This window comes from Lissotriton vulgaris, chromosome 5, assembly GCF_964263255.1.
Source record: "Lissotriton vulgaris chromosome 5, aLisVul1.2, whole genome shotgun sequence".
In the NCBI taxonomy this organism is placed as follows: domain Eukaryota; kingdom Metazoa; phylum Chordata; class Amphibia; order Caudata; family Salamandridae; genus Lissotriton; species Lissotriton vulgaris.
The window spans coordinates 656,260,351-656,837,066 of record NC_141693.1 but is presented as its reverse complement, the minus strand read 5'-3'; the positions used below and the strand labels follow the sequence as shown (position 1 = coordinate 656,837,066).

At 45.1% G+C, this 576,716-nt stretch overlaps 2 protein-coding genes across 5 annotated transcripts; one reads left to right on the top strand and one right to left on the bottom strand.

The window, feature by feature from the left end:
* Positions 1-75,916: 75,916 nt before the first annotated feature.
* Positions 75,917-131,381, bottom strand: VDAC2 (voltage dependent anion channel 2). Of its 3 annotated transcripts, none has more exons than XM_086922086.1 (9): positions 131,169-131,381; positions 109,256-109,327; positions 93,503-93,552; positions 92,432-92,584; positions 92,296-92,348; positions 84,907-85,134; positions 83,894-84,044; positions 83,320-83,377; positions 75,917-76,440 (listed from the first exon to the last, which is right to left on the bottom strand). In XM_086922086.1, exons 2-9 carry the CDS (start codon positions 109,320-109,322, stop codon positions 76,349-76,351), a joined length of 852 nt encoding a protein of 283 aa, XP_086778212.1. In that variant the 5' UTR covers positions 109,323-109,327; positions 131,169-131,381; the 3' UTR covers positions 75,917-76,348. The 3 variants fall into 3 exon arrangements, with proteins under 3 accessions (XP_086778212.1, XP_086778211.1, XP_086778210.1); XM_086922085.1 differs by lacking the exon at positions 131,169-131,381 and adding an exon at positions 131,026-131,134; XM_086922084.1 differs by lacking the exon at positions 131,169-131,381 and adding an exon at positions 110,909-110,981.
* Positions 131,382-198,599: 67,218 nt separating this feature from the next.
* LOC147711368 (cysteine-rich motor neuron 1 protein-like) lies at positions 198,600-478,345 on the top strand. Of its 2 annotated transcripts, none has more exons than XM_086922083.1 (5): positions 198,600-198,945; positions 308,173-308,334; positions 342,411-342,554; positions 430,935-431,177; positions 477,815-478,345. In XM_086922083.1, exons 1-5 carry the CDS (start codon positions 198,660-198,662, stop codon positions 477,820-477,822), a joined length of 843 nt encoding a protein of 280 aa, XP_086778209.1. In that variant the 5' UTR covers positions 198,600-198,659; the 3' UTR covers positions 477,823-478,345. The 2 variants fall into 2 exon arrangements, with proteins under 2 accessions (XP_086778209.1, XP_086778208.1); XM_086922082.1 differs by lacking the exon at positions 477,815-478,345 and adding an exon at positions 434,206-434,676.
* The last annotated feature ends 98,371 nt before the right edge of the window (positions 478,346-576,716 follow it).

Sequence of the window (576,716 nt, the reverse complement as noted above, 5' to 3'; positions counted from 1 at the left end):
CGTCATTGAATAATCTTCCACAGACCCTCAATGTAAATGTAAATGTAAATGTAAAGTCCATTTATATCGCGCTAACAATCGCTCCAGGGAGCATCTCGGCGCCAATAAAGGGACAACCAGATGAAAAAGGTTGCCTTACTGCTTAAGGAGACCAAAACCGGAGTCACACCAGTGCTCTGGCCATTGAGTCTGGAAGATTGTAAATCCAGGTTTTCAATTGTTTACGGAAATCAGATTCCTTGTCCAGTGCTCTTAATGGAGGGGGTAGCGCATTCCATGCTTTGGCACCCAATACCGCTAGGGATTTACCCCCGCGGGTTTTGAGTCTGAAACTTGGAATGGTCAAAAAATTGGCATTTGAAGACCGTAGTGCGCGATTTGGACAGTATTTAACAAATTTTTTCCTTAGGTACATGGGGCCTGAATTATGTACAGCGCGAAAGGTGATTGTCAATACTTTGTGGAGGACCCTTTTGGTTATAGGCAGCCAATGTAATACATTGAGGGCTTTGGTTGCTGAGGATTTTCTTGGCCATTTCAGAACCAGCCTTGCCGCCGCATGCTGTACCATCTGGAGTTTATGGGTAACCACCTTATTGGTACCCGCATACAGGCTATTGCAATAGTCGACGCGAGAAGTGACTAATGCAATCGTGACTGTTTTCCTAGCTTCGAGGGGCAGCAAGTCAAAGAACTTTCTGAGCATTTTTATTACCCCGAAGCAGGTGCCTGCCACTTTTGACGCCTGATGTTTAAAAGATAAGTCGGCGTCAAACTGTACCCCAAGGTTACGAGCCGAGGAGGTAGTGTGGGGTGGTATTTCAGCCTTCTCGGGCCACCATAGTCTGGGGATTAAAGCATTATTTGGGCCTATGGGCATGATCTCGGTCTTGCCTGTGTTACATTTTAAGTGGTTTTTCCGCATCCACTCAAAGGTGGCCGTTAAGCAGCACTTACGTTTTTCTTCCCAGACCTGGTTATCTTTGTCCATGACCAGGATCAGTTGAGTATCGTCGGCATATGCTATTACATCTATGCCGTAGGACGATATCAGCTGTATCAGGGGTGCGGTATAGACATTAAACAATGTCGGACTCAGACTAGAACCTTGAGGTACTCCCGTTGACAGTGGCTTCTCACTGGAACGGAATTCCCCCAAGGTCACCACTTGTCGCCTGTCACTAAGAAAGTTTTTTATCCACTCTAAGGCAATACCTTTGATGCCAGATGTTATTAGCCGGTCTATTAAGATAGCATGTGAGACCACGTCGAAGGCCGCCAACAGGTCTAATAGTATCAGGACGGCCTTCTTGCCTTGGTCTAGAGCTGAGCGGATGGTTTCAGTAGTGAACAGGAGAGCCGATTCGGTGGAATGCTGAGTCCTAAAGCCAGCTTGGTTAGGGTGCCATGCCTCATTCTCTTCCAAGAAGCGTGTCAGCTGTTTATTCACTGTGGACTCAGTGATTTTGCACAATGCTGGAAGTAATGAAATCGGACGTAGATTAGAGAGTGTGGTGGGGTCGGGGAGTTTTTTTTTTGTAAGGGTTTTACAGCTGCCAATTTCCACTCAGGGGAGACGTAGGCGGTGGACAGAGAGTTGTTAACGATAGTATTTATGTCCGAGTTAACAATATCAGCAATGAGATGTAGGAGTCCTATAGGACATGGATCGAACGGTGATCCTGACTTGGTTGCCAAGATAGCCCGTTTTGACTCCTCCAGGCTGATTGTACGGAAAGCTGTAAGCTGAGGGACTTCCTGCCTAGTATTTTCGTCCTCATATATTTGATCGAGGGTGGGAGCCTCAAAGTCTTTCGTCAGACCCCTAACCTTTCCCTCAAAGAAGTCTGCGATAGAATCACAAAGCGTTTGTGAGGGAGGGATGTCTTGCATTAGACATTTAGGTTTACTAAAGTCTTTTACGATATTAAAGATCGCCTTCTGTTTACTATTTGCTGTTGCGATGGCTGACGTGTAGTACTTTGTTTTGGTTTGTTTGATTAGTGCGTGGTACGCTTTCTTGGTCTTTTTATATTTACTGCGTTCTGTACTGAGGTAATTTTTCCGCCAGCTACGTTCAGCCCGTCTAAGTTCCCCTTGTTTATTTCTGAGCTCTAGGTCAAACCAAGGGGCGGATCTCTTCTTATTCCCGGGTTTACGCTTGTGTCTTCCCTGTCCGGTCATGCTTTTTAGTTCCGTCATCCATTCCCTAAAGGTGTTTAAATTTGGGGGTCCTGCTGACTTAGGTTTACACTCTCTAGCTATTGGTATTAATTCGGGGTGCTTCATAGTGGCTTTCCAGTCCTCTTGTCTGGCCTGGTTATTTGTGCAGGTATGCTTATTATTAGCGTTGGTTTCTGGTATGATTAAGAAAGGTATCAGTACATGGTCTGTCCATATTTGGGGTTTCAGCTGGTCTATTGTTAAAGTATCTAAGTTGGTAGCAATACAATCGATCGTGTGTCCCGCCTCGTGGGTGGCTGGGGTGTCACATATTTTGAGACCCAGTACTTCCATGGTTTCTCTAAAGGAGGCAGTGGATGCCTCAGTTATAGACTCAAGATGGATGTTCACATCCCCCAACAGGGTAAAGTTTGCGTATCTGAGTATCAATGGGCTTAGCGCTTCTCCCACACTTCCTAAAAAGTCAGTACTAGTGCCGGGAGGGCGATAAATTAAGGCCCCAGAGAAAGAGAAGTTGTTATGGATTTTAAGACTAAAGCCCATCCCTTCCGCATCCTTTATATCATGGAGTTCTGTCATTACACACCCAAAAATATCTCTGTGTATAATGGCCACTCCCCCCCCGTTGCTCATTACCTCTGTCCACCCTCTGGATACTATACCCTAAAGGTAGGGCATGTACCACATCAGGAGTGCACCAGGGTTTGAGCCAAGTCTCTGTAATAAAGAGACAATCCAGGTTGTCATCTATAAGGAGGTCATGTATGTGCTGAGCATGTTTTGGTAGAGATCTAGCGTTAATTAGACCCGCTTTTAAAGTATGGGTGGGGGCGGTAAGTGTTGTAAGGGTGGATACCTGAGACCATGAAAATGCGTTATGGCATTTATGGCAGCTCACCGGACCTGTCCAGTCTGAAGGATTTAAGTTGTGGCGCTCACAATCATGGACTGGTTTTAATGCTAGTAGTTGTTGCCTGCTGTAATTTCTTTTATTGGTCCCAGCAGAGTCCTTAGCCCTGTGCCCGGCCCGTGCGCGGACGGGCGCAGACGGGCAACTGCAGAAGGAAAGGCCACCTGCACCCTGAAACTGATTTGTATTATAGTTTGGAAATGAAAGCAAGCCGCAGAGCTCCCAATGAAAATGCAGACTCAGCCGTTGGTCTGGTGTCAAATCATGTTCCAACAAACCTGAGGACCGGCCTTCTTCCTCTGCAGTGAATGTGCTTTTCATATGTTATTTATATTTAGTCCAAAACTCACAGTTCAATTTGACGTACTATAAATCACAAGAGATTCTACAAGGGAGGTCATGTTTATCAATTTAATTTATTTGAATAGATTACAGTGCCTTATCTCCCTCCCCACCAATGCGATTGATACTTATGGTAATGAGCCGAGACTGATGGGACAGTAATCACTTTACACAGTAATATACATAACCTAATCCGTTGATACATCAATATACATGAGATGCTCTGAGCCCTCAATCTCTGCTGTAGGAACAGTGTTTGCAAAAGGATCGCAATTTAGCCCTCCACATGTAATTAGGGCCTTAGAGTCCTGACTAAACATTTCAAGTTGGAAGATATTCAGCCCTATCATGGATGAAGAGTTTCTTGTCAGATTGATCTCAGATTGTCAATCTGGGCCCATATCGGTCGGCTTCTATGGAACTGACCAAGGGAGTACCTCAGGGCTCATGTTTGAGCCCAACATTATTTAACATCTATATTGCTCCCTTGGCCAATCTCTTGAGGACATATGGGTTCATCCCCATATCATATGCCAACGATACCAAGCTTCTATTCCCATTTAACAAACTTTCATCTATGGTGCAATTGGCCTTCTCTAATGGGATGAGGGCCATATCGCACTGGATGAGGAATAACACCTCCAGTGTAACATAGGAAAGACTGAAATCATGTCCTTCTATGGACTCCAGACTGGTGGCCAACTGACTTGGGCCCCCATCCCTCTCCTAAGCTCACAGTTAAAAATCTGGGTATCCGCTTAGATCATGCCTGAAGGAACAGGTTGCCCAAACAGCTGGCTCCTGCTTTCATGTAATAGGCCTGCTCCGTTGAGTCTTCCCCTTGCTTCCGGATTCTACCGGCAAAACTCCAGTCTAGGCGATGGTATTAGGTCGCCTGGACTACTGCAATGGCCTGCTGATTTTGGCTAATGATGCCTCACTAAGAAGATTGCAGGTGGTGCAGAACACGGTGGCACGGCTGGTCCTTAATGTTCCACCTCGGACCCCCTCCCATCCTCTTCTTGTAAAGCTGCATTGGCTCCCTATTCGTCAGCGGATTAAATTTAAGACATGCTGCATTATCCATAAGGCTCTGGTCAATTTGGGCCCTTCTTACCTTTCAGGGAAATTTCTATCCTATGTACCTCCCAGATCCCTTCGCTCAGGTGCTAAACACCTTTTGATGGTACCTCGAGTGAGAAGGGCCAGATTAGGAGGGAAAGCTCTCTCTTATATCGGTCTCCGCCTCTGGAATGAGCTTCCCCTCCATCTAAGACAGTGTTCCCAACATCTGCTGTTTAGGAAGATGCTTAAGACCTTCCTGTTCTGTCCCTGCTGATCCTGCTGGAATATGTTGCCTCTCCTCACAGTCTGCTCTAAGCGCAGAGATACCCCTTCGGGGGTCGATTCAAGCACTACACAAACTAATAATAATAATAATTGTATAATTATAAAATGTATAATAAAATTAAAATTCTTCCTACATATTTGGCACCCATGAGCCACTAAGCAATTTATATTAACCAATTAGGTGTTTGGAAAGCTATTCTATAAATAGAATAAGCCATATTCTAATAAATGTATGTAAAGTTGCAATTTTCTGTGACATGCTGAAAAAACATTTCACAGTGTTTCATAGGAATTTGTATTTATTGTCATACTTAGGTTTAACTTTGGTGCAAAATCGGTTACTATTGTTAAAAACGTATAAAATTATTAATTCCCATTCTATTTGTATTAACATTATGGTACCTCCTACTTTCAAACTCTATTACGATGCACAATGGGGTTTCCCCCTATCATTCTTAGGTATTTTTGTTGGCTTGGAGAGCCATCTAACATTTTATATTAATTCTTTTAAGGGCATTATTTTTAAATTGTCAGCCTGTGCTGATGATATTTTATTATTTGAAAAAAGAAATAACATTCATTACCGGAGAAAGAGATTTCTAGTTATTGCTGGTGGAGTTACATTTCGTCAGTGGTTCATGAGAGGAATAATCGTCTAGACATCTTTTTATGGAAATTAAATTCATTTATTCACTTACATGATAAATAAATGTAAAACACATAACGCTTTCTCAAACAAATATGTAAGATCAGCAGCTAGTATTGGCCAAAGGGACAATTGTGAACAAGGAGTTCAGGTGGACACTCGATTCAAGGTTAAACAATACATTGACTACAAAACAGCACAATAGTTGAACATATGCAGGTAGCCAACTGTTTTCTGGGTGTATCAATTTAGGACAGATTCACAATAATTTTGTAGAATCATTTCTAGTTTTAATTGCTTCACCTTGAATCACTTCTCCATCCACAGCCTGCTTCCCTTGTTCAAAATTCACCACACTTTCCATCTCATTATTCTTTCATTTTGTTTGTGTTGAACTTCATAAGGTATTACTTATTCTAAAAATGTTTGCATTGTTAATGTACACCTTGTTATATCAAATGTTAATAACATATCTTGAAATTAAGGAGAACCTAAGTGGCACAAAAATCAGGCTGCCCGCCTGATTTACGGACTCCCTAAATTTCACCATGCTACCCCGTTGCTACAATCTTTGCATTGGTTACCGGTGAAGGAGAGGGCTCTCTTCAAGTTGGGCTGCATGACTTATCAGGCTAGGTCAGGAACTGCCCCTGCCTTCCTCTGTGATGTCATATCACCCTACCTTCCGGCCAGAGAGCTCCGCTCATCTCACCAGGCCCTTCTGACAATTCCCCGCTTCAGGAAGAAGAGGTCCGGAGGGACAAGATTTGCGGTCCTAGCTCCATCCTTTTGGAACTCTCTCCCTTCTGCCCTCAGAGCCTCTACCTCCTATGCGGAATTCCGCAAACATCTCAAGACCTTCTTGTTCTCCAGATCCCTTGCAGTCTAGTCTCTGTCTCTGTCCACTGAATCACCGCTACCTAGCGCCATGAAACCGTCTCGGTATAAGCGCGCTCTACAAATATGTTAAAATTCAAATTCAAAATTCAAATTCAAATTCAATTCAAATTCACACATGTAGGAAGTTTTCACTGCCAGACAATCCTCTTTGAACTTAAAGGGCACTGATGGAGAACGTTTAAACTGCTGGAGCTGCTAAGAACTGAAGTGGCAGAGATGTCGGAATTTTAACCTACTACAATCCCCCTTAGAACTCAAGGGAGAATTGAAAGGGAAGGTTTACTTTCTGAGACCCCTGAGAGCTGAATGTGCACCGATGGAGGAAGTTTACGCTGCAGGAGCAACTTAGAACTGATGGAGGAAGATTACACTGCTGGAGCTTAAAAAGATGATGATGCACTGGTGGAGGGAGTTTACACTTCAGGAACATGTTAGAACTGATGGAGTAAGTGTATGCTTGCTGGGACCCCTTAGAACTGAAAAAATAACTGATAGAACAAATGTATTCTGCTAGATCCCCAGAAAACGAAAAGTGCACTGACGCAGGAAGTTTACAGAGAAGGAGCCCATTTGAACTGATGGTGGAAGTTAACTCGGCTGGGGCCCCTTAAAACTGAAGGTGCACTGATGGATCAAGTTTATGCAGCCGGGTTTACCTTAGGACTGAAGGAAGAACTGAGAGAAAAAATGTACTCCACTGAGATCCCTGAGAACTGAGATGGTGGAAGTTTACATTGCGGGAGCCCCTTAGAACGGATATAGCACTGATGTAGATAGTTTAAACTGCTGGAACCCCTAAGAACTGAAGAAGCACTGATGGAGAGTTAACAATTCTGGGCCTCTTAGAAGAGAAAAGACACTAATGAAGGAAGTTTACATGCTGGAACTCCTTAGAACTAAATGGGGCACTTATGGGGGAAGTTTACATTGCTGGAACACTTTAGAAATGAGGAGTCACTGATGCTTGAAAGTTTACACTAAGGAGTCCCTTGGAACTAATGGAGCACTAATGGATGAGGATTCCACTGTCAGAGCCCCTAAGAATGGAAGGGGTACTAATAGACGGAGTTTATGGTGCTTGATCCCTGTAGAATTGAAGGGAGAACTGATGGAGCAAGTTTACTCTGCAGGAAACCCTTTAAACTGTTTTTTGTCGTTATAGGGGGTGACCCTAAGACTTCCTCAGGGCTGGAAGTAATACAAAGTTTGAGGTTGTAATGTCAAATACATGTACATTACAATTATAGCATGAAGCCCAAACAGTAAAAACCCAGTGCAAAGGGCTAGTAAAAACAACATTCGTGAACAACGCAAGTACAAAACATTGCGACATTTGTCATGTTAACAAGCAAATAAAACCAAATTATGATCCCTGGTATAAATATATAAAGCATGATCTGTCTCATGGAATCCATCTTTAAGATTAATTGAATAAACAATCTAAATCATAATCATTATATTCCATTGTTATTACATACTAAATTATCTAAACTCCCATCCAGTTCCCTACATTATGGTGTAGTGAAAAATAATCTAAAACTCTTTCTTGAACCATAGTGTTGATTTATATGTACATAACCCAAGTGAGTTAATGCTGAAGTACATGGATAGATATAAATACTTTATGGCTTCTTTCAGAATGTCATGTGCTTATCTAGGTTCCTGATCGATACTGTGACCTTATGCCCCTATTCGGCTATAAATCCATTTATTCCCTATATTGGCATAACCGTTCAAGTGCGATTTTCTGTAAAGTCATCTCTGGCCTCACACGAGCAGAGCCACAGAGCCACATTCCAGCATGACTCTCTGCTACTTCCTTTGCGACCAATTAGTGCAATGACAGAGCAGCAGTCACTATCTGATATTCCTAGATAACACTCCGAGTTCTTCAACAAGATAAAAACTTAGCAAACCTGGAAATCCCCGCTTGCTATGTTTTGATTAGTAATGGAACTCTAATGAGCAACTGATAACTATCACTTCCTAGTGACATCTTTAATTGACGTCTTATGTCCAGCAAACTTGCGTCAAACCCGGCACCTGTCAGGTATAAATATTACCAACGTTGCCTTAAGCAATGAGCGAACATGTTGCTGATGCCAGCTGCCTGCATGACCCCGTGTTGGTAAAAACTAGCACTCTGTCGCTGCAGCCTGCTATCCTGTGGTGGTGAAGCTACTGATTACCATTATCGCCGCTACAGCGCGAACTATGGTTCAGTACGCTTGAGGAGCCGTGCAGCCGTCCTCTGCGAAGACATCCAGCCCAGCTGCCCGCGGACGCTGTCACCCCTCCTTCCTCGACGCGCTGAGAGAAGCCGCTGCCTTTCTCGTGCAGAGAAATCCAGTCCCGGCGCTTCCAGTTTACCCTCGCAGGTGACTGGGATATCGAGAGAGACCCCTGAAGGAGATACCAATCCTCCATCATTCTATTCAGAGGTATGGTGTTGACTAAACCCTTAGATGAGAATTCTTGAAACAAACCTTGGCAAAACCAACTTAACTTAAGCTACTTACTTACTCCCCCTTCTCACGTGTTAGGCTTAGGTCAGGCACACTGGGGTAGGCTTAGTTAGAAGCACCAGTTGAGTATGTTAGCCTAATGTATATATGACTGTATATATGTTTTATTACTTTTAAACCATTGTATGGCTAAGAAACCATATCAATGCTTTTACAGTTCTATTTCGCTATTCTTATCTTACTGTACGTACTTTTTATAATAACAGTTATTGCAATTGTGGCAATACATTTCTCTTGTATGAGAAGAAAGACTGTTCAATAAATGTTAACCCTTTATTGATAAACGCCCGTCTCTCTATTCTCTACATACTGTGAAAGTAAACTGCACTAGACTGACTGAGTGAAATCTGTGTCTATTGTTTCACACGACCCTAGAGATCGACTCTTGATCTGAGGAGCAAAGTTGTCATGTTGCACGGTTGTTGGAAAGCTGAATCCCTTCTTGTCTGTGCCAAGGAAGCTGATCACTTCCTATGCAGAGAAGAAAGTTTCCAGTGACCTCTGAGCTAGTTGGTAACACAACCCAATTAAGTTTAGCATAGTCAGTGGAGGCCTGGAATATAAGCAGTTCCACGTCGATACTACTGTTTATGTTATTCCAATGCGCAGGGCCTAGTGGGAAACTAGGAACTACACTACATGGCGCCCTAACGTTTGGTAAGGCGATAAACTAACGCAAGACTTGTAGAGTAACTCAGTCGTGCATATTTCACACCCCTTTCTCCCTTAAATACTCCAATAGACGTCTGGAGTGGGTGAAAGGTTAAAATCCGCCCGACCTTAGTAGGAAGAGATTCCTATGTAAAGCTCTGGTTTATTCAACGTTGAAGGATACAGTGTTCCAAAATATTGTGCATCTAATCTTTGTCTCCTTGGAGACCTACTCTGCAAAAAACTGCATTTTTAAAATGTCAGACAATGAAGAAGCAGCTAGGCTGGCTTCCATACTAATAGAGGAGGACTCGAGTCTCCTACAGGCAGACCCGGATGCTATTATCATCCCGGTCCAGTTAAGAAGATCTATAACTTTAAAACTTATAGAAAACGGACTGCCACCTCAAGGTGGTACAGTAATTTTCGTGATAGAGGCTCACGAGTATCGGCAGACAGAGGTATTCTATTCATGGATAAACTTTCCAGCGGTAAACGCTATAACACAAGAGTTTCACTATTACAAAATAGAGGAACCTCCGGGAGAGTACGCTCCTTTTGAGGAGATTGAAATCCCACTTAAGTTTCAAGAGCACCTGCTCTGGTTTAATGGCGCCCTAAAACACAATGATCACATTACCAGGCTCGGTCCACTAGGTAGACCAGGAGCCACGTGGCCGGTTCTAGCCAGCTACACACCACATCCTGACATTACAAGAATGTCTAGAGAAGAGCTGTTAGAACAGCTAAACACATTAATAAAAATACATAGGCAATTAGTCCAATATGTAATACGGACTGCAACAGTCCAGCCAGCTGTTAATACACCACAGCTGACCCCTCATCAGGGGAACACAAATAAAATTACACCACAGAACATACAGTCATGTCTTGGTAAAACACCCGCAAAACGGGAACAAATTCCTTTCTGGTTAGCCCAGAAAATCACTCAAATAGAGGCAGTATTTCCTGATACTACCCCTATTGAGAAACACAGAATCTTGACCATCTGCCTTCCTATGGGAATCGCACCACACATGGAGGACTGTGACACTTGGGGTACAGTCTTTGCTTCCATTTACACAAAAACACACGGTGTTCCGTCTATGGCGGTAATACCAGACGTGCTAAAACAGATTCAAAATGAATTCGGTCCAGAACCAGCTTTAAATCTAGGTATGAAATTACTGAAAGACTTCAAGCAGGTCACGGCTATATTATTAGCCAATGTAAAGGGAGAAGCAGCATCTGTGGCGATTCGCCAGAAGTTGAGGGAAACAGATATAAAAGATCCTGTTGAGCTTGCCAAAATCATAGAAAAATGCTATGAAGAATTAGGTAGAGACAGCTTGGGTGGAAAACCAGTGAAGCCCCAACTGCTCGAAAATCCTGAAAAATTATTTATTAAAAATAATTTAAACACTCCTAAAAAGAGCTGGGATGGAAATAAACAATCCACTCCCAAGGAAAAAGTTTTCCAGTCCAGAGGAAGGTCTCCTCGACGGAGGGAGAGAACTCCGACTCGAGAACGCCAGTCTCCCCAGCGGGAGCCCTCTGAGAAAAGATATAACCTTGGAAATAGGGATAATATAAAAAAACCTGATAGATATCAAAGTATTGATACACGTCCCTCTCGATCTTTTCCACAGAATTCGGAAAGAAGAGGACGGTCAGACCCAGGGGAGCACACCAAGTCCAAAGACAAGGAACCTGCTCAAAATAGGAAATCTCAATTTCAGAAAAAGAAGGTAGCCAGTATTAGAGTAATCAACCATGCCGAGAATACTGAGGACACAGTTGAAAAACGGGGAGTGGGCATTGACAATGTTGGACAGTGCAGCAGAGATCAGTATAGCGCGCAAGATCTTGATGAGTCATCTGGAGACAGTGGACACGAATGAATACATTCAGGTTGAAACTGCCGACGCCAGACTTAGCGAGCCCCATAAAATATACGAAATAACATTGCGTATAGAGGGTGATAAGACTAGGAAAATTAGGGGTCTATTTTGGGATAAGCTCTCAAAAGGCTATGATATTCTGTTAGCTGAAAAAGATTGGCCCCCGGAGTTTGTCAGGGAGTGCCCTCGTGGCGAAGAAGTGATTATGCCTGCCTTCTCGAATCACATACCGATTCACAAAAAATACACATATGCAAGGAAATGGGCTGTAGCCCAGGCACCTGCATTGTATAAAAATCATGTAGGATGGGATGAGGATTCACCTCCTCACAAAATCCAACTAAAAAGTGAACCAACTGCCCAACGGCAGTATCCCATAAAGCAAGAAGCTAAAAAACAGGTCAGGGAGATCTTAGATCAACTTGAGTACCAGGGGGTGATTGAAACATGCACCTCTCAAATGAACAATCCTTTGTTTCCTGTCTCCAAGCCAGACAATTCATATCGTCTAGTGTTGGACTACAGACATCTTAATACATGTTGCAAAACCTTTGCAGTACAAAACTCGCATAGTGCAGCCCTAATGAATAATATAGTTAGGAAAAAATACAAAACGACATTAGACATTTCTAATGGTTTCTTTTGTCAAAACATTGCACCAGAAAGCAGATACTTGACCGCTTTCTCCGCATTTGGGTCACAGAAAAATTCTGTCGACTCCCACAGGGGTTCAAGAACAGCCCAGGACTATTCTCAGCTAGGGTAACAGAGTTACTACAAATCTATGATGATGAGGCATTATCTTACGTAGATGATATTTATCTCACAGACGACGACTTGGATACTCACTTGAAAAGAGTGAACACCATTATACTTGGGTTCGCAGCAGAGGGTTACAAATTCAACTTTAAAAAGTCCCGAATTGCCCATCTGACAGTACTATTTTTAGGGTACGAATTATCAAGTGAAGGGAAAAGCCTAGCGGACAACTTCTTAGAGAAGTGCGCTGTACTCCAAGCTCCAAAAACGCTGAAGAATTTACAATCCATACTAGGTTTTCTGAATTTCGGAAGAACTTACATCCTAAATTACGCAGAGAGGGTTAAACCTCTCTACGAACTAATAAAACCTGATTTAAAACAAATCAATTGGACTCAAAAACACACAGAAATTTTGAGATCACTGCAAACAGACATGTTAGCAAGAACTAAATTAGATACACGTGACAACACGATCGATCTTGTAATCCGAGTCATCCCAGGAAGATGCGGATTCACATACCTAACCTCTAATGAGGGAGAAAAGGTACCAATTTCAATTAAATCTCACTTGTACACACAAGCAGAAAAAACATTCAGTCACACAGAAAGAACTGTGAACGCAGTGCAAATCGCATTAGCAAATGAACGAGAACTAGCACACGGCAAACGGATTAATATCCTTACAGCGGAATCCGCCTTCGAGGCGCTATTCAGCCCAGTAAACCTGCCTACAGTGTCACTGGATCCAAAATGGATACAGTGCATAGATTCTCTAGGAGCGGAAGACGTGAAATACTATTTCGCCCCGCAATACGAAGAACTGAATGATTTAGAATATGAAGAAGAATATCCTCTGCCAATCGAAATCCTGCCTCTCCCACAATACGCATGTATAATCTATACAGATAGCTTTGTACAGCATTTCAACGTAGAGAGAAAATCCTACGATGCAGCATGTGCGATTATTAAAGGTCGTTGGCTGTGCGGTAAATTCAGACCGAAAGTAACAAAAACTGAATCAGTAAAGTACTGTTCGGTTCAAAGAACTGAAATCAGGTCTTTAAAGATGGCGCTCGAAAATGCAGAACGCGAATTCCCCACACTTATCGTGTGCGATTCTCATTTTTGCGTCAATTCTTACAACAACAAACTGCAGAGTTGGATCGAAAACGACTACAAAGATGACACAGGTGCCACAATAAAGCATAAATTGCTCTGGAACGAGGTAGCTCTTTTTAGTAAAGAACTACAAAAGACTCACGTGATTCACGCACAGAGTCTTCAGCGTGATGGCGTTCACGTTGCAGGGAATTCATTGGCTAATACAGCCACCGCGGAAGCAACTAACCCGGCTTCCGTAGCCACAAAAAAGCGTACAGATAAGTACATAGACGGGGAAACCATGCTGGCAGTAAAAACGACCGTAAAAGGCGACTGTGCAGCACTACCTGTAAACTATCCACTCAATTATGCATACATCATCGATGCAAACTCCGTTCCTTTTGCTCGAATCCCTGGAGTGGGGGACAGAGTAATTCCAAACATGAACAGGAGAATATTTTTAATAGCAGACGCACACATGGGTTTGGGTCTACGGCACAGAGAGATCAAGGAATCACTGACTGAATTACAATCAGTATTCTGGTGGCCGGGAATGAGTGTAGAACACCAAATATATGCAAACAACTGTGAAAACTGCAATAGGGATCGCAGTAACGAACCTTGCTACCGGCTACCAGTCAGAAAGAGCGTAACGCTGCCTACACCCCATCCTGCGTCCTATTAATAGTTAAGACGAAATACACTTAAAAAAAATGAGGCCTCCAGCGCTCGGCTGACGCTAGAACGGTTATAAAAGATTTGCGAGTCCATATCGGCACATACGCAATTACCACGTTCCATTCTGACCAGGGTCCTGCTTTCAGCTCTCGAGCCTATAAGGAGGCCATGGCTAGCATGGGAATTGGGTTGTGGTATTCTTGTCCGTCGCACAAGTGTGGTAGAAAGAAAAAACCGGGATATAAAGCAATCTATAACAGCGAAGGTATTAGGTTCAGGCGCTGGGTGGGTCAAACATTTAATAAGTGTCCAGACTAGTCTTAACAACATGCCAAGAAATTCTCTAAAAGGTTTCAGCCCATACGAACTATTGTTCGGAATTAGAATGAACGTTCAGGACCTCGATAGTCAGATGTCAGTGGTACAAGCAGAAACAAAGCAGTTTGAAGTAAAAGACCGTTTGGCTGTTTTACAGGAACTGAATGAAACAAGAAAATCATTAAGCAACATAAAGTTAAAGCAACAGCCAAATACCACTGACGAGGCACCACCCGCAACAGCCCCAGCAAGGCCTGTCTGGATTCCAAAGATTGGGGATCTAGTCAGAGAAAAGATCGCGGTTAAGAAGGAATTTGGGCCTTCTTACAGAAAAGCAGTACCTGTCTTAGCAGTCACCGGAACAAGATCAGTTGTGCTACCGCCCCTTGCTGGTAAAAAGGAGAACAGAGTCGTGTCCATCGACCTGGTAAAACCACAAGCATGTGGCCTATAATCAACAGTAGGCCCAGTGGACTCCCAAGAAACAACAGAATACCCAAACTTGCAACAATCCAAGAGGTTCAAACTGAAAGACTCATCACATTCGATCAGCCTGCAGTGCACAATGAAGGACTATGCAATAATGCCATGGAACTCGTGCCTCTTGAAACACAGATTGAAACAGTTCGTCAAGAAACAACACCAGTCTACACTAATGTGGCATCAGAAAGTGCTACCGAGAGACAGATTGAAAGAACAATCCCATCAATTGACAGAACTGCCTCTGGTTATTTCATCAACTTCGACAACTTCTCTGAAGATTTAAACGACCCCGAAGTGATGCCAGAAACAAAAAAGTCTTTTAAAGAAAAAGCAACGGAACTCTTTCATCAACTGAAGGAAATCTACCTAATTTCCCCTTGGCTAGAGTTCTGGTTCGGTCTAGGTGTATTTTTCCTCCTGCTTTGGCTCATCATGGTACTGTGTTTGGGAAAATTCATTGAAGGAAAATATATTACAATGGACACAGCAAGTCAGAACATCAACCTAGTCCTGAAACCACACAGATCATCCCACGTGAAGAAAAGAGAACTGTCAACAGTAAATGTCACAGCAATTCCAATACCTGGTGGGGTAGTATGGGAGAAAACAGACTATGAGATCTATGGTCCGGTCGAAATCCTGAAGTATCCTCATCAATTAAAGGTTTCCTTAAGTGACTTTGTGACACCAAGTACATTCTCTGATGATTGGGACTTTAACAGTATTAATGACATGATGTCTGATTTAGTAATGTCAGCTAGATTCACAGATCATGATTATTTACAAGGTTCATCTAGTTATGAGCAGTTATTCTGTTACACCCACTATGGGGATCATTACTTGCATAAATCTGCACAGCCTAGAAATGTTTTTATGTATAATCAATGGGAACATTGTTCTACACCACCTAAAAGCAGTTCTAAAGCATTTTTTGAGAAATTCAAATATTTTTCAGGGTTTAACACCAGTGATGCAGAAACGTTTTATTATAAACTGTTAGATAAAACAGGAATGAAAACAATGCTGACAAATTCTAAATTGATATATTCAGAAGCATTTTTATGACAAAATGATGACATTTGGTTTTGATTATTGGAAAAATAATATTGAAACGAAATCAATTTGGGGTACAAAAGATTGGCAGGTGCAAGGCATAGAAGCACTATTTAGAACCTGCATGATACCAGAACAAATGTTATTTCTAAATGACACTGTACACCAAACATCTTGTCTTGGCCTAGCCAAGAACAAAGAAATGAAAACACCGTCTATACCAAAGCCAATAGCTGAGAATACAACTGCAGATAATGAGTTAGACGTGTTACACATTTTACATTTCAACAGAACACATCCTGATTGGAAAAAGTGGTTAATCTGGCCTACAGACACAAATAGCTGTCAAGATAGATTCCTGAATAAAACACAGGGTTTAAAAATGACCAGATTAGACTCAAGATATTCCCAGAGACAACATCCAGGAATTATAACAACATACAGTGTAGGGAAACTCTGCCTAGAATGGCTAACTACATCCACACTAGCTGAAATTAAGCAACACTTGTCTTTATTAAAAGATGGTGCTGATTTGCGCGACTTCATTCTTGGACCACGCAAACAGCGTCAAAAGCGTTTCATAGCGACCAGTATCTATGCTGCTTACAACGAGGCTTGGAAAGTAAAGCAAATCGAAACTGCTGAAAAAATACGAGAAATTGATCGTATTAATTTGGAGAAATCACTTTCTGTGGTAGACAATGGGTTAATGACTCTGTCTTCCAGAATATATTCGTTGGACAATATTGTATCCTCTGCCTTTGATGTGATAGACAGAGATTTGCTAATGTTACAACATGGCCAGTCTCAATTACGCTCTATTATAGAATTAGGCTGGACGCTGCAAAATCTTCGTTCAGGCTATGTGCCTTGGCGTTTAATCAACACAACGTCATTATTTTCCATTTTTAACCTTACTGATAAACAGATCAGTTTGGCACAGAAAGGAGCAGACTATACAATCTTGAGCATCGAGAAACTCGAGAGATTACCATTGACAATGTCAGAGAGCCCTGTCATTGAATGGATAATACACGGAATTATCACAATTCCGATAACAACTTTCCGCTTTAAAAAATGCCTTGAATACATACCTGCTGGCCAGTATGAACAATTGGGTAAGGGATATGTTAAATCCGAATGGAAATTACCATACACTCATTCTTGCTATAGTGACAGCGACAAAAATGTATTTCTTAGTGGTGAAAATTGTAAACACTCACTAAGCGGTATACTTTTGTGTCAGGGTATTAATTTACACGGAGCATGTGATGGCAATTCAAACAACCTTTCATGCCACCAGCTAGTCACACCTGCAACTCAGATAGAGCCCTTCTTTATGCAACTCGCAAACGGGAGTTACATTCTAAGAACGGATCACAGGTGCTGTGGCCTCGCGCCCGGAAAAAGTTATCTAGTACAAGTAACGTCCATGGTCAAATGTTGCATGCAAGCATTGTTCCCGAGCGGGCCTCCAGACTTAGTGACTCCCCTCTGGCCTCGTCTGAATCTCTATTCTATACGAATTGATACATTAAGCAAAATGAAATCTGTGCTTTTACAGACAACAGTGCCTATAACGTCATCTAAAGAGACGTATGATCTTCTAGTCGCAAGGACGGCTACTGAAGTCCATGACCTTTTATCAACAAATTGCCCCGTGCATTTCGTACAAATGCTCGACCAACTCCTTAACATGTCTAGTGCTACAAGCATCCCAGGCATATTTAAGACAGTCTTTACGGGACTGCTAACACCCTTCCAGGCAATTTTGGGAATCTTTCCTAATTTTGTGCACTCCATCTTTGGTGGTATTCCACTATTTTTTGGACTCATCGCAGGGATTCTATTTTTGACCCTTCTGCTACGTTATGGCAAGCCTCGGCTCAGACATAGCTCCCATGGGAATGGAAGAAACAATCCTAGCAATGCGCTACAGGGACAGGATAACTAACGTCCTCGGATTGGCCAGGCTGAGAGATCTAAACATGACCTGGTTCCTTTCATTCAGACCGATATGGCAAAATTGCATTTTACCTGTGCTACGGTGTATGCTTTGTGGCGAGGAATGCGTGTTGGACATCTGTCTTTCACTTCCATCAGCAGTACCAATGGACGTCGATACTTTGCTAAGTCCAATAACGGCTCACGCATTGTGTTGTCCCCAGCGGCTACCAATCCTGATGACGGCATTCGTGGAGACTCCTGTACTACAGCCAAGTGGTAACAGTGGAGCGAGTGACAAAAGCAACATCATCCAGGTACAACGTTCTGTGAGCAGGGCTGGTCCTGTCTTCGATGACAGCAATCATTCTCACACCTGCCAAGTTTCAGCGCTATCTAATTTGGTTAAACTATCACCTGATTTTGTAGACCAATTCTTTGCGAGCCTGTCTGATACGATGTTCTCACCAACAGAGAAACAATAACTTTTAAATAGCTTTCCGACACACGGCGTTCCCATGAACTCTGAATTCGGCCTTCAGTTTTGATCAACATAAAACTGCCAGGAGCTTTGGTAAACTGATTTTTTCTTTGAATTGGACAATTTTTAAAAAAAATATTGACCCTCTCCTTTTGGCACGAACAATTCTTTGCTTAACGTAAAAACTATTCTTAGAGAACAGAAGCTTCACACTTCTATTTCTAAAAACACATCTAGAGACATAACAACATAACACCAGCCTCTAGCACACATATTATTACAATGCATTTTTATGTGATGATTTATCTCGCATTTCTTCTGTCAGAGATACTTCATGTGTAATTCTTTATGCATAATCGTTCGTTGATTTCATATGCAATAATTTTTGAATGATTACTATGCTTTTAAAACTACGTACAGTACCTAAATTCCATGTATTACAAGTACGCCTATTTCGAATGCATTTATGTATTTTGGGGTGGGCTATGTTACACCATGTTACACATGCATCTAATTGCTTAGTTTTAGTAATTTTGATGGACATGAATTCGTGGAGTGGGTGTCATGTGCTTATCTAGGTTCCTGATCGATACTGTGACCTTATGCCCCTATTCGGCTATAAATCCATTTATTCCCTATATTGGCATAACCGTTCAAGTGCGATTTTCTGTAAAGTCATCTCTGGCCTCACACGAGCAGAGCCACAGAGCCACATTCCAGCATGACTCTCTGCTACTTCCTTTGCGACCAATTAGTGCAATGACAGAGCAGCAGTCACTATCTGATATTCCTAGATAACACTCCGAGTTCTTCAACAAGATAAAAACTTAGCAAACCTGGAAATCCCCGCTTGCTATGTTTTGATTAGTAATGGAACTCTAATGAGCAACTGATAACTATCACTTCCTAGTGACATCTTTAATTGACGTCTTATGTCCAGCAAACTTGCGTCAAACCCGGCACCTGTCAGGTATAAATATTACCAACGTTGCCTTAAGCAATGAGCGAACATGTTGCTGATGCCAGCTGCCTGCATGACCCCGTGTTGGTAAAAACTAGCACTCTGTCGCTGCAGCCTGCTATCCTGTGGTGGTGAAGCTACTGATTACCATTATCGCCGCTACAGCGCGAACTATGGTTCAGTACGCTTGAGGAGCCGTGCAGCCGTCCTCTGCGAAGACATCCAGCCCAGCTGCCCGCGGACGCTGTCACCCCTCCTTCCTCGACGCGCTGAGAGAAGCCGCTGCCTTTCTCGTGCAGAGAAATCCAGTCCCGGCGCTTCCAGTTTACCCTCGCAGGTGACTGGGATATCGAGAGAGACCCCTGAAGGAGATACCAATCCTCCATCATTCTATTCAGAGGTATGGTGTTGACTAAACCCTTAGACGAGAATTCTTGAAACAAACCTTGGCAAAACCAACTTAACTTAAGCTACTTACTTACTCCCCCTTCTCACGTGTTAGGCTTAGGTCAGGCACACTGGGGTAGGCTTAGTTAGAAGCACCAGTTGAGTATGTTAGCCTAATGTATATATGACTGTATATATGTTTTATTACTTTTAAACCATTGTATGGCTAAGAAACCATATCAATGCTTTTACAGTTCTATTTCGCTATTCTTATCTTACTGTACGTACTTTTTATAATAACAGTTATTGCAATTGTGGCAATACATTTCTCTTGTATGAGAAGAAAGACTGTTCAATAAATGTTAACCCTTTATTGATAAACGCCCGTCTCTCTATTCTCTACATACTGTGAAAGTAAACTGCACTAGACTGACTGAGTGAAATCTGTGTCTATTGTTTCACACGACCCTAGAGATCGACTCTTGATCTGAGGAGCAAAGTTGTCATGTTGCACGGTTGTTGGAAAGCTGAATCCCTTCTTGTCTGTGCCAAGGAAGCTGATCACTTCCTATGCGGAGAAGAAAGTTTCCAGTGACCTCTGAGCTAGTTGGTAACACAACCCAATTAAGTTTAGCATAGTCAGTGGAGGCCTGGAATATAAGCAGTTCCACGTCGATACTACTGTTTATGTTATTCCAATGCGCAGGGCCTAGTGGGAAACTAGGAACTACACTACAAGAATAATTCTGTAAAGCCAAGAACTTGAATTATTATTTATAGATGCAAGGCAACGGTCTTTCAATGTATTTGTTATAATCATAAATTGCAAAATTTCAGGCCAATTATTCTTACCTCTCTAAAGGTAATCCTCCGAATTTATTGACAAACTCCTCGTAAAACCATAATCACAATTTTAGTGATAGGTGTCCAAATGACCCCTGAAAGGCAACATAACGTAATCCGATCATACCACACCCTTGAAAAATAAATAAGATATCGGCCGTTCTCTAAGCCAATGTGTTTCTACTCACAAAATTTAGACCTTGTGTTCCTTACCTTAAAATAAGGTAATCCTGAAAGATATAATTTAATCCAATGTAAATATTTTGAGTTTTCCATAAAACCAAATAATCCTTATATTTTCAATTCCAATTACCAATATTCTGTGTCCATCCTCCAAAGATTCGTAATATAATTTGTAATACCACAAGCTGACCATTTTAAGGCAAAGTAAGGAGGCAATATTGTGGAGCCATACCGTAGATTTTCTCTGCTGAGATATCAAGAAAAAGACGGAATGCAAATAACTGTCGAAGAGTACTTTTGAATTGTTAGGTCTCTGAAGTACTGGGCACGTAAGACAAAAAAGCATATGAGTACCTATAATTTGGGTGAGGTGCTAGATACCGCATCAGATGATATAAAGTAGGAGGTCATGTCCAAGGTGCAACAAGTTATTTAGATTATTTCACTAACAATGGCGTTGGGAGTCTTCTCATATCCTATATCCTATGAGAATAACAGTATCTCGGTTCGAAATGGTAAATAAAAAGACCGACAAGACAGACTTACTTGAGCTGTAATATGAGTCGGCAGTCCTGGGTCAATCCCGTCGTTGCTTTATTTATTTATTAGCAGCCCGCCCCAGCGTTGCCTGGGGCAGAAAGGGGCTGGGGGCAGCATTGTAAGCCTCTGTGCACCGCCCCCCCCCCTCCCCCACGACATTGCCCAGTCCGCATCCCTCCCGCCCCGACATTGGCTATACCGCCTCCCGCTTTGAGCCCGCCGCCTGCCGCCCCCCGCCCGACCCGACATTGAGCATTTTGCATTGAGCATAGCGCCTCGCGCCTCGAGTCTCCCGCCCGCCTCCTGCCCCGGCTTTGTTAACCCCCCCCCCCCCAGGTCCCGACTTACCTCCCCGCGCTGCCACTGCTCCTCCGCTTCTCACCGCTCCGTATTGCTGTTCACTCCGCTCCTCCCCTCACGCAGACGCTACTCATGTCCTCACTCTTCCTGTTGCTGTGACGCTACTCCCCTCACGCATACGTCGCGGCCGGTGCTACTTGCAAGGGACTACTTTATTTTTATTTGTAAATATTTTAAAGAACGTTTATTTTTTATTTTTATGTAGCCTATGTCCTTCTGCTTGCCCTTAGGTTTTCTAAGATGTCTTGGGTGTTCAGATTGGTGGTGTACTTTTCGAGTTTACCTTACCCAAAGTGAAGTTCTCTCTTTATAATAATAGTATAGATTTATTTAAAAGGTTTTATATAGCGCTGCTGGACCCGAGAGTATCAGAGCGCTTTACATAGTTAAAAGAAGATAACATAGTAGCAGTAACAGGAATATATTAAATACAGACTACAGTTTTTTTGGTTTGCAGGAAAATTAAAAGAAACAATAGAAGAAGAATGAGAGAAAGAAGGAAAGGGGTGCGGAAAGTGAAGAGGTCAAAGGAGGGGAATAGAGGAGGGGTATTGGAAGGTAGAGCATAGTGAAGTAGGGTAAGGGGTATGGTAAGAGCGCTTAGAGATAGAAGGGTACTTAGCAGGATTCATGATAGAACAATTAGGGTCCCCAGTGTTTATTGAGGAGAAGTAATTTGAGTCTCTTTTTGAAGAGAGGGTAGGAGGGGTTGCAGCGAAGGTCTTTGGGAAGAGAGTTCCAGATCGTAGGGGCATTGCCGGAGAATGCACGAGATTGGGTCTTTTTACATTTGAGTTTAGGAGGGATTAGGACAAGGGAGTTAGTACTTTTCAAGGATCTGGTGCAGCCTGCTTTATGTAGTTTACTTGAAAGGTAGAGGGGGGTGTCTTGGTGAAGTGTGTTGTGTGTAATGCAGGCTATCTTGTATGTGGAGCGGTCTTCAATTAGGAGCCAGTTAAGATTTTTGAGGGCGGGAGAGATGTGGTAAAATTTTCTGCAGTCAGCAATCAGTCTAGCTGCTGTGTTGAGAACAGCTTTATTCGGTGCCAGGTGTGCTTTGGGTGTGCCTGCCAGAGTAGCATCACTGTAGTCAATCTTGGATAGGACAAGAGATTTAACAAAGATTTTGAAATCATCGGCAGGAATGAAAGGTTTAATTTTTTTGAGGTGGTGCAGTGTGAAGAGAGCACTTTTAGCTGTATTTTTGATGTGGGGGATGAGGGCAAGGTTCTGATCAATACTGATACCAAGGGATTTGATAGAAGGGAGAGTGAGCAATTAAGGGCATTGATGTCTTTAATCCAGATTTGAATGGGTAGGGGATTTTGTTTAGGGGTGAAGAGAATGATTTCGTTTTTTTGGGGATTCAGTTTAAGATGATTAAGGTGGAACCAGGCTTGGACTTTCAGTAGAGTGTCATTGAGGTGAAGGATGTCATTGTGGGATTTAATCTTGTAGTAAAGTTGTGTGTCGTCGGCATAGAGGTGGTAGCTGATTTTAGCTTGTTTGAGAATGATAGAGAGGGGTTACATGAAGAGGTTGAAAAGGGTTGGAGAGAGGATAGACCCTTGGGGTACCCAGAGAGTGATAGGTTTGGGTTTGGATAGACAATGACTGAGCTTAATTTGTTGTGATCTGTTCTGGAGGAAGGATGTGAACCATTTGAGTACCTTGCCTTCAAAACCAAATCGCTCCTTACGGGTGGTCAGCAAGGTGGGATGATGTACCGTATCAAAGGCGGCCGAGAGATCAAGGAGGATAAGTAATGAGGATTCGCCTCTGTCAAGAGAGCGATGAATGTCATCCGTAATATTGAGCATTGCGGTTTCTGTGCTGCATCCCTTTCTAAATCCAGATTGGTAGATGTCGAGTAGATTGAAAGAGGAGATATGATTATCTAGCTAGGAAAGGACACATTTTTCGAGGGCTTTAGAGAGGAAAGGAAGGTTGGAGATGGGGCGCAGATTGTTCAGATAATTGTGGTCGGCAGTGGGGTTTTTAAGAATGGGGTTATTAGGCCTCGCTGGAGGGAGGCAGGAACGCAACCGGAAGAGAGTGAGGAGTTGATGATATCAGACCAAATAGGAGCAATGATATGCTTGAGCTCCTGAACTAAATGGGCAGGGAGGGGGTCGTTGGAGTGTGAAGACGGTTTAAGTTTGGAGATGATGTTAATGATATTGGTTTCAGAAATTGGTTTAAAAATGCTCCAGGAAGCCTTGTTTTTGGGCAGGGAGTTCGGCGGTGAAGATGCAGGTTGGGTGCTGGTAAGGAGGGGGTATGCAGGGTCGAGGTGTTGGAGTGCGGGGGGAGAAAGAGATCTATCATTACTAGGGAGGGAGAGTAGGATAGGCGGTTGTCGGGAAGGAGGAGGGGGGGCGGAGGAAGATGGTGTGTTAAGAATAGTAGGGATGGTGAAAAGGGTGGAGGGAGGATGAAGAGGGAGAGGAGGGGAAGAGAAGGATAGTTCAATTGTGTTAACTTTATTAGAGAAGAAACTAGCAATTTCTTCGCATCTTTTCAAAGAGGCTGCAAGTTGTGGAGGGCCAGAGGAAGTTTGTTTTTTAACAATGTTAAACAATTCTCTGGGGCGGTTTCTAGCCTGGTCAAGTTGAGACCGGAGAAAGGTGGCTTTCTCATTGAAGATATGCTTTTTGTATTGAGCTCTGTTTGCTCTAAGAAGAGCAAGGTTTTCAGCAGAGGGATGGCTTCTCCAAGTACGTTCAGATTGTCTGAGGGTTCGTCTTTCGATATTGAGGTCGGCATTGAACCAGGATTTGGAGGGGATGATTTTTTTGTTTTTTGAGTTTAATGGGGGCAATAAGGTCGAGGGCCTCAAGAATGGACTTATTGTAATGGTTAGTTAGATCATTGGTGCTAAGAGAAGGGGGGCGGGGGAGTAAGTGAGCTTTAATTGTGGATTTGAGTTCACCAGGTGGGATGAGGTGAAGGTTACGAGTGGATTTAGTGGGAGGAGTATTGATACCGGAGGTAGGTTTAGATGGGCATTTCAAGGTGAAGAGGATGAGGTGGTGATCAGACCAATCTACAGGAAGTATACTAGAGAGAGTGGCCAACTCTTTGTTAGTGAGGATAGCATCAAGGGTGGCGCCTTTCATATGAGTAGGAGCCAGGCAGATTTGTGTCAGGTCAGTGATGTCTAGGGTTTGATTGGAAAGGGTGACCGCAGGATCGTCATTTTTGTTCCAGTGGATGTTGTAGTCACCCAGGAAGAGATTCTCGGAGTGGGAAACCAAAGCTTGCATAATAAGGTCAGTCATCTCTTCGGCGAACTGTAAGCAGTTTCCAAGGGGGTGGTAGATGGTGTGAAGTCGCGTGGAGGGCAAGCCGGGAAAAGAGAGGTCAGCGCAAAGGTATTTAAAGGACGAGGGGTCTTGGAGCAGGACAGGTGATATGTCTAATTTGCTATTGAAGATCAGGGCAAGTCCTCCACCTAATTGTTCTTTTCTATCTTTTCTGATAATAGAGAAGCCTGGAGGGACAAGCAGGTCGAGGATAGGGGTAGAGTGGGCGGTTAGCCAGGTTTCAGTCAGGAATGCGATGTCAATATTTTCACTGAGGATGGTTTCAGCAATCTCAGTGGCGTGGCAGGAGGCAGATCTACAATTTATCAGCATGCATTTGAGGGGAGGGGGGATCATGAGGTGGGGAAGTGGGACCGTGGGGGATAGGTCTAAGAATTTGGGGAGGTCTAGGAGATGAAGGTTGCAGGGGGAGTCTAGTCGAATTTAAGAGAACAGGTATAGTAGAAGGAAGGGGGATAGAAGGCGAGGAAGGAGAGGGGGGCCTGGGGGGGTTATTAGAAGAGTTGGTTCTTGAGATTAAGAAGCTAGTGTCTCGGTGAGATTGGGATGATGAATTAAGCTTGTTAGTTGTGGTGCTAAGAGAGTGGTCATTATGTTTAGCTCGTGTTGTGGGTTTAAAGGGGAGGCGAGGGGTGTCGGTGGAGGAAACTACAGTGGGAGGTCCGTTAGTGTTCGGCTTGTCTTTATTGCCACCTTGTGGGAGAGCAGCGCAGTTCGATGACGTAAAAGTGTGATCTGGATTGGATGGATGGATTTTGAGGAGGAGAGAGAGATATCACTTCTGAGTGAGGAGAGTTGTAATGCAAGTGATGAAAGAAGAAGTTCGACTTTACGGAGTGAATGGGAGGGAATTGAGGTGTAGAGTGTATCAGTTAAATTAAAGGGATTGGAAGGATACGGGTTATCAAGGTGAGGGATAGCATGGGGCGGAAAGGGGGGTAAGCCTGGGGGGGGGTGAAGGGGAAAATTAAAGAGATAGGTAGGGGGTATATTCAGATTAGGAGGATCGATAGATGAATGAGGTGGAAGAGGAGGTTGAGTGGGAGGGGATGTGCGGGGGATATTTGTGCGGTGGGCAAGGTAAAGGGGTTCATCAAGGGATGAGGGAGAGTGTGAGTGAGAGGTAGGTAGGAGGTTAGAGGAGGGAGAGACAATAGCAAAGGGGGATGATAAAGGGAAAGTCAGTGAGTTAGGAGGAGCAGGAGTCGTAGTTGAGGGGTTGTGAGGGGTTGTGTATTTGGGGGGATTGACTAAGAGGTGATCGACAGGCGGCTTGAGAGAGGTTGAGCGAAGGAGATTAGGCGTGAGGGCATGAGTCTCAGTAGGCGTGTGAGAATCAATGGATGTGTGTAAGTTCAAGGAGCCAAGAGGTGTGTTGGAGGGGGGGAAGAGTGTCGGGAGGAGAGCATTATTAGAAAAGGTAGGTGACAGGGGGTCAATATGTGATACTGGAGGAGTGGCTGGGGAGTTGGAAAGGGGGGAGGTTGCGGGAGGGGTAATTAAAGTGTGATTGACAAGAGGTGACTGATTGGTTATGGTTTGGGACTTATTGATAAGTGAGGGGGCCTGATTATGCATGGAGGAATCTGTGGGTAAAGGCGATATTGGGGAAGCAGCAAGGGAGTCGGGTCGGACAGAAGTTGATAGGGGTGAGAGGGGGAAAATACATTGGAGGGCTGAGAGATGTTCGAAGGTGGAGAGAGAGAGAGGGACTGGGCGACATTCAGGGACTGGGAGGGAGTTGGGGGTAGAGGGACCGGGATGTTCGAGCAGGTTGTAATGTTTAGGGAGCTACAAGGAGATTGAGGGTAGTCTGCTAGCTTTGGGGATATGGAGAGGGAGCAGGAGGGATGGGATAAAGGAGGAAGGAGGGAAGGGGGATCATTAAGAGAGCCATTGAGATGGATGGGGGAAGTCATGTGTTGTTGGGAAAGGGAGAGGACATTATGTGTAAGAGAACGGGAGGGCGTATCAAGGATCAGAGAAAGGGGGGTAGAAGGCAAGATGGGAGGGGCGGGAGTTGTAGGTTGAGTGGGGGTCAAGAGCGGGGCCAGGGGGGTCGTGTCGGATTGAGAGAGGGATTGTGATAGAGAGCTGAAGTGGTGTTCAAAGATGAGTAGGTGGTTTTCGGAAGCTTGGATAAGAATGTTACCAGATTTAAATATGGAGATATCGACCTTTCCGGGAAAGGAAGGGGAGGAAGTGGTGGAGAGTTTTAGACCGTATGGGTTATTGCGTGAGTTTGTAATGGGGAGGAGGCGGATAAAGAGGCTTTTCCATTTGAAAGTGCGTTTAGTGTAGAAGATGTAGTTGGTGATGATGGAGGCGTTAAGGGAATTATGGTGGTCCTCAAATAAGGTTTCTGGGTCGAGACAGAGGAGTTTATGTTTGAGGTTTTTTTCCATGTTTAGATAGATGAGAGGGGTAGAGGATAGTCCAGGAATTAGTGCCGGTTTTTGTAATGGGTGAGGCTGAGGTAGCATGGGGAAGCGGGAGAGTAGGCAGGATTAAGCGTAAGGGGAGAGGAGGAAGGAGCAAATAAGTAAGATCAAACAAATAATAAATAGCAGCACAGGATGCTGAAGAGTATGATGAAGCTGAGCAGCATACGAAAAGTGGAGTGAGCACAGAAATTATTAACATAATCATGTAAAATAAACAACAAAGTAGTTTGGCCAGAGTGGGTTGCAATGTTTAGACATGAAGGTGAGCCAAACATCAAATAGGGGGGAGCAAAATGAAACAAAATAAGCAATCAAATACAGGATACATAACGTAAAAGGAGCAAATCACGATGTGCATTAGAAGAGTTACAACTAAAGATGAGAAGGATGTAGAACAAACTAATAGTGAGAAATGTGTGAATCAAAGTAAAAGGAGTAAACGTCGAGGCAATAAGGTGAAAATTGTAAAGATGGTGTGAGCTGTAAAGATGGTGACCTTTAGTATATAAACATAGAAGCAAACAACATGAGGAGAGCGAAAGGGGAACAGGCGATTTAGGCCGCAGAGAAAATCAAATAACAAAGAAGTATATGTTCAGACAGAAAGTACAGCCAAAAATTAACACATCAAAACGGAAATTAAAAAAGTGCACAAAATCAGGTTATACAGTGTAGGTATAGGTCAAATATCGGCCAGGAAGGGGGTAGAGTTAAATGGTAGCATAGAATGAAGGTCAATAGTAAAGAAGCGGGTAGAGTTGAAAGGTGGCATAGAATAGAGCATTCTGAGTGATGGGTAGTATGATCAGGAAGAAGGAAGTCGTAGGATAAAATGGGGTGAACATGGATGAGTGAGATAAGAAAAGAGATATGGGAGGCAGGTAGAGAGAAGAAGGTAGTTAAGTGAGCAAAGGCAGTAGGCTAGAACTCCAGAGGCAAAATGTAGCTGGGGCTCCAATTCAAAGATGGCTGCCAATATTTGAGGAGGAGGAATAAGCACTTTTCCAATGTCTAATTCTCAGCAAGGCAAGGGGGTAATAGCACAAAAATAAAGAAAGGAAGGCAAAATGGAGGCCAATGAAAGAAAAGTAGTTAGTGATTAACGACACATGCAATGGGTACCACAAGTTCAAAATCACGTGTGAATATTCAGCGCAAGGCTGGGCAATTAGCAGGCAGGTTCAGGTCAATTGGCAGGGACAAATCCAATCACCCGATCATCCGCAGGGTCCCGGTTCAAGATCCAAGAGTCGACAGGCTAAAGCAATAAGGCGGTCAAGGCAGTGGTAGGGTCTCTGTAGGTGTATCAGAGTTCCAGAAGGACCAGGTCGGCCAGTAGGAGCCGGTCACAGGCTCAGAGGGGACCCGTGCAGCACCACACGGAGGGGAGCAGCTGGACATGGGCTTAAAAGCGAAGGGATCATCAACGAATGAGCTGAGGAAGCAGGAGACCCAAGCAAGTCATCTGAGAGGGCAGTCATCTTGATGTTCGGGGAATCAAGCAAAATAGGTCAGCCAAAGAAGTAGCTCAGCCTTTCTCGGTTAGTCAGCATGAAGCTAGTGCAAACCGCCGAACACTCTGCTGATACCCCACACTGCAGAGGAGTCAACACGACCCTTGTTTATTGTAATGGTGCAGAGGAGACTACACGACCTGCAGAGGAGTCTACACTTCCCTTGTTTATTGTAATGGTGCGGTCCTCTTTCTGTTGTCATTGCCATATACAGCCTGGCTGGGGTACATCTGTGGACCCTTATTTGTTTTTAATGTTTGGTCCTCTTTCAATAGCCATTACCAGGTGCTGCCATTTAATTGGGTAGATTGTCTGAGGCAGAGCGATGGGCAGTTTGGTGTACAAAATGGAGGGAGTAATAAAGCCGATTTTGCCAGAGACCGGCAGCTGCACGGTGTTGCTAAAATTCCGAGACCAGACGAGGCTTTGTCTTTTGATGTATGCTCATTCCATACCGTCTTACAGCTCCTTGGAGTCCCTGCTGCCCCGAGCGTAGTCCGGCACTGTGGGGCGATCAAGAATGTCTTCAAACCTCGCCATTTTGGAGCCAGGCATTGATCGCAAACGGATCCACAAAGAAGCTGCATGCAGGCCAATCTGAAAAACACACTCTCCAGCGCTGCAGGGCTATTCGTTTTAGGGATGTTTGCATGAACACCTCATACGCGATTAGTTAAAGAGCCAGGGGTAGTGAGAGATGCCCTGTGGTCAGTTTCAAGCGCCGCCATTTTAGTTCCTGGGGAAACATCAGCCAACAAACCTCAAACAGTTAATATAGCCCTGAGGACGATGTAAATACCTGGCGCGAGATTTGAGCTGTGCGTAGGCGGAGGGGCTCCACAGTCAGTGTTTCTGCTGCCTTCTGTGTGCTTAAAGGATCGGCGGCATCGACGTCATAATCCTGGCGCCAGGGGCTGCAAGGCTCGGGTGAACCAGCGCTATGCAACCCGGGCTCAGACCAGGATGAAAGGCGGCCAGACGGGTCCAATTTTGCGGTCAGATTATGGTGTCGGAGCCCTCAGTCGCAGACGCCGGGTGCTTGCTTTGGAATGACCAGCTCCAACAGCGGCGGACTGGGCACGTGGGTGTTTCGACGTTGTGCTCGGGCACCATCTTTAAATAAGCGGGCACCTAGAGTCATACTTTAGGGAGAATCTTTAGGTGATTGGTCGCCATCTTGCAATGTCCAAGATCTAGTATTTATCGTTTGCCATGCTGATAAATTGTGCCATGTTTATTCAGCTTTTGCTTCACCCTATTACATTACGAAGGAGTTTCTGCTAAGAGATTAACTCATAAAAAGGTTTTTTGTCGTTTGACTCCTCTAAGATGAAATCTGGAAGTATGTCAAAGCATTGTAAATTAGCAGTTAGCACGGACGTTGGAGACATAATAAAGAGCACGTCAACTGATATCTGGAGTGGGCATTTTCACAAAGAAATGGAGGACAACAACTCTCATCTGCAAACTTGGTGCGCTTTACTTATGAGTCAGACCAGGTTCTGACTCCTGACTGAAATGTTAACCGAGTATGTGTTGCATCGTTGTGTGGGGGCCATCCTTAAAGTGATTATACAACTTGGGTGACATTCAGGGTAACATTACCACAATAATCCAAAGGTTTTTAGGGGATATGAACCTAACTAGTCGAATGAAGAGATACATAAAACTAATATGATCTATAAGTGACGGAGCCATTTCCCGAGGGGAATTTTTTTTAAAAAAGGAGACAGAATTTAGGATAGAGCTTGTCTAAGGAGAAGGCAGCTTACTGTGAGGATTCATAAAGTCTTGACAAACCAATGTAATTTTTACTGCTAGTGAGACCTCAATTGTATTATATTTACGTTAATCTTGGATTGTGGGATTAAAGACAGAGGGAGTCTTGTGGACCTGGATATCTCACATACATTATCAGGTTTACATGTTCAAGAGTCTTGGACAGTCAAAAGTACTGTAAAAATAGTACATAGGCGAGTAATAGAATCTCATAATGATAGTGTCTCAAAGCCAATGATGCCATTCACTAACTTTGTTCAGTCCTTTGGCTACAGTGTCAAAACTGATGATTAGGGCAGTTTCCTGTTGAAGTAATCTGTGTTCCAGATTACCTCCTTCTGCGTGTTGCTTCAACTTTTGAGGGCACAGAAAGAAAAGGTGTGATGATGTGGATGATTTTTCTCAAAATGTTCCACTAGTGGCTGCCGTTTGTCAATCTTGTGAATGTTCCTGTGGTGCTCTTGGATTCGAACTTTAAGTGGACGTGTTGTACTACCTATGTAATGTTTATCACAAGGGCAAGAGATTAGGTAGATCATATTTGTACTCTCGCAGTTGATAAAGTCTCGGATCTGGAAGGAGGGACCATTGACATTTCCTTCCTTGGTTTTAGTCCTGCCTAGTTTACAAATCGAACAACTCGAGCATGTGTAAAAACCATTTGGTCGATGTAAGAAGGTTGGTGAGTCTTTTTTGTTTTGAAAAAAAGAGGGACAACGGACATCTCTGAGATCCTTACTTTTTGTAAAGCTCAGTTGTGGCAAGTCTGTGAGAGCATCAGATATGGTGGAAATCTTTGTCAAAAGGTTCCAGTGCTTTTTAAGCATCTTACATATATGTTGTAGTCCATTTCTGTATTGTTTAAGGAAACTAATAACTGGTTTGTGGTCTTTATAATGTTTGTTATGTAGAAGGGAAACACGATCTGTTTGTGCAAAGAGCTGACGTGTTTCCTTAAGAAGTCTTTGGTCATATCCTCTTTGGCTCAGTCTTACAGTAACCTCCAGAGATTTTCTTTCACAGTCTGCTTGCGAGCTACAGTTGATAGGTGCTCAATGGAATTCTCCCGATGGAACGTTAGCAATTCTGTGATGGGGATGGCAACTGGATGCATGAAGAATGGAGTTTGCAGTGGTAGTTTTTCTGTGTATTTTGGTATGTAATGTGTTGTTGTCGATATAAATTGTAAGATCCAATAATTCAATTTCTTTTTTGAAGTAGTGTAGGTTATTTCTATGCCCCACTTATTTGGTGTTGGAGTGTGGATAAACTTGTCTAGGTGAGCTTCCGATCCTTGCCATATGAGTAATACATCATCGATGTATCAGCCCCAAAATGTTATTGTTAGAAGTTCTGAAGAAAAACAGGACACAGCTGATAAGAAGAATACTCGTTTAATGACCATCCACTCTCCTCACTATAGAACACACCAACATTCCACAGGGAGCTTCAGGATGGGAGAACCCAACAGGGGTCAGGGAGCAGGGGTGGACGGAATGTACCAACAGGGCTAGTTGTAACACATCTCCCTTCCTTATAATGAGTACCAACAATGCATAAGGACAGATACGGAGTAGCACTGGTAGACTGGACACGCCAGAGAGGGAAACAACAGGCGTACCTAGAAAACAGGTTATGGTTGTCAAAACTCCACCATTGACCATTTTCAAACTGTACTACATTTTTCAACACTTTAACAATCTTGCTGGGAGAGTGAAACTTGCTGACAACAGTTCTCAATTTGATGTTCCTTCTGGCTTGCGCCATGTCCCCCACTTCCCACTTTTGAACCTTAACTCCATGTTTTTGATCATACCACTGTTTGTACTTGGTTTGATGTTGTCTGACTTTCTCTCCTGCCTCCTCCCAATCTACATCCCTGACATCGCCACCATTTAACCAACTACGATTAAACTTGGTACCTGGTTCCCTCCCACGTAAAGACACGAAAGGAGAGACCCCAGTTACTCAATTGGGTGAAGTGTGATAAGCCCACAGACATTCCCTCAAAGAGTTCTCTATGTCTTGTCCATTTATGGTAGCTAGCTGGATATTTTCCTTAATGACCCTGTTTGCTCTCTCCACCAGGCCATTTGCTTTCGGGCAATAGAGGGCTGTGGTATCATGCCTTATGCCTGAAATTTCCAGAAAATCCTGCTGTTCCTCGGAGGTGAATCGTACCCCATTGTCAGTAATTAATGTGGAGGGTATACCTTCTTCACAGAACACTTCTTTGAGAAATTGGATCACTGATTTGGTATTGATGTTGTGCACAAACTTTTGCTTTTTCCAGTGTGAAGTATAATCGATCAGAACCAACATGAATCTTTTCTGTACACCTAGATTCTGCATCGGTCCAATGATGTCCATTGCCAACTTGCTCCATGGCTCGTTCGGGACACTTACTGGAGATAGTGGAGACTTGCGTATCATTTTTGACTTATCACTTTTAGCACATGCCCCACACTCTTTTACAACTTCTTCCGTCATAGCGTCCATTTTGGGGAACCAGAAATTTGTTCTTACTCTCGCCTTGGTGGCACTACGCCCAAGGTGGCCTTCATGCGCCAAGTCAATGACTCTCTTCGTAATTCTCTGGGAGGTATCACTCTGTTATTGCGATACACTTTTCCTTCAATGACACTCAATTCATTTCTGACCTCCCAAAATTCTTCCACTTCCGCTTCAACATCTTTCTTCTTGTTAGGCCATCACTTCTTGACATGCTCTATTAAAACACTAAGCTCTTTGTCTTCCTTCATCCCGTCTTCCCACTCTTTCGCTGTGATGGCAGGAAAATCCATCATCATTATGGGACTGTCCAGAGCTTCCTCAGGTACTTCTTCCTCTGGTAAGGGTGATCTTGAGAGGAAATCTGCAATAGTATTTTCTTTGCCCGGCACATGTTCGATCTTGAAATTGAAATGTTCCAGTCCTAGAATCCATCTGCTGATGCGCGGGGTGCAATTCTCCAGACCTTTCACAGAGAATATAAACGTGAGGGGCTTGTGATCCGTCCGTATTGTGAACGTCAATCCCCATAGAAAAAACTTAAAATGCTTGACCGCCCAAAAACACGCCAAGGCTTCTTGTTTGATTACCGAGTAGTTATTTTCTGGTGGAGAGAGGCTCCTGGACGCGTAGGCAATGATCTTTTCCTCACTACCATTTTTCTGTCTGGACTAGTGTGGCACCCAATCCATAGTTTGAGGCATCAGTTGCAAGAATGGTTTTCTTAGTCGAATCAAACGTACCAAGTGCTGGGGAGTTGATTAGATCCTCCTTTAGGGCATTAGCAACAGCCTCCTGCTCCTCATCCCGCACAAAATCCTTGTTTTTCTTTAACATCTCTCTCATGGGTTCACACTTTGTAGCAAAATTGTCCACATACTTTGACATGAGCCCTAAAAAGGATTTGAGCTCATCCTTGTTACGTGGGTTGGGAGCCTCCTTTACTGCTCGGATCAAACTGCTCTTTGGTCTAAACCCTTCTTCTGAGATCGAATGGCCCAGATATTCAACTTGTTGCACTTTTATTCTGCACTTTTCCTTCTTAACTGTTAGGCCGGCGTCCATGAGTTTTTTAAAGACTTGCCTCAATACACCATCGTGTTCCTCCGAATTTTTTCCATAGATCAAAATATCATCTTGGAAAACACATTGTGCGTTCCACACCTTCCAGGATCTTCTGCATAACTCTTTGGAAAATGGCTGCCGCTGACGCAAGGCCAAACGGCATCCTTTTGAACATAAATGCTCCGAACGGCGTAATGAACGCCGTGAATGGCCTTGAATCTGGATGCAGTTCGATCTGGTGGTACGCCATGGATAGATCTATTACACTGAAATACTTTGCAGGGCCCATGGTGCTTAGCATTTCATTTATTACTGGCAAGGGGTGTCTTTCTACCCAGATACAGTCATTTAGGCTGCGCAAGTCCACACAGAGGCGGATTCCATCACCATTGGATTTGGCTGCGAGAACAATCGGAGTCAACCACTCAGAGCAGTCTATGGGTTGAATAATATCCAAGTCACATAACTTGCGCAGCTCATTTTCTAGAGGCTCTTTCAATTTAAGAGGCACTGTGCGCAGGCTGTGCACCACAGGTTTAGCATTGTGCTTTAATTTAATCCTATGTTGAACATTGTGCAAACATCCTAGTTCCTCTTTGTGAGGAAAATTAAATTTTGGCCATGTTGTGTTCCCTAGCGCGTACCCCACCGACTCCATGTACCAGCTTAAAGTGCATGTAACTTCCCTCCTGTGCCAGCTATGAAGACGCAAATACATTTGCGTCCAACGTTAACTTGTCCTCTTTCAGATCCACCATGAATGGATTATATAGTCCGTTCCTAAGTATGCTATGCCACCGTCTTTTTGTAGTGCACTTTTCGTATTTTTCCTGCTCTAGCAAGAGTAGGCCCTGAATTCCTGCCATCCTGCCATCTGAACCTCTTTTGTGGCTCCTGACTCTGCCCAGGCTACCTCTGTACTCGTGAACTCTGTCCTACTTTCAGCGCGGCCCCTCGCGCTCAGCTCAGCCTGCTTTCTGCCAAGACTGACTATAACCTTCGAGTTATCTGTTCCGCTCCCCGAGAATACATTCCTGCCTACTAGATCCTGTAAACATCCTCTCCAGCTGCAGAGCCAAAGGGCCGACCTGTCTTAATGCAAGTAAATCACAGCCTCTGTTGCCATGCTTCCATGGAAGGCCCCGTGCCCCACGCTTCACATGTAGACACTCAGGCGCTTAAACACGCATCCACAGTCAGCAGAGAATAGCTTCTGCCCTAGAGACCTTTCCGCCCAGATAGTATAGTTCCTAAAACACCAGATATCAGATATGATAGAAGTACAAGTTGATCTGACATGCCAGACTTCTGTCTCTTTCCGTCAGTGTAAATGTCAAGTCCCCTGCACCCCGTCAATCACACGTCATGCAGCTGCGCGCGCATCCAAGCTTCCGATTTCTGCTGACATTGCAACATTCTGTTAGCACCACCCCTTGGTGCCACCCACTTGCGTCACCTATCAGTGACGTTTCTAGCACACACCTCTGGTTCACGCCTAGTTTACGCCTCTTGATGATGTACTAGTACCACGTGTATACTGTTATCTTGTCTTCTCTCAGCTGTTACGCCTCTTACATTGATTCCTATGGTATAAGTCGAGTATATAAGCTATGTATTATCAATAAAATTGAGCGCGCTCATCTATCCCTTCTGACACCCCTGTGGTGGTCAGAACATGATATCCTGATTCCTTTATGAGGAATAAAACCCTTAGAAACTCTAACACCACGGACTCTGTTTTCTTTCATTCCGATTGAGTTATTATTGATTAAGTACTTACCTGCATAGAAATTAAGAGAGTAAATTAATTATTTACGTCATTTTGGCGCCCGAATAGGGACCCCTCCCCCACCTCACGCGCCGGTTGGTGCGTTGCAAACTCTGTCCCCTGCCATCAGTTAGACGGAACACACGTGTACTGGCAGGATTTCCTGCATCTCCCTCTGACCCACGGAGGTGATGAAGACTGCGATCAGTGCCCAGACGAGGCGGTGAGGAGTGCGGAGGATCCCGACCAGAGCCCAGCCGAAAGAAGCAAGGTCCGAGGTGTGAAGAGGCCCACCAGTTTTCCGAAGTTTTCCGAAGTTTTCCGAAGTTTTCCGAAGTTTTCCGAAGTTCCGAGTCGAGTCCAGTCGAGTTTTCCGAGGCCTTCTGTTTCCGTGCTTCCCGGTGAGTACCATTGCTGGGTCGTATCTAGACGGGTTTGGGTACGCAAGTCCGGTCTGCACTGTTTTTAGGCAGTGTATCTGTACTGTTTAGCAGTATATCAAGTATTCCGAATTTTTGCACTGTTACACCGGTGTATCCGTACTGTTGAGCAGTACATACAGTATAGGGGGGTAGTCATCTATGTTTTCAATGTTTTTATGTGATTAATGTTGTGGTATGAATGTGACTGTTTAAAACGTGTATTATTGTGTTTCTCGTATAATCTAGCTGTCAGGAGTATTAAGGAAAAAGATCTAGCGTTCAGTAATAAGTAAACAAGATGCCGTTCTTCAACAAGTTAAAACAGATAGGAACTAGGAAAGGGTTACTGGAGGAAGAAATTCCTATCCCCCCTAGGGACACTCCAGGCAATTTTATGTACCAAAAACACGGCATAGATGCCATATTATACCTAGATTTATGGGCCGATTACACCAAACACCTAGACGAAAGACACAGATGGCCTGTTACCGGAACGTGGGATGCCGAGTGCATCATGAGGGTAGAAGAAGCATTATGGAAAAAGAAAGCTAGACAATCTCAGAAGGACGCCATAGAATTTTGGCGTAAGGAATCACGTAAGCGTGCTGACAAAGCACTCCGTAGAGAGGATAGACTTAAAGAATCAGATAAAGAACAGGAAAACGAATTAGTTACTGAAGGGATCCGAGTAAAAACAGAACAAATAGACCGAGCCCGAAATAATCTTGTAAACGGTATGTATCTTGCAGCAGATGGCACATCTGAAACTGAATCAGAGATACCGAAAAACTTACCGACACCATTAGTTCCAACTAAGGTAATGCATAAAACTACTAAAGACATATTCCTAAATTCATATCTAGAGGATGTAGCACCAGCTTATACCAATCTGCCTGTTCGTGCCCTGCCTACTGACAGGGATGGGGGTGGCACTGCGCCCCCGGATAATGTTCCGCCGGTACCGCGACAGACCTCCTCTGTTCCGACAGCTCCGCCACTTCCCGTACTCAAAACAGACCTACCGAAACCAGTCCTGCCTGATCTTGCTAAACGACAAATTCCAGTTCAGATCCAGACGCCGCGGAGAGATAATGCTCAAGCATCCGCCTCAGGAGGTGCGACAGCGGGTTTACAGACCCCGCCACCGACACACAGATTAAACTTAAGGGACACGCAGAATCCTTTCCAGTCTCCCCACCTATCCCGGCTTGACGCATTTAAAGAGAAGATGTCAGTTTGCAGATATGATCCATTGCCCTCCCTTGGACTCAGGAACACACACAAGCCTTTGAGGAATTAAAGAAAGCTTTATGCCAAGCACCAGTTTTAGCGACACCATGTTACAGCAAACCGTTTACACTTTTTGTTACAGAACGTGATGGTACAGCGTTGTCTGTCCTCACCCAAGATCAAGCAGGTTCACATAAGCCTTGCGCTTATTTTTCAAGTACATTGGATTCAGTAGCACAGGCACTCCCTGCATGTTTAAAGTCAGTAGCAGCAACAGCGTTAGCAATCAGACAGAGCGACTCAATTGTTTTAGGTCATCAGTTAACAGTACAAGTTCCACACTCTGTAGAGGTTCTGTTAAACAGAACCCAGACTCAGCACTTGACTATAGCACGACTGACAGGTTACGAATTGACATTATTCCAGCCACACATAGAAATCAGACGCTGCAGTATCCTGAACCCAGCAACACTGTTACCTACAGTTATGATAGATCCAGCTCCACATGATTGCATAGAGATCATTAATGCAGTAACAAAGCCCAGACGAGATTTAACAGATGTTCCATTGACAAATCCAGACCTGACACTTTATGTGGATGGTTCATGCATGAGAACAAGTACAGGAGAGTTAGTGGCCGCGTATGCCGTGACCACTGAAACTGAAGTTAAAGAAACACACCGTATTGATACATTGTCTGCTCAAGCGGCAGAGCTCATCGCTCTGACCCGAGCCTGTATTCTAGCCAAGAACAGAAATGTCAACATATACACTGATTCCCGTTATGCGTTCGGAGTCGTACACGACTTCGGCATGCTCTGGCAAGAAAGAGGTTTTCTGACCTCTCATGGTACAAAGATACAGCATGGTCCTCTCATTCAAGCACTGTTAGAAGCAATACATCTGCCTTCAGCCATATCAGTCATGAAGTGTAAAGCACACACTAAAGCCACAGATTCTGTTTCCCAGGGTAACGACCTGGCAGATCAGACAGCAAAACATACAGCACTGACTCACACTCAGACAACTGACACAACAAAGACAACAGATCCGACAAACTGTATGACAGTCAGAGATCCCACACTAGATGTTATTGACATTCAGACACATGCCACTCCAGAAGAAATAAAGAAATGGATCGAACTAGGAGGGATCCAGACAGATCAAGGTTGGATGACGAAGGGAAAATCTACATGGTTTCTCCCTGACTCTATGGTTCAAGTCATGATAAATACAGCACATAGTCCTGCACATCTAGGAGAGAAAGCAATGCTAGACAGTTTGCAAAATCTCTGGAACAATAAACACTTACGAGCAGCAGCAAAACAGAAAGTGCGTACTTGCATGATCTGTTGTCAGTTCAATCCAGGTAAAAGCGTCCCTGTAGAGCAAGGTGGATTTCATCCTCCCGATCACCCTTTTGAAGTCCTCCAGATGGATTATATCCAGATGGACCGTTGTCGAGGATTTAAATATGTTCTCGTAGTTGTCTGTGCTCTGTCCCGCTGGACCGAAGCATACCCAGTCCCAGATTACACTGCTCCGACCACTGCCAAACAGTTGGTTCGTGAATTTTTCCCACGATACGGCATGCCTCGTGTCGTGTACTCAGATAATGGTCAGCCATTCTCATCCGAATTAATGAAACAAGTTTCCTTGTTACTGGGATACCAGTGGAAGTTCCATTGTGTCCGACATCCAGAAGCAGCAGGCCTTGTAGAAAGGCATAATCAGACATTAAAGATCCGCCTTGCCAAAATATGTCAGGAAAAAGGAGTCGACTGGATAGTCGCCCTGCCAGTGGCACTATTCTATATGAGAATGGTCGCCCATTCGAGATCAGGGCTATCCCCGTACGAGGTGGTCTTTGGAAGACCACCGAATATGTGGGGGACGCCCATTCCTAAAAAGATTACTGATGTTGATTCTAATATGTTGACAGATTACCTTGCCTCCTTGATGTCTGCACTCCAATCATGTCGTTCACAGGTTGCCGCAGCCTTCCCTGACAACACTGATGTGAAGCCGCATGACGTCCGCCCCGGGGATACTGTCCTCGTCCGCAACTTCGACAGAAAAAGTCCGTTGGAGCCCCGCTGGAAGTCTCCGAAGACCGTTCTTCTTACCACAAGGACCGCAGTCAAATTGGAAGGCAGAAAGGGGTGGGTCCACCTAAGCCATATCAAAACATTCCCAGGACTGAAACCGGAACAAGACACACCCACCCCCACCAAAGACTGTGTTACCAAAGACTTTACCGAATCGCAACGAGAAAAGACAAAGGGGAGATGGTTACTACTGCCCCCTGCGCAGTTCCGTCGCCAGTGTTAGAAGTTCTGAAGAAAAACTGGACACAGCTGATAAGAAGAATACTCGTTTAATGACCATCCACTCTCCTCACTAGAGAACAAACCAACATTCCACAGGGAGCTTCAGGATGGGAGAACCCAACAGGGGTCAGGGAGCAGGGGTGAACGGAATGTACCAACAGGGCTAGTTGTAACAGTTATGTTGTTTGAAAAGTTGTCTGTGTGGTCATTTGATATATATTCACATACTACTTCCCCCATAAGGATGCAGGCCTACGGGGGAGCAAACTTTGTCCCCATCGCTGTCCCCTGGAGTTGTAGATAGTATTGTCCATTGAAGAGGAAATAGTTGTTATATAAGCAGAATATTATCATGTCCAGGATCATTCTGTTTCTTGCTGTATAGTGTACTGATCAGGTTTGAAGACATTTCCTGATTGCCGCTAGTCCATCTGGATCAGGGCCGGTCCTAGGAATTGTGGGGCCCTGGGCGAGATGGAGGATGTGAGGCCCCTCTAATTTGCATGTGACATCACAAGTAGTGACATCATAAAAAACCGACATCCAGTGGCAGGGGAGCGTCGCCCTACTGCTTTTAACCCCTTCGACGCTGATGACGAGCTGGGATCGTCATGGCGTAGCCCGCTCGCACGCTGATGACGAGCCCAGCTCGTCACGTAACATGCGATTTACGAAAAGTCAGCGCAGGAGCGGAATTCCGCTAGCGCGCATGGAGTTAAGCAGTGTCACTTAAGGACAAATAAAATTATAATAGGTAAATTATTATTTAATTTTCTCATTATAGCTGCAGCTTTGCGGGAGGGACAGGCGTGGCTGCTCAGCTGACAAAGCAGGGGACTGGAGGAGTGCTTTGCACTCCCTAACGTGTACATGAACGTTTGGCAGGCTATTGGGGCCGGCCTAACATTAATGCGCACTTTGCAAGTTCTCCTGGCTGCATTACAGCCTGCATGGAGAACATGCCCAGACTCCCATTATCTGTCTGAGCGCCGATCCATGGTGCTCAGACCACTCACAACGCTGCATTGTAGCTTTGGGATTGGCCATCAGGAGACTGGGAGCGGGATGCATCTTGCATCCTGCCCTGGAAGCGGGGAAGTAGACCGAGAGGAGGAGGCGGCGGTGATGGCGAGCGGCAGACAGGTAAGTGTTTTTTTTTTTCATTCCCTCTCCCCCACTCCGTAAAGTGTGTTTGTGCTCTGTACATGCAACAAACAAGGCTAAATAAGTGCAAGGCCAAGATCCTTGTGTGTGGTCGCTAATAATTGAGTAATTGGATTGGATAGTAAATCTGTTGACCAACAAAGCCTGGCGAGGAGGCAAGCAAAGGCCTCTGTTTCTTCACAGATGGTAGCAGAATAGTTGAGTGAGTTGCACCCTGGCTGTATAACTACAGATCAGTAGTTTGAATCTATATGATACACAATCATCCTTCCAGGGTCCATTATCTGAGCGTCATTATATAGTATAATAGCAACTCCTTCGAAAAAGTGGAATGAAACACTTTTATATGGTAGTGGTAATTCAAATGACAGGCAAAGGCTCAGAATAACATCGCCATTAACAAGCACTGGCAAAGCCAATAGGTCTCGCCTATGAGAGCAATTGGCTTTGGCAATGTGTATTTGGCATGTTGTACACTAGCGTGGATGCTGTTCAGCATGGTTAAAAGTTAGTGGCACAGAGTGCCCTTGAGTGGAGTGGTGTGGTGTGAGTAAAGTGTCATAGACTGGATTTGTTGGAGTATAGTGTTGCAGTGTGGAGTAGGGGGGAGTACAGTGTCATACAGTTGAGTGGAGGGGAGTAGAGTTTAGTGGAAGAGTGCAGTGTCGTATAGTGTAGTACGATAGAGTGGAGTGCCGTAGAGTGGAGTGGGCTGGGTTGGAATCGGGTGGAGTTGGGAAGATAGGGGTGGATTGGACTGTAGAGTGAGTTTGATTGAGTGGGGTGAGTTTAATTGAGTGGGGTGAGGTTGATTGAAGTGGATGGACTTGATTGGATTGCAGAGAGGTGGATTGAAATGGGGTGAGTTGGATTGGATTGAGCTGGATTGGATTGAGCTGGATTGGAGTAGGGTGCATTAGATTGGTTTGAGGTAGGGTGGATTGGTTTAGAGTAGGGTGGTTTGGAGTGGGGTGAATTTGAGTGGACTGGAGGGAGTGGATTAGACTGTACGGGAGGAGGTGGATTGGACTAGTGTAGTGGGGTGGATTGGACTGGATTGGGGTGAATTGGAATGTGGTGGGCTGTAGTGATTGGATTTTGTGGGGTGGATTGAACTGGGGTGGGGTCGATTAGATTGGGGTAGAGTGAGGTGGATAGGAGCAGATTGGGGTGGATTGGACTGCAGTGCGGTGGATTGGAGTGGGGTGGATTAAAATGGGGTGGGGTGGAGTGAACAGGAGTTGGATGGGGTGGGGTGGACTGGAGAGGGGTGGATTTAAATGGGGTGGGTGGATTGGAGTGGAGTGTTGTGCACAGGAGTGGGGTGGACTGAACTGGAGTGGGGTGGAATTTAGTGAGGTGGGGCGGATTGGAGTGTGATGAATTGGGGTGTGGCAGATTGGATAGGAGTGGATTGGAGTGGGGCAGATTGTTGTGGATTGGAGTGGGGTAAATTGGAGAGGGTTAGATTGTTGTGGATTGGAGTGGGGTAAATTGGAGAGGGACAGATTGTTGTGGATTGGAGTGGGGTAAATTGGAGTGGGGTAAATTGGAGTGGGGCAAATTGGAGTGGGGCAAATTGGAGTGGGGCAGATTGTTTTGGATTGGAGTCGGGCAGATTGTTGTGAATTGGAGTGGGGCAGATTGTTGTGGATTGGAGTGGGGCAGATTGTTTTGGATTGGAGTGGGGTAAATTGGAGTGGGGCACATTGTTTTGGATTGGAGTGGGGCAGATTGTTTTGGATTGGAGTGGGGTAAATTGGAGTGGGGCAGCTTGTTCTGGATTGAAGTGAGGTAAATTGGAGTGGGCAGATTGGGGTGGGAGGATTTGAATGTGGTGGAGTGGGGTGGATTGGTTTGGTGTGGATTGTATTAAGTGGAGTGGATTGGTGTGGGGTGAGGTGAAGTGGGGTGGGGTGGATTGGAGTGGGGCGGATTGCGGTGTACTGCACAATTACGTGTCAAAGCATAATTTCAGAAAATACACATAAGAAAGAAACAATGTTGTGCTTTGCAATAAAATAATCCTTATATTTTGAGAACAGTTTCCACAAGCAAATACAAAAGAAAGCATGAGTGCAAATTAAGAAAAGAAGACTTGGTAAAATAAAAGAAACTTGACTATAGAAAAAAAATCTTTGCAATTATTTGTCCTGCTGGGCATGTTTATGCCAGTTGCATGCCTTCTACTTGCAGGGCGCTAAAAGTTAAACAGAACAGAACAGTACCTCAATGATGTCCGGAGCAATGGACGGGCACTGATTAAGTTGACTCAATCAGTGCTTGGTCACTCATCATATCAAGGAAGATGCTTGCTATGTCTACATTTGAAAAGGCAGGTAGCGAGGTTTCGTGGCTGCTGTCTGACAGCGTGTCGCACTCTTCCACAACGAGAAACCTTGTCTAGCTACAGCAGATCCTTTCTGTCTACCCCAGCACCGCACCCTCACTGCCCTGTTAAACAAGACTCAGGAGCAGCACTCGGCATGGGCTGTCAAAACTGTATCATGAAATCTCCTGCAATTGATTATATGGACAAGAAATTACTAATTCACAGCCACTGGGACATAAGTGGGCCGGGGAACTCAAAGTGTGTCATGGAGCAGTTAATCTGCTACAATCATGAAAAGAGGGGCCACAGAGCTCCCTGCTGGGGAATTGGGTGGTTATCAGGTTTTTTTGCACTTAACTGCATTACCTCTTTAGCCCTCTAATGTTAGCACTGGTGGCATGCTCTGGGAAGCTAACATACTAGTAGTCCCTCTGTGGAATAAAATGTAGTGATCTCAGAGTATAGCGCTGCGAGGCCAAGGACAGAGGGCCCTCCTGCCCTGGGCCTCCCAGCACTACATAATGGATACAAGGTCCTGCAAATGGGGCCCCACACCAGGACCTTGCAGCCTAATTGAATGCTGTGAGGCCTACCTGCCGTGGGGTTCGCAAGTCCCAGTGAAAGGGGCCCCCACAGATGACCTTGTAGCCTGATCCAGTGCTGAGGCCCATGGGATGGAAAACACCTCCCCTGTGCCTCAAAGCATTAGCAAGACACTTTGCTAAACACTGCCCTCGTGTGCCCTGCCAGTCTGATCTGGATGCCCCTCCTCCCCTCAGCCACGTCTCCTAACTTGCTAATGTCCAGCGATTCCGTGAAACAAAAGAGCCTTCTGTTGCCGGGTAAACGGAATACACAAAGGGCAGACAGGTTTTTAACAGAGGCGCTGCCCCGCCCTTTAGCCTGTGAGGAGGCATAATTGCTGGCCTTGCTTCTGACACCTCCTATACCCAGTCTTTCCCACCCCCCACCACTGCACCTCTATGAATGACCCCACGCTGTGAGCAGGGAAGTCGAAGTCGAGACACCTCACTTGAAAACACATTAGCAGGGTGATTGCTTTGGGAAGGGGGCCCTGAAGGAGCAGGTGGGCCGACTAGGAAAGTGCGACCTTTCACACAGAAAGTGGCCCCCATGTGCCTGAGCTAAGCGCGAGGCCCTGGGCAGCGCGAGGCCCTGGGCAGCTGCCCACACTGCCCATGCCTAGCGCCGGCCCTGATCTGGATGTTTGATGGATGTGTAGAGGCTGACCACGTCTATAGTTGTCAAGAGGAAGTCTGGTTGCCAGGTGATGTTTGCAAGTTTCTGTAAGACATCTTTTGTATCTCTTATGAAGGACGGCAAATCCTTCATAAAGGGCTGTAGTCCCGCATCTATAAAGGATCCTACGTTGGAACAGATGGACTCAATCCCGCAATAGGTCCACCTTTCGTGGGTTTGCCTAGTTTATGCGCTTTTGGTAGCTGGTAGCGGGTAGGGGTAACCGTATTTTCTATGAAGGGTAATTGTTTCTCTTCCAATGTGAGTAGTTCCTTATCCTGCCAGATGTTCAAGAGCTGATGGAGTTTTTCTTGTATCTCCTTATTAGGATTATGTTTTTTTATAGCAGGTTTTGTCCCCTAGATGACAAGTGTTTCTTTTAGATCATCTGCCCCTACACTCTACCTGGTACCAAAAGTGCATAAACCAGGCAGACCCCTGAAAGGTAGACTTGTTGTTGCGAGGATTGATTCCATCTGTTCCTATGTAGGATGTACATGTACCTGTGAAAGCAAACCTAACATAAGTTTTCCTAACCGTTCATGTCTCTGTCCTCATCAGAGTCCTGACTTATCCTGTATACTTGCCAAGTGAACTTATACTAACGCCTTTCATTGCTAGCTACATTAATCTCTAGAAAACATATCGGTCATACTAAGTCCAATTCTTTCAAGACCGTGGATGCTAGGTGGGGGTGTCCAAAAATGCCTGAGGCACCTACATTCCTCGAACTGAGTGAGCATATCTACCTTTGAAACTAAGGCAAGCATGCTGGGGAATACTGCTCAAGGGCCATATGTATCATCTTGCCAATTTGTGATTTCTAAATAGCGATTTTTAAGGAATCGCTATTTAGAAATCACAAAATGGTATGTATGTAGGAAATCGCTTCTTTTTAGCGATTCCTTAACATTCCTAAATTGCGATTAGCAAATTGCTAATCGCAAATTTCCCATTCATTTCTATGGGCCAGGAGGCCCATAGGAATGAAGGGGAAATTTGCGATTAGCAATTTGCTAATCGCAATTTAGGAATATTTTCAAGGGTGCAGGGGTGTCACAAGAACACCCTGCTGCACCCCTGAAAATGACATGTGTGGGCATATGGCGCACATACATGCCCTAAGGGCATGTATGTGTATGAGCGTCATGTGGCACCTTTGGATTTTAAATTAATTGCCTTTTTCAAAGAATTCGCAACTTACCACCAACTAGAAGTTGGTGGTAATTTGTGAATTCTTATGGGCATTTTTGCATTAATTTTCCTTTGATACATTGCATTTAAGGAATCGCACAATTTTCGATTCCTTAAGTGCAATCGCAAAATAAGGAATGGCAAATTTTGCGATTCCTTATTTTGCTGCCAAAATGTTTCATACATTCCATTTAGCTAATTAGTATTCGCAAAGGCCGAAATTCTGCGATTTTCGGCCTTTGCGAATGCTAATTTGCTTGATACATACGGCCCCAAGTTCCCTAAAGTAATACACCTAACGAAGGTCCTGTGGGACTCATTCTCCAAGACTTTGCTTTGAAAGTGTGAAAACTCAATTAATAATTTTTATCATAACCAATGTTATTGAAAAAGTGTACAGAACACAATATCTTGTATGATGGGTGTAGCATGGGCAGACTTAAGAGAAGCGGGGGAAAAAAGGGACATGTCTGAATTCTGGAGAATTTTTAACAGACCAAGTTTCCAGGATGACAATGTCCCCGAAATAGGGACAAACATTCTTCCAGACCTGTGGGTTTCCCATTATAAGGAGTTGTATAACCATGAAGCAGTAACAACTGAAGCACAGGTAGGGAAGGTGTACCGGGGTCAGCCTGTAGTTTTCTCCGTTAAGGAAATTACTGCCAGTATTGAAGGTTTGACGAAAAATAAAGCCCCCGGCCCAGACGGGATCCCGCCTGATTTGTTTCTGAGCTGTGTGGAACTGTGGGCCCCTATAATGACTAGGATTATAAATGCAGCCATCAGCTGTGGTTTGCCGCCCTCATGGTCAATGGCCATAATCGTCCCGATCTTTAAAATGGGCAATAGGGACGATCCCCAGTGCTACCGCCCTATCTCTTTGATTGACGTGTCTGCTAAACTCTTGGGTAGGGGGATCCTTAACCGATTGAGTGGACCGAGGAAAACAACATCATCTCGGACACTCAGTACGGCTTCAGGATGGGGAGGTCCACCAGTGACCAATGTTTGAACCTCTAAATGCTGACTGCCAAATACACTAAGGCCAGCAATGAAGCCATCTATATGGGGTTCATGGATTTGGCAGCTGCTTTTGATCACGTGAACAGGGATAAGCTCTGGGACATGATGACTCTCATGGGGATTGAGGCTGGCCTAATTAACATTATAAGGGAGCTTCACAGTGATACCTCGGCAAAAGTGCGGTACAATACGGAGGGTGGGTTGACTGAATCATTCCCTTGCAGGAGCGGGGTATGTCAAGGCTGCATTCTTGCCCCATTTTTATTTTCACTTTACATAAATAATTTAGAGCAGTTTTTGTTAAATTTAAGGACAGATTGCCCAAGAGTAGGGTCGCGTCATATCCCTGTTTTTACTTTACGCGGATGACGCGGTCCTGCTCGCACGTACGCCAGAGCCTACAGATTTTGATTGACAGTTTTGTCAAATTTATGGGTTCTTTAGAACTGTCCGTTAACCTGGGCAAATCGTATGTGCTGCTGGCAGGCAACAAACCTTGCACCAAATCCACTTATATGATAAAAAGTCATAAAATAGAAAAGGTCAAAAGATTTTCATATTTAGGCTTACTATTCGATGGTCTTTACAATTTAATTCCCTGGTAGTGGAGCGTTGCTGTAAAATGATTGCTACCAATGGCGCAATCGCAAGCTATGGGAGGAGGGTAGGCAGATGGGGTCCCGAACAGGTGATGAACCTTTATGGTTCTATGTGCTACTCCAAAGTCACCTATGGGGCGGAGGTATGGGGCTTTGCTAACATCTCGCAACTTCAACGGGAAGAAAATAAATATTTAAGATCCATCTTGAAAGTTCCACAAAGTACCGCTGGTGTAATAGTCCATACGGAGCTAGGGAGGCCATACCTCGAAGACTTGGTGAAGCTTAGACCCATAGTAGCTTGGTTGAAAATTTGGACTAATCTCTAGGAAGAGAGAACTGTATGAGAATCCCATGGCTCTACTACGTAAAGGCCACCTTAGAAGTCCTGGGCTATAAGAATCTCTTTGTCGATCCAGTACAATTGTACCTCAGCACAAAACTATCGTAAAGAGAGCTTTTTTTAGCCCAGAAAACAACACAGAGAGCCGAGGCTGAAGGGTCCAATAAGACTGTGAGGGCCCCTAGCCTTGTTAAGAGCACTGAGGGAATGGAGCCATACTTATACCTTATGTACAATCCCCAGGATAGGTTTTTAATGTGCTGTTTTAGGCTCAATTTATTACCTTATTTATTAGCGTTACCAGTAGGGATTTTAACTACAATTGAGCAGAAGGGTACCTGCGGTTGCGACAATAGGTCCCTGCAGGATTCCCTTCACATTGTTGTGTCCTTTTTACTCAATGCCTAGGCGTAGATTCTTGGTAAACATTTTAAAACAAGCTCAAATAAAACGTGCTTGAGAGGCCTTAATTTATTTACAACAAGCAACTGATCTGTTGACATTGTGCTGTATTATGAATTTCATTAAAGTGGCAGTCCGACTAAGGGTAACAAGAGGGGGGAATGATTGCGAAGATCTCTATTGTATTCTTTTAGAACTCAGTCTGTCTTTCACCTTTTTTAAAGAATTAGAATGTATAACAAGCAGGATTCTGATAATGATTTAATTGGATTTTAATTAATTGTATATATATGTGCTTTTATGGTGATTTTTAATCATCGAATAAAGAATTCTTGACTTGACTTGTATGATGATTGTTTTCACATTTTTTGTATAAGGACAATACACATTTCATTATGTATCCAAACTAGTGCCGACGACGCAGTGATCAGACAGTGAACAAATATATATACAACAACATAAAACAATAAAGTGAACAGATTCCAAGGTTGCTAATTGAGTTTGCACCATTTCGAAGCAAGTAGAAGTGTCTGTGAATGAGTCCCACAGGACATATGGTTGACTTATTACACTTACTATGGTTCTCGTGGGCAATCAGGGTGGTCTTTGTGTGGTATACATAAGTTCACTAAAAAGCAGGTCAAATGTAGTCACGACTTTCCATTTTTGTCACAGAGGGTATTCCGTGACAACAGGGCTTAAGATCTGGCTACCATTATGTGCAGTGTGGGGACTATAACTCACTTGTCAAACAGCAAACAGAACATCTACCATGTTCTTACAGCAGATAAAGGTCTCAAATAGGCCATAAGCAAGTCCATGATTTCCTCAAGCAGAGGAGCAAAAAGTCTATGGCTGCTTGCCTATTGAAGTATTGGCCTATAGAACGTTGGTATCCATGCACAGCCATTGAAAGGTTTACCTTATGGCAGCTCCACCTCCGTCAATTCCTCAATAGTTAACTTTTGTATGGTACAACATAAAGCAAGTAGGAAAAGACAGAGCTGGCTCAGATGGGCACTGGGACAGTAAACATGGTTCTCCTACCTCTCTCCTTGCTTAGAGCAGACTCTAGAACGATGACATGGTTGAGTCTTTTTAGCTGTTACAGGAACACAATCTGCAAAGTGTCAATCCTGCAGCCTTGTCACGTTTTCCAGAGTATATGAAGTGGTGACTGCTGCTTCTGTAACAGTAAGACTTTCAATGACGGTCAACTGAAAGTTAAGAAAAAAACATGAGTCTTCCAGTAGTGGTAAGACAATAAACAACATACTCAATGTATGTTGCCATCTGGATCAGATGAATAAATAGTTTCTTATAGCAAGTGTGAGTTTTAAGACTCGCATTGCATGGCTGAAGAACTTGGTCATTCTTATGCACTCCACTCATGCACATGTTGTAATCAAGTTTACAGGTGGCCTTGTGAACTTCGTCCACTTGACCCCAAACCGTGATGGGGAAGTGCTCTCATCACGCGTTGTAGTGAGCATGTATACATCATGCCTATCAAGGAGCAGTTCATTGGAACGGATCATGGTGCTCTTAGATTTCTGCAGCTTCTTATAAACAAGCTAATGCAGGAATCTTTGGCGGCAAAAATGAACTGTACAGTATGCCACAGTGCCTGCTTTGTACAGATCACTGAACAGCTCTACTCCCATATAGAAGTGGTCCACATAAAGGTTATAATTTTTGTAAAGGAGTGGCTGGACAAGCTCCGATACAATCTTTCCTGGGTCACCAAGCGTGGGAAGACAACCTACAGGGTTTAGAGTGGAGTGCTTCCCAGTATACAGTACACATAGCCTGTAGAGCTCTCACACAGCATGTACAACTTGAGGCAATAGGAAGCTCTTTTGTTTGCAATGTGCTGCCTGAACAGCAGCTGCCATTTGTACCGGATCAAGGACTGATCGATGTCTACATTCTTTCCAGTAGTATAAATCTCTGAAAACCGGGCAGACAAATGTTTCATAACAGGCTGAATTTTGAACAATCTGTCAAGGTCTGGATGGTCCCGAGGCAATGCAGCAGAATGGTCATTGAATTTCAGCATACCCTGCAATAGCTAAAAAACAATTTGTACTCATGAACGGTGCGTAGATGAGGGTTACCCAAACCGTGCAAGTAGATCAGGAAGACTGCAAGCATGGTTTGTGCACTGAGCCCATTTTGAGCGCAAAGGCCAAAAATATCTTCAACTCCTCAACTGAAGTGGAAGCCTATTGGTGTGCCCTAGAATGAGGCCCTAAAGTGCCTCCATGCTCCCTCAAAAAATTTTCAGAACGAAAATGTGTTTACTGCACAATTTTCTCAAGGAAGTCAACATCCAAAAAGAGGTGGATTTAGTCAATAGGTTAATAATGTGTCATATTGAATTTACATCCAGTGTCGCCTGTAAGAGGCAGAATTTGGGACTGAACAAATTTGGGGGGCTGCCAAGAGAGAACTTAATCTGTACATGCTGCCATACGTGCCTGCTCTCTAGGTTGGTCTAACCAGCTATGGTCGCTTTACTACACAAGACTGTGCTTGCAAAGGGACAGCACGACTACCATCATCATGTCCCTCAGAATTGCTGGAAGATGAGTCGTCGGACAGAACTCTACAGACTGAAAAATCACTTCCACATTCTGCTCCATTTTCCTTTCCATAAGATGCTAACTCTGTACCTGCTGTCTCAGTCTCTGATGCTGCCTTAGAGCTGTCTTCCATAACCTGATTTAGGGTCTGGGCAGCACTCATACAATGAGACACTATCTCTGCTACTGACTTAAACTGTCCTTCTAAACCACTGTGCTATGTAAAGGCAGACAATTTGTTCTAAATAAAGTCAGTGGTGTGTGCATGTACGATTTGTGAAACAGTAAATAAAAACAAAATTACTTATCTGCTTTCCTGAATCTGCAGGTTCTCCAAAGACACTAAACAAAGACAAAAAAGACACAGTGTTACTTCACCTTGCCACATACCCAATACTACTGCATACGTTTGTCATGGATTGAACCACCTTCTGGTGCAGACACCACTCCTGGCCAGCTACACCTGCTAAGCTGGTCTGTAATGAGGAGGGATCTTGCCAGGTAATTAACCTCCAGAGGAATGCATTGAAGTCAGCCACCACCAGTGCCTCCAAAGAGCAGAACCATGCTGCTTGTTGCAGTAGCAACATGGTAGTTGTTTTCAGTCTATAGCTGTACCACCATGTCCCTGATGGAAGGTAGGAAGGCCCTCAGGGCCAAACAAATAGTACCAACAGTAGACCTGGTCCACCAGAAACCAGAGGCCTCTGATCTCTATGTTGTCCTAGTGAACTTCCCTACCTTACGGAGGATCCATCCATCCCTACACGGAGCAGGTGATTTGGTAAAACAGCCTACTGCAAGACAGGTTGACATCCAACATACACCATTGAAGGTTCTGAGCTGCTTCTTCTGAAATAGATGTTTGAAAGGCACCCTAGGTGGGCCCACTGAATGCAAAGGTTCCACTTGCGAACCTACCTATGCCAAAAGGTATGCAGCACTAGCAGGATGCATAAAACCCTACACTCTCAGGACAACAAAGACTTCAAGAGACATGGTTTCCAAAAACATCAGGATCATAGCCTGCATGTCCCTTTTTATAGGAAGACTGGCTTTCAACACCACTGTGGCCAGAACATCCCCAGCAAAGCCAATCCTCTGCACAGGTCAAAGATGGGATTTTGGCTCGTTGACTAAGAATCTCAGGGAGGACAGTGGTGACAGTCATCTGAAAGTTGTCTCAGACTAGCTGACGCAAGCTCCTCATTAGCAACCAGTCATAGAGGTAACCCTTTATGTGAATCCCTGACCTTTGAAGATTGACTGCAACCAATGAAATGACCTTTGTAAACAAGCGAGGGGCGGAAGTAAAGTGAAAGGGCTGGAAAGTGAATTAGTAATCGTACAATCAAACAACAAAGCAAAGGTAATTCCTTGTGCCTGTTTGGCAATCCAACAGGAACTATGCACTCTACAAGTACAAGGTCACCGTACAGTATTGGGAGAAACTCCATATTTCTCTCATCATCTAAGGCACAAGCTCTACTGCGCCCTTGGTTAGCAACATCTGCACTTCTTAGGAGAGAATATTGGTATGGTTCGCCAAAGGTTGGGCCACATCTGGTGGAAGAGCATCCCGAAATGGGGAGTGGATAACCAAACTGAACAATTTGAAGAATCTACTTGTTCTAAGAAATAAAACGCCAGTTAGTAAGGCAAAACGCAATCCTGCCCCTACTTGCCTCAAGGAGTCAACGGAGGGAAAGCTAAGGAGCTTAGGTAGCAGATTTGAAGAGTAAGAAGAGAATTGTTGCATCTGCTAGTGTCCACTTCCTCTAACACTGCCCTGCCTTTGGGGACAGTGATGTAGCTACCTGTTCCAATAGCAGCAGTACATACCAGTTTTCTGAAGCTTTTGCAGATGACTAGGTGACACCATATGGACTCAAGACAATAGTCTCAGTCTGTGTCAAAAATGATACACTTGTCTGAGTTTTTCGCCTCCTATTGAGGAAGGTGAGATATCAGCATTACTGGCTGGTGTTTTTTGGTTGGGGTATTTGTGGATAGTTACTGCCTTGTTGCAGAGCCACTTCTATGTTGAGCACCTGTAGGTTTTGAGTGACCACTACACCAGAAGGATTCAAGAGTGAACTATCCTGGTTTCCGCAGAAAAGGCGTGCTGCGGATTGTAAGCCTGAGTGGACTGGCTGTTGCACCCCTAGGTGAAATTCTCATTTGACCAAGGTGAAAAGTCAATTTCAGCAGCTTGTTTAGGACAGTCAAAGTCTTCACTATTTTTGTGTCGTTTTTTCATCTTCTCTAACATTTCATTAATTTATGGTCCGAAGGTGTTCGGCATCCCTGGGTAGACTATTGAGAGACTTCTGAGTGAAACCCTCTAACACCCTAACCAGCCATAGCAAGTAATAAAACACTGGTATGAAAGGAAGCGTTATCAGCAGCTTTCAACACACAGTTAGTGCTGGAGTTTTTATTGAGTTCCTGGATAATCCCTCAAGTCCTTTTCAGGGGGATATTAAGCTGTAGTTTCAATAGTATCATCTTCTTCCATTGGTGTAAATCTTATCTTGCCAGCTGTCTAAAAAGTTGGCAATATACCACTGCAGTGCAGCACCAACAGCTACTGGTTTGCCTTCTCCATCCAACTTTGTACTTTCTTTATCTTGGAGGGCATTCCACCCAGCCCTGGTTGTAGTGTTTTATGCACCACCAATGTGTCAGTGATATGGTGTCAGATAAAAAGATCAAGTGGACAGACGTGAATTTCCTATTGAGGCTTGGTGTGACCACCAGCATTTTAAAAAGATCTTGAAGGTTCTCGGTATAGCTATTCAACAGAATCTTAAACCTAGGCAAGAACTGGTTAGTGTTTTCAGGTCATGCCCACCAGACAACACAAGCAATCTGGCTGCAGAAGACACATTGTGGGGCTTACAGCCCGACCGTTGCTTAGCACTGGTTTACTCTGCCACTTGTTTGCTTAATGATTTTCGTTCACCCTGCTTGCCCCACCCCTAAAGCACAGCATCTCTAGATTCTCTCCAGTTGGCTGACTGCTACCCTTCCAATGTTGACTTTTAGGAAGTTCTTTTTAAGTTTGATGATTGAATTCTTTTTTCAGCTCTCCTTCCCCTGTATGCCGCCCCAAAACCAATTGCCACCTCCTATCCTGGGTTTCTCTCAACTAATTCTCCCCCACTGCTCTTTCCCTCCTGTGCTTCTCCCCAGGTACCAGTGTTCTTGGCACATTCAGGTGCATCTACCCCTCGTCCTTGGTGGTCTCTCTCCAGCAGTGCTTTGTACATGTGTGCTTCTCTTCCCGGCCCACCGTGTTGCCCTCTTCCTTATGCAAGCCAATTTCACCATCCTCGCCCCTAATGTCTCCCTTATTAGGTCCTCCTTTAAACCGGTGGCCTTTTTACATGTCTTCTCAGGCAGAACATGCACTGTAGCGTGTGAACCATTTTTCTTACTTACAGGGTGCTCAAAGCCTATCATTGGTTGGCTTAATCATCATTCATTTCCTAGCTTCTCCTTAGTCAGCACCTTCACTTCCACTTCATGTTTGTTCCCCCCTTTATCCCCCCCCCCAAGCATGGCTGAAGTACCGTTTACTTGCCCAGGGTGTGTCATTCTACTGATCAAATTTTGAGGTATACCCACCCCGCCTGCGTTGTTGCTTGCCCCTATCCCTCCCGCTTTGTAAAATAAAGGTGACACTGAATGTGTGCGCAGGAAGAAATTAAAGTGCAGAATATGGCAGTCATGCAAGAGAGCACCATTAAAGTAATGGGGTAACCCAAAAAGGTCCAGGACCTGGGTGTAACAAGTTATAGAAATACAATGGTCCAACCTCAATAATTTATATACTGAATCCATCAGTGACTGTTCATTAATTCAACAAATTTGGAGCATATATTTATCAGCTCTATCCATAAATGCAAATGTGTATATAACAATATAGTACTTAAGGCATAAAAAACACAGCAGTGGCAATAACGATCAGTATTTTTTAATTCATTGCTCCTCGGTCAAACAAATTCACAAAACTACCTGATTGCAAAACATTACAATCCATAGTGGTTGCCCCAAAGGAGCGTGCAACATAGCAAAGGAGTGCCAAGAAGTGAGTAGTGTGGAGAAGGAAAATGAAGAATCAAAATAGACAGTGACATAAAAATACTGTAGATAATTTACAAAAGCAGTAACGGATCAAGGCATTGACCCATCCTGTCCAGCCTTGCCTCAAAATACTCAACGAAAAAATACATAGTCTAATACAATGTAGATGAATATATCATACATTTTTGCACATCAATGTAGAGAATCGGACAGGTCCAGGTTATGTGTATACTGCGTCAACGTTTCGACTCGTCTTAGGGCCACAGTCATTTTAAAGCCTGGGCAATGCGAGTCTTCATCAGGACAAATATAGATAGGGCAACCAAGGGAATATAAATGTCCCCAAAGAGGCGTAAAGCGATAAAGATTCCATGTAATATAATGGCTTATTGTCCTTATATTTTACTTGATCAAAAACCGAATTCCAATAGGTAGTGGTCGATGAATAGTGCCCCGCAATTGGGCTTTTAATACTTTGACAATTCTTCTTCAACCACTAATAATTCTATATCCATACTCGCTCCAATTTAAATCGCGTAGTATGCAACTGACTGTAGTTCGTTTCAATGACTCGGTCAAAATGTTCCTCAAATAATGGTTATTCATATGTCCATACTCGCTCCCAGTTCATTGCATAGTGTGCAATTTTTCAAACTTAAATTTTACCCTTAGTTGCCGAGAAGACTTCACGAAAGTGGGAACGAATCTCCAGCCTTCCGAGAATGAAGTGTCATTCGCATTGTTAGATTGTTTTCCCGCAAGAGGGTGAGAATGGAGTAAGTGATTGTAGTAAAGAGATGTCCATGCGTAGATAATGTACATAATGAGACTACAACAACTACAGGTGCCCATCCATGGAGGTGGGAGGGCACGTGTTATCTAAAGCGCTACATGCCAAAAACAGATGCTTACTGGGTAAGTAACAATCCGTTCGAGGCATGTGTGCTGTAGATACACATGCTTTGCAGACTATACAGGAGTATTCTCCCAAAGCAGTGGCTAACCTGTAGATGTTGCAATTGTCTGAAAAAGTGTCTTTAGCACTTCTTGTCCTACATTGGCTTGTTGGCATGCATTTATATCCACACAATAGTGTTTGGTAAATGTGTGTGGTGTAGACCATGTTGCTGCTTTACAAATGACAGCTATAGGAATGTTAGCCAGAAAGGAGATAGATGCCCCCATTTTGCAAGTGAAATGCACTCTAGGGGGCATAGATAGCTATTTTAGCTATTGCATAGCAAGTTTGAATGCACCAAACAATCTTGAAATGGTAGATTTAGAAATAGGATTGCCTTTGCAAGGTGGTACAAATGAAACAAACAGTTGCTTTGTCTTCCAAAAATATTTTGTCCTTTCGATATAATACAATAAAGCTCTTCTGACGTCAAGTGTGTGAAGAGCCCATTCTGCTACTGAATCAGGTTGAGGAAAGAACACAGGTAACTCACCGGATTGGAAGGAATCTGGGATTGGTGCAAACTACCCTATCTTCATATCGTTGAAAAAAGGGTTCTTCTACGGTTAATGCCTGTAGCTCATAAACACTCCTTAATAAAGAAATGGCAATGGGGAAGGCAACCGTCCATGAAAGAAACTGTAAAGGACAATTGTGTAATGGTTCAAAGGGTGGACCCAAAAGTCTTGTAAGTACAACGGTAAGGTTCCATTCTGGTGCCGGAGGGATTCTTGGTGGTATTACTCTTTTTAAACATTCCGTAAAGGCTTTAATGACAGGAACTTTAAATACAAATAAATGCTGTCTCTGCTGCAAATATACAGCTGCAAGGTGCAATCAAAAAGATGTGTAAGCTAACACACATCGCTGTAAGTTGAGAAGGTAACAGATAATGTCCTGAACAGAAGCATCTAGATGAATCATTTTGTTGTGTCAGTAGAAGACAAATATTTTCCACTTTGCTGCATAACAAGCTCTGGATGTAGGTTTTCTTGCTTCTCTCAGAATAGTCCTACAGTCTGGTGTCAAATTTAACTAACCAAACTATGACCTCAGGAGCCAAATCGCTAAGTTGAGCTCCTTGGGATATGGATGATCGATTTCTTCATGGTTCTGAGTGAGAAGATTGGCGGTGAGATGTCGCTTTTTTTTATGGAACTACTGACATTGTGGTGTACCATGGTTGACTGGACCATGTGGGAGCTACCACAATCAGTGTGTGTCGTTTGCCCGAGTTTCCAAACCACAAACGAAAAGAATGGGAGAGGCAGAAAAGTGTAGGCAAATATCCCTGACAAACTCATCCACAGAGCATTGCCTCTGGTGAGAGGGTGTGGGAACATGGAGTCGAAGTTTGGGCATTGTCTACTGTGGCAAACAGATCCATTTGTGAATACCTACGATAGCAGCTGTACCTGGCTGGGTATAGCTGTCCCCCCGGGCACCGATGTGTGCTGAATCAGCTCTCAGTTTATCTTTTGTTCATGCACTGAAACGTTTATAGTTTGTATTTCAAAATAACACCATTATTCCATTATTTCTGCACATTTCATTTATTTCTCATGAAACTGTTTTCATTTTCAAAGCATTATTTCCATTATTTCACGTAATACATCCAATGCATTTCGGCAGTATGATCTGCCTTCATCAGGGAAATAATTGATCTACAAATAAAAAATATACGTATTTTCAATATAACATGCTATAATATATTTTGCATACTGCTACAACTTAACTCTATACGTTTCAATCAAAATGTTATTATAGTTTCACTAACTGGCCTTTGTGAACCTCTGTTCTCAGTTTTATCGAGTGTCTGAAACTGAATGTTCTGTCCTCTTTTTCGGTTTTAACCATGCATTACGCTCATTACCTGCTCTTGGTTAACTGCCTTCTATGTTGCGAGGTTTACCTTTGAGATTATGTGCCTCGCGTTACGCGCTGGTTATATCACATTTCAAAAACGCTAGCGCGTCTATCTTTCGTGTGACACTCGTTTCATGAGAAATAAATGAAATGTGCAGAAATAATGGAATAATGGTGTTATTTTGAAATACAAACTATAAACGTTTCAGTGCATGAACAAAAGATAAACTGAGAGCTGATTCAGCACACATCGGTGCCCGGGGGGACAGCTATACCCAGCCAGGTACAGCTGCTATCGTAGGTTGAAATAATATCTCTCCAGACGGGGAGAGAGCCCCGGAGGCACGTAAACATCGAACAATTTCCAGTAGAAATAGCGGTGCTCCACCCTACACTTTCACCGTTTGTGAATACCCCATTGTTGAAAGTATGGAAGGTGAACTTGGGGATGAAGTTCCTACTCATGTATATGCTGCCTCTGTCTGCAGAGGAGGTTGGCAATTTGATTGTTCACTTCTGGAAGGTGTTCTTCCAGAACATGATTTTTGTGATGATTGCCCATTTCCAAACTGTCTGAGACAGGTGTGACGGTGTGTGTGTGTGTGTGTCCCTCCCAGTTTGTGTACATAGTACATCGCGGTCATGTTGTCTGTGCGGACTAGGACAACTTTGCCTGTGAGATGAGATTGAAAGGTTTTCAGCGCCAGAAATACTGCTAGAAGCTATAGTTGATGTGGAGACGTTTGTGTTTGTCGTCCCTGAGACCCTAAATTGTGTAATGATGGAGATGGGCACGGCAGCCTGTAAGAGATGAGCCTGTTAGCACAATCTGTGGAACAGGGTCAATGAAAGGCCACGCTTTTGATAAATTCTGTGGGTTCCACCACTGCAGAGTGTGTTGGGTGTGGCCGTCTACCAACACTAGATCTGTTAATTTACCCTGTGACCAATTCCACTGATGTGCTAAGCATTCTAGTGGTAGACAAATGTGTAGTCTTGAAAAGAAAAAAAAAATCTTCCCTTACTTCAATTCATAATGGGGTGCTATATTAGTGTGCCTCAGTGTTATGCATGATATGCCAATATTTAATCATGCAGAGAGGAATTTAGAATTTTGATCCTAGGGGTCGACCGTATATCATTAACAAGCAGCACCCCCCTCTTTTACCTCTACTGGAACTTGACAGGGAGGCAATTGTTCTCTAGACATTTCTTCTCCCCTAACCCCCCCCCATCCCCACCCCCCGCTCAACATGAAAAGTTAGCAGTGGGGAAGCCAACACTGGAAAGTAGCAGTCTTGTTTTTCAGAACAGGAGATGCTCAGTCGGGAGAAATACCCTCTTCAAACGAGAGCTTATGCCTTTTCTAATGGTGGGTGAAAGTGTGCGGTTCTTGAGCCACGCAGTGACCAGTTTCCAGATCAATATAAATGGTGTGTTCGTAAGGGCCTGCAGATATTGCATTGATAGATCAAATTCAGGGGGTGTCAAACTAGTAGCTCGATAGCTGCTGGTAACTCCCAAGCACCCTCTAAAGAGCTCTTAGGTGTAGCCAAGCATCTCAGACAGTCTATGCATATTAAAGAAGGCAATTCTGCTAATCTCAAGACAGTTAAAGTGACAGTCAAGCAAATGGAGATGCCTCCTGATAATCAGAACACACTGCCAGCGTATGGGGTCCACAAAATCAACACCAGTCTTCACTCTCAATCTAGCTAAGTACCAAGGAGAGTGGACATGTTGTAGGCCCTGCTCTAAGTCCCATACTGTATGTGAATAACGAGACATGAAAGAAGAGTGACAGGAGTAACCAGTGCTAATCAACAGAAGTGGGTAACAGAAACCAGGGTGGAAAAAAAGTGTTCTATTGGTGCATGATCAGTCAGAGCAGAGAAAAATAGGTTATGGCTACAGAGCTGAGACAATTAACCGGGGGGGGGGGGGGGGGTATGCATGTGTGCACATCCATGTGCCTTTGACATGAATCCCTCCATAATAAACAGTATTGCTCCCTGAAAAGCTTTGCCTGGTGTCAAGGACAACAGAAGTATAAGCAACCCCCCTCCAACAAGTTGATCTCTGGTACAATTGTGTTAATGACTGGCCAACCCAGACAATGGTGGCCGCACCTCACATAAAAGTGGTATGGATAGTTGAAAGATACTTCACGCTTAGTTGGGTTGAACTATTGATGTGGTTTTCCTTTGTGCTGAGGTCATGTGATGCTTTGGCTTTGATTTCATTAATCAGGGAGAGGCATTTAATACCGATTGGGTACAATAGGTATGGGCTCAAATTACAGACCTCCTACCCCCCTCTCCACCCCTCAATGTTGAGTGAGTAAAGTGGGTGTTGTCTTGTCCTGGGTGGTCTTGTGTCCATATCGTTTAAGCTTGATCTCCATAGCAAGAGTCTATCACAGAGATGTAATTGTTATGTTGTCCTTCCGAGTTTCTTGATTGTTCCACATTGTCGACTGTCTATCTCCCTAGTATCTATGGCAACAGCGGCAGACTTCTTAGCGCTGTGATGGCGAAGTACACCACGTTCTTCAGTGCCAAATAGTACTTTATAACATTAAATAGGCTTAAAAGCTGAACGGACACATTCGTCACTGTGCCTCAATAAACCAGTGCAACAGATCCAGCCTGATAAAAGGATTTTGTTGCAATGAAGCCTAAACTAATAGTTTACCTGTCTGTGTAGTTTTGCAGCTTGAAGATGGATTAGTTACTTACCTGTAATCCTAGTTCTCTTCCAGGGGTATCCTCAAAGTCATAAGCATTAGAATATTCCCGCCCATGCGCGGGACCCCGGAAACACTAGATTATATGTGCCCCACATATATATAAATAATATATATATAAAAACATGCAATAGCAGCCAAATAACATCAGAGCTGAAATATGCTGTGAAGAATTTCCACCATACATGAATAATAAGCATTAGAAACATGAGAAACAACACCAACGATTGTTTAGAAACTGTTTTAATGCTCAGAAAGCAGTAGAAATTCTCATAAGTCACTGGAAGCATAGGAAGCTCACAGGCTGCATTGCAAACACAGTCTAAAAAGACTGAAAAGCTAACCTGTAGCTGAATAGCAATAAACTGACACCGTGCCTTTAAGGCACTCATGACCTCCTGTATCCCATCATGCCCCAGGGGTGACAGTTAGGTCAGTTCTTTTCAGAGACTGAAAAACAAACCCAATAACAAATAGGTTAACAATATCTCCTTATTAAAGAGTATCCTTTGCCCGGGGAGGCGGGAGGGTTGCTTATGACTTTGATGAGGATACCCCTGGAAGAGAACTAGGATTACAGGTAAGTAACTAATCCTTCTCTTCCAGGGGATCCTCATCAATAGTCATAAGCATTAGAATAGAATAGCGAGCCTCTCCTCTTCCCTGCGGGCAAAGGAATGATAAGACAGTAATCTCATCAACAAGTCTGAGTAGACTATAAACTACCCAAACAGATTCCTCAAGGAGGCTTGCCCTACTCGAGTATCGGCCCTGGAATCAGATTCGAGGCAGTAAGGCCTCGTAAAGGTATGAACCGATTCCCAGGTTGCAGCCTTGCATATTTCTGACATTGGAATGTCATGCAAGAAAGCTACTGTAGCGGCTTTCCCTCTAGTGGAATGCGCTTTTGGTGACATCAACAAAGGCTTGCCTGCAAGTTGATAGGCCAATTTAATGCAGGAGACAATCCACCTGGAGATGGGCCTCTTGGCCGCTGGAAAACCTGTTCTCATTGAACCATAGTTCACAAACAGCTGGTCCGTTTTCCTAATCCCTTTAGTCTTTTCCAAATAAAACTTTAGCACTCTCTTAAGATCTAAGGAGTGAAGTGCCCGCTCGGCTGGGGTCGTAGGATTTGGAAAAAAGGAAGGGCGGGAAATAGACTGATTTATATGAAAATCAGAGATGACCTTAAGCAAGAAAGATGGAGGAGCCCTTAGGACTACTCTGTTGTGGTGGAAAACAGTATATGGTTCCTTCGCACAGAGCGCTTGTATCTCACTTACTCTGCGTGCAGAGGTAATCGCCACCAAAAAGGCTGCCTTCCGAGAGAGATGTTGCAAGGAGGCCTTGTGGATGGGCTCGAAAGGAGGTGACATTAACCTGGATAGAACTAGGTTTAATTCCCAAGGAGGAGAAGGATTTTGCACAGGGGGATACACTTTCTTCAACCCCTGGAGGAAGTCCTTAACCACTGGAACCTGAAAGAAAGACATCTGATCAGGTGATTTTCTGTATGCTACAATGGCTGACAAATGCACTCTAATAGAAGTGTACTTTAAACCAGCAGTTGCCAGGGAAAGGAGGTATGGTAAGATGACGTCCTCCTGCCCCTTAGTCGGATCCAAGTGATGATCCCTACACCACAAGTAAAACCTTTTCCACTTGACGCTCTCGTGGAAGGTCTCTTTGCCTCCTTTAAAATGTTCATGCATTCGGGAGGCAAGTTCAAATGTCCATATTGCAGGACCTCAGGAGCCATGCTGTTAGTTTCAATGATGGGAGTTTGGGATGCATTATCCTCCCGTTCATCTTGCTCAACAGGTCCAGCCTGCAAGGGAGCCGTTTGTGTGGACACACAGACAGATGTAGAAGGTCCGGGTACCACCACTGCCGAGGCCAATCCGGGGCAATCAGGATCATTTCCATGTTCGACCTGAGGAGCTTGGAAACTACTCTCTGAAGCAGCGCCAGGGGAGGCAATGCATATGCGAACATCCCTGACCAATCCATCAGTAGATAATTCCCCTGGGTTCCTGGCCGGTGGAACCTGGACGCGAAGGCGTGGCATTTGGTGTTTGTCGTCTGCAAACAAGTCTATGGATGGACGACCCCAGCAACGAAAAAGCTATTCTACTTCTTCGTCATTTAGCACCCAGTCTGGCTGATCTTCAAAGTGCCTGCTGAGTGCGTCTGCTTTTACGTTCAACTCGCCCGGAAGGTGCACTGCGACTACTGTGAGCCCTTGAGAGAGAAGCCAATGCCAGATTGTCTGAGTCTCTCGAGAGAGTGGGCGAGATCTTGTGCCTCCTTGTTTGTTCAGATAGAACATGGTGGTCGTATTGTCCGTCTGAACTAGGACTGAGTTGGCTTCGATCGCTGGTAAGAAAGCTTTGAGAGCCAGGAATACCGCTCTGAGTTTCAGCATGTTGATGTGGTATGTCTGCTCCTGCGCAGACCACTGGCCTTGAATTTGAAGCAGACCCATGTGTGCTCCCCAGCCTTGCAGGGAGGCATCCGTCACTATAGACTGGGAAGGAACGGGTTGGTGAAACGGTACCCCCACCAGTACATTCTTTCTCCGAGTCCACCATTTGATGGCATCTTTCGTCGCCTGGGAAAGAGTGATACGATCTTCCCAGCGTCCTGTCGCTTGGTCCCACTGATCCTCCAGAGCCTGTTGTAGAGGACGCATTCTCAGCCTGGCGTTTGGGATGAGAAAAATGCAGGACGCCATGGACCCCAGTAGGGATGCTACTTGTCGGGCTGTTGGAAGCAGAGACTCTAGCAGAATCCCACATTTCTGACTCATGGAAAAAAGTCTCTCCTCCGAAGGAAACGCTTTTCCCAAGCTTGTGTCCAGAACGGAGCCTAGGTAGTGGATGGACTGTGTAGGCCACTGGACTGACTTCTCCAGGTTCACATGGAGGCCGAGCCTGTGTAGCTGGTGCAGGCACAGTTGCAGATCGTGCGTTACTTGTGCCGGAGATGGGCCTTTTAGGAGACAGTCGTCCAGGTATGGGTAAATGAAGAGACCCTTTTTGTGAAGAAAAGCCGCCACCACTGCCATGCATTTGGTGAAGACTCGTGGTGCGGACTGGAGACCGAAGGGTAACACCTTGTAGTGGTAGTGTTTGTTCCCTACGACAAACCTCAGGTACTTGCGATGTTGTTGAGCAATTGGGATGTGAAAGTACGCATCTTGCAGATCCACCGAACACATCCAATCTCCGGCTTGAAGATGTGGACCTATTTGGTGAAGCGCTAACATGCAGAACTTTTCTTTGACGATGACTTTGTTTAATAGTCGTAGGTCGAGTATTGGTCTGAACTTGTCCTCCTGATCTTTTTTGGGGACAAGGAAGTATCTGGAGTAAACTCCCTTTCCTCTTAGAGCAGGAGGAACCTCCTCTATCACTTTTTTGGAGTAGGACTTTCAACCTCTCTTCGGAGCAAGCTTAGCTGGTGAGGGCAAGAGCTCTTTGGAGGATGCTCTTCGGAGGAGCACGGAAACGTATCTTGTATCCATTGCGCAGTATACTCAACACCCACTGATCTTTTGTGATGCTGCCCCACTCTGCCAGGTGTTGTGAAGCACTTCCTCCCACTGGAGTGGGTAACGGCACCAGGGGAAGCCGCTGTTCAGGCCTTTCCTCCTCTTGTGGTGTTGGAGGATTGTTGGAGACCTCCTGTACCTCTGCTGGGCTTGCCTCGAAACTGGGGTTTCCCTCGGGACGACTGAGGGGTTTGAACCCTCTGTTGAGCCCCTCTCCCCCTGTTGGTCTTGAAGCGGCGCTTGAATTCTTTTTTCTTCTCCAAGCCCATCACCTTCACCGTATCCAGTTCCGTCTTCATTCGGGTCATCTCTTCGTCCGCATGCTCCCCAAAGAGAGCAGAACCCGAAAAGGGGAGATTAAGGATGCGATGCTGAGCATCCGGCTTCAGACCTGTGAGGTGCAACCAGGCCGATCTTCTGGCACAAACCCCATGTGAATAGGAATGAGCCGACAGCACTGCACCATCCGCAGCCGTGCTGATCATCTGAATCGCCATCAGACACCCCTCTGTAACAGTCTCTTCAAAGTCCTGCTGGTCTTCTTTTGGCAGTTTGGCTTTGAATCTTTCCATAGAGTCCCATAAGGCTCTGTCATATCGACCCAGAAGCACAGCTGCACTAGCAACCTTAAGAGTGGAAGCAGCTGAGTTGCAAACCTTTCGACCCCAGGAGTCTTGAGCTTTGCTGTCCTTATCTGGTGGGACTGAAGAGGAACCAGCGACAGCATGGGTCTTCCTCGCCGCTGCCACAATTACAGAGTCTGCTGGAGGGTCAGATTTTACAAACACCGGGTCAAAAGATGCCGGTTTGTACTTCTTCTGAATGCGGGCTGTTACCACTCTGATCGTCGCTGGGGTTAGGAAAACCTCTTTGACAGGATCCATAATCCCCGGGACTAAAGGCAGCAGAGGCCGGGAGACGGTTCTCTTGTGTAGTCTCAAAAATGACTGTCGTTGTTACTTGAGGGACAGACATCTCAATGTTCAGTTTCAGTGCTCCTCTTTGCAGTACATCCAGATACGTGCCGATGTCATCCACTGGGGAGGACCTGGACGTAGTACTGTCCGTCAACGTAGGGGAGTAGTACCTCTTGGACGATATGGTAGGCGGAGTAGGTCAACGTCTACGGTGAGCACTGTGCCTCCGCTCGCGCGACCTTTTTTGAACGCTCCTCCCGTCCAGGCGAGTGCGATCCGATCTTCTGATCGGGATCTTCTGGGAGATCTGGCTGGTAGTCTCACAGGTGATTTGCGCCTGGGAGGGCTACGCTTGTCCATCTCCTCCAACAGATCCTGAAGCGGAGACCTGTGTTGTGGGCTGGCATATTCCTGCATACGTCTGGTAGCCCCAGAATCTCACCAATGGTCCAAAGATTTGTACCATCTAGGTGACCGCCTGATTTGCTCGGCCGAAGGATCTGGCCAACGCTCAGGAGATCTGTGCACAGGACTTCTGGACCTTGAAGGTTTAGTTGAGGAGCCAGAGGACCGTGAAGATGAATGGCGGGAAGCAGACTCCGTCACCATGATCGCATCTGAATGCCTCGACGTTGAGCGTTCTTCTCTCGCCGTCGAACACCTTTGAGGAGTCGGCGGGTCAAACAATCTCAACCTCGAATGTCCATGAGAGGGTCTGTAGTCTCTTGACGTCGAGCGGCGATGAGCAGCCATCGACAGAGTCCTCTGCCTCGACGTCGAACGGCGATGACCGGCCGTCGACAGAGCTCTCTGCCTCAACGTCGAACGGCGATACCCAGCCGTCGACGGAGCTCTCTCTCTCGACGTCTAGTGCCTGTGCTACGACGGCGGAGGGGTATTGGGCACCCTCAACGCCGAGCGTCAACGAGGCACTGACGGAGACTGCGTCCTCGACGCCGATCGACGAGCTACTGTCGACGGCGGAGGGGTCTTGGTCCTCGACGCCGAACGTCGGTTTTTGGACGACAGCGAAGGGATCACACTTCGACGCCGGTCGTCACCTGGATGACGACGGCGGAGTAACCTCCCGACGCCGGTCGTCGCCTGGTTGACGACGGCAGAGGGGTTATGGATCTCAACGCCGACCGTCACCCGGTTGACGGCGGCGGAGTCGCCTTCCTCGACACCGATCGTCGCCCGGTTGACACCAGCGGAGGGGATTTGGACGACGGAGCTGGATCTTTTGACGTCGTTGACGTACCTGGTCTGCTCTTCGATGGCGAGCCCGCTGTCGACGGTAGTTTAGAAGAGAAAAACTCCACCGGTGGTTCTTTTCTCAGCGCTGAGCCCGACGCTGAAGTTGAAGGGTATGAAGACTTCTTTTTTGAAGACTTATGAACCTTCTTGGAGCCCTTCTTCACCGGTGATCTTCCTCTTGAAGCCCTGTGAGCCAGGCCATAAATGCTGAGAGTTCTTCCTGACAGATGCTCACAATGAGGACAGGTGCCTGGATCAGGATCTTCAGGCAGACACAGGATGCAGACGTCGTGGTTATCTGATTTTGCCTTCTTGTTGCCACAAGGTTATTTGTCAGAGTGAAGGCATTCTCAAAAGAAAATGTTCACTAAACTGACTGAAAAAAGCAGTATCTTACTTGACTAGATATTAAATGTCAAAGTAAGGGTAAAAATTGTCAAAAGTGAAGTATTTTTCTGTCAAAAACCAGAAAAATAGTGGAGCTGTGTAACCAGGGTCCTTCTCTGAAGGAGCCGGAAAGAACAACTGACCTAACTGTCACCCCTGGGGCATGATGGGATACAGAGGGTCATGAGTGCCTTAAAGGCACGGTGTCAGTTTATTGCTATTCAGCTACAGGTTAGCTTTTCAGTCGTTTTAGACTGTGTTTGCAATGCAGCCTGGGAGCTTCCTAAGCTTCTAGTGACGTATGAGAATTTCTACTGCTTTCTGAGCATTAAAACAGTTTCTAAACAATCTTTGGTGTTGTTTCTCATGTTTCTAATGCTTATTATTCATGTAAGGTGGAAATTCTTCACAGCATATTTCAGCTCTGATGTTATTTGGCTGCTATTGCATGTTTTTATATATATATATATATATATTATTTATATATGTGGGGCACATATAATATAGTGTTTCCGGGGTCCCGCGCTCGGGCGGGAATATTCTAATGCTTATGACTATTGATGAGGATCCCCTGGAAGAGAACTTTCTGGATTCACTACGCTGTGCATTATTCTGCGGTCTTGTGGTTGGGTCCGGAATCGTTGTCTTTTGTGGGGGGGTTTTCGTAGCCCAGGTGGGCGTCGACTTCCCACCTTTTGGTGTATTTCCAGTGACGTCGCCATGCTTCCTGCCGAAACTCCCACTCTTGGGCGCCATCTTCGGATTATTTTTTCTCGTGTTCATTCTGTTACCGAAGTAATGGCAATGTTCAAATAAATTATTCACCGCTTTAACCTCTAAGGTTTGTTTTTCCAAGTATTGTCTTTGTTTAAACCCCCTTTTCTCTCCAGCCTCATCTTTCTGGCGGAGGTGTGTGGGTTCGCTAGTGAATCCAGAAAGATCTTCAAGCTGCAAAACTACACCGACAGGTAAGAAACTATTCGTTTTGCAGCTTGAATCTTTCTGGATTCACTATGCTGTGCATAGACTTTGTAGCGGTTTCTCATGTTTGTGGCGGCGGGGTGAAAGATGAGCGTTGGTTATTGAATATGTGCTGAAGCACCTTTTGTACGACTTGTGCTTCCTTGTTCATCTGTATATCCACACAGTAGTGCTTCGTGAAAGGTACACTGAAGCCCAGGTTGCCGCCAGGCATATGTCCTGAATGGGTGCGTTAGCTAGGAAGGCTATTGTAGCCCCCTTTTTCCTGGTAGAGTGGGCACATGTCCCTCCTTCCAGTTCCTGGCCTGCCTGTGGCAGAACTGTATTGTTTGTGCGATCCATCTCGCAATTGTTCCTTTAGTTACTGGTTTCGCCATGAAACTCTTTGCGAAGGACACAAAGAACTGTTTTGTCTTCCTGTGTTCTCTCAATGTAGTGCATGACCGCCCTTCTGGCGTCTAGGGTGTGCAGAGCTTGTTCAGCTCTTGTGGACAGTTTCTGGAAGAAACTAGGTATTTGTATGGTCTGGTTCATGTGGAACCTTGACACCACCTTTGGCATGAAGTGTGGGTCCGTCCTCATTACCACCCTATCATTGTAGATCTGTATGTAGGGTTCCTGTAGCGTTAGTGCCTGTAGCTCGCTTACTCTGTGCAGTGAGGAGATTGCTACCAGGAAAGCTGTTTTCTTGGTCAGCATCTCTAGGGATGCCCTATGGATTGGCTCGAAGGGGTGTTTCATGAGCTCGGTTAGGACTAGGTTAAGGTTCCATGCAGGCGGCGGCACCCGCTTTGGTGGTGCGATCCTCTTTGCCCCTTACAGGAATCTGTGATGTGAAGAAACTCCTACAAGTTTCTCCTCATTGTGTAAGCGACTATTGCTGCCAAGTGAACTCTCAATGAGGATGAACTTAGGTTCTTGTCGAGCAGGTGTGCGAGGTATCTTAGCACTGTTGAGTCCTTTTGCATTTTGTTGTGAAGTTTTTCTCTCCTGCACCACAATGTAAATCTCTTCCATTTTGATACATAGCACCTTTGTGTGCTGGGCCTTCGTGCCTCCCGAAGTACCCTTAGGGTGCTCTCTGGCAGTTTCAGATGCGCAAACTATGTCCTCAGAAGCCATGCTACTAAGCTCAGGCTCTCTGGCTCTGGGTGCAGCACATCCCCGTTTTGCATGGAGAGTAGGTCTTTCCTTCTCCGGAATCTGTGGGGTGCACTCTAGTGTCATCTCCATGATCTGAGAGTACCCACTGCGGTGCGACCAGTGTCATGTTGCTCTCTCTGCACTTGCTGAGTACTCTGTGCATCAGTGTTATCGGGGGGAAAGCGTAAGCAAATGTCCTCGACCAGTCTATCCATAGGGCATTCCCCAGGGACCCTCCCCTGGCAGCCTGGATGCGAAGTTTTGGCATTTTGCATTCTGGCGTGTTGCAAATAGGTCCACCGACTGTGTTCCCCACCTGCCAAACAGCCTCCTTGTTTCCTGTGCATTGAGCTCCCTGTGCATTAAGCTCCCACTCGTGGGATGCCAATGTCTGTCTGCTGAGCCAATGTGCCTCTACGTTGTCCTACTCTGGTAGATGTTTGGCTAGCAGGTCTATATTGAGAGGGATGGCCCATGCCCATATTTCCTGCGCTAGCTTTGAAAGTGGGGCTGATTGTGTTCCCCCTTGCTTGTTGATGTAGAACATCGCTGTTGAGTTGTCTGTCTGGAACACTCTCTGGTTGTACAGTTTTGTCTGGAAATCCTTTATAGCGAGGAAGATGGTCTTAAACTCCAGGTAATTGATGTGTTTGCCTGTATCCACTGGTGTCCACAGGCCCCTCACTCTGAGTTTCTTCATGTGAGCTCCCCACCCCTTCAGGGATGCATCTGTGGTGATGGTCACTTGGCAGCGTTAAAGGTTTTCCCCTTATGTTCCTCATGTTCCACCATGCCATTTCTTTCTGCACTTTGTACGTTACAACCACTAGATCTTCCCAACGACCTGTAGCTTGTGACCATTGTTCTTCTAGCCATTCCTGTAAGGGTCTCATGTGCAGCCACACATTTGTCACCAGGTGTATCCATGATGCCATCATGCCCATAATTTTGCTCGCTGTTCTCACTGTCCGAGCTTGCCCCTTCTGGTAGAGCTGTGCCTCCTTTACCAGTGCTAGCGATCTCTTGTTGCTCGGGAACACCTTGCTCTGTAAGGAGTCGATCAGTGCTCCCAGGAAGATCTGGCTCCATTGAGGATTTGCCCCAGTGGATGGAGAATCCCAAGTTCATCAGAATGTTTGATACTCTTTGTGTGTGCTCCTTGCACGTCCTGTATGATCTTGCTTTTATTAGCCAGCCATCCAGGTAAGGGTACACGTGTATTCCCTCCCTTCATAGGAGTGCCGCGGCTGTTGCTAGGCACTTTGTGAAGACCCTTGGTGCCGTTTTGAGTCCGAATGCCAGTGTTGTGAACTGGTAGTTGTCTTCTCCTATGGTGAATCTGAGCAGATGCTTGTGAGCCCTGTTCATTGGGATGTACAGGTAGGCATCTTGGAGGTCTATGGTGACCATGAAGTTCCCGCCTTGTAATTGAGGAAGTACTTCTTGTAGGGAGGTCATTTTGAACGTTTGCGTTTTTATGAATTTGTTTAAGAATCTGAGGTCCAGGATGGGTCTCATAGTTTTGTCTACCTTTGGTACCAAGAAGTACGTTGAGTACACGCCCCAGTTCCTTTCTCTGTGAGGCAATGGTTCTATGGCCTGTTTTTGCAGGAGCCTCTTTGCTCTCACTTGCAGCAGCTGCAGCTCAATCTTTGCTAGCTGTCGTCTTCTTGGTTTTCTGGCTGTTGGTTTCCCTTCCAGCTCTATGCAGTACCCGAACTGTATGATGTTGAGAACCCATTTGTCTGAAGGTATTGACTTCCATTCCTGGAGGAAATGCCTTAGTCTTCCTCCCACTGGGCTTACATGTTCTCGGGTGTTCACTTCGTGTGACCCCTGTGTGTTGTTCTTGTGCTTCACACCAGGGGCTCTTGCTTGGGTGAGCACAAGTTTAGGCAAGTCACTTGGAGGGGGGTTGCTGGCCCCCTCTCCTGTTCTGACCACGTTTGTTCCCTTTCCCGCAAAAAGACTGGCCTCTCTGCTGGTACTGCCAGGATTGTTTCTGTTGCCGTTGCTGTGTCTGGTTGTATGCCTGGTGGGCTTGTTGGAACACCTAGTGTGATGTTCCTGGTTGATTTCCACCTCTACCATTAGGTCACCGAGATGGGGTGCCTCTTTTAGTACCTCTGAACTGCAAAGCTCCCTTGGACCTTGCCGTTTTGTTATCCTTTTTAGGTCTCGCCTGTCGATGCGCATGCGCATCGAGTTTGCGAGACTATGGGGGCTTAACCACTCTTTAACTAACTTGCAAGGAATCGTGGCGATTCCTTGCAGTGCCCGTGACTTTTAAGCTCAATGTGCATGCGCATTGAGCTTATAAGCGCGTGCACATCAGTTCCCTCAGCCGCACTCCAGGCCCCTGCTGCTTTCACACCCTCTCCCCGCTCCGCCCCCTCCCCTGCCCGCCGTGTCGCATTTCTCCTCCCCCCTCCCCTTATCTGCCTTCCCTCCGTCTTTTTTTTTTTTTTACCCGCTCCGCCCCATACCCTGCCCGCCGTGTCGCATTTCTTTTCTCCTCTTTGCTCCCCCAGCAGTTCTGTCACCTTTCCTTCTCTCCTCCCTTGTTTTTTTACTTGTTCTGTTGAGGAAGTGAATCCACGTTTGTACAAGGCATTGTTTATCGCTACCTTTCACGCAGTGCTGTATCTACAGCGCGTTTCCCTCAACTGTTCTGTCGGAGTGTTTCGTGAGCGCCCTGGTATTGAATTGCCTCGTCTGCCCAGCGATTACTATTTGTAGCGACGCTCTCACCCTGGAGTTGCGATGTTATCTGAACTCACCTTGCCTAGTGATTCCAATTGAAGCGACATTCTCCCCCTGGAGTTGCGGTGTTATCTGAACTCTCTTGGCCTTGTGCCGCTTCCGTCAGTTGTAGCCAGTGGTTTTGAACAGATAGCTGCCGAATTGCTTTTTGTCTAGTGCTATAATTGGAACTTCCTCAGTTAAGGGGGAAAATCCTCCAGCTCCTTGTTAGGAGTTAATCTAGTGTAGGTACTTTTCCCCCAGTAGCCCTCTGCCTGCTATCCCCGTTTTATGCTCAGCTGTCAGTTTATAGCGTGAATTCCACACAGTGATTACCTCACAGCAGGAACCTAAGTGCCTGAGCTAGGGTGGCCTCCCGACGGCTAGAGCTCAGCTTATTCTCTCAACGAACCTTCGGCAGCTCACATCTCCACACAGTGATTCCTCTCAGCGGGAACTCTCTTGCCAGAGCGTTCGGCAGCCTCCCGCCTAGTGTGCGCTCAGCTGTTGGGCCTCAGCGAACGTTCTACCTGCTGTCTTCCTTCTGGGACTGAGTTTTTACCCGTGCAGAGCGGTGATCTGCACACAGCGGGAGCTCTGTTTTTCAGATTTCTTCAAAGGCAGTCACGAGTTCTTAGGCCACATAATCTTATCTATTTCTCCTCGCAGCTGGAGCATATTTCTTCAAGTGGCAGTCACGAGCTCCTGAGCCACAGAATCATTATCGATTTCTTCGACCTGCAGCACGGTCAAGTTACCTTACTCATGTAATTGCCTGCCAGTTCTACATCGCTGACAGGCACAGCTCATTCTAGAGTGGATAGTTCTTACTTGGCTGGCTATTCTGACACGTGTTTTCATTCTTAGAGGCTCTCTTTAGGTCTCATGACCTATCAATGCGCACCGCTCTTCCGCAGTACTGCAACCTACACCCTCCCTCACCCTCAACCCCTCACTCACCCTCAACCCCTCACCCACCCTCAACCCCTCACTCACCCTCAACCCCTCACTCACCCTCAACCCCTCACTCACCCTCAACCCCTCACTCACCCTCAACCCCTCACTCACCCTCAACCCCTCACTCACCCTCAACCCCACTCACCCTCAACCCCTCACCCTAACTCACCCTCAACCCCTCACCCACCCTCAACCCCTCACCCACTCACTCACCCTCACCAACCCTCAACCCCTGATCCTCACTCACCCTCAACCTCACTCACCCTCAACCCCTCACCCACCCTCAACCCCTCACTCACCCTCAACCCCTCACTCACCCTCAACCCCTCACTCACCCTCAACCCCTCAGCCTCACCCTCACTCAACCTCAACCCCTCACTCAACCTCAACCCCTCACCCTCAACCTCACTCACCCTCAACCCCTCACCCTCAACCCCTCACCCTCAACCCCTCACAACACATTGTGTTACAATAGGTGTCACATTTGCGAAAGATAAAACTATTGGCATTGTAAATAACAAAGCTATTAATTCGCTATTTTCAAAACAAGCACATAAATAAAAAATGTGTCCTTTACAATACCAATAGCTCAAACTTTCTTAATGCGAGACCTATTGCATTGCTGTGCTTCTCTCCCCTGTTGCACTCTCCTGCTCTCTAGAGATGTGGCCTAACGACCAGAGCTGCCATCTAAGTCACGTAAATACAAAACATGTTGCAATCCAAATGCTATAGGTGTCACATTCGCGAAAGTTATAACTATTGGCATTGTAAATGACAAAGCCATCAATTTAGCAATTTTAAAAACCAACAAATAAATAAAATATGTCATTTACAAGACCAATAACTCCAACTTTTCTAATGCGAGACCTATTGCATTTCCAATGCTTCTGAGCTTCTCGTCTACTGGGGCCCCGAACAAAGTTTCTCCGTTTAACTGGGTGTTAAGGATGCTGTGCTGCACTTCTGGCTTGAAGACTGAAATTCTTAGCCAGGCTTGTCTTTGTGATGCCATCATCATGAGCCTGCTGGAGGTGTCAGCCCCAGTCCAGGGCGGTTTTGATGCAAGAATTTGCCACGTTCTTCCCCTCTTCTACCAAGCTTTCAGCTTTCTCCTTGAACTAGAGGCAAGTTTTTTTATTAGCTGGCACAGTTCATCCAGGATCTGGTACTGGTGTCTGTTCAGGAGTGCATTGGAATTTGCCATGCTCCAGTGCATAGCGGCATTCCGTTCAATTCTCCTCCCTACTAAGTCCATCCTCTTGCTTTCTTTGTATAGAGGTGGTCCTGAAGTAGGAGGTACATTGGCCCTTTTTCTTGCTGTGGCTGCGATGGGAGTCTGCAGAGACCGTGCCCTGGATGTAGGGTGGGTCTTTGGAGGAATGTTTATAATTTCTTCTCCATCCTAGGAGTGACGGATTTGCAGGTCGCAAGCTCCTTGAAAGCCTCTTTCCCCTGTGCCATGACACTTTCTAGTATGGGCAGGTACTGGCTCCTGGTCTGTGTGGGGAGCAGTGTCTCTAGAAGGAAGTCTGCCTTCTGCTTCTCTTCGTTGAGTTTCACCCTGAAAACTGCAGCTGCATTCCTGATGGCTGTGTTATAGACCCCAATGTCATCTGGCAGCGAGGGCCTCGAAAGATACGTGTCTATGCTTTGTTCTGGGCTCTCGGCGTCAACGTCCTGCCATTCTATCTCCTGAGTTTCCGAGGATGCCGAACAGCGTCCTGCGGTGGTCGTCCACTTCATAGTAGGAGGCCTCTTCCTCTTCTGGATCGTCGAAAGTTGACGTTCTCCGACTGTTCCTTTACTTCTTCCACCTCTTCCTCCACTATCTCGACCACCTGTGTCTTATGTTTCGATGGGATTATGAAGTCCTTCATCCTGACGTCGAATTCTTTCTTTCGCTGCAGGTTTTCCATCTCGGCCTCGAGGCGTCTTTTTTTTCCATTTCGGCAGCATGTTCTGCGTCTAATGGTTTCAGGGACGTTTTTCGACGACTTTGGCTGTTCTTCAGCTCTCGGCGCCGGGGACTCCTTGTCAGAGGATCTGCTGGGCCTGGGTTTTGCTGCAGACGCCAAGGTTTTCGGTGTCAGCGCTTGAGGCTTTCCCCTCGATCTTTCGAAACTCAGGGTCTCTCGGGCCATAGTCTCCTACCTTTCCAGGAGTCTTCGTAATATTGGTCTCTACGACCGTGTAGCCGTCGTCTTCAGCGGCATTGTGGTCCTCTTCGTCTGATCACCCCAGGTCTCAAAGGGACGGTGGCTGGCCCTTGCCCAGCATGCTGTCGTTGGCTACCCTCGGTCTCGCTCGAACTCGCAGTCTTCGGCGTGAAGGCGGAGCAGGCATTGCAATCCTCGCTCTCGTGGTCGACCGGTAGGCAAAGGTTGCAAACCGGGTGCTGGTCCTTCTGCACGTACTTGTGGTGGCAGTTACGGCAGAATTTGAAGGGAGTGTTACCCATATCCTGTGTTCAGGGAGCACAATGAGCGCGCAATCCCAGATGGACGTCGAAGTTCTTGAAGTTCGTTCCTTGTCTTCGATAGTGTGGTCTCCTCTAGTCTCTCCCAATCTTTTCGTGCAAAAATTTCTTCTTTCTCCATAAATGTCTGGTGCCCTTTCGGGAACGATCCAGACCCAAATGCGGAAAAAAAAAAGTCTGAAGATGGAGCCCAAGAGTGTGAGCTTCCGCAGGAAGCATGCAGTCACCAGAAAAATACACCAAAAGGTGGGACGTAGACGCCCACCCGCGCTACGAAAAAACAAAAAAAAAAACAAAGAAAAGACTACGATTCCGGACCCAACCACAAGACCGCGGAATAATGCACAGCATAGTGAATCCAGATTCACAGTGCAAAATGTGTGATTTCCTTACCCCCGCCCTTCCAAACAAGTCACTCATACAACCTCCTGCTCATTCTAATGCTGTATGATGTGCTCCGTGCTACAGGGGGAGTTTACCGTGTACCCAGTTCTCATGTAGAAAATCACATTCATGTTGGAGGGCACTCAAAAACGTGTCCAAAATGTGGAATAAAACGGTCTGAGGTGCACTTAGCATGGGTTTCAGGGGAAAAATCACGTTGAATCCAAAAGCACTTCTTCGGGAAGGAAAAAAAAATACTTTCAAGGCCAACACTAGATGACAGGCGTGTACATAACTGCCCATTTTACAAATCCAAATTAATCTAAAAGGCATGGGTGCTGTCGCTTCTCTTTCTCCCATTAATTACATTCCTAGGCCCAGCGACAGAGGAATACACTTCTGGTCACACCAAATGCCTCGTGAGAACCTGACATTCAACACTTACATTCAATCATTTGTGACAGTTTAGCAAGCTACCCGTTTACAAATGCGCTTTTATACCTCTTTAAGAGAATTAAGAGCAATCTATTATTTGCCACAGTAGCCATCAGAATTCAGATAGTCTGACATTGAATTATACGGCATAGTTATATATTTAAAACAAAAAGAAAGGACCTGTGTTTCTCTGTTCGGGAACCTTAAATAAAGCAGTCACATAACATGTGTAATTTTTTTATTCCTAGGTGGTACATTTGCAGTCTACCAAAAGTATTTTGGACAAAGGTGACATAACAAAATTAGTGTATTTTTTCCAAAACATCCAATGATCTGGTTTGCATCAATATTGGAGACAATAAAATAATGGTGTACACCGTTCAACATTTCAGAAAAGTCCAATCCATTCCTGCGGGCCGGTGCAGTACGAGACATTTAAATAATGGGGAATGGGCAGCCTTTTCCAGGGTCCGATAAACACCAATTCAACTAGAAACAAGCTAACAGGCCATGGTTTAAATACATAAAAATAGAGCTTGTTCTGGTTCCATCCACAGGAGAGAGGCAAACGCTGCGGTCGTGTTTCAAAAAATGCATCGTTAAGGCCAAATTCATCAATTTGCTTTCCTATATGCTTGCTTTAATGGGGGCCCCTTCAAGCCTCCAAATCCAGGCCCAGCCCGACCTTGTGACCTCCGGCATTGAAGTTCTTTCCGTCTACGAGTGCAGAGAGAGTGAGTTTCACACCTGTAAAGCAAAGAGACATCCATTAGAACATCAATCCAAAACTCCCAATGTAGCTAGCAACACTACGCCAGGACTACAGAATACCGAACACTGGGACACTCTATTCAGGCTTACGGTTGGTTTTCAAGCTGCCAACCTGATGACAGGAAGTCTATTGGCCAGATGGACTCGGACACACAAATACAGCTATGCAAGGGAAGGATGATTGCTTATGTGGACACCAAGAGCAACAACCCTTGCAGTGCAGTTTTCTGAGATTTATTCTAGAGGATAACTGAAGAGAAGGAGGGTCTGCCCTTTCCTGTTCGTCAGGTCAGCTGTGCTTGAAGAGGCTGTGGAAATCCTGTAACAGCAGAACGAATGAATGAATGAATGAATGAATAAAATATTAATAGAGCGCACGATGGCCGAGCGGCTTCCTGGCGCTGGGGACCTGGTCAGAACTCAACAGAGGGGACCCAGGGAGAATTAAGAGGGGAATGCCTGAGAGAAAAGAAAGGTTTTAAGGGCTTTGCGGAAGTGAGTGTAGATGGGAATGGAGCGGATGGAAAGAGGAAGGCTATTCCAGAACTGGGGGGCCAGGACTAACAGGATCAGACCCTAGAGTAATTTCCCATGGCCAGGTGAACTCAATACACCAATTCAGGTGCTTGCAAGAAATTCTTCAGAACCAGCACCACCTTGCTCCATGCAGTTCAGTCACTAAACTCTTCCGTGAGATGCCCTGCAGGGGTAAGGGAACGAAAGGATCTATTCACATAAGCAGTTAAACACGTGCAATTTAGGGGTTTATATATGCACTATCGCAAAAAGGAAAGGGCAGAACCTGAAGTATACAAAATGTCTTGTACTAAAAAGGAAGTTCAGAATTATGAACCGAAATGGATCTGACACTATCCTTGGGCCAGGCATCTCAGCTCTTCCAGGATGGAAAGCAGGAAGACCTAGGGCATATTACATAAATGTGTTTGCAGTTCGTGCATTAGACGGCGGCGATCTATGCACAGATATGAATTCAGCAGCCCACATGCCTCGAACGGAATATGCTACTTACCAGTATGCATCTGTTCTTGGCACGTAGGGCTGCTGACATTCATATCGGTGCATAGATCAGCAGCCCACATGCCTCGAACCCGAGTATTCTGCAGACTGTCAACTCTTTAATGCAGCACTTAATTCAGAGAGGCCCAGCGCCTACTGCTATCGGCGCAACACCAGTGATTGCCAATTAAACAGAACCTTGTAGTCCAAAAAGTTGGTAAGTGCCTGTCCAGAAGGGGCAAGCAATGAGTACTGATTCGAGTGATGTATGCGGTTGGAGGGGTGACATATACCTATGAAATGTTATAGGCATCACTTTAAATGGAAACAGAACGGCTACTGTTCTCCCATTAAATGCATTACCGCATTGCTGAGACGTGCAGATGCTCTACATTCTAAATTATAGTGCAGGTACTCCGTACTGAATATTATCTGCCCAGTTAAAGCAATAGTTTACAGGAAGACGTTTGGATTTAATGATCACTCTGGTAAGGTTTTGTAGCATGGAATTTTCATTTTACACTGCCGAGAAGTGGTGCAAGCAGGTGTAAGGTGAGAGGCGATTATGAAAGTGTGTGAGCTTTTTTGAAGAAGAGTTCGTGTTTTTAAACAGTAGGTGTATGGGAGTTCCGGTACTTTGAAAGCAGTTTTAAGATCTTAAAGTTTCTCATTGCTCACATGGGTGTAATTTCTGATGTATGTGTTTCACTTGTTTACGTTGCTTGATTTTGCTAGTGAGAAAGTGTCACTCAGTCGTTGAACGTCAGTCATAATAACATTGAAATTCTGAAAATGTCACACCTACGTAATCTGAAACCTTGGCAGCCATGAAGTGATACCACCTAATCAATGGACAGTACAAGACCATAAAACAGAAAACAGGGGAGGGTGAGTCGGTGACAAATGTTCAGTTAGTCTCTAGATGAAAAGCTGTTACAGAGCATAGTAACAGACTTCCAACTGCAAATTCCTCACATGTTGAATAGCAACCAAAGCAGTACATCTCCTCTGGTGGTGGGTCTGTTGAACAAAATACCCTTTCTGACTGGCCTGGCAATTTAGCTATTAATCAGTTAATATATAGAGAGACACCCACGTAGCAATGGAAGAGGTTAAAAACTGGCATAATATGCACCACGGCCGCAGTAGCAGCCTTTACCCTGGTAACAAGACACAGACCCCCAGGGGATTGCTTTTTTGCAACCAGCCCTCAGATCTTCCGACTTTTCTCCTTCGCACCAAGTTTACCTTGTTGGCTCCACAGAAACTGACAAAGTGGATTATCCCATCTATCAACGTAGAACATAAGGGCTTGTTTTGGGTCAAGACAGTGGAGCAGTTTTTCCTACCTGGAAGGAAGAGTAAGTGCATTGAAAGCCGGCAAGGTGATTGATTGCCCTTTGTGTAAGAGTGTGGCTACCTTGGGCCTGAATGCTGCTTTTGTCCATAGAACTAGTTTGCCAAGAACAAAGTATACCATAGTACCACAAACAAGGCGAGAAGTTCACCCACTCAGCTGCTGATTTGTCAATGAGGAAGACTGTCTTGATGGTTAAAAGGTGAAGAGATTAACGTTGCATAGGCTCAATAGCAGTGAACGACAGTAATACCAAACTAAGGTCCTACTGTATCATCAGAAATTGTGTTTGCAGGAACGTGTGGGTCAAAAACTTTTTTTTAAAAAGTGCACCATAACAGGTGACTTGAAGAACGAAGGTTGATCCAGTAAACTTAGAACGGCCCGAAAAACACACTGTGGTCAGAGCAAGACCTTGCTGGGACAGTGAAAAACAAAACAGAACGCCATATACACTTGCTTGCAATAGTTGATCATGACAGGAGGAATACCAAGCAACAATCATCTTCCTCGCGCACCATCCTGCATATGCAATTTTGGTAGAGGACACCTGAATAACACCAAGCACTTCAGGAGGAAGATTGAATGCCATTAACTGTTGCTGGTCGGAGATGTAGGTGGTCTAAACTCAGGTGCAGGACCTGACCCTGTAGCTTCACCAGGAAGTTCCCCCGAGGGGGCAGCTGGATCATGGGACAAATCAAAAAGACAAATGCTCATGGCATGAAGATCCGGGTAGCACACTCTCCTGGCCCAGTATGGGTCACAATGATGACTTGGACCTAGACCATCTTTTTCAGGACTCTGGGCAGGAGAGGAAGGGACAGAAAGGTATACACACGTCCAGAGCCCCAGTGTGGGCTAAAGGAGTCCCTTGAGGTGTATGCCCTAGGAACACAAACGTGCAGAAGCTTTGATTTTGCACACGCTCTATGGCGGCAAATAGACTGAGCCAGTGTTCTCCTCATTGATGGAAGACACTGTACCACCTCAGTGGGCAACTGCGATCATGATCTGCAAGTAAACATAGGAGTTGGACTAAATCGGTGTTCAAAGATCCTGCCAGGGATGGTGTGATCAGGGATATGCCCTGAGCATTCAACTACTTCTAGAAACAGAGCATCCTGCCACTAGTCCCACCACCCCCTTGTACCGCATATTCTTATTGTCTGCAAGCATCATCCATTAATCTCTAGCTCGCCAGATGAATACCCAAACCATCATTGATTCATCAGTCACAACAGTTTGTTAAAGGTGGGGTAGGGAGAGGGGTCTGAAGCTGGTTCAAATGCAGTCAGGCAGCCACCACTGCAGGTCTTTCGCAGTCTCCTTTGAAATCTGGTTGAGTCTGAAAATTGCCTTGGTGCTAAGCCCAATGAGACTTCACATCCCACTGCAGAGCCTGCATGTGCCACATGGTGTTGCCCAGAAGTAGTACACAGGAGGTAAAGAAGTCTCAGAGATTATCACACAGACCAAGAATGAAGCCTGAATGTCCTGGACTCGACGCAGAGTAATGGCTCGGAAAAGCACTGTATCCCAGATGGACATGATAAATGGGAGCCGCTGTGAATCAGTCAGGTGTGACTTCAGCATACTGATGGAAAAACTCAATGTCAACAGGTCAGCCGTCGTCCGGAGGTGTTTAACAGACATGAGGAGACGCCCCCTTCATTAACAAGTAGTAAAGGTATTGGAAAAACTGGTATTTGCAACCTTCCTAGATAAGCTGCGACCACCCCCCACCAGAGGTGCAATGGTCTAGCCAAAAGGGAGCATTGAACAATGGAAATGATTGTAACTTACCTGAAACTGACGATCGCATCTGTAGAACTGCCAGATGGGGGATGTAAAAAATAAGCGCCCTGCAAGTCAAGCACCACCATCCTCCTGGATCCAAGGCAGATGAGACTTGGGCCAGGCCTTGCAGTGGAGAAGTTTGAAGAGCTAGGATTGGATGAAGGTCTCAGCCCTTCGGTACCAGAAAATAATAGGAGTACCCTCTCAAATGCTCCCTTTGCCAAGAGCCAGAATTTTTTGGGAGAGGTCTTCCAGGAAGTGTTGCTGGTCAGCTGAAACAGACGTAAGGAGCCAGGAACAGCTAAATTTTATGATCTGGAGCATCCAGCGGTTGGACGTTCTGCTCCGCTAATCGGGGAGGGGAAAGTGACTTGCCTGCCTACTGGGCAATCTGGTGCCACTGAGGGTAACAAGGCAGTTTTGATACAACTTATGTATTTGGGGTGGGTGGTGGTAGGGGGGGGGGGGGGGGGGGGGGAGCGTTCCTCTTCCTCTACCATGAAAGGTTTGGGAAGCTTGTGGAGACCCATATTGGCCCCTCTGCTGGTAGCCCTTTCTACAGTCTCAATAGGCAAGAGTGGTCTGGGGCACCTGGCGTATAGGGAGAGCTGAACAGAATGAGCTGTGGCTTTGCTCTTTTTTAAACTTTCTAAGGCAGAGTCTGCCTTTCTTCAAACATACAAGGCCATTCAAATGGCATGTCCGTTAGAGACTGCTGGACGCCTGAAGAGAAGCCTGTGAAGCTCATCCAGGTGTGGCGCCTTAGTACCACCCTGATGCAGACTAGACGTAGCCAAGACAGTCTGACATATTCAAGCCAGGCCTGATGGCATATTTCGCCCCATCCTGATCCTCCAAGAACAGTTTTTGAAATGCAACTCGATCATCCAAAACAGCTGGCAAAACATCTGCCCCTGTCCCACAGGGTGTGCAATACCTGCCCATGAGGAACGATGTATTCACCGATCTCAGGAAAAGGCTGGAGGAAGAATAACATTTTGTGAACGTTTCCTTTCGCTCAGACTTTCCATCCAGGGTAGTTGATGGGGAGGGCATTTGGGTTTAGTTGGCGGATGCCTGCACCACTAAACTCTGGGTGGGTGTTTAAGTAGAAATTCTGGGTCCCCAGGAGAAGTTTAGGATGTCTTGTTACATGCCTACTAACTGTGTGACTTTGCCCAGGTGCCTACTAGCACACGCGTCAATGCCTCACTGAAGAGCAATAGATGTTCTAGGTTTATTTGTGCAGAATTGAGGACACAGTGATTTTGACCTCTGTAGTTGGCAATATAAGGACTACGAATTAAGTCTCACCTGAACACTGTAGCAAATGTGATGGTGTGCTGCCGACGGTTTAGAAGAGGACTGGCCAATGTCTGGGCAGATTTTTAGACCAATGGTGTCTTATAGGCCTTCGAAATGTCCCTCATCTTGACGAGCTTCACCTTGGTCATTATCAGCATGGTGGTGTATAGTCAGTCCTTAGTGAGCACAATCTCAAGGTGGGTTTATTCAGAGTCTGATAAAACTATCATATCCTTGTCCGGAATAGTTAATGTCAGTTCCCACGTTCGAATTCTGGGCAGTGGCGTCAGCCTAGTTACTGGACTTAGATCCAGTGTAGTATGCGCCTATGGTAGGGTTGGGGGTCAGTCGAGGAGCCGGATCCAAATGAGGTACCAGCTTTGGGTGGAGGTCGAGTGGTCTGCACCAGGTGAAGGATCTGCCGGCAGTAATTCAACTGTCATCCATTTCCCCTCTGTGGCACCCAAAGGGATTAGTGTACGGAACCAAACACATTGGCTGTTGTGGCATAGCTGTCCATTGTAGATTGAAATTAGTGAAGGTGTTGGTTCCAGACAGGGAGAAACACTTTGTGGTCAAGTGGAAAAACTAGAGCATTCCAATGTGGTTGGCGAGTCTTGCCCACGGCCAGAATTTAGGAATTGTGATTATTCTAGAATATAATGTAGCTCAAAATCAAGGTTATGGCTACTCCGTCACTAGTATTCAATAGCTAGCGGATTAAATACAAACACCACTACAAAAGGAGTGATTTATTTTGGCATCCAGGATTCTCCATGAGATTAATGGTCTCTGCCTAAACTGTGAAGAGAACCCCTGTGATGGAACTTGGAGGAGAGACTAGGTTAATAGTTGCGCCCTTCCAGCATGTAAGACTAGGCTAGGAAGACAAAGGTTCTGCATGTGGATGAACGCAGATTAAGCATGGAAGGGGGACATTCGAGGGATGCATGTGCAAGGAATGAGAGTGGGAAGGCAAGGTAGGTTTAAGGTGGAAAATAGCTGACAATAATGTGAAAAAAGGGAGAACTTGGGAGTAGGAACTGGATATTGCTTTTCAAATGTGTATGGGATAAGAATTTGTATTGGGGGAAAGAAGCAAATGTTCAAGATTTTCTTTATATATGCAGTGTGAGGCACAACATTTAGGCTCTTTTGTAACAAACTGCTTATACAATATAACTATAAAAAGGGCAGTGCAGAGTTCACCCACAGGAAGACAGTTTGAGTGTACATTTACTGTACTCTGATGAAATATAAGAAATGGGTCCCTCTGCCAACACGTGGGACAGGTGCATAAACTTATTTGAATGATTATACCCAACACAAACTTCAGATCCATGACGCTGCCTGTGACTCGTGTACAAAACACTTACCTGGCCTCAGGGTCTGTGTGTAACCGACACCGACTAGGCTGGAGTTATTTACTTTCACCTGCATGACCATGGAAAAAGAAGTAGATTAAAGAGCAGTGTACACACGGGGAAAGGGGTGCTTTAAGAGGGTTTAGGGCATGAGGAAATGTACTGGGGGTAGGTCAGGACAAGCATACACTGGAGGATTATAGGAGGGAATAAAGGGGCAGCAAACACATAGCAGAAAGGAATCCTCCTCCGTACTGCACAGGAGGCTTAATGCAGAGAGGAGATACACACAAACAAGTATAAAAAAAAAGGATTGGTCCAATTTAATAATTCAAACGTTCCCAAATAATACATTATGGCACAGGCTGCCTTTATAATTTAATGCAACACAGATTCTCAAGTCATTTATCTGGAGCCAAAGGATCATTCGTGAACATTTTGGAGCCCACACTACAATATTTGAAAACTGAAGGAAATCCCACCCTATGTTTATGCCAAAATACTTGTCTCAATGGTAGAACTGCAGAGGGCTTTTTGTAGTGAAGCTACCTATGTCAGTCCTCCCTATTAAGCACATTAGACTCACAGAGACAGTAGCAGACGGATCCAGCTGGTACTTGGCCGCTACTCCAAAGCGAGTAGTGTTGTTGCCTGCTGTCCAGGCTAGGTTGACGGCAGTGTCCAGATTGTCACTCACTTTCTGGTAAATGGAGCCCCCAAACTCAGACCCGTCATTGCTGTGGAAAAAAAGTTTAAGATTAGCAAATCATTTTGTTAGATAAATGAAGAATTGAATTGCATCTATTCTGATTAGAGGGATACATTTGTAGGTCACTGGAGATTGCTAAGTGAATGAATTCAAAGAATTCTAGTCGTTTCCAATACACTTTACACCTTAACTCAGTTACAATATTGAAGTGGATGCCCTTGTAGAATAGTCAAAAAGAAAAGGTTGTTCAAACACTAGGACTGAAAAGCTCACAATGCACCTACTTTAATATTAAATTGTCAAAAACTCAGGCAAGCCCCCCTACTAGTAACAAGGTGAGGGCAAAGATGGACCAACCAACCAAAAACATAAGGCAGTCCAAACGGGAAGTGTTCATCCTCTAACAGGGAGCACCCATCTTTCAAAACGGAGGCAGTCTAAACAGATTTCTACAACAGAAGGAGACAGTTACCAATAAAGCCCAAAAAATACACAGGTTCATTTAATTTGCCCAAGTATTGGGGAGGGAAATATCTGAGCAAAGAGGTCTGTACAGGTTCAAGCTCACGGACTAACCGCACGATTAGTCTAATGCCTGCTGCGGATTTGCCATTACAGAGCAGGCTTATACCAGTCATGGCAACCTTTGCGGTTCCAGACTTGAATGTTTCATCACTGCACAAAATCTGTACACCGCTCGATCTAATCAAGCTGCAAAGTAAAACCGGTCTCTAAAAAAGGACATTATGGCGATTAATGTTCAGAATTTATGGAGCAAAGTCAGTCCGCTCTGCAGTCTAAGACTGTTTCAAAACTCCGATAATAATAGAAAAGTTTAATTTGCTTTTCCTTAGGGCCATCTTTAGAGGGTAAGTCTCACATGAACTTACACAGTGGTGTGCAGCTGGAAATCACCGGTTTTATATCCAACGGAAAAGTTATTCTTGGATAGCTTCGATTTGGCACTATCAAAAGTCATCTGGTATCCAGCTAACCAGCCTTCATAGCCAAAAACAGCAGAACCATGGATTGCAGGGCCAGCAAAATCGAAGTCCACATCACAGCCAAGGTTCACATACTCGCGCTTATAAGCGGTCTTCACCTTTGCGCTCTTCTTCCTGCAATAATAGACATGCCATGAAATAGTGCCTAAATATTCCACAAAATGGTAAATACAAGAAATTACTCATTATGACTTTTATAACATATTAGCCTCTAAATGCGTGCAGGCAAAAATGTAGGCAAAACTAATGTAACCAGGAAGGTTACCTCTTCCAAATATTTTACAAAATACTTCAAACTGAGGTTTCAGCATTTTCGGTCACTAATCTGAAAAGCATCTTTGGAATCTAGACTGTTGAGTTGCATATCACCCACTCAATGGTGTAAAAGGACAGTTATTCAATTGCCACTGCGGGATCATTCAACTGTAGAAAACTATAAAATCATGCTCTAGCTTGTACATGACAATGTGAGAGGAGACAAGTGTTTCCAACATCAAATTTCAGGATTCAATATGTCACATGGCACTATAATCTAACGGGTTGAATGTGATATGGGGGGAGGAGATGGGGGGGGGGCACAAAGTCTTCTGGAACAATAATGCACTTTTTTGATTAGAGTACTCTAGTGCACTTCAAGAGCGAGGAAAGTGTTGCTACAGGAGAACAGCGATTCTTAAAATAAAATGCCAAGTGAATCTGAATTTCATTAAAGATGGGCTGCAGGTGTGACGCACGTTAAACGAAAATATAAAACACAACGCATATAATGTATTCAGTATGCAGCTTACTTGACATTGCCTTACATTGACTAAGTTGCACTTCATGAATGCAGTTCAGCTTTCAAAAGTGCGGTTAATTTTCTGCTTTCAGGGAGCTAATGAAACAGACGACAGACTGGACACTGCTATACCCTAGCTGATGTGGCAATATTTACTTGAACATGAGCAGACTGATGTTTTGTTTTTCTCGTAGTTTTATATAGCGTGATCTTACCAGAGCAGTTTACACGAGCACCAGTTGCGTTACACAAGGACACATTCAGAGGGGCAGGGAGGGGGGCTCTTTTCTAAACTTAACTAGTTTTCTGTAGTACCAAGAAGTTGCATTTCTCAAGAACTGTAGCTAGTGTATGTCCAGGAAACCAACCTATGGAGATTTGCTTTTTGGTGTGCAGGAGTAAGCTTCCTCACTCCCACCACTTTTTTTCTCAAGGAGTTAACCCTTTTTTGTTAGTGTTCTTAATGTACCGGACAGACTCAATTCCTAGCAGTTCTAAATTCCCCTGTGGTGTTCATGCTGCCAGTTGATCGCTTGTGTTGCATTGTGGGCGATAATGGTAACCCCAGTTTCATTACAAGACTGGAGGCTACCAGTATGCATTATTCCTTTAATGCCGCTCCATGCAGCACTTGAATGATCATTACAGCATAAAACAAAAGCAATCTAGAATATAACATCCACACAGCATGAGGAGGACCTGAACTGAACAATCTTTCTCTTTAAAAGGTTTAACTTGTTCCCTACTTTGTTAAACGAGGATCGACTATACAGCAACAATGTAACATTTTACAACTGGGTAAATCCTACAGGAACTGTGCCACTGAGTATTGTTAATGCCTCAATATAAATAAACTAAGCTTTCAACAAAAACTTTCAAATGCCAAGATGATCACCATTACACGCAAATAAATCATTTTCTAAATATTTTGTTTACCAATTGATGTTTTTTTAATTAAGAAAAAAGATCCCACCAGATTAGGATAGGCGGGTGGGATGTTTGCCTCTTTATCTTTAATGAAATTCATATTCTCTTGTCATTTTATTGGGAGAATCACTTTCATTACAAGACCAGAGGCGATCTGCTAGAAATGGGAGTCTCTAGTTGGCAGAAGTAGGTACCTTTGTCCAAGTAGGGACCCTGCTCTCTCGTCGATTGAGGGATTTACACTACTAAAATAACCCCATCTCACCCCCTTGGTAGCTTGGCACGGGCAAACAGGCTTATCTCAGAGCCAGTGTGCAAAGCATTTGCACATAACCCATAGTAATACAGTGGCAACACTACAAAAGGACATCACACAAGTTTAGAAAAATATCCAATATTTGTATATATCCCAAACAAGACCAAAACTACAAAAATCCAACATACCAACATACAGTACTTAAAAATATGCACTTTGCAATAATAACTTTAAAAATGCAGTTCCGGGGGCGTGGCCAAGATGGCGGAGTGAGTGGTCGCTCTCCTCGCGATCTCCTCCGAGCCCGGGCCCCTAAACGACTTCATTTGCCCTGATCTCCCCCCTCGCCGCTAACTACTGGCGGCGGAAGGGGTAGGGGACCCCGGAGCTTCATCCCGAGGCGCTTGAGGAGCTGGCGTGTTTGGCGAGCCCCGGACACAGGGCTGGCGTGGGCCTGAGCTCCGGCCGGAAGTGGGTCCAAACCGGCGTTGCGGAGCGGATCGAGCTTGGTGGAGGCTGTGGAGGAGGAGACCCGTCTGCACCGGAGTGGGGTCTCGGCCGGACCCAGCTGATGTCTCCGCGGGCTCCGGTTTGCAGACACCAGGATTGAGGGTGATCGGCGCGGGGAGAGAGGCCGGTCCAGGAGACTGTGCGGAGCCAGGTGAGGAGCCGCGAGGAAAGCTCTGAGTGGCGCTGGGCTGCGCCCCCGTCCTGCCTGGCTGGGAGGCTGAATTGGCGGCGGTCCCCCCCCCCTCGGCAGCCCGGCGGAAGACGAGCGCTTGTGCGCAGAGAGTGACCCGACGGGAGCGGGATACGTCCCTACTTGCGGTGGCGCAGTTGGCCTGCGCGAGGCCCCGGCTTCCCCCGCGCTAGGCCTGGTGCGACAAGGCTGGAGCTCCCTAGTGGGCGGGAGGATTGTTGCGGTTGCCGGAGACCGGACCCGGTCGGACGGTCCGGGGGGCGGGGGGGGGGGGACTGGAGCGGAGGCCGCCTTGACCGGAGTGGAGCACTTGGGCAGCTGGCAGAGACGGGTGGCGAGTCGGCCGGCAGCGGTGGTGAGAGGGCCCAGGAAGAGGTCAGGACTCACTCCCCCTGCCCTGATACCCCCGATGGGAGTGTGAAGTGAGCGAGTGGCCCTTCGGCGGGGGAACTGATATGACGACACGGCCGCAACTTGTGAGCCCTATGCCGCTGATAGTGCCGGGCCTAGTGGTGGACGTGAGGCAGATCTACCGGCCATCCCTTGTTATTGACTGAAGGGGGTTGCAGGCCTGTGGGCAGGACCTACTAGGAGGCTGGTCAGGCCGAAGATTGGATCACGACGGGGGGCCCTGGTGAGAAGTGCGTGTGGACCCTGAAACGCGCTGCTCACGAACGGCGAAGCGCTGCTCCTGGCCGCTCTGAGTGGGAGTGGATGGCGTCGGAGTGGTCTTGAGGAGGCAGATGGGGCACGGAGCCGGCTTGGAGTGCCCGGAGGGGTCGCCTTGCTCCAGGTGGACAGCTTTACGCTCGCGGCTTCTAGCTGGAGTGGGTCTAGCTTTCGGGGCGGATCTCCTGGGGAACAATCGGCGCGGGAGTGCCTAATTGGTGAGCATCGGCATACGCAAGTAGGAGGCCCAGGACAGTTGGTTGGGTCGACTGGCCGGCAGCCTGGTGGGGTGGCAGACGTCGACGTCCTTGGTGGAACCTGGAGAGCTCTGTCTGTCGCTCAAGATGGCTGGTAACAAGGGAAACAAGAAAGGGGATCGTACCCTGCCGGATATGCTAAGCAGGGGCGCTGCAAGGCAGGACAGGGGGCAGCACTCCCCGGGACAGTCGAGCAGCTCTCAGGGGGCGAGTGGAGGGGAGCCGCCAGTCACCAGGTCCTTTCTGGAATCGCTCTTCGGCACTCTTCGAGAGGACTTCCAGGCGCTAAAGCAGGAGGTGGCGGGAGAGGTGCGTGAGGTACGGAGGGAGGTTGACGGCCTGGGGGAGCGGGTGGCCTCTGGAGGAGGCAGGACATGCTCAGGCCGAAGAACTCGCACAGCTTCAGCAGGAGGCGATTAGACTTCACGACCAGCAAATCGATCTTCAGTCGCATGTGGAGGACCTTGAGAACCGTTCCCGGAGGAACAACATCCGGGTCCGGAGTGTTCCTCTTGCAGAGGAGGGGGAGAACGCGGCGGACTATCTGCAAGACCTATTTAGATACGTTTTGGAAGAGCCAACCGACTTCCTTATCAGGATTGATCGAGCGCACAGGGTGGGCCCACGACGCAGATCGCCGGCGCCCCCTCCCGACCTCCTAGCCTACCTGCCGGACTACCCCTTAATAGAAAGAATCCTCCGGGTAGCTCGAACCAAACCTTCTTTGGAGTTCAGGGGCCACCGCGTGTCACTCTTCCAGGATCTTTCGATGGTCACTCTACAGGAGCGCAAGTCCTTTAAAATTGCCACTGATTTCTTACGAGAGCATGGTACTCAGTACTCTTGGGGACATCCGTTCCGTCTTATTTTTCGCTGGAATGGCACACTACAACAGCTACGTTCCCTCCAGGACACTTGTGCAGTGTTGGGCATCACGATTCAGAAAGGGGGGTGGTGATGAACAGAGTGTCTGAATTAAGCAGACCACTCTTACCCAGTCCAAAGATCAGGGCTTGATCCATCACCGTTATTTATCTCACTGCACCATCCCAGCTCAGAACCTGGCTATATGCAAATCAGTCTGTCCCTGGCCCAGTGCATCATGGGAACAGGGCAGACTAAACTACCAAGCCAATTATTCACCAGAAAGGAGACAAGCTACCGGGGACCGGTTTCTGGCAATTCAGCCGTCTTTGGCCCGGCTTGCTTGAATCCGGATGGTGCAGTGAGAAAGGGACTTATGTCTGAGTATACCCTGCCACACCTATAGTGGCCAAAAACCGATTCAGAAAGGGGGGTGGTCCCCGGAAGCTTGTTTCCTTCCCAGTGAAAACAGTTATGGGAATGAGGTTGCATTCCTCTACCTGTGCCTTGTTACAAATAACAACCCTACTTAAACTAATCCTCACTAATAGGATTGTAAAAATAGACATCCTTCAGATCCTACTGAACTCATTTTGTCCTCAGCAACATGCCTCTTGAAAATTGGATCCCTGCCGTCGGCCGCTGAACATTCGGAGCACTACCTGGCTCCCGCACTGCGCCGAAATAACGGCCGCAGTAAAAACCACAAAAGGATCCCATAGCATGTTAGAAAAACAGAACTTACATAAATAAGACCAAAACAACCAAAATCCTTTGAGTAGAATTGGAGTGATTTAAGTTTAACGTTTACATTTAGAAATAGTGCCAAGAAACACAAAGCACTATTGGAGATATCTGGGCTCGATGGACCAGGACTAAGTCAAGTTCAAACAGACCATGACAGAGTGTGACCCAGTTACAAGCATCCAGTTAGGCCCACTGAAGAGTACCTTAAATCCTGGTTGTGGAACGTTGTGTGGATCTACGACAAAGATGCATTGCGTTGGTTCCGAGAAGCGCAGGCGCTCCGGTGTGAGGTCCAGTAGCATAGGCTCCAGTGTGAGGTCCTGTAGCATAGACTATCCAGTTGACGGGGCTTACGATTCACAGCGGAGTTGATGTGTCCGTTCTGGTGAGCGATGAAGCTGCGTTGTAGAGTTTTGGCATAATAGTGGAGGCTGCCAGTACCAGAGGTGCGAGAATATGAGCTGGGGAAAGAGTCGTGCAGTGGCGGCTCCGAAGGCAATGAGTCCGTCCCAAGATGTGGGTTGTGGCGGCAATTTGAATCTTTCGCAGCGTGTCCATCCACGCAGCAGCTCAGCCGAGAAGCTGTGTCTATTTCGCTTGCAAGCACCTTCGGCCCACTTCCAAGGGTCTAGGACTGGGGTAGCACCACTTGGCAGGATAGACTCACAGATGGCAGAGTCCAGATGCAGGGGTTGGAAGCCGGTTATGCCCCTGAGGCTTCAGATCAGGTCAGCCAGCTACCCACTGGAGTCACTGGGTTCTGGGTTGAAGAGATGCAGGGCCAGACCGTATCTTCCTGCCCTGGCTCCAGACTCACTACGGGAGGGGGGAATGCAGCCATTTTGTGTAGACACAGTTTATTCAGGTGTAGGTGAGGCTGTGTCCAGTTCAACCAGTACTATCCTCCCAGAGATAGCCCACTGAGACATCTAAGCTCCGACTGTCTGACTGTCAAGGAGGCAATACACATGGCCCAACTATACACAGTCATGTTGTCAGACAGGCTACAGGCACCAAATGGCTAAAGCAAGTTAAGGCCAACTTTCTAAAAGTGGCATTTTCGCAATTTCAATTTAAAATTAGACTTAATCATAACATTAGAATTTCAATTGGGAGTCCAGAGACACCAGACGTGAAGGGTTTGTCGCTTCCCAATAGGAAATTACACTTCCTAAAAGTACATGTCCCGCCTTTTATATACATTGCACCCTGCTCTCTGGTATACCAGGCCCTACCTTAGGGTTGATATATGTATAAAATAGAAAGGTTGGGGGCTGGCAAAAGGCTTATTTTGCCTGGGCGACATGGCAGAGTAAACTGCACACGCAGGCTCCGCTTTGGCAGGCTTGGACATGGTTAAAGGGCTACTTAAGTGGGTGGCACAATCAGTGCTGCAGACCTACTAGCAGCATTTAATTTACAGGCCCTGGGTACACATATTACCAATTTACTAGGGGCTTAAGGAAATTAAATGGCACTTTACTACTGCTAACCAGTGCTTGAGTCCTAATACCAGCACAAAAAAAGTCATAACAGTAGAGGCGGAAAGCAAAAAGTGTGGGGGGGCGGGGGAGAAGAGGCTGTTGGGTCTAACCCCTCCCTATTAAAAAAATTATATTTGCATGGTTCAACGTTAACGTACAAGGCAGATGGACAATTAGTTCACCTGGAGAAGGGGGAAAAACTAGTGAATATCAGTGATGAGAAGGAAAGAAAAAAAAATCACCCTAAAAACAAATGGAAGTTAATCTAATAGACATTATTCATCCACTCTTGCATCTAAAATGTGTGAAGAGGGATAGGCCTGCTACATACAGCAATACATCTATTGAAGAACATAAGAAAAACTAAAAATGAAGGTACCAGCATTCCAGTAGCTTCAAAGGATGATCAAGAGGTTTGGAAATTTAGGACATAACTCAAAACAATTATATTGTGGGTCACACTGATGAACTGCAACCAGGACAGCTCAAATTGTGATCATCATATGTAGGTACGGAAACAATAAGTAGTTGGCAAAGGTGCTGCATCAAAACTTGTGCCAACAGTTAACAAAAAAAACCCCAAACAAACTTACCCAGTATTTGGGGAGAAGGTAGTATCGAACGTGAGCTTCAAACCTTTGGCAATCTGTGAAATGATAGAGGCAGACCTTAGAGAAAAGGTTTCTACTATGCATAGACAAAAGAATGGTTAGAGCAAATATGTGTTACCTGGTCCTCAATTGTGATCTCAGTGCCCAACGTGTTGTCGGTATTCCACTTCTCAGTGAAGGTCAGGCCATACTCCGCCCATTTGTACTTTGTTTCCAAGCTTCCATTAACTTTCCCAGTATCGGTGTTTGAAGAGCCAGATGTTGAAAATTCCTAACAAGAATCAAAAGCATGTTTAATGCACTTCCAATACAGAGAAGCTAGGACAGGAGCTGTACATTGATCACGACAAGTCCTCGACAGCCGCCCCACTAACAACCACCTCTACTCCTTGCAAAGTAAATGCATCCCAGCTACCAAGTCGAACATTTCCACTGCAGTTTATGGCATGTACTTCACGGCCCCCATAAGAACCATATAGCAGGAGTCCCCTACCTTAAATTGCTTGGCCCAAGAACAGCCTCCAATGTCAAGTAGAAGGCAGCCACCTTCTATGCACTAAGTCACAGCAGTCACCACATTATGGCCTTAAGAGCATCGTAGTAAAGTTAATGCAAAAACACAGCAGCTACTTTGCAACACTCTGCTGAGGACTTTGGGAAATGTGAAGGGTGTCCAGCACCCACCAACTATGCTGATTAGGGGGTGTTAAGAGGTGAGAAAAGGGATCAAAGCAGCTCTGAGGACCTAGTCCAGAGTGATGCTGTGTTGACCTAATCCAGAGTGAGATTCTGTGTACAAGTCACTGCCCCAATTCATATCTTTCCGACTAGAATAGCTATTAGATTGCCATCTGTGCCTACTCCTTTTAGTCAAAATGTATAAATTCACCTGACTAATGTTTTGGTACCTACCAGTAAGTTTAGTGTTCGCTCTAGCACCTCTAATGTCTTGGGGCTCAAATACATTGCTGACATGATGTCGTTTTTGCCGTGTCCCAAATTTTATTTCATCATCGTAAGGAAATGACCCCCCCCCCCCCCCCCAACAGCCCAAACCATAATTAGTGCTTTAAATAAAATCCATCAACAGCTAGCTGGAAGAGGCTTGCACGTTTATAATAATTAATTTATTCGTTTATAGAAGCATTATAGTTACACCGCATTGATGAAACACAGAAAAAAAACTCACCACTCCACTCGCAGACTTGGTCTTCACGTCTAACTTCACCAGTCCAAAACCTACAGAACACAGACCAGATTACGGACAATACTTCGGGGAAAGACTGACAACACATGTATCAAGCCAAGTCCAAAGTGCCTTCGAGATACTGACCGACACAGCACAAACGCAAGCACTTTATATGATGTCTTGTCTGCTTCTTAAAAGAATATGGATTGAACTGTCCACTGGACTACTGTTTGTCAGTGAGCTATGTAGCCCTCCTACTGCTTCTCAATACCCCCCATGTGGGATGCAGAGTTGCCACAGACTAGTTTTGAATCACAGGTCTCATTCTAGCAAGGTAAGTATAAATGAGTCCGATTTTGTATATTCAAATGTAATGAGCACCTAACAGAAGATATGCAAGAAACAATCTGTTTGAGACGTATACATTCTGTGAACAAAGCCTGTAAGGATTTGGATCAAAAGTGCATGTGCAAAACAAGCATTTGCAATGCAATAGGTCTCGCATTAGGAAAGTGTGAGCTATTGGCATTGTAAATGACAATTTTTATGTGTTGGCTTTGAAAATATATAAATTAGTAACATGGTTATCCACAAAGCCAATAGCTTACACTTTCCTAATGTGAGTCCTATTGGCTATGGCAATGCTTGTTGGTAGCAAGCAAAGATAGTGATCTGGTGGTGCCCCCGAGTGATGTGGTGGTGTTGACCGGCGTGCAGCAGTGTGCGGCGTGCAGCAGTGCGCGGCGTGGGGGGAAAAAATGCACTTAGAAAGAGTGGGGGGGAACAGGAGCCGACAAAAGAGTGGGGGGAAAAAAGCTCAAGCAGACAAGAGTGGGGGGAAAAAAGCTCAAGCAGACAAGAGTGGGGGGAAAAAAGCTCAAGCAGACAAGAGTGGGGGGAAAAAAGCTCAAGCAGACAAAAGAGTGGGGGGGAAAAAAGCTCAAGCAGACAAAAGAGTGGGGAAAGAAATGCACGATCAGACGAAAAAAGCACGAGTTAGAAGAAAGTAAAATGTGAGCCACAGAAAAGACAGGAAATAAGTAAAGAGCCATGTAGGAAAAAAAAAAGCTCTGCATTTCTGTGGTAGGGGCAGGAGAGTGCATTTCTTTCAAGTCTGATGGGGGGGGGGGGGGGGGGGGGGGGGGGGAGCGGCAGCCTTTGAAGTCTGATGCCAAGGCACAGACAAATCGTGGGGAGTGGTGTGGCTGGTTATGTGCACGCGCATAGCTCACATGAACTGTACGCGACTTGCAGCTAGGTACTTTTCTTTTCAGCTTACTATATTCTATAAAAATCTACTAACATGTTAATGAGTTCAACTTGGTTCCTAGAAATAAAAGTAACTAAAGCAAACTTTTTCTACAAACATTGTCCTGGACTCCGTCAAGGAGTGTGTTCCTGCCTTGTATGAATATGTACACCAAATGCATTCACACTACTCTAATATTTCTAACAGCTCGGCTAATGCTAATCAGAGTAAAGTGTTATCTCCTTTAACCTTTGCCACAGCTTTCGGGGCTCATTGGACTCTGCACACTATACCTGTTTTTGGTATAGAATATACAGAGACAGCTTTCTACACTTTGTAACCACACTGCACCTTTTGCCTGGGATTGGAAATTCGTATTCATTAGAGGGGAAGTTGGTTAACTGCTTATGCAAATGCTCAGATGTCGATCTCCTGATGTTGTACAATGTGTCCAGACGATTCACAATCATACTTTACTGAGTCAAGATATTTGATGAAAAACAAACTGGTAAGTCGTGAGCAAAAACATAAGTAAGTTCAACCACTAGTTTAGTTTGTCTTCACTGTGCAAACTGGGACCATAAATGGCAAATTGGGACCCTATTCCTAAATACTGGAGTGCAAACTACCAAGCCATATCTCTCTGTAGTGAACACAATCAACCAAGCAAGTTTTTGCTTTGCTGGCCCTCACACTAAGTGGAAGGGGTACACATTGATGTGCGTAGTGTTGCTCTCTATAACACAGAACTGACAATGCACCACTACGATGAAGGCTAATGAGGGGACAGTGCATGGAAGTTTGGAAACAAATTACCCTTTAGGGGAAAATCTCAAACGGGTTTGCATTTAGACGGTCAAGATTTACACAACTAAATAAACACTACTACTCCAGAGCATGGCTTACAGAGAAGAGCGCCAGGATAAGCCTGGCAGATGATAGTGGCACTCTACAACTACATAAAATGAGAAATAAAGGAGGCCAAGGATATCACAGTATGACATCCAAAGTTTTTGTTAAAGCCATCACTGGATCGTTTCCAATTGCTTTCCAGTAATCAGTACAGCAAACACCAGAGATTATGTTGTATTGTACGTAAAAGAGGATTCAATATGCACAAGTGATCACATTCTAGCTAATTTCAAGTGTCATACAAGCACCGGTTTAAGCTAGAAGGATTTGCAGTAGCCAACTGAGAATATAACTTCACGTATGTACTTTGGGCCCTGATTTTCCAAGAGTTCACCACAAAAACAAACTTAGATAAGTTGACTTTTTTTTAAAAGATTGGAGATTGTAATGAATTTGCGATCATGGGGATGAAGGAGAGGGATACGAAATAGATTTTATTTTGAAATGTTATCAACATAGGGCTGAATGACAAATACTCAGAATAGGTTTGAAGAGTTATGCACTTGCTACAGAGATATATTTAGGCTGCAAATACCAAAATGGGATTGCAACAGTAAAAACTGCATTCCAACTTCTGTGGGGATAATGCAAATGCTACTTACCAGTATGCATCTGTTCTTGGCATGTAGGGCTGCTGACATTCATATCTGTGCATAGATCGCCGCCTAGTGTTGGGTCCGGATGATTGCACATTGTTGTCCTGGAAGAGTCTTCGAAGTATCACGAGATAGGTGGCTCCTCCCCTGGACTACAGTGCGCATGGGCTCGACTCCATCCCCCAGATTGTTTTTAGCCATTGTGGCCGAGATGGAGTGAACATTGTGAATGATGACCATGCCATGAAATGATATGTAAACACTGCAGCTGCTACAGGCGCCGGGGAGGAGGGCGGGCAATATGAATGTCAGCAGCCCTACATGCCAAGAACAGATGCATACTGGTAAGTAGCATTTGCAGTTCGAGGCATGTGGGCTGCTGAATTCATATCTGTGCATAGAATACATAGCAGTCCCTCCATTAGCGGCGGCCGCCCGTGCCAGCTGCAGCAGTTTGGAAAAGTGTCTTGAGAGCAGCCTGCCCTACAGCTGCCTGCTGTTTACAGTGCACGTCTACACAGTAATGTTTAGTAAAGGTATGTGTGGTAGACCATGTGGCTGCTCTACATATGTCCTCTAAGGGAATGTTTTCAAGGAAGGCCATAGAGGCCCCCAGCTTTCTGGTGGAGTGGGCTCTCGTGGAATTGTAAGAGTGCGTTCAGCCTTTGCATAACAGATCTGAATACATTTCACAATCCAGCTAGCAATACCGGCCTTGGAAATAGCGTTACCTTTGTGGTGTGACGCAAAGGCAACAAAAAGCTGCTTAGTCTTTCTAAAATCCTTGGTCCTATCAATGTAATACATCAGGGCCCTTTTAACGTCAAGGGTGTGGAGCATCCGCTCCGCCAGTGACTCAGGATTTTGAAAAAACACCGGCAACTCAATTGTTTGGTTTATGTGGAACTGAGACACAACCTTGGGTAGAAATTTAGGGTTAGTGCGGAGCACTACCCTGTTAGCATGAACCTGGAAGAAAGGCACTCCGGCCCCAGGTTTCGCAGTGAAAGCCTTTGGCGCAGTCTTCGGCGGCAACGTGAAGAGAATCGGCGTCTGCGCCTTCGCCGGTTTCTGTAGAGGCTTGGGCGGCACAGTGTTTTTTGGCTCGACCGCCTCGGCCCCCTCCCGAATACGCTGAAGGGACTCCGAGACCTTCTTGGTGAACGAGGCGGAGGGGCGGACCGGCTCGAGAGAATCTTCCGACGCCGGGTTCGGGTCGGCAACCAAGGCCGCAGTCTTCGGAGCCGACGCGGCTCCCCCCTTTGCCTTGTCAAGTGGAAGCGGCGCAGCCAGAGACTTGGGGTCGTCCTGCCGTTTCTTTGGGGCCTTCTTATGGTCATCGACCTTCTTGGTGTCGACGCAACTCTTCAGAGCGTCGACCAACTTTGGCGCCGACGCAGCCGCGTCGGGCGTCGTCGCCTTCGACACCGTAGTCTTCGGAGCGGCCATTTTGGCGTGGCTCTTGAGCTAGACGGCCATCTTGGATTTCTTCGGCGCCGAGGCCTCCGAAGTCTTCGACCCGACCAGTGCGACTTGCGCTTTCGATACGGGTGGCGTCGACACCGATGGTTTCACTTTCGGTTTCTGCACCGGGAGTGGTGCCGTACCAATGTCCGTGGCCGGGCCGGAAGGCGGAGCCGTGAGACTGGTATCGAGGTCTTGGGTAAGGCCCGAAGGCGATCCCGCGACCTGGGCCTCATAATGGCGGATGGCCCCGGAGTCAGTCTGAGGAAGCTCCTCCTCCGAGCTATCCTCTACGGTGGCAATGGCCCCGTCGTCATCCCCTACCTCCTCGACGACTTCCTCGAACTCCTCGTCTTCCGCGTCGTAGTTTTCCTCGACCTCCGACGCCGGGTTAGAGTCCGAGACATTCTGGATGGAGTCGTCGTCAACATCCTCCTCGAAGATGTTCGCTGGAGGGGTGCCGAACTCTGGGCCTGCAGTCTTGTGGCCCGGCGTAGCTTGAGAGTCTTTTTCGACCGGAACCTGGAGCAGGCCATACACTTGGCCTCGTCGTGGTCCGGTGACAAGCACTTATTGCACACTGGGTGCACGTCGATGTGTGGGTACTTCGAGGCACACACTGGGCATCTCTTAAATGGACTTCGTTCCATGATGAAGTAGTCTGGAGCGTCGTGTAGGCTGGTCCGCGCCGAAAGCACGCGGAAGGGTAGCAATAGTTCAGAGCCGATGAACAACAAACCCGAACGATAGACAATACCGACGCGAGTCCTAAAGACCTTTTGGTCTCAAGTAAAGAAAGTTACAATTATCGATTCCGACAGAGGGAACCGAAACACATCCGAACCCAATGGCGGAAAAAAACAATCTGGGGGTGGAGTCGATGCCCATGCGCACTGTAGTCCAGGGGAGGAGCCACCTATCTCGTGATACTTCGAAGACTCTTCCAGGACAACAATGTGCAATCATCCGGACCCAACACTAGGCGGCGATCTATGCACAGATATGAATTCAGCAGCCCACATGCCTCGAACCTAGGTATTACCAAGTACAATAACAGTACTTTACAAGCAGACCATCTTCTCTTCAATTGTCAGAATAAAGTGATTGATTATCAAATGGATCATTCTTTGTGTTCCCTGTTGTCAAGCTAGGACTGGTCTATTCAAAGCCATACTTCTCAAAGACAGTTTATTAATGCAACATGCTATTGACATCAATGTGGATTTTGCTAGCCAATACAGACCCTCACTCCAAAAGTGTGCAATTCACTGAACTAGACAGACACCCAACTGCCACCGTTAGACATGGCACACTGGGAAGTTTGCACCACAGCACTAGGACACGGTTTAAACAAGGCTTTAGTTCAGAATCAGCATACTTCGTCAAAGTGGTAAAGTTCTGGGCAGGTTCCACAGAATAGTGTCATTTCTTTGGTGAGAGTAGTCCGTCTTACCATCAGACGGACTTACATCAGAGTTGTGTAATGAGCTAGATGGGAACCACAGAGCTATTAATCCTAGCGACAAATTGTGTGCTCTTGGATAAACAGACTTTTTAACAGAGACAGAAATAACTTAAACACTGGCAGTAAGCAGGCGATAAGAAAACAGGACATTAAACCAACAATCTTTTGAAGGCACCCAAGGGGGAGAGTGCATACAGTCATAATCCACTCCATAAAACAAAAAGTTCTGAATGTAGTTTTGGTACTCCTGCTGCATCAAATTGTTGGAGGACTGTCAAATCATATGCTTCCTATTCCTTTCTACCCATGTCATTATGTGAGAGGTAAGTGAGCCATTGATGACTCAGGCCAAACTCGAGCCAGATGAATGGCTCTGGCTCGGCTCAAAGTTCTTAGTTCCTCGAGCTCAAAACAAACATAGCCTCTATTGGACTTCTGTCTGCCACCCACTCTAACCGCACCAAGAACTAAATACCAAGCATTAAGTATTGATATAAAGCAAGAGAAGGAAGGAAATATCAATGAAGTGGCCAACGTGAAACAAGGAAATGTGGGATCGCCCCCCCCCCCGGCTTCCCCACTGAACCAAATTGTGTGCTCCTAGGCAATTATTTCACTTTGCCTCCTTTTTAGGTTTCGCTTGCACTGTGCTTGTGAAAATTATTTCGCTGAGTAAAGCAGATGCTTTAGCCTTGGAACGTTTGTGGCTTTTTTCCATTCATGCCTCAGTACCTTCCTTTGCACTTTGTAGGAATTATTGGATTGATTTTGTTCAACTTTATCTGCCCAACTTAAACAGGCAGTCACAAGTCTAATCTTTCAGGCACGTGGGTCACTATTTGAATGGTGCAGTAGCACCGGGCCATCAGAACTCCTCTAAACACCAAATATTGCCATATTTTACAACTAAACAGGCAGTCACAAGTGCAGTTATTTAGTTAGTGCTATGGTCATTTCAATAGTGCAGCGGCACTGGAATCAGAAGCTCCAGGCACCCCACTAAACAGATTATTGCCATAATTTACAACTAAACAGGCAGTCACAAGTGGTTCTCTCTCAGGCACTACGGTCATTATTTGAATGGTGCAGGAGGTGCATTGGCACCGGGTCTAAAAGCTCTAGGCACCACACTAAACACCTAATATCGCTATATTTTACTACTATAAAGACAGTTATCTTGCAGTTAAAAGCTGCTGGATCTGAACTGTGCAGGAGGTGCAGTGGCACCGGGGCCAAAAGCTCTAGTGATCCCACTAAACACAGATCAGAAGCGGGTCCCTACTCATCATGCCAACCACTTTGCTATTCACAGTCCTAGCCAGCGTCAGTAAACATTTTTAAAGCACTTTCTGAACAATTTCCACGTATTTTTTTTAACCAAGTTTCACCTGCTTTTAACTAGAGTGCGCAGATATCCTGTTCAGCCCTGTTCCACGCCCATTTCTCTCAGAGCCACTTTCTAGTCCACCGCAGCTGTGTGCGGTTTGTGTGGAGGAGGTATTTGGTTACACTTCTGCTTTGCGCAGGGTCAGTGCGCTAGTTGCGCCTCACTCACAGTCATAAGACCAATGCTACGACGGAAGCCCCTCTGGCACTTCGAAGGCCCGACTGGGAAGAACTTCTAAAACTAAAAAAAAAAACACAAACTCCGGCCTTCCGGACTCACTGGTAGAAAGTCTCTGTCCAAATAAGTTGCTAGTGGACACCGAAGACCCACTGAGGAGTGGTGTGCTGGGCTACAAATATGGGGTTAGAGGTACCCTTTGGACTAAAGACTGCGCTGCTGAACACCAGGTCCCTCCAAAAGCAAAATTTATAGATCTTTACGCTACTCCAGGAAAAGGAGTTAGACCTCCTTGCATTAACTGAGACCTACTTAGAGGAGGCCTCTGGTCCCGATGTAGGGGCCTCCCTCCCCCCAGATTAAGACATCTTAATGTATAACCGGGAGGGGAACAAAAGAGGGGGCGGAGTCACAGTCTGCAGCCGCAGGTCACTTACCACTGAGAAAATAGTTGAGGACAGCCTGGATAGGGCAGAGGTTTTGGGGATTAAGATCGTGCTCAAATCATCCTGCTTGATAGTGGTATATCGCCCACACCCAGCTATATACTGGCAGAAGCCTTTTGCAATTCCTAAATAGCGATTTTTAAGGAATCGCTATTTAGGAATAGCAAAAGCCTATGCATGTAGGAATCGCTATTAAAATAGCAATTCCTAAACATTCCTTAATTGCTACTCGCAATTAAGGAATGCCGTCCCATTCATTCCTATGGGCCTACAGGCCCATAGGAATGAATTGGAGATTGCATGAGCAATTTGCGAGTACCAGTAGGTACTCGCAAATTGCTCATGCAATTTAAAGGGTGTCAAAATGACACCCTTTTGCACCCCTTAAATTGATCTCTGCACATATGTTGCACACACACATGCCCTAAGGGCATGTGTGTGCGCAACATGAAACTTTGAAAAATGCACAAAAGTGCTTTTTTCAAAGTTTTAGCAAATTACCATGAAGTTAAACTTCATGGTAATTTGCTACTCCTATTAGCGAATTCGCTATTTTTTTTACTTTCATGCATTGCATTTAAGGAATCTCAATTTGGGATTCCTTAAATGCAATCGCAATTTAAGAAATTTCAATTTAGAGATTCCTTAAATTGCGATTTCTGCATTTGGGATGATGCATCCCAAATGCAAAAATACCAGGAGCAAAGGGGCAGATTCTGAGAATCTGCCCCTTTGCTCCCGGATTTATTTTGATGCATATGCCTGATAATGATCTGTTCCATGAAGTGATTAGCGATCTGTGCTCAAGATACCAACAGAACCTGGTATTAGGGGATTTTAGCAATCATTGGGATCCAATACCTAGGGTTTGTGTATCTAGTAGGTTCGGAGATGCTATGACTAGGTTTGGGATGCAGCAAATTGTGGAGTTCCCCACTCACGAGAAGGGTCATACTCTAGATCTTACTTTGACCACGTCCTCAGTCAAGCTACATACATATTGTAGACCATGTAGTGGTCAGATCACTATCTGATTAGCCTCCAACTCCCAGTGGGTAGCTGCCCTATACACCTACCCCCAGTCTGGAGGGCAGCACAGAATTATCGCAAGATAGAGGACTCCAAGCTGAGTGAAGCACTAAACAAGACAGTACACGCAAGATCACAGTCCGGGGATCCGGACCTGGTGTACGAAAACCTCAATTCCGGGTTAAGGGCAGCCTTCGATATGGTGGCTCCCACGCAAAGGAAAAGGGTGACAAACAGTATGAAGGGTGCCCCCTGGTACACGCAAGAACTAAGAAAGGCACTGGCCGAAATCATACGACCTTCAAGCCCAGGAGAAGTATAAAGCAACATTAGCTCTCTACAAAAAAAAAACTCCGTCATTAGATCTAAATGTGTGTATTATGAAGGGAGGATTAGGGAGGCTACAAATATTCAGAGAGAGACCCTCAAAGTACTCAAGGAGTTGAGTTGCACGAAAGAACAAAGGACGGTCGCTAACCAAGCGGACTGTGAAAAGGTACAGGATTTCTTTCTAGCCAAGGTTAAAAACATCACTGAAATAGGTAATACTTGTATTACCTAGTGCCCTCCATCAGTGGATACGCAAGAGTTTCTGGGCGCTTCTCTCTCAACCTTCCCGGCACTTGGCTCAAATGGTCTAGCCCACATCGTGGCCAAAGTAAAATTCGGGTCACCAGAAGATCCGACACCCCTTTGGTGTTCAAAAGAGTCAGAAGTGCCGTCCCTACTAAATCTCTCCTTGACTACAGGGAAGGTACCTGACAAATTCAGGGAAGCAATAGTGATCCCAATGCCAAAAAAATCTGGGGCAGACCTTAACTTGAAAAACTTCAGACCAATCTCCCAGCTTCCTTTCCTGGCCAAAGTTCTTGAGCAACATGTGCTCAGAGTCCTCTCGTCCTTCTTGGAAGAGCATCAGCTGTTACACACACAGCAAGCAGGATTCAGGGCCCACAACAGCACTGAGTTGGTAATGCTCTCCGTGCTGGATGAATTGAGCCTAGTAGCGGATAAGAATCCCTTGGCACTGATCTTATTAGATCTCTCAGCCGTGTTTGACACAGTGGACCATGCACAGCTGGTAGTCACCGGGACAGTCCTCCAGTGGATTACCTCCATCATAGAAAAATCGGTCTCAAAAGGTCCAACTAGGAGAATGTAGGTCCAGGCAGGGTGTTTTGTGTTAAGGGGATCCTACAGGGCTCTGCGTTGCCCCCGCTATTTAATATTTACCTCCAGTCGTTAGTAGAAGTGGCAAAACTAGACTGGCAGGTGTTCAACTACACTGATGACACCAAAGTTAATTGTACAAGTTGATAACTGGCCCCAAGCACAGCTTAATGTACAGAATATCCTCCAGCTCACATGAACTGGATGATCTCTAATTCACTGAAGGTAAACCCGGACAGGACAGAGGTGCTGGCCCTCAGTACAAAGGCCTCACCCTGGTCAAAACTCTTCTGGCCCCAAGAGCTTAGCACCACACAGACACCAGTGCCAGGCATCAAACTAGACACCAAACTAACCTTAAACAATCATGTGTCAGCTGTAGTGGGGAGCTGCACAGGGTTGATGCAGCAACTCTGCAAGCTCATGACCCTGTTGGCATTTTCTACTATGTGTACCGCTGTGACGGCCCTGATTCTGTCACAACAGGACTACGGTAAAGCAGTATACACAGGGCTTCCTGACAAACTCCTTGTGAAACTTTGGGTGGTTTTAAATGCTGCGGCAAGGTTGATCTTTAAACTACCAAGAAGAGCACATGCCACCCCCCTCCTCAAACAACTACACTGGCTCCCTATCAAGCAGAGGGTCAGGTTCAAGGGTCTGTGCATTCCACATAAAGCACAGTATGGAGCTGTGCCTAAATATATCAAAGATCGCTTGAAGCCCTATGTGCCTGGACACTACCTCCGGTCATCTGAGGCCAGCCTGCTGGCCTGCCCGCGCTTTAACAGAACTACATTTGTGGTGGGGGGGGGTTGGGGGTGGGGGGGGGTTGGGGGGGGGCTTTCTCAGTTGTGATTCTCCAGATTTGGAACAAGCTCCCGGACAATATGCACAGGGAAACCAAGCTACTTCTGTTTAGGAGGAAACTCAAAACCATCATGTTCACTGAGGCATTTGGATAAATCCACCTACTGTACACAGTATCCTCGGGACTAAGGGATTCCTGGCTCATGGGCTACGCTACAAGCGCCTAGAGATCTTGGATGATTGGCACTCTATAAATAGAATATAACAAGCTACAACTTACAAAAACAAACATTGGCATAGCCAATAAGTCTCGCCTTTGGAACCGTATAAGCCTCATAGCTGCACAGACATGCTATCAAAAATTATATGAGAGGTGAAAGAACTGGATGTCTTCATTCCAATGAGGTCTGGGCAATCAGGGAGAATATGGGCAGTACAATGTGTGAAAAAAAAAAAAAGGATTATAAGTATGTTGATATGGCATTTTGAGTGGAACTAACCCTCCGTGGGTCCGTCTAGAAAATGGTTTTACTTCCACTGAGGGATGTCAAGGTAATAAAAGTGTGACTCAAAGGTCAAAATGCTTCATAGACAGGAAGCCCCTTGAATGTTTAATTTCTTCCTGGATATAAATCTGTAGCACGATCTGGGCTCCGGGGAGGAGGGGCCACAGGTTGGCTTCCGTAATTGGAAGCACAATGTAGGGGGCTTCACCGGCCCTGGCAGGGTGGGTGTTTAGGGTAGAGACCCCAGCTGTGTGAGGGCACAAGTGCTGGTGCGAGCGTGTGTGTGTGTGTGTGTGTGTGTGTGTGAGAGAAAGTGGAGGGAGAGCGGAAGGGTCTGTATGTCAAGGATATTTACTAAGAAAGCAGATTTTAGGAAAGGGGAGATAATGTAGGCGATTTGGGAGGAATTGTGTATGTGTGCACAAGCGTAGGTGTATGCAGGAAGCGCAGAGGGAGTCAAATGATATATAGGAGGGTTGTGGGAAAGACTGGAAGTAGCGTGGCAACTTGCTGGGGTAACGGGCGTTTCATTACTGAAGTTAACAATGAAATAAAGTAGAAAGAAGAATGAAAAGAGGATGGAATAAAAGAAAAAATAATCGGAAGGTAACGAATGAAGAGTTGGTTTGTCCGCATAATGATCACGCCTTGATTCCTAGCAATGCAGGGCTGTGAATGCTAAAACATTAACAGAAACTGCATTTTTCCCCTCCCAACAACCTCCCCGCCGAAGAGGCTGCATCCACAAAAGCGGAAACAAAGTTAAGCTATAAATAGCGGGTGTAGACGGAACGTTGCTTCCTAGAAAACTGCGTTGTCTGCCAGCCTTGACAGGACTCATGTGGGTTTTTAATTCTATTCTACACATTTTTTAGAGCATACAAATAACGCACAAGTTACTACTTGTGTAACGATATATCTGTAAGAGACATTAGTTAGGGATAGATTCCTTACCTTAGAATATCCCCAGGCGTCAGACTGGATCTGGAAATTTTTGCGTAGCACTACCCTTGAGAGTCCAGTCTCCTGGGTCCAGGACAGCTAAGACCTGAGCCAGTGTCAGCATTTTGAACTTTTCCTTCTGGAGGAAGTCGTTGACGTTCTGTAGATCCAAGATAGGGCGTAGGCCCCCTTTGCCCTTCTTGGGTACCAGAAAGTAGTGGGAGTAGCAACCACACCCTACTTCTGGCCCAGGAACGTGCTCGATGGACCCCTTGGCCAATAGGGCCGTAACTTCCTACTGCAGAAGCCGCAAATGATCCCCAGATACGCTGTGGTATTGCGGTGGCATGGCTGGAGGGGTCGTCTCGAAGGGGAGGGAGTAGCCCCTTCGGACGATTTGCAGCACCCACCTGTCCGATGTGACAGTGCGCCAGTGAGTGTGGTGATGGCGAACCCTGCCCCCCACTGGCGTCACATGGGCCCGAAAGCACGGACTAGGAAACTTTGAGGCAGATGCTGCAGGGGAAGGTGTGGACTGGCCTCGCCGTTGACCCAGACTGCCTCCACAGCGGTTTCCACGGCCACCACTGCGTTGGATGTTAGTCTGCGGTGCGTGGCTGGCAGAACGTGTGGGGGCGCCCCTTCCTTGGCCACGAAAGGAGTGAAAGGCACCAGTTTGCTGGTGCGGGCAGGCAAAAGAGGCCCAAGGACTTGGCCGTAGCCCTGGAGTCCTAAAAGCGCTCAAGCGCATGGTCTGCCTTGTCACCAAAGAGGCGACGGCCATCAAACTGCATGTCCATGAGGGTATTCTGGACATCCGCTGAAAAGTTGGCAGACCTCGACCAGGCGTGGCGACGAATAGCCACCGTCATTGCCATCGCTCTGCCCAGTGAGTCTGTGCGATCCAGCCCACACCGGATGGAAAAACGTGCAGCATCTCGACCCTCCGCAAGCCCTTGGGAGAGTTAAGCCTTGACCTCCGCCGAGCATTTCTGGCAGTACGTCCGCGACCGTGTCCCACAGGGAGTGGGTGTAGCCGCCCAAGAGGCATGCGGTGTTGAAGACCGCAGTCCCAAACTAAGGGAGGAGAATATCTTCTTTCCATAATTCTCATACCTCTTGGATTCCCGATCAGGCAGAGCAGACGGGAATGCGGTCTGGGAGTTAAAAGCCTGGATGACCAGGCTCTCGGGGTGGGTGGACAGGAAACAAGGGTCGCCCGGGGCCGGGCGGTGGCGTCTGGCCACGTTCCTATCTACAAGGCTGGCCTGTAGCGAGCCTGGACCAAGTGCCCAAAAGAACGTCAGTCAAGGGCTCATTAAACGGCAGCAGAGGCTCAGCCGAGCTTGACTGTGGTTTAAGGACCTCCGTGAGGAGGTTAGCCCTCACGGCCGCGACGGGGAGCTCAAGGCCCAAGACCGTGGCTGCCGCGTCAACACCACACTGAAGGTTGACCCCTCCTCCGAAGCCACGGTAGGAGGTGAGACAAAACCAGTGTCTGGCGAAGTGTCCAGACCACTGGCACCCCCAAGTCCACCTGTCCAGTCCTCCTGGGACTGAAACTCACGTGTCAGAGGGTCCTCAGATCCCTCCCAATACTCCTTAACACCAGTCTCCTGATAATCAGGGTTTTCAAATGACGGGCCGGTTCATTGAAGTAAAACTCCAAGCGGCGTCAAGAGCGGCGCCGCTCCGACGCCGGAACGAGGGAGGCTTTGGGGACAGCGCCAGAGGGGACACCTGTGGGACCAGCGCTGGTGAGGTAGTCAGGTCGACCTGTGACAATCCGGATCCAGAAGCGGATCCAGTGGGGCCCTGCGGCGCCGGGCCCGATGGCGCCGGCGGCGTCGGGGCCAAAGCACCCGCCGGCGTCTAGCAGAAGCACCCGACCCGCTAAGGCCCCCAGGCGGGTCCGCTGGGCCCGAAGGCGCCGCGGAGCCTGCCGGAGTGAGGGACCTCATGGCCATGAGTAAGCGCTCGAACTCATCCGGCGTAGCTTGCTGCCCAGGGACCGGAGGGTATGGGGCAGGTCGCGACGCCCGCGACTCAGACGGAGCCGCGTGGGCGGTGACACACAAACCCCCGGCCGCATCGCGCGAGGTTAAGGCCCGACAGTAGGAGCAGGTCATGTCGTCATGATAGACGCCGAGACAGTGGAGGCACAGTCGGTGAGGGTCGGTGACCGACATCAGCCGGTCGCAGTACCTCACAAGGTTTAAAACCTGGTGTCCCTACCGGTACCAATCGGAGTCGAAGACTCGAAAAATGATCAAAAAGATCTCAAAAAAGTTTCGTCAAAAAGTGACTACGGTACCACTTTTTCCGGATCTGCGCTGCTGGTGCGGAAAAAAGAAGAACTGACGTCAGCACGCGGAGGCGGCGTCTAAGAACTCAGACGAAGTCATCACGGCGCCCACGACGGACGCGGAGCCGCAGATGACGCCTACCGACGCGCAAGGGTACTGCTACGCAAAAATTTCCGGATACAGTCTGACGCCTGGGGATATTCGAAGGTAAAGAATCTATCACCAACGTGTCTCTTTCGGATACTATTATATATACACCTCAGTTTCACTTTCAAATAAGCACAGCACTCCTATGAGGTTAGTCGGTGTCGAAGGGGAATGCTCCAATCCCTATACTAAAACATTTCCGGATCCTGCCTCTTTCAGTGATCTATTTGGGTGAATGTGTGATTTATAGTACAAGTAACAGAAGAGGCTAGGGAAAAGTCCGTGTGGGGGTGTGTAAGTGGGATTACAGTTGTTTAGGGGGGTACTGACGAAGTAAACGTTCACAATGTATAGAAAATGGACGAGGTTTACCGAGGCTGACAAAGTGCAGGAGTAATGCCCATGCTATGCCCGCTTTAATTATTAATGCACCTACCAAGGATCAGCCGATTGATACTGAACAACCTACGCATGGGACTAAAGGAGCTAGGACATATTAGCGCATAGTTAAATCCTTGCCGGAAGTGAAGAAAGCCAGATGGTCTGCCGCAATTATAAGGGAACTCGAAGTCCTCACTGTAAAATTCAGGACACTGGAAATCCTCAATTTCCTTAGCTCCTTATCAGGTGTGGAGCATACTTTCAAGTTTTAGCACGTATCACCTCATCGAGTTTTAATCTAGTGCCCGGAAAGTAGCTGCTACAATGCCCTAGCCAGTGCCCGAGGCCCTCACTAACCGTGACACCACACACCCATCCTAAAGTTGTAATACACACGACATGCTGAAGACATGCAGCACGCAAAAAACTTGCCAAGTGAGGGACATGGCACAGTGAACCTTACTCTATAAAAAAAATATTGTACACTTATGCAAACTAAAGTTCAAAAGAAAGGCCGTAAGCCTCTCATATATACAATGCAACAGCCCTCGAGTGACAACCTGCCAACATAGATCTCGTCCAAAACCCAGTGAAGCATTGCACATAACTGTTGAACTGCTTCGTTTTGTCATTTCTTCCAAAATGACTATGCTCTTTAATAGGTCACGTTTCCGGAGAGTGTCCTCCGACCTCGCTGCAAGCTGAGATTGTTAAATGGTGTGCTCCACGTTCAAAATCGTGCATTTATTAGAAGATCGAAACTTACCGTATCCCTTGTTGAACGTATCTCTGGCACACTTGCCAAGGTCAGCATAACCTGGTGGAACAGCCATTATATCTGGAACAAACAAGAGAAAGATATTGAAACTCAAAAGAAATTTCACAAGTACCTTGCCAAAAGTAACGAGTAATGTGAGCAGTAGTGACGCGTCTATATCAATCTGATAACTGCCTTGCTACTGTGCTGGTGAAAACACGGAATGCAATAACTTACACTGTAAGACAACAAAAAGCGAAGGGACCACAGACATGTCCCAGGAAAGAGCAAGGGGGTTCCAGGCACAATCTAAAAAGTCTTTTCAGCACAAATCCCTAAGAGTTGCCTTTTGATATTTGTATATCCTATGGTCAACACCAGTCGCCTCGAATATGGCTGATGGCTAATGTGCATTCCATATTATGTGCCCCTGCTTTATGTCGTCCCCCACACCACCACCACCACCCCCCACATCTCAACTTCTGACAGAACTCGTAAATCCAATATACACAATATTGGCCAGCAGTTGACAATCACAGCATCCAATAACACCCACCATCAACAAATCATGTTCATACTTACCCACCGACATAAAATGTATGTTTATTGACCTAATCTATCAATACACGCTTTGGAAAAACGCCCCGATTCACCCCAGACATCAAGATCTCTCTCCAAGTTTTTGAACGTAAAAACGGGCACTTGCTGAGGAAAGGACACACCCATTTTGAGATCAGCACTAATTGAATCTGAATCCAGTCTATGAATGAACCCTTCCTTGTAAGTGCGTGGGGCACTCATACCCAATTAGCACAGTGAGGGCACACCAATGACAATGACCAATATGCACGTATGTTACATTACATAAAGCTCACGTTCACTGGAAATAAAGGGAGCCATAATGCTGTATACCATTTCTTTAGAAATCCTAAATAGCAAACAAATAAATTAAGCAATCCAGGGAGTGTTTTAAAGATTTATTAGTGTATTTTCACCTTCTTAAAAAATACCTCCATGATAAAAGTATTCGGGGCTATATTAATAGTTATGTGGTTTAAGAGGAAAAAGCACGACAATGTACATGCAAAAAAAGAAAATGTACTAAGTTAAATTAAAACGTAATGATTAGCTGATCTAGCGCGTTGGTGCTACAAGGAGACTAAAGGGGGCTGCCCAAGCACTAATAAAAGCGTTCAAATACGGACTCAAGAAGAGATCAACTCCATCATTACGTCCAGCCAAAAACTCCTCATATCCCGCCCTTCTGTTTCGTCCCAGAGGAGCCTAGCCCTCTTTTTACTTACACCACGCTTAGGCTAAGCTATTGAGTGGCCTAATTTTAGCTATCCCGATTCGTCATGAACCTCCGAGGTACACCTCTGCCGAGCACACCCATACGAACTCTTCATAGTCTTCAAACAACCAGAAGAGGCCCACTGTTAGGTATGCAGGGACAAGATACACCAATAAACTGGAAATAAGTACTTTTGTGGAATTTTACTTCGCACTTTTACTACTATGGCCGCTCTCCAACATTCTTTTTCATGCTGGTCAGAAAACTTCATTTTAAGGTTAGCAAAATATACCAAGGGTGCGTAAAGACCACTCCAAAGTTTAAGTTAAAGTCATACAGAGCCCACATCCCCCACGAGTCCACCATACCTGTAACCTTCACCGGACCTGCAATTTTCTCGGGACCTGCCATTTTTTCGGGACCGGGACCTGCCATCTTTTCGGCACCTGCAATTTTCACGGGACCTGCAATTTTCACGGGACCTGTAATCTTTACCGGCCCTGTAACTTCCACCGGACATTCTGGATTAGGAGTTTTAGACATTATATACTCTCCCTAGCACTAAAGTCAAATCAAATAGCTCTTCTTCATCAAATATTTGGTCTTTTCACTGTCATGTGAAAGTAGATGCCTTCGGTCAAACAGCTGACCAAGTAGCCATGGCAGTTGAGAGGACGGAAGTGAATTCTGGCATAGAACACTTGTGCATCACAAAGAACTGGGTAGTCATGGTAACGGGCACCACAAAGGTTCTACAGTGAACTCTGATCCAGAGGTAAACAAATTAAGCTTCAACATCAGGAGGAGAACGTTCATGGTATATGTAAGTAATAGGCCCCCTTGGATGTCAACACCCACCAACAAGGGCAGTCTGTGCTGAACTAAAACTCACGTTCAAGAAGTGCAACTACAGCTTTGAGTAAAACAGTACTAGGACTTTATTAAAAATATGCAAGACGATTATAAACATATTTCTTACTTTAAGCGTGGCCGTAGAGTTTAAAGATTAGAGTGAAATCACTTGTCACCATGAGGAAACAAACAGAGCCACGGCGGGGGGGGGGGGGGGGGGCAGGGGGAACAAACAGAGCCACGGCAGGATCAGTTTTAGTTAAGCGGGGCACACGGCAAGGCTGCCTATTATCACCGGTTCTTTTTGCTTTTTTTTATTGAGCCCTTCGCAGCAGCAGTTCGGAATACTGCTGATAACTCTTCTCCTATTCCATCAATGGCTAACATCAAGCTTTACGCTGATATTATGCTGTTAATCAAACCCAATTTAAATTCACAAACCCGTGTTTTACAGCTCTTTGAGGAATTTGAGGTGGGGGGGGGGGGGGGGGGGGGGGACATAGGATTAATAAAAGGAAAACAGAAATTCTAGTATGTGGAGGCAGGGATCCAGAATTGCACCCTGATATAAGTCGTTGTATTAACAACTAACCAAAAAGATATCTAGGTTTTTTGTTTTTTAGCCCATGTCAAAGATTTGTTTAATCTTAACTTTGATCCCCTTCTTCAAAAAATTTGCATAATGTTTTCTAGGTGGAATACATTGCCATGATCGATCCTTGGCAGAGTCGCTCTGATAAAAATGTCTATCCTCCCTTAATTTAATTTTTTGTTTTCCACTATTACCTGTTTTTTTTTACCAAGTATACTCTTTGCCGAAGTTGAATCCATGTTTTCTAGTTTTATTTGGGCAAAACCACAACGAATCGCAATAAGCACTGTTTCACAAATTGGACCAAGGAGGTCTCTCCTCACCGAATCTTAGGGATTACTAATATGCCTACTTTGCTCAGTATCTGTCAAGATTTAAGAATCAAACCCCAAATCAAAATGTATTTATTAACTACTTTTTTAATTTAATCCGTTATGAAAATCAGATTCCCTCCCCGTTGCAGGTTTTTAAATCTCCAAAAGTTGTCCGCTATAAGATACTTCTATGGTTTAAGAAACGTGCTGCCATGCTTAAGAGTTACTCTCTCCCCCTTTAATCCAACAACTTTGTTGCCTAACTTGGCTTCATGTTTGGGAATTAAGATAGGATCAGAGATGGTTCAGAAGAGGGTTTAATAAAGTGACAGATTTTCTAAAAGATGGAGAGTGGATATCTCCGACAGAAATGGTCCAGTTAGTTCAGGGGAAATTTTTTTATTGGCACGGTCTTACATAATATTATATCAAGCATTTGGACCACACAAAGTTTACATGTCCATCTTCGCTGGTTAACGACCTTTTTGTCAATACGGTGTCAAAGAAACCGGGGGACTGGAAACGTTCCATAGCTCAGAGTAGGGGGGTTGAGCTAGGCCTTAAAGCAGTTAAAAAATGGCGGTAACAAGAAAATCATGGACTCTTAATACTTGGACAATTATTAATAAACTGAATTTTAGCACGTTAAGGGGGGCTAACTGATGAAGAATGTTATTCTTCAGTAAATGGCTTCTGTACCGTACGCCTGCTGCAATTTCCAAAATGTCTATAGTAATCATTTATCGGATTGTTTTAGATGTTTAAATTCTGTCTCCGCCAATTGGTCCCATATAATGGTTCACTGTACAAAGTTTACATCCTTTTGGGATGATATTTTTGCTTTTCTGAGAAGTTATTACCAGTTTGAGATCTTCTTAAATGTAAAATTGATGCTTTACAGTTTAGATCCTGATCTCAGGCTTTTGGTCCCGCAGGTTAAATGTATTTGTATTGCAATGGCAGTTGCTAGATCTGCGACTCCAAAACCCGTGGTCACAACAGATTAAATCAATGCAGAAATCGATACAGAAAATGCGGAGAGTTAGGAAATGAGAGCAAGGGTATGCTTTGAGGGTAGGAAGGGTCAGCAAATATGATTTAATTTGAGGTTCATATTTCAATTCATTTGGATTTGTATATTGTGAATGAAAGCTTGATGTTAATGGATACTGTTTTTTTTTCTTTTTTTCCTCTTATTTTTTATGCCAAATTTGATAGGCCCAAATGTGTTTTCTTTTTATTGTAATGATACTAAAGATCTCCAATAAAAAATTGAAATAAAAAAAAACAGCCACGGCGGGTGGCAGGGGGAACAAACAGAGCCACGGCGGGTGGCAGAGGGAACAAACAGTCACAGCCGGTGGAACAAATAGCCACGGCAGGTGGCAGGGGGGAACAAACAGCCATGGCGGGTGGCAGGGGGGAACAAAAAGCCATGGCAGGGGGAACAAACTGAGCCACGGCGGGTGGCAGAGGGAACAAACATCCACAGCGGGTGGCAGGGTGGGAACAAACAGCCGTGGCAGGGGGAACAAACAGTCACGGCGGGTTGAACCAAGAGCCACGGCGGGTGGCAGGGGGGAACAAAGCCACGGCGGGTGGCAGGGGGGAACAAAGAGCCACGGCGGGTGGCAGGGGGGGGGGGGGACAAAGAGCCAAGGCGGGGGGCAGAGGGGGGACAAAGAGCCAAGGCGGGTGGCAGGGGGGGGGGGGACAAAGTCACGGTGGGTAGCAGGGGGGGGGGACACAGAGCCACGACGGGTGGCATGGGGGAACAAACAGAGCCACGGGGGTGGAAGGGGTGAACAAACAGAGCCACGGTGGATGGCAATAGACAACAGAGCGACGGGGGGTGACAACATAGCAGTATAAAAATGTGTACACACACTTGAAACTAACAATTTGAGGCTACCTATAATGCTCTTAGATTAAATGCAAACATTTACAGAAGCCTGAAAACAAGAATGAGGATTCCTGGTTTTGAAAATAAAATCTACACAAAAATAACTACAAGACAAACTGTTTGCTAAGCTGGGCAATTTTAGGTTCAATTTCCGTGAGGCATCCTTTTATAAAAAGGTCTTTGATTCATACTAGTAATCCACAAAATAACGGAATATTAGTTTAAAAAGAGTTTTAGCAAGATCATGGGAAACCTGAAAATGAACAAGCATTGGCAAATAATCTGTCTGGGTGCGGATGCCAAACTTATGGTTTGTCAATGTGCATTTTGCTTTGCAATAGTCTTTGCAAAATTATTTTTGTTGGAGCGGCCAGGCCTAATTGGGAACAATATAAAATTTGCTAAAAGCAAAAACGTACACATTGCCATAGTTGTCCCTGAAACTGAAGTTACCTACTTTGTGTGCCAATGTGCTCCTTGAGAAAAAATAGTGTGTCACTCAGAGCTGTATAGATAGAAAATCTTTCATAAAAACGAAATACCTTGGCTAACTTAGGGGCCCAATTATTAAAGAAAGTCACAAAGTTCCCACAGTTAAGGGCTCGAAAATTCCACTCGCATAGTCTAGATAAGTTTAACAAGGTCGAGCTGTTTTAAGGTCCTACTCGCCCTTTCTGGCGAGTAGGAAAACAACCCAACTTTTGTCCTCCGTCTGTGAAAACTGAACACATGTGACAAGATAACAACATTTAAAGGCATTTTTATTGCTCACAAAGTTAATGAGCAATAAAGATGCCTTTAAATCTTGTTATCTTGTCACATTTGCTTACTTTCAGAGACGGAGGTAAAGTAGGTTGCAGTTAGGTCGAGGACATTTTTTAAGGTACTAGTCCTGCAGGACTAGTACAATTTTTTGGATTTTTTGAGCCCTGCAGTTTATGTCCTCACATTAGTGAAGATTTACTACTCATGAATTCAAAAATATTGACAGAAGGAGGCCTAGAAACCATACTCCTTTGTGAACTGCGTTTTTGCATGAGTAAATATGCATGTGTAGGTTTGCTGATGCGAGAATCTGCTTAGCATTTGTAAGTTCACTTTCAATACAACCCCTTTATACCACCACCCTGGAAAAAGTGTTCACTTCTGCCCTTGCGTGAAGTAAATTTCCAACATGTCCCAGAGTGCGAAGAGATCAGAGAAGAGTTGGTAAGAACACCAACAAAAAAAAACATTTAAAGTGCACATTTGTAAAATAAATTTTTCAACCCTGGTACTATCACTAATGGATAGTTTCAGCTCCAGTATCAAGACTTGCAGCAAGATTAACAAAGAAAAAAAAATGGGGTATTGTTAGAATACCAACCCAGTGTAATGCGAGCCCCAGCATAGTGATAACGACTATTTCCGGATGTCTGGTTCAATAAATTTTTTTGCCATAATCGGTCACCTTAATGCATTGCACCAAAGGGACAAGTGGATTTTTTTGTTAACCATTACAAGATTTATGAAGCATCCTGTGCCATAGACTGTCAGATATTTTATAAAATCCATACCCCTGGAATATTCTATCTGATAAGTGGCAAAAAACAGGCCAGTTTCAAGTTGGCATCCACGGATGAGGACAATATCTAATTAACTAGGGCGCAATGCTGAGCAATAGGTCGTAAATAAGCATCATGATCATTATCTGTGCACTGGAAACTTGGAACATCCTCTTCAATGAACTTGATAATTGTACAGGGTGTACAGATGTAGTCGTTCTCAGTCTTTTGAACAAAGCAAGAGTACAAACGTAAAGAAACACAACAACACCCTCAAAAGAATGCAAGACCTGGAACCCTGCAGTGAGTAATCAGTGTCCAGTTTTTTTAAACGGGAATCCAAAGGGCCTCATAGGGAGAGTGCTAAAAGAAAGGTGCCTAGAACCAGTAAATGTACAACGAGTCTTGAACCAGGTCAAAAAGGCCCAGAGACTATGTAATCAGTGAAAGCACAGAGTCCAGAACCGAGAAACTACGGGAATTACCAGAACTGGTTTAGAGCACCCATGACATAGTCTAAGGTCCTGCAACTTGAACCTGGTCAGTGAGCTCACAGAACTGTGCCCAGAGAACTGAGAGCTCTTAGAACCCAGAGTCCAGTTTGTGCGTGTAATGGGAGAGGAAGGTGCCATCCTGTGAAGACAGTTCCTGAAGCGACTACACACAATTGTAGTTGATTATCCAGATGGTAGTACAAGACCAACCTGTCCCATAAATTACACCTGGATCTTGCTGGAAACTACCGGAGAATTTTGATGTGTAGTACTAGATGCGAGGACACAGAGGTATTCTGCAGTGCAAATAAAGGAACAGTACAAGCTTTTTCATTGGGCAAGTGCACAGTCGTTGGAAAGGCATTTGCAAATATAGGGAATCCATGGCAGCCTTACTGTTGCGATGGGTACATTTTGCTCAGAGGACACTGCTTTTTAAGCTATGAATAGGAGTTCACCCCACCAAAGTCTCCAGTATTAAAAAAAATGCCTTTGCAATGAGGGCATGTCTGTGAATGATTTGAGTTTAGATATTCAAGTCATCTCTGCAGCACTGAGACAAAGAGCCCGGGATAGAGTGTGAGAGAGAGAGCGTGCGTGTGTGTGACAGATTCCAGAACCAGAGAAAGAGAACCAGAATCTAAAGGAACCAAAAGTAAAACCTCCCAGAAATTTGATAAAGTTGAAGCATGCCTGACCAACAATTATTTCGTGACAGACTTTGTAGTTCAAACTTCAAAATTAAAGCATGGAGGCATCTGTTCAACAACGTATCTACAATTGTCAGCGGAAGGCAGGGGTGGACTAAGTTTGATTGACTGTCTCTTTCCCGTTAAGTCAGTTGAAGGGGAGTAGGTGATGCCGATTGGTCGTTTTGGGTCTTGCTCCTCACTTCACCCTTTACCCCGAAACGCTTCCCTGCCTTCGTGACCTGAAAGTCCAAGAGGTCGCAGACCTCATACATGTAACGATTATAGTTGTGTTTCCCATGTTTTAAACTTTCTTTTGTATTATGTTTCCTTATTTCATTTTCTCTGTAAAGGAGGAAAATGTGTAGTATACTTGTGCTCCTCACAAGATGTCCACCTGTGGTCATTAGACCTTCCTTTGTGTTCCCATCTCCCCAGTCTCCCAGAATACCTGTATGCATTCTACCTTGTACTGTTGGGAGATTCTACTCGTCAGTTGGTCAGGAGCCAGTTTATTCAGGAGAACTGCAGTGAGTGAACCAACGCCTGCGGACCAAACTCCAACTGACTAACAGAACATGGGGTGTAGAGAGAGAGTCATAGGCTTTCTGGAATGTGAACAGTACATAGAGAAACAAGGACCATAGAGAAAAACAAAGGGTGAGATTTACAATACAATGACAGGTTTGAGGTTTCACTAGAAGTGGATGACCATCCAGAAGGTATTGTTAAACGTAAAACAGTCTAGGAGAAGGGGGTCAAGCCTTGGCAGTGTACGCACTACTTAAAAAAAAAAAGTTAACCAATAGTACAACTTTGGCTTCTTGTCTTTTCAAAACCAATACATTCCAGTAGGATTTATTAAGTGTTACGAAGATTATTGGGGTAGCAGCGCAACACTTCCGACACAACAACCATTCATCCTGCCATCCAAAGGCCAGTCTTTTCTGGGGTTTTTTGCAGTCAATGTCCCTCTTGTGACAGTCTAGTGCTGTTTTTTGCGCACTCCATGTGCTGATGACATGAGGGAAACCTCAACAACTTCAGGATATAATGAAACTTAGCCAAGGTGATTGATGCTTTTATATCATGAGTGGGGTCTAGGTTACAGAAAAGTGAGAGGGGACAAACTAAGCAACGTTTCAATAACTTACTGTTCTCCATTTGCAGGTGTGAAAATCTACAATCTTAAATGTTAAAGCTTTCTACTGCCGTCTCCGGTTGAACCACACATTCCTACAGTAAAAAGACCAGTTTACCCTGCTCAGCAGCCTGCAATTGATCAGAAACGTGAGAATGGCCCTCGACAAGGCCAAAGCATTGGTGCTTCACCAGAGCAGCAATCCAAAAGCTACATGTGCCAGATCTGAGTCACCAGGTGGGTAGGCCAGGCCATTCCAGGCTTTGAGACAAGATCAGTCTACGACTGGCTTCTCCAACAAGTAGCTCATGATCTACTGGTAGCTCTTGAAAGCGTTGTAGGTAGCTCTCCTACTAATATAGGAGATTCTCCTTGGTTGAATTCAAATATTTATACTAAATTAAAAAGAGTGTGTTCGACATGAAAGTGTATGCATTTAACTCAAGTATTTTGTTTTGTATCATGTTTTGAGAAAAACGGTTGAAAAAATACTTAAAGCTCATTAGTGTGAATTGCTGCAATAGGTACACTTAGTACTAATTTACCTTGGTGCCTGGGGCTTTGCAGCCACGGTTGTTATGAATAGCTGACGAGTCTGCCTGTTGCACTGAGCAAATCACTGCTGACAATCTTGCATGGGGTGGCCACTATTGTGATCTTGTCCAATGTGGTCACTATTACCAAGCTAATAACATTAGTAACTTGGGATCATTTTCATAGAAAATAAGTAGATCGTATTACAGAAAAGATTGGAAAATCATCAGTTGGTAACCAATCCAAGAACTCTAATACTGCTTTAAATTCACCTTCACTGATATCCGAATATTGCTTTCAATAGTTCTTCCTCCACTTCCCCATAGCAGTATGTTGAAACGGATTGTACACCTCCCGTGTTCAAATGTTACTCCAAATCCCTCCTGTTAACACTCGCCCCAATTTTACTTCAAATACTTCCTTCTCTGCATAGAAATACCCCAATTATTGGATTATGTTCTCCCACAACCCCACTCCACTGTGTGGGCATTCAATGTATTTTGAATTGATAAAAAGAGTGTGGTGTAACAGAACAAAAAGCAAATAAACGTAACCTCGCCTGCTACATTTTTCTGAAAGGCCCATCCAACTTTAGTTTTCCACGTAAGGTTCTCTTTATGCATTATTTAGTTAGAGAAAGCCCAACCTAAGTCTCCAAACGGTAAAAGTGTTGGTTTTAGCCATTTGTTTGGACCGGGACTCTGTGCCAACCCAGGGCAGCCATTCCTTTGTGGGCATTAGAATGGCCCGTAGGCTTTGCGTTGGCAGTTATCGGCTGATCTCCTGAACTCCACTCCGCAGGATCGCAAGAAAGTCAGAGCAGAGCAGCAGCAGACGCCGAGAGCTGCGATTGCTAGCAGCAGCGGTTTCCGTGATCCAAGGACGAAGCTGTGTGGGCCATTGAATTGATCCGGCAGCAAATTTGTGCGGTAAGTCAGGGACGGTGTGTGGGCGCTGCGATTCCTCCATCGGAGCAGAGCAGGTCGACGCGGCTTGCTCCCCAGGAAGCCCATAGCCCCACTATGACCAGGCGCAACCAGCCAAACACCTAGTCCCAGTTTGATGTGCCCCATCGGCCCTGCTGGACCGCCACACTGCTATCCGCTTCACTTCACGCTTCTCCCAGCCTTACTGCACCTCTCTTTCTTTGACGAGATGGGAGGCTGACGGGCTGAGCCTGAGACACGTACTCCACCCAATCCATCTGGAGGGAGAGAGTGAGCACAGCGTCCAGCCGATGCCCTAAACACCTTCCAGCAAGTCAACCAGACCGTAAGGCACTCAGGCAACGCCCGACGCAGCACACTTTTTGGACATCTCACAAAAACTACTGCTACAGCCATTGCAGTTACTGCAAAACGCCTAAGGACTGTGGCTGCTAGGGGAGGCCAGGGGGCAAGAGGAAGTGTGAACTGAGCAAGCGCGGTCGCAGTACTCCGCTGCTGCCAAGAGAGCTCCAGGGAACACACGGAGGTGGCCCGGCTAGCGCCGGGTGCGGCTTGTGAGCTCCTATAATGAACCCTGCTTGATCCTACACTGGGAGCTCCCCAGAGGCACACCCTGCAGATCTATTGTAACTACTGTTCCTCCGTCGAATCAGCAGCATCCCTGAGCAGCCCCTGTAAGGCAGTTTGGTGAGGAGTCCTCATGGAAATAGCGCATCTACGGTGGGGGGGCAGCAACGGTAACAGTGAGTAGGGATCGGGGGAGCGCTAACAACCCTAGTAAATTGAGGTGAACTGGTGAGTTGTGCTCCCTGGGGCTGGAGAAGGACGAAAAGTGATATAGTGAGCAGCTATCACCTACACGACATCAGTACCACCCTCCAGCCTCCTTTTCTCTCACAATCAGCCCCAGCCTTCTCAAGGCACGGTCAGTCACCAAGAGACAAAGCAGTGAGTGCCTTCTAGCCAGTACGCTTGCTGACTGCAGGAGGGATCTCTACTACAAAGAGTGGCTCTATTCACACACTTGCAGCACATCGTGCGTCACACTGCATATTACTAATGATTGCCCGAAGAAGGCAAAAAGGATCCCAGTCACTAGGTCAAGGTCAATTGTTGATGCCAATGGAGTTGTATGCTCAGCAGGGCTACCTACCAACTAACGATTCCAGCACAACAAGCACAAGTGTTCAGGACTCAGACCAGCGCTCAGGATTCCCCAAGACACAGAATAACAACAAAAAAATCACTAACACTGGCCGGATAACTAAATACCTGCTTCCCAAGTCCTTGAATGGAGTCTCAACCAATGGTAGTACAGACCACCCAAGAAACAACTTATGCATCAAGGTAGACCCCCCCCCCCCCCCACCACCACCACCCCTCCTCCTCAACAAGTTCCCAGGGCTTATGGCCTATGGAGACAAAACGCTGCTCTTTCTTGTCCAAACATGGAAGGTGTTAACAATCGCACTCCTTTGCCCTCGGGCCCAGACTTTGTCCCTAATGCAAACACGAGCTTCGCTCCAAAAGCCCTTCGTTCATCTTCCACTGACAGCCCCAAATTAGCCTCATGTGCACCAAGAAGATCTACAATAATTGAGGCACAAATACATCAACCTCTCACCCATCCGACAGCACCCTGTTTTGACCGCTCCAGCAGGCTCCCCCGCGGTCACAAAAATAAACAAGAGTTTGGCAGAACTTATTATTTCTACAGCAGCTTGAAACTAAAATCGAACAAACATTGGAGTCTACTCCACAGCTGTACAGACCTTCTAGTGGAACAAACCATTAGCACTGTTCTTCTTACAACATAGAAAACTCAAGCTTCACGGTCACCTCAGATCCCCCTAAACTAACTAATCCACAATATATAAAGGCCAAAGCCTTACTTTGACAATCCTTCAAGATGGACCTACAAATTAATCACTTGCAGTCAATCGCAATGTCCTTGGCGGACTTAAGAAAAATGGACCATATCACTAACTTGAACCATATTTCACAAAATAATTGCTCATGTTCATGTGTGGCCATCTGGGATCAGTGGACAAACCTTCCTGTGGTCCTGACCACTTTAGCAGATTCAATTTGGGTCACAAAAAATAAAGTATTAAAAATAGAGCAGCGACCCTCCTTGCTAGTACGTATACAACTGAGCAAGACACTGGTCCTGTTAAGCTCTAGCCAATTTTTACAGCTAAACACCAGGAAAGAGGGACAGGGCAAAGACATCAAACTACTACGACTCAGCAAACTAACATCAAGTACGGGTTTAACGGATGATTACGCACGTGGGGCAATCTCCCCCCAATGCCGCCTCCCCCCTTTCTTACCAGTAGAAGGTGGCAGTCCATACAACAACAACTCTGTCTAAGCCCATGGAAGGACCAGATGTGAGGACTAAGCCAGTCTCTAAGCTGACACCACTGTCTAAAACCTAAGGGACGCAGGTGGAGGGTGGCACGCAAGCACTGTATTTAGCATCAATATTCAGCATCAACAGATGCCAAAATCTCCCAGACCAACGGCATACAGCTCCCCCCCCCCAATATATCAATCCTCACTAGTACTTTATCAAGCCATTTAGTGGCTTTCCCTACAGTAAAAAAACCTGGTATATGTCTGTGTCCATGCGATGGGAAATCTAAACAGAGTATCTGCCACTTTTTACTTTTTTGTAATTTTTATACCGGTTTTAGAAAGTTTTATCTGAAGCAATTATTTTTAGAACATAACATGTGCAATACAAGAGCCGCAACTTATATCTTAAAATGTATCTGGCATAGGAAATCAATTATTATATGACTTCTTTTCCCCAGTTTACCCCCTGGCTGTTACATTTCATGTCACGAATGTGTCCTATCCTATCTAATGACTTATTGTTTGAGTTACATTGTTTGCACGTGTATCTATTTATATGCACTTTATACTTTATTCTGCATATTTGCACCTGCCGAAAGTACCTTATGGTAACAACTGTCTTCCGGTTTTTTGGATTTTTGCACTGGCGTTTTGCACAAACCTTTATTATAAACAAATTGCTGCTAAAATGTTTAAAGTGATCAAACGGACGTTGCACTTTATCTTTAATTCTGCATATTTGCACATGTCAATAGCACTTTATGCATATAATAGGTCTTTCCGATTTTTGCACTTTACATTGGCGTCTTTTGCACTAACTTTTTCTATAACAACTGCTGCTAAACGTATATAGTGACCAAATCTAACTTTGTACTCTAATGAGACATACCTTATTGAACTAAAACAAGATCGGCATGGATATTGATGTAATTTTAATTGTTTCATTATTTAACTTACATAAATATGATTTGAAACTGTACTTATGTATGTTGCTACATGGTTGTACCCGTACAAACCGAATAAAGCATTTTGAAACTATTAAGTCAAACCTGGAAATTCAAAGAGCAGGCACTCCTAAGCCCCTCAGAGGCAATACAAACCACATATTGACCAAGCAAAATAATCACCTAATCAGGGCTGGGATCTTCAAGATATTGGCATTGTACTGTTGAAGCGATTCTTGTTTTTATTTTAACTGACATGTTAAAATTCTAAGAAAGCTAATTATAGCAAAAACTTTTTTTTTTTAAAGCAGCAAAACTTTTTTTCATGAACCATAATGCCATCCCGGTTAGATGACATCCCACTGACAGCATGCCCTTTACAAACCGTCTATATTCTTCTATTTACGTGATCAATATTTGGTAAGAATTATTATCAGCAGTTACTTCACCAAATGAACATGTCTTTAGTATTAAACTCACTAAGCCAGTTATAAAATTAGTTCAGATGCTTTTTCTACATGCATAAACACTGAAACAAAGAAAGTATGTTTAGAATGTAATGCGTAGAGAACAAGTTTATAAATATGTAATTTATTCATGCAGCATGTAAACCAAGACTGGTTACTGTTCCACTTCATAAAACCTGGCCAAATGGTATGAGAACATAAATATTACAACTGCAACAACAGTGAAGGTGAGGAGAAACAAGGGATGTGAAACTGTGGCAGACATGCAATAAGTTATCCTGTATATGTATCAGCATTTTTGTGGTATTGTAAATGGTTCTGACAAGAGAAAATAGTGCGAGTCTGTTTCATATTTGTGGTGATGGCTAAAAGTCCCTGGTGCGAAACAGGAAAAGTCTTTATTGCGTTTTAGGAAGCTGCTAAAAACGCTTCTATTTAAGGAGGCATTTGGTACATTTAAATAGTTGCATTGTAGGCCTCTCTTATGCCTCTCTTACGCTTTGAACCATTGTTGTCTGTCATCGGTCTTGAGCGCCTAGAGACCTGTAGGTGATTTGGCGCTATATAAACCGAAGATAACGATAACTTATCTTATGGAACGTGACTGGTCTTCAGAAACGGATCAAGATAGAATATGCCTTAGAGTACCTTCAAAGCAGCGACATAATTTGCCTCCAGGAGACACGGGCAACATCCACTATAACTGTCCGGGTACTTTGAAATCCATGTCCAAGCTTTAAGACGCAATATTTTTGGACAGCCTGTCTACATCAAGCACTCCTGGAGGTAGGAAGTCACTATACTTGCACCCCTCTCACCTGGAATTCAGCATTACTGATCAGTGGAATAAAAAAACATTATAAACCGCTCCAACTGCTATTACTTAACTGCTATATCAATCGAGTTCTGCACCAGAGAAATCAAACACTTGATGACCTGTCAGCCATGATTGGAGATCTTCGCATCAAATACCCTTATCACAATCCACTTATAGTTGGAGATTTCAATAATAGATCGCTTGGTAAGACAAGAAAGGAAACAATTTCAAGAGGTCGCCGTACTGCAAGCCTTATTTGACTCTTGCTCCTGATTATCCAATCACAACCTCAAGAAAGCAAAGGATCAGACATGGGCCTACTCCCAACATATAGGAACATTTCCACGATTTATTCGTCTGCAGTACCCTAGCTTTACATCTGAATGACTTCGATATTGATAACCAAGCAGAGAGCGATCAGACCCCTTTGATCATACTTTAGTCTTTTCACTGCTGAATCCTGCAAGCTTACACCTGTAGGGGAATCCATGGGGGAAGAATACAGTGAAGTCCCCCTCAGGATAAAGTGGACCATTAATCTTGGCACAAAATTGTCCGCATGGACAACTAAAAATTAATTAAAAACCTAATTTGGCCCGCAGGTCCTCCTAGATTCCTGGCCCAACCTCCTCACGGACTCGCATCGGGCGCTGGGCTGAATATCAGATGCTCGTCAAAAGCAGGGGCCAAATCAACCAAACCTACTCCTGAATAAGGAAACGCTGGAAAGTAAATGGAAGCTTCAAAAAGCCCTAAAAGCAAAGAGGGGATTAAGCATTGCAGGGTGCTGCCACTGGATCCCTTTGAGCGGTCTATAAGAAACATGTATGGGAGCAACACACTAAACGAATAGAGATACCTGCCTGAAAATGTTCTCCCTTCAATTCAGCTCCATTCTGGAAACCTCAATCAAGTCAGCAATAGCGGTCAATCTAAGGAGAATGGGGTACCCGAGAATGTCTGGGTGTACCACATCAAACAGCTCTATAGCAGCCGGACAGGGAAGCTGCTACGCCCTCCACTCATCCAAGACACCAAATTTTGAAACACCCAGGGTCCAGATATCGAAGAAGCTGATGTAATTAAAATAATTGGTCTTATGAGGTAAGATAGCTCACCAGGGCCCAATGGAATACCCGCCGCAGCCTTTAAATTGAATCGTTCCTTTCGGTCAGGGCTCCTTCCACGCGCTTTAAAGCATTTCTTACAAACACTATTCCATCTACTTGGCAGGGCTCCATATTACACCCAATTTACAACAAGCATTGGCATAGCCAATAGGTCTCGCCTTTGGGACCTTATAAATGTTTAGCCAGGGTTTCAATTACTTCGAACAAGTAGCAACAGCTTACTTATATGAATGATACAACACACCAAAATGTTTTGAAATAATAAATGTATTAAGAGAAAAACAATAAAGGCTGTCGCAATTGCAATTCGAATTGCAATATGCAGTAGGCGACTGGTGAAAGTGTGACATGTGGTGATTAGAGATAAAGATAGTCCACTATATACAGAAACAAATTGTGATCATAAGCGTTGTGTAGACATATGCAATATGCAGACGTTTCGACCCTGTGTATAGCGCAAATGTGGAAATGCATCCAGGCAAGTCTTCCTCAGGGCAAGAGGGGGCAGCCCAAAAGCAGATTTCAAGGTACCCCTGCAAATGATAAATTCTAGGTCAGGTAAGGAGAGTAAGTCATAAGGATCTCCACCAGCCAGTTTGGAGCCCCAAAGAGATACTCCATTTGACTTCCTCCCATCGTTTGAAGTCATTAGTGCCAGTCCACTGTTTCGTGATCTAGAATTGCAAGCCTCCGTCCGTGATACAGTTCAGAAAAAAAAAAATCATAGCCTAAGGCACCTGAACGGGCACTTGCACAGCCCCACTGCTGAGCCAATCCTAAGGGTCTTCTTACATGTCAAACTGCTCCCAGCACTGTCTTATGGCCACCTAGTGTTTCCAGGTAAAATGGATTAATTCCTCGCATATTATCAAACAATGGCCTATAGGAAAATATGTCCCGCTCCCCAGCATGCAAGGAGGGCCAGGTTGAAGCTCGAGCTGGGACTAGCAATCGCAGGCCAACACTGCTTAGGAAATTTAATGAAAATTTACATCTATACTCTGCGAGCCTAAGCTCAATCCCTGAAAGAACATCTATGTTCACGGACGAACTCTCCACCAGGTACAGACAGCTGCACTTGCCATCTCCACACTGAAGATTGAAACCGCAAACCTGTCTAACCCAACTATTCCTCTGTCAACGTGGAAAAAAACAATAGGAAAGAAAATTACCTTACTGTCGTCATTTGAGAGAGACATTGCTCGGCTTTTTAAAAAAAAACACTTAGTAGCTCTGGAAGCCTCGTATATCAAGGGGAAAACCCAACCATACTTTAATTACTCTCTTCAACCACAGACACGCAACAATATTACTTAAATGAGGTGGTTTGCCCTTCCAATCTATGACTTTAATCCACTTTGGGCTCGGAGGAATGGATAATGTGTAGGCTAATTATCCACACGAGTCCGGGCTAAATCTGCTGTGCTGTTGTCTTTATCTTGCTAATGACCGTCGCCGACTTTTGCTCCCAGTCTATAGTGACAAGTTATTTAGGCACTGCAGGGAAGTAAATGAAGCACACATCAGATGCAATTCCGCTCAAGTTCTAGCTGGAAAGTTTATTAACATCATTTTAATTGCACTGCACACAGCTCAGCACTAAGAAATAGATAAATAACAGGAGACTGGCTTCAGGGGGTCAAATCTGATCTCCTTATAGGGTTTAACACCGCACTTTCGGAGATAGTTCAAGAAGATCTGTTTAAGCAATCTCAAGTTCTTTCCTATATTGCTATTGCACAAATGGACTTTGCTGAAAGCTAGGTACCAACTTCTGCAATAACCCATGGGACATTCGGTTATTGCCTTTTGCACTCCGCACTTTTCTTCTGGCTTTAAACAGCTTATTTTGACATACTTGCCATCAACCAGAAATGCTGCTTTAGAATTGTAACTCATACTGCTTGTTTTTATGTGTTTTCATTTTTTAATCCCCGTTTTAATTAAGTATCAATGCGACATTTGTATGTTATGGTTTTAATTAACTGTATAATAAAGAACAGTTATCTGCTGCAACCTTTTCCGACACCTTTATACTGGAGTTTACAGCAGTACAGCCACTATTCAGCAACCACCCGACATTAAAGCACAAAAGGGAAGACCATTCGGCAATCACCTGACATTAAAGCGCAAAAGGGAAGGAGGCATAATTCCATTCCTGTCTGGGGAAAGCCACTGAATAATTGTGTTGTGCAACATTGTACCCGGAGCTCGAAGAAGACCAGCATTGGCAAAGCCAATATGTGTCGCTTATGAGCAAGCTATTGGCTTTGGCAATCTGGTGGGGGTGGATAACGGGACAGTTATCTTTTTAAAGTGATATGAAGCATTCAGTACTGGTGGCTTCATTAATTTTATTTCACTACAGCCAGTGGGAGGAGAGGCGAAAAATCGGATGGGCAAGGGTGGGCGGTGGAGGGAGAAGAAACCGGGGCAGGTCGAGGTGACGAAACGGGGGCAGGTCGAGGTGACGAAACGGGGTAGGGACAAGGAAAAATATGCAGTGACAGCCAGCGTTAACCAAGTCAGAGGTAAAAAAAAATACAAAAAAACTCAATTTTAGCAGGAGCAGCACATTGCCATCGGAGGGATTTAATCTGTGCATGGTACATGTGCCACTGAAAGAAAATAAGAAAGTACTGACACTTGGCAAGCACTGCCCAATTAAAAAGGTAGCAAATAGGAGTACAACGCTGCAAGCGAATGGTAAGCAATTGGCGGGTTCCAAGCCCTCACAAGCGAGGGTGCATCTTCATCTTGCAAAGCCTTCATAGGCTCTGCACTGGCTGAACTGAACATGCCAACTTTTGGGACTTCTGAAAAAACTTCTTCCACTTACTAGCAGTGATAAACAAGGACTTTCCAATGTCCAAAGCCAAACGAAATAGAAGAGCACATTTCTGCAAATTTATGTTGGTTTAAGCAAAAGGCAATTCCAATAGGAAAAAAATGTTCTACAATAGGTCAAAGAATCGCAAAACAAAAAATACCCAATAACTGATGGACAAAAGGCATTCCGTAGTTGCAAAGAGCTTGAACAACATCAACAGAACTAGCCCTTCCATCTAAAGTTAACAATACGATCCCCATAGCAAAGGAGCTGTACAGGAGCCATCTGAAGGAGTTCTGGCCTCAAGCTGGATAACTTTCTATTCTGTGCAGTCATGCAATTTAAACGCCCATCTTGTCTATTTAAATAAATAAAAAAAGGAAACTATTATGAAATGCTTCATGTTGAGGGGCAGTTAAAAATTAGATTTTTGTGAACAGTTAACTTAAACAGCAATACAGACACTACACAATGTGAAAGTATTTAAGAAAAGACACTCATTCAACAAATGAGCCTTGCATGTCACAGCTACACGGGCTGATGCCATACGCTGTACTGTTAGCACATGACCACTAACAAATAGATATATTAGCAGCTCAAAGGTTATTCAATTTTCAAAAACATCCTAAGGAAAGTGTTAAAGTTGCAAAAAAAAAAAAAAAATGTGATAGGCTTTCAGCATTACTAGAAAGCAAGGGCCATGCCTCTAATCTGTGGCAACTCCGGAAAAGATATGCGTGGAGGGCTCTTATTACATTATGGCAGACCTCGAACGCCATCCCCCGGGGCAAAGCTTTGCAGCTTAAAGTATACAGTGAAGTGATAGGAAAATACAGTGTGGGGCGCTCCCGTCAGTACAAATAAGTCGGCACCTCGAAAAGTGCATCTCAAGTTCAGCATCTCATTCTAATGAGCAGTCCTTGAAATGTAAATATAAAAGTGTAGGGACCAAGCATCCCAGAGTACCCGTCTGTAAATCAGAAGAGCAGGTACTCTAGTTCTAGGTTTTGAAACCCTACTACGAGGTGCAAGTACCCCCCTCCAATTTAAAGAGGTGCATGTATTGAGCACCTGACCATTTAAACCAATGGGCGGGAAAAAATTCCACACTGACGGCACAATACGCGATACCGCTTGTTCAAGAGCCGGATACAAGATGGTAGTGCCAAGAAGTTTATAGACTAATCAAGTTGGCGGACGAAGGTTCAACTTCAAGCTGGACATTGCGTACAGTTTAAGCAGGACAGAACAATCACGGGAATTCACTGCAGATGAAGAGGAGGGCTTTTGAAGACGAGCCAATATAGTAACACGTTGGCGTGCTCAGCAAAAGCCTGAGTCTTTCGCATGCATTTATTTCAGTAAACTGCATGTTTTAAATGTGTAAACCAAAAGTATTGAAAGGCGCCCATGTATACATTATACAAACCCCTTAAATGTACGAGAGTTGCCACTAAATTGTATCCATTAAAGGTAACAAGTGTACGATTATAGCAGCAAATACAAACAAACCTTGTGGGTACAGTATGGGTTGTATGCATGATCTACAGATATAAGCAACCCGAACTGAAAATAGGACAAACAATAGTGGCTTTTGTCAGTCCTGCTAACATTTGATCACTCCAGTATGCGTTAGCTAGAAGACTTTAACTAGAGATTCAAATAGTGGTCTGATAGGTGGAGGGATTACAGCTGACCAGTTACAGATGAACGGGTGACAGCTTCCAGCTAACAAGTCAATGTGCTTGGAATGACTGGTATGTACAAGCTGGACCTTGGGGAGAGGCCTTCTCCGCACTGGTTAACTCCACCCCGTTCGAGAAAGAACAATGAAAAGGAAATCCGAAGATAGCATGCGTACTGTCGAATGTAAAAAGTTTCGTTGCAGTCTCAGTACAATTTACTGCCCCCTACGGTACTTCTAATGTATCAAACGTTTTAGAAAATTCTCTGCATGAGATAACGACATGAAACATTGAATAATGTCGAGAAAGAGCACAATCGATTCGTAAAATTAGAGGAGCAACAGTGATCCATGGGTGATCAAGTTAAGGACCGAAGAAAAACGTGTCGGCACACAAGTGCAATTAAGTATCAAAACGCGTGCTATAAAAGAGGTAAGCCAAAAAGTGTGTCAATAATATTTGAACCGAGAACGGATGAAACAATGCATGAAGTGACAGGCCTCCATTCAAGAGTTAAACCGGTTTTTATTCAATGTACTTTCAAATATTACATTTTTAGTGAGAATTCAAATTTTTTATCACTACAGGTTCCTAATTACTCGATTGTCAGACAATAAACATTTTGTGACTGAAATAAATTAGTTTGTTTTACGGCACTCAAAAACGCATGACGCAAAAGTAAACTATGCAGTAGTCAAAAGAACCACGTAAAACTATTTGAGATTCTAAAACCATTTAGACATCCCGACCTTCGGCGTAAACTAGTTAATACAATTTCCAAAAATCCTTCAATGCATTCCAACGAATACATGCATATAACTGCTTGCATCATGCACATAGATTTTCTTTGTACTAGACTAGACAACCACCGCTGCTTCTATCCTCTTTGCTTTTTCCCTTCCGCACGTGTCGGAGAGGGGGTCCGCTTCCGAATGGGCTCTGCAGCTCTCCCCCTCGGACGACCGGGTGCGGTTTCGGATCCGGCTTTTATTTTTTTTAACCCAAGAACCTGGGGTACGCCCCACCACCACAGTTAACAGACCATAAAGGGTAGACTAGAGTGACCCAGGCCCACAGTGCCTAGCTTTGATTCCCTGACAGTCCACGGGAATTTCCAGTGAAAGCATAACCGCTCTAAACTTATTCTAAATAATAAAGGGTCTTTGCATACGCCCCGGGACCACCCTAATCTTGCTCGTCGGGCGTCGAGTCCCAGATCACCCTCTACTAGCCCAAATTACCAGGTCTCGAGATGAGCTGCGTGCGGGCGACTGGAGGGCGAAGTGAAGGAGAAAGCCCCCGCCCCTTGCGTCACCGTCACTACGCTCAGCAGGACCCCGGCCAAGGCTGTCCTACAACTGCCAGATTCGCGCAATTATATTACCTTTTAAAGAATTAAATTAGCGAAACAGTGACCGAGATCCCTGTTGCTGGGACTCCCCTTCCTAGTTAATCGCCATTTTCCACATATTGTCACTTATCAGGCAGCAACTAAGAAAAAGAAAGGGGTCTTCCGGGTCCCTCACAGTTTGGCGTGCCTTGATACTGACGACATAGGGGTTGGGGGCGTTGACTGACCGTGTAACGCAACGTTGAGAAGAAACGTGTAGGCGGTCATACGACTTGTCGCGCATAGGCTTACTCGTGGCGGCCATGATACGTCGGGAAATTTAATTCTACTGTACATACGTGTTTTGATAACCACCTACTGATCGCGTCGTATGTTAGTCTTTTGGACGGCAAATGCCGCGTAGATCCTTTGTTATGGGCCGTCTATCTTCGTACAGGGAGTTCGAGTTTCTGTGACGTTAAGGTGCACTTGTGCGGTACACGGAGAAAACAGCCTCTTTGAAACATGGAGGCGGCCATAATGGCTTGGGAAAAGTCGTGACCTTGGTAATGATAGCCTGAAGCTAAGTTTCCGTTATCGGGTTTGAGTTCTTCCGTAGTCTTACCTTTTGGCACATTATTTGCACCTAACATTGCTTGATGGGTTTAAGTGAAAAGTGAGATGTTTCCAGCCGCGGCCCGTGGAAGGAGTTACGGTGGGGCAGGATGGCGGGGGAGGGGGGAGGGGGCTAAAAACCGGAATATGGATAATTGGAGGTAAGTAAACAATTTAAGAAATAATATTAATTACATTGTTTACTTACCTCCAATTATCCATATTCCGGTTTTAGCACGCCCCTCCCACGCCCCGCCTTCCTGCCCCACCGTAACTCCCTCCACGGACCGTGGCCGGATGTTTCTGTTGGATCATTACGCTTAAGTTTTAAAACTTTGCAATATAACAAATGAGGAATGAAAAATGTCTTAGATAGCGAGAAGGAAAGTTTCAGTTTTATTAAGGACAAGGAGGCCAGTATTATGTATTTCTTTTGTTCACTCTATTAAGTCTGCAGCCTTTAAATTAAAGAAAAACAACAGCCTTGTAAAGATGGTTATTAATGACAGGCAGCAGGTGTGGTTGATCAAACTTGTATTTATTAATCATACAAGTAATTATTTCCGAGGAGCGCCGGCCGGCGTTCTGCTCCCTGCAGTTCTCAGCGCGCACTGAATGCGCGCGCATCCGGCGCCAAGATGGCCGCCGCACGTCACGTACGTGTGACGTGCGAAGACTAGACCGCTACATATCTCCCCCTTTTCCCAATGTCTTAATTAGTCACTTACTCTTCGTTGTCCAGCTCAAAGTCTCGGAATCTGGAAGGTCTTACCACTTGCCTCCCACTCCTGGTTACCTTACCAGTGTTCTCTTGAGTGCCTTGTAACTGCGTTCCGGTTCCTTCCATGTCTTCACTTACTGCTCCATCACTATTGGTATTTCCTCCCGATTGAACCCTCTCAGCTCCTTGATTCTCCCTCGCTTCTTCACCTTCTCGTGTCTCCACTGCACTTGCTCCATCACGTTGCTCACTTTCCTCTTGCCCGCTTTCCACGTTCAACTCATCCATGTCTTCACTTCCCGTTCCAGTTCGTTCCCACCTCAGTACCTTGTTGCACCGGGCCATGCGGTCCTGTGACCACACATTACCGTCGCTCAGCAGGGCCGCCCGATCATATACTTCTTTGACTTGTAACGGCTTGCTATATTTGCTGTCTCCTTTCTTTTGTAGAGTGGCTAACTTTACTCTCACCCACTCTCCCTTTTCCAGGCCAGTCTCTTTCACATTCCTCCGTTTGTTGTAGTGGTCGGTGTAAATTGTTTGTGCTCTTTCCAGATTTGCCCGTACCACTGCAGGGGACCACTCACTGGTTATCACCTTTTCCTTCCAAACCCTGTTGTCATGCGTGAAGGGTTCACGTCCTCTCAATATTTGAAACGGGCTGTACCCCGTGCCTGTGGGAGTTATTCTGTAGGCCCACACCATGTTCTCTATCGCTTTTTCCCAGTCTTTATTGCTGGATATGGCCACTTGTATGGCTCCCATCACTACCCTGTTAAATCGTTCAACTAGGCCGTTTCCCGCTGGGTGGTAAATTGCCGTGTGTCTGATGTTGATGCCATTTCTCGCCATGAATTGCTTCCATCTGTCTGACGTGAATTGTGGCCCATTATCGCTTAAGATGGACTTGGGGATTCCTTCCCTTGTGAACGTTTCAGACAAAAACTTCAAAATGTTCTCAGTGTCCATGGATTCGCTCACCTTTATCTCTGGCCACTTAGAATAACGATCTATGAGGACACACACATACTTCTGCGTGCCCTGGTCATCAAGCACAGGTCCTAAGATGTCTATGGACAACTCTTCCCACGGGTTGGAGGGAGTATCGAACTTTCCTAGGGCTGGACGTAGTGGTCTCAGTGTTTTGTCAGCTCCCTGACATTGTGGACACTCCCTGACATGCCTCTCTGCTTTTATGTCCATACCTGGCCACCAATAATTTTGTTTTGATCTGGCCTTAAGTTTTCCGATGCCCAAATGGCCTTCATGTAATAAGTCCAACAACTTGTGGATGAGGTTCCTTGGAGGAATCACTTTGTCTCCTCTGTATATGAATATCCCCTTATCTCCTACTGACACTGACAGTTCCTCCTTTACTTCATAATATGGTCTAAGGTTCGTCTTCACATTTCTCTTGTCTGGCCATCCTTGCCTGATATGCGCTCTCACTTCCTTGATATCGGTATCTTCTTCATATGCTTCAGTCCATTGTTGTTGGCTGATTAGCCTCTCTTGGTCTTCTATGAGAGCTACCATCTCTCCTCTGTCTGCCGGGTCTTCCTCTCCAGGCTCCATGGCCGCTGCTCTGCTCAAGTAGTCCGCCACTCGGTTCCTGTTCCCTGGGATGTACTCCACATCGTACCTGAATTCTAGTAACTTTAGGGACATTTTGGATATCCTGGGTGTGGCGCTTGCATGTCCGCACGATGTTAATACCTTCACCAACGGTTTGTGATCTGTCTTGAGCAGGAATCGGGTACCCCACAGGAATTGCCGGAACCTCGTCATGGCCCACACCACCGCTAGCATTTCCTTCTCGATGACGCTGTATTTGCTTTCGGTATCCGTCAATGCCCTGGATGCGAAGCTGATTGTCTCCATGTCCCCTCTTCCTCGGTCTTGCATCAGTACAGCGCCCAGCCCTTTGTCGCTGGCGTCGGTGGTGAGCACTGTGGTGCCCTGTGGGTCATACCCTTTGAGCGGTATGGCTCCTGAGACCTCCTTTTTGATGGTTTCAAACTCTGCTTGGGCTTCCGGTGTCCACTGAAATGCCGTGCTCTCTCTGGTCAGCAACCTCATGTTGTAGGTTTTGGAGGCAAAGTGTACCACAAACTTACTATAGTACTCCGCCATTCCCAAGAACGACCTGACTTCTTCCTTGTTCTTGGGGGGCGGTGCTTCAGCGATGGCCTTTACGTTCTCCGCCTTTGGTGTGACTCCTTGTTGTCCGATTTCATGGCCTAGGTATGTCACCGATTGCAGGCCCAACCGACATTTTGACCATTCTGCCGTAAGGCCCTTGACTTCTAGTGTTTGTAGCACTTTCTCTAGTTTCCGGTCATGATCCATCCTATCACACCCCATCACTAAGATGTCGTCCTGGAAGTACTGGACGCCCTCACAGTCTCTGAATAGTTGGTGCATCATCTTCTGAAAGACTGCAGCCGCCGAGGCCAGTCCGAACGGCATTCGACAGAACCGATAGCACCCAAACGGAGTGATGAATGATGTTAGGCTTTTGCTGTCCGGATGCAGTGCTATTTGGTGGTAGGCCGAGGTCAAGTCAATAGTGGAGTACCACCTTACTCCTCTGGTCTTGGCTAGCATCTCTTCGATTCTGGGAAGGGGGAATCTCTCCACTACGATGTTTTTGTTCAGTTCTCTCAGGTCCACACAGAGTCTGACCTTCCCGTTGGGCTTCATCACGACCACCAGGGGCGCCAGCCATTCCGCGCAGGTGATGGGTTCTATTATGCCCTTCTTCTCCAACTCTTGGAGTTCCGTCTGGACTGCTTCTCTCACTGCTATGGGTACGTTCCTCACCTTGTGTGCAACTGGGGTGGCTCCTTCCTTAAGCACGATCCTGTGTTGGAACTTTTCCATTCTGCCCACCGTGCCTCCGAACACCTTCGGGTAGTTCTTCTTCCATCTGTTCATGTCCGGCCATTCCTCCTGTTCCGTGAGTAGAATTTGTTCCTTCCCTCCGGGGTCTAATTTTATTCCTAGGTCACCCTGATCTAGCCATCCTAGGACAGAGGGTCCTTTTTCTGCGACGTATAGTTTGCACCATGCCGATCGGCCTCTGAACTCAAACAACAGGCGTCGGAATCCCAGCATGGGAATGCGATCACCATTGTAGGTGACCGGTCGAATGTCTAGTTTCTCCAATTCTGGGCCCAGCTGGGGTTGGAACTCTACTTCCCATACTGCCCGTTGAATAATGGTAAATGGAGATCCGGTGTCTGCCACTACTGTGATGGTGATGCCGCCCATGGACATGTCTAGGACAGGTTTGGTCGATCTTTTCCCGTCTACACTTAGTACCTGGTCGTATATGCATAAGACGGTGACCACTTCTTCTTCTGTGACTTCCTCTTGGTCATCTTCTTCTTGGTCGACATATTTCACCATTCCCTTCTGTTGTTTCTTCCGGCACACCTTCTCGTAATGGCCTATGATGCCACAGTGTAGACATTTTGCTCGGAATGCCGGACACCTTCTGTCGTGTGCTTCATGGGACCAGCTTCCGCACCTGTAGCACGTTTTCCTGCTCTCATTGTTCGCCTGCTTCCCTTGCCATCTGTTGGTTCCTTTGGTCCCTGGCATCTTGCTTCTTTGGTCTTTGCGGTGTTCCTCTTCTTGTATTCTGTTTACCAGGGTCGGGGCGGCTGCTTCTTTCTTGGTTGCGTTCGCACACCTCCGTGCGAGTTCCGCCCTCTTCACTATAACCAATACGTCTTTGAGTGTGGTGTCGCCGCTCGCCCACAGCTTGTCTTGTACATTTGCGCTCGTGGTGTGCATGACAATCTGGTCTTTGATGAACTCGTCCTCCCATAGCGCGTATTTGCACGTGGCCGCTAGTTTCCTCAGTGCCGCTACGTATTCTTCGATGGTTTCTCCCGCCTTTTGTTTCCTTTGCTGGAAATTGTATCTGTCCACTTAAACGCAGATGGTGGGACGATATCGTTCATCTAGGTCTTCCACAGCATGTGCGTACACATCGTCGTCGGTGTCTTCTCTCTTTTTCGGTACCAAGCTTTTGTAGATCCTGAGTCCCTCCGGACCCAGATTCAGCAACAGAATACGTTTCTTCCTTTGGGGGGAGAATTTTTCTTCATTTTCATCCTCCAGGACCCCTATGAAATTGTCTATGTATTCTTTCCAGTCTTCCCACTTCATCAGTGGTTCTCCAGGTTTTGGTAGGAATTGTACTGGTGCTATTGCGTACCCCGCCGGTGTGCTCATTTTCACTTCCCTGGTGACTATTGCGTCGGTGCTTTTGCCGGTGGGGCTGCCTGGGGTGTTGTCCTTGAACCCTGTACTTGTATCTTCCTGGGGACTCTTGGTGCTGGTCCCCCCTTGCTCCTCTTTGGTAGCCAGCGCTACACCTCCCTGGCGTCGGTTATCAGGAATGCCACACGTGTGTGCTGTTGCCTTTGGGGTGGTTGCGCTGCTGCTCTGGCCTATTCGCCGCTTCTACGCTTAGCTGTGGCACTGCCACGCTCCTCAGATTCCCCTCGTACCTCTGATGTGTCCTGCTGTGTCTCCTCACTCCGTTTCGTCGGCTGGACGGCGTCAGGTAGTTCTTGCCTGTGTCTGGGTAGGCCAAGAGGCTGTGTCTGGGTCTTTTGTTCCTCGTGGCTGCCACGTGGGGCCGACGATTTTATATATGTCCTTTGTTGACGTCTGGCTGTACCTCCCGACCTCGTCGCCACTGTAAAGATGGTTATTAATGACAGGCAGCAGGTGTGGTTGATCAAACTTGTATTTATTAATCATACAAGTAATTATTTCCGAGGAGCGCCGGCCGGCGCTCTGCTCCCTGCAGTGCTCAGCGCGCACTGAATGCGCGCGCATCCGGCGCCAAGATGGCCGCCGCACGTCACATACGTGTGACGTGCGAAGACTAGACCGCTACAAGCCTGTCTGTCTCCTAGGAGATTATGAACAGGAAAAGCAGCTCCCCCCCACCCCCAGGCCAGCAGACCCAGGACTGGGGATTGGCTATTCAACTACCAGGCAATTCTGAGCTGTCCCCTCACACTAGCCCAGGCCCCTTAAGGCCTTGCTGGGTGCACCCCCAAATTGTATTGTATTGTAATTGCATTTATATAGCGCTTACTACCCCTGACGAGACGTCAAAGCGCTTTTTCGGCGAGTAGCACGCTACCCATAGAGGATTAGTGTTGAATTAGTATAGTGAAACATGCAAGTACATTTTAAGTGGTAAGTCCCTGTTTTCCAGAGCTATGCCAACACCTGTTAGAGAGTGAGTTATCTGACCCCAGGGAGCTCACCTTGGAGGCAAACCTTTTGGTGGATTCCATAGGGTCTGGAGAGGCATTGGGGAGTGACTCTGAGGGGAGTGGCTCAGGTATCTTCCAGCCCAGAGTGGTGGAAGTGGTGCAGAGTAGCCCAGCTAGGTCCTGTTGTAGTGGGAGGGGTGTAGGGGCTCACGCCCTGTCTCAGTGGAGAAGGAGTGAGTGTGGGACTGTGTGTCCCAAGGTGCCCTAAACCCAGTCTCAGAGTCCGGATGGTTCTTTAAGGGAATACCAGGTGGGGAGCCTAGGCTGTCCTGATGGGCGGTCCGTTGAGGGGATCCCCTAGTGTCTGGTGGGCTGGGAGTGTCTGTAATCAGACCTTCATCAGTTCTGGTATCTGGCAGTACCGCTTCAGTTGAGAGGGTACAGAGGCCCAGACTGAGGGGTGAGAGGGGGAAAGAGTCCCCAGTGGAAGAACCAGTGGGTGAGGGGCCAGCCAGAAGGGCTGTTTTCCCAGTGAATGACCATGGTGACACCACTTCTGTCCTGGGGGATCTTCGCGCGCTGTCAGAGGGACAGGGATCGGGAGATCTGTGCCAGGCAGACTATCACACAACACCTGAGTTATGTGTTACCCTCAGGGGGGGGGCATGCGTGCTTCCAAGGAAGTCCTGGTTTGCCTGGCAAGTGTTCAACCGCAGGGTTTGGTCCCTGGGTTGGGAAGCCAGATTCAGGTGTTGTCTGACCTGGAGGACGGGTCAACTGTAATCAGTGCCCTGACCCAGGTAGCTTCTAGGGGTACCACTCCAGGTGGGAGGGTACAGCACTCTGGAAGGGGGTGCAGAGGGAGGGAGTCCTCACCTCTGACCCGGTGCAGCCTGAGGGTTTAGATCCTAGGTTGGAGGGCGAGGTTCAGGGTGTCCCCCCTGACCTGGTAGCCCAGTTGCAGGATAGAACCCCTGAACTGGTGAACGAATTGTGCGTGACACCTGCTACAGGTACCCTGACAATTCTGGAAGGGGGTACCACTCCAAGTGGGAGGGTACAGAGCCCCATGGAGGAGGAGTGGGTGTGGTAGAGGCCACCCCAGTTTCTGGTTCAGCAGCCGGGTACAGGCCTGGGGCTGGTGTGTCAGTGTCAGGATGTCATACCTGACCTGACAGTAGGGAGAGTGGACAAAGGGTGCCAAGCATCTGGGGCTACTGCCCCGTGCTCTCTGACACCACAGAAGTTTGAGAGCCCTGAGAGGCATAAGTCCTGGGTCTCAACCCTGACTACTGTCAGTGGCCACGGTGACGTGCTGTCTGTCTGTTGGGACACACCTGTAAGCAAGTTAAGGTTAGATGCTGCACCGGTGGTATCCACAGGTGAGGAGAAGGGTTCCCCATGGATTAGCTTGGTGGACCCTAAGAGTATGGACAGAGGATTTGAAATGGGTTCAGATTGGTGTAGAACTGGAATATGCCCCTCCTGTTAGGCCAGGTCCAGGTTCTGTCGCTCAAAGCAGGGAAGCCCATCAAGGTAGCGTTTTGGCTGGAAGGGGGTTGAGTTGGACTTGACACTTTTTGCAGGGTCATCCCTGAACGTTTTGCCTTCCTCCTATATTTTTTTCTGACCTGTTGTTGGCTATTTTATGACTCTGAGCACTTTACCACTGCTGATCATTGCAAAAGTGCATATGCTCTCCCTATTGTAAATTGATGTATTAATCAGTGGTTCCATGTTTGGCTATTTGGTTTACTTGTCAGACCCTAGTCTAGTGCACTGAGTGTGCCCAGGGCATGTAAATTCAAATGCTGCTGGTGGGCCTGCAGCACGGGTTGTGCCACCCCCAGAAGCAGCCTTGTAAAATATGTCTAAGGTCTGCCATTGCAGAGCCTGCGTGCAGTCTGGTACTGTCATGCTGACTGGGCAAGTGCACCCACTTGCCAGTCCCTAAACCTTCCCTTTTCTTCATATCAGTCACCCCTATGGTAGGCCCAAGGGCAGGGTGCATTGCAAGTATAAGGTAGGAGAAGCCCTGATGTGTGTGGCATGTCCTAATAGTTAATTACAGCCATTTTCGTTTTTCACTATTGCAAGGCTACCTGTTCTCCATAGGCCAGAATGGGCTGTTAGAGTTATTACATTTTACAATTCTAACTGTCTCAGAGAACATGGTAGAAATTAGAGTTTAGTATGCCTGAACTCAGAATGATAAAATACATCTTTTAGTGAAGTTGGTTTTAATATTCTGTGTTTGCAAATACCACTTTTAGAAAGTAGGTATTTGCTTGTCTAACCATTCAAACCTGCCTCTGCTAGGTTGTGTATTCCTATGTCTGGTTTTGTGAGTGACAGGGCTGGGGAATTCCAGGAGACAGGCTGGGTCACCCAGTGGTGAATAGAGAGATCTGCTGCATCTAGATGGGAGGGAGGAGTTGCACCTGAACCTTGAATAGGGCTGTGCCTGCCTTCCACAATGCTGGCTCCACCCCCTGGGGAGCGGCTGATGTCTTTGCCCTGCACACTGAAAGAAGAGAAGGAGTCCTGTTAACAAAGTACTCCAGGACTGTACTTGCCTTCCACAATGCTGGCTCCACCGCCTGTGGGGCGTCTGATGTGCATGCCCTGCACTGTGAAAGGAAAGGAGAAGTCTGGTAAACAGAGTGCTTCAGAACTGGTTTGGACTGGGCAAAGGCCCCTCTCCCCTCAGAGAACAAAGGCTTTTGGGGTATAAATATTGGGACCCTGATCCCATAAAATTAGATCACTTTGGACTACAAGAAGAAACCTTTACTGAGGAGAGGAACCAGAAGAAACTGAGGAGAGACTATTCCCAAGCTGAGGTGCTGCTTCGGGGATTGGCCTGCAGTGGTTGCCTTACAGCCAAAGGAAGGAGAAAGCAACTTTGTGTACTTTGCTTTCAACTTGTGAAGGATCTCCAAGGGCTTGGAAAAGAGCTTGCCTCCTGCTGAAGTCTCAGGGACAACAGACTTCACCCCCAGATCCCCAGAGTTCTTTGGAAGTGCCTGCCGCTGTTTTGGGCCTTCTGAGGGACTGTGTGTCGCAAGGAGCTGGAAGTGCGACTCAATGAGAAGAAGTGTGTCGCCGTCGCTGTGCCTGCCATCGCAACTCCGAAGGAGGGTGTCGCCGCTGGAACTGTCGCACTGCATCGCATCGGAGAGAAGCGTGCCGCAACGAAGAGGAAGCGTGTCGCCGTCGCTGCTGCTGCCGTCACAACTCCGAAGGAGGGTGTCACCGCTGTAGTTGTTGCACTGCACCGCATCAGGAGAAGAATCTCGCAACGAGGTCGGAGCGTATCACCGTTGCTGTGCCTGCCATTGCAACTCCGTAGGAGGGTGTCGCCACTGGAACTGTCACATTGCACCGTATCGACCAAGAGCACCTTGCATCCCCGAGAATCGTGCCGTCGTCGGAGATGCTGCTGTCGCATCTTGGATGTCGCCGCTGTAGTTGTCACATCGAGCGGAAGCTTCGCGCATCGTGGGAGAAGAGCGTCGCTGCTGGAGCCGCTGTCGTCGCATCGTAAGGGTGTCGCCGCTGCAGTCAACGCATCGAACCGAGAACTTCTCGCATCCCCGAGAAGCGTGCCGCATCTGGAAGATCTTCACGCCGTTATTTCTTTGTATCTGAACTTTGCAGCATTTCCCATCACTGCGACATTGCGTGTCGTGGAAGCGCAACGCAACCTAAGGTACATTGATGCAGAGTGTCGCATCCAAGAACTGAACTGAACTAAGATTAAATCTACCATCCTAAAGTAATCATAGTGTGTATTTTTGTTGTTTATAGTCTTGTGGTAACTCTATATAAAGTCTAGTTATTTTTTATATTAAACCTGTGTGCTGTCCATTTGTAGTGTTGTCACTGGGTCACAATTGCTTAACTTACAACGCCTCTGAGATAAGGTCTTGCTGCTCGTGCCAAGCTACCAAGGGGGTGAGCAGGGGTTATTTTAGGAGTGTAATCCCGATATCTTTACTAGAGGAGCGGGTCCCTCTTTGTCACACGTACCTACCTGTGCCAACTAGGGACCCCCAAATCTAACCGGTATACTTTTTAATTTCACCAGTACTGTTGTCTACTGGTCTGTAGATATTGTTGTGGCTGATCTGTATCTACAAACGGATCCCTGGGTTGGTTCCTGAATCTTGGGTGATAGTTGGCCCTGCGATTCCCTAAATTACAGTTGCTGGGGATAGAACTGTTGATTTGCTCACTTCTGTTGTTGTAGAAATCAAATTGATTCGAGGGACCTTCTCCGTCTGAATCAGTAGTATCTGAAAAAGTTATAATTTTCTTGTTTGTCCACGCCTGTTGGTCGTGTTGAGATGCGCCTTCTTTGGATCCTGAATAGTAGTTTCTACAAGGAATGGGTAAATAGGCTCTTGTGAGAAGAATCTTATGTCTTTTCTTGATTTCTCGGTCTATTCCTTTATAAGATATTCACAAAATGAGTCAAGCTCAATATTCTCTTCTTCGATTTTTTGTCTTTGCTTCATCTAGGGCATTAGGTTTTTAGGTTGAGCCTAGAGCAGCGCATGCGCTTCTTGCTCGACTTTTAGTAAGGGATCTTCAAAGTGCTACCCACAAGCTTTTCCTGGCCTGAAGCTTGCATGCAGGCTCGCGTGCACGCGCACAGCCGCCATCTGCCTTCTGCCTTTCTTATCTCTTTATCTCTTGACATTTGTTCAGGCTCGCAGGACAATGGCAGCAGTGTCCTTGCGCATAAAAGAACTTCATGCAGGCTGCACTGAACAAAGGCAGCACCAGGCTTTCTCCCATCACGTCAGAACCAGCATCCGCCATTGTTTGATTCCGGATAGCTTTGCAGAAGCAAAATACGACTTAAACACAATTAACAAGGCATTCCAGTTCCTTATTAATTAAACACGCAAAATTATCGGGGGATACGGCAAAACAGGCTAACTGAAGTGTGCTTACCAAAACTATCGAAATTGAACCGCGAGCTCTCCGTGCCCGTTTCCTTAGTAACAGCTGCTTCTGTTTCCATTTTTTTCCCCTTGAAGGAGCTTCTTTGTGTGAGAGGAGAAAACACTGTTGATAGGAGTACGAATAAACAGCTATTGGGTCTGGGCAGATACACAGATGTGCAGTGACACCACTTATTTTCTGTTTGTACTTTGCCCAGGAAAAAGCATTGTCAATGCTTGGCCAGTCATGAATTTTGCCACATCCTTTTTACCTGCTGTGTATTTCGGCAGGTTGGAAATGCACAGGGAATAATGATACCCCAGTATAACACGCCGTTTATTTTTGTAGTTTTATATAGTGCGAACTGGGCCCAGTTGCAGTCGAGCGCTTTACATGAAAGCCAGACCTCAGACATTATTTTATTTGTAAAAAAAATTGTCACGGTGCGATTTTATCTTTCCACACTAACACCATGAATTTGAAGTGTGAGGCACAATGGGCCATATGTGTCAACACATTTCCCCATAGACACAGAATGGGCAAAACCCTTTGATACATCTGGCCTAATATCTCTTAACTCGTAGAAACTCCTCTTTTGGAAGCAACACAAGAACAAAGTAGAAGCGCCGCCGCCACTTGCAGCATTTCCAACCACGCCATGGGAGTTATTCCCGTTTGCCACTGTCGCAAGAACAAACAAAAATCAGCAACTGGCATGTACATGGCAAAGAAAGAGAATGGCACAGGATTTGTCAAACATATTGAAATTGATTGCAGCTTCTCTCGCGCTCCAGGGAGGAAGCAGTCCTGCTGCTGGCCTCCTTCGCTTTTTTCTGCCAGAGCCCTTCCTAATATCTTCTTAAAGCTTGAGCAATTTCATCCCTGATTAACAATTTCTGGTTGTCTACTTAGTATCTTTAAAGGAATGAACACTACACGAAGCGCTCTGCGCATTCATTTCTATTCACCATTATAAGAAGTTGTTTACAGCTATAAAATAGAACAAAACACCCCCATCGTACATTATTAATCGGATTCGCGGTTTTAAGGGATTTACTCTTTAAACTTTGCCGTCTGCATTTATCCATATTTATTGTTAAACGTTTTACATGCATTTATCCATAGTTATTTTATGTTTTCTGAAAAAGTGAAGCTGCAGTTAGTATATTTCCACTTCTATTTTACTCACGATGGCTCCTTTGCCCCAGGGTACCCTTTGGGCTTTAGTGTTATAAAAAGCCATACAGCCATTGCAGTGACGACTTACCGCATTGAAAATAACCCAAAAGAAGGCTCATTTTCAATTTCTTTCCACTATTTAAAAATAAATACATACCGAGAAACAGGTGGTGTTCTGACTGTATCTGTAAAAGCAAATCAGCAAAAACAGTAATCGGGTGCAAATAATAATAAGTACTTCCTAAATAACTAAGGAGTTGTATTACCTGGTAGAGGGAGGAAGATTAAGTTCCAGTTTCTAAATTTAATTTGATGTTTTATTTTATTTTGGGATTTTGTAAAGGGCTTTTAATGGCCTCAGATTGTCTAAAGCAAAAACAACAATTGATGGATGGAATGTTGCACAATGGCAAAACATTCACCCCCAGTCACAGATCTGGGTTTAATCCATCGTTATTTTGCTCACCAGACCACCCCAGTTCAGACATGGCCATATGCAAATCAGTCTCGACCCTGTGCCTCATGGGAGTCTCTCTACCCCTCTCTCTCTACCCACCTCCCTACCCACCTCTCTACACACCTCTCTCTACCCACCTCTCTCTACACACCTCTCTCTACACACCTCTCTCTACACACCTCTCTCTATCCACCTCTCTCTATCTCCACACCTCTCTCTCTCTACACACCTCTCTTTCTCCCTCTCTACACACCTCTCTCTATACCTCTCTCTCTCTCTACACACCTCTCTCTCTCTCTCTCTCTCTCTCTCTCTCTCTCTCTACCCACCTCTCTCTCAATACACACTGCGCTCTCTCCCTTTCTATCTCTCTCTACCTCTCTACCTCTCTACACCTCTCTCTCTACACCCCTCTCTCTACCCCTCTCTCTACACCTCTCTCTCTCTACCCCTCTCCATACCACTCTCTCTCTACCCCTCTCTCTCTACCCCTCTCTCTACCCCTCCCTCTCTACCCCTCTCTCTCTACCCCTCCCTCTACCCACCTCTCTCTACCCACCTGTCTCTACCCACCTGTATATACCCACCTCTCTCCACCCATCTCTCTCTACCCACCTCTTTCTCTCTCTCTACACACCCCTTTCTCTCTCTCTACACCTCTCTCAGCCCACCTCTTTCTCTCTCTCTCTACACACCTCTCTCTCTCTACACCTCTCTCTCTCTCTCTCTCTCTCTCTACACACCTCACTCGCTCTCTCTACACACCTCTCTATCTCTACCTCCAAGTGACAGCTGGAGTTTGATAGCACTGCTTGCCCTTTAAAAAAAAAAGCATTGGCATAGCCAATAGGTCTCGCCTTTGGGGCCTTATAAGTGTTTAACCGTGCAATAGATAATGTTGTTGCACCAAGGCTATTGTGCTGCATAACTAAATACTTATAAGGTCCCAAAAGTGAGACCTATTGGCTATGCCAATGCTTGTTTGAGGTTGTCTTCAAGTTCCTGTATTTCCTTGTTGAGTAGAATAACTACCTCTCTATCGGTTTGAATAATCAAGATCATCCAATCGCGGTAACAGCAATTGGAGATCAGGGCCTACTTTTCCAGGAACTTTTTTATTTCAGCAAAAAGGCCCAGGATGTTCCTCACTCTAATGCCAATCGGTATGGTGCCAGCTTTTAGATATTCCAGCATGAAGTTAGCATGCAACTCTGTCCTTTTTGATTTCTTCTTCTAGTTAAGGAGTTTGATCCAATCATTGTTTAAACCCTTCGATAGAGTAAATGGTTTATCTCCTAAGAGATATTTGTCACAGGAGTTTGGCAAAGTCCTCATCACTAAATCCAAATGTCTTAATGCTTTACATCACGGGTACTCATAGTACGGCCCGGCAAGCCTTCCCTGGCGGCCCGCGGACCGTGCAGACATCGTACCCGTGTTTTTTTTTTTTTTAAAGAATCTCAGCAAACACCTCAGCGGCAGCGCAATGCAGAGACTCTCTGTGAGGGCGGGCGATTTCCGTCAGAGTGGGACTGCAGGGGCCTAAGAGGAGCTGAACAAAGCTCATTACCATGCGAATTGTCTCTTAAAGAGGTGTGAAGTGCCTTTACTAGAGGAGCGGGTCCCTCTTTGTCACACGTACCTACCTGTGCCAACTAGGGACCCCCAAATCTAACAGGTATACTTTTTAATTTCACCAGTACTGTTGTCTACTGGTCTGTAGATATTGTTGTGGCTGATCTGTATCTACAAACCGATCCCTGGGTTGGTTCCTGAATCTTGGGTGATAGTTGGCCCTGCGATTCCCTAAATTACAGTTGCTGGGGATAGAACTGTTGATTTGCTCACTTCTGTTGTTGTAGGAATCAAATTGATTCGAGGGACCCTCTCCGTCTCAATCAGTAGTATCTGAAAAAGTTATAATTTTCTTGTTTGTCCATGCCTGTTGGTCGTGTTGAGATGCGCCTTCTTTGGATCCTGAATATTAGTTTCCACAAGGACTGGGTAAATAGGCTCTTGTGAGAAGAATCTTAGCTTTTCTTTATTTCTCGGTCTATTCCTTTATAAGATATTCACTAAATGAGTCAAGCTCAATATTTTCTTCTTCAATTTTTTGTCTTTGCTTCATCTAGGGCATTAGGTTTTTAGGTAGAGCCTAGAGCAGCGCATGCGCTTCTTGCTCGACTTTTAGTAAGGGATCTTCAAAGTGCTACCCACAAGCTTTTCCTGGCCTGAAGCTTGCATGCAGGCTCACGTGCACGCGCACAGCCGCCATCTGCCTTCTGCCTTTCTTATCTCTTTATCTCTTGACATTTGTTCAGGCTCGCAGGACAATGGCAGTAGTGTCCTCGCGCATAAAAGAAATTCATGCAGGCTGCACTGAACAAAGGCAGCACCAGGCTTTCTCCCATCACGTCAGAACCAGCATCCGCCATTGTTTGATTCTGGATAGCTTTGCAGAAGCAAAATACGACTTAAACACAATTAACGAGGCACTTCCAGTTCCTTATTAATTAAACACGCAAAATTATCGGGGGATACGGCAAAACAGGCTAACTGAAGTGTGCTTACCAAAACTATCGAAATTGAACCGCGAGCTCTCCGTGCCCGTTTCCTTAGTAACAGCTGCTTCTGTTTCCATTTTTTTCCCCTTGAAGGAGCTTCTTTGTGTGAGAGGAGAAAATGCTGTTGATAGGAGTATGAACAAACAGCTATTGGGTCTGGGCAGATACACAGATGTGCATTGACACCACTTATTTTCTGTTTGTGCTTTGCCCAGGAATAAGCATTGTCAACGCTTGGCCAGTCATGAATTTTGCCACATCCTTTTTACCTGCTGTGTATTTCGGCAGGTTGGAAATGCACAGGGAATAATGATACCCCAGTATAACACGCCGTTTATTTTTGTAGTTTTATATAGTGCGAACTGGGCCCAGTTGCAGTCGAGCGCTTTACATGAAAGCCAGACCTCAGACATTATTTTATTTGTAAAAAAAATTGTCACAGTGCGATTTTATCTTTCCACACTAACACCATGAATTTGAAGTGTGAGGCACAATGGGCCATATGTGTCAACACATTTCCCCATAGACACAGAATGGGCAAAACCCTTTGATACATCTGGCCTAATATCTCTTAACTCGTAGAAACTCCTCTTTTGGAAGCAACACAAGAACGAAGTAGAAGCGCCGCCGCCACTTGCAGCATTTCCAACCACGCCATGGGAGTTATTCCCGTTTGCCACTGTCGCAAGAACAAACAAAAATCAGCAACTGGCAGGTACATGGCAAAGAAAGAGAATGGCACAGGATTTGTCAAACATATTGAAATTGATTGCAGCTTCTCTCGCGCTCCAGGGAGGAAGCAGTCCTGCTGCTGGCCTCCTTCGCTTTTTTCTGCCAGAGCCCTTCCTAATATCTTCTTAAAGCTTCAGCGATTTCATCCCTGATTAACAATTTCTGGTTGTCTACTGAGTATCTTTAAAGGAATGAACACTACACGAAGCGCTCTGCGCATTCATTTCTATTCACCATTATAAGAAGTTGTTTACAGCTATAAAATAGAACAAAACACCCCCATCGTACATTATTAATCGGATTCACGGTTTTAAGGGATTTACTCTTTAAACTTTGCCGTCTGCATTTATCCATATTTATTGTTAAACGTTTTACATGCATTTATCCATAGTTGTTTTATGTTTTCTGAAAAAGTGAAGCTGCAGTTAGTATATTTCCACTTCTATTTTACTCACGATGGCTCCTTTGCCCCAGGGTACCCTTTGGGCTTTAGTGTTATAAAAAGCCATACAGCCATTGCAGTGACGACTTACCGCATTGAAAATAACCCAAAAGAAGGCTCATTTTCAATTTCTTTCCACTATTTAAAAATAAATACATACCGAGAAACAGGTGGTGTTCTGACTGTATCTGTAAAAACAAATCAGCAAAAACAGTAATCGGGTGCAAATAATAATAAGTACTTCCTAAATAACTAAGGAGTTTCATAACCTGGTAGAGATTGGAAGATTAAGTTCCAGTTTCTAAATTTAATTTAATGTTTTATTTTATTTTGGGATTTTGTAAAGGGCTTTTAATGGCCTCAGATTGTCTAAAGCAAAAACAACAATTGATGGATGGAATGTTGCACAATGGCAAAACATTCACCCCCAGTCACAGATCTGGGTTTAATCCATCGTTATTTTGCTCACCAGACCACCCCAGTTCAGACATGGCCATATGCAAATCAGTCTCGACCCTGTGCCTCATGGGAACAGTCCAGCCCGAACAGATTGTCTAAATCCAGGAAGCTCATAAAGAATTATTCCTTACTACAAGGGTCACATGAACACTCTTCACCCAAAGCCTTGCAAGATCTCTAGCCTTTTGTTTCTCCTGCTGAAATAGGTTCTATATAGAATACATTTCAAACGTTTAGTGTAAAAAGAATCTAAAAAATGTGCATTTTCTTAATTGCTGTAAACAAATTCAAAACATGTTTACGTAAGTCCCTATGGAAACTGACTTTGTGGTTTACTATTGGGGCTCCAGGTTTTATGTTTATGTTTTACCTCTCTCTCTACCTCTCTCTCTACCCCTCTCTCTCTCTACCTCTCTCTCTCTACCTCTCTCTCTCTCTCTACCTCTCTCTCTCTACCCCTCTCTCTCTTCCTCTCTCTCTTCCTCTCTCTTCCTCTCTCTTCCTCTCTACACCTCTCTCTCTACACCGTCTCTCTACCCCTCTCTCTACCCCTCTCTCTCTCTACCTCTCTCTCTCTACCTCTCTCTCATTACCTCTCTACCTCTCTACCTACCTCTCCCTCTCTCTCTACCCCTCTCTCTCTCTACCCACCTCTCTCTACCCACCTCTCTCTACACACCTCTCTCGATCCACCTCTCTCTCTCTACACACCTCTCTCTCTCTACACACCTCTCTCTCTCCCTCTCTACACACCTCTCTCTATACCTCTCTCTCTCTCTACACCTCTCTCTCTCTCTCTACCCACCTCTCTCTCTATACACACTGCACTATCCCCCTTTCTATCTCTCTCTACCTCTCTACACCTCTCTCTCTACACCCCTCTCTCTATCCCTCTCTCTACACCTCTCTCTCTCTACCCCTCTCCCTACCCCTCTCTCTCTACCCCTCTCTCTCTACCCCTCTCTCTCTACCCCTCCCTCTACACACCTCTCTACCCACCTCTCTCTACCCACCTCTCTCTACCCACCTGTATCTACCCACCTCTCTCCACCCATCTCTCTCTACCCACCTCTTTCTCTCTCTCTACACACACCTTTCTCTCTCTCTCTACACCTCTCTCTCTCTCTCTCTCTCTACCCACCTCTCTCAGCCCACCTCTTTCTCTCTCTCTCTACACACCTCTCTCTCTCTCTACATCTCTCTCTCTCTCTCTCTCGCTCTCTCTCTCTCTACACACCTCACTCGCTCTCTCTACACACCTCTCTATCTCTACCTCCAAGTGGCAGCTGGAGTTTGATAGCACTGCTTGTCCTTTCAAAAAAAAAGCACTGGCATAGCCAATAGGTCTCGCCTTTGGGGCCTTATAAGTGTTTAACCGTGCAATAGATAACGTTGTTGCACCAAGGCTATTGTGCTGCATAACTAAATACTTATAAGGTCCCAAAAGCGAGACCTATTGGCTATGCCAATGCTTGTTTGAGGTTGTCTTCAAGTTCCTGTATTTCCTTGTTGAGTAGAATACCTACCTCTCTATCGGTTTGAATAATCAAGATCATCCAATCGCGGGAACAGCAATTGGAGATCAGGGCCTACTTTTCCAGAAACTTTTTTATTTCAGCAAAAAGGCCCAGGATGTTCCTCACTCTAATGCCAATCGGTATGGTGCCAGCTTTTAGATATTCCAGCATGAAGTTAGCATGCAACTCTGTCCTTTTTGATTTCTTCTTCTAGTTAAGGAGTTTGATCCAATCATTGTTTAAACCCTTCGATAGAGTAAATGGCTTATCTCCTAAGAGATATTTGTCACAGGAGTTTGGCAAAGTCCTCATCACTAAATCCAAATTTCTTAATGCTTTACATCACGGGTACTCATAGTACGGCCCGCGGGCCAGGGGCGGCCCGGCAAGCCTTCCCTGGTGGCCCGCAGACCGTGCAGACATCGTACCCGTGTTTTTTTTTCTTTAAAGAATCTCAGCAAACACCCCTGCGGCAGCGCAATGCAGAGACTCTGTGAGGGTGGGCGATTTCCGTCAGAGTGGGGCTGCAGGGGCCTACCATGCGAATTGTCTCTTAAAGAGGTGTGAAGTGCTCGGGTGCGGCTGGCTGGCTGAGTGTGTGTGTGCCCAGAAGCTGTGTCAGCCCGGGCACACACAGACATGGTGAGATGAAGAGGGAGAGGAAGGGAGGAAGGAGACAGAGACAGACAGACAGAGGGAGAGCGAGGGAGGGAGACAGGCAGACAGAAGGGGAGCGAGGAAGGGAGACAGAGGCTGACTGAGGGAGAGCGAGGGAGGCAGCGCAAGGGAGACTGAGGGAGACTGAGGCAGACAGGGAGAGCGAGGGAGAGTGAGGGAGGGAGACATGCAGACAGGGAGAGCGAGGGAAGGAGACAGGTAGACAGGGAGAGCGAGGGAGGCAGAGTGAGGGAGAGCGAGGGAGAGCGAGGGAGGCAGAGTGAGAGAGAGCGAGGGAGACAGAGGGAGAGGGAGACAAGGAGAGCGAGGGAGGCATAGCGAGGGAGACATAGGGAGAGCGAGGGAGACAGAGGGAGAGCGAGGGAGGCATAGCAAGGGAGAGCGAGGGAGACATAGGGAGAGCGAGGGAGACAGAGGCAGACAGAGGGAGAGCAAGGGAGGGAGTCAGGCAGACAGAGGGAGAGCGAGGTAGGGAGACAGGCAGACAGAGAGAGAGCGAGGGAGGGAGACAGAGGCAGACAGGGAGAGCGACGGAGACAGAGTGAGGGAGACATAGGCAGACAGAGGGAGAGCGAGGGAGGGAACCAGGCAGACAGAGGGAGAGCGAGGGAAAGAAAGAGTGAGGGAGGGAGACAGAACGAGTGAGGGAGACCTCAGAGTGAGTGAGGGAGACCTGAGAGTGAGGGAGACCTCAGAGTGAGGGAGACATCAGAGTGATGGAGACATCAGTGTGAGGGAGACCTCGTAGTGAGGGAGGGGGAAGGAGAGAGAGGGAGACAGAGAGGGAAGGAGGGCGAGGGAAAGAGAGGGAAGGAGGAAGAGGGAAGGATAGAGAGGGAGAGAGAAATAGAGGAAGGTAGAGGGAAACAGGGAGAGGGAAACAGAGAGAGAGAGAGACAGAGAGAGAGTAAACAGTCAGAGTGAGACAGAGGGAGAGAGGGAGAGAGGGAGGGAGAGAGAGAGTGAGAGAGAGGGAGGGAGGAGGGAGACAGAGAGAGAGAGAGAGTGACAGAGAAAGAATGAGAGAGTGAGAGAGAAATGTGTGTATGCCGGGTATGGTGGCTCAGTGGACGAAGGCGTCCGCTGCAGGGACCTGTGATCAACCTCATGGTCAGTTTTTTTTCCCTCTAGCCCCGCCCCCTCCCCCACTGACCCCGCCCCCACCAGTGCGGCCCTCAGACACAAACCACACTGTGAATTTGGCCCCCGAGAGAAAGTTTGTGAGTACCCATGCTTTACATATATCGGTCAGAGGTACTCAAGCAAAGAAGAAGGAGCAAGTTTATCTAATCTAAACAGTAAGAGAATTTCCCTTTAAAAAAATTCTAGTGAGTCCTCGGACAAACATAAAGTGAACATAAAAAAAAGAGAATAATAAAGTGTAATAAACGATTAATATCCAACAAAAATACCCTTCAGTAAGTTCTCCACTGAAAAGCATGTAATCCCTCACAGCAAACGTGCTGTAGAACAATCTAGACAAATGCAGAGAGACCCCCCGAAATATAGTACAGGCAGGATACCAGGGGAAAAAAGAACCTACAGAAAGCAAAAAAGTAAAGATCTTGTCTCTGATCACAATAAGCCGAATATCTCACTATAGGTAGTGGACAACTCACCATACAGACCAAGCCTTAGTTTTCAACATATCTTCAATAAAAAACAATGTACTTTATTAAATTTCAAGGATTTTCAATATTTAATACAAAATAAATCATATAGTTATCAACAACTTATGTGTATATATTCTCTGAACTCATAAAACTGCACTCTAATAGATTACAAAGAATATTTTTTTTTATTTTTTTCATCCCCCTACACTCATTTATTCTACTCAGTCTCACCTACAAACATATCACACATACCATATGCAGATAATAAATATAGATTCATCTTTTACCACAAGCAGACAATAAATATAGATTATTCTTTTTAACTGGCACAGGAGTGGACACAATATAACAGGATCAATGTCATAGAACTCTGTTCATTAAGAGACTTTAGGTACAATTGATGCGTTGAGGGACAAGTCCATCACTCTTTTGGTGTAGATCATAAATCTGATCACATAAAAAAACGTTCAGTTTTATATATACATTTTCTTATAAAATGTAAACAGCATCGTCCAATGTCATGTCCTGATACTCCAGTTCGGTCATGAGCCTACATGCATTTCATTGAAGGCCACGGAAGTGGCCACAATTTCCACAGGGCAATCAGGTGTCATATTCCATAACTTAAGGTGGGGTAGAAAAGATGTGGGAGTGAAAAAGAGTTGCAGTTCCCAAAAGGGGACCCTAAGGATACAAAAATATGTATATTGAAATCACATTGATATACATATTGGCTCTGTCTATAAACCATTAACAAAATGTACATGTTTCAAAAGTGGAGGAGCGTACTTATGGGCCCATTACGATGCCGGACAGATAAGGCTTCCATCCACCATTGGTCAAATCATGATGCAATGCACGGAAAATCGTGCCACGGTGGACGGAACTCACAAATGACCGTCTGCCATGCTCGGAAAAGTTGCAAATCCGACCGCAGCGGACGGGTAAAGTAGTTCAAGGGACTAAAAAGGCCGCTCCCGCCGCGGAATGACTGCATGGCCAATATTGATGAAACCGCAGAGCTGGAGGACGGTGCATTGCGTACCGATTCACTGGCTCACGCATAGACCAAATGAGTGGCGGTAGTAACAAACTGAACAGCGGTGCACAAAGTGTGACTGCACTCGACGCTGCCCACAATCACATCACACACACCACACTGATACAGCACAAATGTCTATTGGCAATGTAAGCCATGCCCAGCATGGAGTAAACACCTGGAGGACATCACACATGTGAACAAATCCACATACCACAGCATAAAACCAACCCCTTCCTGGACCAGCATCCTTTGCACACCAGAAGCTGACATAGAGAGACAGGACACCATTTACGTACACAGCAAACCATCACATACATCCATCTCCACACAACACTACTACCCACCCACACTCCTGACACACTTCATATATCTCCACCACCCCCTGCACCTTTCTCACCTTTGCACCATGGCCTAAAGGAAAATGCAAAAATTCACCGACACTGAGTTGAAAGTGACAGTAGACGAGATGATAAGGGTAGAAACACATTTGTATGAAAGCTGGGTCCAACACACCCCACTTTTACGCTAAACCCAGATGTGGACAATGATCTATAACAAAGTCAATGCTATAGGGACCACCCTACGCAAACTGAGTGACATCAAAAGGCGGTGGGTCGACCTCAAGGCCCGCAGGAACCATGAGGCGGCCCATAGAACTGGTGGCGGCCCTCCCATACCACCAGTAACCTTTATTGAATGGGAGGAAAAGGTGCTTACCATACAGCATCCTGAAAGTCTCACAGGAATCGAGGGTGGAGTGGAGGCGGGTAAGTACTAAAAAATGATCACATCCCACTGTAATGTACAGTTGTGTACAACAAGTGAGCCTCAATTGCCAGACAAAATCAAACTCATGTACAATGCACACTGTCAACATGATTGTCTCATAAGGCTAGCATTTCCTTCCTCTGCTACACTTAACAGGTAGGTAGCCATCTTACTCGGGAGGGGGTTGTCTGGACCTGACAGCAAGACTACAACTCCCACAAGGCCCACTGTCTTCCCTCCCAAACAGTAGGGAGCCATCTGACCACCACATCCTGCACCTGTGAGACAAATCTGTCAAGCTGCATAAGTTGCAGCCAGTGCACACTCACAAAATACCATTGAGAGTTCACATGAATCAGTGTCATTGATGAAGTCACATGTAACTGCAAAGCAAAACCTTTGGCCCTTACTGTCGCCACCACCACTACGACTCCCACAACTGCTGCAACAACAACACTGAACCCTGCTGCATGACCTGTGTGCCAGCCACCTCCATCATTACAACCGCTGCCTCCAACACTGTCCCTGTGCTAGTTGCTGTCAACACCACCAGGCAGCCTTGGGATGCTAGGGACAGTGTGCGGCTGCAGAGCCAGGCGCCACCATAGGTCAGTTGGAGCAGGGCCGGTGCCAGGACAACTTGGGGACAGTCACAATGAACCAGAGGCCCCAGCCACTGTGCAAACCGTCCTTGGTGCATACCAGCAGAACCAGGGACGGATAGGCCAGGTCCTTGATGAAGCGCGGGAACTCCGCCGGCTGCAGAGCTCCATGGACACTTGTTTGGGACAATTTTCCAAATACATGGGCCAGCTTGTGGGTGTCCTGAGGGACATGCATGCAGTACAAACAGTTGGCCACCCCCCTGTGCCCAGCCGAATGATAGTCACAACACCTCAGCAGCGGCCACAGGTAGGGATGAGTCACATCACAGCAAATCATAAGACACCTCCGATCATGCAGCAGGTACCCCCAGGCCAAACGGCATAAGTGGTGTCCGAAAAATTCCTAGGGAGGATCACGTGGCAAAGCACCATGCCGTACCAGTTCTCGGAGCCAACATTAATGTCACCAGTGTCACACCGTGCATTGACTTTATTGTAAATCAGATCCCACATTGCCACAAGGATGGGAGTGTACTGTTGGACTGTGGAATACCACCATTGTGTGTTCCACACAAACTATCCATGTACCATCACTTTCAACTTCAACCCTCACCTGTCACTCATTGACAAATAAACACAAATCACACCCGTATGCTCTTGTGTCAAGATGATTTATTTTATCATAGTAAGTAGCATGTTAACTCACATTGCAATGTATCATGAGATGTGAATGCGACAATCCATTGACAGAGTTGAGGAACCTGGAACGACACAAGCAAACGACAGTGATTTGACATATGATGACAGTACAGGAAAAGCACTGCCCTAGGCAGAACTATACAAGATGCCACCCAGATGAACACAGGACACCACCATCAACATGGACAGAAGGGGGATGGGAGCACACAACTTCACCTCCCAGCACAGTTTACCCCTCAGCATCCTGATAAAAGCACTGCAGTGGAAATGCCTACTTGTCTTTCCGTGGAGGTGAGTCAACACGGCTGGATGGAGGTCAGTGCTGTCAATCCCTAGACACGTGTGTCGCGTTATCATCCTACATCAGTAGGGTTCGATACATTGTGATCGGTGTCTGCTGAGGGAGTGGCCACAATACACTCGGGTCTCTGTACCACTCCCTGCCCAACTCAGGTGAAACACTTCAATCCCATGACAAGTAAGCATGACTGAACTGCATTTACCCGAATGCTAAGGGATGAACTGTGCTGGGAGTTGAAGCAGTGTGCTCCCATCCCCCGAACAACATCAACATGGACATGACGGGAGTTGTTACAGATTACGTAGCGCAGACCAATGAAATCCTTTGTGGTGTGCCCACAAGAGCCAGCATCACAACACATCCTGTCATGTGGACGATGGTGACATTGTCGCATTCACACACTCAAGTACTGTTGCGCAGGGCTTTTCATGTGACATGTGTGATTCATGCATGTTTAACCACATGAACACCAGTCCCTGACAACATATCCATGCTAAATCTATGTACCAGACAAAGTTATCTTCTCCTGAATGAGCACAACTGCTGCAGTCACAGGGTGGGCATCAGGTATGTAGGAACTGTTGCACAACATGTTCCTTGCTGTAGCAATGTTCTCCTCACTCCCCCATATGTGATTGTGGATATTCATTTGTGGCCTTACATTCCCGCAGCAAAAGCATACTTCAATCAGTGTGCAGGCACAATGGACTTCTGTTTGGACAAGGAGTCGCTCCCACATCAGCCCGGAGACCTTCAAATTCCAGGTGTGTTGACCATCCAGTACGATTCAGTCGCTGCTTAACACGGCACTCCCACTTTTGTCTTGGGGAACTGACACACAAATTATTGATAGCGTCTGACACTGAAGGCCGTTGCACACTTTTTTGAACTTATGAGCTCTGGCCTTGTCCCTTTGTTTCATGCTATTTCTGGAGTCCTATCGGGTGTCATTCCTTCAATTTACAAACTGCATGTAGCATCATTACTTTGGCTGTTTAGCTGAGGACTGGTTCTGAGATTTCTCTCACACCATGTCTGACCATCCAGATGTCCAGGGTAGGGGTGCGCGGAATTTGCGCAGTCGCGCTATGCAAAGCTCCACGATATGGTAGAAAATCTCTGCGAGCATGCAAAAGTTCTGCGAACACGCAGAATTGCTGGTTCCGCCCGTTTGCGATGCTATTTTCCTATTCGCGAACGCTGTTTGCATGCTCGAGAAGAAATATCTTGCAAACACGCATTTTGAAAGCGCGAACAAGCAAAAAATTCCGCGAAGCTGCAGATCGCGAAATTTTTGGCAATTCTGCGTTCTCCACTGTGGGTCAGTCAAGAAACAGATACTAAAGGATAAATGCTCCAGAGGTAATTTATTTTGGATAACGGCAAATGTCAGAAGGATCAGTCAAAACAAAATGAGAGAGCTGCCACTTCCGTCAGTGGGTCGTCGAGGAGAGGTATTCTGGCTGTGAGTCTTCACACCACTCGAGTTTGTCGTGGAGGGGATGGGCTAGGAGATGCAACAAAGGACAAAGAAAAAAATAAACTGCAGTCAGTTTCTTAATAATCAAAATGGAAGGAGAAATGGGAAGGGAGGTGAGGGGGAAAAAGAGAGCACACCACCGTCCATCTCCAGTGTTTTATAGCGCAGCGAGGCACAACAGCATGAACAGTGTCTAGGCGCTAGCCGGGCGTGTGCGCCCCTCCCTCCACCCTTCTAGATGGCTTCCCGCCCTGGGGTTCCTTGGAGTACACTGCCCTGATATGAGCATGCACCTGTTGTAGCCACGTTCCTCCGGGAACGTGGCTGGTTACTTCGCTATGCTGAATCGGGTCCGGCGCCCTCTTGACCAGAGAGAGATCCGCCTCTCTTTCGGTATTCTCATCTGGTCCTCTCGGCTGGAATCCAGTATCCAGTGTACGGCAGGGAAGTCCGCTCAGCCTCACATTTGGGTCTTCGCTTCTTCAGTCGACTTGTGCGCTGAGTTCCTCCCCTGACCTCGTTATGACCCCGTAGGTGGGTCCATCCTCTCCAATGGACTCCGGAGTTCCGGGTTGTTGAGCGGGGCTCGAGTCCCGAATGTTCCGGTCCTTAAAGGCCCACAGTACTTTTGAAGATGATGAGGACAGAAAAGAAAGGAGGGGCGAGAGGTAACGTGGGAACACGTCAGAGTCATCCTCCCCCGGCAAATCAACAACTGGGACATCGTGACACATTCCCACCCCCGAATGTTCCCATTTGGGGAACAGAGGAACCTGAGAGAGAAAGTCAGCGTTACCATTATCCAGCCCCCTCCGGTGGCGAACCTCAAACGAAAAGGGCTGTAAGGAGAGAAACCATTGGAGGATCAGAGAGTTCTTTCCCTTATTATGGCTCAACCAGAGCAAGGGGGCATGGTCCGTGAACAGGATGAAATGGGAGCCCTCCAGGTAATACCTAAGCTTGTCCTTGGCCCACTTGAAAGCCAAACACTCCTTCTCTATGATGGAATACCTCTGTTTGTGGGCAAAAAGCTTATGACTGATAAACAGCATTGGGTGGTCCATGCCTTCTGGAGAGGTTTGGGAGAGGACAGCCCCAATCCCCTGATTAGAGGCGTTGATTTGTAGGAGAAAGGGCTTCGTGAAGGCAGGTGACCTGAGTATGGTGGCTGTGGTGATGGCTTCTTTAAGTTCCTGGAAAGTGTGCAGGGCTTAGAGCGGGAGGGTGTGTAAGGTCTTTGGTCTTCACATGTTGTTTGAGAAGGTAAGTTTGGAGGCTGGCTATCTCTGAAAAGCGAGGAATGAATCTTTTGTAGTAGCCTAGAAGTCCAAGAATGGCCCAGACTTTTTTTTTGTAGAAGGAAAAAGGATGTTGCCTGTTGCCCTGATCTTTTCTGTCGGTGGCTCAATTACCCCATTTCCCAGGAGATACCCCCAAATACTTGACCCTCTGATAACCGACATGGGATTTTTTGGCGTTCATATGTAAACCCGTCTGCTGAAGGGCCTGTAAGACCGCCTGACAGTGCTGTAAATGTTCTTCCCAGCTAGGACTATATATGACAATATTCTCAAGATATGCAGCTGAATATTCCTGATGTCTTGAGAAGACTTTATTAATGAGCCATTGGAAGGTGGCAGGTGCCCCATGCAGACTGAAGGGAAGTACTGTAAACTCAAAGTGACCCATAGGGTTTGAAAATGCAGTTTTCTCCCAGTTTCCTGGGTTGAGGGGCACCTGCCAGTACCTCTTTGTGAGGTCCAAAGTAGTTATGTATTCTGCATCCCCGAGCGTCCACCCTTGGTAATGGATGTGCGTCGAATTTAGATATGGCATTGACGGCTTTAAAATTAATGCAAAAACACATAGACCCACCACGTTTTGGCACAAGGACTATGGGGAATGACCATCCGCATTGGGAGGGTTGTATCACCCCCATTTCTACCATGTATGTTACCTCGTTATTGATGGCCTCCCGTCTGGCAGCAGGTATGTGATACGGCCTTTGTGTGATGGATTTACCCGGTAGGGAGCTTATGGAATGTTTTATCAGGTTTGTTTTTCCGGGATAGTCTGAAAAAAGAGAAGAGTACGACAGAAGGGCATCATGTAGGGCTTTTTTGTGGGGGTCTGACAAGGACTCATTTATATCCATTCCATAGCGCTTTCTCGCTCCTTCGGAGAGTGTGCTATGTTTTTGGGTACTGGGCCAAGCCACTTTTTAAGAAGATTTATATGGTACATTTGGGATTGTTTTGGTGATAACTGTGCTAGATGGGTGGTGAGTCCTATTTTCTTAATGATACAAAAGGGTCATTTCCACTCTGAACAGACCTTTGATAGGCTAGAGGGCAGGAGCACCAAAACCCAATCGACTGTTTTCAAATGTCTCAACCTCTTCCCCTTATCCTAAAAGAGTTGTTGTTTTGTTTGGGCTTCTTCAAGGTTGGCGTCCACGAAATCGCGTAGCTTATGTATGCGGGTGCTTAATGCCGAAGTATAATCAAGGAAAGAACAAGTTTCTTCTTGTTTTTCTTGTTCCCAAGCTTCCTTTGTGATCCCCAACAGATCACGTGGACGCCTCCCAAAAAGAAGCTCAAAGGGTGAACAACCCAAACTGCTCTGTGGTTGACTACGAATTACAAAGAGCGCTAGAGGGAGGAGCATGTCCCACTCTCTACCCTCCGAGGCTAGCATTTTTTTAGAGAAAGCTTTAAGGTGGCATTATATCTCTCGCAAAGACCATCAGTTTGTGGGTGATTCACCGAGGTCTTTATGTGTGAAATATCTAGAGATTTGCAAACTTGGGACATCAAACTTGAGACAAAGGGGGTCCCCTGGTCGGTAAGTATTTCCTTAGCGAATCCGACACGTGAGAACAATTCAACAAGGCGATCACTAATGTTGGTGGTTGTTGGTGTTCTCAGGGGAAAGGCTTCAGGGTAGCGGGTGGCATAGTCTACAATGACTAATGCCTACAGCTTGCCTTTTTTTGCACAGGGGAGGGGGCCTATCCGGTCCATTCCGACGCACTCGAAGGGATTCCCTATGATAGGGCGGGGTTGTAGTGGAACAGCCGGAGGTCGGTAGGGGTTTTTGCGTTGACAAACCTCACATTGTTGACAATATTTGGAGATTTGGAAGTATACCCCTGGCCAATAAAAGTTCTGTAAGATCATTTGTGTCATTTTTTGTGTTCCTCGGTGTCCGGCGAGTAGGTGTGTATGCGCAAAAAATAACAACTGGTCTCGAAAGGCCTGTGGAACTAGCAATTGGGGGGATGCCTTATCATTTTCTGTTCTATGGAGAAGAGCATTTGTGATGTAGAATAGGGGATAGACCGGGTTTTGCGTTGTAGGAGTTTTTTTGGCTTGTGACCAGGTGTGTTGTAGGGTGGGGTCGTGTTCCTGACAATGCCGGAAACTCCTGTCAGAGAGCCAAGGAGCTTGGGTGAGGAGGGTGACGTGTTCTGAGGAGGATGGGTCAGGGACCAGTAGATTTTTTTTAAGCAGTTGTACAAAAATTGGATTATCTATCCCTAATTTTAAGTCCTCTGGGAGATATGGTAACACCCCGAGTCTAGCCTGTAGTGTTTTACCACCGGAAATGAGGATAGAGAGGTGTATGACTGGGTAGGCATGAACATCTCCATGGACACACCTTATGGGTACCTATTCGGTGGTACTAAGAACAGAAGAGGACATTAGGGATGCTCTGACAACTGACTGATGGCACCCCGAGTCAAGTAGAGCTTTTACAGTGATGCCGTTCACTTGTACACTCACATAAAAACCTGGTCCCATTTCCTCTGTATATAGGACTGTGTGAGGGATACAGCTAACATCCATGGGTTCCTCTGTCTGTTTTTTTAGAGGGCAGAACCTGGCAATATGGCCCCACTTTCCGCAATCAAAACACTGCGGTCCCTTAGATGTTGGGGTCTCAGGATGGAAGCGAGAGCAAGGTGGTTCAGGTATAGGTGTTGGGGTCTTTTTGTCGATTTTTTGCAAAGGCGCGGCCAGACGTTATTTGTTTGTGTCCTTGGGTAGTGAGCAGGACTCGGCCCGGGACCGGGCGAAGGTGGTGGCCATATCCTCAGCATGTGTGGCTGTTAAGTTTGAATGCTGTTTTAGCCAGCATTGTGTAGGGTATGAGAGGGACTCCAACAACTGCTCCAGGTAGATCATTTCCATGATCTCCTCCTTGGACCGTTCCTGGGTTTTAAACCGTTTATCGGCTATGGCTTTGTGCTTGAAGAACAGGGTCTTAGGGTTGTCTCTGGGCATTCCCCTCCCGGAAGCATACCCAATACGCTTGGGGATCCACACCTAGGTGATCCAGAATAATGTCTTTCACTTCAGCGTATGAAGTGTTCCCCGTGGGATTGGCCACTTGGTAGGCGGCCTGTGCCTCTCAGCTCAGTAAAGGGCTAAGAAAAAGGGCCACTTGGCAACAGGCCATTTACAGGCATGTGCAGCCCGCTCAAAGTTAGTCAAGAACACATCAGGGTCCTCTCCGGGGATGTACTTTTGTAAGGCAATTTGGGGGTTGGTTGGTTGTCCCCCGGTGCGGTTTTGTAATTGGGTAGTCAGCTGGAGCTGATCGACGGCAACTTTCTGGATACATTCTACTAGTTGATTCATAGAATTTTTAAACAGTTCGTGGTCGGCCTGGGCTGACGTCATCTTCTTCTCGAAGGCCCATTCTAGCTTCTGCTGTCCAGTAATTATCTGTTGTAGCAGGTTTTCCATACTGTCTATGGAGTTAGGCTGCCCGCATTCTCCACCATATGTGGGTCCTCAAGAAACAGATACGAAAGGATAAATGTTCTAGAGGTAATTTATTTTGGATAACAGCAAATGTCAGAAGGAACAGTCAAAACCAAATGAGGGAGTTGCCACTTCTGTCAGTGGGTCTTCGAGGAGAGGTATTCTGCCTGTGGATCTTCACACCGCTCAAGATCGTTGTGGAGGAGAAGGGGTAAGAGATGCAACAAAGGACAAAGAAAAAAAGTAAACTGCCGTCAGTTTCTTAATAAGTCCAAATGGAAGGAAAATGGGAAGGGGGGGTGAGGGGGAAAAAGAGAGCACTCCACCGTCCGTCACCAGTGATTTATTGCGCAGCGAGGCGCAACAGCAGGAACAGGGACTAGGCGCTAGCCCTGCTTGTGCTTGCCTCCCTCCACCCTTCTAGATGGCTTCATGCCCTGGGGTTCCTTGGAGTACACTGCCCAGATACGAGCATGTACCTGTTGTAGCCACGTTCCTCCGGGAACGTGGCTGGTTACTTCGCTATGCCGAATCGGGTCCAGCACCCTCTTGACCAGAGACAGATCCACCTCTCTCTCTGTATTTTCGTCTGGTCCTCTCAGCTGGACTCCAGCGTGCAGTGTCGGGCAGGGAAGTCCGCTCAGCTGCTGCGGGTCTTCTCTTCTCAAGTCGGTTGCACGCTGAGTTCCTCCCCTGGCCTCTTTATGACCGCGTAGGTGGGTCCGTCCTCTCCAATGGGATCCGGAGATCCGGGTTGGTGGGCGGGGCTTGAGTCCTAAACTTTACGGTCCTTAAAGGCCCGCAGTACTTTTGAAGCTGATGAGAACTAAAAAGAAAGGAGGGACGAGAGGTAAGGTGGGAACACGTCAGAGTCGTCCTTCCCTGGCAAATCAACAGCTCAGATGACAAAGAATCAGGCGGATGTAAAAGGTTATACAGCTGAGCAAGCCGAGAACATTTACACCCTCATTAAAGAAACCAGAGATCTAAAATCTAAGCCATGCACTACAGCACAATTAATTAAACAATTGCAATACACGTTACGTAAAGAAATTAATCAGAGGCTTCATGCCACAACTCTTATACAATATCATAGGGTTAAACGCATCCCTAGGGGACTGCGCATTTCATTGAGACCAATGCTGTTTAAATTTAATAAACCGTTTCTAGCAAGGTGGTTTGCGATATTGAACAAATGTTCACTTGATTTAGTACTTCTTATAGTTGAAGAGCTGTCCAATGTTTTGAAGGAGCTAGAAGTAGAGATCAATGATATGAAAACAGAATTGTCTACACGCATGTCCGCTGAGGATATGGATAAGACTTTGAAAGAAATTAATGATAAACTAGATGAACACACAAAAGAGGTCCATGAAAGAAAATTGCGGAAATTTAAGCGAGACACATTAGATTATAAGTTGGATGAGGTATATAGCTGGGCCGATAATTACGCGCAAAGAAGAGCATTTAGAAAACCAACTGAAAATACTTCAGAAGAGAGTTTGGCCACAGATCAAGACACTCTACCCACACGTCCCCCAGTAGAGACAGCAGCGGCTGGTGCATGTGCAGAAAGCACGTCAAGCAATCAGAGTAGGCAGCCTTTTTTAGAAGGGGCCACAGTTCCAACCATCCACCGGACGAACAAGCTCAACACACACAAAGCAAAACAAACGAACAAGGAGGGGACAAGGCAAAAAAACAAGACGCAGTAAGACGCAACCCGAAGAGGAATTGATCATGAACATCTCAGACACTGTACTAACTCCCACACAAATAGCAGTACTTAATAAGGGCATGTCTTTTGTGCCGACTTATCAAAGCAATGATCTTGAGACTGAAGTCTCTTTCTTTAAATTTATGAGGAAATTGAGACTAAGGTGGTTCTTTCATCAAATAGCTACAGAAAACCCTGAACCTAGGGCAGACACTTCAGGAACTAGAACATTCAAACCAAAAAGCACATTTATGTCACCTATGACTCATAAAGCTCTAGATCTTTTTGAAACTTTGGTAAAAAAAGATTTTGCTGAAATAAATCATCATCGAAAAACAAAAAGAAATTTAACCAGACAGGAAACCATGGCATTGAACGAATTGGCCTTGAATGAGACACTTACTTTAGTATCTGCAGATAAAGGCGGAGCACTAGTGGTGCTCAATTCTGCCTATTACCATCAGAAGGTAGATCAGCAAGTGAAAGACACCAACACCTATATACAGCTAGAGACAGACCCCACAATGGAGTTCCCGAGGATTTTATCCGAAATTCTAAAAAAAGCCATTGAGTTGGGTAGGATTGATGAACAAACAAGAAGGTACCTGATCACAGAACATCCCAACAGGCCACATATATATATATGTTGCCTGAGATGCACAAAGACCCGGTAGACCCACCATTCCGACCAATTGTGGCGGGATGTGGGTCATTGCATGAACCACTAGGGAGATATTTAGACCATTTTATGCAACCTTTGGTGCAGCAATGGTCAACTTTTGTGCAAGATACAACAGTTTGTTTGCGAAAACTACAGAGTGTGCCTATATGTGATAATGAGGAATTATGGTTGTGCACAGTTGATGTTTCAGCCCTGTACACCTCGATCCCACACATGGAAGGGCTTGAGGCAGCAGAGTGGATGCTTTTAAAACATGATTATGAGGAGAGTCACAACATTTTTCTCCTTGAATTATTGCAATTCTGTTTATATCATGGATACTTCCAGTGGCAGGACTGTTTTTTCTTACAAAAGACGGGTACCTCTATGGGGTTTACCGGGGCACCCACATACGCTAACATGTTCATGTCCAAGTTTGAAGATCACCACATACTAAAGAAAGAAAAATGGCAAAAACATCTAGCACTATACCTAAGGTATATCGATGATATACTGATAGTGTGGAAAGGTTCAGAAGAGAATTTACAAGCACAACTCCAAGAGTTAAACAATTGTCATGCCTTTATCAAATTTACATACACCATCAGTTCAGAACAGCTAAACTATTTGGATATCATGATCACAAGAAAAGGGAACACACTCACAACAAGTGTATTCAAGAAAGCAACAGATAGAAACAATGCTTTACACTTTGATAGTTTCCATTCCGAATCTTTAAAAAGACACTTACCATTGTCTCAATTCATCAGGGCAAGAAGAATTTGTTCAGATGAGAATCAAGGTTTTGAAACCATCATGAGAATGCGCACAGAATATACAGAAAGGGGGTATCCGAACACAGTTCTTGACCAAGCTGAAAACAGAGTGAGAACCATGCCAAGATCCAGAATGTTAGAAAAAAGTGAAAGAGGAAAAAACAAGAGGGAAGTCTATGTACTAAAATTCTCTACAGCCGCAGCGGCTATAAAAAAATGTATCAGAAAAAGATGGGAAATAATTGAACAAGAACCAGATTTTAGACAGGTATTTCTAGATAAACCTCTATTTGCACACTCCAGGTCGAGGAACATAAAGGAAATCTTGAAAGGTGGCAGACGGGAAAAGGTAGATTTGGGTCAGAAAGGTATGATGAAGTGCCAAAACTGTGGCCATTGTGGCAACGTATTGGTAGGTAATACATTTGAGCACCCCCAAACAGGCAAAAAGATTACTTTGAGACATACATCAGACTGTAATTCGAGTGTTGTAATATATGCAATAAAATGTCCATGTGGACTTGTTTATGTTGGACGTACCACAAGGAAGGTGAAGGTTTGGATGACCGAACATAAGAGCATGTTACGAACAAAAAACATGAAATCCTGTTTGGCTGTACATTGGTATGAGAAGGGTCACACTATACCTCAATTAAAATTTACTGTGCTAGAGAGATTGGTGGAACAACCACATGTTGACACTATTAAATTGTTGGCGGAAAGAGAAACATACTGGATAAAGTCCCTTAGGACGTTGACTCCCTATGGACTCAACGATAAGATTGAAATGATTTGTTTTTTATAAAATTGGACTGTAATATTTGTTTACATACATGTGTTATTTAAATTTATGCTAAAAAAATCTCACATATTACATAGACATTTGTTAAATATGAGTGTAGTTCATTTTATTTTTTATTTTTTATTTTTTACATGTTAGAAAGGGAATTAAGGAATTTTTTGCTTGCACTTTATCGAGTAAGACATAAACAAGCGCCATTTTGGAACAGGACGAGTGAGCTGGTAGTCCGTTTTCTATGTTTTGAGCATCCTGACGTCAGACGCCATATATTTGCGTCTTGAGTACGGTTCGATCTAGCGGTAAGAGCCATAGAACGAGAGAACCCGAGAGTTACGTAGTGCACCGATTAAAAAATTAGAGGTGAGGCGAAACCCACTTATATTGAGAAGAACGTTATATTTAAGTATTACTTAAATACTAAGGAGTTCTCCTTTTAATGTGTTACAGAGTAAGGACATGTTTAAATTCGAGCAGCGCTACAAGGATTTAGCGTGGGTCTAGAAGACCGAGTAAGTACTGGTTTTGCCTGTAATATATAATGAATAAATTAGTCGTGAGTTAATGGAGTCAGTACATTAAGATTCTCGTCATTGTTTTTTAGAAAAGGGTAGCACAGACTTTTACTTCTGCTGGCTCTATTGTTAAGAGTGAAGGTAAGAGTGTATAATAATGGAAACTTTTGTATTCCAGAGTATTTGGCACGGTTATACACGTTGCGAATAGTTTTATTTTGCATTTAATTTGCATGTAGTGAGTAAGAGGTGGCGTTTGAACTGAGTTGTTCACCAGGTTTTCGGTTTGGTTTGTCAGGTGGCAGGTGAACTTTTTTGAGCATGACTTTTATCACACATGAGATATATTTAACACCTTTATGAGATCCTCTGGTTTCTGTTAAAGTCAACTTACTAAAGAATGTATTGTATGTAATTGTAAATAGCATATTCCTTTTGATACACATGTGATAGAGTTTTTATGTTATTTGTAGAGCATTCCCCTGATGAAGGTGCATACCGAAATGCATTGGGATATGTCTTCATATGATGAATAATGGAGCGATGTTTGAAGAGTTCAAACCATCACATTTACTGAAAAAAGAAGAATAAAATTACTTTGAAGAAAGGAAATACAAAGGATTGCTTGATGAGAATTGATTTGTCGTGTTTATGTTTACAGTCGTGAACACTTCAGTTGAACTTTGGATGAACTTTAAAGTTGATAAATCTATTATGTTTTAGTAGGATTGAAAATATGGTTACAAAATAAGAAAGAACAAATCACGTAATTGTGAATGAGTGGATAGTGCTCCCCATAACACAGGTTTCTGTGATTTTTTCAAATCAACAGCTGGGACATCGTGACATCCACGGAACGCAAAATTACCCAAATTCTGCAAATTCTGCTAGCGGAACGGAATTTACCTCCCAGGCCTAGTCCAGGGCAACCCTGGTCAGTTGCAACTGTACCGTGACCGCATGCAGCTTCTCGTCGGATGTGTCCCATTAGCTGTGCTATGCACCAGTTATAGGCTAACCTTCCACTATGCCTATTTCATCTGCATGCAACCTGTGTTCTTATGTCGCAGATACATCTTTCACTGGTCCTTGGATGTCTGCCTTTCCAACACATCCCTTGCTGCCCTAGACCATGAGCTGTGGGAGAGTCCTTAGTTGGACCACGACCTGGACTGCTTCAGGTATACACGTTTATGGGATGACTTTCCATGTGTCAGACAGGCTGACGTCTGTGCCTGTGCGTTTGCGCAATGGCTCCTGTGCCATGCCTACATCAAACCTCTCCCAGGTTGCCATGAGATGCTCCTTTCAACCTTGTGGTGCGAGGAGCACATCTGTTCCTTCATACTGCTGGATTGGATGGGTGTTCTTTTTGCTGAAGATCATTTGGATCGTCTTTTAGAACTGATTGACTTTGAAGCTGTCTGTGCCGTCTTTGATTCATAACTACTTAACAGCAACAGGAAGTGTTGGTGACTAATGCAATATTCTTTTGCCTTTTTCACGCCTACTGATAGGAATTGTCATCCAGCTCTCTGACTTTTGCCCTGTCTGTATTAGCTTTGAGTCTGCTGACCTCGGGTTTTGGTTCTTTAAAGGCTGCTGATTTACTAAAGTAAAGAAAGAAATACAGAATCCTCGCCTCCGGTCCTGACATTAAATCTAGTATTATCAGAGAATAGTGTGCCACAGAGTTTAGAAAAAAAAAACAGTATACAGTGTTTACAATTTGCTATTCTGGAAGCACCATGGGATGGACGGTGAAAATTATTATTTGTAAAATGTTCAATCTTCTTTTGTAACATGGCACTCATCCTGTGTTTACTTGTAAAGAAAAGCTTGCCTTCTGATACTCCTCGACCTGTCTGTAGCTTTTGATACTGTCAATCATTCAGCATTGATCCACATCCTGAAAACTTACCTGGGCTTCACTGGTAGAATTCCACAGTGGTTGATATCCCACCCTATCTGCTGAAAGGAACTTGTTAAGATAGAATCTACATTTAATTGGAGTCTTCCTGTCACCTACGAAGGCCCCCATGGCTCCATCTTGCAACCCATAATTTTCAATTTTTATACAGACCCTTTCTGGAGCCATCCTTGCAGATAGCAACATAAGGATCCATCGGATTGCACATGATACCAATTCTATTACAAAATCTCAACTGACTACACAGACTCAAAGCTTCTTTGAACTAATCAAAACTTGGATGACAGCAAACTACTTGCTGCTAAGCACAACAACGTTGAAATTCCTCCTGTCTGTCAAAATCACTATTAGTAATAGGGGTCTCTGGTGGGTAGGTTTGTACCCTGTCCAAGTAGGAACCATACATTCTAGTCAGGGTAAGGGGGATTACACGCAAATAACACCTGCTCACCCACATGGTAGCTTGCCACAAGCAGTCAGGCTTATCTTAGAGGCAATATGTAATGTATTTGCACATAACACACAGCAATACAGTGAAACACACACTACAAAAGGACACAGCACCAGTTGTAAAACAAGACCACAACAATACAAATCCAACATAGTTATAAAGATAAGAATTTTGCATGAATAAATGTAAAAGATAGTTCCTTCAAGTCGATAGCTCCGTGCTGAGCTATCATGGTGTCATGAACAAACAAATCAAACAGTTCCGGCCGACCCCGAGGTCGTGGGCCAGCTACGGTGTTGGGAAGACCAGTAAACAGTACCTTGGAAATGCGGGGCATTGTGTACCTTGTGATGAGCTCCGAAGATGCGGCATTGTCGGCACGTTTTGGTTCCAGATGTCGATGCAGGAGTCATCGGACCCTTGAAGTCACGCGTGTTGCAGATGGAACTCTGTGAGGTTGAAGTCAGAGGCACTGGCCTCTGCAGGCATCAGGGCTGCGGTGCGAAGTGGAGCAGTGTGGCGTGTGGTGCCCTCAGATTGCGGTGCAGGCAGAAGCTCAGAGACAGCATCCAGCGGTATCAGTGAGACCAGGGCTGCTGTGCGAAGTGGGGTGGTGCTCATTGCGGTGCTGACAGGTTACGTGCAAGCAGCATCATCATCATTGGTGAAGAGCTGTTGTTGGTAGATGATCTGGAGTCAATGGCGCTTGCGTTGGTGGACCAAGGCTCTGGTGTGGGATGGAGCGGTGCATCGTATAGCTTACAAGCGGTGCCCCAGGTCACGGTGCAGGCATCAAGGTCAGGTCGAGGTCAGCTTGAAGTAGTGTCACTGATTAGACCAGGGTGGTGGTGCAAGCAGCAGCTCGGTGAAGGCAGTGAGACCAGGGATGCGGTGTGAAGTGGGGTGGTGCTCATTGTGGTGCCTTCAGTTCACAGAGCCGGCAGCTGCATCATTGATGGTGTCAGGTTGCTTTTTCTTCTGTTGCTTCACAAAACACACTTTTCCCAGTGTTGTTGGCAGATGAAGATGAAGTCTTTGATGTTCCTGCGGCTTCTAACAGGAGGCAAGCTCTACTTCAAGGCCTTGGAGATACTAAAAAAATAAGCTGCAGAAAGTTCAGTCCAGTCCTTTCACTACCCAAGACAGAAACAGCAACTGCTGGCCTACCCAACAAAGCAGCACACAGCAAAGAAGCAGTACTCCTCCTGCGGCTCTTCTAGCTCTTCCTCTTGCCAGGTACCTTAGTCCAAAAGAGTTCTAAAGTTCTGGGGTCAGGGCCCCAATATTTATACTGCTTTTCTCTTTGAAGTCTTAGGCAGAAAGTCCCCCTTGCTTAGTAAAAACAGTTTTGTCCTCCCTGGTCCAGCTTCACTACAGGAGGTGGAGACAGCATTGTGCAGAGCAGTCACAGCCTTTTCAGGTTTCAGTGACAACTCCTCCCACCACTCTATCCTAGGGTGGCCCATCAGCATATGCAGGGCACACCTCGACTCCCTTTGTTTGAGTGTCTGGAGTGAATACACAAACAGCCCCTGTCAGTTTAACCCAGATAGGGAATCCACATGCAGGCAGAGACACACAGGATGGTTAAGCAACAAACAAATGCCCACTTTCTAAATGTGATACCAAAAGGGATGATGGATGGAGCTTTTGGGCAAATCAAACACTCACCCCCAGTGAACTGATCTGGGTTTAATCCATCCTCATTTTTTAGCTCACTCCACCACCCCAGTTCAGAAATGGCCATATGCAAATCAGTCTGACCCTGTGCCTCATGGGAACAGTCCAGCCCGAACTGCCAAGCCATGTCTTCCCTGGAACGGAAACAAGCATCCTGGGACTAGTTTCTGGCTAATCAGTGATCATCAGCCAGGCTAGCTTGAATCCAGTGGCAAAGTGAGCAAGGGACCCACGTCTGGACATACCCTGCCAACTTAGGGTACTCAAAGTGATACCAAAAGGGATGATCAATCAATCAAAACATGTATAAAGTGTACTACATACCCGTGAGGGTCTCAAGGCCCTGGGGGGTGGGATGGTGGGGGGGCTAGGGGGGGCAGGTGGGGGGGGGTGCAGCTACTGATCGAAGAACCAGGTCTTGAGGAGTCTTCTGAAGGCCAGTAGGTCTTGGGTTTGCCGTAGTTTAGTGGGAAGGGTGTTCCAGGTCTTGGCGGTGAGGTGGAGAAGGATCGGCCGCTGGCTGTCGTTCTTCGGATGCGAGACACTGTGGAGAGGGTGAGACCTGCGGAGCCGAGCTGGCGGGTGGGGGTGTAGAAGCTGAGTCGTCTGTTGAGGTATGCTGGGCCGGTGTTGTGGAGAGCTTTGTGTGCGTGGAGGAGGAGCTTGAAGGTGACCCTCTTGCTGACGGGGAGCCAGTGCAGGTCTCTCAGGTGGGGGGTGATGTGGCTGCAGCGGGGGATGTCGAGGATCAGGCGTGCCGAGGCGTTCTGGATGCGGTGCAGCCGCCTCAGGAGCTTGACCGACGTTCCTACATAGAGGGCGTTTCCGTAGTCCAGCCTGCTGGTGATGAGGGCCTGGGTGACTGTTTTTCTTGTTTCGGTGGGGATCCACTTGAAGATCCTGCAAAGCATTCGGAGGGTGTTGAAGCAAGATGAGGAGACAGCGTTGACCTGCTTAGTCATGGAGAGGGTGGCGTTGAGGATGACTCTTAGGTGCGTGCGTGGTCGGTGGTTGTTGGTGCTGTTCCTAGTGATGTCGGCTACCAGGAGTCTTCCCAGGCTGAGGGGGTAGGGCCAAGGATGAGAACTTCTGATTCGTCTGAGTTCAGCTTCAGTCGGCTGTTCTTCACTCATTCAGCGACGTCCTTCATCCCTTTGTGGAGGTTGATTCTGGCGGTCTGGGGGTCTTTGGTGATGGAGATGACCAGCTGGGTGTCGTTGGCGTAGGAGATGATGTTGAGGTCGTGCTGTCGGGCGATGTGGGCGAGGGGTGCCATGTAGAAGTTGAACAGCATCGGGCTGAGGGAAGACCCCTAGGGTACACCGCAGATGATCTCAGTGGCTTTGGAGCAGAAGGGGGGGAGCCAGACGCTCTGGGTTCTGCTGGAGAGTAACGATGCGGTCTTGTCCAGGGTCTTCCCTTGGATTCTGGCATCGTGTAAGTGTGTTCATAGTGTGCTGTGGCAGACCGTGTCGAAGCCGGCTGACAGGTCCAGGAGGATGAGGGCCTCTGTTTCTCAGTTGTCAAGCATGCTCCTGATGTCATTGGTGGCGGCAATGAGGGCGGTCTCGGTGCTGTGGTTGCTGCGGAAACTGGACTGAGATGGGTCCAAGATGTTGTTCTCTTTGAGGTAGTGGGTCAGTTGTTTGTTCACGATTTTTTCGGTGACCTTTGCTGGAAACGGAAGCAGGGAGATGGGTCAGAAGTTCTTGAGGTCTTTGGGGTCCGCCTTGGGTTTCTTGAGTAGGGCGTTGATCTCGGAGTGCTTCCAGCTCTCAGGGAAGGTTGCTGTCTCAAAGGAGATGTTGATTACTCACTGGAGATGGGGTGCGATGGCTGTGCTGGCTTTGTTGAAGATGTTGTGTGGGCATGGGTCTAATCATGATCCGGAGTGAATGGTGTTCATGATCTTGGTAGTGTCCTTGTCATTGACGCTGATCCAGGATAGCAGGCGGTTGGTGCTACTGGTGGTCGTGGGGGTGGTGGTTGTCGGGGCGGTAGTGGCGCTGAAGCTGTTGTAGATTTTGGCGATCTTGCGGTGGAAGAAGGTGGCCAGTGAGTCGCAGAGGTCTTGTGAAGGCGGGATGTCGTTGGTGTTAGAGATGTGGTTGGAGAGTTCCTTCACGATGTTGAATAGCTCTTTGCTGTTGTGTGCATTGTTATCTAGGTGATCCTTAAAGGAGGCCCTCTGGGTGGCTATGATGAGTAGTTGATGGCGTCTGTGGGTGGCGTTCTTGTGGGCTGTGTAGCTGTCCGGTGATCATTTGCGGAGCCAATTCTTTTCCAATTTTCGGCATGTTTGTTTGGAGGCCTGGAGGTCCTCGGTGAACCAGGTAGCTTTCTTGCTGGTGCGGCTGTTGGAGGGTGTCTTGAGTGGGGAGAGGGTGTTGGTGCAGTCGTCAATCCATTGTCTGAGGTTGTGGGCGGTGGTGTCGGGATCGGTGGAGTCAGAGGGCTTGTTCTGGGTGAGGGTGGTGGTTAGCTGGTCTTCTGTGACTTTGCTCCAGCAGCGTTGAGGCCTCTGTTGAGTGCGGTGGTGCGTGGTGGGCTTCCTTAAGGTGAAGTAGATGCAGTGGTGGTCTGTCCAGTGGGGTTCGGTGGTGTGGTTGAAGGAGACGTGGGGGCTTGCGGTGAAGATGGGGTCGAGTGTGTGGCCGGTGGCGTGGGTGGGTGTTGTCACAAGCTGTCTGAGTCCGAGATTGGTAAGGTTGTCGATCAGGGAGGTGGAGTCGGCGTTGTTGTTGTTCTCGAGGTGAAAGTTCAGGTCTTGTGGGAGGATGTAGTCTGTAGAGGTGAGGGCATGCGTGCTGATGAAGTTGGCGATGGAGGCGCTGAACTGCGGTCGGGGTCCTGGGGCTCTGTAGATGAGGGTTCCTCTCAGTGTGGTGTTCGGATCGGTGTGGATCTGGATGTGCATGTGTTCAACGGTGCTGAGTGTGTCGTCGGTGTTGGTCGAGACTCTAAGAGTGTTCCTGTGGACGATGGCGATTCCTCCTCCTAACCCGTTGGTACGGTCCTTGCGGGTGATCTTGTAGCCTTCTGAGATGGTTATGGCGATGTCATGTGCTGAGGCGGGGTTCAACCAGGAAGGCGACGTCCGGGGTGGTGGAGTCGAGAAGGTCTCATAGTTCGATGGCGTGTTTGTGGGCGGAGCGGGTGTTGAGGAGGATGCAGTTGAGGTAGTTGGGTTCCTTGGATGGTGGTTTGGCTGGCCGGATGCTGGTGAAGCTGAAGCTCCGGCAGGTAAAGGGTCCTTGGGTGCGCTTCGGGGTGGCCCAGTAGCAGTCCTGTTCTCGGCCGGTGTTGAGTGCGCGGAGTGTGCTGTTGTCGCACTTGCACTTTCTAAAAGTGGCATTTTCAAACACACAATTTAAAAAGCACCCTTACTAAAAGATGTTTTATTAAATTATTCTGAGCTCAGGGAGCCTAAACTCCATTTCTCTATCTTTTTCCAGTTAGACAATACACTTGTGAAATGTTACAAGGCAGCTCAAATAATCACCTATGGGAAAGACAGAATTTCAATAGTGAAAAACGAAATGCACAGTACTTCATTAGCAGGACATGTTAAACATAGTAAGACATGTTAAACACACCAGCACATGTCCTGCCTTTCACAAACACTGCACCCTGCCCATGGGCTACCTGGGGCCTACCTTAGGGGTTACTTATATGTAATAAAAGGAAAGGTTAGGGCCTGGCAAGTGGGTGCACTTGCCAGGTCAGCATGGCAGTTAAAACTGCGCGCAGACTCTAAGTGTCAGGTCTGAAATAACTTTGTAAGGCTACTTGTGTGGGTGCCACAACCAGTGCTGCAGCCCCACTGGTAACATTTGATTTACAAGCCATGGGCACACACAGTCCACTGAACTAGGGCAGCACTCTGGTAAATGTAAATGTAAATGTATTTGAGCTTATATAGCGCACAGCTACCCACAAAGGGTTTCCCGGCGCTTGCTTAGGGAACCCGTCCTGGTATTCCCCTGTGAGATAACCCCGGCAGGGTATCCACAAGGTGAAAGCCAGGCATCCCGCCGCGAGGGGCCGTTGTGGAGATTAAGCAAGCTATTGCCCAGAGTCGCAGAGTGTGGACCCGTGAGTCGAGAAGGCACCGGAGTGAGAATTATCGAGTCCGTGGAATTTTTTAGCCCAAGACCCACCGAGGTGGGGAATTGAACCCTGGTCCAGGGCCGATCTCAGCTTCCGGGTCTGCCGCCTCTAACCCCTGAGCCACACTTCTCCACAGGTAGGCAGCATACCATCAAAAACAGGAGGTCAGAAAGCAAAGACAGGGTAAACATATCAAAAGATGCCAGGCCTAACAAACACCAGACAGTATCTTATTCAGTCCTGGCTATCAAGCTTAAGCTTAGCAGGCTTCTTACTCCAACAAAGAAAACAGGTAAAATCTCTTGGGTTAACCCTCAATGCGATCCTGTCAATAATAGAACACATTTCCAAGAAGATCAAAACAGTCTGATTCCAACTCTCTCCTGAAAATCAGTGACATCCTACCTACCTGGGAAACACTTTAGACCAACAGTTCATTATTTAGTCCTCTTCCACTTGAAAGGAGAAAACACCCTGCTCAATGGCACAATTGCATTCCAGAGACCCCACTGCCCACCTTCAGCACCCTGGAAGTTGCCCTTCCACAAAGTAGCATGGCATATCAATGGGCTCGAAGAAATCTAATCACATCACCTTTGTGCTAAATGATAAGCACTGTTCCCCCTTGAAGCCCAGATCATCTTCAAAATACGCGGCATCATTTACAAGGCCCTCTACACCAATGCTCCTGTCTACCTAGCAATTATTATAACAATATCTGAAGCTGAAAGTCAGATGAGGAGCTCCAATATCACCAGATCATAGTTTAAGCTCTGGAGAAAGGAGTAAACCAAAAAAGCAGGGCTTCTCACCTATGATTCCAGGATCTTGGACAATATCCCAACTGACATAAGAAGAGCACCAAACCTGTTACTGTTTGGGAAGAAACTGAAAATGTACATCTTAGAAGAAGAGCACCACATTTAGGCGGACTTCTCAACATTTTCACTAGTGCTACCCCCTCGATGTAGCACTCTATGGCTTGAAAGATACGTTCGCATGCTAGCAATACGAAAACGTACAAAACATTAATAATCATTTAGAAGTAATTTAGAAAGCTCTCAAATACCTTTGTTAATATTTTTCTTCATGTGTTTATTGTTTTAGGTTTGTATTTCAAAGGGAAAAATACCAGTTTTACTGATTTTGACATAACAATACAGGCAGTGCTGATAGAATACCAACTAGGTGGCCAACATACCGAGGGACCTATTGGCAAAGGACACCAAGTGTCTTCCCCCTGGACTTTCCAGGGTCCCCATCATTCACTGGGAAAAAATAGGTGTTAAACAAGCATTGACAAAGTCAATAGGTTCACCCTACGAGAACTGTTGGCTTTGGCAATATTTTGTAGTCATGTTGTATAGTAGTGCGGCTGCTGTGCTGTATGGCTAAAAACAGAAGGCACTATGACGTGACCTGCGTAATGCATTTGTTGTTTTTTAAAACAGCACTTTTAAAGAAAACATTTATAGTCCTGTGGCTTCCTGGGGCAACATGGAGGGTGGTAGAGAAAAACTCAGGTGGGGGAGAAGGCCAGCAAGAGAGGTTGGCGGAGCTCACGGACAAAAGAGGGTGGGTAAGAATTGGGGGCAAGCATTTGGAAAATAGAGGGTGGGTGGGAGGTGCTGGGACAAGCACCCGGACAGTGTAGAGTGGATGGAAGGGGCAGGGAGCAAGCAAGCAAATGGACATGGGAGAGTGTGCAGAAGGTGGTGGGGTAACCACATGGACAACGGAGGATGGGCAAGAAGTGCTGGGGGCAAGCAGACAGACATTAAAGGTTGGGTGGGAGGGGTTGAGGACAACCACATGGACAATGGAGGGCTAAGGCCAGCAAACTGATAACAGAGGGAAGGTGGGTGGCGGAGGAGCACACAGGGGGAGAAATACATGATGGACACAACTGAAAAATACACTGTCATAGAGTGCTTAAACAAAAAGAAAACAATAGCCCATCAAAAATGAGCAGTGGTATGACCCAAGTAATGCTCCCATGCTCCAGGGGAGGGACAAACACATGAAGAGGAAGAAAGCATACTGAAGCTAACTAATAAGAAGGAAGCAAATGAGAGTGACAGTGAAGCCAACCAATGGTAAGCAATGGGCTGCCTCTTAACCCCCTGTAAGGTTACATAATATCTTGCAAGAAACAGGGCATGTGCTTTAGTAGACGATACTTAAAACAAAAATAAAGACTGACTGGAGAAACTGGCAGTACACAGTTCTCAGCCTCGATGACAAGTAGCTGGAGCACCTTGTGTACCAATAGCTCCGGACTGTATACATTTGGAAGCTGCAGAAATATGTCATATTTATTCACCTGAACAGTAGGATCATAATCAAACCACATGATTCCTAAGCCACAGCTGTACAGGCAATAGTCCTCACCCTACAGGTGGCTCAGTGACGCCTCCTCCGTTATGGCTTAGGAATGTCTCTGCACTGCTCTCGAAGCAGTAGTTAAAAGAAAACTAAAATGATAATAACCATCGCTATTATCATTTTAATTTTGCGTTTATTGGTGTGGCAGAACAGAGGCCAAGAGTAGGAGTGGTGCTCCACTCTAAAGTGCATATAACTGTTTGGCAGGCCCTCTCGGCCCGGCCATAAGAGTCATGCGCACTTTGCATGTGCTGCACCCAGGCTCCATTACAGTCTGGGTACATAACATGTCCAGGCCCCCATTCCCTGTCTAAGCGTCGATCCACAGCGCTCAGGCCAATCACAACGCTGCACTGCAGCGTTATGTTTGGCTAGGGGAGTCAGGGGCCTGGGTGCTTCCTGCTTCAGAGGAGCAAGAGGAGGCGGGAGCAGACCGAGAGGCAGCGGCTAGCCTGGTGGCCGCACTGAAGGTAAGTGTTTTTTAATTTATTTACAACCCCCTACCTTCCCCCCGCCCTGCCACCTCCAGTAAACTCCTTGATTTAAACTATTTAAATCTTACCTCAAACATTGAGGAGAATTTTAAGCTTTTCACGGGTTTAGTTCTTGGTATTATATAATTGAATTATTTTAACACAGATCACTATATAATACCAAGAACTAAACCCGTGAAAAGCTTAAAATTCTCCTCAAAGTTTGAGGTAAGATTTAAATAGTTTAAATCAAGGAGTTTTGCGAAACAGAAGTAGCAACTGTTAACCTGATAAGCATTAAAAGTAATACGTTTTTCTTTTTTTCCCCCCTGACAGACCCCCGACGAAGGGGCTTTTCATCCCCGAAATGCATTGGGTTTATTTATTGAATTTGATTTGATTATGTTATTATTTTGCCAATAATGATTTCATTGTAATCATGTTATGAAAACCATGACAAATAAGCGAAGACAAATGTTGATTGTGAAATGAATTGTTTATCAATGGTTGAAATATAACTGAAATGACAAAAAAGGAGTAATTGTTTATTACAAGTAGTGCGCTTTTGAGTTCTGGCAGCCATCAGGGGCCAGGCCCTATACATTCATTCAAAGGTGTGCGCAGGCACCAATCAAAGGCAGCACACAAATCGCATAAACAAATGAATTTTGATAAATGTGTGCAGCACCCACATACATTCATTGATTTTCACACATGTACCAAGGGCATTGGTACCCTAGAGGCCTCCCATGGGCTGAAGCATGTATTATGCCACCCTTGAGAGGCCATGCAAAATGGAACTACAGGCTTGCCATTGCAGCATGTGTAAACTAGTGCTTGAACCACATACTTTAGATGTACGTTTACTATATCTATAGGTCACTACGCTTAAAACCTGTAAGTAACCCCTATAGCAGGCCTTGACAATCCTGAAGGCATGGTGCTGGGTTTTCCAAGAGAGGGTGCCCCTGCATGAGCAGAGCCCCTCTGCAGCCTTCGGAGACCATTCTCCCGGGTTGTCGGTGATGCAGCCAGACATATAGGTAGAGGTGCATTATATGCTCACGTAAAATGCTATCTCGAAAACGGCTGCAACAAAACATGTTGTGTTTGGTATCAAACACCTTGGAATCATACCTCCACACAGGTAGCCAGTGTGGGAGGTATGATTACAAACTTCTGAAGCAAGCTTGGTGGGGTCACTGGTCTTCCCGGTACCAGCCTTCTCGACCCGGGCAGAACAAAATGGTTGCTACCGGCCAGAGACACATTTCTGCCCTCCTGCTGCTGAGCCAAGCTTGAGCACGGGAAGGAAGGAGAATAGGCATCCTGTCACAGGGAGGTGTGACCACTTTATAGACAGTATTTAGTGTATTGGGACTGGGTGGGTACACTTCCAAAGTGCCTTAAAGTCTGCAGCTGAGGTACACTTGGTGTCCCTGTGCATAGTCCAGTTCAAACCAGTCCTGGGAGCCGTTGGCTCCTGCTCTGGTGCAAAACTGGACAACGAACATGGGAGTATCCTCCTCTCTGTATTGACCCTCCCCTGGTAGGGTCCCTGAATTTGTCCAACTCTCTCCCGTGGGTACAAAAGGGCTTAACTGGCTGTAGGACCCTAGATTTGACATGGACAAGATTCTGATCAAGAAACCACTGAACTTCGACCTCCTGGACACTCTGGACTTCGCTGGAATTCAACTGGGCCCAACTTCGTCTCCCTCTCCGTCCAAAGCATTGTCTGTGCCCGTACACCATACAGGCTACATGCAGGACCTGTGGAGCATCACAGACATCTGAAGTATCTCCTCAATGTCTTCTGGTCCCCATGGCTGCAGAATCAAGGTCTCCATCTTCACACCTCAAGCACTCAACATCAGTAGGCATTTATCTACCGAGCCCCTGGTCACTCCTGAGTGATCCAGGCTCTGTCCCCTCTGCTTTCAGTTTCCTTCCATCAAGAATACACCTGTGGGTTCACCCAGACACTTTTCTTCTTTCCAGCAGTGGCATTTCTCTGAAGACTCCCATTGAGAACGACAGCGATTTCCAATGCCAATTCGACCCTTTGCGCCCGGCTTCCCTGGGATAGGTAACTCTGTTACTTCGGTATCCACGGGTGGGGTGGCTGTCCAACCTTCTATGTTCTAAAGGGTTTCTTCGTAATCCACTAGGAAGGGTCCTTAAACACTAAAACTGCAACTGCGACTCTCCCATTGAATTGTACGTAGCACGCGGTCGTGTTCTCACATGCACCTATCCTCCTTGGGGTTCCTATTTGCTCACCTTGGGTGCTTCCTTGGGGTCCCAGCAATTCTACAACCTGTAGACACTGTCTTGACTCGAGTCATGATTCTTTTACCACTATTTTAGTATATGGTTTAGTCTCCCCCTGGAGCCCACTGTGTATTAGTGCTACTTACATTTGTTTCTGTGCTACAGTGTTGTGTGCTTTGTGTTTATCTGCGTGTAGCAGATACTGTGAGATAATTAAGGTGTGTTATAACAATAAATGCATATTTTTATAACTACTGTGTGGTTCTCCTTTCAATTAACCAATACATTATGGTTGCATTCTGGTAAAACAAGCTGCTCAACATTCCTTCAAGACTAAGCCTGAAGGCTGCTCTCCACAGCTACCACATGGATAGCTTTCTAAGGTTAACTTTGACCGCTTAAATCATCATAAGGGTTGTTTGGACTGCTGCAAGGTGCCCACTTTAAATAGTGGACATCATATACCAGGCCAACTTCTCAAATTGGTGTGCAGCGGTTGGGATTCAAGCCTGCATTGTTTTACCAGATACATCTTTGTATTGATTAACTGAAAACCACTAAGTACTAGGTACATATAATACTAGCTTGGCTAAGTAAGTTCTACTTGGGATTGGGTAAGTTAAGGGTTTAGCACACCCTTTCTCCAACCTAGGAGAGTTTAGTTTCCCACTAGGTTTAGGTAGGTGAACACAACACACTTAGTATGTCTACTAAAGGACAAGCCAGTGGCTCTCTACCTTCTAGATACAGAGAGGTTTCATTCAAAGAATTGAAAGCCCTGTGTGCCTCTAGAAAGCTGAAGACAGGGAGAAGTGCCAACACTCAACGTCTCATTGAAGGGTTACTGTTAGATGACTTCAGGAAGACCCCTGGGTCATATGAACAGGACAGAGTGGGTGAGACAGGGAATGAAGACAGGTCAGGAGGTGACACTTTTTATGACCTACACACAAACCCTGGCCAGGAGGAACAAGATGGTTCCCACCTGGATACCTCAGATCTTCAGGGAGATGCGGAAGAAGGTCAAGATGGCCCCTCTCTTCACCCTCATGGAAAAGTGCAGAGTTTACCAAGGAGACCTCGATCTCCCTCTGCAGAATCACATCACTCAAGACAGTCTGTAGGGACCTCTGTATCTAGCAAGAGGGACCACTCTTATGTTAGCGAGTACCAATTTCTGTAACTTGAGAAAGCTAAGCTTAGGCTCAGGCAGCAGCAATTTGCCCTGGACAAAGAGTCCCTAGAAGTCCAGAGAGCTAGAAAAAAGTTGGGACTAGAGTCCCATGGTAGCAGCAACAGTGTCCCTAGATTTAAGGAACATTCCTTTGATAATAGGAACCTAAGCAAGAGTGTACATCCTGACAATGTTGTGGATGACATCCATAAGTGGATAATTGCTTTAGAGAGAGCCTGTAAGTAAAAAGGGTCCCTCAAGAGCAGTGGGTAGCTATCTTGTGGCTCTCCTTTGCTGGCAAAGGTAGAGATACGCTCATCACTGTTAGATAAGAGGATGCTGACAATTATTCAGTCCTGAAGAGTGCTCTCATTAATGGGTTTGGCTTAACCACTGAAAAGTACAGGATTAAGTTCAGAGACACCCAGAAGACCCAGAAACAGGATTGGGTAGACTTTGTTGATAGTGCGATTAAGGCTCTGGAAGGCTGGTTGCTTGGCAGCAAAGTGAATGATTTTACAGGCCATGCAAAATGGAACTACAGGCCTGCCATTTCAGCCTGTGTAAGCTGGTGCTTGCACCACTTACTTTAGATATAGGCTTACTATATCTATAGGTCACTACACTTAAAACCTATTAGTCACCCCTATAGCAGGCCTTCACAATCCTGAAGGCAGGGTGCTGGTTTTTATGTGAGAGGGTGCTTCTGCATGAGCAGAGCCTCTCTGCAGCCTTCGGAGACCATTTTCCCTGGTTGTCGGTGACGCAGCCAGCCATATAGCTAGAGGTGCATTATATGCTTGTGTAAAATGCTATCACGAAAACGGCTGCAACAAAATATGTCGTGTTTGGTATCAAACACCTTGGAATCATGCCTCCTTCCCGTAACCGGTGTGGAAGGTATGATTGAAACTTTCTGAAGCAAGCTTTGCAGGGTCACTGGTCTTCCTGGTACCAGCCTTCTCGACCCGGGCAGCACAAAATGTTTGCTGCAGACCAGAGACACATTTCCGCCCTCCTGCTGCTGAGCCAAGCTCGAGCAGGGGAATGCAGGACAATAGGCATCCTGTCACAGGGAGGTGTGACCACCACTCAGACAGGATTTAGTGTTTTAGGGCTGGTTGGGTGCACTTCCAAAGTGCCTGAAATTCTGCATCTGGGGCTCACTTGGTGTTCCTGTGCATAGTCCAGTTCAAACCAGTGCTGGGATCCATTGGCTCCTGCACTGGCCCTAAACTGGACAAAGGACATGGAAGTATTCTCCCCTCTGGCTTGACCCTCCCCTGGGAGGGTCCCCTGAATCTGTCCAACCCTCTCCCATGGGTACAAAAGGGCTTACCTGGCTGTAGGACCCTAGATTCGACATGGACAAGATTCTGATCAAGGAACCACTGAACTTCGACCGTCTGGACACTCTGGACCGACTTAATCTCCCTCTCCGTCCAAAGCATCATCTGTGCCCGTACACAATACAGGCTCCATACAGGACCTGTGGAACATCAAAGCCATCTGAAGTATCTCCCTTGGGGTTAATGAGTCACTCCCCTGCATTCGCAGGCACCGTAATGCAACTGACTGGTCTGCTGATCAAGAGCTCCTGAAGACTCCGAAGACTCCAGCAACTCAGGAGATGGGTTCCTATGTTCTTTGAGGTCGAACTACCCCTTTATCGAGTTTGAGGGCAGAATCCCTCGTGGGGACCACATAACCCGAACCCCTGTGCACAGCATACATTTGCATGTGCATATGCTTGTTAGCATCCCCTAACTAAGTGAATTAGGCTATGGATAGCCCCAACTTCTGCGCACATTTCATGCAAAGGACTTAGGCCTCCTTGCACTTTTTGCCCTGCAAGCTGTTGTTTTGTGAAAATGCTAGAGGTCCTCATGCGACTCCTGTGCCTTTGGCCTGCGGGTCCACTTGAGGGCCAATTTTTATTTCCTTGGGCTCTCCTAGATCTCCAAGATCTTATAAAACAATTAAAAAATGGGTGTGAGTTAACCCACATATACAAACAGAAGAGACACACACACAATTTCAACAAAGTCCACCTTACCTGTAGACATTACCTCACCAAGAATCCTGGGGCCTTATCTTGAGTAATCATAAATATAATCTGTACATACGTGTCCTCTATCCCTTACGTATCCAGCACCCCGCCCCCTCTTTATCTTTTGTACTTTGTGATTCCATGCCTGCTGTACACTTCTATGATCCCTGTAAAGCGCTCTGATACCCTAACGGGTCAAGTTCGCGCTCCATAAAACACAAAAATAAATAAATAAATAAGACATTAGCCAGCAAGTACTAATTCCTTGTAGACGGCTTAAAGCTGTATGAGGGAGGACTGAACAGGGAAGCAGATGCTTATCTATTCATTATCTGAATAAGACAATCAGTCACATAGGCGAGACCTAATAAAGTGAGAAAGAATGACTTGGTGTAGGCGGGACAGTGATGGCATCTACCAGTGCGACCTGCACTGACTGGAGCAGCACTTATTGAGTTGCAAACTGGGTTCAGAAGGGGCGCAGTCTCACAGTGTCTCCATGCGTGAGGAGGGTCACTCAGGTCACCCTGCTGAGACTTTCTTTAGTGTCCACCAAAATTTGACATAAGTGGACGAGTGTGTGTCTGCGCAGTGAGTCCAAAAAGCGCGCATAGAGGCTAGAGCCAATTACTTGTAATTGTTTGCTTTCTACACTTTCGGCAAAGCTGGGGAATGCCTCTGGAAAGGAGGCAGAGAGGAGCTGCAAAACAGCATGAAGAGGAGAGATAGAAGCAAGGGCGGCGTAGAAAAGTTTATTTATTTTTTAAAGAGTTTTCTAGAGCGCTTTACATTGTTAAGGCATTGTCACATCTTTTGACACCCACAAACACATCATAGGATTGCCCCCTATTTTCCAACCTCAGACCCTCAGTTTACTTGCAGCCGAGGGACTAGCTAGCGGGCAGGCAACGAGTACTTTCAGCCCACTCCACTAGCACTTAAGCCAGAGTTCTTCAAACTGTGGGGCGCGCCCCCCTAGGGGGGCACGACACCATCCTTGGGGGGGGGGCGCGAACTCCTCTCTAATTTCACAACTACTCTCTAATTTCACCTTTGTTCTCTGTGGCAAGTCGAGGGAGGAGGGAGGGGAAATCGACGAGGCACGAAGTGCCCATTCTTTTATTATGTTTACCCTCCCAGGAGGGGGTTAATTCATTCAGCTTCAGCAAGGAGGCAGGAAGTCTCCTCTACTAAATCGAAAACTGCCTTTCGAGGACATTTAATTCAGTAAAAGAGGTCTGTGATGGTTTCTGATGATATTCACAGAAGCCATGGTGACGTGCAGCAATGGCTCGTGGAGGGAGTTACGGTGGGGCAGGAGGGCGGGAGGGGGAGGGGCAGGGCGGAGGTTGCTAAAAACCGGCATATGGATAATTGCAGGTAAGTAAACAATTCAATTAATAAAACGAATTTCGTAGCTCGCACTGCATTGCATTTTGCGATGCAAGGCGCACTACGAAATTCGTTTTATTAATTAAATTGTTTACTTACCTGCAATTATCCATATGCCGGTTTTTAGCAACCTCCACCATGCCCCTCCCCCTCCCCACCCTCCTGCCCCACCGTAACTCTCTCCACGAGCCGTCGCTGGTGACGTGGGAGGCGCTGCTTTAGGTGACTGAGCCCAAATGCAAATTATGGTTCGTGAAAAAATGGGAACGGCGCTAATTGCAAACAGGAAGCATTTAAAGTTGACACGGAGCCCGGCCCCCCTTTGAAATGAAGTGAATCCATACCAAGAGCACAAAATCGTAAAGAACAAAATCATCCAGAAATTGGGCAAAGTCACAACATTCAGACCATGAAACAGGACATATTGTTGCAGCCTCATTTTGACACATTTATAGCAATTGATTTGTGGCGCTTGCCAATGGTCCCTTATCCCACATTCCTGATTGTCTGTCCCCAGAGGTGAAATACAGAAGCCTCATTAACATACAAATGGTCTTTTAAAGACCTGTGAAGTGCTTGGGTGCGGGGGTATGTGTGTGTGTGTGCCCTGAAGCTGTATCAGCCCGGGCACAGACAGGCAGGATGAGATGAAGAGGGTGATAGAGGGAGGTAGAGGGAGGGAGACAGAGGGAAGAAGGAACAAGCATTTGCAATGCAATAGGTCTCGCATTAGCAAAGTTTGAAGATGTTGGTATTTTAAATGGCATTGTTTTGTATCTATTTGTTTTTAAAAGCGTCCGTGGTGCATTATTTATTATAGTTTTATGTAGCACTATGTTCTAACGTTGCATTAGGGGCGAATTAACACATTCCGTGCTGCTTGACTCCCTCACAATAGGAGCATCAGCTGAGAGGCCACTATTTGAATGGGCACAATAACAAAGCTGTATTTAACTGCCTTGAGGACACCTCTATTTGGAGGGTTGCAGCTAAGTACTGTAACAATTCCCGCATCTCCATGATAGTCATTTTCCTGACAGTGGGAGGACGGTGCGCAGCCGGCCCTGCTAGGGTTCAAACTCACACTCTGCAGCCTGCGAGGACGTTTCTCCAGCAGATGTGTGGACCCGCTCAGTTACCTCCTACCACCATCATGCACTCTGGCAGAAGTTATGAGGGGTCAGCTGGGCTATAGCGCACACGAATCATGATGACCTTGAGGCGCTTTCAGGCAAAGTCCCATCTTAAAAGAGTGAGAAATGCTAAAGCAAGTCAAGGGTCCATGATAGTGCTACAAGGTGTGCACCTGACTGTTGAGGCAAGCTAGTTCAGATGCATTAGGGGCGAATTTACACATTCCGTGCTGCTTGACTCCCACAGAATAGAGGCCACCATTTGAATGGGCACAATAACAAAGCTGTATTTAACTGCCTTGAGGACACCTCTATTTGGAGGGTTGCAGCGAAGTACTGTAACAATTCCCACATCTCAATGATAGATGTACTCTTTAGTGTACTTTTGATAAATATACAAATATATTTTTAAGAACGTTAAGGAAGCTAACAAGAATGCGTTCTTAAATTATAATATTAAAAGTACCTTACCTTATATTTACGTACTAAATATAGCAAGGCTTTCAGCTTTCCAATTCACCGAAGTGTCTCCGTTGGAACAAATGTTTGCAAATGCTTGCTTGTGTGTGCCTAAGTAGAGGAGCGGGAAAGGGAGGCAGACAGAGGGAGAGCGAGGGAGGGAGGGAAAGGGAGGGAGAGGGATGGAAGGAAATGGAGGCAACAGAGGGAGAGCGAGGGAGGGAGGGAAAGGGAGGGAGAGGGAGGGAGAGAAAGGGAAGCAGACAGAGGGAGAGCAAGGGAGGGAGGGAAAGGAAGGAGGGAAAGGAAGGCAGACAGAGGGAGAGCGAGGGAGGGAAGGAAAGGAGGGAGGGAATGGGAGGCAGACAGAGTGAGAGCGAGGGGGGTGGGAAAGGGGGGAGGGAGAGGGAGGCAGACAGAGGGAGAGCGGGGGAGGGAAGGAAAGGGAGACAGAGAGAGGGAGACAGAGAAAGGGAGACAGAAAGAAGGAGACAAAGAGAGGAAGAGGGAGGGAGACAGAGGGAGACAAAGAGAGGGAGAGGGAGGGAAACAGAGGGAGAGGGAGGGAAACAGGGAAACAGACAGCGGGAGACAAAGAGAGGGAGAGGGAGGGAGACAGAGAAAGGGAGACAGACAGAGGGAGACAAGGAGAGGGAGGGAGACAGAGAAAGGGAGAGGGAGACAGAGAAAGGGAGAGGGAGACAGAGAAAGGGAGAGAGAGGGAGACAGAGGGTGACAGAGGGAGGGAGGGGGAGGGCGACAGAGTGAGGAGGGTGACAGAGTGAGGAGGGTAGGAGAGAGAGGGAAACAGAGAGAGAGGGAGACAGAGAGAGAGAGAGGGAGACAGAGACAGAGAGAGACAGTATGAGTGAGACAGAGGGAGAGAGGAAGAGAGAGTGAGAGAGAGATGTGTGTATGCCTGGTCTGGTGGCTCAGTGGACGAAGGCGTCTGCTGCAGGGACCTCTGTTCAACCTCAGTTTTTTTTGTTTTCTCTAGCCCCGCCCCCGCCCCCTCCCCCACTTACCCTGCCCCCACCGTTGCGGCCCTCGGACACAAACCACACTGTAAATTTGGCCCCCAAGAGAAAGTTTGTGACTGCCCATGGTTTAACACGTTTGAAACCCTACTCTGCCCTCAATAACATTCTGAGTTACTTCAAGTGTCTTGGAATGCACCTTGCATTCAGACAACTCGCTTCTCATTCTCAAAAATCCATCCACAGATTGAGCGTCTGTGACGAAAAACGGGCACACCCGTAACATTTATGTTGGTGGTGTTATCAATCAATGTCATGTGTAAAACAAAGCATCCTAGTAAAAACAATTTGCGCACGTTTTATCTAGGAAAATGGTGGTTTGAGCTATGTAATAAACTGTCATTTCAGCACCCCCACTCACAAACCTGCACTTAACTAAACACTCTTATTATGTTGGACATTATATGCTGGATATGGCCCCGGGTTTGGCGCGGCGGTAAATTATGTAGTGTACCAGATTCCCGAAATTTCTGTCAGGTTTTGGGGGGGGGCGGGGGGCCCAACAGCTGAAAAAAGTGAGCTGGGGGGGCTCAACCTACAAAAGTTTGAAGACCTCTGACTTAAGCTCTCTGAAACAGGCACAGCTACCAGCGGGTTCAGCACTATTTAAAACAAAAATTACTATTGAAGTGTGGAACCATGTTGTTAGCAGTGATACTTAAAAAATATTAAGCAAGTGTCGTGTTTAAAAATGGGAACAGCTATATCCAAAAGGTAGATCAGCTGGGTTGAAACATCGCTACCTATTTCTGCTTAGAAGTAGTAATGGCTAAATTGTTTTCTGGACACTAGGTGTCGCCCTTACCGCATTTATACAACGCTGTAGACCTACTTTATTGCCTCTATCTTGCGAAACACTGTTTACCAAAGAAGAGACGGTATAAAACATGCAGCCGGCATTGTAGTAGCCAAAATCACAAGCTTTCCTATAACATGGACTAACAAGCATTGGCATAGCCAATAGGTCTCGCCTTTGGGACCTTATAAGTATTTAGTTATGCAGCATAATATCCTTGGTACAACAACATCAACTGTTGCATGGCTAAACACTTATACGGTCCCGAAGGCGAGACCTATTGGCTATGCCAATGTTTGTTATATGTGATATGGTTGTATAACAATATTTTAAAAATTGTTGAAACTGTAATATGACATAATATTAACAAATTAATTAAGTGTATGTTAAAAAAGCTACATTTTAATTTGAGAATCTTAAAGTGTTTTGTACATTTAAAGTAATTTGAAATTGGAGGCTAAAAATTAAGGGCCCGATGTAGGTAGGTAATAGGAAAATACCGAATTCTAAATACCAAATTTTACAGATTCAGTATTTTGAAATCGGTATTTCAGATGTAGGTAAGAATTCGGTAAAAAATACAGAATTCTTAATATTCGTTATTACTGTAATAACGAATACCTTCCCATTCATTCCTATGGCTTGGAGGCCCATAGGAATGAATATGAAGACATTCGGTATTACCGATTCGGTAATTCCGAATAGGTAAAACCGGAAGGTATTTCAAGGGTGCCAGGGTGTCCAAAGGACACCCTGTTGCACCCCTGAAATGTGCATGTGTGCACATGTGGCGCAAATACATGCCCTAAGGGCATGGATGTCGGCCACATGGCATATTTCAAAAGGCAAAAAAAGTGCTTTTTGAAAGGAAATCGCTACTTACCACCAACTTGAAGTTGGTGGTAAATAGCGATTCCTTAAGGCTGAGGTGCACTGTTTTAAGTGCTATCTACATTGCATTTAAGGAATTGGTATTACAGCTGTAACTTAAATGCAAGGCCAATAAGGAATCGGTATTAAGGAATCAGTGTTTACTGATTTCGTATTATCCGATTCCTTCCCTACATCCCACATGGCTAAATACCGGTCGGTAACGGTGAAATTTACCGAATTTCACTGTTACCGACCGGTATTTGCTCACCTACATCTGGCCCTAAGTTAGCATCTTCACGTTGATTCATGGAAGCAGTGCAAGTGCCTCAAACATAATATAGTATGGATGATGAGTGGCCTAAGCTAAATTTAGAAATCTCCTCTAACCTTCCCATTAAAATTCAAATGTAGACTTTAAAAATATATATATTTATACTTCATTTGTGTATTTGTTTGATGGATGTTTGTCTCTATATTTTTTTCTGTATTGTTTTGCAGTTCAAACCATTAAAAAATCCCTAGGCTGGGGTCCCCAGCTTTCACTATTGACTGCCTGGAGGTTTCCAGATTCCAATAATGATTCAGAGGGGGTCCCCAGGTTCGAGCAATAGTTAAGTGGGGTTCCACAGAATTCACAAGGTTTACAATCACTGCCCTGGAAAACGGTGCAGGAGGTCCTATGTTTCTCAGGCCTAGTTCTGAGAACACACCAATACGGTCACAGGAAAGGCACGGAGACAGTGCATGCATGACACACATCCTCAGAGGAGTAGAAACAGAAACGGCAGTGTAGTCGAAAGATAAAACCATCTGATAACAAGCACATGCCTTTAATTGCAATTTTTCTCTAGGTATGTGATCGCCATGTTTAGGCAGCAGCGCTGTTTAAATATTAACTTCTTTTTTTTATTTGTGGCACATGTTGATAATTAAAAAAAAGTTCATGCTTGCCTAGGCCAGATCTAGTGTCCTTGCCAATGCTTGTTCTTTAGTGTGGGTGCACTCAATGAGAACAGACAACGTGCCTTCGCTTTTAGAGCATACGATTGCTTCGTAGGTTCAAACAGTTTCATAAAATGTGGCAGGCCTGTGAAACTGAAATCGCAGTCTTAGCTACATGTACTTTATATGCAAAACAGCAGCTTAGTTCTGAAGGCTGGGCAAGCGACCTATCAAAGCTGCAGCGGGTAAAGAAAAAAAAAAGCCATAAATCTTCCTCAGACTTCTCCGGATCACCGGCAAAGGTTGTGTTATTTCTTTATTCGCACAACCTTGCAAATGCAGATATATGCCGGTGAACTTTGCAAGAAGCAATGCGGATATTTTAAAGCACACGTCACATGCGTGCTTGTCACAGTAAAAGAAAAACACACTGCTGGCACTGCAATCATGTGTTTCCTTACCCAAGAGTGGTGCGTGTGTGTATGTGTGCGTGCGCGGTGAGCTCTTTTTCGAAGCACATACTCATACTTGTGGCGCACTCCCACAAGGTGTATGCCACCACAAGCACGAGTATGTGCTTCGAAAAAGAGCTGAATGACGGCTAAATGTCTCCTATGTAGTGCATGCGCGCTGCGTAGGCAAGACCTAAAAATGCCCCTTAAAAGCAGCTGTACACAGTATGTCTGTGTATAAACAGTTTCACAAATCAAACAGTACAGCTCAGGCCAGGGCCTCTGTGTTTGAAACATAATTTGGAAGACAACAGTTTTATATACATTGTAAGGGCTGTCAGATATGATCACGAAAAAGGAGAGAGGCGATAAAGAGAAAAACACAAGCAGAAGAGGAGGGCTGAGAGAATGGCAGAGATGGCTGGGAGGGGGTGTGAAACCAACCCTGAGGAAGCAAAAATGGCAACAGAATGACAAAAAAAAATTAAAACATGCAACCTTAACAAAGCAGCAGTAGGAGCGAGTGTGAGATAGCAGTGCGAGGCGCTGACAGTGGCAGTGGGTGCGCAAGGACAGCAAGGTTGCAGAGGCACAGAGAGGCTGTAGCGGGTTCCTCAGGCTGCGATCTCCGGCTGTTCTCCAAGCTATCCCTGAAGGGCGGGCGCTGCTCCCGGGAAGCTTCAGGCTGCTCACACGGTGAGTGCCGCTCACACTGCCGCCACTGGGAACTGCAGCACTCCAAATGCATCAATTCAATCATGCATCCGACTGCAAGTACAAAACTATAAACGCTTTTTTAAATGGCTCACATTGGGTGAACGCGCTTTGTACCGAAAGTGTGTTCACGCGAAAACAACAAGATAAAGGTAGCAAGCAGTGCATGCGTCGCTGCTCGTTCCCACAGCAATACTCCATGGGAGTGAACTTATGAGAAAAGGTGGGACATGCACCCACCATTAGCCATTTGCAGGCTACAATTTTTAAATGACACACACAAAAGCCAATCAAAGAGTGGGAGGAGTCAGCCCCCACAAATTACCTACAACAGATCACCTGACAGCGCAGGTGCTGTCTAGGCTCGACCTAATGAATCTCTTTTTTCCATGAACAGATCATAGCAGCTCAACTGTAAAATGATTAAATCGAATATCACCGATCAAACTATCCACTCAGTCAACTGCTGTTGCATATTTTAATAGAACAAAAACCATGTTTAAATCATTCTAAAGTGTAACAGTTGAGGTAAACTGTATTTGGAAATGTAACAGGAGACATGTTCAAAGTGTTTATCATTCAATGTACTACCATTATAACAGGCAAGAAAGCAACACTGGGACGAGGAGTGGAGAAGCACATGCCTGCGAGAGGAACAGCGAGCATGGCGAAGGAAGGTTAGAGAAGTACACAAGGGAGACAACTGAAAAACTCACACACACATTTTTTTTATTACATTTTTATTATATGCACAAAAAAAGCATGCAAACAACAGAACAGCACATGTACAGTTAAAGTAGACATAGTAGTACAATCAAGTAGGGTAGCTATTTGACACAAATGATAAACCATGTCCTCCCCATCTATATATAGTTATACATACATTATTACACAATATTAGATGATAGCATTTCTGGATGAAATCTCAAATATTCTATTAACATTGACCAATAGTCTTTTGCTGTCGAGGTTGTTGGTAGTTCCACCGCATATGTTTTTAATGAGTCTCTACAGTACAACAAATCTATCAACCATTGTTTCCTATTCGGAAAACTTTTACTGTCCCAATATATAGAAATTTGCCTTTTAGCCATTAACGCCATAACACACAGTTTACGTTTTACTGGCCTCAGATTCACAACCAGACCCAATAGGCAAACTTCTACTGCACAGTCAACTTTAATTTAAAAGATGTGATTTAACGTGCCTATCACGTCCACCCAGTGTGGTATGTTTGATGTAGATATTTATAGTGAATTATATGTAAATTGCTATTTGGGGTGAGCATTGCCGTCAGAGCACATCATGTTTTCCAGTCTTCCTTGCCTAGGGGTGTTTCCAGTTGGGCATTCCAGCGTGCACATGCCTTGTTGGTGTTGCCTGCTATATCCTCCTGCAGGAGTCTATAGAGTTTTGAAACCATATGTGTGTTGTTCGGGGTCGTGAGAATCATTTGTGGTGCTGCCAGGGTTGGCGGTTCATTAGGAAATGTAGGCTATAGATCTTCAATCGCCCCCTTAAGTCTGTGGTATGTGAATTTAAACCACAATGTTTGGTTTCGGATAAATGCAAGGTCTACCTCCACTACGAATCTGCCGTCAATGTATAGATGCCCCATGGTGGTGATTCCCACTTGTTGCAGCAGTGACATACCATTGCCTGTGTGTCACCGATATTGCCGGGTGATGTTGCAACGGTAGTGCAGGTGCGTATAATGGTAGTTTTCCTGTTAATTTTCCCAAGCTAGGTTTGTAGTTTTAATCGTGTTTATTTCGTCTTTGGCTATATGGGGGCATTGGTGTGGTAATATACATCCCTATGGTATTGGATGGGCGTCGCCATCTTCTACCGCTGTATGTGGCAGATAACACACTGGTAAAAACCAATAAGGCGCATATTTCACTTGGGCACATGAGTAATATAATAAGAAGTTGAGCACTTGATAACCTCCCTTGTCATATGGCAGTGTCAGTGTGCGCAATTCAATACGGGCTAGTTTACCAGCCCATATTAACCTGGTGATACACGAGGTGATTCTGTTGAATACAGCGGTGGGTGGTGGTATAGGGATATTATTGAATAGGTAGAGTATTTTGGGAAGTATAATCATTTTTATGACGGACATTCTATCTGCCAATGACAATGGGAGATGAATCCAGTGTTCTATTTTTTCTTCGATTTTAGTACTGACAGTTCCATAATTTTCTCGGATGACCACTTCTGGGTCCCTGTGGTACCAGATGCCCAGGTATTTAACAGGGTCCGTTTGCCATTCCAACGGGAACTCCACCTGTCCTGGTTTTGTGATGACTGTGAGTGGGATTATTGTGGATGTATTCCAATTTATTTGGAGGCCAGAGTGTCTGCCAAATTTTTTGTATATTCTCGCAATAGCGATGATAAGTGAACATGAGGCTCTCTACAGACAGTACCATGTCATCTGCATACATTGACAGGGGAGGATTGGCAAGGCGGGCATTCGGGCATGGGCCGAAGGGCCGGTGCCTCAGTGCCCTCTGTGGGCCGTTTTTTTTCTCCCCTGTCCCAGTCCACAGAGAGTGGACTTGAAAAGGGGAGAAAAAAAAACGGCCCACAGAATGCACGGAGACAGAGACTGAGAAAATGAAAGCAGCCTCGCTGTGCGGCCGGACAGCTATTGTCAGCTGTGGCCGCTCCTTCACCCCTGCCCTGCCAAGCAATCAAGCTGAGGCTGGGCTGGGGTGATTGTTTGCAAGAATCGGCCTCCCTGGGGGCCAGGTGTTTCTCAGGCCTTTGAGCCATTTTCACCTCGGCCCCCCTGGGGCCCATGCAGCCCAGAAACGGTGTTAGTCTTAACACCTCGCCCACAGCCCTTCACGTTCAGGGCATAGTGGGCGAGGAAGAATGGGTCTTGCTGTGGGGGCCAGGTGATTTTTGGAATTTTTTTATTTTATTTATTTATTTATTTATTTATGCGATTTTATATAGCGCAGACTTTACCTGAAGGTGTCAGAGCGCTTCACACTACGAACAGCAATAATACATGAGGAGAAAAATTTACAAGTGGACAAATTACAAAAGCAAACGTTAAGTTACATGAATCAAAAGTGACAATAGTGAGCAACCAAAATACATGAGGTAGCAATCGGTACATTACAGGAGGAAAAAGTGATATGTGTGCAGGTTACAAAAGCGTACAAAGTACAAGTAGAGGTATAATACTGCAATAAATGGCAGACACTCCAGCACAAGAACAAACGTTACGTAGGCAGTGGTGGCACTTTTGCAAGTATGTATCTAAAGCAAACAAAAGTGAGAGGTAGCATACAGTGTGATACCAGAGAAAAGTGACGTGTGCAAGTTACAAAAGGGTACCAAGGGTACTACAGTAAATGGTAAACACTCAAACTGCCAGAACACACTGGGAAGGCACTTCCCATGCACCAGCTTCACCTCAGAGCTCCCCCCCTGGCTACCTTGGATGACCCAGAAAGCTGTGTTTTGTGCTCCCCTGCCAGGACATTTTCCCGAGGCCTGGAGGGCTGATTAATTTACTAATTGCAGGGGCCCTACCTCTGTTTATGTGCTCCTGAGCTGAAGGTCTGGGGAGGGCTAAGTAGGTTAGTAATAGCAGGGGCTTTGCTGCTTTTCAGGTGCTCCTGTGCTGGAGGGCTGGAATAATTTTGTGACAAAAAGGGGCCTTGCTATTTTTTTTAGTTGCTCAGCATGTAGGCCATTGTCACCTTGGCCCTGTGTCCTGTGCAAGAACAGTATCCTCCCACTTTCATTCCTTGTCTGTGCAAATGGTGTTTCATGAAAGGGCACGCCCCTTGAATGTGGGCCACGCCCCTCAAATATGGGCCACGCCTCTTGAATGTGGGCCACTTTTTCCGTCAGTGCCCAGGCCGAATTGTGATCTAGGGTGACCAACCGTCCGTAAATTTCACGGACAGTCCGTAATTTTGGCTGTCTGTCCGTTGTCCGTGAAGGATTCTTTAACGGACGCCATTTGTCCGTAATTTTAACCGGGCACAGCTTGCCCCCACCTCCCTTCTTGACTCCGATGCTGTATGAAAGCTCAGACCCCCGGCAGCACTGTAGAGGCACAGCGGGATGGCAACCCTCACACCTCCAGCCCTTGATGAGCTGTTAAGAGATGCTTGGAGTGACAGAGAAGGGGCTGCAGGTTCAGGAGCAGGGGGCATCCATTCACATGCAAACAGCCCTGAATGCGTCTTGTATCTGCTATTTAGAGGGGGGCTCACACATTCCATTTCTACCCAGGGCCCCAAACATCCTAGACTCGGCCAGATTACACCCCTGATTACACCGAGGCAGCACCTGCTTCTCTTCACCGAGCTTAATTACTGTCACTAATTTGTAAGCAAACCTCAGTTCTTCAAACATGCATAATGTAATACAATAAAGAAATGGCACAATCGCACCCACACTGATTAACAAAGTATGGAGGACAATCAGTTCAATCAGTTCTTTTAGAGTATCTCCTGTAAGTACTGTATATCACAGTGGGGGATGGCATTTTGGACAGAGAGCCTGTCTTCTCGTTGTCTTGTGCAGGAGGGGGCGAGAAGCCCAAGATGATACTAGAATACTGCATGCCTACCCCTGTGCCCACCCTGGTGGATTACGTTCCCTCTCCTGTGATGACTCCTGCTCCTGTCCCCCCATTTTGTGGCTCCAGTCCACCCCCGCCTGTGATGGCTCTTGTCCCCCCATGTGGTGGCTCCTGCCCCCCCCCCCCCCGCCTGTGGTGGCTCCTGTCCCCTCCTGTAGTGGATCCTGTCTCGGCCCTGGGTGGCTTCTGTCCCAGTCCTGGAACGGCCCCTGCAGCACGGGTGAAGTTCTTGATGGGCCTCTTCTCAAAAGGGCTCAGCTCAAAATTAATATGGAAAGGTGGACGAGTAAGTAAGTGAAGGGATGTGTGACTGGCTGGATGAATTAGTGAAAGGGTGAATGGATGAATGAAATATTGAATACATGGATAATGAGAGAGGATAGATGGATTGATGAGTGAGGGGAAGGATGGAGAGAAAATGTAAATAGCTGGATGTATGGGTGGAAGGGTAGCTGGATGATTGATGAGGGGAAAGATGGATGAGGGGAAGGATGATGGATGGAGGGGAAGGATGGATGGTTGAGGGGCAGGATAAATGGATGAGGGGAAGGATGGATGGATGGATGGAGGGGAAGGATGGATGGATGAGGAGAAGGATGGATGGATGGATGGAGGGGAAGGATGGATGGATGAGGGGCAGGATAAATGGATGGGATGGATCGATGGGTGAGGAGAAGGATGGATGAAAGGAAGGATGGATGAGGGAAAGGATGGATGGATGACGGGAAAGGATGGATGATGAGGGGAAGGATGGATGGATGGATGGATGGATGGATGGATGGATAACATAACATAACATAACATAACATGATTATTTGTAAAGCGCACGTTCACCACTACGGGCATCTTGGCGCTGAAATAACAGATGTTTGTTGTTACCCAACTCAATGGTACTCATTTTATCGACCCCAAATGGATGAAAGGCTGAGTGGACCCGCCGGGATTTGAACCTGTGACCATGAGGTCGAACACAGGCCCCTGCAGTAGACGCATTAGTCCACTGAGCCACCAGACCCGGCTTTGATGATGAGGGGGTGGTTGAAAGGATGGATGATGAGGGGAAGGGTGAATGGATGGATGATGAGGGGGTGGGTGAAAGGATGGATGGATGGATGATGAGGGAATGGATGGATGATGAGGGGGTGGGTGAAAGGATGGATGGATGATGAGGGGAAGGATGGATGGATGGATGATGAGGGAAAAGGATGGATGGATGGATGATGAGGGAAAAGGATGGATGGATGATGAGGGGAAGGATGGATGGGTGATGAGGGAAAGGATGGATGGATGATGAGGAGAAGGACAGATGGATGGATGGATGGATGATGAGGGAAAAGAATGGATGGATGATGAGGTGGAAGGATGGATGGATGATGAGGGAAAAGGATGGATGGATGATGAGGGGAAGGATGGATGGATGGATGGATGGATGGATGGATGGATGGATGGATGGATGATGAGGGGAAGGACAGATTGATGGATGGATGGATGGATGATGGGTGGGTGAAAGGATGGATGGATGGAGAGTGGGTGAAAGGATGGATGGATGGATAAGTGGGTGGGTGAAAGGATGGATGGATGGATGATGAGTGGGTGGGTGAAAGGATAGATAGATGGATGATGAGTGGGTGGCTGAAAGGATGGATGGATGGATGAGTGGGTGGGTGAATGGTGGGTGGGTGAAAGGATGGATCAGTGGGTTGGATGGTGGGTGGGTAAAAGGATGGATGAGTGGGTGGGTGGATGGTGGGTGGGTGGATGATGGGGAATAGGTGGATGAGTGAAATGATGGATGGATTGATGGATTGATAAGTGCAAGGGTGAATGAATGGACATATGAGTGAAATGGTGCGTGTAAGGATGGATGAGTGAGTGAAAGGGAGGGTAGATGGACAAAAGGATGAATAGATGTGTGAAGGAGTGAAATGATAGATGGATGAGTGATAGGGGCAATGGATGGATTCATGAGTGGATGAGTAGATGGATGGATGGGTGGGTGGATGGATGGATGGAAGGAAGGATAAGTGAAAGGGTCGATGGAGAGAGAAAGGGAGGATGGATGGATGACTAAAAGAGTGGATGGGTGGAAGGATTAGTAAGTGAAGGATTAGTAAGTGAAAGGATGGCTGGATTGGTGAAAGGGTAAATGGCTGAATGGAAGAGTGAATGGATGGATGGGATGAAGAGTGGATGGATAAGTGTACAGATGGATAGGGTGAAAGGGTGGATGGATGGATGGATAATGGAGGATGAGTGAAAGGATGGATGAGGGGATGGATGAAGGGATGGATGAGTGAAATGATAGATGGAAGGATGCATGATGGATAGGTTTGCAAATGGTTGAATATGTTTGGAAATGGCTGGGCTTACTTATATACTATTGCGCGACCTCTGATGTGTCTGTAAAACGTACCTATTGTCCTGAAGTTTTGTCCTGAATTTTGACCTCCTGTCCTGAATTTGTGTCCTGAATTTGGACCCTTTGTCCTAAATTTTTACACTCACCGTCCTGAATTTGCACCAATGCCAGTTGGTCACCCTATTGTGATCCCAATCCGACCCTGTACATTGATATGCCAATTGGGAGCTGAAGAAGTTGTAGAGCAGTGGCTGCATGTTTTTGGCGGAGTTTGCATGCTAAGGGTTCTAGCACTATAGGGAATAGTAAGGGCGATAGTGGGCATCCTTGCATTTACACATTGTTAAAAGGCATTTTGTTGCAAATCGTTTTGCGACCCCAAAAGACCTCTGAACATCCAGCCCTGCGTAAACTGCCTCATACTTCATTTTCTTTAACATTCAGATGAACATTTCCTCAGTTACCTTTCTTTACGGGACTTATAGTTGTGTGAGCAAAGTGTTGGGGAAAATGGCTGAAATGTTACAGCATCTTGACATTGTACTCAATTTCTCTGTAGTTCAAGATGGCATTGTCGGGTGGTGCTTACATTAACACTGGGAAAGCGAATAACGGGGATTGAAGTTGCATACATTTTTAATCTACCTCATAAGCAATTTTTAAGCAAACCTTCGGGCTGAGGGGTGTGCAGAAACAGGCCACGTGTGCACGCGCTGAAAAATAGTGACCGGATGATATTCCTGTGAAGTCAACGCTCTGTCGAACTAGTGAGTCCGTGTAAATATGTACATTACCTTCCGTCGGGAACAGAAATGACCTCGTGAGTAAACAAATTTAGCTGAGTCTGGCTCAAAAAAAATATTACACAATCTCAGTTGAGAAAATATAAAACATCAACGTGGGCTCATTTTGGTTCAGACTCTACTTGTGCGCAGAACATGGGTTCCAGGATACTATTTGCGTTTGTGTGCTTTGTTGTGCTTGGAGATGTGAAGGCCTACAACTGTACCGAGTGCGACAAAAGCAAATGTCTTCCAGAGTCAACTCCTTGCCCGGGCAATTGGGCGGTAGATCCCTGCGGTTGCTGCAGACACTGTGCCAGGCAGGAATGGGAGGTTTGTGGCGGCAAGAACTGGGAGCTCGGCTACTGTGACCACCGGACGAGATGCGCGGCAGTGATTGGAACGGACCTTGCGCACATACCCGACGTTGGAGTCTGCAAATGTAAGTACTCAAGATTTCATTTCACGGCCCTGATTAGGAGGTGGGAAATGCAGGGAGCCCCAGAATAAACAAGACTGGAATGACTTTTTCTGACTGGTAATAATGACCTCGCACCCTCCAATTGCAACTTAAAACAGCCGGTCGATATACAGACATGACTTTTTCCTGGTTTACCTACATATAGGCCCTCCAGTTCTGCATTTAGTGCTCTCATCAGGGGCACAAAGGAGGCCTCCAGGGCCAACATCACCTTTCATGTGCACAGCTCCTGCTGGCATGCAATAAAGGAATTAAATCAAGCAGCAATAAAATGCATGGCTAGAGTAGACAGGCCAGCTAAAGCCTATATGCTCTAGATTGTGTAAAAAAAGAAACAGCAGCAAATGTGCAGTTAATTCTGCTACAGCTGTGCCCTTATACGTGCAGGTCTGCCCCCGCTTTGCAATGTGCCAAGATGCAGCTATGCTCACCCCGCTTTTACGCTGAGTGGTTGCTAACAATGGACAGGTGATGCACGCAGGCCGAGCACCCCCAATCACAGAGACAGCGTGAATACATTCTGCCCACCCCGGAAGTCAGAGGTGCTTTGAAGGAATGGAGCAATATGGGTCACAACAAGCTATGTGTTGCAGGATTGAAGAGGCAAGTTAAAAAACAACTAGAATGCAGCACGCATACAAAGAGGACAGAACGAGGAGAAATACAAGTATTTCTCCTTGTTGCGCAACACCCATGGATTCTGACACATTGCCAGCATTACGAAATGTGGTAAATCTGGGAATGCGGCAGAATCCATGGGTGTTGCGTGGGAGCACCAACAGCAACACTCATGTCACTCCCCTTTCACGCAAAATGATGCGTGAAAAGGGATTGTATTTACATGGCCAGAAAAAGCCATGCAGGGGGGCTTTGCCTGGCCTTGTAAATATGGGCCAGCAGTTCCAGCCCACTGCGCCGCTGGTGTGTCAAAAAAGTGACTAACTGGTGCTGCAAGTGAATTGTAAATAGTCTCCTTAGTATAAAGCATTTAACAGCACCAAACAACAGAATAGGACAATCACCTACCAATAAAAAGACTCAACAACAATTTATAAAATTAGAGCATATTTTCATGAATTTTCAGAGACCTTGATAAAAAAAATCACCCAGAGGTTTCTGGAGATACAGATTTTAAAAACTTTTATCACTTTAAAATGCACCCGTAAGCAAACATTGGTCAACAAAAATTTTCCAAACTTTCCAAAAGTTTGAAAGAGTTTATGCAAGTACTCCAGCCCAGGTTGAGTGACCAAATCGGGCAGGGAAAAGGTCTAGGTGGCCAGAAAGGATACTTTGGATCGCTACCTGACCAGCAAACCATTTTTGAAGCATGTTCCAAACTTTAGAGGATGACCGCCATAGATTTCAATCGAATGGTCCTAATGCTGAGGTAAGCAGGCAAAGATTCTCAAAGGGATGCTCCGGTTGTGATGCAGTCAATGGGGGTGTCTCTGTGGTTGGTACTTGGACCACAAGTGATGTGTCGGGACTTTGTCCACGGAGTTCAGTGTCCCTCGATGTCCTCTATGTTGTAGTAGTTTAACAGCTGGTGCTGCACTATTGGTTTTGCTGCACAACGGTTAGAGTTAAAACCTTTGGTGGGACTGGTGTCTCTTAGATCTGACAAATCTCAGATTGTCTCTTGTCATGCCCAGTAGTTGCAAAATTTCTCTGGTGGCTAACAGCTTGTCCATTTGATTTCTCTTCCTTGGCTCTTTCTCCTAATTGGCTGCAGGAACAAACAGCATCCTACTCATGGGTGTTGTCACAAGCAGCCATTCCATGGCGGCTTCCTCTTTGAAGCTCGCCTTTGGGCTAACACCCTGAGTGGCCATCCCGGGAGAGGAGGTAACACCACGCTCTGTGGCAACTGGCTTTGTTTATTGGTCTGGGAGTCATTCACATATCTCCTCAGGCAATCAGAAATCCATATATATATCAGTGCCTTTGTGAGGCCAGTGGACTAAGTGGAGTGCAGAGTGGCAACTTTTTAGAAGTTGCCTAACTTTAATAGTGAATTAAAATCTGGCCTGGGCATCAGGTTATATTTAATGCCATAATTAATTTTATAACTTACTTTACTAAGTTATGTAGTCCTATTCAGAAGTTAGCCAGGCTGGCATGTCAGCCGGTAATCCTGTGTTAGCCAATAGGGCCACTAACCTTTCAACAGCAAAACGACAATTTGTAAGTGATGCTGCTAAGACATATTGAAAATTATATGCCTTACTTAATACTATATAGCTCCGGGAATGTGGGACCCATAGGCCTTCCTTAGGGAAGACTTAACATATATTCTTAAAGGAAGGGGTGGCTTTGACATTTGGTGTAATGGGAAAGTCAAACTAGCAGTGTGACACACTGCCCTGTCAGTCTGCAGTGGCAGGCTGTCCATTATATCTCTGTCACATGCGGGGTGGCAAGTGCTGCAGTCCAGGGTGAACACTCTGCCATACATGCACTGGGTAGCTGGGGTACCATAGACTATGGACTTACAAGGAAGTCAGGTACTTACTAATTGGGTGTATTCACTTTAACACAATTTTTATAGGGTTAGAACACTGGCACTGAGGTCTAAATAGCAGGCCTCAATGCACTCACAGAGTCAAAAAAACAGCAGCATCAGTCCAAAAATGTGGGGCTGGACATGGAAAACAAGGCCTTTCCTAACAGACCTTTTTCAGGGTGCCGAAACAAAGGTTCAAATGGACTGAAGATCACTCCTGTTTGTGGTACCTCCCTGTTGACAAATAGCAGGCGTTTTAGTAGGAAATTCCACCTTCTTTTGAGTTTGTCAGCAAATCGATAGTCATGTCACTTTACCCATATTGTTGCACAGCGAACGGAGGAACGCATTGTCAGCGTGTCATAGCGGCTCACCCGTCTTCAACCAGGCGCACCTTCACCTCTCGGCGCACCCGCTTTGCGGGTGCCTCATCGCCTGCATCGAGGAGGGAAACACACCTGCCGTTGTGAGGAGCACTGAAGCGGTAAGGAGGAAGCGGAACCGGGCGTGTGGCTGCAGCGGGGCTGCGAGCGTGCGGGGACTTCAATTCCCAGAAGTCCCTGCTAGACCGACGGAGAGCTTCCGGTCCGCTCTCCCTGCTGGCCCGCCCCCCGCCCTCCTGAGGCTTCAAAACAACAGTTGCAGCCCAAAACGAGTGGGACACTTTACCCATATTGTTGCACAGCGAACGGAGGAACGCATTGTCAGCGTGTCATAGCGGCTCACCTGTCTTCAACCAGGCGCACCTTCACCTCTCGGCGCACCCGCTTCGCGGGTGCCCCATCGCCTGCATCGAGGAGGGAAACACACCTGCCGTTGTGAGGAGCACTGAAGCGGTAAGGAGGAAGCGGAACCGGGCGTGTGGCTGCAGCGGGGCTGCGAGCGTGCGGGGACTTCAATTCCCAGAAGTCCCTGCTAGACCGACGGAGAGCTTCAGGTCCGCTCTCCCTGCTGGCCCGCCCCCCGCCCTCCTGAGGCTTCAAAACAACAGTTGCATCCCAAAACGAGTGGGACACTTTACCCATATTGTTGCACAGCGAACGGAGGAACGCATTGTCAGCGTGTCATAGCGGCTCACCCGTCTTCAACCAGGCGCACCTTCACCTCTCGGCGCACCCGCTTCGCGGGTGCCCCATCGCCTGCATCGAGGAGGGAAACACACCTGCCGTTGTGAGGAGCACTGAAGCGGTAAGGAGGAAGCGGAACCGGGCGTGTGGCTGCAGCGGGGCTGCGAGCGTGCGGGGACTTCAATTCCCAGAAGTCCCTGCTAGACCGACGGAGAGCTTCCGGTCCGCTCTCCCTGCTGGCCTGCCCCCCGCCCTCCTGAGGCTTCAAAACAACAGTTGCAGCCCAAAACGAGTGGGACACTTTACCCATATTGTTGCACAGCGAACGGAGGAACGCATTGTCAGCGTGTCATAGCGGCTCACCCGTCTTCAACCAGGCACACCTTCACCTCTCGGCGCACCCGCTTCGCGGGTGCCCCATCGCCTGCATCGAGGAGGGAAACACACCTGCCGTTGTGAGGAGCACTGAAGCGGTAAGGAGGAAGCGGAACCGGGCGTGTGGCTGCAGCGGGGCTGCGAGCGTGCGGGGACTTCAATTCCCAGAAGTCCCTGCTAGACCGACGGAGAGCTTCCGGTCCGCTCTCCCTGCTGGCCCGCCCCCCGCCCTCCTGAGGCTTCAAAACAACATCTCACTCCCGCAGCGCGGGACGCAGCCCGGGCTAAGACTGGGCAAAGACAGTTCCGTTTTAGGCCGTTAGAGACCGTTTTAAGACCGGACCGGGCCATTTCTCTTGGTTTTATTTTTTCGAGTCTCTGCAGCTAGCATTCTTGCATTTGTTATGTATCTATTGTAATATCCTTTCCCACAATGTCCTCACGCGAAACCAGGAGCAAGGCAACCAAGACCTCCAAAAAAGCTACAGGCACCCTAGACGATTTTATCACCAGGACCAGCCTCTCTATTGATAATGAAATAACTAAGCTTCAGCACAAAGTATCAATTGAACTTGAATGTGCTAGGAGGCTTTCAACTGAACTTGCACTTAGGAAAAAATCCTCTCTAGGCAGCATTGCTACCTCCAAAACCCCTGAACGCATTTCTGGCCCAAAACCAATTATAGCCCTGGCCGAGGTGCATTCGATAGTAGAGGAGACAATTCCTCCAATCAATCATGAACCCCCTGGGCCTTCAGCTAGGGCCGAGTCAGAAAGTCCATCACAGTTGACTCTTTCAAAGGAGAGTGTAGAGGACTTTCCAAATGGGGCGCCCTGTAAGTCACCAGTAGAGATTGTACCTATTATAAGCCCATCATCTACCGGTCGGCTACCAGTTGAGACAGAGTCTATCAAAAATAAGTCACCCGCCAAGGTACCATCAAAGCACAAAAGAAAGCGCAAACATCTAACCGCTTTCGCCAGGAAAAAAGCAAAAGTAGCACTTAGCCATAACATCAAGGGGGGAACACCAAATATGCCTACTGTAACATCTGAGAACTCTGTACACGATGTAGCGCCAGTAACTGCAGAAAATACTAATAACAGCATAGATGAACAAATCTCTATTGATATGTCTGATCATTTAGTTAGTGGGGAGCAAAGAGTCTCTTGTGATATGGCAGATCAAGATGGTGGAAGGGAAGAATTTTTAAAATTAGTGTGGGAGACGCTTAAGAAACTACTTAAACCACTAGAAGTTAGGCTAACTGGTATTGAGAACCAGCTTCTCGAAGTTGAGAAAAGTGTCATCACCCTCTCAAGCTTAAGCCTCAACGGTACTGAAGTGCCTAGAGTCACCCAGCAAGCTCCAGTCCCCGTCCCGGTCACAACAACAAATTCACATACTAATCTATTGGATGTGCAGCAAAAAAAGGTGGGGATAGCAAGTAATACAAATGCTAACAAATCAACTAGCACTAAAAACAAATCGAATCCAACCCCCTCAACTTCCACAGCTGTAAATACTACTAGTAAATCCTTGCAGAAAAACCAGGTTCACAGTAACACTTCCCAACTGCCAATTCCTTCCTCTTCCCACTCTTCTAATCAGAGTGCATTAGCCTCAAACAAACCTCAATCCAATCCCCCTGTTTACCCTTACACTACTTCTGCATGCATCCAATCCTTGCCTGACAAATCCTTTTCAAATACCACCTATAAGTCGAACCATCAGTTTAGCCACACGTACAATAATTTTAGAGGAGGGTACATAGATCTGCCACCAGACGCTAGTCCATTTGTAGCTGTTCTCACAGGGGTGCCAGAATTGGATAGTCAATATGAAGAAAATTTTCAATCGCTAAAAAATAAAGTGATTTTTTGGCTAAATAAATATAAACCCATTCCTAACCAGACGAAAAGTAAGATCCTTATGGTTAGGAGGGTACCATGGGTAGGGCCAACGGCCAAAACAATCACGGGTGACTGCATTGTCATATCCTTTGAAGAACCCCAGAGTGCTGAACAAATCTGCAATTGGAAATCGTACGGTGCGAATCCCCCTATCGAAGCCAGACCCCTTTCATTTTTCTACCCTCCACCTAGACCTATTCATCATGGCCCCAAGTGGAACCCTGTCAACCAGTACTATGGCAGTGCTCCAAACTTGGCTAGACATGGTGATTATAATATGTGGTCTGGCATTCCCACCTTCAATAGATTTAGTTGCCTAGATGCTGTGGATTGACTTGGCACTATGCCTGACTGTATCTATGAATTATATGACACCTTCTGTAGAATGGGCAAAGGCAATTCCAAACCTAAAAATGTCGTACAATTGCACGATGATGACAAGACTAATAAGGATATGTTGCATAGGACCATCTCAGATCCCCAGAAAATAGAATTACCTTATAAAGATGGAAATGTACGCTATAGTACAGCTGAGGGTGGTCGGGATGGGAGATCAATTACTGCAGTTAGAGAAAAAGCCAGGGTTGCAGAGAAAGATATATCAAATCTGCAGGTAGGCAGCCTACCTAAACAGTGTGTAGCCAATCCTTCCCCTGACACTCAGAGCGTTGCTCCTTGCTTACTCATTCTATCATGGAACATCGCAGGTGTCTGCAAGAACCTAAAAGATCCTGAGTGGGCAAACTATATTGACACCTGTGACATTTGTCTACTACAAGAAACTTGGGCTATAGAAGTTCCTCACCGGGTAGGATATAAAACTTATGGTATCAAGGCAGTCCAGTCTGATAGAGGAAGACCATCAGGGGGCCTACTAATTTGGCTAAAAATCACCCTGGTCATGCAGGTTGAATTTGTTGATACAGGCTCTCCGGATATTTTGGCCCTAAGGGTCACTCCTCCCTGTGGAAACGAATGTTACATCGTTAATGTTTATAACAGACCGATCAGTCACTCCAAGGTGTCACCAACACTTGAAGCCCTGGATCTCCTATTGAAAAATGTAGTTGGAGATACCCCGGTCATCTTGGGAGGAGACTTAAATTGTAACTTCGAACCTGTCCTGGGCATCTCTGATGTGTTTGAAGATGAGGACAAAGCGTACAATATCCCCCAGCTTGAAACCACCAAATCTGTTAAATATTCTACATTGGCCAGCCAACTATTAAGACTTACCGCAGACTACGGCCTTAGAGCAGGCAATGGCCGTCTCCCATTGGACCTGCAAAAACAACCAACCTTCTCTAAAGCTAAAAGCAATTTAGACTTTGTACTTGTTTCTCTCAGCATCTGGCACTTTTTGATTGATTTGAAAGTAGTAAGCAGGGGGGAAAGTGATCACTATCCTTTGGAACTTTACATCAACAAGAACATGGTTAGTGACACCATCTTAACAACAACTGAATCCACCCATGTCAGCATATGTGAGGACGTCCACATAAACAACAACAGACGTGCTGTAAGATGGCCACGTGTTTTGGCGGATGGTAATGCCTTAGCGCTGGTGTATTCTCTTTTTGACCAAACGTTTGCAAATACAGCTGACTACGCCTTCTTACCTGAACACTTTGAACATTTTGTCGATCTACACAAAGTCTTCTTCTCCGAACTAAAAACGTATCTATCAAAAATGCCGAGAAAGAAGCAGCAAAACTCAAGAGTGGCCAACCACGGGAAGTTATGGTACGACCACTCGTGTAGAATTGCTAAAACAAACTTATTGCTTGCCATTAAAAATAAGACAAAAGAAGAAGTAAAACTTGCAAGGGTGGAATACAAACGTACATTAAAAACATCCAAAAAACTTTGGGAGGAATCAATCTGGGCTGAAATGCTAGCCGCTGCAAAAATCAATGATAATGTTGGCTTCTGGAGGCTAGTGGCTAATGGGGGGCATGCTGGGAGAGCTGTGAAAGATGTATTCCTGGATGAGATGACCTGGGTAACTCACTTTACAAACCTCTACAAACAATACGATAGTGACAGCCAATGGAGCTTAAGGTCCCCCCCCCCTATTGAACCCCTCAACTTCACATTGGAAGAGACAGTAAGGGCAATCAACGAACTTAAAAACTCTAAAGCCCCTGGTCCGGATAAAATACCGGGGGATCTCTACAAACACGAAGTTGACGTCTGGGCCCCCTACGTGAACCGTCTGTTCAATGTCTTATCCTTAAATTGCAATTTTCCAGACAGTTGGCGGGCAGCGGAGGTTGTGCTAATATTTAAAAAGGGGGATAGACTGATACACTCTAATTACAGACCAATTAGTCTGATGGACACGCTCCAAAAATTATATGCTAAACACCTGCTATTCAGGATCAACGACTGGCTTGAAGTCTCGAATATAATTTCCAAATTCCAAGCTGGTTTCAGGAGTAAGACCAGCACAACAGACCAAATTTTTCGATTTTGTTGTTTGATTTGGAAATATGTGCAGCTGAAAAAAGGTCACCTGTATGTAGCCTTCGTTGACCTGAGGGCTGCATTCGATTTAGTCCCACGCAGTCTTCTTTGGAAAACGTTACAAGAAATAGGTTTACCGGGATGCCTCCTAGCCCAAATAGTTGAGCTGCATGCTGATAACTTCGCAAACATCAGGTAGGGCCCAAATGGCGAGTTGACACGTAACATTCCCATTGAACGTGGGGTTCGCCAGGGATGTGTCCTGGCCCCTACCCTGTTCTCTCTGTTTATTAATGATGTCCCTGATTATTTAAATGCTTGTGTTAATGATTCACCGCAGCTCAATGGTGTAAGGGTGCCTGCGCTGCTCTTTGCAGACGATACTATACTTATATCCCAAACAAAAAAGGGCCTCCAGGCACTCCTTAATTCCTTCAGCTGCTACTGCCAGACAAAGGGCTTGGAAATTAATGCTAATAAAACAAAATGCATGTCGTTAAATCCCAGTATGCCAGACAGAGGGCTTCTGACCTTGAACAGCCAAAAACTAGATACTGTGGATAACTTTTCCTATTAGGGTGTTGTACTCGATTCCAAGCAAAGCTGGAAACCCCAAATCGAGAAAAGTAAGATAACATATGCCCAAAATGTCAAACCAATTTTATGTAAAATGAATTCTAGCACAAGCAAAAGTGTAACCCCGGTTTTAGAACTTTTTAAATTCAAAATACAATCTGCTGTGCTATATGGAGCAGAGATATGGGGCCCGTGGGCAAAGAATAGCTTTCAAATTTTGGACAATAAATTCATGCGGGCTTCTGTAAGGGTTCCTAATAGTACACCTCTTTTACCTCTCCAACTTGACCTAAACTTTAGGAGAACAGACCATCTAGCTATCTTAAGGCCATTACTATTCTGGGTTAGGCTTTGGACTACTCCTGAGTTGATAGATTATAGAAATGGCCTGCAAGAATTGATGACTCTTGATTCTTTTAACTCCATCTATTGGCTAGTGCATATTAAAAAATGGCTTACACTCTTGGGACTATATTCAATGTGGGAGACTCCAGACAAAATGCCTACCTTTTCCAAACTAGTAGTTAAAAGAGCATTCTGGACCCACATGAGTGGAACATTAGTGGATGGAATTAGTGTTGGTTCCGCAGTCCAGGCTTTCTTATCATTTAAGGATGAGTTCCGTTTTGAATCATTCCTGGACGAGATTGAGCCACCCATTGCAAAAACCCTTTACCTAAAGTTCAGATATGGGATACTTATGCTGAATTACAATACCGAAAGATGGGCACAAAAAAGACTGGGAGCTTTGAATGTTAAAACTGGGTGTTGCCCTATGTGCTCCAATGACTGTTCTGAGAATGAGGTTCACATGTTTTTTGTTTGTAGCGCATATATGAATCCTAGAAAGAAATGGCTGAAACCAATGTGTAACCTTCTGGGAACTAGGTCCTGCTCAATAGCCTTTAGGATCATGAAAAGTAATTCAACCCAGTATATTGTATTTAGTATAAGTAAATTTCTATATTCTGCTTACATAATCCGTAAAAAACAAGGACATTGTCTCTGAGTTGGAAAAGTGTATATGTTTACATAACCCTTACATTTTTAATATTTTTTTACATAATATTTAAAAAAGAGATTTTGAAATGAAATATATTGCGTGATTGTTTCTAAAAAATGAATTGTAAAAGCTATTCTCTCTCCGTGCACCACTTTCTTAAATATTTTTATGTCTAATGCTTGATTTTTTATGTATGTATGTGACTTTTATGGCCAAATTGGCCGAAATAAAGTATAAAATAAATAAAGATAGTCATGTCTCTCACAGTTTTGTTGAATTTTAAAAAGAAACCATTTCAGGGGGATAAGGGGTGGTAAACGTATAAGTTACCCCACACTCAACCAACATTGCCTTCAAGTAAGCAGGCATGACATTTGTGTCCTTGTGAGATACCACCTCCTTATGAAACTCCACTCTGGTGAAGATACCAAACAAGGCTCTGGCCACTGTGGGGGCAATCATTGTCCTCAGGGGTATTACCCCTGGGTATCTTGTGACATGGTCTACCACCACTTGGATGCACCTATTGCAAGAAGCATTTGGAGGGTTCAAGGGACCCACAGTATTAATCCTGACCTTCCCAAAGGGCGTCCCAACCACAGGTAGTGGATCCTCTGGTTTTCTGCTTGTCTTGCCACTGGCTTGACAGGTGGGGCAGGAGCGACAGAACTCCTTTATTTCTTCTGATATCTGGGCCCAGTAAAATTGCCTGACCAACATGTCCCAGGTCTTGATCTCCCCCAGATGCCCGGTCAAGGAGATAAAAATGGGCCAGATTTAGGAGGAATGCCCTGTAGTAGTGGGGGCCAACAAGCTCCTAGTTGTCTCAGGTTTGGGCTCCCTTGCCTCACTGTATAGGACCATTAAAGATAATGCAGTGACCCTGTGTTTTTATGATGATTTCTTTTGTATATGGATGTAATATGTGCAAAAAACATAAAAACGTGACTTAGTGAAGCAAGTGACATACGGTGCAACAGTGTATTGGTATTGACCTACATTTATTGTTGAAAAGGAGTGCATTGCCCCAGTAGAACTTGTGGGTATGACTGATATTCTCCTTTTCCTGTACTTCAGCCTGCTTGCTACTAAAGGCTCTCGGAGTAGGACAAGTCCTCTGTGCATGGCAAAACTCTTCCCTGGATTGTCCTCCTGCCCACAGGAACTCTGCAAGCTCTGGCAAATCTTCTCAGGAGGGGGGGCCTTTAGGTCCTAATGGTCATTCTCCTTCTGGGACCTGGGAACTTGAGAATCTGGTTTCCCAGACTTCTTGTCCTTCTTATTGTTTGTAGGGGCCTGGACCATTATTCTATGGCCCAGCCTCCTTTGAATCCCCCAATGTGATGTTTGGGCACGAGTGGCTACACACATCCACCCAGGGAGACCCAATGTCTCTGCATGAGTCTTCATCTCCACATCTGACCAAGCAGAGGTTTCATGATCGTTCCATCAGACACTCTACTGGGATGGCAGGGGGCATATCTACCTTCTTCAGGCAGGTAAATCCCTCCCCACTCAAAGGTCACCACTGTCATGCAGTGAACTTTTACTTCATTGTCCAGGGAAGACATGGCTTGGCAGTTCGGGCTGGACTGTTCCCATGAGGCACAGGGTCAGACTGATTTGCATATAGCCATGTCGGAACTGGGGTGTGAGGAACTGGGTTTTTCGGAACCGATACTATTACAATAACCCAGCGGTGTCAGGGCAACACCCAAAGACCCAGGATTCCCCTGTCTTGGCAAACAGAGACACGGGATACTTCTCGATGACGTCAAAGACCAAAGTTTATTGGCTGCAACCAGGGACAGAGGTCTACGAAGTACACACGGGTAGTTCGACAGAGACTGCACCACATCAATGAACAAAACTCGGTCTTTTATGCTGAAAATTACGCCTCTGGCAACATCACAATTTACATTTGGTGCATACAAACTGACCAATGAACAAGTAGCATTTCAAAAAGTAACGAATGACGATAGTCAAGGTTAATCCCACTTTCCGTTGTCCAGCCCACAAAAACGATCGCACACATCCTTGGTTTCCTGTTCGATCAGGCCGGACAAACCCATCATAAAACCTTCAACCCAGATCGATGAACATGCCGTAAAGGTAAGGCAGAAACAGATGGAAAGGAGATAGAGGAGTGGGAACGGTGTGCCATAAACACGTGCACGTCCTGCTCTTTGATCTTTATCAGGCCAGCTGCTGAACAAGGAACTGGCTCAGCGGGATTCGCCCCAAGCGAGGAGTCAGTTCGGCCAGGTCAACCAGAAGTCAACTAAGGCGTACGTGTCAAGGACTCATTCGGCCACAATCATCGGGCCTATGTTAAGGCAACCACACAAGATGGCTGCCACATACAAAATGGAACCCAAGGGTTCAAACTAAATCCTCAAATGCAGGGTGTTCCCATATATCGATTCATACGAAAAACACTCAGACACGTTACACTCGCCATTTGCGGTCTGTAGAGACCAAAATCGTCCATTTCCGACGATCTTTATAAATCGGGTTTCGAGACTATCGAACCCAATTCGGGACCACGGAACCACAGACCCTCCTTTTGCCCTATCATAGGCAATAAACCCAGACCCATTTTAATCTGAATCCGGATCTATATTCATCAGGTCACTGATATGCTGCTGTAGCATCATCTTATTACTATGCATTTCTCTCCGGACAGGTTTTCGTACACACAAAGTAGCACACAGGCCACAGATAGCCGGAGCACACTGTACCCAGAGACAAAACATAAACAGAATCGCTAAGACCATCCCAATGACCATCAAAATCTTCCAACCCCAAGTGGATATCAATCCCCATAACCATCCCATCAAAGACCAATCCCCTTTGTCCAGATGGACAGAATCGGAGATTTTGTGCAATTTGGAAATGGCCTGGAGGACTGACGGAGAATTGTCGGGAATAAAAACGCAGCAGCTCGATTGAATCAATCTACATACTCCACCTCGATCTGCCAAGATAACATCTAGGGCATCTCTATTCTGAAGTGTCATAAGTCTATCTGACTGGAGCTCAGCAGTTAGGTTACCAAGGGCACCGGCGGTCTCAACTATGGTGGACTCAACCACTCTCGTAAGCTGACGAATGTTCCTACTGTTAGCCATAGGTCCCCAGAACGGCAGAAAACCCTTGAAGAAATCACCCAATGCTTGTCCTGCAGTGTCTTCTTGGTTAAAGACACCTCTAGCAATTCTCGTCTTGTGGTAATCTGCCGCAGCTGTAAAAGTGGGGGGTAACAGAAAGGAAACAAAACATGTGCCCGAGAAGTCAGAGGGCAACCATGTATACGCTTTGTCATAGCAAACAAAGTAGGTACCCTTAGCAGCTAAGAACGCTGGAGAGGACTGAGACGGAAACACATAAGTCTCAGCGCAAACGCTCTTCCCTAACTGAGCCTTCGGATTCTTACCGTTGCCCTGCAGACAATAGTAGCCCTTATGGGGCACTATCCAGATCGGTAGAGGACTTTTCGCTCGCTGGTTAATACTCAGACTAACTCCATATCCAGTCACGTTCCAACCACTATATGGTTGCCTCTCATCTTTCGGAATAGTCTCTACTGCATTAGTCCCTTTAATCATGTCGACTATGCCTCTAGCTATAGGACTATTCTTCGGATTATCTCTCGGTGAACGTAAGGGGTCGACACTGTGGGCATATATGAACATGGTTCTATAAGCTCGAATCGAACCATTCAAACTAAAGGGCAAAACCAAATAAGAAATACCTTTATCGGTTGTATGAGGCATCAAACCACAAATCCAGCAGTTCGTTGTATTAATCACTAACTGATGCTGGTGCAAAAGCTGTATGAAGGAATTATTAGAGAATTCCTTACGTCTGACTACCTCATATTCAGGTAAAGGGTGGAAAGAATGAGAGGAAACAGTAGGTGAAGGTGTAGGTTGCACAGTGGAATTAGACGTTATTTTAAAAACAAATGCTACATAACCAACTATGAAAATTACGAAACTTAATAGCAAAAGTATGCAAGGTATCAAAAACATTTCTTCGACATTATTTTGCATATACGTTTTCTAAAAGTCAGTGTCTGCACAGGTCTCTCCAACTCAAAGAAATCCATCCTAAACGAAAGTTGCTGCCCGCGGTGGTTGGTTGATTCTGCTTGAGAGTGCCTCTGCTGCACCCAGGAAAGCTGCCTCGGACCAACAGAACCCAAGACCTAGTGTCTCAGGCTTACACTCCCAAGACTGGTAGCAGCCGCGACCCTAGCAGCAAGAACCGGATGGCAGTTCAGAAAAACAAAAATGAGTAGATCCTTGGTGGAGAGTTTAACCTGCAAACAGTAAAAAATCAACTTTATTAATTTTTATTTGTCCTTAATTCTCGATCTCAAATTGTATCTGTTTCTTCCAGGTAACTCTTGATCGGCAAACAAAAGATGAGGCTCGGTAGTGTCCAATCGGTCTGCAGAAGGTACTGATGCTTGCAAGAGTCGATCACTCTCCTGTTCTGAGTTAGTCCCAATCAAACGAGCATCTCTGAACGTTACAAACTTCGGGATTGTCTCGGTCTCAGAATCTGCGAGACCATCCTGAACCCACTTATCATACGGCAAAGGTAAGGGTGCTTTCTTCGTGTGGGAGCCGTGTATCCAGTGGCGCTTCCCACGTACTCGCACCGCAGATCTTGTCGACAGAAGGACCTGGAAGGGTCCAGTCCAGCGGGGCTGATTGTTCTTCGTACGCTGGAAATTTCTAATAAAGACCCAGTTGCCAGGTTCGATCGCGTGGCCTGGATCTTCCGTAGCTTGTGGAAGAGTATCATGTACCTGTTGGCGTAAAACACTCATTTTAGTTGTTAATTCACTCAAGTAATCAAGCAAAACAGGGTATTCGAGGTCACTAAACCTCGTCGGTCTTGGTACGCCCCAAATATTCGCGGGCGACCAAAAACGACCTCATACGGACTCAAACCCATTCGTGAGTGCACAGTCATTCGGGTGGACAAAAGTGCTAATGGCAAAGCATCTGGACATTGTAAACCAGTGCTCTCTTGAATTTTGGCCAACTTAAGCTTAAGAGTGCCATTATAGCACTCAACTAAACCAGCTGATTGGGGATGATTTGCAGCGTGGAATTTCTGCTTAATTCCGAGACCATCACACACTCTCTTCATCACCTGACCCACAAACTCACTTCCGTTATTACTCCAAATGATTCTCGGCAAACCAAATCTCGGAAAAAACTCTTTTATCAAAGCTTTCGCAGTGGACAAAGCAGTGTTGTCCTTAAGGGGGTAAGCTTCTACCCATCTAGAAAAAGAGCAAACAACCACTAACACATACTTCAAGTTGTTGCATCTTTCCATATGGATAAAATCTAGCTGCAAAGCCTCGAACGGATATGTAGGAGGAGCAAAATGACCAGCTGGTGTTGGAGTTACCTTGCCAGGATTATGCATCAAACACACCATACAATTCTTGACCAAATTCTCTGCACATCTGGGTATTCCCACATTCTGCCAATTCGGAGCCAACAACTTGCAAATCCCTTTCACACTAATGTGTGCCAATCCATGCGCCATTGTAACAACTGGCAGCACATACGCGTTTGGCAGCAACCATCTTTGATGTTCAGACAAATCAGTCCAACAACCATTCGAATCCAACCTACCCTTACTCTCTCGCCATTCATCCAACTCTTTCTCTGTGGCCTCACTCTGAATAACTTTCACGCTCTCAATAGTGTCTTCGCACATGCTCTTCTCTGGAACCCATCTCGCTGGACCCACAACATACATTCGACTCGTCACATTCCTAGCCGTTTCATTCGCAACTTCATCTGCAAATGCATTCCCACGACCAACATCATCCGTAATCTTTTTATGGGCACTGCATTTCACGATCGCTATTTGCAAAGGTAACGTAAGAGATTCAAGAAGTTCATTCACCAGCTGCCCATGCTGGATCTTCGTCCCATGCGATGTCAAAAATTCACGTTCACGCCACAATCGTCCAAAGCTATGAGCCACTCCAAAAGCAGACCCCCCAGGATATAGCGGCATGGATTAGCAAATTTAGCGGCAGGAATATGGAAATTTAGCGGCACAAATATGGAAATTTAGCGGCAATTTAGCGGCACTTTATGTTACTCTTAATCATTAATTTTCACCCTGAAATCAATGGAAACTGTCTTAGCAGAGTATTCTACTTTGAATTAGGCATGTTTAAAGTGTCTGTAGCACTATAGAAGCGCAGCTCCAGTCCTAACCTCGTAGTAGAGAGCTCCCTGGGATGTTCTAGCGACAATGTATGCACCCCTGCTGGGGCACCGCTGTTCCTAGATCCGTGAGGATGGACACCTCTTCCTCAGGCTCCCAAGGGCGCAGGATCGTAGTGACTGTTCCAAATAAGTGAGACAGACTGCATAGGGAGGTCACCTCCCGCTTACCTGGTCCAGTCCTCGTAGGTCAACTTGTGCAAACATAGCCTGGCCTCAGAGGGGACTCTTGTCCTGAAGATTTTGGAAAGGACGCTTGAACATAAAGGATTACTTTATAGACCCCAGCAAAATGCATACACTGCGCACACAACTGTTGCAAAACATCTGTTGAGTGCTCACTTCGCATGCAGTTCACCAATCGTATTACACACAGGAAGTTAAAGCACAATCACGCTGGCCGCAATACATTTGATGTATGATTTCTACACGCTGTGGGCTGAAAGCTATTCAACAGCTATATCACAATGTGAGCTAGGAACAGTTTAGGAAAGTGCAGCCACTACCATCGCTGCATGCAAAGGACACTCTAAGAACATGAAGAACATGCTCCTCTCACTGTAGCCCTTGCACATTTCACTATTGCAAAATGGAATTTCACCTGCAGGTCCATACATCTTTACGATCTGGTGATTAAGCAAAAATTCATCTGATCCACGCTTTAACAGGGCAAGGGCTGAGTTTCAAACAGCTGCACAGATATCCAGTTTTTTTGTGCTTCACCATGAGTTTAGTCCTCTCAGGTTCACGGGTAACATCTCTCCTGTCTCTTTTGTTACCCATGTACTGTTTTCACATTGTATTGTACGGAAGCAAACACGTCATCATGGAATAAAAAATAAAATGGTTATTGTTGACACTAAACTGCATCAGCAAAAAGGCAGCATGACAATGTATACACAGGCATACATCATCAGACCATCTCACATCTTAAATGACATTGGAATATTTGCACTTATACGTTATGCCGGTACTGTGGCTTTTAAAGAAATTGCTGTCAAGACGGTGGAACCACAACCAAACACCGGCTAAACTGTTAGGATGGTGCGGGTTCTTTCTTTGAGGCAAATATAATTAACGGTGATTATTTTGAATACCTTTAAGATTTGTTTTTCGTTGCCACTGTTGTTAAACCTAACTTTCTTTTTGTCAGCCAAACCAAAATTCATTGCCATGGGGAATTCATATCCGTATTCAGCAGCTGTGTTTTGCAAAGTGAGCGTCATTGTAAATGAACATCCGGGCAGCGTTATGCCTTTTAATCTCCAGAGACAAATGCTCCAGGAGTGGATGTCAGGTCTGGAGATTATCTTCCTATCATCCTGTCATAGTTTGGCACTAGATCTCAGATTAAACTGGCACACCTCTTTGTCATATTTGGGCTTGAATACACAAAGCTAATTGACAAACAAAGTCAGCGCGTCAACAAGATGGCCACAAGAGGTCCTCGTTTCCCAAAAGTTGGGAATTGGGAGGAATTTCGCGGGCAGTTTTGTAAAAATCGCGGCATTTTTACAAAACTGCCGATTTCGCGATTTTTTTGCAAATCGCGAAATCGCGAAATCCTGGAGGGTCTGAAAAGCATACTGACTATCAGTATACCAATTCACTCGTTTCCCTTACGCCAACACACATGCAATAAGTGCAATTAATTCAGCCGCTTGCGCGGAATTGTGTGGGATACGTGCAGCTTCGACAACTGTATGTAAAGTCGTCACAGCATATGCTGCAGTGGTATCACCATTTGGTAATTTAAAACACGAACCGTCAACCCACAAAGCATCATTACAATCAGGAAGAGGAGTATCTCTTAAATCTATTCTCCCTTTGGTCTCTTCTTCTGTTCTCAAGAAACAATCGTGTTGGTCTTCGCTATCATCGTTTGTCTCAAGCCAAATCAGCAACAACGTAGCCGGATTTAGGGTATTGCACCTCTTGATGTGCACATGGCTTGCTAACAATGTAAGCTCATACCCTGACAGCCGAGAACTAGTCAAGTGCCGTGTCTTCGTCCGATTCAACAAGGTATCCACTGCATGTGGAACCATAACCACTAGCATATTGTCCATAACTAAACCAGCAGACTGTCGAATCGAGACAGCCTCTGCTGCAGTTGCTCTCAAGCAACTCGGCAACGCTCTAGCTACAGGATCTAATGTTGACGAAAAGTACGCACATGGGCGTTGCTTCCCGCCAAATTGTTGAGTCAGAACCGATAATGCACATCCCTCTCTCTCATGGAGATACAATGTGAAAGGCTTGCTGTAGTCGGGAGTACCCAACACAGGAGCCGAACACAACGCATTGCGTAACTCAGAAAAACTCTTTTGGCATTCCTCAGTCCAAGGAATCGGATTTGGAGTATCCTTAACCGTAAGAGCTATCAAAGGTTTCGCTAGAAGGGAAAAATTTGGGATCCACTGTCTGCAGTACGACGTAATACCCAAAAACGCACGTATTTCTCTTTGTGTCGTAGGGACACCCATTCTCGCAATAGTCTGGATTCATTCTGGGGTCAGTTTCTCCTTCCCTCCTTCAAAAGGAGGTGACCTAGATAGGTAACTTCTTGGCGACAGAATTGCAATTTCAAGAGAGAAACTTTGTGATGGCATTCAGACAAATGAAACAACAAGGACACAGTGGCATCCTTACATATATCTTCAGTATCAGCAGCGACCAACAAATCGTCGACATACTGGATAAGGGCTGCATCTTCAGGTAAAGTTAACAAGTCAAGTTGCGTCTTCAGAGCTTGACTATAAATTGATGGACTCTCACAATAACCTTGAGGAGCGCGCTTAAAGCGGAAACTTCGTTCTCCTAAAGAGAATCCAAAGATATCTCTACTCTCTATGGAAATCGGGATGCTGAAGAAAGCATTCTTCAAATCAATCACCGAAAACCAAGTGGCAGAAGCTGGAATCAATGTCAGTAATGCAGTAATGTCGGGTACAACAGGGAATTGCGGAACAACAATTTTGTTCAATTCACAAAGGTCGATAACAAACCTATATACAGGATGTTGTGAAGAATCAGTTCTCTTCAAGACAGGCAAAACCGGACTATTACACACATTACCTCGAGTCTCTTCGATAACGCCCTTGTCAATCAGATCATAAATGATCGCCAAAAGCGCTCGTTCACCATCATTTGAAATGCGATATTGTGGAATGCGTGGTAACTGAGCATTCGCTTTCAACGTCACGACATATGGGGGAATGTCTAACAGGCCCACATCATTTGGACCCGTAGCCCATAACGAATCTGGTAACGAAGACAATTCATGTGGGAGACAATCTTTCGAAACATATATCGGAGAGATCACATTCTCACCCAAAGTAAGAAGTACTCCTGACGGAGAACAGTACAAAGTCGCATACAATCTCTTCAACAAGTCAAGGCCTAGCAAGTTCTCATTACAACCTGTAGTCAAAAGAAGGGGTGCTTCTAACCTACGGGAACCAACAGAAAGAGGCAATGGAACGGAAATCAGATTTGTAACGGGGGCGCCAGAAAAACCTATAGAAACATTATTAAAGCCAGACAAAGGTGCGCCAGGGAGTTTAGAATGCATAATAGAACTCTTCGTAGCACCAGTGTCTAGCAGAAAAGGCTCTGACACACCTGATGCAATCACTTCCACGTAAGGTCCACTCTGATCTACCGGAACTGAAACAACTCCCTCTCTTTGTCCATGGCTGTCCTAACAATCATTACCTTGCTCTCCATCGCCTTCAGCATAGTAATCATCTACATAGTACTGTGTAGACCTACCAGACAAATTCTGCATTTGATCGAAACTGTTCATTGAAGTCTACGGAGGCAAAGGGCGCACGTTCTGTCCGCGACCTCTACCTCTAGGCGCTTGTTGAGCACCTCTACCTCTAACACCAGGAGCACTATTTGCACGTTGCAACAGAACCGGACAACTGTTCTTATAATGGCCCTCTTCTCTACAATATGCACACTGATTAGGCCCATACTGAATACGCTGTTGTTGAGGAGTCTCGTCTCTTTGCGAGTTCCTCGAATACTGTTGAGGTTGCTCATAATCACGCTGATTATTAACACGGGGTGGATAAGCTTGTTGTAGAAGAACTTTAGTCTTCAATTCCTTAGTCTTCTTATCCGCTTTCTCTAACTCATCTTTACGCCTATTTTCGTAGTACTGAGCCGTAGCAAGAATCTGCGCCGAAGTAGAAGTGGCCCAAGCACTCTCAGAATCCTTCAACTTAGTACACAACTCAGGAAGAAGATTGTGCACGAATTTATCAACGAATAATCTCTGGCCACCCTCTGTAGCCATATCCTTATATATTGATCCAACGCCTACAGGAGGTGGGAGTGACAGACGTCGCTCTCCAGTGGTTTCGGTCCTTTCTGGCAGACCGTTCCTTTAAAGTGGCTATACCACCTGGCCAATCTGCCACCTATCCCCTGGAGCTGGGGGTACCACAGGGATCTTCGTTGAGCCCTACAATGTTCAACCTCTATGTGAAACCGTTGGCTGGTGTCGTCAAACAGTGGGGTCTTACGATGGCCTCATACGCGGACGACACACAGCTAGCGGTGACACTTAGTGGAGACCCTGAGGTGCAGGCCCCCAGATTCCGTGCGGGTCTCTTGGCAGTAGCAAGCTGGCTTCGCACCAACTGCCTTCAGTTGAATGCCACCAAAACGGAGGTGTTGGTGCTAGGGAAGCACGCTGAGCTATGGGGTAACCAGTGGTGGCCTTCTGAGCTTGGTGTCACTCCTATTCCAGCTGCTGGAGTGCGAAATCTAGGAATCTGGGTGGACTCTGCGCTCACCTTCAGGGACCACACCAAGAAGGTGGCTGCCACGTGCTATGGAATCTTGAGGGGTACTAGGCCGGTCTTAAAGTACTTTGATCCCCCTACCAGACAGCTTGTGGTCCAGGCCTCAATACTATCTCGGTTGGACTACGGCAGCTCATTGCTGTTAGGGGTGAATCAAGCGGAGGCCTCTAGGCTCCAAAGAGTACAAAATGCCGCGGCACGAGCCATTGTGGGCCTCCCCAGACATTGTTCAGTGTCTGGTACCATCACGGCCTTGCATTGGCTCCCGGTCAGACAGCGAATTAAGTTCAAGGCGCTGTGTCTGGCCTTTAAAATCTTGAAATCTTCTTCGCCGCCGGCTCTTGCTAATCTACTTACGCCCTACATGCCTTCGAGATCCTTGAGATCGGAGGGGCTTCATCTGGCTGTCTGTCCACGCTTTAAGCTAAGCAGAATGGGTGGCCGCTCCTTTAGGGTGCTAGCGGCAGGTCTATGGAATTCGCTCCCGGTACACATCCGAGCTCTTGAAGATTTGCTCGCCTTCAGGCAGGCGATTAAAACTTTCCTGTTTCCAGTTTCTAGTTAATTCCTTTTCTTTTTTGTGTGTTATGTTATAGCGTCTGTCAAAGCGCCAGGACGCCCCTTTGCTGGGGCAGCTGCGCGCTATAAAATACAAATAACATAACATAACATAACATAACATCCTGACCACTATGATCAACAAAAGTTTCCTCGAAACGCGAGAAAAAGTCTGAAACAGACTCGTCTTTCTTCTGCTTACAAGCTGACAATTTGTCCCAATTAACACGGACCTCAGGCATTAAAGTCTTCATGAAAGTGATAATTCTACCAGGAAGTTCAGAAATAACATCTTCAGGCTTAGCACCTCCAACTTGTCTGTCGTTTGCTGCAACAAGATTCACCCACGAATCGCCCAATTCATTATCATGATCTGTATGTCGAATGACATTCCAGATGGACTGTGGGACAACATTCCCAAACAACATATCTATATCTGCCAAATTCATAACGCACAAACTCACAGTTTGCGTAAGTTCTTTATAATATCCTGCTGGATTCTTCCGCGGATCTGGTAGAGTCTGTTTAAGCGCTAAAACTTCTGCACGCTTCCATGGAACATGAACCCACACTCGCTGAAAGTGCGCTACAACAGGCGGATGAGCAGCAGCATCAGCAGGTCTCCATACTGGAGGAACCTCTCGCATCAGATACTGACGTGCATGTCTCCTAACTGATGAATCTGGCTCAAACAGCCGTTCAGTAGGGACATCGCTACGAAGTGACAATAACGTCGATACCGCTTTCTAGACATCGAGCAGACTCACAATCGTTCCTTTAGCAAACTCTGAACGTAATCAGGACAATTCTACAGGAACTCTACCGAATTCGTCCATCCATTGTTCATGGAGGAACGCACACATAAGCTCGAAAACGTCACGCTGCTTTGGTGCTTCCCATTGTCGGAAAATATCCATAATACCTTCGAGATCGTACTGGGACTTATACGTCCCCCATCTACGCGCCATATGATCCAAAACCACTCTCTCATCTGTATCAGGCAATTGGCTACGCGACTGTCTACGCTCACTCACAGGAGACATACCCATCTGTCCCAACAGAGGAGTTAGAAAGTTAGGAAAGGCAGCGGTCATCCGCTGTCTAGGAGAAGGAGCAGTCGGAAGGACAAGAAGAGACGAAGCAGTAGTAGTAGGATCCGTAGTCGGAACAGGCATAGAGGCAGTAGTAGCAGGAAGAGGCAAAGTTGGCAACCCTTGAGAAGGCTGCGCATAAGGAACAACAGCCAGCGAAGAAGCTGGCTGCGGAGGAATAACAGGAGGCAAAGCAATAGGTGCTTGCGCTGCCACAACCGGTGGTGGTTGTGGTGCTGTAGCATTCTGCACATAAGGTGGTGGTGAATTTAGCAAATGCGACATCAAAGGGTCTTTCACAAGATCCTTCTCGTCTTTCTGCTCTTTAGCCGGCAGGACTGGGTAGCATCTGTCTACCGCTAACTTCCTCACTCTAAGCATCTGCTCACTGTCTTTCTCTTCTTCATTATCTCTGTATGCAACGGCAGCTTGCACCATTGACATACCCTTTCTATTCTTCTTTGCTAACTTAATTTCTTTCTGTTTGGCTTCTTTGCGCCATATGCGGAAAGAGTCAAACATTGCCGGCCGGGCTTTCTTCTTGAACAACCTCACTTCAAGGTTATCTAAGACTTCTGTCTCAAAACTACCATAACGGGGCCACTGTAGGACACCGTCATTCTTCATGTATTTTACCCAAATCTCATTGTAGCTAATAGGACCTACACCATGTTTCACATATAACTCGTATTTAGGAGTTCCGATCGGAGGAACCGGACACGAATCCTCTAACTGGGAATCCCTCAAAGTACCACAACTAAACAACTTCCTAAGACTGCTAAAACCAGGCATCTTGCTCACTAGTCTAGCTTCAAACAACAAGGGCAATCTAAAATTGATAAGCTCGTGAATACACGAATCCCTTGGCTTTGGGGCCTGCAGGTACCAAATCAAAGCTATCCACTAAAGGATACAAAACAAACTAAGAACTAGGAGACGCTCCTTTTATACTTAACTGAAATGTCGATGGCGTCACCAGAAGACCCGTCAATCGTCTCGCTCTACAATCGTCTAAGGCTCCAAAACAGGGCGACAGTCAGGGCAGCAGTCCTTCGTAGCCGTCGGGACGCTGGATACCTCGCAGCAAAGACCTTCGGAACTACATCGACATACAGGGGTCGCTGAAGTGGCTGGCCGTCCTTTTTCACACGCAGCTCCTCACGAACCTCTGGCTACGACCGGTACCGCTGAAGTCGCCCCACGTTGGGCGCCAATTGAGGTACAGGGTTTTTCGGAACCAATACTATTACAATAACCCAGCGGTGTCAGGGCAACACCCAAAGACCCCGGATTCCCCTGTCTTGGCAAACAGAGACACAGGATACTTCTCGATGACGTCAAAGACCAAAGTTTATTGGTTGCAACCAGGGACAGAGGTCTACGAAGTACACACGGGTAGTTCGACAGAGACTGCACCACATCAATGAACAAAACTCGGTCTTTTATGCCAAAAATTACGCCTCTGGCAACATCACAATTTACATTTGGTGCATACAAACTGACCAATGAACAAGTAGCATTTCAAAAAGTAACGAATGACGATAGTCAAAGTTAATCCCACTTTCCGTTGTCCAGCCCACAAAAACGATCGCACACATGCTTGGTTTCCTGTTCGATCAGCCCGGACAAACCCATCATAAAACCTTCAACCCAGATCGATGAACATGTCGTAAAGGAAAGGCAGAAACAGATGGAAAGGAGATAGAGGAGTGGGAACGGTGTGCCATAAACACAGGCACGTCCTGCTCTTTGATCTTTATCAGGCCAGCTGCTGAACAAGGAACTGGCTCAGCGGGATTCGCCCCAAGCGAGGAGTCAGTTCGGTCAGGTCAACCAGAAGTCAACTAAGGCGTACGTGTCAAGGACTCATTCGGCCACAATCATCGGGCCTATGTTAGGGCAACCACACAAGATGGCTGCCACATACAAAATGGAACCCAAGGGTTCAAACTAAATCCTCAAATGCAGGGTGTTCCCATATATCGATTCATACGAAAAACACTCAGACACGTTACACTCGCCATTTGCGGTCTGTAGAGACCAAAATCGCCCATTTCCGACAATCTTTATAAATCGGGTTTCGAGACTATCGAACCCGATTCGGGACCACGGAACCACAGGTGGCAGAGTGGGCTAAAGAACTGTGATGGATTAAACCCAGATCTTTTGACTGGGTGTGAGTGTTTGATTGATTCGGATGCTCCGTCCATCACCACCCCCTTTTGTACCGTTTACTTCATTGTCAGCACTAACTACTCTGTGTAGAAGATCTGTGATTATCTCCTCTGGGGAAATCAAACTGTCCTGCAGTGGTCATGCTGACTTCTGTATCCCCCTTCTTTAGTACCATTGATACTTGGCCATAATGCAAGGTAAGGTAGCCAGGGTGTCAACGTCCACCCTACCCACGGATACTAAGGAGACTTCACTATACCTGCTGGTTTCCACAGGCAAATTCCCATCCCAGTCCTTACACTAGCAATCCATGAGGACTGCCCACCTGTGGGGTTTTTTGGGGAACAAGCACAGTCTCCTATTTTATGCCCAGACTGATGACAGTCAAAGCAAATGCCAGTCTTTGAAGGTCATAAGTCACAGGACTCCCCATCTTGAGCAGACATTTGAGGCTCTTTAGAGAACTTCTTCCTTTTGTCCTTATGCTCCCCTCTTTCACCTGTTGAGGGGCCTGATCCCCTTTCTTAGGATCACCCCCAGAACTTCTTGGACACTCTAGTGTGTAGTCATTCATTAGCTATCTTACCCAGCTCTCTGAGGCTGGACGGCTTAGAATCTACCAGATGATAGCGTAGCTTCTCTGCAAAACTATTGGTTGTACAGCCCATCATGTTTCTTACTTCATTTCCCTTCAACCAACCTTCTAGTGCCTTTACTTATATATATCTACCCAGTCTGCCCAAACTGCTGTGAATCCTTGTGGCTGCCCAACATTTTCTTTTGCTAGTCTCGTTGGATTAGACCAAATTATTCTACTTGGGGATCCTTCATGTGGGGTAGACTCTGCTACTTCATCTTGTAGAGTTAGAAGCTTATTATTAGATCTGACATCGTTGGTCCTTGGTCTCCCCCAAACTTTTTGCCTTCACTCTTCCTGTTTTCTAAATTAGTTTTTGTTGGTATTAGGAATCTGTCCACTTTACATCTCATAATGAGTTCTAAAGTGCTTCTGCTGTCTCCTTTAAATAGTTACATTTACCTACACCTGATTGGTACATTTAATGAATTTATAAGTCCGTAGTATATGGTACTACCTGTACCCAGAGTCAGAAATGAAATGCTACTAATGGACCTGCTTCACACATTTTCCCACCTTCTAAAGTAGGCTTTAACCACATGCGTGCGAGCGGAATTCCGCTCGCACGCTCAGATTTTCTAAATCCCATTATTCATGACGAGCTGGGCTCGTCATCAGCGTGCGAGGAGGCTACGCCATGACGAGCCCAGCTCGTCATCAGCCCCGAAGGGGTTAAAGCATGTCTCAGGCCTGACATTGCAGCCTGTAGTCCAGTTTTAAGCTGCTATTTCGACGTGGCAATACAAACCTTCTGCCAGTCCTAAATCTTCTTTTGTAATACATTTGAGTCACCCCTTATGTAGACCTTAAAATCCCATGGGACATGGTGTATTGTATTGCACAAGTGGAACATGTGGTTTTAAGTTCTAATGTCTTGGTAGTGAAAAACTCCTCAATTCGTTTTTCACTACTGTAAAGCCTATCTCTCCCATTTGATAACATTGAGTTACCTTATTACATTTACTAAGCACTAACCTTTGAGTAGGAAAAGAAAGGGATATCATGTTTAGACTCAAATAATAAATTGTAATTAAGGCTCCCTGCACACCTGGAAACGTCTCTTCAACATAGGTGGGATGCAGACCTGTCTCACCCGTGCACAGACCGCAAATGGGTGAATATACTTGAGGGACCAACCCATCTCATTCAGTACTAAGTATTGCACAGAGCTTATTTGACCCCAGCTAAGATCAACAGGTACTTCTGGCGTACGGATGTGTGTCCATGATGTAAGCTGATTGACGCGGATCCTATTCATATGCTCTGGGGCTGCACCGTGCCCGATGAGTACAGGCGTAGCATCACAGCAAACTTAGCTGGCTGCACTGGGCAGATGGTGTCATGTATGTGGGATGTATGTCTCATGGGGCTCTTCCGTAGATTGGCTATGCATAGGGTGGAGTCCAGGTTTATAGATCTGTGAATACTTGCAGCAAAGTGCTTAATCACCAAGAGATGGAAACATTCAGAGCCTCACCTTGCGCTGGCATGTTCCAGTTCACTATCTATCTAGGTGCAAGCTGAAATTGTCGCACTGTGCAGACACATTTGGGATGCATATAGTTTAGATGAAGCCAACTGGGATGTTATATTGTAGGTGATTCAATGCAGCTGGCATTCAGAGGGAGAGCTCCAGGCTCCAGTAACAAGCACGGATGTAGTGGCGGTAGCAGCGACAAAGTAGCAAGTAAGGCAGGGATGCTTCGTTGACCGACAGTCGCCCTGTCTTCCCCCCTTCCTCCATCCGCATCATACATTTTCCACTTTCCTCATCATCTTCCAGGGATGCATATAGATGTGTACACATTGATCCTACAGTTGTGTGGGTCGAGCAGGCGGTGTGGGAGAGAAGAGTAGTAGCGGAGACCTGAGTTGGGCATCAGTTAATACTGTTATTCCCTAAACCCTGGTTCATCTCCCTCCCGTCAAAGTGGCACACTAATCAGCTCCTATTTGTGGCATAAGATGCAGCGTACAATCCCCGTATGTCCTGTAAAGCATATTGGCGAGTGGCACAGTGTTAGTAGCAGCGCCTACGCTCCCGGCCATGCACTGAACTATTGACTGCATTATTATTACCTTTTATGTATGCTCCTCCGCGCCTGAGCTGAAATGATGCGTGTAACTGTACAGCAATTATGTTTTGCAAAAAATACCAATAAAGAATTTTAAACAAAAAAAATGTGTGTAGCGTGCTGCAGAACACATGGATTAGGCAATTCCTCTTTCTCGATTACTTTTTACTGGAAGGTTGCCCTTCCTGCACAAATTCAGTCAGCCCTGCAACAGGGTGCAAGGGTGCCTGCATTGGCGCATGGCAGCCATTGTGCACCAACGTTGGGGAAAAAGGAGGAATGCGCCCTTTCTTACTGATAGGGTGCATTACTGCCCTTTTGTTTTGTCGTAGGACAGCACAGCAAGATTCCTTGCGGCGATGTCCTGCACCAAAACCTCTTAAATGAGGCCCCAAGTGTATTTGCACCATTTTTAAGACCAGGTAATTTCTGATGTTAAAAAACTGCTGCTGATGGGACTTAGAGGCAATTTTTATTTTTTAGCGACGTACAAGGGCAACCTTGCAAATATCACGTTCTGTGTTTTGTGGTTGTTTTTACGCCGGAACGCCTACCTTGCATCTCATTTTCGGTAAATCACGCTAATAGAAGTGGTACTGTGAAAAATTCATGTTAACGCTGGAAAAATGCTGCCAACTGGACTTTGTGGCAACTTGTAAATATTGCAGTTAAAAAAGCCGCCGTGAGATCAACAAATTGACGCTACGATGGTGTTAAATCCTTGTAAATATGGCCACCAGTGATATATGCCAACCTCCCTCACCCTCAAAGCTCTTTCAAAGGAGGCAAACCATTTATCTATGTCATTCCCAACCACAAAACTAAGCCCAATCCCTTTGGGAAGTCATAGGTCATGTGACCCCTGTGGATACCTCTTGTTCACTGCCACTATCTCTCTGGAACTTCAGGCCAAACTTGCCCCTCCTTCTTCTTGGGCCAGCATCTTTTCTTTCAATCTCTTTTCCGCCAAAGCCCGTATTGCCATTTGCTCTTCTAGCTCATGCGAGCCTAGTCAGAATGACTGGTACTGGTTGAGCTTCCTTCACTGCCAGAGTAAGAGCATTGTCTTGAAGTATTGCACTGGGGTAAATTGTCCTCATTGTCCACTTCCTCCAATAGAGGGATATGGTCTTCTTTCCTCTCTGTGGCTTCTTCTGTTTCAGAGGTAGCCTTGGCTAACTGGATTGCATCCCTGGCCCTAAGAGCCTTCAGAAAGTTGGCTTTGATGTCTCTGTTGCCTATCTTGGGATTCATTTTCTTACACAGAGCTTTCATCTCCCAGTGGGACAGATTGTGTAGGTGAGCCAGGTCTAGCTTCTGTGGTACTGCTAAACCCAAGTTCTAGATTTAACAACTGAAAAACCAGTGTGAGAAACTGGGTTATTAGTTGGAGTTGTTGTGAGATCTCCACATCTAATAATGTCACAAATCTGGATCAGGCTCAGTTAGGTTACTTTAATTTAAAATATCGATCAGTCTTGGGTTGCTGTGACACAAAGTCGAAGGAAAAAAGTGCATTGTATTTATCAATGCCAAAACAGTTAATAAGTAAGAAATACAACACAATAACATTTATAAAAATCGCATATATTTCTATCATAGTCACCAAAATAACAAATATCCGAGGAATAGAACCAGAGGTATATGATTTTTAAAGGTTTTGATATATCACTGCAATTCACTAAAAAAGTTTCATAAATTGCTTCTTTTCACTTGTAGCAAAAAGTTTAGAAAAGTTTCTCAGCACTAAAGTAAAAGTATGAACAGGACTAGCATGGCCCGGCATCTTACCAGTGCTTTATCGCGGTTGGCTTGAAACTTTGCCTTTGGCACAGACCCTCACGTGTTTGAGACTCATAGACTTTCTAAAGTCACCTTTATATTAAAAGTGACTTTAAATCTGACATTAGCATTATGTCAAGTTTAATGTAACAATTATTTTGAAACCTTGAAGTACCATATTTTGTGTTCTCAAATGTAAGGTAGTACTTAAGAGTTGAGCTGGTGTAACTGCATGTTAGTTAATTTGACTATCAGCCTTGCTAGAGTGAAAAAGAAAACTGTGAGTTTTCACAATCTGGACATGTAAAACATAAACAACATATGTCAGTCTTTTTAATTGTTTGCACACTGCTATTTAGGTTTCTAAGGTCTGCCTAAGAGTGACTTATAAGTATTAAAAAGGAAGGTTTAGACTCGGCAAAATGATTATTTTGCCATGTCGTGTTGGCAGTTTTAAAACTGCCTGACTAGGCGGCAGTGGCAGACTTTGAGGCTGGTTTTCACTTTGTCACTGCAGCGGTGGCACAATTCGTGCTGCAATCCACTAGTGACAATCAACTTATAGGACCTGGGGACAGTGAGTACTATTTACTAGAAACCTATAGGTAAGTTAAATATGCCAATCAGGTTAGCCAATTTCAGATATAATTTGAGGGGTCAGAACATTTGCTCTGGGGACTGGTCTGCCCGGCCCGTGCACTTCAGAGTTGAACAACAAGTAGAATCATTTACATTTGAGGGGTGATCGATCATACAAAAAGAGGCTTTTCCTTACATAATGGTAATAAGTGATGTAGAAGGCAAAGTTTCCTTTGATACCCTAAATATCCTTGAGTCTTTTACATCACTCTGCACATAATTGTACTCTACAAACGAATCAGTGGTTATAGAATTGATATTTCAGGTCTGAACTTTGATATTTAACTGATGCAACTAACGCATAGATAGATGACAATTGCAGGCAAGTGTTTCTAGAGTCCTCAACATCAAAATAAATCTTGAGAGCTATTGGAAGCATCTGTAGCAGGAAAGCTCCTGGATCAGATGGCCTTACCGCTGAATTATTTTCAGCAATACTGACTCTCTATTTAAAGACCTTGTTTTAGGAGGCCAGTAATGATGGAATTCACCATCCCACTACAAGGGAGGGGGTACACATATTGATACTAAAATCTAGTAAATACAGCAACCAATGTATCCTACAGTTTGTTCTCTTTTAAAACAGACAGAAAGGGTTTTGCTGGAATAATTGCCAGTCTTTTGGCCGCCTTAGATCCAGCAATGATCCTGCTGGACCAAGCTAGTATTGTGCTGGGAGAAGCCACATTAAACCATATGCATACTCTTTGCTCTCCTGCATCAGGTGGACCCACAACTTCAAGCTAGTCCTATATTTTTTGTGGCTGTGAAACAGTTTAATTCCATTGAATGGAACTTAATGATGGAGGTGTTGCAACACATTGTTGTGGATGTATAGCTGATTAAATTAATCTCGCATCTCTGTACCTGTCCAGAGGCAAAGGCTGAGACTTAGGGCCAGATGTGCGACCATTGGCAATTGCAACTTGCAAAGTGCGCCAAATTGCGAGTCGCAATTTTCAATGTACAACGGTGTCTGAGACACTGTTTGCGATTCCCAATGAGGTCGCAAATTGCATGCCTCATGCATGTTAATGAAGCTGTCGCAATTTGTGACCCCATTGGGAATGGCTAGCGCTCCCAGGGATGGTTGCTTGCTGGGGTCAACAGACCTCCATGTCTGGCACTGCTTTTAAATAAAACCTTAAAGGAAAATGGGATGCATTTTTTTTTAAAAAAAGAAACGTTTTTGTTTAATTTTTTAATGGCAGGTAGTGGTCTTTGGGACCACTGCCTGCTCTGAAAAAATGTTTGCACACCCATTCACAAAGGGGAAGGAGTCCCTTGTGGACCCCTTCCCGTTTGGTAAACTGCAAGTGTTTTGCGACTGCAATTGCGGTCGTAAATAATTCTTACATAGGTGTTGGACTCGCTATTAGGAAGGGACACCTTTGGAATGCCCCTTCCTAATAGCGAGTAGCTAACCCTATTTTGCGAGTCACAATTTTATTAGTGACTTGCAAAATAGGGTTAGTACATGGGCCACAGGTTTTTTGCGTGCACAAACAGGTCTAAAAACCATTTGCGCATGTAAAAAAACATCGTACATCTGGCCCTAAAAGTGTAATTTATGTGTTCTTAATAGTGATGGAGCCCCATACTCGCCATCTGCTTGAGTTTTATTGACCTAAAGTACTGACTGTTCATGAGCTACATTTAGCAATGCTGCTTTATGCTGATGACATATATGTCAAAAATCTATTTTTAAATATATCATCTATAATCTGAGATAAATAGAGTGTCTATATTTGAGATCAGCACCTGAGTCTATGGATCATCTGTGGTAGGTTAGAGGTGTTTCCACTTAAAGACGCTACTTAGTGGTTTGAGCTAGAATTTCCACTCCATTTGAAGATAGGATTGATCAAAAATCAGATGTCAGTTTATAGAGATAATGCTGTGATGGCCAGGAAAAACTATTGAATATCAGTGGGGAATCTTGAGGCTGATGAAAAGTGGATAACGCTACTCTTTCATTAATCTTTCCCAAAATCATGAATAATGTTGTGGTTTTACCTGAATTATTGGACCAATTTTCCATTTAAACAATACTCCTAACTAACGTTAACTTTGATCGTTCCTGATTCAACAAGTAGGGGCTGGCAGACAAATTAGTTTAAGTCCTGAATTTATAACAAGCCAATGGTGAACAGGGGGCTGCGGTCCTTGAGCTGTAGTATCAAGCCTGCAGAGGTTTAATTAAACCTTATGGGGGGTCCCCTGCAAGGTACTGTGAGGGGGCCGCCACACAAAATCATGCCACTGCCTACCGTTGTCAAGCACCTCACCCTTGCACATTGCCCACAATATATCAGCGGGATCATCAGTGACACAATTGGCTTTCAATAAGATCCACATCTTCTGCAGTCAGGGAGACATCTGGGCTTATCCAAACTGTGCTTGGTGTCATTGATTCACAAAATGTGGGTACGGGTGCTTCACATGTATACATTCATGGTGATATGTATGGAATTTAGGGCATAGACATAGAATAGACATAAGAATATGATCATATCAGAGGTGATGGTGCTGCCTTAGGTCTCCTGAAAGGTCAGTTTGAATTGCATCAATGAATCGTGTTGCTTGCCTTTTACATCTCTCACATTTATCAATTCTAAGGTTGCCTCTCTATTTTTTTCACCACCTTTCCTACTTTAAAATTATCACCCAACCTCTCATTCATCTACCATTTTAACTCCTTGCCATCACATTAAGCTTTTCTCCCTCTTGCACTCCTGTAGTCTCAGTGCTTAATTTGTAAAAGAATAACTGCTAAGACCCAAGGTTTTGCCCAGGAGCAGCAGCTGGTGCTATGGAATGTTGGGGTGCAGAATACCAAGATTACGTTGTTTTGTTTCCAATTTGTGATTCTTTAATCCAGCACCAGGCACTCCCTGCTTCTTTATCTCACATTTGCACACTTCGTTTTGTCTCCCTCTGTCACTGTTTTTCTTTCTTTCTTTTCCTCCTTCTTTCCCCCTTTTGTGTTTTTCTCCCTCTTGCTTTGCATCAAAGTCTGCTCAGGGAAATAAGGTGCCAGTCCCTAAAAGCGGGTGTTGGTGATCCTCGCATGCAACCACTAGCTCAAATTAAGTACTACCTCTACTACAATAATTCTCATTTCTGTCTTTTCCACTTTTCTCCCTCCCCTATCCTGTCCTTCTCCCAGTCTCCCTTTTGACTCCACCTCTGTCCTCCTATTCCACCTGTTTCTTTCACTTTCTAGATCCCCTTCAAATGTGAACGTTTTATTCTTATGACTTTACCATATTCAGTTACACACCCACTTCTTGTTCTCACATCTGTGAAAGACAGTTTTATACTCTTCTCCAGTCCTTCTGTGTTCCTCCATCTCTCATTGAATATGCAATGTTACAACGCATGCCATACATCGCATGCCATTACAACGCAGCCGTTACAACAAACGTGTTGTTACATCCCATACCATTACAACGCAAGTGGTTACAACGACTTGCTGTAAGGGGCGCTGGATGTTGGAATAGTAGAATTTACTATTCCAACTCCAGTCTGTGCAACAATAGGGAAGGTGTTGGATTTAAAATCTAACACCTTCTGGCCCCTACAGCAAGTCGTCGTAACGGCTTGCGTTGTAATGGTTTGCGATGTAACAACGCCGACGTTGTAACAACGGCGGTGTAAGGGAATGCGTTGTAGCGCATTCGTTTTAAACAATGTCTCCCTCTCTCATTTGTTCACTCCAGCTCTTCAAATGATGAGCCTGCCTCCAACTATATAACTCTCATTCTGTAAACCATATCTCTACCTATACCATAGTCATTTCTAACCCTTCCTGTTTCTCTTTCAACCGCCTCTCATTCTCCACCTCCATCCTCCCATTTGCCTTTAACCTGCACACATCCTATTCTCTAATACCCATAACATCCAGTCTCCCTTTCACATTCAACCCTATCTTTGAACACTAAATATTTGTATTCAGATTATCACTTACGTCTAGCCTTATTCCTCTCATTCTCTTGCTAACATCACTCAATGCTACTTTCACAAACCTTTCTACCTCTGTAATCTTCTCGTTTCTGCAAACCAACTTTTCCAACTAGCTCCACCTATACTCCTCCTTCTCATTTTCATACTCTTATCACATTGCTTTCCTTTAATTCTACCTCTCTTATCCCTCACAGGAATCTTCTAACTTCTCGATTTCCTCTTAGTTTTATCATTTCCAATTTACTTTTCATCTCACTCCACCTTCTGCTTCCTCCCTCACTCCCCTCCGTTTAAAAGTCCACATATGGAACACCAGTGTCCTCTCTTTCCCCTTCTATCACACCACACATCGGGTTACGTCTTTGACATTCCATCTGAGCTATTTATCCACTTTGCAAGAGATATCTCTCTCTACCTTTATTTTGTTCCCCGCTTTTGAACAGTCTTTCACTCCTAGCTCTCACCAATTAAAAACATGCATTGGCTAAAAGCTAGCATACTTTTTGGTCTCAAAAACCACATTGACATAGTAGTCATTAGCAATGAAGGGAACAACTTCCCTTCAGCAATATATCTCTCCTGCCCCTGCTATGTTCTCCAGGTGAAAAAGGAAGATGCAGTCACTCAGTAAATTTAGACTATGGTGAAGTGGGATTGCCCAATATCCTGTGCTCTTTGGGGCACATGCATCAAGGTATTTTGCGATTGTAACAGAGCGATTCGCAAAAATCAGCCATTTGCAATTGCAAAATTGCCTTTTGCAATGCATGAAAGTTATCGGGATTCGCAATCTAGGTAATCGCAATTTCTTGCGATTACCTAAATTGCGAATGCAAATAGGGAATCGTAATTTACGATTCCCGAATGCATATGCAGGAAGCCGTTCCTAAATGTGACCTGTGCATTTAGGAAAGGCCAATTAGCATCACCTTCAAGTTGATGCTAATATGTGCATACTTTGAAAAATGCACAAAACTGAATTTTTTAAGGTGCCATGTGGTGCACACATGGCCCTAGGGCATGTGTGTGCCTTACATGTGCAGCTTTTTCTGATAGGCGCACCTTAGGGGGGCCTTAGGCCCCCGGGCACCCTTGCATTACCTAATTTGCGATCAATTAGGAAATCGGAATTTAGGCAATGCAAGACCATTACCACCTATGGTGAGAGGCCCATGGGAAAGAAAGGAGTCTCAATAGCAAAAAGTGATTCCTCAATTGCGGTTGCGATTCTTAAGGAATCGCAATTAGAGAATCGCTATTTTCTGTTTCATATGGTGCTTTGGATTTTGCCATTACCAAATAGCAATTTCTTAAAAATCGCAATTTGGTAATCGCAAAAAGGAAGTCTGCTGCAATATGCACCTTAGTCACTGAGAGTTGAGAAACTGTGAATGACAGAACAATGGATGAAGAGGGATAGCAGAAATTCCCTTTTGGTAAGTATTCTATTCATATATAATTAATGTAAAATAAATAGGTATTGCATTATACCAGACGTAACAATGTATGCAGTGTCACAAGGGAAAAGAAGATGCAAGTTGCTGCAGCGACGTGGAGACATGCAACATTGAACAGACGGAATCCTTTTCGTGGTTGTTTTCTCTGCCTTTTTCATTTGAAATATTGTTGTAAATAAACTGAAGATGACATGCACTTTTTTGTAAAAGGGTAATAGTTACAAACTTTCATTGATCTTGAACAATCAGTGCAGATGGAAAGCAGGGAGCTAGAGAGGGGTCTGCTCCCTAACAGGACACAGTAACTCTGAGAAGTCAGATGCTTAATGGGGCTGAGGAACTATGTGGTTCACTTTGAAGGCATGCTAGAGGTGCTGTGGAATTGCTGCTTTTGTAGAGTACATAAGGTGTTTATGAAATCACCTTTCTAAATGAATAAAGGGTCTGTGTCAGGACCAGCTCCCTGAGAGATCAAAGTATGTGAAGTTCTAGCTCCGGAGAAGTACAGCATCTGGGAGAGGCCAGCTCCCTGATAGAAAACAGGATTTCTTCTGAATGGTGTTCCTCAAAAGTGACACAAGCTCTGTGAGGGCCCCACTCTGGGGCAATGAATGGGATCGTTCCCTGAGAGGATGCCATATTTGTCAACGTGCCAACCCTAAATTTGCAAGCGATGTTGTATATGCTGATTGACTCAGCATATGCCCTAAAGTTAATCCCAGCCCACCCCTCCTTGGGGCTGAGACAGGTATGGTACATATATATATACACACACTCAAAGATACCCGTTTCCAGATGCCTCATTCAGCCCTCTAACACTTAACAATATATCTATCTTACATTAATATTTGGGCTTCATCTGCCCTACCCTTTTATAGCACCAGAGAGGTCTTTTGAACATTTCTCCACTTTACTGGAAAGTGAAAAAAACAGTCTTTCAATGTAGAATTTAGATACACATATGCAGTGAACATAACTTTCAAATCACCTCATCCCTCTAGCGTCCATACATGATCCCTGACACAATGCCACATTCTTGTACACACATGGCGCTCATAAACTCCTCACACAATTGAAGAATTGAACACGTATCCAACGAACCTAAATTTATTACCTTTTAATCAATCTGTCTCCAGATCAGGATGTTCAACAGTAGATAACATCATTGCTCTTAACTTATTAATAAATAACGCTTGAAGGAAGAATCTTTGCTTGTACCTTTCTTATGCAGTTTACTCTTCTGCATTTGATAAAGTTAATTGGAGCAAACTATGGGAGAAGTTAAAAAAGTAGGGAATTAACTGGACTTTACAACACTTTTTAATAACATTTCATGATAGCAAAAGGCTACGGGTCAAGTTAACAAACAGATCTCTTACAGCTAAAATTCCTACTGCTAATGGACTTAAACAGGTTTGCACACTAGCTACACTGCTTTTTTCATTACAGATAGCTGATCTGTCTTCATACTTAAACCATATTGAGTTTCAAAGGCACCTGTTCCTTGGAAGAAAAGTTCCAGAAGCAAAAAGTTGTATTCTACAAAATCTGAGGTCACTGTGAACATTTCCCCCAGGAAATACTGCCTCTAAGGAGGCTACTGAGAAAGCCATCAAAGCTTGGGGGGGAATCACGGATGGCCTAGCGCCAGCTGGAAGAGGAGATCCCCCACACTGGGAATGGAGAAAAAGGGGATGAGGGAGAATTGGATGACCTGGAAGGGTGTGACAATGAGAGTGGAGTCCCCACAATTCAATCAAGAGCCAACTCCCTGTCTGGGAGTGAAAGAAGTTCCTCATCAGTGAGAACGCCATGGTACTTGTCAGCCCGTTCATCCTTTTGGAGATCCAGGAGAGGAAGCTGGCCTTGGATGAGAGGAAACTGACCCTAGAAGAGAGAAGGGTCAAGCTGGGGAAGAAACCCCAAGAGAATGGTGGCAGCAAATAAGCAGAGGTAATCATAGGTGGTGCCTATGGTCTCAGGTTGGCCAAGGATATTGTTCCTAAATACGCTGATGGGGATGACACTGACAAGTGGCAAGCATTCTATGAGAGAGCTCTTAGGATGAGGAAGGTGAGTGTACAACATTGGGGGTCCTTACGATGGTAACTCATACCTGCAGTAGGGAGAGATAGACGGCTTACAATTGAGGATAAGGTGGCAGAATCTTACACCCACACAAGGGAGGCACTCCATAAGCTATTTAGTCTTACCCCTGAGGCATATAGACAAATGTTTAGGAGCATGCATAAGGGAGCAACACAGGCATGGGTGAACTTTGTGGATGCCTCTCTGAAGTCATTGGAGGGCTGCATTAAAGGTAACTAGGTAGATAACTATGAGGGCCTATACCAATGAGTGGCAAAAGAATACATACTTACTAACTGTACCTTAGAGAAGTTACACCAGCATCTGGTAGACCTTAAGCTTTCTAACTCTAGAGATCTGGGGAAGATAGCTGATGAGTGGGTACACACTATGGTGTCCAAGAAATCCCAAGATGGGGAACACAAAATGACAGGACATGCCCCCTTCATGGGAAAGATGGGGCACGTTTAAAAAGACTGCGAAACCTAAAGAGACCCCAAAAGATGCCCAAGGTCGGGAGCCCAGAGCCACATCCCAATTCTAGAAGGGGAGGGGTCATGAAGGAAAGAATATTGGGACATATTACCAAGCAATAGCGATAATTATCGCTATTGCTTGGTTAGAGACAAAAATTTACCGCTGAGCTGAGGCGATTTTTATTGCAGATAAACCTTGGTATTACCAAGGTTTATCGCAAATGCGATAAAAATTGTCCGCAATGCATGAATATCGCTGAAAAGTCAGCGATATTCATGCATTACAGAGCTAACGCTCTTAGCCATGTTATCCACCTCCCATTGGATAACATGGCTAAGAACTGCTCAGGGCAGGTGTTAGCTTTTGGAGATTCGCGCTTAGCGCGAATATCTCCAAAAGTTGGTAATAGGAGATAGCGATGTTAGCGACTGTTTCCAGTCGATAACATCTTGGCACGCCCACTTTGCATGTCATTAGTGATAAATATCACTGCCATGCAAAGTGGGGCCCAAGATGGTCGCTATCTCCTAATAGCTGTTGCTAACTGGTGTTAGCAACAGCTAGGTAATAGGGAGATAATTTTATCTCCGCTTTCTTGGATTTTAAAGCCAAAAAAGCGGAGATAAACCCCCTTGATAATATGCCCCATTGACCCATGGGATGTGCTGTGACTGTAGACAGCAGTGCACAAGAAAGGAGATACTGCATGCGCAAACGAATTGCCCACTGGTAATAATTCCAAGGGAATTGCCAGTGTAGGAATTGAGAGGGGGAGTATTGTCCCTGGGGATTGCAGGGGTTACTCTGAAACCTCATTAGTTTCCATAGGTGGTGTGGAAATTGAACCCTTGGCCCACTGGCCAATCAGTATGGTAAAGTACAGACAGTGGCCAAGAATCAATGGGGTTGAATTTCAGGCCTCGAGGGATACAGGTATCAGCATAACCATGGTTAGGGCCAATCTGGTATTGCCAAGCCAGAATTTTCCACATGATATGAATGAGATTGTAAGTTCTGAAAATGTAACAAAGTCACATCCCGTAGCTGTGGTAGACTTTGAGTGGCAAGGAGTTACTGACCCTAAGAAGGTAGATTTTTTTTCTTCAGAGTTTTATATAGCACAACTAGACCCAAACTGAACTGGGTATCAGAGTGCTTTACATAGCACCAGTTACGTTACACAAGGACACACATTCACTTTGTTAGGCACGGGGAGATTAAGTGATTTGCCCAGTATCACAGGAGGTTTAGAGACATTACCGAGACTCGAACTGGGTTCCCCAGACCTTGAAACCTCAGCTTGGGGAGAGGTGGAGAGAAGGACTCATACAGCCATGCTGGATCTCCCTGAATGTAAATGTAAATGTACCAGCATTTATAGAGCGCACAGCTACTTCCCTGAGGTAGTGTCCCGGCGCTGTACGTATACTGCTTAGGAACCCTTCCTGGTTTTCCCTGTGAGTGTCCACTCCTGGGCACCCCCAGGGTGAAACCAGGTATCCCAGCCTTTTGGGGCCGTTGTGTTGTGTTGAATGGGCTTGTGTCTTGAAGGACTGGGTTCTTTTGGACCCAGCGGTGCCAGGGCACAACACCTGAAACCTTCGTGGGTAACCTGCTCCGGCGTACAAGTCACAGAGACACGGGACACTTCCTTCGGCGTCAAAAGAGTCAAGGTTTATTTACTGCAGGGAACACAGAAGTCACAGGAAGTACATCGAGTGTAGTTCAGGGAGACTGCTTCAAATTGTATTTGTGGATCGCTCCTTTTATACAGTTTTTACCCATAGGATAACATGATACACAATAGTTTACAACCTGGTTCCCACAAGTCGCTCTCAGAGGGGTCGCTTTGGTCACTTTGAAACACACAAGGTCCGGAACATAAGTGCGGAAACATTTGGCGGTTCCCAACTGTAAAAACCCATCTTCCCACCATTAGCAAATTCCAATCAGCAGTAAAGTAGATCGAAATAGGAACGAAGACAGGTGCAGAGGAAGACGGAGACAGTAGGGAGATCGGAAAGGGTGTAAAAAGGGGAGGTATCGAGAAGCACGAGATACAGGCATCAAAGGGACGTGCCTAATGAGATGCACGGCTGAGACAATAAGTCCGTGCGGCAAGATGAGCCTCGAGCGGCGTCATCTGCCTTACAGCAGCAACCCCCTCGTCATAAAGACACTTTCAAAGAACATGTGTCTTCCGCAAATATCTTGGGAGTCCCAGGGTCGCGAAGCGGACAGCGTCCGTTCGCTGGCTACTTGAGGGCAAGAGACAAAATGGATGCCGTATCTAAGATGGAACCCGTGGGTACAGATGAAAAACCCACATAGCAAACGAACGGTTTAAGTTAGCACAGCGAAACTGCGCACACTTACTAAACTCGTCATTTGCGGTTCATAGATACCAGACTCGCCCATATTCGTGCGAGTCGAAAACACCACTTACAATTGTCACGGAACCTCAGACGCTCCTTTTGCCCTCATGTAGGCAAGCACTAGTCGGAATCATATTCGATATTCATCAGACCATCAAGATGTCGTTGTAGCATAGCTCTGTCCGATCGAGTCCCCTTGGTAACAGATGGTTGTCTCATACACGTTGTAGCACAGAGGCCACATAAGGCAGGACCACACTGCACGCAAAGGCAACACGTGAACAGGAACACTACCACAACCCCGATGATCATCAGAATCTTCCAACCCCAAGTCGACACCAGGCCCCAAAACCAACCAAGTAGCGTCCAATCCCCTACATCCACGTGCATGGATTCGGAGATCTTATGCAACTTCGAGATGGCTTGATAGACAGTAGGAGCATTATCTGGAATGAAAATGCAACAGCTCGAATGGATCACTTTACATACCCCACCGCGATCTGCTAAGACAACATCTAAAACCATACGGTTTTGTAATGTCATAAGTCTCTCCGCCTGAAGTTCTGTGGTGATATTACCAAGGGCACTGGCAGTAATATTAGCTGTCGATTCTACCACTCGAGTCAAATGTCTCAGGTTCCTACTATTAACCATAGGTCCCCAAAACGGGAGGAAACCCTTGAAAAAGTCTCCTGCCTCTTGACCGGCAGTATCCTCTTCGCTAATTACGCCTCGTACAACTCTAGTCTTATGATAATCGGCATCTACAGTAAACGTCGGAGGCAACAGATTTGCCACGAAACATGATCCCATGAAGTCTGCGGGCAACCATGTGTATGCACGATCATGACAGATAAAGTAGGTACCCTTGGCAGCCAGAAACACAGGGGACGGGGACATTGGCAGAACGTAACTTTCAGTGCAAGCACTTACTCCAAGTGAGGCTTGCGAGCCACGACCCACAAGACAAAGATTACCAGTGTGGGGTACGACCCATATTGGAGACGAGTTTTTAAGCTGCTTTTCATTAGTGAACATACTATATTCCCCTCTACTTAGGACCCTATAGGCTTGTACTTCTTCTTTAGGGATAAGAAAAGGATCATGGATCTCATCTTCCATATCCTCTATAGCCATCGATAGCAGCCTCTGATACGAGGTAGGACCAAAGTTGGGGGAACGTTGTTCTTGCGTGGGGTGGGAACCCAGTGCGCTTCGAAACATTGTTTGGAATGCTCGAGCTGACCCTTGGGAACTATACGGTAACACCAGATATGGAATTCCCTTACCCGTAGTATGTGGCATCAACCCACACACCCAACAATTAGTAGTGTTAACCACTAACTGATGCTGATGGAGGAGCTGGATAAAGGAATTATTGCGGAATTCTACACGTCTAGCCTGCTCGTGTTCTGGTAACATATGAAAGGAATGAGGAGAAGCAGTAGAAGTAAGGTTAGGGTAAGGAGTAGGAGTAGGAGTAGCAAGGAAAAAGTAAGACATAGTGTAATACACCCCACCCGCCAAAAATGCAGAAGCGGTCAAAAACAAAACAAACAATTGGGATACAAAACATTTCGTACGACTAAGTTTCTGCAACTTGACTCTATACGCCTGAGCTCCTTCCAAATCATTTAGCTTCGAAAATGCCATTTCCCTACGACCGTCCGCAACGTTTCTTGACGCACTTCGTTCTGTGCAGCAATAGTCAATCCCCAGGAGTTCCTAGGAACCGACGGTCTTTAACCTAGCGTCAAGACCTACTGTCCAGAAGGAAGTACGCGCGCGGCCCTACGGCCCTCAATACACAATATATATTTATTTAGCACAATATTTCTCAGCTGTGGAAGGAAAAAGATACAAGGAAGAAGCTTGATATATATATATATACAAAACAATTTTCAATGATACGAATGTTCAAAATTTGATCATGGGAAACGAGGATATTGCAGTTATCAATCTCAGCAAAGCAAGCAGATTTTATTTGTCCTTAGTGTGAGATCGCAAAGAATATCGATGTTTCCCTGGACGTGTCTGCTCGTCGAACAAAGGATCTGTTGAAGAGACAGCGTCCTGCTGATCAGTTCGTTGATCTGGTCTTGAGTCTTTTGCTGACAAATGTTCAACAGTGGCTTTCTGCTGCGCTGAGGGTTCTCCAACAAGCTGTGCGTCGCTAAAAGGTACAAACGCCGGCAATGTTTCTGTTTCTGTTGACGCGATGCCTTTCCTTATCCACGGGTCTGCCGGCAAAGGAATAGGGACTCGCTTACAATGGGTAGCATGTACCCAATTTTTCCGCCCCTCAAGACGAACGGCAGTCCTCGTGGCCAGGAGCACCTGGTAAGGTCCGGTGAATCGGGGGTCCAGATTGTTTTTTCGTGAGAAGTTACGAGTAACCACCCAGTTCCCGGGCTGGAGCTGGTGGCCTGGACCCTCCGTCTGCGTCGGCAAGGCGTCGTAAACCTGTTGATGAATTAACCTCAGTTTAGCAGTCAAGTCATGTAAGTAATCAATCAACATCGGAAACTCAAGATCAGAGAATATTCCTGGCCTAGGAACCCCCCACACATTCGCAGGACGGCCGAACACTATTTCATAGGGACTAAGCCCTATTCGGGAGTGTACAGTCGCCCTAGTTGACAGTAATGCTAGAGGCAAAGCATCAGGCCACGAAAGTCCAGTCGTAGCTTGAATCTTCGCTAATTTTAGTTTAAGGGTGCCATTGTACCCTTCAACCAATCCAGCTGACTGGGGATGATTGGCGCTATGGAATTTCTGATTAATTCCAAGGCCCTTACACACACTCTTCATCACACTTCCAACAAACTCACTTCCGTTATCTGACCACACGACTCTAGGCATTCCATACCGAGGAAAGTATTCCTTCAGTAGGATTTTCGCAGTAGACAAAGCAGTATTGTCTTTGAGGGGATAGGCCTCAATCCATCGGGAGAATGCGCAAACCACAACCAAAACGTATTTCAGGTTATTGCATCGCTCCATATGGACGAAGTCCAATTGGATCACCTCAAAGGGATACGAAGGAGGAGCAAAACTGCCAGGAGGAGTTGGGGTTCCTTTGCCAGGATTGTACATTATACACACCATACAATTCTTCACCAAACGTTCAGCACACTTAGTAATTCCATCATTCTTCCACACATCAGCCAGCAACTTGCAAATACCTTTCGCGCTAATATGTGCTAACCCATGTGCCATTTGCACAACGGCCAGTACATACGCATCAGGCAACATCCATCTTTTCTGATCCGACAAATCAATCCAGCAACCATTCACATCCAACCTTCCCGTACTTTCTTTCCACTTCATCTTTTCAGTGTCGGTGGCCTCATTCTGAATTGCTTTCACACTCTCTATGGTATTTTCACACATACTTGATTCTGTAGGCCACCTAACCGAACTTGTCACATACATTCGAGTGCTAAGGTTCCGAGCAGTCTCCTTAGCAATCTCATCTGCAAACGCATTACCACGACCAACATCATCCGTCACTTTACGATGCGCACTACACTTAACAATTGCAACTTGAGCAGGCAAAGTCAATGCATCCAAAAGATCGTTCACAAGCTGGCCATGCTGTATTTTCGTGCCATGCGACGTCAAGAAACCACGCTCTCGCCACAACCGTCCAAAACTATGCGCTACACCGAAAGCATACTGACTATCGGTGTACACATTCACACGTTTACCTTTTGCTAATACACATGCTCTAGTGAGAGCAATCAGCTCTGCAGCTTGGGCAGAATTCTGATTCAATCTCGCAGTCTCAACAACAGTATTCAATGTCACCACAGCATAAGCAGTAGTCACATCACCATTCGGCAACTTAAAACATGACCCATCCACATACAGGGTGCCATCCGGGTCTTCCAATGGGGTGTTTTTAAGGTCCACACGACCTTTTGTTTCCTCTTCTGTCCGCAAGTAACAGTCATGTTCTGCTACTTCATCTGACTCTGCACTAACTGGTAACAAAGTTGCCGGATTTAGGACATTACAACGTTTTATCTGAATGTGGCTTGCCAAAAGCGTCAATTCGTACCCAGACAACCTCGCACTCGTCAAGTGCTGAGTTTTTGTGCGATTCAAAAGAGTATCGACTGCGTGCGGAACCATCACCGTAAGCATATTATCCATGACCAATCCTGCTGATTGTCGGATGGAGACCGCAGCTGCCGCAGTTGCTCTCAAACAACTCGGCAATGCTCTAGCTACTGGGTCTAAGGTCGAGGAAAAATATGCGCATGGACGTTGCTTACCACCAAAAGGTTGCGTTAAGACGCTTAAAGCACAACCTTCCCTCTCGTGAACATATAACGTGAACGGTTTACTGTAATCAGGGGTACCTAACACAGGAGCCGAACACAATGAATCACGTAATTCAGAAAAACTTTTCTGACATTCTTCCGTCCATGGTAAAGGAGTCGAAACATCCTTGCACGTAAGAGCCACCAATGGTTTCGCTAGCAATGAAAAATTAGGAATCCACTGCCTGCAGTACGACGTGATACCTAAAAAGGCACGCACATCTCTTTGGGTTTGTGGCACAGCCATGCGTGCAATCGCTGCAATTCTCTCTGGGGTCAATCTCCTTCCCTCCTTTGACAATAAGTGACCTAGGTAGGTTACTTCTTGACAACAATATTGGAGTTTAGAAGGTGACACCTTGTGATTTAACTCACAGAGATGCTGCAGCAACGACACTGTAGCAATTTTGCAAATATCCTGAGTATCAGCAGCCACCAGTAAGTCGTCGACGTATTGGATTAAAGCCGCACCAACCGGCAACCTAAACGCATCTAGTTGACCCTTCAAAGCTTGACTGTAAATCGATGGACTTTCACAGTAGCCCTGAGGAGCGCGTTTGAACCGGAAGCTACGTCCACCAAGAGAGAAACCGAAAAGGTCCCTACTCTCTTCGGCAATCGGGATGCTGAAAAATGCATTTTTCAAATCAATCACCGAAAACCATGAAGCAGTAGCTGGAATCAGAGTCAGCAGCGCCGTGATGTCAGGCACAACAGGGAATTGAGGAACCACAATTTTATTTACCTCCCGTAAATCGATAACAAAACGATAAACAGGCGGTTTGGTAGGATCAGTACGTTTAAGAATGGGCAGTACAGGACTATTGCACACGTTTCCCCGAGTTTCTTCAATGACATCTTTCTCGATCAAATCATAGATGATCGCTAACAAAGCTCGTTCACCATCAAGGGAGATACGGTATTGGGGAATACGTGGCAATCGCACATTAGATTTCAACTGAACAACATAAGGGGAGATATCAAGTAGGCCCACATCATTTGGACCCGTCGCCCACAAAGACGCAGGAAGAGAATCCAATTCCGGTGGAAGCTTATCGAGAGACAAGTACATGGGAGAGACTACTCTCTCTCCTAACGTAAGCTTTACACCCGCAGGAGAACAATACAAAGTTGCATACAAGCGCTTAAGCAAATCCAGACCCAAAAGATTTTCGCCACAACCAGTAGACAAAATCAATGGAGCTTCGAGCTCACGAGGCCCAATTTTAAGGGGCAAAGGGCGCGAAACTGGATTGCTAACGGGGGCGCCAGAGAATCCAACGGAAACATTTGTTAAGCCAGACAAAGGTGCGCCAGGGAGTTTCGAATGCATGATAGAACTTTTCGCTGCACCAGTGTCCAACAGAAAAGGCTCAACGACGCCCGATGTAGCAACTGCGACGTAAGGCCCCCTCTGATCAACCGGAACTGATACCACTCCCTCTCCTTGTCTTTGGCTGTCCTAGTAATTACTATCGTCAGTTCCCTGATCGACGTAATAATCGTCTACATTGTACTGCGCAGATCGTCCTTGCGATGATCCACGTTGATCGAAACAGTTATTAGAATTTGATGAATGGTCAGAGCGATCATTCTGAGCACCACGACCTCTACCACGTGATGCGTGCTGTGCACCACCACGGCCTCCTCTAGACGAATTACCACCACTACGGTCATTTAAAGCAGGACAATTGAATTTAATGTGTCCCTCCTGTCTACAATAAGCACATTGATTGTACCCTAACGAAGATCTTTGGAAAGAGGAATCATTACGCGGCTGCGATCTATTCGATTGTGACTGCGATCTATTCTGCTGAGGCGCATTCTGATTAGAACGCGGCGGATATGCTTGTTGTAACAACACTTTAGTTTTTAGCTCTTTCGTTTTTTTATCGGCACGGTCATTTTCCTCTTTTTCTCTATTTTCGTAATATTGTGCCGTAGCCAATATCTGAGCTGAGGTAGAAACGGCCCACGCACTTTCTGAATTCCTTAATTTATTGCTCAAGTCGGGCAATAAGTTTGACACAAACTTATCCACAAACAACCTCTGTCCACCCTCAGTACCCATATCCTGTCCACTATGATCAACGAATGCTTCCTCGAACCTCGTAAAGAAGTCCGAGACACTCTCATCTTTCTTTTGCTTACAGGCTGACAACTTATCCCAATTTACCTTCATAGCTGGCATAAGCGTTTTCATTAATGTAATGATTCGCTGAGGAAGTTCAGCAATCAACTGATCGGGTTTAGTAGCAGCCACTTGTCCAGCGTCTGCCGCTGTAATGGCATTCCAATCACCACCTAATTCATTTGCGTGATCTTGGTGACGAATCTTCGCCCATACCGGTTGTGGTACGATATTACCGAACAACATGTCGATATCGGCAAGATTCATTATCGTAGCGTCTACGAGCTGCGATAATTCCTTGTAATACCCAGCAGGATTTTTGCGAGGATCGGGCAAAGTTTGTTTCACCTGAAGCACTTCCGATCGTTTCCATGGGAGGTGTATCCACACTCTCTGGAAATGTGCCGGAACTGGCTGGGCACCAGTATTATCAAGTGGTATCCAAACTGGCGGAACTTCACGCATAGGATATTGGCCAGACTCGGTTTGTTTTTCAATGTCCTCAACGAACAATGCATGAGGAATAGGAGCGGGACGAAGAGATAGTAAGTGCTCAACAGCACGTCGAACATTAGTGTCGACTATCAGTCCAGTCGCGAACTGAAGCCGAAGTTCAGACAGGGCGGACAGCACCTCGTCAGGCGCATTAACCACTATCTGATCATGTAAGAACTTGCACATTTCATCAAACACATATCTCTGAGTTGGTATGTTGAATTGATCAAACGTTTCGAGGACAACACGAGGTGGATTTCTAACAGGGTTTATCATCCAACCCATCGCCATATTGTATAGCGCAACACGTTCTCTATTACCAGGAAGCTGGCTACGTCTCTGAGGACCATCAGAACCAGCAGACCCAAAAACAGGCCCGAGCGACTGGAAGAAGTTTGTCGCAATGGGAGAATTACGATTACGAGTAGAGGGAGAAGAATAAGACACAGGACTAACAAGAGAAGGAGTAGAGACATTAGCAGCAACAGGGGTTAACAACACAGGAGCAGTAGCGGGAACAGGAGTATGTGGAAGCGGAGGAGCAGTAGGAATAGAAATAGGCAAAAGAGCAGGAACAGGCGGAAGAGCGGGTGCAGGTTGAGGAACTGGTGGAGGAATAACAGGTGGAAGAACAGGTATGGCAGGGACCACAGGAGCTGCGGTACCCTGTACGTACGGAGGTGGCGACTTCATAAGATAGGACATTAAAGAATCCTCAACTGCCTCTTCCTTCTTATCCGACTCCGTAGGCAAAGCAGGATAGCATTTGTCTATGGACATACGCTGTAATCTCTCAAACACTTCCTTATCCTTATCCTCCTTATCACGCTGAAACTGCTCAGCTTTCTTCACTATAGTAGCAACAGTATCTCGCTGACTACGTTTATTTTGTCTGATCTCTTTCTGTCGGGCTTCTTTGCGCCACAACCGAAAGGCATCAAACATGGCCGGCCTTGATTTTCGTTCGAACAACTTTATTTCCAAATTATCTAAGATCGACGCTTCGAAGCTACCGTGAGGTGGCCAACGAAGATCGCCGTCTTCCTTTGTATATTTTATCCAATAATCGTTAAAAGCAATTGGGCCTAGCCCATGTTTGCTATATAAATCATAAGTAGGAGTTCCAACCGGAGGTATCGGACACGAGTCCTCCAGCAGGGAATCCGCACCACAAGGTCTAAAGCAACTGAACAAAGTACTACGACCAGGCATCTTGCACACTAGCCGAGTTTCACAAACTTCAAGGGTTACGGGATTTCGGGATTTACCAAGTCCCAGCAAAGAACTAAACCCTCGGTCTTTGGCGGCTGCAGTCGTCAAACAAATACAACAACAACAAAGTACGCTAGCAAAGTGTCACCAACAAAAAACACTCACACAGCGTGTACAACAAAGACACCCGCTAAAGTGTCTACAACAAAAACACTCGCTAAAGTGTTTACAACCAAGAACTCTGGGAGCGACCCACAAATACTTAACTCAAAGATCAATGGCGTCCTCAGGAAGGCCCGTCAATCGTCTCGCTATACCAAGGTCTACGCCAGGCGCCAAAACAGGTCTACAGTCAGGGCAGCAGTCCGTCGCAGCCGTTAGGAGGCGGGAATCTTCGCGGGAAAAGTCTTCGGGCCACTTATTTCGACAACAGGATCGATGAAGCGGGGTGCACCTTCCCTCGGAGATTTCACACGAAGTTCCTCACGATCGTCGGGCTTGGACCGGTACCACTGATGCAGCCCCACGTTGGGCGCCAACTGAAGGACTGGGTTCTTTTGGACCCAGCGGTGCCAGGGCACAACACCTGAAACCTTCGTGGGTAACCTGCTCCGGCGTACAAGTCACAGAGACACGGGACACTTCCTTCGGCGTCAAAAGAGTCAAGGTTTATTTACTGCAGGGAACACAGAAGTCACAGGAAGTACATCGAGTGTAGTTCAGGGAGACTGCTTCAAATTGTATTTGTGGATCGCTCCTTTTATACAGTTTTTACCCATAGGATAACATGATACACAATAGTTTACAACCTGGTTCCCACAAGTCGCTCTCAGAGGGGTCGCTTTGGTCACTTTGAAACACACAAGGTCCGGAACATAAGTGCGGAAACATTTGGCGGTTCCCAACTGTAAAAACCCATCTTCCCACCATTAGCAAATTCCAATCAGCAGTAAAGTAGATCGAAATAGGAACGAAGACAGGTGCAGAGGAAGACGGAGACAGTAGGGAGATCGGAAAGGGTGTAAAAAGGGGAGGTATCGAGAAGCACGAGATACAGGCATCAAAGGGACGTGCCTAATGAGATGCACGGCTGAGACAATAAGTCCGTGCGGCAAGATGAGCCTCGAGCGGCGTCATCTGCCTTACAGCAGCAACCCCCTCGTCATAAAGACACTTTCAAAGAACATGTGTCTTCCGCAAATATCTTGGGAGTCCCAGGGTCGCGAAGCGGACAGCGTCCGTTCGCTGGCTACTTGAGGGCAAGAGACAAAATGGATGCCGTATCTAAGATGGAACCCGTGGGTACAGATGAAAAACCCACATAGCAAACGAACGGTTTAAGTTAGCACAGCGAAACTGCGCACACTTACTAAACTCGTCATTTGCGGTTCATAGATACCAGACTCGCCCATATTCGTGCGAGTCGAAAACACCACTTACAATTGTCACGGAACCTCAGTCTCTGTCAGAGCACAGAAGACCTTAAGGGAAAGGCAAGGGACCATGGAACCTGAAAGAGTGGACCAAGTCAGTAGCACCAAGAGAGGAGAGAGGAATTCTGGGAAGGCCTCCTCCAAAAGCCTGAGGGTTGGGCTCCAGAAAGAGCCCAACCCTCAGGGGGAAGGTCTGGCCTCTGAAGTCAAGAGAACAGCCCTGAAGGACTTGCTTGACATGGTAGAACTTCAAGGTGCAGGGGTCTCTCCAGAAGGACTTGAGTAAAGGACAGCTGGCCTGCCCTACTCTTGATGGTCTGAGACAGGTGGCTGTCAGGAAGATGGAAGGAGCTGTGAGTGGTACCTATAAGATATACTGGGAGTAAGGGCTCATGTACAGTGAGGCGAGGGACCCAAACCAGGGGGCAACCAGGAGGGCGGTAGTCCCCCAGTGGTACAAAGAGCTAAGTTAGCTGGACATCTAGGGCAGGCTAAAACCTGGGACATGTTGGTCAACCACTTTTATTGGCTCCAGGTGTCAGAAAAGGTGAAGGAGCACTCTCGCTCCTGTGTTACCTGTCAGGCCAGTGGCAAGACAGGTACCAAGTCAAAGGCTCCCCTCATACCACTTCTAGTGGTGGGGATTCCCTTTGAGGGTGGAGATTAATATAGTTGACCCCTAGACCCACCTATTGCCTCTGGGTATAGGTTTATCCTGGTGGTAGTGGACCATGCCACTATATATCTAGAAGCCCTTCCCCGTAGGCCAGTCACTGCTCCTGCAGTAGCTAGAGCCCTACTTGTTATTTGTTTTTACCAGAGTGGGTTTTCCGAAGGAAGTTATTATCAGATAGAGGCACAATCTTCATGTCTACATATCTGAAAGCAGTGTGGGATGAGTGTGGGGTGACTTATAAGTACACCACACTATACTATCCACAAGGTATAGGCCGTTTTGAAAGAACTAATAAGACCATGAATGGCGCGATTATGGGTTTACCTGATAAACTCAGGAGGAGGTGGGATATTCTTCTTTGATGCTTGTTGCTTGCCTGCAGGGAGGCTCCCCCAGAAAGGAGTAGGGTTCCATGATTTTTAACTGCTCTTTGAACACCCTGTCTGGGGCCCTTATGTTTGGTCAGAGAAGGGTGAGTGAGACCTCTCAATGAGCTCAAACAGGACTTCCTAGATTATGTACTAGACCTTTGCTCAAGGATGGCTGACTACATGAAAAGGGCAAACATAAACTTGGAGGCCAGCCAGGACCGAGTGAGGCACTAGTATGACCAAAAAGCTTTCCTGGTAGAATACCAGGCTGGGCAGTTGGTTTGGCAGTTGGAGTCTGTAGCGCTCAGATCACTCCGAAACAAATGGACGGGGCCTTACCCTATCTCGGAAAAGAAGGGAGAAGTCACATACTTGGTTGACCTATTCTTCAAGGCACCCTCAAAGGGTGATTCATATGAATAGGTTCAAATTACATCATGACAGAACTGACATTACAATGCTCATAGTGACAGATGGTGCAGAAGAGGAAGAAAGTGAACCTCTTCTATAGCTGATGTCAACTAATGATGAAGATGGTTCAGTGAAGGGAGTAGTTCTCTCTGTCACTGGGAGTAGTCAGAATCAGAAAGACTGTTATTACTTGCTTGTCCAGTTTGTCGCCTTGTTTTCCTTGACCCCAGGTTTGACAACAGGGTGCAATCATGATGTGGACACAGGTGACAGTTTATCTGTCAAAAAAAGAATGTGAAGATTGTCAAACAACGTCAAGGCTAGCATTAGAGCATAAGTTGTAACGAAGATAAAGTTGGGGTGATTGAGTGCTCTTACAGTCCTTGGGCCAGCCCAGTGGTTCTGGTGTCCAAACCCAATCCAAAAGAAAGGAAACCTGAGTTAAGATTCTGTGTGGACTACAGAGGCCTAAGTGCAGTCACCAAGACTGATGCTGACTCCATACCCAGAGCGGATCAGCTTATTGATAGGTTGGGGGCTACAAAATATCTGAGCACCTTTGACCTGACTTCAGGTGATTGGCAAATAGCCTTCACACCTGTTGCAAAGGAAAGGACTGCATTTTTAACCCCAGAAGGCCACTTCCATTTGAAAGTGATGCAATTTGGTTTGAAAAATTCACCTTCCACCTTCCAGAGGTTGGTTAATAAAGTACTTTAAGCCCTGGGAAAAATTAGTGCAGTATATCTGGATGGTATAACTGTTTTTAGTTGCACCAGGGAGGGTTACCTGGTCCATCTCAAGGACATACTCCAAGCCCTTCGAAGGGCTAACTATCAAGGCAAGTAAGCGCCAAATAGGGCAATGGTCTGTAGTGTTCTTGGGCCACCAAGTAGGTGGAGGCCATGTACAACCTCTACATTCCAAAATCCAGACAATTCTGGTTTGGGAAGTTCCAAAGACTCAGACCCAAGTAAAAGCCTTTTTAGGCCTGATTAGATACTTTAGCAGATTTGTAAAAGGGTTTGGCCCATAGTGACACCTCCAAGAAACGGCCATGGAAAGTCATCTGGACTGATTTATGTCAAAAGTCCTAGGACCCCTTAAGGATGCTGTGTGATCAGCACCTGTCCTTAAAGCACCTGACTTTAGTAAAGAGTTTGTTGTCCATACGAATGCTTCAGAACATTCATTTGGGGCAGTACTGTCGCGGCTGAATGACCAGGGTCAAGATCAACCAGTTGTCTTTATAAGCAGGCAACTCCTCTCCAAAGAGCAGTGTTGGAGTGTCATTAAGGGGGAAGCCTTTACTGTGGTTTGGACCCTGAGGAAGCTTAGACCCTGGTTGTTTGGGACTCAGTTCACAGTTCAAACTGACAACAGGACTCAGATGGTTGATGTACATGAAAGGAGAGACCTTCAAACTGTTCAGGTGGTCGATTTCTTGGACTTTACAGTGGAACATGGACCTGGGACTGACAGTGCCGATGGCTTTTCCAGGATTTTCCATTTAAGTGATGAGAATCAACAGGATAAATGTTAGGTTGCTCATCACCTTTTGTCTGAAGGGGGGGCCCATGTAAGTAAATGCTTGTTTTTGCATGTTCACCCCCACATTTCTGGACTGATGCTGCTTATGTTTTGACTCTGAGAGTGCAATGAGGCCTGCTATCCAGACCTCAGTGTTCTAACCCTATACAAAAGTATATTAATTGGACACTCCCAACTTGCAAGTACTGACTTACTAATGAGTCCCTGGAATATGGTACCCCAGGTCTGCAGGGCATGTAAGGCAGAGTGGTTATCCAGGGCTGCAACACTGTTTATAAAAGGGACCCCAGCATGCCTCTGAGCGCAATGACTGTCTAAACGTGCCTCACCCACTTGTGGTTGGCACTTATCACCTGTGTCTTGGCACACTCTGCCACACTATTGACCATGACCTCATTCCCTTCCATTGGTAGTAACTGAACAGCGCTGTTTCCGTCCCCTGTTTCGATTCATCACGAATATTGACCTGGCAAATACCTCTCCTCATTTACTCCACCAGGAGTCAGAACATTAGCTGCCTTCTAATTATCGTTATCTTACCCAGTTTCCAGAATCTTACCTACGGTGGATCTGTGGTGGAAGATCTCCTTCGGTATCTATTACCACCACTCCGGTAAGTAGCAATGAAAAAGCTTGTTTCTCAATAATTGCAACACACCCACAAAATATCCCCTTTTTTCAATTGCGCGGGCTGTCCTTGTTTCCTTTGTCTCAAATTATGTATCTTTTTTTTTCGGTTCCCATGTTCAAAGGTTATATTAAAGGTATCTGTATTGCTAAGGAGGAGGGTTACAGAATGACTTGAAGTGTCAGCGCTAAGGGCTTTAGGCTAAAGTGAAAGCATTCGAGGAGTAGATTGAGATATCTCACTGTGGTTAATGCTCTTGTCAAAATCAAATTGATGCTACAGGCATTTCAGGGACTGGCTTGTAGAAAGTCAGCCCAATTTACTACCGATGCCCAGGCTGCTGGCGCAAGACGCCTCTTAGTTCCCATTCTGAATAGTTACCAAATAAAGAGACGGGCGCTGGGAGCAGCAACACAAGAACAGAGTTTTATTACTCATGAGGAGAGCCTGTCATTTCGGACACGAAACACAGTGTCTTTCGGGAGGTGCTCTAACAAGTTCTCTGAGACATCGCCTTTTATACATTACAAACATTCCTTATTACAATAACGACATTGTGAAACAAGGAAAAGACATCCCCGACCCCTCCCCGTTCTAGTGCAATCCAACACGTGGCTACAGTACAGGTCCTCACACCATACAATGGGAGGGGGCCATTGCTCAGCTGAGTGTTCCGCTGATTTCTTTGGAATGTGTGCGCCTGATCGATTCTCAGAGGGGTGGGGAGGTCATGAGCTCTTTTGAAGAGGGACGAGTGCATACAGTGGTGGGCAATGAACTGTATCCTCAGGCGAAAGAAATGACCAGTGGTCCGTGCGGACAATCGGGCTCAGTGGAGGGATCATCAAGGGAGGGGTATTCATAGGAAGAAGGGAGATGATGGTCAGGCACGAGGTGTAATGCCCAGGGACAGAGTCACACAGAGAGAGAGGTCTTATGACCCGTACATGAGAGAACGGGGGCAGTCAGGTACAGCTGGGGGGGGTTATGTCAGCTGAGGCGAAGGATGCTTCTTCGAGAGGAAATGGGGGGTTTGCGTGGATCAAGCAGGAGGGTTGCTTTTCAGAGCAGGGTCGCGCAGAGGGAGAGGGTTGTATGGTCTATGCATGCGAGAGGGGGGGGTGTTCAAATACGCGCAGGAGGGAAGCCGGGGATTCCAATGAGCGGGCAAAAAGGCCATGGTGCCTAAAATGGCTGTCATGTACATAGGGGCACGGGCTTTTACTGGCGGAATGATGCGGTAAATATTTCACGGTATTCATGGTGCTTACAGGGAGGGGAATGGGAAAAGGCAAATGAACGCCGCTTAGGTACATTAATTTTGCTAATTTCCACAGGCTGAGAATGAAGTAACGTTTTTGAGATTGTTTGCACTAGAGTGATATTCCTAGTAAAATGTTGGCTTGGCTGCTAAGTAGCTCAAAAGAGGCCCCATATAAAATGTGTGAGAAAGTGAATGATTAGTTGGGGTGGTTGTGAGACCTCAGCAGCTAATAATGTAACTATGCTACATCAGGTCCAGGTAGGATACTGTAATTTAAACCTTAGCGCAGCCCTGTGTAGGTGTGACACAGAGCAGTAAGGCTTAACTCATAGGAAAACAACTGTAGAGCATTTATCAGTACCAAAAAAGTGAATAAGTAAGAAGCTAGGATCTAGTATTGGGCTTGGCATCATCGGACAGGCGCAGTCCAGTGGGCTTTTATGAGCCTTGGTTCTCAACAGGACCAGAAAACTTTTCAATGGGGGCAAACTGAAGTCAGAGGTTCAGGTAGGCTTCAACAACAATAGGGAACTGAGTAGAAGCAGTATGGCTGCCTCTGGTACTTTTTCAGAAAATGTTATCTTTGATCTCTAAGCTCACAAGTTGCATTTCTTTTGAGAAGAAAGGAGTACACCCTATCACCAAACAGGGGCTCAGGACCTGTGGGGCACCTCCAGGGCTTAGGACTTGATCTCCGGGGCTACCAGTTGCATCCAGGGCAAGTCCAGGTGGAACTGGTCAGCTGAGCACTTTGCCGTTGCAGGACCTATTTGACTTTTGCATTCCTGGAGCTTAACAGATGGCCTTGCCACCTAGCCTTTGGAGTCCATTCATTTGTCCTTGGCACAAGTGGGAGCAGGCCTTGTGTTTGGGGTCCATCTCCACGAATTTAACAGCAGGAGCAGTCTTCTCTTTCTGAAGTTCTGTCATGGTTCAGCAGGTACAGTCTTATTTGGTGCAGCCTTTATTGCTGAGGAGCACAGGTTCAGCCATTCTTCTGTTCTTTCAGAATCCAGCAGTGTACTAAAGCTGATACTCAGGGGTGCCACTTTTATGCCAATTTCAAGTTTGTGGGTGGGGAGGACTCCCTAACCAATGAGGATACAATTCATACCAGTTACCCTACCTGCTCTACATCACTTCCTGGCAGATTGACACTAAACAATTTCACAGTGCACTCAGCCCGCTTCCAAGATATCAGAACCTTTCTTCCCTTAGTCAGAGCTATGGGCCTACCCCTGAGATGTGTCTAGTATAACCAGCAACTCCACCTGGAAAACCGGTTCTGCAACCGGTTCTGCAACAGGTTTCCCCTCTCTGGAAAATATGCCAGACTATCTACCTAACAAAAAGAGTGCCAGGTTACAGTGTGACCCTCATCTTCCTATGATAGGCCACTTTGCTTTTGAAGCTGGGCCATCTCTAGCCACAGTCCTTTTGCCATCCTGTCAGGAGAAGATCATACCTCCTACCAGCAGCAGACCTTTTGTTCTCCTTGCCCGGGAGCCATTCACATCTCCTGGTGGGAGTTCATCAGGCTGTCTGAGGTGATGCAGTTAATCAGAAATGGCTACTAGAATTTTGGGGCAAGAAAGTTGTGACTTTCTAAAGTCACCTTAATATTAAAAGTTAGTTTAAATCATCCAGATTTAGTACTAGGTGGTGTTTAATGTAACAATTAAATTCATACTTTCACGTGCCATATTTGGTGGTCCCAAATGGAAGTCAGAAATTAGCAGTTGTACAAGTGTAACCCCATGGTAGCCAATAAGACTACCAGCCTTGTTACAGTGAAAGCAACAATGGTGTTTTTTCATTGTAAGGACATAAAAGAAATATATCCTTCTTCTTAACCTTTACGCCCTGCCTTATGAGCTTCTAAGTAGGGACGGGCGACAAAGATCCGCTTTGCCAGCCGAATACGCAGAATGTGCCCACTCCGTGTTCTTTTTGGAGGGAGGAGTTTGGCAAAATGTTTGCCAACTGCCGTATGGTGGAGTTTACTGGCACCCACCCTTAATATTTTGGCTAGTGTGCTGTGCTCCAAAGCGTATAATGACTTACTTATTAAGAAGTGCAATGCGGTCAAAAATAAACAAAATATTGCTTGCGTCATGCTATATGAACATGCGGTAACGCATGTGTAAGCAGATGTCATCACATTAGGCAGTCTTAGCATCATTATGCATATTTGTACATGTGCAAACGCCATTGCAATGTGGGTTTTGGGACACAGAGCCAGCTTAGCTGAATCAGAACTCTTAAGAGAAGCTACTGAGGCGCACCCTGCCTCAGAACATTGCTATGCGTCTTCCACCACTGACCGCACCTCTACATAGGACTATGAGTTGTGTGGTCTGTTAGTATTTACCAACCTCAACCAAGTATCAGAGCGCCAAGCACCACAGCACCTACCACCTCAGTGTCCACCACCATAGGACCGACCACCACGGCTCATACTTTGACAAAGGTTTGGAGACCAGTGACACAGGAATCCCAAACTACAAGGAAGTGGTGAGACAGAACTAGAGCTTCTTTCATGCACCTGCATAGCCCTTCTGTGAACATGGCTGACAGCAGCTTTTCTAAGGCCGGGCACCTGGGCCGGAGCCCCTGGGGGAACCCGGCCTCCAGACTGCTCAGTATTGAGGCCATCCTGGTGGTCAACAAGGGTGGCCTCTGCAAGCTGAGGGGGAGCAGCAAGGCCCCAGGGAGGGTGAGAAGGGCAGCCTCAGGCATTGCTTGCACAAAATGTCTGTCAAGGAGCAGGAGCAGGCCCAACCACTGGGAGTTGCCTCAATGAAGTGCTTCAAGAGTTAGTGTCCTGCTGCCACCATGGTTAATTAGAGGGCCATCAGGCCATTTTAGGTAGTGTTTATTATTGATCTATATGTCAAATATTCTGATTTGATTTGTATAACTGATAAGTATTGTAAAATGAAGAGTATAATAAAATACCAAAATTAAGACTAACAACAATAAGGATAACCTACTTTACATAGCTCTTCCGTCTTTTGGCTGTTCGAGCACTTCCCTCGGTGGAGCGAGGAGGAGAACACGCCGTGGGAGCACTTACCACCCACTGACCCGCTGACCTGCTGCCTGTCCCCCGTCGCCGGAGCCCAACTCGTGGCCGCTGTGTGGGGTTAGGTGCTGGTGGGACTTCATTTCCCAGCACCCCGAGCGCTAGGGGCGACGCCGGCCAGGAACCACTTCCTGCCTCACAGGGCCAAAGAGGTGCACTTCCCTCGGTGGAGCGGGGAGGAGAACACGTTGTGGAAGCACTTGCCGACGACCGACCCGCTAACCTGATGCCTGTCCCTGCGCTGCTAACCCCCGCCGCCGCAGCCCAACTCGCGGCCGCTGTGTGGGGTTAGGTGCTGGTGGGACTTCATTTCCCAGCACCCCGAGCGCTAGGGCGATGCCGGCCAGGAACCACTTCCTGCCTCACGGGGCCAAAGAGGAGCACTTCCCTCGGTGGAGCGAGGAGGAGAACACGCCGTGGGAGCACTTACCACCCACTGACCCGCTGCCTGTCCCTGCGCTGCTAACCCCCGCCGCCGCAGTCCAACTCGCGGCCGTTGTGTGGGGTTAGGTGCTGGTGGGACTTCATTTCCCAGCACCCCGAGCGCTAGGGGCGACGACGGCCAGGAACCACTTCCTGCCTCACGGGGCCAAAGAGGAGCACTTCCCTCCGCGTCGCGGGACGCGCGCGGGCGTAGCCGGGCTGAGCCTGGGCAGAGGGCGGGCCGTCTGTGGCCGACTGTGGACGGGACGGGCCACCCCCCTTGTCTCCAAGACATTTTGTCCGAGAAGATTTTGACATCCATCCATAAGGTACTGTCATCAGCCCTCCCCCCCCCCATTTGTACCTCTAGTAGATAGTTGTTAAGTAGGGTGACTTTTTCTACTGTGGGAGCTATATTCTACCTTTAGCTGGCCTAATCGCTTCCCTGGCATTTCCCTCCATATTATCCATTTACACCAACGAGGCTATTTACGTTAATTATGAGCATCCAGGGTAAGAAAGCTAAATAAACCACCTCACGCCCCAACACAAGACTTCAAGCCACAATGCCGCAGCCTCTTCCAACACTGACGGCAATAGACAAAATGTTGAAGCAGACTATAGGGGTGGTCGCCAATGTAATTGAAGACACCGAAAGAAGACTATCCCTCCCGCCCACAATGGGTCCTACAGACCTAGGCTTAGATTGCTCAGTCATTGCTATGGACCCTACGATCCTTGACTCCTACTTAACTTCTACTTTTGCTGAGCTCCCCTGTGCACAGGTTCTGATTGAACCTCCAATAGTGGATGGCTCATCTCTAGCTCTAGTGGAGTCTCTTACCAACAAAGTTGATCAATCCGGTATCCTGCCCTCTTTCCCTTCTGTGGCTAAACCAAAAACTGGCAGAGTGGCTTCTAAGACAAAAAAGGATAACCCCACTAAGACTGCAACCACGAAGATACAGTCCAACCATAATTTGGTAACCCCATTTGACCATCCCCGGCATCCACCTACAGGGATACCTTGCTGGGTTACCAATATGGTGACGGATCTTCAGAATAGTTTGGAACAAATAATAGCATCCCATATTAAACCCTTGGTCTCCAAACTAGATAGGATAGCATCAATGTTAAACAACAAGTCTATGGGAACAACTAAACCACATATCCCCAAAGCCAACCCGCTACCCACTGCTCCAGATAGTGTGTCTGTAAAGGTACCCTGCCCAGACATAGCTAAACCTACTACCCCGGCAGTCTTAAATAGAAAACCAGGTTCGGCAACTACTGCTGTTAAAAAGACAAATCCTGTACCCACACCGGTGGCCAAGTCATCAGAACCTAAAACTTCTTCCGCCGTGTGACAGTCTGCTAGACCCAGTCAACATCCCAAGGAGGGTAAAATCACAGCACAAACAAAAGTAACACCAAGACCTCTCCCATCCAAAGTAACATCCAAACCTCTGCCAGCAATAGATTTGCCTCCAGAAGCCCAACCATTTGTAGTGGCCCTAGTGGGAGTTCCTCCCCTTAGTAAGGGGAAGAGAGAGCAAGAGGTCGAGCTACACAATAAGTGCATACAGTTGTTAAGCTTGAATAGACTCCTACCCCCTAATATGTCAGGTCACATATTGGCAGTGAGAAGAGTAGGATGGATTGGGAGGGGCCCCAAAACAGTGGCAGGGGATGTTATAACAATCAATTTTGGGGACCCTTCTGCTGTCGACCACATTTGCAGAACCCCTTCCAACAGAGAGTCGCAGATATTTCCCATGCATTTGTCATATTTTTACCCCACCCCGAGCTACAAACCGCCCCAAAATAGGAGACCACAGAACTTTAGGAATCCTGTCTTCCATCTAAACGGGATTCATCCCTGGCAGCCTTTTGGGGAGGGTTTTCCACCACAAGCCCCGCTCTTTCCAATACAACCCCATTGGAATAGGTTTAGCGTCCTCGAGGAGGTGGATTGACTCACACGGCTTTGTTCACCCCCAAGAGAACACAAAGAAGGCAGCCCAGTAGTAGGTGTTGTAACTCAAGAAAAACCACTATCCTCTTATGGCTCAGGGACTCTCCCCCCTCAATCTTTAACGAGGGAGGAGACAAAGACTGAACAGAGACATAACCAGGTACCACCAAATGAACGAGGGGGAGTAAAGGATAAAGTAAAGGACGGGCAGTGTAGTATAAAAATACTCCCGTGGAATGTCGCAGGCCTAAAAAGCAAGCTATCTATACCTGATTGGACCTCCTTCATGTCCACTTTTGACATTTGCCTAATGCAAGAAACCTGGTCCCTTGAGAAGATTGATAACCCTGGTTTTGCAACATATGCCATCCCTGCAGTCACACGCGGGAAAGGCCGCCCTTCGGGAGGCCTTGCTATATGGGTAGGCTTGCATATAGGTATGCAGGGCGCACAGGTGGCCACAAACTCACCTGATATTTTATGTGTTTTGCTAACATCTGTTAGCGGATCCACACTAGCTATTATTAACATTTATTCTAGGCCCATAATCAATGGAAAAGAATCGAGCACTATTCAAGCGCTCGACCACTTCCTTCAATCACTTGACCCTGCAACCTCGATCATCCTAGGTGGTGATTTGAACTGCCAGTACGAGCCACTGAGTGGCTCTGAGTCGTGTGAGGAGGATGAGGTGGACTTGCTTTGGCAAATTCCAGCCTCAAAAATAACCCCAGTAAAGGCCTGGACCCCGCTAGTTTTACAAATTAACGCCTTGAACCTTGCAATGTCTCTGCGGGCATGCAATGGAAAAATACTGCCCTGCCCACATATAACTGGATTAATCCAACTTCCAATATCGATTATCTTATGATGGAGGCTAAAGATTGGGGCAAGTTTGAAGATTTTGAAGTTGTCCCAAGGCATGATAGCGACCACAATGCCCTGGTATTATCGCTTAAACCCGGTGCATTTGGGTTGACTAATCCTGCCTCCAACTCCACCCTGGCACCCCACCTTATATTTTATCTAATAATAGGAGAAGAGTAAAATGGCCTTCGTGCCTAGACTCTCCTACCCGACTTGCACAAATTTATCAGCTAGCTGTCCCATTAATAAGCGATATGGGAAATTCCACCTCCCATGGGCAGACTATAGAAATCCATAGTAAGCTAGTTGAGAGTCTAGGGGCGGTATTTTATCCGGTTTGCTGGTCCAAGCCGCACCGGAATAGAACACATCCCTGGCACACAACCACACATGCAAAAATCTTAAGAAAGACCTTCTTATGGCTATTAAATCCAAGGAGGTCCCTAAAATTAGAACAACTAGACTGCTGTATAAGAAGGCACTTACTAGAGCTAAGAGCGAGTGGGAGGAATCTAGGTGGGAGGAGCTGAGACAGGCACTACTTTTAAAAGATTCCAAGACCTTTTGGCTAATCGTCACCTCTTCAGCAATAGGTGAGAGAGACACTTGGGTCTCGAATATTGCCCCTATAGTGTGGGAGGCTCACTTTAAGTCACTTTACACAAGCCCTGAGATGGAGGAGAGTGGGAGGCTGCCCGAGGGAGAGATTTCAGAATTGGCTTTGGCTACACGGGATGTTGTGCCGCGGGACCCCGGGCATGAGAGTCGATTGCCGGGGGCCCCGGGGACCGAGAGTTTGGTCCTTTGCACCCGCTTGACTCGGGACCCCTTGCATGAGTGTGGATTTCTGGGGGCCCCGGTTACTGGGCCTCGCCCTTGCCAGAACCCTAGCTCTGATCGGGCCTCCGAGACCTCGGTCGCCCCAGACCCCCCGCACTAGAGCCGACTGCCGGGGGCCTTGGGACCTGGGACCTCAAATACCCGCATCAGCATACCACGAGACCCCCTGCAAGAGTGTCGACTGCGGGGGGCCCCGGGCACAGGGTCTTCCCCTCATAGAACCCATGGCTCTATTCGAGCTCCCGAGCTCCCAATGGCCCCAGACCCCCCACATGAGTGTAGACTGCCGGGGGCCTTGGGCCCTGGACCAGGACTTTGCCCAGCAACTGTAAAAATAGGTGCCCTTACTGGAGCCCCCGCTTACTGTCCAATTAACATCACACTCAGGGAAGTCGAACTGGCAATTGAGAAATTGCTCCCGAATAAGGCTCCGGGCTTGGATAAGCTCCCTGGAGATCTTTTTAGATCCCAGCCAAAGATCTGGGCTCCATATTTACTGGTTCTGTTTAATGCTGTTATACGGGGATCCCCAGTCCCTGAAACCTGGCTGGGGGCAGAGATTGTTCCGATTTTTAAAAAGGGCTGTCCACTAGCTCCATCAAACTATAGACCAATTAGTCTACTCGATACCACACAGAAGTTGATGGGCCGAATTCTGCTGGAGAGGCTATTGGGCTGGATGGAGGAAAACAAAATCCTGACCACCCTCCAAGCCGGTTTTAGATCAGGGGTCTCGACCCTGGACCAGATCTTTCGACTCCAGGCCCTATACTGGAAAACTGCAAGAGTAGAGGGAGCCTCTACCTTGTCTTTGTGGACCTGCGGGCCGCATTCGATCTGGTCCCGAGGGAGAGGCTCTGGACGGTCCTGGAGGATCTTGGTCTCCCTCCCTACTTACTGCACTCCATAATCCGGCTCCACACTGGGAATTATGCCCAGGTGAGGTGTGGGAAGAACGGGGAATTATCTGATTGTTTCCCTGTCACACGAGGAGTACGTCAGGGCTGCGTACTAGCCCCTACCCTCTTCAGCTTATATGTTAACGGCCTGATAGACAGACTTAATTGTGTCAAGGACAATGATGCACCACGCCTGGCCACTGGTAGGGTGCCCGCTCTGATGTTCGCGGACGACACCTTGTTGCTGTCACGGACATCATCGGGCATCCAGGGGGTTTTGGATGGGTTTGTATCTTTTTGCGCCATGCGAGGCTTGGAGATCAACTTGGAGAAAACCAAGTTTATGATCTTCAACCCCCGAGGCACACCCGCCCCAACCCCACACTAAACGGAACCCCCCTTGAGAGAGTTAAGACCTTCATACACCTGGGAGTGACTCTGACAGAACAATTCATTTGGTTCCAGCAAGTCTCTAAATCCTCCCTGAGATTAGCACAGATAGTGGGTGGCATAGGCAGATTTTGCAGTGCCTCATCCTTTAAACCGGTTACCCCTGTCCTAGAGATATATAAAATACAGGTCAGGTCTGCAGCCTTATATGCAGCCGAGCTCTGGGGACATACTAACACGTGTAACCTGATGAGAGCAGAACATTCTTTCATGCGGCATTTGTTTGATCTCCTGCAAAGCACACCTTTGCTCCCACTACGTTTGGATTTGGGTCTGGAACCTATTACTGAGCTGGCGGCAGCCCGACCTTTACTCTTTTGGAGAAGGTTCTGGTCTGTCCCGGAGCTGGAACCGTTTAGAACAGAATTTAAAAACATTTGGGGGCAGTTAAAGACCAAGAACATACCATGGCTAACACATGTTAAGTCCCTTCTCTACCAAATCGGCTTCCCCAACTTTGGGACACACCGGAGGAGAGCTGTTTGAGGACCCAAAGGTCTGTCCTGGTGGCAGCCGTTAAAGCGTATAACCTCAAAAAGCTACATTCCTCTAAATCCCTGGGCAGATTATCCAATGAGTTTTTTACAATCAAAGATGAATTCAGGATGGAGGCGTTTTTGGACTTGGTGCAACCTCCACTGGCAAGAAAGCTCTACATTCAACTGAGACATGGCTCCCTACCAGTCGGAGAATTTACCTCAAGATGGGCCAAAGCGACAAAACCTAACTGCCCTGCCTGCAATCATGATAGGGAAGACATTATACACATCCTCTTTTTCTGCCCAGCATATAGCGAAATTAGGAAGTGTTGGATCATTCCAATGTGCAATAATTTGGGCTTTAGGCACTGTGCTCTCGCCCGTAGAGTCTTAACTTATGATACTACCCCCCCCCCCCCCATTGTCTTCGCTGTTTCCAGGTTTCTTCTCGGTATGTGGAGGAGAAGATCTGTAATAATCCACAAGGACTAAGGGATGACCGCTTTCATTTATAACTATTACTTTGATATCTACTGTTTAATAATTTTTTAACTTGATGTATTTATATTTTAACACTGTGCTTGTACATATTTTATTGCACTTTTATGGTCTAAGACCGAAATAAAGTTATCAAAGAAAGACATAGCTCTTCATTCTGCACTTTGGTCTGCTGTATCCAAGCGCTTTAAGTATAGGACATACTGGTGAGTATTGCAAACGCACCTGCCTGTTGACACAGTGTTAATGAAATCTGAGATAAACAATGATGTTCCTATTCATTACTGCAATTGGGTTATTAAAACTAGAGAGGAACATAGACAAACCTTATCCTGCACCAAAAACACTCCAGAGTAACACCACACAATATCACGCTATTTCATACCACTGCACAGCGAGAGCTCAGGTTTAGATAGGGTCACTGACAATCGTTAGGTTATTCACTCACTAGTGCTACTCGTGACTGTGTTAATACTAGTGTGACCGACACTGTGTAGGTTGTTTTACTATGTATTTGACAATTACTAGGGACTATAGAAAATCAATACAATGCACACCATGCTCTACAGAGACTAGAGATTTATTTACACTTTATGTAAGGGTGAGTACTGAATAGGTTATAAATACAAATTGCTATACCTATTGAAGAGGAACAACAACATGCCAATATCTATTCCTTTAATTTTAGAGAAAAAATAACAACGAAAGGTAATTACAGTTCCCCTGAAGTAAAGATAAGGGTATTTGGAGGAGTACATAAAGGTATGCAAAGAAAATGATGATTGTAGAAAGTAGAGGTAGAATAAAGGATGAATGTTTTGAGCCTTATAGGTTTATGGAAGAAAAGAGGTCCACCTTTGTAATATAGATAAAGTAATGAGTTGTGGTTTTTGGTTAAAAATCATAAGTGGGACCCACAAACAGCATAGGACTAGATTTGAATTTTGTCACTTTTAGAGAAGCAATTTTGTAACATGAACAGTAATATACATCCATACAATAACTGATAATTTGTGCTATGTAACCGTGTGCCAAGGTTTACCAGTGACTTTGTTTTTAAAACAAATTCTTTTTACAGATTATTGTGTTTTTAATTGTCCTGAGGAAGGTGGTGCGAAAGCAGGATCCACCAAAACGCATCGACAAAAACAAACCTCTGTGGTTTTAATAAAATCATTTATGTATCTGTTTTTTTATGAAATTTTGATGTTTTTATTTTGAACTGTATAACTAAATAGGATTTTACACCACTATAAGCAGTATATGTACATTTGATTGGTACAATAGAGGTGTTTTTCACATGTTCTAAACATTTTATTTTTTTATTAAAACGAAGTGTGATACATACCTTGGCAATGTTATGTTGAATTATTCTTAGATTGTTAAGTGCCTTTGTGGTTCTACTTATGCAAGGGGGCTCTGAGAAAAAATGCAGTATGATTGATGGTAGTTTTGATTACGAGCTATAAGAGTGTAAGCGGCACTAGAGTTGAGTAAACAGTGGATGGAAAGAGTTTGATTTGAACCAAGGGAACTTTTCTTGTTTTAGTACTGTAACTTACCCAGTTCCCTTGTGATCTAAGGGTTGCTCTCTATTTTTGAGTACCATCTGTCAAAACCAAAACCTCATCCTGATTCTTTGCACATCCTAACCTAACCTATTTCTTCTTTTTTGAGTTCTGAGGCTTCCTCCTGAACAGTTGTCAACTCTTCCCAAGTGTCAGTAATATTTACCAACTCATTAGAAATAGCATAATTTTTATATTCACAAGAGTACTCTCTATTGAAAGTGTAGGACTCAAGAGCGCAGTACCTTGCCATCTCATCCGCATAGCGGTTTCAGGCAGTCACAAAATTCCATTCATTCTTGTGTGCTACAGATTTCATAACAGCTACTTTTCTAGGCAATGGCAATCAATCAATCAATCAATCAATCAATCAGAACATTTGTAAAGCTCGCTACTTACCCGTGAGGGTCTCAAGGCGCTGGCGGTAGGAGGTGCCGCTACTGCTTGAATAGCCAGGTCTTGAGGAGTCTTTTGAAGGTTAGCAGGTCCTGGGTCTGCTGTAGGAGGATGGGGAGGGTGTTCCAGGTCTTGGCGGCGAGGTGGGAGAACCATCTGCCACCGGAGGTCGCTCTTTGGATGCGGGGGACTGTGGTGAGGGCGAGGTCGGCAGGGCAGAGCTGGCGGTTGGGGGTGTAGAAGCTGAGTCGTTTGTTGAGGTATGCTGGTCTGGTGTTGTGGAGTGCCTTGTGTGCGTGGGTGAGGAGCTTGAAGGTGATCCTCTTGTTGACGGTGAGCCAGTGCAGGTCTCTCAGGTGGGCTGTGATGTGGCTGCGGCGAGGGATGTCGAGGATCAGGTGTGCAGAGGTGTTCTGTATGCTTTGCAGTTGTTTCAAGAGTTTGGCGAGGCTCCTGCGTAGACGGCGCTTCCGTAGTCCAGCCTGCTGCTGACGAGGGCCTGGGTGACCGTTCTTTTTTTTCGGTGCGGATCCACATGTGGATCTCGCGGAGGGTGTTGAAGCAGGAGGATGAGACGGCATTGACCTGCTTTGTCATGGAGAGAGTAGAGTTGAGGATGAACCCCAAGTTGTGTGCGTGGTCGGTGGGTGTTGGTGCTGTTCCTAGTGCAGTCGGCCACCAGGAGTCGTCCCAGGCCGAGGGCGTGTACCTGAGAATGAGGACTTCCATCTTGTCCGAGTTTAGCTTCAGTCGGCTGTTCTTCATCCACTTGGCGACGTCTTTCATTCCTTCGTGGAGGTTGGTTCTGGCGGTGAGGGGGTCCTTGGTGAGGGAGAGGATCAGCTGGGTGTCGTCGGAGTATGAGATGATGTTGAGGTCATGCATTCGGACGACGTGGGCGAGCAGTGCCATGTAGATGTTGAACAACGTCGGGCTGAGCCCTGGGGTACGCCGCAGATGATCTTGGTGGCTTCAGAGTGGAAAGGGGGAGGCGGACGCTCTGGGTTCTGCAGGAGAGGAAGGAGGTGGTCCAGTCCAGAGCCTTGTCTCGGATCCCAGCATTGTGGAGGCGTGTGCATAGGGTGCGGTGGCAGATGGTGTCGAAGGTGGCTGACAGGTCCAGGAGGAGGAGGGCTGTGGTTTCTCCGTTGTCCCACAGGGTCCTGATGTCATTGCTGGCGGCGATGAGGGCAGTTTTGGTGCTGTGGTTGCTACGGAACCCGGACTGGGAAGGGTCCAGGATGCTGTTCCCCTCGAGGTAGCGGAGGCAATGAATCCAATAAATCCATTGCATAATTTCTGTTTCTTGTAGGGAACCAGAGGAAGTAATGAAACACCTCTGGGACCACAAGTGTCTGAAATCGTGGACCACACCAAACCTGTGTGAAGAGGAGGGGGTGTGTGAAGAGGAGGAGGCGCAAGACGTGGACTCTAATACATCAGAAACAAGAATAGAGCACTTTCCTACTCACCTCACTCCGTGTCCCCTTCGATATTCTCAGACGGTTCCAGCAGAGGGACGCTGTTTCTTTAATCCCGTCTCTGACCTACGGCATGTGACCAAGTCAGCTGATTACGTCGGGCTGAAAAAGGAAGACGCAGAGGAAAGGGTGTTCTCACCAGGAGCCCAAGCGTCTGTGTCCTGGAGGACCCCTGAGCCGCAGTGGAGGATACAGACATTCTGCATAAGCCCCCAGCTTCGAGAGCGGAGGGCCGTCTATGAAGACGAGGAGCCCCTGGAAGCGGAAGAGTCCAGCGCAGAGGAAGCGGCAGGAGAACACCGAAACGGGATACCGGACCCAATCCGACAACACGAGTACACCAGCCACGGCCCAGGAGGGTCGTGGCTTGACAAGGTACGGGACACCTTGGGACGGTCTGGGGTTGCAGGCTTTCTAAAGGAGGGAGACCCGAGGGGCGGACGGTTAACCAGCTCTGAATACCGGGCATACCCTGTGGAAACCAAACCCCCCCTTTTTTCTCCTTCCTCCTACGTAGGAGAGTCTGCTTCACTGGTGACGGAACGGGTGTCTTTTCCTGACACTTCCCCACCCCCCCCTTTTCTCCCTGCCTATATTTTGAGAATTTGTCCATCACCCTTACCGGGTGTTTGTTTTTTCTTCTTTTCTTACATGCTCCGATGACTCTTGAGCACCTGACATCATAAAGAAAACCCAAAGAAAAAGAAGCTAACGGTCCGGTCTTCCTGGGAAGTAGGAAGAAATACTCTTGAACTACAACTCCCATATACCCCTGTTTTCACCTAAAACTTGTGTGTAAAATGAAAGTCCGTTTACAGAACAGAGCTCTTGGGTCCGCCTCTGCTTCTCCACCACGCCACACTTTTATTTACTATTAGTATAGGTGGTAACTCTCAGACTGCTAGAGGCACAGCATGTTCTAGTAAGAACATCCAGGCCAGTCACCTTTGTGGATGTTGCAGTCCACAAATAGGAGGCTTCCACAACACTTTCCAAGGAGCACACAGCATATGCTGCTTTCAGAATTCCACATCCCTCTCTCAAGTAATTGCAGTCAACAAACAATGTAAAATCAGGGTCCTGCAATGGGACATCTCCAAAGTCAGGTCTTGGCTTGCTACAGAATTCCGTAACATCTACAGAGTCATGATCAACACTGGCATCATCTTCAATGGAAGTGGTAAAAGTGTAGCAGGATTCAATGGGTTGCAATGCTTCATGGTAACTTTATCGGTACAAAAGGGGGTGGTGATGGAAGGGGCATCTGAACCAATCAAACCCTCACACCCAGTCAACAGATCTGGGTTTAATAAATCACCGTTCTTTAGCCCACTCTGCCACCCCAGTTCAGACATGGCCATATGCAAATCAGTCTGGCCCTGTGCCTCATGCGAAGTCCAGCCCGAACTGCCAAGCCATGCCTTCCCTGGACTGGAAACAAGATTCCTAGGACCGGTTTCTGGCATTCCAGCCGTCTTCAGCCAGGCTTGCTTGAATCCAGTGGCAAAGTGAGTAAGGGACTCACGTCTGAGCATACCCTGCTAACTTATGGCGAACAAAGCGGTACAAAAGGGGGTGGTGATGGACGGGGCATCTGAACCAATCAAACCCTCACACCCAGTCAACAGATCTGGGTTTAATCCATCACCGTTCTTTAGCCCACTCTGCCACCCCAGTTCACCCCCAGTGGCTTGTGTCTCCAGGAATACGGTTATTGTCCTTACTACATCAGGACCCGTAGTTTAAACCATCTACTTGGACTAACACCCCGATCCATACAACACATTAACCATCTATGTGTTGTACTCGCCAGGATTAAAAGAACGAATGGTAGAATGAATGGTGAATGATACTAAATGAGAGAATGGGAAGAGATTGAAGTGAATGAGACAGTGTGCGTGAAGTGTGGCCGGTACTGGGTAGGACAATCTCCCCTGCTGTTGTTGTCCCCATATCTATGTTTGTCGTATTTATGATACAAATGAACTTGTGATACAGAAATTTCATTTAATATTTATATCCTTGTTATCTTTAAGAAAAATAAAAAAATATGTATTTCTAACATGAACTCTACAGTCTACTTGATTTGACCATGTGATCGTTATGTTTAGTGTCAACCCTTAGGTTAATCACCCCTTTACATATATCTGTTGGACCCTTTAGCTGGGGCCTTTATATCCTGAGGCAGGGTGTTCTTTCTTTCTATTTAACCTGTGCCTCATGGGAACAGTCCAGCCCAAACGGCAAAGCCATGCCTTCCCTGGGCCGGAAACAAGCTTCCTAGGACCGGTTTCTGGCATTCCAGCCATCTTCATCCAGGCTTGCTTGAATCCAGTGGCAAAGTGAGTAAGGGACTCATGTCTGAGCATACCCTGCCAACTTATGGCGAACAAAGCGGTACAAAAGGGGGTGGTGATGGACGGAGCATCTGAACCAATTAAACCCTCACACCCAGTCAACATATCTGGGTTTAATCCATCACCGTTCTTTATCCCACTCTGCCACCCCAGTTCAGACATGGCCATATGCAAACCATTCTGACCCTGTGCCTCATGGGAACAGTCCAGCCCGAACTGCCAAGCCATGCCTTCCCTGGACCGGAAACAAGCTTCCTAGTACCGGTTTCTGGCATTCCAGCCGTCTTAAGCCAGGCTTGCTTGAATCCAGTGGCAAAGTGAGCAAGGGACTCACGTCTGAGCATACCCTGCCAACTTATGGCAAACAAAGCGGTACAAAAGTCGGTGGTGATGGACGGAGCAGCAGAAACAATTAAACCCTCACACCCAGTCAACATATCTGGGTTTAATCCATCACCGTTCTTTATCCCACTCTGCCACCCCAGTTCAGACATGGCCATATGCAAACCATTCTGACCCTGTGCCTCATGGGAACAGTCCAGCCGGAACTGCCAAGCCATGCCTTCCCTGGACCGGAAACAAGCTTCCTAGTACCGGTTTCTGGCATTCCAGCCGTCTTAAGCCAGGCTTGCTTGAATCCAGTGGCAAAGTGAGCAAGGGACTCACGTCTGAGCATACCCTGCCAACTTATGGCAAACAAAGCGGTACAAAAGTCGGTGGTGATGGACGGAGCAGCAGAAACAATCAAACCCTCACACCCAGTCAACAGATCTGGGTTTAATCCATCACCGTTCTTTAGCCCACTCTGCCACCCCAGTTCAGACATGGCCATATGCAAATCATTCAGAACCTGTGCCTCATGGGAACAGTCCAGCCCGAACTGCCAAGCCATGCCTTCCCTGGACCGGAAACAAGCTACCTAGGACCGGTTTCTGGCATTCCAGCCGTCTTCAGCCAGGCTTGCTTGAATCCAGTGGCAAAGTGAGCAAGGGACTCACGTCAGAGCATACCCTGCCAACTTATGGCGAACAAAGTGGTACAAAAGGGGGTGGTGATGGACGGAGCATATGAACCAATCAAACCCTCACACCCAGTCAACAGATCTGGGTTTAATCCATCACCGTTCTTTAGCCCACTCTGCGACCCCAGTTCAGACATGGCCATATGCAAATCATTCTGACCCTGTGCCTCATGGGAACAGTCCAGCCCGAACTGCCAAGCCATGCCTTCCCTGGACCGGAAACAAGCTTCCTAGGACCGGTTTCTGGCATTCCAGCAGTATTCAGCCAGGCTTGCTTGAATCCAGTGGCAAAGTGAGCAAGGGACTCACGTCTGAGCATACCCTGCCAACTTATGGCGAACAAAGCGGTACAAAAGGGGGTGGTGATGGACAGAGCATCTGAACCAATTAAACCCTCATACCCAGTCAACAGATTTGGGTTTAATCCATCACCGTTCTTTAGCCCACTCTGCTTGCGGTTCGGGCTGGACTGTTCCCATGAGGCACAGGGTCAGACTGATTTGCATATGGCCATGTCTGAACTGGGGTGGCAGAGTGGGCTAAAGAACGGTGATGGATTAAACCTAGATCTGTTGACTGGGTGTGAGTGTTTGATTGGTTCAGATGCTTCGTCCATCACCACCCCCTTTTGTACAGCTTTATGGTAACTTTATCAGTAGCTAAAATCACTCAATCATATCTCGTAAGTCTGGTGTTTGTCATTTGTTGTATTCAAATGCGGGTCTACCAGATGTCAACTTTGTGTGGAACCATTACAATAAGAGAGTAGCCCATAACATTGCCCTCAAACTACTGAATGCAGACACAAACTGCAGCCACCTCCTTTAGGTACTTAGGCAACGCTGTGGCTACCACATCAAGTGCAGGGCAGGGTATGCCCAGACATGGGTCCCTTGCTCACTGTGCCACTGGATTCAAGTTAGCCTGGCCGATGGCGGCCGATTAGCCTGAAACCGGTCCCAGGATGCTTGTTTCTGGTCTAGGGAAGACATGGCTTGGCAGTTCAGGCTGGACTGTTCCCATGAGGCACAGGGTCAGACTGATTTGCATATGGCCATGTCTGAACTGGGGTGGCGGAGTGAGCTAAATAATGATGATGGATTAAATCCAGATCAGTTGACTGGGGTTGAGTGCTTGCAATGTTCAACACTCCATCCATCATCCCCTTTGGTGTTGCTTTGTTCGCCTTAAGTTGGCAAGGTATGCCCAGACGTGGGTCCCTTGCTCACTTTGCCACTGGATTCAAGCTAGCCTGGCTGATGACGGCTGATTAGCCAGAAACCGGTCCCAGGATGCTTGTTTCTGGTCCAGGGAAGACATGGATTGGCAGTTCGGGCTGGACTGTTCCCATGAGGCACAGGGTCAGACTGATTTGCATATGGCCATGTCCGAACTGGGGTGGTGGAGTGAGCTAAAGAATGATGATGAATTAAACCCAGATCAGTTGACTGGGTTTGAGTGCTTGCAATGTTCAACACTTCGTCCATCATCCCCTTTGGTTTTGCTTTGTTCGCCCTAAGTTGGCAAGGTAGGCCCAGACGTGGGTCCCTTGCTCACTTTGCCACTGGATTCAAGCTATCCTGGCTGATGACGGCTGATTAGCCAGAAACCGGTCCCAAGATGCTTGTTTCCGGTCCAGGGAAGACATGGATTGGCAGTTCGGGCTGGACTGTTCCCATGAGGCACAGGGTCAGACTGATTTGCATATGGCCATTTCTGAACTGGGGTGGCGGAGTGACCTAAAGAAAGATGAAGGATTAAACCCAGATCAGTTGACTGGGGGTGAGTGTTTGCAATGTTCACCACTCCGTCCATCATCCCCTTTGGTTTTGCTTTACCAGATCAAGTGCGACAGAAAAATAAACACCGGTCATTTGGCCTCATCATGGGTCTGTTTCAATGCAGACAAAGAGTAACCTTCACATTCATAGCAGTATAGAATTGTATTTTGTTGTAACCAGGTATTCCTAGAGCCGGGACACAGCAGAGATTCTCTTGCAGCTCTAGAAAGGCACTTTTGCATTTGTTGTCCCAAGTTAGTGGATCATACACATTCTTCCGGGTAAGTCTCTGTAGAGGTTTTGCCACTGGGAAAAAGTTGGGAATCTACTGATGACAGGAGCCCACCATCAGCAGAAACATCCTGAATCCTCTTTGTGTCACAGTCTCATAGAGGGGTTCATTTCAGGATTTTAGAGATTCTCTCTTGGGACATTTTCCTAGCTCCTTTCTCATTGTAGGGGACACCTTGTAACTCTTCTCTGCAAAGTGGTTCAATATGGCAATTGTGTTTTGTTTGCATACATCTAGTGTCGTCAATGGCACAAGTAGGTCGTCAATGTACTGGGCTAGAACTGACTTACACTGAAACTGCAAGGCATCCAGACTTTTCTTCAGTATCTGATTAACAAATCATGGGCTCTCTGTATACCCCTGTGGGAGTTGGCGCCATGCCAGAATGTTTAGTAAAAATCAGAATTCAAAAAGGAACTGACTATCCTTATGAAGAGGAATTTAGAAAAACACTTTACACAGATCAATGACAGAGAACCACTCAGCTTACAGGAAATCTGAAAGAGTATCACAACAGGTCTCGGTACCAAGGGTCAATATGGAACAACAGTTTGGTCCACTTGTCTTAAATCTTGAATAATTCTCCACTTTTTATTTTCTTTCTGCAAACCCATCACTGATAAACTGCAGGTCTCCCTAAAAATATTTCCTTTGGGGTGTGTTTCTCTAGCATGAATTCAATTACGTCTATAATTACAGCCACTGTCACAGGTGAGAGGTTGGTTTAGGGCATCCAGGGATGCTCAGTATCAGGATTTATAGTGGTTTTCACAGGTTCTTCATCTTTGATCAGATCAATATCCATGCCTGTAAATCCCAGACTTCATTCTTCACTGAATCTCACTCATTGGGAGGCAATTATTCTCTGTTGATGAAGGAGAATAACCTAATAGTTGTCACTTGGGCTTTCAATTTTAAGTCTACATCTTCATCGTGTTTCTGAACCTTAACACTATCTGATGTGCAATATATCACACAGTTCATTTTGTAGAACAAATCTGTGTCCATTAGATTGACTGGACGCAATTCACAATTAAGTTTCTATTTGTTATGGAACTCCAACGGAGGTCCACAAAAATAATACAATAAAAAAATATATATATTTTAAATACAATACAATTTTTTTCTTTTTTTAAAGGAAAAATATACCAGTAGATTAAAAAGAGGAAAGAAGGAGAGACATACTTTGATGTGCAATATATCACACAGTTCATTTTGTAGAACAAATCTGTGTCCATTAGATTGACTGGACGCAATTCACAATTAAGTTTTTATTTGTTATGGAACTCCAACGGAGGTCCACAAAAATAATACAATAAAAAAAATATATATTTTAAATACAATACATTTTTTTTCTTTTTTTAAAGGAAAAATATACCAGTAGACTAAAAAGAGGAAAGAAGGAGAGACATACTTTGTATACAGTGCAAAAATTATTCAATTTCCAACCATCAGATGTTACAACATACAAACTAAACTTTAAAAATGTCCTAATAAATAGCCAGAATTGTTTTAAAGAATTGAAATATCCTATGGCAAACCATTTCATTTGGTGGGGACAGGACAAATGTTTATTTGTTATGGAACTCCAACTGAGGTCCACAAAAATAATACAATAAAAAAAATACATATTTTAAATACAATACAATTTCTTTTCTTTTTTTCAAGGAAAAATATACCAGTAGATTAAAAAGAGGAAAGAAGGAGAGACATACTTTGTATACAGTGCAAACAAAAATTCTTCAATTTCCAACCATGAGATGTTACAACATACAAACTAAACTTAAAAAATGTCCTAATAAATAGCCAGAATTGGTTTAAATAATTGAAATATCCTATGGCAAACCATTTCATTTGGTGGGGACAGGACAAATGTTCAGGCCTCCTGAGCAGAGTGAATATTTATTTATGTATTTGTTTATTTATTGTTCAGTTAGTTAAAACCATAACAATATACCAAATTCTAATTTTAAAAGTCTATGTCACATAAAAATTACATCTCTATAAAAACATAAAATCCTAGAAAGTTATCTAAAAATGCTTTCGTATTATTACTGTGATTTAACATTTAGTTCGTGCTTGTGGATTCGTAAAAATGTATTCAATTTGCAGTTCATTTGGGGACATTAGAGTCTAATCCACATATGATAGCTGACCTGCACGATCCTATGCCTCTGTCCTGAAATGCTCTCCACAATATTCTGGTTCGAGCTGGTTGCAATGTCTTACCGTGACATACAAGATGAATCAAATCTTCTTTTTTATAACCACAATGCCGACAATGTTTAGTTTCCAGTGCGGCGCTTCCGCAAGAGTAGGGAACTGTCTGAACCTTAGCATTTTTAATTTCCTCTTTACGAAGATGGAATAAGTAGAGTCCAAATAGGCTGCTTGCTTCAAAGTTTTGTAGGTGTTGATCAGTGTCCAAGAGTGACTTCTTGTGCGAAAACGATCTTTATCGATCAGTAATGAATGGAACCTTGCAGCTTTGTTTATTATTAATTTGAATGCTTGTTAAGGCATTTGTTTACTCCACAACTCCCTTGTGCAGGTGATCTTGAAGGAGTGTTCAAGAAATTTGTGTGCTGGCGAATATTTATCTTGATCCATTTCCTGCCATAGGGATTCATTAAGGTCGTTTTTTTCAACATTTTGTTTTATTTGATACCATACTTTAATGTATGAGTAGAGCCTACCCAATGTTTCATTCATTAGCCCAAACTCCAAGCGCATCTGAGCTGACGAGGCAGTCTTTGGAAGTAGAAGAACCTTTTTATGAACGCGTGTTATTAGACTGTTTAGGATTTCTGCGTTGTGTCCATGCATTGCAGCACTGGCGTATGCTAATGTTGGCAGAGCTTTGGCTGACATTATTGTTAGTAATGGTTTCAGAGACGGACCCTCCAACTTCTTTGCTAGGGTTTTGAGGGCGAATGTTAGGGCCCCTTGAAGTTGTTTTGTGTACTTTTGGTGATCACGAAACAAAAGTTTATTGTCAATGAAAAATCCCAAATATTTATAGCATGATACTTTCTCCAACAGATTTCCCTCTAGTCTAATGCGTTGAGTCGAAGCTGTCCGATTAGTAATAAGCATCGTTTTGGTTATTGAGAGAGTTAATTCCAGGTTGTTTGCCAACAGAAATTCAGAGAGTTTATTTAATAGTCTTATCAGACCTACCATAGTCAGACTTATGAGATCAATATAATCTGCATAAGCCAGGTGTGATAATAGAAGTATTCCTAATTTAGGTGGGTGTGACTTAATTCCATCTAGTTTTCTTGAAAGGTCTGAAATGAATAAGTTAAAAAGGCATGGAGCTAGTAGGCACCCCTGCTTTAAACTCGTGTGGGTGTACACTTTCCTTGATAGCCTGGCTCCATTTCCAAGTTTCATACGTACCCAGGTATCTGTATTAAAAAGTAGTAGACCTTTCAATATACTGTCAGGTATACCCCAGGATTTTAATTTGGACCACATAAGTTTCCGATCGACACTGTCGAAGGCAACTTTTAGAACGATGTAACACAGGTGGAGATCTTGTTTCCTGTTTTTACACCTTTCTGTGATCAATGACAGCGACAATATATTTGCAGTGGTTCCAATACCCTTCCTAAATCCTGTTTGATTGATTGGTATTAGGTTACAATCACTAGACCATTCAGATAGATCTTTAAGGATTAATGAGGCAAAATATTTGGCTTCAACATCCTGTAAGGCGATTAGCCTATAATTCTGTGGACTCGATCTGTCCCCTCCTTCGTAGATGGGAGTAATGATTGATCTTTGCCAGCTTTCTGGGAATTGATTCATTAATTCTACATCAGTGTATAGTTTCCCTAGTATTGGGCTCCAGTACTCCGAGTCATATTTAAAAGTAGCCTGGGGAATGCCGTTTGGACCGGGTGCACCATCACTTTTGCCTTTCTTTATTATGTTTGTTATTTCTTCTGTTGAGTAATTTGCTCCAGTGATCTGCGATTTTCTTCCCTTTTCACTAATGTACTTCACAGTTGGTGAATGGAAGTTGTCCAGATCATATGGTTGTTCTTCTTTAAATTTCTCCCTGAGGAAATTAACCCACTCCTGCTCCTGTACATGCGATGTTGTGATATTTTGAGGTCTCCACAGGTTGTTTATTGACTGCCAGAATTTATTTAAGTTTGAATGTCTTAAATCATGACCTAATTTGGACCAGAAGCTCTCAGCCTTCTCTTCTGAATTGTTTTCTCATTTGTTGAAATGCTTTCCAGCATATACCGTTAGATGTTTCCTGCCTCAATTTCCTTTGAGCTTTTCTTAGTTCTTTCTTTAACACTTGCAGATCTTTTGGTAGATTTCTTGTCCGATCGTTACTTTGGACCCCTGTTTCTACCACTTTCATTGTTTTCTCTAGTTTATCTAGAAATAGCGACCAGGCTTGTTAATGGGTTCTAAGGTTAACTCGGCCAAGATACTCTTTATTGTTAGAAACAAATTAGTTTTTTTTCATGTTTGTCCATGTTAGGTGTCTTAGATTAACAGTGGTGAGTTCGCCCTCGGGCAAATTGGTAGGTTGGTGTCTTGGTGTATCTAGATTTAAGTTGACATGCTGGACGGAGTGTTCACTCAGTGGGGTAAATTCTATGTAGAAACGATCTAATATCGGTATTAAGGGGATAGTTACAAGTGTGAAGTCTAGCGTTGAATGCGCCCTTGGACCCCATATGTTTTTTCTGGGGGGCAATCTTCATCGTTTCTTCCGTTAACGACCAGCATACCTTGAAATTTGATACCTGTATCTAGTTGTTGACCAATGCAGTCCGTATGGTTGATCCCTGTACTATCTTGCTGTGGTACTTCCCAAAATGAGTTCTCTGCAATTAGAATATCATCATCATCTGAGCAGCGGTAATTTTTGATTGGAGGTAGCAGTGACAACACTTCCTAGTGAGTGATTCCTGATGCACTGCTCACCTCGTAGCTCGCCTCTTCGCCTCCGCCCCACCCTTGATAGAACAAAACAGGGCAAAGCGGTGCAAGCGGGGTTAGGCAGACTGGGCAAGCCGACAGGCAGGCGGGCATGCAGCACAGCGGCCAACCCGTATCGCTAAAAGTGAGCAGCAATGAGGGTGGGGGTTGTTACAGCGCTGCAAGCTGACTGTCAGAGCCACAGGTAGAACAACAGGGATACCGCAAGGGGCTACGGGCATCAGGCAAGCCACAAACCGCCAACTGCCGCACCGCACTGCTGATGGTGTCAATAGCAGTAAGCAGTAGCAGGCAGTGCAGTGGGGGCGAGGGCTTGACGAGGGCTTGGCTTGGCACCCGTTAGTGCAGTAGCAGTAGCAGGCAGTGCAGTGAACAGTAAGGGCTAAGCTTGGCTCCCTTTAGAGCCCCCCCGTGCTCACCTCTCTGTCGCCGTCCGTCCCACCTCCTTGGTGCCACTTCCTCCTCTCAGCGGCCGCACAGGGCTGGCAGCCGCGGTAGGGAAAAACCACAGCAGAATCACAAGCCGTTTTTCGCTCCCTCCATCTGTTCGTCTCCGCAGAGTGAATATTAAATATGATAAATGATGATCTTAAAAACATACGCCTGGCCATTTGTGGTTCCGGGCACACAAATAGCACATGATTGAGATCCTAAATTTGTAAATAATACAAATCACAAATTCTCTCCTCTCTTGGACTTTTATCCCATATACCAGTAACTACTCTTAAAGGCAACAGGTTAGTTCTCAAAAGAGGTATCAGCCTTCTAAACCCATGTGGAAGTTTCCATGTTAAATAAGGCTGTGGTCTATTCCCCACAGCACTCCCACAGGCTACCTCATTGCGGGATTTAGATTGACATAAAACATGTATCTCTTGCAATGCTAATCGAGCTTGCGGACTTCTTTAAAAATAACTTCAGTACAGGCTTTGGCATAGGTGAATCACTATTTAAACTGAGCCCAAATGAATAATTTGCGTAAGCAAATGATCTAAAGAATGTTGATTGATCCTTTAATTTGTCAAAAATGTCCATTCTCAAGGTGGCCCTAAAGTGCCCTCATCCCCCCAAAAGAGGGAATTCCCCCACCTCAAGACTGCTGACAAAGATTAAATATATGAAGAGACTAGACAGAATTCCAAGCGTAGAACGTGTGGGGCAGCCAGAGAGTTTAAATTGCAAATTTGGCGGAAGAACCAGCCTTCAGCCTTATCAAAAGTGAGCCAATAGTTCATATCCAATACTTCTGCACCATATGTTAATGAAGGAGGAATTTTAACCTTAAATACTGACAGAACATGACTAAAATGGCATCTCCCACAGGTTTTATAAAATCTGTTTAAAGCTCCAGCCTGGGAGGCTTCCTTACCAATACACAGTTTAATATGCTCTGAATCGCGCCCATTTTTGAAAAAACCTTCTCCAGATACAAATACGTGTCAACCAATTCTAGTTCTTCTTGCCCCAACAACCACTTATATCCTTTCTTTATTCTAAGACCTTTCTTGTGGAAGACTAACATTTTTCTTTTAGAAATATTGATTTTCAAAAAATGGTCCTCCGCAAAATTAGTTAAAGCATCCAGACGACGTTGCAAGCCAATAGGAGTTAAATCGAAAAATGAAACATCATCTGCATATAATAAGGAACCAATGGACATTGTACCGATTCTAGGGGCATCCCTCCTCACTGTTTAACGTGCCCGGGAGATCATATATGTAACAAAAAAAAAAAAGAGGGGCCAACAGGCAACCCTGCTTGAGCCCATTATCAGTCTTAATCCTACAAGATAAACCCTGCAAGCCTTCCATCATCACTTGGCACCAGGTGTCTGTATGTAATTCTATTAGGAGGCCCAAGAGATGGAGTGGCATACCGAGATGGTAGAGCTTTTTCCACAGCATTTGACGATCCACTTCATCAAACGCCGTGGAGAAGTCAATGAATGCCGTATGGACTGGCATGCTTCGTGAGAAAGTATATTTCTTTACGATGGTCTGGACAGCCGCAATATTGTCCAGGGTTCCATGATTCTTTCAAAAGCCAGCCTGTTTTCGTTGTAGGTGCAAATCACATATTACAAACTCATGGTCTTCCTTTGGAATCCTAATGTTCACAGAGACTTTAGCAGAAAGTGGGTTTGTGCTATTTGTTAGCAATGCCTACAACTTGAACTTGTTTTCCTGAGAGGAGTAGGTTAGGTATCTCTATAATTCTAACAGTAGAGTGGGTAGCTCTAGTGTCAATCAAAAATAAAATGGGGAGCTTATTCACCTCTCCATCTACATAAGGCCCACTCTGGTCTACTTTGACAACGGCACCAAGCAAATAATCCATCTCCTCTCTCTGTCACCATTATTGTGATTGACTGGAATCCAGTCCATTGGGACTGTCAAAAAACAGAAGCTTTGACACTCATAAAATGGTCCTGGCATTTCATGGGTTTGGATTCGATGTATACCTTGGGTTCGCCATGTACTATTGCATCATTGGAGCTTGGGACATATTAGCATTACACAGTCTTTGAATTATCATTTTCTGCATTGGCATCGCATTCATGTTTGGCATTTGAACATCATTTTGCTTTCAACTTGGATTCTGTGTACATTCACGTTTCCAATGGGCCACACTGTTACACATATAGCTAGGAGTAGTCTTTTTGAAAATGTTTATGTCCATTTGTGAATTCCGAGCAACAGCCATTCCTCAGCCTCTGCCTTGCGGAACAGAATTTCCCATCTACATCATCTGACAGCACCTTTATAGTCAACTTCCAGAATTCCTACGCCAGTACCTGAACTATATCCTAAGTTTACCACATAAGGACCCTTTTGACTTTCTTTCTGCACCAATTTAATGTTTGCCAACATGCTTTTCTCCTTAATCTATTTCTACGTTGCCTCCATATTATCACTGCAATACTTCACATATTTTAAAATGTCATCAAGAGACTTCGATTACCAACAAATCATGTACTGCTGTATATGGGCACTAATTTCTGGGTATAAACAAAGAAAAAACTGTGATAAAAACCACTAAGATTTTCCCTTTCTGGATTTTTGGACACTGCTATGCTGCCGGGAAACTTGCATGAGCCTTTCATAATAGGCATGTACAGACTCTTTAGACTCTTGAGTAATTTTGGCTATCTTAAGCCAATCATCTTCCTTCGGAACCTTCCTTTTCAAAAATGTAATTGTCTGATTATACTTGTCCATGACAACAAGCGAAGGTGCATGAATTTGAGCGTCTCTCGGTGGTTCAGCAGCTGGCAAAGCTACAGTCACCTTGGATTTTGCCCAAAAATCATTAGGGACCACTATGTCAAAAAAGTATTTAAGCCTTCCCAAAGCACCTTTGAAATTTTCACAGTCCTCTCCACTTAAACGTACCACAGATCACAATTCTCTTGCAATATTAGGAACTGATTTGTAAATGTGGAAAGATCTCTACAGCTCCATTGCACGCGCATATATACACCTCCATGCACCTCTCTCGATGGGTATGCTTTAACCTCTGGATCACTCAGGCTTCTCTCCATCTCTTGCCCATCTGTATAATTTTTTTTTCTGTCGCTTCTCCTATATGGTCCAATGTTCCTTGTGTTTTGGAATGTTACTCCATTTACACCCTACTAACTCACTAACATGCATTTTCAGACCCAATGTATTGATACTCTTTACAGTGTTCTCATTCATGAACATTCAGAATTTCATTAATTCCTGACTTTCATTCAAGATCCACCCCATAACCTGTAGCTAACTCTTTATTGAATTTCCCGAGCACACCCTGTAGCTTCCTTACTTTAAAATGGAAGCTCATCTTCTTTTTACCTATCTATGAACTCTAAATCATGGCTTCCCTTCATAAGCTCCTCAGATTCTGCCCTTAAACTTAAAACATCCAATTCTCTAAGAGCTGCATCCATTTCTTGAATTTGCGACTCTTGATCCGCCTCAGCACCAATGACAGGCACATTTATGAGGGAGCTCCTCCTGTACAAGTTTGTGCTCGTGGATCTAGGAAAGTACCAGCACCAGGTGTACAGGTGTCAAGCCTCCCACTTGGGGCCCTGAACAACAGGTGCTCTCTCACTTTTATCTCTAATTATTACTCCTCCCACAGCTCATATTGTGGCTTGCTATCGGGCCTGTTGGTTTCATGCAATCTGATTAACAACATTGTACGGAGTAAGCCGGGAAGTAAGCAAATCATGCAAAGAGCCATGATATGGCTATGTTGCTTTTCTGTCTTTCCTTCTCTTACTTCTTCCTTTTCTTTCTATAACTATTTTCTAGAGTTTATTAAGATCTGTCATATTTTGCCCATCATCTTGTATTTGCTTGTACTTAATGCTCATTGTATTACTGCAATTGCCAAATAAACTTTATATTTTAAACTGAAAAATACAAGATTTAACAATTGTCACAGTGGAATCAATTTTAATACCCAGATTTTTCACACATTAAACAAGGATGAGTTGGGTCACAAAGAAGGAGGCCAGTAGGGAAGGTGTCAGAGAGGGGAGAGAAGAGGCAATTAATTATCATATGCCCTGCTAAATTTTAGATAAGATGAGTTAAAGCTCATCCAACTCTCCATTTGGACAATCAAAAAATTGAAGTGCAAAAACATTCACACTACCAGCAATTTCTTTTTTACATTTTATTTTTCAGAACCAGATAAAACAGGTACATACAAAAGAAAAAGTATTCAAAATACAATAATATTATACAATAAACAATGACTTTCATGTTTGATTTGTTTTCATTCTCATATTGAGAGAGAAAGTGAAATAAAAATGAAGAAAACAATAACAAAATTTAAAAAAGGCATATAAAACAAGATATTAGGGTAAGTCATTATCATACAATCATACTGTGCTAAGCCTCCTTTTCCAAATAGTGATGGGTTGCCAGATCGCCATACCACGCATAGCGGATCTTGGCCCTCTAGTGGCATAGATAGCACTTTCCTGATTGAAGACCCCGAGAAGGCGTGCTAACCACATTTGAAAACTCGGTGGATCTGAGTCTTTCCACCGTGCTGCTAGTATTACCCTGAGGACTGCCGAGCTTATAAAAAGCATGTCCTCTTCTTCCCTGCTCAGGTTTAGTGTATTATCAGTACCTAGCAGATATAGAGTAGGGGAGTCGAGTATTTTATGGCCAAACACTTCCTCCAAGAATTCACAGATCATTTTTTAAATAAGTGTTAGTTGGTCGCATTCGCAGAACATGTGAATAAGCGTTGCAGGGCCTTTAAAACATCTGGGGCAGTGATCGTTCTCTCTTTTACCCCAGGCATATAATTTGTCCGGAGTATAGTATAGATTATAGATAGTCTTATAGGTCTGGGCTATTAAACTGGCTGTATACAGATCAACAAGAGAGAGAGGACTAGATAAGCTAGCCTGTATCCCCAGTTTATATATATCAATCAATAAAGGCTAGCTAGTTTAAGGGAAATGGTTTAGAGACTCAGGTACGTCAGCAGTGGAAAAAACACTGTTTTCCTTTGAAAGCCCTCACCCACCGACCTAGTCGGTGGCATGCTTCATCATCGGGCCCACCACAGTGGCACCGAATGTGCCCCGGGTGTGCTTCAACGCCAGGTGACTGCGGAGCTGGTATTTTGCTGAGTGTGCAGTGAAGGGGTGTGAAGGTGAGAAATTAAAATGCTATCCAGGGGGTCCCAGCACCCGAGGGTTTAGCAATATTTAATAGACTGGGCCTCTGTTAGCAGGTTAAAAAGGCAAGAGGACGTTTTAAGGGAGAGTTACAATGACCTCCAGCGTCCAGTGTGGTCTACATGTTTCAGCCAGTGCCTTTTGTTGTAAGCTGGCTTTCCTCAGGACCAAAAAGAGGTGTGAAAAGTGCAAAATAATAATAAACTATATTTTAAGTGAGTGTTGTTATTTTCTCTATGTGTCGCGCACGCTAAGGCGCTGTAACTGTTAGAGGGGGATTCCCTCAAGCTTTTTCTGTTATTTCAATGTAAAAAGCCTCATGGGTCGCCTGGCAGAGAAAGAGACCGAGTAGTTCGGTCTAGTTCCTCCTGGGACCTATTCGTCCATCCGGCGCCGCGGATGGACGAATAGGTCCCAGGAGGAACTAGACCGAACTACTCGGTCTCTTTCTCTGCCAGGCGACCCATGAGGCTTTTTACATTGAAATAACAGAAAAAGCTTGAGGGAATCCCCCTCTAACAGTTACAGCGCCTTAGCGTGCGCGACACATAGAGAAAATAACAACACTCACTTAAAATATAGTTTATTATTATTTTGCACTTTTCACACCTCTTTTTGGTCCTGAGGAAAGCCAGCTTACAACAAAAGGCACTGGCTGAAACATGTAGACCACACTGGATGCTGGAGGTCATTGTAACTCTCCCTTAAAACGTCCTCTTGCCTTTTTAACCTGCTAACAGAGGCCCAGTCTATTAAATATTGCTAAACCCTCGGGTGCTGGGACCCCCTGGATAGCATTTTAATTTCTCACCTTCACACCCCTTCACTGCACACTCAGCAAAATACCAGCTCCGCAGTCACCTGGCGTTGAAGCACACCCGGGGCACATTCGGTGCCACTGTGGTGGGCCCGATGATGAAGCATGCCACCGACTAGGTCGGTGGGTGAGGGCTTTCAAAGGAAAACAGTGTTTTTTCCACTGCTGACGTACCTGAGTCTCTAAACCATTTCCCTTAAACTAGCTAGCCTTTATCTATTAAACTGGCTGACATAAGTAGTCGTGATGATAGGCAGAGACTCATACCAATATCTACATTCGGATTATCAAGTCTGTCTGCCCACGCAATTTCTGTATGTTCTAGATCATCTTGTATCTTATCCAGTAGCTGACCATAGATTGTACCTATCCTTGCTGTTCTTTTAGCGATAGTATCGATAATTTCAATTTTTTCCGAGTTAATATTAGGGTTCTTATGTTTGAGCATAGTATGAATCTGCAAATATTTAAAATAGTGCCCATTTGGAAGATTACATTTTTGTTGTAAATCAGTAAAAGTATAAGCCTCATTCGCACCAAAAAGGTCACCAAGTGAAGTAATTCCTACAGAGTGCCATTTCTTTGCGATAGCATCGCTCCCTAGTTCGGGAAGAAGGTTAGAATGCCATAGGGGAGAATACCTGTTAAGCTTTGGGATGAGCATATATTTCGTAATCCTTAACCAGATTGTCCAGGCATTCGTGATAACTTTGAATTTATTTTTCTTGTAGTAGCTTCTCTCTACTTGAATTAGAAAAAGACCTTTAGCTTTTTCCCCCAGGGATAGCTCGTATATAGATGGGATAGGTGCATCCTCCATAGTATCTGAGCTAGGATTCTCATAAAGTAGAGGAGCCATCTGTTGGAGAAATGAAGCCCAGAGATATAGCAGAATGTTTGGAACAGCTAGTCCACCTTTGTTCTGTCTTAGTGACAAAAGCTTCAAGGATCTTCTGGTTTTGCCCTGTTGCCACATACATTTGGACATAATAGAGTCTAGAATTTTGAGGACCTCCACCACCAGCAATTTCTAAAATGATCTGAGCATCGTCAGCATTAAAGCCAAAGCAGCAAGATAAGACATCTATTTGTTCAAGAGAAGAGGAGATATAGAAACTTGGGAAACCTCACAGATTAAAGTTGTAGTGCTGGCAAAAGGCACAAGTTATATATGCAAGGTTCTATCTGCAAGAAAATAGCGCCACAACAAAGCTGTACCCCTAAAACGCCGTAACAACCAATTCTACCATTCTATAAATAGAATATAATGGCTCACCATATCAATGGCAATATAACGTTTCAACAATATCAGTAGAGCCTGGAGGTATAGTTGTATTATTTAGATCAGGTTTTTTTTTAACTCAAATATCTGGCAAAGTAACTCTTTAAAACATTGCTTATGACATATTATGGGTTCAATGGAATTCCTGCTGCCAAAAATCCACATCCGGAACTGGTGGTTATTTTTGGATAAGGTATTATAGCACAAATACAAAAAAAAATCGGAATAGGAAAATACCTTTGGAACTGTGCTTTCACCCTGATTCTTGCAGGATTTTCCCTCACTCTTTAAACCCCACACCCTTTCCACCAGATTTTTCTGATGAAATGTACATAGGTAGAACATTTGTGCAAGTGCGACGTTTCTGCTATTACGGTTTATAATGTGGACCATCAACTATTTGACAGAGCTTTGGAAAAATAAACGTGATGAATAGTGGCGTAACAAAACTTGAGGGGGACCCTGCATAGTACTTGGGCAGGTGTTGTCAACAACTCTCACTGACTGTCTTTTAAAAGATAGCAAGACCTGGCATTCTTCCAGACAGATATGACAGCTTTTTTTTTTGTTTTGCTTGAATAATTTTAACAGATGAGTGAAACGTTTCTCCTCATTAACACCAAAGGACTTTTTCTGGCAACAGGGACATCCAACTAGCAAACACTTCCTCTTTTATACATTTGGTCTGTATCATCTGTGATTGGTATTAACGTCTCAGTTAATTTTTTGGAGGGTTTTGGTCAGAGTACACGTATCATCAGAAGACGTAAGCCAGTGCACGAATCTAAAGTGGACTCTCATGGAAAATAGGACAAATGTTAGAGAGACTGTGGGAAGAGACACTCATTGTCTCACATTTTGTAGTGCTGCCTTAAAATGGGCATCTTCTTCAACCAGGTGTTCGAGTACATATCCTGATTCATGGGCTTTAGGGATTTGGCCTTAGCACTATGGGCTTGATTACGAGTTTGGCGGTGCGGTGTCAGAACCGCAACACCACCGCACCGCCATACCCATGTGCGAACCGCCCTCCAGATTACGTATTTTCTCTTGACTGACTGGTGGTTCTTTGGCATTTCCTGGGTGGCACCGCAATGGGAACGTCAAAGTCAGTGCCTGCATGCCATGGACTGCTGCAGCCCATGCCGTGCAGGTACTAGGGTCTTTGCCTCCCCAGGCCTTGAGTCAACAGGAGTCCCTGTAGGGTTCATTTGTTTCCTTTCTGCCTCAGTTTTCTTAGAGGAGGAAACACCATGAAAACAAATGCAAAGAGGAAACTCGTAATAAGGACCGCAGCGGTTCTGCCAAGCATATTGCGGCCTCAAGAACGCTGCGCCACCACCAGGAATCTCTGATCCCTGGTGGTTGTGGTGGTCCCACAGTGGTCCGACCGCCTGAGTCATAATAGAAGGGTCGAAAGACCTCCACTGCCACGCTCAGCAAGTCTGGCACTCCGTGCACCACCAGACTCGTAATAAGCCCCTAAGTCTTTTATTAGGTTGGAAACCAGACGGAAAATTGGAGTTGTAAAGAGTACAAAGAAAATAATTATGTTCTCCTGCCAAACAATCCCTTCTGGGCATGTGGGAAAAGTAACTTAGACTTTGGCACATAACATTGATGGATATGGTTTCTTATTATATTTCAGATACCGGACGGAATTTCCAAAACAATGGAATGTATCGTTGTACTTCTTCATATATGCCAGATCACTTACATGCCTAGGGTCTGTGCTGAAGTTTCTACCTCAGGAGTAGGTCAGACAAATAACATCTAGAGCATTTGAGAGGTAATACTTGCCGACTTGAACAAATTCATACACCTTTGTGTACTTGTGTTTATTTATGATTTAATGCACAACGATCTCCCAGAGTTGGGATATGGCTGTGGCGGCAGATTCCTCTGTCGTTCCTACATCCTTCTTGGGTGCTATTGCCTATTTAAAAATAATATTCAATTGAAACTGGAAATGGACCCTCTGTGTCTTTACATAAGTCAATAATTGTTCAACAGCACTTCAGTACAAATGTGAGCTTAGGGACACCAGGACACAGCCCTAGCTCAACCCATAACAACATCAACATGGTTGATCATATACCTGTCTGGTCTGAACCAAGGTTAATTTATTGGTCATAATGTATTTATGTATGACCCTTGTAATCACAAATCCCCATCATTATTGACATACGTTTTGAAAAGAACTACTAAAGGTTTGAATATTTAAAGTATTAGCAGCATCAAGGCAAAGCAATAGGGTCCAATGTGAGCTAGTTTATGGCAATATATTCATAATAAAATATGAGAAGACATAGTCTGATGATACCAAAGTATATCAAGAAGTGGCTCAGATCCACTAATTATATGCTTCACATATGGGCAGATTGTTGATTATGCATTACTCCCATACTATTTGCTTATTTTGAAATACCTGAATCATGATGATCACATTTAGAATGCCCTATGTTATTGTTATCAAATATGACTAAAATGGATATTCGATTTTTTTTAGGTCTGGCAATAGCCAACAAGGTATTAATTTAATAGCACTATATGTATAATACACTTACTTATGAAAGATTTCTGGCAGTCCTTCGCCATTGGTCTGTTGTGGTGTGATTGACATTTTTTCCACAACCCTACAGCATACAACATGGGGCAATAGTTCTTCTCACTTCAGATATTGTCTAACCTCACCAAGTTTGACAGCATTCTGCTCTTTCACCAAGAGCACATCCACATAAAAAATAGTTCCCCTCAGTGCCAGACATTACTATGACTGTCATACTTTCCACAGTTTAGGGGGCCACATCTGTAGCTCTACTTATTCAGAAAAGAAGGTTATATGTATAGTACAATTTATAGAGAAAAGTAGAATGGGCAGGTGATGCCCACTTCTTTCCAATGAGTTGTGCTCGATTAGACTGTGTGAGGAGTCAGACAAAACATGTCAGAGGATCTCTCAATGTTTGTTGTTTGCAATTGTCTGTCTAAAAATATATGTATCAAAATAATGATAATTATTAAAATGATACTCAGCAGTCATAACAACTGCTAGAGTGAATCAAAAAACTGTTACAAACGTATTCCTTCGCACATCCCTATTCTATTATTTTAACCCATACCTAATTTGCTTTCACATTGTCAGCCATATAGTTACTGGGCTCTATCATTTAAGTTACGGCATGCCAAGGCATGTTAGTTTCCCTACATGCCTTAGGTTGGTGCTGGGCCTGCACTGTGAATTCAATCATTTCGCATATTTCCTCAGCACTCAAACCAAGTGTGACACGAATACCTGTTTCTGACATCCTCTTTTACCGCAGGTTCCATGGATTTCCTAGGTCGAAAGGAGGGGCCTCCTGCTCAGCTCATATATTACTACTTTTGTATGCTAACAATGCCAGTTGCCCTGACATCCTTGGTGTGGTCTTGCCTCCAATATTTTGCATTCACCTCTCCAATTTTTGTTCAATTAGTTTTTGTTGGCATAACGACTCTGTACACTTTACTGCTGCTAACCAGTGGTAAAATGCTTGTGCTTTTTCTGTTAAACATGGTAAAATTGTCTTACACCTGTTTGCCACATTTAATGTACTAGTGAGTCCCTAGCAAAAGGTTCTACCCAGTGCCTGCAAGTTAAATGCTACTAGCGAGCCTTCAGCACTCACCGTGCCACCCACTAGAATGTCTCAGGCTTGCCATTGCAGCTTGTAGTTCAGTTTTAATCTGCCAGTACAACCTGGCCAAATAAACTGTTTTTCAGGCCAACAGCTTCCTTTTTATACAGATAAGTTACCCTATGGGAGGCCCTAACCATGCCTTGTATTTCAAAAGTCGGGCAGGTGCTTTAAGTTTTACATGTCCTGATAGTGAAACATTCCTACATTTGTTTTTCACTAGTGTAAGGCTGACCTCTCCCGTAGGATAACATTTAGTTACCTTATGGCATTTATTAAGTGCTGACTTTTCATTGGGAACTGGTAGGACTTTCATGTTTGGCCACAAATGATTTAGATATTGAGCCATTGCTTCGTCTGAACCTGGGGACCACACTCCCGTTGTGCCCCCCATTAGCAGAAGGATTTATGCCTTTGTCCTCTTACTGACCACTGTCAGTAGTGACCTCTCCTGCCAACTGGGCCTGGGCTTTACTTGCCTCTTCCCATTCCCTGAGGGCTTTATCATTTCCTCTCTTTTGTCAGTCAGCCTTAATCCCAATGTTCCTTCCCCTGCACATCCCTCTCAAATCATTGTTTTTTAGTGTGGTCAGAGTAGCCATGTCAACTGCCTTGTTATCAATTTTTAAGCCTTTACAAAAACGTTTTGCCATTGTATGAAAACTGCTTGTTGACTCCTTTGCCTCCTGAAAAGAACAGTGCCTAGTGCATACACAATTTTGGCAAACATCTGAAACTGTTACTTCAACTCTAATTCAGGATGCCCTTTCTGGGGTTGCCACCTTTCTAATTGTCTGGTACAGCTTAACACAAGTTCTGTATCCCACCACTAGGCACCAATGTGAGTATCTGGGTGTGTTATATGATATGGCTGTGGGGCCTTAGCACGGAATACACTCATACAACCTGTCTTTTGTCCACTCAGGCTCATTTGTAAACCTTCAGCTTAACCCTGGGTAGTTGTGTCTTCGAGCAGCAAGGCTAAACAAAGGAACAGTGTGTAAAGCATTTAACAGCACCAAACAATGAAATAAGAATGTCACGTAACAAGTAAGAGACACAACAACAATATATAAGAATGAAGCATATTTTATGAAGTTTTAGAGTCCTTGATCCTCAAAATCCACCAGAGGGTTCCAGAGATACAGATTTTTGAAGAAATATATACGTTTAAATGCAACCTCAAACAAGTTTTGACCAAACTTTGCAAACTTTTGAATAGTTTGAATCAGTTAGTTTGGCTACTCTAGACCAGCTTTGGTGATCAATCCCGACAGTAAAGTTACCTGGTCACCAGAGCCTTTTCCAGCCCAATTCCAGCATTTATGAAACAACTTCCATAGACGACAATGGAGTGGTCCTGATGTTGGGGATGCAGGCAGAAAAGATACTCAATGATGTTCATGGAGCTGTGCGGTCAACAGGGGTTAAGTGTAGTTGATCCCTTAGTCCACAGGTGGGTTGAGGCAACCTTGGCAAGGGCACGTGGTACGTTAAACATGGTAAAATTGGCCTACACCTGTTTGGCACATTTCATTTATTTGAAAAGTTTTTTTTAGCGCTGCTATACCCGGAGTGTTGTGTTGTGCGCGAGTCAGCGCGAGTACATGCTTGGTGCGAGGTTTCCCTCGTGTGCTCATCTCATGGACTCGCGCCGACTCGTGCTATTGTTTTTATTCAGTTTGGTCTCGAGTGATATTATTGTTCAATTGTGCATCACTCGAGACCATCCCCAGTTGGTTACTGTTGTACTGCATGCCCTAACTGTATTAGAGTTAGTTACTGGCTATCTTCTCTGTGACCGGAGCTGTATGCAGGGAGTGCTTCATTTCTATGAATAAACTTATTTCTTCAACCTTCAATTTGTTGATATTTACTCAACAAACTTGGCGACGAGGGACGGAGCACTGAACCTGTTCCTGAAGGAAGCACTTCCTGTCCGTTTATATACTTATTTACGATTTTTTTTTCTTTTCTGATTCTTCAAAAAAAATTAAAGCATTTAAACGCGTTCGCTTATGCTCCAACTTACATTGAAAGCGGCGCACAGTCTCCAGAAGAGCTGATTTATCGAAGGATTTGAGGAATTGAATTTTTTTCTAAAAAGCCGATTTTGTTTCACTCGCGTGTGGAGGTGCACGTCTTCTTTTCTTTGATCGCGCTGGATTAAGCGGAACTGCTGGCTGTTTATTAAGCGGAACTCTTACATTTTCTGCGTTGTGGCTGATTGGATAAAACGGAACCAATTGCTGCATTTCCTGTGGAAATTAGAGATGCCGCTCTCTATTGGTTTACTATTTTTGGGTGAAACTGACAAGGTGACTTTCATTTTTCTCGTCCTACTTAAAAACGAAGAGATTTATTCAAATAACGGAGTAAAAATCTCGAGGACAGAGGAATGGATGGTATTTAAGATCTTAAGGAGCAGAGAAACAGATCTTAAGGAGCAAAGAAACAGATATATGGTGATAAATGGACACAGGAAATCCTTTTATTTTTCCATTATTCTTTGTGACTGCTTTGTTTTTCTCTGCAACACTCAAACATTTCTTTATTTTTACTAAGACTATTTTTTTTTTATATTATTCTATTTGCCATTAGTATTCAGTGTAAGGTATTCTGTTTATTTACTTACTTCTGTTACAATGTGTGCTCAAGGATATACACTTTCACCTCCACAAAGCTATTGGTCAGCTGGTAGTTCTCCTTGTATGCCTTGGATTGAATGGAAAGCTTACTTCTTAAACTATATTGAGACTTTAGATGCAAATGGCAAAATGAAAGCTCCAGAGAAAAAAGGTATTTTCTTACACAGTTTAGGACCAGAAGGACTAAAAGCCTTCAATCAACTCCCTATCTCACAAGCAAGTGGTGACATGAATGTATTTGATAAGGCAGTATATGATTTTGATAAGTACTGTTCTCCTAAAGTGTGCATAGGAATTTCTAGGTTTAAGTTTTTTCAAAGAAAACAATTAAGTGAGGAGACTGTGGATAATTTTGTTTCATCCCTAAAAACATTAGCGTTAGATTGTAAATTTGGTAACCTACAAGAAGATCTTATTAGGGATCAAGTAGTCATGCACTCTAAAAATGAAACCATACAGGAGAGACTTTGGATTAATGGTGATGAGAATTTAGACTTTGTTTTATCCATTGTCAGAAAAGCCGAACTTTCCGTAGAAGTGCACTACAAGTTAAAGGGAAGGAAACTTCCGTCAGTAAAAATATTGTTGCAAAAATTAATCAAAGGTATGACAGTAATAATAGGGATGCTCTCAAAAAGAAGCAAATATTTTCTTCCAAAGCTAATTCTGAAGTTTCAAGGAGTAATTTGAAATGTTTTAGATGTAACAGCAAATCACATTTAGCAAACGATAAAACTTGCCCTGGTTTGAGGCAAAAATGTTCCAAATGTGGGTTAAAAGGACATTTCACTTCTGCTTGCAGAAGAGGTAATGTCAATCAAAAAGTCAAGTGTATTGAGTTGAATGAGAATAGTGATGAGGATGATTTTACAGATGACCCCAACGACTGTTCGTTTGTTTTGAACATAAAAGATGCTGCTGTTTTAAATGTAAATGACCATTCCATCAAGAAAAAGCCATTGTGTGACATGGTTATTGGAGGTGTAAAGATTAACATGTATGCAGATTCTGGATCACCCTATTCCATAGTGTGTGAATCTGTCTGGAAAAAATTATTTGTACCTAGACTTGGGAGTCATTTAGAAGAGAGTGATATCAATCCTGAAGGATATTCTGGTGGGAGGATAGATATTTTAGGATTCAGAACCTTAGTTTTCAGATTTAAGAACAGAAAATGCATTGCAAAATTATATGTTTCAAAGAAGGGTCCCTCAGTCCTTAGCTGGTTTGATTTTGGCAAACTTGACATTGTATTGGATCCTAATAGTCCTACTCCAGTGATGTTGATTGATGAACAAAATGGTATTTCTTCTCTTATGTTAAGTAAATTTCCAAATGTTTTTTCCAAAGACATTGGAAAGTTAACCAGCTTTAAACATGAAATCCTTTTAAGGGACAATGCTTGTCCTAAAATACACAAGGCTCGTAATATTCCCTTTGCTGTCAGAGAGGAGGTTAGGAATGAATTAAATGCTTTAGTGGAAGGAGGAATAATAGAGAGAATAGAGTCCTCTGAGTGGGTTTCGCCCATAGTGGTTGCCAGACGAGCTAATGGCAAGGTGAGATTATGCATTGACCTTCGCCATCTTAACAATAATATTGTTGTAGATCAATTTCCCCTTCCTCGCATTTCTGAAATGTTATCTGTGGTTGGGGGGTCTAATATTTTTTCAACAATTGACCTATCTGCTGCGTATCACCAGATAGAGTTAAGTGAGAAGAGTAAGGATTTGACGGCATTTATTACACCATTTGGGTGTTTCAGATTCAATAGGATGCCTTTTGGACTGGCGTCCGCAGCAGCTATTTTCCAGAGGGTCATGCAAGATATTTTGAAGGATTGTAAAAACGCCATTTGTTTTCAGGACGACATTTTGGTGTTCAATGATGATAAAGATAAACATATTATGGCTTTAGAGGAAGTTTTGAATGCACTTAATGTACATGGCCTTACCATTAAGCATGAGAAGTGCAAGTTTGGTGTCCATTCTGTAAATTATCTAGGCCATGAATTGTGTGCAGAGGGTATCAAACCTAAACCTTCACTTTTAGAAGCGATTAAATCGGCTCCTCACCCTTTATCTAAGGATGACGTAAGGTCCTTTTTAGGGTTAGTTGAATTCTACGCTAGGTATGTACCTGACTTCTCGTGCAGAACATATAATATCAGGCAGTTAATTAAAAATAGGGTTGTTTTCGAATGGACTAGTGAATGTGAGAAAGAGTTCAGTGATGTGAAGAATGCTATCTGCTCTGCAAGTGCATTATCTTGTTTTGATCCTTCTCTGGAAAACATTATTACTACCGATGCTAGCGCAAAAGGACTAGGTGCTGTGTTTTCGCAAAAGAATAAGGAGGGAAAAGAGGCTATCATTGCGCATGCTTCAAGGGCACTTACTCCTGCCGAGGAAAAGTATTCCACAATAGAAAGGGAGACTTTAGCGTGCATCTGGGCGTTAGAACATTTCAGAGTGTTTGTCTGGGGTAAGGAATGCACTCTTAGGAGTGATCATAAACCGTTAGTACGGCTACTTACTACAGAAGGTATGTTAAGAGCTTCAGCACGAATTGCACGCATGTCCATGCGTTTGCAGGATTTTATTTATAACATACAATATTTACCGGGAAGAGAGAATGTTTCTGCGGATTTTTTGTCTAGAATGCCTTTACCTATTCAAGAGGATTTGCATAATGAATGGGACAATTTCCAGATTGCCATGATACATGATGAGGGTCCCATTTCTATTGATCAGACTTTGTGGAAAGAGAAATTTGAGAGTGATGATATTTTAAAAAGTGTTGCCAGATATATAGTTAGCACTTGGCCTGAAAAGAAGTGTTTGAGCCCGGAGTTGAGAAGCTTCTGGGAAGTAAGGTCAGAACTTTCATGTTGTGGGGACATCATTAAAAGAGGTGAGCGTATCGTACCACCAGTGGGTGTAAGGAAAATTATAGTTTTACAGGGTCATGAGGGTCATAGTGGCATGGTTAGAACCAAGCAACAAGTTAAACATTTATTTTGGTGGCCAGGGATGGACATGTTTATCGAAAGGTTGGTCAGAAATTGTGTGACATGTGCCAATTCTGATAAGTCTTTAGTTACTTTGAAACCCAATATGGGTACACATAGTATTCCAAATAATCCCTGGGAAACCATTGCCATAGACATTATGGGTCCCATTGGCTGCGAATCCAAGTATGTTATAGCAGCTATTGACATTTTCTCAAAATGGCCTATTATCAAAATTGTCCAGAAGATAGATACGGATTCTGTCCTGTGTTTCCTAGATAAAGTTTTTGTTGAAGAAGGGTTACCAGTAAAGATAATATCGGACAATGGTGTACAATTTATCTCCAAGAAAGCTAATGACTATTTTTCAAGACTTGGCATTGTTCACTCTACCACTTCTTTATATAATCCCAGTGGGAATGGGGTTATAGAGAGATTCAATAGGGTTCTTAAAGGGGCCATACAGATCACTAGTAATGATGACAAAACATGGGAAGTAGAGATTTTTAAGAAGGTGTGGATGTACAGAACTACCACAAACTCAATGACTGGGTATTCTCCTTTTGAGATCATGAGAGGAAGAGTTCCTAGGACAAAGGTGAACCCCTCGTGGTTGGTGAAGTCCACCCCTTCCAAAGTGGATTTGGGTATAGTCAAGGAAAACCTCATTCGCACCCATTGTTCAAACAAAAAATACTTTGATGAGAAATGTGGTTCAAAAAAAGATCCCAAGGTAGAAGTGGGCATGATGGTAAAGGTCAAGAAACCATGGAAGGTCAAGAAAGGTGAAAGTTCATTTATGGGCCCTTTTGAAGTTTCAGAAGTCTTGAAAAACTCTGTGAGACTATCTAATAATAAAGTTTGGAATTTGGGTAGAATTGCTGTCCTTAAGGCTGACAAGGATGTCTACTGTAAGGAAGTTATTCCTGAACATCCTGATTTTTCCTTTTTGGATGAGGATTCTTGTACTGCAGACGTTTCACCTTGCTGTTCAAATAGTTGTCTTACCAACCAAGATACTGCTCCTACTGTAACTCCTTGTCCAGATAGCAGTGTCATCAACCAAGATGTTACTGTTCAGTATGGGGTTTCTTTACCTAAAAGAGTCACTAAGAAACCGAAGTGGTTGTCTGATTTTGTTGCTTTTATTACCAGAAAAGTGTAATTTACTGTGTTTTTTTTTTTTTCCTCTCTTTAAGGGGAGAAGGTGTGTTGTGTTGTGCGCGAGTCAGCACGAGTACATGCTTGGTGCGAGGTTTCCCTCGTGTGCTCATCTCATGGACTCGCGCCGATTCGTGCTATTGTTTTTATTCAGTTTGGTCTCGAGTGATATTATTGTTCAATTGTGCATCACTCGAGACCATCCCCAGTTGGTTACTGTTGTACTGCATGCCCTAACTGTATTAGAGTTAGTTACTGGCTATCTTCTCTGTGACCGGAGCTGTATGCAGGGAGTGCTTCATTTCTATGAATAAACTTATTTCTTCAACCTTCAATTTGTTGATATTTACTCAACACGGAGGTATCAGCGTACTCTACATGAGGATCAGCAAGTTACAGGTTACATAGTTACATCAATTAAATCAAAGATTCATGTGGGGGGGAAAGGAAACACACCGGGGAAACGAGGAAAGACAATGTCAGACGACCGGCTCGGTGAGTGACAGCCGAGGGGGTGAAACCAGGGTCAGACTCCTCTATAGCTGCATGTGACAGCTCCACCGGACATCGGCCAAGGTTGCTCGTGCACCGAGGTAAGTACAAACAGTTTTGGTATCCGCCCAGAGTTACAGGTTACATAGTTACATCATTTAAATCAATGAATCACAGAGGGAGAAGGAGGGGGAGTGAAGGAAATACAACGGGGAAATGAGAAAAAAATGTCAGATGACCAGCTGCGTAGGTGATGGCCGAGGGGGTGAAACCAGGGCCAGACTCCTCTATAGCTGCATATGACAGCTCCACTGGGCATCGGCCAAGGTTGCTTGTACACCGAGGTAAGTACAAACAGTTCTGGTATCCACCCGGGGTGCATCATCAATGGTCCATCGAAAGTTCTATCAAAGTTCCACCGGGCATGGGCCATGTTCATCCGACTCCGAGGTGAGTACAATGTTCAAGGTTTCAGTCCGGGGGGCGGCGCCATAGATAAATTGGCAGCACCCATCCCGGATACTGGGATCTAAGACTCACTGTAGGGTTGATATGCTCTCAATAGCAATGCTTCCAGGAGACAGGCCAGGACAGCCATCTTAAGGTCAGGCATATAGAATGTGTAGGCCCGGGGTTGTAGGGCACTCAGCTGTTGCCCCACGCAATTCTCTCGGTGTGAGTTAGGCTGTCGTAGGACTAAGTGTACAAAATAGTCCGATTGCTAATCTTTTGCGCTGTGGAGACCCTGATGTGAGCAACAAAATCTCTCCCCGGGTTCCATTTTAGGGACAGGCACAGCCCTTGCCTGGCCCACCTTTGTACAACTCTGCCATGATTTGCAGCCATTTTGGGGTCAGGCGGGAATGGATCCTCCCCCATCCACCTAGTGCCTCTTGTGACCCCGACTCCCCCCAAAGCTTCCCCCTCACCAGCGCAGGGTGCCCGTGATTGTGTCTCACGGAAGGGGACAACCGCTGACCTCCTTTTCACTTTTGGCGCTCCTTCAGGCCCTTCTGCAGAGTTCGGATTTTGACACTGGGATAGTGAGCTCCTCCGTGTTACCTCACGCAGTACGTGCACTCTGGCAATAAGCACCCCAGCGCAGTGTCAGGAAGTCAGAAAAGGGGTGGTTCAAGCCCTAGAGCCAGGACAGGAGCGCCCTCTGGGAGTCACCACCGGCAGCAGACGCCCCCGACAGTGACTCATGAGACTCGGGCACTCAGCTCCAACATGCGGTGGTGAGAGACAGCATTGCAGGGGCAGATCGACCTTCAGACCAGCCCCACATCCAGGACGAATTTACTAGTGAGTCCCTAGCAAAGGGTGCTACCCCGTGCCTGTAAGGTAAATGATACTAGTGGGACTGCAGCACTCACTGTGCCACCCACTAGAATGTCTCAGACTTACCATTTCAGCTTGTAGTGCAGTTTTAATCTGCCAGTACAACCTGGCAAAATATACTTTTTCCAGGCCAACACCTTCCTTTTTATAAAAATAGGTTACCCTATGGGAGGCCCTAACCGTGCATTGCATTTCAAAAGTAGGGCAGGTGCTCTTAAGTTTTACATGTCCAGATAGTGAGAAATTCCTACATTTGTTTTTCACTACTATAAGGCCAACCTCTCCTGTAGAATAACATTTGGCTACCTTATGACATTTAATAAGTGCTGACTTTTGATTGGGAACAGGTAGGACTTTCATGTTTGGACACAAATGAATAAGATAGTGAGACATTCCTTCGTCTGATCCTGGGGACCACACTCCCGTTGTGCCCCTCATTACATGAATGATTTATGCCATTGTCCTCTTACTCACCACTGTCAGTAGTGACTCCTCCTGCCAACTGCCAACTTGCGTGACCAAGCCCAACAGTAAGGTTACTTTGGAGAATTACCTGGCCACCAGAGCCTTTTCCAGCCCAGTTCCAGCATTCATGAAACAACTACCATAGATGACAATGGAGTGGTCCTGATGTTGGGGGTGCAGGCAGAAAGGATACTCAATGAGTCTCATGGAGCAATGCGGTCAACAGGGGTGAAGTGTGGTGATCCCTCAGTCCACAGGTGGGTTGAGGCAACTTTGACCATGACACTAGGGGCCCACAATATCCTCTTTGAGACTGTAGAAGTCCAGCCGTAGCAGGGCTTCCGATCTCGTGACACAGCAGTCACAAATATCCTTGGTGGGGGCTAGTGTCCCTCTTGGGTGAAATATAGTCTCTCTGACAGTCTTACAGACCCAGGTGCCACTTTTGGCTGTCTTGATTTGTCTCTTGGCATGCCCAGAGGGGCCCTGAGGAGTGGCTAGTGCTTTGCCGGTTTGGGCTTCATCAGCTTTAATGTTCCTGATGCTATTCCAGGAGGACCAGCTGTGAATCAACTTTTCTCCGAGCCAGGAGTCACAGACACAGTCCAAACTCAAAGGCCCAAAGTGTAGTAGGAGCAGTCCTTCCTACTGTGCAGCCTCTCTTTGTGCAGCTTCAAAGGTAGCAGGGCACTCCTCTCTTGGGCCCTCTCATCAAATCCAGCATGTACTGAAGTTAAGGGTGCCAAGCATACCTAGCTGGGGTACAGAGTGGCAACTTTCTAAAAGTTGCTTAAATTTAATACTGACTTAAATCTTGACCTGAGCATCAAGTTAAATTTAATGCCATAGTTAATTTGATACCTTACAGTACTCAGTTAGGTAGTCCCCTTCGGAAGCCAGCCAGGCTGAGATACCAGCCTGTAACCCTTTGTTAGCCAATGGGGCTACTAACTTTTCTCTGCAAAATGACAACTTTAGTGATTTTGCTGCTAAGACATATGTAAACCTATATATCTATGTTATCAATATACAACTCCCTGCCATAGGGCCCTAGTCCAGAGGCCTTCCCTACATATACTGTTAAGGGAATGGGTGGCTTTGCCTTTTGTGTAATGGTAAAGTCGAACTTGCTGTGTAAACACTGCCCTTCCAGTGTGCAACGGCAGGCTGGGAGCCATTTTGTATTTTGTCACACACAGGGTGGCACAAACAGTGCTGCAGTCTTGGGTGGACACTCTGCCTTACACGCCCTTGGTACCATGGGTACCATATGCTAGGGACTTAAAAGTAAGATAACACATGCCAATTGGGGCCATCCAATTCAACACATCTGTTCACAATGGGTCACAACAGTGGCAACTGAGGTCTGGAGAGCAGACCTCAGTGCAATTTCAATCTCAAAAGCACAGCAGCTAGTGGTCCAAAGGGGGGTACAAAGTGGGGGAACCTGCAAAAAGCCTGGTATCTTACAATGGTAAAGTCAGATTTTAGGTCACAGTTCTGAAAATGCCAGTTTTAGAAAGTTGGCGTTTTCTTGTCCTAACCATTTGGTGCCTGCTGCTAGTGTCCTAGGTCACATGTCTGTCAATAGATCATCTGTTAGGCTTTGGGTATTCCTCCCAGACAGTGAGACAAAGGGGGACTAGTTATTGGCAGGATGGGCTATCCTGCCAGAAGGGCTGGAGGTGGAGTTGTTCCCGTGCACCACATACACTACAAAGGGTTGCTACAGACACTCACAAAGGCACCTGTCACTAGTCTTTTGTCACTCCGTGATTCTTGGAGCCTTGTCAGGGGAATAAAGGAACTTTGTAGTACCAGATGTGGAGGTAGTTTATAAAATTCCCCCACTTCAAAGGCTGGCACCAGGTTTACATATTGAACCATCAGAACAACTCTTCAGTACAATCCTGGACCTATGGAAGACTTCAGAAGCACTATCTGGACCCCAGAGGACTGCCCTGCTGCTACCAGAGGACTGCACTGAAGCTTGAGATCTGCCATGCTTCTCAGAGGACTGACCTGCTGCTTGAGGCCTGCCTATTGCTTGAACCAAGGACTACCAGAGTGACTCCAAGGGCAAGTTGGCTGGCCTCCTGTGTGAGCCACAGGAACATAACAAGCTCCAGAGACCTTGAACCTTATACTTGCCCTCTGCTGGAGTGAGTCCTAACCCCCAGGTGGTGCCTCCCAAGCCCTGGACCCTTGAAGAGGTGTTAGAAATGCTGCTCCTTCATACCCATAAACATTGGTGGCAGAAGAACCATCAGAAGACCAAGATTTACCTGCCTGCCAATCTGCCCAAGGTGCCTCTATGGTTGGCTTGACTTTGCAGTAGCTCCCTCTATGTTCTTCTCTGCATCTGCAAACTGTGTTCAGTTGGATCTCCAAGCGACAGTGTCTGCCATCATGGAGCCCTCTTCAGCTACGGCTTGCAGCTTCATCCCTATTGAGGTTTTGAAATTCCAAAAAGTTGTTAAAGTCCGAAGTAAAAATCTTCACCGGGCTTCACGGTGACAGACCTTCATTGATGATGATGACTTCCTCAGCCTGGAAACCTAGCTTCGTCCGCTCTGAGCTTTTTCCCGCTATCAACGGCTTCGCTGAGACTTCATCCAGCGCTCCACAACGAAGACGACTTTTCCTCAGACACTGCCTACTGCCCTGCCCTGCTGACTCTACCTTCTCCTGAAGTTTTCTTCAAGAAATAGTCTAAGTTGGAAGTTAAGCTGAGATCAGGCCCAATCCACCCCGTGTATCTGACCTGCACTCCATCACGTTCAGCCTTAACTTTTGACTTTGCCCCAGTCTTGTGCGATCGGATACCGCGGTTGCAGCTTTGATCTTTTAGGCATTAGATTTCAATAAAACCTTCAACATTTCATATCTCTGGTACTAAGGATTGGATTTAATATGCACAGGTGTAATTTTATTTATTGAAATGTATCTTATTTTTCTAAATTCTTTTGAATTTTTTTTGTGTTCTGTTTTCACTTTATTACTGTTTGTGTGTTGCTTAAATACTTAACACAGCCTCTATGTTAAGCCTGACTGCTTTTGTGCCAAGCTACCAGAGGGTTAAGCACAGGTTAATTTAGTGACTTTGTGTTTCACCAAGACAAGGATTGTGGTTGTTTCTTGAGAAGGTTTTTCACCCCCTCAGCCAATAACTCAATTTCGTACAAAACCTCTCTGCAGAAATGTATAGAGGGCAAGCAAATGTAACAGCTTCTACTTCCTTGAAAAAAAAGGCGAGTTGGCCATGTAGCTGTAAATGTAGCATGCATAGGAGGGAAATGGAAACTTCCCCCGTGCCATTTTACATGTTCAATGCCAAAACAATTGTTTCCAGAAATACAAATATTGCGATTGGGCACACATTTGTCAACATTACCCTTCACAGACTTAGTTAATTTTCTCAGTTCTAAACCTAACTAATCACACACATACTCTGTATTAATGCACTCGTGTTATCACAGGACCAGGCCTGTGTTTTATGCTAAGGAAACGCCCGGCCATACACAAGAGGGCTTTGGGAGGGGCGGCCGACCAGAGGGAGGCCTGTTCCTCCCGCCGGTCTTTTTGGGGGCCCGGGGGGGGGGGGGCCCTAGGGGGGGGAGTAGCCAGCGCCGTAAGTGGGCTAGTTTTGAGACTGTCTTACTTTCCCTTTGGCTGGTTGGGCTTGGAATTGGGCTATGTTTGGGCTGCTGGGCATGAAACTGGCCATTTTAGGTCACTGACAACCATTTCGGTGGCAGTGACACAGCAGCCGGCTAGGGGACTGACGGGGCTTTGCGTTATTTTTTGCTGTCCTCGTGTTGCTTGCTGGGGCGGCAGTGCGGTCGAGCGGAGCCTTGCTTAGGTCCTGGTGTTGGCGCCTGGATTGTGTACCCTGTCCGTCGGTGGTCGTGTGAGGTGCCCTAGGGCTGCATGGGCTACGAGCGGGCTGCTGCGGCAGTTGGAGGCCTGGTGGGTGACGCTCCGCCTCCTGGAGGAAGCGGGCCGCCTGGATCTAGTGCGGCCCGAGGTGAAGGCGAGACCGCTGCGGCGTGCGGCCAGCGACACTGCGGCGGCAGTAATGGCGCGGAACCGCCTCGGGTGAGGCAGAGGATGGAGGCGGGGGGAGGGGGCGGGGCCGGAGGTCGGGGGAAGGGTCCTAGCGAGGACGCCGTACGGCAGCTAAAAGCAGAGGAAAGAGGCGGGCTGGGGGGAGGCGGGGAACGGCTGACAGGCCGGCTTTAGAGTTTGCGGGGGGTCAGAGGGGAGGGGGGCTGAGACAAGGGACAGGGAGCGCAGGCCAGGCAAAGGGAGTTGGCGAAGGGTGGGGGAGGGGTCATCTTGCTGGTGATCGCAGGGGGTGTCCCCGGTCTTGATTGAGGTATCGGAGGTGGAGGTGGAGGAGATCTGGGGGGCAGGGGGAAGTGGCGCAAGAGTGGAATCATCCTCAGAAGGAGAGGGGGGTTGGGTGCCAGCCAGTAGGCCGCAGTCACCAGGGGTTGGGGCGCGAAAGGTCACACGGGCAGGGGGGCAGGGTGGAAGGGGGAGGGGTGAGGGTAAGCGGGGGCAGCTGGGGCAAAGGTGGGGAGGAGCTCGAGGGGGGAGTTGGGGGGAGCAGGGAGGGGGGCCGGGGGGACGGAATGATGGCGCATCATGGTGGGGGGTGGGGAAGAGTGCGGCCGGGGGGGTTGGAGGGGCGTCGGGGAGTTTGCGGGGGCAGGGGTGCGGGGCTTGTGGGGGTTGGAGCGGTTCACGGGGAGATGGACCCATCGGAGTGGAGTGTCGGGGAGGAGGAAGCGTGCGGCTGGGAGGGCGGGACGGGGGTTTGGTTCTGCGTGGGGGTTGGGGGGAACGATGGGAGGATCGCCAGGTGGGAAGGGGGGCATTAGGCAGGAGGGGCCAGGGGATGAGGGGGAGTTTGGGGGCCCGGGGGAGATAGTGCAGGACGGGGGGTCAAGTTTACCCTGGCATGCTGGACTCTACCTCTTTTTCCCGACAGGATCGTTGGACTAGGTGCTCGGGATGGGCCGGCTCTGCCTGGTACGGGCGGTCACGCTCCACCGAGGGACCATGCAGCAACGCACATAGGCAGGAGGGGCGGTAGGTCCCCGCCAGCCCCACCCTGAAGGGTCGAGACGGGTGCCGGTGGACGGGGCGGTGGTCCGGAGCAGCGGAATTGGATCTGAAGGAGTATCACAGGGATGGGAGGAGAGAGAGTGTGGATTTGGAGGACTTGCTGCCTAGATGTAGAGAAAAGGCTGGTCTGAGCATGGTAGAGCCCAGGGACAGAGGTGGCAGTTGTCTAGAGTTGGGGGAGGTGCAGGACATGGACCAGGGAGATGTTACAGCTGGATTACAAGGAGGAATCTCCTGAGGAAGGGAAGATTTGGGAAGGGAGGGGGAGGGGGGCTGGGGGGGAGCAGCGTAACGATGTTCATAGTGTGTTATAGGAATGCCTCCGACAAGAATCTGCAAGAGTGACGGCCCCCCTGCTCCACTGGTTAGGCGGCGGGATCCAGTGAGGACGCTGGCCTTGACGCCAGCTAAGGACGGTACGGGGAGCGAGTTGGGCACACCCAAGCGAGTGGATTTGTCGATGGGGACGGAGGCACGTGGAGAGTTGGGGGTGAGACTTAATAAGGGCCGAAATGTGAAGGATACGGGGGTGGGCCCGGACGAGGCGAGAGCACTGGTGAGTCGGGGGATGGCAAGGCGGATGGGGAGGAGTCGAGGGGCAGGGGCGGCGAAGCCAGGCATCGGCAACGACAGAGGGAAAGGGGGAAAGAGAGCTGTGATTTCCCAGTGCACAAACTTCCTTACATGGGCATTACGAAGCCGCTAGGGGCGCATTTATCGCTGGTGACTAAGGAGAAGATTTGGAAAGGGGAATATGTGGAGATCCTAAAGCTTCTTCACAGGGAGCTAAGGGTGAAAGAAGGGTCGAAGGAGGAGGAACAGGAGTTGGCTCGGTGTCCCAAGGTGCCCGTGACAATTGACAACTGGTCTGCGTCTTTTCTGATCTTCGCCAGCGTGTACTGCGAAAAGTACCCGGAGTGGGCGGTGGCGCTTTTCAAATATATGGATGTGGTCCGGCTGGCACAGATCACGTATGGGGGGACGCCTGGTCGCATTACGATGAGGAGTTTCGCGCACGCTTGGCATTGGATCCGGAGGCGAACTGGGGCAAGATTGATTCGGATCTGTATCATCAAACTATGGGGGGGTGAAGTTCGGCAGGACGATATATACGGCCAGCGGCCTCCCGCTGATGCCATCCTCCTTTTCGGCGCGCCCCACCTGCAGGGGGGGCATGGAGACGGTACCCCGAACACCACCGTGGGTGCCTGTTGGGACTTCAACAAAGGCTCTTGTGGCAGGCAATATTCCCTTTCCGGCATGAGTGCTCAAAATGCGGGCAGAGACATCCGGTGGTGCGCTGCTGGGGAGTCGGGGGCAGTACACAGGGACAACAGCCCGCGGCAGCCGGAACACAGCCAGGGGGGAGCGGAGGCAGAAAGGGGGGGTCGGGGGCTTTGAGAAAAGGCTCGTACGCCAGTTAAGTTGGAGCCGTAGCACTTCCTGGCGTCTTACCCGCGGGCGGGCGATGCGGACACGTTGCGGCAGAGTTTTTGGGAATGTTTCGGGGCACGGGGGCACGAGGGCCCGCGGATCGCCAGGTGGGCGAAGAATCTCAAGTCGGTGAATGCACACAAAGCGGTGGTACGGGAGAAGTTGTTTAAGGCGGTACGAGAAGGGCAGATGGAGGGCCCCTTTGGAGAGGCCCCAATTCGGGACTTGATCATATCACCTATCAGCGTGGAGCCTAGAAAGGAGCCAGGGCAGTTTTGTTTGATACAGCACTTGTCATGGCCGGAAGGGTTGTCGGTGAATGACTACATCTTGGCGAAACTGACTTCGGTGTCTTACTCATCCGTGGATGTGGATGTGGCGGCGGTGGGGGCGGGAGCCCTCATGGCAAAATGTGATATCAGGTCGGATTTCAGTACACCTGGAGGATCACCAGTTGTTGGGGATCCAGTTCGAAGGGGGCATTTTTGTGGATAAGGCGTTGCCCATTGGGTGCTCCACGTCGTGCACGTTGTTCGAGCTTTTCAGTTCCTTTCTGCAGTGGGCTTTTTCCTGGCACACAGGCTCACGCACGGTGACGTACTATCTGGATGACTTCTTCTTGGTGGGACGGCCTGGTTCGACGGACTGCCAGCAGCAGCTGGACGGTTTCACCAAACTCATGGGCTACTTGGGTGTGCCCTTGGCACTGGAGAAGACACACAATCCCAGTGCAGTGCTGTCATTCTTGGGGATTGAACTCGACTCGGTGGCCATGGAAGCACGCCTGCCGGAGGAGAAGGGGGCGAAGATGTTGGCCTTGGTGGATGGCATGTTGGGCAAGCCGAAAGTGACGGTGCGAGACGTCCAGGTGCTGTTGGGACATTTGAACTTCGCATGCCGTGTTGTGCGGGCGGGGCGTACTTTTTGCAGATGGCTGGGGCTTGCGCTGACCGGTTTGACCCTGCCACATCACCATGTGCACTTGTCGGCGGGGACAAAGGAGGACCTGCGTGTGTAGCGGGCTTTCTTGCGGCATTTCAATGGTGTGCCCATGGCACTCTCGGAGGACTGGGAATGGGACGTCACCATGTCATCAGATGCGGCGGGGAAGGTGGCTTCGGGCTGTACTGGGAGGTTGGTGGTGTGCAGAGCAATGGCCACGGCATTGGCAAGGCGGGGGACGGAGTATAGCCTTTTTGGAGCTTTTTCCGCTGGTGGTGGCGGTCTCCGTCTGGGCGCGGGAGTTGGCGCACAAGCGGGTGCTTTTCAAGGTGGATAATATGTCAGTGGTGCAGGTGGGAATAGTCAGTCGGCCAGGGACCCACAGGTTTTGAAATTGATGAGAGTTTTTGTGATGCGCTGTTTGGAGCATGACATTTTGTTTCAAGCTCTGCGTGTGCCAGGGGTGGACAATGACATTGCAGATGCTTTGTCTCGTTCACAGTGGCAGAGGTTCCATGGGCTAGCCACGGAGGCGGAAGACTGCAAGACGCCGGTGCCAGTGGAATTGTGGGCGGTAGGAGAAACCGGGTCGTACAGCTGGTAAGAGCGTCGGTGGCCACGTCTACATGGAAGGCGTATGAGAAGGCCTGGGATGAGTTTTTGCAAGGAAGAGCCGCGAGACAGAGGGATCGATGGCAACGGGGGGAGCAAGTGGTACAATTTATGCTGAGCATGATGGTTAAGGTTTGCCGAAGGTGACGATCGCGGGGAAATTGTCGGCTGTGACTTTCATGGGGAAGTTGTGGTGGGGGTACGCACCGTCCGCAGGGGAACTGGGGGCGCGTCTTTTGGAGGGATGGGTGAGGGAGAAAGGGGCCAAGGTCAGTCAGCGCCGGCCCATTACAGAGGGCATGCTCGCAGGACTGTTACGGACGTTGCCGGCGGTTTGTCGTGACCGGGGTGGGACCGTATTGTTTTCCACACTCATGTTGTGGATGTATTTTGGAGCTTTCAGAGTTTCGAAGCGGGTGGGGCTTAAGGGTAGGCCTGTGATTCTCTGGGGGGAGGTGGACCTGAGGGCGAGGGAGGTGGCGGTGTGTCTGAGGCGTTCAAAAACGGACCAGCGGGGCGTTGGAATGTGGGTGGTGATGGGACCAGTGGAGTCACAGGCGGTTTGCCCGGCGGCGTGGGGACGGCTGTTGGCGTCTGAACGGCGGGTTCGGTCAGGGAAGTATTTGGCTGGATGGACAAGGGCAAAGTGACAGTGGCTCAGTTGTTGTGGGTCCTGCGGCAGGCCCACGAGTCATGGGTGAGGACCCGGCAGCTTTTGGGACACACTCGTTCTGGGTCGAAATGGCGACGGAGGCGGCAAGGCCTGATTGGGGGAGGGAGGCCCTCATGCATTTAGAGTGTTGGTGGTCGGATTGCTACAAGAAGTATGTCAGGCTGAAGAGGGTAGGGAGGAACCATGACCGGCATGCTTTTCCGCTCTCTTACATATGTGTCTTTGCAGGTGCGGTGGCGGGGCTGTCTTCGGCAGTCATGGAGATTTTCATAATAGGACATTCTTTTGTGAAGCGTGCAGAGAGGCCTGAGTGGGAAAAGCAACGGAATTTGAACTTGGAGTTGGACCCAAGGTTGTTTCACCGCCAATGGCAAGAAAAAGGGGGCATGAGGTGGCATGAACTGTTGCCAGCATTGAACAAGGTTGTAAAAGGGGGGGGTATGCCCGGATGTGGTCATTATCCATTTGGAGGAAAATGACTTGGTTCAGTGCAAGGGGATAGCCCTAGTGAAACAGATGAAGTGGGATTTATTGGAGATACGGCACAAGTGGTCAGGTTGCCATGTGATTTGGTTCAAGTTGGTTCCACTGAGGTTTTGGAGAGGGGTGGAGAGGCCGGGAGCCATAGATAAGACTAAAATCAATAGGGAAATGAGGTTTTGTGAAAAGGAGAGGATGAGTACGATGGAACTTCCGGAGTTGAGGTACGGGTCAGTGTATTTCTTTAGTGAGGACGGGGTTGACCTTTCCAGGTATGGGATGGAACTTTACATTGTTCAGTTGAAAGAGGTACTTAATAGAGCACTCGGGGTGCGCAGGTATCCAAGAGTTCAGGCGTCCTGGGGGGGGGGTCGAAAGCCGGCAGCCGACTTTCGAGTGGAGGTTTTTTCCTAAGGACTTGGAGAATTTAAGAGGTCTGCTTTTGCCGGGAGGGGGGATAAGTGCAACAGGTTATTTAGTTAGGTAGAGAGGCAAGTTGAATTTGGATAATTGGTCATGTTTTTGTTGTTTGGGGGGAACATGTTTAGGGGAGGTTGTGGGGGGTTCTGTTAGGAACATTTTATTTAGTGAGGCGTAGTTTTGTACGGCACAGGCCAGGGTGTTTTGTGAGGGGCACCTGCTTCCAATAAAGCGGCCTTCGTCATACCTTAAATTGAGTCCGTGTCGGTGTTGTCCCCCCCTCCCTGGTGGGCCCCAACATGTCAATGTGTGCTTTTAGACATTGTTATTATATTGGCATGTGACCGACAGCTATACCAACAATACCTTTATTACAAATAGGACAAAAGAAGCGTTGACAAAGCCAAAAGGCAGCTAATGCCAGGCAAAAAACGTATTTCAAAAAGCCTCTTATCACAATGCATTATTTGCACCATAGCCTTTATACTTCCATTTTGAACCGCATACATGCTGTCCCCCAATTCATAGCAATTAGAATAATTACCTTTTGCATTATATGTAATCCTGATAACTTCGAAATCCATTTCCTTATTACTCCTGGGATCGACCAGATCTCTAGATCGTATATTGTGTCTCCCTGCATTGTAATTTGTTGTAATAAGTAAAAATTGAATGAAATAAGTAAAGTAGAATGTGCTACGTTTGTTACTGCACAGGGTTGCCGGATTATTCCTACTTTGTGGAAGAAGATGAAATATGTCCTAAGCAACATGGCTGCTACAAGCGAACAGGCGTCTGTGACTGCTACACCAAACACACCTGCATTGATGACTTTAGGTTCCACAATTACGACATCTGCTACAAACATACAGACGAAGGTAGATGGCTGTAAGCTGTTTCTGTTTATACTTTTTTTACGTTTTGCTGTTAATATCGCAGGTGGAAATATTAAAAAAATCAAAGGTTGCATAAAAATTGTACATACAAATACAAAGCAGGAAATGAGGCTGAGGCGGGTGAGTGGGACAGAACAGAATTAAACAAAAGTTCCAGAAGGTCTCATTGTGTCTTAAGGTCAATTGATCCTAACCAGGCATGATATGGACTGCAGTGAATAACAGAACTAGTTTATGGAAAGGGACACACGTGGCTGTATTCCTCAAATAAGAGCAGAGGAATCTGATTTGGAGTTGAGTGTTAACCAACTGTTTGTAGAGCAAGTGGTAAACTCTAAATAGGAGGATATTCTGCCAAACAAGAATCCTTCATTAGAACGGCTTGTGCCATAATACCCCAGTGAAAAAGGTGATTCTGCTGGAGGATTTTCCATTTCCACAACATTTTACAATTACAACTCTACAACTTTACTTTGTATTTAAAACTATGGATGCCTTCATAGTGGAGGTTCAGTTTGTCTGTGAAAGTGGTCTAATTTCAGGCATGCTGAAAATCTCAGTTTACATCCAGAATACCGACATATTAGTATTTTTCAACAGGCAGCAGCAACCAATATTGCTGGGTTACATTTTTTTATGTTAGAGAGTTAAATTCAGGCGGAGGTGCATGAAAGATGCAAAAACTGTTATGATGCATATACTGGACAAAGTGGATTTAGATGTTTTTTATTAATCATCTCACTACATCACATCAAAAATACCGGCGTAGGTAAAGGCAAACGGTGGCAACATTGATCCTCAACTCTCTTTTGCCCCAACAACAGAAATCAATGTCAAATAAGATAAGATGCATGTTTTACATTAGGTTTGTTTTAGGGTCCTACATTAGGACACCTGAACCACATCACCAATAAAGGTTTGCACTTGAGCCTAATATTGCAAATATCAATCACGAGGCCAAAAACTCTCTTCGTTTTATGATGTACAAAAAAGACTACATAAGAATAATTTTGAAAAAGAAAACTGTTGATCTTTTAAACAAAATTGTATTTGAGGGGAATCCTGAGCTCATTTGTACATTGACTTATTTAAAATATTTGGTGCTCACATTGGGAACTTTTACACTGCTATCACTATAAACATTGGGCCTGATTCACAATCTGCAATTTGAAGTACGTTTTGTAGTACTACAAAATGTACGCAAAAGGTATGTTTTACCCATATTTATGTGTGCAGGGTTCTCCGTCCTGACTAGCGGTGTAGCAAGGGGGGCGCAGGGAGCCTGAGTTTTGAGGGTGGCAGCTTCCCCCCCGTTCTTACCTGTGGCATCGCCAGCACCCACCCCCTGCTCTTACACACTGCCACAGGGTAGCTGCTGCAGGAATCACCAGCACCCCCACCCCAACTCTTACATACGGCCGCGTGGCGGCCGCCGCAAGGGCCGCCATGGGAGGCTACTAGTCTAGCAATGGCGCTGTTCTGACTGCAGAGTTTCATCCTACGGAAGTATAGCTTTTAGTAGTAAATGTGGGAAGGTCACAGGGAAGTAGACAGGATAGAGGGAATAGGATTAAGGAGGAGAAGGAGGTGTTTAGGGAGTGTCAGTGTGGAATTTAGCGAGGTACGTCACTTACCCAAAGAAGAGTAAGCCAACTGCTTTACTTTAGGGGTGGAGATATGTAACTTACACTTCTTAGTGCATTTACACTCTGAGGGCCTCATTCACAAAGGTAAACTTACACTTTTGTATACGTTTGCTATTTGTTTTTAGTATTCCCCATCTACTTGTGGAGTTTTACAACTCCACACTCCCTACACCTAGGTATTGGAGTTCTCCACAATCGGGGCGAATAACTCCACATAGGTAATTATAGGGAGCGCAGAGTCATAAAATACTGCACATAGTTGTGAATTTCATTTTGAAGTATGATTTGTAATACTACCCAACGTAATGCAAAGTTTAGTTCATGAATCAGGCCCTGAGTTTGTTAATACCAAAAGTAGTAAACTCACTTCAAAGTGTTAACTTACTCAAAAGTGCAAGTGAGCTTTATGAATCAGACATATTCTGTTTTCATTTTCATTCAAATTAATACATTACCCATATTCTGTACGGTCTCCAATTTATAGGAAATCTCCCACCTCCTAAAGCTGTCATGCCATCTACCAAAGCAGTGTATCACAATTGATATTAGAGCCAAATCATCACAGAGGAGGTGAATCTTAAAGAGAATAATGCAGTAAAGTGGTACTTGAAGTAATAAAGATAACCATTAAAAATTGGATTATTACTTTTGCAATCCTTTTCCATCTCAAAGCCCCTATTCAAGGAAAATATAACAATGTGGTACTAGTTGGCATCACATCAAATAAATATTCAATCACCAGTATTATACCACCATTGATCAAGACCCGACGGGGGTTTTAACCACTCGTATCACCTCCATGGTGTATACTGCTGAGACTGAGGGATGGGTCAGCAAGAAAGAGGCAGGCTTCCTGGTGAAGAAAGACCCTAAGGTCCCTTACTTCTACATACTCACTAAGATACATAAAAATCAGATTCCCCCACCCAGACGACCAATTGTCTCCGGGATTGATTCTTTACTCAATCCCCTCTCCAGGTTCTCCGACCACTTCCTCCAACCAGTGGTCCAGAAGACCCCATCATTCTTGCAGGACACCAGAGACGTCCCGAGACTTATCAATACCATTGACACTGACCAGGAGATCCAACTACTAGTGACACTCGATGTGGAGTCCCTATATGCAAACATTCCACAGGGGGCTACACTTGAGGTTGCGGTAGCAGCACTGCGGTCAGCTGATTGGGTCTCTCCCACACCGATCAGCTTCGTTATGGAGTGTGTTTCTTTAGCACTGACCCAAAATTTCTTTCAATTTAAAAGGCAACATTAACACCAAACACAGGGCACATCAATGGGGTGCACCTTTGCAACCAGCATGGCCTGTCTGTACATGGCAGCCTTTGAGGCAAGGTGCATTTTCAACATCTCCAACCCATTCACACAGAACATACTCCTATGGGGAAGGTACATATACGGCATCTTGGTATTCTGGAAGGGGGATGTACAGACATGTAATGAGTTCTGTAGGTGGGTGAACACTCTCAACCCTTCACAAACACCATCTCTGACACTCGTATTCCATTTCTGGACTTGGAGATTGGAGATAATACTGACGGAGGGTAGATTACACACCATGGTCCACAAAATAAACAACTGACCGTAACAGTTTGTTACTGTATGGGAGCCATCATCCTAAGGCTCTTAGGGACAACCTTCCATTTGGGCAGTTCCTGTGCCTTAGGCGTAATTGCAGCACCACCTGGGATTATGACGATGTGGCATCACAACTCACACACAACCTAATTCAAAGGAATTACCCTGTACATAGCAATAACACTGCCAGGAAGAGGGACAGGAACAAACAGGGAGGCCTTACTCGACAAAATACCCAAAACAGAGGAGGACATACTGACCTGTGTGATGACATTCACCCCACATTCAAACAGGATTAAACAGATCATTAGAAGGAACTGGGGTTTCCTACAGACAGGGAACGTGGCACTGGCCCCTCGCAGGTTTGTCTTCAAACGTACCAGCAACTTGAAGGACCTTTTGGTCCACACACGTCCCCTCCCTGGTCCACGCCACAATTGTCAGGATCAGCACTCTGCAGAATTCTCTCGTAGCGATAAGCTCCACCTCCGGACCTCCCAAACACCTTGACTGTATAATCACAGGGTATTCGAGCGATACTGTGAGGGAAAAACCCCAAAAGGGAAAAACCCAGGGAGGGAAAGGAAGGGACAGCAGGGAAAGGAAGCTGTAAAACAAAAGGAACAGATTAGCACACTTCCTAATACTACTCTCATTAAAGTCCCGCTAAAAGTATATTATCACCTGTGCTGTCTATGACTCTAGCATCCAAGCGACGATATTCTCCTTGCCTTCTTTTCCCTACAGTACACAAGAAACACAGTTACCCACAAGGCATCCGTCAACACCCTACCCAATGTATGTGCTGCTCATATAAGTGACATACCCCCAGAGTGCAAATCACTCGCAGTAAAGTAACCTATATATCCAATCAAGTCTTGGCCAAATCCTGCTTAATAGACGACCACAGGAAAAACAACGTGATAAACAGTAAAGAAAAGTGCTAGTTCCTGTTGCACTGCAACTGGTACAGATTGCGTCATCCACACCATATGAATGTCTCAATTAATCCTTCAAGATTCAATTTAGTACCAAATACGGTGGGGCTTAGCGTCAAAGCCACTGCCGCCCGCTTTGGCATTTGTAATCCACAATAGTATATCAATTAGCGTCATTTCTTCATGACGGCAATGCGGAGGACTCCCCCTACACTCCGCCACTTGAATACACTGGCTCTTCAAACCAGAAGCTTCTGGAGTCAACTAGTCCCTCCCTAGCCAGGGAAGACGTGTAAATCAAATCACGAACCCCAATGGAGCCTGAATTGGCTCAATGATTCCAGAACACGAGCGTGTAGCGCTCCTACAAACAAAGCATATGAACAGGACGATATTCTTGTAACGATACCCCAGCTGGCCTCCACAATCGCTGCAGACACTCCCGCTGGAAATCGCTACTCGGGAACACAGGTAAATACGAGAGCAGCTGCTCCCGCTGGTTAACTACAAATCACTAGTGCCGAGTATCCGGTTCAACTGCGCTTAATCCGATCGGCGGCAAAGGCTCATGGGACTTGTAGTTCCAGGCCCCTGTCACCTGGGAACTGTAGTTTTTGGCAGGCGCGAGGGCTAAATCCTGACAACAATACCCAAGCAACTTTATGGGGTCTACCTCCGGTCACAGGTCACTCAGCGTGTGGCTCGTGTTCTGTGTGCCCTCTTACTGAGAGAACCAAAGAACTACAGCTATCGCCCAATTTTAGATGGGTCGAAAGGTCTCACACCAATTGCAACACCAACAATTGTATTTACACCATTACCTGCCCTTCTAAACAGAGGTACATTGGCATGACAACCAGGGCAGTGAAGGTCAGGATTATGGAGCACTGAAGCAACATACTAACTACCAAACTCTGTCAACATTTCACAGAGAAGGGACACGCACCTGATAGCTTAATGTGGACAGTGATTGAGGCCCATCCCAATCTTAACAAACAGGGTCTCTTCAGGGGAGAACAAAGCTTGATTTTCAGACTATCCTGCGACAGAGATGGGCTCAAATGGGATGTTCTGTGGAGGGAGGTAAATAATTGGAGCCTCCTCCCCCCACTAGCCATCACCAGCGGAACTTAATATCTTTTGAACACGATCTACTTTGCCACAATAACCAAGCCTGGCTTTAAACAGTCCCTGTCGCCATTGCCATGTGGACTCCCTCCTTCCCCTCTTACGTGTGATAACTATCATGACATCCCATCAGGATTTATCGCATGTATAGGTGTCAGTGTTTACATCCCAATACCGTGACTTCACCCACTTAAATCACTCCACTGCGTGACCTATGTGTCCCACTATGATTGTCTGACTTCGGCCTGCAGACCGATAATGTTGGTCAATAGGGTACCATGAACAAAGTGGAATCCGCTTAGATAGTGGTGGTGATCCCTACAGTGGTGGGGAGCACTCAGTGTTGTTAAAATACCCCTCACACACCAACAGGCCCCTTGGTGTCATGCTTCATCATCGGGGTCTTCGCACCCCTCTACGGGATGCGGCGTGCTACGACCGACGTCTACGTGGGAGCACTATTCTTGGACTATGTGTGGGTGTGTGTGGGGAATTGAATGTACATGAGTGGTGGGTTAAGTGATAGTTAAAAAATACCTGGCTCGTGGGGTGAAAAATAGACTTTTATTAAGCCCATGGCTGGTATCATTAAAAGGGGTGCAGTGAGAGGTTGTTAGTGTATAATTATGTACATCAACCTCATATGTGCGTCTACATGAACATGTTTCGGAGTGAAAAACTCCTTCTTCAGGACGGGGTTTGCACAAAGATCCCCACCTTACTCACATGAATGTAAATGTGAAAGTGTATTATACAAAAAGGAAGTGAACTATATGTGATATGTACCTAGTATGTAGTTCAAAGTCGTATTCTCTCGTTGCCCAATTGGAGTATATTAAAGACTTTTTGATATTGATTACAATGCTCCATGAGCCTTTTACGTGTATTGGGGGGTTTCCATCTGGCCCAATTTGTAGCCATGGTTATTCAGGAGACGATCTGTCCTCTTCCCCTCAACGCGGCTCCGCTGATAATTGCACTTTGTTTATGAAACGCATTCGGGGAGACTGAATCCACTTTTCTCTCCCTCCCTCCTTTGTTACGATTTGGTCAATTGGGTACTTCCTTCACCCCTTTTTACATTGCCAATGGCGTTGGTCTCAAGATGTCCCATGAGGGTGGGCACACTTTAGCGCAAACACGCGCATGCATGACCCATCCAATACAGTACCCACCATTTGGATGCTATGTGCATTCTACGTTATAAGATGGCCGCCATAGGTTTAATCAATAGATTTAAGCTTCTATCCCCTTCAAAGATGGCTGCTGTATATTTATCAACATGTGGATGCCACATGCATTTCATGTTCTAAGATGGCTGACACCATTTTAACCGGGAGCTTGTAGCTTCAACTCCCTTCAAAGATGGCCGCCACATGTCCCTCGACCTTCCACTTCCGGGTGGTTTCGCTGCTACTTAAACCCACTGGTTTCACACACCTCGCTTCTTTCCAATGAGGCAGAGCGAGGGGTAGGTTCCTGGCAGCTGTTTTCTAGGAAAACTGTAAGTAAGCGGTCCCCGCTGCTCTTCCCGCTCCCCCCCTTTAGCACCAGAGACCTATGCCATCTTTGCTTATACCTAACGTGTTTTTATCTCCCACCTTACTGTCCTCAAAAACAGCATGACGTTAACTTTTGTAACGATCATTGCTCTGCCTAACTATTGATGAGGCATGACTTGAACGCGATTTGGGTGAGTTCCATCTCGCCATTTTGTACGGTGGTTGGTTACCACCAATGACACCATTATGTTTTGTATATGTCAAGTCTGCCTATTATGTTTGTCTGGCCATGCTCCTCTTGAGTTGCACTAACCACTTGTGCATGTGCTTTTTGCATGTTTTTAATTTCATTCTGGATGCATTATTACTGTAGGTGCATACTTTATTCATGTACCGTTGTTTTGCTCTCTCTGTTTTGAATCTCATTAGGTTGGTCCCATGATTTGTATTATTAAGGTACTTCATTGAAAGGTCAGAGCGATTAGTTCATTTTCCATAACCAACCACCCGTGTAGTTAGTGCATCAAGATAGGTCCTGAAGAATTGGCAAGTGATTTACACACATAGTGCAAGAAACATTTTGACTATGACTTCACACATATAGACACCTCAAACTATTATAATCGGCGGTATAATTATTCTGGTTTTAATTGAAACGAGTGGGCTTGCAGTTTGAAATCCATTTTGGAGCACCACCTTGCCTCATTTTATTTCTCCTCACATCACCTCACATCTACACCACTAGGCCCCTCACGCACACCTCACCTATACAGCTGGTGAAAAAGATGTCCATCAAAGAGTCCCTCATAGGGTGCCTGTGAGGAATTGCAGCACCAGCCTGGCAAGGAGCAAGCCCTATGATGAAGCATGACACTCAAATGGGTGTGTGAGGGCCCCACTTCCCAAATTGGGAGACACCAACACTGGTTAATGCTTGCCAGTTGAGGTTAATGCTTGCCAGTTGAGGGTTAATGCTTGCCAGTTGAGTCTCTGTTGTTGCCGTACGCCAGTGACCCCGTGACCCCGACGTTACGCTGCACGAGGAGCGAGGAGAAGCAGCAGCTGCGGACTGAAGCGACCCACTGAAATCGCGGTCAAATCGCGGTAAAATCGCGGCAAAATCGCGGTAAAATCGCGGCAAAATCGCGGTGGACAGCCGACGTTACACTGCGCTACGAGGAGTGAGGAGAAGCGGCGGCTGCGGGCTGAGGCGACCCGCTGAACTGTGAAATTGCGGCAGGGTCGCGGTGGAGCCGCGAGCTGAGTGTAAATCTCTCTCTGCGAGGGGGGCAAGAGGAAAGTGAAAAGGAGCGTGGAGCGTGGTGACAGGAGAGCGCCTGTGTGACCCGTGAGTCCAGGCAGCGCCCCCACCCCCCTGTGCGTGAGTCTTGGCGAGGCCTCTTGTAGCAAAAGCAGCTGCGGCTGGGAGAGTTGGAGAATTGACTGATACCAATCCCCCCCCCCCCCCCCCTCCCCCACGCCTGATATAAGAGGTGGCTAAGAGAGCAGCTTGCTTGTAAATAGCAACAGGAGAAAGCCTTTCGTTACTTCTTCACTAAATCCTATGAACCCTCATATAAGCTGAGGGTGTGGAGGTAGGAATTTTGAACAATTTGGTGCATACTCTAATCATCCATGGACAAATAACATTTCAAGGAGGAGTTGAGAAGGGCACGGGTCACGAGAAAAGGTTCAAGGCACAACAGAGGTAAGTGGAAGTAAATTTTATATTAAAACTAGAGATCTATCTAAACTAAATTGTTCTGACCAGAAGCGCCTAAGGGGAAGTGCTTAAAGACTAAAATGGCACCACGGAAAAATAAAAGCACAGTAGGAGCAATAAGGAAAGCTAAATCTAACAGCGATGATAGACAAGAGGACCAAGAGAGCTTGACATCACCAGGAGTCAAGGAAAAATCTAAGCGTTCGCAAAGGACCAAAGAGAAAACCCCCAATGAAACCCCACAGGGAGGAAGTAAGGGGAGCGTAGCGTCCCATACAATCAAAGAATTTGTGGGAAAGCATTTTAAAAAGGTTTTCTCACCGGCTAAAGTCTTGTCTACCGAAGAAGAGGAGGATCTATGGAAAGAGGGCACGTCCTTGATATTTGACGACGGGTTGGTAAACTCCATAGGTCTGGTTGACCGCTCAGTGCAGTCCCTATTAATTCAAAATGGGACATTAATGTCACCACGACTTTCTTCTTCCCCGCAATTAATAAAACAGATATCGGAGGAGGTAGTTAGCTTGGACATAAGGCATACTGATGAAAGATCCCCAAGCCTAGTCGGAAGTTTTGCGGGTTCAGAAAAGCTGCTTTTTTCAAGAGGCAATGACATTGTAGAAATGGATAAAAATGTTGACACAAATGGTGAAAACCAGCACTCGGAGATAAATTTGGAGACATCAGAAACTCCAGCATCTTCAATCTTGGAACTGATGATAATGGTGCAAAAATCACTACAAGGACTATTAGAAGTAACAATGTTAAACCATGATGTTCTGAAAAGCCAAAAAATGCACCTGTCTAAAATTGAGGGGGAATTACATGGCATTAGGGAACAAATGCCCGCAATGCTAAGACCCGTCGTAGAACTGGGGGTTACGGGGCAAGGGAGGGAAGGGGGTGAGGAAGTTGGAATCCTAAATCCCCAATCAGCAAGCCAAGTTGAAATAGCCCACTTGAGGGAACAACAAGTCTATGTGTCAAGATGGCCAATGCTGGTAAAAAGAAGAGGTGAGCATAGGAACTATTGCGTATTAAAGAGAGGAAAAGTGGTAAGAAGGGGAGGGAAAGTAAAGATGAGTAAAAGTGTGACAAAAAATTACCAAGAAAGGTATGAGATAACAGAAGCAGTAGGAAAAGATCCCAAGTCCCAGACTCATAAAAAGATTAAGGAATCCAGATTAATTGGAACAAGCTCAGAAATGTGTGGCAGGAAGTTAGCAAATGAGGGAAGCAGTGGTAAGAAACAATCGCACCAGGAAAAGGTGGAAAATAATATAAGACAGACGGCCACTGAGCAAATGAGTACACCCGCCCGGAAGGTCCCAGCAAAAAAGAAGGTATATTGGGTAGGTAGCCCGGTGGAGGTTCGAAAAATTAACAATGAACAAAAACAGGGGAAAGTTAAGTTGGGAGAAGAGATGGATCAAGGAAACAAGTTACTCTACTTTGAACAAGTAAAATGGGGAAGGGGTGGAAAAAAAGTAAAAAAGAGCGCCCATCTAAATAGGTCTCACCTCCTTAACATTTTTGCGCACTGCCCAAATTTAAAAAGCATAGGCACAGAGGATCTGAGACAGGTGGGATTTCAGGCAAATGGTGATGGTAGGGAAGTTACTAAGGTACAGTTTTATTCTGCTCTGGCCTTAACGGCAATAATAAATGCAGAGCAGGAGATCCAAAAAGAGGGGATCAGGCTAGTGCCCAAAGAAGAGTTAGTACAAGATCGGATGGTGCCTCAGCAGAGATCTTTCCTAAAGCACCATGCGGGGTTACTTAAGAGACAAGTGAAGCTACCAGGAAGGGATAGGGAACAAGGGCGGGAAAATCTTAATATAGTGATAAATAATTCAGACCTAGTGGAGTCTTGGAAAAATTGGAGCAATATTGAAAGTCCGGCAGGCCCCTCACAAAGTTATAGGGAGGAATCTGTAATCTATGACCACCTAAGTGATGTAGAATAGGTTAAGGGGCAGCCACGGAGCATATGCATGGTCTCTTGGAACATAAATGGGATGGGTACCCAAGTAAAACGGGAAGCTTTGAATGATCTCGCAAAAAAGTGTGAAATTATTTGTATACAAGAGACCTGGCTCTGTGGTGAACCCCCGGTTGTGGAAGGGTTTAAACAAATTTATCGCCCAGCAGAAAAATCTACTTCGGGCCGCCCAGCCGGTGGCTTGTTGACTTTGATCTCAACTTGTTTACTACGTACGGCCCATCAGATACCTGTGACATCTAAGTGGCTCTTGGCTTGTAGACTTCAAACATCAATTATTGATAAAAAATATGAAAATATGTTGATTCTAAATGTATATATACAGTGGAGTTCACGAAAGGAATATGGAGATGAATTGTTATATTTTAAGAATGATATGGATACACTATGTGATAAGTATGGAAATGACTTGTTATTGTTATTGGGAGATTTTAATCACAAACTAAACCCAAAATTGTCAGATCTGTTGTATACAGAAATCCTAGAGGCATGTGAAGTAAAAAAAGCCGTATCTCTGGAAAATAAAATACCACCTAACGCGGCCGACTTGGGCAAATTTTTGGCAACAAAAAGTTTATTCTGTCTAAATGGAAGGACAACTCAGGATTGCCCGGCGAAGAAAACCTTTAAGTATGGATCTCAAAATTGCCCGATAGATTATATTTTTATGTTGGCTTGGAATTTTGAGTTGGTAAAACTTTTCAGGATTGACCCTGCGGATTGCAGCGATCACAAAATATTAAAACTAGAGCTTGTATGTGCCCAACATACAGTATGCGATAGAGTTATGCCCCAAGAGATGGACTATCCTAAGCGGATAACCACTAGGTTAACAGAAAAATATATCGAGAGACTAACTAGTCTACAACATAAGGTGCAACTAGGTCTCTTGTGTGGCCAAAATTTATGTTGGTACATTGAGAAAATAACTCAAGTAGTGAAAAGCATAAGCGTAGAATTAAGGCATGACGAAAGCACCAATAAGAACAATGGAAGGGCACAAGCAAAGCAAGGATCTTGGTTTAACCAGGACTGCTTACTAAAGAAAAGAGAAGTTAGAAGAGAAGAACGTATACTACGGAAAAAATTTGAGAAAACAAGGGCGGATAACCTAGCAAAAATAAAAAGAGATTATATCGCCCTAATACGCAATGCTAAAAGATCCCATAAAGAAATGTGTTGGAGCAAGCTATTAGAAGCAATCGAAACCAAGAACACACGGCAGTTCTGGAAGCTAATTCAGTCAGCATCGGGACCTTCGGTTGCTCCTATGTCTTGCGTTGTGGAAGAGGAGGCGTGGGTAGAGTACATAGAGCAATTATACGCCCCTGGGAGGGGGACTGGAAATGAGGTACCAGGGGATTGGAAAGGCCTAGTAGAGGACCTAAAACAAGAATGCTCAATAATTAATGTCCATAAGATAATAAGGACTCTAAATTTAACAAGAGCTGCCGGCCCAGACAATTTACCAGCCCTGATACTAAACCTAAACCAGACCTGGTGGACGGAATTCTTTGCGAAAATGTTTACCTTAATTTTAGATCAAGGGATTATGCCTCCAAACTGGAAGGGAGCAATAATAAGACCACTACATAAGAAGGGGGATGTATATGCTGCGAAGAATTATAGACTAATAAACCTATTGGATATAGGTGAAAAAATGTTCTCTAAAATAATCCTTGGAAAGCTAAAAGTTTGGGTGGAACATAGGTCTATCGTCCCCGTTGAACAAGGTGGCTTCAAAGAAGGCCACTCGACGATAGATCATTGCTTTGCACTGTGGGCATTGGCTAGGAAATCGATGGAACAAAATGGCAAATTATTTTGCTGTTTCGTCGATTTCCGGGCTGCGTTCGACACGGTGGACCGAAATAGCCTCTGGGAAGTATTAGAAAACTATGGAATGCCACAGGGTATATTAAACATCTTAAAAGATTTACATAGTGGCAATTGGGCCCAGGTCATTAAAGACACAAAGGGCTCATTAACACATAAAATCCCCGTAAGGAATGGTTTGAGACAAGGGTGCGTTTTGGCACCCTTGCTTTTTTCAATTTTCTTGGCAGATCTCCCCGCTGCCCTGGAAGTTGAAAGAAGTGCGAGTCCACGTATGAATTGTAATAAAGTGTCATGCCTTTTATATGCCGATGACCTTGTGATCTTGGATCAAACCGAAATGGGCCTCCAAAGGAAATTAAATGTTTTTAAAGAATATTGTGATAAAAAGTTTTTAACTGTAAATATGGAAAAAACTAAGATCCTATGCTTTGGAAAGAGGGTAAATAATTTTAACTGGTTTTTAGGACAGGAAAAACTAGACGTAGTAGGTGAATACAAATATTTAGGCCTCTGGTTTAATAGCTCACTAAAGTGGAATACCCAAGTGGAGGCACAGACGGCTAAGGCTTATTCCTCGGTCTGTGGTCTGAAAAAATTCAATAAAGATTACGGTGACATGTCACACAGACCGCTTTTAAAGGCATTTGAAGTGATGATCCCCCCACAAGTGCTTTATGGTGCAGAGGTGCTTTACCTGAGTGGTAAAAGAGGGTGGGATCGGGAAGAAGGTAAAATTTTAAAAATGTTGTTGGCCTTACCAAATAGCTCCATGATCCAATCTATCAGAATGGAGGTGGGATTGACATCATGGGATGTAAAGACTCAAACATCCTTAATAAGATTTTGGAACCGACAGGAGTCTGGTGGTGAAGAGAAGGTATCGATTTGGTGTAGAGAGGAAATTCAAGCGAGCAGCTTACGCTGGGCGCGAGATGTGAAGAAAACTCTCCAGACGGTAGCTGCGCGCTTGAAATTGAGCCTCTCTCCACCATTGTGGAATATAGTCTGCACTAAAAAAATGCTTAGAGACAAAGGGCTTGAATTTTCAAGATCACAAGACCTGGATTATCTGAGGTTAAAAAAATCAGTGAATTGGGTAAGGAATGAATGGGAAAAGGAGGTCCGGTTCCCATATTTGGATTTACTGCCCAATAGATGGCTAAGACACGAAATCTTAAAGGCTCGGGTGGGCCTAAACCCATGGAAGATTGAAAGAAAAATAAGAATGGCCCTGATCCATCCGGACGGAACCTGTAAATGTGGTCTAGGAGTAAGAAATGATATTTTACATATATTGTTTGATTGTACATGGATTTTAGCAATTCGGAAAACCTTTTTACGTCCAATTTTTTTAAAATATCAGGTGACCTCCCGTGCAGATGCCATTGACCTCCTTACAGAAATGTCTTTCTTGGATATTTCAATTGCATTGGGGAAATTTCTGAAAGCAACTAGAGAATATGTAATGGAGGTAGCAAAGGAGGGCGAGAGAGATTAAAAAGTACAGTGTTTCCCAATTTTATGCTATGGTTTTACAAGTGTTGTAAATGTGTAAAATGAATTGTAGTTTTAAAGATCTTTTATCACTATGTGTAATCCATTGTCTATGTATGGTTTATAGACTATTGTCTAAATAAACTTTGTTATCAACTTCAACTTCACCAACACTCCACTACTGATAAGCATGTTGACCAACCTAGCCTCCTTCTCTTCTTTCCCCAACCCTACAGGAACTGCATACTCCTTTGGTGCTACATTGTACTTATTGGGCCTGTATGCTGGACCTATGTACGCCCCTTCTCCCTCATTTGTATTGATGTTATCAATGTAACTCAAAGGCTATTCTCACAGTGAACAAGAAACACCACCTAGGTAGTCAGCTGTGCCCACGGATCCTGGCGATCAAACAGGAATACGAAAGGCAGTAACAGCAAGGGGGTAGAACTAAACACAAGCACAATAGACAATCAGCTAGCAAGGAGGAGTGCTTAACAGGAAAAAGAAGGAAAGAAGGAAATCACTGGGCACATTTGGCAGAAAGCAAGTAACAAACATACAAGGTAATAGAAGCAATACAGCAGGAATAGAAAGACAGCAAACTAGCAACTGAGGCACAGGTAGTGGAAAGAAAGACAGAGTCCGGGGAAAGGCATATACAGAAGGAGAGAGAATCAAGGGAGCACTAGAGTAGTACTGGATCAGGAATCAGGGAAAAAAGGTAGCACTGGAGGAAGTGCTAGTTCAGGAACAAGAAATAGCACTACCTCTGGAATCATGTAATCTAGGAAGTACTGCAAGCAGTGTTAATTCAGGAATAATGAATAGCTATAGCTCTGGAATCTAAGTAGCACTGGCAAGCAATGCTACTTATGGAAAAAGGAAATGGATACAGCTCAGGAAACAAGGAGCCAAGAGAGCACTGCAAGCAGTGCAAATCAGGAACAAGAAGTAGCTACAGCTCAGAAACAGGAACAAATAATAACTAAAGCTCAGTGAATCAGGAAACAAGGCAGCACTGCAGGCTGTGCTGGAGCAGGAACAAGAATTAAGCAAAAACTCAAGAGCCAAGGTAGCACTGCAGTGCTATTTCAGGAACAGGGAATTACTAAAGCTCAGGAGTCAAGTTAGCACAGCAGGCAGTGCTAGTTCAGGAACCAGGAAAACAGCACCAGCTCAGGAACAAGGAATAGACAAAGCTCAGGAAACACTGGAAACAAGGATATCAAAACCTCAGGAAACAAGGGTTGGTCACACCGGTACACAGCTACAATGACCAAAGCTGCACTAAAGGGAGCTGGGGATTAAAAGAACTCACAGTAATCACATGCATCAGGTGTGAGCAGACTAGCAGCAGCCAACCACAGGTGAGCTGAATTCCTCTACTCATCATTTGCCCGCAGTGGTGAAGACAAAACAGTGAGCAGGGAATTCTAGGCAATGGAGTTTCGGGCATGAGAAGGCTCGCTTTCCAAAAACCCGACATGGATTGGGAATGGATGTTAATTCCAAAATAGCGTCCAAATGGCTGGAATTCAGTATATGCATGAAGGGGAGAGTCCTGAAGCTTATTAGAACACTGGAAGTTCACACTATGAGGCCCCACTGATGATGGACACTGGAGCGTAGGGAGTGAATCGTGACACATACCACACATGTATCACTCAACCAATTGCATCCAATACATACTGAATAGGGACAGAATGGATGTTCAAAGAAACGTAAATTGCACAATCCCCCTTAACTGTCAGCCACTGCCACCAACAGTGGGTCTCTTCAAAGACTGATGAGGGGTGGCCTGCAATGCTGAGGGTGAGGTACATATTGAGAGTAATGAAGAAATAACAGAAGAGGGACCCTGAGAACAAAACAGGTTCTGGGAGGAAAACTAGTAAAGCATAACACATGAGAACAGTTCCACACTCAGTATTCAAATAGACAGGTGATACATCCAAATATATATATCTCACCCACAGAGTTTATCATTTTTCAGTAATTTAGTCTAATTTATTCTCAAAAAGAATCAAATATTGTCTTTTTTATATTTATGTTTGTTTTTGCATTAGTTTTATTAAACAGCACATTTGTAAAAGGCACATTTCTACATATAATAAATAATCCACATAATGGCATATACAGATAAAAGAAAAGAAGCCCTGAGTCAGTGCTAGACAGACAACAACTGTATATATATCAGAATGATGAACTTACAAATTATATACTGTGAAACAATACAATAAAATACAAAAAACACACATCTACAATAAACAGAAAAAGAGACAAAAAGAAAGTAATATTCAAAAAAACACAAACATTTTAAATAGAATACAGCAAACAAGACACAGTGAATGCTCCGACGCTCGTTTTGGAAGTATCAAATGTTATAAATCCTTCATCAGGGCGCAAAGTTCATCATATGCAGGTAGTGATCACATAGGGCCATCTATATCCATGGTACATAATCAGTAATGAAGAAACAACAGGGCTCTAAAAATGGAATGTCTGTGGGGCAAGCAAACAATATGTCAAATTTACTATAAACATGTAGTTAAAAATGCCAATCAATTAGAGAAAAACTCACAAGAAGATATTTAATATCAAAAAGTTGTGTCAAGTAAGTTCTAAATACCAACACCATGAGATATAATAAATAAACCCGAAAAAAGTGTATGCAGCATAGACACATAATGATGAGAAGAATGGGAAATCAGTATAGAATCTAAAGAACCAATAGATAAAGTAAATAAACGAATAGAAAAACCAATATTTACATCATATTACGACTGGAGCTGTGCCAAGACAAGGCTAGGAAATTATAAATGACGTAATTTGGAACAGGAACATGAGTAAGTATGAAGTTCCGGCACAATAGGGAAAAATGAACTCAATTCCTGAAGCAGATACAAGAAATCAAAAAGCATCTGTAACAAAAACATTCAGTTAAAAGAGTCTGTCTAAATAAAGGTAATGATATTAGATATACATATGTCTAAAACAAGTACTCAAGTGGCCGAGTAGAATGCAGCGCCAAAGGCCTATATCCAGGGCCCCAGATAAACTGAGAAGAATTAGGGTCCAACGTGACTGAAAAGAAATAACAGGAAAACTGACGCGAAAATTCTAAATAGGTCCTAGTACATAAAGATAAACCAAAACAAACTCACTTAAATCAATAGAAGGAGGAAAACTCTATAGTGTTCTATCCATCAGTGTATTATGGAAAAGGAGAGGGTTGGAACACAAGATGATGACGTAGCCCCCCGTGGCGTGAGAGCAGAGGGTCTGAAAAATAATACAAGTAAATGGAGAGCTGGCCAAAACAAAGCAAAAGAAAGATAAATAAAGTGTTAATAAATTTTCAAAAATAGCGAGAAATTTGTCAATCCCGACATGCTACTGAAACGATATGTTGAATGGGAATACAGTTACGCGGTCTGGGAAAAATGAGAAAATATGAGAAAATAGGTAAACTATAAGGCATGAGGGGAATATCACGTATCCCACACCCCCCTGCTGGTGTCCTAGATGAAGGGTACTCACATTGGGTGCCCGCCGGGCGGTCCGTATGGCTGCTCCCCACAGGTCCTGCCTGATCCGTGCAGAGCAGAGACTGATCCTTATATGCGGTAAAGCAGTCCAAAACAAAACGGAAGTGGCGACAACGTGTGTATGCTGAAAAGCTGGAAAGCTAAGGATATACTTAAGCTGCGATGATGTTGGCCATATTGGAGTATACACGGACATAACGAATAAAATCCGGTTTGGAATGAAGGTATGTCTGATACACAAAAAAACTTCACAAAACGGTGACAAGGACCAAAATAGAATGAATCGCATCAAATAAACGCAAAAAGGGAAAATGCGCATGAAATTAAAACCGAGTGCCACAAAACCAAGGACAAAATGGTCGGATATGTTGGAATAGATTCCTAAGCAATAGGAAATACAAAGCGCAATGATAAACCAGTACGGGTCCATCGAAAAGAACCGATGATGATTTCTAAATGTAAATACAGAAGAGAAAAGGACTAGCCAATCAGTCCCAAGATAAAGTGATGAAAGAGTCACATCGTGATAAATAAAACAGATGCAGAAAAAGTAATTAAAATTACAGATATACAGACGTAGGAGAAAATAACCAAATAGAAGCAAGTCCCAATCACAAGGCAGAGTTTAACAGTAATATAGACCATGGCCATCACAATGTGGGCAGAGATGTCAGGGGATAATGGTAAATGTCGGTATAAGTAGGGTGCACCGAAATGTTACAAAAATAAGACAGATTAAAAGCAATCTATAGCCAAAGAGGTAAACAAGAAGAATAACGCATTGGGAAGGCAGCCCTCTGAAAGGAGTGAGTAAATGCATACTGCCAATATATGTCAAATGTGTTACCAAAAGATTTAAGAATAGGATCACCCCCCTGTAATCATTGGAAACAGGGAGAAAAAGAAAGAAGAGAGGGGATAGATGAGAAAAAAGGGGATAGATGAGAAAACACTTCCTGATAACCACCACATAACCTGTTCAGATTATGGGGTTTTCCCAGGGGAGGGATTAATTAAGTCCAGTATTAGCCGTCGGTAAGGTAAACATCCAAAATACTTCTCTCTTCTGTCTAAGAGCATCCACGTTGCCATCTTTAGGCCAGTGGGTGCGTTCCAAGATCAGCCATTTAAGTTCTAGGACTGTGCGTTGTTTCTCTAGCCAGTGGGCAACCAAAGGGGCACCAGGTCGTTTGTTATGGATAGAGAATTTATGTTCGCTGCTCCTAACTCTGAACTCTCCACTGGTTTCGCCAACATAGCCCTTATGGCAAGGACATAAAATAAGATATATCACATTGGTGGTACGACCGTTGCTCATTTCCTTAAATAAAAATTTTTTCTTTCCCCACTCCTGTTCAGATGTGACCAAAGCAGAGTCACAGGCGTGACAATTAACACATCTGTGGGTAACACAGATTGGATTAGACCCTACTATGGATCTCTGGACCAGAGTACCACTCTGTGACACAGCAGATTTGACCAACGAATTTCTGAGATTTTTATTGTGCCGGAAGGTGAAGAGAGGTGTTTGAAGGGCCTGGGTGGACTTATTAGAGTTAAGGATGTGCCATTGGAATTGATAATATGACAAAGTTTATCATTGAAGTTGGAATGATTAGTGACAACTACCAACTTAGTGTCATCCTCCTTCTTCTTGGGTTGAAAAACGTCCTCTCTGTTGTAGTATTTGGCCATTTTGTAGGATTCTTTGATCAATCTGTGAGGATATCCTCTATTTAAAAACTTCATTTTAATGCTGTGCATGAATTTCGAAGTTATGGATATTGGTACAATTTCTACGGAGCCTCAAGAATTGTCTGAAACGTATACTTTTGGCTCCGCATATGGTAGCTCTCATATTGGAGAAGAGTGTTGCGTGTGGTGGGTTTAGTATAAAAAGAAACCTCAGTGGTCTGGTCCAACACCTGAATCCAAACGTCCAGGAATTCAATGTTGGTTCTGCTCGTATTCGGGCTGAATTTAAGATGGGGGTCACATAAATTAATCCATAACAGAAATTCAGTTATTTGTGCTACAGGACCTTTCCAGATGACATAATGAAATAATGTCATCGATAAATCGATGCCAATGACAGATTTTCTCGAAGAACGGAGCAATTTTATTAAAGATGAATCTATCTTCAAACAGGCCCATGTAGGTATTGACCATATTGGGTGCACCGGCAGCACCCATAATCATTCCTTGGACTTGTTAGTAAATCACTTTTTCAAACTCAAAGTATTCTCCTGTAAGACCATGGCAAGACATTCAAGGATAAACAAATTATCATCCTGGTTGTTATTTCTTTCCAGAGCACTCTTAACCGCCTCCAGGGCTCCTCTTTGGAGGATGTTTGTATATAAAGCCTGGATGTCCATCGAGACTAATATATCTGTGTCTGTGTTAAGCTTAATGCCCTCTATTTTGCTGATGAGATGGCCTGTGTCTCTAATATAGGCCGGTAGATCAAGAACCAACGGTAAAAGAAAAATATCCACATATTTGGACAGAGGCTCCGTAAGTGATCCTATGGTAGATACAAGGGGCCTAAATGGGGGGTTAAGGGTGTCTTTGTGTGTTTTAGGAACCCCATAAAGGACTGGGATCTTGTAAAAAGGTCTGTTCAGGTATTCCAACTGCTGCATACATATGGAGCCTCTCTCTAGGGCTCTCTGAGTGGTGTCTGGTATCTCTGTCTTATTTCTTTCTGCAGGATAAGTGGCAATACAAAGGTAGTGTTCAGGGACAATCCACATGAGTTGTATCTGTTCTTTGTATTCCATACTGTCCAAAACCACAATACCACCACCCTTATCACAGGTTTAAAGGTGACGGTATAGTCCATGGACAGCTTTTTGAGGGCTTGGTATTCCTTCTAGTTTAGATTGTACGGGGGTTTAGGTACAAATTTTGGCATGTTTTGGATTTTAGAGTAGACTATTTTTTCAAAAATGCCGACCTCAGGGCCTACTTGTTCTAATGTAGGTGTAAATATCGAGGTGGGATGGAGTCCTATCCTGTTACTGAAAGAAGTAGTGTCCTGGCTAGCAAAGAATTTCTTTAATCTAATCTTACGGAAGAAAGATTGAATATCTTTGTTCAGTTCAAAAAGATTACGATTAATGCTAGGCACAAAGGATAGTCCAGGTGCTAATAGATTCATAGATGATTCATACAGTGTTTTTTGGACAAGTTAAAAATGGGATTTGGATCAGTGTGAGATAGCAAAGTTACTCCCTCCAATATTGGTTCCACCTCATTTGTAGATACTGAGGCGGGTTCTCTGTTTGTTGATATTGACCCCTCTCCTGAGTCCTGAACCTGACTTGTGTGGTTCCACGGCAGTTGCCTAAAAAATGGTTATTTCTCACAGGGCCCTCAAAGGGCACTCTCCTGTTCCCATATCCCTCAAAGGAACTGGAATCTCCTTCATTATCAGTTTCAGACGTGTCTGAGAAGGTAAGTATTTTTCTATTGGTCCAGTATTGGAAGTCTCCTTGTTGTGACTGATCCCTAGAGGAATTGCAATATTGGGCACCCAAATAAGGGTACACCTTTTCCTCGGAAAAATAGTAAATATCTTTTCTCAGTTTGTCCGTTTTTTTCTTTATAAGATAGACACTAAAGGAGTTCAACACCAAATTGATCTCCTCTAGTTTTTTTCTTTGCATCCTCTACAGGATTATTTCTCTTAAGTGTATCTTCAATGTCAGCTATTTCTTTATGGAGTGTAGCAACTACTTCCCTATCTGTTTCGATAATGAGCATCATAAGGTCCCTGGAGCACCTATTAGTTATTAAGGACCACCTTTCTAGGAATTTCGGAATCTCAACAAATAGGCCAGGGATATTCCTAATCCTAAATCCATTCGGGATCACTCCCCCTTTGAGGTATTCAATCATAAATTCTGCGTGGGATTCTGTTCTCCTGGCCTCCTTTTCCATTACACAGGGATGGATAGGACACTATATAGTTTCCTTCTTCTATTGATTTAAGTGAGTTTTTTGGTTTATCTCTCATGTACTAGGAGCTATTTAGAATTGTCGCTTCAGTTTTCCTGTTATTTCTTCTCAGTCACGTTGGACCCTAATTCTTCCCATTTTATCAGGGGTCCTGGATTTAGGCCTTTGGCACGCCATTCTACTCGGTCACTTGGGTACTTTGTTTAGACGTATGTATGTGAAATATCATTACCTTTATTTAGACAGACTCTTTTAACTGAATTTTGTTGTTACAGATGCTTTTTGTTTTCTTGTATCCGCTTCAGGAATTGAGTTCATTTTTCACTATTGTGCCAGAACTTCATATTTACTCATGTTCCTGTTCTAATTTACATCTTTGGTTCATTTATAGTTTCATAGCCTTGTCTTGGCACAGCTCCAGTCATGATATGATGTAAAAATTGGTTTTTCTATTCTTTTATTTACTTTTTCTGTTGGTTCTTTGGATTCTATACTGATTTCCCATTCTTCTCATCATTATGTGTCTATGCTGCATACACTTTTTTCGTTTTTTTTTCGTATATCTCATGGTGTTGGTATTTAGAACTTATTTGACACAACTGTTTGATATTAAATATCTTCTTGTGAGTTTTTCTCCAATTGATTGGCATTTTTGACTACATGTTTATAGTACATTCGACGTATTGTTTGCTTGCCCCGCAGACATTTCATTTTTTAGAGCTAGTTGTTTCTTCATTACTGATTATGTACCATGGATATAGATGGCCCTGTGTGACCACTACGTACATATGATGAACTTTGTGTCCTGATGAAGGACTTATAACATTTGGTACTTCCGAAAGGCACATTGGCGCATTTATCGAGTCTTGTTTGTTGTATTCTATTAACATTGTTTGTGTTTTTTCAATATTAATTTCTTTGTGTCCCCTTGTATATCTTTTTTGTAGACGTGTTTTTTTTGTATTTTATTGTATTGTTTCACTGTACATAATTTATACGTTCATCATTCTGATACATATATACAGTTGTTGTCTGTCTAGCACTGTCTCAGGGCTTCTTTTCTTTTTTCTGTATATACCATTATGTGATAATTTATTATATGTAGAAATGTGCCTTTTACAAATTCATTGTTTGTTCAAACTAATGCAAAAAGAAATATAAATATAAAAAAGACAATAATTGTATATTTTTGAGAATAAATTACTGAAAAACGATAAACTCTGTGGGTGAGATATATATGTTTGGATGTATCACATATTGGGAGTAACCCTTGTCAAGAAGGGTTTAGTACCCTTGCAGGAGAATAATAGAAAAATGTGACGAATAATAATCACTATCGTGTATCAAGAGGGAGAGAGAGGACCAGAAAGCTAGTCCAAATCCCTGAGTTTATATGAATTCGACTTTAATACCTGGGCCACCGTCAGCGGTTAAAAATAAGGCTGTGTGATGTTAGAGGCGAGAACCGGTTTTGCGAAGGAGGCACTACAGGTCTAAAGCAGGCTCTGCCCAGTAATTCTGGCCAACCCTTGCCACTTCACAACCTTGAAGCAGAATATTGCTTAAACTAGCGTGTTTTTGAGAAGGGAATCCCCCTCTCACACATAGAAAAACACTTTAGGGCGTGTAAACACATAGTCTGGATTACACACCCACTAGTTTTAATCACATACACATATTTTTATTCCGTCCTGAAGAAAGCCAGAATATCCATAAGGCACTGGCTGAAACATGTTGACCCACCAAGGATGTAGGAGGTCGTAACTCGCCTCTAACATTCCACAGCCTTATTTTTAGCCGCTGACGGTGGCCCAGGTATTAAAGTCTAATTTACCTCCGGGTACTGGGACCACGGCCAAGCCGTTTTAATCTCACTTTCATAACACTCCTCACCGCACACTCAGCGACATACCTGCTCCACTGTAATCAGGCGTCTAAGCACACCCGGGACACGCTAGGTGTCACTGGGTGGGCCCGATGATGAAGCATGCCACCAACTAGGTTGGTGGGTGAGGGCTTCATGAGCACACTCACAAGGCGCCACTAACCCCTGACAAAGCATACTTGAGCCCTTTGAACTAAAATTAATTATTTTTTGGTTAAAAAAAACCCTCCTTTTATTTAAGCTAGTCTTCTTTTGATTTACTTCGAATAATAATCACTAGCATTTGAATGCAAGGCTACTGGGGTAAAGCAAACAGGGGGAAGCAGAAAATCAACAGGGGCTGGCAGAGCACCTGACCATAAGGTGCAGAGGCTTTTGTCCTTAACTAGGACTGGGAATATGCATTCACTGCTACCTTTATCATTTAACACCTTGGGTGCTATGGGTTTTCCCCCTCCGGTGCTGACATTTTCTGAATCGCACTCTACATGACAAAGCCAGCTCGTCATAAGCACAGCGCAGGTAATGCCCATGACGAGCTGGCTTTGTCATCAGCACTGAAGGGGTAAACTGTTTTGGGAACATCTGCATTAGCTTCCATTCCAGCCATTGTGTTGGGAAGGCCAAGCCTCTTATTTTGTCCAGATTTCACAATGGAACCTTTCCCACAGTAGCAGCTGCTACCAGACCCGGGTGGTGGGGTGGGGGGACGTAAACATGTTTTTTTTAAACTACTTACCTGTGCCGGCCAGCTGCCGCCTCTCCTCTGTCCTCTTCTTCCTGACTCTGGTCCCGCAGCAGGATGCAGAAAGCAGCAGGAAGCACCCGGCTCCCAGCCTCCCGATAGCCAAACACAACGCTGCAATGCAGCGTTGTGATGGGTCTGAGCATTGCTGATCGACACTCAGCCAGGTAATGGGGGCCTGGGCATGTGCTCCACGCAGGCTGTAATCCAGTCTGCAAAGATGCGAAATGCGCATGAGTGTTTGGCTAGCCCGAGAGGGCCTGCCGACAGTCATGCGCACTTATCAGTGGTCAAACCACTCCTTCCCTGCTCCTCTTTCGTCAGAGCTGACCCACCCTCAAAAAGCTAAGCTGCAGTAGAAGGAAACATAAAATGATAATAACGCAAGTTATTATCATTTTGTTTTCTTTCTTTTTTTTAAACACACTTTATTGATTTTCTCTTTATCCGTTGCATTCATTAAAACAATCCACACATTACACGGTAATTAATCAGGGTATCAGACATTTGTTGGTTACTTTTATATTTCAGTCATGGGTCGAATTAGCATTGTTGCAGATATATCAGATATACATATACTGCTTCCATGAATTACAAAAACATCCAACAACCGAATTGGTACTTAAATAATAACAACTACCTGCCCTCCCTGCCCCCGTTCTGGCTTATCTGGTCCAATCTCGTTTGTGTTGCTGCGTCTCGGTCCTCTCTGTGCTGTGACCACAGTGGTAGTGTGTGTACTATCGGATTATACGTCCTGCCTGTATCTGCACTGAACTCTACCACTTGGTGCTACGTCATGTCAATGTGCATCCATTAAACAGTAGGGGTACTAGGTAAGGGATTGAGTTCTATGGCTTTGAAGGCCTCCAGCAGGACATCCATTCCAAAGAGATCTGGTTCTTACGCAGCCCCCGGGAAGCTCTGCTGTAGACGGTGTGGTGTGCGGTAGGCCCATGTATTGTATAAATAAAAATTTTGCATTTCGGGTTACTTTTTTAGGGTATTCTAAAATGCTGGCCCACTCCTTGTCGGATATTTCCTTTTCTATGTCCCGGACCATTTGTCTCATAAGTCGTTGAGGGACACCGCAGCCTGTGTCCGTATTCCAGTATACAGCCATTTGATGAGATGACGTCCTTCACCCATTAGGTACATTGCCCACACTAATTCATGTGTTGGGGTTTTTCCCTGTTAGGAGCCCAGTGTTTCTTCACATACTGTATTATGAAAGCGTGCTTCATATATAAGTGGTTTGGTACCCTATTCTTTCGTGCGAAATTCTCAAAGTCTAGTAAGATGTTATTGCTGAATATTGCTGAATAGTGCCCCTATCGTATCGACCCCTTCTGAAGTCCAGGCCATAATTCTGTGTCTAGTGATCTGCCCATTGGGCACTGGGATCCCTAACAGTGGGATGTTATCTGCATATGGAAGACAGCGGTGTACTGTATTGCTTTTTTCTAATATATAAGCGCTATCAGTAATAGTGATGGTGTATCCTGGGGGATCTTGCTTTTAGGCAACAGTAATGTGTGCAGAGTTCCCTGGTTAATGTTGTGCATGGTGTATCCTATTTCCTGCAGATTGCGGGCTGCAGTCCAGTAGGAGAGCCATTGTAGCTGGCTCGCGTACAGAAATATGGCACCCCTTCTCCCCCTTTGCTAGTCTCTAGTTGCAGTTTCTTAATCCCCACCCTTCTTTGTCCAGTTCCCCATATTATTTCCAAGAGTATTGTGTCCACTATTTTAGATTTAGCTATATGGCCCATTGCCGACAATGTCAGGGAGGTCCAAAAGGCCACTTTAGACTGGATCGCCCCAATCGCTCTGGTCAGATTACCCTCAAGCAAGTCCATTTGGAATCTGTAAATATGTATGCCTAGGTACTTGAACATATTCTGTACTACTGATAGGGTATATGGCCCAAAACAGATCGCATCTGGGCGGTTACCTGCTTGAAAAAAGAAGGTGTACGATTTTACCTCGGTTATGGCCAGTCCCGATATTCGCTCAAATTGAGAGAAAATATTGGGTACTGGTTCTAACGTGTCGGTCAGGTCATGTGCATATATAATTATATCATTCGTGTATGCTGATATCAAATGTGTGGTATTTCCTAGTTGGGTTCCTGTTTAGCCTGCCTCCTGAGGCAACTTAAGAGCTAGCAGCTCCAGCGCTAACACAAATAGCAATGGCGACAAGGGGCACCCTTGTCGCGTGCCTCTGCATACTGGGGGATCTCATATAGTAGTCGCATTCCTTGGAGGTATTCAGTAGGTATACTTAACTTCTCTATGGCCTTGAACATGTAGTCCCATGTAAGTGTATTGAATGCTTTCCTCAAGTCTTGCGTAACACATCCTGCATTTTTATGGTCTGTAGGGGTGGCTTCCATTATATGATGTAGCCTTCTAATGTTTAGTGATGTGCTGTGTGATGGCACAAATCTGCACTGGTCTATGTGTATAGGCGTATTTAAATAGGGGAGAAGCCTACATGCCAGTATTTTGCTTAATATTTTGTATTCTGTAGCAAGGAGTGAGAGCGGGCGATATACCCCTATGTCCATTGTGTCCCTTCCTGGCTTTGGGAGTGAGTCCACCAATGCTTGTATGGTGGTGGGGGGAAGGTGACCCATTTCAAGGATTTGTTACATAACTGCACCAGCTGGGGGAATAAATCCTCAGAAAATGTGTCAAAACATTCTATAGGTAAGCCATCTAGTCCTGTCGCCTTGTTGCGTGGCAATTCCCTAATAGCTGCTTTGATTTCAGCTTTCGTAATGGGTCCTGCAAGTTCTTCTTATGCTTCTGCACTAAGCTGGGGGTAGGGCAGGTCATCTAGAAATGTGTCTATGAGCGCACTATCTATTGGGGACGGTGCATTGTATAACGTGTCAGAATACGTGTAGAAGGCCTCATTAATACCCTGCTGAGTGTGTAGAGGTTCTCCCCCCGGCATAATGATTTCATATATTACAGTAGTTAGCGGCGCATCCCTCAGCATCCTGGCAAGGAGTGTACCCAATTTGTCCGCTTCTGTATGTTTTATCTGGGTGTCCACTCTATAGTCAATAACCCTGAGGCTCTATAGCAGCTCAGCATGCCGTATGCACACCTCTTGCAGTGATGCTGCTTTTGTAGGGTCACTCACTGTCTCCTGTTCTAATGTATTCATTTTATTCTCCACTGCTTTTAGGTTTTTATGTACCTCCTGCCTTGCGCCTACTGTGGTGCTGATTGCTGTACCTCTTACCTACGCTTTGAATGCGTCCCATTCAACTAGGATCAAGGAGGCCATATTCGTGTTATCTGTAAAGAAGTTAATGATGGTAGGGAACACACTGCTATGAAATGCAGTGTCCTCCAACATTTGGGGCTAGAGTTTCCATTTGGAGACCAGGGTAGAAATTCTACCTCATACAAGGGAGATCTCTAACGGTTTATGGTCTGAAAAGGTCTTCCCTAAATAAGTGGCATGGGTCACTTGCGCTGCAATAGGGAGCGAGCACAGTACACTATCAATTCATGTGTGTATCTAATGAGATGGGGAAAAGAATGAGTATTCTTTGCTAGTCGGGTTCTTCATTTTCTATACATCACCCAGAGTCCACCTGTCTGCCCATCTACATAGGGACTCCACTTGTTTCGTAGTTCCCGCTCCATGGTGTGGGGGGTGCGAGCGGCCCCTCCGTGTGTCCATTACTGCATTGCAATCTCTTCTCAGGATCCATGGATATGCCACCCAGTTCGCTAATGTTGTGTTTAAACTTGTAAAGAATTTGTCCTGGTCAAAATATGGGGCATATAAGCTGCCTAGCACTACGTGTGCACCGTCTTGCATCCCATGTAATAATATATACCTTCCCTGAACATCTATTCACTGCTCTAGTACCTCAAACGGGACCCCATGTCTAATCCAGATCATCGCACCTCTGGCAAAGGCTGAGTATGTTTTGGAAAAAACTTGTCTGTTCCACTTTTTCCATACCTTCCCGGCTTCTGACTTCGTGAGGAGGGACTCCTGTAAAAACACTATCAGCGCCTTTCGCCCTTTCAGTTGCGTGTGTACCCTGTGGCACTTTTGCACCAAGCCCAACCCCTGCACATTCCAGGTGACTATGTTATTTGACCCAGGTATGTGTGTTGGTGCTATTGGTTTGTTGTATATATACAATGTAGGTACCGAGATCTTCGGTGTGGGCCATGTTTCCTGATGTAAGCCAGAACCCCTGAAATGAATACTAGGTCCAGCCCTCGAACTGTGCTGGTCCAAACTAAAAACACAAACATTAGTACATTTATGTGGTGCTTTCGCAATAAGGGGAGTGTGGCTCACGCCACACAAGGTATTGTGAGCTTGTGTGTGAGCTCTACATTGCCCGGGCTTCATACTTGTCTTAATAAATTACCTATGTAGCCAGATAAAGGATATGTATACCATTATTGATTCTTAGTTCTCTTACAGTAAACTGTTTGTTTTTAATTGTTCATCTTTGGACCATCGGTGTATTTCTGGTTTTCCTCTTATTAGATTCTACCTGCTCACACTTGTCGTGTCCTGATGATCTCGCCTTCATGAGATCAAAACACTGCCAACCTTTACAACCAAAACTCCATTACTACAACTAATTAATTTGGAGTTTTGCATATTAATATTCTTGTTGTCAATGTGATATAAAATGTAATGTCACGAACACCCCTCACTTCACGCACTTTCACTTTTTGTGTGAGCACCAGAACTATTACTAGAATTATACTATGATACTATGTTTATGCTGTTAATAAATGTGATGTCATACCAAACCTTGTGTCCCAGCATATATTGCATGACCAGTCCCGCCTGGACTACCTTACTTTGTTTCACCTGACTAACGCTGTCTAAAATAACTCAGTAGCCTAGGCTACACAAGGACCTAAGCGGCCTCCCCCTGACCTGTGTTCTCCTAAATACACATGGTATTGTGAGCTTTTGTGTGGGATCAACATTGCCCGGACCTCATACTTCTCTTAATACATTCCCTATGTAGCCAGATAAAGGATATTTATGCCATTAACAGTAGTTACCACCTCTGTTACTTCATATGTACGTATGACAAACGAGGACTTCTATCATGCGCCTTGCTAGCCCAGCAAATTGTCTGCAGTCTGAGGCGTTACAGTGGGGAACAAAGCGATGCTATTTTCTAAGTCTGATTGCACAGTACTTTCCACTGAGGATTCGGATGCTGCATGAAGGCCACAGTCTCTGAACTTGTTTGCCGCTGCCAAAGCCTCTTCTTTGCTCCTTTGAGCTTGTTCATGGGTAGGGCTGTTGATTTTCAATTTGTGGATGTTTTTCAGATTGCGGGGCGATCGCCTTCCCGGTGTTCTCTTGGGGCTACGCAGCAAGTTTTGTGATGAGGTGCCTGATGCCGTAGGGGATTTTCATTACCTCTAGCCATGCCTCTGCTTCTTCTGGGCTATCGAAAAAGTATGACTTTTGTTCATGAAAAAGTTTCAGGCAGGGAGGAAACAGAAGTGCGTATTTAAGTTCCAGGGCTCTTAGCTTCTTTTTTACTGGATGATATGAGGACCTTCTGCGTTGGACAAGGAGCGTATAGTCGGAGTATGATGATATGTGCTGCTTCTCATACTGTATCAGGGATCTTTCCCCTGCCTTTTGGAGGAGGACAATCCGATCTCAATAGTTTAGGATCCTGGCCATCAATGGCCACGGTGGAGCACCCGCTGTGGGTCTGCCGCTAGGGATTCTGTGGGCCCTCTTGACGCAAAAGAAGTCTGATAGGCCCTCAGAGGCCACATGTTCATGGAACTATTGCTCAATGAAGCTAGTGGCGTTAGAGCCCTCACTACACTCCGGGACTCTGATGACGCGGACGTTATTCGACCTTGTTCTGCCCACGGCATCTCCGACTCTGTCCTGCAGCCCGGAGACTTGTTTTTGTAGTTGCTTAATTTGTGTTGCATATTACTTGTGTTGTGGTAGTATCTCTGACAATGTTGATTTGTTGGCCATTAGTCTGAATGCCAGTTTGTGGTGGTCTGCTTTAAGTAGTGTAAAGCCTGTTGTGAGGGAGCTTATTTGCCGCTCTATGGCCTTCTGAGACTCTCTGACCTCTTGCAATATTAAACCCAGCTTGTTCTGGAGCGCCTCACTATTTGTGGGTGGTATATAGCTGAGCGAGAGTGATTGGGTGGAATGTTCTGGCTGTTTCATGTTGGTGGGAGTTGCCTCCGATAGCTTCCCTTTGGGTCACCCCATGATGCATTGTATTTACCCTCTTTGGTAGAGATTAGTCTGTATCTACTACTGGTGTGTAGTAGGTGACACTGATGTTGCTTGCCCCCACTTGTGTTGACTGTCTCTATTGAGTTGCCTTGGCTCATTACTGTGTTGCTAATCAGGGGGGACCTCCTCTTTTGATAGGCTACCGTGAAGTTATGGCTGCTTTTCCCGAAGTTAGTAGCTCTTCTTTAGCCCTCCGGGCAGCTTTTTGCCACTAGTGCTCAGGTGCCTTCTGTGTCCTCTGTCTTGTTTGAGGGTCCTGGTCTGGTGCTCACTTTACGTGTTCTACTCCTTTGCACTCTTGGCGGCGCATCAGAGTATGTACTCTACAGGCCCCTTCACACCAGCACAGTCACTCCAGTTGCTTCAATTTATATCAGCTGCCAATGTATCACATTCAGGGCATCTCTTATGACTAGCAACCCTGCTCAATATGTGTCTCACTCTATCATGGCCGTCCACCATGCATGCCTCAGGCTGCGCTGTTTCTCGCTATTCCTCTATTCTTTTACTCCCCAATGCTGCAGTGGTCACTCTTTTGTTTATAACTGGTGCGGAACCCCTGTGGTTCTTTTCGCTGTGTCTGGCCTCTTGTAACTTCTGTGCTTCAGGCGGCGGTTTGTGAAGCCCCCAATGTGCACTGTAGTGATCATCATTCTGTCAATGCAAGCCAGGCCGCAGAGGGGTTGCAGCCTTCCCTCTTAGCCTTGTATTCCTGCGTGGATTAATCCATGTGACACTGATTTACTAATGGAGTGGAGGGGTAGAGATCCGCTGGTAGATCCGCTGCTGCCCATCTCGTTGCCGGCCTCAGTCTACTCGTAGGCCCTCAACGGAGCGCCAGACTTGTTTGCACCCTCTGCTTCAGCCCCGTGAGTAGGAGGCGAGTAGGAGGGACAAGGAGAGGCAGCCAGCCTCCCGCTGCAGTTCTCACCTCATTTGAAGCGCTTGACTGTTGAGGCCTTGTCCGCCTCGCAGCAGCAGGGAGTCTCTATGGCACTTCTGATTCCTCTCGCAGCTCCTCGCCCCTCAACGGTGTAGAGCGGGTCGCATGAAAGCCATGGTCCCCGGTGCGGGTTCTCTCTGGCTGTCCAGTATTTTTACATCGCAAGGATCGCTGTAGGCATGGGCGAGTCACTCACTCTCTCGAGGGGACAGGTGGGAGAGGGTACCAGCAGGGAGTCTTCTGGGGCTTCAGTGCTTGTTTCTCCATAGGCCTCTGTCCTCTTTTAGGCCCACACCGGAGCTACCGGCTACAGTCGCGCCCACTGCTCCAGACCACGGGCAGCAGACTAGCTGTAGGGGTATCAGGAAGCAGTCGACACTCTCCGCAGCCCTCGGCGCGTCCACAGCACTTCGCTGTAGCGGCTTCTTCCTCCTCGTCGCAGCAGTGGGCCGGTGCCTCACTTCAAGGATCACCTACGGCGCAGGCCTCACCTCAAACTTCGAGCTTCCCTGTGCTGATACTCGCCCCTATGTCCTGGCTTCACTTCTCTGGTAAGTTGTTATTTTGGCCTTGATGAGGCCCAGCTAGTGGTAATTTGTCAGGATTATTTAGCCCAGGCTCGGAGCTCCACTAATCTGCGACCGCCATGTTTTGAGGTTAGCCACGGCCCCCCTCTATCATTTTGTTTTTTTTACTTTACTGCTGAGAAGCAGTGGGGCAACGCTCCTCTGTTTTAGGGGAGGAGCCGCTACTCAACAAATCAATAAATCAGGGAATTGTAAACGCGCTACTCACCCGTGAGGATCTCAAGGCGCTGAGGGGAGGTGGGGGGTTTGCAGGTCTGTTCAGCTGAAGAGCCAGGTGTTGAGGCTGTTCCTGAAGATGTTCAGGGAGGGAGCATGTCTGATGTCTGCCGGTAGCTCGTGCCAGGTCTTAGCTGCAATGTCAGAGAAGGATCATCCGCCTACTCTTGCTTTGTGGATGCACAGGGTTTCGGCCAGGGTGAGGTTGGAGGATCGGAGGTTTCTTTTGGGTTTGTGGAAGTTGATTCTGTTGTTGAGGTATTTAGGTCCGTTGTTGTGTAAGCATTTGTAGGGGTGGGTGAGGATTTTGAAGGTGACTCTTTTCTCCACGGGGAGCCACTGCTTTCTCAGCCTTCCTTCCGAGTCTATAATTTTTTCATTTTGAATACAGAATGCCACCAGTGTACGGCTTAGTAGATACTACCAGACAGAACTCATGTGACCTACAATTTTTGACCATCTGTGAAAGAATTAAAAGCAAGGCACTTATATTGCACGTAGAAGCTTTTCTCCGTCTAGGACTTTTTTCTATATTCAATAGCTGAATGAGCTATCAACCAAGGCACTCCATACCTTTCTTTACTGATTAAACATCTTCAGTCCTTTATTTTAGATAGGCCAGTGGTGTATTGAGGTATTTTACCACCAACGTGGCACACCTTTAGAATTCTCTCCTGCATTTTTTCAGAAACATAGAAGCCATCTACGATACAAGCAAGACTTACTTTCTGCAGTAGTGACCTTGGAGCAATTTACACTTTGCTTATTTCAGCCATTTCTGTTTTACTTCACACTGCCATTAAACCCTTTAGGTGTGATAGTTTGACTTTAAAATTCACATAACACAACATATAATCTAATGTCTGTAACATTGCACCATAAAATCCTTTGTATGTATAAACGCTATATAAAAAACACACCAAGTAGGGGCGGCTCCTTCGATAAGGGGGAGAAGCGTCGCCCCACTGCTTTTCTACAGTGAAAAATAAAATGTTAATAACAGAGGTTACTATCATGTCATTTTTCCTCGTTCATTTCCTGCAGCCGAGCCAGGGTGGGGCTGGGCCGTCCATTCTGACACAACACAGCTGCAGGAAGGAGGAGTGGTGGCACTGCTTCAAGTGCGCATGACAGTTTGGCCGCCCGTCTAAACAGGAGCGGCCTGTGTAAGTAAGAGTGGGGGGGAGGGACTGGGTTGGGGGGGAATTCGGCAGATGACCACGAGCAACAATTAAATGAATAATTCAGTTATCCTCATCGTCGTCTGTCGAAATCCCCCCCACCCGGCCCCACCGCTCTTACCTGCACGGGCCATTGCTGCTTCTAAGGCCGGCCAAATCGTCATGCGCACTTCAATCTATCCACCGGAGCTGTGCTTTACAGCTGGGTGGAGAGCAAGCACAGGGTCGTCGTCACTTAGTGAGCGCCTAACTGGGGGGGCTCACGCCAATCACGGCACTGCTCTCATACTGGGCAATACCAGTATGAGACCAGCACCTGGATTGGCGTAGGGGAGCCTGTGGCTTTCTGGGAGTGGAGGAGGAGAGGCAAGAATTGCACCGATGCTGCAGATGGCAGGTAAGCATTTTGAAAAATTATTTTACCCACGCTGCCCCCGTGCTGCCCCCCTGCGCTGCCTCCCCCACACTGCCCCAGCACTTTAATGCCCCAGCATTTGCCACAAACACGAAGACTAAATAAACTAAACTAAACAAAACATGTCCAACCTGACTTGCACTGACCTGACCTAACCTAGCCTAAAGTGTATGTGAAGAAGGACTCACTGGCTTCATGCAGGCATTGTGTCTGCATATCTCTTGTACTTCTCAATCTATCTTCACAAAATTCACCCCAACCTGCTAACCTTCATAAACTTGCTTCACACGTGCTCTCCTGTTCATTATTTCATGGTATCATTTCTCAAGACCTGCGGCAATTGTATTATATGTTTTTTTACCGAAGATCTTGAAGTAAGAAAAAATAGATGTAATCATTTGTTTTATCTAGGATATGACCCAGATTACTTTGCTGGAATTGAAACCTGTTGGAACCAAGGATGTGAAATTAGAGACAAACGATGTCTTTGCGAGTTTGGTAAATGCAGAACTCAGTATTCTTTCAAGGACAAGCAACAATGTACAGAAGCGCTTGGTAAGATTAATTAAATTACATATTTTATGAAGGGCGATTTCTTTCCGAGATTACACATACTTTGATGGGAGGAGGTGGTTAAAAAGACATTTTGTCGTGAAAAGAACGTGGGTATTTTTGGTCAATGCACCAAGCACATGTAATGTAAACACCTAAATCTAATAGCGAGATCAAAGTAATGTGAGGTTAGATCTGAGTTTGCGTCCCATAGCTGACGAACTAGGCTTGAGACCCATAGCCTTCTGGCGAAGGCTCTGGAGTAGCAACGAACTTCTTGCCTATAGGGCGGAACTAATGGAGCTATTGACCCACCCGAAAGCGCTATTGATCCCCTGGATAAAATACATCCAAAACTCCTGTATGGCACTGGGGCTCACCGACCTTTGGTCTAACCCTGCTAATGCCTCATTAAACATTTCAAGGAGAGCTCTGGCTATCGCTTATTATGAACATAAATTAGCCACGGCCCTAGACAGTCAGTGTGAAGGGTCACTAACTTCTGTTTTTCTGCAAAGCAAGGACTCGTACAGGCAGGAGAGGGTTTTAGATGCCATCTCCCCCGCGCTGGCCAGGAAGCTGTTTCTCCAATGGAGATATGGCACACTGCTTCTACGATCCTTTACCAGCTCCTGGTCATCACCTCCCTCCACCAAGCAGTGCCCGGCTTGCGCTGCTGCGGAGGAAAGCGATTTACTCTTTTGCCCAGCTTACAAGGCAGCGAGGAAATACTGGCTCCTACCATTGATCAGAAATCTGGGTTGTAGGGAGTACCTCCCAATGTATAGAATCTTAAAAACTGATGCCTCTAGTTTAACTGTATTTGTATTAGCAAAATTCCTCACCAATGTCTGGCACACTCGCACCCGTATTCTGAAGATGCAGGCTCCCTCTTAATTTTAAGGTTTACAGTTTTTAACATAGTTTTATTAGTATGTAATCTCAAGGTTTTATATTGTGATTGATTATGTATGTTGATTTTATAGTGACTATACATGTTTTACTGTATATCTTTGATGGCCAATGGCCGAAATAAAGATTGAATGATGAAATGTGCAAACTACACTGTGTGAGAACTTCTCACTGATTAAGATGACAGCTGGAAAGCTAAGTAAAATGTTTAAAAGATGTTTAATAGTTACATGTGTTTTGGAGCCACAGAATAGTTAAATGGCCTTTACCTTTGCTAAAGAACCTAACATTGTTTTTTGGCATTTGTTAGGACATGAAAAACTTCCCGGTTGAACATATATTCGGAAGCCCAAAAGAAACACAAGCTTTCCTTCTCCACTTTTTTTTATGGCTGTCGTGAAAAATGCACCCTGTGAAAGCACACACACACACACACACACGCACACCCACACACACCCACACACACACACACGCACGCTCACATGCATACACACACACACACGCACACACACCCCATAACATACCTATTATTATGAGAACCGGCCATTAATCATAATGAAGTGTGTATTTACTATTCTAACTCTAAATGCGCTTTGAAAGTAGGGTTGGTAATAAAGCAGACCGAGGCAAATCTAACTGCACTTTTAGTTTTTTGATACACTCGCTCGAACTAAATGAAACACACTACCTGGAGTGGTCCTCATAATGCACCGGTCCTTACAACGATAATGTTTCTCTGGTGCTGTCAGGGTTTACACAATAAAATGATGGATGGAGGTCTGAAGACTTTCAGACACTCACCCTCAGTCACTATTAGATCTGGGTTGAATCCATCATTGTTCTTATGCTCACTTAGCCACCCCAGTTCAGACTCAGCCATATTCAAATCAGTCTTGACTCTGTTCTTTGTGTTTACTTTGTTCGCCCTTTGTTGGTAGTGTAGGCCCAGGCGTGGGTCCCTTGCTCACTTTGCCACTGGATTCAAGCTAGCCTGGTTGATGACGGGTGTTACCCCGAAACCGTTCCCAGGATGCTTGTTTCTGGTTCAGGGAAGACCTGGCTTGGCAGTACGGGCAGGACAGTTTCCACGAGGAACCGGGCCAAGACTGATTTGCATATGGCTGGATCTGAACTGGGGTGGCGAAGCGACCTAAAGAACGATGATGGATTCAAACCAGAACTAATAGTGACAGGGGGTGATTGTCTTAAAAGTTTCAGTGCTCCATCCATCATCTCCTAGTGTTTACCCATGCTATGTGGACAATCTGGTCCTCACAGTGTGGGTTACACACACACACACACACACAAACATGCACATGCATTCGCACACACATAGGAGTTTAGGAAATCACCAGCATATCACCTTACAGCCACTTCATGGAGCTAGTGTTTTTTGTTTAAAACATTTTTTTAAAATCTAAATGTCGAAATCCGATATGTTATTTCACTACCGTAGATTGGGGGTCAGAAGGGAAAAAGTGTATAGACTAGTTGGTGTGTATTCCCTTATCATAATCTATATACCAAAAAACACACCTCTAGTCTTATCCATGAGTATGAAATCAGTGTATGCAGTTTTCGCCCTATTTCTCTCGACACTAAACTAAGTGATGTTTATCATCAAGGGGGAAGACATCCCTTAAGGACAAGAACCCTCACTCACCCGAAGGTGACATGCTTCATCATATGGGTCCTCCTTGCCAGTATTGAAAACCTAGTCAACACTGGGAGCTACTACTTCAAGTTTTAAGGAAGGAGCTCAGAGATGTTTTGTTGATAAGGAGAAGGATAGTAATCCCATATGTGAAATGATGGGTGTAGTGAGGTTAGCAGCGCTGTGTACGAGAATAGAAAGTGAGTTAAAACTGCCTAGATAGAATTCACTGTCAAGTACTTTATTCTAGTGTTCTACCTGACAGGATTAAAATGAAACAGCACAGTGGTATGGATATATAACCACTGTCACTTTATGGTCAACATGTTTCAGCCTGTTGATCAAAACCCTTTGTATCAGCGGCTTTCTTCAGGACCAGGTATAATCGTGTTATTGCTGCTGCAAGAAGTGAAAAATAATAATAATAAAATTTATACAACACCGGTATTCCTGTTTTTCTTTCTTTTATCAGGTTATACCCAATGTATCTAAGGAAAAAACAGGAAATGACATAGGTACTTCACGCCCGTGGAAAATTGATAAACACACCAGCTGTAATAGCGAGCGACTGATCTATCTAATATGGTGTCCTTATCAGCTTCGTTATGTGGGAATGACCACTAGAAACATTAAAACTCGTATTCAAGAACAACAGATTGCTAATGAAATTAGGATTAAAGTGGAAAGGGTGTAGAAATTTCTGACACCTTTGCCACTGTTTCTTTTCTCTCCCGCAGTGCGGGGCCTCCCTCCAGAGCAGTCTGTCAGGTAGAGGTGAGGCAGGGCTATCCTACAGTTGAGAGTAAGTCCTTATCTATGACAATGAAGAAGCATAAATAAAACCTGTGACATAGTGACAAATGCACAATGCTCAAGTAATCATGTGATTTATTGTTTTTTGCCTTTTGTCTCTCTCTCGCACTTTTCTTTTCCCATTTCCTGTTTTTTCCTTAGATACCTTGGGTATAACCTGATAAAAGAAAGAAAAACAGGAATACCGGTGTTGTATAAAGTGACAGTGGTTATATATCCATACCACTGTGCTGTTTCATTTTAATCCTGTCAGGTAGAACACTAGAATAAAGTAGTTGACAGTGAATTCTATCTAGGCAGTTTTAACTCACTTTCAAATCTCCTACACAGCGCTGCTAACCTCACTACACCCATCATTCCACATATGAGATTACTATCCTTCTCCTTATCAACAAAACATCTCTGAGCTCCTTCCTTAAAACTTGAAGTAGTAGCTCCCAGTGTTGACTAGGTTTTCAATACTGGCAAGGAGGACCCATATGATGAAGCATGTCACCTTCGGGTGAGTGAGGGTTCTTGTCCTTAAGGGATGTCTTCCCCCTTGATGATAAACATCACTTAGTTTAGTGTCTAGAGAAATAGGGCGAAAACTGCATAAACTGATTTGATACACATGGATAAGACTAGAGGTGTGTTTTTTGGTATATAGAAATCTGATATGTTCCAATAGTTATACTCTATACAATCTTATGTTATAAGATGAAATACAAATATACTTTTATAAAGAAAACCTAACAGGTAATGTGGTTGTTGAAAAGTATAACTTATTATGTACCATTATAAAAATGTAGACACATAACATATCTGACAAAATAAATTTTATACGTTTTCAGAATAAAGGGCAAAAAGGAAGATGTAAGTATAAAAACAAGTGGTAACCACATTTAGAATCAAAAGCATGTGAAAATAAGAACAAGGTGTTATGAATTTGCAACTACGACAACTCATAATAAGAACAGATACATATGAAAAACTAATATCTCAATAATACAAGAAATTTAAGGTTGAGGAATAGCTTGCTGCATATGTAAACACATATTAGGTGAGAAAGATGTCAAAAGGTTGATGCCAGACTGGATTTGTTTGTGTTACTGGCCGAACCGTTCTGGCTGGACTGTTCCTATTGGAACCGGAACGTGGCTGATTTACGTATGGCTGTGTCCGGTTTGAGGTGGCATGGTGGGAAAAAAAATAGACCGGGGTGCAGCCCTGAATAATTTCCAGGGGCTGAGATGAATTCAAGTATTCCACCCATTACTTTTTTTGTATTACTCAGTCAGATGCTCTAAGTGCAACAGGCATGCCCAGATGTGGGGCCAATGCTCACTTGGACACTTGAACCAAGATGCACCCTTCTGATGTCACCCAAATTGGTCAGCGGTTGTTTGTATTTTGATTCAGAGGGGACCCAGCGTGCCAATTCTGGCTGCACTGTTCTTACTGGTTACTATGTAACAAAAAAGGGTACGGCTCACAAACAGTAAGGCTGAGCACTCTTAAATCAACAAGCAAGGGCAATGCCAATACTGCTCCAGACTTTAAATCTTTTAATCAAAGGATGCAAGAACCAACAATCAATATATCCTTAAGCTCATTGGTAGGTTTTATTCAATAGCACATATTCTTTTCAGTTATATCTCCAAAACACTTTAATACATGTGATGAAACAACATTTCACATGTAAATACATAACACTCAACAGAAGGAAAAGAAAGAAAAAATGAATTACACTTCCCTTCAGTCAGTCATATATCTTTTATTCGGTTTCCATAATTTTTTAGGAACCATAAAAACTTCCATTCAAAAACTTTCAAACACCTATTGAGTCTACACAAACAACATACACACTATTCATACTGGGAGCAACAAAATGGTATAAAACAGTCTCACTTGCAACCCAAGTGCCAAACAATATTGCTATTAATCACCAGTTTTGTAAATGTATCCTATACAATATTTACAATAATTTACATTAGATACAACATTCTCTTTAATGGGCACTAAAAACACCAAATGTAATAAATCAAAGCAATTGTTTGGCAACTCCGTGGTCTACGCGTTTTGAACCCCCTTATTCTAGGGGTTCTCATCAGGACCAAAACCTCACTGCAAAAACCAAGAAAATACAAGCACTGTTGCCTTGGTTGAAAACACTAGCAAGCTCTCCCGGTATACACCTGTTACAACGCAACTTTTACAACTACCTACCATTACAACGCAACTTTTACAACGCATACCATTACAACGCATTGCGCTGGGGGGCGCTCTAGGATAGGGAATAAGTTTAATTTACTATCCAACACCTTCCCTAGTGTCCACGGGGACTGGAGTTGGAATAGTAAATTATACTTACCACTATCCAGCACCTCTAAGCGCTATGCGTTGTAATGGTATGCGTTGTAATGGTCGCGTTGTAATGGTAGGTAGTTGTAATGGTATGCGTTGTAACGTCATACATCCAGCTCTCCCACCATTATTCGCCCCTGCTGTATCTTACCTAATTTAAACATGCCCAAAGGTCGAGCAATCCAAAAAGCTGGGTTGTGAAAAGTGAATCTAGTACAAACAAAAGGAGGAAAGACAAAAATCACACACCCGTAATTCAAACTATCCGTCATTTGTCCATAAGCTAAAGCCACAACCGGACCTCTCCTAGTTCTTGAAACTTACTTGATAAATTCTGAATTGAGCTGCTCTTTGGTTGATGTCATCAAATAACAACAATATAAATGCCGACGGCGTCCTATTTGGAAAACCAAAAATGGGTTCAAAGTAAACACCGCTAATTGTCTACCACTCGTGGTATAGGGTATATAAAATACGAGCTTCTACCTTCAACACCCTCCAACGTTTGTCACAAACGGCTTAGTTCAATTTCGATGTCCGCGTCTAACATTAATCATCCGTAATTACTTCTAAATCAAAGAAATAGATATATACAGTCCTTTAGTTTGAAGTCTCACTTCTCCACGTGGTTTTAGCGATGTATACGACTCACAGAGCACCCAAGTTGCTCACCTTTCGCCATACGGAGATCTCTCTTCCGGGTCTCGTCACACTGGATTAGCGAGCGTCAAACGTGTGTTGACGTTCATACTCCTAAAACAGAACCGGCGTACTGCACGTTTCTGGGACCTGTAGTCCCTACTCCTTGTGAACCCATACCGCGTGGCAACAAGTACCTTAATACTGGAACCCGACAAAGTGCTAGAACTTAACCAATATATCCCGACCTGCTTTTAGGTGATCTCACGCTTTTTAAAAAAAAGATGGCCAACCAATACCTGTGGTTTTCAATGCCAGTGGCAATACGGACTAAAAGACCACATTGCTCATGCTTTGTGGGAGTGGTGAATGGAGCTATGTACTAACGTATTCATAATGGAAGGCATTGTGGAATTTCATGCAAATGCAGGCCAAGAAGCTCGCTCGCAACACATAATGGATGTGCGATTCCTCAGAATGCGCATATCTAAAAGTGCTAAAAAATCCATAAATGGGTATTCTGTGCACAAGGCCTCTAAGGCTGTGGTTAGAGGGCTAGATTTTTACAGAAGCCATAGCTCATTGTAAGGCTTTCAGCTCCGAGGGCCTTCAGTACAACAAACGCCCATATTCATAATTTATATAATTCTGAAATTTCATTCAGGCCTGACACACTCGTGTCACATTTTATGATAAGCAGGGCTTCTCTTTTTGACAATTTTACTTCCAAATCCCCCCCTCTGGGATCTCATTCTACTTTAGAGATTATTGTCCATCGTAGATCTTTTTCAGTATGTGATTTTTTATTCCAGTGGTTCACAAGGGGCGCTGATTCAAAAATGGTTCTAATCCGAGACTTATGTTGGCAAATCCTCTGCCGTATCTCCTGACTAATTTTTCCAATGTATAACAACCCACATGGGCTTGTTATTCTGTAAACTGCGTATTTGGTCTTACAATTGGAAAACCTCTCATATTTCCAATATATGCCCTTATGCGAGAAAAGGGAACCTTCCACTGTTGAATCACAACACACACATGTGCCACATTTGTGATGTCCCGAGAGCTGTGACAGGCCCATTGACTGTCTCGATGTCGGTTTTGGTTCTTTTTTGGCAGATGCTCTCACAATTTAATTCAATATACTGATACTTTTTTTAATGCGAAAAGAGGAGCCACTGCAAAATCCTGTTCTTACTGGAGCAGGACCAAGGCTGATTTGTATATTGCTGGTTTTTAGGGCTCGACCTCTGTCAATGCGCTTGCGCATTGCAGATGTCGAGACATATTGGGGCTTAACGAGAGCTTAACCAAACGGGCGATTTGATGCTGTGCCCGTGAAAAAAGCGTGTGCACGCATCAAAGCCACCAGCCTCCCTCCCACAAGCTTCCCCCAGCGTGCGCTCTGGCATTTCTCCTCCCCTAATTATTCACTGCCCACGGCCGGCCGGCACATCAAAGGCTGCTGCTCCCCGTGCGTCTCGTCACCCTTACTCTCCCCTATTCTTCCCTTCTTGTTACCTTTTTGTGCACAGTCTGCAGGTTAATATATGTGCACAATAAAATGGCTTTACAATTCTTTTAGAAAAGCATTATAGAGCAATATGCAGCTGTAGCGCTTATTTAGCATTTACGGTTTGTCAGCCACGCTTCCTGTAAACTAGATATGCGGATAGCACTGCTGTCTATATATTAAACAGCATGACCTGTTTTATATTCATGACTAATCTGATTCGCATGTCTGGTCAATGAGTGGAGATGCTACATACATACACGCTTAAAGACACACCTGCAGATGAGTGTTGCGCTTGAACTCAGCAATATTGTTTTTTGCACAGACTGCTTCTCTCCTCAACCTGCTGTATTTTTGCATCTTAACACATAACGAGAAGGATCCATTAAATTTGAGAAATGAAAGTCTGCGCAGCGCAAGCTTCTTTCTAGAATACACGTTTACTGTTTATCACTGTGTAATGCTTATTTAAACCATTTACTTCTGTGGCATTTAGAATTTTGGCATTAGTGTAATCCTTATGTTAAACCTGCAGTACATGGAAAGGTATATACGTCGACCATCTTTCCTGCTAAGTTTCCAAATATAATGTACTCAAATTGTTACACTTTGAAGTGACCTAAACGTGGAATTTCTTCCTTTGGAAATATGCACTAGCAGTCGCCGGGGGGAGGGGGGGGTCAGTCACCATGACATCCGATTTAATTGTCTTGCAGTCCAGTCGTACTAGAGAGTGAACACATCAGATCTTTAAACTATTTCCTTATAAAATGAAAAGCGCATATATTACGTTTATTATGCTGGTCTCTTACAAATGGAGTTTTCCTACCGCCCCTACCATTCAACAACATATTATAGCTGTAGTCAATTGTGCATCATTCCCAAATTGATAGTTTCTCTCCTAGGCGCTGAAAGAAAGGGTGTTTATTTACAGACATGAATAACGAATATTGGGATGTGAAGATGCGCGGTGAGTGTCAGTGTTGGGCTACATGATTCCTACAGCCTTACTAAAAAACACACACACACAAGGTTGAGTCGCATGAAAAGGTAAACACTGACTTCCTTCTGCCATGAACTGTGAGGTGGATTGTTGACATGCACGAGGCCTGCCTCTCATTGAAGGTACTAGGTTTCTCTTGGCATTTTGTTTTCATTTGCTAACTGCACCCGAGGTTTTCCCCCAAAGCAGCACTGTGTCATAAGTCTCTTACCTCGTCTTCTTTATGTTGAATTTGAAAGTATGGACCAGTGTTTGAAATGGGTTGGTTGCCTCGCCGGTTGAAGCTTGAGGATTGTGTGCCGATATCACAACACGTATCTATTATTAGTTATTTTACTATATTTTCTGGAGTGTAAACTGGATTAATATTTTCTAGTCTGTATTTTTCTCCACTGTATGCGAAGCTTGTTCTACTTGGAGTTATTGGCAATCTGTCAATACCAATCTGTCTTACCGAGCCATGTGGTGGGACCTCTTTTGGTCACAAAGAATATAGTCCCTGCAACATGGCTCAGTAAAATCATTGGTATTGATAATGCCAATAACTCTGACGCTGGGGTGTTCCTGCGTTCACCCCTCATAACCTGTGGTTTCACCTCCTCCCTCTGTCTGCCGGAAATGGCAGGACAGTGAGATGCAGGAGGAATGCGCTCGCTTTCACAAGAAGTTGGCTCCTGAGAGGCCCTGACAAAAATAACTGCCTTTGGAGACACTTAAATAACTGCGTTCCTCTGCACTGTCTTTCACAGGCTCACTGTATTTTCAAAGGCAGTACACAGCACAAAGTAAGTTGCAGGAGTAAAAGTAACAGAAACGACATTTGTTTATTTATGCATAAGGAAATCAAGTCTTACAATTCTTACATAATTTTCTTAAATATCAATGCTTATGTAATTTTCGTACGTAAAAAATGTACATAATTTCCATAACATTTACATTCACACCCCCTAACACCCTCACAAACCATCACACACCCTCACACACCCTCACTCACTCACCTTCACTTACTCACCCTCACCCTCACTCACCCTCACATACCCTCACTCCCCATCACTCACACTCTCTCCCCCTCACACACCTACACTCACTCTCACTGCCCCTCACACAAACACTCACACACACACTCACACAAAATTCTTACATAATTTTCTTAAATATCAATGCTTATGTAATTTTTCGTACGTAAAAAAATATACGCAATTTCCATAACATTTAAATTCACACCCCCTTACACCCTTACACACCGTCACACACCCTCACACACCCTCACTCACTCACCCTCACCCTCACACACCCTCACACACCCTCACTCACCCTCACTCACACTCACTCACACACCCTCACACACCCATACTCACTCTCACTCTCACTCCCCCTCACACATACACACTCACACACACTCACCAGCATTGCATAACAAAACATAGCATAGCATAACAAAACACAGCATAGCATAACAAAAAAAGCATAGGATAGCAAAACATAGCATAGCATAACAAAACAAAGCATAGGATAGCAAAACAAAACATAGCATAGCAAAACACAACACAACAAAGCATAACATAATAAAACACAACACAACAAGCATAGCATAACAAAACACAACAAAACAAAACAAAGCATAGGATAGCAAAACTAAACATAGCATAGCATAACATACAAAGCATAGGATAGCGAAACAAAACATAGCACAGCATAACAAAACATAGCAGCTGGCCGCCTTCCTCGAGACGAACGGATCCCTCGACCTCTCGCAGTCTGGCTTCCGGGCCAACCACAGCACCGAGACCGCCCTGATCGCAGCCACCGATGACATGCGAGCCCTGCTCGACAATGGAGAAACAGCGGCCCTCATCCTCCTAGACCTCTCCGCGGCCTTCGACACTGTCTGCCACCGTACCCTAGTGCGGCGCCTTAGCAACGTCGGAATCCAGGAGAAGGCACTGGAATGGATCATCTTGTTCCTCGCCGGAAGGACACAGAGAGTCCGCCTCCCCCCGTTCAGATCAGAAGCCACCGAAGTCATCTGCGGCGTTCCTCAAGGCTCCTCGCTCAGCCCAACCCTCTTCAACGTCTACATGAGCCCCCTCGCAGCCATCGCACGCCAACACAACCTCAACATCATCTCCTACGCCGACGACACCCAGCTGATCCTCTTCCTCACCAACGACCCCGCCACCGCCAGAGCCAACCTACACGAAGGGATGACAGACGTAGCCAAGTGGATGATGAACAGCCGCCTGAAACTGAACTCGGACAAGACGGAAGTCCTCATCCTGGGATCTTCACCCTCCGCCTGGGATGACTCCTGGTGGCCCCCCGCCCTGGGCAGCGCACCCAAACCAACAGACCATGCACGCAACCTGGGCTTCATCCTGGACTCCTCCCTCTCCATGACCAGACAAGTCAACGCCGTCTCCTCGTCGTGCTTCAACATCCTGTGCATGCTACATAAGATCTTCCGGTGGATCCCCACCGAAACCAGGAAGACGGTCACCCAGGCCCTCGTCACCAGCCGTCTGGACTACGGCAACTCCCTCTACGCCGGAACCACCGCCAAACTCCAGAAGAGACTCCAGCGGATTCAGAACGCCTCAGCACGACTCATCCTGGACATCCCCCGTCGCAGCCACATCTCCGGACACCTGAGAGATCTGCACTGGCTCCCGGTCAACAAGAGAATCACCTTCCGTCTCCTCACCCACGCACACAAAGCCCTACACAACCAAGGCCCAGGATACCTCAACAGCCGCCTCAACTTCTACGCTTCCACACGCCAGCTTCGATCGACCGGCCACGCCCTCGCCGCCGTTCCCCGCATCCGAAGAGCCACCACAGGAGGAAGGTCCTTCTCCTACCTGGCCGTCAAGACTTGGAACTCCCTCCTGACCCACCTCCGCCTGACCCAGGACCACCTTGCCTTCAGGAAGCAGCTCAAGACCTGGCTGTTCGAGCAGTAGCAGACTCCCCCTCCCCTAGCGCCTTGAGACCTTCCGGGTGAGTAGTGCGCTATATAAATGCTTTGATTGATTGATTGATTGATAACATAACAAAACATAGCATAGCTTAACCCCTTCCATGCTACCGTCGGCCATTGGCTGACGGCAACGCTACCTCGCTGGTGCTGCCGTCGGCCAATGGCCGACGCGGCCCGCCCGTTTTGCGGAAGTGCCCGTTTTCCGAAAACCATAACAAAACATAGCATAGCATAATAAAACATAGCATAGCATAACAAAGCATAGCATAGCATAACAAAGCATAACATAGCATAGCATAGCAAAACATAGCATAGCATACAAAACACAGCATAGCATAACAAATCAAAGCATAGGATAGCAAAACATAGCATGGCATAACAAAACAAAACATAGCATAGCATACAGCATTACTCCGCACCACCACTGCATCACTCAGGGGCAACACAACATCACTATGCGCTACCACAGCATCACTGAAGGTCACAGCATCACTCGTTTGCCATCACAGCATCACTCAGCGCCACCAAGATTGAGTTGTTTTGGGCGTGCGTCGGGAAAAAGAAGTCGATTAGATCACCAGATTTGATTCTTAAATTCTTTTATTCTTTTATTTCGTATGCATGGGTAAAAAGTTCTTTACAGTCCAACCAACGCGTTTCGTTCTCTTACCGAGAACTTCATCAGGGCTTTAATATATTTAGAGTCTCCAGAGTTTCCTTACTAGCTGCCTTCTGTGCAAGGAGAATTGTAAAGCGGGATTCAGACGTGTCCCCAGTAAATCTCCTATAGGCAACGTCTGGTATGTCAAATATTTAGAGGTCGAACGTCCATGGTAGAATATCAAATTGTTTAACCGGCAAATTTCTTTTATAAGGAAAAATAACTTCAAACTGTGCGTCAGCGAAGGATAATAAGCCTTTTAGAGTTATATAATAAGTGAAACAATGATCCTCAGTGCCTCAACCAGACCTCGTCATGGTTGAATCAAGTTCAACAGATAAAAACACTGTTAATCAGTACTCCTTGTTTTATCAGTGCATGTATCCCAGGGAATGTTCCCATAAGGCAGTGTGATGCCTATGCAATGGTCCAAATTTCGTGTCGGAGCACGAAATTTGGATCATTGCATAGGCATCACACTGCCTTATGGGAACATTCCCTGGGAAACATGCACTGATGAAACAAGGAGTACTGATTAACAGTGTTTTTATCTGTTGAACTTGATTAAACCATGACGAGGTCTGGTTGAGGCACTGAGGATCATTGTTTCACTTATTATATAACTCAAGAAGGCTTAATATCCTTTGCTGACGCACAGTTTGAAGTTATTTTTCCTTATAAAAGAAATTTGCCGGTTAAACAATTTGATATTCTACCGTGGACTTTCGACCTCTAAATATTTGACATACCAGACTTTGCCTATAGGAGAGTTACTTGGGACACGTCTGAATCCCGATTTACAATTCTCCTTGCACAGAAGGCAGCTAGTAAGGAAACTCTGGAGACTCTACATACATTAAAGCCCTGATGAAGTTCTAGGTAAGAGAACGAAACGCATTGGTTGGACTGTAAAGAACTTTTTACCCATGCATACGAAATAAAAGAATAAAAGAATTTAAGAATCAAATCTGGTGATCTAATTGACTTCTTTTTCCCGACGCACGCCCAAAACAACTCAATCTTGAAGGATCTGGCGCACAGTGGCAACACAGGACGGTTGTTGCCAGGGCTGTTGGCGAGTGACTGTCTGATTTTGGAACTGGCCCGAGGTGCAGAACATTATAGTCAACCGTCTTCTCTTTACTTTTGTTGTCACTCAGCGCCACCACAGCATCAATCTGTGCAACCATTCAACAACACCTGGTTCACATATGTTCTCTAAATGTTTCAAGCTTTATTACAAATGTAACAAAAAGATGTTAATATTTCACTTCTGTTCTTGGATTTTCGTCACAATAAAATACACTGAACATAATCTTCACAAGAGTTATTTACAAAACTTTAAGCTAGTGCCATTATAAATTACAATAACTTTCATTTAAGTATTAATTATTGAAAAAAAAATAAAAGCCATTGTTATTTGTAATATCATTACATGTAAGTCAATGTAAATACAACACATATTGCATTACAAATGCTATAGGTGTCACATTTGCGGAAGTTAGAACTATTGGCATTGTAAATGACAAAGCTATTAATTTAGCTATTTTCAAAAACAAAACATTAATAAAAAAATGTGTCATTTACAATACCAAAAGCTCAAACTTTCCTAATGCGAGACCTATTGCATTGCAAATGCTTGTTGCATGAGTTGGCATTGTGGACAAAAAAAGATGAACTGGGATACATCCCCCAAGTAATTACCAATAGCTTAGAGTAAAGCAAGCAGTCCAACCATCGCTTTTTATGTTAATCAAAGGTGATCATTACAGATCTTGTTTAATACATAACTGTAAAGAGACATTTTCACTAGTATTCATTCCAGCATGCATTATAAGATAGAGTTTCCGCATGTTTGCATTTAGTAGTGATTAACTGTAATGCAGAAGCGATTAGCAGTTCTACTAACCTATAATTCAAGGATAGACAGAATAATGTAAGGAAATAATAGTGAAGTGAGGTTATTAAAATGTCATTAATTTTGTTCCAGACTTTTCTCCAGCAATCATGTACAGAAGAAATATAAGATTACATATAAAAAAGGAACTTTTTCATTAGAACACATCCAAAAATTAGCAGTGGTTGACGTTTTCTTTTTAAATAGCAAATCTAGAGTCTAATATAATGTGTTGTAAATAAAGTACAACGTTTGAGAAGAAGTGGAATGAATCTTAGTCCTATCTTATGGTGTCCTCTGCAACCTCCAGATTTTGCCCATTATAATTCTACGTTTAATTTGCCCCCACTAGGATTGTTGAACAGGGCTGGACTGGCTACCGGGCAGTTTGGAATGCTGCTGAGCTGCTGGCTGATTTTACTTTAGTGGGGGCCGATTGCATTCATGGAGACCTGCGTGTGCTTCAAAATAATGAAAGCGAAACGAATTTTGTTTAGTACACGCAGGTCCCCATCAATGAAATCAGCCCGCAGCTCAGCAGCATTCCAAACTGCCCGTACAACATAGCGGACTTTGCCTCAAAATGCATTGTGAAAAATTGTTTTTATCTAATTTAGTATTGATATCTTAAACAGGTGTCCAACTGTAGCGGACTCATGTTCAATTGATTGAAAATGTAAGGTTGTAGTTCTGGCCTGAAACAGAATTAGGAAAACCAAATTGACTCTTTAAGACCTCAAAGAGTCTAACATTCTATTAAACAAATCTCATTAATCCAAACTAAACTCTTTGATCTCAGATTTTTACAGTTGAGAATCATATATATATTTTTTTCACAACATATTTTATTAGGTCAACAGGCATAGTTACCACATTTCTTACAGGAAAATTGCAATATATATTGATTGTGATCAGTACTGTAGCATCAAGTCTGATGACTTCCATTGCCTATAAAGCAACATTTACAATGAAATAATACAAACATACATTTCGAGCTTATAAATGCCAGCTCGATACATTGTATGTTTCAGTGCCATGTACATACTAATGATCCATACATCAATTCCATTGAACCAGTTCGCATATAACTTAGTCCATTGTATCATCATCTTCCACCAGTTTCTATTATCACAGCCCTTCCACATCTGTAGTTGGTGGTGGTGGGGTTTCCAAAACTAGGCCTCTATAGTCTGCCCACCGTTTCCAAATTTTTTGTGGGCAACCCCCTGTCTTAGATACAGGTTTTTCTTGACCCATACACCAGACAAGACCCACCTTCCAGGCTCCCAACCTGGGTGGAGCCTGGGCCTTTCATGCTTTAGCTAAATCCCTTTTAGCCAAGGTGAGACCCAAGAACAATAAGTGTCTTTTATAACGGTTGCCGCCTATTTCTTCTGTAATATGGGGTAGGGAAAGCTTTAGTGATAGGGGTATGTCCCACTCCAATACTTTAGACAGGCAAGTCGTGACTCCCTGCCAAAATGTATTGAGTGCAGTACATTGCCAAACTGTGGGGCCGATTATGATGGCGGACGGACCTGAGTCCGTCCGCCACCCCGGAGTAGGAAGGACCGTCCGCAGGGGCAGCGGCGGTCCCTCCGTGCAAATTAGGCTGTGACCGCCACCCTGGCGGTCACATCCTGTATTTTTAACATTGCGGCGGGTGCTGCTTCAAGCAGCACCCGCCGCAATGTTAAAAATGTAAGCTGTGCATTTGCATGCACAAAGCGGCAGGCATCGTGGGGTCGCTATCCCCCCACAGCATGTGGACTGAAAGCAGATTTTCAGTGCGACTCTAGCATTTGAGCAGCCCAAAGGAAACAACTCAGCCCTGAATCGATTTGACGGAACCAGGTGGGTGGGATCTGAAAGGGGTGATTTTGCAAGTGGTAAAGGAGGCGAGGGAGCGCACCATCTTAAAGATTGCTGATCTCTTGAGAATAGAAAGCGGCGTGCCCATAACTTCATATCAGACTGAATCCGCGTCCATATGGGGGGGGGGAATATTTTTCTCCCAGGATATAGCTGAGGATAACGACAGATAGACTCCGAGATATTTTAACCCGGTTGTGGTTAGTGTTGCCTCTCCTGCCCAGGTACCTATTTCAGACTCTCCCCGTAGAGGCCACAGTATAGATTTGCGGGTGTTCATATATAGTCCAGAGGTCTCCCCAAATATTGTATTATGCGGAACAGCCGAGGTCCGGTCCGATGCGGCTCCAAAAGAAAGCAGAGAACGTTGCATATTTTTTATTATAATCTTTTCATTATACCAAATTGTTGAATAGAAAAAATACTTGATCACGATCCGATTTCTCATTGAAATAAAAGCAAACAGAGAAGAAATATGTCTTACAGTAGGGGAAGTCAGAACATTTTGTTTTGTGATATATACAAAATCTCTTTAAATTAGAAAGGAGATAAAATGTTCAATATTACCCCAGAACGGATTAAGCTAATTTTATTGGGAACATCAATAAACATAGTTATTAACAGGAATTAACATAAGTAACACCAAACAAATGTCATCCAATTTGCCCCACGAAGAAAGTAAGAGGGGGAGACATGTTAAGTGTCTGGTGTGCAGACCCATTGTAGCCTCTTGTTGATCCTTTACCCACTTTACTAATAAGTAAAAGAACAGATCACTTGTGGTAACAACCTGGAGATGGATAAGAAAGGGACTGAAAGAGAAAAACTGGACTAGCCTTCTCGTTTGGACTGGAGTCTGCACTGGCCATGAGTGGTACAGGAGACTTCACTGGCAGGGGTATGGTACATCCCTGCACCAGCCGCAAAGGATTAGAAGGCCACATGTAAGTATTGGATCCTGATAAAGGACATGATATCATAGTGTAGTTAAGACATTGGCTTACAGGTTTGCATTGCAGACTTTGCTATGATGAAACTCCTCTATGCCAGGATCACCAGGAAACACACCCAGGAGACCAACGCAAATGAAATCAGACAGGAGCTGTAATAGCAAGTCAAAGAGAGAGAGAGGGGCATAATACTCAGAGTTACAAAGAACACAATCCAAGAAGGGTTAGATGGACTAGGGCTGCCAGGGAACTGATATGTTAGGAAAACAACAAAGGTAAGGGGCACACGAATGTGTGTAAAAGTAGTATAAAAGGACAGAGCTACAACATCTAATAACAGATTGCCAGGCATAATCTACATGTGAGCTATATGCTTAAATACTGGCTTCATTCCTTCTGCCCCATAAGTGTCTGAAGACCAAAGAGTTGATGTAGTCTACAGATAAACATCATGTTATCAGTCTAGTGTTTGAGTTATTTCAATTTCCAAATCCCCTTTCTCCAAAATCTCTTGGTCCTATGCCAAATCCTGTATCTCTGCTAAGACCAAATCCTGGTAAGAACAGCTTTCTAGGAACCAATTGACTTTAAATACAGTATCATTAATGTTAACATTTATTGTTTCATGCACAGACTTTGAAAACCTTATAGCCAATTATTTTAATGTTGTATATTCTTTGCCAACATGTAAGAGTCAAATGGCAATTTCTGGTAAAAAAAACACTCTACTGAAATACCACAGTTTGAACTATATTACGTAGTACCCTGCAGCATAAAACCACAGGAAATGGTTCTATTTCTTTAAACAGACTTAATATTCACATTCTGATACATATATCAAAATATTTTTAGTATATGCTGAAGATTTAGCAATCTTTTCTTTAAGCTTAAACCCTATTCTGGATATATTATAGCAAATTCTTTACAAAGAAGACTTCAAGTGACAAAATGAAGGGGAATGGAGAAAGTGCACATTTGTCTCATACTATGATTGAGAGAAAAGGGAAATTGATATTTTGTATAGATGCACTGCGAGAACAATGAAGAAGAGAAACCATTTCCATTTATGTTAGACTAATACCTTGCCATTGAAGTTCCTTTAACATAACATCCTTACCTACTCAATCAAAAGCCTTTTAAGCATCCAAACAAATAGCAGCATAAACAGATTCAGGGATGTGGGATTTATGTATGATTCTCATAAATAGCCCTGGGTGAAGAACTACGCTCCGTTCGCGGAGTTTGCGGAGTTTCGGCAACTCCGCGCTCCGCGGAAAACGCAAAGTTGTCAAATACTCCGCAAACTGCTGCGTAGCGTAGTTCTCGCGTGCTCAATAGCATTTTCGCGTGCGCGAGGATGCTTGTCGGTAAGATTGAGTTGCCGAACACGTAGAAACTGCAATCTGGCACAGAATTACTCGCGAACACGTTAGTAGTGACCGGAAATAAGGGGACGCAAGCGGGGGGGACAAACCTCATGGGTAACTTCGCGCGCTACACATCCCGAGCATGCAGGCAATCAATCAATCAATCAATCAGGATATTTGTATAGCGCCCTACTCACCCAGAGGGTCTCAAGGCGCTTGGGGGAGGGGGGTCCGCTACTGCTCGAACAGCCATGTCTTGAGTTGCTTCCTGAAGCAGAGGTGGTCTTGGGTCAGGCGGAGGTGGATGGGAAGGGAGTTCCAAGTCTTGGCTGCCAGGTAGGAGAAGGATCTTCCTCCCATGGTGGATCTTCGGATGCGTGGCACGGCGGCGAGGGCATGGCTGGTCGATCGTAGCTGGCGGGTGGGAGTGTAGAAGGTCAGGCGGTTGTTGAGGTACCTGGGGCCCAGGTCGTGGAGGGCCTTGTGTGCGTGGGTGAGGAGTTGGAACGTGATTCTCTTGCTGACGGGGAGCCAGTGAAGGTCTCTCAGGTGTCCGGAGATGTGGCTGTGTCAGGGGATGTCCAAGATGAGTCGTGCGGAGGCGTTCTGGGTGTTTCTGTAGTCCAGTCGGCTGGTGACGAGTGCCTGTGTGACCGTCTTCCTGGTTTCGGTGGCGAGCCATCGAAAGATCTTTCAGAGCATGCGTAGGATGTTGAAGCATGATGATGAGACGGCGTTGACTTGTCTGGTCATCGAGAGGGAGGAGTCCAGGATGAAGCCCAGGTTGCGTGCGTGGTCCGTTGGTTTGGGTGCGCTGCCCATGGCAGGGGGCCACCAGGAGTCGTCCCAGGCGGAGGGTGATGATCCAAGGATGAGGACTTCCGTCTTGTCTGAGTTCAGTTTCAGGCGGCTGTTCCTCATCCATTCGACTACGTCTTTCATCCCTTCGTGTAGGTTGGTTCTGGCGGTTCCTGGGTCGTTGGTGAGGGAGAGGATCAGCTGGGTGTCGTCGGCGTAGGAGATGATGTTGAGGTTGTGTTGGCGTACGATGGCTGCGAGGGGGCTCATGTAGACGTTGAAGAGGGTGGGGCTGAGTGATGATCCTTGTGGTACGCCGCATATGACTTCGGTGGCCTTGGATCTGTACGGGGGGAGGCGGACTCTATGGGTTCTTCCGGTGAGGAACGTGATGATCCACTCCAGTGCCTTCTCTTGGATTCCGATGTTGCTGAGGCGCTGCACTAGGGTGCGTTGGCAGACCGTATCGAATGCTGCGGAGAGGTCCAGGAGGATGAGGGCCGCTGTTTCCCAGTTGTCGAGCAGGGCTCGGATGTTGTCAGTGGCTGCAATGAGGGCGGTTTCGGTGCTGTGGTTGGCGCGGAAGCCGGACTGCTAGTGGTCGAGGATGGTTGGGCGAGCGCAATTGGTGATCCACTGTGTGAGGTTGTTGGCTGCTTGGTTGGGGTCCGTTGAGCTTGCGGGAGGGTTCTGGCTCAGTGAAGTGGTAAGCTGGTCGGTGGTGATCTTGTTCCAGTTCCTGCGGGGAACCTGTTGCGGGTGGTGGTGAGTCGTGGTCTTTCTGAAGCTGAAGTGGACGCAGCTGTGGTCTGTCCAGTGGAGTCCGGTGGAGTGGCTGAAGGAGATGTACTTGCTGGAGGAGAAGACTGGGTCAAGCGTGTGTCCGGCGTAGTGGGTGGGGGTGTTCACCAGTTGCATGAGTCCGAGGTTGGCGAGGTTGTCCAGCAGGGTGGTGGTGGTGTTGTCGTTGTTGTTCTCCAGGTGGAAGTTGAGGTCCCCTAGGAGGATGTAGTCAGCGGAGGCGAGGGCGTGCGGGCTGATGAAGTCTGCGATATCTTCGCTGAATTGTGTGCGAGGTCCTGGGGGTCTGTAGATGAGGGTGCCTCTGAGTGTGGTCTTGGGGTCCGTGTGTATCTGGAAGTGAAGATGTTCGGCGGCTGTGAGGGTGTCGTCTGAGTTGGTCGTGATGCGGATGGTGTTCTTGTGGACGATGGCGATGCCTTCTCCTGTCTGGTTGACGCGGTTTCTCCGGGTGATCTTGTATCCGTCCGGGATGGCTACGGCGATGTCGGGTGCTGAGGAGGCGTTCATCTATGTTTCCGTGAGGAAGGCGACGTCTGGAGATGTGGTGTCGAGCAGGTTCCAGAGTTCCACGGCGCTCCGGAAGACAAAAACGGCTCGCGAACGGGTCAAGCAAGCTACTACGCATGTTCGCGGAGTTATGCGTAGTTCGCGGAGTGCAAGTGCATCTTCGCGTAGCTCGCGGAGTGCGGCTACGCGAACTACGCCCAGGCTTACTCATAAATAGTTCTAGAATTACCACATATCGCACATCCCTTAAAAAACTTGGAATCATCTGACTTGATATGCTTTGGTATGTACTTTCCGAGTCGTGTAGTTAGTATCTTAGCAAAAAGATTACAATCCAGAATAGTTAATGAAATGGGAAAATAAATATTTTAGCCGTAATCAGGCAAACATGGCTACAAGAAATGTCCCCTCCAACTATAATTATCTAAGAAATGATTACATATCTCAAGTAATTTTGGTATTAAGATTCTGAAAAATGTATATACAGTACCACAAGTTATCCCTCTGGTCTTCTCCTTTTCAGCAGCAGACAGAGTACATCTTGTTATTGTATAAAGTATTATAAAATGCAACTAATAAGTCTAAAATCTTTGAATTTGAGAATACTTGCTCACCATTATCAACACCGACGGAACTAACATTTTGTTTCTTTTATATTTATAGATAATTAATAAGTATTTTCCTGACATATAGGGACACTCCTAACAACTTGTAATCATCTTAAAAAATACTCCACTAGCCCATTCACTAGATCTTTTGTTAGCTTCAACAAGTTTATCAAGCAGTCATTGTCATTTGACGTATCATACTTATTATTAGGTTGATGTGTTCATGTGGGCAATGAAAGGTACTCAGAGGGTTCAGTGATGGGTTCAAAGATTCCTTCATTCATGATTGGACTAGGTACAGTTCAACCCTCATACTATATGATTGGATAGCTTTGTGCTCAGTAAGTGAATGAAGACTATTATGGGTGGTTGTGTTGCGTCCTATATAAGGTGCACACTTTCTGGTGTTCAATTTTCCCCCCGGTGCTCATGTTTTGTTGTGCTTACTTGGTATGAATCACGTCCTTTCATAAGAAGGGAGTTTGTGCTCATTTTCTGGTTTACTTGTTAAATTAGCAATATTGTTACACCCTAGAATGTTTCAAGGAGAAAAAGGTCTCCTGGGAGAAACAAAAGCCCTGCTGCTGCGCTGACCGCTTGCCTTTATTTTGCATGACTTCTGAATTCAGAGTGCCCCCTAGTGTTCAATGTTCATGCGAAATTCAGAAATATTGTGTTTTGGAAAATTAATATCACAATTAGATTTTTTTCAGATTGGATATTTGACTTGCCCTGTTGGATGCTGCTAGAAATGAAGGAACATGATCCCAGTTTGCAATTCAGTGGGGCACAGGTCTTTCTACAGGAGGTTTAAAGACTAAAGATCATAAATAACTCACACACCTATAATTGTAACACAGCCACAAAGGTCCAATATATTTTGCTTGAAAGGATACATGGGGCTCATCAGATGATGGCTGATTTCTATGGAGATCTTGAGGGCAATTGATGTTGATGCTTGACTTTTGTATTATTTTCTCGTGGGTGACATTGACCCTTCCGAGAGAAGCCCCCATAGTCATTGGCAATGGGGGGACCCTGGGAGGGGGTGAATGATGGGGATGAGAGATGGTTTGCATTGGGAAAAAATGAAAAGATGATGATGTATATCAGCAAAAACTTGAGGACCCAATGCTTATGTTCAATGCCCAACCAGCAATATGATAGTATGTAACTCAGTTGCTGAGGAATTCTGCCCCGAGATTTCTTGTAACCAGGAAACACATCTGACAAAATACGATTGAGACAAACTGTGTCAACTAGGATTCACAACACTTGGTGCTACTAAGTGCCTAGACATGGGTTACTTTACTGGTTAAAGGTCGCACTTGGAAATGCCACAATTTTAAATCTGATATTCAGGATAGATGGATAATCGCCAACATTTTATACTCCGTTACAATATGTAATTATGTGTCTCTGACAATGATGATCCTACAGAGCTTGACAATTACTGCTTAAACTCTCTACATGGGAAGGTCCCTAGTTCCTTTTTGGTGAAGTTAACCCAGTGTATGAACCTTGGAGGTTCTTCTTCCAAGAGATATTCATGATCAACTTCATATTATGACCCCAGGATGCTGGCACCAGTTCAAATTGTATACATTTGGCATTATGTTTTATTCATAACCACCTAAAACATATTTCAGAATCAATGTTTTGCTCATTGCACAGAATTGATGCTTCCAATCTTCAATCCAGTTATATCCTAGAATAGCATTAGGTCACAACTGGTGAAAATGTACCCTTTCTGCAGTATCACTATAGATTATTATAGCTTTTTTGCTGAACCTTATGTTTGCTGGTTTTAGAACTCTGTGTACTTTACCCCTGGTTAACCAGAGGTAAAGTGCCTGTGCTCCTCCTTTCAACATGATGAAACACCTAATTTGTTTATTTAATTTTCCTATAGGTCCCTAGTGTATCGTACCAGATGTACCCAGGGCTGGCAAATTAAATGCTACTAGTGAACCGTGGCACTCGTGCCATCCTCTACAGTGGCACAGTAAAGTGTGTCCCATGACCTATCATTAGAGCCTAGCTCAGCAGTTTTAAATGGAAAATGTAACCTGTTGAAATGACTCATTTTTAATAGGTCTAAAACGTCCTTTAATTATTTATAAGTCATCCCTAAGTAGGTCTTATTACCTATAGGGCAGGGTGCATGGTATTGCTCCCAGGACAGATACAAAAGTCCTTGACCTTGGGTGTTGTGAGGTCTTGTTGTGCTCTTGAAAGGATGGCCTTTGGACTGATCACATAAACTTCAACGAGGCCTGCCCTGTCACATACAGAGGTAGCTAACACCCAGGACTGCATGCAGTCTTTTGTCCCTAGAGCCAGACCAGCCTCCATCACAGTGGGCCTCTAGTTGAGAACACAGTTTCAGATCCTGCTGGAGTATTAAGACCTGGTTGACTGATCTTCCAGAGTTTTTCATATGACATTTAGGGTGAACTTCAAAGGAGGGAGACACAATGCCAGAACAGTTTGTGTATATCTGCTGTCTGATTGCAGACAGCTCAGCTTTGTCCCACTAGATTTCTGTGTCTGAGTTTGTTGTGGAAACAGGGGCTGTATAATACTGGGTTTCAGTGTTAGATGTGAGAGGACATTAGGAATACCATAGAACACTCCCCACAAACACACCCTGCCCTCGGTTTAGTGTGGCCAAAGACTATGGCCATCTTGAAAATGCACACAGTGGGTAAGGTTAGCCCTGTGAACCTTTACCCTATTGGTTAGGGCATCTCTAGAGGCTATTCCAACCCACTACCTAGTGGCTGACATAAATGTGGTATCTCCAGCACCCACTTCAGAACACTCCTGGATCTGCAGAAGATCAGAATAGGATTGAACCTGCTACCTAAGAAGAGCCTAGAAGACAGTACCTGTTCTCCCTCTTGTACTTAAGACAAGGAAGTGGACTTCAAGGGTCAGAAGGCCAACTTTCTGTTAATGTAACAGGAACACAACAAGCCACAAGAGGCCTTTTCCTGAATCTGACCAGCTGACCATGGCAAATGGACCTGGGCAGAACCTTCCAGCTGCCCACCCCTCCAGGAGGTCCTGGGGAGCTTCAGATGTGTACTTCTGAGATGGATTGGGAATTACAGGCTTACAGTCAGAAGGTAAAATCGTTCGCCCAGGGTGAGCCTGATTTGTTTATCTGACCCACGCTCCATAGTGGAGAGCATCAAATTGCACCTAGGTCCTGTTTTATGTCTACCATTGACAGTTTGTGCTTCTTGGCACTATTTCTACTTAATAAAAAAAATAAATTCAGATCTCTGGTTCCCCAAATTGGATGTTTATCATTTTGGTGTCATTTTGTTTATTACATTTTACTCTTTTTTTAAATTCATTTTGGGATTTTATTCTTTTGCATTGCAACGTTAATACTGTTTTAGTATTCCATAAATACTTCAAACATTGCCTCTAAGTTAAGCCTGTCTACTCTGTTCCATGGCTACAAGAGGGTTGAACTCAGGTTTATTTTAGTGACTTTAGTGGATCAACCTGACAAGAAATTTGATTATTACTTGAGGTGGGTACTTGAGAAATGTGATTATTACTTGAGGTGGGTGCTTGCCCTCTTTAACTAACAATCCTTTGGTCTTGAGCATAATCGGAAATCTCTTCAGTATCCCAATAATTATTAATAGATAAACAGAAATATTCTTTTAGATATGAATTATCAAGCATATATGGGAGCTGAACCACAATAATCACCTGAACCCCAATAGTCAATCACTCCAAAATAGCTCAGCCCTGTAATCTCTCATTGATCTTGCGGTTAGAGACTACAGTCCTCATCCAGATTCTACAATTCAGCAGACTCAAACAGAATATCATATTTGGATGCATAAAAGACTATGTTTGGCTTTCACTATTCCAAATTGAAAGGGCAGGAATGCACCATATTTAAGCAATATGGTGCATTCCTATCCTTTATGCCTACACTGGTGCCATTACAGCAGCTTAGCGCCAATGGAGGCACCCTTGCACCATGGTGCGAGCGTGCCTTTGTTGCAGGCAGGCAGGATTGTTGTTGTGCAGGAAGGCGCCCCTTCCTGCACAAAAAAAATCCTAAGAGGCGTTTTCTTCTTTCTGTATAAAAGTGGAAATAAAAATTAGAAATTAAGTTATTTCTCCTTGTTATGGCTCACCTCAGGAGCCATACGGATTTAGCGCTTCCCTCTGGATATATGTTTATGATAATCTGGGGCAGCATCAAATTCAATAGGTGTTACATGGGAAAACCCACTGAAACACCCATGAAACGCCTCCCAGGTGCAGAGTAAGGTGACACAGTAATGTGTGCTGTGTCACCATACTCATTTTAAAAAAAAATATCTTTGCATTTTATCTTTTCTGTTACATAATTCCACAAGCATCGGTACATGTTGCATTTATAATAACATCACTTGTTCTATGACACTGTGCATATAAATCAAAGCATTTCCTTCTCACAGTTATGGTGTCATTCGTGTCTGCAGCATAAGATTGCTTATGAGTTTATAAATCGCCTTGGGCTCCAACGGCCCGCACATTCTGTCATCTCCAATCGAGGGTCAGAGTGAAGGTGTTCAGTACGCCTCTTCATAACAGCGAACAGTAATGCATGAAAACAGCAATGCATACAGACGAATGCTATTAATATTTGAACTTGATTCTTGAATTGCATCATATAACGTTTCTTGAGCAAATAAAGCTATATATATGTAAATGACGAGTCTGTTCGCTAGATATCATCTTTTATAACAATTCAACCACATCCAATAACAACAAATAATAAATCAAAACAAAAGAGAATTGAAATGGCTGAGGGTGTATGCATCTAGGGTCTAGCGTGCCATCTGGATACAGTCACGACTAGGCTAACGTGCGAGTATTGTGTGTGGGCTGCTACTTCTGCTTTCTATGCAGTTACATGGTCGTTAGGGTAACACGTGACAAGAGCCAAGTCCGTGTAGTGTTTTTAAGGAATGCGAGGTCTGGGCCTAACCCAACAGCTGTAGTTGTGGTAACATACGGATACAGCAAGGCTTCTACGTCCAGATGACATGGCAGGTTCCAGGTCCTGCCTGTTGTGCAGGAGGTGACCGCAGTGTGACATTAGAGCGTGTGAGAGTTCTGAGCATATCATCCAAGGTCAGTGCAATGGGATACTTTCGCAACCGTGCCGTTTCTTCCCTGTGTAGGGTGGTGCCCTCCGCTTGTGCCCAGACATCAAGGGATTTCACCCAATGTAATACCCCTGGTGGGTCCTTGTGCTTCCATCTCTTAGTTACAAGTCATTTCGCTGTTATGAGGCCTAGGTCCCAAAACCTGGAGCTCACTTTATTGGTCTTAGTCCTTTTGTAAAACCTCAGGATACAGACCTCCCACGTGGTAGGTACCTCAGTGTTAGTGCAGTTGGCAAGCGTTTCTGATATCGCGCGCCATTAAGGTAAAAGCAGGGGACAATACCACAGCATATGTAATAGGCCAGCACCTCGGAGACGGCATCTCCGGCATTAGGAAATGTTGATGTTAAAATATTTATTAATCTTATCTGGTGAAAGATACACCCTGTGTAATATGTAGGATTGTATGAGTTTGAATCGTGAATTGCGTGGTATGTGTGTGGCACAGGCTAAAACACGTTCTCAGTCCAGGGACAGGCTCTGTCTTCAGTCCAATATATGCGGAGTCTCTGCAGTGGCTTCAATACATGGATGAGCAGGGCTTGTACCAGCTAGTGTATCACATGCAATCCCTCCCCCATTACATGCAGGATTCTGTGTCACCATACTCATGATTTATGAGGTCACTAAAAGCCATGCAGGGTGGATTTATGAGTGCCCTGCATCATGTATGTACCGCTTTACGGTGTGCAAATGTGATGCAGGGCTCTCATAGATAAGACCATCAGTTCTAGATCATACTAAAGCAAGGGGTATTTATTACAGAATAATCAAAATGCAGTATAGAGAAAGAGAATGCATAAATTGCCAAACTACAGAAATACAGAAAATGCTACATTATCAGTCTATAATTACATATAATCTAATAAACAAATTTTGAGTCAGAAGAGAACTAACAGCATAACAGGTTTCCTACAAGGAGTGATGTAGGAGTCAATTACTCCAATATGATCAAGGACAAAAGTACAGCACTTCTTTGCCCCAAGAACTTCACGGACTCCGCTTTCCTTTGCCAAGATAATATCGAAGATGAGAAGGTTCTGCATTACCATCACTACATTCCCCAGTTTAAAAGACTGCTGTATCCATTGCAAGACTATCTACAATTCCTGACAAAGTATGACATTGTTCTGCATTCTGTCCATCAACTATTGTTTTTGGATTTGTCACCACGAGTGGGACAGGTATGCTCAGAAGTAAGTCCTGTGCTCTCCACGCCACTGGAGTCAAGCTTACCTGGCTGAAGACAGCTGATAGCCAGAAACCGGTTCTAGGATGCCTGATTTCGGTCCAGGGAAGACATGGCTTGGCAGTTCAGGCTGGACTGTTCCCATGAGGCACAGGGTCAAGGCTGATTTGCATATTGCCATGTTTGAACTGGGGTGGTGTGGTGAGCAAAAAACAATGGATTTAGGCCCAGATCTCTGTACTGGGGTGAATGTATGACATTGTTCTGCATTCTGTCCATCAACTGTTGTTTTTACATTTGTCACCCCGAGTAGGACGGTGTTATCCTCCAAGTCCTCGGAATCAGCAGGTCGATGTGATAAAGGCCACCTCCTGATCTAACCGAACCCAGATAGCTATTACAGCCTGGGTCCAGGAAGGATCAAGTGAGGGCAGAAGCAAAATAATAAACAGGAAGGAAAGGAAGGGGACAGCAGGGAGGGAGATCTGTAACGACAAAAGATGAATAATAATCGTATCTTTTCTTGACGTAAGTATACACAACCAAAATACTCAAAGAACCCCTGTACCCTATACCTGTAATAAAACTAAGAGTAGGCCCTGAAGATACTTCTCTTCCCCTACTATCTGGTCCGAGGTATGGGTATGAAGCGTATAGAAATTCCACCTGTAATACACAAGCATTCGAAACCTTAACGAGGATAGTACCTATTCCTGTTATTTAGAAACTACCATTACTAAGGACATACCATGCAACCACAGATGGTGGCGGAGAACGATTCAACTTCCCAAATGCAAGGACTAAGGTTTCTTAGAGTACGATAATGCAAGAGAATAAAAAGGAAAATAGATAGGGTTACTTCACCCTTAATTAATGTAACTACAGTACCTGATAAACGAACCACAGGTCTGGATCAGGCAAGAAATAATAACGCAACGTTCCCCGCACAAGCCGGTGCAAGAAGGCTCAGCCAACAGGGACGCCGAATGATGGAACACGAATCTTGGCGTTCCCCGCACGAGCCGGTGCAAGAAGGCTCAGCCAACAGGGACGCCGAATGATGGAACACGAATCTTGGCGTTCCCTGCACGAGCCGGTGCAAGAAGGCTCAGCCAACGGGGACGCCGAATTATACACCACGAAAAGTATACACAGTGTGCTTACCGCACACGCCGTGTTGAGGTTTCAGAACACGGAAACACTTCCCCGCACCAGCCGGTGCAAGAAAAGATCAAAAGAACAGAGAACCACTCCGAAGACTGAAGGAACAGCAAAAGTTACCAGGAAAAGCACAACAGGAACTCCAACGACGAACAACTCTCCACCACGGGTCCGGAACCAGAATATCCGACGCTCAGCATCAGCATATTCCTTCTTTTATACTCCTCCCACAGCGCCAAGGATTCTGGGACATGTAGTCTTGCGAGTCGTGCTTGTCTTTGAAGGCGCTTCAGGCACTTGACAGTACATCCCCCTTCACTGAGGGAGCCTTAAAGGGCCAGGACGCAAAGGGAACCGCCTATGGTAAGCCGCCACCACGCGCGGAGCATGCACAGCCGCCGCCGGTTCCCAAGAGTTCTCCTCAGGACCATACATCTTCCAGGAAACCAAATAGCTCAGGCCTCTACCCCTTCGCTTGGAATCAAGAATACCATCCACCTCGTATTCCGGACCGTCCTGGGAGGCAACAGGAGGAGGCGGCTGACGCTTCGGAGACAAGGAGGGCTTCAAAAGAGACACATGAAACACCGGATGCAACCGCAAATGGCGTGGTAATTTGAGTTTCATGGCCACTGGGTTGACCCGCTTAAGAACAGGAAAAGGGCCTATGTACTTCGGATTGAACACACTGTACTTTTGGAATCTGATATTCCTTGTAGACAACCATACCAGATCCCCCACTCGATACAGCGGACCCGGTCTTCTGCGTTTATCCGCTGCTCCCTTGTATGCCACCTTAGATGCCCTTAGATGAGCTTGGGCCTTTATCAGCGTATCCTTGATGTGTGATACCCTCCTGGCTGCTTCAGGCACCGTCTGGTCTCCAAAAGGATGGAGAAAAGGAATGAAGCGTGGATGGCGTCCATAGGTACAATAAAAGTGGGAGACCCTTGTGGCACTATGAGTGGTGTTGTTATAGGCCACCCCAGCAAGCCACAAATAGCTCACCCAATTGTCCTTTCCCTGGTCGACATAGCATCTCAAGAACTGTTTCAAAGTTTGATTGAGATGTTCAGTCTGCCCATCAGCTTGAGGGTGAAAGCTGGTTGATAAAGCTGTCTCGATATGCAAAAACGAACACCATGCCTTCCAAAAACGTGCTGTGAATTGGGAACCCCTATCAGAGACTATTACAGCCAGTAGTCCATGCAGACGCACTACATTTTCCATCAGTAATTCTGCCAATCGACCAGCTGAAGGTATTTGTGGGCATGCATGAAATGACCCATCTTGGTCAGATAGTCAATAACCACTAACACTGCCGTGCATACTTGATCCTTAGGCAGACCCACCACAAAATCCAACGAAATGCATTCCCAGGGAACTGACGGAGTGGGAAGCGGTTGTAGAAGCCCAGCCGGGCGTCTATGATCTGTCTTTGCTGTTGCACACACCTCACACTGGGCAATCCAACCCTTGACATCTGTTCTCAAGGAAGGCCACCAACATTTCCTCAGGAGTTGATCGATAGTCTTGTCAACCCCCATGTGACCCGCACTAGGAGACTCATGGCACCATTTATAAACTTGTTTACGACGAGGCAACGTGGGTATCAGTAACCGACCATTGCTTACTGGATAACCATCCTTCATTTGCCATTCTGGATGCATGCGTATCCAATCCCTCCAGTAAATGGTCTTGATTCCCATGCAGATTCCTTGCAGGAATGCGTCTGGTTGAATGGCACATAACATATTTGCTGGGTCGATGATGGCCGTTTCACCAACATTCTCTGGGACTTTCAGAGATGATTGTCTAGTCAAGGCATCAGCCTTCCTATTCTCCACCCCAGGGCGGAAGGTAATGGTAAAATGGAACCCAGGAAAGAACAACATCCACGGAGTTGCCTCGGTGTGAGGTGTCTAGCTGATGTCATGTATTGCAAATTCCGGTGGTCGGTGTACACCGTTACCATGTGTCTAGCTCCCATCAAAAAATGTCTCCATTCAGTGAATGCCGTCTTTATCGCTAAAAGTTCTTTTTCAGCGATGCAATAATTGGTTTCGGCTCCATTCAACTTATTAGACATGTACGCGACAGGATGCATCTGCCCCGTTGACTCATGTCTTTGTGAGAGAATGGCCCCAATAGCCACATCGGAGGCATCTGCCTCTACAATGAAGGGTTTTTCCGGGTCTGGATGGGCCAACACTGGAGCTGACACAAAAGCTGCCTTTAAGGTCGTGAAGGCCTCATCTGCCTCTTGTGTCCATAGGAATGGCTGCGTCTTCCTCAGCAGATGTGTAATGGGAGCCACCACCTGGGAAAACTGCTTGATAAAGCGCCTGTAAAAATTGGCGAAGCCTAGAAAGCACTGAATGTCCCGGATGTTTTGAGGAACAGGCCACTCCTTGACGGCTCTGATCTTCCGCTCTGCCATTTCTTACCCCTGAGGACTGAGCATGACCTCCAGAAATTCGACCGTGGTTACATGGAAGTCGCATTTGCTCAGTTTGCAAAAGAGACTATGCTGTTGTAATCTTCGTAACACTTCCTTGACATGCTGAATATGGGAATCCACTGACTCTGATTATATCAGAATGTCGTCTATATAGACGACAACGTATCGGTCCAGTATCTCTCGTAGTACGTCATTCAAGAAATACTGGAATGCCGCCGGGGCGTTGCATAGCCCAAAAGGCATAACCAAATATTCGTAAAGGCCATATCTGGTTTTAAAGGCTGTCTTCCACTCATCCCCCTTCCTCATTCTGACGAGATGATTGGCTCCTTTTAAATCCAGCTTGGTGTAAATGGTGGCTGTCTTTACCTGTTCCAATAACACATGGATGAGAGGAAGGGGGTAGCGATTCTTTACTGTGACTGCATTTAGGGCCCTAAAGTCTACACAAGCCCTCAGTTCTCCATTAGCCTTAGGTATGAAGAAAAGAGGGGACGCAGCAGGCGACTTGGAAGGCCTAATGAACCCCAACTTAACCAGTTTGTCTAGATAAGACCTTAAATGAGTGTTTTCAGGTTCGGTCCAAGCATACAAACGCCCACTAGGCACAACTGCACCAGGGACTAGATCAATTTGACAATCATATTGCCTATGGGGAGGGAGTACCTCGGCTTGCACTTCATCAAACACACTGGAGAAATCTTTATACGCTTCTGGCAAAACCACTTCTTTTTCTGCTGCAGTGGCCACATGAACACTGCTGGCCAACGAGAATGACGGACTAGCATTGTCGTCGTAACAATGGTCCCTGCAATATGGGGAATTCATGGTAACAATGCCTTTTTCCCAGTTAATGTCAGGGTTGTGCAATTTCAACCAAGGTATCCCTATAATGATGCCATAATGAGGTGCCTTGATGATACTGAATGTGACCCTTTCTTTATGGTTTCCGTATGCCATGTTTGTTTCCTCTGTCTGATAACTGACGGGCCTATGTCTAATTTCCTTCCATCGACTGCATAGACCTCTTCAGGGATGGTTCTAGAAATGAGTGGTATTCCAAGCCTTCTAGCTTCTGTCGAATCCATAAACAGTCCTGTGGCCCCTGAGTCAACCATGGCCTGCACCGTAACCCAATCAGTATGTACATATAATCTGATCTGTATAAACAAATGGTTCTTTCCTACAAATTTGTTCAATAGTGAAGGGATGACTGACTGACTCCAAGGAACCTCTTCGTTACCCTCAGAGTCCTCTAGTTTTCCGTCGGTTTCTCTACCACCGCAGATGCCCCCTTATTATAGCGGAATTTAGACACCTTGGGCTTAACAGGGCATTCTCGGACAAAATGCCCTTTTTTGCCACAGTACAGACAGAGCCCGTTCTTTCTTCTCTGTTCTTTTTCAGACGTTGTTAACGCGGCTCTCACCGCCCCTATATCCATTAGTTCAGCCCCTGGAGTAGTGGCGTTATCAGCTGCCTTGGACGAGACAAAAGAAGGCACCGTTCTACTATTATCCTTATGATCTCCCTTGCGTGCCCTCATCCGGTGATCTAAACGCATTGCCAGATTTATCAAATCCTCACAAGTCGCAGGTTGAGGGTCTATTTGAGCAATGACGTCCTTCATGTCTTCGCTCAATCCTTGATGAAACAAGGAAGCCTGTTTGGCTTCCGGCCACTTGGTTTCTGTGACTAGCCTTCTGAACAAGTTTATATACGTTAACAGGTCTTGATTACCCTGTCTAAGTATCAACAACTCTCTATCTGCAGTATACGTGTCTGCCCTTCTGTCAAAAACCTTTACAAATTCATCCCTGAACGCCTCCCAATCGTGAATGATAGGGTCGTTTCTTTGAATTAAAGGAACTGCCCATTGAGCAGCATCACCTGCCAAATAAGAAACTAGAAAGGCCACCTTGGCCTGGTTAGTGGGAAAGGATCTGGGTTTGCATGAAAAGTGTAAAGTAACTTGGGTAAGAAATACCTGTATGGAACCTGCATCGCCCTTGAATCGCTCGGGGTTAGCCAATGGTATGGTGGCCGGCATTTCTACCACCACTGAACTAGGAGGAGGTGTTCCCGATGCACCTGCACTAAAAGGATTTCTTTGGATATTATCCAACCTAGTATGTAACTCTGCTGTCTCTTGTTTAGAGGAATGTAGTTCTTCCTATACTAACACCAAGGCTGCTAAGACGTCATCTAGCGTGGCCATTACCCCAAAAAAACCCTGATCGGGAGGACGTATAACCTTGGGTCGGATATTCTGTTATCCTCAAAGTCCTCGGAATCAGCAGGTCGATGTGATAAAGGCCACCTCCTGATCTAACCGAACCCAGATAGCTATTACAGCCTGGGTCCAGGAAGGATCAAGTGAGGGCAGAAGCAAAATAAGAAACAGGAAGGAAAGGAAGGGGACAGCAGGGAGGGAGATCTGTAACGACAAAAGATAAATAATAATCGTATCTTTTCTCGACGTAAGTATACACAACCAAAATACTCAAAGAACCCCTGTACCCTATACTTGTAATAAAACTAAGAGTAGGCCCTGAAGATACTTCTCTTACCCTACTATCTGGTCCGAGGTATGGGTATGAAGTGTATAGAAATTCCACCTGTAATACACAAGCAGTCGAAACCTTAACGAGGATAGTACCTATTCCTGTTATTTAGAAAATACTATTACTAAGGACATACCATGCAACCACAGATGGTGGCGGAGAACGATTCAACTTCCCAAATGCAAGGACTAAGGTTTCTTAGAGTACGATAATGCAAGAGAATAAAAAGGAAAATAGATAGGGTCACGTCACCCTTAATTAATGTAACTACAGTAACTGATAAACGAACCACAGGTCTGGATCAGGCAAGAAAGAATAACGCGACGTTCCCCGCACGAGCCGGTGCAAGAAGGCTCAGCCAACAAGGACGCCGAATGATGGAACATGAATCTTGGCGTTCCCCGCACGAGCCGGTGCAAGAAGGCTCAGCCAACAGGGACGCCGAATGATGGAACACGAATCTTGGCGTTCCCCGCATGAGCCGGTGCAAGAAGGCTCAGCCAACGGGGACGCCGAATTATACACCACGAAAAGGCTACACAGTGTGCTTACCGCACACGCCGTGTTGAGGTTTCAGAACACGGAAACACTTCCCCGCACCAGCCGGTGCACGAAAAGATCAAAAGAACAGAGAACCACTCCGAAGACTGAAGGAACAGCAAAAGGTACCAGGAAAAGCACAACAGGAACTCCAACGACGAACAACTCTCCACCACGGGTCCGGAACCAGAATATCCGACGCTCAGCATCAGCAGATTCCTTCTTTTATACTCCTCCCACAGCGCCAAGGATTCTGGGACATGTAGTCTTGCGAGTCGTGCTTGTATTTGAAGGCGCTTCAGGCACTTGACAGACGGGTATGCTCAGACGTGAGTCCCGTGCTCTCCACACCACTGGAGTCACGCTATCCTGGCTGAAGATGGCTGATAGCCAGAAACCGGTCCTAGGATGCTTGATTCCAGTCCAGGGAAGACATGGCTTGGCAGTTTGGGCTAGACTGTTCCCATGAGGCACAGGGTCAAGGCTGATTTGCATATGGCCAAATCTGTACTGGGGTGGTGTGGTGAGCAAAAAAACGATGGATTTAGGCTCAGATCCCTGTAGTGGGGTGAATGTATGACATTGTTCTGCATTCTGTCCATCAACTGTTGTTTTTGCATCTTGATCATCTGCCTCTTTTAGCTCTTCCATAGTTTCAACTGCTGTCACTCTTTGTGTCAGTAGTGTGGGTCCTTTAATGCACTCCTATGCACATGAGTGCATTATTGGTGGTCAAAATAACCTGAAAAGGGCCACTCCAATGTTTATCCAGACATCCCTTGCAGACAGGCTTATGAATAAGAATCCAATAACTAGCATTCGGGCTGTGACAGGGAGTGTGTCTGTAGTTTTCTGTGACTGCATCCACCTTTTGAGAGACAGATTTCACCACATCAGACAGACCTTTATAATAGTCCAGAGCAATATCATCAGCCATTGAAACTAACACAGATGAAGGTGCATGTGCATGTCTTATTGTTCTGCCCATGACATTGTTATGGGGCTATAAGCTTGTCTTCCTGTTTGGAGTACTACTTATATTCCATCAACACAAGGGAATGTGCATCAATCCACCTCACACCAGTTGAGGCACAGACCTTTGCCAGTTTGTGCTTAAGCATACAGTTTGTTCTCTCCACGACACCGGAGGATTGTGGTCAATAACTGCAGTCAAATCTTTGCTTGATCTCAAAAGCTGTATCAATTATCTCTAGCACATAATTCTTAAAAATAAAGCAACAATCAGTTTTAACAGAAGTTAGGCGGCCAAAATGTGGCATCAGCTCCCGCAACAGCAATTTAGCTACTGTTAAGCTATCTGCTCACCTACTGGGGAATGCTCCAACCCATTTTGAGAACAAAGACACTACTACCAAGATATACTTAAGATCACTGCAAAGTGGTATCTCAATAAAGTCTACTTACAACCTTGTAATTCACAATAGTAACACTCCTTTCTCCCTGATTGTTTTGATGACAGACCAAATATCTGTCACACACTTCTTGAACATGTTGAAATCCCATGTATTCCCAGTGGGAAACATTCATTATAATGCAGTCATTACAAGACCTTCCTTTACAATGCAACTGTTACAATGCAACTGCCTTTACATCGCATGCCATTACAATGCATGCCATTACATCGCAGGTCACCTCAACGCATGCCATTACAACACATACCATTACAATGCATGCCATTACAACACATTATAAGTTAAGTAATGGAGATTATTTTAGTATTAGGGTGGGTATGGGTTTAGGGGTTCAAGGGAATAGTAATTTTTACCCCTACACTATCTAACACTTTCCCTACTGTTGCACTCATTGGAGTGGGAATAGTAATTTATACCCCTACACTATCCAACACGTACTAATTTGTACCCCTACACTATCCAACACTTTCTCTACTGTTGCACTCAGTGGAGTGGGAATAGTAATTTTTACCCCTACACTATCCAACACTTACCCTACTGTTGGCCTAAAAGTATTATGTGTTGTAACGGTATGCATTGTAATGGTATGGGTTGTAATGGAATGCGTTGTAATGGTAGTTTTTAAAAGTGCATTGTAATGGGACGCGTTGTAAAATCATGCAATGTAATGGTTGTTGCTATGTAAAGACTGCATTGTAAAAGCATGCGTTGTAATATCATGCGTTGTAATGTGATATATTCTTTCCCAGTACTACCCTTTGGCCTGATTAGGCTAACTCTGCCCACATGAGCATGAGTTTGAATATGCAACTATTTATACATACTGAATGAGTATTGCACATTTGTCTTGTTCATGACATAACAAATAAAAAATCTGATTGTAGTCAGACATCCGGAGTGTGAGCCCATAACACAAACCCTCCTGTGTTCTCTTAAATGACTCAGGACTCTCATCATCAAATGGTACCAGATCTTGGACATCATTACATGCCAGCCTTACTAAAGGATGTTTAATGTGGGAGAAATTTGGAATCAACTGCCGGCAATAACCAACAATTCCCAGAAACATCTGATATTCCCTCTGAGTAGTCGGTAGTTCAACTTCAGAAATGCTTGCTTTTTTATTAAAAATTTCATACACCCTTTTCAATATGGTGTCCAAGATAGATAACTTCCTTTTAACAATGCTGCATTTTTGTTGGGCATTATTTATGCCCATTTTCCGCAAAATTATCGAACAGTGCAATGGTATCAAGTTTACAAATCTCTTTTTCTTGGATGCCAATAGATGGTCGTCTAAATTCTGGACTAGTTCTGAATTACATGGTAATCTCAAACTCTCTAATTCCTTCTTTAGAATCTAGGAGAAAATCAAAGGTTTCTCTGTATGCCCTTGTAGGATTCAACACCACACAAAACCTTTATTCAAAAATTGAAATGCAAATAGGAATAGCGAATCCTCATGCAAAGGTATCAAAAAGAATGCTTGGCACAAGTCAATGACTGTGAACCATTCTTCCTCTGCTAGAATTTGGAACAGTATTACTGCTGGATTTGGTACCATAGGACAACAAGGAACCACCATTTTGTTATTCTCTCTGAGGTCGTGAGCAATTCTCCATGTACCACTCAGTTTCTTAATTCCCATGACAGGATAACTGCATGGACTGCCAAGAATCTCTCAAAGGAATCCCTGTTCAATCCAGTATGAAAAGATTTTTATTGTTTCAGTTAATTAAAACCACAACAATACATTTTAAAGGAATCGACTAATGTGTTTAAAATTTCTTAACATATATGTACAATCTCTGTTAATATATTATATAACACTCTCCGTCTAAAACCGAGTTTGTTATTTAAAATCGAATGAAGTGTAATAAAAATGCAGTCTGTCTAGCTTAGTTCTGAAGTTCTTGATTTTTTCCTCTTTTATGTTCCGGAGAGCTCTCTGCCCGAGCTACCACAGTTGTGTTATCCTTTTGTTGACAGGGTGCCATGGTGTGTTTTAGCGCTTGGGAGTGGGCTGCAAGGAACTTTAGTAATAGGCAGTTCAATCGCGTGTCTGCTGGGTTCAAGGTTGCCATAATTGCAGATCTGCACGTTCTTATACCCCGCTCGTTCATAGACTTTTTTAACAGAGAGCTTCGAGCTTGAGCTAGATTCGGGCAGATGCAGACAAGATGAATAAAGTCCTCGTTGCTCCTCCCGCATAGTCTGCAGGTTTTTGGTCCATTATGCACCCAGATTGGTTGGTCCATAATCGATGGAAATTTCCCCAAACGGAGTCCCATTAATTACTGTTTTCTGTGAGCTGGAAATGTAATTGTTAAGTATGGGGCTGCCACAAGTGTTTTGTAATTTGATATTACCATCCATGCATGTTTTCTGTTGGTAAACGTGGCTTTATCAAGTAAGAGAGAGTGGAATTTTGTCGACTTGTTTATAGCATGTTTGAACGCCGGGTAAGGCAGGTTAAGTTCCCAGAGTTTTCTTGTTCCAGTCTCAGTTATGGAGTTTTCAAGATACTGGTTGTATGGGGATTTAGTGTCAGATCTAATTTCTTCCCATAGTGCTTGGTGCAATTCCGAGGCTGACGTGTTCTGTTTCAGTGTATACCAGTACTTAATACTTGCATACTTTCTTCCCACTGTTTCATTTACTGTTCCAAATTCTAACCTTGTCTGAGCTGTTGAGGCTCCCTGTTGTATTTGGAAGGTAGATTTGAAGATGGCTGTCTGCATTTTGTTAAGCAGATCTGCATCTTTCCCATGCAATCCTACACTGCCGTATGAGAGGGTTGATAGAACTTTTGCTTTTATTGTTGCCAGTAAAGGTTTATATGATGGCCCCGTGAGCTTTTTGGCCAAAGATCTAAAAGCAAATGAGAGTGAATTTGATCTCTGAGTGATGTACGACATTTGCTGCTGATGGCTTTGTCGATTATCGAAGTAGAAGCCCAAGTACTTGAAGTTGGACACGGCCTCTAGCTTTGTTCCCTCCAGGTAGATGTATGTTCAATCATTTTCTCTATAACTGGTTTTCCCTCATATGCTTCTTTAGATAATATGTACTGTCTAGTTCTTGGGAATATTGCATTTGGTTTTGCTTTTATTGTCAACGGTTCTGATGTTTTAATCAAACCAATTTCTTTACTGGAAAAATCCACACTTCATCTATAACAGTGATGCATAGATTAGGAGGAAGACCTTCTTTTGTCAAAACTGGGTATATCTCAACTCTAGAGTACTCTGCACTAATTTTAAAAAATGAATCCTCATCTTGTTTTTCTATTGCAACATCATCTGTTCGTCTTGCAAAGAAGATCCCTTCCAAACAAGTTCACAGTGCTTGAGTCTGATGTTTATTCCTCATTTGTCTTATCTTGACTGGTATGCCTCATGATATCTGACTAACAATTTGCTTATTACTGATCCCTACAACTTGGACTTTTTTTCATTAGAAGGGTAGGTTCGGAACATCTACAGAATTAACTATAGAATGGGTAGCCCCCATATCAATCAGAAATGAAACAGGATGGCAATTGACTTCACCATCAAAGTACGGCCCATTTTGATCTACATTTAAGACTGCTCCAAGGAAACAATTTTCCTCCCCTCTCAGTCACTGTCATTGCAGACTAGTGCCTACAATCTCATCAGTGATGATCACAGTATTCTGCTGATAACCTGTATTATATGGCATTTTGTTTCTCAGGGTTTGCTGCATTACAGATGCTGAGGATAATGGCATAAGAAATGTTTCCTGACTTAGCATATTCTGTCTCATACTCTACTACAAATTTGACATTGCATTATTTCTCTCTACACCTTTGTTTGCATTAGGTTTCTCCCCGAGGGCGTCGGGGCTCTGCCCCCGTTCCCAAAAGTGAGTCAATCATATTTTATTTATTAACAAACAAAATATGTTTTTTTTTGTTACTTCTAAGTTTTTCTTCCCATTACAGTGAATACTGTAGTGTCAGCGCTCTAGCTGCGCCTGCGTGCGTGTGACGCAACACGCACAGGGCTAGAGCGCGCTGGTGTGCGCATGCGCGAACGGCGGTTGGTGCTTCAGCAGAGCGAGTCGGAGCGCGATTGCAGTAAGACGCCCGGCGCTCTTCCCTTAGTGTAACTTATAAATAAATCTTATCTTACCACCTATACCCCGCAGCCTGAGTGTTATTTGGGGGAAGCCTGGGACTCCACAGTGGCAACGAGGAGTGGGATCTTTCCCCACAAGGAAAAACAGAACAACAGTGGAGAGAAGGAAGAACCCGGGACGCGCCAACCAACACCACCCACCTGCAGAAGAACGGAGAAGGCGCAAAGCCGCTGCAGGACGCACGGGAAGAGCGCGGCAGAGGCGCAGAGACCCAGAGAAGCACACCACAAGCACACCACGTGGCCAGGAGTCAAGTGACACAGCAACCTACACAGGAGCACGGTAGGAAGACTGCAGTGTCCCCACCTAATGCCCTGGAGAAAAGGGGAGACCACGTGGAAGGGGGAAGAGGAGAACCCAGTCCCAACACGTCGCAAGCAGAGAGTGCCAGCGCACCGGGCAACCCCAGGAATCGGGGAGGAAACAACAGCGTGCCCGGCAGCCCCAGGAATCAGGAGGGCGAGCCAGAAAGACATGCCAGGATGAGTAACCAGGCGTCCTCACTCACGGCGCCGATCCCGTTTCTACCCAAGCCGGGTGAACCCCAAATGAAATGGGAAGACTGGAGGGAATACTTCAAGAACTACCTGGAAGCCCTAGAAGACGAATCCGGAGATGAATTCACCGACGCGAGAAGGAAACAAATACTTCTGCACAACCTGGGCCTGGAAGGAATAAGGGTGTTCACGAACATAGCTACGGCGCATAGACAAGAGCCGATGCAGACCTAGACGCTCACTACCTCCCAGCGGTATGTGTCTCCATTGATCGGTTCAACTTTCAACAAAGGAAACAAGGAGAAGGAGAATCTATTGACGACTACGTAGCAGCTCCGAAAAGACTAGCGGTCATGTGCAAGTATGGGGCGCTGGAAGAAGACTTTATCAAAGACCAAATTGTGATGCACATCACCAATAAGAATGTACAAGACAAGCTGTGGGCTCACGGTGAGGCAACGCTAAAGGAAATATTTGCGATGGTGAAGAAAGCCGAACTCTCAAAGTGGTGTGCTGAAGCCGCAAAAAGAGAGAACGCGCAAAGAATCATGGTCAACAAAGTAGATGACGCTGAGCCATCGGGAAGACACAAGATAGCGCAGAGGAACTAACAAATGGGCGGGAAGACACGGACAAGCGGGGAAGCAGTCCTCGTACACCAAGTCCACGAGCTACAGATGTGAGAGCGCGAACCACTCAGCCCAAGACAAACGCTGCCCAGCTTTTTGCGCAAAGTGCATGTTCTGTGGCCTGATAGGCCACTACGAGAAAGTGTGTCGATGGAAAGAGAAGAGAACAGTAGTAAAATACATAGCACATCCGCAACCTGAAGAAGGAGCTGACGAGGAATCAGACGAAGATGACAGAGTGCTGTGTATTGAGGAGCAAGTGCTAGGCATAGACACCAAGTGCTCCGACAAACCGCGAGCAGACATGCTAATAGGGGAGTGAAGATTAGAATCGTGATTGACTCAGGATCCCCGTACACCATAGTTCAGAGGTCAGTATGGGAAGAGAAATTCAAACCCAGCCTGGATCCCAAGCTAGAACCACCCGACATACGACCAGTGTCATACACGAGCAACCCAATCCCCATGGTAGGGTACCGGAGCCTGAAGTTCGAATTCAGAGGGAGGACAGCAACATGCAAGTTGTACGTGGCAGAGAAAGGCCCCTTAGTTCTAGGATGGAGAGACCAAGGAGATCTCGGAATTAAACTGGATCCTGGGGTCAAAGAACAAGTTCTGCTGACGGACATTAAAAGCTGGCCAGACCTGGAAAGAGTGAGAAGAGAATTCCCGAAGGTCTTCGGAGGCAAAGTAGGCAAGCTGGAGAAATTCATGCACAAAATCATACTCAAAGAAGACTCCCGGCCAGTGTCCCACAAAGTCCGAAATGTGCCCATAGCAGTGAGGGAAGCGGTGCAATGAGAACTGCGCCAGCTGGAAGAACAAGGAATCATTGAGCCCATAGATAGCTCAGAGTGGTTGGCCCCCTGGGTGGTCGCCAGGAAACCTAATGGCAAAGTGCGCCTGTGTGTGGACCTGCGCGAGTTGAACAAATGCTTTGTAGTAGAGACATTTCGGCTCCCCAAAATCGAAGTAATGTTTCCAAAAACCAGAGGTGTGAAATGGTTCTCCACGGTAGACCTCATGTCAGCATACCATCAAGTTGACCTACACCCATCAAGCAGGAAACTGACGTCCTTCATCACACCTTATGGATGCTATCAGTTCCGCAGGATGCCTTTTGGGCTGGCGTCCGCTGCAGCGGTGTTCCAAAAACTCATGCACTGCCTGTTCAAAGATGTCGAAGGCAACCAGTACTTTCAGGATGACATCCTAATAATGGGGAAGGACCGTAAGGATCATGACAACAAATTGAACAAGATGCTAGGCGTACTGCAGGAGGAAGGACTGACGGCTGAGTGGGAGAAGTGCAGATTTGGGATGACATCTGTCACCTATCTGGGGCACGAGATAAGCGGACAAGGGATCACTCCCAAGAGGGAGAATGTGAAAGCAATCTGCGAGGCCAGAGCCCCAACCAATAAGGACGAGGTACGGTCATTCCGTGGAATGGCCGAGTACTACAGCAAATTCGTCCAACACTTTGCCACGAAAACGCACAAGTTGAGACAACTAATAAGAGACAAAACAATGTTCCAGTGGGAACGCGAGGCTCAGGGAGAGTTTGAGGAACTGAAAGGAATCATTAGCCAGGCCGTGCCCTTACACGGACATGATCCCGCAGGAAATACCATTCTCACCACTGATGACAGTGAAAAGGGTTTGGGTGCGGTCCTTGCACAAGAGAGAGATGACAACACCGTGGAAACACTCAGCTTAGCATCCAGAGCGTTGTCTCACACCGAACAGAAGTTCAGTGTGATAGAGAAAGAGATGCTGGCTGTCACGTGGGCCATGAGGAAGTTCCGACAGTTCTTATGGGGTACGAGGTTTCGCTTACAGACTGACCACAAGCCCTTAGTTAAAGTGCTAACCTCAAGTGGACATGCCACGGCTACCCCGCGGATAGCAAAGATGACTCTTAAACTCCTAGAATACACGTACGACGTGGAATACATCCCGGGGACACGCAACAAAGTGGCAGACTACCTTAGCAGGGCCTCAGCTATGGAGGAAGCACCCACACCTGTAGCAGAGAACGAGGAAATGGTAGCGGTGATGGAAGACACAGAAAGAGCCATCAGCATACAAGAGTGGGAACAAGCATTCAAGGAGGATGAGAACTTGGAAGTGGTTAAGAAGAACCTCGTCAAAGGATGGCTGGAAAAGAAAAGATTAAAAGAGGTGCCCAGGAAACTGTATGAAGTGCGGGAGGAATTATCCATGAGTGATTCAGGAATCTTCCTGTATCGCGGTGACAAGGTGGTGCTGCCAGAAAAGCTGGTCCCGACCCTGCTGAACCTACTACATGAAGGTCACCTTGGCATTGTGAAGTCCAAGCCAAGGGTGAAACAGATGTACCGGTGGCCAGGAATGGACATCCAAATTGAGAGACATGTAAGGGACTGCGACCAGTGCAAAGGGGCAGACAAAGTACTCAAACCATTGAGACCAGCGGTAGGGAGATTTGAACAACCCAGTAATCCCTGGGAGGAAATTGTGGTTGACATCCTAGGACCGATATTGGACGGCCAAGGGACAGCTAAATACTTGTGTGTCTTAGTTGACAAGTACTCCAAATGGCCGGAAGTGCATGTGCAGGAGGAGATGGGCTCGGAAGTGGTAATCAAATTTCTCACCTCAGTGTTCCTAAGGGAAGGCATCCCGAGGACGATATTGACAGACAATGGCCCGCAATTTACATCAGATAAGTGGCACCGATACATGGAGAGGAACGGGATCAAATCCAAACACACCTCGGTGTACCATCCGGCAAGCAATGGACAGGTGGAGAGATTTAACCGAGTCCTCAAGGGGTCCATTCAAGCGGCCATCATGCAAGCCAAGGACTGGGATGCAGAAATTCAAAGGATGATGTGGGCGTACAGGATCACCCCCACCTCAACAGGGTATAGTCCCTTCCAGATCCTAAGGGGCAGGCATCCGTTCACGAAAGACAATGTGGTGTGGAGAGAAAAGACCATCACCAGTAAGTGGTCGCCGGCCGTGGTCCAGCACAATTTGGAGAAGGCCCAGAAGGTGTACACAGAACATTACAACAAGAGAAGAAAGGTAAAAGATTCGGTTCTGGAGAAGGGAGAAGGGAGAAGGGAGAGTGGGTGAGAGTCAAGCAGGCAGTACGGAGGAAGAAGGGAGAGAGCAAGTACAGCCCACCCCTACAAGTGGAAGAAGTGTACAGCAGAGCAGCACTTCTCAGTGATGGAAAAGTGTGGTCCCAGGACCGCATGGCGAAGATTAATGAAATCGTGCAGTGGCCGGATGAGGAAGGAAATAACACTCATGTTCAGAGACAGGAAAGAGAAGCAGAAGAAAGAGCGTTAGACGGCGAAAGCCATGGAGAAGATGATGCGTGCATAGAGAGTGAAGTTCTAGAGGAACCGAGTGTGAAGGAGACATCAGCCAACAAAGAAGCGACGCCCAGGAGAAATGAACATGGTCAGGGGAGAGAAAAGGTGGGGAGCCCGGTGACCAAGGGTGTCCACGAAGGCTCCACTCCGGTAAGGCGCACGCGTGCTGGAAGAGTGATAGTCAGGCCTGCACACCTTAGAGACTTCGAGTGAGAGAACTTTGGACATTGAACTTTAATATGTCCGTTGTGTAAAAGGAGGAGATATGTAGTGTCAGCGCTCTAGCCTCGCCTGCATGGTGTGATGCAACACGCACAGGGCTAGAGCGCGCTAGTGTGCGCATGCGCGAACGGCGGTTCGCGCTTCAGCAGAGCGATTCGGAGAGCGATTGCAGTAAGATGCCCGGCGCTCTTCCCTTAGTGTAACTTATAAATAAATCTTATCTTACCACCTATACCCCGCAGCCTGAGTGTTATTTGGGGGAAGCCTGGGACTCCACAGTGGCAACGAGGAGTGGGATCTTTCCCCACAAGGAAAAACAGAACAACAGTGGAGAGAAGGAAGAACCCGGGACGCGCCAACCAACACCACCCACCTGCAGAAGAACGGAGAAGGCGCAAAGCCGCTGCAGGACGCACGGGAAGAGCGCGGCAGAGGCGCAGAGACCCAGAGAAGCACACCACAAGCACACCACGTGGCCAGGAGTCAAGTGACACAGCAACCTACACAGGAGCACGGTAGGAAGACTGCAGTGTCCCCACCTAATGCCCTGGAGAAAAGGGGAGACCACGTGGAAGGGGGAAGAGGAGAACCCAGTCCCAACACGTCGCAAGCAGAGAGTGCCAGCGCACCGGGCAACCCCAGGAATCGGGGAGGAAACAACAGCGTGCCCGGCAGCCCCAGGAATCAGGAGGGCGAGCCAGAAAGACATGCCAGGATGAGTAACCAGGCGTCCTCACTCACGGCGCCGATCCCGTTTCTACCCAAGCCGGGTGAACCCCAAATGAAATGGGAAGACTGGAGGGAATACTTCAAGAACTACCTGGAAGCCCTAGAAGACGAATCCGGAGATGAATTCACCGACGCGAGAAGGAAACAAATACTTCTGCACAACCTGGGCCTGGAAGGAATAAGGGTGTTCACGAACATAGCTACGGCGCATAGACAAGAGCCGATGCAGACCTAGACGCTCACTACCTCCCAGCGGAAGCCTGGGACTCCACAAATACAGCCACTGTCAGCCAGCCCCCGCAGCCCCGGCCACTCACCATACCGCCACCGGGACTGGAAGCGAAGCATGTCACGTGACGTGACTGACTCCCCTTGCGCTGCGAGCCCAAAGAAGCCTAAGTGTTTGCCGGGCCGACAACCTCACAGCCCTGAAGACTGTGATGTCATCAGCTCGGGAAAGACCTTGCTTCAGGGCCGAGTCTACACCCCCTGATGGCGTGAAGGGAAAGTTAGTCCCGGGCGTTTTCAGTCCAAGCCCGGGATCGCTAACCCTCCACGTCAGAGAGTGGAGACTGTCACCCAGCCCTTTCCCAACTCATTACAGGGCGTGGTGGAATCCACCCTGTGACGAGTTGGGAAAGGGGTGTGGCAGGCGGGAAGCTGAGGATTCGAGTCTGTGCAGACTGGACCTCAGACTTCTTCCCGCGTGTGTCTGGCGATGGAACTTTCTGGAAGTTACTGTGCACGTCGGACACGGACTGCAGAGGGAGAAGACTCTGACTCGAGTCCCCCGAGACAGTCCTTCATGTACAGTGTCAGTTGCTACTTGTAGGTGCCACATGTGGTGCACTGACTCGACTGCAGGAGGTTAGTAGGACAAATTGAATATTGGTGTAGTTTGTTTGGTTGCCTTGTGAAGGGCTGGGCATGTGTAAGGGTCCCCAATGTGAGTCCATGACCCTGTCTGTGTATGCCACCCCGGGTGTGAGACAGGGTGAACATTGTTCTTCCGATGTGGCCTCCACCGCGGACAGGTTTCCCTAGCAGGTCGCTGGCTGTAAAGACTCCCGTTTTTATGCCCCTCCGCCAGCCTGCCGGCAGAGAGCAATGGATGATTTAAAGGCTAGGCCGTGCGTCGCTCGGCAAGAACAAGGGTCGACAAACCTTAACCTTTTCATGTAAGGACTCTCTCAGTGGGCTCCGTTAGTTCTAACAAGCAACATGTAGCTTCCTTGTCTTGTTTGCCCACCACTATGTCAGATATGCCTGCCAGTACCCCGCCCTGTATTCGCTAATAATCGGGCAGCCCTACACTAAGCATGGGCGAATTTTGCGAATCTCACGTTTGCGAATTTTGCGGATTTGCCAACTCGCAATCCGCAAAATCCGCGAATTCTCGCGAATTTGCGGATTTTTTTTTTTGTGTTCGTGCGGGTTTCTGCCAGTTCGCGAGGGTTTTGTACAATTTCGCAAACACGAACTTACCTGTCGGGTCGCAAGTTTCGCGAACTTGTTGTTTCTACGTGTCCAGCCTGTTTGGGACACTCTTCTTCATCACTGCCACTCTCTGTCACCACTGCCACTCTCTGACTACTCATGCCACCCTCTGGCCCACCCATGCCACCCTCTGTTTCATCACAGCACCCTCTGGTTGTCCAGTCAGTGTACATTATTGTGGCAACGCAAGCACACCTTCCCTGCCTCAAGTGACCTGAATTAATTTGGGGCTGAGTAATGTGTCACAGAATATTTTTTTAGCTGGCACCTGCTTCCTTAGTGCTTCCTGATTAGTGATCTTTTGCACTTGCTAAGTGCTTTCATTGTTGCAAAATTAGTTACAACACCTGCCCTGCCCCAACTGACAATAATGAATTAGGGGCTGATTAATGGATTTGAACCTCCAGCCTGGCTCCTGCTTGTCTCCCTTAGCTGTAATTCAGGACCTTTGTGGCATATGTGTAACTATTCTGAGGTTCAGAGCAGGGTCACATAATAGTTGCAACTGGCAACTGAACTCTGGAGGGGCCCCTCAGGAAGCACTACAGGAAATGGCTACTAATGATGAGCCTGAACTTTTGAACCTGGTAAGTAGTTTCAGTTTTGCTAAGATCGTATTTCTGCAATTTTGCGCTTATTCGCGGGGCGCGAAGTTGTACTGGGAAGCCGCGAACTCACGCGAACAGTGCGAGCAAGCCATGAAATCCGCTGCTCGCGGATTTGCGGATTTTGCGGGAGATTCGCGAATCTCGTGGATTGCGAATTTACCGAAAATCTGCAAAATCCGCGAGCGAAACGGATTTTCCGCCCATGCTTACCCTACACCATGCAGTAAAACTAAAGCCTGCTGCGTCATCAGACTAGCCTGCGCAGGTGATTTTTACCCCTGTGAATATGCGGCATACATATCACCTTGGGAGTCAGGCTGTCGGAGGAGGGAAGGCTCGTTGTATTTTCGTGTGGCACTTCTTTTGTTTTATGGCTTGTGTGGTTGCACTGTGAGCTGAGCTGTCAGTTACTGATGTATAGGAACTATGATGCAATTTGAGATATTATTTTCTCATGGGCTGGTGGGGCTACATGGGCAGTTTTTGTGTCTTAACGGTTGTTGCAGACATGGGAGGCACTGTCCGGGATTCTTTGTGTTCGTGGTGCAAACAGGCAATGTCCATAGAAGATGCAGAAACTGTTGCTGATGTTGTGTGGCAGGTGATACTGTAGGTCGAGTAAGGGGAATATATGTGTAATAGAGGTTGGCATACAGTGAGTGATTTTGCAAGGTGTATGGAAAGATATGTCCATCAGTGCTTCAGGAAGAATTAGAGGTGGGAATACTATCGGTAAAGATTTTCAATACCTACAAAATTACTATTCACAGGAATAAACATCACTGGTAATGCTTTACAAGGAACGCAGGGAGGATGCAGGACTTTGTACCCTTTTAAGACTAAAAGTAGGAAATAGTCATTTGCTTTTTGGGACACGTCATGCACTTGTTCTTCTGAGATTTTTTTAACATGAACTCACGGTTGTTGGTACACTGCGTTTTTTAGTTTTTACTGTGAACTTCAAGCATTATAAAATCTGGCAACCAGACTGCAAATTATGATGTGCAATGCAAGCGCCCGTGCATGTCTATGTGAAATGGCTTTCCTGGGGCTACATTGGGAGGGAATGTTTTCGTTCGCCTATTTTCCAACGGTGGCGAAGCAGACTAGACTACCGTAACTATTACCAATTGAAAAATATTTTTTTATTTCTATGATCCAGCAGCCTCGAGGGTTAGAGATCTTTGCAGGCTTGTTTGACAGGCAAAGAAATAGCTCGGGCTCAGAGAGTCATGGCAAATACTGACTAATGTGGACGTCCTCTTGTGTCACTTTTTCTTACATATAACTTTTAAAAGCAGTTTCACAAACAGGTGAACAAAATAAAGTCTGGCATATGACATTTTAGAATTCAGATTGATAGATTTTATGCCAACAGACTAGGGCTTAAATTTAATAAGGCTTTAAGTGATGCGAGGTGGCGCATCATATTTACTATCAAGCTCAAAAGTGTTCTATGTTGGAAAAGTGGCATTTCTCAGCACAAGAAATTGCTTAGTGCTGTTTTGGCTTGCTATGTGTGATGGAAGTGTTACAAGATCAGATCAGCACAGGCTTTGGTGAAATCCCTTACTCTGTAAATAACATTTTAGCAGTGCTCTAAAGGGGGCGGGTGGGTAACTTCCTCCGTACATATGCCCTGTTGGCACCCAAGAGAATAGGAGGGGCTTAGCCATGATCCTGTCATGAGCGACCTAGCTAATGCACCGAAACAAAAACTGGCATTGGGGTTGGTCTCACGGGGAGCGCGCGATTGGCCTGGCCATGCTCTTGCCTTCTGAGCTCATCAGATTCTGGTGGAGGGTAATGGGCAGTGCAACACTTCCTAAGTGCCACAGATTTATTGCTTCTCCCAGGAGATTCTAGGCCACTGCGTATGCATTATTGTGCAGGTGTATGGAAAACAACATTCCCCCATTTACATGTGGAAGACATAGACTGCTTCCTAGGTGTTGAGAGAATGTGCAAGTTGTATGTCTGATAGGTTGTGAAGGGAAAGGGGGTTGCATAAGTGGAAGAAGTGGGACCTCTGGTAATTAACCCCTTTCATGGCATGACCACATAGTTTGCTTGGTCTTGAAGTGTTTACATGTGTGGTGCACACATACACAAACTATTTCTCTCTCTCTCTCTCTCTCCAAATCATGTGGACACATACCCAGGCAGATGGGACCGTGCCAATCTACGAGCATGAAGTGTTTAACGTAGCACAACATTTCTTCTTTCACTTGTTATGGCTGAGATTTGATGGATGACGTCCCATGTACTCTCGGATATTTTAGTCTGGGTCAGTAGTTCCCCCAAAAGAAATATTTTGCAAATTGTTTTTCATAATGCTTGAGTGCCCTTCATATTTACGACGACCGGGACTGTAGCTGATTCACAAGCTGTTATCGTACCTAGAGATCTGGAGCTGTTGTTGCTGTGTTTGTAGTCTAATCCTTATCTGGGCGCTGACGGGGTGCGGGACTGCGAGGCCCAGAGGTCTCTGCGCTGTGGCAACCTCGCGCACCTGGTGCCTCTTCGCACCCCCTCCTTCTCCTACTTAAGGCACGCCCTTAACGCCACCGCGGGACGCGCGCGGGACAAAGCACAGGGCTAAGCCCGGGGAAAGGGCGGGCCGTCTGGGGTCGTCCGAGGATGGTCGAGGCCGGGCTGGGCCACACCATTTGATTCCTGGTTTTGTGCCTATACTGTGTTAGTGTAGTTTATACACTTAGTTAGCCTTTGCCATCTCTAGTGCTTATTTGTAACTGCTGATTCACTGTCATGGCTTTACGATCAGGGAAAAGTAGAACTGTTACCTTGAACACGAATGCAGGAATGGTTACGGGCACGTAGGACCAGTTTTTTAAACGAGCTACTGGTATCTAAGAAATAGCTTTTGCAGAAAAACGCTTGTCGATTGATATTTTAACGGGCAAATGGTCTTCTTTGGCTGCGATTGGGTCTGCTGTAACACCGGCTCACTGTAATGACCTGGTTGTTCTGGCTGATACTAGCATAGGGCCATATGTATCAAGGCAAAATGGGTTCGCAAACGCTGAAATTCGCAGAATTCCGGCGTTTGCGAACCCATTTTCGCTAAATGGTATGTATGAAACATTTTTGTTGCAAAATAAGGAATCGCTAAATTTGCCATTCCTTATTTTGCGATTGCATTTTAGGAATTGCAAATTTTGCGATTCCTTAAATGCAATGTGTCAAGGAAAAAAACATTCCAAAATGCCATTAAGGAATCGCAAATTACCACCAACTTCTAGTTGGTGGTAAGTTGCGAATTCTTTCAAAAAAGCATTATTTTAAAAATCAAAAGGTGCCATGCGACGCTCATACATGCCCTTAGGGCATGTATGTGCGCCATATGCGCACACATGTCATTTTCAGGGGTGCAGCAGATTGATCTTGAGACACCCCTGCACCCTTGAAAATATTCACAATTTGCGATTAGCAAATTGCGATACGCAATTTCCCCTTCATTCCTATGGGCCTCCTGGCCCATAGAAATGAATGGGAAATTATTCCTTAATTGCGATTAGCAATTTGCTAATCACAATTATGGAATTTTAAGGAATCGCTAAAAAGAAGTGATTTTCTACATGCATACCATTTTGTGATTTCTAAATAGCGATTCCTTAAAAATCGCTATTTAGGAATCGCAAAACGGAATGTTGATACATATGGCCCATAATCTCTTGTCCCTTGGAGGAGGGGTCAGGTGGTTCTGCTACCAGCTCTATGCTGGGTTCAATTTCGCATAGTCAGCTCTCCAGTGACTTGAGCCATAGAACATCCACACCAATGCCTCCACCCCCTGCTCCCCGGATAGAACAAGATCAGATGTCGAGGGAGACAAATAAGAAACGCATTATAACTCCAAGCAGGGGAAAAATAAAAATAAAAATAAGAAAGGGGGAGGCAAGAGGATGGGCGGTGGTAAAAGACCCACAAATACCCAAAACTCCTGGGATGTTTCACAGGTTTTAGCTCAGTCTTCTACCATAATTGATACATTAACCAATATTGTTCCATTCCCGATTCAACAGAATCCTACTGAGGATCTTCTTGCTAAAATGGAAATATTAGTAAAGTCTCTAATACTACCCTTGATTAACCGTAAAACATTAATTAAAGAAAAATTAGACCAGATAGAGCTAATGACGAAAGGGAATACTTCAAAACTTGATGCTTTAATTAAGAGCACAAAAAGTAATGAAGCTAGAGCCACTCCAACCATATCCTCAGGAATTGTTAAACCTCCTAAAGCTGTTCAGTCTGCTACAAATGTAACTCCCGCAGTTCAGAACATTCAAGTAGCCACAGGGGAAAACGACGTAGCAAGTAGAAAGCTACTGAAGCAGACATGGTGGCTGTCTCTAAACAGGTGCCAGATCCAGGACAAGGGGCTAAGCAGCCTTTGAGTAATGCATCTCAGGGTAAAGAAGTGCCAAGAAAGAGGCTCCCGCGTGTAAATCCCCCCCCCCCCCCCCCCCCCCCCCGGAATCTATGCCTCTGACTATTATTCTAACAGGGGTACCAGAAATTAACCCAGAACACCAAGAATCAGACAGAGAACTATAGAATAAAGTTATTTTTTGGCTTAGTAGGAACAGGAGATTACCCCCGGGTTTAAATTCAGAGATCCTAGGCGTAAGGCGAGTGTCATGGTTGGGGCATATCACTAAGGATCTCGAGGGAGTTTGCATAATTGTCAATCTCAGAGACCCATGGGTTGTGGATTACAGACGTAGGGAACCAAGGTTTGCTAGATTAGGTGGCATCCAATCATTAGGTTTAGACTATTTCTACCCCCATGTGATCCCCAGTTTGTCACAACAAACACAGAACTTTGGTAGGGGTAGATATATGGGTTTTAACAGTTTGGATTGGCTACCTCTAAGAAATAGGTTTGATCCACTCATGGGATTGGAGGGGGTGGACTGACTTCGTAATATTTGTCTCTTTATTAGCGGGGCAGAAGATATGGATAGGGATAGGACTGTTAGCCCAATGAGGTCAAACCCAGAAAAAGTAGTTGAAGCTGTGGAAGAGACGGTTAGTAATATATATTTACGTCCCAACCCGCTGATTGTTCCCTTAGTAGTGGGAGGGAGAGATATGGTTGCACAAACAGTGAAGGTATCTTTGGACCTAGATGACAACGATAATGCAGTAAATCAGGGCGGGAGAGCTAATACCAGACATGTAGAATCGGCTCCTTTGGTTGCAGATACTAGCTCAATAGCAGCAACTTTAAGCGAGAGTGACGTGATTCAGTTGAAAATAACAACACCACCGGGGGAAGCAGATATTCTGGCAGAGGGTCGCCCTTTCCGCCTGATTTCATGGAACATAGCTGGTCTTTCCCGGAGGCTAGAGGACCTGGCATGGTCATAATTTGTTGAATCCTTTGATATAATCTGCTTCCAGGAGACTTGGAGCAGAGGGGACATTGGCCTGAATGGATACCAATTGTTTAATGCTCGTGCCGAACCCTCACATGCTGGAAGAGCTAAGGGTGGTCTTATGACAGCTATTTCAAGTTCAAGTTCAAGTTCAAGAATTTATATAGCGCACTACTCACCCAGAGGGTCTCAAGGCGCTTGGGGAGGGGGTTCATTATTTATCGAATAGCCAGGTTTTAAGTTCTTTTCTAAAGGAGATGTGGTTCTGTGTAAGGCGGAGGTGAGTGGGGAGTGAGTTCCAGGTCTGGGCCGCCAAGTAGGAGAAGGATCTACCTCCCATGGTGGATCTTTGGATACGCGGAACTGCGGCGAAGCCTTGGTTGGATGATCTTAGTTGGCGGGTGGGTGTGTAGAAGGATAGTCGAGTGTTGAGGCATTCGGGCCCTAGTTTGTAGAGGGCCTTGTGTGCGTGGGTGAGGAGACGGAATGTTATTCTCTTGTTGACGGGAAGCCAGTGGAGGTCTTTCAGGTGGCCGGTGATGTGATCTTGGCAAAGGGATGTCCAAAATGAGTCTCGTTGATGCGTTTTGGATGCGTTGGAGTTTTTTCAGTAATTTGGCTGTGATTCCGGCGTAGAGGGTGTTTCCGTAGTCTAGTCGACTCGTAACCAGTGCGTGAGTGACAGTCTTTCTTGTCTCGGTGGGGATCCAATGGAAGATTTTTTTGAGCATACGAGGTACGTTGAAGCAGGAGGATGAGACGGCGTTGACTTGATTGGTCATCGAGAGTGAAGAGTCTAGGATGAAGCCAAGGTTACGTGCGTGGTCCGTGGGTATGGGTGCTGAGCCCAGATCCGAGGGCCACCATGAGTCGTCCCAGGCAGAGGGGGATGATCCTAGGATGAGCACTTCCGTTTTGTCTGAGTTAAGTTTAAGGCGGCTGTCTTTCATCCATACGGCTACTTCTTTCATGCCTTCGTGAAGATTGGTTTTGGCGGTGTTGGGGTCTTTGGTGAGGGAAAGAATCAGTTGGGTGTCGTCAGCGTAGGAGGTGATGTTAAGGTTGTGTTGACGCGCGATGGAAGCCAGTGGACTCATGTAAACGTTGAAGAGGGTGGGACTGAGTGATGATCCTTGTGGTACACCGCAGATGACTTCGGTGGCCTCTGATTTGAATGGGGGAAGTCGGACTCTCTGAGTTCTCCCAGCTAGGAACGAGATGATCCAGTCCAAGGCTTTTCCTTTTATGCCGATGTTGCTGAGGCGTTGTATGAGTGTGCTGTGACAAACAGTGTCGAAGGCGGCGGAGAGGTCGAGTAGAATGAGGGCCACTGTTTCTCCGTTGTCCAGTAGTGTTCGGATGTCGTCTGTTGCTGCGATGAGGGCGGTTTTGGTGCTGTGTTTGGTTCGAAAGCCGGACTGTGAGGGATCGAGGGAGTTGTTGGATTCGAGGAAGGCGGCGAGTTGGCTATTGACGGCTTTCTCAATGACTTTGTCCGGGAATGGGAGGAGGCATATGGGGCGGTAGTTTTTAAGTTCAGAGGGGTCTGCTGTGGGTTTCTTCAGTAGGGCGCTGACTTCGGCATGTTTCCAGCTTTCTGGAAGGTGGCAGAGATGAAGGAGCAGTTGATGACATCACGGAGATGGGGTGCGATGATGGAGTCAGCTTTGTTGAAGATGTGGTGGGGACATGGGTCGGTTGGCGAGCCAGAGTGGATGGAATTCATGAGGCGGATGGGGTCTTCAGTGGTGATTGGGTTCCAGGCGCTGAGGTTGTTAGAGGGCGGTTTAGGTTCCGAGGGGGGTAGAGAGGATTGTTTGTTGGAACTGTTTTCGAAGCTGTTATGTATGTCGGCAATTTTGTTGTAGAAGAAGGAGGATAACGAATCGCAGAGGTCTTGGGAGGGAATGATGTTATTTGATGCTGCGGTGGGGTTGGTGAATTCTTTGACGATGTTGAATAGTTCCTTGCTGTTATGGGTGTTGTTGTCGAGTCCATTCTTGAATGCTGATTTCTTGGTGGATCGGACCAGCTGGTGGTGTTTGCGGGTGGCTGCCTTGAAGGTGGTCATGTTGTCGGTGGTTGGGTTTTTTCTCCATGTTTTCTCGAGAGTGCGGCATAGCTTTTTGGATTTCTTAAGGTCATCGTTGAACCAGGGGGCCTTTTTGCTGTTTTGTTTGGTGTGATGGTTTATCAAAGGTGCTAATTCGTCAGCGCTGTGAGTGATCCATTGTTTGAATTTGATGGCAGCTTGGTTTGGGTCCGATGAGAGGGCGGGTGGGTTTTGGTTGAGCGATGTGAGGAGTTGCCCGGTGGTGATTTTGTTCCATTTTCTTCAGGGGATAGGTTGTGGGGGGTTGTGGGTCGAGGTGGTTTTGTAGCTGAAGTGAACACAACTGTGGTCCGTCCAGTGGAGAGCTGTGGTGCGATCGAAGGAGATGTGTTTGCTGGAGGTGAATATTGGGTCGAGCGTATGTCCGGCTACATGGGTGGGGGTGTCAACAAGTTGTTTGAGGCTGAGATTGGCCAGGTTGTCAAGAAGGGTGGTGGTGTTGCTGTCGTTTTTCTTGTCCAGGTGGAAGTTGAGGTCTCCTAATAGAATGTAGTTCTCGGAGGCGAGGGCATGTGGGCTGATGAAGTCAGTGATGTCTTCGCTGAATTGTTTACGGGTTCCTGGAGGCCTGTAGATGAGGGAGCCGCTGAGTGTGGTTCTAGGGTCGGTGTGGACCTGGAAGTGGAGGTGTTCGGCGGTTGTAAGGTTATCGTCGGAGCTGGTCGTGATTTTGATGGTGTTCTAATGGACGATGGCGATGCCTTCTCCTGTTTGGACGGTGCGGTCTTTTCGGATAATCTTTGTAATTGTCCGGGATGGCTATGGCGATGTCGGCTGTTGATGATGCCTTCATCCATGTTTCAGTAAGGAAGGCGACGTCCGGTGATGTAGTGTCGAGTAGAAACCAGAGTTCGGTGGCGTGTCTGCGGACCGAGCGGGTGTTCAGCAGGATGCACTTCAGGTGGTTAGAGTTGTAGCTGTGTTTGGGGTTAGTGGATGTGGTATGGGTCTTGATGCTGGTAAATTTGCAGGAGTGGCAGGCGAAGGGTCCATGGGTGTGTCCAGAGGCAGCTACGCAGCATAGAGGTGTGCGTCCGGGGTTAAGGGCTAGGAGGGCGGCGGCGTCATACGTTATGCTGGAGGAGTGCGGTTTGCGAGGACCAGGGGGTCTGGCGCTGGGCGCGGTCCAGGCACGGACGGGTGCAGACAGGCTTACCTTTGGCGCACCTTCGGCGCGCATGGGGCGCGACCGCTGCGCGTGAACGCTGCGCGCGGAACCATCTGTCATATGTGAATACTGGAGGGGGGGAGGTGCGAGGGAGGAGCAGCTGGGAGGCGGGCTCGTGGTGGAGGGGATGGGCTCCTATGAACAACAACAACAAGATGGCTGGAAAAGCGGAACCGGGACAGATAACCGGGTAACGCTGTCGGCAGGCTACACACTGATGCACTTTGGCAGGCAAAGTAAAATTAATACTGATACAGCCCTAGTAAGTAGATATGGAGGCAATTTTAATACAATAAGCAAATTAAAGCTAGGCAAAGCGATCGGCAAACAACAACAAAGGCTGAAGATCGAGCGTGATACTCGCTGGGGGGTAATGCGAGCAGCGCAGGCAGCACAATTAAACTCAGCAGCGTAACGATACCCAGGTGGGACCAGGGGATGTGTGGAGCATCCGCTTCCGAAGGAGTCAGGGCGGACACAGTGCAACGCGTGGACGGAGCGAGGCTAGGCGCTCAGTGGGAGGGAGGAGCAGCTGGGAGGCGGGCTCGTGGTGGAGGGGACGGGCTCCTATGAACAACAACAACAAGATGGCTGGAAAAGCGAAACCGGGACAGATAACCGGGTAACGCTGTTGGCAGGCTACACACTGATGCACTTTGGCAGGCAAAGTAAAATTAATACTGATACAGCCCTAGTAAGTAGATATGGAGGCAATTTTAATACAATAAGCAAATTTAAGCAAGGCAAAGCAATCGGCAAACAACAACAAAGGCTGAAGATCGAGCGTGATACTCGCTGGGGGGTAATGCGAGCAGCGCAGGCAGCACAATTAAAATCAGCAGCCTAACGATACCCAGGTGGGACCAGGGGATGTGTGGAGCGTCCGCTTGTGAAGCACAACATGATGAAAACTGTCACATTGGTGGAATCCTCCTGGAACCAAATGCTTATGATTAAGGACTTATTTCTAGTGTCTTTGCTTTTAATTAATTGGTACTATAATATATTTGATACTCATGTCACATCGGTCATCGAAAAATTACAGGATGAGATTGTTAAAGTAACCAATACTATATTTCCTCTTTTTATTATGTGGGTAGGAGATTTTAACTGTAGTTGTGTAAATTTAGTGGCTCCAGAGTCTGTGGTGTGGTAGATTTAAGTGACCAGCCATTGGCACATTTTAAGCACTCAAAACAAGGGGATGCCTTAAATAATATCATTACAAATAATGACCTTTGTGTCCTGGATATGTCCAACTTTTCAAGACCCTCGGGTATACCTACCTTCCAGGGTATAGGGGGTCAGATGAGCGTAATTAATTTTGCTTTGGTCTCTAGAAGTTATATCCATCTTGTCAATGATTTTCAGATTGAGGCAAATCCAGCTAGTGACCATAACCCTTTAATTTTGAACCTGAGTCCCATTTTTAAGAGATTTCAGACCTTGGACCACCCAATCAAATTTAGTCAGAACCAGAGGGTCACCTTAAAGTGGGATAAGGTAGATGCTAGCCAACTAGAGGTGGAGATTTTTAAAGCAAACAAAGAAAGGTTTGATGCTTGCTTAACCCCCTCTAACGAGCCGGATGTAATAATTAAGAACTTTGAGGCTCTTCTAGGCATTGTGGGTTCTCTCCTCTTAAAAGCTGTGGGTGGGAAAAAAAGGAAATGGTTGCAAATGGTTTGATGCAGAATGCTCTAGAGCACAAACTTGATTAACGAAGGCACTACATCAAGTTCCACGGGATAGGGAGTTAGTTAGAAGGGCAAGGAAAAGGACATAGATGCTATTATTTAGCGTAAATCAGATTTAAAGAAAAAGGCATGGGACGACTTAGGAAAAGCTTTAGAACTTAAGGATAGCCGGCTCTTTTGGGAGGTAATGAACCGCCCTTTCTTAAGAAGCAATGAAAAGGATAACATGCTGGTCCATATCCCAGGTGACACCTGGGAAGTACATTATGTAAAAAAATTTTAACCCAAAAGGGGCGATCCTGCCAACTGTTTATAAGGGGACTAGTGAATTTAATTTGGAGTCAGCTCCAACGCTTAGCCTTTCATTGACTCTTCTAGAGGTTGAGGCTGCACTAAGAAAAGGCACGCCGTTAAAAGCCCCAGGGCCAGATTCAGCCCCTTTGGATCTTTTTAAACACAAGATCGAGGTGTGGGCACCACTCCTATTACTTTTGTTTAGAGCAGTTGTGGTAGGGTGTATCCCGACTTCCTGGCAAGAGGCGGTAGTGGTACCTATATTTAAAAAGGGGACAAATCCGACCCCTGTTGTTATAGACCAATATCGCTAATAGATGCATCTTGTAAACTGATGGGTAGGGTGATATTGGCCCGCCTGGAAACTTGGGCTGAGTCAACAGGTATCATTGTGGATTCCCAGTACGAATTTAGGCGGGGAAAAGGAACCACTGAGCAGTGCCTCAATTTGGCTTTAATCATGGGTAAGTACATGAGGGCTAAGCGTGGTTGTATCCACTTGGCCTTAATGGACTTATCCAGTGCCTTTGACACTGTAGGTAGAAACAAACTGTGGCAAATGATGGAGTCCATGGGGTTTGAAGAACCGTTGGTCACCCTTCTCCGTAGACTGCATGCTGCCACAACAGTGAGGATTAGATTGAAGGTGTCTGCCAGGGATGTGTTTTGGCTCCTTTTCTGTTTCTGGTGTATACCAACGGTCTGGAATGTTTTCTGTTGGAAAGTTGTGCAGATTTTCCCCAGGTTAATGGTAAACGGATACCGATGTTATCTTATGCAGATGACACAGTATTAATGACCCTAACTGCCAACAGCATGCAAACTTGTTTGAATGCTTTTGAAACTTTTACGTAAGGATTAGATCTAAGGGTCAACTTCACAAAATCCTTTGCCATGGTCTGCGGCCCAAAAGGGGCAAAATCTCGCAGGCTTATGGTGAACGACTCAACTATTGTGAAAGTTGATAGTTTTAATTATCTGGGGAATCTATTCAATAAATCCTTGAGTTGGGATCCACTAATATCAGCTCGCGTTCAAAGGGCTACGCAATCTATAGAGGCCCTTTTCCGGTTCTCAAGTAAACTGGGCCAGAAGCCGGTTGCAGAACTAAAAACCTTATATAAAGCAAAATGCCTCCCTGTTGCAACATACGGCGCGGGCGTGTGGGGGATACAAAACTGTAATAAAATCCAAATTATGGAAAATAAATTTATAAAACGCCTTCTATCTGTTCCATCCGGTACCTAAACATTTTCTGTCATACTGAGGTGGGTCTTGAATTTGTGAGTGACACTATCCATGTCTCCCCCTTGCTGCTATGGAGCAAGGTTTGGAGTTCTGAAGAACTGAAACTCACAAAGGAAATTTTGCATGATTGCCCTAAGCTTGATTATTCTGGGAAGATCCCATGGTTACTATATGTCAGGGAAACCTTTCACAAGATAGGTTTGGGTTATATTTATCTAAACCCCGAAAGTGTTGGTAGGGAGAACAAGCTAACAATTAAAGAGGCCTATTCCACTAGGTTAGGCATGCTGAGAAATAGTGAGAGTGTGCTATATGAAAGGGGAAGGTTGGAGCAGCGGCCTTACCTCTCATATATTGCGCATATCCAGTAGCGCTTTTATTTGACTAGGTTTCGTTTCAACACACTGCATTTTCTTTTTGCCTTTCCAAAGCAAGCGGGGTGGTGTGAGCGACTACCCCTTTGCCCCTGTAAGAACAAAGTTTCACAAAACACTGTGCATCTTGTTCTTTTTTGTAATCTGTATAAAGAACCTAGAAATCGATTTATTAGGCCCATTTTGTTATCTTTTGGATCTCGCTACTATAAAGAGGGATATGAATATCTATTGTCCTTATCAACTCCAGCTGTATGTAGTGCTGTGCTTAGCTTCATTAGATTGGCGCTCACTATTAGAAATCGATATTGATTACCACTATTAGAAATCATCGATTATCCTTTGATGTACATCTATGAGATCAGCGTGTAGATTGGTATCCTTATGGATTGCACATGCACTTTATAATAATCCCTTTACATATATATGTGACCTTTTAACTTAAATGTATCCAAAATGTATTGCAAATTCAACTCTGGATATACATTATGTTTTATGGATGTCAATATAATTGTATGGTCCTTTTAAATTATTTGTGTAATGTGTAATGTTTCTTTTAATTTGTTTATACTTTTATGATTCCATTTCTGAATCGAAATAAAGTTTATTGAACTGAACTGAGCTTGAGTGCACCTATTATTAAGTTTTTCCTGTGGAGAGAGAGAAGCCTGTGGAACTCTGGCCATGCAGTGGCACCGAGGGTGCTGTACAAAGAGGCCTGTGCAGATCTGGCCATGCAGTGGCACCAAGGTGTCTGAACACAGGCCTGTGCAGGTCTGGCCATGCAATATCTGACAAAGCTGGATTTTATTTGCTGCAAGAAAGGAGCAGTGACTGGAACCAATGATGCTGGCCCTTTATAGCACACAGGTGCAGTTTACTCTTATTCTACTTAGATTCATTTGAAAATTAAATGGAATTCAGCACACTTTCACAAGAGAGACCTTTTCCAAAGAAAAGCAACCAAACCAAACCTTAATTTCAGAAATCAAAAGTGGTGGATCGTTGTGGTGCTTGGTAGGAAACAAGACACTGAACAATCAATTTAAATAATGTTAAGTCCTATACACATAACACAGGCAACCTTCTGAAAGGAGTTTCTTGGGCCAGATGATAAAGACTGATTGTGGGAAGAACCAATGTACTGCCAAATGCATTATCACTTTACATCTCTAATATGGCTGAGAGTCTTTCCATTTTCTCTTGTCTCACCACCAAGACACACGTTGTTTGAATACCCTACCCATTTTCAGTATCTTTTTTTTCCCCACTTGCAAACAGGGCACCTTTGCTGTGTCTGCGTCTAGTGAGTACCATCAGAGGAGGGCATATTCTGTTATTGTATTGGAGTATTTTTATTCCTTTTACTATCCTGATGTGGGGCGCAGAAGTGCTTGCATGCATTAGTAGCACACTACACTGTGTAGGGTGTGTGGTTGGGCGGACGTTGTCTGTGCTTTGATGCTATGTGGGAAGTGTTTCCATGTTATGTGGGATGACCACAGAGGTGCAGTTTTAGATAGTGTGGTTTATTGCAATTTAGAATGGTTCATGGCCTTGGAATGGACAATAGTTTGAGGGGAGGCAGTGGCCTGTTTCTATTTAGCATAGTGGCTTCCGAAAGTCTTGAAAATGCAACATTTGCCCACTAATTTTTCAAAATGTTCTCGGGAGGGGGGGGGGGGGAACCCCCGAACCCTCTGTAGGTTGTTCGCAGTGTGCTCCACCTCAAATTTTACGCCACACCACTTTCAAATGTCACCAGCCGCCACTGCATACTAAGCAGAGTTCTATATGGATTCTGTCTATATTCCCTCTTCCAATGCCTGATCCGCCCACACAAATTGCAGTATGTACCAATTTTCAACAGTTCGACATTCCCAATCATACTATTTACCTTGCGCAATTTGATTTATTCCATTTCTCACAAATTTCATTAAACCCATCTGGCCGCTTTCAAATTGCTTTTTATGAGCAACCACCAGTTTCACCTTCAGCATTTTCTGTTTCTTTTAAAGATAATGACTACTGCTCCCAGTCAATTTCAAAATCTCATCAATGCCCTTTGTCAACCAGCATGAATTTGATTTTTAATATTTGCTTTTAACCCGTTCATGAAAGCAGAAACAAAACCTCCAACAGCATCTTTCTCTGTGGTTTTCGACTCTGCTATGCATTTTTAATATCTCCATCAACCTCTCATAAAAGGAATGCACTGACTGTTTAGGCTCCTGTATTGTTCTTAAAAATATTTTCCTAATTTATATCCCTTTCTGGAATCTTTGTCTTCAAAAGTGCAGTCACTGCCTCATATTTCTCAGCCATCTCTGATGATGGTGCATTGTTAGGAATGTGTCTAGTTCTTATCTGCCTCAGCCCTGCAACCACCTTTTGAAGTAGGCAAAATTCAAAGAAAGGTCTGTTTAGTGCACAAGACCCTGCCTTTCCCTGATCTGGCTCCAGACACACTACAGGGAGGTGGAGACAGGTTTATGTGAGGACAGATGCAGCCCTATTCAGATGTCCGTGACAACTCCTCCCAACTCTCTAGCTCACGAAGACCCATCAGCCTGGTGATGGACCATCAGGATATGCAGGGCACACCTCTGCTCCCTTTGTGTGAGTATCTAGAATGAATGCACAAACAGCCCAACTCTCAACCAAACCCAGACGTGGATTCCACAGGCAAACAGAGGCACGGAATGATAAAGCAAGAAAATGCCTACTTTCTGAAAGTGGCGTTTTCAAACACACAATTTAAAAACCAATTGCACTAAAAGATGTATTTTTAAATTGTGAGGTCAGAGACACCAAACTCCCAATCTCTATCTGTTCCCAATTGGAAGTAACACTTGTAAGATGTTACAAGGTAGCTCTAATGATAACCTAAGGTGGAAATAGTCCTTGCAATAGTAAAAAACGAAATTAGCAGTATTATACTATCAGGACATTTAAAACACGCCAGTACATGTCCTGCCTTTAATATACTCTGCACCCTGCCTATTGGGCTAACCTAGGCCTATATTAGGGGTGCCTTACTTGCAGTTAAATGGAAGGTTAGGGCCTGGCAAGTGGTTGCACTTGCCAGGTCGACATGGCAGTTTAAAACCGCCAACACAGATCCTGAAGTGGCAGGTCTAAGACATGTTTTAGGGCTATTCATGTGGATGGCACAGTCAGTGCTGCAGGCCAACTAGTAGTATTTGATTTACTGGCCCTGAGCACCCCTGGTGCACTTTCCTAGGGATGTACTAGTGAATCAAATATGCCAACCATGGATGAATCAATTACAAATACATTTTACACATGGAGCACTTGCACTCTAGCACTGGTCAGCAGTGGTAAAGTGCCCAGAATTCTAATATCAGCAGAAAAAGAAATGCAGTACACAGTCAAAAACCAGGAGGTCAGAAGCAAACAAAAGACAGGTCTAAGACTCGGAGTAAAAAAAGCTAAGCAAGACCATTTAAGAGTTCAGTTCAGTTCATGAAGCTTTATTCGGTACAAAAGAATTGACCATAAAAGCACATATTGAAAATACATATACAGAAAACATTAAAAAAATAGTTGTAAAAAAGGTGTGATACAGTACAGACCAATATGCTAAAACATCATGCTTTTACGTACACTGACAGATTTGATTAAGAACGTTGCAGTATAAAAACAAATGTCAGCAGATTTCATGTTAAAAATAAGACTCATTGCCGCATCCATTGTACGTACCCCATATTTAACAAATAGAGGCTTTAAATATAGAATTCAATAATTCTGGTACAGTTTACATAAAAGTAAAAAGTGCAGAGTGCTCTGTTTCGATATACCATCACACTGACATGGTCCTTTGGGGTGTTGCTGGATGTTAGGCAATGCCACTAACTCATGCACAATTCCGAACCTGAGTCTGGTTAGAACAAATTTGTGCGAGGACCTCGTTACCAGCACAAGGTAGGGTGGAAAACCTTCGGTGAAAGAACATTTGTTGTAAAAGGAAACTGTTGTCATAGACCGACTCGAAGAAGTCCTCTGGGTTGCCATGTTCTCTATGAAGATTGCTTTAATTTCTGATTTCGGTATATCCAATGCAGCCTTCGGATTGGCCAAAACATCAAGATTGAAGATTTGTGAGTAACAATCTACAACATATCTCATCCACGGGATCTTCCTATACATGCCCAGAGAAAGACAGTCTTCAATTATAGATCTAATTAGAGTCTTTTCATCCTGGAGCCAGATCGAACGCCATAACATTAGTGGTCTTAAGGCTAAGAGATCACTCAAATAATTAATGTTTAGTTCCCAATGGGTCAATACAGTGGCGGCTGAGGAGGGCAGACATAAGAGGTTTTTTTAAAAGGAGTTCTCCTCGAGCTGCAATTTGTGGGCACTACTATGGCCCCAAATGGCCGCCCGATATAATGCAATACTGGTGCATCTTGCTTGGTATATTTGCAGCATATCTCTTGTTCGTCTATCCCCTATTTTAGCCGCAAATTTGAAAATTCCATGGGCACTTTTTGCCATTTTATTACTGACATTATTAAATTCATTAGACCACCTTCTATCATGGGAAAAGGTTATTCCAAGATAACAGAAAGAGTTGACTGATTGCACCTTATTACCATCAATAAAAAAAGCAGTATGTTTCCTATTTTTTGCCCCACATGTCATGGTATGAGTCTTATCCTTATTGATGAGTAGCTTCCTGTCCCTAATAAACAGTGAAAATCTATCCATCAGTCTTTGCAGTCCCAGGGGGGTCCTAGAAAGAAGCACAGCGTCATCACCATATAAGAACACCGGCAATGACACACCTTTATGACTGGGAGCATCTGCTTGAACACCTTTTAAAATTACATCAATCTCATTGATAAATAAAATAAACAGTAACGGAGCTAGAACACAGCCTTGTCTAATGCCACGTCGTACACTGAATTTGGGAGTACATTCTCCCTTGGTTCCAAAGCGCACACAAGTTTGCAGTTTTTGGTACAGCCTGGCAAGGAAGAAAATAATACCCTCAGGGGCACTCATCCACAGCAGAATGGGCCATAAAATTCCGTGATCCACCATATCAAAGGCGCTGCTTAAGTCAGCAAAACATAAATATAAAGAGCTGCCTTTGGCTTCAACATATTTCCCAATTATGAGGTCAAGGTTCAAACATTGGTCCAGAGTGCCCCTACCTTTCCTAAAACCAAACTGACTTTCGGACAAAATTACCTTATCTTCAACCCACTCCTCGAGCCTAGCTAGCATAACTCTGCTCATAACCTTTACAGAGGAGTCCAGAAGGGAAATAGGGCGATAATTCTTTGCTTCTGACCGATTGCCTTTTTTAAATATAGGGATAATGATCGATTCCCCCCATGTTGTTGGAGCTTCAGTGCAAACTGCTGCATTAAACACATTCGCAAGGAGGGGGCTCCAGATCTCTGGGACTGCTTTATAAACGTCAATTGGGACCCCGTCGGGTCCTTGGGCCTTTCCCCCCTTGCTTGCACGAATTCCTGACTCGACCTCGGCTACGGTAAAGTTTAAAGGTAATATGGGCCAATTACATGGGGTGGTGGCTAAACCACTGTTTGAACCAAATATATTGAAAAACATGTGTTACCCAGCAATCACTAGGGACATTAGAGCTCAATACCGGGGAGTTATTTATCGTCTCTCAGGAAGGGAGAATTAATCGTAGCCCAGAATAAAGTATTATTGTGGATCTCTGCCGCTTGATTTAGTGATTCCTACGCTTCCTGCTGTAACTCTCTTTTCCTCTTTTTTAATGCTGATTGGTATTCTGCTCTTCGTTCAATTATTAAAGTAGTGTTCCTAAGTTTTATGGCCAAGACCTTCTTTAGCTCCGTTAGTAGCCTGGTGCAGGTATGGTCAAACCAACAATGTCCAGGGCTATTTTTATCTCTAATTGGTCTAGTAAACCTTGCATTAATTAATATGTTAATATTATTAAAAGCAGTTAAAACACATTCTGACCCAGTATTGTTTTCAAGGATTGATGAGATGTCAGTTAAACAATCAGAAACAATGTAACCAATTAGTTCTTCTGCTCTATCCCCAAACCATTTGACTCTAACACCATTGGGTCTATGGGGTTCTACGTTGGCGATGGTATGGCCCACGGCTACAGGACTCTTACTCCATAGGGCACATTCTAGAACAATATGGTTATGGTCGCTCAAAGATGTAACTTCAATCCTCGGGGTTTCACATAAGGGGGTAATAGTCGAAGACACGACAACATGATCTATCACTGAACTTGTCCTCCAGTTTTTAAAAGTAGGGATGGTCATCCCATTAACATCTTTGGCAAAGTCCAAAATTTCAAGGTCATAATTACTAATAAATTTATACAGTATTTCACCATAGCTATTATGCCTGAAGTGGAGGTCCACATCACCGGCGTTATTAACAACCCCACATGATTTCTGAAAGGTCAATTCACATAAAGAAATATTAAAATCTCCTAGCCATAAAAAATCAAAAGAAACGTTACATTGGTCCAACAAAGGATATCCTACTATCATCAAAAATATTATTGTAGTAGTTAATTAGGAGGACTTGTCGACCTTGATCATTCTGGAGCCACAGTAACTACGCGTAAGGTCCCACATTTTAGTATTTCACAGTCCTAATATTTTTGCTAATCGAGACCAAAATTACAAGACCACCTTTTGCTCTCCCTGATTCAGAGCTAACTGCCTGTAGGTTAAACGTTACAAACCCCTCAAAATATACATCTTCCTGGCACCAAGTTTCCTGGAAACACAAAATATCATGTGCGTTAATAAAATCCTATCAACACAGGGTGTCCTGTTTGGACTTTAGCCCGGCAACGTTCCAGCTTACAATAGAGATGCCGGTCGGTATATTCGTGCTGGGATCAATCAGAGGGACAGTATTACCCACCGATACCTCAGATACCTCATTCATACTGTCCTCTAAAGCTCCAGGGCCAATACATCTTTCTTCACTCTGGTTCTCCACCGTAAGAGAAATATCCCTTACTCTTGAATTTCTAAAATAGTGATAAATATTTTGAGAATAATGAGAAGCAAGGGAAGAATTATCACCATGTAATCAAGGTCCAAAATCATAATTTGAACTGCTTATCACTAACCATAATTTAGGAAAACCTAATGCTAGCCCATTCAAGACTAAACCTTCAGATATGGACTCTCTCTGTTTCTATCAAGTATGTTTAATGTTCAAGCAGCCTTTCTAATATCGTTGTTCAACTCTTTTGATAAAATAAGATGCCTTTCTTCCTCCTTTGTGGAAAAAAACTAATATTGTATTTTTCCAGGAAGGCAAAGATTCCAAACGTTCTGGGTCATATTGGCCAATTTCTCTCATAAATTGGGATACACTGATATATTTCAAAATAATTGCCATTAGAATGTGCCCCTGGATAGGAGATTGGGTTAATCCTATGCAGCATGGCTTCATCCTGTTGCAAAATACTACTTCCTCGCAAACTTGGGGGCTGATTACAATGGCGGAGGGACCACCACCTACAGGCTGCTTGTGGTGGTCCCTCCGCCATCATAATACAGTTTTCCTCCTGCCATATTACAATGGCGAGTGGAAGTCTAGTGGTTGAAAAGACCGACCGCCAATGTCCAGATGGGTGGATTCAATACGACCGCCCATCGGAACGACCGCTAGTCTATGCGTTGCGGCAGTGCTTGCCTGGCAACACCATAGGGATTATGATATTCCTTTCCATCTGTCATTCCACGGCGGTCAACCTGCCATGAAACAGTTGGTGTAAACGGATTTGGGGACCCGTGGTGGGGCCAACTTTATCCCTCGGGCTGGGACATATGCCCATCTACATGGTGCCTGCCATGTAGTGCAGGGATAGGTAACATGTCTCTGTTTTGTACTCACTTACAGACACGGTCTCCAAATTAGCAAATTCCACTGCCAACTTTACCATTCTTGGAGATTTTAATATTCATTTTGATGATATAAATTCTAAACAGGCAACCAAATTAATCTCAGATCTAGCGGCCTTGCAGCTAACTCAAAAAGTACAGTTAGCAACACATTTAAAAGGACACCTCCTAGACCCTATTTTTTCACGTCTGAAGGAGCTATCCTGTCAATCACCAATACCCATTTCCTGGTCGGATCACTCCCTCATCCCCTTTTTCTGGTCCCCTGCCTATGCCACTTCCTCAACTCGACTAGTACAAACTAAGTCCTGATGCTGGTCAAAACTTCCACTAGATTCCTGGACATCAACCCTTGGAGAGATCTAGGCATGTTTTGGACCCGGACCCGATAGGGGCCAATGAAAAATTTGATAACTAGATTAATAACTCCTTGGATTCAGTTATTCCTAAAACAATTATTAAGCTGCATCAATGTCCTAATAAAGCTGTTTGGTGTACTCCAAAGCTCAGAGAACTGAAACGAATATGTAAAAAGGCGGAGAGAGGCTGGAGAAGGAATTCCTCCCTAGACAAGAAGCAGGAATATAAGAATACCATCAAAATTTACAAAACGGAAATTAGAAACACCCAAGCTCTCTGTAATGAAAAAAATCATAGCTTCCTCTGCTAACTCCTCTCGGGAAACCTTCCAAATTGTCAAGAAATTAATGAATGTCCCATCCCTTCCTGACTCCCCCGCCACTTCAGATCTACGCTGTAACGAAATGGTGGAATATTTATGGGTTGTTCTCTACCACTGAAGACCCCAATCTTATCTATTACGATAAGCCCTATACAGAGGGCAAGGAAACATGTCTAGCAGCCTTTCCTATAATGGACTATACTTGTCTGCTAGCGACGGCTGGCCGAGTAAAAAGTGGATCACCCATTGACCCTGTCCCACTTAGTATTCTTAAACAAGTAACAGAGACAGTTGGCCCGGTCATCTTAGATGTGGTTAATTCCTCTATTGTATTCAGAGTAATTCCCCCCTCCCTGGAAAAAAGCTATGGTTAGAGCTCTTTTGAAGAAATCTACCTTAGATCCTGACTGTTTGGCTAACTACCATCCGATTTCCCTTTTCTCAGGAATCAGCAAAATCTTGGAGAAATATGTAAATATTACACTCTCTGCTTACCTAGATTCCAACCATCTTCTCCATCCAACCCAGACAGGATTTCATCCCGGTCACGGCACAGAGACAGCGCTTTTAGCTGTCCTGGAAGAATCGAGAAACATTCTCGATTCAGAAGGATAATCTGTTGTGATCCTTTTGGATCTGAGCGCGGCCTTCGACACGGTGAATCACCGTATCTTGATTGACCGTCTCAGAAGTTTGGAGGTGATGGAACAGTGTTAACCTGGCTGAGGTCATTCCTGGAAGGGCAAACCTTCCAAGTATTTGAGGGTGAAGCCATTTCCAAGCCCTGGCTCCTTTCATGTGGAGTTCCACAAGGCTCTTCTTTAAGCCCAACGCTTTTTAACGCCTATATGGCTCCACTAGCAGAGATCATACAGCCCTATGGAGTAAACATCATAACAGATGCTGATGACACTCAGCTAGTGGTTTCGCTCAACCATCCCGATCCATCCACATTCCGCCTCTGTACCTGTCTCGAAGAAGTGGCTAAATGCATGCACTACTCCCATTTGAAGCTGAATGGTGACAAGACAGAGCTCATGCTCCTTGGTAATCCGTAATTATTTAGACCAACTGAGATGTGGCCGGCGGAAATGGGACCAGCACCCGTAGTATTCTTGTTAAACTTGAAGGTTGTGGGCAAGAATTTGACTAAAACCTGTTTCAACTGCTTTTAGTTAGTCTTTTTATGGATTTATGTTATTTATTGCTAACTAAATCATGACATTTTATGACTTTCTTAGGAAGGAAAATTTGCGAGTTGATATACTGCTTCCTCCTTTGTATAGAGAGGCAATTTACATTTAAAAAAAATATATTTTTAGACTGTTTATTTTAAAAGCTTTGTATTGCAATGGTTTTAAGTAACTATGCAACTAATAAAAATGTCAAATTCCGTTCCCGAATCAAATAAAAAGAGTTTGGTGTTCTGGCTGGACTCAGACCTTACTCTTAAAGGTCAAGCCAGAAAGGTGGTTGCGGCCTGTTTCAGCATGCTTGGAATGCTACGTAAAGTACTGCCTCTGCTCCCCTTTCAAGCAGGAAACTTGCAGTCCAAGCGCTTATTCTATCAGCTTTGACTTCAGCAATGTACTCTACCTGGGTGCTCCAGAGGCAGTACTTTCCAAACTTCAAATGATTCAGAACTGTGCAGCAAGAACCCTTATGGGGACTCCATATCGACAGTCAGCCAAACCTGCCATGAATGCTCTACACTGGCTGCCCATTCGGGAGAGAGTCCATTTTAAAGCTCTTTGCATTACTCACAAATTGCTTGGAAGGATTGGACCTAAGATCATCTCCCCTTTAGTCAAACTTTATCAAGCCAATAGGCCTCTAAAATCACATGAACTGCACCTGGCCTTTGTACCAAGGATTAGAAGAGCTAGAAGCGGAGGTCGGCTTTTTTCCTATAATGCCGGCAAGCTTTGGAACTCTCTTCCTCTCCAGCTGTGGAAAGAAACTAATCATCTGATCCTTCGCAAGCTGTTGAAAACCTGGCTCTTCCCCAGATAAGCTTCAAAAGCTTCTTTTATTTCCAAGCACTGGGATGCCCAGAACTTCGGTTTTGGCCCATTATTTCCATTGAAAATTCAACCTCCCTATGAGATATTGGCCTTTGTGGTTTACATACAACTTACGTCAATCAAATTCTTTATTCACTTTAAGAACCTCATGGATGTCCTCTGTTTATGCACTTATTTGCCTTATACGTTCAACCTTATCTGAAACAATATTGCAATCTTTACCAATGATCCATCTATCCCTCCATTGGCCATTTAAAATGAGGTGAGTTGTTTTGTTGAAGAGTGAGGCTAACATTTAAACAAAAACTAAATCCAAATTTCGTATAACCATATGTTTTCCAGCCCGGACCCTCTCTACGTCTCCGTTGCTACCTTCTTGGGACTTATATTGTCTATCCAAATGTAGAAAATTTTTAAACTAAACTTTGAAGCTTTATACGTCTTGACTCTTGCATCTTTGCCAAAATGGAACAAGCTTCCTCTAGGAATTATTGGAAGATTCAATGTCATCATAATGCCCCTTTTTATTTTTGTTGTAATAACTGCCACTGCTTGTGGCTTCAACTTTCATTAACCTCTAATTTGGTGCTGGGTGACAGGAGCTTCAGTGTGATAAGATAAGAGGCACACATGCATGTCAAATTCCAGACTTTGGCGAGAGTTCCCGATTTTGTTCAATATATGTTTTTCATTGGCTTTATCACTCTTTAAATTGCATTCACGGCAAGCTAACAAAATCAAATTATTTGTGTAGTGTTGATATTTTATTATGCTCGGAGATTTCCCGTTGCATTCCTGAGCTTGAACTTTTGTTTGCCCTCATTTTAAATGTAGGATTATGACTATAAATACACTGCAATACTACAAAACATGTTTGCTGCCAGTTGCTTGTGTCTTCTCTAGCAAGTGATAAGAGTTATGGGCCAAATCTGCAATGGCAGCAGTGATGTTTTACAGTAACGTGACGCGCAGCATTCAAAAGTGTAGCAGGCCCGGTTCTAGAGGGTGGCCAGGTATCCCAGGCCTACCCAAACATGACCTTTGGCCCTCCCAGTCAACTGAAGAGGCCATGGAGAATGCAACTGTGAAATGCTTCCTCCATGTGATGTTTTTGTTTACATTACTTATGAGTCATGGGTTATGGTGCTGATGACGGCGGCCCCTAGCCGTCATGAGTCACGGTGCTCGTGTGCTGATGACGGCTGGGAGCCGTCATGACCACGCCCGCGATTAGAATGTACAGCACAGGCGCAAAATTCCGTCCGCAGACAGGAGGTTAAGGAACTTCTATGACATATTTTAAAGTGCATTGTTTTTATAAATACTGTTTTACGTATGCACTGGTAAGGGAAAAAATATTGTCTTTAGGTGATTTTCTTTGTTTTTGTACTGGTGGAGACTTTCAAATGCTGGTCATGCTGGAAAAAGATGCCCAGGTAGCAACCCTGAGGTAAGCTGCAGTTGAGTGGTGTGTACTGGGGGAGTGGGGACAGGGTAATACCTGCCAATGATGTAGAGGGTGCAGTGTCACCTGGACCCAGGGCTGCGACGTTTCTTAGCCCCTCAAATATGTCTGTTTTTCTTTGGGGTTCTGAAAGCATTTATGTATTTTAGTCTGTGTGTGACGCATGCAGTAATATACTGTAGGCTGTGACATATATTATACTATTCAAATATTAGCACGGTATGCCTCATTGGACGAGTAGCCACAAGGAAATCATAAATGTGTGCCCATTATCGAAGAATAAATATGGAATTAATTGTTGATGGTAATTTATAGTGGCGTAGTGGGTTGTTGGGTTTGCTGGGGATAGGGTGGGAAGGTAATTAAGTAATAATTAATTAGTTAATAATTTTTAAGTAACTATGGGCCAGATGTACAAAAACATTTTCCCATAGACACTTAATGGGTAAAACTGTTTGATACATCTGGCCCTTAGTGATTAATATTGATTTTTTACATTATATATTATTTATCTATTATAATTATATTTTAGGTGCAGGTTGCTACATTTGTAGGGGTATAGAGTGGGAAGTTAATTAGGTAATAATTAACATTTAGTTTATAATGTGTTTTTAATTATTTAACTGAATATTCATTATGTAAATTGTGTAATCACCTTATTTTGTTATATTTTAGGTGCTGGCTGCTGGGCTTTTAGGGGTAAAGGGTGGGAAATTAATTATTTAATAATTAATTAATCAATCACTTATTATTAATTATTGAATTGATTACTAATTATATACATTATGCAATACTGATTTATTTTAGCTATATTTTGGTTATGTGTTGCTAGGTTAGGAGTATAAGGTGGCAAGATAATGATTTAACAATTACATAATAATTAATAATGCATAACTAAATATGTAATTGATTAATAATTATATAAATTGTTATACATATTTAATATCATTATATTTAGGGGTGGGCTGCTAGGTTTGGAGGCTTATAGGGTGGAAAGTTAATTAAGTAATAATTAAATAGCCAATAATTTTTAATTGGAAATTATTTGTTACATTGTTTCTGTACATTGGCTCATTGTGGATTATTTTTTTATTTTTATATATATTTTATGTTCAGTGATAATGTTTATAGTTAGTGTTATACTTTTTATAAATTAATAGTGTCAGGATCTAGGTGTACTATATGATATAGCTGTGGGGCCTTATCGTGCAGTACACTCACAGATACCGTCTTGGGTCTAGTCAGTATAATTTACATAACCATAGCTCTTCCCTGGTTAGCCGTAGCTACGGGCAGCAAGGCTTGGCAAAGGAACTTAGTATGCAGCATTTAACAGCACCAAACAATAAAATAAGAAATCACATACCAATAAAAAGACACAACAACTTATAATACAGCATATAATGTATTTTTAGAGACCTGGATCACCAAAATCCACTGGAGGATTCCGGAGATAACGTTTTTAAAATTCATCACTTTTAAATGCAGCTGCAAACAAGCATTGGTCAACAAAAAGTTTGTAAACTTTTTGAAAGTTTGAAACGTTAGTGCAGGGACTCCGGCGCGAGTTGGGTGACCTTCTCCAACAGGGGCAAGGTCTAGGGGGCCAATATGGAGGCTCTGAACAGTTACCTGGCCACCAAAGTGTTTTTAGAGCAAGCTCCAAACTCTACAGCATGGCTGGCATAGAAGTCAATGGAGTGGTCCTGATGGTGTGGGATGAAGGCAAAGATGCTCAAGGGGAAGCTCTGGTCTTTGTGGTGGCTCCTCAGACCACAGGTGTTGTGGGGCGACTTTGGCCATGGAGGTCAGGTTCTCTCGAAGTCCTCTATGTTACAATAGTCGGGCAGTCAATGCTGCACTACTGGTCTCACAGTACTGGGGTTGAATGCAGACTCTTTAGAGGGAGCTGGTGTCCCTTGGGTGCGATAAATCCGGACTTTGACAGCACTTCTGGCTCCGGCAGGCTAGGGTGCAGGCTTCGGCTAGTTTGAATTGTCTCTTTGTGGTGTCCGGCAACTGGTAGTGGTAACTAATTTGTCCGTATGGGCTCTTTCAGCCCTTAGGATAGGATATGGAGCAGCGGCCAGAGAAGCCAAATCGGTATCAGAAGATCAAGGTTCACGTCTCTGAATTTACTCAAAATCCTGTGATTCTGGGCAAATCACTCAGTCTCCCTGGCAATGGACAATGCCTGCATACCCTCACTGGTGGTTAGTCTCGCTATAAAAATCTGAGGATGTATTTATTTGTTGTCTTGGGGCTGGTTCCAGGAGATCCGCAGACTGATCCTTGGAGTCACTGCTGTTGGTGACGGCAGGAAATCAACTTTTTCCCGTGTCAGGAGCTGCAGGCACAGTCCCAATCTCACTACCCCAAAAGTGCAGCAGGTACAGTCTTCACCACGGTGCAGCCTCACTGTGTGCAAACAAAAGGCAACAGGGCAGTCCATCTTTGGTCCTCTCTTCTTCTCTGAGTGAGAACTGAGGGTCAGGGTGCCAGGGATGCCCTACATATCCCAGGAATGTGCCTTGAAGGAACCACGTAGTAACTTACCGATGGGCAACTGGGTTTCTTCCTCTCTATCGATGAAGATCCTATGATGTGTGGCATCTGGCTATACCAGAGTGCCCCTTTCTTTCCCCCTTCAAGATTGTACAACACTTCCTTGTTTTTCGGGAGCAGGGGAGCCCACCCTAAATGTCTGGCTACCATTGGGCTACACGCCCACTTGAAACCAGTTTTGGCACTGGTTTCATTCTCCTTAGCTCGTGTCAGCAGGTACAAAATGCAACGCAATCAGGGATTTGGTCCCTGTGGCCCCTCAAAGATGGCTTAAATTTTGAAGCCTGTCTTTTAGGATAATACCATGAGTGGCTGTCCTGGGAGAGGAGATAACAACTCGCCCTGCAACGCCTGCCATTGTTCCTGGGCATGGGAGATGTTCACACGTCCCCCAGGCAGTCAGAAACCCATCTATGTGTTGGTGCCTTTGTGAGGTCACTGGACTAGCTGGAGTGCAGAGTGGCACGTTTCTAAAAGTTGCTTAACTATAATAGTGACTTTAAATCTGGCCTGGGCATCAGGTCAGATTTAATGTCACAATTAACTCAATATCTTACTTGACTTAGTTAGGTAGGTCACTTCAGAATTAGATTGGACTGGGGTGCTAGCCGGTAACCCTGTGTTAGTCAGTGGGCCTCCTAACCCTTCCAGAGCAAAACGACAATTTGGAGGTGTTGCTGTTAAAACATGTAGAATATCATACGTGATAGTAATATATAGCTCCCAGCTATAGGGCTCTCTAGGCCTTCATCAGAGGACGTACATATGTTACTTAAGGGAAGTGGTGGCTTTGCCATTTGTTGTAATGGCAAACTCAAACAAGCAGGGTCACACACTGCCCTGTCAGTCTGCAGTGGTAGGCTGGGGTCCATTTTGTCTCTGTTTCATGCAGGGAGACACAAGCAGTGCTATAGCCCGGTATGAACTCTCTTATCTTAAATATCCTGGGCACCTGGGTACCATATTCTAAGGACTTATAAGTGAGCCAGTGCTTACCAATTTGGTGTATCCAATTTGACATAAGTTGGCATAAGGTTAGAACACTGGCACTGAGGTCTGGTTAGCAGGCCTCAGTGCACTCTCAGAGTCAAAAAACCAGCAGCATCAATCCAAAAAATGTGGGGGTGAACATGCAAAAAGAATCAATTAAATAGTTTATCTACTGTACCTTAGACTGGAGTAGTGAGAGTAAATGTAACCCTCCCGAAGTGCAACCCTTTCCCTACTTTTACAAAGACTGGAGAGGGAATAGTAAATTTAACCCCTCCGAAGTCCAACTCGTTCCCTACTGTTGCACAGACTGGAGTGGGAATTATAAATTTAAACCCTCTGAAGTCAAATGGTTTCCCTATTGTTGAACAGACTGGAGTGGGAATAGTAAATGTTACCCTCCCGAAGGCCAATACTTCTCCTACTGTTGCACAGACTGAAGAAGGAATAGTAAGTTTAACCCCTCCGAAGTCCAAGGCTTTCCCTACTGTTGCACGGACTGTAGTAGGAATAGTAAATCTTACCCCTTCAAAGGTCGACGCTTTCGCTACTGTTTCACAGACTGGAGTGGGAAGGGTACATTTTATTCCTCCGAAGTTCTACGCTTTCCCTGTTGTTCCACAGACTAGAGTGGGAAATCTAAATCAGACCCCCTCTGAAGTCCAATGCTTGCCCTACTGTTGCATAGACTGGAGTCGAAATAACAAGTGTAACTCATTCAAAGTCCAACGCTTTTCCTACTGTTGCTTTGTTTGGAGTGGTAATAAGGTATTTAATCTCTCTGAAGTCCTACAGTTTCTGTACTGTTGCATAAACTGGAATGGGAATAGTATAAATGTTTTGTAAATGGGTTTTTTATTTGTTTGGTGTTTTATTTAATGTTTTGGAATTGAATTGTTAATATTTTTTCACTTTCCTGTAAAGTTTATATAATGAATAAATACTATGCTTTTTATAGTAGTAAATATAAAGAATTAAACAAAAAAAGTATGTGTAAAGTTTATATATTTTTAATCATTGTGTTACATCATATACATCTGTACATGTATATACATATACCCACATAAATGTATGTTTGTTTACATTAGTATACATTTATATATAGTATTAAATATTATGGTATATATTAAAATATTTAAGACTTCTTATTTTAAACTATATATATTTTAAAACTTTGTTTTGTATGAAACGATAAATATTTTTAGTAATTTTGATATACCATTATAAGGATAGGAAATTGATATTTTTGTAAACGATATTTTTGACACAATATTTCTATTGCACAATATTGTTGACTCCGATATTATGTCAGTAATCCACCTTGGAAAGATACCATCAGACCATTCACAGCTGTATCTGATCTTTAACCTACAAGATCTACACTACCTACCTCTATGGGGAGACCAAGGGCCTCATTTACAAAAAATGATGCAGTGCAGCAAGATATGTTACTGCGCCGAGCTGCGTCATTTTAAAAACACAGGGATGCGTCGTACTAACAAGAATACGATGCATCCCTGTGCTTTCCCCTGCACTGCTGCAAGTTTGGCTGCCATGCACCAGTGCAGGCACCCTTGCGTCATGTTGCAAGGGTGTTTGCATTGTGGGAATTACTATTTTTATGCAGGAAGGGATACCTTCCAGCATTAAAACAATCATTGATTGCATTTTCTTCTTTCTATGCAGCACACATAGAAAGGGGGAAAAATGAGGAGAAATAAAGCTATTTCTCCTTGTTGCGCTACTCCTACGTAGGATTGTGACTCATTCCCAGCTTACAAAACTTTGTAAATCTGGGAATGTGTCAGGTTTAATGGATGTTGCTTGGGAACACCCGCAGAAACACCCATGAAACACCCCTTTTACACAGCGTAATATGTGAAAGAAGCCCATATTTACAAGGCCATGAAAAGCCAGTTGTACTTTTTGGAGCACTCTCCATTAGTCAGATTCACATTTTTCCGTACTCGTTATCCCGAATATGAGTGGATACAAGATACTTTTAGACACTATTGCGATACGATTGATTGAGGATATACGGATACCCTATTGAATATATGCCCTGAGTCAGTCGGTGGGTGATGCCCCCTAGATGAAACACGTATTGGCTATGTCAATGCGATAATGTGAATCATTTGTGAATCCCCTGTGCCTTTTAGAAGTGATATCTTCTTGAAAATAAAGAAGATTTGGATTTAGCCTCATGAACTTTTTATTAATGACATATGTTTGCTCCGGATTAAGATGTATTCTTGTATGAAAAGCCATAAATAAATGTAATATTAAATATGGGCAGGCACACTGCCCCACCGGTGCATCAAAAGAAGTGACACACTAGTGGCGCAATGGCCTTGTAAATGAGGCCCCAAGAGTGGAAACTTTTCGAAACATGGATTATGAGATTTTTTACAGGCAGAAACTATTGAAATATTTTCTGATTATTCAGAGCATCTCTTCGACTAGAGCAATTATTATGAAGCAGTGAAAGTGGCAGTGAGTAGACTGTGCATAAGTAGAGTATAAGATGTAAATACTCAAGAAGGTGCAACTCATAAGAGATATGGAAGAGAAGCTCACTCCTATGGAAGGTGAGATGGGATGCTCCTCCGTGGAGAACTAGTTCTTTCATGACCAAAAACAGTGCCTAATTTGTAAAAGAATGAGTGCCGGGTCCCAAAGGTCTGCTTAGAAGCCCGTGGCTGATGCTTTTAAATGTTGGCACCCTAAATACCAAGGCTCTGTAGCTTTCAATGCCCCATGCCTCTTAAATCCACTATCAGACCCTCAGTGCCCTTTTATCTCACACTTGCCGGCTCCTGCTTTCTCCCTTTGTGACAGTTTTTCTGTCGTTCTCTTCCTCTGGCTTTCCACTTGTGTTTTTTTTCACTCTCTTGATCTCGCTAAAAGTCTGACGAGGAAAAATAATTGCTGGTCCATAAAAATGAATGGTGGTGGACACCACCAATAAATATTGTCTCAAAGTGCTGGACATAAACGAATACTGTGAGACCTGTACAATAGGCATAATACATACTCATACATGCTGTGCTGGTAGGGGTTGCCTGTGGAATAGGACAAGTCTGGTAGCACGTTGGCCTGGTTGCTCCAGATGGGAGCCGATACTATGAACAGTGAATGGGGTGGGCAGCGATCAGAATAGATAAGAGGGTATTGATGATGTGCTTTGCAGCTACCCTCTTGATTTGTACTCAGGGCCACTGGATGTGGATGCCCAGACGTTAAGGGAATATCTGAATGTCTACCTTGTCAATGTAACCTCAGAGATGTGAGACAAACTAGAGTGGCTGTTAAATAGGGAGGTTTTAGTGGAGGCATGAAGATATGCACACAGCAGCAAGACCCCTGGGCTACCTTGGTTGGAGGCTTACTTTTATAGGAGCGTGCCTGGCATACATCTTGCTAGACTACAGGAAGTACGTGCTGGGGTTTGCAGCTAGGTTGACAGCTAAACATGATGCAGGAAGCTATAACAGCAATGATTCCGACCTGGTCCCTACAAGTCTCACAAGCCTCTGTCTATGTTTAATACTGATGTAAAAGTCCTTAGCAAAGCAATTGCTATGAGGCCACTGAGGGACATCAAGGGACTATCATACTAAGACCAGTCTGGCATCATGCTTCATAGAGGGACGTTGACTATGCTAGTTAACCTGAGTAGACTAGCTCACTTAAGGCATTATCTAGAGATGGGCAAGGGAGTCTACGTGGTGGTCTCCCTTGATATTAGAGAGGCATGAGATGCGGTTAGGTAGAATTATTTGTGAGCTTGATTAATATGGCTTTGGCCCCTGCGTGCTGATTGAATCAACATTTATACTTTGCAGTAAGAGCCAGAGTGAAAAGAAATTGTATTATATTGGAGAGTTGGCGGTTAAGGCTTGGAAAAGCAAGGCGTAGTTTTTCTGGCCACTCTTTATTTGCATCAGCTATAATGCTTTTGGTGGCTGTGTTACAACAAGAACTGATTGACTAAGGTATTACAACTGAGGACAAGACCCACGTGGTGTCACTATCTGCGGAGCATACATTTTTTTCCTTAAGGGATCCTGGAAAGTCTGTCATAAGACTTTTCCAACTATTGGAGACATTTGGGGTGACGTTTAGTTTAAAAAGACCTTTGGGCCTGACTATAAAACACCCATTCCAGTGGACAGATCATTCTGCGCACTGTATGTTATGAAGGCACTTTGTTGTGGTTGTTTGTTTTTGATGGACCTGGGTTTCCTTACTTAATATCACTAATGTCACTGGTCCGAGTCAGGCAGGGCCAGAATGGCCATAGCGGTCACTGGCCATTTTCCCGGTGGGCCAGGAGGGGGCCGGTTTTGTAGTGGTGGGGGCCGGTTTTAAGCTGTAGTGCCAGGGCTCGTTTGTGTTCCCAATCTTCCACTGGAGTCAGGAGCATTAAGAGAGGTTTAAGAGAATGTTGTGTTCCATTGACACTGAAGTCTCGGCTTTCCAAGATTTGCAAATTCAAGAAGTGGTGCATGAGATGAAGAATTGATTAGGGGTGGCTGCCATAGGATGAGGGATCTCTGCAAATATGATGTGTTCATGACATTTGATTGTGTGTGAGGCTGGTTTGGGATTTACGTTGACTAGTTCTTGGTATATATTTTATTGGTAAGAGCCAACAAGCTAATGTGAGAGGAGGCCCCTGGTAGGCAACCCAAAATGTAACACTTCTTAGGAACGTCATTTTCTGATGCATGGTGCAAGGCTGTAGTAACACTCTATATGGCACTTTGTGCATATTACCCCGTAATGAGGCTCCCGGTCAGGGCATTGTGAGGGAGAGAGGTACCGAACAGTGAGTAGTACTCATCACTTCAATAGAACAGGAGAGTAATGTGCAATGCTGGATTCCACCTCAACCAATTTAGGTTCCTACATAGAGAGTACTTCACCCCAGCACCCATAAACAAGATATATGTGACCTGCGAAGGTGGTTGTTCTAGATGCAGACCTAGGAGAGTTTATCTTTTACATACCATTCGGGCTTGCCTCACGGTGTCACGTATTGAGGTACGGTGGTGCCATATGTAAGCAGTGATAGGAAAGTTGGTCAAACTCCTGATTAACCAGTGCATACCCAGACCAGCAATATGCAAATAAATCAGCCTTGGTCCTGTCAACAAACGGAACAGGCCATTCCTAACTGGCAAACACGGACCCCAGGACTGCAAACAAGACCAACAAAAATAAATCTTCAATATTGCTTAGCCCCTTCTTTGGAATTATTGTTGGCAAAAGACATATTTAATTGATTACAGCCATGGGTTTAGGAACAAAGAAAGGGCGAAGGGGAATCACCACCCCCATCCCCAGATGTTTGAGTGGCGATATAAACTTGACACGATTGAGTGGTTAGTTAGATTTATCACGTTTGTTTCATTGGCGTCATCTGTTTAAACAGACACAATCTAAACAGGGACTATGCAGAGCCATTATGAGGCCACATCGTACACATAAGTACCTCAGGGTTGGCAGACTAGTGGCAGTGACGTCTGTGTCTGTGTGTTTCCAGCTGCTACATTGAGAGGAGAGGAGGATTAGCTCATTCGCATAGCCAGGGGTTGCATTACAGGTAGCAGGTCAGAGCTCCCACATCCAGTATCAAGTTCATATTTTCTCTTAAAGTCGTAGTAAGAGCAAGGCAGTACTGCAGATTTTAACTTTTTTCAGTTCTTAGTTACAATTTAGTTGAATTGTTTTTATCCATCTTTGGCCAGAGTACTATTAATGTGAGGAAACTACATTATTTTATTGTCATTGACTAAACTGTAGAAGTATAGGGAACAGGCTTACAATCAACATAACGTTCACTAAAAAAAGCATACTTTACTTCGGCAGTAGTAAGTAAAGAACACCAGGATCCAGGCGTGTAAATAAAAGTGCATTTGAAAACCTCCCTATGTTGTTACATCTCTGTTTGCACCTTGTAAATAAACACATATTAACAATTTACCAAATATAGAGAGCACTCGGGAAAAAAAAACACTGAACCACAAATGTCAGGTAAATATATTCTGCTTTGGAAAAATGTTGAGCATGTGCCAAAATTATTTTAACAGAACTTGGATATTAACAAGGAAGCAGGTTCCCTCCTTGAAGTTATATATCTGCCTTACCTCCGAAAGTCAAATCTGAGCATTTCAGTTAGCCCTGGCTTTCAACCAACAGACCATACCTACATATATTAGAAAACATAAACGTCAAGCTCCAGAATGCAAATTATCATTGGCTAAAAAGACTCGCTGACGGCGCCACACAGTGAATATTACCATTTCACGGCCCCACGACCACTATTCCTTGAATTTCCGAAATGACCCACACTTTTGCAAAGAAGGTGCTTCTGGTTAACTATAATGATGCCTTGGCAAAGTTATGCACTAAGACACTCTGCTTCGTTACTAAGTTCAAAATTGAGGAACCAGGAGCACAGAGTAGCAACATCTTAATCTGGTTAAATTGTGTACCACCGGGCAAATGATTGTGCACCTGTGACTCCGTTCTCTTCCCTACCAAAAATATGAGTGTCTTAAAAGCATATCATTTCTAAAGTGCTCTACATCAGGAAATGTATTCATGTGCAAAATAAGGGAACAAAGTATGCTGAAGCATCACGAGTTTTCCCATTCTAGGTGGGAGTAATTAATCCAGTTATGTTTTTATTTTCTTATTATTGCAGTATTTTTTTTAGTTTAATACCGGACTAGTTGTAACAATATGCAAAGAATAAAACTGGACTGGAGCCGCTATTCATCCTGTTTTCGGGCAACTTGAGAGCTCTGAAGTCCATGATGGAGTGAATGTGTATATCCCTAACAGTAACTAGTATTGGTACCACATTGTTAAGTCTGTAAGCAAGATCTTACACTATAAAAAAGTTTGCCTGAAAGAGTTACACATTTCACTGAAATCCACTATACCAGGATGAAAAGAGTGTGCATCCGTAGTAGTACACATCTAAACTGATGTTACATGGTCTTGCATCTACTCTAGCAAATCTTTTGAGGATTTTCTCAAATTCGCATCCACCGTTGTGTCATTGCTTAGCTAAAACTACTCCAATCCTTCCCACTGACACTCTCAAGAAAAATCAATAATTTTAATGGTAGGGGGAGCAAAACCATACCCCAAAATCTGGACACCCCAACATTCGCCGCATTCTGTTCCCCCACGGCTTACTAGATCAGAGACAGTCTTAAACATAAGTTTCATGTGATAATATGCATCACGCTAAAGCACCTCCCCAAACATCAATCAGGAGAGTAAAACAGTAATTAAATACTGAGGTTGACTCAAGAATTGAAATCTAGATCAATGAACCGTTAAAGGGTTTTATAACAAAATTCGAAATAATTATCATAGGCAAAGTTATACAGGGTATGTAAAACAAATCAGAAAAATAATCTAAGTCTCAATGGGTAGCAAAAACATAAGAAATCAGGCAGCTTCCCAAGCTACATAGGAAAGCTGGGGAAAATCTCTAGTTTAACCCAAAAATTATGGGGTTCTTATACACATTTCTTGTATAGCAAATTGGAGAAACTGCAAACACATTGCGGTTTGAAAGCAAATTAGATAAACTGCAAATTCATAGTGGTGTGAGCAAAAGTATCATTTCTTTGACAAATCAGAACAGAAAAAGTATACACGTCATTACCTTAACACATACACACCATCCCATTTCTAAATAATGTATTCAACACCCTTTATGCTAATGTCATCTGGAGATGTTCAAACAAATATGATACACTGAACAATAAAAACGTCCAGTGAATGAATAGTGATTAGAGCAGAAGAGACCTTGACAAATTTTACAAGTCATAGAGAACATTTAGAGAACAGGGAAATGTTAATTGAATGCAAGGTAATTATAACAGAGGAAAAAAACTACTACACAGGAGCCTGTGAGGAGAAGATGTGTAAGGGGGCACAGGAGTAAGTGTCAGAGATTTCATTAATCTTATTTAAAATGAATATTTATACAGATATGCGGCCTAAAACACATCAATACCTTCACTTCCATGTATATCATATAAAATGTGTTTCAAGTGCAACTAAATTAATTCTGCCTATATATGTAGGATCATTTATAAAATAGCATATTGTTTGTCAGTTTTAGTGCACACAAATATTAACTTAACCACAATACCACAAGACAGCACTGAATCCTGCAATTGTATTGACCTACAAGTCTTAAGTCGAATCCCGCCATGCCACTGAACTGTTCAACTTTCTGATTTATATGAATTGAAAAGGTTAAATTGGTAAACACTTCTTATTTGCAGTGCTGTTTTATGTTTAATACTGTACTATGTTACTTTTAACATAGTAATCACCTTACTTTTAACAACACCAAATTGTTGGGCTGCTGGAAATTGCCAGGGCCTCAGTTTTAGTGAAAGCAGTATTCTGGCCTGCAGTCTGTGAGGGCCCCCTTCATGTTGATGTCATTGGGGTGCTGGCCTGCCTCCAAAATGTAGAATCTGTGATTATAATAATAGCAAAGTTCTTCCTTAGTGCTACTGTTAGCACAGTCAGTTGGCACACCTGGTACTACAGTCAGTTCCAGCATTTTTAATTAATGAGGGGTTTTTGATTGCACTAAGACTGGCAGTATATTTGTCAGCAAGGGAGCGAGGCTAATATTTTGGTGGCAATAGGGTAGGCGTATGGTGTATGAAGTGTTTGAGCATGAGAGGAAACAGTAAGGGACAATTGGTCCATACATGTTTTGTCCCTGGTGCACACAACAAACTGTGACCAAGTGCTTTTGGGTAGCATGTCCATGGAAAGAGCAGGGGTGCAGTTACTGCTTCATGTGCATTGGCATGGTCTAAGTCACCGTAACCTGGACAACATAGCCCATTATACAGACATTGGTGTGGGGACGGTCCCCATCACTACTTGTACTCTGGTTACACCAAGCCTAGAGTTGCGGCAATGATCAGTATGTGGAGGAAGGCCGACTTAGGCAGCTTGTTGCACATGACTTGGGAAGCGCATCAAAGAAACAATGGTCATGCCAGTCTGTCTGAAGCTAAGCACCCTTTTTTAAAATACTCTCAACACCTGTTACGCTCACTATTTACTAATGGATCCAATTTTCATCAAGCCTTTCTTGCCTCTTCTATTTGGTATAACAAATGTATTAAATTTAGACCTAAATCTTTCTATTCCAAACATTGGAGAGAGAAGAATATTTTTTATGTCCAACAACTTCTTTCTCATAACTCGGATATTCCTTTCAATATTTTACAAGAGTGTTATGATTTACCTCCTTCTGTCTATCCCAATATTCTCAAATATCACAGGTACTCCAGGCTTTTATTTCTAATAACAATTTTCCAACTAATGTCACTCCATTCTCCCCTTTGACTCCTTTCTATAACATTTCTCTTGACTTGAATGTGAAAGCCTCTCTTATATAAAAACTCCTTTCTTATTCCACCTCAGAAAGACCAAAAACATTGATTGAATTGGCTTGGGAACTTGATCTCTCGCTAACTCTTTCCAATAAAGAATAGGATAAGCAATGGCACAATCTTTACCACCTCTAAAGTTGCTAATATCACACAATCTTTGTTTTTTCTATATAATAGAGTCTACCGAACACCTGTTTTTCTACATACAATTAACCTCTCTCACTCTCCTCTTTGTTGGTCTTGTGTATCCTCTAATGGTACTTTACTTCATTTATTGTACTATCGCCCTAATGTTTTCAAATTTTGGGAATCTGTATGGTTCAAATGTTTTAAGATTTTTCATGTTTGTATTCCATTATCTATTCAAAACGTATTTAATGGTTCCATGTCTAATGAATTTTATATTCCTTCGTTGAGGTTGAATCTACTTGATCTTTTTTATTGCTATGGCGTTTAAAGTTATCCTTACTTGTTGGAAAGACAACTCAAAACTTTGTATACTAACCCGGTGGAACTTTATGTGTGATGAACATAGAATTTCCACTGTTTCATCTTTTTCAAAACCTCAAAAAATTAAATCCGATTTACTTTGGTTACCCTTTACTTCTTTTCTCTATACACACTCATCCTTACACTAGCTAATAATTATATTTCTTTTTCTTTATTCCCTCACCTTTTTCCCTTCCTCCTCTCTTCTTCCTTTCCCTTCCCTCTATTCTTTATGTTCCCCTCCTTTTTCAATAATCCAATAATCCAAACATATACTTATAATTATGAATTTATATGTACATAATTGTTCTCTTCATTCCTATGCATAAGGTTGTATCTTTTCCTGTTATATCACTTTTATTACCATGTTAATTCTCTACCTTATGTTATTTGAAAGTAAGGTACTGTTTTAATTATTCCACAAAAAATATTTCCAAATAAATAAATAAGTAGTCAGTCAGTCAGTCAAAATACTTTATTGCGATAACTTAATATCATACAAAGACAATGGCGAATATATATTACATTAATAACATTAATAACAATACAAGCAACACCTACATTGAGAGCAATTAAAAACAATTAAAATATAACAAGTTAAAAATCATCATACATCATATTACAATTTATATCAGCAAGAGAAATATAAAGTGCAAAGTGCAAAAATACAAAGTGCTAATGTGCAAAAAAGACTTAAAAAGACTTAAAAATACTAAGGAGGTCCCCAGCGAAATATTCATTACTAGCATCTGAAAACCCTGTTACAGTGCTTACTATAATTACTGACCCAAGAAGGTTACAAACAGACTAACTAAAGTGCAAAATCTGTACTAAATAAATAAGTAAATGACAGTCTGTCTGAGATTTAGAACTGCTCTTTGGTGTCAAGGTGTGCCCAATATCCAGAGGAGTGGGGTACCAACTGTGAGACCCAGACCTGCCCGTTGGTGCCAATGGATGTTTGACATCAAGAAGAGTGGGACAGAAACTAGGCAAGCCCTGGTGAAGTGAAATATGCAGCTGGTAGGATCCTAGGTGCCAAACCAGCACCAGAATGCCCCAGCCTAACATCATGCCTAACATCATGCCACAAACAAGCACTAGGTCACAATCCCTGTGTTGGCACTTATTACATTAAATAGACTGATTGAAGGATCGGGGCTATGTGGCAGTCTGTTTCACAGAAGGACCCAGCATGAATTGTAGAAACTACCCCACGACAAAAGAAAATCCACTCAAGGCAATACACACAAGACAGGATTCAAAGGACAAATAATGGAGGTTGGCTAAAAATGAAGAAGACATCACAAAACGCAAAAAAAGCATTGGTTAATCAATTCAGAAAATTCATAAATACAAATGCATATACAATCTAATTGGCTGCGGAAACTGTGCCATAATCAAATTAATATCTAACACCAAATACAGTCCACCTCAGGGCAAATGAGATTCAAGGAACATTTGTTGTAAAGGCTGCTTGATAAGGTAGAAGAGCAATGTGAAGAAAATGTGGTAAACAGACAAACATGGAGGCTGCTCTCTGAGAGGATCAGAAAGGTACCTGACTTGTTACCCAAATGGTCGGTTTATATACAAATTTAGACTAAGAAACAGTGCAGTCACCGGGATGTGACAAAGAAAGTTACATCTCACAACCGATAGGTATATATAAAACATAACATGGTATTATTAACTTTTTTCCTAAATCTAAATAATATTGTGCACTAACCCCTACACAGAAAAGATACACATTCAGAATATAAACAGCACCTCCGTTGCTCTGAAGGAAGTGGCCTTCAATTGTATACAACTGTAAATTTCTTTTCAGTAGGAATATCAGGCACACACAAAACAGTCAACTTTTAAATATTACATAGAACGTAGGACCTTTTAATCAAATTAAATAAACAAAGAAGTCCCAGTGCATTGGCAGAAAGGGGGTACAGAGAACCATGCGCTTTTAAAATGTGCAAATCTGGAAACACAAAGAAAGCCAATGCACACTAACATCAAAGCTAATCCCTTACATTATATTAAAAGCTGTTAAACAATACATTTGAGACTCTATAGTATTGATTAAATCACAGGATTATTTATTGTGGAGTATGCTCACACACCACCATCCAGCACAGCATTAAGGATAGGAAGAAGCCTTCATAACCCCTCAGACAAGCATGAGCAGCACGTCCATCAAAAGTGATACCCAGAAGAGGGAATAGAGATGATTATGTTAAATATAATTTTTAAATCCTCAACATCCTACCTCTTTCATTCACATCATGTTGCTGAGCATGATATTAAGCTTTTCAATTAGAATGTATTTTAATTGCCTGAAGATATACCTTCAAACTGCATTTTCGACTTTGTTTCATTGAAAAAGTGTACAATGTTCATTTTCCTACATATTAATAGTGATTTGAATGGATTTTGGGTTGGGCCCCTACTTCTAAATCCTCCAGACTATTGCTTTCCCCCAGAACTTTAGTGTCTACTTAGCTCATTTATCCAATCTGGGCTACCATCCTTTGAGAGGTGGCTAAAAGATATAGGAGAATGGCTGATGGCTGAAGAAGAGTAAAGGGCTACAGAATACTTCAACAACAATTTGTGGAAAGACTGGAATGTTTAGAGAGGGGTATCTTATGAACTAATTAAAGATGAGGGAAGAGGATCCTTGCCTGGTGAAGTGATGCGAACGAGGTACTGTAAGGTCTGAGTAATGAACCATACATTCTATCCTTAATAAGTATACTGCCTATTCTGCTGAAGACAAACAATAATGTTTACTGACCTATATATGATTAATGTGGTCGCCAACTGCTGTTCCTCTTTTCCATGTTCAGGCAGCAATAAAATTGTTATCTAAAAAAAGATATCAGCTTTAACCTCTATAAAGTTTCATATTATATTTAAATTTTTTCTCAATTTTCAGTGAATATACTCTGTGCTAACATCACGTGTCCGGAGATGCCCCCACTGAATTGTTCCAGTGATTCAGTTGCCAGTAAACCTCACATTCCTCCTGGGGAATGCTGCCCCACCATACCCAGCTTCTGCACCTGTAACTTTGATAAATGCAAACATCACTGCGACGAAAGCAACACTAAAAAGGAAATTATTTTAAAGGGTGAAGGAGTTCCTGGGAAGTGCTGTGATCATTTTGAATGTGTTCCAGGTAAGAATGCATAATAATATCTATGTGTGGAATCTTGTGCATCATTGCAGGAAGGTTCCATTCGAGAATGGAAGGAGACTGTTGTACAGTATATGTTTTTGAGGATTCAGTTGGTGGAGACTGTGGATGAGGGCTAAATCAACTTGCCTCTTGTCTATCTCTTCTCCGGGTGTCTTCTATTGTTCCTCATCTCAACACTGGTGACAAGCAGCCTGTGCGGAACACGATGATGAATACAGATCAGAGGTGCCGAAGTCCTTTAGGCAAGTTGAGACATGTAGTTGAGTACACGTTGGTGTACTCAACTATTTGGAGTTACACAGACAAGGCAAAGCTGTGGAGGTGTCGTTTTGAGGTTGTGACCCAAGTGAAGAGGAAAAAGATACTTCTTTAAAAGCATTGAAGAGCAGTGGAATGCAGTGTTTCACAGAGCCACAGATAAGAACGGACTGCTGGATGCCATGTGTAACGTTGATTGAGGAAAGGAATGGATGAACAGTGTGTCTCCAAGATACCCTAGGTGTGTGATGGTGATGTGACATATGTGGCACCACCAAAATATAAGGACACCAGATATGTGTGCCTCCAAGGAGCTCCTCAAGCCCGTTTTATTTTGAATTTTCACTGGTGACACTGTGATCAGAAGGGAGACAAAGACACAGTAAATGTTGTGGCCATTGCAGCTTCGAGTGAGGGTCAGGTCAGAACCTACACAGTGTTGCAGATACTTACTTGATCTGCAAGTGGTAACTAAATAGAACACAGTGCGTTTCCTTATGATGCAGACTGTGTGCTTCCATATAGCTTGAGTAATGTGGAAGAACCCATTTTCACGGCTTTAATTCAGTTGGCAAAATGTTCTTGTTTGTGTTCTGCTACAATCTGAACATTAATTTTGGGTGAAGGTTTTAAGGAGAGGGGAATCAGTGGAGGAATATATTATCACAATCAGAAGATTGCCTTCAGTTTCTAAATTTGGCACTTTAACTGGCCACTGAATAAGGAATCGATTCCTCTTAGACTGTAAATATGAAAAAGTACAAGAAGACTTATGGTTGAAAGACGAACGGTCACTTTTTGAAGTGATTGTAGTGCCAAAGGTCATAGAACTCACGATGGGGTATAAATTAATTTCAGGAAAGAGTCTGTGAATGTAGTGAGTGTGCAAAAGTCAGAGGGTAAAATGGAGAGTGAGGCAAAGTTCATAGAGCAGCAATAAAGATGTTGTCTGGCTGAAGATATGGCCAATAGAAAATATTGTCTTGCAGGGAGAACAGCTGTGGAAGTTAAAGATGTGTGTGGTGAGATTTTGTTGCAGCTTGGAAATAAAAGTGGCAGTAATCCCTCAGATTGCATTGAGATAGAAGGTAGGAAAACTGAAATGGTGCTTGATTCATGATCCAGGATTAACAATCATTTCTGAGAACGAATACAGAGAAATGTTCAAAGAAATAGTGCAAATGAATTAAAAGGACAAAAATCCATGATGTTATAGTGAGCAGGAAATCAAAACCTCAAAATAATATCTGAACACTTCAGATTAGAGAGAAAAGTGTTGTTGGTAAATTATATGTATCACGGAGGGGCGACATCAGTAGAAAGAGTACAGGGTTTTCATTTATTACAATGCCAGAGCATAAGTACAGATGCAACAGGTTTAAGCAACTGTGAGGTCTTAAGAGCAGTTCCCATATATATCTGACAAGTGTGGCTGTTAGAAATCCTTTGTTCACAAAATCAAGTAAAGAATTACATCAGGTCTATTGTTTTAAAAATAAAGAGGTTAACAGTCAATGTTCTTATGCTGTCAAGAAAGAGTTGAACAAACTTTTGGATGATTGAAATGGTAGAAGCAATGAAATGGTTGGTACAGACTGTGGTAACCAGAGGCCAATGGGGAAAATCTGTTGTGCTCAAACCTAGCTGCCTATGTCTTTCCAAAGGTCTTTGGGATTGATACAAGGGGACAAACAGGTTGTGAAATATTAGCCGGATGATGTCTTGATGTTTGGTAAATCCTGGGAAGAGCATGATGAGATGGTTGCCAAGGTCTAAGTTAACTTTGAAGTGTATGGATGCACTCTAAAAGTGGACATACAATGTTTTGGGAAAAACAGATCAGTTACTTAGTACATACCATCTCAGAGCATGAAGTCCTATAGAAGAAGGCTTGAGTAGAAAGTAGGTATAATCATCTATAAGCAAAGAGAAATTGTTGCAGTTTCTTGATATGCTTGAATTGTATAGTAGGTGTGTTGCCAGGTTGTCTAAGCGATCTAATTCCATGAGAAAAATACCTAATTGAATTGTGGTGTTCGAATGGGGCAAGGAATGTGAAAATGAGATTCCAGCTGATAAAGAGGGATCTAGAGAAAGCACCTGATCTCTAAGTGTTTCTTCCTGGACGGTAATATGTGGTTATAATGAATACCTGCTCAAGTCAATTAGGGGCTGTTTGGATGCAGGTCAAGAATAAACCATCACATTTGCTTCAAATTCCCTAAGAGATGAAAAATGTAACTGTTCTGTAATAGAGAAGGTGACTTTGGGTGTCAATTGGGCTATTAACAAATGTAAGGACATTTTTGTGGGGTGAGGTGTTCCCTGTGAAATGCTGGTGACATTCACCTCACATTAATACAAAACCAGTACAGCTCATCAAACAGAGCAAGCAACCAAATGAGAAAACCAAACCTCCAAACTTATTGAGAACTTTCTGAATATGTAGCTTACATTCCCCTCACAATTCTATTTTCATACTTTTTATGTCACATTTTGGATCTTAATGGCCACATCTCCTTGCAACATGATGAACCAAGTGTAGCATGTCCCTAACCACACACGTTAGATTTCCCTATGGTCTTAGCCAGGCACAGATAAAACAAATTACCAGCATGAACAGGGAAAACAGACAGGTGATGTCCCCATGTCTCTACTGAACTTACACAGAGAAAGTTTGAATTCAGAATGTAAAAGAAATAGAATATTACTTGTTTTTCACGAGTTCCTTTTTTGTTTTCCCCAACAGAGCACACACAAGAAATGTGAAGCATTATTTTACAAGGCTGTACTTGTGACCAGTCTAATGTATATGATATGTAAAAATAATATTGCTTTCAATAAAATAAATAAGCAGAGAGTAAATATTATGAACTCGGACAGCATAGTACATGAAACACATTTTCTTTTTCTATGGCTATAACCAAATTGCACTGAAAGGATTTTAATGCTGCAGAGTGGACAGTATTATTCGCATGTGCATCTGAATCCTGAAGTCCAACAAATGGGGCTGACTTAAAGTTTGTTTTTCTGAGAAGTCCGTATGTCCTTAAACTGCAGTCTTGAGAGAAACACAATTTGCCTTGTAGCCAAAATATCCCCTTTCCCAGAAACTTTGAGAGTTTTTAGACCAATTTCCAAAAGCATGGTGAGGATATATGAATGTAGCACATAATGTCATGTGAAAAAATCAATTTATCATTAAAGGAAAGAATAAAGACCTTTTTTGTCTCTTCATCTCGAAATAATCTCCAGAGTATTTTCATGACGAATTCCTAAATCATATTAAGTTCGTATTTCCATTGTACAACTCTTGTTTTCTTCTATGTACTTCAGAGCTGTGAAACCGCATACCATTATCATTGAAGATGGCATCGGTGTCTCCTAATAAAATCAGTGAACCTGTCTGTTCTCTCACTGTCAGGCCTACCCACTTTAGATTCCTCTCCTTGTTTTAGCCATTTCGCCACGGAGAGATTTTTTACTGTTGCACAAACGTAAGATAATGTGCACAAGACGTGACTGTCTTTGTGGCATCCACTTAAAAGAAGAATGCAATTAGGAGGGTTGGTGTTATAAATTAGGCTTCTGGTTGGCGAGGGAATGCACCTAAACCAAACAAAGCCCACCACCCTAGTCAGAGCAGGGGAGTTACACGCTGAAGTTAAACCCTGCTCACCCCCTTGGTAGCTTGGCAGAGCATCAAAGTCAAAAGAGGTGTCCCTGGAACAACAATTGAAAATTAAAATCTCAACTCATTCACACTTTGCAGTAACTTAATTATATTCTTTAGAAATTTGGCCACAAACTAAAATGTAAAGTTTACACTCTTTCTTTATTAAAAATTTATCATACTTCACATAATATTATCCTTCACAAAGTTAAAATTTCAGAAAAAAAGGTTCTTTTCTGAAAAGCAGTGAATATAAAAACATCTCATAGTTTACAAAGACAATTAATAAAACATTCATTAATATAATAAAAATTATACAGTTTGCATGAAAAACATTAATCACAACCTAATCACACAAGACTTAAGTAAATACCAGCCAAAGTAACCCCCTATTTTCAATGAATCAACTGATGTCTTTTCAGGTTAATCAGATCCAATAGCCTTTGTGTCACTTTTGTGAGGCTTCTAATGTCCAAAATTGGGGTATTTATGGAGACCCTCAGGCTTTATTTGGATTCTATACAGCGTGGTGCGCCGACACGTTTCGGTGTATTAGCCGTAGATATGGTTACACCTTCTTCAGGAAAAAATGTAAGTGGGGTCATCAGTATATTGATGGTGATGTCCTTCTAAACGTTAGAAAGATGTCAGACAATACATGTTTGTATCTCATTAACAAGTGCAACACATGTTATTCAAAACAAAGGCTACCGCTATTTTATCTCTAGCTTTATAAAACATGAAGCGGCTTACATTGAATAGGGATGTACCTAATGTACTATTTTGCCCAGACCAGGGACATAGATTCTTGATATGCGTCTGTCCTATTGTTTTTACACATTTCACATGTAGTTCTTTATAACTTGTTGCAAATTACATCACCCCTGATAGGGTATTATAGACACTCCGTTACATTTTAGTAGTCAGCCAAATTTCATGCAGTTTTCAACCACAGAGAGTTTCATCCACTACTAACCTTTATTGTGGGTCTTGAACTTTCAACACATTTAGTGGGAAAGTGTACGATCTCTCTCAGACTTGAGAAAAAATCCTCATCACCTCGCTTGGCCTAATTGGGAGGCTGTCCTTTTTAGAGCTAGGAAAGGTAGGAAGCATACTGTCAGCCTAGTGTCTGTGATTTACGCTTTGTTCTGACTAAGGGTGAAAGTAATCCTTACCTTTTGACCGTTCTATATAACCGTTTCCTTTCAGTTCTTTAGTATTCTACTGGTTTCTTCACCACTTTGGTAGTTACAGATTTCATTAATTTTAATGCAGGGTTCTATTTGAAAAAATATAAAATAAGGGGACTTTTTGCTGTATCTCATTACTCTTCTCTTCTTTATTATAGTCACTCATATTTTATAAATGCACCCTTACCTTTTGTCATTTACTTATTTCCTTCACCGCGGTAACACCTCGGGTATCGGCTTTCAATCATTCAGCGAGATTGGCAGAACTGGATATGTTCTAAGTTGGGAGAATAACATACACTAGTTAAGTCTTGCAATAGAATATACTGCAGCGTCTTATTACACCCGTATCACATGACCCTCATTTATAATAGGGTGGCTCTCCTTATGGTGTATGTTATCTCTATTTCCTTCGTGGTTGATTATCTTTTCCAAAAGAAATTTGATTCTAATCAATACTTCCAAATATTAACTCAAATATCATGGCGGTGCGGGAACCAAACCTATTTACATCTTATTTTTGTCTCTTCGGTTCACTCACTATTTTTCCTCCCGTGTTTTCAGCTCTGCATCTGTTTAAACTCAATCCGCAATGTCACTTCAGTAAGCTACTCCCTCAGTACCACTAGATATTCAGTTCATTCCTGCCGTTTACCAAAAATTCAACTATCACTCTCTACTCTAATAGAGCTACTATCCATTGTCCGACGCGGCTCGATATCCTGCCACCCCTGATATCGGTTTCCTCTACCTAATGGCAATGCCGTCCCGGGGGCTTACCTTAGTACTCTCCACCTCCTGCTTAGCCGCGGATCTGTCTCATCCTTTCTGAGTTTGAAATCGGGCGTCCCTTATGTATCCTAACTGATTGCCGATTAGTCTCAGCTGTTGCTATAGACGCTAGTCACGCGCCCATGTGTTGGTTCATTGCACATGCGCAGTTGATCAGCTCTATGAGTGTGGCGTGGGCGCCATTTTGAAATGGTATTATTTTTAAATATAATGTACCCAAGAGGGAATTCCGTATCTATCCCACCTGTACTATTTATAAGGACATTCTCGGGTTTTGACCCAAATTTACGAAGATCAGCAGTCCGCTGTCCGCCTATATTAATTATTTTCTCCTAGGGTCATGTTACACGGACACGGATCTGCTCTCTACGTATGACGTGTGCGCCTTTTTGAATTGGTATTATTTTTACTGTAATGTTTCTCCGGGGGCATACCGTTTATAAGAACATTCTCGGATTCTGACCTACGGATACATAGGTCAGCGGTCCACTATCCTCCCACATCCGTTACTCTCTCCTAACAGCAATGTTGCCCGGGTTCATCTATGGGGTTGCAGCCCTGTCTGCTTTGCTACCCATGCGCAGATGACTCTATATTTCATATGGGCCAGCCTTTTGGGATAGAGTCGCCGCCATATTGGATTGATAATGAGAATTACTATTCATTCTCTTTATAAGATAACATGGTGTCTCAACTAAAGGGTCAAGAAGGATTGGATTGGATTGGATTTAGTTTTTGTATAGCGCGATAGCTACCCGCAGGCATCCTAGCGCTTAACAAAAACAGGTGCATGTGGCAGGGGCTGAGTTATCTACTGAAGAGAAAGGTTTTTAGTTTTTTCCGGAAAAGCAGAATGTTAGGTTCTGATCAGAGAGAGATTGGAAGAGAGTTCCAGAGTTTTGCCGCATTTACTGAAAACATTCTGCCTCCTCTCCTTTCTCTTCTGATCCTAGGATTGATGACTTGGAAGGTATGGGCCGACCTTAGCTGTCTGTTGGGATGGTAGGGGGTGATCAGAGTGTGATTCAGAATTGCTCCTTTCCTCCAGTAGGCACGGTGGGCAATACACATGCTTTTGAAATCGATTTGTTCCCTCACTGGCAACCAGTGGAGATCTTTTACTTCAGATCTCACGGATTGGCGACGGGGGATGCACTAGAGAGTACGGGCAGCGCAATTTTGGATCACCTGGAGTTTTCTCAGGGTTAGTTGGGGGGCTCCTAGATAGAGGGCATTCCCGAAGTCCAGCCGGGAGAGGATTAGGCCCTGGACCATGATCTGTCTGGCCTTGAATGGGAGGAGCAGAAGGATCTTCCGGATAAGTCTCAGAATGCCCATGCAAGTGGCAGATAATTTGGTTGCCTGGTAGCTGAGTGTCAGTGTATTGTCCATCCAGGCTCTTAATGGTGTCCTTGGCTAGGGGTACCGGGCCCAGTGCTGGTGGCCACAAGGATTCAATGGATTTCTGTGGGGGGTTGCCCAGTACCGTTAGCTCTGTCTTATCTACGTTTAGTTTTAGATAAGACTGGGTCATCCAGGTGCATACTGCTTCCATACAGCCCGTTAGATCACTTGGATGAGAGGAGGGGTGATTCAGAGTTACCACCAGCTGGGTGTCATCAGCGTAAGACACAATTTGAACGCCAAAAGGGCGAACTATTTCAGCAAGGGGGCACATGTATATGTTAAACAGTGAGGGGCTCAGGGAGGAGCCCTGAGGAACCCCACAACTGAGTGGTTTACTGGGCGAGTTGACATTGCCCTCACATACACGGAATGAGTGCTCTGATAGGAGTGATTGGAGCCAGGCCGCTGCTTTAGAGGTGATTCCTAGTTCTGAGATTCTTTGCAGCAAGATATCATGATTTACGGTGTCAAAGGCGGCACTGAGGTCCAATAAGATGATGGCCGCAGTGCCGCCCTGATCCACAATCATTCTAGCTCCTTCCATCACAGCAAGGAGCGCAGTTTCTGTTCCGTGCATGGGGCGGAACCCAGTCTCAGATGCATCCAGTAAGTTGTTTGCTTCCAGGAATTCTGTGAGGGAGTGGTTTATATGTTTTTCCGCAATCTTGCTTATCCATGGCAACAAGGAGATCGGGCGGGAGTTCCCCGGGTTCTTTTGATCAAGATTGGCCTTTTTCAGAAGGGCCCTAACTGTCGCCTGTTTCCACCTCGGTGGTACGCTACCTGAGGATAGAGAATTGTTGATCAGGTCTAGGATGGTGAGCAGAATAATGGGAGTAATTGTCCTGAGTCCAAATTCCAGCCGCTGGCCATGGGGGTTCTGCAGGGATCCTTGCTGAGTCCCACGTTATTCAACCTGTACGTGAGACCGCTGGCTGAGGTCGCTAGGCAGTGGGGCCTGACTTTGGTCTCAGATGCCGACGACACTCAGCTGGCGGTTACTCCTAGCAGGGATGCGGAACAAGACGCCCCCAGGTTTCAGAATGGACTGAAGGCGGTGGCCAGCTGGTTGACGGCGAACTGTCTCCAGCTTAACGCCACCAAGACAGAGAATATGATTGTCGGTAAGAGAGTGGAACTATGGGGTGACCAATGGTGGCCGTCAGAGTTGGGACCGCCTCTGACTCCGGTGTCAGAACTAAAAAACCTGGGAGTTTGGTTGGATGCTGGTCTCACTTTCGTCGGCCATACCAAGAAAACAGCAGCTTGCTGTTTTGGCCTCCTCCGGGGCTTAAGACCTGTCCTTAAATTCTTCGATGCCCCAACCAGGCAGCTGGTGATTCAGGCCTCTGTCATCTCTCGCCTGGATTACGCCAGCTCCCTCCTGGTGGGGACCAATCTGGCAGAAATTACCCGCTTACAACGGGTGCAAAATGCTGCAGCTAGGGCGATAGTTGGCCTGCCCAGATTTTGTTCTGTTTCAAATGTTCTTCGCTCCCTGCATTGGCTTCCAGTGAGGAAGCGAATCCATTTTAAGGTCCTTTGTTTGACCTTTAAAATTCTGAAGGGAATTGGTCCCCAGATCATGTCTAACTTCCTGTCTTTTTATGTTCCTACACACGCTTTGCGTTCCCAGGGCCAGGCTCTCCCCGTCGTCCCTAGATTCAGGTTCCGTCGTGCTGGTGGACGCTCTTTCGGTGTCAAAGCTGCAACCATTTGAAATTCCCTCCCGGTTGAAATTCGCCTGTTGGAGGATTTGATGCTTTTTCGAAAAGCCATTAAAACATTCTTGTTTTAGCCATTCTTTTTAGCTGTTTTTCTCTGTTCTGTTTTCTGTTATGCTATGTCCTACCTTGCCAATGCGCCAGGACGCTCCTTCGCTGGAGCAGCTGTGCGCACAACAAATACCGATAACATAACATAACATAACATAACAGCTGGGGCTGGGTCACTGGGAGATCCGGATTTTACCTGGAGTATTATAGTTTCCAGGGTGGTAGGCTCCAGTGGTGGGAAGGTTTCCAGGGTGGCAGGAGGGGGCGGGCTTGTTTCCTTGTGACCTGTTTGGATGTGAGGGGATTGAGGGAAGGAAGAGTAGATCATAGCTATTTTATTGTGGAAATATTCGGCCTGCTCATTGCAGCGAGTCTGAGCACTCAGAGGATCTGGTAAGTTGTCCGGAAGTTTGAGCAGGGTTTTTGCAATTTAGTATATCTTCCTAGGTTTAGACGCTGCTTCGTTTATTTTGTTTTCGAAAAAGTTGGATTGGGCATTTTTTATGCCATTTTTATAGTGTTTTATGGCAGTCCGGTATGCATCTTTGCTAGCTTGTGAGTAGTCAATGCGCCATTTTCTTTCTAGTTTTTTGAATTCCTTCTTCAAACTACGTAGGTCCTGGGAATACCACGGTGCATTTCTTGGTCTCTGTTTAGGTTTAATGTCTTTGATTGGAATAATGCAATCTAAAGAATTGGTGATCCATTTATTGAAGTTGTCATTACTGACAACCGGGTCGGGGTTGCTTTCTGGGACGGAGGCTTCCAAAGTGGATGCCCACTGGCTAGAATTAAGTTTTGACCAGTTGTGGTCTCTCCTGGGAGCGGGGGGTGGTGTGGGGCGTGAACCTGACGGTGACCAGGTGAATGTGGATCAGGGAGTGGTCGGACCATGGGAGAGGAATGGGTGAGCTAACTGTAAGGTGAATGCAGTTGCTGAAGATTGGATCCAGGAGGTGTCCCTTGGAGTGGGTGGGTTCCAGCACTCACTGGGAGAGTTCTAGTGCCTCAAGACTGTGGAATAATTCGGTAGCTGCCGAGTCCTGGGGGTCATCTAAATGGACATTGAGGTCACCCAGCAGAGTGTAGTTCGGTAGGTTACAGACTCCGCTGGCTATTGCAGGTGCAAGGTTGTTAATAAAGTTGCTAGGGGGGACGGGAGGCCGGTAAACAAGAGTCCCTGAAAAGGTACATGTAGGGGAGAAGTCAAGCGAAAATGTGAGGTATTCGCAACTGGACAGGTTAGTAGGAGAGCTGCGGCAAGTATATCGGTTTTTATATGTGACAGCTATGCCGCCGCCTTTTCCTGATGGACGATCAGCCCGAAGAATTTGATATCCTGCGGGAAGTGCTTGAATGATATCGGGGTCGGAGTCTGTGTGTAACCATGTTTCCGTAAGGAATATGGCGTCAGGTTGTTTATCAGAGAGCAGCAAAGAAATCTCCAGGGAGTGCTTAGGAAGAGATCTACAGTTCACAAGGAACATGTGATATGATGGCGGAGGTTTTGGTGGGCAGCTTTGGTATGTACAGTGTTGGCAGTGAAAAAGTTTTGTGGTGGGGTCCCAGGATGCAAGACATTGGGAATTGGTAGAGCCTTGCAATTGAAGTAAGGTGCTGGGGCTGTAGGTGATGGTATTTGTTTGGCCAGCTATCGTGGCCCCTGGTCCCGGCCCGTCGCGGACGGGCGCAGACGGGCTTGCCTTTGGTGCCCCGCTGGCACCGCCGCTGCGCCCGTCCGCTGCGCCTACTGGGAAAGGGAACAGTCATGTAGTGGCGAGGGCGTGAGGGCGGGAGGGGCCAAGCACTAGTCTGCTTGCTCTGCTTCTCACCCAAGATGGCGGGTCCGGAAGTACTAATGTGGCAGAAAGAGCCAGGAGGTCTGTCAAGTCCTCAAAGGGGAGAACAGGATCCGCTATGACTCAGAGGCAATTTCCAGCGTAAGTGCCGATTGTTTTTGCTTTGAAATGTGCAGTTTTAAAAACAATTAAAAACTTCTATGTGCAGGTTTAAAAACTATTATTAGCTTTTTCAGTCAAGCAACAAGATTTTAAACTAAAGTCCCGGCTTCCGCCTCAGGACTACCAGCGATCACACCACACACACTCGTAGTCACACTGAATCTTTTCTGAATGTTTATTATACGTAGGTTAATAGTTATTTATATAAGGAATCAACCGGATTGATCCATGATTCCATATATCACAGAAGGGTGTCCCAGTCCTCTCTGGTGTTTAATCCGCACTTGATTGTATTGAATTTAATCATATACCACTGTTCTTGTTGTTTTCGTCTTTTCTTTGTATTGCCCATCCTGGTCTGTTCTTTAATTTTTTCTATAACTACCCATCTTATATCTAGCTCACTGTGATTTTTCTCCCTCCAGGCTTACCAGGGGTGCATTCTCTTTGTTCAACCTGATTGCGGATTTGTGTTCCCCTATCCTGACTCTCAGTTCCCTACCTGTTTCTCCTATGTAGCCTTGCCCACAGGGGCATAGAATTAGGTACACAAGGTTCTTGCTCCTACAGTTGGTCAGGGTATTTAGGCTGTGTTTTACTGAATTCAGACAAATTTCTTTGGTGACCAGGCAGAGGTTACATACACTGCAGGTCCCACATTTGTGGTTACCCACAGCTTTCTCTCCCGTCAGGGTTTTTTGCATTTCTACTACGTCATCTCTGTACGTATGTACTAGGGTTGAACATAGGTTTTTGGTTTTTCTATAAGCATACAGAGGTCGGGGCAGGGTAGTCTCTGATCCCTCGTTCAGAATATTCCAGTTGTGATTAATCACATTTTTTATTTGATTGGCTAATCCTGAGAATTGACTCACCATGACAATTTTGTCCATGGTTGAGTTCTTCTCTTTCTTTTCAAGAAGACTCTCTCTATTATAATATCGGGCTCTCTTCAAAGAATGATTTATTAATTTAATGGGAGAGCCCCTTTCTCTAAACTTCTGTTTCATCGTCTCAGCATGTTTGTAGAAGTCTTCTAGAGAGGTACAGTTTCTCCTAAGACAGAGAAACTCCCCGAAGGGTACGCTATCCTTCTGGCTTTTATGGTGATAGCTTTTATAGTGCAAAACTGTATTTTTGTCCGTCTCTTTTTTGAAAAGTTCTACCATGAGATGGTTATTCTCATTTTTTATACTAATATCTAAACAATTTACTTTTTTATTACTGTAAGAGGCCGTGAATTTAAGGTTACTGTCTCCTAGGTTGATCCATAATAGGAATTCTTTGAGTGTATCCTCTGTCCCTGACCAGATAAAAAAAATATCATCAATAAATCTGGCCCAGTTTCGGATGTTTTCATAGAAAGGACTCATGTCATTGTATATGTGCTTCTCTTCAAATACACTAACATAAATACAGGCCAAACTCGGTGCGCAAGTTGAATGTACAAGTCTTTTTTGAAGAGGAAGATATTATTTAATAGGACCAAGGACACACATTGCACTATAAATTCTTTGTTAGCGCCAATTATCTCAGTTTCTTCTAAAAGATTCTTTATTACCTCAAAAGTATCTTTTTGTGGTATATTAGTATAGAGTGACTCTACATCGAGAGTCACCATATACTTTTTTTCTCCATCAAATTGGGTCAAAACCCGAGAATGTCCTTATAAATAGTACAGGTGGGATAGATCCGGAATTCCCTCTTGGGTACATTATATTTAAAAATAATACCATTTCAAAATGGCGCCCACGCCACACTCATAGAGCCGATCAACTGCGCATGCGCAATGAACCAACACATGGGCGTGTGACTAGCGTCTATAGCAACAGCTGAGACTAATCGGCAATCAGTTAGGATACATAAGGGACGCCCGATTTCAAACTCAGAAAGGACGAGACAGATCCGCGGCTAAGCAGGAGGTGGAGAGTACTAAGGTAAGCCCCCGGGACGGCATGACATTAGGTAGAGGAAACCGCTATCAGGGGTGGCAGGATATCGAGCCGCGTCGGACAATGGATAGTAGCTCTATTAGAGTAGAGAGTGATAGTTGAATTTTTGGTAAACAGCAGGAATGAACTGAATATCTAGTGGTACTGAGGGAGTAGTTTACTGAAGTGACGTTAGGATTGAGTTTAAACAGATGCAGAGCTGAAAACACGGGAGGAAAAATAGTGAGTGAACCGAAGAGACAAAAATAAGATGTAAATAGGTTTGGTTCCCGGCACCGTCATGATATTTGAGTTAATATTTGGAAGTATTGATAAGAGTCAAATTTCTTTTGGAAAAGATAATCAATCACAAAGGAAATAGAGATAACATACACCATAAGGAGAGCCACCCAATTATAAATGAGGGCAATGTGATACGGGTGTAATAAGATGCCGCAGTATATTCTACTGCAAGACTTAACTAGTGTATGTAATTCTCCCAACTTAGAACATATCCAGTTCTGCCAATCTCGTTGAATGATTGAAAGCCGATACCCCAGGTGTTACCGCGGTGAAGGAAATAATTAAATGACAACAGGTAAGGGTGCATTTAGAAAATATGAGTGACTGTAATAGGAAGAGAAGAGTAATGAGATACAACAAATAGTCCCCTTATTTTATATTTTTTCAAATAGAACCCTGCATTAAAATTAATGAAATCTGTAACTACCAAAGTGGCGAAGAAACCAGTAGAATACTAAAGAACTGAAAGGAAACGGTTATATAGAACGGGCAAAAGGTAAGGATTACTTTCACCCTTAGTCAGAACAAAGCGTAAATCACAGACACTAGGCTGACAGTATGTTTCCTACCTTTCCTAGCTCTAAAAGGACAGCCTCCCAATTACGCCAAGCGAGGTGATGAGGATTTTTCCTCAAGTCTGAGAGAGATTGTATACTTTCCCACTAAATGTGTTGAAAGTTCAAGACCCACAATAAAGGTTAGTAGTGGATGAAACTCTCTGTGGTTGAAAACTGCATGAAATTAGGCTGACTACTAAAATGTAACGGAGTGTCTATAATACCCTATCAGGGGTGATGTAATTTGCAGCAAGTTATAAAGAACTACATGTGAAATGTGTAAAAACAATAGGACAGACGCATATCAAGATTCTATATCCCTGGTCTGGGCAAAATAGTACATTAGGTACATCCCTATTCAATGTAAGCCGCTTCATGTTTTATGGAGCTAGAGATAAAATAGCAGTAGCCTTTGTTTTGAATAACATGTGTTGCAATTGTTAATGCGATACAAACATTTACTGACTGATATCTTTCTAACGTTTAGAAGGATATCACCATCAAGATACTGATGACCCAAATTAAATTTGTCCTGAAGAAGGTGTAACCATATCTACGGCTAAAACACCGAAACGCGTCGGCGCACCACGCTGTATAGAATCCAAATAAAGCCTGAGGGTCTCCATAAATACCCCAATTTTGGACATTGGAAGCCTCACAAAAGTGACACAAAGGCTATTGGATCTGATTAACCTCTAAAGACATCAGTTGATTCATTGAAAATAGGGGGTTACTTTGGCTGTTATTTACTTAAGTCTTGTGTGATTAGGTTGTGATTAATGTTTTTCACGCATACTGTAAAAATTTTATTATATTAATGAATGTTTTATTAATGGTCTTTGTAAACTATGAGATGTTTTTATATTCACTGCTTTTCTGAAAAAAACTCCCTTTTTTTCTGAAATTTTAACTTTGTGAAGGATAATATTATGTGAAGTATGAGTATGAAGTATGAAGTATTTTTTAATAAAGAAAGAGTGTAAACGTTACATTTTAGTTTGTGGCCACATTTCTAAAGAATATAATTAAGTTACTGCGAAGTGTGAATGAGTTGAGATAAGTTAATTCTCAATTGTTGATCCAGGGATACCTCTTTTGACTTTGATTGTCTGTAGCACCCTGTTCCCTGGAGCTAGTGGGGTCTTCTCTCTTTTGTTAAGCTTGGCAGAGCAGTCAGGCTTTTCCCAGAGGCAATGTGTAAGGCATTTGCGCAACACACTCAAACAGCAGTGACACACTAGGCACACCACAACAGAGACTACACAAGGTTATATGTAAAATATCTCCATTGTATTATCCATAACAACACATTAGAACACAATCACATATATTTCTTTGCCACTGGGCACTTGTCATGACTTAACTGGGATCACTTAAATCACTTGGCCAATCGAGCCACGGTTATAACCATCACAGATAGGAGCCGATTCGGATCTCTGTCGGAAGGGCTCCGAATCACTTTCGGGATTAGCGGGTCGGATTCAGAGGCTGAACTTCTGTCCGGTTCCTACACGCGTCCGGACGACGAAGTACGATGCGCACAAGCACGAAATCTCAGGCCGAACCGTTTCCGGGTCCGAACCGCTCAGTACGGCTCGGCCGTAAGCTAACCATGGCGCGCAATGGAGGCGAATTCCGACCGAGCCAGTACAATGCGCGATTTGGACAGCCGGATCGAGTCGGAGCTTCCGGCTCACAATAGCTCCCGAAGCTGGACTTTGGGGGTCCGCATTGGACCCCCTGTTACCCGCAGCCTTACGGCTCGGAAACATGGGGGACCCATGGGTCTCACCAACACGGGTATGTATGGTGCGGATGGCACTGACGCATACACACTGTAGGGGGCGCACTTATCCGATAGGTACCCATTCAGTCAATGGAGCCCATGAACGAGTTGCATGACCAGCTCCTATTGACTTCAATGGGAGTCTGACCGAAATGAGTCCAACAGCATACGGCTGCATCGTACTCGCTCGGTCGGACTGCAGGAGTCCGGTTCGGTCGGAAAACACCCCGGATCCGGCTCGGTCAGAGTGATTTCCGACCCAGGTCGGAATCGGCCCCTTAGTGTTATTTGTAGCATGAAAACACTAGACATAACCAACATCAGCAGTGCACTAAAGCCCCCACTAATAGAGTGCACGCATTACAAAAGTAGCATGAAAGCTGGGTGCTGCCGCCAACAAACTACTGTGCCCTCCACAAAACTGGGCAACCCAAAAGGGTAGGACGTGACGGTGAACAAATCAGGTTCTTGTGGTAGCCCAGGCTGCATGAGCACCTGCGTGCTACCTTCGATCGATGTCTCACCTTTTGGAAATGCCCCAACAAGATAGGTGCCAGGAAGGGGAAGGGGTGGACCATCTCCTTCGGCGAGGTGACCTTGCAGGTTTCTTCACATCTGGCCAGATTTGTCCGATGGTCAAGGCAGCTGTCCACTACCACACAGGGCAGCTGCTATTCCTGGCGAATAAATTCACATTGGCTCAACTCCTCACATGGCCTCTCGTCTTTTCTCTGGCCTGGGCACAGGTGGGGCTCGCTTTTACCCACAGCAGTGCTTCCTGTGAGGTTGGCAAGCAATGCTGGGGAGCTCCTTCTGTCCACGCCTATGCCAGCAGGCTCTTCCTGCTTGCGGCTTCCTTCCTCATACGCCGATGGCATCAAAAGGTTGCTAGACAATTCCTGGCTCTTCTGCAGGGTTCGATCCCTGATGAGCAGCAGCACTTTGTGCCTTCGTCTCGGTCAGGAGTGGGCTCAGCCCAGAACTCGGCCCCAGCGCATAGCACGCGGGGAGCGCCAACTAGCCATCCCAGTGGTGAAAAACATACAGAGCTCCCAGCAAGCATGCGGACCACCGATTTTAGCATGGCACTAGAGCGTGAGGCACCCGGCCATTTCAGCAAGGGTCAAAGTCTTCCCATTAAGCAAAACGCACCGTGGTGTCCCCAAACAATAAGGTGCTCTCCATACTATTCCCGTTCAAGGACAATGGGCATAGCAGCACCCCTGGGAGAGCACTGGGAATGCATTAGCATGGTGCAGCCAGGCAGGCCTACACAAGGGTCCAAGGGCACAGTGGCAGTCCTTATCTCAGCCCAATAGGCAGTAGATCAGCTCCCCAAGAATAGTTCAGTCCCAAGGTGATTCCTCCTGGCGGTCCAGCGGCGAGCCGGTCACACGTCACATGCAGTGTCTTCTTTCTTCAGTTCCAGTCCAACAAACATTGTGTCACAGCCCCAGTACGTATAGTACCAACAGTCTTTGTTCTGTCCTGGCACAGGGCCCTGAGTCCAGTTTAAACCAGTTCTGGGGGCACTTTAAAAATATAATTAACAGTGCACACACTCCGCATTTAAAGTGTAAGCCCTGGCTCCAGACACACAACAGGGGTGTGGAGCCATCATTGTGGAAGGCATGCACAGCCCTATTCAGGTGCAGATTCTACTCCTCCCACCACTCCAAATGCAGACCAGGCCTATTCAGGTGCCAGGGGAAATCCCTCCAGCTACTCTAAATTCAGCCAAGGTCTATTCAGCCCAGGGCTGAGTCACCCAGGCAGGGTAGGACGCACCTCAACCTCCCCAGGAATTCGCTGTAGTGAATGCACATCCCCTCTCTCCCTGTCAGTCAGAACAGGCGGTCAATACAGATCAGGCAGGCACAAAGACACATAGCACACAGAAATGCCTACTTCTAAAAGTGGCATTTCTAAAATAGTTGTGATAAATCTGCTTTCACCAATAATCAGGATTTATCACTACTATTCCAAACATACCAAACTTGATCACGCTGCCCCTCTCATGTCAGGAATTAGCATTGAAGCACATATCAGGGGATCCCCAACGCATTCCTATGAGAGGGCAGCCTCACAGCAGTGAGAAACCAAATATGCTGTTTGTCACAACTAGGACATGCCACACAGTTAAGGCACATGTCCTACCTTTTATCTACACCACACCCTGCCCATAGGGCTAGCTAGGGCTAGCTAGGGCTTACCTTAGGGGTGACTGATATGTAGTAAAAGGGAAGTCACCGACATGGCAACCACTTTATGTGCCATATCACAGCGGCAGTAAACTGTGCGCACAGGCCCTGCAGTGGCAGAGGCCTGAGACAGGTTTGAAAGGCTACCTTGGTGGGTGGCGCAAGTAGCACTGCAAGCCCACCAGTAGCATTTAATTTACAGGCACTGGGTACATGGGATACCACTGTACAAGGGACTTACAGGTAAATTAAATATGCCTAACAGGTGTATACCAATCTAACCAAGTTTACAATAGAGAGCACAAGCACTTTAGCACTGAACAGCAGTGATAAAGTGCCCAGAGTCATAAAACCACAAACAACAGGTCAGAAAAAATACAGGAGGATGGCAAAAAGTTCTGGGATGACCCTGCCAAAAGGGCCAAGTCCAACAGTTGGCATGGAGCTTTGATAGTAAGCTGTGCAGTCACACCTTGCTTTGGCGCACAGGGGTATATCATAGTTTGCTTGAGTTCACACAGTTACATTTGTCGACTGCCAAACCCGATTCGTATTTGAGAAATCCAGCATCAGTATTCTAGCCTTTAGGTTACATCTCCTGCTACTCACTGTTTCTGACTGCAAATTTACTAGAAGGAGAATACCTACATGTCTCAAATGACTCAAAACAGGGAGTGGAGCCTGCTAGAGAAGTATTAACAAGTATGGGTATAGCCACTTGTACATTTTCCCATGTAGGCTGAGGACTCTGCCACCAGGTCGGCGATCACCCTATGATAAAATATCAGAGATAATAATAACAGTTTCTAATTACTAAAAACACATTTCAAATATTTTAGAGCAAAATACAAGTGTAAATTAAACAAAAATAATTACTATTACCTGTAACTAAAAAAAGTTACAGCATATGATCACATCAAATAAATGTCTCATAAATAATTAATAATTAAAATATCAATTTAGCTTTTATATTTTAAAATAATAATTTAAAAAAATCCTACCCTCATAATCGTTTTTATATTTAATTATTACGCACCAAATTGTATTAAAACATATTTGTTTAATTTAAATTTTCCCTGAAAAGTTTAAAAACTGTATTTAATTATATTTAAAAAAAATAAATATTCATATATTTCATTTAAAAACATAATAATATCACATTTAAAATGCAAACAATAATGTATTATATATAACAAATTGTCCTAAGAGGTTTTATTTTAAGTCCATACCACCATTATTTTATATGGGACTGTGATAAACAGATCAACAAAAAAATGTGGAGGACACAAATATCAACTTAATATACCTTATGCGTAACAATATAACCACAATAGTGCAAACACATGGGCATGTATAATGAATTTTAACTAATATACAATATAGTAACTTAGAAAAATAGATTATGTTTAAAAAATAATATTATATAAAAAATATACTTATACTATAAATAATGTATAACTAGCAACAATTTATATATATATATATATATATATATATATACAGCACGTGACTCATCTGGATCTCTCGGTGTCTCAGCAACCACACAGCACACCAGCAAACAGGAAGGAGACGGACCACAGCACATCAGCAGAGTTGTTTTTAATGAACAACAGAAAGCAGCTACGCGTTTCTGGCAAGTTGTGCCCTTGTTCACGCTGCAACTAGTACATCGAACTCAATGCTTTTTTATATGCTAATTACACATAGTGACCAACCCCTCACAGTGACATAGTGAGTCATGTGACTTCATAGAAATAAACAACATACTTCCACAGTAAAGTGACAGTGTATCCAATGGAACATTACCAAAAGACAGAAAAACATCACTGGTTAAATCCAGATATTGATATACATGATTCATAGATTCTCACCGGTTAAATCCACCTATGACACTCATGTATCTCATTGAACCTAAGTATAATAGAAAAAATCCCTTACTTAACGAACAGATAAACATCTGTCTAGCAATAAACAATAACAGGGAAATTCTAATATCTACAATTCAGGCATATAGTTATATCCGTCAATGTACAAGCGGTAGTATGAAAAAGTGCTAAGTGAGTAAAGTGCAACATTTGTAAAAAGTGCATGAGAAAGGAAAGCTAAACCAGCTAAAGTGCAATACCAGTCATTATATCAAGTACAATAAGCAAATATATATTGACAGATGGATAAATAGTGGGTTATTAATTACCCTATCATTTCATGTGTATCTGTTACGTACTTTAATAATAATAAATAGTATAAATAGTTAAAATGGAAGGAACCTAGAACAATAAACCACACCTGGGTTTATGAAAATCACATATCGATATATAATAACCTTTCAATTTCATAGGTCTACCTATACACAATTCTAAATCTCATATTTACAACGCACATTAATTTACATATGCTTATTTACAAAGTTCACCTCCATTGTCCCATTAATTCATCATATATGTACAAGAGTAGAAAAATAGGAAAATAGAAAAATAGAAAAACAGTAGCAAAACAGTATCAAGACCGAATCAGCGTTTCTAAAAAGGTGGAAAAGTAGAAAATTACAAAAGTACAAAAGTGCAAAACTCTTCATATAAATACATATGTATAAATGTATACAACATGGATCAATATATACACTTAAATACATATATATCAAAATTTCCAACATTTCATTACGGATTCCAATCATTCCAAATTTACAGACCAGTAGAAAAAGTATATACAGCCATATATACAGTTTAGGTGAAAAAAATGAGCAGACCCAAACTCAACCTCAAAATAGGGAACCTAACTAAGAGGGAGAAAGATAGTGGGGGTGGGTCTGTGTCTATCAACAGGAAATGTACAGCGACAGGAAATTGATATGGTTATAAGAAGTGGTGTAACTCATCTATATTATTCAAACCATTAGGCCAGCGTGTATCGAGCTCCAATATCATCCTAGTTTCTAGCTGTCTTAACCGTGACTCCCTGTCACCTCCTCTGGTCATAGGTGGCACAGACCCTATTACAAAATACTTCAAGCACGAGAGATCTTTGTTGTGCACTCTTTTGAAGTGGCGTGCCACCGGGTAGGCAGGGTCACTGTGTAAAATAGCGCGCAAATGCTGCAAAATCCTGACATGCACCTGCAGCTTGGTACTACCCACATATTGTAAGCCGCAGGTACATGTCAGGACATACACAGCGAAATCTGTTTTACAGTTAAAATTACCCAAGATCTTTCTGGGTTCAGTGGAAAATGGAGTCAAATATTGGGATGTATTTACTCCGAATCTACATGCGCGACAGCTAGAACATTTGAAAATTGAAAAAACCCCTCGAAGGTTTTAACCAGGGGGTTTTTGCTTTTAATTCTGGAGCCGGCTTATCCAACACAGATCCCATACTTTTAGCCCGTCTAAAGGTAATAGTAATAGTGGGATTGGCTGGTAACCTAGTGTTCAATATGTGGTCACTCAGCACTATTGGCCAATTCTTTTTAAAGATTGCTTTCAATTTCCTGTCCTCACTGCTGAAGGCTGTTATCATTCTAGGAACATCATGTAGAGTATCTAGTGCAATACTAGTCTGTGGCTCAGGTTGTAGGGAAGGGAACAAACTCTCTCTGGGTCTCAATTTGGATTTTTCGACCGCTTCCTTCAGGATTTTCTCAGAGTAGCCCCTAGCTTTTAATCGTCCCAACAATTCCTCTAAACATTTTTCAAAGTCAGAGGGCACACTACAAATTCTTTTTAATCTAAGAATTTCTCCATAGGGAATCCCCACGATGGTGTGTTTCGGGTGCATACTGGCGGCATGTAAGGTCATATTGCCTGCCGTCGCCTTCCTATGGAGTGTGGTCATAAGCTTATTCTCAGAAACATAAATCTCTACATCTAGAAATTGCATTCTACATTGGCTGATATTGATGGAAAATTTAAGATTCATGGCATTGTTATTCATATCATCAATGAAGGAGATAGCTCCCTCCTTAGGCCCTTTCCACACCATGAATATGTCGTCTATATACCTTAGGTAACAGACAACATGATCTTCCATGGTGGTACGGTGCGTCGCGGTGAGGACCTGCTCCTCCCACTAGCAACAATTTATATATATATATATATATATATATATATATATATATATATATATATATATATATATATATATATATATATATATATATATATATATATATATATATATATACATACATATATATATATATAGCTACACACTCCTTCTTCCATCCACGAGTATAGAAAAAATTGGTCGGCACTCTGGTATTCCATTTTAAGATTTATTCACACCAAACCCCCCTCACCCCAACAGACGCGTTTCGCCTTCACAGGCTTCGTCAGTGTTACGTTAGTGCTCATTTCAAATCGCCATTTTAAGCCATTAGTCAGATGATCATTGTCATAGACATAAAAAAAGGACTATTTACATGTAAGGAGATGGGAGCCATCTTGTCATGTGCAAGTTTCATTGTAATACGTGGCTAAAAATGGTGACCAGAGATAAAGTGCATAGTGCCAATTAAAAACATGTAACGTAAATTAATTATTTCATACTTTTTAAACACAGCAGTTCTTTCGTATCATTTGTAAACAATTCTGTTAGTCCTTGGGTTCATAAGGGATTCATATTTTCAATATTTCTGAAAAAAAAATATATATATATATATATATATATTACCTACTGGCGGTCGCCAGTAGGTATATATAGTTAGGATTTTTTCTCTATGGGATTTTTGAAAATTCTATGTCTAATAACTTTGGCGTTTGTGGACGGAATTGGCTGAAATGTTCAGGAAAATGGAACATTTTGTTTCTGAGCAGCCCCTGACAATTTGGGGGGGTTTCATCAAGGCGGGCCGAGAAAAAAGGGGGGTCCCAAAACGCGTTTTTCCCATGTTAATTTCCATAGGGCGGTTGGCCTCTCTTTTAGCTCGAACGGCTGAATGGATTTGCACGAAACTTGGCAAAATTGTAGGGACTGTTAGCCCGATGTGCCTTTGCTAGGTCTCAATATATGTGCTCCAGTGGATTTTGAGTAATTTAGGTTCAAAAAAAGATATATATCTGGGCGGAGCCTGACCACACATCTGATCTGATTGGCTGTCAGCACTTCATCCAAGAAGTGTTGGCAGCCATCTTGGGACCAATATACATGATAGCACCTCATTAAAAAGCATTGTAGTTAATAGAGGGTTTTAGGACTTTAGTTACATTATAAATCATTTGTTGATGGTACCATACTCGTTTTAGGAATTGTGGTGGGTTCTAAGGTGATTTTACCATGTGAAAAAACCTTCTGCTGTGATATCATGAATATTGTTTGAAAGAAAACTAATATCTCATGATTTTCCCACAGTGGTTTGGAAGGGGATCTATAAGCTAAACTGAAAGCATATTTTCTGTAAATTCACATTATCTTTCTCAGTCATGTGAAAATGCAGTCTGACATTCTCAGTAAAACATGTACATCCAACAAGGACAGAGACTGTCAGTTGATTCCTTTGTGTTCTACTGCAGCCTCCTAGAGTGTTCTAAAGAACAACTAGAGTGCTAACAGTCCTACTTATTACAAAGGTATGGCACACCTGAAGCCATCTTGATTGGAATAAAGTGGTAACTCTTAAAACATTTAATTTAAAAAGAAACAACATGAGGGGGTATATTTTGCCATAGAAAGTATGATTAGTGCTGCAGAATGAAAAATTAGGGCACATTTTGAGTGACTTCTCAAATCCTTTTCTATTTCATTAAAACATTCTGACATGCAGTCTCCCAAAATGGCCACCAGAGACAAAAGAGCCCAAATGTAGCCCAAATATCACCCAGATGTAGCCCAAGTATAGCCCAATGACAGAATGTCCCAGAGTGTTCTAAAGAACAACTAGAGCGCTAACAGTCCTACTTATTACAAAGGTATGGCACACCTGAAGCCATCTTGATTGGAATAAAGTGGTAACTCTTAAAACATTTAATTTAAAAAGAAACATGAGGGGGTATATTTTGCCATAGAAAGTATGATTGGTGCTGCAGAATGAAAAATTAGGGCACATTTTGAGTGACTTTTCAATTCCTCTTCTATTTCATTAAAAAATTCTGACATGCAGTCTCCCAAAATGGCCACCAGAGACAAAAGAGCCCAAATGTAGCCCAAATATCACCCAGATGTAGCCCAAGTATAGCCCAATGACAGAATGTCCCAGAGTGTTCTAAAGAACAACTAGAGCGCTAACAGTCTTACTTATGACAAAAGTATGGCACACCAGAAGCCATCTTGATTGGAATGAAGAGGTAAGTCTGAAAACACTCAATTTAAAAAGGAACAACATGAGGGGGTTAATTTTGCCATAGAAAGTATGATTAGTGCTTCAGAAAGAAAAATTAGGGATCATTTTGAGTGACTTCTCAAATCCTCTTCTATTTCATTAAAAAAATTCTGACATGCAGACTGAAACATGCACTTTGAATACCAGCAGCAGACGTCCCTGGTGAGCAGTAGCTTTACTACAGTAATCTAATGTGCAACTAGAGTGCTAACATTCAGAATTTATGGCAAATGTGTGACACATCTGAATGCCTTCTTGATGGAACCAAAGTAAACAAGCATTGAAAATGCAATAGATCTCGCCCTCGTTTAAGTTAAAGCCATTCTGTTTGTAATGAGGTGGCTTTTTAGCTTTGCTTTTATTAGTGTTTTTTCAACTTTCATGTAAATAACATGCATCTGTATGCATATAAGTATATGTATGCATGCATTTATGTTTGTATTTATATAGATATACAGATGATATATGTTTATATATGTATGTATATATATATAGTCACTGAAAAAACCATAGGTTATAGACCATATATAGTTAGGAATTAGCATTTAAAAAACCTTGAAAATTCACTGAAAAAACCATAGGTTAAAGACCATATATAGTTAGGAATTAGCATTTACAAAACCTTGAAAATTCACTGAAAAAACCATAGGTTATAGACCATATATCGTTAGGAATTCGCATTTACAAAACCTTATTTTACTCACACAAAACCATTGAAATTCCATATATAGTTAGTTGCACTAACTATATATCGCGCACCCGCAATCCACTGCTGATGATGTCACATATTACATCATTCATGACATGGTCAGTGACATCACTGATGACATCACTGATGACATCTCAAATATATATATATATATATATATATATATATATTCACTGAAAAAACCATAGGTTATAGACCATATATAGTTAGGAATTCGCATTTACAAAACCTTATTTTACTCACACAAAACCATTGAAATTAATTTGACATTACTGATCACATCACTGATGATATCATTCATGTGATAATACGATGAACCTCTTCAGACTCTAATATAACCTATATATTCAATATATATATATTCACTGAAAAAACATAGGTTATAGAACCATATATAGTTAGGAATTAGCATTTACAAAACCTTAAAAATTCACTGAAAAAACCATAGGTTATAGACCATATATAGTTAGGGATTACCATTTACAAAACCTTAATTTACTCGCACAAAACCATTGAAATTCGCATATATAGTTAGTTGCACTAACTATATATTGCGCACCCGCAATCCACTGCTGATGATGTCACATATATATTCACTGAAAAAAACATAGGTTATAGACCATATATAGTTAGGAATTAGCATTTACAAAACCTTAAAAATTCACTGAAAAAACCATAGGTTATAGACCATATATAGTTAGGGATTACCATTTACAAAACCTTAATTTACTCGCACAAAACCATTGAAATTCGCATATATAGTTAGTTGCACTAACTATATATTGCGCACCTGCAATCCACTGCTGATGATGTCACATATTACATCATTCATGACATGGTCAGTGACATCACTGATGACATCACTGATGACATCTCAAATGACATCACTGATGACATCACTGAAGACATCTCAAATGACATCACTGATGACATCTCATTTGACATTACTTATCACATCACTGATGACATCATTCATGTGATAATACGATGAACCTCTTCAGACTCTAATATAACCTTAGATACAATCAGTGTAAACAGACACTCACAGACTGTCACTCATCCATGGAGTTACTCACACACCTAGTAAGTCATGCAAAGAATCAATCACACCGCCATTTCCTCAACTATACAGTTATACACACCTTACTTACTCAAACATATACTAACACATATTTACTCTCTTATACAATCCCTGATACAAGTTCACAATGATCCATACAGCCACTCACACATTCACTGGCTCTTATGCACAGTTATTTATATATGTCAACTCTCACATGTACTGTGTCTTACATATGTACTTACTTTGACATGTAGCACTGAGATATCCATTCACTCACCAATACACTCATGCACACAGTCAACTGTCCATACAGCTGTTTCCACCTGCACTTTTGAACCCATACATCTAGTGAATCAACTGCTCACACATCTATGCACAGAGTCATACACCTCCCAGCCACCCACACACATACTCAGTCTCCCATACAAATACTTGGGTAACCATTCAATAACCCATATAGTTACTCATATAGCCACTGATTTAAACATGCAGCAGTTTACTGAACAACATATATAATGATGCACACATTAAGACAGTTTAGTCACTAACCCATGCACTCAGTGAGACACATTTAATCATTCTCTCATACAGTCAGTCATGCACCTACTAAATCCTTCATCGAAACACTTATACATCCACTCTTTCTTCAATATGTAAGACATATTTTAACTTTACAGAAACATACAGTCACTGGGTGTTGTCATCAGTGATGTCATTTGAGATGTCATCAGTGATGTCATCAGTGATGTCACTGACCATGTCATGAATGATGTAATATGTGACATCATCAGCAGTGGATTGCGGGTGCGCGATATATAGTTAGTGCAACTAACTATATATGCGAATTTCAATGGTTTTGTGCGAGTAAATTAAGGTTTTGTAAATGGTAATCCCTAACTATATATGGTCTATAACCTATGGTTTTTTCAGTGAATATATATATATATATATATATATATATATATATATATGTAGCACAATCCTCGAACCTCCACGCCGACAGCGCAGCGCGGCAAAAGAAGAGGGCAGACCCCACGTTTACAGGCAGGATGATTTTTTATTCAAGACCCTTCAAGTGACGCGTTTCGAGTACCACGTACTCTTGTTCACACACCTTGGAAACAGTCTGCCTTACAATTTATATACTTTTTTTCCCCTGACCCTTCCTAAGGGCCACACCTCCTGTTGTGTGTCACATGACTGTTGCATGGAAATAGAAATGAGTGCAAACATTAAACACAGGGGATACAAACGACTGAGATTTAAAGTGAAGTCACAAATCATAATGATGTTAATTGAACAATGGACTGTTTACGCATATAGTGTAAAATACATTATATACAAAAATACAATTAACCAATTCATCAACAATTCAGTTGTAATGTTTAATAAAAACAAAATGTACATATATCATTATGAACATGGTCTTTTTCCCAATCGGTGTTATTGCACAAATCTCTTTACAGGCCTATCAAATATCATCACTGCTTAAATGCAGAAACACCCGACCTGCGAGCTATAAAAGTAACCGGTACTGGAAAAATCTCTGCTGAATGCAGTAGTCTATAATAGACAGATATAAAGTGCCTAGTGCTCGTTATACAAATTTGCAATCCAGTATCAAAAATATAAAAGGTAAAGCCTTAATTCATGTGATGGTGCATATAGGTGACAGCTAAATTGTGTATTGCCCATGAGCTGATGTCTACAATATTTATTAAAATTCATAATTCTTGAATTTACATATTCCATAAATATTAAGACCTATGTACAACTATTTACAAAAACTACAAGTGCGTAAATATATACATTTATGTGACTTGATCACCTCTAAATGTGCGCATAATGTATATGTGCACGTGCAAATAATGAAAATAATAGCTAAATGGGAACAAGGGATGACTGGATATTGAGTGCAGGTCCGGAAAAGGGGTTTAGGAAAGGAAAAATTATTGTATACTGGCAGTGTAACTATAACTCATTTATATACAATATATGTAAACTATCACTATCTGGCAAGCATATTTAAACCAAAAGCTCACTGGGCTATCTCCAATCAGAATATTTGGGCACATTCATATAGATGTGTATGCTGCCACATTTGTTCAAGACTTGATGCACAGGAAAACTTCCCCCTTCTAGATGTGTACAGAGGAGAAGTATATCAGGGGGGAAGTGGAAAGTATTATGCCAATAGGAACAACCCAAAATTTACAAGAAGTTGTGTAGGTCCTCAGTTGCGTTAAGCCCATTAGGTTGTTTGCTGTCTAACGCCACAATGTATTGAGTTTCCAGTCTCCTGAGGATTTTGTCCCTGTCTCCCCCTCGTTTCAGAATTGGTACCGCATCTATGACATAGTATTTTAGACACGCCAGGTCCCTGGCGTGAACCATGTCAAAATGACGTGCCACGTGGTAGGTGGAGTCATAATTCACTATTGCCCAGAGATGCTGCAATATCCTAACATGCACCTGCGACCTGGTACTGCCTACATAGTTCAGGCCACAGGTGCATACCAAGACATATACAGCAAACTCCGTGCGGCAATTGTAGTTACCCCTAATGGCCACCTTGGCGCCTGAGAAGGGATTGTCATAGTGGGTGGTGTTTTGCCCAAATTTGCAAGCGCGACACGAGCTGGTCGGCACTCTGGTATTCCATTTTAAGATTTATTCACACCAAACCCCCCTCACCCCAACAGACGCGTTTCGCCTTCACAGGCTTCGTCAGTGTTACGTTAGTGCTCATTTCAAATCGCCATTTTAAGCCATTAGTCAGATGATCATTGTCATAGACATAAAAAAAGGACTATTTACATGTAAGGAGATGGGAGCCATCTTGTCATGTGCAAGTTTCATTGTAATACGTGGCTAAAAATGGTGACCAGAGATAAAGTGCATAGTGCCAATTAAAAACATGTAACGTAAATTCATTATTTCATACTTTTTAAACATAGCAGTTCTTTCGTATCATTTGTAAACAATTCTGTTAGTCCTTGGGTTCATAAGGGATTCATATTTTCAATATTTCTGAAAAAAAAAAAATATATATATATATATATATGACCAAACCTTCCTCCAAACAAGAACGAAGCAGGACCCAGAGGGGAGCAGGTGAGACAGGCTTTTTTATTCAGAACAAAGCTGGGGTGGCGGCAGATGCATTTCGGCGAGGTGAGCCTTCTTCAGTGCCCAGCACCCGATGCAATCCTGTTAGTTCGTGATTTCCTGCTGCCTGGAAGTAACTAGCAAAGGTCCGCCCCTCCCTGATGCAATGCAGCACACCTGTGGTAGTTCGTTGGTAATCCTGAACTACCACTCCCAGGATGCAACATGTTGAGAGCAACCCAGGCCGGTGAAATAGGGAGAGTGTGGAGTTGAAATCCCACAACGGCACTTGTAGCAGGATCCGATGATAGCATTAGCAGTCCTCCAAATAACAAGTCTGCCCTCGAGTCCCCTCGTATCGCCACAACCCCCGTTTCAAAGTGTCCAAATGAGCAGGGACTAAATTGCGCAATGCAAAATGCCCAGATAGAGGTGGGATACCTCAACTGTTCAGGGTTCCTCAAAACGGAGGCGGATACCAGACAATTCCAAAACCTTGGAAGTAAGTAGTGCTGTGAAGCAACGCCAAATTATGTCCGGACCCAAAGCGTGGCGCGGATTCCTGTGATGTGCTACTGGCAAGCACATGAAGTTTATGACCAAACCTTCCTCCAAACAAGAACGAAGCAGGACCCAGAGGGGAGCAGGTGAGACAGGCTTTTTTATTCAGAACAAGGCTGGGGTGGCGGCAGATGCATTTCGGCGAGGTGAGCCTTCTTCAGTGCCCGTGCACCCGATGCAATCCTGTTAGTTCGTGATTTCCTGCTGCCTGGAAGTAACTAGCAAAGGTCCGCCCCTCCCTGATGCAATGCAGCACACCTGTGGTAGTTCGTTGGTAATCCTGAACTACCACTCCCAGGATGCAACATGTTGAGAGCAACCCAGGCCGGTGAAATAGGGAGAGTGTGGAGTTGAAATCCCACAACGGCACTTGTAGCAGGATCCGATGATAGCATTAGAAGTCCTCCAAATAACAAGTCTGCCCTCGAGTCCCCTCGTATCGCCACAACCCCCGTTTCAAAGTGTCCAAATGAGCAGGGACTAAATTGCGCAATGCAAAATGCCCAGATAGAGGTGGGATACCTCAACTGTTCAGGGTTCCTCAAAACGGAGGCGGATACCAGACAATTCCAAAACCTTGGAAGTAAGTAGTGCCGTGAAGCAACGCCAAATTATGTCCGGACCCAAAGCGTGGCGCGGATTCCTGTGATGTGCTACTGGCAAGCACATGAAGTTTATGACCAAACCTTCCTCCAAACAAGAACGAAGCAGGACCCAGAGGGGAGCAGGTGAGACAGGCTTTTTTATTCAGAACAAAGCTGGGGTGGCGGCAGATGCATTTCGGCGAGGTGAGCCTTCTTCAGTGCCCAGCACCCGATGCAATCCTGTTAGTTCGCGATTTCCTGCTGCCTGGAAGTAACTAGCAAAGGTCCGCCCCTCCCTGATGCAATGCAGCACACCTGTGGTAGTTTGTTGGTAATCCTGAACTACCACTCCCAGGATGAAACATGTTGAGAGCAACCCTCATCGGATAACACAACTCTCGCCAGAGAATCCCCGGACTCTTGACAGCGGGTCCTTTCCGCACACTACTGGCCTGCGTGCATAAGATCCACAGCAAAAGGCAACTTCAGCGAAGAAACCCAGAAAGGACACAGCGGGGGTGAAGGAAAAAAGACCGCTTTTAATCTCTGTTACGTGACCCAGCTGGCAGAGGTATTGGAGGCTAAGCGTTTGGGGACTGGAAGAGGACCGAGTACAACATCAGTATCGGATTCAGAAAAGTTTGAACACTTACCTCTATAAGGCACGAGCAGCATCGGTTGCTGGTTTAATCTGGGCTCCATGTAAGTCAAGTATCATCCTGCAGATTTCTGGGAACTGTAGTCTTCTTCATCAGCCCGAAAGGTAAAGACTCTAAATGTAATCAGAGCCAGCTGCACTCCAATGAGTGGTAGGAGCCAAGGAGGTACTTAAAAGTGCAAGACTTTCAATTCCGACATTACTAGGCATCTAACGAAGACAGTTTTGTCGAACTGCATCATGCCAAAATCTTTTTTTATTAAAAGCTGTCTTTTTTCCTTCACCCCCGCTGTGTCCTTTCTAGGTTTCTTCGTTAAAGTTGCCTTTTGCTGTGGATATATATATATATATATATATATATATATATATAACTAGATTCTGAAATATAATTGAAAAAGCATTAACATACTACTTAAAAAATATAATTGAAAGATAAATACTACAACATAATAAGATTTCATTATAATAGCAAATAGTAGATACTAAAATCTTGGAAATATATATAATATCTTTTTATTTTTTTATTTTTTATTGAAGACCTTTAGTGACATTTCTGATCAACAATACAGAAACAAAATTCATCATAAAACATATCCCACCTGCAGATACAATCAATAATTTCAGTTTACTTCATCATCAAAATCCTATATAGGAATTATTGGAATTAATCAAAGTAAAATCCCCAGATTTTATCAAATTTTCTTACTCCCCCTACCCGCAATGCATAGATTTGTTCGCTTTTCCTAACTCTCCTCCTTTTCTGTAGCCATTCCTGCATGGATGGGATCTGTTCTGACCGCCAATTCTGCAATAGCAAAGATCTGGCCACTGCCATTGCAATATATGCTAATTTAGCTAGCTGGTTAGGGAGCTTGAGATCCAGATCAAAACCATAAAGCATCAATTTTACATTTAAGGAAATCATAATCTTATAATAGGTTTGAAAGAAAACAAATATTTCATCCCAAAATACCCTGATTTTAGTACAGTGGACCATTACATGGGACCAATTGGCCGGACCATGACGTACACATCTAAAACAGTTGGGTGAATGATTTACATACATTTTAGAAATGGCCGCAGGTGTACGGTACAATAACCATTTACCAATAAATAGCATTCTACGCCAATTGGCGCCCCGTAGTGTGTAGAAAATTAAATTTGTGGATAGATCTCCAGGTATTCAAAGTTAATACATGATTTTCCTGTTCCTGCCATTTTTTGATTGCTTTCTGACTTAAATCACCCTCCCTACTCTGCGCTAAACACCGTTTCCAATCCCCGGGTTTCCTTGCACCTTCGTTCACAAAAAGGTCGTTGGCCAATTGGGTTGGTTGATTAAGCTGTGTAGCATCCAATTGCCCCAGAAATTTATAAATCTTATTATAAGACCCTACCAACATAAGGTTCCTGTGAATTAAACGTGCCATCTCTGCCGGGGTTATCCATAATCCATTTCTTAAAAAATTGATTACTTTAGTATATACTGCCCTGGCCCAATTTTACACTATCTCTGATCCAATTTTAATCCCTATTAACGGAAATGTACTAGACAGCAGGGTTGTTGAGTTAATCAGGGGAAGTGAATATCTTTTAAACATAGCGCATCATTTTTTAAAAAACTATAGCAATGTCTTATAGCGGACTAATTTGGGAGATTTAAGTACCTGCAGGGGGGGAGGTATCTGATTTTCTAGGCAAATTAAATCAAAAAAGAAATTTATAAATAAGTTTTGGCCTTGAGTTTGGTTTTTAAATCTCGGTAAATACTGTGGTAAATATGCATTATAGTGATCCCTAGGATTTTGCAGAGAGAGACCTCCTTGATCCGATTCCTCATATAGAGTTCCCATTGCGATCCGGGGTGTTTTTTTTGCGCAGACAAAAGCTGAAAACATAGATTCTACCCTAGAAAAAAGGACTCCTGGCAAAAAACAAGAAATGGTAGAAAACCAAAAATTAAATAAAGGAAGAACGGACATTTTTAGCAAGGCGACCCGCCCAGGATCAATAATGGCAGTGAGTTCCACCGTGCAAACATTACACAAATCTTTTGAAGAAAGGGATCAAAATTAAGCCTTTACAGATCTTTGAATGAAGCTGAAAAAAAACCCAAGGTATCTTTTAGGTTAAGTATTGATAAAGCAACTTATATCAGGATGCAGTTCTGGATCTCTGCCTCCACATACCAGAATTTCCGTTTTCTTTTTGTTGATCCGATATCCCCCCAAAGCTTCAAATTCCTCAAGAATCTGGAGTACCCTTACTTGCAATTGTAATTCGGGTTTAATTAACAGCTTAATGTCATCAGCTTATAGTTTGATCTTAGCCATTAAAGGAACAGGTGGAAAAATATTTGAGCAATTCCGAATTGCGACTGCTAAGGGTTCAATAAAAAACGCAAAAAGAACGGGTGATAATGGGCAGCCTTGCCTCGTGCCACGCTTGACTAAGACTGACCCAACCATTACCGTATTTATGATGACATTAGCTTTGGCACCAGTGTAGAGATTGCAGATTAAATGTATAATTTTATCTGGAATACAAAAATACTCCAAAATAATAAAAAGTGTCTCCCAAACCACCAAATCAAAAGCTTTTTCAGCATCTAGTAACAAAATTAACGCTGGAATCCCTTGTGTCTCAAAATAATCTAAAGCTTCAATCAAATGATGCGTATTCGTGATCAGTTGCCTGCCTGCAATGAAACCATTCTGATCAGGATGGATCAAATCTGTTGATATTTGGTTAAAGCGCGTAGATAGTAATTTTGTAGCGATTTTGTAGTTGGAGTTTAATAAAGTAATGGGTCGATATGAGTTTGGATCTTTAACTTCTTTCCCCTTCTTCAAAAAGCTCACCACAGTTCCTTCCCGAAAGGAATCTGGTATTGAGCCTCCTTCCAGCATAGAATTCAGTAATTGCAAAAAAAATATAGGAAAAGGCACATAAAAAAACTTTGAAAAACTCAGCGGGCAGACCATCTGAGCCAGAGGCCTTACCATTTGGGGGGTCCTTCACTACCAACTCTATTTCTTCCATAGAAAATGGACTCGCCATTGTCAATTGTTCAGTTTGAGGGAGGGAAGGCAATGCGTACTTTTCTAAGAAGTCTGCTAACTTTTGCTGGTCTGTGTTATGTTGCTGACTATATATTATTGTAATGAGTGAGCATTATCTTCCCTATCTCAGCCGAATCTACTGTGTCTATATGGGTCACAGGGCACTTTACACCTCTAATCAAATTAGCAGCAGCTTGCTCTCTGACCGGCCAAGCTAAAAACGTCCCAGTAAAGTTACTCTCTTCATATATTTTCTGGGACTGTCTACGAAAAATCTCCTCGCTCTGGGCATAGTAATTTGCACTGAGTTCCCGTTTTGCTTCATTTAGTTGATGTTGAATGCTGCTGGAGGGGTTCAGCTGGCTTAAATCACTTAGAACTTGAATTCTTTGTTCCAATGAATTCTTGTTGGATATAGCTGCTGTGAGTAAGGCTGCATCCTTGCCTATAACGACTCCGCAAATGAAGGCCTTTAAGGCATCCCAAACAATATTAAGTGGGGCTGTTTCAATATTACGGGAGACAAAATCTCTGATCTCTAGTTTCAATAATGTGGCCCATGTTTCGTCGTTCAAATATGTTTTATTGAACACCCAGCGTTTAGGAGTTTTGAAGTTTTTCCCTAAAACAAACTCAATGACTAACATTGCATTATCAGAGAACCCGTTATGAGGAGTCCTCTGCTGATGCAAATTAAGTTGTCTAGAAGCAAGAAAAAAATCAATCCGAGAGGAAGACTTAAATCTCCCTGACCAGCATGTGTATTCTTTTTTTGACAGGTTTCGTGTACGCCATGGATCACAAAGGTCTAGTGTTATTTTATAGTTAAGAATAGTTTTCAGTGATTTAGGTTTAAGCTGCTTTCTTGATTGAGTAGTTGAATCCAAATTTAAATTCATGAGGATATTAAAATCCCCTCCGATGACAATATCTCCTGCCACCGTGAGTAAAGATTGGAACAGATCATAGGCTCTAGAGTTATCATCTACTGGTGCATAAAAGCTTACAAAAGTAATGGGTCTCTGTCGATTTTTGATTTTACATGTAGCCCAACACCAACGCCCTGAGCTGCCCTCTTCTGTATGTGTAATTTCAGCATGGATGTTCTTATTTAGAAATATCGCAACCCCTCGCTGAGATTCAGAAAACAAAGAGAAGCCTCGATATGAGGCCCAAGTTTTAAACATTGAAAACTCATCGAGTTTTGGAGACGAGATATGTGTCTCCTGTAACAGTATTACAGAGGGATTTTCGGTCTTGATCCACATTTCTATAGCGCGCATTTTCTTTTTATTATTTAGGCCATTAACATTGAAAGAAATTATTTTCACACACTCCCTACTAGACATTCAAGATTAATTGCATATTTTCATATTTTACATTTTATGAGAAGCCAAAAGCAAAATAATTAAACAAAATAACACCAAGGACATCATTTTTTCATTTCTTTTTTCACCCCCACTACCCCTTCGAACCGTTCCCCTTCCCCTCAACCACTGCCACCTACCCGTGACACCTATCTCCCCAACCCCCCATCCTGTGGCCCTACTTCCCTCCCCCACGCCAGCCACAGAACCCTATCCCCTAACACTGGGGTGTCCTGTTGTTGCACCCATTAACCCCGGGCACCCCTTGTACTCCACCTCCCCTCCCCCCTCTTGAAATTCACCATACCAAGCTCACCTCAAATCTATTAGTTTGCAAGTTATGAAACACCATTAGCTATGATCAAAAAGAGAACACATCTTGAACTTTGCAGCGTTATTCAAAACAAAATAATTATCATAGAGATTTCTATCCCTTCTGACCATGTGAAATTTCATTCAGCAAATCCTGTGCTTCATCCAAGTCTGATAACATGTAAAATTTGCCCTTAACCAACACTTTCAGTTTACACTGCTGAGCAATCATAGCTTGGGCTCCATTGGCTTTGAAGAGATGCAGAATTTTCACGAACTCCTTCCTTCTCCGAGCGGCGGCTGCGGACATGTCGGAAAAAATGCGACATTTAATTGTCTCACTCACTGCGAATTGTCTTTGCTGGATAGCTTTAGATAGAATAGTTTCTTTTATCCGGACATCTGAAAATTAAACAAGATTGTAGGAGGAAGTGTGAAATTGGGGAAGGGTCGGGCAGGTACCCGGTGTACTCTGGTAATAGTTAAGTCCCCTTCATGGTCTGGAATCACTTTCTGTTTTAAAAAGGAAGTCACCCACTGCACTGTGTTAGACCCCTCTATCTCCTCCGGGACCCCCACTATTCGGAGGTTAGATCTTCTGTTATAATTTTCCAAGTCATCCAGTTTTGTTTCCAGTGTCCGTGTGGTCTTGGAAATCACTTTGACTTCTTTTTTGGCCTCCGTCATCTGGTCTTCCAAGTTTGATATTCGGCTCTCAGCTTCTTGAAGACGGAGTGGGAAGGTGGAGACTAAATCCTCAATCTTTTCCAATCGCTGATGAATTGAGGCCAGTTCGGCTCTTTTCATCTCCCGCACCTCATCTAAAATTAGATTCAGCATTTCCTTTACTGACATCTGGATTTCACCCACAGTCTCGGTGTTTGTATCTAAGATGGGACTAAATGGATCAGTCAAGTATGCAGATCGGGTGTCTACAGAGGGTGAGAGTGGCTTACTAATTGGTACATGGCCAGTATTGGAATCAGTGAGAGTTCCAGAGGTCAATTGATTACAACCTTGAGGCACTGCAACATTCGCCGATTCACCTCCTCTTTGAGCTAAGAATGCCGGTGTCTTTTTGCCTTGAAGTAAAGTCATAGCGGGTACTGAGATAGTATTGGGCACCACGTTGAGCGCTGGGTCCAAGTTCCCTGAAAACACGGTAACGGCCAATGTTTCTGGAAGATGGTTTGATACCGAGAGAGCCACTGGTTGAGCAGGGCAACTAATTGAATGTATGCTAGGTTTTTTTTCAAACAGAGGGAATTGCTTTGGACCCTTAAGCGCACCAGGCGTCATGACTTTTTTTTGCTTCAGTTTGGCCATCTTGAGCAGATTGAGCAGATTGGGGTACCTCCAAACCGGTATTCACCTTCCATGTCTCAGCCAGCCCCAAGTTTTCTCCTGGACCAGTTTGCATAAGCAGTTCAGTGGAGGACCCCTCCAACTCATCTGGGCTTTCGGAGGAATCATCTTCCTTACATTCACCTTTATCCGCTAGCTTAGCAGCATCCTCTGCCTCCTTAGCCTGCTGTCGACGGGCTTTCTCTTTAATTCGTGCATTGAGAAGTTTGTGCATATTGTTTGGTCTGTGTCTCCTTTTTCACTCGAAAAGAAACCGTTGACAAACTAGATTGTTGTAACCTGCCAAAAAAGGAAAAGATCAACTTCTGGAATTCAGTTTGCCCGGGGTAAATGGCATCAACGTAGGGTAGCAGAGTGAGAGACTCTATGAGATGGTAAATCTAGTTTTCAGAGGCAGTCTGTCCTACAGCAGTATACCGTAACTTTTGCGAAGGACTTCAGCGCAGGGCAGCGCTCACCTACTCTTAGCTACTGCAAAGCTTCTTTAGCACCCTTGGCACCAAAAGCAATGGGGGAAGCAGAGCATGATGGATATTGTAGTCCTGGCCCCTGGGGAAGAAAAAATGCCTTCGCTCAGGCTCGCAGGAGCCGCCACTTCCTCTGACCAACAAATAAGTGCCACAAGCGAAAGACCCGCTGTTTTTTAAAATAGTTTCAACGTAGTTTTCAAAGTTCAGGAGCATTAAACAAGAGTACATCTCGTACTGCCCGCTGCCTATGTTTTAAGCCTGCCGCCGTAAATATTAGTTGAAGTTACTCCCCCTTGCCTGGAAAGACTCACCCACTGCCGTCACCGAAATCAGATGTCCATGTAGCAGCTAAGTTATGGTCTTCGGCAGGGTGCTTACCGGCACGGCATGGGTCAGCAGGGCACGGGCTCGGGCTCCTGAAAATATGCTGCCAAGCTTCGGTGTCTCGGATTTCTTCATGTACAGGCAAGGCTGCTGCAACTCCAAAACACAGAGACGCCAGATCATCGGGAGAACCAGGAGCACCAGAAACGCCAGCTACCTGCCGCCATCAGCATCGTGGGAGGGAGGAGGAGCAAGGAGGAGCAAGGATCCCAGGTGCTACGCGGAGGCGTGGAACTCCGTCATAGCACTCCCTAAATATATATAATATCAACATAAAAATACATTTGAAAACGAATCAACTTTTTTTAATGAAAACAAAACAATATATATTAAACAACATAACAATTAAAATTTTAAAAAGTTAGACTTGGAGAGGTATAAATCACTACTCCCACTCCAATCTGAGCACCAGTAGGGAAAGTGTTGGACTTTGCAGGGGGGCAGATTTACTATTTTTACTCCAATTGGAGAAACAGTAGGAAATCCATCAGATTCCCAGCTCCAACATAAGAAAAATCTCACTGCTTATTTTTTGGAATAAAATACTTAAAATATAGACTAGAAATCAAATGTAAAAAGTGCAAGTTCCTATTAGAAAAAGTAAAATCTGCATTTTTGAAATGGCAAATATTGAAAAATGAATAAACAAAATAAATATTACAAGATATAAATGATTAATATTACGATAATTATTAAATAGAACAATTACAATTGAAACAATAAATATTAATTTAGTAACACAATTAGATATTTCATAAACTAATCAGCCAATTAATAATTAATTACAAAGGTAAAATAACAATTATTCAGTTAATGTACACACATAATTAATTAGCAACTAAAAAATTAAATAACATGAAAATGATTTTACATTAAATACAATATAATACAATTTATACATTTAGGCAATTTTTACAAACCCAACAACCAGATACTAAATTAAGATTTTTATGTAAATAAAAAAATATGTTCATATTAATAATCATAAACTATATTAAAACTAATTAAACACAATTATGCTTATATTAGTAATAGCTTATAATACTAAAATAAAAAATGTATCAAACTAATTAAAAATACTATATCTTATACAACTATATCCAATAAATCTATATGACATACAACTATATTTAAAGAGCATATTAAATAACTAACAATATGATATTTATACCTTCTTTATTCTGTCCCATGATATTTTTGACATCACAATATTTTTGACACAATATTGGTGAACTACAGTTATTTGATGAAAAACCCTAACTTTTTAGAATGCTCTCTTTTCACGTTATATTTACCATTACAAGCCTACAAATGGATGTCTGCCCTTCTCTCAAAGTCCGTCTTGTGTGTTGTGGGCAAATATAGTTTGATGCAGTTGAATAAGAAACCTCTCATCTGAATGTAGGGGTGAATCAACTGCTGCATCCACTAGTATCACTCCCTTTTTACTAGCAACTGCTGGTTCAAAAACACAGTTGTCGGAGTCCATCCTCTTGTAAGAGGGAAAGCCAACCACCTAATAAAAAGCAGACCAACATCAACCAAACTTTCTTACTTCTCTTTGACTAATTCTGACTCCCATCACCAAATAAACTTGTGACTTATGTTCATCTCTATGAGGAGAGTAAGTAACAGCCGTTATTGCCTGAAACTGGGCAATAACGCTTAATTAAAATCAATTACAATTCACATAAATTTGAAACTGCATAAGAACGTTTAAGTTGGGGTGTCATGTCTGAACACAACTTACAGTATGAGTAGTTTAGAGAGTGCTCGAAACTGTTCAGTAAAATGTATGGACTGAGGAGAATAAAGTAAAAGAAAAAACTTATACAGGGTACAAGAAAAAAAAACTTACAAAAACATTGGTTCTTTTGTTATACATCTTCATATTAGTTTGTGATGTCTTTCCAATTTCTTATGTAAATATTTGATTGCTATCTTAGATTCTGTGCAACTGTTTCTTTTTTTGTAACATTTGCTTATTGATTTAGGGTAACAAGGGGAGATGTCAATATACATAAAGTTCATCAGTGAAACAAACGGCATATCACATAAATAGAGTTAAAATTCTCAGTTCTGAGTCAAACAGCTCAACAGATGGGCATGGGAATAGATAATAGAACAAGGACAAAGTAACAGCACCTGAGGGTACATCCTCTACCTGGGTATCTAGCCAGGATGAATGAGGGAAACTAAGATCTAGTTGATGGAGAGTGTGGGGAGAGAGGGAGGAAAAAGGGAGGAGAAAAAGAGGATGGAGAGGGGTGGGTTATGGATAGCAGGCCTGACGATGGTGATACTGGATGAATAGGAAAGTAATTATTTAAGTAGTTATGGAGGCAGGGGCCCATATCTCTGCTATGTAGGAAATTGGAGCGGGATTAGGTATGTTTCTGTTAGCATCAGTTGTGTACACTGATCAAGAGGTATCAATAGTACATAAAACCAAGATAGCTCACAAGGTCTACACTGTATGCAACTCTTTTATTTGAGAAGTTTATCCATGCCCAGTATCCAGCTGACAATAATGGGATTGTTGATTTTCAACTTCATTGTATTAGGGACCAGATACACTAAGGGCTTGATTATGATGGCAGGGAGACTGCCACCGACAGGCTGTCTGTGGCAGTATGCCTGCCATTGTGACCAACTTTACCACCCCCCAAAAATATGATGGTGGCCGGATGTGTGGCGGTCGTAAAGACTGACCGACACACATCCGACGGGCTCCTTGAGTCTCCCGATGCGGCAGAGTGGCTCATAGCCCCTACAATGGTTGCAGTGCCTACCAGGCACCATCGTCGGGATTACAATGTCCCTTTCTGCTTGCTTGTTCATGGCGGTTGACTCGCCATGAACAGGCAGGCGGAAAGGGACTTTGGGGCTGGTAGCGAGCCCTCCTTACCCCCTGGCTCCCAGACATTGGTGCCTGGGAGGTACCTATGGTGCCTCCTACACATCCCTGCACCATGTGAGAAGCCCCGCATGGTGCCTGCCACGTAGTGCAAGGATATGTAAATTGTCATTTTTTTGCATTGCGGCCGGTGCTGCAATCAGCAGCACCAGCCACAATGCAAAACATAGGCAAATCGATCATCTCGGTGGCAGTGACATCGTAATTCATACTGTGGGACTGCCGCCTTGTAGGTGGGAGGTCCCAAAGTCGAATGATGGCGGACAGACTTCAGTCTATCCGCCATCGTAATCAGCCCCTTAATCTTTTTATGGTCACAAACACACCAAATTGGAGTTTGCAATCCCACATTTTTCTAAATGTTCTAAACCAATTTTAGTACTTGGTAAATTTTGAAACATGGACAGTGTCTTTAAATGAATGATAAATGAGGTACTTTTGGTAATTATTCAATTCAATTCAATCTTTATTATGTTTTGGAACTCCGTGGAGGTCCACATAAAAGAAACATACAATACAAAATTCCATTCATTACCAGAAAGAAAGAAAAAGAAAAAAAGACAATTTACAACAGTTACCGCAATACAAAACAATTCACAGATACATACTTCATAAGCAAGCCTTCAATAAATAGCTAAAAAGCATTTAAAAAAGCTAAAAATGTTAAAACAGAATCTCTAATTCGGAGGGTTATAAAGGGCAGACATAAAAGAATTAGCATTTAAAATACCCATTTGTAAACATATTTGCCTAAACCATTTACGGCGAAAAGGACGCAGTACTGGACATATAAAAAGTACATGCATTCGGTCTTGGGTAGACAAATGACAAAGGTCACAGATTGCGGGGACTCCATACCATTTAAACAAGAGGTTATTTAGAGGAAGCAAGTCCTGCCTCAAGAGCAACCAGAATCTCCAAACACTATGGGGCAAATTCCAAGTGACATAGGGTTGCACAAATTTTCTTGCAAAAGAGTCAGTAAGGGGATTAACAACTTTTTTAGCAAGAATCGAGGCACAATCCAATCTATAGCTAAGGTCCCAGGAGGCCTCTTTTAAGACAGACTTTAGCTGGGGTGCGGATAAGGAAAAGAGGATATCCTCCTCCAGCTGCAGAAGCGATACAGCCTTTCTAAAGTTTTTAACAATTAAGGAATATTCTCTTAAACTTCCCAATAATTCCGCCTTTAGGAGAATTCTCATAGTCCCCGCTGCCCCTCTGGCTAAGCTTGCAACCCAACGTATTACCGCTGCCAGGCCCTGCACCCAACTTCTGCGCAAGCCGAACTCAAGTCTGCAAGCGGCCACAGAGCAAGCGGAATTAGTGGAGGTTACGCTTCTTAATAATTTCCCTTCGACCACATTTAAAAAATCCCAATGCCTTAGGTCGACTAATTCCAATCCATATAGGAGGGTAGAAGGAATTTTTGCCCTGAAGACCTCCAATAGATAAGAAAAATGCCTTCTTCCCATTGCCGAATACAGTGCACTTAAGCTTTTCCCTTGGGATAGGGCCTTCCGGGCATTGTTATCGATATGGGGTTTATCACTTAACGAGTCTGAAATTATTTTTCCTAAGAACACATAACTCTTTACTACCTCAAGTTTGTCGCCTCCCACGGACCAGACAAAGTTCTCAAACTTATGTTTTTTTCGGCCTGAAATACACATTATTTTACTCTTTGCTGCATTGATTTTAATATAGTGGGTTTCTGCATACAAATGTAAAGCGTGGAGGCGTTTAGCAAGACCTTTAGGCATGAGATCCATAATTAAAATATCATCCGCATATAGCAGACATGAGATGTGTTTTCCACCCAAGACTGGAGCTATACCGTCGCAAGAGGAGAGTGAGGCGGGTAGATCTGCAATATACAGAGAGAAAAGCAGTGGAGCAAGGAGGCAACCCTGCTTAAGGCCATTATTTGAGGGAATAATCTTAGACAATCCTCTATCTCCTCCTTGGAGAACTTGACACCATGTGTCTGTATGCAGCGCTTGGATCATATCTAACAATTGAGGGGGCATACCCAGAACAAATAGCTTTCTCCACAGCAGAGGGCGATCAACCTTATCAAATGCTGTGGAGAAGTCTATGAAAGCCACATACACTCTTCCGCCGCATACCCTTATGTATTTGTCAGTAATAATCTGAAGGGCGGAGAGATTATCCAGGGTTCCATGCCCCTTGCGAAAACCTGTTTGTTCTAGTGGCAAAATTTGATTTAGAGTCACCCACTCATTAATTAAGGACAATAAGCATTTAGAAAAAACCTTCCCGATAGCATCTGGAAGGGCTATTTGTTGATAATTATTGGGAAGATTTCTGTCACCCTTTTTAAACATGGGCACCAAGATGCTCCCCTTCCAAGAGGAAGGTATAATTTTTTTTAATGAAGCAGATCCTGAATAAAGGGAATACAATTTTGCTCCAAGATACTGGATCTTGTTTTAGAACAGATATCGGGAGTTCGTCCGGTCCCATAGCTCCTGATGGTCGCATATCCTTAATGGCCAATTCTATGGATAGTTCAGAAGGGGACTCAATTGTGGAAATGATGTCTTCACCAATTCTCCTAAGTTCCACTCGCCGGTCATTTCTGGCATATAAATTTGAAATGTAATCTACCCAGCATTGTTCCGAGATAGGAATTGGGAGGGGACGCACTCTTGTACCGCAACCCTCCCCAATAAGAGTCCAAAACTGTCTAGATTTTCCATGTACAGCAGCCTCCCGCAAGCCAATCCATAAGGAGTCCTCCTTTTCTTTTTTAATTTTTTTCTTTACCCTGCTTCTCCTTCTTTTGAGGAGAGATATTTTCTGAAGCCTCTCTGCTGATCTACATACATATTGTTCCCTCACCAACTTATTTATTTCCTTGTTAAGGGTAACAACTGCTTTAGGGAAGGAAATCTTTCTTATGATTGAATTAGATTTAATTACTGTAGAGATAATCTCCTTCATAAAAGCCTCAAAAGAGGGAAGTTCCAACCCCTGCCAGTTAGCTAAGTTATTTAAAGTTTTTTCAAGGATTGGCTCCAAACCCTTCATGGCTTTAAAATCCCAGAAGCATCTGCCTGTTTTTTTTTTAATCACCATTAAGCGACCAAGGATCGGAGTTAGGAGGATCCACTGACAGTGTTAATATAATAACATTATGATCGCTGTGATTTGATTCTATAACAACCAAATCCTTTAAGAGAGAGAAAATACAGTGGTCAACAATTACATAGTCCAAAATTGAATTGCTTTGAGAGGAAATATGTGTATAATAAAAAGCAGACCAACATCAACCAAACTTTCTTACTTCTCTTTGACTGATTCTGACTCCCATCACCAAATATACTTGTGACTTATGTTCATCTCTATGAGGAGAGTAATTAACAGCCGTTATTGCCTGAAACTGGGCAATAACGCTTAATTAAAATCAATTACAATTCACATATTCACATAAATTTGAAACTGCATAAGAACGTTTAAGTTGGGGTGTCATGTCTGAACACAACTTACAGTATGAGTAGTTTAGAGAGTGCTCGAAACTGTTCAGTAAAATGTATGGACTGAGGAGAATAAAGTAAAAGAAAATACTTATACAGGGTACAAGAAAAAAAAACTTACAAAAACATTGGTTCTTTTGTTATACATCTTCATATTAGTTTGTGATGTCTTTCCAATTTCCTATGTAAATATTTGATTGCTATCTTAGATTCTGTGCAACTGTTTCTTTGTTTGTAACATTTGCTTATTGATTTAGGGTAACAAGGGGAGATGTCAATATACATAAAGTTCATCAGTGAAACAAACGGCATATCACATAAATAGAATTAAAATTCTCAGTTCTGAGTCAAACAGCTCAACAGATGGGCATGGGAATAGATAATAGAACAAGGACAAAGTAACAGCACCTGAGGGTACATCCTCTACCTGGGTATCTAGCCAGGATGAATGAGGGAAACTAAGATCTAGTTGATGGAGAGTGTGGGGAGAGAGGGAGGAAAAAGGGAGGAGAAAAAGAGGATGGAGAGGGGTGGGTTATGGGTAGCAGGCCTGACGATGGTGATACTGGATGAATAGGAAAGTAATTATTTAAGTAGTTATGAAGGCAGGGGCCCATATCTCTGCTATGTAGGAAATTAGAGCGGGATTAGGTATGTTTCTGTTAGCATCAGTTGTGTACACTGATCAAGAGGTATCAATAGTACATTAAACCAAGATAGCTCACAAGGTCTACCCTGTATGCAACTCTTTTATTTGAGAAGTTTATCCATGCCCAGTATCCAGCTGACAATAATGGGATTGTTGATTTTCAACTTCATTGTATTAGGGACCAGATACTCTAAGGGCTTGATTATGATGGCAGGGAGACTGCCACCGACAGGCTGTCTGTGGCAGTATGCCTGCCATTGTGACCAACTTTACCACCCCCCAAAAATATGATGGTGGCCGGATGTGTGGCGGTCGTAAAGACTGACCGCCACACATCCGACGGGCTCCTTGAGTCTCCCGATGCAGCAGAGTGGCTCATAGCCCCTACAATGGTTGCGGTGCCTACCAGGCACCATCGTCGGGATTACAATGTCCCTTTCTGCTTGCTTGTTCATGGCGGTTGACTCGCCATGAACAGGCAGGCGGAAAGGGACTTTGGGACTGGTAGCGAGCCCTCCTTACCCCCTGGCTCCCAGACATTGGTGCCTGGGAGGTACCTATGGTGCCTCCTACACATCCCTGCACCATGTGACAAGCCCCGCATGGTGCCTGCTACGTAGTGCAAGGATATGTAAATTGTCATTTTGCACCAGCCACAATGCAAAACATAGGCAAATCGATCATCTCGGTGGCAGTGACATCGTAATTCATACTGTGGGACTGCCGCCTTGTAGGTGGGAGGTCCCAACGTCGAATGATGGCGGACAGACTTCAGTCTATCCGCCATCGTAATCAGCCCCTTAATCTTTTTATGGTCACAAACACACCAAATTGGAGTTTGCAATCCCATATTTTTCTAAATGTTCTAAACCAATTTTAGTACTTGGTAAATTTTGAAACATGGACAGTGTCTTTAAATTAATGATAAATGAGGTGCTTTTGGTAATTAAATTTACGACCCTTACCGCAGAACATTCTTGGTGGCGGTCTGCAGACCACAAGACTGACCGTCCACCCGCCAAAATAGGACTGTGGCAGTTGGACCACCATGAGATCATGGATCCCAGGCGGTGGCGCAGCAGACTGAGGCCCCTAATATGCTGGCGGTGCCACTGCTGCACTGTCAAGCATATTAGGAGTTTCCTCAGGTCCACACTTTTCATGGCGGTTCTACCACCATGAAAACTGTGGCACTTAGGAAACAGAGGGGGCCCTGCAGGGCCCCCTGTTGCCTCTGCACCATGGGGTGCATGCAGGGTGGGCACATGTTGTGCCCCCTGTGTGTATACACCACCAGTTCCTACAGAGCATGAACTCGACAGTCATGCCCTGCAGGAACTGCCTTTGACTCTCCCATTGCGGTGTCTTTTTCGAAGGCACCGCAGTAGGAGTGCCAAAGAACCATCTGCCAGAGGAAAAAATTTGAGACCGCGGCGGGTGGTTTTTAATGGCTATGGCTGTTTCTGAGCGGGGGGGGGGGGGCGGCAGCATGCAACCCTGTTCCGAGACTGCCAAAGTCATGATAAGGCCGTATGTCTATTGCTGTGGCGATGCTTACTATATTGGAATTTTCTCCACCCCATCTGATATTAAAGGATAGTCTTTTGAATATATGGCAGAATCCATGTTCATTAATTTTGTCCCTCCAGAAGTTACTGTAATTGTGCTTCTCATCATTGCCTTCCTTAAGAAAAATTACTCTCCCCTTCATTTTGGTGAATTCTAATTTGTATGTGTTTTTTCCCCTGAAATATCAGATACATAACAAAAGAAGTAACGTGAAAAGGAGGCTGATACTCTCTGACCATAAATAAAGAAGAAAACATTGTGAAATGGCTATATATACTTTATTCAAAGGGTTCTGGAACAAGTAAATTTAATGGGAATTGTGGAAAGAAGACGATCACTACAACTTACATGAGTTTGCAGTTCATAATGATTGTAGTGCATTTTTTTTAATTTGAAGACTCTTCAGAATCTGTTGAGTTTTAAATTGTAAACGTGATTATAGTTGGTTTGTTGTGGAATTTATATAACTTTCTTTAATTTGTAGATTTGTTTAAATCTGTGGAGTTTTACAAATACAACTGGTATGGTTTCTAATATTGTGGGCAATTGTGTTTTTTTTTCAATTTGCAGATGTTCAGAATTTAGAGAATGTTGACATTAAATTAAATACATTCAAGAAGTTGTTTCGCAAATATGTTTGTGCAAGTTAAAAACTATCATAGTATTGACAATGATACAATAATAAACATAATGTGAAATAAATATATTTCTTACAGTTATGCATCTGAGTAATGTTTTAATTTACTGCATTTATATCAATTGTACTATTATATTGGTGAACACCATACTGTAAAAACGTGGGAATATTGTCTAATTTGGTGGAACTAATTTCGCTGACAAAAGGATGACAGGCTCAGTTGACCTCACTGGGAATCCAAATATGTGGCCAGCCAATTGCAAATTAATATCTGCAGCAAATTAATTGTTCCTTTTAAATTTTCGAACTACATTCAAGGCCAGATTATACAGATTGCACAATTTTCACTAATATTTCAGGATTTAATTTATTGCACTGGTTCAATATCGACAGGCAATTGGAAGGGCTAATTACTGCAAACGTGGCACTTGCACCCACTGACCACTGCAAAAACTGCATCTTGTTCAGGATGACTTGTTCAAACACAAACACAAATGCAGTCTAATTAATGCAGCTCCTATGAGTTGGCAAATGGAGCATATTGTAAATATGACATGATATAAAAATCAATGGTATTCAAAAAGGGCAAGTGACACTTTGGCTTGCAAATAAATGGCATTTCAGCAACCTATGAGGTACCTTTTCTTTAGCATGTATTTAGATCATTTATTAAAACGTTCATTCAATTAATGGTTTATGGTGCATTCAAAACCCTGAGAATCCTCAGAACATGGTACCAAGCACAAACTTGATGACTATGATAGATCATGTGACAACTTTTGAGGCCTTTACATCCCATGTTTGACCCTTTAAGAACCTGGAAAGACATCAGATCACCACTGCTCCCCAATAACAAGTCACACCTCTTCTAACAAGAAAACAACACCATCCTAAAGATCTACAGCAGACGATATATATCCCTCGAAAGGGGCAGGTTGTCACGCTTGAGCAAAGTACTGTGGTGTCAATGAGATTCTCGCACCCCCTCTTTCTCTCGGTTAATATTAAGACTACACATTTCAATCTGACAGTGTGGGGGAAAGATGATGGGAGTGAAAGAGACAGATCTGATGCTTTTTCTTGAACAGATCTATTTAGATATCAATATATCTTATAGCTCCCACAGAATATTACATTAAACAGGGATTCATGTTGAGAGACAGTATATGCATTAACTGCCCATATAGCTAACCAAATTGTGGGAGCTGTAAGATACATTGAAATCTAAATAGATCTGTTCAAGAAAAAGCGTCAGGTCATATAGTTGTGTTGAATCAGTGAGTGGGGGCTTGATCTGACTGCTATAGCTCCTTATTGAAGATAGTGAAAGAGACAGATGCCAATTGTCTGATTCTACTTTTCAAAAAGGAGGATGGCCGACTCAATAATGTATCTGGTACTTGACAAAGAGATATACATGTGAGACAACAGAATGGAATGCTAAGCCTTTCTTACTGAACGCAGTAGTGAAATACACAGTAATAAGCCCTGCATTGAACAGGATACAGGAGATGCCAGGAGTACTGTATGATGTAAGACAATCAAAGAATTTGCAGATTCTTGCTCACCTTTCAAGTTTATTACTAGTGACACATTTCATCCTAATTTTGACACTAATACGATTACTTTTCAAAAGACTGTAATATAAATAGGCTACAATAGTGAACACATTCCCCTAGAATACTTGATAACCATAAGGATTTCATTGAAGGATAGGAGTGCTGTTTGGAAGATATACATAGTGAAAAGTGGTTCCAATTTTCTGGGATGAGGACATCAAAGGAATTTACGTATCAAGCTAGGCCCTACATCAGCTGTTTTTACTGACAAGCTAGGGCATTTAAGAGAATTTCAACACAGAAGAATGCCAAACTGGTAGTACATAAAAGCAGAACAATACCTCTCATGATGAAGGAAGCTTTAATCCATGAGTTGGAGAAGCTAACAGTACAAGGAGTGATTGAACCTATAGAGTGTGAGGACTGGATCGCTCCCATACCCATAGCATCCAATTCTAATTGTGAATCTATTTGGTTGTGTATAAATCTGAGGGAGCTTAATGCCAAAATTTGGGTAGATCGCCATCCCCTACCTAATATAAACGAAATGCAAAACATGATAGGTGATGCAGAATTTTTCAGTTATTGATCTATCTTCTGCATAGCACCAAGTTGAGCTACACCCAAGTAATAGGCCTCAAACTTCATTTATAACACCATTTGATGCGTATAGGTTTTGCAGGATAACTTTTGGCCTTGCCTCTGCTGAGGCAGTTTTTGAAGTAGTGATGCAGCAAATTTTAAAATGAGTTTTGAATGTCCAATGTTTTCAAGATGATCTGTTACTTTTATGGATGCATGGAAGAATAGCACAATATGATACTCAGAACTGAACTAAATAAGCTTAAAGAAATTATTAATTCTCCGTATCTTGAACATTTTTACACAAAGAAGAACACAATTGTTACCACATATGCCAGTAATAAATTAATAGGGGCCACTCTCAGTCAGATTTTTTGAGGGAAAAGAAAAGAATTGTAGCCTTTTCTTCAAGAGCACTATAAGATCCTGAATCTAGGAATTCAGTATTACAAAGAGAAGCATGTTCATGTTATTGGGCAATGCACCATTTCGGAATTGTTCTGTGGGACATTCCTTTTTCTTTAAGAACAGATCATAAACCATTGATTTCTGCAGTTTCAAAAAAATGAAAGAACCACTCCCAGGATTTTCAGACGGCTTTTGGGATTGGTGGGTTTTAATTTCAAGATGGTGAACATTCCTGGTGTAAAGGTAAAGAATTCAGCCGCAGATTGTCTTTCTAGACTGCCACTTACTGATTAGGGTGGTGAAAACGGTGAAGTAGAGGAATTTGTGGTAGCATCGATCACTGATGGTGTCAGGGCTAAGAAATGGGAAGATAACATAAAGTCAGACCGAGTATTATATAAAATTAAAGAGTTGATTAAAAGGGTGTCCTAAGAGATTCTATGAGTTGGATGATTCTGTAAATGTTATTGGGCGGTATGAAATAAACTGTACATTATTGGTAAAAACTTATATAGAGGGAGCAAATTAGTTCCACCAGAAGGGACATATGAAAAGCTTACCAACCTGGCTCATGAAGGTTAATTAGGCTGCAGTTTAATGAAAAACAAATCAAGATATAATTACTGGTAGGCTTGCATGGATTCCATGATTGAGAATATTGTAAGAGAGTTTGTGAGTTATGCATTCATTGAGAAGAGCAAACAAATTAAGAAAAATCCTATATCGGTAGTGGAAATACCATCTACTCATGAAAGAAAATTGCTCTGAACATTATTGGACGTATGGATTGCAGTGGCCTTGGGTAAACGTGTATTTTACCTTAGTTGATTACTATTCTACATGGGTTGTAATCAAAGTGGTGGACAATTTTAATAACAGTACAGTAATTACATTATTAAATGGAGTTTTTCACAAAGAGGACATACCCCAAATCATTGTCACTAATAATGGTTTATAATTCACGTCTATGCAAATAAAGGAGTTTCTGAGTAGTCTTTCTTTTAAAATAATTATGTATATGTATATAATTGGGGTATCATATTGGTACAGTCTGTATTCCCTCTCGATTTTTTCTGTACCCTCACCTGTTGGAATTTTGCGTTCTGTTAAGGCAGTTATGATTGTCTCTCTTCTCCTAATAGCTGCCCCCCCCTTAAGCCGCAATCCTGAATGTACATAATTTGTAGCGCGAGTATGTAAACAATGGGGGTTATTTGAACTCAGGCTGCTCTTGAAGACCAGCTCTTGTATTTATAATCCTCTGTAAGTGCAGATTGGTCAATATACACTTCTACCTGGTCTCCTGTTTCCAGCACCCAATACAGCAGCCTCGTGATGCACCCTGCAAGTCTTTTCGGGAAGACAATTTTCGCGAGAGTTTGACATCCTTCAGACTTCATTTTTGGATGAATTACTAATCAGCAACGGCAGCAATTGACAAAAGTGCATTATAGCTACGTTATCAAATGAGTCGGTTTTGCTTGAGGGATCCTTCATAAAGACCCCCTCGTGGCCTTCCCTATGCCATCGAGTAGTTAGTTTTAAGGCCGCTAGCTGTAAGTGTCAACATGGCATTTCTATTGCCTGCCATTTGTTTCCTGTTCGCTGGGATGTCGGCGAAAAGCTCAAGCAAATTAGTATTTATATACATAGGAGTTAACTATTTTCTTAGTAAACTACCATAATGTGCATTCGTTCGATGCTCTCAGAGAGGAGATAGTGAGGTGTGTGAGAAACCCATGGGTTTTGTTAGGAGTGTGTATTTGAGTAGGCAGTGTTGTCCTTTTTTTACTGCCACACAAAACCGTGAACTATGCTCGGTATTCCAAGAAAATGCGAGCCCTACATGGAAAGCATATCCCTTCAGTAATTCCTTGCCAGAGCGCTCAAATAAATGCGAAAACAGGTCTGTTTACATTTATGCAATTCTGGCTAAAGGTAGAGCATTCTGTTTGCTTTAATGTTTTGAAGGCCGCAGACAAATCGTAAAACACTTCCAAGCATTGAAGCAAAACACAAAAACGTTCCAGGTATCCGTTTAATCACAAGCGAGGAGTTTGCTTGGCCCAAAACACACAGAACATTCAAGGTACCAGAATATTCACATCTGGGAAGTTTGTGTGCGTCAATACACAGAGAACATCCAAGATATCACAATATTCACAACTGAGGAGTTTGCATGAGCCAATACACAGAGAACATCCAAGATATCACAATATTCACAACTGAGGAGTTTGCATGAGCCAATACACAGAGAACATCCAAGATATCACAATATTCACAACTGAGGAGTTTGCATGAGCCAATACACAGAAAACATTCAAGATATCACAATCTTCACAACTGAGGAGTTTGCATGAGTCAATACACAGAGAACATCCAAGATATGACAATATTCACAACTGAGGAGTTTGCATGAGCCAATACACAGAAAACATTCAAGATATCACAATCTTCACAACTGAGGAGTTTGCATGAGTCAATACACAGAAAGAATTCAAGATATCGCAATATTCACAACTGAGGAGTTTGCATGAGCCAATACACAGAAAACATTCAAGATATCACAATATTCACAACTGAGGAGTTTGCATGAGTCAATACACATAAAGCATTCAAGATATCACAATATTCACAACTGAGGAGTTTGCATGAGCCAATACACAGAAAACATTCAAGATAGCAGAATATTCACAGTTGAGGAGTTTGTGTTAGCTAAAACACATATTATATCCAAGCTATCTGAACATTTACCTCTTGAGCTTTGTGTGAGCCACGACAGAGCAGTAAACTCTGGATGTATGAACATTCGCAACTGAGGAGGTTGTGTGAGCATATGCACAGAAGAACATTCAGGGCACCTGACTACCTACAGCATGAGGTGAGCTAGTAAGCTTACCCGCAACAGTAATTTAATGCTGTCTGTTGTTATGAAGCAATACGAATCCAGCAGAATTCTATATTTATGAAAAAGTGAGTTGAAGTTGTCTGAGAAAGTGAGCTGAAGCCGTCCTGCTAGCGTGGGCCAGTTGTGCATCTCCCTGCAGCCTTTTGGTCATGCTCAGGTGTGTAGTTTTGTCACGGTTGATTAGACTCCTCAGCCCTATGTTCCTCAGTAGACACTTCCAAGAATGGACTCAATGCATATGTTCTCCACAAGGTTGTTAACATTGAAAAAGTCAATGTTAATAATGAAAAATCATATGTAAGAACAAAAGGCATCTTTATTAACAAATTCACCCATCATAAGCTCTCTGTTAACCCACACTCAGAAATATGTGGTCAGGCAGGCTCTGAAACCTACACCTGAGGTTACTGATTGTCAGGTCACAGGTGGGGCAGCATGTAGCTGGCAGGAAAACACGCGAACAGGTAACTGAGATCAATCCCATAGTTAGGCACAATGACACCACAATGGTCCAGGGAGTCTGAGAGGTGCACACATTCCAAAAACAGCATAAAGTCAGATGCCCCATGAAGTTAGGAACAAATAGCCAAACAGGACACAGCACAAACAGTAAACACATAGATTATGTGCACCTCATGCCGGACATCTTGACACGTTACCCACTTGCCCACATTGTGTCCAGGCAAGGCCGAGGCTCACCTGCATTTGTTATCAGGGGACTTATTTATGAATCCAAAGACAAAGCCTGCATTTTTTAATAAAAAAGGATCAACAGAAGCATTTTATGGTACCCAATGAAATGTATAAAACTTGCTCCGATCGATTGTACTTTGAGACAGTCCTCAGTCCTGCTTCTATAACTGTACTCCCTGCTGAAGTGTTTAATTAAACAAACTCTTCCTGTTTTGCTAAACACCTTTTGTCTTTTGTTAGTTCAAGGTAAATTCATATTCGAGCAACAAGGTAATCAGAGTTGGGGAGAGGACCATGTTTCCTCATCCAGGTGGATTAGGGGGGGCGCCACCTCATAGCAATTTAACCACGATTAATGTGCCATGACTAATAAGCCACTGATAGAGAATCAATGGGGCAGAGAAGACCAGGTGGTAAATAGTCATGCCTACTCATGGTTGGCGCCTACCTACTCATCAGCCACAATGAACCTTCTTGAACCCCTGGGAAATGCACAGTCTGAGAGTGTAGCCTGGATGCTCTATCAAGGCAAGTGTTAGACCTGGCACCTTGGCGTGAGTCTCCCTTCCACTTTTTGCTGATGTGCCTCCGATGTTTTGCTGGTTTTCCGATACTCAGGGCACTGCGCCACGGCTGCCCGTGCCGCAGTGCAAGTGCTCCCTACTGTAAATTGTACATGCGATTGGTATCCCTGATTGGTGCATTGGATTTACTGTCAGTCCCTAGTAATGCGCACTAAAGAGTGCCGGGGCTTGTAGATGCCAATACTGCTGGTGGGCCTGCAGCGCTGGTTGCGCCACCCACCGAAGCAGCCGTAAAGATGTGTCTGGGAACTGCGACCGCAGAACCCGCGTGCGGTCTCGTACTGTCACGCTAGCTGGGCAAGTGCACCCACTTGCCAGCCTCGAACCTTCCCTTGACTACATATTAGTCACCCCTATGGTAGGCCTGCGGGCAGGGTGCGTTGTAGGTGTAAGGTAGGACAAGCCCTGATGTGTGTGGCCTGTCCTAGTAGTGACCTACAACCAAAGCCGTAGTTCACTATTGAAGGCTACCTGCTCCATTAGGCCAGACTGAGCTGCTGGAGTTATTACACCCTATAATCCCGGCAGGCTCAAGGAGCATGGTAGCGAGTCATGTTTAGTATGCCTGAACTCAGGATGACAAAATATTTCTTTTAGTAAAGTTTATTTTAGTATCCTGGGTTTGCAAATGCTACTTTTAGAAAGTTAGCCTTTGCTTGCCTAACCATTTCGGTCCGCCTCTGCTGGTATGTGTATCTGACTGTCTGGGACGTGTGAGTGACAGGGCTGGGTGGAGGACAGGTGGTGAATGCGCAGATTACACCTTAGTGGGAGGTAGGAGTGCCTCGTGACTCGAACTGTAGCTGTGCTCGGCCACCACAATGCTGGCTCCACCCTCCTGGGGAGCGGCGGATGACTCGGCCGGCACCTGGCCCAGGAAGGGCGAAGCCCCCATCAACAAGGTACTCTGGCCGCCCCTGTCCGCACAATGCTGGCTCCACCTCCTGTGAGGCGTCTGATGCGCCTGCCCCTCACACTGAAAGCAGACACCGGAGTACACCCACCGGGGTACTCAAGGACTGAGAGTGGCTATGCAAAGGCCCCCCTGGCCTGCGAGAACAAAAGAATTGGCCTATAAAAGAAGGAGCCCTGCTCCTTGAGAATTAGATCCTGTTTGGGCTACAGAAGGACTCTGCCCGACGAGAAGGACCGTGAGAGACAAGGAAGGGTGCTGACTCTTGCCTGTGTCTGGTGCCTTGCTGCCGAAGGAGAGGAAGAAGAAAAAGACTACGAGAAGACTTTTGCTTTACTTTGTGCCAAACTCTGCTAAAGAGATCTCCAAGGGCTTGCAACTGAACTTGCCCCCTGACCAGCGTCCCAGGACCAGTGGACGCTACCCCCTGAAAGAAAGCGACTGCGGGTGCTGACCATCGCCGCAGTACCGACGGAGGAATCTCCTCCAAGGCAACGACATCCACCTGACCACCGTGACCGGGGCCCAAAGCAACAGCGAAAGCAAAGTGAGGACCAGCCACCGCTGGCCCGAACACCGTGACCGCAACTGCACCGGGAGCCCGAGAGCAAAGCAAAGGAGGACCCGTCCGGTCCGAGCTCTCGAGTGACTGCGCTACAAGCAGCCACCCACCTGCAAAGACGGACAGTTGCCCTGTGAGAATCCGCAAGGTTGGTAGCCTGCCCGACAGCCCAGCTGTGAGCGCACAGCTGCACCGGCACTTGGCTGGGTACGTCCTGCACTTGGGGACCGTACTGCCACTTGCCGCCACCGCACAGCCGCCGCCTCCAGGGTCGGAGCGGACGACGAGGAGAGGACCCTGCCGCCACAGAACACCGCTGCCCCGGATGACCCGTGAACTGCTCGGCTGAGAGCCGCGACGAACAGCGACCCCGGGAAGGCAACGCGACGTGGGACAGATCCCCTGGAAGCCGCCTGCTCCACAAGGACTTTTGTTTTCATCGGCCTGAGGGCCCTAAGAGAACGCTTAAACTGCTATAAAGAACTGTGGTAACTTGAACTGAGTAACTTGCAACCGTTATCGTAAAGTACGTTGACTGTATTCACAAGCCTGCTTAAAATCTATATAAAGATATATATTTTTACAGAATACAGTCTGGTCTCGTTGTGTGGTGGGTTGGTTGTAAAAGGTGTACTATTGCAAGTGTTTAACCTATATGCCCCAAAGATTAGCCTACGACTGCTTAAGCCACACTACCTAGAGGGTAAGCAGAGGTTGTCTGGAAGGTAACCCTCAGCCCTGACGAGGAAGAGGAGAGTCCCTGCTTGTCGCTAGTGTTGCACTGCACCAACTAGATACTCCCCCTTCCTACATTGGACGCAGCGGTGAGGATTTCGAATTTACACTTGCGATATCTATACCTGAGCTTCTGACCACTACACAAGGATTACGGTCCAGTTACTTAGCCACAGACTTTGCTTTTGAATTTTGCCGAAAAGAAGATTCCGAGTGTGAAAGCCATGCCGGGCACGAAGAGCCTGGATGGAGCGGAGTCCACGACCTCCGAGGTGTTGGAGGTGGAGTGGGACCCCGCAAAACTGGATAAATATTCCAGGGAGGAACTGAAGTTCTTTTGCAAGAAACTCAAGGTTCCGCACGCTGGTTGCAAAAACAAGACCCAGCTCTCCAAGGCCCTGAAAGCCTGGGTAGAGTCCAGAAAGACCCCGGAGGATCAAGACGCCCTCGCCGAGCAGAATGCAACGGAGGAGCAGAATGCACTTGGGGATCTGACTGACCTCGAAAGGCAAGACAGCGTGCACAGCTTTGGTAAAGGCCTGTCGCCAGAGGAGCTGGCAGACAGGAAGGAAACGAGGAATCACGAGAGAAAGCTGGCAGAATTGAAAATCCAACTGGAGCTTGAAACGAAAAGAATGGCGCTGGAAGAGCGAAAGCACCAAATGGATTATGAAGTAAAAATGAGGGAGATAAGTCTCAAGGAGAGAGACTTGGATCGTCCTCCCTCTGGTGGCAGCACATCGCCAGTGCAGGTAGAGTCAAGAGTGCACATCCCGAAGGACGTAGTTAAGGAGTTCTTTAAGGGGGATGACATAGGACAGTGGTTTAGGGCATACGAGGTAGCCATGTCCTCCCACCGGGTCCCTGACAAGGATTGGGGAGCGGGGTTGTGGGGAAGGTTCCTTAGCGAAGGGAGAGATACCTTGCTAGATTTGCCCGTGGAAAATCAGAGATCCTATTCCCACATGAAAGAAGCTTTAATGAACAGGTACGGGCTTACCCCTGAAATGTATAGACAGAAGTTTAGGGGATGTACTAAGCGGCCTGGGAATACGTATGTGGAGTATGTGACTTACTTTTGTAGAGCACTGGATGGTTGGGTGAAGGGTAGCAAAGTTAATGATTTTCAAGGTCTCTTTGATTTGATTGCATGGGAGCACTTGTCTGATCACTGTTTTCCTGAGTTACGCCAACACCTGATCGATAGCAAGCTGTCCAACCCGAGGAAGCTTGCTGAGGAGGCGGACCGCTGGCTCAGCACCAGGGTCCACAAGGGTCCCGTGGGAGACTCCGCCAAGAGTGGGCAGGGTCCCCAGCAGAAGAGTGGGGGGGACAAGGGGGGACAAGGGGGGAAAAAAGAAAGGGTTCCAAAAAGGCCCCCAAAGTAGTTCCCAGGGGAGCCCGCAGCAGGGTTCTCAGCCTCCCCCACCCCCGAAGCCGAATGGAGCCCCGACAGGTAACCCTGTTCCAAAGGGGCCCTTCAATTGTTTCAAATGTGGCGAGCCTGGGCACATATCCAATGACCCCAAGTGTCGCCTGTTTGGAAAACCCGCACCCACTGGTGCTCCGCCCCGACAAGTGACTAGCGTTCACCTGGGAGAAGAAATGATGGTCCCGGGGGGTGGAGATCCCGTTCACATGACCCTAGTCTCGCTAGGAGACAGTGAGATGATCCCTACGAACTACCTGCCCTCTAACACTAAGAAATATGGGCAGGTGGTGATCATCAATGGTAAGGAAGCGGAGGCTCTTAGAGATACAGGAGCCAGTGTGACTGCAGTGAGGCAGCACCTGGTGTCTCAAGAGCAGGTTGTACCCCATGCCTACTGTAGGGTTATCAACGCTGATAATTCTGAGAGTCAGTGTCCGATGGCTCAAGTTCCCTTCGAGTGGGGGGGGGTCTCTAGTACTCTGCAGGTCTGTGTGAGAAAAACCATGCCTGTTGACTGTTTGCTAGGGAACGACTTGGAGCACTCCCCTTGGGAAAAGGTGGAGAAGACGACTCACCTGCGGATGGTGGGTCTGCCTGACTGGGCGTGCGTGACCACCCGGTCGATGGCAGCCAGTAGGGGTGATCGAGAGGTCCTGGGGCCTGAAGGAGAGGCCCAGGAACCAGTCTTAGGGAGAAGGCACAGGGGGCGCGGGAAACCGGCCCCTGAAGTTCCCACGGTCCAGGAGGAAGCAGACCTTGAGGGGGATGCCTTGGAGCCTACAGGGGAACAGATCGCCGAACTGGGGGACCTGCCTGAGCTGACCCATTGGCAGCAAGAAGGAGGACCCTCCAGGGAGGAATTCTGCAAGGAGCAGAAAGAATGCCCTTCTCTCGCGGGTATGCGGCAGCAGGCTGCAGACCAGGCCAATGGTGTTCAGGCCAAAACACATTACGTGTACTGGGAGAACGACCTCCTGTATTCAGAGCCTAAGGCTGCTGAACCTGGGTCAGCCCGTGTGCTGGTGGTACCCCAGAAGTTCAGAGCCTTCCTACTGGGTCTGGCTCATGATGTACCTTTAGCAGGACATTTGGGGATGGACAAGACCTATGACAGGCTTGTCACCCACTTTTACTGGCCCCAAATGCATAAGAGTTCAGACGCTCATTGCAGAACCTGTCCAACTTGCCAGGCAAGTGGGAAGACGGGAGGGAAGAACAAGGCTCCCCTCCAACCCTTCCCTGTGGTCGGTACGCCATTCCAGCGAGTGGGTATTGACATCGTTGGGCCTCTGGACCCCAAGACAGCCATGGGCAACAGGTTCATCCTGGTCTTGGTGGATCATGCCACCCGGTACCCTGAAGCCATCCCTCTGAGGACAGTGACGGCCCCCGTGGTGGGACGTGCACTGATGGGAATTTTCTCACGAGTGGGATTCCCTCTAGAGGTGGTGAGCGACAGGGGGACCAATTTCATATCCAAGTATATGAAGTCCCTTTGGCAAGAGTGTGGCGTAACGTATAAGTTCACCACGCCTTACCATCCCCAAGGTAACGGGTTGGTTGAGAGATTCAACCGAACCCTGAAAGGCATGATCATGGGCCTAGAAGGTCCGATGAGGCGTAAGTGGGACGTCCTCTTACCATGCCTGCTCTTTGCATATCGCGAGGTACCACAGAAGTCCCTAGGGTTCAGCCCCTTTGAACTACTGTACGGTCACCCCGTGAGAGGACCGCTGAGTTTGGTAAAGGAAGGCTGGGAGCAATCTCCCAGGAAACCTCCCCAGAATGTATATAGCTACATGCTGTCCTTCAGAAACCAGACCAGACGCTTCAGACAACTTGCCGAGGCAAATCTGGAAGCCAGCCAGGAGGAAATGAAGCGGTGGTACGATCAGAATGCCACTCTGGTCGAGCTTCAACCTGGACAAGAGGTGTATGTCCTGGCCAGTGTGGAGCCCTGTGCCCTTCAAGATAAGTGGACAGGCCCATTTGAGGTTGTGGAGCGCAAGAGCCCCGTGACATACTTGGTGGACATGAAGACGCCCAGGAACCCTTTGCGGGTCCTACATGTCAACCGCCTCAAGCCCCACTTGCGAAGGTCCGAAGTGGGCATGTTGTTGGCAACTGATGACGGAATGGAGGAGGAGTCGGAGCCTCTTCCTGACCTCTTGGTGGCCTGTGAGAAAGATGGGTCAGTGGATGGAGTTAACCTCTCACCCACCCTGACCGCCGAACAACAGGAGGACTGCCGCCAGTTGCTGGGGCAGTTTCCAGATCTGTTCTTCCTGGTTCCGAGTGTCACAGATTGGTGCGTCCATGAGGTGGACACTGGAGACAGCTTACCTGTGAAGCAAAAGGCTTACAGGGTGACTGACAGGGTCCGGGCCTGCATCAAGGAGGAGGTCTCCCAGATGCTTGCCCTCGGGGTGGTTGAGTCTTCCAGCAGTCCTTGGTCCAGCCCCGTGGTCTTGGTTCCGAAGGCTGCTGCGCAGGGAGCCACACCCGAACTCCGGTTCTGTGTGGACTACAGAGGACTCAATTCAGTCACGAAGACTGACGCGCACCCCATCCCCAGAGCTGATGAGCTCGTTGATCGGCTGGGGGCTGCCAAGTTCCTTAGTACGTTTGATTTAATGTCTGGGTACTGGCAGATCGCCTTGACCGATGGGGCGAAGGAGAGGTCGGCATTCTGTACACCAGATGGGCATTTCCAGTTCCGGGTTATGCCATTTGGAATGAAGAATGCCCCTGCCACCTTTCAGAGATTGGTCAACCAGGTGTTGGCTGGACTGGACGAGTTCAGTGCCGCATACCTGGATGACATCGCGGTGTTCAGTGGCACCTGGCCAGAACACCTGCGACACCTCTGGGAAGTGTTGATGGCCCTGCGCAGAGCAGGCCTCACAATCAAGGCAAGCAAGTGCCAGATTGGGCAGGGTTCAGTGGTGTACTTGGGACACCAAGTTGGGAGTGGCAAGGTAGCACCCTTGCAGCCCAAAATCGAGACCATCCTGGCTTGGGAGCCCCCCAAGACCCAGACTGCAGTGAGAGCCTTCCTGGGGCTCACTGGGTATTACAGGAGGTTTGTCAAGGGTTATGGCACGATCGTGACCCCCTTGACGGAGCTGACTTCGAAGAAGCAGCCCAGGAATGTGATTTGGACTGACACCTGTCAGAAGGCTTTTGACACCCTGAAGACTGCCATGTGCACGGCGCCCGTGCTCCTGGCCCCTGATTTCTCCAAGGAGTTCATAGTGCAAACAGACGCTTCAGAGCATGGTGTAGGGGCCGTTCTTTCACAGATGACTGAGGAGGGCTTTGACCAACCCGTAGCCTTCATAAGTAGGAGGTTACTTCCACGGGAAAGTAGGTGGAGTGCAATAGAGCGTGAAGCATTTGCTGTGGTCTGGGCGCTGAAGAAGCTAAGACCCTACTTGTTTGGGTCTCACTTCCGAGTTCAGACGGACCACAGGCCCCTCAGATGGTTGATGCAGATGAGGGGTAAGAACCCGAAACTGTTGAGGTGGTCCATTTCTCTACAGAGTATGGACTTTACGGTGGAACACCGCCCTGGCACCGATCACGCCAACGCTGACGGTCTGTCCAGATTTTTCCGCCTTAGTGATGTGGAACTCCCTGGGGAAGGGTAGTTCCCCCCACATTTCAGCTGGAGGGGACACATGTTAGACCTGGCACCTTGGCGTGAGTCTCCCTTCCACTTTTTGCTGATGTGCCTCCGATGTTTTGCTGGTTTTCCGATACTCAGGGCACTGCGCCACGGCTGACCCGTGCCGCAGTGCAAGTGCTCCCTACTGTAAATTGTACATGCGATTGGTATCCCTGATTGGTGCATTGGATTTACTGTCAGTCCCTAGTAATGCGCACTAAAGAGTGCCGGGGCTTGTAGATGCCAATACTGCTGGTGGGCCTGCAGCGCTGGTTGCGCCACCCACCGAAGCAGCCGTAAAGATGTGTCTGGGAACTGCGACCGCAGAACCCGCGTGCGGTCTCGTACTGTCACGCTAGCTGGGCAAGTGCACCCACTTGCCAGCCTCGAACCTTCCCTTGACTACATATTAGTCACCCCTATGGTAGGCCTGCGGGCAGGGTGCGTTGTAGGTGTAAGGTAGGACAAGCCCTGATGTGTGTGGCCTGTCCTAGTAGTGACCTACAACCAAAGCCGTAGTTCACTATTGAAGGCTACCTGCTCCATTAGGCCAGACTGAGCTGCTGGAGTTATTACACCCTATAATCCCGGCAGGCTCAAGGAGCATGGTAGCGAGTCATGTTTAGTATGCCTGAACTCAGGATGACAAAATATTTCTTTTAGTAAAGTTTATTTTAGTATCCTGGGTTTGCAAATGCTACTTTTAGAAAGTTAGCCTTTGCTTGCCTAACCATTTCGGTCCGCCTCTGCTGGTATGTGTATCTGACTGTCTGGGACGTGTGAGTGACAGGGCTGGGTGGAGGACAGGTGGTGAATGCGCAGATTACACCTTAGTGGGAGGTAGGAGTGCCTCGTGACTCGAACTGTAGCTGTGCTCGGCCACCACAATGCTGGCTCCACCCTCCTGGGGAGCGGCGGATGACTCGGCCGGCACCTGGCCCAGGAAGGGCGAAGCCCCCATCAACAAGGTACTCTGGCCGCCCCTGTCCGCACAATGCTGGCTCCACCTCCTGTGGGGCGTCTGATGCGCCTGCCCCTCACACTGAAAGCAGACACCGGAGTACACCCACCGGGGTACTCAAGGACTGAGAGTGGCTATGCAAAGGCCCCCCTGGCCTGCGAGAACAAAAGAATTGGCCTATAAAAGAAGGAGCCCTGCTCCTTGAGAATTAGATCCTGTTTGGGCTACAGAAGGACTCTGCCCGACGAGAAGGACCGTGAGAGACAAGGAAGGGTGCTGACTCTTGCCTGTGTCTGGTGCCTTGCTGCCGAAGGAGAGGAAGAAGAAAAAGACTACGAGAAGACTTTTGCTTTACTTTGTGCCAAACTCTGCTAAAGAGATCTCCAAGGGCTTGCAACTGAACTTGCCCCCTGACCAGCGTCCCAGGACCAGTGGACGCTACCCCCTGAAAGAAAGCGACTGCGGGTGCTGACCATCGCCGCAGTACCGACGGAGGAATCTTCTCCAAGGCAACGACATCCACCTGACCACCGTGACCGGGGCCCAAAGCAACAGCGAAAGCAAAGTGAGGACCAGCCGCCGCTGGCCCGAACACCGTGACCGCAACTGCACCGGGAGCCCGAGAGCAAAGCAAAGGAGGACCCGTCCGGTCCGAGCTCTCGAGTGACTGCGCTACAAGCAGCCACTCACCTGCAAAGACGGACAGTTGCCCTGTGAGAATCCGCAAGGTTGGTAGCCTGCCCGACAGCCCAGCTGTGAGCGCACAGCTGCACCGGCACTTGGCTGGGTACGTCCTGAACTTGGGGACCGTACTGCCACTTGCCGCCACCGCACAGCCGCCGCCTCCAGGGTCGGAGCGGACGACGAGGAGAGGACCCTGCCACCACAGAACACCGCTGCCCCGGATGACCCGTGAACTGCTCGGCTGAGAGCCGCGACGAACAGCGACCCCGGGAAGGCAGCGCGACGTGGGACAGATCCCCTGGAAGCCGCCTGCTCCACAAGGACTTTTGTTTTCATCGGCCTGAGGGCCCTAAGAGAACGCTTAAACTGCTATAAAGAACTGTGGTAACCTGAACTGAGTAACTTGCAACCGTTATCGTAAAGTACGTTGACTGTATTCACAAGCCTGCTTAAAATCTATATAAAGATATATATTTTTACAGAATACAGTCTGGTCTCGTTGTGTGGTGGGTTGGTTGTAAAAGGTGTACTATTGCAAGTGTTTAACCTATATGCCCCAAAGATTAGCCTACGACTGCTTAAGCCACACTACCTAGAGGGTAAGCAGAGGTTGTCTGGAAGGTAACCCTCAGCCCTGACGAGGAAGAGGAGAGTCCCTGCTTGTCGCTAGTGTTGCACTGCGCCAACTAGAGACTCCCCCTTCCTACAGCAAGCTATGCCAAGGATACCCTACCTTAGTTCTGTTGGTGCTTAGATTCCCTTCTTCAGAGGTTGGGACACCAGAGTCCACTAAGGTGTTTGGCAGAATGATCTGTTCCACCAATCGAGGCCTTTATCTGGAGTTAGCATAGATTAATATAGGATGCATTACATTTTAATATAAAAATTGAATGTGGACAGGGTGCCAAGGTCTGATTGGTTTTCCATATCAGTTATGTGACATCACTCTGGCACATTAGTCAAGGAATGATGTTCATTGATGCAAACACGAGTACCCGCTGGTGTAAGCTTTCTGTCCTCATCAGTCTTTATCTGTGCAGACCTGGCAGTCATATAGGGGAGATAAATAGATGTAGGAGTCGCCTCTAAAGGATTTTTTCTGAGAGCACCTTTGCTGTTGCAGTTCTGCTGCTGAGCTCTTCCCATTAGATCGAGGCCTCCTTTGAACCTGCACCCAGTGATATCAAGGGTGAATGAGGTAGAAAAGGAGATCATTTTCTTGTGGTGTTGTTTTGCCTGGCATGGGAACCTCCTTTAGTCTTGAGACTAGAGACCATCTCCCTTTACATGCAGCTTGCACTTTCATTGCCAATGACCCTACAACATCAGTGCGACTCATCACTGATGCTCTTTAAATAGAAATAATGTTCCCTTTTCTCATCTGTGTTTGGGAAGTTCTGAAGAAAACTAGTGGGATGTTAGGTCTCATAGGTTATTGGGTCCACACAGATATAAATAACAGTTCCTACCTGATATGAGGCCTTACGGTGGACAAACTTCTGGGGATCTGGGACAATGGGAATAGAATCAATGGAGGACAGAGAAGTGGAGACTAGCTAAATTAAAGGTTAGCACTGTAGTTGTTCATCACTTGAGAGAACCACTTTGGTTGAGTGGAGCCAGGTAGAGAAGTTCTTCTGGGTATTTTTAAGCAGTAATCATATGAGAATTTGAGAAGCTGGGGGATGCGCTGATCTAAAGTAAGTTATATTGGCAATCTTCACCTATCAACAGTCTGGTCACTGGCCTCTCATCCTCTCAAGATTGTTCTGTTTACCATTTGTTTTGGTTCCTGGGCACCTCTAGATTTTGATGTGTTAATGTCCATTTCAGCGGTCCACTTCCTGTATGTCAGCCTTGCTGCTCCTGAAAGCCTTCCAGTGGCTCTGGACCAGCAGTATGTTTATGTTTATGTTTATGTTTATAGGATTTGCATTGCGCACAAATACCCGAAGGTGTCTCGGTGCAGAGGATTGTCAGATGACAGATCATGCTGAAGAAGATCATTGGTCAAAGAGCCAGGTTTTCAGTTGTTTTCGGATAATTAAAAGCCTCGGACTGGTCTTGATGGTAAAAGGGAGAGAGTTCCAAAGCCTCGCAGTGGCTACTAGGAAACGTCTGTCTCCCCAAGCAACTGTTCTGGTGCGAGGAACAGGGAGAAGATAAGTAGATGCTGAACTAAGAGGCCTGATCGGGGTGTAAATCTTAAAGGCCTCTTTTAGAAATCGTGGTCCAGAATTATGAATGGCCTTGTAAGTGATACAGAGGGCTTTAAATTTTATGTGGCTCCTGACTCACAGCCAGTGCAATTGACGTATGGCCGCAGAGACAGAGAGAGTGGTGCTTGGGGATAGAGAGTAATATTCTTGCCGCCGTATTTTGGACAGACTGCAGTTTGTCCAGAACCTGCTCTTGAGCATTCAGCAAGAGGGCGTTATAGTAATCCAATTTGGAAAATATTAAAGTGGTTATCAGAGTTTTTCCTGCCGCAGGAGGTAAATAAGGAAGTATTTTTTTGATTTTTCTGAGAATAAAAAAAGAGGAAGAGATCACTGTATTGACATGATGGTGAAATGTTAGTTTGGTGTCAAATATGACCCCAAGATTTCTGACCTTGGCAACCGGTAATGGTGAGGGGCCCAGGTCAGTTTGCCACCAATTGTCCGTCAATACCGGAGACAAGTTGCCAAAAGTAATCACCTCAGTCTTGTCTGAGTTTAATTTTAAGCAGTTCATTGACATCCAGGAGCCTATGGCTAGCATACCCTCCTGGAATCTCGATTGAACTGTCACACCGTCCTTGTGGACAGCCAACACCAGTTGGGTGTCATCTGCGTAGGTGGTTAAGCTCAGCCCATGCGATTTTATGACCCTCGCTAAGTCCGACACATAGATATTAAATAGTGTCAGACTTAGCGATGATCCCTGGGGCACTCCGCACGGCAAGGTGGAAGTGGGCGAATAGAATGAGCCCAATTTCACTGATTGAGTGCGGTTAGCCAGGAACGAGGCTAGAAGATCTCTGGCTAGATGGTTGACCCCCAATGTTGAGACACGGTCGATCAAGGTGGAATGATCGACCGTGTCAAAGGCGGCGGAAAGATCTAACAATATGAGGGCCGCCGCCCCGCCATGATCTAAGATTGTCATGATCTCGTCAGCCGCCTTTATCAGTGCAGTTTCTGTCCTATGGCCTTGCCTGAACCCGAACTGGGTATCGTCCAGCAGATGATGTTGATTGATATAATCCGAGAGCTGGTGGTTCATAAGGGATTCAAAGATCTTTGCTGGGAAAGGGAGGCAAGCTATGGGTCTGTAATTGACTAATTCTAAAGGGTCTGAGGATGTTTTTTTTTAGCAGAGGATTAATTACTGCTTGTTTCCATATCTCCGGATACTCACCCGCGAGAAACATGGAATTGCAGATGTCCGTAAGTGGAGGGGTAATGGTCTCACAGAGCAGATTGAATACCGGAGGTGGACAGGGGACTAGAGGGGAGCCTGAAGTGATGGTGGCTGCATATTTGCTAATAGTGTCAGCCGAAACGGGGTGAAAAAGAGAAAAGGTCGGGCCAGCTGATATAGGCACAGGTCGAGGGTCCGGAACTTGTGGGTGGATTAATGAAGAAAATGCTGAATATATATTGATAACCTTGTTGGTAAAGTAATCCGCTAAGGAGTTACAAAGGTCTTGGGAAGGCTCAATGGCAGGAACAGAAGGAGGAGTAGATAGGATGTTGACTATTTGAAACAATTTCTTGGACGAATTTTGTGCAAGCTCAATTTGAGAAAGATAATAGGCACTTTTATGAGAGATTATAGAACGTTTACATATGGCTATGGAAGCTTTATAGCATTGTTTGTCCTGAGGGCTATAATGCTTACACCAATGCCTCTCAAGGTTCCTGCAGTGCTGCCTCTGCAGTCTGAGTTCCTCCAAAATCCATCTCGCGGACGGAGTTGATCGATTAGGGAAAATTAGTTTGGTGGGGACTGCCGCACTAAGGGCATCCAGGAGCCAGTCCTGGTACCTGATGGATGCCTGAGTGGGATTTGGGGAAGCCTCATAAGAGGAGGTGCTGAGTATATGAGTAAGGAGAGAAGGATCCAGATTTGTCCAGTCTCGAATACTTTGCACAGTTTGCAATTTAGACTGTGCTGGATTGGGGTTATGCACTTTTATGCTAAAGATGACTACTTCATGGTCTGACCAAGTTAGGGGCAGTACGTTAATCAAGGATATAGCCGAGCGATTAGTAAACAACCCATCAAGGGTGTGACCTGCTTGATGAGTCGGGACTGAGACTAGCTGATATAGTCCTATCGCTGCCAGGTCGGTGGTAAGTTGGATCGTATCTTTGTCCAAGGGGGATTCAAGATAGAAATTAAAATCTCCTAAGACAGTGCAATCCGATGATCCTGTCAAAGGTTCTAATATTTTGCCAAGATTTGACAGAAAACGTTTACGTGAACCAGGGGGTCGGTAAAGGAGAGTACCCTTGAATGCTTGGTTATTATTCAGTAAGATGGAAAACTTAAGGGCCTCACAATCCAGACTAGAAATAGGTTCAGTTTTTATAGAATAACTAGCTTTATGAATTATAGCAAGTCCCCCGCCCTTACCTGATGGTCTGTCTAGTTTGGACACACAGAACCCCTCAGGGATAGCTGAGCAGAAGTCTGGTCCTGAAGCCGCATCACCCCAGGTTTCCGTATTAAACAGAATATCCAGCTCTAGGCTTGTGGTTAGCTCCAAGATTTCTAAGTTATGGTTGGGTAGGGAGCGTGCGTTTATCAGAGCGGCACGATAAGGGGACCGTAACTTTGGAAGGGGAGGCTGAATAAGTGGACGAGGAACAGAGAGAATGAAAGGGCATGTGGAACAAGGAGTGAGAGAGGATGTGCAAAATGACACAAGGGACAGAGGGGAACAACAAGATGGAGGGACACCTAATTTTATCTCCTTTAACTGGTCGGAGGTGTAACAGATGTGCGGGACGTGGCGTGATGAGGTGTTTCGCACAGGGGGAGAGGCCCAGCTTTCGGCGCGCTCTCGGCACGCCCGCTGCGCTTGTCCACTGCGCTTCCACGAGGGCATAAGGTTTAAGTAGCTGAGGAGGCGAACAGCTAGACTGCTAACCTCTAGGGACCAGAAGTCAAGTATAACACTTCCCACTATGGCGGTCTATCCCTCCACAACAATCCGAATCAATGGTGGTGGAACGGGGATCGCGCCTGTACCAGCAAGCACACAAGGTAATTTCGTAGTCAAATTAAATTGCGCATAAAGGAATAGTGCAAGAATATAATACAAACAATTAAAAAACCGCTAGGAGCCCAGCATAAGTGAGCGTCCGTCGGCGAGTTTCGTTTTAAAATCAGTATCAAGTGGCAGGAGGCGCGCTAGTACCAGCATACATTGTCAATGAACATTCGGCATGAAATGTCCCAAGAAATCCAGGGAGCTGGCTAAGTCAGGGGTTTAAGTAGCTGAGGAGGCGAGCAGCTAGACTGCTAACCTCTAGGGACCGGAACTCAAGTATTACACTTCCCACTATGGCGGTCTATACCTCCACAACAATCCGAATCATCGGTGGTGGAACGGGGATCTCGCCTGTACCAGCAAACACACAAGGTAATTTCGTAGTCAAAGTAAATTGTGCATAAAGGAATAGTGCAAGAATATAATACAAACAATTAGAAAAACGCTAGGAGCCCAGCATAAGTGAGCGTCCGTCGGCGAGTTTCGTTTTAAAATCAGTATCAAGTGGCAGGAGGCGCGCTAGTACCAGCATACATTGTTAATGAACATTCGGCATGAAATGTTCCAAGAAATCCCAGTAAGTTCCTGGTTTGCTCTAGGTTCAAGAGCAAATCTCTACCATTCCCCACAGGTAAGAGATTGTATGGATTGGGTGGTTCTTAAATGAAAGCCATAATTTAGGATACACTCCCTCACTGTTTTCTGTTGTGATGTGTGTTAAGCAGGACTCTTCTCAGGGTGACCAGAACTTTTAAGGGGTACTGCCGGGTAACCTGGCTAATACATATCTCCTTGGTGAGCGACCATACAGTTATTTTTTAATCTTGTTCTTTGTCTCTATTTCCCCCCCCCAGCCCTCCTCTCATTGTTCACTGCACTGCAAGAGTGAGGACTGATGGGAAGGACTGGTTTGAATTAAGCATAATCAACAGAAGCATAGTCAACAGTCACCTTCGCTTAGTACATCAGGCAAATCCTAATCATTTGCCAGGCCCATCGGGGTAATTATGAATGCAGATATTGATCCCTTTCAAACAATGGCAGCATCTATTACTATTACTACCAAGTTACAAGAAGAAATTCAGATTGCCAAGAAGTAGAGAACACTTATACTGCACAAATTAAACATATTAACACCTTGGCTGCTAGGCGTTTTCCCCTCCTGTGCTGGAAAATGCTTTAGTACATCATTTCATGACGAGCTGAGCTCGTCATCAGCACAGCTCAACTGTGCATCATGACGAGCTGAGCTCGTCATGAGCTTCGAAAGGGTTAATGATCCACCAGGCAATAGCGCATGCTACAGCAGTAATACTGAATCTGGCTAGCTCTACTTCAAGTGTACCCCAAGGAACAGGGGCCTTCTTACCTTCTTACATTAACACCTGTGGCTCCTCTCGAGAAATTAATGGGAAGGCCATAGCTTTGTCATGCACTGAAGGCAGTGACACTTACACTTCAGGTCCAGACTGCAATCCTGCCTTCCTGATATCTCTAAGGTCTCATTTATTTTGCCATATTTTATCCCTGGATTCAGTAGCCTGGGCTACCGCTCTTACTGTCAAACAGAATCTGTGTTTAGAATGACTTCATATGGCAATCCTGGAGCTCATTCAGAAGAAGGGAGACAGTACCTCGACGCACATCAGGGTTACTTCCCTTTAAACAAGGAAGTAATACCTTCAATCAACCAATCAATCAGTCAGGGGAATTGTAAGCGCGCTACTCACCCAAGAGGGTCTCAAGGCACTGGGGAGGCAGGGGAGGTGGGTGGGGTGAGCCGCTCCTTATCCATACTAATATAATAAAGAGAGAGCCCAAACCTTTGAGGCAGGTAACTCAGAAACCACAGCACCAATCACAACAACCAATACAGCGTTGGAAAGGGCAGTTGCAGCAGAAGGACATAGGCTATGCAGACGCCACCATATACATTTACAAGGTAAAAGAACTGTGGCAGCATAGTAGCTCCTTGTGGGTGTGTCTGCGTTGTGCTGTGGGCGTGTGCTAGGGGCGTGACAAACCCTGGGGGCATGTGGTACGTTCCGCCCTTCATGCCATGTCTCATATTGTGTGCTAATCCCACCCTGCTCCCTTTAAATACCCCTGCACCCATAATCATAACCCACCCTTACTCCTTAAAATACCCCAACACCCTTAAACACTAACCCATCTTAACTCTATAAATATACCCTGTACCCCAAAACCCAAACCTATCCCTAAATCCTAAAAATACCCCTGTACCCCAAAACCCAAACCTAGCCCTGAACCCTAAAAATACCACTGTACCCCAAACCCCAAACCTACCCCTGAACCCTAAAATACCCCTGTTCCCCAAAACCCAAGCCTAGCCCTGAACCCTTAAAATACCCCTGTACCCCAAAACCCAAACCTACCCCTGAACCCTAAAAATACCCCTGTACCCCAAAACCCAAACCTAGTCCTGAACCCTAAAATACCCTGTACCCCAAAACTCAAACCTAGCCCTGAACCCTATAAATACACCTGTACCTCAAAACTCAAACCTACCCCAGAACCCTAAAAATAACCCTGTACCCCAAAACCCAAACCTACCCCTGAACCCTAAAATACCCCTGTACCCCAAAACCAAAACCTAGCCCTGAACCCTAAAAATACCCCTGTACCCCAAAACCCAAACCTAGCCCTGAACCCTAAAATACCCCTGTACCCCAAAACCCAAACGTAGCCCTGAACCCTATAAATACACCTGTACCTCAAAACTCAAACGTACCCCTGAACCCTAAAAATAACCCTGTACTCCAAAACCCAAACCTACCCCTGAACCCTAAAATACCCCTGTACCCCAAAACCCAAAGCTAGCCCTGAACCCTTAAAATACCCCTGTACCCCAAAACCCAAACCTACCACTGAACCCTAAATATACCCCAAAACCCAAACCTAGCCCTGAACCTTAAAAATAGCCATGTACCCCAAAACCCATACCTATCCCTAAACCCTAAAACGACCCCTGTACCCCATAACCCAAAATTATACCTGAACCCTTAAAATACCCAAACACAGCAAGACATATACCTCAGTACCCCAAAACATATACCCCTATACCCATACTTACCTTATCCAAACATTAAAAAAACATGCTTTTACCATTCATGCATTTACAACAAATTTCGTTGTAAATGTATGCGTGGTAAAAGCATATAAAATGTAATGCCATGCGTTATAATGGCATTGCGGAGTCATGGTACTTTCGTAATGAAAGTATGCGGAGTGATGGTATGCGGAAAGAAAGTTGCGGAATAATGGGTGTTTACCCTCCCCCGGTAAGCACATTGGTGACACGGTGGCCCACATCTCCAGCAACATACTCATATTTTTCAGCACCCATTTGAAAAATGCAAAGATCTCTCTCATTGATGGCCAGCACGACATACACTTTTAGACACACCTCCCTCCACAAGTTCTAGAATTGCGAACTTTAGAGCTGGGGAGCTACGTTCGAACCTCGGCATCAGCTCAACATCCTGTGGTTCCAGGCAAATCGCTTTGTCTCCCCATGCCTACCACAAATCAATGTGTTCTTCTGTAATATAAATTGTGCTCATGCCATGTTGTCGAGTTCGCGCTATATAATATTGCAAGGAAAAATAAAGTAGTGAAACTCGAGTTCACACACTACTGGACGCGCACTCTTAAGTGCATCAGCAGTGCACTGTGAATCGGAGCGTTTCACAAGCCTGTCACAGATAAGAAATGCTATCAAAACGAAATTCTACAAAACAATATACTACTGGCCGGCAGCAATCCATACCCGGACAACGTCGGGACGGGATGCTAGTCAGTTGTAAAGCCAGATCTTGAGAGTCTTCCTGAAGATTTTCAGAGAGGGGGCGCGTCTGATATTGAGCGGGAGCTAGTTCCAGGTCTTGGCTGCGATGTAGGAGAAGGTTCTTCCACCTGTTCTGGATCTGCGGATGCACGGGGTTTCGGCAAGGGTGAGGTCGGCGGATAAGAGGTTTCTCTTGGGTATGTGGAAGGAGATTCTCTCGTTGAGGTTTTGGGGTCCGGTGTTGTGGAGGCATTTGTAGGTGTAGGTGAGTATTTTGAAAGTGACTCTCTCCTCAATGGGGAGCCAGCGTAGGTTCCGTAGGTGTTGGAAGGTGTGTTCGTGTCGAGGAATGCCGGGGACAAGTCTGGGTGCGATGTTCTGTATGGTCTGGAGCTTGCGAACCAGAGACTTGTTGATCCCGGCACAGAGGGCGTTTCTGTAGTTCAGTGTGCTGGTTATCAGTGCATGGGTGATGGCCTTCCTTGATTCGGGAGGATCCACTTGAAGGTCTGTTGGAAGATTCAGGGGGGTTTGAAGCAGCTGGAAGCAACAGCGTTGACCTGTTGTGTCATTGAGAAGGAGGAATGGAGTATGATGCCGAGGTTCATGGGTGTGGGGGACTGCCGAGGGCCGTAGGCCACCAGGTGTTGTCCCACGCCGAGCAGGAGGGTCCATGAAGTCTGTCTTCTCCGAGTTGAGCTTCAGGCAGTTTCTGCTCATTCCTTCCTGGAAGTGGAGTCTGGTGGTGATAGGGTCCTTGGTGAGGGAGAAGATGAGCTGGGTGTCATTGGCGTAGTATACTATGATGAGTCTGTGCTGTCTGACGATGACAGCGAGGGGGGCCATGTAGATGTTGAAGAGAGTGGGGCTGAGCGATGATACTTGGGGCCCTCCGCAGTTGACTTCCGTAGGTTCAGAGAGGAAAGGTGGTAGTCTGATTCTTTGGGTTCTGCCATTGAGGAATGAGCAGATCAAGTCGAGGGCGGTTCCTTGTTTGCCAGCGTCGTAGAGTCTGGCGGTGAGTGTGCGCTTGGAGATGGTGTTGAACGCTGCAGAGAGGTCGAGTAGGATAAGGGCCGCGGTGTGCCCTTGGTTGAGGAGGGTGCGAATGTCATTTGTGGTGGCGAATAGAGCGGTTTCTGTGCTGTGGTTGCTGCGGAGTCCGGTTTGGGAGGGGTCGAGGAAGGAGTTTTCTTCGATTAATTTGGTTAGTTGTGCAATGTATATGTATGTATGTATAAACCATTTAGAGCGCGCTCCGTTACTTGAGAGTATCCTGGCGCGGGTACGGGAGAGACAGACAGCAAAACAAAGAGAAGGCATCTTAGATTACACTCTTGAACAAATGTGCTTTCAGATGTTTTTTGAAAGCAGCCACTGTTGGCATAGAACGCAAATGGAGAGGGAGAGCATTCCAGGCCCGAGCCAAGATCACGGAGATCGATTGGCCACCGAGTCTAGCTAGTTTGAAACGGGGAAGGGACAATTTGAACAGAGTGGAAGATCTGAGGGTGCGTGCGGGGACATAGCTGGTAAATCTCTTTCTCAGGTACAGGGGGCCTTGATCGTGAGTAGCACGAAACGCAAGCACCAGAGATTTAAACAAAATGCGCTGTGCAACAGGAAGCCAGTGGAGCGTGCGCATCTCAGCGCGAACGCTCTTCCATCTAGGGATGTTAAATAATAGACGGACAGCCGCATTCTGGATAATTTGCAGGCGTTTCACCAGATAGGCCGGAATGCCACTGAACAGTGCATTTGCGTAATCCAGCCTTGCCAGTATGAGTGCCCGAGCAACCGTCTCCTTAGCATCCCTAGGGAGCAAGGGGAAAAATTTGCGGAGCATTCTCAGAGTGGCAAAGCAGGTGCCTGTGAGCTTTTTAATATGGTCCTCGAATCTGAGGTCCTCTGTGAACCAGATGCCAAGGTTTTTGGCAGGTCTCCCCATCTCTTTCGGGCTGGGAATGTTAGGAGGCCACAGTGTGTTCTTGAACGAGGGGGGGAAGGAACCATAAAAAAGCACTTCAGATTTGTCCTCGTTGCATTTCAGCTGGGCCTGCGTTAGCCAGCGAAATACAGAGGACAAACACAGATGGACTGCCGACGTATCCAGATTGTCATCTGGCCAGGTGAACAGCAGTTGGGTATCATCTGCATACCCTATGATCTTAGCCCCAAACTGTTCTGCTAGATAAACCAGAGGGGTAATATAGACATTGAACAGTAGGGGGCTAAGAGTGGACCCCTGCGGGACCCCTGTAAGCAGTGGTTTAGGCTCAGAGGCGTGGGGAGGCATCCAGACCTGCTGAGTCCTGTCAGATAGAAAAGAGGACAGCCAGTCTAGAACAACCCCCCCCCCCAATACCAATGGCAGACAGCCGGCCGAGGAGGAGCTCATAAGGGACGGTATCGAACGCGGCAGAGAGGTCCAATAAAATTAGGACCGCTCTGCCACCTCCGTCTAGGCAGTCCCGAATTGCCTCGGTCATCTCCACCAGCGCCGTCTCGGTGCTGTATGCAGCCCTGAAGCCCGATTGAGCAGGGTGGAGGGCATTGGAGGTTTCAACAAAACTCTCCAGTTGTTGAAGAACCACCTTCTCACAGATTTTCGTGAGTGCCGGTAAAAGGGAAATGGGGCGGTAGTTCCCGGGAACCGTAGCATACAGTCCCGGTTTTTTCAGAAGCGGCAGAAGTTTGGCCTGTTTCCAAACTAGAGGCACCTCGCCTGAGGCCAGGGAGAGATTCACTATCTGCGTGATCTCGGCGCAGACGGTCTTCTAGGTGACTTTGGTCGTGAAGGGGAGGAGGGAGATGGGTCGGTAGTTCTTGAGGTGGGTGGGGTCTGCAGAAGGCTTCTTGAGCAGGGGTCTGACTTCTACACATTTCCAGTCATCGGGAAAGATGCCGGTCTTGAAGGTGGTGTTGATGGTGTGTCGTAGTTCGGGAGCTATGGTGGCTCTCTGGAAGATCTGCGAGGGCAGGGGCCCATGGGGGCCCCTGAGTGGATGCCTGTCATGGTCGAAGTGGTGTCTTCGGTGTTGACTGGGGTCCAGGAGGAGATGGTGGGTTCGATGGCGTTGCTTGAGCAGGAAGTGGTTTTGGAGTGAGGTTTCTGGTTGTTAAAGTTGTCATAGAGTGCCTTGATTTTCCAGATGGAAGTAGGATCCGAGCTTGTTGCAGAGGTCCTGGGAAGGGGTAATGTCTGTGGTTTTGCTGGGGGGTGTGGTCAGGTTCTTGATGACGCTGAAGAGTTGCATGGAGTTGCCGGTGTTGGCGAGGATCTTGTTTTGGATGAAGGTCCTTTTAGTGGATCTGATGAGTTGGTGATATTCTGTCTTGGCATTTTTGTGGGTGGTGCGGACTTCTGGCGTTTTGCTGTTTCTCCAGTTCTTCTCAAGACATATGCAGGTGTGTCTGGATTCTTGGAGATCAGTGGTGAACCAAGTGGCTTTTTTGGGGCATTGTCTGATGGGGTTGCGTAGTGGTGCAATCTTGTCTGCGCAGCTAGAGATCCATCTGTGGAGTCCTTTGGCTGTGAGGTGGGCGTCGGTCTGCGTGGTGGGGGAGTAGCGGTTGAGGGTGGAGTTGAGTTGTTCCTCAGGAACTTTGCTTAAGTTCCTTCATGGGGGGTGTGCTGCAGGTTTGGGCGGAATGGGTTTGTCGACGTGGAAGTGTACGAAGTGATGGTCTGTCCATGGGGGTTCAGTGGTGTGGCTCAAGTGGATTTTATTTCTTCCTGCAAAGATAGGGTCGAGGGTGTGTCCTGCCTTGTGGGTGGGCATGGTGATGAGCTGTTTCAGTCCGATGTTGGCGAGGTTGTCTAGGAGGGTGGTTGAGTTTGGGTCGCGGGCGTTGTTAAGGTGGAAGTTTAGTTCTCCAATGAGTATGTAGTCCATGGAGGCGATGGAGTGGGGTACGATGAGGTCAGCAACGGTAGTGGCGAGCAAAACACGGGGTCAGGAGGGTCTGTAGGCAAGGGTGCCTCGGAGGGTGGTAGGCAAGGGTGCCTCGGAGGGTGGTTCTGGGGCTGGCTGATCTGGATCTCGAAGAGGAGATTTTCGGTGGTGGGGAAGGAGTCCCATGTGGTGGAGTTGGAGAGTCGGAGGGAGCTCTTGTGTACGATGGCGAGTCCTCCTCCTAGGCGGTTGGGGCGGTCCTCCCTCTGGATCTTGTATCCGTCGGGGATGGCTGTGGCAATGTCGGGGGCGGAGGAAGCGTTGGTCCAGGTTTCTGTAAAGAAGGCAACGTCTGGCGAGTGGGTGTCAAGGAGGTCCCAGATCTCTATGGCGTATCTGTGCAGGGAGCATACATTGAGGAGGATGCACTTCAGGGTTTCGGAATTTTTGGTGTTCGGTGCAGGGGCCATGGTGGTGCGGTTGGAGGTGAAGTATTGGTGGCAGTGATGGCAGTAGAACTGGCCATGGGTGGTGTTCGGCATTGACTGCTGGCAGTTGTTGTTCCTTCCGAGTTTGAGTGTGAAGAGGGCAGCAGGGTTGGAGCAGTGGGAGGTTGTAGATCAAGGGTTCCTGGCACTGGCCGCGGTCGGGTCAAGGACGGGCGCAGACGGGCTTGCCTTTGGTGCACGAGCGGCATGGCTGCGCAGCAACCCCCATTATGTAGGGGAGGGGGATAGGAGGGAAGGGAGGCAACTGGCAGGGGGGATGTGCCGCAGGCCAAGAGCGGCAGGAAGGGCATGGTTAGCAAAATACATTAGTTATTTATAGCATCTCCAATCAGAAACTTATTGGACCAATGATGCAGCCACTGCTGCCGTCTATCAGGGTCTGCCTGATAAGATTAAGGATGCATTAGCTATAGTGGTGAACATGTTCACTACAATTAACAAAGTCATTGACCTTACACTACAAATTGAGGCCAAAACTTATCATAGAAGGTCAGAATGCCATTGGTAAATTTGCCACTCCACAATTAGTATTAATTCATTTTGTATTATGTCACAGAAACCATGCCATTCATCCCAACAATCGAAGAACCCATTCAAACTGGAAACCTTTGAAATGACGTTGTTGTTTTATGAAGCTGCATGTCCATCGGTAATTGCACCTTCCACAATATGCCAAATTCCAAGACAAACCGATTAAATGTATTGATGGTGGACACTTAACAGCAGGTGGATGTTGTGTGGTAAATACCCACAGTGGTTATAGTCACTTCGCCACAGCACCAAGTGTAGGTCGTCTTTGATCGGATCAAGCCCTTTAAAATCATTTTGGGCACTATATGGTTAAGGAAACCTAAACAAATAACTAATTGGATCCAAGAGACCCTGACCTTTTCATTTAGACTTTTGCTTGACATACTATTTTCCCTTTAAAGTCTCCAGTTCCAAGATAATTCAACACTTAGGGGCCGATTATGATCGCGGACGGACTTGCGTCCGTCCGCGATCATTGAGGAGGAGGGGACATCCGCATGGGCTGCGGAGTCCCCTCCTGTGCGATTAGGATGTGACCGTCAGGGTGGCGGTCACATCCTCTATTTTTAACATTGCGGCTTCAAGCTGCACCCGCGTCAATGTTAAAAATGCACGCATTGCATTTGCATGCAGAAAGAGGCAGGCACTGCGCGGTTCCTGCCACTTTCTGCATACAAATGCAGGGGGGTACCATAGGTATCCCCCATGTGCACCCCCCACCCCCCCTTCACCTAGGGGGCCCGCAACTGGCCCCGCAGTGAAGTTACACATGCTTTTCCATGGCGGAAAAGCCGCCGCGGAAAAGCATGTTTGCAGGCACATACTAATCTGGCGGACGGTGTCTGAGAGACACCGTCACCAGATTAGTGCTTTTCCTCCACAGTTGTAAGCCAACCGCGGAGGAAAAGCTGCGGACGGAAACCGGGACCCACCAGCCATCCTAATGTGGCGGTGGGTCTTTGGTGGGTCCGCTGCGGATGTTCCGCATCCTCCGGGCCGGCGGTGGCTTCCGCCGGCCCGGAGGATGGGGAAAATCCGCAATCATAATGAGCCCCTAAGTTTGGCTGGCCATAAACAAGACTGAGAATCGGATGCCTGAGGGTTGTAGTAAGAAACAACTAAGGGCTGGCTCTAATCAGTAAGGCTGAGCCAAAATAAGTATGAAACAAACAGGGTTGCCAGTACTGATAAGGATTAATTAAAGAGATTAAATAAACATCCTATACTAGAAAAGAAATTCCAGAAAGGGGAGTGCTAATTAATAGCTTTTTATTTTATCAAAATATAACATCAATATTTCAATCAATTTCTTCAATTTATCATACAAAAGGAGATTGTTATAAAAAAGGACACATAGGGCATTAGAATATAGCTATACATTGGTCATTCATTCAAGATTACACGCATATCACAGTCAAACATTACACATTCAAACTGTCAAGGAAAAAACACACAGTGTATAATACAGTATATATACATTCCAAGAAAAAAAAAGAAAAGAAAGGGCCACGGTCTGCAAAGGATTTACAAAAAGTAAAGAAATTAATTAGTTTCCGCCAAGTACATTCCTGTATATTACATAAATAGAACAAAGCTCATTGGAATTTTTGATCCAAGGTAATGTACAGCGTTAAACTGTGGGAAGCATTCATTAGATGACCAACAACTCTCGCAGACCAATGTGTGGCAGGGCCTACGCGTTTCGAATCCCACCGAGTTCTTGGGGATTCTCTTCAGGGCCTGATGTATTCTCTGAAAAAAGAATAGAGCAAAGAAAAAAGATTTGAAAGGCATGAATTGAACAACTAGTCCATCAGTGCAAGACCTAACATCATAGGAATATTTGCCGAGCGACTCAAGCGTGCCCTCAAAGGCTTACCAATGGATATGAAGAGATAGCATGTAGTAGAGACCGTAGGAATTGTAGTACACGTGGGCCGGAGTCTGGAAGAGAACAACGTGGTAGTGAAGGGCACTCTCCTAGTTACAAATGAAACAACTTCACTCCGCATTTTTAAATTTTTACTTATTACTCACCTTACGTGTATGGTATGAAGTCTTTCTTTAATCAGTGTCCTTTAGGATTCAACAAAAGCCGTTTTTTTGAACGTGGACCAGTTTAAAGATGAAGAATAACCTTTTTAGGATTGTAGAGACGGAATTCGTTTGACATGAATATAGGGGAAAAGGGGAGGAATTCTCACCCCCATGTGTCAAGGATGGCGTCTCGGGGTCAGGTAAAATTCAAAACTTGTCGGATTGCGGACGCGTGCCTGTTCAAAAGGAAGGGCACCTCTATTAATACTCTGGGGGCAGAGTTAATTATCATAGATAAAAAGGTGACAATGCAAACAAATTCTCACCCCTATAAGTGACGAATGGCGGTACGAAGATAGAAGAGGTTCAACAATTATTCAGGGGTCTGTTCGAAGGTCTATGGAAATCAGGGAAAGAAAAAATATATGCATCAAGTCAGAGTAGGAGTGGGGATTCTCGGGCAGATGCCTTGTGTTATCATAGTGGGAAGCATATTAATTACCGATTCGGGAGCCTTCTCGACCTTCAGGGGCTCAAAGTAGACGATGGGTAAACAACGTCATGCTGTAAAGAAAGGGATAACACGATAGATTAGAACCGCGAAAACAGTTAAATGACGGGGTGTAACACCCACATTAAAGGAATTACCTTGATGGACGAGGTACAAGCATATCGGGTGCCCAAGTTGTAGAAACTATTTAATCAGGGGTCCCTGAAACAAAAAAGAACACAGAATCAGTGAACGAAGAAAACGGCGCCTGAAAGACGCTAAAGCCGATGGGTGCAGTGAGTGCTTCCCGCTGTTAATGCCGTCGATATGCACGGGTTCGGCCCAGTTAGAAAAGGGGGAGATATTGTCTAAAGGAAACACTATAAAGAAAACAGTGTGTACATAAATTAACCAAGTCGGGCCAGGGGAGTAGTGGAATAAAGGGGAGTTGGGCGCGAGGTGACACTTACTTGGCCATCCGACGTCCTTGTGGATGAGTGGCGTTCTAGCCGGCACTATACCGTAGCGCATGCGTCCTAAAATCAGGATGAGGGAGAATCGCTTTTTAAAAGGACAAACTAATTGGGGGGCGTGGTCGGTGAGTTCATTCGGCCGGAGGTGGCGAGAACTACAACGGCCGACGGGCGGTCACATGATTCAAGAAAAGGCCAACACGTTATAAAAGATGAAGTTAAAACTAGAACTTCATCTGTTTTACGAGACTGCGAGCCTTAGTTGATTAATCACGAGGGGTCCAGCACCAAAAGAAATGGCAGCTATAAACGGCACTCTACTCATGCAAAAAGATAGGAACATGGATAGCCTCTATAAAATTTAGAGGACTGAACAACAGAGGATGTGTAAAATGAGAAACAACGATGGAATTCCTTGGCACTAGTAGCGTTGGAGAAATAAATCGCTGGGTGGGGTGGAGCTGGCACATTTGTAAACAAGGCTAATGCGTGTGAAATCACAGTTTAAAGATTTCACTAAGTTCATTCAGGCCAGATGAAGCTGTATCGAATTTGACTATGAGGAAAGCCTCCCTTTTGGACAGTTTAAGATTCCAGTCGCCTCCTCGAGGGTCTTTTTCACCTTTGGATATCACTGTCCATCTTAGGTCATCTACCTGATGTTGCATGCGTGTCGAATGATGGACCAAGGGGGCATTTTCCACTTTTCTTTTTAATCTCGATTTGTGCTGGGAAATGCGTTGACGGATCTCTTGGTTTGTCTTTCCTATATATAAACGTTGGCAAGGGCATTTGATGCCATATACTACAAACTTTGTTTTGCAGTTGCTAAAGGCATCATGCTTCCAAGAGATTCCATTATGCTGGAATAAAGACCCCTCCAGTGTGGATTCACAGCAGAGACAGGTACCACATTTGTGGTGTCCTGTCACGGGGGACATTCCCATCATTTGGCGTCATTTTCCCTCTAAAGTCTCCAGTTCCAAGATAATTCAACACTTTGTTTGGCTGGCCATAAACAAGACTGAGAATTGGATGCCTGAGGGTTGTAGTGGCTTCCAAATTGAAGAAGCCCTTCAACACCAAATGCAGGCTTTAAAAAAACACTTGCATACCTTATGGGATGTGGAATGCCCCTGCTGCATCCAACACCTTTTTCAACATCTTCCCCCGATTTACTGAACCAATATCTGATAGTATATCTGGATAATATACTTATTTCTCCGTTGCACTTCAACATCACCATGTCCATATGAAGGAAGTGCTTGCTTGCCTGCGACAACATGATTCATGTGCCAAGGGAGAAAATGTACCTTTGAAAAATATTGTCTTATTACTTGGCTTTGTGATGTTTGCCAATGCAATGTGTATGGATAACACATGCAGGTTTGGCCACGTCCCATGTCAGTCAGAAAAAGACCGAAATGTCTTTGATTCATCAACTTTTATATATTATTCGATCAAGACTTTCGAAGGTGGTTTTGGTATTAACTGAGTTAACCAATTTGTACATTTCATTACAGTGGCAGGAGGACCAAAAGAAAGCTTTTCAAATGCTTAAGGGCACTTTTACAAGACCCACAATTCTTAGACATCTGTATCCAATAAAACCTTTCACTGTGAAGACAGACACTTTTGTCTTTGCAATTGGTGTGTTCCCCTCCTCAGACTGGAACCTTGCATCTGGTGGATCAATATTTCAAGACACTTACTCCAACAGAGATAAAGTATACAACCTAGGCCAGGGAACTCTTAGTGATCAATTAGTAATTTTTCCATTGGCTGCACTATGGGGAAGGCTCTCACCATTGCCTTACACTATGGATAGATCATAAGAATCTTATAATCTCTAAATCCAAGAAATGGGCCTATCAATGCCACACATGTTGGTCCCACTTTTTCTTCAGGTTCAAATATAAGGTGACCTATCGATCTGTTACAAATGGGGGTGGGGTCGCACACTACTCACACACTGGCGGTGTCGCCCCTAAGGACTCTGGTCAATGTAGGAAAGTGTTCGCGATGCATCATCTTTCGATCTTCTGCTATCTTCGCTGTCTTCGCCATCCCTGGACACGTGTTTCGGGGTATTACCCCTCATCAGCAGGGATAGGCAGTGTTCTGGGGTTGCCGATGGCTGCCAATATCTGCCAGGTATAGTACCACTCCGGTGCGTAGGTGCGGGATCCCAGGCTCGTCAGCCCGCTGCTCAAGGGAGCTCTTAAGTTACAAATGGGGGTGGGGTCGCACACTACTCACACACCGGCGGTGTCGCCCCTAAGGACTCTGGTCAATGTAGGAAAGTGTTCGCGATGCATCATCTTTCGATCTTCTGCTATCTTCGCTGTCTTCGCCATCCCTGGACACGTGTTTCGGGGTATTACCCCTCATCAGCAGGGATAGGCAGTGTTCTGGGGTTGCCGATGGCTGCCAATATCTGCCAGGTATAGTACCACTCCGGCGCTTAGGTGCGGGATCCCAGGCTCGTCAGCCCGCTGCTCAAGGGAGCTTTAAAGTTACAAATGGGGGTGGGGTCGCACACTACTCACACACCGGCGGTGTCGCCCCTAAGGACTCTGGTCAATGTAGGAAAGTGTTCGCGATGCATCATCTTTCGATCTTCTGCTATCTTCGCTGTCTTCGCCATCCCTGGACACGTGTTTCGGGGTATTACCCCTCATCAGCAGGGATAGGCAGTGTTCTGGGGTTGCCGATGGCTGCCAATATCTGCCAGGTATAGTACCACTCCGGCCCGTAGGTGCGGGATCCCAGGCTCGTCAGCCCGCTGCTCAAGGGAGCTTTAAAGTTACAAATGGGGGTGGGGTCGCACACTACTCACACACCGGCGGTGTCGCCCCTAAGGACTCTGGTCAATGTAGGAAAGTGTTCGCGATGCATCATCTTTCGATCTTCTGCTATCTTCGCTGTCTTCGCCATCCCTGGACACGTGTTTCGGGGTATTACCCCTCATCAGCAGGGATAGGCAGTGTTCTGGGGTTGCCGATGGCTGCCAATATCTGCCAGGTATAGTACCACTCCGGCGCGTAGGTGCGGGATCCCAGGCTCGTCAGCCCGCTGCTCAAGGGAGCTTTAAAGTTACAAATGGGGGTGGGGTCGCACACTACTCACACACCGGCGGTGTCGCCCCTAATGACTCTGGTCAATGTAGGAAAGTGTTCGCGATGCATCATCTTTCGATCTTCTGCTATCTTCGCTGTCTTCGCCATCCCTGGACACGTGTTTCGGGGTATTACCCCTCATCAGCAGGGATAGGCAGTGTTCTGGGGTTGCCGATGGCTGCCAATATCTGCCAGGTATAGTACCACTCCGGCGCGTAGGTGCGGGATCCCAGGCTCGTCAGCCCGCTGCTCAAGGGAGCTTTAAAGTTACAAATGGGGGTGGGGTCGCACACTACTCACACACCGGCGGTGTCGCCCCTAAGGACTCTGGTCAATGTAGGAAAGTATTCGCGATGCATCATCTTTCGATCTTCTGCTATCTTCGCTGTCTTCGCCATCCCTGGACATGTGTTTCGGGGTATTACCCCTCATCAGCAGGGATAGGCAGTGTTCTGGATTTGCCGATGGCTGCCAATATCTGCCAGGTATAGTACCACTCCGGCACGTAGGTGCGGGATCCCAGGCTCGTCAGTCCGCTGCTCAAGGGAGCTTTAAAGTTACAAATGGGGGTGGGGTCGCACACTACTCACACACCGGCGGTGTCGCCCCTAAGGACTCTGGTCAATGTAGGAAAGTGTTCGCGATGCATCATCTTTCGATCTTCTGCTATCTTCGCTGTCTTCGCCATCCCTGGACACGTGTTTCGGGGTATTACCCCTCATCAGCAGGGATAGGCAGTGTTCTGGGGTTGCCGATGGCTGCCAATATCTGCCAGGTATAGTACCACTCCGGCGCGTAGGTGCGGGATCCCAGGCTCGTCAGCCCGCTGCTCAAGGGAGCTTTAAAGTTACAAATGGGGATGGGGTCGCACACTACTCACACACCGGCGGTGTCGCCCCTAAGGACTCTGGTCAATGTAGGAAAGTGTTTGCGATGCATCATCTTTCGATCTTCTGCTATCTTCGCTGTCTTCGCCATCCCTGGACATGTGTTTCGGGGTATTACCCCTCATCAGCAGGGATAGGCAGTGTTCTGGATTTGCCGATGGCTGCCAATATCTGCCAGGTATAGTACCACTCCGGCACGTAGGTGCGGGATCCCAGGCTCGTCAGCCCGCTGCTCAAGGGAGCTTTAAAGTTACAAATGGGGGTGGGGTCGCACACTACTCACACACCGGCGGTGTCGCCCCTAAGGACTCTGGTCAATGTAGGAAAGTGTTCGCGATGCATCATCTTTCGATCTTCTGCTATCTTCGCTGTCTTCGCCATCCCTGGACACGTGTTTCGGGGTATTACCCCTCATCAGCAGGGATAGGCAGTGTTCTGGGGTTGCCGATGGCTGCCAATATCTGCCAGGTATAGTACCACTCTGGCGCGTAGGTGCGGGATCCCAGGCTCGTCAGCCCGCTGCTCAAGGGAGCTTTAAAGTTACAAATGGGGGTGGGGTCGCACACTACTCACACACCGGCGGTGTCGCCCCTAAGGACTCTGGTCAATGTAGGAAAGTGTTCGCGATGCATCATCTTTCGATCTTCTGCTATCTTCGCTGTCTTCGCCATCCCTGGACATGTGTTTCGGGGTATTACCCCTCATCAGCAGGGATAGGCAGTGTTCTGGGGTTGCCGATGGCTGCCAATATCTGCCAGGTATAGTACCACTCCGGCGCGTAGGTGCGGGATCCCAGGCTCGTCAGCCCGCTGCTCAAGGGAGCTTTAAAGTTACAAATGGGGGTGGGGTCGCACACTACTCACACACCGGCGGTGTTGCCCCTAAGGACTCTGGTCAATGTAGGAAAGTGTTCGCGATGCATCATCTTTCGATCTTCTGCTATCTTCGCTGTCTTCGCCATCCCTGGACACGTGTTTCGGGGTATTACCCCTCATCAGCAGGGATAGGCAGTGTTCTGGGGTTGCCGATGGCTGCCAATATCAGCCAGGTATAGTCCCACTCCGGCGCGTAGGTGCGGGATCCCAGGCTCATCAGCCCGCTGCTCAAGGGAGCTTTAAAGTTACAAATGGGGGTGGGGTCGCACACTACTCACACACCGGCGGTGTCGCCCCTAAGGACTCTGGTCAATGTAGGAAAGTGTTCGCGATGCATCATCTTTCGATCTTCTGCTATCTTCGCTGTCTCCGCCATCCCTGGACACGTGTTTCGGGGTATTACCCCTCATCAGCAGGGATAGGCAGTGTTCTGGGGTTGCCGATGGCTGCCAATATCTGCCAGAGTCCTTAGGGGCGACACCGCCGGTGTGTGAGTAGTGTGCGACCCCACCCCCATTTGTAACCTATCGATCTGTATTCTGACAATGAAAGACAGATGCTCTATCTAGAATGGGATAGGCAGAAGAAGAGCCCTGTGTTTCGCCTAAGATACTATGGGGCCTATTAGGATGGCGGGCGGACTTACGTCCGCCTGCCACCCTAGCAGTGCTGGGACCGGGTGCCAGTGGTGCGACGGTCCTGTACCGGCAATAAGGATGACACGGCCACGGTAGCGGTGGCATCCTCCATCCACATCAATGTGGTGGGCGGTGCACACTGCACCGCCCACCACAATGCTGTTGCTGCACACTATGCATGTGCATGCACAATGTGGCAGGCACTGCGCGGTGCCTGCCACGTGGTTCATGCAAATGCAGGGGGTACCATAGGTACCCCCCATGTGTCCCCCAACATCCTGGGGGCCCGCAACTAGCCCCCAACTTTGAAATCTGCATGCCTTTCCGTGGTGGCGTCACAGAAAGGCTGAATCTCGCATGCATACCAATATGGATGGCAGTGTCCAGCAAACACCGCCACCATATTCAACCCTTTGACTCATCAACCGGGCGGAAAAGCAGCGGACAGTATTCCAGTTCTCTGCGGTACACCCGCCATCATAATATGGCGGGGGAATGGGAGGTGGGAGGGAGTTAATGTCATGACGGCAACAGTTAGAGTACCTAATGGCATGGAAGAGTTACAATGCCTCTGTGAGGTCTTGGGAGCCTGCCTTCTTCAGACACAAACCCTGATTGGTGTCTAAGGACATCATTTAGAGTTTGGATGCAGTAAGCACCAAGTTACGTATGTTAATTACCCAAAAAGTTGTAGTAGATGATAGTAAGAAATTGTATTATTATTTGGGGTGGGTGACCACCCACCTCAAGAAAAAAACACAACTCTTGTCAGGCTGGCCCCTAATTGCCACTAATTAACCCAAGCTCAACTCTCTGGAAATTATGGCACAAATCAGACAAGCTTAATTTAGGGCAATAGGAAAAGTATTTATGCAGTACTAAAACAGTAATAAAGTCAAAACATCAATCAATAAAAACCCCAAACTGAATCAGACAAATAGCTACTTAATTAATATAACAAGCAAAATCCAATAGCACGAACCGGAGGTATTATTTTTTAAAAACCTTACGGTAAAATAGCACCACAAAGTTCTAAGTACAAATAGTAGTCAATGGTAATGGTAGACTGTGAACAAGGAGCAATTTCAGGCTGACCATGATGGAACTCTTGTCGGATAGTGGTTTTAACTTGGGACTTAGACTGAAAATCCTTCAGTGGAACAATGCAGCAGGTTGCAAATGAAGAGGTCCTCACGGAGCAAGATAGGCATTGGATGAGGTCCTGTTGCCGCCATTGGTTTTTGTGGGACAATCTCAAAGGGGAAACATTTTAATTTCTTGACCTAGGAAGTCCTCTCGCTGGCTGGATAATTTTGGCACATTTACCTGGTCAAGACCTCTACCTTCGATCTTAAATCCTGATTTGGATCTTGGCAGACAGGTTACTTTTTCAAAATGGTGTCGGATATCCCATCCTCTGAAATATAAATCCCATAGAATATAAATGGATTTATATTTCAGATAACGGGATGTCCATCAATGTTGTGACAAAGTAACCCATCCTCCAAGATCTAAATCAGGCCCTTAGGCTCTTTTTTTGAGCACAGTATCCTGCAGTGGGAGAAAGCAGCAGGCTGTAACTGAAAATGGGTACTACGATGCTAGACACGTTCTTGCTGACAGCTTACTGAACCAGAGTGATTGCTGCAGAGAAGCTCTGATTGGAAGAAACCTAATTTCTTAGCCCATTGAGGTGCCACCTATGGCAAGTAGGCTGGGTACTTTGTCTTTGTTCTTCCGGAGGTCTTAAGGTACAAAAACTGTGTAAGACCAAGTTTTTCAAAGGTGGTAGAAGAAGTGCTTCTTGACACAGCCAAAGGTCCCAGTCAAGACTCACTACAGCTGAGGCCATCAGCAGGGTCCAGGGTAGCTCCAGTTGCTGCTAGCCAGCTGGGAGCTTCAGGGTAAACAGCTTCTTGCAGTCTGTTATGTCTCTGTAACCCTTTGAGTTAGCTTCTTTGCCCTTGGTATAAGGGAGAACAGATACTATACTTCAGGGAATCTCTCAGGTCACAGACAGCAGGTCCAGTCCTCCCCAGCAAGTGCTCTGAAGTGGGTGCCAGAAGGTGCCACTCATTCCCTCTTCTGATTGTTGGTGCTACATGTATGTCTGTCACTAGCTAGTGGGCAGTGGTGACTCCTGTTTCCAGTGGTAAACCTACAGGCAACAGTTCATGTGTGCCCTTCTGCAAACAATCCCACAGTGCCCCTCACTATCTAAATCTAAGATTGGGACAGCCATCTCCACTATTGCAAAGCTGGGGCTTTTGCTTATGACACGGGATGTCTCTTTAAAGTAAATCAAGTTCCTGGACCCACACCAACTGGTCTCGCAACCAGAGGAACAGAAACACATCTCCACACCCAAGCCATTGTCTCTTCTCTCAGAGCCATTTTCACACCTCTTCAGGGCTAGTCACCACTGGGCTACTGCTAGACAGCTTATGCAAATTAGCCTTCAGGAGGTTCAGACAGGTAAAAGGTACTTTCTAAAATGTTCTATCCGTTTCCCAACCAGAAGTAGCAGAATTATTTTGTAATATCGCTTTCCAGCATTTGTGCTAGTCACTGGAAGGACGTATTAACTTTGAATAACTAAATGTCTTTCTTTTACATACCATGATCCTGCCTTATGGGGTACAAGACCTACATACGGATGACATCAATATTTAAAAGGAAGGTTTTTCCCTGTTAAAAAGGTTATTTTGACTGGTTGCACTATAGGTTTTACACTGCAGCAGTCAGGCTACACAAGGTGGGCCAAAGCAACGTTTGCACTGCCACTGCAGTGGATGGCACAGTAGGCGCTGCAGTCCATTGGTGGTATTTATATTCCAGGCCCAGGATGCACTCTCTACACCATGTACTAGGGACGCCTATGTGGGTTATATTTTCCAATTAGGAATAATCCAATGTAATCATGTTTAAAGGGGAAGCACAAGCACTTTACCACTTGTCTATAGGGGTAAAGTGTACAGAGTTCTAAAGTCGGCAGAAAGATAGAGCAAAAATCTGGGGTGACATCACATAAAAATGGTTCTTTCCTACTCTGGTAATGATCACATCCAATAAAGTCAAAACATCTCTGAGTTGAGTTTGAGTTTGAGTTTAAAATATTTGTATAGCGCACTTTCACCAGCGGTTTCATGGTGCTGCAATAGACGGATCTCCAAGTAGGAGTAGGGGAAACAAAATAGAAAGGGGGGAATGCCAAGTGGTTTAGTTAAAACATTTGACAAATAGGTGGGCTTTAAGTTTCTTCCGAAATTGAGGGTACAGAGTTATAGATCTGACATCAAGAGGAAGGGAGTTCCATAGGAGTGGGGCAAGGGTTGCAAACTTTGATCCTCCCCATTTCTTTCTCCGAAAGCGGGGGGCTGATAGCAGGAATTGTGAGGAAGAGCGCAGTTCTCTGGTTGGGGCATAGGGAACAATTTCAGATGTTATAAAGGCCGGAGTCACGCCCAGTCGTGCTTGAAAGGTGATAGAAGCAAGTTTAAACTGGACGCGTTCGCGGACAGGAAGCCAGTGTAGAGATCTGAGATGGGGAGTTACATGGTGGGATTTCGGGAGATTGAACACCAATCGTGCCGCCTGGTTCTGGATTAGTTGCAACCGCCGTAGACTATATGCAGGGATCCCCGCATATAGGGCGTTGCCATAATCCAGGCGGGAAATGACCATTGCCAAAATGATCAGTTTCAAGGCATCGAAGGTAAAAAAGCGAGATACCTTGCGGATGGTGCGTAGTGACAGGAAGGAGGAGGACACCACGGAACTGACCTGGGAGTGAAAAGTGAGCTGAGGATTGAGTTTGATACCTAAAGTTTTAACTGAGGTAGAGGGGACCGGGGGAGAACCTAGGGAAGGGGGCCAAAAAAGTGAGGACCAGGGACTGGAGCAACCACCTGTTAACACCAGCTCGGTCTTATCTGGGTTAAGTTGCAGGTGGTTGTAGTTCATCCAGTCCTGGATAAAAATCATAATAGACTGGAAGTTTGAGATGGAAGTAGGGGAAGAAGACAGGTTGAAAACAAGTTGAAGGTCGTCAGCATAATTGTATATGCTGACGTCCATTTGTTGTCGTGAAAAAATAAGGGGGGCAATATAAAGGTTGAACAAGAGGGGTGAGAGGGAGGAACCTTGGGGGACCCCGCACTGAACTTTCTAGAAGTCCGCAGAGAACTTAAGTCACCCAGGCGAACAGCCTGGGTGCGGTCCCTCAGGAAGGAGGATTGCCATACCAGAGCGGAACCTCCGATCCCCGCCGCATTGACACAGGAAAGTAAGATGGTATGATCAACCGTGTCAAAGGCGGCTGAAAGATCGAGGAGAACCAAGGCCTGGGCCTGGTTGGTATCCATTCCCTCCCTGAGGTTGTCGAGGACCGAGAAACTACGGACTCCGTAGAGTGTGCGGGGCGGAAACCGGCCTCGCGGGGGGCGAGAATCCCATACTCTCCACAAAGGTGCTCAGGGACCTGGTGACTTGGCGTACGAGCACCTGTGTCAGACTTTATCAGGTGGCCGCTCATAATTGATAAGCGTGGCTCAAATCCACCCGAGTGACTTACCACACTCACCTATAGTAACTCAGTAAGAAGTCAGCCGGACAGTGGAGAAGAATAAACAGAGTAATTTTATTAGGCCACAAACTCCCATATGAGAGGGCCCTGTCCGACCTCACCCCTAAGAGTGCGCCGAGAGGACTAACTCATATCATCACAGCAATACATTATAACATGGTACAGTGAATTAGGGTACGCCCCTTCTGGAAAATTACTGAAACCCAGGCAGAGGAACAATGGCATCATACAAGAGGCCTCTGCACCTGCAAGGGATACATTTGCTATCTTTGCCCAAGGCCGCGGAGCTGAGCCTCAGCGTCTCTGGTGCATGAGAACACTACTGATAAGAAACTTGTTAGTTTCGGCCACAGTTAGCCGAGAAACGAAAACTGCTGCATTAGTGATTTTCCTATTCCTACGGGGAGGGGTGGATGAGCGAGTGCGACTCGCAGGCACAGAGGAATACACAAAATGGAGGCACACGAGCTAAGCTAAGGAAACCAAATATCATCACACATATAAATGAATAATCACATAAGTAGTAAATATAACGCAAAGAAAACGTATATGTATACTTCATCAGTTAGACACATGATGCTAACTTGCATATGTAGATAGTGATGGGTGGGGCATCGAAAAGTGAATTCTATCAGACCCTCCTTTTAGCATCATTGCCTAACTGGAGCGTAGCATTTATTTGCCAAAAGGTAGCGCCTCTACATCCAGTCTAGGGGCGGGGCATTGTTCAATCAAAAATATCATCTTCAATGAGCATCATCCAATGAACATCAGGGAGTTCAATAGCAGTGGAGGCAGGATATTGACCAGTCACCTTTTTGGAGGGTCGCAAATTGGTAGCACACATTGAGCAACATGGGGGAAGGCAGTAAACACAAAGGCAACATGTTAGAAGTACACTCACCACACCAACCAGACCCATCAATATTTTCCAACCCCATGAAGAGAAAACACCCCAAAGCCATCCTTGTAGTGACCAGGTCCCGTTATCCTGATGAAGTTCAGCCGCTAATCTATGGAGTTTCTGTACTGCTAAGTTAACTGTCAGAGCTGAGTCTGGAATATACACGCAACAAGATGTCCCGATGACGCGACAGGCCCCACCCCTATTAGCAAGGATGACGTCTAACACCATAGCCTGAATCTCAGCAGACATATTAGTTACAATGTCTGCTTCAGTAATTACTACCTTCTCCATCACCCTGGATAACCGACGAATGGCCCTACTGTTAAATATCGGACCCCAGAAAGGCAAAAGACCCGTAGAAAAGTCTGTCCATTGTTGCAAGGAAGTATCTGTCTGGTCCACGTCATCAACCTGGAGTTCCCTCCTTTTACGCTGCTCTGGTGAACTTGGAAACCTGCGATGAGTTTTGTGATAATCAGAGGGTGCTACATACACAGGTGGAATCATATAAGCTAGATACCAGACCCCACCCCAACCTTCAGGCAACCACAAGTTCCCATTGTCTCCGCACACAAAATAGATGCTGGGAGGGGTGACCAGAGAGGGACTAAGGGGTAGGCGTATCAATGCTGTTACGTTACAAGAACTATTCCCAACCTTGATAGGGCCCCTACCCTCTATACAAAAGAATGGTGACGGACCCACTACTGCCAGGGGTACTAAAGACTTAATGCTACCATTCCCTTTTGGTGGGTGTCTATAAGACAGGGAGGAGTTTAACTGTAAGAAACTCTCTCTAACTTTGTCTGTGTCATTGGGAGTCAAAAACCGTCCCACTTTCTTTTCACATGTCTCTATAAATGTTTGATCAAAGCGTCCGTCAGTATATAACCGTACAAGGGAAGAAGGGGGCATAGGGCGAACTCGCATTGTCATAGTTGACCCTCTGTCTTGCAGTCGAGGAGTTAGAAAATCTGACTGTTGGAAATATTTGACCAGACCAATCAATGTATACCACCCCACGCAACTATTCACTGGTGTCAAAGGAAGTGCTAGAAATCTATCCTTCTTATAAGCAGCAGAAGGCAACAACCCACACACCCAACAATCGGTGACATTATAGATGGCATGAGCATGATGTAAAGTCTTAATAAAAACATTTTCTTTGTAACCCTTTCGCAAACTTCTTTCACCATAGTCAACGGTAATCATATTATGTTCAGGAATAGCAGAAGGTGTGGGTGCAAACACATGTACAGGATAAGCCTTGTCCAGGAAAAACAGTATACCAAGAGTCACAAGGAAAGCAATAAGCACTATTATGATGAGCACTATTTTTCCCTTTCGTTAAAGGGCCAACCAGGGGAAAGCGGGCTCAGGTCTACGAGGAGCCGCAAAAGGCTGCTCCTCATCGGGGGTAGGACGACCAAAGGGATACATTGTAACGTGACCAAAAATCCAAAGGAAAAGAAGGGAAAAAAGGAAAAAAAGAAACTAAACTAGAAAAATTGTCCCAGACAGTCCTAAAACCGGCCAGAGGGGTTCTTCAACCCTCGAAAGGGATCTTCTCCCTGTGTCCGTTAAAGCCTCACAGGCAGGCTTCTATTGTTCATTCCCTAATCCCACGTCGCTTGTCACACAGCAGTTGTAACAGAGGAGCACTAATCTGGGCCCCCACACCACTCTAGAGTCTCATAGAACAGAATCTTCGGCTAAACACCAGGGCTCTTACAAGTCCATCCCTATCACTAATCTTCTTTTGCAACTGAATGTCCACTAAGCCCTTCTTCTAGTGTTCAGTCCCTTATGCCTTTTCCTTTTCGGGGCCGCAGATTATAACGAGTGCTCCCTCGCACTTCAGGATCTGTAAACAAAACGGGTGCATCTGTAGCAGGAGTCGCATCCGTCAATGCCTGATCACTAGCATCAATGGGAGTATTGGAGCTTACAATTTTTTCTCTTTTCTCTTTCAGTGCACTTGACTCTGCGCTGGACTTTGTATTTGGCTCTCCTCCCTTCAGTGAGGCATCAGAGAAAGGAATGTAGCTGGGTAATTGCTCGTGTTCTTCATCAGCAACACCCTCTTTTACCCACTGGTCATAGAGTAACGGCAGGGGGACCCTTTTGACATGCGATGCATGGGTCCACGCCTTCCTGCCCTCAACTCGAAGTGCGGTACGCGTTGTAAGTAGCACCTGTCGTGGTTCCGACCATCTGGGCTCCAAGCAGGATTTCCGCTGAAACTTCTTCACAAGCACAAAGTCCCCTGGGTGGATGGAATGTCCAGGCCCCTCCGGCAACGGCTTCAGGGTGTCTGCTACCTGTTGATGAATAGAACGAAGATCTTTAGTCAAAGCATACAAGTATTCCATCAACAGTGGGTATTCTATCTGTGAGAAGCACTTGGGTATGGGTACCCCCCAAACGTTGGCCGGGCGGCCAAATATCACTTCATAAGTGGAGACACCCATTTTGGAATTAACTGTCACTCTGGTAGAAAGCAAGGCTAAGGGAAGGGCGTCTGGCCATCGGAGTCCTGTGCTCTCCTGTATTTTGGCCATTTTTAATTTAAGCGTGCCATTGAATCGCTCCACTAAGCCAGCGGCCTGAGGATGTCGGGCCGCATGAAACTTCTGGGAAATCTGTAAACCTTTACATATTTGCTTAATAAGCTCAGCATTAAAGGATGTACCATTATCACTCCCGATCACCCTAGGCAATCCGAAGCGCGAAAAGTACTCCTTGATCAACATTTTAGCTGTAGAAATGGCCGTGCAATCCTTAGTAGGATATGCTTCCACCCACCTACTAAAAGAGCATACAACCACCAGAACGTACTTAAGATTGTTAACTCGTTCCATTTCTATATAATCCATCTGTATCACCTCAAAAGGGAAAGAGAGAGGTGCAAAATTTCCTATTGGTACAGGTGTCCCCTTCCCTGGATTGTGTCTCAAGCAAACCATGCACTGCTGGACCAAGTGTGTCGCCACCCTAGAGATGTTCTTATTACTCCACACTGGGTCCAGCAGCTTGCATATACCCTTTGCACTGATATGTGCCGGACCATGTGCCATTGTCACCACCGGGAGAACATATGCATTTGGGAGTAACCATCGTCTTTTATCAGTCACATCTGTGCAACATTCATCAGAATCCAACCTCCCCCCACCATCTTTCCAAATCCTCAATTCTTCCTCAGTCGCCTTTTCTTGTATATTCTTTACACTCTGTACAGTATCTGCAAACATGTTAACATCTGGTACCCATCTGGCTGGTCCTGCCACAAACATTCGTGGGAGTTTTGTCCTCGCAGTCTCTTTTGCTGTTTGGCCCGCTAAAGCATTACCTCGTCCCACATCGTCCACCACTGCCTTATGTGCGCTGCACTTTATCACAGCCAGTCGTCTAGGTAATGTCAATGCTGTCAGTAATCGTAATATCAATGGGCCATGTTGTATACGTTGTCCGTGTGATGTTAGAAATCCCCGTTCTGCCCACAGTCGCCCATAACTATGAGCCACGCCAAAGGCGTATTGGCTGTCAGTATAAATGTTCACGTCCAGTCCTTCACTCAGTTCACATGCTCTCAGTAAAGCTATTATTTCTGCAGCCTGGGCCGAATGATAAGGTATTCTAGAAGTCTCCACTACTGTCTGTAATGTCGTAATGGCATATGCTGCCGTTGATGTGCCATCTGCAAGTTTAAAACAAGACCCATCTACATACAATTCCCCATTCGGATAGTCTAAGGGCTTGTCTGTCAGGTCAATTCTCCCTTTCGTCTCCTCCTCTGTCCAAAACAAACAATCGTGTATGTCATCGTCCTTTGCGTCTGTTGGAATGGGTAACAACGTGGCAGGGTTCAGAGTGGCACACCTCTTTATCGTGACGTGAGGTGCGAAAAGGGTCATCTCATAACCAGTGAGACGAGCACTAGTTAAATGCTGCGTCTGTGTTCTATTTAGCAAAATGTCCACAGCATGCGGTACCATCACTGTGAGATCTGAACCCAGTACGAGCCCCGCCGATTGTCTTATGGAGACCGCAGCAGCCGCTGTGGCCCTCAGACAGCTCGGCAGCGCTCTTGCCACGTTGTCGAGCATCGCAGAGAAGTAGGCACAAGGCCTCTGCTTCCCTCCGAAACGCTGTGTTAGGACAGACAACGCACAACCTTCCGCCTCTTGTACATAAAGCACAAAAGGCTTCTGGTAATCAGGTGTTCCCAGGACGGGTGCAGAACATAAAGCAGTTTTTAGTGACTCGAAAGCTTCCTGACATGCGGGAGTCCAGGGTAGGGGTTTGCGCACTTCCTTAGTAGTCAAATACAATAGGGGTTTTGTTAGTAATGCATAGTTGGGTATCCACTGGCGACAATACGATGTTATGCCCAAGAATGCGCGCACCTCTCGCTGCGTGTTAGGTACATTCATGTTAGTTATCGCTTTTATGCACTCCGGCGTCAGCCTCCTCCCCGCTTTCGAAAGGAGGTAACTAAGTAAGTGACCTCCGTTCGACAATATTGGAATTTTGGAAGGGACACCTTGTGCCCCCTTTTGGCCAAATGATGCAACAATTTAATCGTAGCATCCCGACAACCTTCCTCAGTGTCCGATGCTATCAGAATATCGTCCACATATTGCAACATAACATTGCCGGGGGTAAGTTCTAAATCGTCCAATTGCGCCTTTAGTGCTTGACTATATATACTCGGGCTCTCTGTATAACCTTGGGGAATTCTTTTAAACCTAAAACTTCGGCCAGCCTATGAGAATCCGAAGAGATAACGGCTGTCTTCATGTACCGGAATACTGAAGAAAGCATTCTTCAGATCCAAAACAGAAAAATATTTAGCAGATGGGGGGAATCATTGTCAGTATTGTAGTGATGTCAGACACCACCGGGTATTGGGGCTCCACTACTTTGTTTACGTGGCGCAAGTCAATCACGAACCTATAAACATCAGGCGTATCGTCAGAAGCATCAGGTGACCGTCTTTTAAGAATCGGTAGTATGGGGCTATTACATATATTAGAATCCGTCTCCTCCACCACTCCCGACTGGATCAGATCCTGTATTATTTGTAACAGGGCTTTCTCTCCCTCCCTAGGTATCCTATACTGTGGTATCCTGGGCAATTTCGCATTCGCCTTAACCTTTATCGTCACTGGGGCAATATCCATCTTACCCACATCTGTATCGTTGGTAGCCCATAAGCTTTCAGGGATCCCTCTGAATTCAGGTGGAAGTGGGTCATCTTTCGAGAAACATTGTAGTGGGCGAGCAACAGTAGGGCCCAGCGTGATATACACGCCGTCCGGAGAACAATAAATGGTCGCATGCAATCTCTTCAGTAAGTCTAAACCCAGTAAATTTTCGCCACAATTGGAAGTCAATAAAAAAGGTGAATCAACAGTGAAAGGGCCAATCGTAAGAGTAAGTGGTTTAGAAATGGGGCTAATCACCGGGGTGCCTGAGAAACCCACAGAGATATTGTTCTTGCCAGACAGAGCTGCCCCTGGGACCCGAGAACGAGCCACAGAACTTTTCATTGCACCCGTATCTACTAGAAATTTCTGTTGAGACCCCAATAGATCTGCTGTTACATAGGGTCCCCTTTGATCAACTTCCACAGAAACTGGCCCCTCGCTCTGTCCTACGCTGTCCTAATTATGAGAAAATCCTGTCAAATCATCCATAGAATAGTCATCATTGTAATACTGACCGCCACCCCTCTGAAAGTGCTGTCTGTCCGAGCTATTGTCAAAACAATTCCCTCCTGGTCTCCCGCCCCCATCTGACTGTACATTCTGCCTCCGGGAGTCACCTCTTCCCCGTCCCCGGCCATGACCAGCGTTCGACTGAAACAGAGGACAATATCTCCACCAATGCCCCTCCTGTTTACATTTCGCGCCTTGATTCGGTCCCAGTCTCTCCCTATTGTCGCCTCTCCCATAGCCGCCACCTCCTCGTCCCACAGCCCCAGGCGAAACACCTCTTCCTTGGCCCCTAGATACTTGCTGCAACAAGACCCTCGTCTTCAAATCTTTGGCCTTCTTTTCCTGCTTGTCCTTACTTTCATTTTCCCTATGCTCATAATACTGAGCCATGCTAAGAATGCCGGAGGGAGTGGATGTCGTCCACGTACTCTCCGACGCTTGCAACCTTGCCGAAATTTCTGGTAATAAGTTCATTACAAACCTATTAACAAAAAGTCGTAACCCTCCGTCCTGTGACACATCCTGTCCACTGAAATCCATAAACGTCTCCTCAAACCTTGTAAAAAAATCAGAGACCGCTTCATCCTTTTTCTGTCTACATGCAGTCAACTTATCCCAGTCCACTTTCTTCGGGGGAATGAGAGTGTGCATATACTTAATAATTCGCCCCGGTAACGCCAGAATCTCGGCTTTTGGCTTCTCCCCTGGCTTACGTTCTTTGTCCAAATCCTGCAACTCCGTCCACGTGCCACCTAACTCCGCTGCATGATCTGTACCCTTCACTTGCCGCCACACATCTACTGGGACCAAAAGTCCGAAAAACAATTCAATATCAGCTAAAGTCATCACAGTGGAAGATGCAGCTTCCGTTAGTTCTTTATAATAAGCAGTCGGATTCTTTCTAGAGTCTGGTAACTGAGCCTTCAAGGCTAAGACCTCACTTCTCTTCCATGGTGTGTATACCCACTGCTCCTGAAAATGGGCGTCTACACGGGCCCTTGTGACAGCATTTGTGACCGGATCTACCACCTCGGGTGTCTCGGGGTTAAAAATAGGGTGCACCTCTCGCATTGGATGTATACCAGGAAAATGAGGGGAACCTGCAGAGGGCAATTCATTTCTATACTGCAATATGGCTCGTAAGCTGCGCATCACCTCCTTCACCCCAGTGTTAGCTCTATAGGCTCCATTTTTTATATCTCGTAAAGTCGCTGGAGCCACAGCTCCATACCCCTGCTCCCATAACGTTATCAATATATTTGACATGTGCCACAAAGCGTGTTGCTGCATCAAAGGCTCAAAATCTTTCATTGTGGACCAAATGTCTTCAAACGAATAAATGTTATTCCTAGCCCACTGACAGGCCTGATTGGCCACCACTGTTTTCTCGTCTAAACCTACCGTAGAACGCGTAAGCAATTTTCGTACCTGTGAAAACAATCCGCTGCCTGCGCCTCTACTTGGTGTTAATAACTCCTGACTATGGGTAGTGCTGGCAGAGACGGTAGGGAGTGCTAGGGAAAACTGGGAGGGAGCGGGTGAACTCGCCGGGAGTAGGGAAACTAGGGGTGCCAATTATGACGGGGAGGTAGAGATCGCTGCGCCGGGCTGGTGTGGGGCACTCGCTTGTAAATCCGAAACCCCATCAGGAGAGGTCGGAACTGGTAGGGTAGGATACAGTGGCTGCGGGGCATAAGGAGGAGGGGGTCGAGTATTCAAAATGTCCTCCATCTCATCCTGTTCATCCTCACGTACTACGTAACTTTTATTTTCTTTCAACCTGCAAAGCCTATCTGCGCGCTACAAGCGTTGCTCATTCTCGTTCTTTGTGTGTTCTCTCGCTTTCTGCGCCATTGTCTGTGCTGCCTTTTTCTGCGCCGCCTTCTCCTCTCTCAATTTACGTTCCCTAACTTCCTTCTGCCACATTCTTAAGGAATCGAACATGCTTTGACGACTGCGCCTAGCAAATAATTTATCTTGCAAATAATCCAATTTAGCTATCTCAAAGGAACCTGTCAGGGGCCATTGCAAATCCACATTATCACCGGTGTATCGGTGCCATAGAGTGCCAAACAGGATCGGGGGCAATCCATGTTTGACATACATGTCAACATTTGGAGTGCCCTCCGGAGGTGCAGGTTGGTTCTCAGCCAGTCTAGAGTCTGATACACGACAACAGCATCCAAAACACCGCAACTTACTAAAACACGGCATCTCTACCTTGGTGCAAAAACACCGTCTCCCAAAATTCGTTGCCTCTAGACACTAACTCCTAACTCGTTCACGCACATATAATATACATTGGGAATCAACACACACACACACGCATCCTACACATATAGATCCTTCCAAACACGTGTTACCAAATGGGACAAGGCCCGTCGACCAAGTCCTGGGGAACCTGGACCCTACCGCAGACCGAACAGTACACTAACTGTTCTGGGGATGGAGAGCACATCCACCACCCGAGCGGCACTACGGATCACTGTGCACTTTACCACAGGAGACCCAGGACTCACTTCCACCGAACCACCACTCTAGGTGTTCAGGGCGAGTTCCGGAGTTTACCCGTAATGAGCCACGCCTTCACCACAGTACCACCCGGTCGGATGACTATAAAACAAGATACACAAATATTCTCCCAACCCCCGTTAAGTCTGTCAGAGCACCACTCGCACTCTGAGTTCCCCGGAGCACACTAGCCCCAGGAGCGCACCGGCTCCTCAAACCATTGGAGACACCCTAGTCTCCTGGAGCACTCCAGCTCCTCAAACAACAACAGGTGGACCACTCACCTTCCGTATGCGGTACCGACCTCTACCGTTCTCCACCTCCGGCTGCCAGGACCAACACGGTCAGCTCCAGGTTCCGCCTTCTGGACCCCGGCATAAGACCAAAACCGGGACCTCTCCCGATCAGCAGGGTGGGGCAGCGCTGCGAGAACCAAGCTCGGCATCAAATGGGTACCCGGACCCACCGTGCCGACCAGCGTGTCCCCGGTCTTCTGCTACCCACCTACGGGTGAGAAAGATCTTTATCGTGGGGTCCCTATTCGGGCGCCATCTGATAAGCGTGGCTCAAATCCACCCGAGTGACTTACCACACTCACCTATAGTAACTCAGTAAGAAGTCAGCCGGACAGTGGAGAAGAATAAACAGAGTAATTTTATTAGGCCACAAACTCCCATATGAGAGGGCCCTGTCCGACCTCACCCCTAAGAGTGCGCCGAGAGGACTAACTCATATCATCACAGCAATACATTAAAACATGGTACAGTGAATTAGGGTACGCCCCTTCTGGAAAATTACTGAAACCCAGGCAAAGGAACAATGGCATCATACAAGAGGCATCTGCACCTGCAAGGGATACATTTGCTATCTTTGCCCAAGGCCGCGGAGCTGAGCCTCAGCGTCTCTGGTGCATGAGAACACTACTGATAAGAAACTTGTTAGTTTCGGCCACAGTTAGCCGAGAAACGAAAACTGCTGCATTAGTGATTTTCCTATTCCTACGGGGAGGGGTGGATGAGCGAGTGCGACTCGCAGGCACAGAGGAATACACAAAATGGAGGCACACGAGCTAAGCTAAGGAAACCAAATATCATGACATATATAAATGAATAATCACATAAGTAGTAAATATAACGCAAAGAAAACGTATATGTATACTTCATCAGTTAGACACATGATGCTAACTTGCATATGTAGATAGTGATGGGTGGGACATCGAAAAGTGAATTCTATCATAATCAGGCCCTATGTAATGAGCTTGCAAGCTTTAATTATGGGTATTGTGGTCTCTACCTCAACCCACTACCCTTTATAATTTACAGGTCACATTTTGACTACATAGATTACTGCGGATCAAAGATATTATGGAAATTAACATCTGATGAAAGTTACAATCAACAAGAGCCTCAATTGTACAGTGGATTTGAGGGGTCTAGTCTTGGTTGGTTGTGACAGTAATCACAATTTAAAATGTATTTTTCAAATGATCAAAGCAAAGTCGCACCAATCTGGCAACCTCCATTTGATAGAATGGCATTTATCTAGTAACATACATTACATTAATAATGTATTTTAGTATGTGGTTAATCACTTCACTCAGTTTATAGAAGCATTTGAAAGATAATTTAGTTTTTCTGAAAATGTAACCAAATATTAAAATGTACATCTCACAAAGTATGACATTGGACCTAACCTTACCCCCTTTACTATAACAGTTAAATAAATAAACGGAGCAATACAAATGTAATTCCCAGGATACATTTTGTCAAGTCAAAACTGTTGATATTTATTAGGAAACCATTCCCAGTAAATACCAGGATATGTGGCTCTTGGTGTGGTAAGCACAAACAACCTAATGATATTCCCTATTTTAAAGGAAACCTTATAATATGTGCTATTTATTGCACCTGATAACAAATGTAGCCCCAGGTTTGGTTATTTAGCAGGTGCAATAAATGTCGGACCTCACTCCAGGCAATCCTTGTATTAGGGGCGGTAGTATTTTTTCGCCACGCTTTTTAAATTGACTATTTATTAATACATTATTTAAAGAATTTCTGATTATAAAATCGTTATTTTAATTAATTGTTTTTACTACATCATACATCATTAGAAAAGTTGGAATGACATTGGTGATGTACAAAAAATAAAGCAAAACTAGAATAAGACTATTCCCAAAGCATAGTCCTGGTCACTTTTACATGAGTGAAAACATTGCGGGATGAATGAGTAGATTAGTTCCCCTCACGGATGTAAATGTGTTTGAGCCACATTCCCTGCGCCGATATACTGAAGCAGGAGACCCTTCAAACTCTTCTAAATTATGCCGATATTTTCTTAAGTTATAACTCATGGGGGTCTTTTCTAACCTTTCCTTCTGAAACACGCATAAGCAATGCCTAATTTGTAAAAAATAAAAATAAAAAAAAAGATAAGTGCCGGGACTCAAAGTGCTTCTCAGAAGCTTGTTACCCTGCTGCTAAATGCGGGGTTGGCATTTGACTCGGCTACCGCCACTCACTCCCTGCCCGCTTATCTTACTTTAGCAGATTCTTTTTCATCATGCTTGCTTCCTTTGTCTTGTTTTATAGTCATTCTTTTCCTCCTTCTTTAATCCTTTTCTGCCTTTTGCTCTCGTTCTGTCCCAGTCCAAAAAATAATAGGGACCACGACCTGCAATCACCAGCAAAAGGTAAACTCTGGAATTGGATCCCCTGATCATTGTGCAGACCTGGATTGTGACTCCCACTGCCTCGCTTCTAGTTCCTTTTCAAAGTAAGCAGTCCTGGATATAACTACAATCAGCAATTACGAAATGAAAACACACGCACATTGTTACCGGAGATAAGCTGGTATTACTTTGTTAAAGACAGTGCTGATTAAATCTTGACTGGGTGATGTTTTTTGTTTTAGCTGTTGGCACCACTGTTATGAAATCAGTGCATTTCTTTTAAATATTGACCACATCACTTCAAGAATATCGGCGGCAAAACCAAGCCGAATCTCCTAACAGCAAAGAAGATGCATATTCTGGGTGAAAGTGGGCAAAAGCTGGCGGTATGTTAGAAGGGTAGATAAAGTGTAGAGTATTTTTATTCTGTCGTGTTCATTTGCCTGAGTGAACCAGAATTTCATCCCCTCTGTTAACTGAAGCCTCCCAAAGTTTATTTTTTATTTTTTTGACAGAGTTTTATATAGCCCGAACTTGGCACATCAATTTTTGTTAGCCATGGGAATAATAAGTGATTTGCCCAGAATCACAGGATGTTCAGCATCATTGCTGTGACTCGAACCCGGTTCTTCAGATTCGAGGTCGACCACTCTAACCGTTAGGCCAACTCCTCTCCCAAAGTTACATTTCAGTCCACCATAGCCGTTAGACGGGATGCTGTTGGAGTCCATTTACTCAGCTGTAGTCTATCTTATCTTGAAGGGAGGAGGTGCTGATCTCGAGTAACTAGCAGGGAGCAAGACTGGAGGACAGGAGCAAAGCTGAGCTGTGCACCATTCGCCACCTATTAGGATAAATAAGCATGTCTCATTTTATCTAACAGGACAAAGCATTCTGGGCCTTTTAGTTTCAATTGTGTTGTTTACTTATGGGCCTAAAAGACACACTATAATTAGTAACAAGTGAAACATTATTAAGGGCTAAAAGTAACCTTCGTAACGTGTTAGTAAGGTATTCTTACAATGATTGGAGGTAGGGAATGCTTCAGAACTTGAAGGAAGGGGTTGTGCAGAGTTTAGAAGGTGTTTTTGTAGTAGCCTGAATGGCACAGGAGGATCATGGACTCTCTGGAGAACTGAAACAAGTCTATGTAAGGAGGGAGAGCACAGGAGCCCAAGGCAAGAGCAACGCATTTCAAAGTCCTAAAAGGTGGTAGAAGTGTCACAAGAACCTAAAACGGTGGAGGGAGTACAGCAGGAACATGGTAGAAGGGAACACTGCCCCACGCCCATGGCCGGAGGGGGCACACAGGAATCTGAAAGGAGAGACTCCTGCAAGCGCCCAAAAGAATGGTGCAGGAATTCAAAGAAAAGCATTGCTGAAGAAGCCTGTATATAGATAAAATAAGAATCAGAAATGTGAATGTGCATGCGAAGGGGTTTCGGTGGAGTGAGCTCTGCAGGTGTCTGAAGGGATGTTACAAAATAAAAGAACGTACGGTGCTACCAGAGTCTGTGGAGAGAACAAATAACAGGATTAGAGTGACTAAATGGCTCCATGTCACTGGGTCACCACTTTTCCATTTATTGGCCTTGTTTTGACATACCATTGCATTCTGGGAGTCGTAGTCTTTGTTGATTTTAATTTAGCCAATTGGACGCCCCCACCAATAGTAAAATGTAAAAAGCAAAGTAGTGTACCGGTAACACAGAACCATGGGATCATCCTACACAGGCATTGATAGAGAAGGAGTGGCCCAACAGGTGCTTGTTAGAAGTTTGTACAGATGTACAAGCCTTTTAAGTCCTGTTGCTGACATCTGGAGAGAGGGAGCCTGCAGCATCAGGAATAGTGTAAGTGCTACAGGAATTAGAAGATAGTGAATTAGGCTACAGAACAACAATGCTGCTGTTTTGGGCGTTTTATATAAGGTAGAAGTAGGACCTGGCAGAGCTCTGGTTACGTCCCTAATACATACCCCCAGGATTCAGCTTCTGTATTTAGGGCACAGTTATGTCGCACTTGTTGAGCACACAGAAAAGGAATGCTTGTTGTATATGTTTGACTTCTCGGTGTGTGATTGTACAGTCTTGAGCCGATTGCACTGTGATTAAAAGTGGCTGACATGCTGGGCTGAGTGAGAGGCACATCCTGCACTAGACCATGCCCGACTGCCAGGGGTTCTCTCTCTGGGAATAGACTGTTGAATGAGGCTGGGCACGGGGATGCAAAAACAGATACACTCACTGGCATTTACTCACCTCCTTCCTTTCCTGCCTTCAATAATTACCTCTCGGCAACGGGTGGTGATTCCATTGTCCAGTTTTTGACTCTACCTCCTGCCTCCAGGGTACTGTTTGGTTACTTACAGGTAATCTTCAGTACCCCGATTAGGACCTCATAAGCAGAAACACCATGAAGAAAAATGCAGGACACCAGGGATCCATGCAAAAGTACACATTTTTAATCGAACAGATTATTAAAGTACAGCAGCATTCAAGACGCCAACAGCAAAATTGTCCACAGAGGTGTGCAAAACATCAAGGCGATAATCCCGGACAAATGTATGATGGGGCTGGCAAGTGGCTGCCTTACAAATCTCCTGGATAGGAACCCCCATTGCCTCAGTCCAGGAAGCGGACACAGTACGTGTCAAACGTCCCTGCACCTGAGCCGGAGGAGGCAGACCCACAGACTTATAGGATTGGCAGACAGCCAAAAGCACCCTCCGACTGATGGTGGCAGTGGAAACCTTCTTCCCCTTGGCCACACCCCCACAGGAGACAAACAGGGCAGGAGAAAGACGAAACCCTAGGGTACGCTGGATGTAACCCTGAAGGGCTCTGTGAACATCTAAGGTTGAAGGAACAATGCCACCCCATCCACAGGCAAATCAGGAATAACCACCTCCTGCTGCAAATGGAATTTGGAGAAGGGGAGAAAAACTGGATCAAGCCGCAGAACCACCCTGTCCTGCAGGAACTCCAAATAAGGTAAAAAGACCGACACAACTGCTGAATGTCACAGGCCAACAATGGAGAACAACCTAAAGATTTCAACGTCAACTGTTCAAGAGCCAGCCTGTCAGATTTAAGCGACAAAGAAGGGGCAAAGACAGCATTGGTGTTAGGCTCCATGGCACGTGCTGCCTTTAACGGCACCGCGCTTGCACATCGAGCAGAGAGCCCCGCCTGCCATTCCCTGTCAGCAGCTGGGGGCGGAGCTTAGAGATACTTAAGGACGGGATCCATGGTGGTAATGCACTTCGCGTTCCAGTTCGGATCCCGCCTGGCCTCCCACTGCTCGCAAAATTTTTCCCTGCTTACCTGCTTCAGTCCCTGCTATGCTGTTTCCATGTTGGTTGTGTGTTTGCTGTTGGTTTCCTGAAGGGCTTTTCTGCTTCCTCAGGTGTTCTTCCAGGGCTAGTTGCTTGCTGGTCTTCTCCGGATATGTTACATTGTTGCTAGAGAGCTCCAGTCAGTGTTAACCCTTGGCATTCTGGTTCTGCAAGGCATAGAAACAAACAAAGGGTTTTAAAGCATCGCAGTATCTTTAATTTCTTTTTGGATTTCCACATTTTATTATACAATATTGGAACAGTACTTATCTGATGGTTCTGTGTTCCTTTGAGTAATTCTTGCGATTCTTTTGTTTTCCAGTCACTATAAAGAAAGAAGAGATATTGGCATTATGAAAGAGTCCAAATTTCCATCGATGCTATTTGCAGAAAATTAGACCCCTGTTTTTTTTTCTTTTCATGCCCCGTGCCTCCTTCTGCTAAGGAAAATTCGTTTTTTGGTTTTTCCCTGCGCATAGGAGTATGGATATATTTTTGTTTTACTTATGGGGTCCTCCATACCTATGGTTATTCTAACCTAGGTTAGTTCTCATTTTTTTCCTTCTGGTTTCATATGCTAACTGCTGCAGTCCTATTACTTATTGACCCTTGTCCATCCTTCTAGGTAAGGGGGCGTCCTGTCGTCCCTGGGAGCTATTTCTTCGTACATATTAGCTTTTTCCATCCAAGGTATCCCTTAGAAATACGGTGGGGTATATAGCTATCTTGCTTGTGTTTTAATTAGTACTCACCTTATGCTTTCTCCTTAAGGATTCTAGAAGACTCTCTCAGAAGATCCAGTGGACGTCTACCCCTTCTTCTTTCCCTTGTTTTGTTTCCCTTCTTCCCCACCTTCCCTCTTTTGCTTTGACTATGTTGGGCGAAGGAGGTGGGTGTGGGAAGTTGGGGTCTAGCCTCGTGTTCATCCATGTTATGTTATGTTATGTTAATATGTATTTATTAAGCGCTCGTACGCCCGGGGGCTTCATGGCGCTATAGAAAGAGAACACAACACAACAGTTAAAAGTGAGATACAGCTCAGCAATAGGCCTGTGAGAATAGCCAGGTTTTGAGGGAGTGTCTAAAGCTAAGAAGATCACCGCTCAGTTTCAATTGTAAGGGAAGCGAATTCCAAAAGGTGGCTGCAAGGTGGTCGAAGCAGCTGCCACCTAGGCGCTTCCTTTTGTAGGATGGAACAATCAATAAAGATTTTTGAGCAGAGCGGAGATTTAAAGATGAATTATATCTGAAGAACAAGTCTTTTATGAACTTCGGGCCTGAGTCTTGTAAAGATTTAAAAATAATACACCCAGTTTTAAATGCGATTCGCTGCGCAACAGTCAGCCAGTGTAGTTGTTTCAAACCAGGTCTGATAGATTGCCTTTTTGGGAGTCCCAGAATAAGTCTGGCGGCCTGATTCTGGGCCAGCTGAAGTCGTTTTAACTCTCCCGCTTGGAGCCCTAAGTAGAGACTATTGGAGAAGTCCAGTTGAGACAGAACAAGGGCGATTATGACCTGGATGAGGGCGGCCTGTGAAAGAAAGCAGGCTATTTTCCTTATTTTTTTTAGTTGAAAGAAACTGGACGACACTACTGTGCCTACCTGTCTTTTCAAAGAAAGATCCTCACTAATTAATACTCCCAAGCTTTTAACTGAGGACGATCTAGAAGGTGGAGCCCCCATGCTAGATGGCCAAAAGCATGGGCTCCAGCTTAGCTCGCTCTGCCCAGGCAAGACCAATTCAGTCTTGCCTGGGTTGAGTTTCAGATGGTTACAACTCATCCAACCCTGAATGTGTGACATGGTGTTTTGGAATTCCTCCACCGAGTCCTTGGTGTTCAAAGGGAAGATGAGTTGCAGATCGTCTGCATAGTTGAAGATGGTAACTTTAGCATTTCTTAGGGAGTACAGTAGCGGGCGCAGGTACAAATTAAAAAGTAAAGGTGACAGAGATGAACCCTGGGGTACTCCACATGTGGTAGAAATAGTGGGAGCTGTAAAAGGGCCCAATCTTACTGATTGAGTGCGGTCAGTGATAAAGGAACGGATCCAACTCAACGCAGGCCCCCTGAGGCCAGCTTGTTCGGCACGGTTGACCAAGATGGTATAGTCAACTGTGTCGAATGCTGCCGAAAGGTCGAGTAAAACCAGACCCTGGTGGATTCCATTATCCGCATTCCGCCTCAAAGTATTTTGTACCGCCAATATGACTGCTTCGGTTGAATGGCACGAACGAAAGCCAGCCTGATGGGGTTCAAGGTATTCTGTTTGTTCTATGAATTTAGACACGTTTGCACAGACGTGGGCTTCCAGTAACTTAGAACTGTAAGGCAGCAGTGATATAGGCCTATAATTTAACGGATCAAGCGGATCTGCTCCAACTTTCTTGATCAAAGGGATAAGCAGAGCCTTCTTAAGGCTGTTGGGAACTTTACCCTGTAGAAGTGATCCGTTTAACAAAGGAAGCACGCCCTCAGGGATAGCTGTCCCCACCTCTCTCAAGATGTGCGGGGGGCAAATATCATCAGGTGAGCCCGATCTAACCCTTGTAAAAAGATTGGACAAGGTCTTACCATCAATAAGGGGAAAAGTTTCCAACGTAAAGGGGTTATAGTACGCATCATCCAGAGAAGGGCGGGGCAAAGCAGTAGAAATACTCTGTTTTATAGTGCAGATTTTATTAAAGAAAAAAGAGTTCAATGAATTGCAGAGGTCCTGAGTAGGAGTGACCGATGGAGTAGTTCTGTCACTACCACTGAGATCATTTACGATATTGAACAGATCTTTTGATTTATTACGAGAGTTCAATATTTTCTCTGAAAAATAATTCGTTTTTTGTTTTAGGACAAGTTTCTGATAGTCTTTATGGGCCTTACAATAGTTGGCTTTATCTTGTGCCGAATAACCAATTCTCCATTTCCTCTCTTTTTGACTGACTTCCAGTTTTTGAGACTTCAAGTGTGGAGTAAACCACTTATGTGCGTCATTAGGGCGAGAACGGGGAATATTTGTACAAGGCACTTGAGCATCAGCTGCCTGACGTAGCCAGTTAGAGTAGGCTTCTTCGATGACATCAATGTCCTTGGCCATGGGGGGAAGAGACAGAGCCAAGGTATCCAAGAAAACTGAAATATCAATGTCCTTCCATTTTCTGACTTTCCCACCTGTCTGGAAAGACTGCTTTTTACTCTTCTCAATGGTAAGTGTAAAGTGTATCAGAAAATGGTCCGTCCAGATGAAAGGGGTTATAGAAAGAATAAAAAGGGGGATATTCTGGGACCATATTTGATCAAGGCTGTGCCCTTTTTCGTGGGTTGGCAGATGAATCTGTTGAGTTAAATTCAGGTCTAAAAGTAAATCTTTAAGTTCAGCTGCCTGAGTGTCTAAGGCAGTGGCATCAAACCAAAGGTTAAGATCACCCAACAAAACGATTTTTTTGTAGTTAATTACAAGGGAAGCTAGTTGTTCTACCAATGAAGCAGCAAACGTAGGCATAAGTTGAGGGGGGGGCGATAAATGAGGACCATTAACAGTGATCCACTGTCAGTGTCCATTTTAAAAACAATATTCTCTGACCCTGTAAGGTCAAGAGATGATAATAAGGAGAACTTGTAAGTGTTACGAATAATGGCTGCAACTCCTCCACCCCTTTTGTCAGCAGATCTGTTAGCATTTAAAATGTAGTAATCAGAGGGAACTGCTGCCAAGATGTATGGTAGTGAGTCTGCGTTGAGCCAAGTCTCCGTGAGGAGCAAAATTTCGTGTTGCTCAGATCGCAGCATGAAAAATATATCCATATGGTGTTTGGCCATCGACCTAGTATTCAAGTAAAAGCATTTAAGCTTGGTCTCTAGTTCTAATAAGGGTTGAGGAGGAATGCGGGGGCTGGGATGCTTAACATTACCGACTATATAATTAGGCTTTAAAATACCGTAGGTAGCAGTGCGTTTTAGTATATGCTGTAGTAGTGGTGGGCATAAGTTGTCTGGAGGTCTTAACAGCAGCAGGTCCTGGGAAGAATATGTGTAAATTGGACCAGGGGTTTTGGCCCCAGGCCCCGGTCGGCCGCGGACGGGCGCAGACTTAAGCGCGACTTCGGCGCGCCATCGTCGCGCCCGCTGCGCCCGTCCGCTGCGCTCCCGGATACACATTTAGTTTTATGCCCTGCCTCCCGGAAGAACTAGACCGCTAGCTCCGGTCCAGCCCCACCCAAGATGGCGCCTCGCCTCGCCCTCCACATAAACGGCACCAGCCGCAGTGGAACGGGGCGGGGTACAGATGTAATGGACAACACAGTGCACAAGATTAGTGAGTGCTATTAACTTTTAAATTAAAATTTCAGGCATAAAAAATACACAGCGCTGACATCTCGGTCATGCCAGTACTGCAGCAATCACAACAGGTAACTGTGCGTATGATTGTACAAGCAATCGGTTCCCAGAGAGCAAAGTTGCTGCCACCAACCTTTTGTTCTCGAGGGGTCCTGGGCGTTAGATCGTTTTATGCCCTGCCTCCCGGAAGAACTAGACCGCTAGCTCCGGTCCAGCCCCACCCAAGATGGCGCCTCGCCTCGCCCTCCACACAAACGGCACCAGCCGCGGTGGAACGGGGCGGGGTACTGATGTAATGGACAACACAGTGCACAAGATTAGTGAGTGCTATTAACTTTTAAATTAAAATTTCAGGCATATCGCAGCAATCGGTTCCCAGAGAGCAAAGTTGCTGCCACCAACCTTTCGTTCTCCCTGCAGTAAACCCAGGTGAGCTCTTACAAGTGGAAACTGAAGAGAAGACGGAACCAAGAAAGCCGGACAAACCTGCCCCGCCAGCTGCATCAGCAGCAGAAATCAAAGGCGGTGGGGCCAAAATGGGGCACTCAAGAGAACTGGCACTCTCTACCTCAGAATCTCCTGCTGCACACCTGGTAGGAGAGGAACCAGAGGGAAGGCATTCAGAAGGCCAGAAGGCCAAGGAATACAGAGTGCTTCTACCGCCCAAGCCTGGGGACAAACCACAGAACCAAGGGAGAAGTGAGTTGTGAAGAGAAGCAAAAATATTGATCCAGGGAGTCCTGAACCGAAGACAAAGGTCCCTTAACAGAGGAATAGACATATGGAACAGAACCAAGGATGGAAGGTTGCAGCTCAAGCTGTCTGCATGAAAGTTCAGGAGCCCCTGAATGTAAACAGCCCTTAATTCCAATAGGTGAGATTCCACCCAGGCACAAACCAGGTAAGCCAGGAGATTCGGACACCAGGTCCCCCCCTGGTGGTTCAAGTAACAAATACTATCTGATTGTCGGTGTGAACCAACAGATTTGCCCCTTGGAGAGAAACCTGAAAGAACAGTATCGCCTGCCAAATGGATGCCAATTTCCGCCACTTTGAGGAACGGGTGCTGTCTGCCAGAGACCACTGACTTTTGGCCTTCAAGGACCCCAATGTGGCCCCCCATCCCAAAAGACTGGTGACCGTACTCAACATGAGGGGAGGAGGAATCTAGAAATGCAATCCCTTCTCCAGATTGGGAGTGCAAAGCCACCAGTCCAAACCCTGCACCAGAACAGGGGAGAGAGGAACCAGAGCATTGTGAGCTGCACGGAAAGGGTCTCAATGAACCAACAGATGATTCACCAAGGGCTTGAGGTGCAGTTGAGCCCAAGGAACCACAGCCGGGGTGGCAGCCATCAACCCCTGGACCCACAACCAAACCCGAGCCGGGGCAGAAGGGCGTCTCAGCAGGTCCGGCAGAAGAGCCTGTAGGGTAGAGATCCGAACAGGAGGGAGAAACACCACCCCCAATATGGTGTTGAAAAGTCCCCCATTAAACTGAAGCTGCTTCACAGGGACCAGATGAGACTTCACCAGATTCAGCTTGAACCCCAGACCCTCGAAAATGGCCATTTTTGCCTCCACTGCTAGAAGACCCTTAGGAAGGGATAAAGCAGAGACCAAACAATCATTAATATAAGGAAACACAGAGAAACCCTGAAGCTGCAAAACCCCTGCAGCAGGAGCCAATACCTGGGTAAATGTCCAGGGAGCAGTAGAGAGGACAAAAAGCAACACCTGAAACTGGTAGTGGAACCCATTCATTGCAAACCTCAGGAAACTCTGACTTCTGGGATGGACAGGAATGTGAAAATAGGCATTTTCTAAGTCCAGAGAAGCCCAAAAAGCACCCACCTGGATGAGGGGAGTAACAGATTCGAATGTGACCATCTAAAAATGATCCAGTCGCACTAATTTGTTCAATGACTTGAGGTTCAGAATCAAGCAGAAGGAACCATCGGGTTTTGGGACCAGGAACAGAGTCAAATGGAACCCAAGGCCCTGCTCTGCCTCTGGTAACCAGGAAAACAGCGCCCTTTGACAGTAAGAAGTCCATGCCTGACAACATGGCAGACCTTTTCATGAGGTCGCTTGACAATGGGGTAACCCAAAAACAGTCCAAAGATCGCAGGTCCTGGAATGGAATCTGGTAACCCAGATCAGTGACCGACAGGACCCACTGGTTGGAAATCAGACTTGACCAATGAACCAGGAACAAATGGAGCTGAGCCCCCACCCTGGCATTGTCACTTTTGTCCAGCACCCTGGGGCTGCTGCTGCTGCTGAGGCTGGGATTTATAACTGAACACCCCCCCCCGACCCTGAAAGGGCTGAGAAGAAGATAGAGCACCCTCAACTCCCTGTTTATGAAAAAAGGCTTTCTTGTTCGGCACATTCTGAAAAGGTTTCAACAACTTCTTCTCTTCTGCATACCCCCTGACCATTGTGTTCAAATCATCCCCAAAAAGCCAGGGACCATCAAAAGGCAGTTTATGAATCAAGTGTGTGAACAGAAATTCCTAGGCAGTTGAAATATGGGCAAACAAGTAACATAAAATGACAGCGAAAAATCATGCAGAGGAAATTAAAAAAAAAAACAACCATGATTTTAATGAACACAGATAAAAATCATACAGGTTACTGGCTTATCAACCACCGTATGATAGTAAAAATAGTTAAAAAGCCTACAATTCATACAAGAAATATTTAATCATGAAACAAAGACACCCCAGCAACTTAATATCGTTGGTGTCAAAAGAGACAGCACAGTGGCGAGTGAAACTCGACGCGCGTTTTGTCATAGACAACTCCTTCTTCAGGAGACACACAGTGATATCTGAAACATTATTATGAATCAAGGCCTTCTGAGCAGTGTCAAGAAACCAATTCTATGTCCAGAGAAACCTCCGACCAGTTACTGCTGTCTGGCAGCCGAGGAGAAGGCCAACAGTGTATCAAAAGTCACAGCAGACAGAAACTGAGCCAAGACCTCCATCTGCACCAAGATAGTAGTGGGATCCCCCTGATCCTGAACACAGTCAAACAACTTCTTGAAATCCTTGATAAGGACGTGCGAGGCATAGGCTGAGTAAGTGCTAGACCGAAACCCAAAATGAGAAGCAGCATAAGAACGCTTTAGAGTGCACTCCACCTTCTGGTCAACTGGGTCAGCAAGGGAAGCCTCTTCCGAAGACAAAGATAAAGAAGAAGCCATGAATGACAGAAAATAAATGACTTTAGGAACTTGAGAAAACTGGGCATCAAACTCCGCCAGGAGATACCATTTACCCAAAAAGTGAGGAATCCCCTGCTTGTCGACCTCAAGCCATTCTTTAGCCAGAATGTCTCTGATGACATCATGAAAGGGCAGGTCATCCACCATCGAGCTACAATACTGGGAGTTAAACCCCTCATCAGTCAATGACTTAGGGTCAAACCCCAGACCCTGACAAATAGGGACCAACATGTCCAAAAAACCCTCCCTGGATATACTTCCTCTTAGGGGAATTATCCATGTCCCCATCATCCTCCACCTTAGACTTTTTAGCAGAAGGTTCAAGCAGTGCAGCCTGCACGGCAGAATTAAATAAATCCTGCAAATCTGACTTGGAAATCTGCAACAGGTCATCTCCTGCAGCTCCTGTACATTATTCCTTTTGGACAAAGACTTTGCAGGTATCGGAGAAGAATCCTTATCCCCTATGACAGAAGCAGAAAGCAAACACAACAGAGGAAGCCACAGAATAAACCAGGTAGTGCCCAGCAACTCCCATATAATACTGTCACCAAACAACCAAGTCTCGACAAACACGCAACTTAGAAATGCCAAAAAGGACAGCCTTGCTGCCTCCCCCACAGCCACAGAAACAAAAACCATGGCAGCGGGAGCCAGACCTTGCTAGAAAACCCCAGCAACGGAACGACCCGAAGTCAGAATGCAAAGGAAAGCTCCCTGCCCCAGCTATGCACATGTGCGTGGAGCGTATTCAGACAACGGACCAGGTACACGACTGACCGGAACACCAGCGAGGGCAGCATGCGCACAGTAGAAATATGTCTTCAGGTAAAGAAAAAAAAACTCACCGCACAATAGCATCTGGTAAGAAAACACGGTACAGCAAACACCAACGCTCCGACCGCTGTGTCGGACAGTAAAAAAAACAGGCATGGCAGTGGGTGGGTGGGAGGGGCTTATATAGTAAAAATAAAAACAAGACAGACATTTTAATTAGACTGTCGTGAGGCAGGATTGCCTAACATAGTAAGGACTGGGACGAGGAGGACATATGAGGGAGTAATGCCCCCGAACAGCTTCTGAGGAGAGAGTAGGTACAGTGGGGCCTTGGCACAGGAATAGCTGGGGAGACCTGTGCTAGTCCTTGTTAAAGTCATACGGTTACCGGTACAAGGATCATGAAAGTGGTGGTAGTTTGTGAACACACTGATAGAAGTTTTACGAGTACAAGGTGGCAGATAGAGAGGTGAGTTTAAAGTACGCAGTTCAATTTCCTCCTCACGTGTCTTCATTTCCAAGTTCAACCATGAGCCAAGCCCATTCCTATAATTAATTATCCAAGTAAAGATGGAGGCAGGGTGAGAATGACAGCAGCTCAGGAGATGACTTTTGGCAAAATACAGCTGCCCAGCCACTTACATTTATTTATTTTAAAATAGCTGCATCTCTTCTGCAGCATGAAACAAATCTATAGTTCTGGCCCTTTAAAATAAGTGTTGGTGCTGAGCACCGTAAACCACTGGCACAAATTAAACACTGGGCATAAGAGATAGTAGTCTATGGGATGCACTAAAAATGCACTCATGACTATTTTGCAAGTCCTAACTTTGTGCTGGATTGAGTAGAATTATGGCAGTTCAGGAGTTTAAAAATTGCTTATTTTTAATAAACTTCGTAAATCCTTCGTTCTCTCAATTGAACATATTTTCCTTTAAAGGCTGTTCTTTTTCTGTTCTCTGACACCTGCAAATATTGAGGCTTCTGGTGCTTGTTCGCTGACTTTCTGCAGGAATGACGTCTGGACCTCTCTCTTGTTTCTTTTGTTTCTGGATAAATGTAGGAAATGCAGCTGTCAATATTAATAAATAACAACAAAAGTTATATCTGTTTGGGTATGCGCTATGCACCTGGATGCTAGTTTTCACACCACTCCTCTGAGGTGCTTGAACAAAATATTGGGAAAAAAATATTGTGATACAAAACGTAATGTCAAGAATAGTGGAATGTTACAAATATCATCAGCAGGAATATCGAAGGTTTTAGTGTTGTTTTTAATATTGTTGTAAGAAATATAGGTGTTCAAAATATAATTGTAAGTAATATAGTTTGTAAGTGTTAATTAGTATGTCATTTATTGTAGTGTATTTAGTTGTATATGTGTATTATTATTTATGTTTTTAGTTAGATGATTTTTTAGTTTTGAAATCGTTAGAATTTGTTTTTTAGTTTCATTAATCTATATAATTAATTGTTGAATACTTTTTTAGTAGTGGGATATTGGGTTTTTAGGGGATAAGGGTGGGGAGATTATGTTAAAATGTATGTTTTTAATAAAACATTTTAAATATTTTTAAAGATTTGCAAACTAATATTTGTGAATTTTTCATTTTATTTTATTGTATTAATATTTTAATTGGATGCTAATTAAAATATATATCAATGGTAATAAATAATCAAAAATATTATAAAAATTAAACATAATATTGTTTTAATAACAACGAATATTTAAAAATCATTTATGATAAAATGTAAAGTGTTCATTTTTTTTAATATATAACATTGCATACAAATTAAAATTTTAATAAATGATTTTAAAAAAATGTTACTCTTTATTTAACAGTTGCTCAGTGCACGGAAGTTGATACAATCTTGTGCGAATAATTTGACACATCGTGAAGAAATGGCACAATATCCTTGCAGTCACAATTAATAGAAAACAACAGTATACATCACTGAAGTGCAGTTCTGATTTGGTGCAAGTACTATCTTCATTCTTCACCCACCTAGTCCCCAAAATCCTCCAAACTGGTCCCCATGGTAATCATTTATGTTTCCCTGTAAAAGCACCATTGGTTCCACACTTTCTCATATTTTCTTGGCCATCCTCAACTTTGATAAATCATCTGCTCCGCTAGCTGGCACCAATCCAGATCATTTTCCAAACCTTGGACGCTCAGGGGTCTGCTCTCTCCCCAAGCTCTGGCGATGTTTCTCTTAGCCACTCCGGCCACCGATATCAACCAGTTCTTCAGATATCTAGGCCACACATCTTCTCCTGTTATGTGTAGTACATGCCATCTAGCCTTCAATGGTACAAGAAGACCCATGACTTTGGCCATAATTTGCACCACCCCCTTCCAATATTGATGGATTATAAGCATTCCCACAGTATATGAAAGAATTTCCCCACCATTCCACACCGACTACTGCAGAGAGCCATGCGTATTACCCCAAATGATGTGTAAGTGACCTGGAATAGTATGATTTATGTAGTAGTATCTTTATCTGAATTAGACTGAAGCGAGCTCGTATAGCAACCTTTCTAGGGCTCTGGAGTGCCTTCAACCAAACGTCATCTTCAAAAAGTCCTGTGTCATGCTCCCAAGCCTCTTGCAGGGAGTGCTAGGAGTCAGAGGAGTTGTTATTTAATTTCATGGAGATCACTTTGTCCAGCATAGGGTTCAACAGTAGTCAGTCCTCCAAAGGGGTTGACTCAAGCAATTGCTCACCCTCCACCACATGGGGTCTTAATGCATGTCCTTACAGTAAATACCTAAACCATTCTGTTTCCCTCATCTGGTATTCTCTTTGTAGGTCCTCAAAGGTTTGCAATTTACCCCCTCTCCAAACGTCCCCAAGGTGCTTGATACCTATTAGCCCCCATTTATGAAAACCCTTCAGGTTCCCAGCTACCCTTGGCAGCTCATCATCCAGAGTGGGGTCCTGTTTATAAGATTGTCCTCACATCCAAGGAATTGGGAGGTCTCTCTCCATGCCCTCTCCACTGACTGAGTGTGTATAGTAACAAACACTCCTGTTTCCCGCTATACAAGATTAATGGGTAGCCTCGGCTTCCCATAGCCTTTCGGTTAACTCAATAGGCTGGGTCTTCCATGCCCCTGAACACTCAGTCGCTGATTATGATTAATTGGGCTGCCCAGTGAGGTTCCGTGACAATTGTAAGTGGTGTTTTTGACTCGCACAAATATGGTCGAGTCTGGTTTCTATGAACCGCAAATGACGAGTTTAGTGGGTGTACGCGTTTTCGCTGTGCTAGCCTAAACCGTTCGTTTGTTTCGTGGGTTTCTTCATCTGAACCCACGGGTTCCATCTTAGATACGGCATCCATTTTGTTTCTTGCCCTCAAGTAGCCAGCAAACGGACGCTGTCCGCTTCGCGACCCTGGGATTCCCAAACTCTTGCGGAAGACACGTGTTCCTTTGAGGGTGTCTTTATGATGAGGGGGATGACACTGCAAGGCAGATGGCCCCGCTCGAGGCACATCTTGCCGTGCCGGTCTATTGTCTCAGTTGTGCATTCATTAGGCACGTCTCCTTTGATGCCTGCAACTCGTGTTTCCTGATACCACCCCTTTTACACCCTCTTCGATCTGTTCGCTATCCTCGTCTTCCTCTGCACCTGTTTCTGTCTCTTCCTTGATTCGTTTACAGCCGAACGGAATGTACTAATGGTGGGAAGATGTACTTTTACAGTTGGGAACTGCCAAATGCTACTGTAATTATGTTCCGGGCCCTGAATACATGAAAGCGACCCCCTATGACATTTACTGTGGGAACCGGGTTGTATTCTTTTGTTCATCATGTTATCCTATGACTGAAAACTGTATAAAAAGAGCGATCCGCAGATACAATTTGAAGCAGACTCCTCGAACTTGCACGTGTTGTACTTCTTGTGACTTCTGTGTTCCCTGCAGTAATAAACCTCGAATCTTTGACGCCGAAGGAAGTGTCCCGTGTCTCTGTCATTTGTACGCCGGAACAGGTTACCCACGAAGGTTTTAGGTGTTATCCCTGGCACCGCTGGGTCTTAGAAAAACCCAGTCCTTCACCAGTAGTAGGTGTGTATGTCAGGGTCTGCCAGCCCACCTTCAAAAAATTCTTGTTGAAGCTTACTGAGGGAAAAATGTCAACTACCCCATCCCACAGGAGTTTACGTAGCTCACTATTGACCATGCTGACAAAGTCGGGTGGAAACCTGTATGGGATGTTTTGAAGGACCTATAGTAGTTGAGAGAGGGGCATCATCACCTTAAAGAGTATGGCTCATCCCATCATGGACACTGGAAGCATCTGCCTGTGTGCTGCATCATTTACGAGGCGTTCCAGTTGAGGAAGCAGGTTCCTCCCATGAAACTCCTCAACACTTCTCATCACCTAAATGTGTTAGGAATCAATAGCCTTGACATGCGAGGTTGCTGGGCTGTGGTCTTTTACCCAGGTCCCTACAAACACACAGCTTGTTGTTTTTAGACGCTCCCTAACCAGTGAAAAGAGGCACGGCAGAACGTAGCCTTTGCTTGGCTTACTGTTCCGGTACCACGCCCCCTCTTCACTTCCTGGTTCCTGGCTCGAGGATCGGTGGCGTCCTGTGGAATCCTGCGAGTTTCCTTGGACCCTTTCCCGCTTCTTTGCCTTCTTTCCCCTGACCCCGCAGCCGCTGGCTGGTTGTTACAGAGTGAGAGTGTCTTTGCCGAGCTCCGGCATTTCTTGAATTTCTACGCGAGAGTTTACTCGCGACTACCCTTGCTTTTCTCACGCATTTCGCGGGCGTTATTTCGCTCGGCTCCTTCTCCTGCGACGGACTGCTGCCCTGACTGTAGACCTGTTTTGGCGCCTGGCGTAGACCTTGGTATAGCGAGACGATTGACGGGCCTTCCTGGTGACGCCACTGATCTTTGAGTAAAGTATTTGTGGGTCGCTCCCAGAGTCCTTTGTTGTTGTGGGTGCTTAGTTGTTGCATGGTTCCATTGCATTTGTGGTTCTTGGTATTTTGTCCTTTGTTGTGCTATTTGGCGTCTGCAGTCGCCAAAAACCGAGGGTTTTTGCACTTTTGCAGGGACATCGTAATCCTATAACCCTTGACGTTTGTGAAACTCGGTTAGTGTGCACGATGCCTGGCCGTAGTACTTTGTTCAGTTGCTTCAGAGGTTGTGGTGCGGATTCCCGACTGGAGGACTCGTGTCCGATACCTCCGGTTGGAACTCCAACTTACGAATTATATAGTCGACATGGTTTGGGTCCAATTGCATTCAATGAGTGTTGGGTTCGCTACACTAAAAAAGACGGTGTCCTTAGTTGGCCACCTCATGGTAGTTTTGAGGCCCCGATTTTAGATAATCTTGAAGCTAAATTGTTCCGAAGAAAAGCAAGGCCGGCCATGTTTGATTCCTTTCGGTTGTGGCATAAAGAAGCCAAGCAGAAAGAAATCAAGCAGCTTAAACGTAATAAGAGAGAAGGGATCGTTACAACGGTAAGAAATGCAGAGCAGTTTCAGCGAGATAAGGAGGAAAAGGAAAAGGAAGTTTTCGATAGATTGCAGCGTATGACAGTCGATAAGTGTTACCCCGCTTTACCGACGAGTACGGATAAGAAGGGAGAGGAAGTAGTAGAGGACCCTTTGTTGTCCTATCTCTTGAAGTCACCACCTCCGTATGCACAGGATACCGCAGTTCCTGTGGTTCCTCCTGTTCCTCAACCTGTCCCTGTTCCCCAACCTGTTCTTGTTCCTCAACCTGTTCCTGCTCCTCTACCTGCTCCTGTCCCTACTGCTCCCCCGTCTATACTTCCTCATACTCCTGTTCCCGCTACTGTTTTGGTTACTCCTGCTGTCCCTTCTGTTCCTGACACTTCTCTTGTTACCCCGTTGCTTTACTTTTCTACCCCGTCTGCTCGACGCCGTGTCCCTTCTGTTTCTGCTAACTTCTTCACTTCTCTTGGACCGATTCTTGAGTCCGCTGGTTCTGGTGCTCCCCAAAGACGAAGTCAGCTTCCTGACGGTAGGGAACGCGATACGCTATATAATATGGCGATGAATTGGATTAGATACCCCCTTAGGAATCCTCCACGTGTGGTGATTGATACGTTTTCTCAATTCAATGAACCGACACAAAGGTTCATGTTTGAGGAAATGTGTAAGCTCTTACGTGATCAGATATCAGCTGATGCGGCTGATGATGTACTGGCTGCTCTGACTAACCTTCAGCTTCAGTTTGCGAGCGGAATAATGGTGGGTAGCAATGTTCGACGTGCCGTCGAGCAGTTGCTATCTTTTCGTCCTGCTATAATGCCTCGAGCATTGTTTGCAGATGACACTGAGGAACCGACAGCAGCGCCTGGTCAGTATCCCATGCGCGAGGTTCCACCAGTGTACATGCCAGGTAACCCTGGTGCTAACCCTCCGGTCTTACCATTCTTCCAGAGGGTGTGGATACACCTTCCATGGAAGCGATCGGAAGTTTTGCAGGTGAAGCAATCTTTGCCTGACCCTCGAAAGAATCCTGCCGGGTACTATAAAGAGTTGTCTCAGCTAGTGGATGCGACGGTGATGAACCTTGCCGACATTGATATGTTGTTTGGCAATGTCGTACCGCAACTGGTATGAGCAAAGATTCGTCAGGAAGATCATGCAGCAGAATTAGGCGGTGACTGGGCTGCACTTCGTGCTGCGGACGCCTTGCAAGTTGGTGGGGCTAAGCCTGACCAGTTGATTACGGCTTTGCCTCAGAGAATAATCACCCTTATGAAAATGCTTATGCCAGCTATGAAAGTAAACTGGGACAAATTGTCCGCTTGCAAGCAAAAGAAGGATGAGAGTGTCTCTGATTTCTTTACAAGATTTGAGGAGGCATTCATTGATCATAGTGGTCAAGATATGGGTACTGAGGGAGGTCAGAGATTGTTTGTGGACAAATTTGTGTCGAATTTGTTGCCGGACTTAAGCAACAAATTGAAGAATTCAGAGAGTGCGTGGGCTGTTTCCACTTCTGCTCAGATATTAGCTACGGCCCAATATTATGAGAATAGAGAGAACGAGGAAAGTGATCGTGCGGACAAAAAGACGAAAGAGCTCAAAGCAAAAGTGTTGTTGCAACAAGCGTATCCTCCGCGTTCGAATCAGAATGATTCGCAACAGCGGAATCGATCGCAGTCTCAGTCAAATAGGTCCCAATCACGAAATGACTCCTCTTCGCAGAGATATATGCTGGGGTACAATCAGTGTGCCTATTGTAGGGGTGAGGGTCATTTGAAATTCGATTGTCCAGTTTTGCGTGATCGAAATAGTGGTAATTCATCTAGAGGAGGCCGTAGTGGTCCTCAACAGGCCTCACGTGGTAGAGGTCGTGGTGTTCAAAATGATCATTCTAACAATTCTTCTGATTCTAATAATTGTTTCGATCAGCGTGGATCGTCACAAGGCAGATCCGCACAGTACAATGTGGACGATTATTACGTCGATCAGGGTACTGACGACGCTAATTACTAGGACAGCCATAGACAAGGAGAGGGAGTAGTATCAGTTCCGGTTGATCAGAGAGGGCCTTACGTCGCAGTTGCCACCTCGGGCGTAGTTGAGCCTTTTCTGTTGGACACTGGTGCAGCGAAAAGTTCCATCATGCATTCGAAACTCCCTGGCGCACCTTTGTCTGGCTTAACAAATGTTTCCGTTGGATTCTCTGGCGCCCCTATTAGCAATCCGGTTTCACGCCCTTTGCCCCTTACAATTGGGCCTCGTGAGCTGCAAGCTCCTTTGATTTTGACCACTGGTTGTGGTGAAAATCTCTTGGGCCTGGATTTGCTGAAACGTTTGTATGCGACTTTGTATTGTTCTCCTGCGGGAGTGAAGCTTACATTGGGTGAGAGAGTTATCTCTCCTATGTACTTGTCCATCGACAAGCTTCCACCGGAATTGAGTTCTCTTCCTGCATCTTTGTGGGCAACAGGTCCCAATGACGTGGGCCTGCTTGACATCTCCCCTTATGTTGTTCACTTGAAATCTAATGTGCGTTTGCCACGTATTCCCCAGTATCGTATCTCCCTTAATGGTGAGCGAGCGCTGTTAGCGATCATCTACGATTTGATCGAAAAAGATGTTATCGAGGAGACTCGGGCAAACGTGTGTAATAGCCCTGTGCTGCCCATTCTGAAGCGCACTGATCCATCTAAGCCTCCTGTTTATCGTTTTGTCATCGATTTACGGGAGGTGAATAAAATTGTGATTCCTCAGTTCCCTGTGGTGCCCGACATTACGGCTTTACTTACTCTGATTCCAGCCTCTGCATCCTGGTTCTCAGTGATCGATCTGAAGAATGCTTTCTTTAGCATTCCGATTGCTGAGGAGAGTAGGGACCTTTTCGGTTTCTCTCTAGATGGACGCAGCTTTAGGTTTAAACGCGCTCCTCAGGGCTACTGTGAGAGTCCATCGATATACAGCCAAGCCTTGAAGAGCCAACTTGATGCGTTTGTGTTACCGGCCGGTGCGGCCTTGATCCAATATGTCGACGACTTATTGGTGGCTGCGGACACTCAGGACATTTGCAAAATTGCTAAGGTGTCGTTGTTGCAGCATCTCTGTTGTGGTATTGGGTTCCCAAGGCCTACATGCTCCGCAGAATACCCACTTACACCAAAAGAACTGTTGGCACGGAAACTGAAAAGTACAAAAGACAAGTTTATTAAGACCCCATGGGGTGGTGGTACATTCCTACAGCACCCTTCGGCAATGCAAGAAGTATCACACCGAACGTTGGTGTGAGTCCTTCTTTTATACATTATACAGGTAATAAAAAGATAGGCGGTACAAGGTTTACAGAGTTTATGTACATATATGGTCATTTTTGGAGCACAGCCAACTCATGGGAGGGGTTACAACTCCACTGGTCAGTTTGGCGGAACATTCCTGAGGGGTGACTGGTCAGTTGGAACTGCGCATGTACAGGCTTGACCGTTACTAAAAATAGCCTGTTGCTGGGCAAACTCGAGTGGTCAGCGGCACGGACAAAGGACTAAAGGGCATGCTGACCACGAGGCCGCTCATTCCCTAAAATGGCCGCCGTAACATGCAAAATGGCGTTTTCGAGTAAGGCCAAGTTAAGGGAAATAACGTGTAGCAAAGCTAAGCGCTGACCCGGCCATTGTCAAATTAGGACAGACGACCCTTTTAGCATTTAGCTGAAGCTACCTCATAGTGGACGTAGTCGGGATACTCATCTTCAATATCAATTGACATTATTTGAGCTACTTCTGTATGAAGCATCATTTCTTTTTGGGCAAGAGCTCGTCTAGATGGAATACAGGCTGATAAACACATGGAACATAAGGCAGGGCCACATTGTATACATAAACATACAAAGAATAGTATCCCAACTATAATACATAAAATCGTTAGCAGCTTCCAGCCCCAAGTACTAAGCATCGACCAGAACCACCCCGAAAGAGTCCATGTACCATTGTCCGGGTGTATTTCAGCAGCGATTTTGTGAAGTTTGGAGATTGCATCATAAACAGATGGCGAATTATCTGGCACGTATACACAGCAGCTACTTCCGATGATTCTACATGCCCCCCCTCGATCAGCTAGAACCACATCAAGAACCATGCGATTCTGGAGCGTAACAATTCTAGAAATTTGAAGTTCTTCCGTGATATTCCCCAGTGCAATAGCAGTGTCATTAGCTACAGCCTCAACAACACGAGTCAGTCGTCGTATTTTCTGACTGTTCAAAGCAGCCCCCACAAAGGAAAACAATCCCAGATTAAAGTCTACATATTGTTGTAAGGCAGTATCGGTCTGGTCAATGTCGTCCAGGACCACAGCACGTTTAACTCGATTCAACACAAAATCGTGGTAGAGCACGTAGTCGTCATTATGATACATTGGTGGGGCAATGAAGACAGGGGGCAATACAAAAGATACATAGCATGTGCCTAACCATCCTAAAGGGAGCTGATGATAGCCTTTATTACCGCAGATAAAGTATGTATTTCGGGATGCCACAAATGATATGCCATTCGGACTATCAAATGTAAGTGTGGTGTTACATTCACTTTTTCCAACCGGGATTGTACCTTTATTACGTATGCAAAGATCAGCCTTGGTATTTATAACATTAATGACATGTGAATTGGACATATTAATGTTCCTTTGATTGCTGTAGATGCGGGGTGCAGACACATTATCAGGGCGGTACTCTTCCCATTCAAATCGAGTACCCTCAGCTCGTGGATACCCATCCCGGTCATGATAACATATCTTGTTTAAACGGAAAAGCACCCCCCCTTTTGTTGGCCATCGTAAAGTGAATAGGAGAGTATACCAGTCGTTGCAGGAACCATTGTGGGAGAATGGGAGTGGGATGAGCGGGGTGCCCCCTTTCTTCTGATGACCAGGCAACATCCCACACACCCAACAGTTAGAAGTGTTCGTCATATTATGAGTATGATGCAAAATCTGAATGAAGCTATTGTTCAAGTAAGTCTGTCGGTGCCGTTCTTCATGGTAGGGTAAGGTGAAGTGAAAATGTTCAGACGGAGCCGGGGTAGTCGGCAGCAAATGTTCTCGTACAGGTACCACAAGTTCTACTACCCAGGCTATTACTGCTATCACCACAATTGTCAATACGAACAAGATAGCACCAAGAATTCTCTTGTCTTGTGATGCAGAAGACGCCATAGTTCAAAAGTTCACAATGTCTCAAATATACAACTACAAAAATAAAAAAAAAACAGTGGTGCTGAGCTCCGAGGTAGCCGTTGTTTTCTTCTACGGGGTCAAGACGGGTGTCGCTACTCTTGGCAGAACTGATCCCCCCCCCTTGAGATTCCCGGCTTCCGTTTCACAAACCCCAGAGCGGTAACCAACCAGTCTCGCACAAAAATCTTCTTCCTATCTTGGCCGCAGATCGTAGCGCTGTCGTCCAGAAACAGTGTGGTCCGGGAAGGCTCCCTCAGATTCGGCCGATGTCACAGCTGGGCTCTTTTCTTTATCCAAGATTTCTTTGTAGTCGGACAGCACAGTAGGATTCACCAGGTCCGGAGAGACGCGACGGCAGTGAGTTGAATGCACTCACCGCTTTCTGTTGGTCACTCGCACAGCCGTTCGAGTCGCTAAGAGGACCTGCTCGGGGCTACGCCACCTCGGTTCCAAGCTATTTGCCCTCTCGAACGACTTCACCATTACATAGTCCCCAGGACGGAGACTATGGGCCTCTCCAATGGAATTGTCAGGGAGCGCTTCTCGAACCTGTTGATGAATAGAAAGCAAATAATTTGTTAATCGTGCCAAATAATCGTTCATCATTATACAAGGCACATCATGTAACAATCGCGGCTTAGGAACTCCCCATATGTTCATAGGCCTTCCAAACACCACTTCATACGGTGTGAGGCCAGTTCGAGAGTGGGGCACTGATCTAAGAGAGAGCAATGCTAGCGGCAAGGCATCCGGCCACTTCAATGACGTGGACGCTACAATCTTAGCCAGTTTCAACTTCAACGTGGCATTGTACCGCTCGACAAGACCTGCTGACTGAGGGTGGAACACAGCATGAAACTTCTGCTGAATCCCCAGTCCTTTTAGTAGATACTCCACAATTTTCCCAACAAAATGAGGACCATTATCGCTCCACAAAAATTTGCAAACTCCAAATCGAGGGAAGTACTCTTCTAGCAAAACCTTAGCTGTTGTCAAAGCTGTATTATCCTTCGTGGGGAATGCCTCGACCCATTTACTAAAAGCACACACCACCACTAAGACATACTTAAGGTTATTGCAGCGCTCATGCTGGATGTAATCCATTTGAAGTACCTCGAATGGTGCAGAAGGTGGAACGAAACCTCCTTTCGGAGTATGCGTCCCTTTCGCAGGATTGTGCTGTAAACATATCAAACAAGTCTGCACTACTCTCTTAGCAGTATTAGCAATCTCAGGATGCTCCCAAACTCGCGTTAACAATCGAGTAATTGCAAGAGCCCCCACATGTGCTAACCCGTGTGTCATCTGGACCATCGCCTGCAAGTAAGCTGCCGGCAATTTCCATCTCTCCATGTCCTTACTCCTCCAACAACCCTCGTCATCCAGTATCCCTTCGGCTGCCCATGTTCCAAGTTCTGCTTCAGTCGCTGATTTTTGGATGTCTAGTATCTCTGCTCTAGCATCATGCCATCGCTCGGCCTGCGACTTCACTACATACATGGGGGAGTCATTTCGAGACATAGCTGTTTGTCTTGCTATACTGTCTGCAAAAGCATTGCCTTGTCCTACTTCATCAGTGACCTTTTTATGTGCACTGCATTTAATTATCGCTACTTTCTTTGGGCAAAGCAACGCATTTAGGAGATCACGCACCAGTTCTCCGTGCATAATGTGTACTCCATGAGAGGTCAAAAACCCACGTTCTCTCCAGAGTAACCCGAAGTCATGCGCTACTCCGAAGGCGTACCGGCTGTCTGTGTAGATGTTCACACATAGGCCAGCACTCAGTTCGCAGGCTCTTGTCAAGGCTATCAGCTCTGCTGCTTGAGCCGATTTCTGTGGTATTCGTGCTGTTTCTACCACTGTCTTAAGTGTCGTGATCGCATATGCTACAGAAGTCGTGCCATCTGGCAGCCTCAAACACAATCCATCAACCCACAGTTCCCCATCCACATCTGGAAGTGGCATATCCTGTAAGTCGACACGACCCTTTGTCTGTTCCTCAGTCAGGAAAACACAATCATGATGTTTTTCTTCCTGACCCTCTTCAACCGGATAAGGCAATAAAGTGGCAGGGTTCAGGGTAGCACATCTTTTCAGTGTGATATGTGGCGCCAAAAGTGTGAGCTCATATCCTGTTAAACGTGCACTCGTAAGATATTGAGTCTTTGTTTGATTTAACAGGGCATCTACTGCATGGGGAACTAGCACCAACAGTTTGTGCGATAACACTATTCCCTCACTCTGCCGTATAGCTACTGCTGTTGCTGCCACTGCTCGAAAACACCCAGGTAACCCTCGTGCTACAGGATCAAGAATGGCTGAAAAATACGCACATGGCCTCTGCTTGTCCCCGTGTGCTTGCACTAACACTGATAGCGCGCACCCATCTTTCTCGTGCACATACAATGTGAAAATCTTTGAGTAGTCTGGTGTACCTAGCACGGGTGCAGAGCAAAGGGCCTGTCTCAATTGTTCAAAAGCATTCTGACATTCATCTGTCCATTCAAGGGGCATTGGTGTGGTTTTGGACAGTAACGCTAACAAAGGTTTTATAATGTGCGAAAACCCCATGATCCACTGTCTACAAAAGGACGTTAATCCTATGAAGGCGCGTACATCTCTCTGAGTGCGGGGGACTGGTGTGTCTAAAATCGCCTGAATTCGATCTGATGTTAATGCACGCCCCTCCTTAGACAAAAGATGACCGAGGTAGGTCACCTTGGGTCTACAATATTGAAGCTTTTTCTTAGAGACTTTATGGTTGTTCTGAGCCAGAAAGGAAAGCAGAGCAAGTGTACTCTCCTCACATTGTGCGTAAGTGTCTGCAGCCAACAGGAGGTCGTCAACATACTGTATAAGGGCTACGCCGGATTGCAGTTCAAAAGAATCAAGCTTTCTTTTTAAAGCCTGGCTATAGATGCTGGGACTCTCGGTGTAACCTTGAGGAACACGACAAAATCTATACGATTTATTATTTAACGTGAAGCCAAATAAATACCTGCTGTCGGGATGGATGGGAATGGAAAAGAATGCATTTTTGAGATCTATGACAGTAAATGTCATCGCTGTTGGAGGGACCAATGTGAGCAATGTCGTGATATCAGACACCACAGGATATTGAGGGATGACAATTTTGTTAATTTCTCTCAAATCAATAATAAATCGATAGACTTTGTCGTCAGTATCTTTCTTAAGAATCGGGAGAATGGGGCTATTACAGACATTGTAAGGAACTTCCTCCACTACTCCTGCAACAATCAAATCCTGAACAATGTGCGTTAGGGCAATTTCACCTTCCCTAGAGATCTTGTACTGTGGTACACGTGGCAAAAGTACTCCCTCCTTGACAGTAATTCGAATAGGTGGAATAAGCATCCGTCCCACATCCGAATCTGAGGTCGCCCACAACGTATGGGGGAGAGAGGCTAATGCTTCAATTTCTTGCATGGTACAGAGTCTGCCTGAATCTGGGTAATTGTCATTCAAAATAACCCGCACTCCTTCAGGAGCGCAGCGTATCGTTGCTCGAAAATATTTGAGCAAATCAATGCCCATAATGTTATCTGGGGTGTGAGGTGACAACAAAAATGGACCAAAACTGAAAAATTTGTCAATACAAAGTGCAAGAGGTTGTGATAATGGGCTAGGAGAGGGTGTGCCATCAAACCCTATACATGTTATCGTTTCGCCAGACAGGGGAGCCCTTGGAACCAAGTTTTTGGACAAGGCACTACGAGTAGCTCCTGTGTCAACTAAAAACTGATCAGTAGAACCCAAAATGCCCACTGATACATATGGACCTCTTTGATCTACTGGCACTTCAACTGATTCCGTACCCCATCCTACGCAATCCTATGCATGCACATAATCCTGATGCTCCACATTCTCACCCTCCGAGATCTGATATTGGTTTCGTCTATCAAAAGTATTCCGTTCATCCTGACCACGGCCCTCCGTTTCAAACCTACCACGATCACTTCCGCCACCTCTCGCTCCTGAATAATTATTCCTTGCCCTACCACCTCCTCGACCACGCTGACTATGCTGTTCACGAAGTACCGGACAATCTTCAGCCCAATGCCCAAACTCTTTACAATATGCACATTGATCCTCCGCTATGTCAGTACGACCGTACGACGCATTACTCCCTCCTCGTCTACCTCTATCATTCCCTCTAGATTGCGTCCCGCGAACCTGCACCAACATCACCTTCGTTTTCAATTCCTTCGTTTTCTTATCTGCACTTTCTTTAGCCTCTAATTTCTGCCGTTCATAATACTGAGCCATATTTAACAAAGATGCAGGGGTCGCCGTGGTCCAGGAACTTTCACTGGCTTTTAACCGCTTCGCAATCTCTGGTAGGAGATTAGCCACGTACTTATCAACAAACAGATGCCTACCCGTATCATCTGTTAACAATTGACCACTGTAATCATGAAACGCTTCTTCGAAACGTGTTAAGAAATCCGATACCGATTCATCTAACTTTTGTTTGCACGAAGCTAATATAGTCCAATCGATCTTTTTAGAAGGAACAAGCGTTTTTAGTTTAGTTAAAATAGCCGCTGGGAGGTCTAAAATCAAATCACATGGTTTACATGCAGGCTCCCTGTCTAAGTCAGCCTGGTTTATTTCTTTCCAAGTTCCCCCAAGCATCGCTTGATCATTAGTTTTTCGAATCGACCTCCACATATCAGGCGGAAGAATTAACCGAAAAAGAGATCTATATCAACAAGAGTCATAACACAAGAGGAAATGGCCCCCTCCACCCCTTCATAGAATGCGGCTGGATTTTTTCGGAGATCAGGTAAGGAGTTTTTTAGTGCCATAACATCTGCTCTATTCCAAGGCGTATACACCCAATTATATATAAAGTACCCCTTCGCATCCTTCGACGTTTTATCGTCATCTGTACCATCCCCCTTAGGGGGAACATACAAAGGTGCAGCTTCACGCATAGGCATAACATGCACTTTAGAATTCTTATCTGAACCCCGGAGAGAACACTCCTTAGACTGCTCAGTGGACCCCGGCACGGACTCCTTATCCTTTTTCTTTTCTTCCCGCAACCTGGACGTCTCATCCCGCAGCTGGATCAGTTGTTTGAAAAAGGTATCGACATCTGCAATAACAAATAAACCTTTATCCAAATTCTCACGATGAACCGACACAGCCTTAGGTTCTAAAGTCTCTGAATATTTACGAAATCGAGTAACAACTTCATCTGCAAAAGTATTCAAAAAACACATCAATTCTCATTCTGTCCATTTACTCCTTTCGGCTACAACATCTGACACAGTTATGTGATTTAAATTCAGTTTTCTAGCACAACTACGCAGTTCCGTGGATCTCTCCGCAGATAACCTGACACTGGACTTATCCGCCTTATCCGACTTATCCTGTTCTTCGTCACCAGAATCTTCAGTCGGAGCCGTAGGAGGAACGTACGGAGGCGGAGATCGATCTAATAATGAAAAATCATCAATGTCATTATTAAGGACAGGGTAAAGCGGTCGTCGAATAGGAAATTGACCGGTTGTTTGCAAATTACGTTCCCGTGCCTCTCTCTCTTTCTTTTCCTGTGCCTCCTTTTCTTCAAGCTGTAAAGCTTTATCTCGAGCAGCCTTGCGCTGCTCTTTGTCCGCCAAGGCAACTTCACGCTTCATACGTTCACGCACCGCTTTTTCCCACATTCGCACACAATCAAACATATCCTGTCTAGACCTGCGCTGAAACAAACATTGCTCCACAAACTGAACCTTTCGCAAATCAAACGACCCATGTAGTGGCCATTGCAATTCGGGATCAGTTCTAGTGTATTTATGCCATAATTTACTGTACAGTATAGGGGGAAGGCCAAATTTAACATACATCTCACGGTTTGGAGTTCCCTCTGGGGGAGCCGGCTGAGTTTCCGCTAACCTAATCGTGGTACCATTTCCAAGACAGCACATCCCTCGGAGTGTGCTTAAAACAGGCATGTTCAAAAAGTATCACAAAAGCGTGATACCATATAAATGGCACTTACAGTACTTCACACAAATGTGCCGCTCAGAATACAAAACGAAGTTAGAGAAACATCTCTACATGCCTGCCTATGTGAAGTGCACTACACATATATTCAAAGTTCACAAAGTCAAAATGTTAGCTAACTCAAATCGTAGTCACAATCATAGAACTTCAGTAAGCGTCCGTGGACTACCTTACCGATCACAAATCTTACCCAATCTCAAATATCCAGATTCCAACTGCCAAGGTCTTTAATCGAATCAGCCAAACGGGCACTGTACAGCAACGCAGACGATCAGGATCTCAGTCGGAGACCGGCGCCACCTGGAAGGTCAGATCAGAAGGAAAGGAAGAAAACACCGTGGGTGCCGAGACTCGGGTCACTCAGTGGCAGCGTACGCGTCCATGGCGAGTTTCCAATCCTTCGTCACGACCTCTCCTTCGGGCATCCGAGTCGCCGATGAGTCCCTTCGTGGTCGCCAATTTGTGGTATTGGGTTCCCAAGGCCTACATGCTCCGCAGAATACCCACTTACACCAAAAGAACTGTTGGCACGGAAACTGAAAAGTACAAAAGACAAGTTTATTAAGACCCCATGGGGTGGTGGTACATTCCTACAGCACCCTTCGGCAATGCAAAAAGTATCACACCGAACGTTGGTGTGAGTCCTTCTTTTATACATTATACAGGTAATAAAAAGATAGGCGGTACAAGGTTTACAGAGTTTATGTACATATATGGTCATTTTTGGAGCACAGCCAACTCATGGGAGGGGTTACAACTCCACTGGTCAGTTTGGCGGAACATTCCTGAGGGGTGACTGGTCAGTTGGAACTGCGCATGTACAGGCTTGACCGTTAATAAAAATAGCCTGTTGCTGGGCAAACTCGAGTGGTCAGCGGCACGGACAAAGGACTAAAGGGCATGCTGACCACGAGGCCGCTCATTCCCTAAAATGGCCGCCGTAACATGCAAAATGGCGTTTTCGAGTAAGGCCAAGTTAAGGGAAATAACGTGTAGCAAAGCTAAGCACTGACCTGGCCATTGTCAAATTACGACACTGTGACTTACATCACAAGGTGTCACCTTCTAAACTGCAATATTGTTGTCAAGAAGTAACCTATCTCGGTCACTTATTGTCAAAGGAGGGAAGAAGGTTGACCCCAGAGAGAATTGCAGCGATTGCTCGAATGACTGTGCCAACAACTCAGAGAGATGTGCGTGCCTTTTTAGGTATCACGTCATACTGCAGGCAATGGATCCCAAACTTTTCATTGCTAGCGAAACCATTGGTGGCTCTTACGTGCAAGGATGTTCCAACTCCTTTACCATGGACGGAAGAATGTCAGAAGAGAGGGAAGGTTGTGCGTTGAGTGTCTTGACGCAACAATTCGGTGGTAAGCAGCGTCCTTGTGCATATTTTTCCTCGACCTTGGACCCAGTAGCTAGAGCATTGCCGAGTTGTTTGAGAGCAACAGCGGCAGCTGCAGTGTCCATCCGACAATCTGCAGGATTGGTCATGGATAATATGCTTACGGTGATGGTTCCGCATGCAGTTGACACTCTCTTGAATCGTACGAAAACCCAACACCTGACGAGTGCAAGGTTGTCTGGGTATGAGCTGACGCTTTTGGCAAGTCACATTCAAATAAAGCGCTGTAATGTCCTGAACCCGGCGACTTTGTTGCCAATCATTATGGAATCAGATGAGGTAGCACCCCATGACTGCTACTTACGAACTGAGGAAGAAACAAAAGGTCGTGTTGACCTGAAAAACACTCCATTGGAAGACCCCGATGGTACCTTGTATGTGGATGGTTCATGTTTTAAGTTGCCGAATGGTGATGTGACGACTGCGTATGCTGTGGTGACATTGAGTACGGTTGTGGAGACTGCGAGATTGAATCAGAATTCTGCACAGGCGGCAGAGCTGATTGCCTTGACTAGAGCGTGTGTTTTGTCAAAAGGGAAACGGGTGAATGTGTTTACGGACAGCCAGTATGCGTTTGGTGTTGCGCACAGCTTTGGACGATTGTGGAGAGAGAGAGGTTTCATGACGCCGCATGGTACAAAGATTCAGCATGGACAGCTTGTGAATCATCTTTTGGATGCACTTACATTGCCCAAGCAGGTGGCGATTATTAAATGTAGTGCACACCGTAAGGTGACAGATGATGTTGGTCGTGGCAATGCGTTCGCTGATGAGATTGCTAAGGAGACTGCCAGGAACCTTACAACTAGAATGTATGTGACGAATTCGGTAAGGTGGCCTGCAGAAACTGGTATGTGTGAGGACACTATCGAGAGTGTGAAATCGATTCAGAATGAGGCCACCGAGACTGAAAAGACGAAGTGGAAAGAGAGTACGGGAAAGCTGGATGCGAATGGCTGTTGGATTGATTTGTCGGAGAATAAGAGGTGGATGTTGCCGGATGCGTATGTGCTAGCTGTTGTGATGATGGCACTTGGCTTGTCACATATTAGTGCGAAAGGTATCTGTAAGTTGTTGTCCACTGTATGGAAGAATGATGGTATCGCTAAGTGTGCTGAGAGATTGGTCAAGAATTGTATGATATGTATGATGTACAATCCTGGTAAGGGAACTCCTACACCTCCTGGCCATTTTGCTCCTCCTTCATGTCCCTTTGAGGTGATTCAGTTAGACTTCATCCATATGGAGCGATGCAATAACCTAAAGTACGTTTTAGTTGTGGTTTGCGCATTCTCCCGATGGATCGAAGCCTACCCTCTTAAAGACAATACTGCCCTGTCCACTGCAAAAGTCCTACTGAAGGAATACTTTCCTCGGTATGGAATGCCACGGATTGTATGGTCTGATAACGGAAGTGAGTTTGTGGGGAGTGTGATGAAGAATGTGTGTAAGGGCCTTGGAATTACACAAAAATTCCACAGCGCCAATCATCCCCAGTCAGCAGGTTTGGTTGAAGGGTACAATGGCACTCTTAAATTGAAACTCGCGAAGATTCAGGCTACGACTGGTCTCTCATTGCCTGACGCTTTGCCCTTAGCTCTTCTGTCAACCAGGGCGACTGTACACTCCCGAGTAGGGCTCAGCCCCTATGAGATTGTGTTCGGCCGTCCTGCCAATGTTTGGGGGGTCCCTAGACCCAGTGTGTTTTCTGATCTTGAATATCCAATGTTGATCAATTATCTTCATGATCTGACTGCTAAACTGAGGTTAATTCACCAACAGGTCTTTGAAGCACTGCCGACGCAGACGGAGGGTCCAGGCCACCAGCTCCAGCCCGGAGACTGGGTGGTGACGAGGAATTTTGGCCGAAAGTGCAATCTTGAGCCACGATTCACCGGACCCTACCAGGTGCTCCTTGCCACGAGGACTGCTGTTCGTTTGGAGGGGCGCAAGCATTGGGTGCATGCCACCCACACCAAGAAGGTACCTATACCTTTGCCAGCGGACTCGTGGGTGAGGTAGGGTATCGCCTCGTCTGAAGCTGAGATCGTACCGAACTTTGTCCCATTCAGCGACGCTCAGCCTGTTGGAGATACCTCAGTGCAGCCGGAAGATATTGTTGAACATTCGTCATCACAGAACTTAAGATCTGAACAATTGTCTGGTCGACAGGATTCTGTTTCATCATCGGACCAACTGTTTGACGATCAGACTCGTCCTGGGAGAAGCAGATATTTTCTTCGCTCCAATACCAGAGACAAATAAAAAATATTTTTGCTTTCTCCCCTGACATTCACGTCACCCCATTATCACTCTTCAGTCTGAACACTTTTTGAATAACTGTGATTTTGTAAATTTTGAGTCTTTTTCTACATATGTGTATTTGTTTCCACAGCTAGGAGATTTTGTATATATATATTGTTGCTTAAAGTACCTTACATCCGGGTAGACCGTAGGGCCGCGCGGGTACTTCCTTCTGGTTAGTAGGTCCTGACACTAGGTCGGAGACCGTCGGTTCCTAGGAACTCCTGGGGATTGACTATTGCTACACAGAACGAAGTGCGTCAAGAACGTTGCGGACGGTTTTAGAGGATGGCTTTCTCGAAGCTGTCGGAATTGAAAAAGGCTCAAACTCAAAGATTCGAACTGCGTAGAATTGCACGTACTAAATGCTTCATGTTTCAGGTGTTCCTTCTATTCCTAACTGTTTCTTTGTTATTGGTGGGTGGGGTGTATTACATGATACAGTCATTGTTGCCTTCTGCCTCACCTACCCCTTCTTCTGAACCTAAGCCTACCTCCACTGTCTCACCTCATTCCTTCCACATCCTACCCCAACACGAGCAGGTTAGACGTGCGGAAATCATGAACAATTCCTTCGTTCAGCTCCTTCATCAGCATCAGTTGGTGATGAACACTACCAATTGTTGGGTGTGTGGGTTAATGCCACATACCACCGATAAGGGAATTCCGTACTTGGTCCTTCCTTACAGTTCCCAGGGTTCAGCTCGAGCATTCCAAACAATGTTTCGAAGCGCACTAGATTCTTACCCCAATCGAGAGCCACGTTCTCCACACTTTGGTCCCGGTCCGTACCATAAGCCTTTGGCAATAGCGATTGCTGATTTAGATAGGGATATCTATGAACCATCGCTCATCCCAGAGGAGGAGGTGCAAGCCTATAGGGATCTGAGTGAGGCTGAGTACAGTGTGCTTGTGGGTGAAAGACAGCTCAAAAGTTCATCTCCGATATGGATCGTACCCCACCTTGGTAATTTCTGTTTAAAAGGCCGTGGCCGAAGCCCGAGAGCTCACCTTGGGGAGAGTGCTTGCACTGAAACGTATGTTTTAACAATGCTCTCTTCCCCTGTTCTCCTGACTGCCAAGGGTACGTACTTTGTCTGTTATGACCGTGCATATACATGGTTGCCCCTTGACTTCTCGGGTACCTGTTATATTGCAAATTTGCTGCCACCGACTTTTACAGTCGCCTCCGATTATCACAAGACCAGAGTTGTGAGAGGCGTGATTAGCAAAGAGGACACTGCCGGTCAAGAGGCAGGAGACTTTTTCAAGGGTTTCTTGCCGTTTTGGGGACCTATGATCAACAGTAGGAACCTAGGACAGTTGACTCGAGTGGTGGAATCGACCGCTAATATCACTGCTAGTGCCCTTGGCAACATCACAGCAGAGCTTCAGGCGGATAGGCTTATGACGTTGCAAAATCGTATGGTTTTAGACGTCGTCTTAGCAGATCGAGGTGGAGTATGTAAGGTGATCCATTCGAGCTGTTGTATTTTCATTCCAGACAACGCTCCGACTGTCTATCAAGCCATCTCGAAGATGCATAAAATCTCTGAGTCCATACACGTGGACGTAGGGGATTGGACGCTACTAGGGTGGTTTTGGGGCCTAATGTCGACTTGGGGTTGCAAGATTCTGATGATCATTGGGGTTGTTGTAGCATTCCTGTTCACGTGTTGTCTTTGTGTGCAGTGTGGTCCTGCCTTATGTGGCTTCTGTGCTACGACGTGTATAAGGCAGCCGCCTGTTACCAAAGGAACTCTGATGGATAGAATTATGTTGCAACAGCATCTAGATGGTCTGATGAATATCGAAATCGATTCTGATTCCGACTAGTGCTTGCCTACATGAGGGCAAAAGGAGCGTCTGAGGTTCCGTGACAATTGTAAGTGGTGTTTTTGACTCGCACGAATATGGTCGAGTCTGGTTTCTATGAACCGCAAATGACGAGTTTAGTGGGTGTACGCGTTTTCGCTGTGCTAGCCTAAACCGTTCGTTTGTTTCGTGGGTTTCTTCATCTGAACCCACGGGTTCCATCTTAGATACGGCATCCATTTTGTTTCTTGCCCTCAAGTAGCCAGCGAACGGACGCTGTCCGCTTCGCGACCCTGGGATTCCCAAACTCTTGCGGAAGACACGTGTTCCTTTGAGGGTGTCTTTATGATGAGGGAGATGACACTGCAAGGCAGATGGCCCCGCTCGAGGCACATCTTGCCGTGCTGGTCTATTGTCTCAGTTGTGCATTCATTAGGCACGTCTCCTTTGATGCCTGCAACTCGTGTTTCCTGATACCACCCCTTTTACACCCTCTTCGATCTGTTCGCTATCCTCGTCTTCCTCTGCACCTGTTTCTGTCTCTTCCTTGATTCGTTTACAGCCGAACGGAATGTACTAATGGTGGGAAGATGTACTTTTACAGTTGGGAACTGCCAAATGCTACTGTAATTATGTTCCGGGCCCTGAATACATGAAAGCGACCCCCTATGACATTTACTGTGGGAACCGGGTTGTATTCTTTTGTTCATCATGTTATCCTATGACTGAAAACTGTATAAAAAGAGCGATCCGCAGATACAATTTGAAGCAGACTCCTCAAACTTGCACGTGTTGTACTTCTTGTGACTTCTGTGTTCCCTGCAGTAATAAACCTCGAATCTTTGACGCCGAAGGAAGTGTCCCGTGTCTCTGTCATTTGTATGCCGGAACAGGTTACCCACGAAGGTTTTAGGTGTTATCCCTGGCACCGCTGGGTCTTAGAAAAACCCAGTCCTTCACCAGTAGTAGGTGTGTATGTCAGGGTCTGCCAGCCCACCTTCAAAAAATTCTTGTTGAAGCTTACTGAGGGAAAAATGTCAACTACCCCATCCCACAGGAGTTTACGCAGCTCACTATTGACCATGCTGACAAAGTCGGGTGGAAACCTGTATGGGGTGTTTTGAAGGACCTATAGTAGTTGAGAGAGGGGCATCATCACCTTAAAGAGTATGGCTCATCCCATCATGGACACTGGAAGCATCTGCCTGTGTGCTGCATCATTTACGAGGCGTTCCAGTTGAGGAAGCAGGTTCCTCCCATGAAACTCCTCAACACTTCTCATCACCTAAATGTGTTAGGAATCAATAGCCTTGACATGCGAGGTTGCTGGGCTGTGGTCTTTTACCCAGGTCCCTACAAACACACAGCTTGTTGTTTTTAGACGCTCCCTAACCAGTGAAAAGAGGCACGGCAGAACGTAGCCTTTGCTTGGCTTACTGTTCCGGTACCACGCCCCCTCTTCACTTCCTGGTTCCTGGCTCGAGGTTCGGTGGCGTCCTGTGGAATCCTGCGAGTCTCCTTGGACCCTTTCCCGCTTCTTTGCCTTCTTCCCCCTGACCCCGCAGCCGCTGGCTGGTTGTCACAGAGTGAGAGTGTCTTTGCCGAGCTGGGGCATTTCTTGAATTTCTACGCGAGAGTTTACTCGCGACTACCCTTGCTTTTCTCACGCATTTCGCGGGCGTTATTTCGCTCGGCTCCTTTTTTCTCGCTTCTGTTGAATGAATGAAATACATGGCGAGTTCTTAAGTTGTTTAACCCTTCCTGTGAGAGTGAGCGCTCCGCCCTTGCCTCCTTTTAGGGCCGGGTGTCTCTCCTCGTGTGTGTGTGTACTGCTCCGCTGTTTCTGCCCACAACAGCCGGCCGGTGCTCCTCACATCCCCTATTTTTGTTTTTGTGTTTGTCTGGTGTGAATGTCCCTCAAGAGTTATATTCCTTATATCCAGTTACCCATTATCCAGCTCCCATTACTTGAACTCTTCGATAAAGCCTGCCTAATTTACAATTGGGGTAAGCACACCTGAATAATCACGCATGTCAATGACTCCTGCATGAAGGTTAGTGAAATAAGGATATATTATGTGTATTGCCTATTTTGTTTTTTAGCCTGGACATCCACCTACGACTACTCCTGCTATACCCTGCATACCCCCTCGTATGAGGAGAGTGGTGGACACTCCTAGGGTAATTCCCTCATACTTTTAGGGGACAGTAGACAGGAGTGCGTATCCATTCGCATTCTTGCTCCTGTGTCCTGGAGGTGTAGGGATCCTTCTTCGCTCCCGTGGAAACTTGGTTACTACCTGACAAAATGTCCAGGTACTGGAAACCATCCATCATCATGACTGAGGCCACACACTTTGACGGTAAGGCTGGGTTTCACCCAGCTAGTGAGAAAATAGGGAACTCATCCCAGTTAATCTGATATCCACAATAAATCCCAGAAAGCTGAAAAATATGGAGTATTCTGTCCACTGTGAAGAGAGGCCACATAGCGTACAGCAGGATGTCATCAACATATAGGGAGATCCGTTCTTCCGTTCCTCCGAGCCTCCACCCCTCTGATACCCCACTGGAGAGGGTCATGATAAATCCAAGCCGTCAATAGCTCTAATGTCAAAGCAAAAATCATTGAGGATAATGGGTAGCTCTTCCTTGTGCCCTTGTGAAGGGCAAAAGAACAGGATAGCACACCATTTACCCGCACCCTTGCCAAAGGGTCCTGGTACAGAAGTATAATCCAGGTACAAAATTTGGGGCCAAATCCCATGCTGGTAATGTCAGCAAATAGGTATTTATCAATCAATGTGGGCTAGCTAGTTTAAGGGGAATATTTAGGTGACTCAGGTACGTCAGCAGTATAGATGAGGAGAAAACACTGTTTTCCTTAGAAAGCCCTCACCCACCGACCTAGTCGGTGGCATGCTTCATCATCGGGCCCACCACAGTGGCACCGAATGTGCCCCGGGTGTGCTTCAACGCCAGGTGACTGCGGAGCTGGTATATTGCTGAGTGTGCAGTGAAGGGGTGTGAAGGTGAAAACTTAAAATGCTATCCAGGAGGTCCCAGCACCCGAGGGTTTAGCAATATTTAATGAACTGGGCCTCTGTTAGCAGGTTAAAAAAGGCAAGAGGACGTTTAAGGGAGAGTTACAATGACCTCCAGCGTCCAGTGTGGTCTACATGTTTCAGCCAGTGCCTTTTATTCTAAGCTGGCTTTCCTCAGGACCAAAGAGATGTGAAAAGGTGCAAAATTATAATAAACTTAATTTTAAGTGAGTGTTGTATTTTCTATGTGTTGCGCACGCTAAGGCGCTATAACTGTTAGAGGGGGATTCCCTCAAGCTTTTCTACACAGAACACATAGGACAGAGACAAGACGTACAGGGGAGAGTCATATTAGGGTTGCATAAATTAACCCATGAGGCTTTTTACTAAGAAATAACAGAGTGAGGACCAAGTACCAATACTTTCCTGTACCTCACCTTGTGATTTCGTTTTTTTTTAGCCCACCACCCCTCACTAACGGTTCAGTATACCCTCACAAGCTCCATGGAGTCCTCATGAGCTCACCATAGCCGCATATAGGTCGTACACCACCTTATAAGCCGGCACACAGTGGTTCTTTAATTTATGCAACCCTAATATGACTCTCCCCTGTACGTCTTGTCTCTGTCCTATGTGTTCTGTGTAGAAAAGCTTGAGGGAATCCCCCTCTAACAGTTATAGCGCCTTAGCGTGCGCAACACATAGAAAATACAACACTCACTTAAAATTAAGTTTATTATAATTTTGCACCTTTTCACATCTCTTTGGTCCTGAGGAAAGCCAGCTTAGAATAAAAGGCACTGGCTGAAACATGTAGACCACACTGGACGCTGGAGGTCATTGTAACTCTCCCTTAAACGTCCTCTTGCCTTTTTTAACCTGCTAACAGAGGCCCAGTTCATTAAATATTGCTAAACCCTCGGGTGCTGGGACCTCCTGGATAGCATTTTAAGTTTTCACCTTCACACCCCTTCACTGCACACTCAGCAATATACCAGCTCCGCAGTCACCTGGCGTTGAAGCACACCCGGGGCACATTCGGTGCCACTGTGGTGGGCCCGATGATGAAGCATGCCACCGACTAGGTCGGTGGGTGAGGGCTTTCTAAGGAAAACAGTGTTTTCTCCTCATCTATACTGCTGACGTACCTGAGTCACCTAAATATTCCCCTTAAACTAGCTAGCCCACATTGATTGATATATATAATACTGGGGATACGGGCTAGCTTACCTAGTCCTCTCTCTCTTGTTGATCTATATAGCAAATAGGTATTGCCATTCAATGCTATCAAATGCCATTCTTGCATCTAAGGAGAGCAGAACGTATCCTCAGTCTGTCGAGCCCCCGTCATGTATAAGACCCAATAGAAGTACCTCAAATTCAATCTAATATCCCCATGTGGCATGAATGGATCACGGATGGACCACCATGGCTATCACTGTCCTAAATATGTTAGCCAGGGCCTTCGCTAAGACCTTGGCCTCTAGGTTCAGTAGAGATTTAGGCCTGTATGAGCTGCAAGCTGCAGGTGGCTTACCGTTTTTTGGAATAACTACAATAGTAGACAACCTCTGGTCTATCAGGAGGGTGTCTTCTTAACTAGCCGTCTGGAACATGCCCAGTATGTATTTTGTGACTTTGTCAACTATGCATCTATATAATTATGTGGCAAGGACGTTAGGCCTAGCTGCCTTCCCAGATTGCAATTCTCATATTGCCCCTCTACCTCTTCTATCATCAAGTCCTGTTCTAATGTGTCCAAATCCTCGTTGGGGAGGACCCAGAGAGAAAGCTCTTTAAAGAGGTCAGCACAGTCATCAATGGATCATTTTGTCATAGAGGAGTACTTATGTTCATAGTATGTTGCAAAGGCCTCCTTTAAGGCTTCCCCGAGTGGTATGTACTGTCTACCAAGAATCCAGGATGTCTAATATTGTTATTGTTAATTGGGATTTATAAAGCGATTAATAACCGGCAGGTCTCTTAGCGCTGAGATAGAGTTGCTATAAACCCAACCATCGGCGGACTGTTAGTACCCAGTTTCTACCCCCTGTCTCTCTTTTCCAATTAGGCTACGAGCTTATTGGCTTTATTGCCAACATTGTAAAGGTGCCCCTGTGTGGCCAGCGTGTGAGCTCGGGCTTTATTCTCTGCCAGGTCCCTCAGCTCCTGTTGCCGAAGCCTGAGCCTGGCGCACTGACACGGGCCAGGTGTTCCCCCCACCAAGAACTTCTTTCTCAACCCCCCAATCAGGACCTGGGCATGGCCACGCAATACTTCCCTGAAGGCCTTCCATAAGGTGCAAGCTGAGTCGACTGTCCCTTCATTTTCTTGAAGGTATTGGCCTGTCTGTTCTCGTATTTTGTCTTGGAAGTTTCTGTCTTTCAGATGCCAGGGATCTATCCTAGGGGCCACATTGAGTCCCGGGCAGAACCTGAGAATGACACCACCACCGGGGAGTGTTCAGAGATACCATGTGCCACGTGTGATGCCTTTTGAAACTGACCTGTGTGCATGGGTTTGGTAAATATGTAGCCCAAGTGGGAGAAACTACCATGCATCGTTGAAAGGTATGTAAACTATTTTGCAATCGGGTTGTGCTTATCCCACTAGTCCACTAATCACATTGCATCCACAAACCCCCAAGTTGACTAATGCTAGTGGCTCCACAGTGTTGGACATCCTATCCCTCTCCGGGTCCATTGTGGCTTTCATGTCCCCCCCCCCCAGAATCATGGTGCCCGGTGGTATTTCCAGCAACAATGCACTAAGTGCTGTAAAGGTTTCCGTCTGTAATCTTGGTGGCACATAGACTGGGCAAAGGTTAAGTGTATGGCCCTTCCAGGTACCGTTCTGTGCAACAAACCTACCTAGTGGGTCACTCCATGTTTGGCCTGGCGTGTAATGTACTGATGATTTGATTAGAATAATGGTGCCCCTGGAATTAGAGGTGAAACCTGTATGCGCCAACAAGGAATAACCTAATTGGTCCGGTGCCCTTTAGTAGTAACCTTTCAAATGTGTTTCCTGTTTCAGGATGAAGTCTGGGGCATGTGTATGGATATATTGCAAGACAACGGAGCTTTGATTTTGTTTCCTAAGCCATTGACATTCCATGGCATGACCTTCAGAACAGAGTGGTGTGGGTCCCCATGAGGTGTCGAGTTGTGTGGCAGGCCCACCTAGTGTGGGAAGGTGCAAAGGTTCTGCCGCCCCTTCAAAATGATTTGAGCCCCTTTCCTCTGTTGCGCAATATGACTGAGCAAAAACACATGAAACCATCCAAAACCATTAAAATATAACATAACTATGATCCCCAAGTAAACTACCCTCAGCCTGCTACTCTGCACAGTAGGCATCGAAGCCCCCACCACCACAACTTGCAGAATTCCTGTGGTCCAAACTTTAGCATGAAGTCAATATTAAGAGTTAGCTGGCACTACCAAGACAAATCAAGTTATTGTATCCAATGTCCATAACCATTAAGCACAGCAACATTTCCACACATCTGCAATACATGAAACATAGCAGATCATTATTGCTCCTCACACTTAAAAGCAACCAGAGTTCATATCCCGGGGATCATACATTTACCTGGGGTGCCTGATTTTAGACCCCACGCTCAACACCCCCTCCTCCAGTTCTCGTCCCACAGCGAGCAGTTCCATCAATTAGAGAGTCATATATTGTATGGCCATCAAAGCTAATTATAAGGCCTCAGCTGCATCACCCTCAGTGGATTGTACCTGAGGTTGCATTAGTGAATTGTCCTCTTGCTTGACAGTGGGACACCCTCTCATTGCCTCTCGGTTGGTCCACCATCCAAGAGGGGAGCAGCCTTCAAGCCAGTCCCATGCCCCTGCCGGTGTGGTGAAATACAAAGATTTACCCTCTGCCACAACTCATAGTTTTTCTGAATAGAGCATCATGTACTTGAGTTCTTTAGTGCGGAGTTCCTTCTTGACTTCGTCAAAGCGGGTGCGCTGGCACTGTACCTGTAGTGTGAAATCAGGGGAAAAGCGTATTGTGGTATTTCCATGAGTCAACTACCCATGGGAGAGGGCTGCTTGTAGTATGGCATCATGATTACAGTGATTAAAAATCTTGGCAATAATCGTCCAGGGTAGGGGCTGGCTTTGGCGGCAGTATTGGCACCCTGTGTACCCACTCAACGGAGAAGAAATTTGACAATTAGATCTTTGAGGAAGTGGTCTACACTAGTTCCCTCTGCCCCTTCAGGAACCCCAACCTCTCTGATGTTGTTCCTACGTGCCCTGCCTTCTTAATCTTTGAGTTTAGCTGCCATAAACTTGAGTTGCTTTTTAAGGTACTGTACTTGTTCCTCCAGCATTTTAGACATAGGCTGTAACATGTGCAACTCGGCTGCTGTGACCTTCTCCAAAATTCTTTTGAAATCAGCTCTCAAAAGATTAACGTCCACAGTCACAGCGCCTTATTTAGGTTCAAGAGCACTCTTAAAATCACAGATTGCTGCCATAATGGATCAAAGGGAGGTTTCCGCCAACTCCCATGTTTTGGTCCCATACCCAGCCTTATCCAAAGACTGTTTGGTCACAGCTAACCCTGGGCGGAGCTGGCAGAGCGGACTACGCAGAGGTCCATGAAGTTGGGAGCAAGCTCTGTGGATCTTCACTCCGCCACCCGCCTCCATCCCCCCTTAAAAAAATAATTAGACATTATTTATAACAATAAAAAAGCACTTACCTGTACTGCGGCGTCCCTGGGCCTGCCTCCTCCTTTTTCTCGCCGTCTCTCTCCTACGTTAGGTAATAATCATGAAAACTACACATGTGCGCGCACCCAGCGCATGTGCATTTCTTGCGAGAAATGCATATTCCACGGAGACAGCCAAGTCCTCGTGCTATGACAAGTTGCATTAGGACCCCACACTCAAATCGCACCTCTCAGGTCTTGCTCACCACCCCAAACAGCCTTCTGTGGGCACTCACAATACTCTGAGATGTTCTGAGGCCTGCAAAGAGTAGTCTGGCTCTGACCTGGTGGTATGTGTACAAATTTAATGAAGGCCAGCAGATTGTCAGCCCTCAGGAGGTGGGCCACCTCTGCATATAAATGAGGAAATGGAGATCGTCATCCCACTGCTAAGGGCCAATTGCTCTGCGTCTCCTGCTGCCCAACTTATGCCTGCGTACATAAGTGCCCAATTCTTTATGGCCAGGCAGCACCGACCCCACTTTGGGTGATAACAATTTAGCTAGGAAAGGCAACGACAGGCATCCGCAAGGAGGAGGGTCCCCCAAGACTTGGTCCCTGTTCGGGAACCCCAGTGCCTCAAGTCCCAGTGCGGCTCCCTAAACCAGGTTAGCAGCTGTTGCCAGGAATGTCGAGTCTTAGTGCATGTCCATGTCCCAGAGGCCCCTCAGCGAGCGGGTATGTGCCGCTCAGTCCCATGTCGGTCCCTGAGCAAAAATTTGATTGCTGGGGTGTCACACTTACTGTCCAAGGTGCCCTGCACTCGTGGCAAAATGTCTCCATGATTCTGAGTGCGGAGCCTCAGCGCCAATCTACCAGCATGTCTTCCTTGTTTGGGAGCCCACCCCGACCACAGCCCCACCAATCATGGACCACAGGCGGCAAGCCATGTCCGGGTCCCGCCCGAGATCCAGGTATGTGCCTCAGTTCCTCCACAGCTGCCATATAACATGGGTAATTGCAGTGATGGGGGCAGTTGACAGCTGATGCATGAGTTCCGCAGGGGCTCTGCGTCTTTCCTCCCCCAGTCACTGCGCCGCATCAGGAATGGGGACTCTTCTTCTTTACAGGCCAACTCCAGGGCATGTGGATGTGGGGACCCACCTCCTCAATCGCCCAGATTTCGGTCTTCAAGACATAGCTGGCTTCAAATACACTCCTGGGCTTGCCATGCACCCAGGAGTGTCAGTGTGCATACTTACAGAGCCAATATGTACAGATTTCAGAAGGGATGTCGGGGTTTAGATCATTGAGCGCCTTGGAGCTCGCTTAGTCTGTAGCCATCCTAGCTGGAGCCAGGCCACACCCTTTAAAATGGAATTTTTGTAAATGTATGATTTTGAATTATTTTCTTTTCCGTTTATTCTTTCAAGTTTATGAATTGTGGAAAATATTTGTAAGAATATATTAGTCTTTAATAGTCACCAAAATGTTAATTTTATATATTAAATTCTGAATATGCATATATAGGTTTGTAGTTTAAAGTAGTGTTTTTAGATAAAAGTTTAGTTAATTTTATATTTAAAATTTTGTTTAATTATGAAGTATTGCTTGTTTATGTCAAAAATATTTATTTTTATTATCTTGTGTAAAAGGTTTTATTTTGTAGTGTTTATTGTAAATTACATCTCTTTAGTCTCCAACACCTTCCTCAAATAGCCTTAGATTAGAGTGGGATTAGTAAATGTCACCCCTTTAGAGGCCGACATATTTCCCCAATATGAATATATTGGAGTGGGAATAGTAAATGTCACTTGTTTAGTGTCCAACGCCTTCTACACATTGGTTTAGATTGGAGTGGGAATAGTAAATGTCATCCCATAGCGTCTGACAACATCCTCCGATAGGGTAAGATTGGATTGGGAATAGTAAATATCACTCCCTTAGAGTCTAACCTTTTTTTTAATGATTAATGTGGGAATTTGATACTGTAATGTTATAATTTTATTTAAAAATATATTGAATTTTATTTGTCTGTTGTAGAAATGCTTTGTGTTATTTAATTATTATAATTGTGTGTGATTTGAAATAGAACAACAAATAGTTTGCAAACAATAATAGAATTCATTAAAAATGAAAATAAAATGAAGACATGTTTAAGGTTGGGCGGA

Excerpts from the sequence above, each read along its gene's own strand:
- LOC147711368 (XM_086922082.1), top strand. The coding sequence starts at position 198,660 with ATGGGTTCCAGGATACTATTTGCGTTTGTGTGCTTTGTTGTGCTTGGA. Across the intron at positions 308,335-342,410 it reads CTACAAACATACAGACGAAG|GATATGACCCAGATTACTTT; the intron begins GTAGATGGCTGT and ends TGTTTTATCTAG. Across the intron at positions 431,178-434,205 it reads TCATTTTGAATGTGTTCCAG|AGCACACACAAGAAATGTGA; the intron begins GTAAGAATGCAT and ends TTTCCCCAACAG.
- VDAC2 (XM_086922084.1), bottom strand. The coding sequence starts at position 110,975 with ATGGCAGGTCCCGGTCCCGAAAAAATGGCAGGTCCCGAGAAAATTGCA. Across the intron at positions 93,553-109,255 it reads TACGTTCAACAAGGGATACG|GTTTTGGACTGGTGAAGTTA; the intron begins GTAAGTTTCGAT and ends TGTGTTCTGTAG. Across the intron at positions 92,349-92,431 it reads AGATCACAATTGAGGACCAG|ATTGCCAAAGGTTTGAAGCT; the intron begins GTAACACATATT and ends ATCATTTCACAG.